General features: G+C 42.3%; 2 protein-coding genes and 2 long non-coding RNA genes across 7 annotated transcripts; 3 read left to right on the top strand and 1 right to left on the bottom strand.

Annotated features, from left to right (window-relative positions):
• The first annotated feature begins 116,052 nt into the window (after positions 1-116,052).
• syce3 (synaptonemal complex central element protein 3) lies at positions 116,053-146,565 on the top strand. 4 transcript variants are annotated; one of them, XM_059650781.1, is made up of 4 exons: positions 116,076-116,186; positions 139,156-139,665; positions 141,808-141,916; positions 146,382-146,565. In XM_059650781.1, the coding sequence occupies exons 2-4, from the start codon at positions 139,651-139,653 to the stop codon at positions 146,507-146,509; spliced, it is 252 nt and encodes an 83-aa protein (XP_059506764.1). In that variant the 5' UTR covers positions 116,076-116,186; positions 139,156-139,650; the 3' UTR covers positions 146,510-146,565. The 4 variants fall into 4 exon arrangements, 3 of the variants coding, with proteins under 3 accessions (XP_048398956.1, XP_048398955.1, XP_059506764.1); XM_048542999.2 differs by lacking the exon at positions 139,156-139,665 and having other exon boundaries at positions 116,053-116,186; XM_048542998.2 differs by lacking the exons at positions 139,156-139,665; positions 141,808-141,916; positions 146,382-146,565 and adding exons at positions 125,028-125,130; positions 132,886-133,202 and having other exon boundaries at positions 116,053-116,186.
• LOC125458106 (uncharacterized) lies at positions 125,728-217,824 on the bottom strand. Its single transcript, XR_007248756.1, has 3 exons — positions 217,608-217,824; positions 205,977-206,132; positions 125,728-126,329 (listed from the first exon to the last, which is right to left on the bottom strand). It is a non-coding gene; the product is annotated as an uncharacterized LOC125458106 (long non-coding RNA).
• A 46,929-nt stretch (positions 217,825-264,753) lies between these two features.
• On the top strand, positions 264,754-516,790 carry LOC125458353 (janus kinase and microtubule-interacting protein 2-like). The gene is given in 23 exon segments (XM_059650780.1): positions 264,754-264,862; positions 395,818-396,001; positions 397,360-397,618; positions 404,580-405,077; positions 414,008-414,208; positions 416,511-416,609; positions 420,788-420,934; positions 423,011-423,151; positions 426,461-426,517; positions 429,612-429,731; positions 447,364-447,492; positions 450,763-450,846; positions 452,557-452,619; positions 454,793-454,891; positions 456,761-456,859; positions 473,256-473,309; positions 476,742-476,807; positions 491,771-491,839; positions 495,477-495,554; positions 498,010-498,213; positions 505,837-505,902; positions 512,204-512,333; positions 512,336-516,790. Coding segments are annotated over 21 exon segments (2,790 nt in total). The 5' UTR covers positions 264,754-264,862; positions 395,818-396,001; positions 397,360-397,489; the 3' UTR covers positions 512,593-516,790.
• Positions 516,791-525,220: 8,430 nt separating this feature from the next.
• Positions 525,221-557,505, top strand: LOC132210479 (uncharacterized). The gene is made up of 3 exons (XR_009446625.1): positions 525,221-525,416; positions 556,379-556,476; positions 557,334-557,505. It is a non-coding gene; the product is annotated as an uncharacterized LOC132210479 (long non-coding RNA).
• Positions 557,506-576,716: the final 19,211 nt, after the last annotated feature.

Raw genomic sequence — 576,716 nt, 5'->3', positions numbered from 1 at the left:
TTGAGGTGAACTCGTTTTAGTACAAGGTTTAAATAAACCAAAGATGAAGGAAGGGCTTCCCCAGTTTGACAGCGAGTTGGCCCAGCCAGCGCTGAAGGAGTCAATGAGGCAGACAGGGTGGTATCAGATGCCAGTTCCTGATAAGTTCCAAAACATTTCCTGTAAACACAAGTCAGCTTCTTAAATGGTGAACTATGGTACAATTACTTCTCCCATCTCAGCCAGACAATTCACACTTGCTGGTACCATGGAGATCATCTGAAGGCAAAGTCTGCAAACTCATCTCCATCATTTAGATTTCCTCTTTGGACCTTTTTCCTGCCTCCTTTCTGAGATGCTGTTGCTGTCATTTGTAGCCTGTCACCATTTAGAGATTTCTGTTCCTTTGTACATTCACTAGTTCGACCTTTTCACTTGACTGCATTCAGGGGTATTTCTCTTTTGCCCCTTTCTTCTTTATCTGCTATGCTCAGGGGAACTATGGAGCTATGAGGGAAGAGTTGGCCAAAGTTCAGTGGTACAATACCCTAGCAGGGATGGCAGTGGAACAACAATGGCAGGTATTTTTGGATATAATGCAGAAGGTGCAGGATCAGTTCATACCAAAGAAGAAGAAAGATCCTAGGGGAGGCAGGGGCAGCCGTGGCTGACGAGAGAAGTTAAGGACTATACAAAAATAAAAGAGAAGTACACCATAGCAAAGATGAGTGGGAAGCCGGAGGACTGGGAAGCTTTTAAAGAGCAACAGCGGATAACTAAGGCGGCAATACATAGAGGAAAAAAATGAGCTATGAAGGAAAACTGGCCAAAAATATAAAGGAGGATAGTAAAAGCTTTTTTAGGTATGTGAAAAGAAAAAAATGGTTACAACTAAAATTGGGCCCTTGAAGTTAGAAACGGGTGAATTTATTATGGGGAACAAGGAAATGGCAGATGATTTGAAGAGGTACTTTGGATCTGTCTTCACTAGGGAAGACACAAGCAATCTCCCAGATGCAGTAGTGGCTGAAGGACCGAGGGTAATGGACGAACTGAAGGGTATTTATATTAGGCAGGAAATGGTGTTGGATAGACTGTTAGGCCTGAAGGCTGAGAAGTCCCCGGGACCTGATGGTCTGCATCCCAGGGTACTTAAGGAGGTGGCTCTAGAAATTGTGGACGCGTTGGTAATTATTTTCCAAGGTTCTATAGATTCAGGATCAGTTCCTGCGGATTGGAGGGTGGCAAATGTTGTCCCACTTTTCAAGAAAGGAGAGAGAGAGAAAACAGGAAATTACAGACCGGTTAGCCTGACGTCAGTGGTGGGAAAGATGCTGGAGTCAATTATAAAAGATGAAATTACGACTCATTTTGATAGCAGTAACAGAATAGGTCAGAGTCAGCATGGATTTACGAAGGGGAAATCATGCTTGACTAATCTTCTGGAATTTTTTGAGGATGTTTCTATGAAGATGAATAAGGGAGAGCCAGTGGATGTAGTGTACCTGGTCTTTCAGAAAGCCTTTGATAAAGTCCCGCATAGGAGATTGGTGAACAAAATTAGGGCACATGGTATTGGGGGCAAAATACGGAGTTGGATTGAAAATTGGCTGGCTGACAGGAAGCAAAGAGTAATGATAAACGGGTCCCTTTCGGAATGGCAGGCAGTGACCAGTGGGGTACCACATGGTTCGGTGCTGGGACCGCAGCTGTTTACGATATATATTAATGATATAGACGAAGGCATTAGAAGTAATATTAGCAAATTTGCTAATGACAAAGTTGGGTGGCAGTGTGAAATGTGAGGAGGATGTTATTAGAATACAGGGTGACTTGGACAGGCTAGGTGAGTGGACGGATGCATGGCAGATGCAGTTTAATGTGGATAAATGCGTGGTTATACACTTTGGTGGCAAGAACAGGAAGGCAGATTACTATCTCAATGGAGTCAAGTTAGGTAAAGGGGAAGCACAACGAGATCTAGGTGTTCTTGTACATCAGTCAATGAAAGCAAGCATGCAAGGACAGCAGGTAGTGAAGAAGGCTAATAGCATGCTGGCCTTCATCACAAGAGGAATTGAGTATAGGAGCAAAGAGGTCCTTCTGCAGCTGTACAGAGCCCTGGTGAGATCGCACCTGGGGTATTGTGTACAGTTTTGGTCTCCCAATCTGAGGAAGGACATTCTTGCTATTGAGGGAGTGCAGCATAGGTTCATGAGGTCAATTCCCGGAATGGCGGGACTATCATATGTTGAAAGATTGGAGCGACTGGGCTTGTATACTCTTGAGTTTAGAAGGATGAGAAGGGATCTGATTGAGACGTATAAGATTATTAAGGGATTGGACACTGGAGGCAGGAAGTACGTTTCCACTGATGGGTGAGTCCAGGACCAGAGGACACAGTTTAAAAATAAGGGGTAGGCCATTGAGAACAGAGTTGAGGAAAAACTTCTTCACCCGGAGAGTGGTGGATATATGGAATGCTCTGCCCCAGAAGGCAGTGGAGAGCAACTCTCTGGATGCTTTCAAGAAAGAGATAGACAGAACTCAAAGATAGTGGAATCAAGGGTTATGGGGATAAGGCAGGAACAGGATTCTGATTGTGGATGATCAGCCATGATCATAATGAATGGTGGTGCTGGCTCGAAGGGCCAAATGGCCTACTCTAGCACCTATTGTCTATTGTCTAATTCCTGGCCCTTCCCTCTGACCTGCTGCTATGCTCTGCTTTAGGGCTATTGGACATTGCTTAATCTACACTTGCACCCATCCCACTGCATCTACCTTATCCAATATCATGCCTACCGTGAGATAAAGACTTAAATAGTACCTCCTTCCTTCTATTGCCCAGCAAAAACAATCCTATTTTGTGATTCTTTTTCTCCACATGTCTCACTCCATAGTCCTTTCTTTATTGTTACACTGATCTGAATATCCATGGCCTCCTGAACTGCTGTGGTGATGTTCAGCAAAAGCTCTTGACTAGGTCTTTCACAGCTTTCAAGATTCAATGCTGAGTTCACCAAAATTCAAGCCTCAAGCTCTCTGACCCCATTTTGTGTTGTTTTATTTTGAGCTTCTCTTATTCTCATTTTCAAACAGCTGGCTCTAGGCCCATCTTTTATTTCCTGACTATTTTCTTCTTGCCCCGTCACATTCTCTTTGACCTTGGAGGGCTAATTCTTCTGTCATTCAATCGGTCTTTCACCCCATCCCAGGTCTTCCTCTTGTCCATTTCCCACCCAAATCCATGTACAACGCCTGTCCCATCTCTTTGCTTATCCAGTTATTAGGGCAGTGTTGACCCTGTTTCTCTGTTCACAGTTGCTCTCCGACCTGTTGAGTATTCCCAACATTTCCTATTTTTATTATCCATTTAACTTTGGCCGTAATAATGTCTGAATATATTTGCAACACTATTTTTGCATATACAATCTTAATTAGTGCAGGTTGCTACATTGTTACAGGGTGGCTCAATGGTTAGCACTGTTGCCTCACAGCGCCAGGGACTCAAGCTTGATTCCACCCTCAGGCGACTGTCTGTGTGGAGTTTGCACATTCTCCCCGTGCCTGCATGGGTTTCCTCCAGTTGCTTGGTTTCCTCCCACAGTCCAAAGATGTGCAGGGTAGGTGGATTGGCCAAACCTAAATTGCCACATCCATGCCAATCCATACCACCAATGCTATCTACCCATCTGATGACATATATGCCCCCATGGCATTCCCCAAGGCCCCTCATTTTCCTCAAATCCAACTTGGTGTCTGCTTCATCCACTACCCTTTGTTCATTCACTTATCATGCCAACTTATATGTGTACTCATCTTGGCAGAAATGAAATAAAATTCCTTTATTTAATGTTCTAGACAGCAAACTAAATGCCATTGAGAAAAACACTCATTCATAAAAAATCTTATGAGTGTTGACAACTTTGACACATCTTGACAGCTCATTACACTGCTTGACAAGTCTTGATGGGCCTTTTGTGGATTTGACAGATCCAAGAGCTTAAGCACTTTCTACACAAACAACCAACTATACAATTATCAATCCAAAAATGGTAGCTGACTAACCCCACATACTCCCAAACAAACATGACACTCTCCAAATAAAAGACTATCTGAAACTTCCTCCAAACCTGTACCTGGATTTCCACCCACAGGTGTCCTGGGACCATATACACAGGCTACCTCAGCCTTTTAAAGGGTACCTTAACCATCTAAGCTCACCTGTCCTCAACACACAGAGATGGTAAGAACTGCAGATGCTGGAGTCAGAGATAACACAGTGCGGAGCTGGAGGAACACAGCAGGCCCGGCAGCATCAGAGGAGCAGGAAAGTTGACATTTCGGGTCGGGACCCTTCTTCAGAAATGGGGAGGAGGAAGGGAGCTGGGAAATAAATAGAGAGTGAAGGGTGGGGCTGGGGAAGGTAGGTGGGATGGTGATAGGTGAGTGCGAGTAGGGAATGGTGGAGATTGGTCAGTGAGGTGGGAGGAGGGGATTGGTGGGAGAGAAGATGGACAGGTTGTGTCAGGTCAAGGAGGTGGGGATGAGAGGGAGGGCTGGACTTGGGATGATGGCAGGGGTGGGGTGGTTTTAAAAACTGGTGAATTCCATGTTAAGGCCATCGAGCTGTAGGCTCCTGAGGTGGAATATGAGGTACTGCTCCTCCAGTTTGTGAGTGGTGTCATTGTGAAACTGGAGGAGGCCCAGAATGGACACGTCACCCAGGGAGTGGGAGGGGGAATTAAAATAGTTGGTGACTGGAAGGTGTTGTTGAGTATAGCGTACAGAGTGCAGATGCACTATGAAACGGTCTGCGCTCTGTAACGCTACAAACGACAACACCTTCCGGTCACTGACCATTTTAACTCTCCCGCCCACTCCTTCGATGACAAGCCCATCCTGGGTCTTCTGCACTTCCACAGTGATGGCATATGCAAACTGGAGGAGCAGCACCTCATATTCCACCTCCGATGACTACAGCCCCACCACTCCATTCCTATGTCCACCTATCACCATCCCACCTACCTTCCCCAGCCCCACCCTTCACTCTCTATTTATTTCCCAGCTCCCATCCCTCTCCCCATTTCTGAAGAAGGGTCCCAATCCAAAATATCAATTTCCCTGCTCCTCTGATGGTGCTTGGCCTGCTGTGTTCATCCAGGTAACACACTGTGGGCTTACCAACTAAGATGTAAATGGAGAGCAGGTGGCCATGCAAATGGTCAGTTGCATCTGGGAACCACACCAGTGTGACCAAACTGACTGCACTCTGCAGAATTGGAAAGTACCATGTTTGGGATGGGACTTCTGATCCCAGCTACTTCTTCCATTTTAAATACATTGCAAAAATCTGGTGAAGGCCATTGGTTTGGAAAATGGATGCAATGTGTCCTGTAGATAGCACACAATGCAGGCATTGTGGGTTTAATGTGGAGGGAGTAAATGTTCAGGTTGGATAGTGAGCCATGGTACATTGATCAAATAGTGCCTTGTTATATTTCTCAAGAGTAGTAGTCAGTTTTGACAGCCTCTTTCCACATACACTTTCGCACTTTTGTGAAAAAACAGTCTCTGGGTTAAGAAACGGTTTTGGGCTGGCATGGTAGTTAGCACTCCCGCCATCCAGTATCAGGGACCTGGATTTGATTCCATCCTCAGATGACTGTCTGTGTGGACTTTGCACATTCTCTCCTAGTCTGTGTGGCTTTCCTCCAGGTGCTCCAATTCTTTCCCACATTCCAAAGATGTGCTTGTTAGGTGGATTGGCCATGCTAAATTGCCTAAAGTGGCTAAGGACATGCAGGCTAGAAAGATTAGCCATGGGAAATGCATGGGTTACAGAGATAGTCGGGGTGGGGGGTTCTGGGTGGGATGCTCTTCGGTGGGTTGGTTTGGAGCCAATGAGCCAAATGGCCTGCTTCCACAATACAGCGATTCCATGAAGCTGAAATGAATGCACTTTGATTTTGTGCGTCAACTAAATCCAAGAACAGAATTCAGTGGAGAGAGGGTGAAGTAAATTGTATTTTCTTGTTACATTTTTACACAATACATCCAGTACTGCTCAGTGATTGGTTAGTCTTATGTCACTCCATTAACAGATGCAAACTGGTCAGTCTATTTAAAGAGTGAAGATCATGATCAGCTTCATTTCCATCATGTTACCAACCTGTTTATGGCCAGTAAACCCTGAATAGTAATGGTTAATTCATGACTAAAAGAAACGAGAATCCTTCAAAAAATACTGAGCCCTCCAGAGAGTAGACTGTGTTTATTTTCTGTTTTTGTTCGGCGCAATTGCACTTCAATACTATGCCGGCAATTTTGGCTTCAGCTCCATGAGAACCCCTGAGCACAGTGACCACAATACAGTTGGTACAATAGAGATAGATTATTGTTAAAATGGAATTAACTGCAGGGGCCTGATCATTTTCAAGATTGAGACTTTCCCTCTGGCATCCTTTGGCAAATTTCACTTACGAACATAGAAAATGGAACAGTACAGCAGAGGAATGGGCCTTTCGACTCAGGATGTTGTGCCGGACATGAAGCCAAATTAAACTAATCCCTTCTGCCTGCACTTGGTTCATATTCCTCCATTCCTTCCATATCCATGTGCTTATATAAAAGTCTCTGAAATGCTCCTATCATATCTGCCTCCACCACTCCTGGCAACGCATTTCAGACACCTGCCACGCTGTGTAAAAAATGTACCCCTCACATCTCCTTTGAACTTGCCCATCTCGCATTAAATGCATGCCCCCTATTATTGGACATTCCAACTCTGGGAAAAAAGATTCTGGCTGTCAACGATACCTATGCGTCTCATGGTTTTATAGGCAGTTATCAAGTCTCCCCTTATGAAGGAGGGTCTAGGCCTGAAACGTCAGCTTTCCTGCTCCTCTGATGCTGCTTGGCCTGCTGTGTTCATCCAGCTCTACACCTTCTTATCCAAGTTTCACGAGCCTCTCATTATAACTCATACCCTCCAGGCAGAAATCCAGGCAGCATGCTGGTAAAACTCTTCTACACTCTCTCCAAAGCCTCCACATCCTTCCTCTCATGTAGTGGCCAGAATTGAAAGCAATACTCTAAGTGTGGCCCAACTAAGGTCTCATTTATGTAATGTAATCACAAGCAAACATTAAAATAAGATAAACACCGCGTAATAAAATATCACTGTAATATGTTATAAGATTGAAAAGCACTTTCTCCCCTCAGAAGTCTTCTCCTTCCTACTATCGACGCATATGCAGTACTCACTCCAACTTCATCAACAGTAATTCAATAGTTGAAGCCAAGTGAACCAGTGAATGATGTTTCTGTGGGTCTTATCTACACAGTCTGTTCCCTAATCCAACTTTTCCTTTTCCTTTGTGTGTGCACCTCACTTGTGTTGACCTGCTGTGTTCTTCCAGTTCCATATTGTTTAGCTATGTTTTGTTTTGGTTCTAGAGTCATACAGCATGGAAACAGACCCTCTGGTACAACCAGTCCATGCTGACCATAATCCCAAACTAAGCTAGTCCCTCCTGCCTGAATTTGGCCCATATCCTTCCAAATCCTTCTTATGCATAGAATTATCTAAATTTCTTTTGAACATTCTCACTCTAACCACACCCACTACTTTCTCTGAAAGTTTATTCCACACACAAAACAGTCTGTGCATAAAACTGTTACCCCTCATATCTTTTAAAGTCTTTCTCCTCTCATCTTAAAATATACTCCCTAGTTTTTCAATCATCAGCTGGAGGGAAGATATATGTGTATTTCACCTTATCTATACCCCTCATGATTTTATGAACATCTATAAGGTCACCCGCTAACCTCTCACGGTCCAGTGAGAAAAATCCCAAATTATCCAGCTTCTCCTTATAACTCAAACCCTCCATTAATGATCTGGATGAAGGGACTGGGGGCATTCTGGCGAAGTTTGCCAATGATACGAAGTTAGGTCAACAGGCAGGGAGTACTGAGGAGGTGGGGAGGCTGCAGAAAGATTCAGACAGTTTAGGAGAGTGGCCCAGGAAATGGCTGATGAAGTTCAACGTGAGCAAATGCAAGGTCTTGCACTTTGGAAAAAAGAATACAGGCATGGACTATTTTCTAAACGGTGAGCAAATTCATAAAGCAGAATTACAAAGGGATCTGGGAGTGTTGGTCCAGGATTCTTTAAAGGTTAACTTGCAGGTAGAGTCCATGATTAAGAAAGCTAATGTAATTTTGTCGTTTATCTCAAGAGGGTTCGAATATAAAAGCAGCAATGTGCTTCTGAGACTTTATAAAGCTCTAGTTAGGCCCCATTTAGAATACTGTGTCCAATTTTGGGCCCCACACCTCGGGAAGGACATACTGGCCCTGGAGCATGTCCAGTGGAGATTCACATGGATGATCCCTGGAATGGTAGGTTTAATATACGATGAACGGCTAAGGATCCTGGGATTGCATTCATTAGAGTTTAGAAGGTTGAGGGGAGATCTAATAGAAACATACAAGATAATGCATGTCTTCGAAAGGATGGACACTGGGAGGTTGTTTCCACTAGGCAGGGAGACTGGGACCCGTGGGCACAGCCTTAGAATTAGAGGGGGGGTAAATTTAGATCGGAAATGAGGAGACATTTCTTCAGCCAGAGAGTGGTGGGCCTGTGGAATTCATTGCCACGAAGCACAGTGGGACAGTGGAGGCTGGGACATTAAATGTCTTCAAGGCAGAGATTGATAAATTCTTGATCTCACAAGGAATTAAGGGCTACGGGAAGAGTGCAGGGAAGTGGAGTTGAAATGTCCATCAGCCATGATTAAATGGCAGAGTGGACTCGATGGGCTGAATGGCCTTACGTCAACTCCTATGTCTTCTGGTCTTATGGTCCATTCCCGGCAAATCCTGGTAAATCTTTTCTGAATCCTCTCCAGGTTAATAATATCCTTCCTGTAACAAGACGAGCAGAACTGGACACAGAAGAGGCTGTTGTCCAGTTTTACAGTAAACACAGTAATGGCTCCACTAAAACGGCACAATTTCTGATCACTATCCAAAATGCTGTGAGGTTCCCAACAAGTCATTTTCTGGAAATGAAAGAATCAAAATTGAGCTTATGACATTAAGCAGTATATTTAACAAAACTATGCATAAATTTTATAGCTCTTAATCCTTTGAATGAAATTTGTTGGACATCACACAATCTATGTCCTTTTGAGTGGTCAAAATTTTATTTCCATTCATGTATTGCTGTTAGAAATCAAGCATCAGCACTCTTAATGAAACTTTCATTAAAAAAAATCTATTTAACATAATAGGACAATTCTCTGTTAGTTCACAGAAGATGAGGTCTATCATTTTTTACTTCTGTCCAATGTATGTTTCTTTCTAAAATAAAGCTGCAAGATGACATATTTGTCATTTTACAGAACTCCAGCTTAAGAACATAAAAAGATTTGCTCTTAAATTTATCCCAGTGGTTGTGGGGAGATGGTTAGAAAGTGAACATTGATTCATAATCCCATTCAGTCCTGCTGTGAAGCATTACTCTAACTGGTATCACTCTGCAGTAAAGAGAAATTCCATAGTAACAAGGATGGATGGTGGCACAGTGACTCAGTGGCACTGATGACTCACAGGGCCAGGGGCATGGGCTCAGTTCCACCCTTGGGTGACTGTGTGGAGTTTGTGCATTTTCCTTGTGTCTTCGTGGATTTCCCGTGGGTGCTCTGGTTTTCTTCCACAATCTAAAGATGTGTGGGTTGGGTGGATTGGCCATGCTAAATTGCCCATAGTGTGCAGGCTAGCTGGATTAACAATGGGAAATTCAGAGTTTCAGTGATGGAACAGAACTGGGTGAGATGATGTTCGGAAGGCTAGTGTGAACTTGATGGGCCAAATGGTCTGTTTCCATGCTGTAGGGATTCTACGATGATAAAAGGTAGGCTGGATGATGGTGTAGAATGGGATCATTGGTTAGTGATAGAGCACAAAGGCAGCATTATCTGTCATTCAAATCTGGGAACAGGTAAGGGAGAGATATGGAAGCAAAATATTATGAATTTAATTTTAATTTTTAATTTTAATCTGAATTTTTAAAAAAATTCCTGGAGAAACTCAGAAAGGCTAGCAGCATCTGCAGAGAAAAATATACTCTTGCTGTGCAAAGTTGTCAAGTATTTCAACGTTGTTCACTGTGTTTTGGTGCAGAGACGGGAATCAAAATGCTCTTTGCCAAATCAATATCCTGTTGCTGTAGAGGAGTGTTCAGATGCTGTGTAAAGTATTTATTATTTACCCATTAAATATAGCCAGTTATCCCATTCAAATCACACAAATGTCCTCATCCCCAGATGTCCATTGTTTATGCTGCCCAGAGGGACAGGGCAATTTCAAGTTAGTTCAATGAGATAATAGAGCAGCGCAAGAATCCTTCAGCTCCCTTCCTCCTTCCAAATGTAAAATACTTTAGTGAAACTGTTGGTTAGAAAGTAAAAGCCACAAATCTTACAATCTCACCGTGCGGAAATGTCATTATAGCAAATAGTTTAAAAAGGCAATTGGGGTCAATTGACTAATTCATCGACCAGGTGGGTGTAATTAGAACTAGAACTAGGGGGGATTGCCTCAAAATAAGGGGGAGCAGATTTTGGACTGAGTTGAGGAGGAAAATCTTCACCCAAAGGGTTGTGAATGTGTAGAATTCCCAGCTCAGTGAAGCTGTTGAGGCTACCTCGTTAAATGTTTTTAGACAAAGATAGATAGATTTTTGAATAGTAATTAAGGGTTATGGTGAGTGGGTGGGTATGTGGAGCTGACATCACAATAAGATCAACCATGAACTTGTTGAATGGTAGAGCAGGCTCAAGGGGGCAGATGGCCTCCTCCTGCTCCCATTTCTTTTGTTCTTATTAAAGGAAACAAGAGCTCTTGTGGCACAGCGGTAGTGTCCCTAACTCTGACCCAGCTGGCCTGGATTCAAGTCCCACTACCCTAGAGGAATATAATACCACCTCTGAACATGTTGATTCAGGAAAATATATGTGAAAGGAGACAGGTGTGTAGGAGGAGCTGTAGGACTGTATACTTATTAAGCTCTGTGTCACCAACTGGTGTGGATCCTGAATGGCACTTATAGCATAGGATGGTTACCTAAAGACAAATATTGGATACTAAAAGTTCTTTTTGGCCAAAAGATTGAAATTAGAACTACTTTGGAGAGGAATGATTGAAATCAAGTTCAATGTGTCAGGATATGACAGCCCTTTGATGTTTTGTGAAGCTGAACCTTACGATCACTGGAAAAATAAAGTGGATATGTCAACATAGATTAAATCTTTACCCAGGAACAAAATAAAGCATATCTTTGGCTCTGTCACTTCCTACTGGAAGCAAGATTATGTGTAGAGTACTGTCAGTGCTGGAGGCTCAACGCTGACGAAGACTGGGAAATTCTATTAAATTTTATGGACAACATTTATGAGAAAGATGACCTATTAAGACCATGTGAGGCACAGTCAGACTCGAATAGATTTAGAAAACAGGGTGCCTATTCTATAAGAGAATACACAACTAAATTTAACAAATTGTATGCAAGATAGCAACAATACTAACTGGAGATTCCTAATTCAGCACTTAATTTAAAATTATTTAATCGTGTTACAGTGTCAAACGCAGGTAGGTTCCCAGAGTTTGGATGGAAAGCCAGTTTCGAAGCAATTATTGGAAGCCTTGAAAAAAAAACCCTGGGAAAATATTAATTCTCATGGCTTAAATGGGTCATTGAGCAATAATACAAGGAACGGAGGGTTTTGTGGTAGTAGCAATGAAATATCACAAGATGGACCAAAAAGCTTCAATATGAAAAGGAGATCACAGTTAACATGAAAGAGGATAGAGGCACCTCTGGCAATGATAATAGACGAAAGGAATTAAGCAACAGTAAGCATTGAGAAACGTCGAGGGCCGAAGGGTCTGTACTGCGCTGTAGCATTCTATGTTCTATGTTCTAAAAGAAGGATGAACCCCAGGAATATCAGGGGTATGGTCAAGAATTGTTTTTGATGTGACTTGAAATATCATTGTGATGAATTGTTGCAGACAGAATATTGATGTTTTAGAAATTATGTATAATTCAGAAGGAGAATGGTATTGCTGATTAGGCAGAGTAAATTGTTCCAGTTACAAGAAGCTTCGGTCTAGTAATGAAGGTTTTAGTTTCAAATTCATTCCAGCGTGTAGCATTGGATAACGAATGTGTGTCCGAATTGTCCACATGAGCAGCTTCCTTAAATAATAGGGACTGAAATAATATTGAGGAATTGGAGAGAGTTCTGCTAGCTTCGGACCTGGTGATGACAGCCATTTGAAATTTGTAAAAAGTATGATGATTCCCCGTATCGTAGTTGAAGTAAGCCACTTTATAAGCACAGGCACAGTTACAAGTGAAAAAGTCTTGCTGTTCAGCAGGTTATCTACAAAAAAGGTATTCAATGAAACTGGACACGGAACATGAAAGTCAATTGTTAATAATGAAGTCAGTCAATTTGCAGCCTACACAATCCACACATTGTTGTATACCTTTAACAACCTAACTTTTTGAATCAAAATACTAAGCAGATGTAACTAATATCAGGAGACGGGAGTTCAAAGGAGGGGAAAAAAAGGCTAAACTTCTAAAAGCTACCTTGACTGCTCTGGAAAATCACCAAATTAGACGCTGTATTTCGAGTATAGGACACATCAGTATGTTCAACACAAGGACATTACTGAAGTGAAGCTATGGTGTCTGTCTCTAGGGAATGCACCTCATGATGGAGGTCACCTGACAACGGCAGACTAGAACAACATTCTGAGGAAGGTTCACTGAACCTGAACTGTCAACTCTGATTTCTCCCCACGGACCTGCCAGACCTGCTCAGTTCTTCTAGCAATCTCTGTTAGTGTTTCTGATTTTCAGCATCCACATCTTTCAGTTTTTATTTAGGGCAGCTATTTGTACACGATTGCACTTCAATCCAAACAAAGTGAGCGTAATACAGAGTGTCCCTTACAATGTCCCTTTCCGAATCTTGCCATTTCCTTCCTGTTACTAAATGAATCATGGAGCAGAAACTTGGATGATTAAGTAGAGACTGGATAGACTGGGACATTTTTCCACTGGAGCATTGGTGATTGAGTAGTGACCTTATAGAGGTTTATAAAATTATGAGAGGCATAGACAAGGTGAACGGAAGGTGTGTCATCCTAGGGTGGGGGAATTTCAAGACCAGGGAGCATATTTTTAAGGTGAGAGGAGAAAGTCTTAAAAAGGATATGAGGGGAACTTTTTTACAGAGTGGTTCGTGTGAGGAATGAATTCCCACTGGAAATGGTGATTGTGGGTACAGCTACAAGGTTTAAAAGGCATTTGGATAAGTACATGAATAAGAAGTGCTTGGAGGGATATAGGCCAAGTGCGGGCAGGTGGGACTAGTTTATCTTGGGATTATGGTCAGCATGGACGGTTAGACCGAAGGGTCTGTTTCTGCGCAGTATGGCTCTGTGACTCTGAGAAACAAAGCACAGCTAAACGGGTTGACTTGAGTATTTCATGTAAAAAAAACTTGTTGGATACAAAGAATCATTTGAATCCCACAAGCATATTTATATTCACAGACTGCATGACTCTACAATTCTTTTTAGAGCAAAGGACAACGAATAAAATAAAACACAGCATAGGAAAACCCCCTTCGGCCCTCCAACACATTTTGTCCTTCCAAATTAAAATCTGTCTTCACTTACAGGATCTGTTTCCCTCTATTCCTTTCCTGTTCATGTATTCATCCAGGTGCTTCTGGAATGCTGCTATTGTGTCTGCTTCCACCACCTCCGCTGGCAGCACATCCCAGGCACTGATCACCCTTTGTGTGAAAAACGTGCCTCGCGCATCTCTTTTAAACATCCACTCCTTGCTTGTTGAACCTACGTCCCCTAGGAATTGACCCCTCCACCAGAGGAAAAAGCCTCATACTTTTCACTCAATCCTATAAAATTTATCAGGTTGTCCCTCCAACCTCCTACATTTCAGTGTAAACAAAGCCAGTCTATCCAACCTTTCTTCATATCTAAAATCCACCATACAAGGCAACATCCTAGTAAACCTTTTCTTCATTCTTTCCAAAGCATCCATATCCTTCTGGTAGTGTGGTGACGAGAACTGTACACAATATTCCAAATGTAGTCTATCTAAAGTTCGATAAAGCTGCAGCATAACTTGCTCATCCTTCTACTCAATGTCCCTCCCAATGAAGGCAAGCATGCCATAGACCTTTTTCACTATCTTATCTACTGGCACTGCCACTTCCTGTGATCTGTGGACCTGCACACACACATCCCTCTGCATATCAATGCTCTGAAGAGTTCTGTCACTCACTATGTGATTTCCAACTGCACTTGACCTTCCAAAATGTATCACCTCACATTTGTCCAGATTAAACTCCATCTGCCATTTTTTTGCTTATACCTCCAACTGATGTATATCCTGCTGTATCCTCTGATAATCCATCGCACTTTCCACAACCCCACCAATCTTTGTATCTTTCTCAAACTTAAAAATTGGACACATTACGATTTCTCCAAATTGTTTATGTCGATCATGAACAGCAGAGATCCCAGTACTGATCCCTGTGGAACGCTACTAGTCATTGTCCTCCATCATTCCACCATTCGCCTCTGTTTGCTATGACTAAGCCAATTCTGTGCCCATCTTGCCAGCTCACCCCAATACCACGTGGCTTCATCTTTAGTACCAGTTTGCCGTGAGGGACCTTGTCAATGGCTTTACTGAAGTCCATGAAGACAACATCAACTGCTTTTCCCTCATCAGTTATCTTCGCCACCTCAAGAAACTCGACCAAGTTAGTGAGACACGACCTCCTCCACACGAAACCTTGCTATCTATTGCTAATCAGCCCATTTGCTTCTAAATGTTTGTAGATCTTGTCACCGAGAATCTTTTCCAGTAATTTCTCTACTGCTGACATGAAGCTCACAGGCCTGTCGCATATTAGTTACAGAAATGTTACAAAATTAGAGGTGAAAATATCATAAGGGATGAGGATTTTTGAGAAACTCTTGCCATTTGTAAAATGCAAACAGAATCAATCTCAAAAACTCAGTCTTGAAGGATGTGAAACATCTTGCATTCAGCCAATTGCATTTTTTAAAACATGCATTACGTTTCCTTTAATGCTGATTTCTGTGGGATTTATTACATTTTTTGTTTCAAATTTAGGAGCAGAGAGTAAGGAAAAAAAACTTGTCCTGAAGCATTTTTATCTCAAGACCCCTAAAATACTGCTAATCTCAAGCCTGGGAATGTGGATGGACAAGTTAGATTTAAAGGTCAGTAAAATTCATTTTCAAAAAAACTCTGAATTATTCTCTTTAAAGGGCAGTAATTGTTGTAATAACTAGATGCTTATCGTGCCAATTGATTTTGCTTGTCGATATTGAACCTGCCTCTTTTAAAGCTGGAATTGAGCCCATAAGCAGCTGCTCTGATCCTTGGTTCGGCTGTTTTGTTTCTTCCCAGTTAGCTCCTCATCTGCTGTCGCTGTTGGAAGCCCAGTTCCAAGTTGAACACATATTATTTTGGGGTGGACCCAGCCAATGCAGAAATCTGCCAACATAAGGAAATGAAGCAGGAGAGGCCTGGTGGCACTATTGCTGGGCTATTAATTCAGAGACCCCAGGTAATGTTCTGTGGACGCAGGTTCACATGATGCCCTTGACAGATGGTGAAGTTTGAATTCAATAAAAATTTGGAATTAATGATCTATGAATGACTGTGAATCCATTGCTGATTGCTGGGGTGGTGAGGAGAACCTGTCTAACTCATTTAATATCCGTTAGGGAAGGAAAATTGTCACACTTACCTGGTCCGGCCTACCTATGACTCCAGACCCACAGCAGTGTGGTTGGCTCTTAACTGCCCTCTGAGAAATAAACGCCGGTATGGCCAGTGAAACCCAGAATCAATGAATTTTTTTAAAAAGGGTTTTTCAGCCCCTCAAGCCAATTTAATCAGATTTAGGTTGTTCTCATCAATGCAATTAACATCTCATAACTCAACTCACCACTGCCTCTGCCATTAAACTACAGGACTAGGTTTTCCGAAAAGAGGCACTTCCTACAGTGTGGAAACAGGCCATTCGGCCCAACTAATCCACAATGCCCTTCTGAAGAGCATCCCACTCTGATTCATTCCCCTACCCCTACATTTCTCATGCCCAACCGACCTAACCTAAACATCCCTGGACAGTACAGGCAATTTAGCATGGTCAATCCACCTACCCTGCACATCTTTGGACTTTGGGAGGAAACCGAAGCACCCGGAGGAAACCGTTTCAGACACAAGGGGAATGTGCAAACTCCACACAGACAGCCTCCCAAAGCTAGAATCAAACCCGGGTCCTGAAGCTAATCACTGAGCCACCGTGCTGCCCATCAACAATGGATTTACAGACATCATTAGACCCTTAATTCCACATATTTATTGGATTCAAATTCCACCATTTGCCATGGCAGGAGTTGAACCTGGGTCCTCAGAATGTTATCTGGGTCTCTGGATTAAAAGGCTAGTGATAATACCACTAGGCCGTCTCACACAGTCTTCTACCCCACTCCTTTTGTAAGACACGAAACAGCTACATGTTTCTGCTCAAATGTTTGGAATTTTATGTCTTGTCGGCCAGGTTCCCACACGGTGTGAAACAGCCAGGAGTAAGGCCAAACTTATACCCCTTTCTCACAGCAGTTAATTACCATATTCTGTGATTTCAAGGTCCAGAATCACAAACCGCCACATTGACATCTCCTGTAGCCAACTGCTTCATGCCAGTGTTGGGCTCAGTTTTGGGGAGTTGATGTCCTAGTGGTACAATTACTGAGCTGTTAACCCAGAAGCTAATGTTCTGGGAACCTGGGTTTGAATCCATCGTGGCAGATGGTTCAATTTCAATTCAATTAAAAAAAGGACTGGAATTGGGAGTCTAATGATGGCTATGATTATTGGGGTAATATCCACCTGGGTCACCAGTGCCTTTTTACAGATGAATACTGCCATCCTTACCCAGTCTGACCTACTTGTGACTTCAGCCCCATAGTGATGTGGTTGACTCTGAACTGCCCTCTGGGCAATTAAGGATGGCATTCCATGCTGGCCTAGCCAACAAATCCGTCAACTTGGGAATGAATTTTTTAAAAAAGCCTGAAACCAGGCATGTTGCTAAGGCATTTAACAAGAAGGGCTGTATTGTTTAAGTTTTAACTTTATTTCTTTTTTTTAACCTTTAAATTCTGTGTCTTGGTTTATTTACTGTGTTTCTAAGATGGTGTCTAAGATGGTAGCAAATATGCAACACTTTTCATTGATACAAATACAGCAAAAAAACCACATGACAATAAACAGATAGGTAGACAGATAGATAGATGGATATATGAATGAAGAAAGGCTAAGTATATAATGTTGCGGTTATATATAGTGTTAGTGTCAGGTTTTTTTTATCAACCTCTTTTGAGATATTATCACACATCTCTCATGCAGGTGGGACTTGAAATTGACCACCTGGCTCAGAGACAGAAACATTGCTTCTCTTTCCCGCCCATCCAAAAGATCTTAATTCCTTTAACATTTCTCAAACACTCTATCAACCTCAGTTTTGAATTTGTTCATCGATTGACCGCCTTTAATGGTAGCTAGGAAAAAGTTGTAAATTATACAGAAGGGAAGATGGAGGGGAATAAACGATAGGTGTAGATGAAGCCCAAAGAGAGAGAAAAACAGTTGGACAGACAATGCAGTGTTTCAAAGGACAATTTAGGGGAAAGAATAGTTGGTAAGGGAGACCTTTAGTAGCTGACAATAAGTTGTGTGTGGTAGTGGCCCATGTGATGAGAAGGCCAGGTGTGTAGGGTTGGGGTAATGATCCGGCTTCAAGTCCAAAAATTTTTGAATTCAGTATTAAGTCCAGAAGGTTTCAGGGTTCCCAAATGGAAAATGAGGCACAGTTCTTCCAGCTTGCGCTGAGCTTCACTGGAGCACCGCAGAAAGCCTGAGATGGAGATGTTGGCCAGGGAACAGGGTGATGTTCTTTTGTCTGTCTGATTGCTTCTCTCTCTCTTTGAGATCAATCTCCACCTACGGTTTATTGTCCCCCACTCCCACCCCATTTCCTGTTTAAACATCAACCTTTTCCAAGCTACAATCGGCTCTGAAGAAGGGTCAGTGAACCCTAAACATTAACTCTGATTTCTCCCCACAGATGCTGCCGGAACTGCCCAGTTTTTCCAGGGATTTTTGTTTTTATTGACAAGTGGCTCCCTATATTTACATTACACATTGCCACATTATATTCTTTTCCTGATCTATCATGAATGGTGTGCCTGGAACATCACAAAGTTAATCAAATCAACTTACTTTACCCATGTAATATATGCTCCTTGGCATATATTAAAAGTTATTATGTTGTCGATAAATGTTCCGCATGCATGAAGTTTCACATTCTTCAAATGCATTGCAAAGTAATGAGACCTTGGATCAATTTAGCCATGCAACATAGGCTAAATTTGTGACAAGTAATTTACTTGGAAGGCACAAGAAGTAGGTTATAACAAGGTGACAGAAGATAGAATAAAATTAATTTTAAAAGTCCTCATCCAAGATGAACAGTAAATCAGCATTTTTTAAAAAATAAATTGCTGGTATGTTTTGCCATGGCCCCAGTCAAATATTGCAGTAATTTTGCTTCAAAGCAAAGAAGATGCAGAAACAGGAGAAGATATTAATTTGGCAGGTGTTAGTTTTTTTTATTGTACTGAATAGGTTTTTGAGGAGTTATGTCAGTGTTCTGGTGTCATGTTCAATATATTCTTTCTTTCAAATTAAAACCGAATATAGGAAATGTTCATAAATTTGAACAGCTCAGTCACAAATATCAGTTTCAGCAGGTGAAATATAAAAATAAAACACTTGTAACGTACAGCAGGTCTGAATTTGGAGTTTAAGAGGCAGTGAGATCTTACCCATCCAATCAGGATGGCACATTGGCTCAGTGGGGTAGTGCTGTTGCCCTACAGCGTCAGGGACCTGGGTTTGTTTCCACACTTGGGTGACTGTGTGGTCTTTGTACGTTCTTCCTGTACATGTTTCACCTCGGTGCCCTGTATTCCTCCCACAGTCCAAAGATGCACAGCTTAGGTGGATTGGCCGTGCTAAATTGCTCCATTGCATCCAGGGATGTGCAGGCTGGGTGTGGGTTAGCCCTGGGAAATATAGAGATGGGGTGGGTTTGGGTGAGATGCTCTTTGGAAGGCGGTGTTGACTGGATGGGCTGAACGGCCTGTTTCCACTCTGTAGGGATCCAACGATGTAATGAAATGGACGACTGGTGGGAGCTGACTTTTGACAGTCAGACTGACCTCAGAGAAATATCCCACTCACCCCAGAAGTTTCCACCAGAGCAATGGTCGCTACCAATACTATAGCAGAGCCTGACATGAGAGTGACTGATATATCTGATGATAGTGCTGAGTGTGGGCAGGTTGACAGATCCCTGACAAGGAGTTGGGGTTAGGGTTTGGAGGCCAGTAAAAGTGATGGCTAACTGCTGGCCACCTCCTTCCAATGCTCGCAAATGAGTGCTCCTGCGCACCCATCCCACTCCATTGACAAGTAAGGCACGTTGCATGTGCTTTCTTAGGTAATGTACTGAGAAGATCACTTCATGTTTGAATTCTTTATCTGATGCTTTCTGGGTTTCTCTCTTTTATCCCAAACAATGAGAGACAGGGAGAGAGAGGATACAGTTAGTTGCCTCAATGAATGTTTTCACTCTCTCATGCTCATAGCACTTACAGCTTTTCAATGCCCTGCAGCTCAATCAACCAGGGAGTTGCAGTCATGCAGAATTTCTTTAATTCACAATTGTTCTGGTGCCGTACAGTCTCAAATTCTCCTTCCTTTTTGCTACCAAAAAGCAACATTTTATGGCACAACTACGCCACAGTTGCTTTTCAAATCGCAAAACCATCCTGTTCTCTTTTCCAGTTGAAGGTGCCCCATTTGCATTTCAGTTTATGATGCATAAAAATCAAAGGTATGTGCTGTCTTTCTGAACATACACAATCACCCAACAAATGGGGCAGCACAGTAACTCAGTGGTTAGCACTGTCCCCTCACAGTGCCAGGGAGCTGGGTTTGATTCCACCCTCAGGTGACTGTCTGTGTGGAGTTTGCATGTTCTCCCCGTGTCTACATACGGTTCCTCTGGGTGCTCTCCTTTCCTCCCACAGCCCAAAGATGGGCAGGTTAGGCGGATTGGCCGTGCTAAATTGCCCCATAGCGTCCACGGATTTGTAGGCTAGGAGGGTTAGCCAAGATAAATATAAGCATGCTCTTTGGAGGGTCGGTACAGACTCAATAGGCTGAATGGCCTGCTTTTGCACTGTAAGGATGCTATGAAAATGAAACTTCAGCGAATCAGTTACAAATTAATTTAAACTTCTTTATCACAAAGTTTAAAATGTAACTTTTTTTCTTCTGCATCCCTTCGTGGAGAGATTGGTCCATCGTACTTAAGAGAGAATAACCTTGTGCCTCTCGACACTGACATATTCGGAAATGTTGTGGGGATTATTCCTTTCTGTGCAATAACCTTTAATGTCAGAATGACCACCTGGAACCTTGAAGCAATTGTAGATTTTAATGAAAATCTGGAAGTCTTGATAATAAATATAGCAACTTTACCCCTTTGTCTCATTTAGATGCTCCATGTAGATTGCCCACAATATTTAATGCATCTTGCTAAATCGCAGGTTTTTATTCCTTCATATAATCTATCAATACATTCTCTCACTCGGCTCTCAATAGTAAAAATCAGTCTTTGGTGGACAATTGTGTGGAAAGTAAAATTTGCTTCACTATTTGTTTGAAAATAAATCATTGGTCAGGAATCCCAGGTTTACAGATCAATGACGTGAGGGCCGGATTCCTTGCAAATACACCAGTGAGCAGGCTAACACACACAATCCACAAACATAAGATTGGTACTAACTTCTTTATTGTTCCATGTCACCAGTCTTTGAGGGTTGGCCTATATGATAGCTTGCGGAATGCTGAGTATAGTGGGGGATATTAACATTTTCTTGATAAAATGCTATGCCTAGAAGTAAGACTGTGCAGAGATGCAGAGGGCTGGGTTTTCTCTAGGGTGTGTTGGAAATGGGTCATGAAAAGAAGTTTCTTCTGAATTGATCAATGAGTTTATTGATGACCAGTTACACTTTTAGTCTCTAAATTTGGACTCACTCATAAGTTGCTGGATGTTTGTCCTTTCAAATCCGCTCATTAAATACCTCATGCGAGACACTCCAGGTCTCCTTCCTGCTTGAGAAATGAGCTATAGCCCATTAAGCGTTTCCCTCTTATTACAATCTCTCAGCTCTGGTCTCATCCTTGTAGCCCTTTTCATCTTTTTGCTTTTGTGTTTATGTATCCTTTTTGTAATATGTAAAGACCAGAACCATGTACAATGCTCCAAGTGTGCGCTAATGAAGCATCTGTTTGAATTTGGCATAACAGCTTTTCTTTTGAATTCAGGTCCAATAGAAATAATGTGAAGTGCTCTGTTTGTAAGTTTTTAGGGCTCCTTTCTGTGCTTTTCAATGCTTGTTTATGTGTACTATTGCATCTGCTGTTGTTATCGACCAGACCAGACGCCATCTAAATATTTTGAGAAGGGTAGTATAGACCCTAACTTTTACTTAATTTTAAAGCAAACATGAAGTGTCTGTAGCAGATGCAATGTATCCGGTCAAACTGCTCGGTGCTCGGCAAAACACAATTTATTTAAGCACATTAGTTAAAATACAACCAAAGAAAGAGGAATTTAGGATAACAACCCATATAGAAACTTATCACAATTATAAATACAGTAACTATTGCTAATTAACTGCTCCCATGTAGTAACATCCCATAAACATGCTCCTTGACAAAAAGGGAAATTTAGGCACAGTTTCTCACATGCAGTTCTCCAATCCAGGAGGTAAAAAGCATCAAGAGAAAATTCAGAGATGATAGCAGCCAGGTGATATTCACTGAAACTTTCAACTGTGTTGAGACCCCAATAGCTTCTGTTTAAAGCAAAACCTAAAAACCCAGAAATCCTGATCAATGAGAGCCAGCCATGCCCATTCAGGCTGTTTAAAAACCCAACACAATACCCAAGCTGTTTGCTCTCGTGGTTCTGGTAAACTGATTTTCACCGGTGCCTTATAACCTCTCTTCAATACAAAAGGACAAAATAACTTGGTAAAGTCACAAAATCCCTACCTTAATTTGTTTAAGTGAATCCTGACCAGTCCATCTGAACCTGGGATATGATCCTCTTGACCTTTGTCAAGTTTATCAATTAGCTCTTTCTTTAATCTTAAAAGCTTTAGTGTCCCTTTAGATTGAGTTTTGCAGTATAGTGTCCACTGTGTTCCTCATACTTAGCAGCGGTGAAATGTTGGAAGGGTTCGGGGGTGGGGGGGGGGGGGGGGGGCGGTGAAATGATAGAACGTTGACACCGCACCCAAATTCCTATTCTAAGGGTCAGTGGAAAGGGAGATCTGGCTGGTCTACTGCTGCCAGTTTTATATCCCTGGCAAAGCTGAATTTCACTCTTGTGGGCTCCATATTATGCTAAAGCAATCCTGGAGCCAAGGCTGGAGGTCAAAGGGGACAGGGATCAAAGGATACTTTACACTTACTAATCCATTCAACCTTTTCCTAGTCAATTGCACCCTGCAGCTGATCCTTGTTATCTAGTTTTGTCTATGTAACAATCCAAGCCCTTGGAGCAAATTGCAGGCAAATTCAAATATCCTTTATTCTACATTTAGCGCCCATAGTGCTTAATTAGATTAGAGCCTGCAATCATTTTATTTACCTATTGCACTGTCAGTTAATCACATTATGGTCTGACCACAGCCAAAATACAGCAGAATACAATGAGGAGAACACTTCTTCTCCAATCCTAATAAATTTTGTTTCATATTGATTTTGTCATGTCAATAAAGTGAAACATAATTGTTTACCCATATTGTTTACTCAGTAGAATCACTGAATCATTAGGATATAAGATTAAAGATGCAATGATTAGAGTACTGGCATTTCTAAATCCTTTGAGATACAGTCATTATCAGATTGGATATTGATGGATCTAACTATTCAGTGGAGAAAAACAATTCTGCCAAGCTAAAAATCAAACATGTTATTCAAGGTTAATAGCTATATTCCTCACCAACCCTGTTTGTTAAACCACTGACATTCATGTCACTCACTGGTGGTGAAGTTATGTCTCTCTCCAGCAAAAAAAGTTTGAACAGCTCTTGTATCTTGACATATGAAGTATAGCACTTCATTGTGCGCCAGTGAGCAGGCGAAGTCATACAATCCACAAATATAAGAATAGTACTAACTTCTGTTGTTCCATATCAACAGTCTTTGAGAGTTGGCCTATTTTGATACCGTGTTGACTAAAGTAGGGGATATTATCATTTTCTTTTTAAAATGCTGTGCCAAGAAGCAAGACTCTGTAGAGACACAGCGGACTGGATTTTCTCCTGCTGTGATGGAAGCAGGACATGTGAAGAACTTTCTTCTGAATTTTTCACTGGAATTATTAATGACCATTTATGGTTGTTGTCTCTAAATTTGGACTCCCTCGTAGGTGGTTGCAAGTTTATCCATTAAGTATCTCATGCAGATTGCCCCAATCTCCATTTGAAGTATATGAATAGGGAAGGTTGGGGAGGATATGGCCCAGGAGGAGGCAGGTGGGACTGGTTTAGTTTGGGATTATATTCAGCATGGACTGGTTGGACCAAAGGGTCTGTTTCCATGCTGTATGACTCTGTGACTTGCCTCATTTGACAATAATTGCCTATAACTCGTTGTTCTCTCGTCCACTTTCTCTGCACTCTTAGCAGTGTCTATACTCGGTCTCAAAGCTTTGGTCAGACCCACAAGTCTGTTTTTGTTCCTGATTTCCAGCAGCCACAGTTATTTTGTTTTTTTCTTGTTTAGGAAGTTATTTAACCGTGTGATGCTTATAGGAAGAGAGACAATGAGTATACAGTGCATAAGAGGTAACACTTGAAATTATATGGGCCTATCATGTGACAGGGCCTCAGAGCTCGGTAACCAGAGAAAAACTGAAAGCTAAACTCTGTTATAATCTCAGCCAGGGCTCCATTTTCTGCATTGCTACATTTTGTTAGGGCAGAACTTACACACTAAATGGTAAGATTCTCAGGATTGTTGCCGAACAAAGAGACTTTACAGTGCAGGTTCATAGTTCCTTGAAAGTGGACTTGCAGGTAGACAGGGTAGTGAGTAAGGTACTTGGTACGCTTGCCCTTTATTGGTCAATGTATTCAGTCTGTGGCTGTACAGAACGTTGGTTAGGCCACATTTGACTCTGGTCTCCTTTCCATATGAAAGATGTTAAATTTGAAAGGATTCAAAAAAGATGTAAAGGATGTTGCCAGGGTTGAAGGGTTTGATTTTTAGGAAAAGGCTGAATAGGCTGGGGCTTTTTTTCTGGAGCATCAGAGTCTGAGGGGTGGCTATATAAAGGTTCATAAAATCATAAGGATAGAGTCAATACTCAAGGTCTTCTCCCCAAGGTTGAGGGGTCCAAAACTGAGTGGGCATTGGTATAAACTGAGAGGGGAAAGACTTAAAAGGGACCTAAGGGGCAACTTTTTCACGCAGAGGGTGGCGCATGTGTGGAATGAGCTGCCAGAGGAAGCGGTATAGGTGGATACAATTACAACATTTGAAAGATATTTGGAAAAGGTACATGAATAGGAAAGAGCTAGAGGGATATGGGCCAAATGCAACTAGTTCAGTTTAAGAAACCCGGTCAGCATGGACAGGTTGGGCCAAAGGGTCTATTTCCATGCCGAATGATCTATGAATTTGTCCATATTGGAATCCCTACAGTGCAGAAGCAGGCCATACCAACTGTCTGAAAAGAATCCCATCCAGACCCACCTAATCCCACTCATCCACCCTAGCCTTCACATCCCTGAGACTGTGGCAATTTTAGCAAGGCCAATCCACCTAACTTGCACATCTTTGGACTGTGGGAGGAAACCCATACAGACACAGGGAGAATGTGAAAATTCCACACAGACAGCCGCTTGGAGGGTGGAATCAAACCTAGGTCCGTGGCACTGTGAGGCAGTGGCGCTAATCATTCAACCACCACAGCACCTCATATATTCTTTTAAACTGAATTAGACAATTCGGTAAAATTGGGCAATTGACGGTTTGTTTGAATTTACGCATTAGTGTTAACTTCAGGAATTGACGTTCAGTGCATTATTCGAGCGAATTCTGATGGCTATGACACAGCGATAATATCAGAACCATGTCTCTTAAAGCTCCCCTACATCCTAGAGATAACGCAGCAACCCTTGTTATAATGGAGGTTGTGGAAAATGTAAGGCATAAAGACGCTCCATTTTTCTTGTTTCAATGATCTTACACTGATATTCAGATAACTGATGCTCAGTAGGTGTGCAGTAAATCTTTTGCCTCCTTTGAGTTGTTACAGCCGCTGCAATTCTGCTAAACTCCTTATCACAAGAGTGACGTAAGTTAATGTTACCAAAACGCACATTTAATATCTGCTGCCACTTGCAATCTCTAGAGCTGTGGGAATAACTTGGGTGGTAGCATAATCGCTTTAGCCTCCGTGCACCACCTAACTCAGTTGTGTCTCTAACATAGTGTAATTAAAACAGACAACATTGTTGATTAAGATGCCGAAAATCTTAGAGGGGTCATTTGTCAGGTGTTGGGCTTCTCTGTGTAAGGGATCTTACGCCTGTTTCAGATATTTGAAAATGGTGTACCCTAATTTCAAGATAGACTTCAATTTTAGGGCATTATTCTCAAAAATTGAGGCTCAAAAATTGGCAGAACAGACATATTAAAGTCCAAACAAAAACCAAAAGAACTGCGGATGCTGTAAATCAGGAACAAAAACAAGGTTGCTGGAATGACCATCCAATCATGCTTTATAGTTCATGAAATATGTTTAAAGTTGCTGTTGTACCATTAGAAACATGACAGCTAATTTGTGCTCATGAAAGTTAGCAAAGTGCTAATGATCAGATTCACTGTTTTTGTGGCGCTGTTTAAGGAATAGAATATTGCACAGGAGACTGAGTGGATAACTCCACTGTATAAACAAATTGCATAAATTTGTCTTCTGTTTCCCTGAGGTACTGAATTTATTGTTATTCTCAAAGCTGATCAACAGAGTTTTCTTTTTGTCTGATACGAGAGAGAGAGAGAAAGAGGCACCAATACACAATTAATCACAAATATAATCCATTGTTAAACCATAACAAATATAAAACTGTATATTACTTTCTGAACAGAATGAGATAAATTAAGAGCTCATTAATCGGCCAGGGAGCGTTAGCTATGTTTTAAAGTGTCATTAAATTTACACTCATGTGTTGCTAAACTGTAAGGTAAGTGTTTTCAGGGCATCTCAGGTATGGTCTGACCATGTACTTGCTGTGCATTACATCAAGAGTGCCCATAGTATACAATCAAAGCAATGCTGCACTCTCTACAAGGCATCAGAGACTTGTGAACTAGGAAGCACACATAAAAGGTTTTGTTAATTCAAACAAAGGGCTTCTAAGTAACTAACAACAAAGTTTGTAACTATAAATTTGTGAACTGTGAAGAATGTTCTGTCATAGAATCATACAGCATGGAAACAGACCCTTCAATACAACAAGTCTACACCAACCATATTCCCAAACTAAGCTCGTACCACTTGACTGTGTAATTTGGCCCATATCCGTCTAAACCTTCTCTATTCATGTACTTATTCAAATGTTGTAACTGTACCCGCATCCAACCCTTTCTTTGGCAGTTCATTCCACACAGGAGCCATGCTTTGAGTAAAAAAGTTGTGCCTCATGTTTTTTTTACAACTTTCTCCTCTCACCTTAAAAATACTCCCTCTAGTTTTGAACTCCCCCAACCCTAGGGAAAAGATTCTTGCTAGTCCTAGATAACACAGTGGGAAGCTGGAGGAGCATAGCAGACCAGGCAGCATCAGAGGAGCAGGAAAGTTGATGTTTCGGGTCAGGGCCCTTCTTTGCAAACGGGGAGTGGGAAGGGAGCTCCGAAATAAATAGAGAGGGAGGGTGGGGCTGGGGAAGGCAGGTGGGATGGTGATAGGTGAGTGCAGGTAGGGAGTGGTGGGGATTGATCAGTGCGACTGGTGGTGCGGACAGATGGGAGAGAAGATGGACAGGTTGTGTCAGGTCAAGGAGGCAGGGATGAGAAGGTGAGTTAGTCGTGGGATGAAGATTTTAAAGCTGGTGAATTCGCTGTTTGGGCCATCGAGCTGTAGGTTCCCCTGAGGTGGAATATGAGGTGCTGCTCCTCCAGTTTGAGGGTGGTGTCGCTGTTTAATCTTGCTGGTCCTGGTCCGGTTTGCGACTGGGTGTACTGGAAATTGCCATCTGCATTGTCAAATTCTGGAGCCAGGAAGATTCCCTGATCTCAAAATACAAAGAACATGGCAGAAGAAGACAGTGAGAGTACGTTCCATTGGGCTGATTCACAAGGGTTTTTTTTTTGGGTCAGTGCCAATTGCATTTTGTGAAGGGTTTCTCACAATGAGATTTCTATATCTTACCAAACCTGCCATTAATAACCTACCCTGCCCCTACAGCATCCTTCCTATCTGATTCAGGCCTCGTCTGATTTGACACTTGACTGTGATCTAGAGTGTTGGACTGGTATCAGAGCTGCGCTTGACTTACTCTGCTGGGACCTGACTGGCCTGTACTTCCATGGACTTTGGTGAGGACTTCTCCCCCAAGACATGATTGTTTTCTTGCTGCACACACTGTGCGTTTGCCACCTAAGCTCCTGACAAATGTTATAGGTGTCAGGCTGTAGTGGCACGCTGCCACACAACAGGATGTCTGACCTGTTGACTGAGCGTTACAGACCAGTAAGGTGAGCTTCTTGGTTGTGTGACCATGCTCACTGGCACAGCAAGGTAAGGCATGGATACTGCAAACCTCCAGATAGGCACTAAATTAGCAAGCACTGAATGATAAAGCAAGAAGCCCTGGTCCAACCCATGTGAGCTTTCTTCCTGCCCTTCCTGTGTAAAATGTCAGCATGGTGGCTCAGTGGTTAGCACTGTTGCCTCAAAACACTAGGACCTGGGTTCAATTCCAACACTCGGGTGACTGTCTGTATGGTGTTTGCACATTCTCCCCATGTCTGTGTAGACTTCCAACGGGTACTCCGGTTTCCTCCCACAGGCTAAAAATGAGCAGTTTAGGTGGACTGGCCATGCTAGAGTGCCCAGGGTTGTGTTTTTGGTGGATTATTGATGGGAAATGGAAGGTCACAGGGATACGGTAGAGCTGTGGCTCTGAGTGGGATGGTCTCTACAGGGCCAGTGTGGAGTTGATGGGCTGAATGGCCTACTTCCACACTTGTAGGGATTCTATTAAAACATGAAACAAAAGTACCCTTGCAGCAACATTTCGATGCCAGCTGATGGTGTGCCCTGAAATTCAGCCCTGCGTATCCTAAGCATCCTGCAATCAGAAGGGTACCATGTGGAAGGTGAGGGGTTGGCAATTCTTAGGTGCCAATGCCCAGGGAGAAAAGGTGTTTGCCACTGATCCTCATGAATTGTCTCCTGAGATGCTGTTTGGTGCTGAGTAACATGAGAGTTATCCACAGGGAGTGAGAGCTGAATTTACCAGTTCTGATTTGATGCGGAGAATTCTCAATATCTCATTTGCTTGACGCATTTGTTGATATGCAGCCTCCTTTCTCAATGAGGTGAGTTGAGTCATTAATAAAGCATTTAATATGCACCAATTTCTATCATTTGACAGCCCTCTGCTGCCTAATATGAAATGCACCTCAACACCTGGCAGATGTATTAAAAATGCTGCGAGTTGCTTCTGACAGTGAGAGACCTCATGGGACCTCTTCTGAAATTCTGTCTCAAGTCTTGTTGTAGCCCACATCGTCCAGGCCCCTATAAAATTCTGCTCATAAATACTAAATTGAAAATAACACTTACACTATGTTCAGCTGTGCTCATTCAAAGTAGAGCATATGATCTTGTTTCATTTCAATTCCCAAGTATTGCAATAAATTTCAGGTGCTGTGTCTATATTTTTCTTCAAAGAAATATATTGACTCAAAATTTGTCATGACTGGGCAATGAAAAACCTTCATTATTAATTAGATCTGCATTAACTTTTGGTTGGAAGTTGAGATGGAAATGATGCAATGACTTGACACCTGGAGCCTGAGACTATCTCATAAATAAATTGTATTAATGGATCATAAAATTAGCAGTATCAAGACAGAATTGGAAGATTAAGTTAGAATATGAGTTCTTTTTCAATCTCCAGCAACAATAAAACGCTGAAGAAATCAAACTCCACACATTAATTTTTGAGATTCTTAAAAGCATGTGTTGACTTAAATTAGTTCGATAAACATTCTGTCCTGAGGTAACTTATCATGTCAGTACAGAAGTTCCCTGCAGATTATCTGGCAAAAAGGCAGTGCCCCTGCCCCTGGGTTCAAAGGTTTTGACTAAACTCCCACCTATTGCAGAAATGTCTGAACAGGAGATAGAGTCATAGAGATGTACAACATGAAAACAGACCCTTCATTCTATCTCATCCATGTTGATCAGACATGCTAAATTAATTTAGTATCATTTACCAGCATTTGTCTCATATCTCTCGAAACACTTTCTATTATGTTTACAGGAAAAGTGTACAGTAGTTCTATACACTTTACTGGTTAGCCAGACAGTGGGGGTGCTGTTTAGTAATTTTTCAATTTATTTAGTTGCACAATTGCCATTGCATGGAGTTGCTGTGGTAGTCACACACAAACAGCACTGAACATTGTGATTCTGACAGCAAATTCTTGGCTGAGCATCTCATTGTCTTGTCCATTGTCCATTTCTGAAGAAGGGTCCAGACCAGCCTTCCTGCTCCTCTGATGCTGCTTGGCCTGCTGTGTTCATCCAGCTCTATACCTTGTTATCTCATTGTCTTGTGTTGTTCACTATGTTCATAAAATCTTTATGAACTGTTCAAACAGTTCATCAAAAATATATTTGTGATTTCTTTACAGAAAGATACCTGCATGTGGGCATGCGCACAAACCAAAATGCAAAGGAAATGTTGGTAAAAAGAAAACAAAAATCCAAATGTAAGTTTACGATTATGGTCACTGTTTAATTTTTTTCAATCCAGCCATTCAAGTAACATCAAAAAAGCAATACCTCTGAAGTAAAGCGGATACGACAACGGCGTTTAAGGGACTTTTAGATTAATATGCAAATATGCAAGGAATAAATGGATATAGGCCAAGGGTATGTTGGAGGGATTAGTTTCATTTGGTGTCATGTTCGCTACAACATCATGGGCAGAAGGGCTTGTTATCTGTCATGTGCTGTTCTGTATGCCAAGTCCTGCAAAATTGTACAAAGTGTTTTATATTGCCCAAAATCTGTTTTGTGTTTTTCTTTAAGGGTCAAACATCTGGCAGATTCTCTAGTGCTGCTATCACAGTGAACGATTATACAGTCTAACAAACTTCATCATATTGCAACAAGCAATTGAGCATCTTATGGTGTTACATCGAAGCAATCTCAAAGTAGGACAAATCTCCAATTCAGTAAGAAACATTGTTCAAGTATCTAACACTGCTCCTTGGGAAAATGTAAGTGTAAATGGAGTGTTACAAAAATAATCAGATGGATCACTGCTCCATCCAAATAGATGACAAAAAGCATCACAAATAAAGCTGTGTGCCTGAACTGTTTAAACAGATGGTTCACACAAAGCAATGCTCTCCTCAGAATACTGAAGGTGGATTAATGATTAGTGGTATTCAATAGATTTCATTAAATATGAGGAGAGAATAACAAAATATAAAGTAGATATCATCTGTTTAAAATACACAGTTGTGTTGCATAATAATATGGCAGTGGTTTTGAACCTCAGTTAGTTGAGTAATAATTTAGCCTTTTGGCCTAGTGGATCAATATTGGTGAATTCCACAAGATAATAAATTCTGGGTAAGTCTTCCAGAAACTCTTGTGGTTCGAATTTCACTCTATTGGCTCGACAGTTCCTGGCCACAGCCTTTGCCTCCTATTTTATTGGTATAACCAGTAGCAGGAGAGAAGAACATTGACTCCTAGCTCTGCAGTTTTCTGACCAAACTTACAGTTGAGAGCCTTTCTCACTCTGCTGCGGCCGAAAAGCAAAATAATTATATTTCCCTGCCTCTGTGGATGCTATCTAGCACATTTGCGAATGCTCTAATCTGTGCAAAATTATCTAAAGCACATTTCTTCCCTTTAAATCTCTGCAAAATAGACACCTACCCATTGCTGAGGCTGGGCAAAGGGATGGGACGCACCATTACCCACTCTGCCCCTGTCTAGATGCATTCACTCCAGCTCCAGACGCAAGGCCTCTGCACAATCTCAAGCAACGTAGTACCCCAAAATTCCTGAGCAGCATGTTATTCCCTATCCCCTATTCCTCCAGGTCAGAGTAAATCAGCTCAAAACTTCACATCCACTAGGAAGTATTATCTAAAAATGCTTGGTATAGAATTTGGACTCTAATATATGCGTCCCTAGGAAGGGTCACCGGACTCAAAACGTTAATTTGTTTTCTCCTTCACAGCTGCTGCCATGAAAGCCACTATATAAATGCGAGTATTTCTTTCATTACCTTACTTAAACTTTTAAGCCATGGTTTCATGCTGATAAATCACCCCCAGTGCCCAAAAGTAACCATCATTCTTCAGATGACGTATGACTTTGTAAAATGTTTTCTTTACTCATTCGTGGAGTTGCTTATTACCTGCTCCAGCAGCATGTACCAGCCCTGAGCTGCCCTTGAGTAGTTTGTTGGAATGCGGCCATCTGGAAACATTGCCGTCCTTGTGGTGCACCCACAATGCTCTTGGGGAGGAAAGTCCAAAAATGAAGCATTGTTTACTTTGAGCCAATGTTCCTTCAGGCTTTTTAATGTTCAGCTGTGATCCTATTGATTGACAGGATAGGCTTAATGGGCTGAATGGCATACTCTGTTCCTATGTTCTTATATTGTCAACTAAACATTGATTTGTAATTCCAGTCAACAGCATTCTCTCAGTCTAAGCCTAAAAGAACAATTGTGTCCTACTCTTAGTATCCCATACAATGTGCATCAATTTTGGTAGCAAGAAGGGTGGGTTCTTGCAAAGGGTACTTGGGACTTAGTTAGAAAGATAAATTAGGTGGAAAGTTGGTAAGTAGGACCCCTATGGCTGTAATCTTGGGATTACTCCCTGTGCCACATGCAAGGGAGGCTAGAAATAGGAAGATAATACATTTGAATGTGTGAGTCAACAGTTGAGGAAGGGCTTCAGATGCTTGGATCGCTGGGATCTCTTCCAGGGCAGGTGGGACCTGTACAAGAAGGATGGGTTGCACTTAAACTGGAGGGGCACCAATATTCTGGCAGAGTGCCACTCAGGAGGGTTTAAACTAATGTGGGTGGATGGGTGGTGGAGGTGGGAGCCGTATAGTTAGTCAGCAAATAGAGTGATTGAGGAGCAGTTTGCCGTTAAATGAACTCAGACTAATGAGAAGAACAAGCAGAGCCAGGTTAATGAACTTGGCATGGCTGGTGGTCTGAAGTGTAACTAGTTTAATGCAACAGGTAAAGCAGATGAGCTTAAAGCCTGGATTCGTCTATGGGACTATGACGTGGTAGCCTTCACAGAAGCTTGGTAGAGAGAAGGGCAGGGCTGGCAGCTAAACATTCCAGGATTTTGACGTTTCAAGTGAGATAGAGAGGGATGTAAAAAGAGTGAAGGAGTTGCGTTACTGACCAAGGAGAATGTCAGAGATGCACTAAGAAAGGACATCTTGCAGGGTTCATCCAGAGAGGCCACATGGATAGAACTCAGGAATGGGAAAGGTGCAATCACTTGAAAGGGTTTATACTATAGACTACCCAATAGCCAGCAGGAGATAGAGGAACACATATGTGGGCAGGTCCTGAAAAGATATAAAAACGGCAAGAGTTGTTGTAGTAGGTAATTTTACCTTCTCTAATATTGTCTGGGACTCCTAGGGGCTTAGACAGGGCAGAATTTGCCAGGTGCATCCAGGAGCACATCCTAAAAACAATGTGTTGGTAGCCCAACCAGAGAAAGAACCATACTAGCCCTCGTATTGGGGAACAAGCCTGGCCACTTCATCAAAGTTTCAGTGAGGGATCATATTGGGAACAATGATCATAATTCCATAAGTTTTAAGATGGTTACAGATAAGGATAAGACTGCTCCTTGGATGAAAGTGCAAAACTGGGGGAAGGCTAATTACAACAGTATTAGGCACAACTGCAGAAATTACATTGGGTTGACTTAGACTGAGAGAATGGAATTGAATGGAATTACAATTCAATGTTTAGTTGACAACGTAAGAACATAGGAAAAGAGTATGCCATTCAGCCCATTAAGCCTATCCTGTCAATCAATAGGATCATAACTGAACATCAAAATGTCTGAAGAAATGTTGACTTCAAGGGTGATCATTGAGACTAAATCCACAGTTGACATGTTGGAGTATTTTAAAGGCCAGTTGATCAGAGTTGAGGACCTGCATGTTCCTCTGAGGATAAACAATAAGGATGGCATGATTCTGGAGCCCTGGATGACAAGGGAAATTGTAAGTTTATTCAAAAAGAAACAAAAAGCATATGTAAGGTTTAGGAAATTTGAAATCAGACAGGGCCCTTGAAGAATACAACTGAAGCAGAAAATAATTTAAACAAGGAATTAAGAGGGCCAGAAGGTTTCATGAAATGCCCTTGGTAAGTCGGATAAAGAAGAATCCCAAAGCATTGTACATATATATTCGGAGTAAGAGGGTTGCTAGGGAAAGGGTCGTTCCCAATATGATCCCTCACTGAAACTTTGATGAAGTGGCCAGGCTTGTTCCCCAATACGAGGGCTAGTATGGTTCTTTCTCTGGTTGGGCTACCAACACATTGTTTTTAGGATGTGCTCCTGGATGCACCTGGCAAATTCTGCCCTGTCTAAGCCCCTAGGAGTCCCAGACAATATTAGAGAAGGTAAAATTACCTACTACAACAACAAAGGACAGTGGAGGGTGTGAAGTCAGAGAAAGTGGGTGAAATCCTTAATGAGTACTTCACATTGGCATTCACCTAAGAGAAGGACATGGATGATAGTGAGATCAGGTAGAGGTATATTGTTATTCTGGAGCATGTTGATGTTCAGAAGGAAGTAGTGTTGGGTGTGCTGAAAAACATTAAGCTAGATAAGTATCCAGGGCCTGAGTGGATTGATCCCAGAACACTGACAGAGGCAAAGGAGGAGATTGCTGGGACCTTTCCAGAGGTCTGTGTATCCTTTTAACCAAAGGCCAGGTAGCAGAGGACTGGACAATAGCCAATGTTCTTCCTTTGTTTAAGAAGGGCAACAGGAATAACCCAGTAAGCTAAGGGCCATTGATCCTTACATCAGTGGTAGGGAAATCATTGAAGAAGATTCTTAGGGGCAGGGCTTACTCATATTTGGAAAAGAATGGACTTATCAGAGATAGTCAAAATGGCTTAGTTTGAAGGACGTCCTGTCTCACTTTTTGAAGAAATGATGAAGGTGATTGATAAGGGCAGTGGATGTTGTCTACATGGACTTTGTTAAAGCATTTGATAAGGTCCTTCATGGTAGGCTGGCCCAGAAGATTAAATTACACATAGAAGACAAGGGGTCAGTGTGGAGGGGCATTTCTCTGACTGTCTGCCTATGACCAGTGATGTCCAACTAGTATCAGTGTTGGGCTGTTGTTAATAATATATATGAATGCTTTGGATGAAAATGTAGGTGGTCTGATTCGTAAGTTTGCAGGTGACAGTAAAAATTGGTGGAGTTGTGGATAGTGAGGAAGGTTGTTAAAGGATGCAGTAGGGCAGAAATCAGTTTGAAAGTTGGATGGAGAAATGGCAGATCGAGTTGAATTTGGCCAATTTTGTTTTGATGCATTTTGGGAGGTTAACTGCAAGATGAAAGTATACAGTGGCAGGATCCTTAGGAGCATTGATTTATAGAGAGATCTTGGGGTCTAGGTCCATAAATCACTGAAAGTAGCAACCGAAGTGTATGAGGTGGTAAAGAAGCGTACTTACCTTCATTGGTATAAAAGTTGGCAAATCATCTTGCTGCAGAAATAAAACTTTAGTTAGACCATGTTTGGAGTATGATGTGCAGTTCCATGTGTCGTATTTGTTTTGGGCCAGACAAGACCCCCTTAAAATATTTTAAGAAGGTAGCCTGGACACTGATTTTTTCTTAGTTTAAAGGCAAATGTAACATGCTGTGTTCCAGATGCAATGCAATTGGTCAAAGAACTTGACGTTAAGCCCAACAGAATTTGTTTAAACACTAGAGTTAAAATATAACAAGAGAAAAAAGAATTTAGAGTACCTTAACCCTATTGGAAAACTCAACAGAATAATAGTTACAGTAACTACTATTAATTAACTGTTCCAATACAGTAACATCCCAGAAACACACCCCTTGGGTAAAGACAGATACTAAAAAATAGATTTGTATCTCAGGTAACTCAACAGCAGAGAGAGACCCTAGTTTCTAGCTGTAACTGAGAGAGGAAAAGATAGCTTCTACAACTTCAAAACTCCAACAGCTTCTGCCCTGTTGATTTTCCAACAGCAACTGCTTAATGCTAAACCAAAAATTTTAAAAAACCTGGTTTGTGAAAGCTGGCCACACCCAGCCAGGCTGCTTCTATTGTTGCGACTTTCAAACAAAAACTCAAGGCCTCCAAAGCTGTTTACTTTATGGGTCTCCAAAAACCAGCATGGTGCCTCTGCCTTAAAACCCCACTTCAAAACAAAAACCTGAATAAAATAACTTCTCAAAGCCACCGCATCATCACATGCTATAGGAAGGATATGGATGTTTTGTAGATGGTACAAAAGAGGTTTACCAGGATGTTGCCTGGATTGGAGTGTATTAACTATCAAGAGAATCTGGGCAAACTTGATTTGTTTTCGCTGGAGTGTCAGAGACTGAGGCAGTGACCTGATAGAGTATACAAAATTATGAGAATAATGGATGGGATGGATAGTCAGATTCTTTTCCCAGGGTGGAAATGTGAAATACTAGAGAGATTAAGTTTAAGGTGAGAGGGGGAAAGTTTAATGAATATGTATAAGGGAGGTGGATGTTTAGAATGCACTGCCAGGGGAGGAGGTATAAACGGATATAATCGCAAATGCTTGAGAGGCATTTAGATAGCCACATGAACAGACAGAGAATAGAGGGATACAGACCATGTGCTGGGAAATGGGATTAGTTTAGAATGGCATCATGCTCAGTACACTTATAGTGGGCTGATGAGTCTATTCTTGAGTGATACTGTTCTATGTTCTATGTAATCAACCAACATTAACAAAACAAACTTACTGGTCATTTACTTAATTGGTTTTTTTGAGAGTCTTGCTGTGTACAGATTTGCTGTTACATCTTCCCACAGTAAAATAGTAACCGCAGTTTAGAACTACTTGATTGACTATAAAAAATTTTGGGATAGCCTGAGATTTAAGAAAGCAAGGATAGGAGATAAACATGATTTATTTTGTTTATTTAGCCTCTTTTGCCCTCACAACATCCTTCCAAAGCCCAAAACTCCTCTGACTCTCTCCTCTGGCAGTACATCACACTTCCCTTCATGCCAGTAATTCAGACTGTTTTCAGTGATCTGGGTCTTATTTATGGAGGTCCAGCACTACTCTCTCAATTTCTACTCCTTCTGTACGACACTATTAAACCTATCTCCTTGATTTATCTTTTGGTAATTCCTCCTGCCCTTTATTGAATTCAGTTTTGTTTAGTTTTCCTTGGTGAATTATAGGATCCCTACAGTATGGAAGCAGGCTATTTGTCTCTTCAAGTCCGCATTGCCTCACTGAAGAGCCACCCGACCCCATGACCCTTCCCTGTAACCCTGCATTTCTCATGGCTAACCCACCAAGCCTGCACATCCATGGGCACTATGGGCAATTTCCCATGGCCATTCCACCCTCACCTACATATCTTTGGACTGTGGAAGGAAGCCTGAAGGAAACACACACTGACACAGGGAGCCTCCACACATTCAGTCAACTAAGGGTGGAATCAAACCCCAGTCTCTGGCACTGTGTGGCAGCAATACTAATCACTGAGCCACTGTGCTGCCCCCATGACGGAGTGCAGTATTGCGGAATTTATTTTTTGCTCTACATTCAGCCACCAGCAAACTGAGGGAGAGCACGCAGAACACAACTGTTTCACTGAAATCCTGGGGTATTTGCATCACTTCTTCGCACTATTTCTGTTCAGCTGTACAGCTACCTTTATATTTCCCTTGCGCTTCCAGACTGCATTCTGAGGGAGCTGACCATCCTAACATGTTCAAAAACAAAGTTGCTGGAAAAGCTCAGCAGGCCTAGCAGCATCTGTGAAGGAAACAAAACAGTTAATGTTTCATCCGGTGACCCTTCCTCAGAACCTAACACCCTAACATGTTGCCTGATTTTCTCAATGCCTGTCACCATATAAACCATTTCAGAATGCATTATTCCGGTGTTGAGATGTCTACATGATCATCACTTCAAAACCGCAAAGCCTATTTTCTGTGAATAAATGCAAACTGAGATCAACCAGAGTTGAATGGCTCCTCGATAAGGGGAATTTGATTTCAGATCTCTTTATAGCAACATATAACTATTTCCATTTTACAGTGATTTTGATATTTAAGAGTTGCACACCTGAAATACAATAGACATATTCAAGCCTTGTAGAAATTTCATAGAGCACCTCATTTTCTATAACAGTGAAATATTCCTCTATTGACATACAAACACTTGACAAAGAGTTACAGAGCACAACGAAGCATGCTTTCAGTGTAATCATCATGACTATACTTTACTGTAGAAACATCTTTGCCATCGATCTTGATTGCATAAATCTGAGAAACTGCAGACAGAAAAGACAACTAAAATTCAATAGCTGCACAGACCAAGATAATGTTTGAAATAGAAACTGGTAGAGTTCAACACTCAACTGCACACACATTATCTTTTCAACCGCTGGTGTCAATAATTGAATTGCTTCAGCCAGGCAGCTAACTGCGTCTATTGGAGATTTTCTTAGTTTCGCTACAGGCAAGTGAAAAAAGAGCAGCAGGCATTTTAAAATCAGGATGAACCAAGCTACTTTGTTATGCAAGAGAAACAAGAGCTAAATTTTCCAGCCAGTCTTCGGATTAAAGACGGCAGGAGTGGGAGTATATGAGCTTCCTACTGGTGGATATCAAGCAGCAGGGCAGAGTTCCAGTGCTCTGGGCATGTTTGCAGGTATCCAGGGTGAGGGTGAAGTCAAAAACCTCCTTGCCCCAGGTCACACCTCTTACAGAGACAGTAGGAAGAAGAAGAAGAAGAACCTCGGCCCAAAACGTCAGCTTTCCTGCTCCTCTGATGCTGCTTGGCCTGCTGTGTTCATCAGTTCTGCACCTTGTTACCTCATGTCTCTTACCGGGCTGGTCCAGCTGCTTTTGTACATCAGAATTGGATCTCATTCAAAATTTGCTTTCCTCTTGAACAAGCTGTTAGCTTCTTACCTTATTCCGGGACAAGGAGCAACTCCAAAACTTTAAGGCTCTAGATTGGCCCACCCAGTCATGAGAGGCCACCCACTGTCCTTCACTGACCAGGGAAGCTGGCTCAATGCTCATTTTAGGCTTGCCCTGATCAAAACACCAACATATGACCATTTTCCCCAAGGAGAAGGTTATGAGACCAGGAGCCGCCCTGATTCCTTTTTCTCACTCCTGGATAAAAATTCAGCTTGTCATTTTGGTAGATGGCCATTTATCAGAACCAGGGATCTCAGAGGTGTAACATGTTTTAAGGAAGGAGTTGAACAAGGGGAGAAAAAGTAGAAATGGAACTGTGACAGTGCAGGTGGAAGGAGAGGTTAAGTGACCAAAGGATTTGAGATGGGATAATGGTACAAATCAACAAAAAGAGATGCAGCTAGCAAAGATATGAATGGCATTACAAAGACCAGGTGATTTTACAAAAAAGAGACAACAGACAACAGAAGCAGATAGGTTACTCCTGCTGTGTTCCAATGATGTTCAGCATAAAGTAAAGAAGTCATCTTTCAGATGGACAGTTACAGCCTTCTAGATCCAACAACATGTTGAACAATTTGGCCGTACCCTTTGCCCCCACTGTGATTCCTCTTCCTTAACTGATTGTGTTCTTTTCTCTTGTTCATTTTCACTCTAACTTTCCTTTTATTTCTGAGCAGCAGCTATTCATGATTCTACACATTAACATTGTTCCACACACACCTTTCGCTTCTTTACTTGTCCCTTTAGCATTTCCATTAGCCTCGCAGCATGAAATCTTTTGTCATTTAATCTGTTTCCTTCCACCTTTATCATTGATCATTCCTTTGTGTTCCCACACTCCCTCCTTTCCACTTCCAAAAATCTACCATACCTTGAACTATTCCATCTTCCGATCAACCTCAAATGTTAACCCCGTCTCTCTTTTTCTTTACAAATATGATATGTAAAATTGTGAAGCAGGGTGGGTCATTGGTTAGCCCCGCTACTTCACAGTGCCAGGGACCCTTGGGCGACTGTCTGTGTGGAGTTTGTACATTCTCCCCATGTCTGTGTGGGTTTCCTCCCACAGTACAAGAATGTGCAGGCTAGGTGGATTGGCCTGTCGTGATCAGGGATGTATAGATTAGGTGGGTTATAGCGGGATGGGTCAGTGTGGACTTGCTGGGGCAAAGGGCCTGTTTCCACATTGTAGGGATTCTATGAAAAAAAGATGAATATTTCAAAAACTTTCCAATTTCCTTTGAGATTTTCAGCTTCAACAATGTTTTGGTTTAATTTTAATTCAGAAAGGTTTAATGCTTAAATATCAACAAGAGATATGCTGCAATTAAGCTGACACAATTCACTCCAATGCTGACTGCCAGGGTGTGCAGGTTCATTTGGGGATAAACCAGTTGTATGGGACAGGCAGATAGTCTAGAGAACTATGTGGGCTCTCAGTCTGTAACTTCTAAAACTTGGGCTAGCATACTGCAGCTTAAATTAGCTGCGAATTCAACCTCAATCTACATTTTCTATTAGTAACCTATTTTTCTGATCAAACTTTTTGAGACGTTATTATGCACCTCTGGTGCAAGTAGGACTTGAACCCAGGGCTCCCAGTCCAGGGGTAATGATTGACCCATGTATGAGGAGGCTGTGTCATTTTGCAGCTATTCAGAAATGTATCTTGGTTGGCAGTATTGGAAGATGAGTCCGTTACTTAACTGGTTGACTCAGAGCTCGGATCTGTTAGTGGATGTTCAGCATTGGAGCAGGTGTGGAACCCAAGAAGCACAACCATCTCCAGCTCAGAGATGGCCAACGTGGAAATGATGGATGGGGTCAGGAAAGGATCATGTTGCCAGGACCCCTGGGGGCAATGAGATAAAAAGCTGTAGAGCTGGATAAACACAGCAGGCCAAGCAGCATCAGAGGACCAGGAAGGCTGATGTTTTGGGCCGAGAACCTTGGCCGAAAACTAAATGAAGCTGAATGTTCAACTGTTGCAGTCTTTCTTAAGTGCTTAACCTTGGACCAACGTCTAGGCCCGAAACGTCAGCCTTCCTGCTCCTCTGATGCTGCTTGGCCTGCTGCGTTTATCCAGCTCTACACCTTGCTCGCTCAGATTCTCCAGCATCTGCAGTTCCTACTACCCCTGGGGACAATGTTGGATGGCAGTGAATGAAATGGAGATGGAATGATGAACTTTTGAAGCTGTTCCAGTTTTAGTAATTTCAAATTCATAGTAATTTATTCAGTATTTTACCATTTGTACAATATATTCGGTAATTTATTCTGTAACCAAGATGGCACCAAAATGTTGTCACATTATCCATTTTTCACCGTACCTAGGTACAAGTACAATATTTAGTAAAACTAAAATCTAAATCTAATGATAAATGATTTTAGATGGTTTTAGATTTTAGATTCTTGTATTTTTTTGCCACTCGAGTACTAAAGTGCAGGACTATAGTGAAAAGGTTTTAATGTTGCCACATACGACAACATCTTAGGTAAAGTACCGTGGTAGAAAGGCTTAAGAACAGGGTAGAAAGAGGGAAAAAACAAAGTTAAAAGTTAAACATTACAGTCCTTCTTAGTATTAAGTCGAAAAATAGAGGAAGCTGAATGTTCAATTGTTGCAGTCTTTCTTAAGTGCTTAACCATGCTGGAACCACACTTCCTAGAAGGTCTCATGATAAAATTGCAGAAAGGCATATTTTAATTTTGTGCATGCGCCTTTCCAAAGCTGAAATTCTTTTAAGCAGTTCATCAAAACCAAACACAGAGGACAACCCAAATTTTACAAACTAAAGGAAACTCAAATCTTGAACTGAGCACTGCATCTCTTACAGTTGACTCAGCAGCCACAACTGGAAACAAGCAACATGAAAAGTCTTTTGACTGGGAAATTGCATTTGGCTGAGCAAACTGAAAGCAGATAACAGGCTGTATTTTATCTGTAAACCTAAAAAAATACATGGTTACATAAAGATGAGTCTGCAGAAATTCCTTTAGTCAGCTTGCTGCCCTCAAACCCATCCCGGAGACATGTGGAATTAGCATTCAAGTACTTCCAATCTTTTACTTAATGCAAAAATGTATCTTGCTCAAGCTCAGTGAAGTAAAACCTGTAACCAGATTTGTTGCTGTTTTAATCTCTCCCGTTTTCTCACACAACCTCAGTCGACAGTACTGTACCAATACATCAGGATGTACTTAAATTTGTACTGCTTACACTTTCTCTTAAAAAATGTAACTGCCATCTGTCTTTGCAGATATTTTGTATGCTGTGATGGATCAATGTGTGGATCAATTACTATTGCTCAATTTCTTTTCTAATGCACCCCCATTAAGAAAATAGTTTAAGGTTCTGCATGGTACACTGATAAATACTTGAGGTTATGGCATCTGGGTTGACCTTAGTTCAGTATGCATACCTTGTGGTAGATCTTAACAGACAATGATTCGACATTGACTGTTATTGGCAGCAGTATTTCAATTTTATTAATCATAAATGATATTAGGTAGTTTAAGTTTTGACAAAGATCTGTAGATTGGGTTGTGGATGAAGTTGCTGACTTGTTCACCGATCTGGCTTGTTTTCAACTGTTCGTTGATTGAAATTTGGGCAGAGAATCATGCCTCTAGGAATTCCAGTATGTGTCTACGTTTGGCTTGTGCTACTATGGTTGCCTTGTCCCAGTTAAATTCAGACAATAAAGGTCATCAATTTAGCATAGACATGCATGGGAATTCCAAGAAACATGGTTCTCCAACCATACTTCAATCAACAAACATATAGAATTCGCCCCCATATATAAACCTGTACAGAACAAAACCAGAAATGACACTACTGACTGTAATGGGCCAGATAGTATAAATTCCAAGCGGAATAGAATAGCATCGCTTCGTTGGAGGCTCCACTGATGATATCACCCAGCACGGTGACGAAACGTCTGAACGAGAACAAGCCGGCTTGGTGAGCATGTCAACAACCTCAACACTGGGTAGATTACAGCATCTGATAGCGGAGACAACCAGGTATGATTTGAAGTTATATTTGCCATTCATGTTTCGTTTAGAAACCTAGGAACACTTGCCTACACCTGCTGGTCAAAATCAACAGCTTATTCTCCAGGTGCCTCTGGGCTGAATTTTTATCTTGGAGATTGGCCCTGTTCCAACATTACAATCGCATCTCCTATCTGGCCATGGCCACTTACACTATCTCCATTTTGGACTGATGTGGAAGTGCCGGTGTTGAACTGGAGCGGACAAAGTCAGAAGTAACACAACACCAGGTTATACCAACAGGTTTATTTGAAATCACAAGCTTTTGGAGTGCTTCTCCTTCGTTAGGCAACCTGACAAAGGAGCAGCGCTCCAAAAGGTTGTGATTCCAAATAAACCTGTTGGACCATGACCTGGTGTTGTGTTACTTCTTGACTTAGTCCATTTTTGCACTGGTAGAGACAGTTTGGAGTCAAGGTTATTGCCTTGAGAATCAATTGTGAGGCAAAGACCAATAAGGTTGCTGAGTCTGGCAAAGGGTCTATCTATACTTTCTGTGATATCGTATAAACTTGGAGTTTCAATTTGATTCCTCTTAAACCTCACCCACCAACCCATTTTATCCATCTTGTTCCATAATGACCTCTTTACCCAACATCTCAGTACTGACTGCCTATATATGGTCATCTTAATTTAGCAACATCATCCCTCCCACTCCTCGCACAGGCATAATATTCGGTATGTGCAAAACTCTCAAATACAATAGACACCTTAAAATTGTTGAGATGTTCTTGAGTCTGTCATAATGGAAATATTAAATAATCACTTGAACCACAGTTGTAGAAAAGTTCACAAAATTGAAAGAATAACCAAGCTGACTTTCACAGCTGTGACAAGAACCCCAATAGAGCAAAATCCAAAAATAATTTGAAACTCAGCCAAGCACTCATAACCCAAAGATTCCAATAGCATTTTAAATAACCCTGTTGTGCTGAACACCCCATTAGTGGTTCGGAATTTAGTCAATCACACAGTGGCCCAATGGTTAGCACTGCAGCCTCACAGCGCCAGGGATCCAGGTTCAATTCCAGCCTCAGGCAACTGTCTGTGTGGAGTTTGCACATTCTCCCCATGTCTGTGTGGGTTTCCTCCAGGTGCTCTGGCTCCCTCCCACAGTCCAAAGATGTACAGGCGAGGTGGATTGGCCATGCTAAATTGCCTGTATTGTTCAGGGACGTGTGGGTTATTGGGAGATGGGTCTGGGTGGGATGCTGCAAGGGGCAGTGTGGACTTGTTGGGCCGAAGGGCCTGTTTCCACACTGTAGGGAATCTAATCTAGAACATAGAATATTACAGCACAGTACAGGCCCTTTGGCCCTTGATGTTGTGCCGACCTGTCATACCGATCTCAAGCCCATCCAACCTACACTATTCCATGTACGTCCATATGCTTATCCAATGATGACTTAAATGTACCTAAAGTTGGCGAATCTACTACCGTTGCAGGCAAAGCGTTCCATTCCCTTACTACTCTCTGAGTAAAGAAGCTACCTCTGACATCTGTCCGATATCTTTCGCCCCTCAATTTAAATCTAATCTAAAACCGAGATTAAATGACAACCGGCAATTCTCCCTAATCCTCCTGGCATATTACATCCACTCTTTTTAAATGGTCTAGACAAATACATGCATTTCTGCCCAGCAATGAGGTATTCAGAGATAATGGGAACTGCAGATGCTGGAGAATCCAAGATAACAAGGTGTGAAGCTGGATGAACACAGCAGGCCAAGCAGCATCTTAGGAGCACAAAAGCTGACGTTTCGGGCCTAGACCCTTCATCAGAGAGGGGGATGGGGTGAGGGTTCTGGAATAAATGGGGAGAGAGGGGGAGGTGGACCGAAGATGGAGTGAAAAGAAGATAGGTGGAGAGGAGAGGATAGGTGGGGAGGTAGGGAGGGGATAGTTCAGTCCAGGGAAGACGGACAGGTCAAGGAGGCGGAATGACGTTAGTAGGTAGGGAATGGAAGTGCGGCTTGAGGTGGGAGTAGGGGATAGATGAGTGGAAGAACAGGTTAGGGAGGCGGGGACGAGCTGGGCTGGTTTACTGATGCAGTGGGGGGAACGGGACGAATTGGGCTGGTTTTGGGATGCAATGGGGGAAGAGGAGATTTTGAAGCTTGTGAAGTCCACATTGATACCATTGGGCTGCAGGGTTCCCAAGCGGAATATGAGTTGCTGTTCCTGCAACCTTCGGGTGGCATCATTGTGGCATTGCAGGAGGCTGGACATGTGATGGACATGTCGTCTGAGGAATGAGAAGGGGAGTTAAAATGGTTCGCGACTGGGAGGTGCAGTTGTTTATTGCGAACCGAGCGGAGGAGTTCTGCAAAGCAGTCCTCAAGCCTCCGCTTGGTTTCTCCAATGTAGAGGGAGCCACACTGGGTACAGTGGATACAGTATACCACATTGGCAGATGTGCAGGTGAACCTCTGCTTAATATGGAAAGTCATCATGGGGCCTGGGATAGGGGTGAGGGAGGAGGTGTGGGGGCAAGTGTAGCATTTCCTGCCGTTGCAGGGGAAGGTGCCGGGTGTGGTGGGGTTGGAGGGGAGTGTGGAGCGGACAAGGGAGTCACAGAGAGAGTGGTCTCTCCGGAAAGCAGACAAGGGTGGGGGTGGAAAAACCTCATCACCTCAGAGGACATCCCACCCACAGCCTCCAACCTTATTGTTCCCCAAACCCGCACGGCCCATTTCTATCTCCTTCCCAAAATCCACAAACCGCCTGCCCTGGTCGACCCATTGTCTCCACCTGCTCCTGCCCCACCGAACTCATCTCCACCTATCTGGGCTCCATTTTCTTCCCCTTTGGTCCTACCTACGTCTGTGACACCACCCACGCCCTCCACCTCCTCCGGAACTTCCAATTCCCTGCCCCCCAACACCTTATTTTCACCATGGACGTCCAGTCCCTATACGCCTGTATTCCGCATGCAGATGGCCTCCGTTTGTTCCTGTCCCATAGGCCCGACCAGTCCCCCTCCACCGACACCCTCATCCGCCTAGCCGAACCCGTCCTCACCCTCAACAACTTCTCTTTCGATTCCTCCCACTTCCTACAGACAAAGGGGGTGGCCATGGGTACCTGCATGGGCCTAGGCTATGCCTGCTCTTTGTAGGTTACATGGAACAGAACCTCTTCCGCACCTACACAGGCCCCAAACCCCACCTCTTCCTCCGTTACTTTACTGACTGTATTGGTGCTGCCTCTTGCTCCCCATAGGAGCTTGAACTTCACCACTTCACCAACACCTTCCACCCCAACCTCAAGTTCACCTGGGCCATCTCCAACACATCCCTCACCTTCCTGGACCTCTTAGTCTCCATCTCAGGTAACCAGCTAGAAACTGATGTCCATTTCAAGCCCATCGACTCCCACAGCTACCTAGAATACATCTCCTCCCACACACGCTCCTGCAAAAATTCCATCCCCTATTCCCAATTCCTCCGCCTCCGCCGCATCTGCTCCCAGGATGAAGCATTCCACTCCCGTACATCCCAGATGTCCACATTCTTCAAGGACCGCAACTTTCCCCCTGCAGTGGTCGAGAACGCCCTTGACCGCGTCTCCCGCATTTCCCGCAACACATCCCTCATGGTCCCCCCACCCGCCACAACCGCCCCAGAGGATCCCCCTCGTTCTCACATACCACCCCACCAACCTCCGGATACAACGCATCATCCTCCGACACTTCTGCCATCTACAATCCGACCCCACCACCCAAGACATTTTTCCACCCCCACCCTTGTCTGCCTTCCGGAGAGACCACTCTCTCTGTGACTCCCTTGTCCGCTCCACACTCCCCTCCAACCCCACCACAGCTGACACCTTCTCCACAACCACAGGAAGTGCTACACCTGCCCCGACAACTCCTCCCTCACCCCTATCCCAGCCTCCAAGATGTCTTTCCATATTAAGCAGATGTTCACCTGCACATTTGCCAATGTAGTATACTGTATCCACTGTACCCGGTGTGGCTTCCTCTACATTGGGGAAACCAAGCGGAGGCTTGCGGACCGCTTTGCAGAACTCCTCCGTTCACAATAAACAACTGCACCTCCCAGTCGCGAGCCATTTTAACTCCCCCTCCCATTCCTCAGACAACATGTCCATCATGGGCCTCCTGCAGTGCCACAATGATGCCACCCGAAGGTTGCAGGAACAGCAACTCATATTCCGCTTGGGAACCCTGCAGCCCAATGGTATCAATGTGGACTTCACCAGCTTCAAAATCTCCCCGTTCCCCCCACTGCATCCCAAAACCAGCTCAACCCGTCCCCGCCAGCCTAACCTGTTCTTCTTCTCACCTATCCCTTCCTCCCACGTCAAGCCACACCTCCATTCCCTACTTACTAACCTCATTCCGCCTCCTTGACCTGTCCGTCTTCCTGGATTGACCTATCCCCTCCCTGCCTCCCCACCTATACTCTCCTCTCCACCTATCTTCTTTTCTCTCCATCTTCAGTCCGCCTCCCCCTCTCTCCCCATTTATTCCAGTTCCCTCTCCCCATCCCCCTCTCTGATGAAGGGTCTAGGCCCGAAACGTCAGCTTTTGAGCTCCTGAGATGCTGCTTGGCCTGCTGTGCTCACCCAGCTTCACACTTTGTTATAATGAGGTATTTTGGTTCCTTAATATGCATAGCGTCTCGCTGACAGTTCTCAGTAACTGAGCTTTGTGGTGATTTGCTCATGCATCGAAAGATCAGCATCACCTGGACTTTGCAGGTTTATATTTGTTGGTTTGATTCCAATGGAAGCTATCTGGCCAGCATTAAGACAGTTGTCCAAATATTAAAAACCTTCAAGTCCATAATCTATTCTGATTCTCCTTGACCTCACCTCGGATTATTGGCTTCACCTTTCATTCTATACCTTCAATCTCTTGAATCTTTTCCATGTTGGATTACTCTGGAAGTCTTCCACTTGCAGGAACTTTGATTTAGAGGTGATGAAGGTTCTGTTAGCTTAATGAGTTTTTTATAGTGTTCCAACTAGCCATAAATGTATTACTCAGTTCTACCTACTACAGATTTTTTGTGTTTGTGATTTAGTTTGAATCAAGGCCTAGTGCAACCAAATATTGTTGACAAGGTTGATTCTGACTATTTTGGCATTTTGGAGCAGGCATTTAGGAGGGTGAGACCACACCAATTTGTATCCATCCCAATATTTCCTGACTTATACTGAGGTTTGGTTTGTGTGGTGAGGTGGATGGCCTTTTGCAATGTTAAATTCTCCTTGGAAAGAAGAAGGCTATTAACTCCTCCCTCACACAAATTACTAAATTGTCTCTATTTGATTTGTCTTTCAAAACTAACATCTACAGCACCCTGCAAGATTTTAACTCATTACAAAGGTTTCTACTAGTCTCCCAAATGCTGAAATCACTGAATAAGTCTTATGCATTCCATAACTAGATTTCCTTTGGGGCTACCATGTGCATTGAAATCTTTAATTAATACGTCAAACGTCATACTTTCTTCCACATTTTGTCTTCTCAGCTATTGGTCCGACTACATCCATGCACACGCTAAATTGAAGGCACTGTTCATTCATAAAGCTGTTGAAACTGCTACTACCAGAGTACCTACTTTGGATCTCATTGTGACCTCTCTGTGTCACCAAATGGTCAGAGTAAAGGAAAAGTCTGTGCTGGGACTGCCACCTCTATGAACTATCATCCTTGACAACAAAGATGAATGCTTGTGCTGCTCCTTAGTTACCGCTGAAATTTTCTGATTCTGTACTTTTCCTCTGCTGGGCATTGTAAGTTCATGCCCTCAGAGTCTTTTGACGAGTTTTCTGTTCCCACTTTTCAAAGTCTTTCTGCTCTATAACCCTGGAATCAAAGTTTTCTGAGGTCTTTTCCCCCTACCTTTAGAGTCTTCTCCTTCACAAGATCTCGTGGCACAGTGGGAATTGTTGGCTATTGAATATATGTTAAAAGTAAGTCGGCAAGTTGAGTATCAGTATATAAATTCTCCCAATTCACTATGATACGCTGACAGTGGAATGGATCCCCACTGGTCAGACACTGACAGCTCAAACTATAACCTCTGATGGCAGGCTAGCGACCTGTTCTAGGGATCAGCTATCAATGGACACAAAAGTAAAACTGCGCTTAGTTTACCTTTTGCTTCACTGCACACGTTCACTCTCTAACTTTATTTCAAGAATTTATTGAGTCTTCAATTAAACATTTTGGCTTCTCACGCAATTATTCCTTTTCCATCAAGCATTCCAGGTAATGATTTCTTTTGCAATGCAGAGATCTGCTTTCTTCTGAAAGTCATAAAAAGCCTGAGGATTCTAATGAATAGTTTCAAGCTCTTGATTACAGTGCAGAGGCAGCAAACCTTAACCTCGAGGAGCACATGAGGTTGGGTGTGCTGGGAGATGGGCAAAAGCAGCAAAAATAAAATCAGGGTAGTAAGAACTGCCGATGCTGGAGTCAGAGGTAACACAGTGTGGAGCTGGAGGAATACAGCAGGCTGGGCAGCATCAGAGGAGCAGGAAAGTTGACATTTTGGGTTGGGGTCCTTCTTCGGAAATGGCCATTTCTGAAGAAGGTTCCCAAACCAAAATGCAACTTTCCTGCTCCTCTGACGCTGCCTGACGCTTCTGTGTTAAAAAATCAAGAAATCCTGGTTCAACCTTCTTACTTTTGTATTTAACGAATGTGCTTTCAGCTGCCTACAAGAAAAGGCAGATGTTGTAAGGGATGCCCATAGCCAGTAATTGGTTATGCTAGACATCTTTTTGGGTTGACTTGCTGCTGCCATACAATACAGCTCTGCATTGAATAGTCATATTAATTAGTGAAGGATTAACTACTAAGAAGATTTTGGCAGAAGGGGCATATACTTGAACAATCCAAAGTAATTTATCACATAATAGTGGGAAGACAGGTTGCATCAGCTTAAGAAACAAAGACAGAAGTTGCTGGGGAAGCTCATCAAAAGACCCTTCATCAAAACAGCTTTAGCAACAGCATTGGCTTAGGACTGGTTAACTGCGTTAACCACTAGGTAAAGGATATTGCTATCTCCGATGAGATTGTATCTAGGTTTATGTTATACGGTTGTAGACTGTAGAACTGGTTCACAAATAACAGTAAGCAGTGTAATTTGATCCTCCCAGAAACATTACTAGTATATGAAGAATTGGACCTGTTCCATAACTTCTGAGTTAACCCTTTCATGCCAACTGTCTTACACAAAAACCAATTGTCTATTAACATCTGGTAATCCGGTGATCGGAGGGATGCTTCAACTCACTTTTAAATTTGAAAGCACATTCTCAGGATTTCTAGCTTCATGAAGCTCACCAGGGGAAATGAGACAAGAACACCTGACGACACAGGGGGCTGAATCAATTTCATGGAAACACTGTGATAAGGACACGTTGGTGCTTTCTGAACCACAAGTAGAAGAGAGTTTGTTCACAGTAATATTGGTGCGAACTTACATTATATGTTTTGATGGTCTTGTTAATCACTTCAGGATGGATGATGTGCTGGCCCCCTTAGTTCAGGGCCTTTTTTTCTCAAACATCAATACTGGTTGGCTTTTAGGAGACTTACAGCCAGGCAGCAGGAAGGGGAGCAACAAGAAGCTGCAGCTTGCTGGAATAACTGTACAGGACATAAGAACACAGATATTCCAATGGTCAGACTGCGATTGGAGCAGCACAGATGGGAATTACACATATGAATAATGCAGAATACCTGACAGAGCAGACTCCAATGGCCATTTGCCCATCATCTTGAATGTTCCAATGGGAATCTTCCGAGCATCTTGATATTTCTGAGAAAGCCCCTTAAGAGGTAACTTCCAGAGGGCCCAAATTTAATTAAGCCCAATATATACCCAGAAGAACTTATATCATTGAGAAGTTAGTTTGTAATTATGAAATGGAAGCCCCAAATCACCACTAATTGCCCCAGTTATAACTTCCCAAGCTGCTATATCCCTGCACTCCATCACCTGATCAGATTTTCCCTCTCAAGGGACCGACATCCATTCTTGACTCAACACAACTGTCACATCCTACTCCCACTGGCTGTATCCCACTCAGATTCATGCTCGACACCCTCTACCCCAACTCATCATAGGCCTGACTCATGTACTCGACAAGCTGTCCCAGCTGTTTGACCCGACATCCCTTAATCCCGACCGGATCCTGGCCCGACCCGACATTTCCTTTCACACCCTGATCCCCACCCTCTGTCAGCACCACTTTCTAAAAGGGTTGGCCTGACAACCCTCAATACTAATTTGGACAGCCAATCCCATCTCGCCACACACCTGGCACATCCCGCTAGCCTGAACTTGTTGGATTCAATAACCTCTCCCACTTGTTGGACCCAATGTCTTTCACTCGGGACTCCTGGCCTGATGTGACAAAAGCTGACTCTGTGACCTCCCGCTCCAGCAGATCTAACAATCTGCAGCTGGAACTTATACTCCCCACTTCCAGCCTCAATCTTCCAAGTACCCCTGCTGCTAGACCAAATGCCTCCCCGACCTCTACACTGGGTTCACATTCATTTACTTGGCCCTTGAAATACTATGCTACTCACCTGGCATCCGACCCACCTGCTACCCTACCATCTGCCAGCTCACACACCTGGTACCCCATGCTCCTGACATCCCACCCACCTGCTATTATGCCCACCAAACATTCCACCCGCCTGCTACTATCCCCTCTTGACATCCCAGCCGCCTGCTACCCTACCCGCCTGGCATCCCACCCACCTGCTACCCGACTCACCAGACATTCCGCCCACCTGCTATTATACCCACTTGACATCCCACCCCCCTGCTACCCTACCACTTGACATCCTATCCACCTTCTACCCTACCAGCAGGCATCACATTCATTTGCTACCCTACCCACCTGGCATCCCACCCACCTGATTCTCTATCCACCTGGTATGCTACTTACCCATTACCAACCACTTGGCATTCCATCCACCTAGCACTCTACCATTCTGGCTACCTGTCATCCTAAACACTCAGCTAACTGTCGGTCTAACCTCATGCTTCCTTTCCATTTCCACCCTTTCCCAGGAGCTGGGATTGGGCTGTGCAGCTGGATATTTAAATCCTATTTAAGCATGGCACGCTGAATGCTGCAAAATGGGGTGGTGATTTCGACAAAGAGCTTTGCTGTGCGATTCATGAGTTCTGAACTGGTTCATAACCAAAGATGTGTAACCAGGAATGTTCTCCAGGACAGAAGACATATAAAGTAATGTGTTGTTGTTAAGCGACGAGGGTTGGAATTAAGTAATGGAATCTTAAAGAGTCCTGAATGATGTGGCTATGAAGATCAATCCTGGAGAGTGTTGTAAGAACTCAAACTAGACCTTTCTCACTGTCAGAAGAATTTTCCAACAGAGTTTTGGATGTCAAGATGAGATTCTCATGAGAGGGGGTGAGATACCTTTTAGTGGAGATTATTGCTCATTTTCACCCTCATTAAAGCCAAAATAAACTCAGAGATATGCTGCTCTGCATCCAGTTACAGAACACAAAGAAACTTGGCACTGTGAAATCACAGTATCAAAATCAGAATTGATACTTGGCCATTCCAGCTCACTGCTTGCTTCTTTGGGCTGCCATTTTGGGCAGCAACACCTCAGGGTACACTCCTGGGCACCAGCCACATGCAGCCATCTCATGGATGCTGGTTTCTGATACATGCTGTCCTGGCATCTCCCGTACCCTCGTAGCATGGTTCGGGCCTGTAATGCTACATTTTGAGGTGCAGCACCAGTCGTCATTGCAATACAATTGCAAGGGCATTTTGCACAGCGGGACAGGCACTCCATTCACAGACTGGGCCTACCTACATCACAGACCTGCTAGGCTTGCTCTCTCATCCACCTAGTGCTTACCTGTGTGCTCTCAGCATTCCCTGACTAGTGCTGTTTTTTGTTTATTCATTCACGGTATGAGGGTGTTACTGGCTCAGTCCCCAATTGTTAAGAGTCAACCACACTGCTGTGGGTCAGGAGTCACAGGCCACCATGACAGTTTCCTTCCTGCCTTGAAGGACATAAATAAATCAGGTGGGTTTGTTTCCAACAATCGAACATGGTTTCATGGTCATCATTCAACTCTTAATTCCCGGTTATTGTTATTGAATTAAAATGCTACTATCTGCCGTGGCCGGATTTGAACGCAGGTATGTATAATGTTGCCAGGGCCTCTGGATGAAAGGTTTGGTAATAATACCACTAGGCCATCACATCCTCATGGTTTACTGCAGCATGCCTTTACCATATTGGGAGTTCAGTCAGAAGTCCTTCTGTCCTGAGTTACTGCTTTGCACAGCCACAGAAAGTCATGCTTGAACAGCATCCCTTACTAAATCATTTGAACTCAATTGCACGTTTTGGTAAAGATTATACCAGTCTACCTCAGTTTGGATCTGCTGCATCATGTTTGCTACTGGCAGTAGGATCAAATAGGTTTTTTGCTGGAATTGAGACAATAGTTGAGATCTTCCAGTCCTCAACCATTGCAATCTCATGTAGCCGTTCCTTCACCTGAGCATGGGGCATTTTGCCTGTAGTTTATTCCTAATATCACAAAGTCCGCTGAATGTCGTAACTGAATGTAGCGCTGATCACAAAATAGTATTGAATAACTCCATCCTTTGTTGGAGCCAAAGTGCAAAACATGACTCTAAAAAGACACTTCATGTGATCAGAACATTCTGGGTAACACTAGGCAGCCATACAAACAAAAAGGGAAGACTTTAATAATATCTTTCTTAACTGAACATTTGAAAAAAAAGGTGGATGATTTAAAGAAAAAAACCCATGGATATTGGAAATCAGAAACAAAAACAGAAATTGATAGAAAAACTCAACAGGTTTGGCAGCATCAGTGGAGAGAAGCAGAGTCAACATTTTGGGTCCAGTAATCCTTTTTCAGAGCCGACTCTTCTTCTGAAAAAGCATCACTGAACTCAAAATATTAGCTTTTTTTCTCTCCGCACAAGCTGCCAGACCTCCTGAGCTTCTCCAGCACTTTCTGTTTTTGTTTATCAAGTGGGTGTTTAAGTTGTATCTGCAAAGGGACAACTAGTTTCCAGAAAGCCTGGTCATCCACCTCTGAGCTCACAATTTGCCAATGATCCAATTCATTGAATGTATGGGTTACCAGGATTCTGCAATGTTTATAGTTAATTTCATAACACGAATGACTTCTTCATCCTTTCATCTTTGGAGACTAACCTCTTACTGGTCACTCTCCATTCAGGATTCTGTGTGTCTCTCCATCCATCTGTTATTGTTCCTTGCCCTATCTCATTAGGAACCTCTGCAGCTTCAACCCGTGAGAAATGATCAGATGTTATCTGGAATTGTCCTTCATCTCTCCATTATTAACTTGAGAACCCTCTTGGCCAATTATTCAAAAATAAACTTGTCCTCAAGCTACACCGGGAGCAAGTTTCCTCGAACCAACTCGGACTTGGTGATATTCAAGAATATCACACTGGCCCATCGGGCACACCAGCAAATTTCAGGTGTCAGCAAGGAACTGGAAAAAACAACCTCTCAAATCCTCCCAAACAATCTGTTAACACGTTTATACAGTCTACTGAATGTCCGTAGCATTTTACTGCTATGATCAGTGACGAAATAGCATTCTCAGACCCTCCAAACAAGGATTGTGACTTGGTTACCCCTTCAGCTTCTCAATCTTACCTTTGGCCTGCTTCACAAAGCATCTTAATTCAACACAGCTAACACTTCTTGAACTCAGCGTGAGCCGATCTTCCCAATAATGAGATCCATTGCAATGTAACATTGTACTCCCACAATGGGGACCCAGTCCCTGCTGGACCCGGCAGTAACACATTACTAGAGACTGTGGAAGTGGTGGCATGCATTTCTAAGTATGAATGCTTTCAGGGCTCTTCCTAAAACGTACCCAGGGTCTTGCAGCCACCTCCACAAATGACACGTGACTGATGCCTTGTTTGCCAGGGTCAATAATTATGTCCTTTTGCTTACAAAGAACAGTCAGGATAAATAGGTGTTTGATTTTGCTTCTTTGGCTGGCTTTGCACAGGCATAGGATGAGATCAGCTGCACAGACATGACATTTCAGACGACTCCAGATCAACCAAGAATATTTAACAACTGTAGGAGCACCGGCAGCTGCTGTGCACCTATTAAAACATTTCTATAAGATTTTTTTCCTGTGACCAGTCCATATGACCTGATAACTTCAAGCACACAAGTGAGTGAAGAAGGCATCTGGTACGCTTACCCTTATTAGTCAGTCCATTGAGTATAGGAGTTGGCACATCATGTTGCAGCTGTACAGGACATTGACTTTTGGAATACTGTGTTCAGCTCTGGTCTCCCTGTTAAAGGAAATATGTTGTGAAACTTGACGGGGCTCAGAAAAGGTTTACATGGATGTTGCCAGGGTTAGAGGATTTGAGCTACAGAAAGAGGCTAAATGGGCTGGGGCTATTTTCCCTGGAGCATCACAGACTGAGGCGTGACCTTATAGAGGTTTATAAAATCATGAGTGGCATGGGCAGAGTGAACAGTCAAGGTCTTTTCCGCAGGGTAGGGTAGTCCAAAACTAGAAGGTGTCGGTTTAAGGTGAGAGGACAAAGTTTTAAAAGGGATCTAAGGAGCAACTTTTTCACACAGAGGTTGGTGTGTGTATGGAATGAACTGCCAGAGGAAGTGGTGGAGGCTGGTACAGCTACAACATTTAAAAGGCATCAGGATGGGTACATGAATAGGAAGGGTTTAGAGGGATGTGGGCCAAATGCGGGCAAATGGGACTAGATTAATTTAGGATATCTGACAGCGTGGATAAGTTGGCCAAAGGATCTGTTTCCATGCTGTATGATTCTATGACTACATAAGAGGTGGCTGCTAAGAGTCAAGGGATATCCACTGAAACTTGATTCGTAATACCAGTCAGAAACCAGGTCAGTGGAAAAGAAGAGTGCTTTACTGAATGCCATGTGACTATCCAGTGTGCTAAAAGGTACTGTCATGATAAAGGCATGGATATCATTAAGATATCTAAACAGACTGGAGGTGCCCTACAGTACTCACTAGCCAGGGATACTCGAGTGTTGTACCTTACAAAACCTTGTGCAACATTGTGGTTTGGGCCAGAGGGAGGTACTAGATGCAAAGTTAAGATCCTCTTTGTGAAGTCAAATGAAGTAGAAGAGCAGGAGGGAGCTGAAGGTAAAAACACCTACGGTCACTCACATTGCTACCACAGGAAGTACCTAGGGTGTGTATTGCACATGGAGAATTGGACAGGATTGACAACAAAAATTTGGCAATCAATTCAATTGAGAAAGAACAAACTGGCTGTTGTTCCTGAATCCAGGCGTTAATTTTGCCTCTCTGTTCAGCTGAATGTCTATTGCAATTCTAACGTTATGCATCACTGGCTAAATTGTATTATGATTTCCGGGAGTCTTTTGAATCACAAACAGATAATGACAGAACAGAAAATTATGTAAAGAAATGAAACTTGTGGAAGACATTTTTGTAGAATAAAATGTAAAATGTTATCACATATGCTTGTAGATATGCACACACAGCAGACTGGATATACAGGTAGCTCTGCTCTCATGTGTGCTTCATTAATGCGAATTGGCTGTAACGCGATTGATGAATAGTAGATGCTGGTTGGATAATGTGAACTTTCTGCTGTACAGGTGTAGAGGTTTTCTCTAGCAATTCCCCTATAGCATGACTTTCTACGGCAATTTACTGGAGCACAATTTTCCATAGCACGAGGCCATGCAAGAACATGGCTGTTGCATTGGAGGAGAAATACCTGTAGTAGAGAATGGAAAATTGAAGACAAATAATCTTTAAGCAAAAGTAAAATTTATTTTCAGCTTCAAGTTTAACTTACCTGTAGATCAGAAGATGCGAACTACACTTCACGCAGAAGTTTTAAGTGAGCTTTCTAGGACTTGTCTTCTCTGAACTTCATCTACTGCATGCTGCAATGAAACTTCTGGAGGTAATTATATAAGCAGCACTAATCTGTTGGACTAAAAATATCTGAAATACTTAATTAAAAATTAAATATTAATTAAAGCGTAAATAGTCATAACAGGGATTCAATCCACAACTTGAATGAATTTAATTTGAATCCTCCCTGTTATAGGAAGGATGTTATTAAGCTGGAGAGGGTTCAGATGAGATTTACCAGAATGTTGCCAGACGAGGGTAGAGATAAGGAGAATATCATGTCTTTTCTGTAGGATGGACGAATTAAAGATAAGGGGGTGTGTTTTTCAGGTGAGATGAGGAAGTTATAACAAGACATGCGAGGTAATTTCTTAACACAGTAAATAGTTCGTGTGTGGAACAAACTTCCAGAGGAAGTGATGAATGCAAGTACAGATACAATGTTTAAAAGACATTTGAATAAGAACATGAAATGTTTTGAGGAATGTGGGCCAAGTGCAGGCAAGTGGGACTAGTTTTGTTTGGGATTATGGTCAGCACAGGCTGCTTGGACTGAAGGGTCTGTTTCTGTGCTGTACAACTCTATGGCTTTATAAATTAAATCCAATCTGCATGCCCACTGTCTCTTGTCAGTCTGAGAGAAGCAGAGCTGTTGGGTGGGGGTGGGGGCGCCGGGCGTGGAATTTCAATTGTCTGTGTTAAATGGGTAGGGGCTGGGAAGAGGTAGGAGTCAGAGTGAAAACCATCAGATTCTTCTGGTCTGTCTTCATTATTGTGAGGCCAGCGAGCTCACAACACTGGGAAAGAGAAGATATCCCCAGAAAGCAGTCCATCAATATTGAAGTGCTAATCAGGCAGTGTGACTGTATTTCAAGGGCCTGTTGAAGAGATACATTTTAACTTGGGCACAGACTGAAGCAATCCTGAAGGACTGAAGGCAATATGACTGTCTTTGATTATGAAATATGAAATTTTACGACTACAAAATCTTTCCCATCTTCCAAGCAAGTAAATCCATAAGTGATTGCAAGAAAATTATCTCTTAAAAGCTCCATCCAAGTTCACCTGACAGAATCTCAAATCTTTCACTGGAAGTGTCTGCCATCCTCATTCTCTGCCTTTACTGAGAAAAAGCAAGAGCAGACTGTAGTTAGGTGGAGACAAAAACAGTGTTGAGGTCAATTAAAAAATTTGACCCTGAATCTTCCATGTATGAAGTTTCTGCCTTCTTTGCCTCCCTTTGATACAAAAGAAGAGTCTTTGGGCTTGACATGTAAGCACTTCCTCTGCAGTGCTGCTGCCAGATATGCTGACTTTCTCCAAATCTTTGCTTTTATTTCAGATGTCCAGTGTGTACAGTAATGACAAATTGTCATCTAGACTCGAAACATTAGCTTCCTCCCTCTGTGTGGATGCCACTTGACCCTGATTTCCAGCATTTTTTTGTTTTCAATACAGATTCCAGCATCGGCAGTAATTTGTCCCTACTTTGTGTACAGTGCTTTGGTTTTTATGCAGTTACTATACCTTAGCAATGCCCACACTGACAGATATTTGTCTGCCATTTTTGATTTTATTAGCGCTTTATAAAAAGCTGCGGTTGTGGAATGCAAAATTTTAATCTGAATTTTTTGCATTCTTATTTAATTTAATACATTGAAACTTGCACAGCCAACTGTTGACTTAAATATGACAATAAAAAAAGTCCTTCCTTAACTGATGCGCTTTTATGTTAATTATATTTTATGGATAAATACATTATTGTGTTCACAAAATGTCATTTGAAAAGTTTTGATGAGGACTTGTGAGAAATATTAAACACTGTGGGGATGAAATTATTCTCTGTAATAGAATTACATTTCTGACATTAAGTCTGTCTGCACGAATACATTGTGGTGTGCTGTATGTTCCAAATATAGAAAATAGAACAAAACAGGCCAGAACAGGCCCTTTGGCCCTCGATGTTGTGCCGACCTGTGAACTAATCTAAGCCCCTCCCCCTACCCTATCTTATCATCATCCATATGCTTATCCAAGGACTGATTAAATGCCCCTAATGTGGCTGAGTTAACTACATTGACAGGCAGGGTGTTCCACGCCCTTACCACTCTCTGAGTAAAGAACCTGCCTCTGACATCTGTCTTAAATCTATCACCCCTCAATTTGTAGCTGTGCCCCCTCGTACAAGCTGACGTCATCATCCTCGGAAAAAGACTCTCACTGTCCACCCTATCTAATCCTCTCATCATCTTGTAACACACTGCAATGTTTTGCCTATGCTGAGCAGCAGCAAGAGAAAGCATGAAAATAACACGAGGGAATAACATAATACAATGCACCAGTAGCAGAAGCAACACTGACATGCCAAGAATTATTTAAAGAGATTTATTTTCATGTTTATCAATAGCAATGTCTAGTAAAAATTGTAGTGATCTGACAGTTATAATTCTGCATTGAATCTAGCCATCTGTTTCTTTTCATGAATAAAACCGCTGCTGTTTACATTATCCAAAATTTCTTCAGTTTTTTTTAATTTCAACAAAATCTGTTTGGCCTGAAGTCCATGAAAATAGCTTTAATTTTAACATGTGAAACTTTTCGTCATTAAAGTGATGTTGTAAAGTGTTCTTAATTGGTCTCATTAAGGAGCTCTCAAAAGTCTGGAATCAATGACAGTCAGGGGGAAAACTCTCTGATAGTTGGAGTCTTTTTTCGAACAAAAGAAGACTGTCGTGGTTGTTGGAGGTCAGTCAGCTCAGCTGCAGGATATCTCTGCAGGAGTTCCTCAGGATAGTATCCAACGTCCAACCATTTCAGCTGCTTCACCATAGAGTCACTATAACATGGAAGCAGGCCACTCAGCCTGTGTCCACATCAACCCTCTGAACAGCATCCCACCCAGACTCACCGCCACCCCCCCCCATAACCCCACATTCCCTGTGGCTTAACCCACGTAGCTTGCACATCCCTGATCAGTAGCACAACTTGGCATAATCAATCTACCTGAACTACACATCTTTGGAATGTGGGAGGAAGCCCACGCACATGATGGGAAAATGTGCAAACTCCACACAGTTGCCCGAGGCTGGAATTGAACCCAGGTCCCTGGCACTTTGAGGTAGCAGTGCTAACCACTGAGCCACCATGCCGCCCAAATGACTTGCTCTTCATCATAAGGTGAGAAGTGGGGATGTTCACTGGTGATTGTGTGATATTCAGCGCCATTTGTGACTTCTCAGACCCTGAAGCAGTTCGTGTTCATATGTATCAAGACCTGATCAACATCCAGTCTTGGGCTAATAAATGTCAAGTAACATTCACACCATACAAGTAGTGGGCAATGATCACATTCAATGTGAGAAAATCTAACTTCTGCTCCTTGATGTTCAATGGCATTACGACTGCAGAAATCCCTGCCATCAACACCCTGGGTGTTAACATTTGCAAGAACAGAACTGAATGAGCCAGTGGTTACAAGAGCACGCCAAAGGTTAGGAATTCTGTAGTGAGTAATTCACTTCCTGACACCCGTGATCCATCATCTACATAAGGCAATGTCGGCTGAAATGCTTACCACTTTCCTGTACGGATACATTTCTAACAACTCTCAAGAACCTTATACCATCCAGGACAAAATTTCCACTCTACTGGCATCTTACTGACTATCACATTTGCTCCCTTCACCATCAATGCTCAGTGGCAGGAGTATGCGCCATCTATAAGATGTAACAATTCAATAACACTCTATCAATAGCACCTTCCCAACCCTAAGTGGCTACTATCTGAAAGGACTGTGGCAGCCGATACTTGGGAACTCCAGCATCTACAAGATCCCCTCCAAGTTCACACACAATCTGACTTGGAAGTATCTTGCCATTCCTTTACTGTAGTTTGGCCAAAATCCTGAAACTTCCTTGCTAACAGCATTTTGGGCATTCCTGCATCCCAATGGTTCCAGAAGACAGCTCATGATCACCTTCTCCATGACAAATTAGGATAGGCAATAAATGCTAGCCTGGACAGCGATACCCATATCCCTTGAATGAAAAAATAATGACAGACCAAGACTTATCACTTGGGATTCAATTGGCACACGCAATTCTTTCTCTAGTATAAATTTTCAGTTTCTAGCTTTCAAAGGCCTGTCCGCAAGGTCAAGGGGAGACAAAAGCATCATAGAAATAAGGAGTCTGCGTACCCTGGCCATCTCTCCTCCTTCAACAAACAAAAGCAAAAGTGCAATCTTTTTGTGAGATTTTTATTGGAAAAGTTGCCACTGTATTTCAGAAAGTAATCCATTTCCTGTAATTCTGTGAATCACCCTGAGAATGTGACAAGCTGTTGTTAAAGTGCAAAGCTTTTTTGCTTTTTTCTCTGACCCTGGCAGATGTGACAACTCCCCCACAGCCATTAGGGTCACTACCAAACAATCTGAGATTGAATTCCAATTACAAATGAAAACTGCACAGACGCATTCCAGGTATGGAGAAAGCAGACAACTAAAAGTCAATGTCAGTGCACCTGAATTGTACCTTTTGTGAGCTTTTCCAAATTTGCTTTGATTTGATTGAATGCTATCACGTGTACTGAGGTACAGTGTAAATAGTTATCTTATGAGCTTAACAGACAGATGAAATTGACAAGGAATACAAGAAACGTGCATTTCTTGCAAACCCCATTTCTGCATTAATTTGCAAAATGTTGGGAGTGCCTTTGCTGTACGAGAAATTCTGAAGCATTGCATTTTTCATCTGAGGTCAGTGCTTTGCTAATTGAAAAGCTGAAATGCTTCCTCCTACATATAATGTAAAATTGAACGCTGTCTTAAAATTGGCCAAACTGCATTACGTTTGGTTTCAGCTTTACCATTACATCTCATTGTTCAAAGTCTGATGTAATCTGTTCTGTCTGGGACCTTGCCATGGTCAGTCAGTCTCATCTTAAAGACTGAAGTCACATGACACCAGGTTACAGTTGAAGAAGCTTATTTGAAATCACAAGCTTTCAGAGCATTGTACTGCATTATTTTCTCTAGTACTCTGTGCTATAAATGAAACAAGGGTGCTCCCTGTTTTATACCCACATTCTCAACCAGTCCTGTACTTTCAATGACTGAAGCACAGAAACACCCAAGTTCACTCTGCACCTGCACCCTCTTTTGAATTGTACCTTTTATTTTATATTATCTCTCCACTTTCTTCCTTCTGAAATGAACCACAATTCACAGCATGGATGTTTGCTCATGTGAGAAAACCAAGAACTGGCGGTTGCTCTTTTAAAAATATGATGTCGTTCATTTAAAATTGAACATAGGGGAATTCAATTCTCAGAGAGTGTCATGGGCCTTTGCATCTGCCTGCCTCAAAAGGCGATGGAAGCAGAGTCTTGGGACTTTTGCCTTGAGGCAGAGGTAACTCGAATCTTGATAAGCAAGAGGGTGAAAGGTTATCGGGGTAGGCAGGAATGTGGAGTAATCGGATCAGTTATTGTATTATTGAATGGCAGGCAGATTTGAGGGGCTGAGAAAAGTACACGTGCTCCTAGTTAATTTGTTTGCCTTACTGTTTGTATGTTCACATTTCCCTGCATTGAACTCGATCTGCCACCTGTTCTGTCCATTCATCTAATTCGTCAGTGTCTTTTTGAAGTTCGACCTGATCCTCCTGACAGTCCATAATGCTTTCAAGTTTTATATCAGCTGCAAGCGTCAACATTAGGTCTTTGACATATATTAGGAAAAGCAAAGGGCTCCAACACATCCCTGAGAAACAACATTTGAAATCTTCCTTCAAAACTGAGGAACTTTTATTAAGCATTACTCTCCACTTCTTATCACTCAGCCAACTTCATATCTGTGTTACTGGTCCCCTGCTTATTCCATGAACTGTAACATTGCTCACAAGCCTGTCTTGCAACATAATTTTACATTCCTTTTCGATGTCCATGACCACGGCATCATAGAAATGTATGCATGGAAATATCGAGCCTTCTGCCCAATTCATACATGCTGGCTAGATATCCTGAATTAATTTAGTTCCATTTGCCAATATTTGGCCCATATCCCTCTAAACCCTCCCTATTCATGTACCCATCAAGATGGCTGTTAAATGTAATTGTACCAGCCTTTACCACTTCCTCTGGCAGCTCATTCCACACATGCACCACCCTCTGTGCGATAAAACTTCCCCTTAGATCCCTTTCAAATCATTATCCTAATCAACCCTCTTCATTACTTCTTCAAAAAACTCTAGCAAGTTAGTCAAACATGCTTTTCCTGAAGAAATCCATGCTGCTTTACCTCCATTAACACACATTTGTTCTGTATGACTACTAATATTGACCAGAATTACTGTTTTTCCCACCACCAAATTTGCCCTGTGGTCACTGGGTTTCTCTTTACACCGTTCTTTGAACATGGGTATAATGTTTGCAATTGTCCAGTCCTCTGGCACAGCCTCTGAGTCAGTGCCTCTGCATGTTTGCTCTCACTTCCTCCAGCATTGGTGAGCATTCATGCCTGAGCCTTCATAATTATTGTTGTAAAATGCTTGTGTTTTAATCAGTTACATTTCCATTCCCCATTCACTGACTTTGTTGCAAGGTAGACAGTTAGTTGAGACTGGCTTTCGAATAAAAAATTTCACTGAGAGAAAGGAAAACTGCACTTAAGGAGTGTCTTTCAGCTTAAACAGCTCAGTCTGGCTTAGTTTTCACACTGTTAGCCAAATGTGTAGGCAGTGCTCCCCCTAGTGTTATGGCACAAATAAAGACGGCCTTCAGTCACTGTGATAATGGGAACTGCAGATGCTGGAGAATCCAAGATAATAAAATGTGAGGCTGAATGAACACAGTAGGCCCAGCAGCATCTCAGGAGCACAAAAGCTGACGTTTCAGGCCTAGATCCTTCATCAGAGACTCTCTGATGAAGTGTCTAGGCCCGAAACGTCAGCTTTTGTGCTCCTGAGATGCTGCTGAGCCTGCTGTGTTCATCCAGCCTCACATTTTATTATCATCAGAGAGTCTGATGTCTGTGCTCCCTATGATGTTTGCTCTACCTCACATAAACTTGCATCATCCCAGTGAGTACCAGTCACGGTAGGACATAGAACAGTTTTTCCGCCGCCTTCGCCTCCACGCCTACTTCTTCAACCGGGAGCCTAACCCTCCCTCCACTGACCCCTTCACCCGCTTCCGACAGAAGTCCACCTCCTGGACACCACCCCCAGGCCTCCTACCTTCCCTCGACCTCTTCATCTCTAACTGCCGTCGAGACATTAACCGCCTCAACCTCTCCATCCCTCTCACCCACTCCAACCTGTCCCCCGCAGAACGGGCAGCCCTCCGCTCCCTCCGCTCCAACCCCAACCTCACCATCAAACCCGCAGACAAGAGTGGCGCAGTGGTAGTATGGCGCACTGACCTCTACATCGCCGAGGCCAAACGCCAACTCTCCGACACCACCTCCTACCGCCCCCTCGATCATGACCCCACACCCGAGCACCAAACCATGATCTCCAACACCATTCATGACCTCATCAACTCAGGGGACCTCCCAACCACAGCCTCCAACCTCATTGTTCCCCAACCCCGCACGGCCCCTTTCTATCTCGTTCCCAAAATCCACAAACCTGCCTGCCCTGGTCGACCCATCGTCTCAGCCTGCTCCTGCCCCACTGAACTCATCTCCACCTATCTGGACTCCATTTTCTCCCCTTTGGTCCAGGAACTCCCTACCTACGTCCGTGACACCACCCACGCCCTCCACCTCCTCCAGGACTTCCAATTCCCTGGCCCCCAACACACATTTTCACCATGGATGTCCAGTCCCTATACACCTGTATTCCGCATGCAGATGGCTTCAAGGCCCTCCGCTTCTACCTGTCCCGCAGGCCCGACCAGTCCCTCTCCACCGACACCCTCATCCGCCTAGCCGAACTCGTCCTCACCCTCAACAACTTCTCTTTCGATTCCTCCCACTTCCTACAGACTAAGGGGGTGGCCATGGGCACCCGCATCGTCCCCAGCTATGCCTGCCTCTTTGTAGGTTACATGGAAGAGTCCCTCTTCCGCACCTACACAGGCCCCAAACCCCACCTCTTCCTCCGTTACATTGATGACTGTATCGGCGCCGCCTCTTGCTCCCCAGAGGAGCTCGAACAGTTCACCCACTTCACCAACACCTTCCACCCCAACCTTCAGTTCACCTGGGCCATCTCCAACACATCCCTCACCTTCCTGGACCTCTCAGTCCCCATCTCAGGCAACCAGCTTGTAACTGATGTCCATTTCAAGCCCACGGACTCCCACAGCTACCTAGAATGCACCTCCTCCCACCCACCCTCCTGCAAAAATTCCATCCCCTATTCCCAATTCCTCCGCCTCTGCTGCATCTGCTCCCACGATGAGGCGTTCCACTCCCGCACATCTCAGATGTCCAAGTTCTTTAAGGACCGCAACTTTCCCCCCACAGTGGTCGAGAACGCCCTTGACCGTGCCTCCCGCATTTCCCGCAACACATCCCTCACACCCCGCCCCCGCCTCAACCGCCCAAAGAGGATCCCCCTCATTCTCACACACCACCCCACCAACCTCTGGATACAACGCATCATCCTTCAACACTTCCGCCATCCACAATCCGACCCCACTACCCAAGACATTTTTCTATCCCCACCCTTGTCTGCTTTCCGGAGAGACCACTCTCTCCGTGACTCCCTTGTTTGCTCCACACTGCCCTCCAACCCCACCACACCCGGCACCTTCCCCTGCAACCGCAGGAAGTGCTACACTTGCCCCCACACCTCCTCCCTCACCCCTATCCCAGGCCCCAAGATGACTTTCCACATTAAGTAGAGGTTCACCTGCACAGCTGCCAATGTGGTATACTGCATCCACTGTACCCGGTGTGGCTTCCTCTACAGTGGGGAAACCAAGCGGAGGCTTGGGGACCGCTTTGCAGAACACCTCCGCTCGGTTTGCAATAAACAACTGCACCTCCCAGTCGCAAACCATTTCCACTCCTCCTCCCATTCTTTAGATGACATGTCCATCATGGGCCTCCTGCAGTGCCACAATGATGCCACCCGAAGGTTGCAGGAACAGCAACTCATATTCCGCTTGGGAACCCTGCAGCCCAATGGTATCAATGTGGACTTCACCAGCTTCAAAATCTCCCCTTCCCCCACTGCATCCCTAAACCAGCCCAGTTCGTCCCCTCCCCCCACCGCATCCCAAAACCAGCCCAGCTCTTCCCCTCCACCCACTGCATCCCAAAACCAGCCCAGCCTGTCTCTGCTTCCCTAACCTGTTCTTCCTCTCACCCATCTCTTCCTCCCACCCCAAGCCGCACCTCCATCTCCTACCTACTAACCTCATCCCACCTCCTTGACCTGTCCGTCTTCTCTGGACTGACCTATCCCCTGCCTACCTCACCACCTATACTCTCCTCTCCACCTGTCTTCTTTTCTCTCCATCTTCGGTCCGCCTCCCCCTATCCCCCTATTTATTCCTGAACCCTCACCCCATCCCCCTCTCTGATGAAGGGTCTAGGCCCGAAACATCAGCTTTTGTGCTCCTGAGATGCTGCTTGGCCTGCTGTGTTCATCCAGCCTCACATTTCATTATCTTGGATTCTCCAGCATCTGCAGTTCCCATTATCACATCATTCCAGTCAGAAGTGGTTCTTTCAACCAAAATGCACTACCTCAGATTCATCTGTGTCAGATTTCATTTAACAATGTTTTGCCAATACTGGAGGTTGATTGAAATTTGTCCTTGGTATTAATTGTCCACCCAATTTAGTATCATGTGTAAATTTAGAAACTGAGTTGTCGATTTCAAAGTAAAAATCATTGATGCCCAAGGACTGAGCAGGTGGAGTCAGGAGGCAAGCTGCAGAATGGACAACAAACTGGCTACGAAACAGAAAATAGCAGTAACAGATAGATACACGGATTGGTCGAAGATGGGAAATTTTCGATGATATAGTTCTTCCAGTGTGGCATCAGGCCCTTTGGCCAATCAAGTCCACACTGACCCTCCAAAGACCATGCCACCCAGACACACTCCCTACCCTTAGCCCCACAACCCTGTATTTCCTATGGCTTTCCCACCTAGCCTGCACAGCCATGAATGCTATGGGGCAATTTACCATGGCCAATCCACTCTAACCAACACACGTTTGGACTGTGGGAGGAAACCAGAGCACCTGGAGGAAACCCACACAGACACAGGGAGCATGTGCAAACTCCACACTGTCAGTTGCCTGAGGGTGAAAATCTGGCTCGCTTCCCTGGTGACATGAGGAGGCAATGTTAACCACTGTGCCGTGCTTGTGTTTCCTAAGCATTGCTTCTGAAATCACAACCGCTCATCCTTTGTATGAAAGATTCACACAAGGAACTGGGAAGTGTAGTATCAAAGTAATTCCAATGACACTTGATTGGTGTTTGAAGCACGATATGGGAATCCATCAATGGCTTTACAGAATGGATATAAAAACATAACTTAAGTTTCAATAGATGAAAGCGAAAGATATACAATTTGAAAGAATGTATAAGCACACCATCTACTGGTGGAAAATAGAGTTCTTAGTGGAGTCATCCAAATCATTCAAAGTAACAATGCTGCTGATCAAACCGTAGGTACAAACAATATACTGAGATTCATCAATTGAGCAATAGAAGTTAAACAGAAAAGTTACATTCAATTGACAAAGAACAAGAATGCTGAAGAGAGCTGTGCACAATTCTGTACTCCTTTTTCTAAAATAGTATTCACAAGCACTACAGAAAATGCATCAATAATTGACAAAAACGCAATTAGAATTGGAAAAGGTACAATAGCAGGAAAAGCCGAAAAATCTGTATCTCTGAAATCCACAGATGAGAAGACGAAACATGACATCGTAGAATCCCTACAGTGTGGAAGCAGGCCATCCATCCCACCTTTCTCACACCGACCCTTGGTAGAGCATCCCACCCACCTACCCTATCCCCATAGCTAATTCCTACACATCCCTGGAGACCATAGACAGCCGAGCATAGACAATCCACCTAACCTGCAAACCTTTGGACTGTGGGAGAAAAGCGGAATACCCAGAGGAAACCATGCAGACACGAGGAGAATGTGCAAACTCTACGCAGTCTCCCAAGGGTGGAATCGAACCTGGTTGCTAACCACTGCTAGCCACTGAGCCACCGTGCCACTCTGTATGCTAAAGGTCTTTAGAAATGTGACGGTGATTGATGGGCTGGACAAAGATCAGATATTTTGATTCATGGGGAAATCTTACTTGATTCAGAAAGGAGGTTCTGAGGTGTAGAGGTAGAGTCCTTTTCCTGGAACAAAGGGTCCAGTTCAACCTGCTCCAAACGCGTCTAACACCATTTCTGAACTGGTTGTTTCGAAAAAAACAGGTTAAATTAAAAAAAACTGATGAGAACTTGAGATGAACTGTTTGTAAAATTAAAAAAATGTATTTGAAGGGGAGAGGGGTGGATACATGAAGGATAAAAGAATAGGAGGTTGTTCGATTTCGTGAAGTTGGAGGAAGCTAGCATGGACAAGATGGCTCAAATGACCTGTTTCTTTCAAGCTGATCTCTTGGCCAAGCTTTAAAATGTCTGTCTGAATATTTTCATATATGGTGCAGTATCAATCTTTGCTTGATAAAACTGCTCTGCAGATTTAGAATTATAGGATCCCTAGTGGGTGGAAACAGACCATTCAGCCCATCAAGTCTACACCAACCCTTCAAAGAACATCCCACCCATCCCTGTAACCCTCATTTCCCATGGCCAATCCACCTAAACTGCACATCTTTGGATTGTGGGAGGAAACTGGAGCACCAGGAAGAAACTCACTCAGACACAGGAGAACACAGAAAGTTCCACACAGTTTGAGGCTGGAATTGAATGTGGGTCACTGGTACTGAGAGGCAGCAGTGCTAACCATTGAGCTGCCAAGTCTTTCTAAAGCTTTGTAATGTCTGGCCCCATTAAAGAGCCTATATAAGTGCAAACTTTGTTATTTCTGCGTTTTCGAATTCTCTGAAGTTATAAAGGTATACTAGAAAATTGAAAAAAACTCCGAGTGGGAAAAATATCATTCCCTACAATAAACAAAAACAAAAATACTCTAGGTATAACAAAAATAATGAGGTGATGTTAAATTCACAAGGTCTTTTCTGCACCCACCAGTTATGTCAATCTTGCGCTCCTTCAAGCAAAAACAAACAAAATTTCAAATCAATTACTCAGTTCCTACTGTCTTCTGCAATGTTTGGAACTTTAGAAATCCCATCAATATTACGTGCAATTCTACATTTTTTTTCCTTTGGCTGAAACACATAATTTGTCTTCAACCCCCAACTTTTTTTTTGTTTTATAAATTGCTTTCATAATTTGTTCAATCAATGGTATTGTGTGGAGTCTGAGGAAGTAGGGGAAGCCCTAAATGAGTTTTTTGTTTCTGTCTTTACGAAAGAAACGAACTTTGTAATGAATGAAATCTTTGAAGAGCAGGTGTGCATGCTAGAATGGATAGAGATAGAGGAAGCTGATGTGCTGAAAATTTTGTCAAACATTAAGATTGACAAGTCGCCAGGCCCAGACCAGGTTTGTCCTCGGTTGCTTTGGGAAACAAGAAATGCAATTGCTTCGCCACTTGCGAAGATCTTTGCATCCTCGCTCTCCACTGGAGTCGTACCTGAGGACTGGAGAGAGCAAATGTAATTCCTGTCTTCAAGAAAGGAAATAGGGAAATCCCCGGCAATTACAGACCAGTAAGTCTCACGTCTGTCGTCTGCAAGGTGTTAGAAAGGATTCTGAGGGAATAGGATTTATGACCATCTGGAAGAGCATGGCTTGATCAAATGCAGTCAACATGGCTTTGTGAGGGGCAGGTCATGCGTCACAAACCTTTTCGAGTTCTTTGAGGATGTGACTAGAAAAGTTGATGAGGGTCGAGCTGTGGATGTGGTGTATATGGACTTCAGTAAGGCATTTGATAAGGTTCCCCATGGTAGGCTCATTCAGAAGGTCAGGAGGAATGGGATACAGGGGAACTTAGCTGTCTGGATACAGAATTGGCTGGCCAGCAGAAGACAGCGAGTGGTAGTAGAAGGAAAATATTCTGCCTGGAAGTCAGTGGTGAGTGGTGTTCCACAGGGCTCTGTCCTTGGGCCTCTACTGTTTGTAATTTTTATTAATGACTTGGATGAGGGGATTGAAGGATGGGTCAGCAAGTTTGCAGACGACACCTCCAACCTTTGTGTCGTTGACAGTATAGAGGGCTGTTGTAGTCTGCAGCGGGACATTGACAGGATGCAGAGATGGGCTGAGAGGTGGCAGATGGAGTTTAACCTGGATAAATGCGAGGTGATGCATTTTGGAAGGTCGAATTTGAAAGCTGAGTACAGGATTAAGGATAGGATTCTTGGCAGTGTGGAGGAACAGAGGGATCTTGGTGTGCAGATACATAGATCCCTTAAAATGGCCACCCAAGTGGACAGGGTTGTTAAGAAAGCATATGGTGTTTTGGCTTTCATTAGCAGAGGGATTGAGTTTAAGAGTCGTGAGATCTTGTTGCAGCTCTATAAAACTTTGGTTAGACCGCACTTGGAATACTGCGTCCAGTTCTGGTCGCCCTATTATAGGAAAGATGTGGATGCTTTGGAGAGGAGGAGGTTTACCAGGATGCTGCCTGGACTGGAGGGCTTATCTTATGATGAGAGGTTGACTGAGCTCGGACTTTTTCCATTGGGGAAAAGGAGGAGGAGAGCGGACCTAATTGAGGTATACAAGATAATGAGAGGCATAGATAGAGTTGATAGCCAGAGACTATTTCCCAGGGCAGAAATGGCTAACACGAGGGGTCATAGTTTTAAGCTGGTTGGAGGAAAGTACAGAGGGGATGTCAGAGGCAGGTTCTTTACACAGAGAGTTGTGAGAGCATGGAATGCGTTGCCAGCAGCAGTCATGGAAGTAAGGTCTTTGGGGACATTTAAGAGACTGCTGGACATGCATATGGTCACAGAAATTTGAGGGTGCGTACATGAGGATCAATAGTCGACACAACATTGTGGGCTGAAGGGCCTGTTCTGTGCTGTACTGTTCCATGTTCTAAAAGCTCAGGGACTTGGGTCTGCTCTCATTGGAGAGAAGGAGACTGAGGGGATTTAATAGAGACATACAAGATGATCAGAGGATTAGATAGGGTGGACAATGAGAGTCTTTTTCTGAGGACGATAACTTCAGCTTGTAATTGGGGGCATAGCTACAAATTGAGGGGTGATAGATTTAAGACAGATGTCAGAGGCAGGCTCTTTACTCAGAGTGTGGTAAGGGCGTGGAACGCTCTGCCTGCCACTGTAGTTAACTCAGCCACATTAGGGACATTTAAACAGTCCTTGGATAAGCATATGGATGATGATGGGATAGTGTAGGGGGAGGGGCTTAGATTAGTTCACAGTTCGGCACAACATCGAGGGCTGAAGGGCCTGTTCTGCGCTGTATTGTTCTATGTTCTATGTTCTAAAGCGTACCTTTTGTTTTCATCAACATTTTCCTGCCTATCAGTTAGACATCTTGGCAAAGGCTACACTTTTGTCAAAGAGGTAAGTATGAATAATTTCAGTGTCATACTGTGTGAATGAGCTTATTCCTAGTTGTAAATCAAGTCCTGCAGCAGTGGATTGAAATAATCACATTAGCATCTCAGAGTTAACTGTATTACTGCCAAAAGCACATGAAATATATGGCAAAGATTGCTCATTTCTACAAAATAGCATTAATGTTTGTTCGTACATTCAATCTACAAAACTGTTACAACTCAACTTAGACTACAGATCAGATTGTGTAATGAGCATTTCTCTTACTGAAAAACAACACTTCATTTTTGTGCTTTCCAGGTTGTGTTTTTTTAATCATTCTTTTCCTTTTCACAGCTTTGGGAATGGAGATGGAGTTCTGGCAGTCTATAATATTATACTTTGCACACACAATAATTTTGCTTTGTGAGAAATCCATTAAAATGATTGCTGTTGATAGCAATTAATGTGAGTTTGCCTCCAGGATGATGTTTTACTTGATGTAGAAATCTTATGCTTTCTCCTGTAGCAACTTGAGGGCATGGATGTCATTGTATTGAAGAATCCAACAGACATTTGCGACAGGTAATGATTCCACATAAATATTACATTCCTCAGACACCTAAATAAGCTAGTATTTACAACAGAAGAACGTGTTTTCAATAATGTGTCATACTTCAAGTCATCTTGGGGTAAAATGGATTGTCAGAACTTCATACCCTCAAGTCACATGCTACGAAATAATATTGATATCATAAGCAAGTCTCTTAAAGCTAAAATGACAAACTAATCAAAAGACAAAACACAACATCCCCTTTTCCCAAAGTAAAAAAATTGTCTGGAAGTTATACATCATAGTACTTAGGCACATGTAGTCAATTTGACAATTGTAGATAAAACAGAGCTTACAAGTTTAACATTTCAAACTTCTACGCAATGCTTCAGATATTTAGCGACTCATCTTTAGCTGCTGATCATATACCCATCTAGAGAGGTACGTGTTGCTCTCTGTCGGACCTATTTGGCTCTCATCCTGCAAAAGCCATTTTAGAGTGATCCACTTCAAGACTCATCACTTTCCTAGTTTCAAAGTGTTGCGATAAGCAAGATTGTGTTGACAGAATTTACTTGAAAAACTCAAAGATGCATTGGTGCTCATCTTGTCACACATCGAAGATGTCCTTCTTCAGCAAATCACTCAGATAATGTCTGCAAAGTCCAGACTATGGTGAAAACAACATGAAAAGTCCAAGGTAACATCACAGATCCTCTTAATCAGCAACATTTACTTGTCACCTTCAACCTTTCTTGGATCAGGATGGTCTCTGTGGTGGAGTAAATGGAATAAAGGGGTTTATCTGGCTAACAGGGGAAATCGTGTTTCACTAACTTCATTGAGTTTTTTTGAAGAAGTAACAAAGAGGATTGACGAGGACAGAGCAGTTAAGGTGACCTATATAGATTCCTGTAAGGTGTTTGACAAAGTTCCTCATGGTGGACTCGTTAGCAATGTTACATCACACGGAACACAGGGAGAATTAACCATTGGGATACAGAACCACCTTGAAGATAGAAGACAGAGAGTAGTAGTAGAGGTTAGTTTTCAGACTGGAGGCCTGTGACCAGCGGTGCGCCACGAGGATCAGTGTAGGTTCACTGTTTTTTGTTATTTATATAAATCATTAGGATATGAACATAGGAGTTTGCAGATGACACCAAAATTGTTGATGTAGCGCACAGCGAAGAGGGTTACCTCAGTGTACAATGGAACATTGAAAAGATGAACCTATGGGCTAAGGAATGGCAGATGAACTTCAATTTAGATAAATGTGAGGTGCTGCATTTTGGAAAGGCAAATTAGGGCAGGACTTATACCCTAAAATATAAGGTCCTCGAGAGTGTTGCTGAACAAAGTGACTTTGAAGTGCAGGTTTATAGTCCCTTGAAAGTGGTGTCAAAGGCAGACAGGATAGTGAAGAAGGTGTTTGGTGTCCTTTATTGGTCAGCTCATTGAGTACAGTAGTTGGGAGGTCAGGTTGAGGTTCAACAGGATTTGGTTAGGCCACCTTTGGAATACTACATCAATTGTGGTTAGCCTGCTATAGGAAAGATGTTGTGAAACTTGAAAGGGTTCAGAAAAATTTGCAAGGATGTTGCCCAGGTTGCAGGTTTGAGCTCTTGGGAAAGGGTGAATAGGCTGGGGTTATTTTCCTTTGAGTGTCAGAGGTTGAGGGGTGACCTTATAGAAGTTTATAAAATCATTCGAGGCATGGATATGTTAAATAGACAAGGTCTTTTCCCCAGGGTGATGGAGTCCAAAACTAGAGGACTTAGGCTTAAGGTGAGAGGGGAAAAATTTAAGGGATAATTTTTTCATTCAGAGGGTGGGGTGTTTATCGAATGAGCTGCCAGAGGAAGCGGTGGAGGCTGGTACAATTACAACATGTAAAAGGCATCTGGATGGGTTTATGAATAGGAAGGGTTTAGAGGGATATGGGCTAAATGCTGGCAAATGGAACTAGATTAATTTAAGATATCTTATTAGCATTTACAAGTTGGACTGAAGGTTCTGTTTCCATGCTCTATGATCCTGGAACATTGATCTGGCATTTGGTGCTGTTGCATAGTAATTTTTTTGGTGAGCTGATGTCTTCAGTAAGTGAAGGGTGGTGGTCTGTACTGTGTTGTGAAAATACAACTTGGCAAATTCTCATTAATCCTATCCTTATGTTTCTGAAATATGCCTTTTCTAACCAGCATTCCATATGGTAACTGTCGGAAACATCCAAATGGGATCCTTAGTGCGATGATCGCTTCAGATTCTTCTGCGAAATGGACCAACCACTATCTATACTTTGCATCTATCTTAGAGAACAATTATGCTTTGGAAAAATAAGTATGTTATTCTTCTAACATTGCTATTTTGTACAGAGATTTTTTAATTGAAAGGTTGAGATAGTTTGAAATTGGTATAATGCTTTCTTTAGAATTATATGATGAAGCTACACCCACGTGTGTGGTGGTCCACCTTCTAAATAATACCGTTTTGCATTATTTCACACAGTTCTACATGAACGTTCTCCTGAATGTGCATGCTGCCCTCCCTTGGAGGAGCACATTATTGTGAAAAATAAGATAGCATCACCCTTCAAATTACTGATGATTGTCAAATCAGTTTCTGTGCAGGTGTTTGAGATTGTTGACTGATTCGATTCTATCATGCGTGGTCTGTTCCAGCACAGCTTGTGTTGTTTGAATCTCATGAATTTTGTCTGTGTTGAGACCTATGCGTACTGGTAGTTCTTCCGTGATTGGACTCTTAGTATCTACAAGGTTCAAATAGCCAAGATGCATTTGTATGTTGGCACTGCAGTGTCATTCTGCCAAAGCATGGAACCGCTGATCCATTATCCAATGTAGGGTGGTCTCTCGTTTGCTGTACCATGCAGTGTGAGTTACTGATGTACAGGTTTTTCAGGATGTGCAACAGTAAGATGTTGATTGCTGCTCCTGTCTCAATTTCTGACTTTGGCAAGTGCCCTTCTGCTTTTTGAGGACTTGTGAAATTGATGGTTGTAAAACTTCTCATTACCTTATAAGATTGACATGTTGTGTGAGGTTAACAATATCGAGAGTTTGGTCATCTTCTCATATTTGACTTTTACTTACTTGAGTCATTGATGCGTTTGTGTAAATGTACCTGCTTAAAACTTTCCTTGATGCAGGGTATTGTGCTTTCTTGTTAGTCACCTGTGTTTTAAGACCATAAGGCCATAAGACATAGGAGTGGAAGTAAGGCTATTCAGCCCATCAAGTCCACTCCGCCATTTAAATCATGGCTGATGGGCATTTCAACTCCACTTCCCTGCACTCTCCCCGTAGCCCTTGATTCCTTCTGAGATCAAGAATTTGTCGATTTCTGCCTTGAAGGCATCCAATGTCCTGGCCTCCACTGCACTCCGTGGCAATGAATTCCACAAGCCCACTACTCTCTGGCTGAAGAAATGTCATCTCATTTCAGTTTTAAATTTACCCCCTCTAATTTTAAGGCTGTGCCCATGGGTCCTAGTCTCCCCGCCTAACGGAAACAACTTCCCAGTGTCCACCCCTTCTAAGCCATACATTATCTTGTAAGTTTCTATTAGATCTGCCCTCAACCTTCTAAACTCTAATGAGTACAATCCCAGGATCCTTAGCCGTTCATCATACGTTAAACCTACCATTCCAGGGATCACCCGTGTGAATCTCCGCTGGACACTCTCCAGGGCTAGTATGTCCTTCCTGAGGTGTGGGGCCCAAAATTGGACACAGTATTCTAAATGGGGCCGAACTAGGGCTTTATAAAGTGTCAGAAGCACATCGCTGCTTTTATATTCCAACCTTCTTGAGATAAACGACAACATTACATTCGCTTTCTTAATTACGGTCTCTACCTGCAAGTTAACCTTTAACAATCCTGGACCAACACTCCCAAATCCCTTTGTACTTCTACTTTGCAAATTTTCTCACCATTTAGAAAATAGTCCATGCCTGTATTCTTTTTTCCAAAGTGCAAAACCTCACATTTACTCACATTGAATTTCATCAGCCATTTCCTTGACCACTCTCCTAAACTGTCTAAATCTTTCTGCAGCTTCCCCACCTCCTCAGTACTACCTGCCTGTCCACCTATCTTTGTATCATCGGCAAACTTCGCGAGAATGCCCCCGATTCCTTCATCCAGATCATTAATATACAAGGTGAACAGCTGCGGACCCAACACTGAACCCTGCGGGACACCACTCGTCACTGGTTGCCATTCCAAAAAAGAGCCTTTTATCCCAACTCTCTGCCTTCTGTCAGCCAGCCAATCCTCAATCCAAGCCAGTAGCTCACCTCGAATACCATGGGCCTCACCTTACTCAGCAGCCTCCCGTGAGGCACCGTATCAAAGGCCTTTTGGAAGTCTAGATAGATAACATCTACTGGGTTTCCCTAACTACTTGTTACCTCTTCAAAGAATTCTAACAGGTTTGTCAGGCACAACCTCCCCTTACTAAATCCATGCTGGCTTGTTCTAATCTGACCCTGCACTTCCAGGAATTTAGAAATCTCACCCTTGACAATGGATTCAAGAATTTTACCAACTACCGAGGTTAGGCTAATCGTCCTATAATTTTCCATCTTTTGCCTTGATCCTTTCTTAAACAAGGGGGTTACATAATTTTCCATCTTTTGCCTTGATCCTTTCTTAAACAAGGGGGTTACAACAGCAATTTTCCAATCATCTGGGACTTTCCTTGACTCCAGTGACTTTTGAAAGATCACAACCAAAGCCTCCGCTATTTCCTCAGCCACCTCCCTCAGAACTCTAGGATGTAGCCCATCGGGGCCAGGAGATTTATCAATTTTTAGACCCTTTAGCTTTTCTAGCACTTTCTCTTTTGTAATACCTACCGTACTCAACTCTGCCCCCTGGCTCTCCCTAATTGTTGGGATACTACTCATGTCCTCCACTGTGAAGACTGACGCAAAGTACTTATTAAGTTCTTCAGCTATTTCCTTATCTCCCAACACTAGCCTTCCAGCATCAATTTGGAGCGGCCCAATATCTACTTTTGCCTCTCGTTTGTTTCTTATGTATTGAAAGAAGCTTTTACTATCATTTCTAATATTACTAGCTAACCTACCTTCATATTTGATCCTCTCCTTCCTTATTGCTCTCTTTGTTATCCTCTGTATGTTTTTGTAGCCTTCCCAATCTTCTGATTTCCCAGTACTCTTGGCCACTCCATAGGCTGTCTCTTTTTCTTTGGTATATTTCCTGACTTCCTTTGTCAGCCATGGCTGTCTAATCCCAACCTGGATAATCTTTCTTTTCTTTGGGATGAACCTCTGTACTGTCTCCTCAATTACACCCAGAAACTCCTGCCATTGTTGGTCTACTGTCTTCCCCGCTAGGCTCTGCTTCCAGTCGATTTTTGTCAATTCCTCTCTCATGCCCCTGTAATTACCTTTATTTAACTGTAACACCATTACATCTGATTTTGCCTTCTCTCTTTCAAACTGCAGACTGAACTCCACCATATTATGATCGCTGCCTCCTAAGTGTTCCCTTACTTTAAGGTATTTTATAAAGTTTTGTTCTGGATTGTGGCTTCATCTTAGGAACTAGTTTTCTAACACATCCAAACCCAGTGTCCTTTGCTGTTACATGAATGGTTGAAATCAGGAAATGCTAGATAGATTTGGGTAGGTGTGACAAACTGCATCTGTTACAGAATGTGTTGGTTTGATAGTAGCAACTATGTTAGCTGCCCTTAAAGCATGTAATTGTTATCTCTGATCACAATTTTATCTGCAGTTCCCATTATCTCTGTCACTGAGGTTCCTTACTCGCCTTCATTCTCAGGTATTGCAAGTATATCCCTTCCTAAAAATCTGGGGTAGATACAAAAACTAAATCTGTGAAATTCTCTGACAGATCATCTTTGGAAAAATCAGACACATGCTCTTTGTTGCATCATATTCCAATGAGTTGGTCAACAAACTCTTGTGATTGCAGTCTGTATAACATGAGTCAAAACTTATTAATCCTGAAGTTATACCTATCCCAAGTTGATCTTTAAGAACCATCCAGATCTTTGCTGAATCTTTCTGATCATCCATGAAAACATCAGGTGCATTAGTTCTGTGAGCCCCCAATTTGAAGTTGGCCTGCAGGATTTTTAAGAGCTCTTTAATCACAATCATCTGTCACTTGATCTGTAAAACAGAATGATGCGCTGTATGAAAGTAGTTTTACTTAATTCTGTTTGGATTTTAAATTAATGGTATGTTATTATTGGTCTATTTTCATGAAGGGAAATAAAAAAATTAATTCTGTTAATCTTTCCAGAAACACAATTTTAAACCAACATGTGTCAGTCTTCTGAACACACCTCTCAAATTTTAAATTTAATGTCGATCTTGCTTTTCATGCACCTTCCCTTAGCTGGAACATTGTATTCCTTAATCTGTTCCATTACCTTCGTGCACTTTGTATGGAGTGATCTGTCTGTACTGCACACAAAACAAAACAGTTCACTGTAGCTAGGTACATTTGACAACAATAAATTAAAGCAAAGTTTATTTATAATGTGGAGATTTACAATAACAGAAATGAAACTTTGAAAGATATTATTTTGAACATCATGGAGGTACCTACGGTCTTGGATGGATTCAAAGCATGAAGGATGAAACTTGAGCTGGAATCCATGTGGGGTTGTCTGAGATGGAGGCAGTCACAATGGAATGTGTTGTGGCTGTGGGAAAGAAGTTTTAGCGAATTGCTGGTCAAACACCAGGTGTGACAGTGATGGGCAAAAAAAAAGACTGGAATGGAAATCCAGTTGGTTTGAAAGATATTAGTATGCTTACAAATGGAGAATAATCTAGTCTTAATTTTAGCTTAGAAATCCTAGGAAATGAAAAGATTTGTGGGCAGTTTGAAGCAGACCTGCCTGAAGTAGATTGCGAGTATAGCCTCTTCCAGGAAAATTGTTCAGCGCTGTTATGACAATAAGTGATTTCAATGAAAGAGCATAGTTGAAGAAAATTCCATACAAGGAGTGGTTGGTTAGAAACCTGCATTGGTTATGTAAGGTTGAGAAAGTCTAAGAGCTTAGTTGTGAGAGTGGTCAAGGGGAAAGGCTTCCCAGCTTATGGAAACAGAACTGGGAAGAGGTAGTTAAGTTAAACACACGGAAATATCTGGGAAGGAATTCCTCTGGACTTTCAGGAAAATGATAGTATTAGAGAATAGATGGGATCCTGTTTGGTCTGTGCAGGCTGTTATATATAGATGATCTGATGATGATATAACACTAACTCCAAGTCTGTAATATTTAGATGGTCTGAAAAAAATATAAGAAGTTTCAGGCATCAGGATATTTAGTTACTGTTGGAGTGTAGCATACAAAACATACATAGAACAGGAATGTAAACTGGTACTCCCTTTGGACAACGCTATACAAAGCATGCATACATTCATTTCTCTTTTCTAAATAGTTTTGAACTTTTTTCAGGATGCATAAATAACTCATTGACTGAAATTTAAAAGAAAAATAAATATTGGCACCAGAAATTTATCCATGGTGCTTTGTAATGAATTCACTTCAGATGCACTCAATTTGCCGATTTTCAACATCTGGGCACTTGCAGGAGCAGATGTACAGAAATTGGCAGAAGAACCAGAGGTAAGGTAAATGGAGTATTTTTTTCTGTGACAAGAAGTTCTGGATCTGATAAATGCTTGAATGACAAAGGGCTTTTCAGCTCCACCTGTTTCTTTTCCTTGTTTTTACTCTTTTGTGCTTTTTCTTTCTTTTTTTTCTTTTCAGTAATTTACGGGGCTCCCAGCCTCAGTGTGGGCCTGGTGTAGCGTCCTCTTGGCCCAACATGAACTTCCAACCTTGAGGCAAAGCCAAGCACAGTCTGGAGGTAAGGTGCCAGTGTGGACTGGGTTGGAAGGGCTCTTATTCTGAACTTTTATTTCTTCATTTTCCTATTTCATTTCCCCCTAAGAATCCGCACCTTTTCTTTCCCTTTATTCATTCATGAGATGAGGTCATCACTGGTTAGGCAGCATTTATTGCCCATCCCTAATTGCCTAGAGGGGAGTTGAAAGTCAACCACATTGCTGTAGGTCCGGAGTCGTTTGTAGGCTCAACCAGGTAAGGATGGCAGTTTCCTTCCCTGAAGGGTGTCAGTGAACCAGACGCGTTTTCCCCAACAATGGACACACATGATCATCATTAGATTCTTAATTCCAGATAGTTACGGAATTCAAATTCCATCATCTGCCATGGCAGGATTTGAACCCAGGTCCCCTGAACATTATCCAGGTCGCTGGATTAGTGAAAATAGCACTAGACCATCACCTCCCCTGTATAAAGGGGGTACCTTTGTACATAAGATGGTGCTGTGATTGGCGACTTGTAAACTTGTCACTGTATTCATTTGAGTACATGTGACAATAAAACTAATTCTAGTTCTAATTTTCAGCAATGTTAAGTATTGGCAGTTTGGATTGCTCTTTTGAGAAGCCAACATTGGCATGAGTCTGATCTCCTTGCCCATGGCCCCGGTTATGGCTTATAAGAATGGGTGCCCCTAGACTGTTCCACAATTTAGCTGTTAGCATTCCCACATAACAACAAGAATAGGTCCAGCACTGGGATTATCAGATGACTCTAATACGGATTTTACACAGGCAAATTAGCTGCACATCATTCCCTAGCGGGCCCAACAATGCACAGAGTTTCACATCCATCCTTTGCATTTTTAAGCCTTTTCACATTATTTTTAATGCAGTAAATCTGCAGCCTGCCAGCATGCAGTAATGACCAGTGTTCCAGGTGGTACCCCTGAGATGTGTCCTGTAAAATGGAGACGGTTGGAGGGGAAGAGAATCCCCCAGCCCGTTGGCTTTTCCAGTCAATGTTAGGCTTTCATTGGCACAATCAACCAATTGGCTGCTAGTCTGCAAAATTCCGATTTATGTCTCTCTATGTGTTCCAACCTTTCATTCAGGTTCTTTATAAATGCAGTTCATATGAAGGAGTAATAAGTAGTGATATGTTGTGAGAATAAAATTAAAACTCACAAATTGCTCAGACAGAGAAAGCCTGCGGGAGTAATGAGGTCCAAAATATTTATAAAAACATCACAAAATGCCAATTACATAGAATAGGAAAAAAATACTATGGCCCAATGTTCTTAGCACAGTAACCCCAATCATATCGACCTGTGCTCTTGTAAAATGGCCCATTCATGAAATATCGACTTGTCTCTATCCCACGTCAAATTGTGACTCACTCCTGCCCCTAGCAACAACACAAATGGACATGGCGAGAACTTTTTTACACTCATCCACTTCAACACTGCTAGATGTTATATGTTGCAGTACACACTACTAGCGGCTGATGATCAGGATGGAGTGCCGCAACCTGTTGTCTTCCCAAGTATTTTTAATCAACCTGTTCAGAGAGCAGCAAGAACAGTCAGCCTGCTCCAGAATTGGAGGCATCCAGCGGTGGGTGGCAGCGAGAGTGGGAACAGGCAGCCCATGATGGCAACAGGATGCAAGGTGGTGAGATAGCAGGCAGCTCAGTCAGGAGACGGGGGTGAAGTCGAGCCCTTGTGAGGTATGCATGCCCAACATCACCAGGTGCTTATAGACAATGGTGTTGAACTGTTAACTGTGCTTCTTTGTTTTCCTACTTTAGTAAGAAGGACTGTAATGTTTATTCAGAGATAGTAAGGACTGCCGAATGCTGGAGCCAGAGATAACACAGTGTGGACCTGGAGGAGCACAGCATCAGATTAATAGGAAAGTTAACGCTTCAGGTCGGGTCTCTTCTTCAGAAGAGGGTCCTGAACCAAAATGTTAACTTTCCTGTTCTTCTGATGTTGCCTGGCCCGCTGTGCTCCTCTAGATCCACACTGTGTTATGTCTGTAATATTTATTCTTTTTTAACGTTGTTTCTTTATTTTTCTGTTTCATATCTGAGATTCTGTACCTGGCTACCTTTGTACATCAGATGCTGCCATAAGCGGTGACTTATAAACTTTTCACTGAACTCAAGTGAGTACGTGTGACAATAAAGCTAATTCTGATTCTCAATGAACTAATTGATTTAAACTACTTGAAGGGCATGACAAAAACTCTCAGCATTCCACTTTCTATTATTTTAAAATGACCAAATTAAGCAAAATTAGAGTAGTCAATTTCCAAGCGACATTGCAACAAAAGTCCAAAATCAATTTTAGTTCAAGCTTAAGTATCATTTAGGAGGGTCGTAATACCCACTAAGTGCGCATCAGTTGTGGGAAAATGGAATGTATGCTAGCTAACTGTTCTCCCTAACCGAGGGTACCCATACTCGAGGAGAACCACACAGAGGCTGAAGGATCATTGAATATGTTGATGTGAGTGAGATGGATTTTTGATCAACAAAGGTGTCAAGGGTTACGAGAAGTGGAGTTGAAGTTACGACTGCTACAATCTTATTGAAAGGTGGAGCAGATTTGAAAGTCTGAATACACAAATCTCTGCTCTTAAATTTTGTGATTCATTGTAGAAAGCTCCAAACAAACAAACCAGAGTCAAATGAATATGTATGAGCAAAAACTCATGAAAAGCCCAAACTTCAACCTGGACCAGCTCGGTTCAGCTGCTGTTCTGCAAGTAATTTGTAAAACATCAAGAGGAAAAGGTCTGGAGATGTTTGTATGGCCCACAACCAATTCATTGATAGATAATTAAATACACAACAGTGCCTTTGACTTTTCCACAAAGTATTATTATACAAAAGAGGAGACACAAGTAAAGGACAACTTCTGTTGGAATTGAGAGACTACCCTTTTCGAGTGCCTTAATGTTTGAAATTTTGTCAATCCTGCATAATTTTGCAGTTGTCATCCATCAGTCAATTATTTCGATAGTATAACATTTGGTGCAACAGAAAATTACCAGATCTTTCAGGGGTAAAGCACTTGAAGGACGTGCCAAAACCTCTTACGACTCTGCTTTCTTTTATTTCTAAAATAAATACATCAAACAAAATTAGAGTAATCAATTCTTAAGAAGTACTGTAACAAAAATCAAACTATCCAAATTACAAGTTTAGTTCAAACTTAAGTATCATTCTGGAGAGTCTCATTGTATGATAGAGCTGAAGGCAGGTAGAAAGACATCAATTTACAATCAGAACACACTTTTTCTGAGCTGTCTACTATACATGTTTAACCTAACTTCCTTGTGTGCTCAATCACTGATTCATTCTGCCCTCTGCCCTATAACCTTCAGGAAGTAATTATGTCTCTCTCATATTCTATTTTTTTTAAGGTGGCCACCAAGTCTGGCATAGGTCAGAATTTCCTGGTCTCAGAGATGATGGGCCTGTAGATGTGAAGGAAATTTAAGGAAGCAGGATGGTGGCTCACCAGAACCCCGACACCTTCCTGTCTCCACTAAAAGACCCAAGGACCACCTGTCCACTCTGTCACCAACTGAGGTCCAATAATTGACCAATACGGTGCCTATTCTTCATTGAGATACAAATAATTTGGGGCCAGGTAGGACGGAAAGAGTCCATGAGATCATAAGATACAGCATAAATAGGCCCATCAGCTCATTGAGTCTGTTCCACCATTCAATCATGGCTGATTTGTTTCCCAACTCCATTTCCCTGCCTTCTCCCCATAACCCTTGATCCCTTTACTTATCAAGAATATATCTATCATTGTCTTAAAGGCACTCAATGACTTCGCCTCCACAGTCTTCTGTGGTAAGGACAGATTCACCACTCTCCAATTGAAGAAATTCCTCCTCATCTCAGTTCTAAAGGGTCATCCCTTCACTCTAAGACTATGCTTTCTGGTCCTAGTCTCTCTTACTAGTAAAAATATCTTCTCCACATCCATTCCATCCAGGCCTCGCAGTATTCTGTAAGTTTCAGGGAGATCCTTCCTCATCCATCCAAATTCAAATGATATGGACCTAGAGACCTCAAACTCTCCTCATATGACAAATCCTTCATCCTGGGATCATTCTGGTGATTCTCCTTTGGATCTCCTCCTAGGCCAGCCCATCGTTCCTCAGATATGGGCGCAGAACTGTTTGCAATATTCCAAATGTGATCTGACCTGAGCCTTACACAGCTTTAGCAGTATATCCCTACTCTTGTGTACTAGCCTTCTCAAGATGAATACTGATATTGTATTTACCTTCCTAACTGTCAACTGAACCTGCGTATTAACCTTAAGAATATCCTGAACTTGAATTCCTAAGTCCCTTCGTGTTCCAGGTTTCTGCAGCCTTTCCCTGTCTAGAAAATAGTCTACACCTCTATTCTTCCTACTAAAGTGCATAACCTTTTAATTTCCCACATTGTCTTCCATCTGCCACTCCTTTGCCCACTCTCCTGGCCTGGCACAATGCTTCTGCAGCCTCCCTTCTTCCTCAACATTATCTGTCCCTCCAGCCAGCTTTGAGTTATGTGCAAACTTAGCAATAATACCCTCAATTCCTTCGTCCAAATCATTCATGTATAATGTGAAGAGTTGTGATCCCAACACTGAACCTTGAGGAACTCAGCTACCGTCCTGAGAAAAAACTCCTTTATTCTGTGGCAACACAATGGCTCTAAGAGGTGTATTTTTCTCGTTTAAATCTAAATAGATCACATCCACTGTCTCTCCTTTGTCTAACTTGTTCATTACCTTCTCAAAGAATTCTAACAGATTTATCAGGAATGATCTCCCCTTGATTCTGCCCTACTTTACTATGCATTTCCAAATACCCTGCAGTCTGATCCATAATAATGGATTTTAATATCTCACCATTGACCCATGTTAGTGGTCTATAATTTCCTGATATCTGCCTCCCTCCGTTCTTAAACCAGGGATGTTACAATTACCATTTTCCAGACTTCTGGGACCTCCCTGACTCCAGCGATTCTTTAAAGATCACCACCAATGCCTCCTCCATAATCTCCTCAGCTATCTCCTTCAGAACTCTGGGGAGTAGTCATAGAATCATCGAATCCCTACAATGTGGAAGCAGGCTATTCATCCATCGAGTCCACACCGAACCTCCCACGCCATTTCTGCCAATCTACCTAACCTGCACGTCTTTGGACCATGAGCGGAAACCGGAGCACCAGGAGGAAACCCACACAGACACTTGGAGAATGTGCAAACTCCACACAGACAGCCACTTGAGGGCAGAATCAAACCTGTGTCCCTGTTGCTGTCAGGCAACAGTGCTAGCCACTGTATCACCGTGCCAACCAGTCCATCTGGTCCATGTGATTTATCCACCTTCGGGCCTCCCAGCTTGCCCATAACTTTCTCTTTAGGGATGGCCACTACTCGTGCCTCTTCCCCCTTACTCTGTTAAATTCTGGTATGCTGCTGATGTTACCGTCTGTGAAAACTGATGCAAAGTACCTATTCAATCCTTCTGTGAATTTTGTGTTCCCCATTTTTGCTTCTCCAGCCTCATTTTCTCGCGGTCCAGTGCCCACTTTTGCCTCTCTTACCTTTTTAATCAATCTAGAAATAATTTTGCAATCTTCTTTTATATCATTAACTTGTTACCTTCATTTCATCTACTCCCTGCTTATTGCTGTTTTAGTTTTTCTCTGTTCGTTTTTAAAGGCTTCCCAAACCTTTGGCTTCCCACTAATCTTCACAATATTGTATGCTTTTTCTTTTGCTTGTACGTTGTCCCTGACTCCCCTTGTCAGCCGTGGTTACCTCATCCTATCCTTAGTATGTTTCTTCTTCCTTGAGATGAATGTCTGCTGTGCCTTCTGAATTACCTCCAGGAACTCCTGCCATTGCTGCTCTACCATCTCCCCTGCTGGGCTCCCCTTCCAATCAACTTTGGCCAGCTCCTCCCTCATGGTTTTGTAGTTTCCTTTAGTCTGTTGTAATACCATTACATCTGATTCCAGCTTCTGTCTCCCAAACTGCATGGTCAAGTCGATCAAATTATGGTCACTGCCCCAAAGGGCTCCCTCACCTTAACCTCTCTAATCAAATCTGCCTCAATACACATCACCAAATCCAGAATTGCCTTTCCCTGGATAGTAGGAACTGCCGATGCTGGAGAATCTGAGATAACACGGTGCGAAGCTGGATGAACACAGCAGGCCGAGCAGCATCAGAGGAGCAGAAGAAGGGTCCCAACCCAAAATGCCAAACTTTCCTGCTCCTCTGATGCTGCTTGGCCTGCTGTGTTCATCCAACTTCACACCGTGTTATCTCATTGCCTGTTCCCTAGTGTGTTCTACAATAACTCCAAGAAAATGATCTTGTAGACTTTCCAAAAAATTGTTTTCTTGGGATCCACCACTAACCTGATTTTCCCAGTTCACCTGCATATTGAAGATTATTATGATCTTGCCTTTCTTCTTCTCTATCTCTTAATTTATTTTTGTCTCACCTCCTGGCTACAGTTAGGAAGACTGTACATAACTCCCATCAAGGTTTGTTATCCTTTGTGGTTCCACCAGTCTACTCTCAAAGATTCTCTGCCTTCCACTTTACATCCCTTCTGGCTATTGGCATAATCTCATTTCTTATTAAAAAGGCAAACCCACCACCCCTGCCCATCTGCCTGTTCTTTCAATAGAATGCATATCTCTGGATATTTATTTCCCAGCCCTGATTCCCTTACAATCATACCTGTGTAATGCCAACAACATCATTCCCAATAATTTCAATCTGTGCTATAAACTCATTTAAGATAACAAGGTGCAGAGCTGGATGAACACAGCAGGCTGAGCAGCATCAGAGGAGCAGGAAAGCTGATGTTTCGGGCCAAGACCCTTGTTCATTCTTTTCTGAAGAAAAGTCTAGGTCTGAAACATCAGCTTTCCTGCTCCTCTGATGCTGCTCAGCCTGCTGTGTTCATCCAGCTCTACACCTTGTTATCTCAGATTTTCTAGCATCTGCAGTTCCTACTATCTCAATAAACTCATTTGTCTTGTTTTGCATTTTTAGATCATTTACATACAACACCCTCAGTCCTGCATTGATCACCTCCCTTCTCATAACTTGTCCCCTTATCTGCTGTGTCTGAAATTAGATTCCTGATGCTTTCTGTACTGTCTGTCTTATTACTTGCCCTGGAAACTTCAATAATCTTTCCTGAGCCCTTTCGCCTTTAACTGTAACCTACTCTCGACTATACTACTTAACTTAAAAGCCCCATCCATAGCTGTAGTTACATGATTCATCAGGACTCTGGTCTCAGCATCCCATTCCATTGAAACTGCTCCCTCCTTCCCCAGTACTGGTGCCAATGTCCCAGGAATTCAAACCCATTTCTCCCACATCAGCCTTTGACCCATTCCTTTATCTCTTGAATCTGTTGATCCTGTGCCAATTTACTCATGGTTCAGACAGTAATCTGAGATTATCTTTCTGGTTTTGCTTTTTAATTTAGACTCTAGCTGCTCATATTCCCTAGCCAGAGACCCTTTCCTCTTTCTACCTATAACGTTGGTATCTATGTCGACCACAACAACTGGATCTTGCCCCTCACACTCCAAAGTTCCTCTGCAGCCCAGATGAGATATCATGACAGCGCTATGAAGCAGCAGCTGCTCAGCAATTACCTCCTCAGCGACACCCAATTTGAGTTCTGCCAGGGCCACTCAGCTCCTGATCTCATGACAGCCTTGGTTCAAACATGGACAAAACAGCTGAATTGTAGGGGTGAGGTGAGAGTGACAGCCCTTGATATCAAGACTGCTTTCAACTGAGTGTGGCATCAAGGAGCCCTGGCAAAACTAGAATCAATGAGTATCAGGGGGCAAACTCTCCACTGGTTGGAGTCATACCTGACACATAGGAAATTGGTTGTGATTATTGGTGGTCTGTCATCTCAGCTCCAGGGCATCTCTGCAGGAGTTTCTCAGGGTAGTGTCCCAGGTCCAACCATCTGCAGCTGCTTCATCATTGACCCTCTGTCCTCCATAAGGTCGGAAGTGGAGATGTTCGCAGATGATTGCACAATGTTCAGCACCATTCATGACGCCTCAGAAACTGAAACAGTCCGTGTTCAAATGCAACAAGATATGGACAATATCCAGACTTGGGCTGACAAGTGGCAAGTGACATTCATACCACACAAATGCCAGGCAATGATCATCATCAATAAGAGGCAATCTAACCACCATTCCTTGACTTTCAGTGATGTTACACTCACTGGATCCTCTACTATCAATATCCTGGGAGATATCATTGACCAGAAACTCAAACTGGACTCACCACATAAACACAGTTGCTACAAGAGGAGGCCAGAAGCTAGGAACACTGCAGTGAGTAACACACCTCCTGACTCCTCAAAGCCTCCCCACCATCTACAGGGCACAAGCCATGAGTGTGATGGGCTACTCCCCACTTGTATGGATGGGTGCAGCCCCAACAACACTCGGGAAGCTTGACACTATCCAGGACAAAGCAGCTCGCTTGATTGGCACGACATCCACAAGCATCCACTCCCTCCACCACTGGCGCTCAGTAGCAGCAGTGTGTGCTATCTACAAGATGCGCTGCAGAAATTCACCGAAGATCCTCAGACGGCACCTTCCAAGGCCATGATCACTTCCATCAAGAACGACAAGGGCAGCAGAATATGAGAACACGCCACCTCCAAGTTCCCCTCCAAGCCACTGACCATCCTGACGTGGAAATATATCGCTGTTCCTTCAATGTCGCTAGGTCAAGAGACTGGAATTCCTTCCCTAATGGCATTGTGGGTCAACCCACAGCAGGAGGACTGCAGCAGTTCAAAAAGGCAGCTCACCCCCACCTTCTCAAGGGCAACTAGGGATGGGCAAGAAATGCTGGCACAGCCGGCAAAACCTACATCCCACAAATGAATAATTTAAAAAAAAACAGGCACCAGGCAGGCAACACAGCCTTCATTACTCTGGATGCTGACCAGAGAGAAAAGTATCTATTCCCCTGACTCTGCAATCCCTGGTTACAGCTTTTTTTCTCTTTGCTCTGTCCACGCACACCCCCCACCCCTGACAAGCTCTTGAATGGCTCTCTGTACCATGGTGCTATGGTCAGTTTGTTCACCCTTGCTACAGGCCTGACTCTCATCCACAAACGGACCAAGTATCTCAAACCTGTCAGACAAGCTCAAGGGCTGAGGCTCCTTCAGTGATAGCTCCTTGATCCCTCATCTGCCTTGCTCCTCGTCACACCCTTCTGCCCCTGCTCACTGACCAAATTTGAGATAGTTAAGATTAGAGATTAGATTCCCTACAGTGTGGAAACAGGGCCTTCAGCCCATCAAGTCCACATCGCCCCTTGCAGCATCCCACCCAGACCCATAGCCCTGTAGCCCACACACCCCTGAACACTTCGGGCAATTTAGCATGACCAATCCACCAAGCCTGCACATCTTTGGACTGTGTTAGGAAAGCGGAGACCCAGAGGACACTCATGCAGACACAGAGAGAATGTGCAAACTCCGCACAGACAATTACCCAACGCTGGAATTGAACCCAGGTCCCTGGCTCTGTGAGGCTGCAGTGCTAACCACTGAGCCACCGTGCCACCCTGAAACAAAGCAATTGGGCTGTACCCTGAATCATGGCATCCAAGTAACTCCCCTCCCTGATATGTTGCAGTGATCAAAGCTCAGACTCCAGCTCATCAATTCTGAGCCTGAGTTCCTCAAGCAATCCACACTTGCTATGGATATGGTTATTATGAACCACAATAGGGTCCACTGGCTCTCACATCATGCAGTTCCAGCACCACCTGGCTCAACATCACTACTTTAATTACTTGTTCTTAATTTGTTTTTTTTTCAATTTCTTATTGGTGTTTAATTTGTAAACCATAAATATTTCCCTTATTTACCTCAGTCTGAAAGAAACCTGTAATTAGATAGTCAAATTAGCAGCTATCGGCAACCAATGAACTAACAGTTTTCCTGTGATGACGCTTTTGTGTGCTGGGTGCCCGACCTTGGGCTTTAATTTACCCTGTTAAAAAGCACCTAACAAACTATGAACCAAAGAAACAAAACACCTTTTCCCCTCTGTATTGAATTCCCAAGCTGCCTGCAAAGTGCCCTAGAATATACATTCACTCAGAGTGCCTCACTCTGGATGGGATCTCTCCTTGGTGACTGTGCAAAGTTTCTGGGTCAGCCTACCTGATTGTTTGCCTGGCAGAAAAGCTTTTCCAGCTTCACATCTGTTGACTTTGGCTTCCAGCATCTGCAGTCCTTACTGTCTCCTGGTCCCCTTTGCGGCTGTCAGTTGGGGCTGGTAATGACATCCCTCAGACAGAGATATAAAAGACCATTTATTTGTCATTTTTGGACAATAGAGTGAAATAGAAATCTGTTGAAATACTAGAAAGGTTTTGAAATTTGGAATAAATCAAGTGGGATTTTTGACAAAAACAGAAGTTACCCGAAAAGCTCCTCAGGTCTGGCAGCATCTGTGAAGAAAAAGTCAGAGTTAACATTTCAGGTCCAGTGACCCTTCCTCAGAACTGGTTTTAGCAGTGCAAAATAACATTGTTTCTCAAAGCAGTGAGAGGGGTACTTTGAGACAGAGTGTACCAAGATTTTCGAGTTCCGAGATAACTGCCTGACAACAGCCCTCTGATTGGTTGACCTGCATTTTGCGACAAAGCTGTAATTGCAGGGAAGTTAGGCACATCTGGAGTTGCCAGCTGAAAGTACTTCTCTCTTCCCTTAACTCCCCTTGTGATGGAAAACCAGGCAGAAAACAAAACAAAAAAAAAAATTCTCACAAGGAAATGCCAATGAATTGACTTATAGAATCTCTACAGTGTGGAAGCAAGCAATTTGGCCCAGTGAATATACATTGACCCTTTGAAGGGCATCCCACTCAGTCCCAACCCATCCCTGCATTTCCAATGGTCAATCCACCTAACTTGCACATCTTTGGGCTGAGGGACGAAACCTAGAGCACCTGGAGGAAACCAACACAGACATGGGGAGAATGTGAAAATCCCACATTGATAGCTACCCACGGCTAGAATTGAATGCAGGTCCCCAGTGCAGTGAGGCTGCAGTACTAACCATTGAGCCACTATGTTGCCCCTGGCTGTCTCTTCCTTAAATTTATTCATTGGTCCAGTATCCACCATATTCTGGACAAACAATTCATCATTAATTAAGATTTTTATTGAATTCAAATTCCACCATCTGCCATGACAGGATTTGAACCCAGGTCCCTAGAATATTACTATGGTCTTTGGATTAATAGCGACGCTACCACTCAGCCATCATTTCCCCAGCACTATCAAAATGAAAAATGACCAGTTTTACAGGCAACATAATTGTTGACAACAAAGAACCCATGAGAGACAATTTAACTCAACCTTGTGACCTAGACTTCTTCATCTTCAAAGCTTTTTCCCATTTGTAAAATGTGTCAAACCAATTGTCTTTTGTTTGTCTTAATTTTGAAATAATTCCTTAATTTTGAATGAGTGGGTTTGGGTTTTTTTTAAGAGATATAATTTAAAGTTCATAGTGGTAGAGTTGGAGTCCTTTAATTTCTCTGCCATCTGTTAGTATTAGACTGAAGAGGAGTTAAGTAAAGAGGACTTATTTTCTATGAATAATGAAATCTGCTCAGCATTGCTTTTGTCCTGAATAGCAGCCAGTTAAGCAAATTGGTCATTCTTTGGTCTACTTGGGATTTTATACATTTTGTGACTCCTGTGGATCATTGACGTATTCTTTTCATTTAAGCCAAGACGATGATCAAGGGACTGGATATAGGATGGAAGGGGCACTACAGAGAGCTGTGTCGTGCTCTTTCTTCCGATCCGCATGCGCTCCCACCCATCTCACCACAAGCCCCACCATGCAAGACCGCCCCTTGCCAAACAACACTTATCTTTGCCACAATCACTTCTTCATCCTGGATGTCTGGGGGTGCTTTGTTTTTCTTTTTATTTGGCTTTTATTTGGATATGGGATGTGGGCATTGCTGGCTAAGCCGGCATTTATTGCCCACCCCTTATTACACAATGTCAATTACAATCGTTGCACATCTGGATTAATACCCCTCCAATTCCTTTCTCTTTGCAAAGATGTCCTGCATGTCAGCGACTTCCAAAATCAGAACTCAAAGTGTCGGCACACTAATCATGTGGATCAGCATGAGGGAAGCTTCAGAGCGGCTGTGCAGTTTAGAGGTAGCATTGGCCTGGAATCACATGTAGGGCAAGGTTGGCAGATTTCTTTCCCTAAAGCACATCAGTGAATTAGAAGGGTTTTTATAACTGTCAGAATTGATGATAGGGTCACTACATCAAACTGAATTCAAATTTCAACATCAGCTATTGGGGGGATTGGTACCAGGACTGCAGGCTGGGATTCTGTATTGGTAGACCAGTGATGCTAGCCCTCTTCTCTGGTGCTTTTCCTTATTATTCATTTTGTGGGATGTGGGAATCACCAGCATTTCTTGCCCATCTCTAGTTGCCCCTTGAGAAGGTGGTAGTGAGCTGCCTTCTTGAACCGCTGCACTCCACCTGCTGTGGGTTGATCCACAATGCCAGTAGGGAGGGAATTCCCAGATTTTGACCCAGAGACAGTGAAGGAACGGTGATATATTTCCAAGTCGGGGTGGTGAGTGGCTTGGAGAGGAATTTGGAGGGGTTGGTGTTCCCATGTATCTGCTGCCCTTGTCCTTCCAGATGGAAGTGGTTGTGGATTTGAAAGGCGATTGGCCCACAGCTCTTGGCAGTCAGGATTTTCTCATTTGGAGTCCTAATGCCAATAAACTGCCCACCAGCAGCCAATTAGGTGCGCCAGATGCCGGAAGGTCTGATGAACTTTCACATTCCTAACATGGCTCCTTTGCTCTAGTTTCTTTCACTTTTGATCTTCATCTGAAAATTGGATGGTAACATTGATGGCTCTGTTGCACTTTTGCTTCTTATTTGGGGCTTTACTTTAGTCCAAGATCCCAGTTTTGTGGCCACTCCAGTGGATGTTTCCTGAAATTACAGCAGGAATGTGTAAAATATCCAGAAATTTGATCCTAATACATTTTAATGGCGTAACTTCAGTATCAAAGCAGACATTGCTCCTGTATTAACATAAAGTTGCTTCTTGAATCTGCCATGTGTGATAAATGCTACAACACAGAACCCTGTATCATTTCGCTACAAGCTGACTGGTGACTAGAAAATAGATTCGCTCGAATATACAATTCAAACTTCTGCAAAGAAATACTCAAACAATAGGGCGATAAAAATCTATTAACACCTCTGGATGCTGAACTGCTCTCAAATTATTGATTTATAAACTTGCACTGATTTATTGGTCAACTTAACATTGAAAAAATTAATTAAAATCAAATTGAATAGCCACAAACTCCCAAATGACACGACATGTTTCTTTAGAGCACAAAATATCATTACGATAGTGTGAAACAGGTGATTGCAAATCAACAGCCCATTTTACATCTCCCCCAAATTTTCATTTAGTTGATAGCTGATGACTTTCTTTTCCTGAGCTTTGTCTTTTTTGACCTTCACCTTTCATTCTGCTTCATTCAATTATCTGCCATCAAAGTACAATGACAGAAAGCAAATCATGCATAACTTGGTCTGTCTGAATAATGCATATCACCACTCATTCTGAAGTGTCATTATCAATTCCTCTGTGAGGTATGCTCTGTAAGTTTCAGAAACAACTTCCAGGAAGCCCAGTTCTTCCCCTCCCCCCACTGCACCACACAACCAGCCCAGCTCTTCCCCTCCACCCACTGCATCCCAAAACCAGTCCAACCTGTCTCTGCCTCCCTAACCTGTTCTTCCTCTCACCCATCCCTTCCTCCCACCTCAAGCCGCACCTCCATCTCCTACCTACTAACCTCATCCCGCCTCCTTGACCTGTCCGTCTTCCCTGGACTGACCTATCCCCTCCCTACCTCCCCACCTATACTCTCCACTCCACCTATCTTCTTTACTCTCCATCTTCGGTCCGCCTCCCCCTCTCTCCCTATTTATTCCAGAACCCTCACCCCATCCCCCTCTCTGAAGAAGGGTCTAGGCCCGAAACGTCAGCTTTTGTGCTCCTGAGATGCTGCTGGGCCTGCTGTGTTCATCCAGCCTCACATTTTATTTTCCAGGAAGTGGACATGTGAGGTCTTTAAGCTGGGAATCCATTAGCAAACAAAAATGCCTCATTTTAGATTCAAATTTTCAGATTAACATTTCGACTTTATGCAGTCAAGTACAAAAGCACAGGTGTACAGTGGAAAGTTGTAAATGGCAGCGCACAGGGTGCTAACTTAGGTATAAATACCCAGGTACAGAAACTTAAGAACAAGGTAGAGAGAATTAAGGAACAAAGTTAAAAGTTAAACATTACAGTCACTATTAGTATCATGTAAAAAATAAAGAAATAAAGATAAAACTTAAACATTACAGTCCTCCTTCGCGTTAAGTCAAAAATGAAATATATAAAGCTAAAAATTCAACCATTGCAGTCCTAAGTGCTTAGTCATGTTGGGCCCGCACTCCTTACAAGGGCTCCATCTCCTCCACTCAGGCACACTTTCCTTGATCTCCTCTTGTTGTCACTGCAGATGGCAGGGGAGCCTCCGTCGTCGTGTTGGGCTCACTCCTGGGATCTCAGACCACCAAAGCCCCGATTCCGGCGCCGTCGCACCGATCCTCAGCCTTACTTTCATTCCATGCGCCATGCATTGAGAACTCACCAACAGCTCCCTGACTCTCCCAGGTCAGGACCTCTCCACCTCTGCCTCACACTAGACATTTGGCTGACTGCCAAACTCAATGAGCTAGATACCGCTGCGGTCGCCACCACTCTCCAGGAGGTAATTGAGTGGAAAAAAAACTAAAAGAAAACTAACATTAAATAAACAAAAAAAAGTAAAAGGGAAGAAGAAGAGCAGACAGAGTGAGCAAGGCTACTCTGCCACAATCGCGGAGATTTGTTTTGACATAAGCCCATTGGCATGGAAGGGATGTTAAAGAAGATTAAATATGTGCAAAAGGGTCCTATTCACAAAGTCTAAAAAGTTTGACGAAAAGTTGAAGATCATGCTAAGCTTGGAATTTGTTGAAGAGAATATAGGGTATATATAAATGAAAAAACGGCAGAAAGGAAAATATCAGAGGGGGCTGAGATAGGTTACATGAGTGAGCAAAGATCATTAAAATCATATTATATAAATAGTGAGAGATTGCACAGCTCTAAGATGAAGTAAAGAATTGGCTCACTTACTGCATTGATCACAAAGGCTAGCATGAAGGTACAGCAAGTGATGGGAAAAGTTTAAGAATATTGCTGTTTATTGCAAGTGGAATTGCATGACAAAGTAGGCATGTTATGCCTCATTACACAGGGCAATGGCAAAACCTCACCTGAATTAGTGTGTGCAGTATTGATCTCATTCAAGGAAGGATGTAAATGCATTGGGAGCAATTCACAGGATTACTAGACCAATCCATGGAGTAGAACGGTTGTCTTATGAGGAAACACAAACAGGCTAGCTAGAGAGGACTCAGAGAGATGTACCAGGAAGTTGCCGAGTGCGTGGAAGATTTCCTTTATAACGAAAGGCTGGATAGGCTGGGACATTTTCAGAGGAGGAGGTTTAGAGGTGACCATGTAAATATTTATAAAATAATGAGGGGTATAGATCGAGTTCATGGTAGGTGTCTTTTCCCTAGGATGGAGGATTTTCAGACGAGGGGCATATTGTTAAAATGATAGGAGAAGATTGAAAAAGACATGAGTGGCAAATTTATTACACAGAGGGTGGTTCCTGTGTGGAATGAACTTCATGAGAAAGTGGTGGGTACCACCAGTTTACAACATTTAAAAGACGCTTAGATAACCAGATGAATAGGAATGGTTGGCAGGATATGAGACACTAGGACGAGTTTAGTTTGGGATTGTATTCGGCATGGACTGTTAAGACTGAAGAGTCTGTTTCAATGCTGTATGTACCAGCTGGAATTTAGAGTATGTAGTGACCTGATTGATACACAAAAGAATGACAGGGTACTTTTGGAAAGGATGCTTCCTCACGTGTGAGAATCTAGAACAAATGGTCAATGTTTTGAAATAAAGGCTCAACCATTTAAGATAGAGAAGGTAACTATTGATTCAGTGCATTGGGGTCAGGATTTGGGAGGTCATTTTGCAGCTGTACAGAACATTGGTTAGGCCGCTATTGGAATACTGCCTGCAATTCTGGTCTCCCTGCTATAGGAAGGATTTTGTGAAACTTGAAAGAGTTCAGAAAATGTTTACACTATTGTTGCCAGGGTTGGAGGGTTTGAGCTACAGGGAGAGACTTAAAAGATAGGGATTAGTTTCCCTGGTGTTTCAGAAACTGAGGGGTGACATTATAGAGGCTTATAAAATCATGAGGGGCATGGACCAAGAGACAGGGTCTCTTGCCTGGGCTAGAGGGTATAGGTTTAAGGTGAGAGGGGAAAGATTTAAAAGGGACCTGAGGGGTATCTTTTCACACAGAGGGTGGTGCTTTTATGGAATGAGCTGCCAGAGGAAATGGTGAGCACTGGTACACCTACAACATTTAAAAGGCATCTAGATGGGTACATGAATAGGGAGGGTTGAGAGGGCTTTGGGCCAAACGCTGGCAAATGGTACTGCATTTACTTAGTGATAAGGGAACTACAGATGCTGGAGAATCCAAGATAACAAAGTGTGGAGCTGGAAGAAGCAGCATCTCAGGAGCACAAAAGCTGACGCTTCAGGCCTAGACCCTTCATCAGAGAGGGGGATGGGGATAGGGAACTGGAATAAGTAGGGAGAGAGGGGGAGGCGGACTGAAGATGGAGAGAAAAGAAGATAGGTGGAGAGGAGAGTATAGGTGGGGAGGTAGGTAGGGGATAGGCCAGTCCAGGGAAGACGGATAGGTCAAGGAGGCGGGATAAGGTGGTAGGTAGGAAATGGAAGTGCGGCTTGGGGTGGGAGGAAGGGATGGGTGAGAGGAAGTACAGGTTAGGGAGGCAGAGACAGGCTGGGCTGGTTTTGGGATGCAGTGGGTGGAGGGGAAGAACTGGGCTGGTTTTGGGATGCAGTGGGGGAAGGGGAGATTTTGAATTGGGTCAAGTCCATGTTGATACCATTGGGCTGCAGGGTTCCCAAGCAGAATATGAGTTGTTGTTCCTGCAACCTTCGGGTGGCATCATTGTGGCACTGCAGGAGGCCCATGATGGACATGTCATCTAACGAATGGGAGGGGGAGTGGAAATGGTTTGCGACTGGGAGGTGCAGTTGTTTATTGCGAACCAAGCAGAGGTGTTCTGCAAAGCGGTCCCCAAGCGTCCGCTTGGTTTCCCCAATGTAGAGGAAGCCACACCGGGTGCAATGGATACAATATACCACATTGGCAGATGTGCACGTGATCATCTGTTTGATATGGAAGGTAATCCTGGGGCCTGGGATGGGGGTGAGGGAGGAGGTGTGGGGGCAAGTGTAGCACTTCCTGTGGTTGCAGGGGAAGGTGCCGGGTGTGGTGGGGTTGGAGGGCAGTGTGGAGCGGACAAGGGAGTCACAGCGAGAGTGGTGTCTCCGGAAGGCAGACAAGGGTGGGGATGGAAACATGTCTTTGGTGGTGGGGTCGGATTGTAGATGGCAGAAGTGTCGGAGGATGATACATGGTATCCGGAGTTTGATGGGGTGGTATGTGAGGACGAGGGGGATCCTCTGGGGGCGGTTGTGGCGGGGGCGGGGTGTGAGGGACGTGTTGCAGGAAATGTGGGAGACGCGGTCAACGGCGTTCTCGACCACTGCGGGGGGAAAGTTGCGGTCCTGGAAGAACGTGGACATCTGGGATGTGCGGGAGTGGAATGCCTCATTCTGAGAGCAGATGCGGCGGAGGCGAAGGAATTGGGAATAGGGGATGGAATTTTTGCAGGAGGGTGGGTGGGAGGAGGTGTATTCTAGGTAGCTGTGGGAGTCAGTGGGCTTGAAATGGACATCGGTTTCTAGCTGGTTTCCTGAGATGGAGACTGAGAGGTCCAGGAAGGTGAGGGATGTGTTGGAGATGGCCCAGGTGAACCTGAGGTTGGGGTGGAAGGTGTTGGTAAAGTGGATGAACTGTTCGAGCTCCTCCGGGGAGCAAGAGGCGGCACCGATACAGTCATCAATATAACGGAGGAAGAGGTGGGGTTTGGGGCCTGTGTAGATGCGGAAGAGGGACTGTTCCACGTAACCTACAAAGAGGCAGGCATAGCTTGGGTCCATGCATGTACCCATGGCCACCCCCTTTGTCTGTAGGAAGTGGGAGGATTCGAAAGACAAGTTGTTGAGGGTGAGGACGAGTTCGGCTAGGCGGATGAGGGTATCGGTGGAGGGGGATTGGTCGGGGCTGCGGGACAGGAAGAAGTGGAGGGCCTTGAGGCCATCTGCATGAGGAATACAGGTGTACAGAGACTGGATGTGCATGGTGAAAATGAGTTGTTGGGGGCCAGGTAATTGGAAGTCCTGGAGGAGGTGGAGGGTGTGGGCGGTGTCACGGACGTAGGTGGGGTGTTCCTGGACCAAAGGGGAGAAAATGGAGTCCAGATAGGTGGAGATGTGTTCGGTGGGGCAGGAACAGGCTGAGACAATGGGTCGACCAGGGCAGGCAGGTTTGTGGATTTTGGGAAGGAGATAGAAACGGGCCGTGCGGGGTTGGGGAACAATGAGGTTGGAGGCTGTGGGTGGATGTCCACCTGCACATCTGCCAATGTGTTATATTGTATCCGTTGCACCCGGTGTGGCTTCCTCTACATTGAGGAAACCAAGCGGAGGCTTGGGGACCGCTTGCAGAACACCTCAGCTTGGTTCGCAACAAACAATTGCACCTCCCAGTCGCAAACCATTTCCACTCCCCCTCCCATTCCTCAGATGACATGTCCATCATGAGCCTCCTGCAGTGCCACAATGATGCCACCCGAAGGTTGCAGGAACAGCAACTCATATTCCGTTTGGGAACCCTGCAGCCCAATGGTATCAACGTGGACTTGACCAGCTTCAAAATCTTCCCTTCCCCCACTGCATCACAAAACCAGCCCAGCTCGTCCCCTCCCCCCACTGCATCCCAAAACCAGCCCAGCCTGTCTCCGCTTCCCTAACCTGTTCTTCCTCTCACCCATCCCTTCCTCCCACCTCAAGCCGCACCTCCATTTCCTACCTACCACCTCATCCCGCCTCCTTGACCTATCCGTCTTCCATGGACTGGCCTATCCCCTCCCTACCTCCCCACCTATACTCTCCTCTCTACCTATCTTCTTTTCTCCCCATCTTCGGTCCGCCTTCCCCTCTCTGCCTATTTATTCCAGTTCCCTCTCCCCATCCCCCTCTCTGATGAAGGGTCTAAGCCCGAAACGTCAGCTTTTGTGTTCTTGAGATGCTGCTTGGTCTGCTATGTTCATCCAGCTCCACACTTTGTTATCCTGCATTTACTTAGGGTGTCTTGTTAGCATAGACGAGTTGGACTTAAGGGTCTGTTTTTGTCCTGTATATCTCGGTGACTCTATGACTATAAGGTTGTGCAACTTTAAAATTTATCTTTTGTAAAGGCAGTGGAAACAGAGTTCTTGAATATTTTTAAGCCAGATGTGAACAGGTTTTTGATAAATAAAACAAAGGAGTGTGGATGCTGGAAGACTGAAACAGAAACTCATCAGATCTGAAAGCATCTGCAGAGAGACAGCAGGGATCACATTTTGAGTCCAGTGATCCTTTTTCAGAAGAAGGGTCATTCAAACTGAAATGCTACCTCTTGCTTCTTGATAAGTAAGGAGTCAAATCATTAACAGAATGCTGGAGGAATGTGGTGCTCACATGTCATTATAAATGCATTTTGAGACTGGAGGGTGTCACAAGGACTGGAGTGAATCATCAGCCTAGACCACGTCATTTGTATTTAATAAGTTTCTGTTTAGTTCTCTAAGTTTCTGCTCACATTTTCCATTTGTGTTTTATTTTGATATGGAGCCACTGCAGGGGCTGCTTCACTATTATTTATTTGAGAACAGAAAGAATCAAGGGAGATTTATTCTGTATTTTAATCTCTTGTTGTCCCTGTCCTGGGAGTGTTTGACGTGTACAATTGAAATAATTCCAGCTCGGTATCATATCACAAAGTTGCCCTTTATTTATCTGGAAGATCCTTGAATTAGACTGAAAGGGCTCTCTTGTGGTGCAGTGGTAGTGTTGCCACCCCTAGGCTGGGAGGCCACAGTTCAAGTCCTGCCTGTTTCAGGATGGCTGTGTGATAGCAACTCTGAACAGCTTGATTAAAAATACACTTAGATTTAGATCTTGGTGTGCAGAGTAATTTTTTTAAAAAATTGCAGCTAATACAAAACGTGGAAGAATTATAATTTGTGAGAAGGGTAGTCTAGAACTTGGTGAGGACACAGACAAAGTTGGTCAAGTGGGCAGATAGGTGGAAGATGAAACGCAGCTTGGACGGAAGGATGTGGACAGGCAATATAAAATAAGGAGTAAAATCCAGAAGGGGCACAGCACCAGGGAGACCTGGGTGTGCATATGCACAGATCATTGAGGTTAGCAGGACAGGTGCAGAAAGCTGTTAAAACAGAAATTGTACATTATCCTGGGCTTTATTAATACAGGAAAGAGTATAAAAGACAAACTTTTATAAGATATTTGTTGTACTCTGGCTGAGCTATAATGTACAATTCTGGGGGCCACACTAGAGGAAAGATGTGTACGCACTGGAGAAAGTGCAAAACGGATTTACACAAGTGGCACCAAACAATGAAAAACTTCAGTCATAAGGTTGCATTGGGGTGATATTTGAGAGTGGCATCATTGGATAGAAGAAAACCACGAAGATATCTGATAGAAGTTATCAAAATCACGAAGGGAGCGGATAGAGCAGACAGGGAAAACCTGTTTCCGCTTCTGAAAGTATCAAGGATGAGATGGCAAAAATCAAAAGTGATTTACAAATGAAGCAAATGTGACATGAGAAAAATGTTTGCGAACAAAATTAATTGTTTCAGGTCTGGAATGCAATGTCTGGAAGTGCGGTGGAGGCACATTCAACTGAGGCACTCAGAGGGAATTGGACCATTATTTGAGTAGAAATAATGTGTAAGGCCAGTGGAACATGGCAGGAGAATGGCACAAGGGAACAATGCTCATTTTATTTATTTATCGTCACATATACCTCGGGAGATACAGTGAAAAGCATTCTGTCACCACAATCTGCCGCCATTTTGAGGTGTGAGAGTAACAAAAAAAAGTATTTAAATAGAGTTCCTATTCATCAGCCAGTGTATCAAAGACAGCTCCGAGACCATTGCAAGATCCCTGCTCCAGACCTACCGCAGCCAGGAGCCTCCACTCGGGGCACCAACACCTCCCCGTCAATGACCCGCTGCCACCAAGAATCTACGCAGTGGCCTACCAAAGCCACGAGTTCTCGCTCTGCCATTCGTGCAGCCAAAGTTCTGCCACTGCCCCAGGAGTCCACACATCCGGCCTAAGAAGCCAGGAGTCCTCACTGATACCTCTCCCGCCTCCCATTGATGTGAGGAACATGTAGATAAGAAAGAGTAAAGAATGACATGTAGGAGAGAGAGAGAGATAAAGAATGCAGCCAGCCTAGAACAGACAGGCTCAGCCCTAAGGCTACCTGCTCCTCGCTCATCAGGAGACCCTGGGCTGGGGTAGAGCTGTCCTGGCCTTGTTATAGCTGCCACCGGAGAGCCTCCTCCCTCACTCGCTACTTTCCAGGCTTTAACAAATGAAACAAAGTGGAAAGGACAAAGGAGCAAAAGCAAAAAGACAAAAGAAAGGAAGAAAGCAGATGGGATTGGGCGAGCCCTGGCTCAGCCCCTTTACTCCGTTAGCATCTTTATATTTGGACAGCCAGTGCAGAAAGCTGAGAGTTTTTTTCCATTCCATAATACTTCAGTGATCACAGGAACACTCCCTAACGAGGTAAGATAAATGGGAAGTATTGTAATGGAAGGACTTGGAAGTTTCATGTAGCTTCATTGCCAGACCTCTTTCTCACTGGTTTTAGATTAAGCTACTGATATCATATGGAGAAGGAGCTTTCATGAAGTCTTTGCCAAAATATAGGTCCAATCCTGATGGACAGTTTTGTTTTAGTACTGCTTTATAGCTAGTTTCATTACATCTGATGGTCTCTTGTGAGACTCAGACTCGATTTAAAGAGTAAGTTCACAGTACTACCACTGAAACATTCACACATGGAGTTTATTATAAACTCAGGGCTGATTAGCTCCTCCCTGGAACAGTCCTTTATATCCTGGTGGGCAAAACTTGCATCAAGATGGTGGTTAACCACTTCATAAACTAGCCATCTTATAGAACACATAGGATTCAGAAGGTTCCTCACACAGATTTTGAAGATGTCAGAGAGTGTGAAATAAGAACGGAGATCATGACAAGTCATCTGTGGTCACTAGAGTCAGTGGGAAACAAGCACTACCAGATCTAAGATATTGATTGTCTTTATCGGCTAAGTAGGATAGTGAAGAAGGCAATTGGTACGTTTACCTTTATTTGTCAGTACATTGAGTGCAGGAGTTGGGAGGTCATTTTGCAGCTGTATAGGACATTGGTTAGGCCACTACTGGAATGCTGTGTTCAGTTCTGGTCTCCCTGCAATAGGAAGGATGTTGTGAAACTTGAAACGATCCACAAAACATTTACAAGGATGTTGCCTGGGTTGGAGTGTTTGAGCTCTAGGGAGAGTCTGAATAGGCTGGGGCTATATTCCCTGGAGTGTCAGAGGCTGAGAGGTGACCTTATAGACGTTTATAAGATCACGTGGGGCATGGATTGGATGAATAGACAATGTCTTTTCTCCGGGGTAGGAGAGTCCAAAACGAGAGGACATAGGTTTAAGGTGTGAGGGGAAAGAATTAAAAGGGAGCAAAGGGGCAGCTTTATCACACAGAGGGTGGTGTGTGTATAGAATGTGCTGCCAGAGGAAGTGGTGGAAGTTAGTACAATTACAACATTTAACGGGCATCTGGATGGATACATGAAGAGGGAGAATATGGGCCAAATGCTGGCAAATGGGACTAGATTAATTCAGCACAACTGGTCGGCATGGACAAGTTGGACCAAAGGGTCTGCTTCTATATTGTGCAGTTCTATGGCTCTATGATTCCATTGCTGATGTTGCTTAATGTGCTGAAGCACCGCAAATGCCTCTTTGTCACAGTATTACTGTGTGGCATCTGAACCTCTTCCCTTCCACTGTACAAATGCCTCTGACAAGATTGCTCAGAGGTGGGAACAAGTCAGAGAGCTGATTCAATGTTCAACTCTCAGAATTTGCCCTTGGAACTTTCTACATACTTGCCTCTGTGGTGAAATGATGATTTCACCTATCCTCTCGACAAACCCTTACAACCTGCAGAATGGTGGCCATGGGTGCATTCGACAATTGGGCAAGGGCAGCCTTTAGTCAATATTCAAGTAGATGGCTGTCTTTTGACAGTTCGAGAATAGTTCCCTTAAAACAGTGACCTTTTAGCATGTAGATATGGGTCACCAAGAGGTCCACCCATTCTGAAAACCCAATAATGGGACTCTAATACTGAGGCTAAGTTAAACAGACACTCAAAAGCTCACCCCTCTAACTTTTTGTTCCTTCAGGTGCTGCCTACCTACCTCATTGTGAATGGCTCCAGACAGTTAAAAAAAAACAGCTCTTAGAGTCAGATGATTACCCTTTTAATCGCTCTTTCACTCATTGCATATGAGTAGTGGGATGGTGTTCAGAGGGTTGCTGTGGGTTTGATGGGCCAAAAGGCCTGCTTCCACATCACAGACATTCTATGATTCTATGATATCCTCCAATACCTCCATGCCACAAACAACAATTGAGATGTGTAACTCATTTATCCCGCCAGTACGTTTCCAGAGGGAAAGTAAATTCTGTTTGCAAGTCTTTTCAAAGCAAGCACTTATATTCAGGAATGCAATTAACTGGTAATATTTTTGCCAATTTTTGTAAAGGTTATCTATCTAATAAATGATTCTGCATGGGATTTCCCCACATATCATATTTAAGCAGTTTCACAATATAACACTGTTGTGGTAATGAAATAAGATAATCAGCAAAGACTATAAAAATAATAGCTTTATATTGTATATGATTGTTTCTCAATTATAATGACTAGTGTGGAACTGTTCCAAGATTAATATAACGCAGACACTTAGTAAGTTAATTGTTCACCTAATTACCTAGCTTGACGCATACATTCTCAGAAGGATAGTTGAATCTTTGAGAAATGAACAAAGACTACTGTATTTGAAAACCATTTTGTGACTGCTGCATTGTTTCCACTGATTTTGATTTTAAAATAATATATGATTAATTGCGTTTGTTGAACAGGAGTTCCGTAGCCTCATGGGTTATTTCTAGTGTGCCACGGTAAATGGAAACTTTTAGGCAATGCTTGAACTTTTGTACTTTAATCTTGTAAGAAAATGTACAAGATTGATGTATCTTTGATGAATGGTTCAGTTAATTGAATGCTTTCATCAGCTAATTTAATACAAACTCCCGAACTTGGTCTTTGCATTATTTAATTTGGCATTTTATTTCCTCCACCAAATGTAACAAGCAAACTGTTTTGCCAACATTATTTGTCAGCAACAAAATGTGACTCTCCATTTTCTGTGCAATTTTCTCCAAAAACCATTTGAATACATTAACTGTTTACCAGGATATGGAATAAAGTGATGACAATTGGGCATTGATACACGCATTCAAGTAGGGAATATTCATATCCTGAGCCTCCATAGTAAACATCAGTGTGCTCTTATTGGATAGATTGAGTCCATGATATCTTTACTCAACATCAACTGGAATTTGGATATCTGAATAGCAGTGTAGAAATTATTGAGAATTGGACTCTGGGAAATCCAAGATGAAGGATGGGAGAAAATTGTGGTTGTAAGAGCTGCTTATTTTTTGAGTCTTTTTTTCAGTGTTGGAGCTGATTTCCTCGATTTGTGGAGCAATAATTACCATTTGATAAACTGTTACATTGCTTTGGAGAGAGAAGATCAAAACAACGTACTTTATAATAGGAGAGGGAGCAGGGGCCATGAGGGAGTGGAAGAAAGGAGCAGTACACCTGTGCAGCTGTGTAACCAGGCAGTGCACATTCACAGTTGACTGCCTCTGCTGTTAGTTTACATTTAAAAGGCATCTGCATGGGCATATAAATAGGTAGGGTTTATAGGAAATGGGCCAAATGGAACTAGATTAAATTAGGGTATCTGGTTGACATGTATGAGTTTAATCAAAGGGTCTGTTTCCATGGAAACATAGCCATACAACTCTGTGACTAAGTACACCAAGTTGTAAAATAAAGGAATGATCTTACTGAACCCCATAGTTAAAGTTATAGTTAGACATTAGCAATGGGAATTGTGGCTGATTTTCCTCTTCCATCATACAAGGTTATCCAGTTTAGGGCTTCTAACATTTTACAGACCCCAGTTAAAACAGTCCCAGTAAAATGTTAGAAGCCCTAAACTGGATAACCTTGTATGATGGAAGAGGAAAATCAGCCACAATTCCCAGAGACTGATTTCAAGCCTCAGACAGCCAGAGGCTGTATTACATAACTGTTTAAAAGTTTCCAATCACCCTGGCACTCTGAATATAACCCATGAAGCTACAGAGCCCCTGTTCAACCAGCACAATCAATTGAAATAACGCACCAGTCACAAAATGGTTTTCAAATACTCTAGTCTTTGTTCATATCTCAAAGGTTTGGATATCCCTTTGAGAGTGCTTGCATCAAGCTAGGTAATTAGGTGGACAATTAATTTACTAAGTGCTTGTGTTTACACAGCTGGGAACAGTTTCCAGCACGAGTCAAGATAATGGACAAATAATCATACATAGTATAAAGCTATTATTTTCTACTTACAGGGTAAGTGCACAAACAAAAATTTTTTCTAACACATCATATGACAAATCAAAGCATGGTAGGCTTAAAATTCCATCAGATATTTCCTTTCAAATGTAGTTATTGTTATTTATACAATGCTTTATTTTCCTTTTATGATAATTCTCCTTTAAGGTGTCCATATGCTGTATGTATACAATGTTGTGACTTTGCCTGGCATTTGATGCATGTTGTACTTGCAAGCCACATACAAAAAAAACAGAAACAAAAACAGAAGTTGCTGGAAAAGCTCAGCAGGTCTGGCAGCATTTGTGGAGAGAAATCAGATATAACGTTTTGTCCGGTGACTCTTCATCAGAACTACAGCAAATTCCATTTTTGTTTCTGATTTACTGCATCTGCAGTGCTTTTGGTTTTTACAAAAAAAAAGATGGTTGCTGCAACATCTGCCTCACAAGTTACAATGTGTTGTAAACAAAATAATTCTGATGAGTGATAATAAAATGCGAGGCTGGATGAACACAGCAGGCCCAGCAGCATCCCAGGAGCACAAAAGCTGATGTTTTGGGCCTAGACCCTTCATCAGAGAGGGGGATGGGGTGAGGGTTCTGGAATAAATAGGGAGAGAGGGGGAGGCGGACTGAAGATGGAGAGAAAAGGAGATAGGTGGAGAGAGTATAGGTGGTAAGGTAGGGAGGGGATAGGTCAGTCCAGGGAAGACGGACAGGTCAAGGAGGTGGGATGAGGTTAGTAGGTAGGAGATGGAGGTGCGGCTTGGGGTGGGAGGAAGGGATGGGTGAGAGGAAGAACAGGTTAGGGAGGCAGAGACAGGCTGGGCTGGTTTTGGGATACAGTGGGTGGAGGGGAAGAGCTGGGCTGGTTGTGTGGGTCAGTGGGGGGAGGGGATGAACTGGGCTGGTTTAGGGATGCGGTGGGGGAAGGGGAGATTTTGAAGCTGGTGAAGTCCACATTGATACCATTGGGCTGCAGGGTTCCGAAGCAGAATATGAGTTGCTGTTCCTGCAACCTTCGGGTGGCATCATTGTGGCACTGCAGGAGGCCCATGATGGACATGCCATCTAAAGAATGGGAGGGGGAGTGGAAATGGTTTGTGACTGGGAGGTGCAGTTGTTTATTGCGAACTGAACGGAGGTGTTCTGCAAAGCAGTCCCCAGGCCTCCGCTTGGTTTCCCCAGTGTACAGGGAGCCACACCGGGTACAATGGATACAGTATACCACATTGGCAGATGTGCAGGTGAACCTCTGCTTAATATGGAAAGTCATCTTGGGGCCTGGGATAGGGGTGAGGGAGGAGGTGTGGGGGCATGTGTAGCATTTCCTGCGGTTGCAGGGGAAGGTGCTAGGTGTGATAGGGTTGGAGGGCAGTGTGGAGCGAACAAGGGAGTCACGGAGAGTGTGGTCTCTCCGGAAGGCAGACAAGGGTGGGGATGGAAAAATGTCTTGGGTGGTGGGGTCGGATTGTAGATGGCGGAAGTGTCGGAGGATGATACGTTGTATCCGGAGTTTGGTGGGGTGGCATGTGAGGACGAGGGGGATCCTCTTTGGGCGGTTGTGTTACTTAAAAGTTTAATATAATTTCTTTGCTTTTGAGCTCATACTCTGTATGAGGGAATTTTAAACCCTAAGGGCGGAATACTTTGAGGCAACCATTCTAATTCTAAACCTGACCACAACTCTCTCCAACACAACAACTCAGACTGAAGAGAGAGTCTAGGCCCGAAACGTCAGCCTTCCTGCTCCTCTGATGCTGCTTGGCCTGCTGTGTTCATCCAGCTCTAAACCTTGTTAACTCAGACTGAAGCATGCTGTGAGGCAGAATGCCAACTAAATCTAACTTCTTCACACATTGTGCACCAAGATGCTGTGATGCCTGTCTCAGCTGTGATTTCTGACTGACCCCCTGACCCCCAACCTCTGGCTGCTCATGTACAGTCCTGCCATCTTTGACTGCATGCATAATCTTTGATCATGTCAATGATCTATGAATGTTAATCCTCGAGATCCCCAACTGCTTCTGATCAACTATCAATTCCTGATACTACCAGTCTGCCCCACCGTTGTGCCTCACCACCCTCATGACTCATCTCCCCGCCACAGTCCCCCACGCTAAATCCAGCAACTTCTGGCACACCTGGGCCATAGTTGCTTTTGCTACTCAATGGGCAACATTAACATCATAAAAAATGGAAAACAGGTCTTACCATTAAAGTTAATTAAATCTTACTTGCATTAAAACACATTAAAACACTCCTCCCATCCACACATGCTTTCCTGCTGTAAATAAATAGCAGAGTCTATGCCTCCGCTTCAAATATTTGTACACATGTGTTGCTTGGCTCTTGCTCCTACCTTAAAACTGTGCCATTTAATTTGTAGAGGCTCATCATATTCCTCCAAACAAAATGAACCATTTCACACTCCTCTGGCCGCCACATGTCTGCCCATATCAAGTGTCCTCCTGACGTCTGTTACTACCCTTTTCACCCATTACTACGTTTTTAAGTTTCACAACATCTAAGGTTTTTGAAACTATATTCTGTGAGCTGCAGTCCACTATATGTAGCCAACAGCAAACCTGTGTAATATCACAGAACATATCCCACAACTCTTAAAAAAAATCCATCAATTCTCTTCTGCTTTCTGTCCCTTAGCTAATTTCCTGTATTAGAAGCCCCAGCACTTTCAATTGCTGCCGTCAAATTTTTAGCAATTTTATTATAAATTATAGAGCAATTTATTATTTTATTATGTTATATCAAACACCTTTTGAATGTCAAGCATCAATTCATTCATCAACTCCTCTCCCTCATCTCATCAAAGAATTCAGTCAAGTACGTCAAACACAATTTGTTCTGAACAAATTTGATTTGATTTGATTCATTATTGTCACATGTACCAAGATAGAGTGAAACGTATTGTTTTGTAAACACTCCAGACAAATCATACCTTACAAAAGTACATCAGGGTAAAAGAAGAGAATGCAGAATGAAGTGTTGCAGTTACAGACAAGGTGCAGAGAAAGATAAACTTTAATATGGAAGAGGTCTATTCAAAAGTCCGATAACTGCAGAAACGTCGCTGTTTTTGAATCTGTCAGAATGAGTTTTCAAACTTTTGTTATATTCTGCATGATGGAAGAGGGTGGAATAGAGTATAACCAGGGTGTGTGGGGCCTTTGATTATGTTGGCTGCTTTCCCGAGACACCAGGAAGTATAGATGGAACAAATGAAAGGAAGGCTGGTTTTCATGATAGACTGGGCTGCATTGACAACTCTACAATATTTTGCAGTCTTGAGCAGAGCAGTTGCTATACACAAGCTGTGCCACATTTGGCGAGATGCTTTCTATGGTGCATCTATAAAAATTGGTCAGAGTCATTTATACTGGCTTTCATTCATTAACTCCTATTTTCCTACATGCCAATTATTTTTCAATGAATAATTTTCTCCAAAACATTCCCCACCAGCAACGATATGCTCATCTGTGGACAGTTTCTCAAATTTTTCCCAATTCCCTTTTTGGCACCATTCTGACTTGGAACTATATTGCTATTCCTTTGGCTGTGTCTGGGTCAAAATGCTTTAACTTCCTTCCAAAAAGCATTATGTATTTACACCATGTACCCACAGGCAGTTCAAAATGTCAACTCACCAACGCCTTCACAAGAACAGTTAGGGATGAGCAATAAATGATGGCTCTGCTATCAAGACTAACAACCTATGGCCAAAAATAGGAACAGGGGGTGTAACATCCCAATAACACAGAGGAAACAGTTCCACAGAAGGAGGTCCAATTAATTTAAAGCATTTTAATTGCACACTTGCATGGAATGACAAAGATGCTGATTACATCTCCAAAACCTCTGTGCATCTTGAATCTTTTCCCTAATGCCTTATCCTGATGATCTGCCTCCAGCCAATCACTTCATTAGATTTGTAGATACCTGCTGAAGCCTGTCAAACTGTTGAAATTGTTACAGATGCTGGAGTCAGAGATAACACAGCGTAGAGCTGGAGGAGCGCAGCAGGCCGGGCAGCATCAGAGCAGCAGGAAAGTTGACATTTCAGGTCGGGACCCTTCTTCAGAACATCAGCTTTCCTGATTCTCTGATGCTGCCTCGCCTGCTGCGCTCCTCTAGCTCCATGCTGTGTTATCTCTGCCGAAATTGTTACACCTTGGAAAAAAAGCACTCTGCTCTACATCTACAATTGCTTTTCTGCCAACCAACTAACTGCGGGTAATTGTGACTGCTAATAGTATCTGCATTGGTGTGTATGGGCTATTTTCTCTCTTAAAGCTGCAGTCATCAGATAGAAATAATTGTCGTATCTATTCAAAGTCAGAAATTTACAATTTTCTACACCTGAAAGGTATGTGATCAAGTGTTTAACCACAGCCTGCATTCCTAGGGGAATTCAACCATTCAGGAGCATGGTTTTTACGATCGATTTCAACAATTGTACTGAAGATAGCAAAAGGGTTATGTGGCCAAAGTGGTAGTGTCCATACCTATTGAGAAGGAGGCCAGGGTTCAAGTTCAACCTACTCCAGAGGAGTGTGATAGCATCTCTGAACCGGTTAGAATTATAGAATCCCAACAGAGTAGCAGCAGGCCATTCAGCCCATCGAATCCACATTTACCCTCTGAAGAGACATGCCCTTCTAATCCTGCATTTCCCATGGTCAATCCACCTAACCCGTACATCTTTGGACTCTGGGAAGAAACTAGAGCATCTGGAGGAAACCCGTGCAGCCATGGGGAGAAGGTGCAGACTCTACACAGATAGTTGCCCGAGGGGGGAATCGAAACTGGGTTCCTGGCGCTGTAAGGCAGCAGTGTTAGCTATAGTGCTGCCTTCAGAAACAGGCTTGAAGTTAAGAAGATGGGTTTTAAAAACTGTGATTATATTTAACGTTCAATGTTGTCCTTAAGGGTCATAAGTCGTTAACGTGCTGCATTTTACCTGCAGCAAAGTTTATGTTTGCTAAGAAATGAGAGCATAAAGGACTGGATTCTACTGCCAAAATAACAAAGATTTTCAAAGGCATGGCATTATTAATGGGTAATGAGGAAGCAAGTCTTCATGAATTGAAAATCTTCACAAGTTGCTGGGTGATAGGCATTGCAGTACCTCTCTAACCAGTTACTTGATCACAGCCTCCTTGAGAGTTTCATGCGATTGTTGCACTTGGGCACTAATTACCAACTAAAGGTGCCAAAATTTGAGCAGGATTTGCACTTTAAAGGTCATTTAACAACTCTGTTTCAGAAAGGAAACAAATTCAGCTATGAGTTGCCAAAATTTGTCATTAAGAATATGAGAAGGAAAAATTCCACCTTACCAAAACAAAAAGCCATGGAACTCTGAGGAGGTAAGGGACAGCATAAAATTAAAAGGAAGGACTTGTAAAAATGCAAAGAGTATTGATCGCACAGAATAAGAAAAATACAAGGACAAACAAAGGGCAACAAAAGATTTTAAGGCCAGATAAAAAGCATTAAGAAAGGAAACTAGCAAGGCATATAAAAGTCTATGAAAAGAGTTACAATGACAGGGTGTATCGGCTGGGACTTTTTTCACTTGCGCACAACAGGATGAGAGCTGACCTTACAGCAGTTCATAAAATCAGGAGGTGTACAGATAAGGTGATTAGCAGCAGTTCTTTTTCCCTAGGGTGGGGGAATTTCAAGACTAGGAGGCATATTTTTAAGGTGAGAGGAGAAAGATTTTAAAAAGGGCATGACAGGCAATTGTTTTACTCTGGGAGTTGTTCATGTGTGGAAGGAACTTCCAGAGGAAAAGGTGTATGCAGGTGCATTTGCAACGTTTAAAAGGTAAGTACATGAATAGAAAAGCTTTGGAGGGATTTGGGCCAATGCAGGCAGGTGGGATTAGTTTGGGATTATGTTCTGCATGGACTGGTTGGATGGAAGGGTCTGTTTCTGTGCTGTATGACTCTATGACTCTATAAGAGATTTATGGCTGTATAAGGAGAAATTGGCAAGTTAAGAGTATTACTGACTAAGAGTACTACACTGAAGGCCAAAGGTGGGGTTCCCGTCAATCACCGTGTGGAATGGCAGACAAGTTGAACAATTATTTTGCTTCAGAATTCACAGGTGAAGAGGACGACGGTTTGCCAGAAGTCCCAAAGAAATTAACTGAAGATCAGGGACACGGTCTAAATAAAATTAACTTCAATAAGTTACCAATCTTTTGGTTTTCATCTACGAGTGTTGAAGGAGGTAGGAGAGCACATTGCTGATGCCCTAATCATGATCTTTCAGAGTTCGGTGGATTTAGGAATTGTACCTCTGGACTGGAAATGTGCTCATGTCACTCCGTTCTTTAAGAAGGGTGACGGAAGGAAACCAGAGAATTACAGAGCAGTTAGCCTGACGTCTGTGTTGGAGAAATTGTTGGAGTCTATAATCAAGGATAGGGTTATGGCCATTAAAAATGCCAAGAGACTATAGTGAACTAAATTATATACATGGACACCCACTGTCTGTGGCAAGGCCTACATGACATTGCAGGGCTGCAAAATGAAGCAGAACAGAATAGCAAATGAAAATGCATCCCTCCCTGATGTGCTTAATGCATTTTACACTGCATTTAAACAGAATGTCACCTGCCCCAACAGCTTTGGATGAAGCTGTCCCCTCAGTCACTGCTGCAGACATCAGATCCTCCTTCTTGAGAGAGTGAACCCATGGAAAGCGACTGGCCCAGATGGAGTCAGATCCTGAGTGGATCAGCTGGTGGGAGTATTCGTTGACATTTTGAACTTCTCCCTGCTACAATCTGAAGTCCCCAACTGCTTCAAGAAGACCACCATCACCCAAAGAAAACACAGGCTATATACCTCAATGGCTACTGCCTGGTGGCTCTGACCTCCATGAGTATTATGTGCTTCGAGAGGTTAGTTATGGCTCGAATTAAATATAGCCTCCCAGCCTGCCTTGATCCCTTGCAATTTGCCTTCTGGTGCAACAGGTCCACAGCTAAGGCCATCTCCCTAACCCTACACTCATCCCTGGAATATCTGGATAACAAGGATACCAACATTAGGCTTCAATTATTGACTGCACCTTGACCTTCAATCCAAATGTAATCCCAATCAAGCTAATCTCCAAACTCCGAGACCTGGGTCTCTGCTCTGCCCTCTGCAACTGGATCCTTGACTTCCAGCCTCACAAATCACAATCAGTGAAGATAGGCAACAGCACCATTTCCACAACAGTCCTCAACACCAGCACCCCACAAAACTGCCTACTAAACACCTTGCTATACTCTCTGTACATTCATGATTCTGTGGCCAAATTCTGTTCAAACTCCATCTACAAGTTCATTGAAGACATTACTGATGAGACAGCATACTGTACGGAGATAGAATGCTTGGTGGTGTGTTGTAAAGATTATACTGTCTCCCTCAACATCGGCAAAACCAAAGAGCTGATCATTGAATTCAGGAAGCAGGGATGAGACCACGTCCTTATCTACATCAATGGAGCTGAGGTGGAGGTGGTCCAGAGCATCAAGTGCCTAGAAGTGACAATCACTAACAGTTTGTCCTGGACTACCCAAATTGATGTGATGGTCAAGAAGGCACAACAATGCCTCTTCTTCCTAGGAGGTTAAGGAAATTTGGCATATCTATAAGGTCTGTCACCAACTTCTATTGATACACCACAGAAAGCATGCTATCTGAATGCATCACGGCTTACTAAGCAACTGATCAGCCCAGCACCTAAGAAATGACAGAGTTGTCAACTCAGTTCACTGCACAAGCTAACCTTCCCTCCATTGACTCCACCTATACTTCTTGCTACCCTGGAAAGACAGCCAATATCAAAGACCCTTCCCACCGCAGTTATAATCTCTTCCAACCTCTTCCTTCAGGCAGAAAATACAAAAACTTGAACAGACGCACCAATAGATAAAAGAACAGATTCTTCCTCAATGTTATTACATTTCTGAATGGACCTTTAAAATTTCAAATCTCATGTTGAGCTAGCTTTTTGTGCACTTTCTTTTCAGCCATAATGTATTCCTTGCTTTATGCTATCACACGATTAGCTTTGTACAGTATGATCTGGCTATAAAGCAAGCAAAACAAAATTTTCCACTGTATCTTGGAGCGCAGGTTCATAGTTCCTTTAAAGTGGAGTCGCACTCAGAAGAGTAGCAAAGAAGGAATTTTGTACGCTTGCCTTCATTGTCAAAGCATTGAATATAGAAGTTAGGATGCCATGTTGCAGCTGTACAGGTCAATGGTTAGGCCACTTTTGTATTCAGTTCTAGTCTCCCTGCTGTAGGAATGATGTTTTGAAACCTGAAAGGATTCAAAAAAGATTTACAAGAACGTTGCCAGGGTCGGAGGGTTTGAGCTTTAGGAAGAGGCTGCATCGGCCTGGGCTATTTTCCTTGGTGTGTCAGAGTCTGAGGGGTGACCTGGTAGAAGTTCACAAAATCATTAGGAGTATGTATAAAGTGAACAGTCAAGGTCTTTTCCTCAGGATAAGGGAGCCCAAAACTAGAAGGTACAGACTTAAGGAGAGAGGGGAAATATTTAAAAGGGACCAAACAGGTAACTTTTTCACACTGAGGGTGCTGCTTGTATGAAATGAGCTGCCAGAGGAAGTATTGGAAGCTGGTACGATTACAGCATTTAAAAGGCATCTGGATGGGTAAATGTGATAATGGGAACTGCAGATGCTGGAGAATCCAAGATAATGAAATGTGAGGCTGGATGAACTCTCTGATGAAGGGTCTAGGCCCGAAACGTCAGCTTTTGTGCTCCTGGGATGCTGCTGGGCCTGCTGTGTTCATCCAGCCTCACATTTTATTATCTTGGATGGGTAAATGATTAGGAAGGGATATGTACTAAATCCTGGCAAATGGGACCAGATTAATTTAGGATAGCTGGTTGGCAGGAATGAGTTAGACCAATGGTTCTGTTTCTGTGCTGTACATCTCTCTGACTCTGAGATGATAATAAATCAAACCAAATACTTCCCATATGGCAATTTCTGAAGAAGGGTCCTGACCCAAAACGTCAAACTTTCCTGCTCCTCTGATGCGGCTTGGCCTGCCGTGTTCATCCAGCTTCACACCGTGTTATCTTACTTCCAACATTTGCAGTATTTTGAATTTATTTGGACAGTTTGTTTTCTAGCATTGCAGGTGAGCAGGCGAATGGTGCAAGTTGAGCAATAACACTGCTCCATTTGTAAGGTCAACAGCTCCAAGTTGTGTACAGCAATGCAAACAAAAATAAAAAAAAACACACTCGGCAAATGCAAATCGTACATTCATCAGTGACCCAGGTATGAGGTTTGGGGATGTTTGGTGGCCTACATGTTGGCCTTGGCCAGTGATCTAAACTTGACAACCATCTCTTCCAGCTGCAGTTGCTTGCAATTGGCAGACTCCGCGCCAAGAGCAGGTCACGCCTACTAACGGAAACGCCACGCCCACTCCAAGGTAAACCCCGCCCATTTCCGAGGAGACACCGCCCACTCCAGCAACATCCGAAAGATCCCACCAGCTAATAAAATGTGAGGCTGGATGAACACAGCAGGCCAAGCAGCATCTCAGGAGCACAAAAGCTGACGTTTCGAAGGGTCTAGGCCCGAAACGTCAGCTTTTGTGCTCCTGAGATGCTGCTTGGCCTGCTGTGTTCATCCAGCCTCACATTTTATTATCTTGGAATCTCCAGCATCTGCAGTTCCCACCAGCTGCCCGGTAGACCCCGCCCACCGAAACGCAGTTTGCCCGAACAGGTCCCGCCCAGTCCCACGTAAACCCCGCCCACTTTCGGCCGATTCCTGCCCACTGCCAAGATAACAAGGGCCGAAACGTCAGGTTTTGTGTTCCTACGATGCTGCTTGGCCTGCTGTGTTCATCCAGCTCCACACTTTGTTATCTCGGAGTCTCCGGCATCTGCAGTTCCCATTATCTCCTACCCACTTCCACGTAGGTTGCGCCTGTACGCGGAGAGATCCCGCCCACCCCGGTAACGTCACCATCACGCTCGAGGAGACCCCGCCCTGCCCGGGAAACCACCGCCCCCTCGTCGGACGTCTGCCCGTGCGCCCTGGCGGTTGGCGGGTGGGCAGTTGGTTTTGGCGGGAGCAGAAGTGGTGTCAGGGTTGTCGACCAAGACTGACCATGTCTTACACTCAGGACACGGCGATCATTCGGCCGCAGGTAACACACCCACAACAAAACAATACCCGCTTCAAATCCCGAAATGCTGCCACATTTCATCACTTTCCCCTCATGAAATATCGCTGTTCCGAAACACAGCCCACTCTTAACATCAAATACACCTTTTCATGTGCAACACCGTCCCTCTTCGGACATTGGACAGTGCTCAGAACTCCGGGTTTTAATTTGCTTTCTCGGACAAGCTATGTGCCTCTTCCCAAGATTATAGTCACACCTGTACACATCCCTGCAATCAATTCACCGGAATATCTAAACAAACCAGTTTTCACTGTGATTAAACCACTGTCCGATTCAAACTCTCCCACTCAGTCTTTACCTGTATTTCCTAACTCTTGATGTTGGCACTCGTCTTTAAAAATGAATTAAAGCCAACAAAGATCTTTGGTAACCCGGTTCAAAAAGAACAGGTCCTAAACGCAATATTCGGGGACCTGGATCCTCTTATAGTTGGTGGATATTAATATATGACTTCATGCTGCCCACCATCAGCCCATCTAATTCCATCCAACCTGGAGTCAAGATGCTGATAATCCGGTGTTTATTGTCCTCACTGACCACACTGTATTGTTTTTGTCTGCATTTTCCGCAGAGGGGGAAGTGATCTGGGAAGAGTGTGGTACAGGAATTATGTGAAAGGAATGGGACTGGGAATAATATGAAAAGGGTGACATTGGGATGATGCAGTGGCATGAGGATGGGAATGTTACTGTTGCAAAATGTTTCTGTGCTGCCTACTGTTTGCCCGGATTGTTGGTAACCGCGGATTTTACTGTCATGAGTACTTTGCAGTAAAATACAGTGAAAAGCTTCCATTTGTCAACATGAAATAACGCCGTTTTGAGTAATTTAAGAATAATGAACTGAAAAGGATGCAGTTTGGAGAGAGTCCGTCAGTTCTGAGCCAATTCTTCATCAACGACACCGTCTACACCGCGCCAAACCACTATTGAAGGCGCTGATCCTTGGGCGCCATCTTTGCTGCTGGGCTGATTCTCCTCCGCTGCTGCCTGCCACTGGACCAACCAACGTCACAATCTCGCCCCCCCCGGGCCCACCTCATCGATGTCGCCGCAATGCCCCACCGCCAGTGCCGAACCCTGACCGACAACGAAATCGCCGACCCTGAGGCGCCGTCTTTTTTTTTTGCCGGGCCTGCGCTTGGCCACTGCCAGCTGCAGATTTCAGGTCGCGTGCTTGTTCCGGAAAAGTAAGTTGGTGCTCGCTCAAGGTCTGTGCTGGGCCCACTGCCCTCCACTGTAGGCCCACTCAAGGCCTGAGCCCTGGGTCTGCTTGAAGTCCATGCAGCGGGCTGTTGCCCCTGCCAATGGTGTTCAAGCTCAAGAGAAGTTAATAAAATAAAAAGAAAATAGAGAGAGGGGAAAGAAAGTAAGAGAAAAGCCATTGGAGTGGATAAGCCCCACTCCACCGCCATCTTGGACCGGAAATCATTATTCAACTTCACATGGTCTGAGGAAACTTGGTGAAAGTTGCTTTCGATTTTATGAGAAGTATAATCCACTCCTTGACCATGATAACTTTCATGACTCAGTTGTTTGAATCAGTAACTCATTAATACTTCACAGCTGTCAAAATGGTGTGCGAATTTCCCTCATTGCCAGTGTACTGACAAACAGTTTTTAACTAATTGCTCATTAGTTCTTATGTTACAATTATAGATCTGGAGATTTACTGCAATCTGTTGACATTACATTGTATGCTTTCATTGTTTTTTGCACATGATATCAATTTTTTTTCTGATTCTTTCACAAGTTTTGGGCGCCATTGACTGGGGCAGCATTTATTGCCTACCAGTTATAGCCCTGGAAATTGTGGAGGTTAACTGCCTTCTTAACAGCTGCTGCCCTCTAGCTAAAGGCACACCCACAATGCTCATTGGAAGAGAGGTCCAGGATGTAGACCTAGCAACAGTGAAGAAATATAGTTCCAAGCCAGTTTGGTGTGTGACTTGGAGAGAACATGTAGATGGTACTGTTGCCATGCGATTGCTGTCATTATGGTATTGGTCACAGATTTGCAAAGTGTTGTTAAAGGAAACTTGCTTAAATTATTCCAATATAAGCTGTATAGGTTCAATCTTTGTGAGCACTGCTGCCACTGTGTTGGTGGTGAAGGAAATGATTGTTGGGTTACAAGTCAAATGCCAACTTTATCCTGGATGGCGTTTGGGTTGTTGAGTGTTGTTGGAACTGCAGCCATTCAGGCAAATGGATGGTATTTTATCGCAACCCTTAATTGTGCTTTACAAATGGCTGACAGGAATTAGGGAAACAAGGGATGAGTTACTTGCCACAGAATTCCGAGACCCTGCTCTTGTAGCCACTGTATTCATATTTCTGATCATATACTAATACAGCCAGTTCAGTTTTTGTTTAATGATAACCCTGCCCCTCTCCCTTTCCCCACTAAGGATATTGATAGTTACCATTGAACATCAAGGGGCAATGGTTGATTTCTGTCTTGTTCCAAATAGACACCGTATCTGCCATGAGGAACCCAGCACTGATCTCAGGCAACTAAGATGATTGACCTCCAACAACCATCATTCCTTATTCTAAACATGATTCCAAACAGCAGAGGATCTATCCACTGATTCCCATTGATTTCAAGTTTTCTAGGTCTCCTTGATGTCATACTTGATCAAATGCTGCCTTGATCTCAAGGATGGCCACTGCCACCTCTTTGGTCCATGTTTGGACCCAGTCTATAAAACGTTTAGGAGCTGAATGGCCCTGGCAAAAGCCAAACTGAGCATCAGTGAACAATCATTCCTTTGTTGAGTATCGATAAGGAAAACTGTTGATGACCTCTTCCATCAGTTTGCTAGTGATCAAGAAGAAATTGATAGGCTGGTAATTTCTGAGATTGAATCTGTTCAGCTTTTTGTGCACAGGACACATTGTTGCTTAGATACTAATGGTGCAGCTGTACTAGCAGGCTCTGGCAAGGTACATGGTTGGTTCAGGAGCACAAATCAGTTCAGCAGCGAGAATGTTGACAGGGTCCATACCCTTTGTAGTTTACGATTTCTGCACCCATTTTGTTGATATCACATGAATTGACATGTTTATACGATGCCTAGGGTTTCAGGAGGGTTTCAAAGTGCCCATTGTGCACTTTGAATGGAGTTAAGCACAGATACTTTGTCTTGTGTTTTACACTGATGTGCTGGGATCCTCCATCATTGAAGATGCAGATATTTGTGGAACCTCCTCCTCCTCCTATTGATTGTTTAATTAATCCAACATCATTCATGACTGGGTTTAGCAAGAATGTGGACCTTACATTTGATCAGTTGGTTGTGGGATTACTTAGTCCTTTCTGTTGTATGCTATTTCCAGTGTTCATCGTGCATGTAATCCTGTGTTGGAGCTTCACCAGATTGAGACCTCATTTTTAGATATGCCTGGTGCTGCTTCTGGTGTGCCTTCCAGCACTTTCTATTGAACCAGGCTTGATCTGTCCTTGATGGTAATATGAGAGTGATGTTACATGCCAGGCAATGAGGTTAGAGATTGTGGTTGAGTACAGTTCTGCTGCTATAACAAGGTGTGGAGCTGGATGAACACAGCAGGCCAAGCAGCATCTTAGGAGCAGGAAAGCTGATGTTTTGGCCTAGACCCTTCATCAGAAAGACCTGATGAAGGGTCTAGGCCCAAAATGTCAGCTTTCCTGCTCCTAAAATGCTGCTTGGCATGCTGTGTTCATCCAGCTCCACACCTTGTTATTTCGGATTGTCCAGCATCTGCAGTTCCTATTATTCCTCATACAGTTCTGCTGCTGCTGGCTGACAATGTTTCGTGGATGCCTAGTCTTGAATTGCCAGATGTTCAAAGCCTGTCTAAATTTAATATGCTTGTTGCTACAGAATACAATGTGAAGATGGGTCTTCATTTCCATAACAACTATGCAGTGGTTACTCCTACCAGTTGTGATACTTTAGACTTCAGAACTTTAATAACTTGATAGTTTGAAAGAATCAACAAAAATAATCTGTTACACATGGAAAGAAGCAGCAGTAAGTCTTTTTGGAATAAACTGTCTCTTGGGATGCAAGGGGAAAGGAGAAATTGTTCTAAAGGAATTAAAAGCACATGCAAATTAACCATCCTTGGAAAGAAACAACAATAATTAAGGTAATAAAATGTGAGGCTGGATGAACACAGCAGGCCCAGCAGCATCTCAGGAGCACAAAAGCTGACGTTTCGGGCCTAGACCCTTCATCAGAGAGGGGGATGGGGTGAGGGTTCTGGAATAAATAAGGAGAGAGGGAGAGGCGGACCGAAGATGGAGAGAAAAGAAGATGGAAAAGGTGGAGAGGAGAGTATAGGTGGTGAGGTAGGGAGGGGATAGGTCAGTCCAGGGAAGACGGACAAGTCAAGGAGGTGGGATGAGGTTAGTAGGTAGGAAATGGAGGTGCGGCTTGAGGTGGGAGGAGGGGATAGGTGAGAGGAAGAACAGGTTAGGGAGGCAGAGACAAGTTGGACTGGTTTTGGGATGCAGTGGGTGGGGGGGGGAGAGCTGGGCTGGTTGTGTGGTGCAGTGGGGGGAGGCGACAAACGGCTGGTTTTGGGATGCGGTGGGGGAAGGGGAGATTTTCCCTATTTACTCCAGAACCCTCACCCCATCCCCCTCTCTGATGAAGGGTCTAGGCCTGAAACGTCAGCTTTTGAGCTCCTGAGATGCTGCTGGGCCTGCTGTGTTCATCCAGCCTCACATTTTATTATCTTGGATCCTCCAGCATCTGCAGTTCCCATTATCACTGACACAATAACTAAGGTGTTTCCTGGGAGAGAAGCGATAACAACTGCTTGATAACCTGCTGCCCTGTGACAAATGCACACTTAATAGTGTTTAGAAATAATGTTCTGAAGTAAAGGTATTAATTGCAAGAAATGCTGTGTTTTAAACTGATAGCTAACTCTGAATGTCACAAGGAACAGGGAAGCTACAGACTCCAAGTCTCCTGAAGTGTAGTAGGTGTTGGGGATTATTGAATCAGCATAATGTTACACCAGAAACTTGAAAGAGGGAAAATTGTGTAAGAATCCAACAGTAGAATAATTCAATTGCAGAACTTCGAAGAACAACATTGCATAAGGACCAAACCCGGACACTTTCAGAGATGGACACTGTTGGTTGTAATCCTGGCCAGATTCCTCCATTCATCGAGTAACAGGCAGGTTGGGTTTTGAGGCTTAACTTTCTTACTTGAAGCGTCTTATTTTGGTTGCTACATGCAATAACATTTAAATCATTGTTTCATTACTTGACCGTGAGATTTCTTAATACATAGCTGAATTAAAGATAACTTGTGGTGAGTTTACCCACAACACAGTACTGTCATGAACAGGCAATCTATGATATTTAGTGATTAAGACAAAAAAGAGTACTAATCTAGAATTACCTGGATGTGACCTTCTAGAATTGTGCTCAAGTGAAGATGGAAGGTAGGATTGTTGCCTGGTTAACTAAATGTGAAGAATAAAATTGAGCTTACAAAAATTAAATAAATTATCACTGGCCAGGGATACCACATAAGCTAGATCACAGGACCATATATAGAACATAGAACAGTACAGCACAGAACAGGCCCTTCAGCCCACGATGTTGCGCCGACCATTGATCCTCATGTATGCACCCTCAAATTTCTGTGACCATATGCATGTCCAGCAGTCTCTTAAATGGCCCCAATGACCTTTTTCTAATCATCCTGTTCACAGCTATTATTACATACCTTTGGAGCAGGTGGGATTGAACCCAGGCCAACTGGTCCAGAAGGAAGTGCACTACCACTGAACCAGAAGCACCCTTTCATAACATATGGAAAATGTATGCATTGGTGTCACACAGCAGCCCTTTGTATTCCTGATTCAATTAATGAAAACAGTTCTTGTCGTAGACAGACCTTTGGCAAAGATGAGGCAAATACAACGTGTTGAGCAGTTGGTGGTGATATTAATGAAGTAGAATATATGTTGCAGTTTACCATTTTTTGTGAAAAGAATTCACCTGGATGTATTCATAAATCTTGACCAATTAATATTTATAAATAATAGCAGATAAATCAGAAATTCATGCTGGTTAAACTTGAAGAGGTAAGAGTAAGATATTAATTTTGGATTGATTTAATAGAAACATCTTTAGCAACAAATAAGAGGTTACAGTAGTTTAGGACAATTTTGTTCAATTCTTTCCAGGATTGTGAGTGTCACTGACTGGGTTAGTATTCATTGTCCACCCGTTGAATTGAGAGACTTGTTTGCCCATTTTGGAGGGCAGTTGAAAGTCAACCACATTGCTATGAGTTTGGTGTCTGTGTAGGCCAGATCTGATAAGGACAGCAGATTTCCTTCCCTCAGAAACATTAGTGAAGCAGATGGATGTCTACAGCAATTGCTTTCATGGTTGCAGTTAAGACTAGCTTTTCATTTGACATTTTTAGGAAATTCAAATTTCATCAACTGCTATGGTGACATTCAAGACCATATCCCAGAGCATTAGTTTGGGCCTCTGGAACATAACTCCAGTGACATTACAACCAAGTTGCTAACTTATTCAAGCTTAAAACTCGCTGACTGATCTACCAGAAACAAAGGCTTACAGAAGTAGCAAATATATAAATATATATCAATGAGAAAAAGTATCCTGGCTGACTGAATGCAGTACTGGAAGGGAAGAGAGAATGCCGGAGAAAACTGAGGAAACTGAATAACCTTTCAAGGTCAACACAGTAAATGAAGATTTTTAATATCTGAATGTTTGCAGAATTCAATTTTTGTTGTAAATCTTAATAGAAATAAAGCTGATTCACTAATATATGGAGTTGGATGAAGCATTTTGGAAAAATAATGTCTTAATTCTCTGAAAGACCACTAAGATTTAATTTGTTGGATAAGTCAAGATAATTTTAAAAATCAGAATTGTACCTGATTTAAATTCAGCCTCTTGAAAATATTGCCTGAAAGATACTTCAGATTTGAAGTGGAACTCTAAGAGAGAGGACACTAAGCATGGGATTTTCTATTTTAAATTAAAGTTTTCATTTAGTGTGCATTCCAAATTAGAACTTAGAGGCTGGAGTGCTTCCTGGATGCTCCATTTATGTCATGAACAGATTTGCTCATTTTTGGGGGGGTTTAATAAACATTGTGTATGGTTTGTTGATTTGTTCTCTGCTCGTTTATTACGCTGGGGATCATCCAGTACCTTGGGTATATGGTAGACCGTTGCATTTGATAATATGAAGAGCAGGCACCTGACACACTTTGGAACGTAATATACCCATCACTGCCTGCAGCCCCAGAAATGTTTGCCAGGGACAGTTCTTAATGAAAGAAAAATTCCAGTGGCCTGTGATCATTTTTGAGGTCATTTTCACCTAGACATAACATTATTGCTTACTAAAATTCTTAAGAACTGAAATAATGCCCATGAGAAAACAAAGTGTGAAGCTGGATGAACACAGCAGGCCAAGCAGCATCTCAGGAGCACAAAAGCTGATGTTTCGGGCCTAGACCCTTCATCAGAGAGGGGGAATGGGAGAGGGTTCTGGAATAAATAGGGAGAGAGGGGGAGGCAAACCGAAGATGGAGACAAAAGAAGATAGGTGGAGAGGAGAGTATAGGTGGGGAGGTAGTGAGGGGATAGGTCAGTCCAGGGAAGACGGACAGGTCAAGGAGGTGGGATGAGGTTAGTAGGTAGGAAATGGAGGTGCGGCTTGAGGTGGGAGGAGGGGATAGGTGAGAGGAAGAACAGGTTAGGGAGGCGGGGACAGGCTGGGCTGGTTTTGGGATGCAGTGGGTGGAGGGGATGAGCTGGGCTGGTTTTGGGATGCAGTGGGGGAAGGGGAGATTTTGAAGCTTGTGAAGTCCACATTGATACCATTGGGCTGCAGGGCTCCCAAGTGGAATATGAGTTGCTGTTCCTGCAACCTTCGGGTGGCATCATTGTGGCACTGCAGGAGGCCCATGATGGACATGCCATCTGAGGAATGGGAGGGCGGGTTAAAATGGTTCGCGATTGGGAGGTGCAGTTGTTTATTGAGAACTGAGCAAAGGTGTTCTGCAAAGCGGTCCCCAAGCCTCCGCATGGTTTCGCCAATGTAGAGGAAGCCACACTGGGTAAAATGGATACAGTATGCCACATTGGCAGATGTTCAGGTGAACATCTGCTTAATATGGAAAGTCATCTTGGGGCCTGGGATGGGGGTGAGGACGGAGGTGTGGGGGCAAGTGTAGCACTTGCTGTGGTTGCAGGGAAATGTGCTGGGTGTGGTGGGGTTGGAGGGGAGTGTGGAGCGGACAAGGGAGTCACGGAGAGAGTGGTCTCTCCGGAAGGCAGACATGGGTGGGGATGGAAATATGTCTTGGGTGGTGGGGTTGGATTGTAGATGGTGGAAGTGTCAGAGTGTGTCCCCTCCCTACCTCCCCACCTATACTCTCCTCTCCACCTATCTTCTTTTCTCTCCATCTTCGGTCCGCCTCCCCCTCTCTCCCTATTTGTTCCAGAATCTCTCCCCATCCCGCTCTCTGATGAAGGGTCTAGGCCTGAAGCGTCAGCTTTTGTGCTCCTGAGATGCTGCTTGGCCTGCTGTGTTCATCTAGCTTCACACTTTGTTATCTTGGATTCTCCAGCATCTGCAGCTCCCATTATCTCTAATGCCCATGAGACTTGTTACAAAGCCTGAAGAATGATTCACAAAAGTCTATCATTACCTTAATGCAAATAAATTGTTATGTGTATCCTAAAACCTTGTTAGGTTATTGCTGAGAATTATTATGATCTCAATTTCATTTGTAGATGGCGGAATGTATACCATGTACTCATGAAGACGTCATAAAATTACTTGAAGACACGCGGGTTGAATTAGAAGAAAAGTTGAATGATTTGGAGATGTTGTCAGGTGCAGTTCGTTGCTGTTGTGATTAGATATTAGTATGTTTTGCGAGAAATATGGTACTTGTACTTTGATGAGATTCCAGGAAAGGAGAAAAGGTATTTTGGAACACTGGCTTTGGAATCCTGGATCACCACTCAAGATGTGACATCCCTGAGGAAGAGGTCCTCTGTTAATAACATTAAAAGGGAGTAGACAAGATCCAGAAGCATTGGAAGCAGTTTTGAATTTGGGAAGCATTCAAAACACTAATTGGCAAACTTGTTTAGAATACATGGCCTCATTAACAGTATGTGTATAGTCTGAAAAGCCTTCAAAACAAGCTTATTGAAAAGCTTTCTATTAATATTTTGCTGATTGCTTTTGCATGCTGTTGGTGAGTGCAAATTGTATTTGGTTATCTTTATAGCTTTTACATCATTGTAAATGCCACTTTAGCAGAACGAACTGTGACAGTTGACCTGCTCCACAATCAGGATCTTGTATCATGAGCAATGTTCTTTGAACTACGCACCTTAAACAGACTAATTGATCTGTCATTTTATCGGACCTTGCTGTAATCAAATTAGCTGCCATATTTGCCCACTTAACAGTGACATGGCCTCAAAAATAATTAACTGTGAAGTGTTTTTTGGCTTTTCTCAGAATATGCAAATACCTTATAAATGGAAATTCTTTATTTCTGCAAACCAACATTCAGCTATTGACAAAATACTGCAGATGCTGGATATCTAAAATAGAGAATGTTGGATAAACTTTAGATTTAGGTTTTCTTGTCAAATGTGCTCAGGTACAGGGATACAGGAGTACACTGAAAAGTGTACAAAGTCACCATTCCAGGCACCATCTTCGGTACAAAGGTACCTAAGTACAAAATCTTTGGTACAAAAATAGAAAAGTAAAGAAATAAGTCAAAAACTTCATCAGTACGCTTCCTAATATTGAGTAGAAAAATAAAGTTAAAAGTTAAATATTACAGTCCATTCCTAGGCCATGGGTCTGACAGGGCTCTTCCCCACGCTGGGCACACTTTCATCTGCACTGGGTGAAGCCTCGGCCCGGGCTCGCTGCTCTGCCACTTTACTTGCTTGCCGCTTTGCCGCCACCCGCTCCCACCTGGCCCCAGCTCCTGCCACGCTCTGTCACCACCGCAGTGTATACAACTGAGTTCTCTCCAGAAGGTAACATAGCAGGTCTGGTGAATTCTGTGGAGAGGGAAACAAAGTTAATGTTTTGAATCTGGTCTAACTTCCTCAGAACACCACTGTGAAGTGCAACTGTCATGTTCTGGTCTGAACTGAATTGTGCTGTTCTTGATAACAAAGTGTGGAGCTGGAAGAACACAGCAGGCCAAGCAGCATCTCAGGAGCTTTTGTGCTTGGCCTGCTGTGTTCATCCTACCTCCTCACCTTTACTCTGCTCTCCACCCATCTTCTTTTCTCTCCATCTTCGGTCCGCCTCCCCCTCTCTCCCTATTTATTCCAGAACCCTCACCCCATCCCCCTCTCTGATGAAGGGTCTAGGCCCGAAACGTCCCCCTCCCTACCTCTCCACCTATACTCTACTCTCCACCTATCTTCTTTTCTCTCCATCTTCAGTCCGCCTCCCTCCTGTCCCTATTTATTCCAGAACCCTCACCCCATCCCCCTCTCTGATGAAGGGTCTAGGCCCAAAACGTTAGCTTTTGTGCTCCTGAGATGCTGCTTGGCCTGCTGTGTTCATCCAACTTCACACTTTATTATCTACACTTTGTTATCTTGGATTCTCCAGCATCTGCAGTTCCCATTATCACTGTGCTGTTCTTGAGTTTGGCAATAGCACCACCTTGTGATAGAATTCAAGAATTACAGCAGTATAACAAAACTTTTAAGTACTTCTACTTCAATTTGATGGACTGCACGTACTCACCCATTCTGCTTCAACAGCAGCTCCTAAAGCCATGACTTCTCCCACTTTGAAGGTCAAGAGGAGCACGGATGTAAGCACCATCACCTGCAGGTCCCCCTTTAAGCCACACACTGTCCTGACTCAGAATAATAGTACCCTAATTGATGAGGGTGGGCCAATGAATGTTGTCTTCATGGACTTTTGAAAAACACTTGACAAGGTCATTCATGTTACGCTGATCCAGAAGATTAAGTCACATGGAAAACATGGTGAGTTGGTAAATTGAATACAAAATTGGCTTGGTCATAGAAGTGATTAGTTGTGGAGCGATGTTTTCCTCTCACTGAGATCTCTGACCAGTGGTCTTCCACAACCCAATCAGTGCTGGGAACTCTGTTGCTTATTATGTATATATAAATATATATATACGATTTGGATGAAAGCATGAGTTGCCTGATTAATAAGCTTGCAGATGACATGAAAATGGTGGAGTTTTTGGTCGTGCAGAAGGTTGTCAAATGATACAGCAGGATATACATCATATAGAAAATTGGGAGGAGTCATAGCAGATGGAGTTTAATGTGGACGAATATGAGGTGATGCATTTTGGGAGGTTGCATGGAAAGTCTGCATTGAATTTAGAGGGATCTTGGGGTGACAGTCTGCAGCTACCTCAAAGTGGCAATATAAGTGGACAAGGTGAAAATAAAGGCGTGGAGCAATGCTTGCCTTCATCAGTCAGGGCACTGAGTACAAAAGTTGGCAAATCATGTTGCAGCTGTACATAACTGTTGTTAAGCCACTTTTGAAACGTTGTGTGCAGTTCTGGTTGCCACACTGTAGGAAGGATGTGGAAGCTTTCAAGAGGGTACAAAAGAGGTTTACTGAGATGTTGCTTGGATTAGAGTGCAATTATCTATAAGGAGAGGTTGAATAAACTTAGATTGTTTTCGCTAGAGCGTTGGAGGTTGAGGAGTAACTTGATACAAGTATACAAAATTTTGGGTGGTACGAATAGGTGGATAGTCTGTGCCTCTTTTCTGGGATGGAAATATCAAATACTGAGGGTGGGGGCGGCGGTGGTGTGGGTGGAGGGAATGCATAAGTTTTACATGAGAAGGGGAAAGTTTAAAGGACATGTACAGTCAAATTTTTTTTAACACAGATGGTAAGTGCCCAGAACAGAGGTGGTAGAAGCAGATGCAATAACAACGAGAGACATTTCCATGGACATATAAAAAGGCAGGGAATAGAGGGGTACAGACTATGTGCGGGCAGATAGGATTAGTATAGAAGAGCATCATGCTCGGCATAGACATGGTGGGCCCAAAGGCCTGTTGCTGTACTATACTGTTTGTTCTACGTTCTATGTTCCTTCACAGTAGCTGGATTAAAATCCTTGTACTTGCTTCCTTAACAGCATTGTGGGTATACTTGCACCACATGGACTGCAACAGTTCAAGAATGCAGCTCACTCAAGGACAATTAAGGATGGGCAATAAATGCTAGCCATCAATGCCCATATTACATGAATGGTTGAAAACAATTATAAATGTGTGTATTAAAGTAACAAGAGGAGACACCTACTGTGCAGATGGAAACTATCACCATACCAGGGATTAGTACATTTAGTCAAATAGCTTTTGGAAAATTTTCTGTGCCATATTTATAGCTGATGAGTTCATGGAAAAGTTTGTTCCAGCACTTATCTATTTAACTGCTGTCTTTAAGCAGTATTTTTTAAACCTGTCGTTTTCCTCCCTGCTGTACTGTTCCATAAATTTCTATCCTGTCCTCTCATTGTCTTTTAACAACAGGAAACATTTGTGCCCTGAGCACCGTTTTTATTGTTCTCCTATGTTGCATCGGCCTACCCGATGGCCCCTTTCTTCACCCTGCATGATGTTCTTTTTCTCCAATTAGCTCTCTTTCGTCTCTTTGTTTTTGGTCTTTTCTTTTGTAGAAGTGACCGAAACACTGATGAAAACAAAAAGGCTAGATCTCCCTTCCCCATCCCCCATTTCTGAAGAAGGCGTCCAACCCAAAACGTCAGCTTTCTTGCTCCTCTGATGCTGCCTGGCCTGCGGTATTCCTCCAGCTCCACACTGTGTTATATCTGACTCCAGCATCGGCAATTCTTACTGTCTCTAACTTAGATAATGTGTGCTTCTGTCATGTCAAATTTACAAGTAACTACTTGACGTAAGTTTTGGTATATGCAGTGCTGCCAGTGTCAATTGTTGAGTGTGAGCCTCTACTTAGAATTGGAGTTATACAACACAGGTAAGGATGTAGATGAAGAGAACTAACACAGATGTTGCATTAATTTATGTGTAACAGGCCTCAAAAGTGCACTGTTGAAACCTTGGAGCAGCAGGTTGTGAAAGCAGGATACTGGAACTTGGCTCAGGAATTGTGGCACACAACCTTATTATAGTCTGCAGATAATGGAGTCACATAATCACACATTGAATAGCAAATTTATGTCAGTAAAATGCGACAGTTGCATCCAACAATGTTACATTGACACATGGATCGCACTTTTCTCCTGTTTCTGCGGGTATGACAGTAGCAGCTGAAGCACAGAGCAATGACCAACATAACCATTGTAAATAAAAGCCTTTCATAGCACATCACATCATTAAACCTCACTGGCAAACAGCAATGAACTACATTCACCCCGAATGATTTAGAACGTGTGTTCGATAAATGTAGATGTTTTCCGACCAGTCTATTCACAGATGTTAGTGCACACCTCTGGAGCAAGTAAGACTTGAATCCAGGCCTTCTGCTCCCGTGCCACGAGAACCATCAGTTTGATAAAACTACCCAATGAAAAATAATGGAAGAAGTTCCTTGTCAGGGGTTGGGGGCCAGCTTTCTGAGCCCTATTTTGAAAGGATTCTTCCTGTATGAAAGGCCATATGCATGAATGGGAAAGCGCCTATTGACTTTAGAATTAAAGGGGGGAATTCTACAGCACACAGATTGTTCAGAAAGGAGACTAACCTGCTGGCTGCTACAAGAAACAGTGAGATATATATTTTGTACGACTTGAGAATGTATGTATATAGTTCCATTTGTAAGATTTTGAGAAATACGTATTCAACTGCGTAAAGACCATGACTGGCAGAATACTTATGTAGTTTTGTCTATTTATTTTTAAAGACACCTGGCTGGTGATATTTTATAGCTTGTTCTCATTACATCCCATGAATTTCTTGTTGAAAAGTGACATAATAGTGCATGAAAAACATCACAAAGATTCATTTGAACATGAAACTTTGCTCAAACTACTGGAAAACATTTCCTTCACAAATTCTAACCTTTTCCTATTCTAATTATTTTTAGTTATCTAATTTTAAGTTATTTGCATGGTTGGGTCCTTACTACTTGCATCTGTGCAAATGTATGCTTGAGTTGAAATTTAGGCAATTTTATGCATTTTACCCAAAAAAGCAAGCAGTTAAACCTGCTAATTATTCTTGATCCCAAATAATTTATCAAGCCTCTCTAAAGGCTATTTTGCAGTTTATAAAAGTGTTAGAGCAGGAAGTAAAATGTTGCATTCAGTAAAAAATATGTTGTATCGTACACTCAAGGAAGAAATACTTTTCAAATTATAGATGAAGAAAGGTGCATCACTCAACATCACATTTCAGCAGCTAGTTCATATTAACACCATGTAATTTGGAGGAATGTTTAGAAGATCATGGTGAGATACGAGATATGAGCAGGTTCCAGCCAGAACAAGATCAAGGGTAGAATGACTGCCAGTTAGCTCTCGTGCATGGTCACATGAATTTGTTTTAGACAACTTAGTTTAAAATTTCAGTGGTTTGCCTTGCAAAGGAAGGCTGATGGATACATACACTGAAATCTTGATGGACTACCAGGCCCTTCAGCAAACCTGAAGATAGTATCAAAGAGCATGGATGAGTTTGTCATAAGCTTGACATGGCATTTTGTGCAAAGCTTGGAAATCATTTTCTAAAATGTGCATGATGATGAACTCCGTTCATATATTGATATACTCAACCCTGATGCAATGTATGGTAGCCAATATCTCAGCATCAATTACAGCAGAACAGAAGTCTTCCAACATCTGTATGCTACAATGAAAGTTCAGACTGAAATATGCCATCAGAGTTCGGTCTCACAAATTGAGACTACTACTGCGACAGTGCACATGGAAAGGGCCTTGCAAGCTCTTCGAACTGCTATTAATCCATTCTCTTAACAGATTACTAGATTGCTCAGGGGTTACTTTGTTAGAGTTGTAGTGGCTCTGTGGAACTAGAATCTGCTGCATTGTTGAAGAAGGCAATGTCCATCACTGACACTGTACTGGTTCCCCAGTACTGGCAGCCAACCCAGACCACCTGTTACCTTGGTAATTGTGTTACAGTCTAAGACTGGGCTTTTTTCAGGCCAGAACTATTTGAGGCTCTTCTACAGGACAGTTTGCAAGATCCCCCACTAAAAATCACCAGCTTTTCCCCCAGATGTTGTCGACGGCAGACTATCTCTGAATAGAAACATTAGGACAGGCATGGTAAGGTAGTGCACAAGAATGATTGGTTAAATTTTATGTTTAAAAAATTAAATGGTTTGATTTCTAATTGTGATTTAGAATGTTCTTCTTTATCTTTTTTCAGTATCATTGTGAATGAGATTTTGTGATGTTCAGTAACTGAGAGATGATAAGATGTAGGAATATTGATGAATGGGGACTGGAGTTGTTTTCACTGTTACTGCAGTTCGGATGAGCCTGACCAGCAAGTGGAAATTAGTTGTTTCTTCCATGCTGCTTTTCTGTGCTGGCTGTGCATCAGTTGGCAAGGACAGTGATCTCATTGTAGCAAACTGCAGGGCATGTAGACCTTATTAGTTTGTGATACATTTTTAGGGCTCAGAGGAATTCCTCCAGAGTAGACACAGTGGCAGAAGCATTGCTTGAGTACCGATAATCTACACAATGACTTTTAAAGTAGTGCTATTGCTTTTGTTAGAATAGGTCAAATACCCGGCAACCATTACTTATGTGAAAATCTGAGATAATAGGTGGAATTTAATGCACCTGACTCCAGAACCAAGTTTGGAGATGGGGGTGTAGGTTTGCAGATGTGAGCCCCATTGCCGCCTTCTGAAAAAGATTTAAGTAGAAAGGATGGAGGGTGACCATTCCATTGGAAATATAGATCCTCTGAGTAGTTCAAATTTTGTTGTCCCTTCTTGTAGATGAGGCAAAAATAGAGAGTTTTTAACCTTTTTTCACTAAACTGTTGGCAAAATTCCTTGAAGATTCCACCAATGTTTGCAATTGCACAATAGTTTAAATACTAGCTTGAAAACTAGAGTACCCGTGTCTTCAGTTTCACTTGCACTACTGTCCACAATGGCATAAAACAACATGAACTCACTTTCTATCTCTGACATTCACTCCAGTGCTCTTTGTGCCACGTGCTGGAACAAGCTGATGAATCCTGACAGCATCCAAACCCCAGATTTTTTATTGCACTGAGTCTGACATTAATTGTATCTAAGTTTTTGTACGTTTTCTAGGCTTTGTTTTGCACATTCTCGAAAACATGCTTCTTGTGTGGATATAGCTACATGGTGCGTAAGAATCTGAAGACAAAGACAAATAACTAAATATGTAAGAAATGTTATTATCTGCACAGGTAAGATGTTTGGTAAAAAGATGTGACTTTGACTTTTTAATCATTTTCAAGAAAAGGAAGATTGAAAACATATCTGTGAATTGACTGGCAGTAATTATATTTTTTTGCAGATGTTAAGAAAACTGCTAGTTTAGGCAAGGATTGTTTTTCCATCTTTTTGCTAATTAAGTTATTTATTAACAATTTCTAGTGCAAGCAACTTGTATGACCTATGACATGGTTATCCTACGTACAGACCCGTCAGTTGTGGAATCAATGGTACGTTTGAATGAAGCATATCTGAACTGCAAAGAGTCAGTGGCAAAGGACTGTATGGAAATGCTAACCGAACCAAAAGAAAATCAGTCAGAAACCATTTGATACAAAGAAAAATCATGATCCTTTAAATTTTGCATTCTGTATTCTGCAGTTTTTCGTTCATCAATGTTTGTTACTTGTTCAGAGCATCCAGTATTATTCAACTTCGTAGAGCTGCCAGCTTTGGTACATACATGACATACATCAATTTATGTATTGTGCCTACATTTGTGATTTATTTTATTGACATTAAAAGAAAAGCTTTATAATTGTTGATTGGACTCAATGTTGTTTTGAGCAGGTAATTTTTGGGAGTTGGGAAGTGAATTTAAACAGTATAAATTCAGTTAATCACTGGAACTTTAAATTACTATCATCAGAAGGATAATTTTTCACTGCTTTAGTGAATATTGATTGTTGAATGTCCAGGAGAAAATCAGCACTGCTAATTATACATCACTTTCACAGTTCTAGGAGTTCATGGAGGGACTAAGGCTTTTGTGAGATGCAAACTAGGTGTACAATATTATCTGGGTGCTCTTCTGGTGCAGTGTTGGTGCCTTACCACTGAGCCAGGAGACCTGAGTTCAGGTCCCACCTATTCCAGAGTTTTGCCATAAGTCCCTGAATAGGCTGATGAGAAAATACCTGCAATACTGCTTGAGAGAAAGCAGGAATTGCCAATGCTGGAGAATCTCAGATAACAAGGTGTAGAGCTGGATGAACACAGCAGGTCAAGCAGCAGAGGAGCAGGAAAGCTAGGAGGGTAACTCCTTCAAGATAGGCATCCCTTCTTTTCTGAAGAAGGGTCCAGACCCAAAACGTCAGCTTTCCTGCTCCTCTGATGCTGCTTGGTCTGCAGTGTTCATCCAGCTCTACACCTTATTATCTGCAATATTACTTGTATTCCTTTCTGCTGTTAAATATTTCTTGAGCAGAGCCACAATTTATATGCTGTAGGATATAAGTGACTACTGTTCTTACATGTTTCTAACAGTGTCTGAGATGCTGTTCTGATTGCCAGCTGGAACCTTTTGGGACTGAGGTAAAGCCACTTGCTTGAATTAAGTGGTGAGGTAGATGCAACTTACTCTTACCTGATGTAATGCAACAGTTACCTGATTCTCTCTGTTTTCTGTTCTGCACACAGTAGAAGGAAAGTGTAGGAGATTCTAGATATGGAATAACATATCTGATGACAGCTTTGTGAACTATGATGTCCCTGTCATCTGGAAAAATTGGAGGGCATTGTCATGTTGTAGTATCAGAGCTAAGTCTATGGAGTCCCCACTGCAGAGTTAATTGGTCTTGCTGCATTGTCCGCGGTGCAATGTAATGTGTTTTACATTCCATCACTGTAATCTATAGCTGTTCCAGGTTGATGGCTAATGTCTACTGACTTTTTGATGCAACTGCAATTAGATAAGACCTTCTTATTGCGGTCCTGGTGGAGTTTGGATCTCTTGATCCCATCAGATGAACAAGGTAAAGATTTATCCCTTATGACAGTAGATTCCTGTACCTAACTCATTTCATCAAACATATATTACTGTTATTTGTGAATTACCAAGTGCATGTTCATCATTATTACTAGACAATTCCTTGGGTTGAATGCATCTGAAAGGGACCTGAGTGGTGGAACTGAAAGACGTTGCCAATCACGTGTCAAGTTTTTGGAAAGTTGGCTGTTTGGCCTGCTGTGATTGCCCATATCATAGATGTAGATAAATTAATAGAGATGGCTAGATAATAAGAGGTTTGAATCCTGTGAAAATGATTACATTTGAATTGGCTGGTAATGTTACTGAAAATCAGTGCATGCATTAGTGATTGAGAGAAGTCAACTCTCACTCAGTCACAGCTTCTACAGTAAATAGAAAAAACTCTAGCTCTTCAGACAGGAATAACGTAGGTCCGGTGTTTATTTGTCATCTTATTCTGGAAGAACAGAAGCATGGAAAATATTTGTATTCTAGGGAAGAAGAATTAAAATTGAGCAAATTTTCCACCAAATTGGTTTGATTCGGAAACCCTTTAAAGAGGCAGTCCAATTCAAGAAACCTACCCTCACACCAGGGCTTTCTGATTTTTGCCAGTATCATTTAAGGGTGCAACCTATTTTGGGTTGCAAGTCTGCACCGACACTCCTGTTGTGGCCAGCTGTTCCATGCAGGACACAAGTCTCACTCCTCCTCAATTTAAATAGAGTAGGCCTAGGTTTTTAAAAAGCATTCCGATTCCTGGCACTTCAGTGTGCATGAGGGAAGTTTTTGAAAGGCAAGTTCAGAAAATTCTTTTCGTTCTACCCATGCTTTCTTTGCCAGGGTAAGTGCCACTGTCTTCTCTGTGCTACCTCACATTCACTATCTTCCACTAAAGCTACAACTTTCATTACTGCATTCAACATCTTCCCTTATTCACTTATCCATGGTAAATCCACACATTACTAGTCCAGTATGACCTCCATGCTGCCTTCTCACTCACACGAGATACCTCATTGCCTTTCCCCTACCTGCACCCCTCATTATTTTATCAACATCTATAAAGTCACCTCTCCACCTCCTACACTGTAGTGAAAACAATCCCAGTCTATCCAGCGTCTCCTTATAACTCAAACCTTCCATTCCTAGCAACATCCTGGTAAATCTCTTCTGAATACTCTCCAGCTTAATAATATCCTTTCTATAACAGGGAGATCAGAGCTAGACACAGTACTCCAGAAGAAGCCTCACCAACATCTCGTACAACTTCAACATAATGTCGTAACTCCTATACTCAAAGATCCAAGCAATGAAGGCTAAGTATGTGAAATGTCTTCTCAACAACCATATCTATATGTGATGCAAACTTCAAAAAATATATACTCAGACCCTCAGGTCTCTACTCAACAACACTGTCCAAGATCTTACTTTTAACTATCTAAGTTTTGTCTTTGTTTCTTTTACCAAATGCAATGCACCACATTCATTCGAATTAAACTCCATTCACCACTCTTCAGCACATTGACCCAATCGATCAAGATCTTCAATCTCCAAAACTAAGTTACCCACCTTTCCTTCTGTAGCACTGGCCACTGATTAATCCCACCCCCCGACTGTTAGTGGGTGGCTCCCCAGGCCCGACTGGCTCCCTTGACCAATTTTGCCAAGCAATTCTGAACAATGAGCACTCAGCCTCGTCTGATATCTCTACAGCTCTCCAACTGACTTTCCGCAACTCCCTAGACTGGTTGCAATGCCTCGAACAGGGTGAACATGGCCCACTCCCCAAACTGTAGAGGTATGGTTCACCTGACAGTGACCATCCTTAAGTAGTTGAGCGACCATAGTAAGCCTCTTATCAGAGGCTGCTTTTAACATACTGTGCCAGGACCTCCTGATTGAAAGGTTTCTCCCACAACCTGATTGAGAACTACTCCCCTTAAATATGGTTATTTGTTTGAAGCCCATACAATGTTTTTGGCACGTATGAGGCGCAAGTGTGAGATGGACGAAATGTGGTGACATATAAAAACATGTCCAGTCCCTTGACCAATTGCGTACCAACAGAACAAGCTTCTTGACTTTGTGTCTGCACTAAAAGGCAAGTCAAAATAGAAGTACCATGAGCCTCTAAAGTCTTGGCTGAGGGAGAAAAGGTAAAAGAACAATGAACTTTCAAGTAGGATCAAAGTCAGAAATTTACACCATCTGATTCCTGTCCACTATTGAGGTAATTGAAAATTATATATTAATGAGCAAGGTGAACTAACAGTGAGATGTTAGCACATGCAAATAAGCCTCTTGCACTCACTAGTGAGAATCTTACCTTGTCATTCAATATTGGTTGAAAGACGGGACTCTGCTTTCAATGTTTAGAAGCCTAATAGTAACATGTAAGTAAGGCTGCACTGATACTTTGTCCGTACAAGTCATCTTGTCCAATCCAATTCTACTTCTCATCACGTTTTACTTTTTAGTAAAAATATTGCATAAGCTGCCATATTGTAGCATGTTCATTCACAAACTGAATGAAAAGCTTTGGGTCTGTTAAGTAACTTTTCAGTGTTTGAATTAAGTGATTGAGGTAAGTGGGTAGGGTGGTACAGTGATAATGTGGTAGTAAGCAGGCCGTATAGTGTGCCAGGTGTTGAAATTAGGTTGGGGGTTTCAGAGTGGCAATGAAGGGTTGGGGGAGGCGAGTCGGAAGGCCAAATTTTGATTGGAGGATCCAGATGGATTCAGGAGCGGGGATTGGGGTTGTCAGCTGCATCATTACCCAAGAGTTAAGCAGGTATTTAATCTGTCTGATATTTTAACATGTCTTGGATAACTGTCCAGGTAAGCAAGCCTGACCTGTCTCAAATCTCTGACATCAACTCAGAATTGGAGACTTTTACAGAGGGTATTGTGAAGCATGCGATTTAGCTGTTGAAAGTTTATATTTCCGTGCAATTCTCACTGCATCAGGACGTCTGAGGGGTCTGTCTGGTCTTCGAATATCAGGGAACTGGAAGATAAGGATCAGTTATTCTCATTAAACACGATAAAGTATTCCCCACTCTAACCACTTTACAGTATTACAACAACTAAAAAGCTATTCAACCATTATGTTCATTTCTATGACACTGTAACACAGTATAATCTGGAAGAATGTTACAAAGTGACTCATCAACTTTTCTGCTTCAATGAAAGAAAAGTTCTGTCTTTATTTTTAATTCCTTATCGCTGAAAATATTTTAATAAATCTACATTGTTTTTTCCAATACCTTTAAATCTTTCCTATAAATAGGCTACTTACAAGTATGTATAACACTCCAAGTTCCTGAGCTAAAATGTTTAGTGCTAGTTTAGCTAGATGGCTACACTTAATGCCTTTGACTCTGAAGGTTGTGGATTGAAAGACTGTAATATTGAAATTCAGCTTTTAATTTAGATTTGTTCAGTGTGATACTGGCGCAGTGGTACATTATCAGTGCTAGTGTTTTTTTTTCAGAAGATACAGTAAACTGTCTGCTTGGACATATAACTTTCTTTATATTTCTGTTTCAAAGAGCCTGGTTTTATGGATGACATTTATATCATCACCAGCACAGATCGATAAAACTTTGTTATTTGTGGTGCTTTGTGCAGCTTATATGTGTCACAGTTTCTCACAAGATAATAGTGATAATACTTCCAAGTATTTTGAGATGCAATGTGGATATAAAAGGCACAATATAAATGCAATTTCTTAATCCTGCAAGTTTTGACAATATCTCTGCAGTGTTGTTTCACAGTCTCCTTAAGGTACAAAACTAATGCAGTGGTCTTAAAATGACTATTTATTTCTACAGCTAGATTTACCTATTAAATAAAACTACCATTGATGAATGCTCATCATTAGGATCCTGAAGGGCACCATTAACTTAAACTTAATTGTACCACTTTCATAAATACGGCAAAGGAACATGTCAGTGAATGGATTTTCTGAGGTGATTGACTCAGTTCTTGACTCATGAAAGACCATCCATCATCATCATCAAGACACAAGTCAGGATAGAATAATCTCCAATTGCCTGATTGAGTGCAGTTCCGGAAATACAAAGCTCAACGATATTTGGAACAGAGCAGCTGGCTTTGAACAATTAGCCATCTAATGCCGCATTTAATCAGAACTGCAGCGGCAGCAATAAACTTCATCTGCAAAATGCAATTCCCAAATCCACAGCCTGTATCTCCTAGAAGGACAAATGCAGCAAGTGAAATTGAACATTATTATCCCTACATTCCCTTCTTCATGCAGAATCCTGAATTGGAAATAAATTACATAGTTGGATTAAATCCTGGAGCTCCCACCCGAACAGCACTGTGAGAGTGCCTTTAATCACACTAATTGTGGAAGTTCAGCATGTGACTCTCCACCACTTTCTCAAGGGCATTTAAGGATAGACATTAATTTTAAAAAAAGCAGTGTGGGGCAAATCAGCAGGTCTGGCAGAATTTGTGAAGGGAGAACTTCTTCAGCAGTTCTGAGGTTTGGCCCACAAAACCTGGGATTTAGTTGAGGTTGGTTGGCTCACTGAGCTGGTTTGTTTCGTTACCTTACTTGGTAACGTCCTCAGTGCAACCTCCGATGAAGCGTTGATGTGTTTTCCGGCCTGGTTTTTAAACTCTGCAAACTAACTTGTTTGTTTCCTCTCCAGAAGACACCTATGACCATTGGGAATTCAGAGTGGCACACGAGCCCACGTCAACCCTACGACGACTGCTCACCCAAGCTAAAGACCCACTCCCCACCATGGACAGGACCAATGTCATCTACAACATGCCCTGCAGAGACTGCGAGAAACACTACATCAGCCAAACAGAAGGGAAACTAAAAACAAGTGTACATGAACATCAACTGGCTACGAAAAGACACAACCAATACTCACTCAATCCATACGGACGAGGAGAACCACAACTTCGACTAGGACAACACCAAGATCCTGGGACAGGCTAGGCAGAGACAAGCACAAAAATTCCTGGAAGCATGGCAGCCCACGAAGCATGCTCTGAATAAACATATTTGAACTCGACCCCGTATGCATTCACATATGAAGGAAAACCGGAAGTGAGGCAATCCACCTCAATGGACCACAGAGTTTAAAAACCAGGCAGGAAAACACACCAACGCTTCATCGGAGGCTGCACTGAGGATGTTACCAAGCATGGTAATGAAACGTCTGCAAAACAATAAACCAGCTCAGCAAGCCAATCAACCTTAACACCTACAACCCGAGCTACAGATCTACTCCAAAACCTTAGAAACTAGGATCAGTTTCTACAAGCATTAACACAGTGTGTAAACAGGTCATTCAACTTATTGAGTCCACACCAATCCTCCAAAGAACATCCCACCCAGCCCTTCCCTGCATTCCCCATGGCTAACCCACCTAGCTTGCACACCCGTGGACATCATGAGCAATTTAGCACGGCCAACCCACCTAGCCTGCACATTTTTGGACAGGGAAAAGGGAACTGGAGCACCTGGAGGAAACCCATAAACAGTCATGGGGAGAATGTGTAAACTCCAGTTGCCCAAGGATGGGACTGAATCCAGTTCCCTGGCACTGTGAGGCAGCAGTGTTAGCCACAATGCCGCCCTTAGTTCAGTTCCTTGAGGATCAGCTCAGTTAAAATTCTCGGGCAAGTCTTAATGCGCTTCTAAAAGAAAAAAAAACCCTCCTTATTATGATTAAATAAAATTAATCAATTTGTCAAAGAATCTCAGAATTGCCGTGATACGAAAGGAGGCCATTCAGCCCACCATGTGTACAGTGGCTTTCTAAGCATTTTAACTTTACTAATATACCCTTCTTTTCCTTGAAACTCTGCAAATTGCTTCTGTTTAAATTTCATCCAATGCTCGCTTGCATGCCTTAATCGAACCTGCTTCTTTCACAGTTCCAGGCAGTGCGTTCCAGACCATAACAAAAGTAAAGAGTAAAATCTGCTGTCTTATTGGAGAAGGCAAAATGTGGTGGTTTAACCTGAGGGTGTCCACACCTCAGGAGAAGGGAAAGGTTGAGAAGGAGAGTTCTTCATAGTAACCTCAGCCAGTGTGGGAATTGAACGTACAATGTTCATGCATCCGCATTGCAAAACAACCATCCAAGCTAAAGTACTACTTGCTGTGTGAAAATGCTTTTCTTACCTCATTTGCTTCCTTTGCAAAAACATCAAAACACCTCTGTTGGTTCTCACTCCATTTATGCGTGAGAATAGTTTTTTCCCTGTGCCCTTTGCCTAGACTGCTCATGATTTTGAAAACTTTTCAGAAATCTGTTCTAAGCCTTAAATTGTCCCATATTCTCTAATATTCCCTCATGACCTAAGTTTCTCATTTCTACAACCATTTTCACAAAACTTTTCTGCACACTGTCCATTGCATTTATAGCATTCCAAAGAGGTCCCAGCTGGTGTATCATAGAAGTTCATTACAACTCACCTTCTCTTGTGCTCCATGTCCTTATTTATGAAACCTAGAATGCATTTAGCTTTATTAACAGCCCTCCCTACCTGTTGTATCACCTTTAATGACTTGTGTACATATACACTCAGATCTCTTTGCTTCTGCATACCCTTAGGAATAGTAGCCTTTGTTTTATACTGCATTTCCATGTACTTTGTACCAAAGTGCATCACTTCACATTTCTCTGCATTGTCTTTCATGTGATACATTATGTGACCACTCCACCAACATGGCTATGCCTTTTCGAAGTTCTATATCATTCTACATGGTTTACAATTCTACAGTCTCACCCTAGTCATCTATAAACTTTGACATTGTGCCCTCCATCCCCAGATTTGGGTCAGTGATATACATCAGTAAGAACAAGAGACTCAATCCAATATTAACCACCATAAACCTTCTTCCAGCCTGAAAAATACCCATTAACTATTAATATATCTCTCATAATAATTTTGTCCACATTCCTTTTATTCTATGACTTATTATTTATTCAGAAGTCAGTAATGTGGACATGAATCAAATGTCTTTTCAAAGTCCATGTATACCACATCATCAGCCTTCCCTTCAACTCTCTGTTACCTTTTCAAAATTCAGTATAGCATTAATAGTGTAAAGGTAAAGTATTTACAATTAAAGTTGAACCCAGTCAGGTTATTATCACTTGATTTATACAATGTCCAGTCTGGCACACAGTTAATTGTACATTTGAGATCACCATTCCATTGTATTTATAATATTTATGATGTCATTTTTTTCTCTACATTTATAACACTGATGATTGGCCAAAAAAAGATTGCATCCAATATTTTGGGTTGTAATTTATATTTATTTGTTAAATTAGATGGACAAGGAACCAGTAAGTAATTCTCACAAGGATGAAGACCAGAAAATACTTGATGACATGATTAACTACTTGGACACAATATTTGAAGATTTGAACCAACTGTATGGTAACTGATATTTTGAAGGCAATGCCATAATTTCAACCAGTAAATTTTCATTTCAACTGCATTTTCTAGACTGTTTTACTTTCTGTATTGACGTTAACCCTTCCCTGTCTTTCCTTAAGGTGTCAACTGCTTACAATCGTATGATTTCTAGACAGCACATGCTTTTCATTGTTGCACATAAATCACCACTTAAGAATGTAAGAAATAGGAACACAAGTAGGTCACATGGTCCTTGAAGCCTGTTTCACCATTCCATCTCAATTCAACTTCCTGTGCAAATCTCATAATCTCTGATTTTTTTTCATTCTAAGAGAATCGCACCCTGCCCTCAACGACTGAGAATCTATAGCTGTTTGAGCTACAGAATTCAAAAGCCTCATGACTCTCTGAATAAAGAAATTTCTCCTAATTGCAGTCTTAGATTGAAACGATCCTGATTCTGTGAGACCATTGTTCTAGATAGCCCAGACAAGGAAACATCTTGACAGCATTTATTTATATATTAAGTCCCTACACACTTTATGGCCGTGATATCTACTCCTAGGCTCATAGGAGATCGGACATAGCCTCAAAGATGCATTTCCAGACTCTGCAGAGTTTTAACTTTTGATGACCAATTTGCCTGTTCCTTGGGCTCTTTGAAAAAGTTTCTGAATTAATTAAAGTTGGAGACTTTGCACAATTCTGACTTCTTTATCTGGATTTCTCTTCAGATTAAAGTAATTGTGAAAAGCTTGGAGAACTTCTTTTAAAAATGGGCCTTCTTTGTGTTTTGCTAGTTGACAATACAACTGCCTGGAGGTTCTGTTCAATACAATTGTGCATTCACTTTTCTGGCCTCTGTTTGTGTATTTACGTTCGAAACAATTCTGTACCTTAAAAACTGTTTCCTCCGAGATGCCCAATTCTGTGTTCTGTTTGTCCCATCTGATATTAAATATTTCTCCTGCCATGTCTTCCTAATATGATTATTTATTTTTACTTTTAAGCTTTTAAGTTCTACTCTGCTGCTGTAATTGTTTTCCTTTGAAGACATTGGCTTTTGTAAATAGCAATGCTGTTTTATTTTCTTCTCTGCAGTATCGCAGAATATGTTCTTTCCTTATAATTTTTTTTGTTATCTTTGTTAAATCATAATGTTGTGCATTTGCAGTGTTTACTGGGGGCTTTCCTGCTTTTTCCAACAATCAAATAGTGGTTTCCCACCTTCTTGCAGGTAAAATTTATAATTTACCAACTTTCAGGCTTAATAAATCATGTCAATTCTTTCTCACACTTTCCAAATATATCTTTATTAATGGAACCTTGTGAAATTGTTCTCATTAGAGCTGTGGCTTAAATTATACATTTTTTACTCTTACTGCAACTTCAACAGTGTTCTCTCTGCCTTCTATTACACTCTTCTTTATAATGGTTTCTTTTATCACCTTACTTACGTTTCACAAGGCTCGTTGTGCTGTGATCTTATTGCAAATTACCTTTATGGCTCTTGATTTCCCTACTGCACCTGTGCCTCATGTTGTTATCCCATTATGTGAAGGTAATGTTCATTCTAAATGGCAATATGCTTTTTTCTGCTTCCAACCTTGTCATACTGTTTATTTCCATAATTTATTTTAGATATTTCCCCTTACCCAACAGGGATTTTATCTTCACTCATAGCACTCCAATACATCCACTTCATAGCCAAAACCCTAACAGAATGCTCCCAATTGTTTGGATGAGAGTGGGGATTGCCAGGTAGATGAGCCACCAGACAATGCACAGTTGTACAGGAAACCATTCAAGTGAGGGAAGCAGAAAGGAATGTGTTGGCAATATGGGACAGACTAATCAGAAGGATTGACACTGTTCTCTGCAATTGCAAACTTGAATCCAGGGGGCAATGTTGCTTGCCAGGCACCAGAGTTAAGGATAATAAAATGTGAGGCTGGATGAACACAGCAGGCCAAGCAGCATCTCAGGAGCACAAAAGCTGACGTTTCTGGCCTAGACCCTTCATCAGAGAGGGGGATGGGGGGAGGGAACTGGAATAAATAGGGAGAGAGGGGGAGGCGGACCGAAGATGGAGAGTAAAGAAGATAGGTGGAGAGGGTGTAGGTGGGGAGGTAGGGAGGGGATAGGTCAGTCCAGGGAAGACGGACAGGTCAAGGAGGTGGGATGAGGTTAGTAGGTAGCTGGGGGTGCGGCTTGGGGGTGGGAGGAAGGGATGGGTGAGAGGAAGAACCGGTTCTTCCTCTCACCCATCCCTTCCTCCCACCCCAAGCCGCACCCCCAGCTACCTACTAACCTCATCCCACCTCCTTGAACTGTCCGTCTTCCCTGGACTGACCTATCCCCTCCCTACCTCCCCACCTACACCCTCTCCACCTATCTTCTTTACTCTCCATCTTCGGTCCGCCTCCCCCTCTCTCCCTATTTATTCCAGTTCCCTCCCCCCATCCCCCTCTCTGATGAAGGGTCTAGGCCAGAAACGTCAGCTTTTGTGCTCCTGAGATGCTGCTGGGCCTGCTGTGTTCATCCAGCCTCACATTTTATTATCTTGGAATCTCCAGCATCTGCAGTTCCCATTATCTCTGATACCAGAGTTAAGGATAGCTGCTTAAACTGGACATGATTGTGCAGTGAGAGGGCAGAAATCCAGTGGTCAAGTTCATGTAGGTACCATCAACATAGGCAGGAAAAAGAAAGAATCTGCAAAGTTGGTTTGAGGAAACAGGCACCAAATTAAGAATCAGAACCTCAAAGGTCACAGCTTTTGGATTATTACTGGAGGCTTGTGTCAATTGGCACAGAACCAATCACATAAGAGATTAGTGCATGGCTCAAAGACCAGTATGGAAGAAGTGGGTTTCAGTTTATAGGACTCTGATACCATTAGGACAGATTCTGCCTGAATCCTGCTGCACCTAGTGATTTTGCAAGCGACATCAGTCAGGGAGTAGAGAGGATTTTAAATTCAATAGTGTTGGAAGATTTGGTAAATCAAAGTGTGGAGACAATGCAAAACAGAAAATTATGAAAATGCGAATGAACTACCATAACAGAAGGGCTAAAGGGTACAAAGTAAACTAGCAGATAAGTCTAGAGCTTACAAATGGAATAAAAGGATAAAACAAAAAGACTATCAGAATGCACATGGCATTCAAAACAAAACAGAATTGAGAGTGCACCTAGAAATAAATAATTATCTTTTGATAGTCATTACAGAGGCATAGCTGCGATGGAGTTAGGGTTAGCTGCAGGATGATATGGATTTATGCCTGAATATTGAAAAATACTGCACATTGAGGAAGGATAGGAAGCTTGAATAAAGATAGCATCAAACTTAAAAGGAAAGCATATAATTATGCAAAAGACATATGGCACATCAAAAGATTGGACAGAATATTATAATAAACAAGAAATGACTAAAAATTTAATGAGGGATAAAATCAGTGTATGAGAAAAAGCTAACCAGAAATGTAAAAACATGGTGATGTTTCTGAATATTTTAATAAAAATATAATCAACAAACTAAGCAGTGGAACTTTAGCAAGTTAGCCAAGGGAATTAATAATGGAAAATAAGGAGATAGCAGATGAATTGAGCAGTATTTTGCAAGGTATTTTATTATTCAGGACAAAAGTAACATCCCACGAATAGCTGTAGTTGAATAAATGAAAACCAGGGATGAACTGAGAAAAATTACAAATCGTCAGAAGTTGTAATGTTCCCATTATATTGTTGCTCATGTGCTAGAGAGTAGTGTACAGCTTGCAGAAGGTGGAAGAATGCCTCCTAAAGGCAACAGGAACATCTCCAAACATGGCAACTTTTTTTTTAATTGAACAAAAACATGGAGGACAATAAGTCCCCAGATATTCTCCAAAGCCACACCTTTACCAAGCACAGCCATCTTGCTAACCAACGCCCACCTTTCTCTATGCTTTATAAATTGCAGTATTTGAAATGTGGTAATCTTGATTTAGTCCCACTGAGTGCAAGACAAAACATTTCAACAGCATGTCTCTTCTTGCAGCAATTGTTATGTACGTATTTATTATCTCTTATAAAATCCGTAAAATTTTAACATAGCGTTCCTAAAATCTTAGCATACAGAAGCTTGACTTTTTGCCAATTATAAATGACTTAGTATTTCCCTTAATTAAATTACATTCAATAGGTTTGATTCTCAGGGTTAATGTGAGTCAATGAATGCCTGTTCTCCTGGTCCAGTCAGCACCATTTGAGTGTCATCCCACAATGGACAGGTTTCGATGACACAGCAATAAACTTGTATTTACACTACATAAGCTAGAGATTTGAGAACCCTATTGAAAATATTCAAACTATTAATAGCAAAAATAAATTACTACTAATACAAATAGAAATTGAAACTTTTCACAATGAAAATAAGAATTTTGAAACCATTAGAAATTTCATGTTCCATGCTTAACCTTTTTGATACCATTTTGCATTTCAGTGCAGACCCAGCTTCTCCTGTGTGATATGACTATATGCTTCAGTTCTCCAGTAAATGCTGAAGCTGTCAAGCACTGTGAAGAAACTTACAAACATCCTAATGAAATATCAGATCAGCACCAATGTTAAAACAGTCAAACGAGATTATCTTAGAAACCTCAAGTTTTGATTATAAAGAACATTAAACAGTTATAGTTTTTCATGCTGGGTATCTTGTCAAAATGTTTGTCTGCATTGTATTCTTTCTGCTGTCATGTTATCTATTGAGATGCCATTCAAGAATTAATGTGGATGTTCCATTTAAATATTTTTGTTATTCCCCTAAGTTTGCATGCTAATGAGCTCATGAGCTTGTATAGTAGGGGTAAAACAAAATGGAACTGTTGGAAACACCGCGCACATCAGATAATATGACCGGAGAGAACAGGTGACTTAATGTTTCAGCTGTGGACTGTTAAGTTGAGAGAAATTGCAGATGAACTACAGTCAAACATTCAATGAAATGTGCAGGACCACATGTCGGGAGCAGTGCCAGCATACGTAAAAATGAGATTCTGAGGGAGGGTCACTTGACCTGAAAAGTTAACTCTGATTTCTCTCTATAGTTGCTGCCAAACCTGCTGTGCTTTTCAAGCCATTTCTATTTTTATATCTGAAATAACTACGCAGAGGCCAATATCCTGTCACCAAGTCATCCTTTATATACTTGTGCACAGTACACTGGTTGAAGACAGACCGCTCGGAGTCAGTCCTCTGAGCTGAGGAGATGTTAATCTCTTTGTTATATTGGGAAGCCAGAGCTTTCCTGATTGGCCTGCGTAACAGAGCTCTCGAGTCAATGAGGTCTATCTGGTTCCATTCACTACAACACCTAAAAATGAGATTGGTCAACCTAGTGAAGCTTCAATATAGAATTACTTGTGTGCAATACAGCACAGGCAGCATGCAAAATGCTGAGCTAAGCAGAACCAATGGATCATATGTAAGATCTGCAATTCACCCACAATTAGTTGTGGCCATAATTAAACATCTCAGTGCAAGAGAACATCCCATCTTTAATGTGGAGGGACCAGCACATTAGTCCAAAAGATGAAGCTGAAGTAATTGCAACAATTTTCAGCCACAAGTGCTAAGTATATGATCCAAAACCTCCTCATTACCCCAGTGTCACAGTTGCCAGTGTTTAGCCATTTTGATACACTCCATGTGATAGCAAGAAACAATTGAAAGCACTGTATGCTGGCCAGACTGTGGGTTTTGACAACCTTCTGGAAATAATATTGAAGAAATGTGCCCCTAGCCAAGCTGTTCCAGTGCATCTATAGCACCTATTCCAGTCACTTAATCCATTTCCTTTATGAAGTGCCAACTAGCTTTAATCAGAAGTAATTTTGAGCATCTTGGTAATGTATACCGCCAACGAATAGTGTGGTCACAAATGCACAATGACACTGCATTTCCAGTATCACACTGAATGAGCAAGCGTGAATTGGCACATTGTGGTTTGCGTTCTGGTAACGTTTAATATTGAGATCATTGTTTTTCTAAGATGGATCAGCAAAAATAAAACAGACATAGGTTGTACTTTGGCTTAAATTAGAAACAAAGTGTGAAATATTGTCAGAAAATGTTATTAGAACATAGAATGTATTGCCATAAATGGCTTCTGAAATAGATGTGACTAAAACCTGTGAAGACTGAAAGATCTTCCAAAATGGTGGTTGGGAACTGAAACAGGAAATTGGGGGCAGCCAGTAACTGCTATTTCTGTGAATCTGGAACTCAGTGAGACTAGTTAAATTAACATCTCTTCATATTTAGCATTATATTCGCTAGAGAAAATAACTTATCCCACAGTGCGGGAGTAACAAATATTTAGAGAAGTCATTGGTGTTCTTGAACAGATACATTGTGAAGAACTATCAAGTTATTTAAATCCTCTACACTTTAAAAAGTAAACAGAGCAAACTGTGTCTGAAAATTAAGAAAACATAATCTGCCTAAGCAATTAAAAGCTTTTTTTGTGAACACACTCCCTGACTATATTATTATTAATGCTGGGCTGCTTCCCACCACCCATCATAAAGTAGGAATGGAAGGGAATTGGGTTGTAAGATTGCAATTTGTTGGCTCAGACATTACATAAGGATTAATTGTTGGATTGTGGACTCAAGCTTTTTTGTGAGGATTAAGTACTTATGGTTTAAATGTTTTGAATAACTTTAATGAATAGGATTTTTGGGTGTGTTGAACTGCATTAGATATTTAGAATGTTTTAAACTTCATTTTGGTGTGCCTCCTGACATCTATCCATGGTGCTTACTGGTTCAGTTGACATGGACATTGTAAAGACAAAGGGTTATGGCTTGGGGTCATAAGTTTTCCCTAAGTTGGCATTGGGCTGTCAGGGGCTATGGTAATGGATGAAAGCATTGATTAGCACAGATGCAGGAGAAGCCATTGGAAGTGGCTGGGGGCAGGAGTTAGTATACAGATGGTGAGAGGCCAATCCATCTGCACCTCCCCTCCTTTCAGAATGAAGATCTTGCAGCTCGGTATTTTTTTGCCCAAGGTGGGTTTGACAAGCCAGGAGATTTCCCACCTTTTATTACCTGAATCCAATGTGAAAGACCATGTCTACAACAGTGTTAAGTGGAATAATTAATTATTTAAATAGACAGTTTGAAAGATATGGGGGAAGATCAGGAACATGGAAGTAATATTGAGAGACCTTGTTCAGCAATTGGTGCTGGTACAAGTTTGAACACCTAAAAGTGTCCCATACTTTAAGCTCCTCCAATATCTTATGTAGGTTTGAGCTTGTAGTTTGATGATTTATTTAACATAGAAGGCATCACAGATAAATTCAAATTGTGTTATCTGGTACTGTTCATTCAAAGCTTCAAAAATGAAGTAAATACATTTTCTGCAGAGAAAAGAAATTCAGGATTAAGGGGAAACGGCTGGAGAGTGGGAATAGGTTTATTGCTCTTGCAGAGAGCCAACAAGTGTATAACAAGCTGAATGGGCTTCCTTCTGCAAAACAGCTTTGACTTTATAATCCATAATCAGGCATTTGTCTCCTATTTGTTTCTTATTCTCTCTCCTGTTCCAGACCAGGTGTTTGAGATCTTTAACCATTTGCTGCCACGGGCCAGAGCAGATTATCAATAATTTCGAGGAAAATACTGCCTTGGATTACATTACATGCCAGCAGCAAAATTGACACTTCATTTGAACCGAGCTATATGCGAATATTGTTCCATCTCTGCTGCAATGCAGTGCATGTGCAGTAGATGTCTCCACAATATACTCGCAAGATTTATGATGCACAGTAGTTTGAGAACTTGCTTGTTCTGCTTTTTCACATTCCTGCCTTCATATTATACAAAATAAAGATCCACAGATCTAAGTATTCATTTCGAATTGCCATTGAAAATTACTGTTTTGACCCCTATGTGTCTTTATATAATTATGCCTCCAGCCTGCTTGTTGAATGGGTGCTGTTTCCAATGCAAAAAGCTTCAGGGAATGAAAATTGCTTTGGCCTTTTCTTTGGGAATGGGAGATCCATCCCAATATAGTGGCCTAAAATTTCTAGTCTCTGGATCATTGGAGCCCAGACATATGCATGTCAGAACCTAACAGAGCCTTAGTGTGGTTACGTCTGTGGGTATGGAGGGAAGGTTTGACTCTTCTGACAGGCAATTCCCCTGTTCCCTGGGTGGTATTTTATGCCTTTGTATTCTTGCAGTTCTACCCTCATGAGTTGCTTATCAGCTATACTCTCATTCAAGTACTGCCAAGTGACCTGACTGTCAGTACAAATCCAAGAACATATTTTTAAAATTTACTTGATTTTTGAGTGTGCCTGTTTGACGACAAAGGACTGAAAAAGAAAAAATTACTGTACATTTTCTGAATAAAAAAAACACAAGTTACTGAAACTCATGGGCTGTCTCTTTACAAAGTGTGGAGGTAGATGTAAGAGAAGACAACTTGGTTTTGGAGTGTACAGACAAGGTGAGATCTGACCAGAAGTATGTTTCTGATTGCATTATGGTGTTGTAACCAGTTGTGGATAGCAGAGGTAATAAAATGTGAGACTGGATGAACACAGCAGGCCCAGCAGCATCTCAGGAGCACAAAAGCTGATGTTTTGGGCCTAGACCCTTTATCAGAGAGGGGGATGGGGTGAGGGTTCTGGAATAAATAGGGAGACAGGGGGAGGCGGACCAAAGATGGAGAGAAAAGAAGATAGGTGGAGAGGAGAGTAGAGGTGGGGAGGGGATAGGTCAGTCCAGGGAAGATGGACAGGTCAAGGAGGTAGAATGAAGTTAGTAGGTAGGAGATGGAGGTGCGGCTTGGGGTGGGAGGAAGGGATGGGTGAGAGGAAGAACAGGTTAGGGAGGCAGAGACAGGTTGGACTGGTTTTGGGATGCAGTGGGTGGAGGAGAAGAGCTGGGCTGGTTGTGTGGTGCAGTGGGGGGAGGGGACGAACTGGGCTGGTTTAGGGATGCAGTTGGGGAAGGGGAGATTTTGAAGCTGGTGAAGTCCACATTGATACCATTGGGCTGCAGGTGTGGGGGCAAGTGTAGCATTTCCTGCGGTTGCAGGGGAAGATGCCGGGTGTGGTGGGGTTGGAGGGCAGTGTGGAGCGAACAAGGGAGTCACAGAGAGAGTGGTCTCTCCGGAAAGCAGACAAGGGTCTGCCACACCTCCTCCCTCACCCCTATCCCAGGCCCCAAGATGACTTTCCATATTAAGCAGAGGTTCACCTGCACATCTGCCAATGTGGTATACTGCATCCATTGTACCCGGTGTGGCTTCGTCTACATTGGGGAAACCAAGCGGAGGCTTGGGGACTGCTTTGCAGAACACCTCCACTCGGTTCGCAATAAACAACTGCACCTCCCAGTCGCAAACCATTTCCACTCCCCCTCCCATTCTTTAGATGACATGTCCATCATGGGCCTCCTGCAGTGCCACAATGATGCCATCCGAAGGTTGCAGGAACAGCAACTCATATTCCGCCTGGGAATCCTGCAGCCTAATGGTATCAATGTGGACTTCACCAGTTTCAAAATCTCCCCTTCCCCAACTGCATCCCTAAACCAGCCCAGTTCGTCCCCTCCCCCCACTGCACCACACAACCAGCCCAGCTCTTCCCCTCCACCCACTGCATCCCAAAACCAGTCCAACCTGTCTCTGCCTCCCTAACCTGTTCTTCCTCTCACCCATCCCTTCCTCCCACCCCAAGCCGCACCCCCATCTACCTACTAACCTCATCCCACCTCCTTGACCTGTCCGTCTTCCCTGGACTGACCTATCCCCTCCCTACCTCCCCACCTATACTCTCTCCACCTATCTTCTTTTCTCTCCATCTTCGGTCCGCCTCCCCCTCTCTCCCTATTTATTTCAGTTCCCTCTCCCCATCCCTCTCTCTGATGAAGGGTCTAGGCCCGAAACGTCAGCTTTTGTGCTCCTGAGATGCTGCTGGGCCTGTTGTGTTCATCCAGCCTCACATTTTATTATCTTGGATTCTCCAGCATCTGCAGTTCCCATTATCGTGGATAGCAGAGGTTATCAGTCTGATTACAACTGCTTGATTAGCTCCTGGGCAGCAGAACAGTTTGTGATTGTGATTATTACAGTGAGAAGTCCTTGCCACTGGACTTGAAAGTGGTTCTTGTGTCTGTCTGCCACCCTCTCTCTCCAGTGACAAAGCTGAAGCTAAAGAATGCTAGTTTCCTCCCATCGCCAGTTCCTGTACGCTGCTACTTTTAACCTTTAAATCAGAGACTCTCTAATTTGTGATCAGTCACTGTGTGCTTCCTATGAAGTAGTTAAAAAATCTCTAAAATAAAGTTTGGAGGACTAAAGGACTTAGAAAGTAAAAATAAACCCTCTATTTAATCCTGATCACTGGTGCCATCGAACTGTTTCCCTCGTATTCTTTTTCCCTCTGCATCTAAAACATCACTGTCTTTTCACAAAGAATAGTACAGCACTGGAACAGGCTGTCCGGCCTACAAGATTGTGCAGACACATGATGCCTTTCTAAACAAAAATCCTTCTTCCTCTACATGCTCTGTATCCCTCTATTCCCTGCCTATCCATCTATCTGTTAAGGTGCCTCTCAAACACTGCTATTGTATCTGCTTCTACTATCTCCTCTGGCATCACTTTCCAGGCACTTACTCTCTATGTAATAACAACTTGCCTCTCACATTTCCTTTAAACTTACCTGCTTTTACCTTAAACCTATGTCCCCTAATAATTAATGTCTCCACCCTGAGAAAAAAGACTCTGACTATCCATTCAATGCGTATCTCTCATAATTTTGTACTTCTATCAAGATGTCCCCTTAGCCTTTGATGTTCAAGTGAATGCAAACCAAGTTTGTCAAATCCCTCCACATAGCTAAATACTCTCCAAACCAGGCAACATCCTGGTAAACTGTTTCTGTACCCTCTTGAAAGACTCCACATCCTCTTGTAGTGTGGTGACACAACTGTACACAAAATACCGAATGTGGCCTAAGTGTACACTTGCAATTTAACTTGCCAATTTTTATACTCTATACCCAGACAGATGAAGACAGGTGTGCTATATATCTTTTTGACCACCTTATCCATTTGTGTCGCCACTTTCAGGGAACTGTGGACCCGTAAGCCTAGATCTCTGTATGTTGATGCTATTTAGGGTTCTGCCATCTTCTGTATTTTTCCCACCTGTATTAGATCTTCCACAATGTATCACTTTGCATTTGTCAAGATTAAACTCCATCTGCCATTTCTCTGCCAAAGTCTTCAGCCTAGCTTTAACCTGCTGTAGCCTGTTGCAATTCTCCTCACTATGTACAGCTCTCCCAATTTTTGTTTCATCCACAAACTTATTAATCAGGCCTAAATTTTAATTCAAATCATTTTTATATATGCAAACAATAGAGGTCCCAGCAATGATCCCTGTGGAACACCACTGTTCACAAATCTCCAGTCAGAAAAATACCCTTCCACGCTACTCTATCTTCTATGACTAAGCCAGTTCTGTATCCATCTTATCAGCTCACTGTGGATCCCAAATGACTTCTCATTCTGTATCAGCCTACTGTGAGGGACCTTGTCAAAGGCTTTGCTAAAGTCCATATAGACAATAGGTGCAGGAGTAGGCCATTCGGCCTTTCGAGGCAGCACCACCATTCATAATCATGGCTGATCATCATATCGACAACACCCACCTTGACCTCATCAATTATCTTTGCTATTTCCTTAAAACATGCAATCAAGTTTGTGAGACATGACCTGCCCCTCACAAAGCCGTGCTGCCTGTCACAAATATGTCCATTTTGTTTTCCAAATGTATGTAAATCCTGTCCTTAAGAATTTTCTTCAATAATTTCCCTATCCTGACATAAGGCTCACAAGCCTATAATTTCTTGGATTATCCCTATTACTCTTCTTAAACAAAGGAACATCGTTCACTATTCTCCAGGGGTCTGGAACTAAAGAGGATGCAAATATTTCGTTCAAGGCCCCAGCAATTTCCATACTCAGCATTCTGGGATGGGTCCCATCAGGTCATGGGGTACTGTTCACTTTAATGCTTTTCAAAATACCCAACACCTTTGCGTCAGAGCATCAGTATACCCCTCCCGAGACTGATCATCTGCAATGCCTTTCTCTGTTATGATACTGATGAAAAGTATCTGTTAAAAACTATTTAACCTGGCTCTATGCATAAATTCCCTCCTTTGCCCTTGACTAGAGCTACCTTTTCCATTAGCTAACTTCTTGTCCCTTATATATGTGTAAAATAATTAGGCATTTTACTTAGAGATAATGGGAACTGCAGATGCTGGAGATTCCAAGATAATAAAATGTGAGGCTGGATGAACACAGCAGGCCAAGCAGCATCTCAGGAGCACAAAAGCTGACGTTTCGGGCCTAGACCCTTCATCAGAGAGGGGGATGGGGGGAGGGAACTGGAATAAATAGGGAGAGAGGGGGAGGCGGACCGAAGATGGAGAGCAAAGAAGATAGGTGGAGAGGGTGTAGGTGGGGAGGTAGGGAGGGGATAGGTCAGTCCAGGGAAGACGGACAGGTCAAGGAGGTGGGATGAGGTTAGTAGGTAGCTGGGGGTGCGGCTGGGGGTGGGAGGAAGGGATGGGTGAGAGGAAGAACCGGTTAGGGAGGCAGAGACAGGTTGGACTGGTTTTGGGATGCAGTGGGTGGGGGGGAAGAGCTGGGCTGGTTGTGTGGTGCAGTGGGGGGAGGGGATGAACTGGGCTGGTTTAGGGATGCAGTGGGGGAAGGGGAGATTTTGAAACTGGTGAAGTCCACATTGATACCATATGGCTGCAGGGTTCCCAGGCGGAATATGAGTTGCTGTTCCTGCAACCTTCGGGTGGCATCATTGTGGCAGTGCAGGAGGCCCATGATGGACATGTCATCAAGAGAATGGGAGGGGGAGTGGAAATGGTTTGCGACTGGGAGGTGCAGTTGTTTGTTGCGAACTGAGCGGCGGTGTTCTGCAAAGCGGTCCCCAAGCCTCCGCTTGGTTTCCCCAATCCCCTGCAACCGCAGGAAATGCTACACTTGTCCCCACACCTCCTCCCTCACCCCCATCCCAGGCCCCAAGATGACATTCCACATTAAGCAGAGGTTCACCTGCACATCTGCCAATGTGGTATACTGCATCCACTGTACCCGGTGCGGCTTTCTCTACATTGGGGAAACCAAGCGGAGGCTTGGGGACCGCTTTGCAGAACACCGCCGCTCAGTTCGCAACAAACAACTGCACCTCCCAGTCGCAAACCATTTCCACTCCCCCTCCCATTCTCTTGATGACATGTCCATCATGGGCCTCCTGCACTGCCACAATGATGCCACCCGAAGGTTGCAGGAACAGCAACTCATATTCCGCCTGGGAACCCTGCAGCCATATGGTATCAATGTGGACTTCACCAGTTTCAAAATCTCCCCTTCCCCCACTGCATCCCTAAACCAGCCCAGTTCATCCCCTCCCCCCACTGCACCACACAACCAGCCCAGCTCTTCCCCCCCACCCACTGCATCCCAAAACCAGTCCAACCTGTCTCTGCCTCCCTAACCGGTTCTTCCTCTCACCCATCCCTTCCTCCCACCCCCAGCCGCACCCCCAGCTACCTACTAACCTCATCCCACCTCCTTGACCTGTCCGTCTTCCCTGGACTGACCTATCCCCTCCCTACCTCCCCACCTACACCCTCTCCACCTATCTTCTTTGCTCTCCATCTTCGGTCCGCCTCCCCCTCTCTCCCTATTTATTCCAGTTCCCTCCCCCCATCCCCCTCTCTGATGAAGGGTCTAGGCCCGAAACGTCAGCTTTTGTGCTCCTGAGATGCTGCTTGGCCTGCTGTGTTCATCCAGCCTCACATTTTATTATCTAGGCATTTTACTTAATTTGGTTTGCCAACGACATTTAATAACTCCTTTTAGCCGTCCTAATTCTATGTTTGAGTTTTTCCTGCTATTCTTCAAGGACTCGGTCAGCCTTCAGTTTCTTAAATCTTATATATTCCTCCTTTTTCTTTAATTGATCTCTCAATTTCTCTTGTCATCCAGGGCTCCCAAATCTTGCCATTCTTATCCTTCATTTTCAAAGGGACATGCTGGTCCTGAACTTTAATCAACTGGCCTTTAAAAGACTCCCGCATGCCAGACGTGGAGTTACTCTCAAACAGCCAACCCCAATCTAATACCCCAGTTCTTGCCTAATATCGCAGTAGTTAGCCTTCCCCTAATTTAGTACTTACACCTAAAAACTACTCTTATCCTTATCCACAAATAACTTAAAGCCTACAGAATTATGGTCATTGTCCCCGAAATGCTTCGCCACTGAAACTTCAATCACCTGGCCAGGCTCATTCCATAATACCAGGTCTGGTATGCTTCATTCCCTAGTTGAATATTTTCACATTATTCCAAAAAAATTGTCCTGGATATACCTAACAATTTCTCCTCCATCTAAGCCTCTGGCATTAACTGAGTCCAGTCAAATACAGGGGAAATTAGAATCACCCACCGCAACAACCCTGCTATTTTCACATTTTTCCATTATTTGTCCTCATATGTGTTCCTGTATCACCGGTTGGCTGTTTGGAGGCCTGTAGTACAATCCCATCAAAGTTATTGCACCCATCCTATTCCTGAGCTCTACCCACTTGGCATCCCTGGATGAGCCCTCCAAGGTTCCACCTTCAGTACAGACACAATATTCTCCTGAATCAGTAACACAACTTCCCCACCTCTTTCATATCCCTTTCTATCACACCTGACACAGCTAAATCCCAGAATGTTAAGAAGTGTTAACCTTCCCTCAATGAAGTATCTGTAATTGCTAAAATGCTATAGTTATATGTATTAATCCAATCTCTAATTTCTTCTGCCTTACCCATCAAGCTCCTCGCACAGTGGCTCAGTGGTCAGCCCTGCTGCCTCACAGCACCAGGGACCTGGGTTTAATTCCACCCGCAGGTGACTGTCTGTGTGGAGTTTGCACATTCTCCCCATGTCTGTGTGGGTTTTCTCTGGGTGCTGTGGATTCCTCCCAAAGGAAAAGATGTGCTGATTAGGCGGATTGGCCAAAGGAAATACAGGGTTACTGGGGATAGGGCAGGGGATGAGTTTAGATGGGATGGTCTTCTGAGAGTTGGTGTGGACTTGTTGGGCTGAATGGCCTGTTTCCACATTGTCCAGATTCTATGGAAAACAAATACACTTCAGACCCCGGTCCCACTGTGTTTAGTAACCTCCCTTCTTCTTTCTTCAACATTACTGGCCTTAGTTTCTGATTCCTCCTCGGTCATTTTACTTGCTGATCTACAGCTCATGTTCTTGCCCCGTCACACTAGTTTATACCCTTTGTAGGTGGAGGAGGATTTCAGAAGGGCTAGTTAGAGCTTTAGCTAGTTATAGATATGTTCGACTCAACCTGTTTATTGAAGCTACTTCATATTGACAGAGAATGTTTCACTCAGACCTGGATCAGAGGTTTGGACAATGCCACTGCACCACAAAAGTCTCTGCTTTTGTGTAGTTATTTGTCAGTTGCTAATATATTCCAATCATGGGTATAACATTACTTATTTGAAATAAGTCATAGCCCTGTTAAGTGCAAAAACCCAGTCTGTGTTTTCGGTCTGAAAGCTAAATTTAGAACTAAATACAATGATAAACTTCTTAACTTTTGCAACAGCGTTGTGAATTGATTGTCAGTGAGGGAAAACACATTCTTATTGAACTGTTTAATGTGATAAAAGCATTTGATTGTACCACCTACTCTGACCTTTTCCTCTGTTGGGGGATTCCAAACAGAAAGGAGGCAAACAGAAAGTATTAATTATTTTCAATTCATTTCACAGAATGTGGGAGTTGCTAGTTAGGTTAGTATTTATTGCCTATCCCTAATTGCCCAGAGGGCAGTTAAGAGTCAACCACTTTGTTGTGCGTCTGGAGTCACATGTAGGCCAGACCAGGTAAGGATGGAAGATTTCTTTCCCTCAAGGACTTTAGTGAACCAGGTAGATATTTCCTTACAATTGACAATGGATTTATGGTCATCATTAGGCACTTAATTACAACATTCAAATTTGCCATCTGCCATGACAGGATTTTAATCTGGTTCCCCGGGAACATTAGCTGGGTCATTGATTAATAGTCCACCAGTAATTCCACCAGGCCAACGCTTCCCCCTGCAGGTCGAGTACTAATTTTGAAATGGAAATAAAAAGTGTTTTACTCACAAAAAAATGGTGATGGAAATCTAAAATTCTTTCCCTACCACAGGACAAGATTTTTATGAGGTGTCAGGTGTAACTCACCTCAGTATGCAGCAAAAAGATCACAAACTACAGCATAGCTCCTGCCAGACCAGCTGATCTATCAAGGAAATTAGACCAGCAGATCACTTTAGGATCGGGGTCAACCAGAAGATCATTGGGAAATGATGGTCACTGCTGGAGCAAGAGTGTATATTGATGAATGAAATTCATGGGACAAAAAGCACCATTGTAGAATCCCTATAGTGCACGGAGGGTAAAGAATAGAAATGGGTGAGGGTAAAGATAGAAATGGCAGTCCTTTGGTTAAGTGGTTTGTTGCAGAAGACGATCCCTTTGGTCAAATATTGATCAACATGAAGACCATTCACCCTGCTCACCTGCCCACTGGAAATTTAACTGGTGATCTTGCTCTGTGGTGCACAGTTTCCCTGGTTCTGTTAAAATTCCAGAGGAAACCAGGAGAGGGCCTCAACTTGCCAGTGGAGTCACTCAATTAGGCTCCAGGTTGATCCATTGTTGCTCCTGCTTCTGGTAACATTGCTTGATGGTGTTGGAAGACTTAGGCTTGGGAAAGACTCAGATGGATTGCACATTTTGCCAGTTATGTTTCCAGCTTCCAATCTGCTCAGAAAATTCTGCCCTAATATAGATTGTGGCTTCAGAAAGTCTTTCAAGATCCTTAGAGACATATTCAGAAATGGATCCAATGCAGAGAAAGGGAATTGAGGTATAAATCAGTGACAATCTAATTGATTAAGAGCAGGGTCCATTGACTGATTGGCCTTCTCCTGTTTAGTATAGTTTCATGTTCAGATTAAACACTCAGTGCGTTGGTGTTACTAACGCTTCTTTGTATCACCTCCTACACAGTGATCTTTTAAGAAAGAATTGAGATGTCTGAGGAACCAGCAATGTAACCAATCCCTGAGGAATGTAATGCCTGATGGAAAATTAAGATTATTTCTTTACTGTAGAAATATAAGTACAATGGAAGGTGAGAAAACCTGAACTTTAGAAACACACATCCTTTTAATTCAGTCACAGGTTGAAGCCATTGCTAATTGGGCCAGTATTTATTGTCCATCCCTCAAAGGTTTTGAACTACTGCCTTTAATTGCTACAACCCAGAGCAGAGGTGGGAAAAAAAGATATGCCCACAGCGCCAGGGACCCAGTTTCAATTCCACCCTCGGGTGACTGTCTGTGTGGAGTTTGCACATTCTCCTTGCGCCTGTGTGGGTTTCCTTCGGGTGCTCAGGTTTCCTCCCACAGTCCAAAGATTGGATTAGATTAGATTAGATTAGATTAGATTCCCGACAGTGTGGAAACAGGCCCTTTGGCCCAACACGTCCACACCTGTGCAGGCTAGGGTGGATTGGCCGTGCTAAATTGGCCCGTAGCATCTAGGATGTGCAGGCTAGGTGAGTTAGCTGTGGCGAATGTAGGGATAGTGTAGGTGTCTGGCTGGGATGCTCTTTGGAGGTTGGCTGCAGACTCGATAGGCTGATTTGCCTCCTTCTGCACTGTAGGGATTCTATGATGGTGCTCCCACGTAATTCCTGCCCTGATCCACTTTCATGGAAGAAGGCGCAGCTTCGGAAAGAGGAAATGGAGTTAACGTTTTGAGTCAGATATGACATTTTCAGAACTGAAACGTGTTCAAAATTAAAAAAAAAATTTTTAATACAGATGGAGGAAGATGAAGGGGGAAGATCATGTAGATTCCCAGTGCAAAAGACAAAGGTAATGCAAGAGAAAAAGAGATGCCAAATGGGTGTAAATTAAGGTGTGAAAGGGAGAAAATTGTTCAAACTGGGCAAGAATCCTGTAAGCAAGACATGAAGCAGGCAAGGCGGGGAAAGGGAGAGAATGTAAGAAAAATGTAGAACCAGTATAATGCAGTCATTTTCTAAAATTGTGGAATTCATTATTGAGACTTTGAGGCTGTAAAGTACCTAAGCGACAAAATGAGGTGTTGTTTCTCAAGCTTGCTTTGTGCCTCATTGGAACAGGTCCAGCAGGACCAGCTCGGGAATGTTAGCATGAGAACGAGGTAGTACATTGAAATGACAAGCAACTGGGTGGTCAGGCACATTCCTGCAGACAGGGAGGAGGTGTTCCACAAAGTGGTCATCTAGCTTATGTTTGGACTGCATGCTGAGGGACGCACTAAAGCTTGGGGCAGCTGCCACCAACCCGCAACAGGGAAAGACCTCTAAGCTCTTTCGGCCAGAGTACAATGGGGGTTCTGAGGAAGGGTCACTAGACCCAAAACTTTAACTCTGATTTTTTTCTTCACAGATGCTGCCAGACTGCTGAGCTTTTCCAGCAACTTCGGTTTTTGTACAATGGGGGTTCGTTCAGTTATTGGACCCTCCTGGTGCCACAAATGTGTGCCAATATAATCTTGTACAAGTAGAAAATGCCTTGGTTTTGTCTGTCCTCTATGTGTAAAGACTGCGTATACAGAACCGAACTGCTCCAGTGGCTATGAATGGATGTAAAAATTTTTATAAATCAAGTATATTTTTTAAATTTAAAAAAGTTTGTGTTTGGTATCACAATGTCTGCTTTGTGAAACAAAAGACGCATTCTCTCTATTTAGTTCTTTAATTTACACCAATTTTAACTCTTTTCTGCACATTAACAACCCCTACCTTTTGTGCTGAGCCTCTACACTATCTTCCCTCCTCTGCCTCTGTCTAAAGTGCACTAAAAACATTTTCCAACAAGTTTCTGTTCTGAAGTGGAGTCAAATTAGACTCGAAACACTAACTGCGTTTCTCGCTCCACAGATGCTGCCAAAGCTGTTGAGTTTCTCCAGCAATTCAGAATTCAAGTGTCTTGCAGCGTTTTGCTTTCTCATAAGCTTGAAAAGTGCTGTCAAAGAAGCCTGGGTAAGTTGCTACAGTGTACTTGTAGATGATATACATTGCTACCACTGAGCAATGAGTGCCAATCCAGTGCATCGTATGGTACTGAGCTCAAGTGTTGTCAATTAAATTGCTCTTATTCAGACATTTCTGCAGCAGAAATCTAAAAAGAATGAAACAAAGTTGCAATGGCTGAAATCATATGCATTGCTCTGGAGCAGGGAAATGCGACCCTATGATAGCCGCACTAGCCTGAATTCTTCCCCTTTTGAGGGCAAAGACTTCATCAAAGGAGTTGACAAAAAATGTAATGAAAACCAAAAGAATTGCAGATACTGGAAAATAGAAACAGAAACATAAATTGCTGGAAAATTCCAGCAGGCCTGGCAGCATCTGTGGAGAGAAATCAGGGTTAACATTTCAGATCTAGTGATAATGTTTCTCAGTTTTGATGTTCTTGTTTAATTCTACATCTTATCGTCTGATTATTGTTTGCTAACTACTGTAGAGTCAAGATCTTGGCTTCATCGTCTTGATTATTCTGAAGTTCTTAAGGTAGTTGCAATCATCTTGAATTGTGGAAGTTCAAAGGAGCATTGGAATTTGATGGAAGTGGCCTTTGTTGGTCGAGGCATCGAGTGCGGGAGTTGGGACGTTGTGTTGCAGTTGTGTGGGTCATTGGTGGGCCTGCACTTGGAGTGTTGTGTATGGTTTTGGTCACCTGGTTATAGGGAAGACAGAGCTAAACTGGAAAGTGTGCAAAGAAGATTTATGAGGTTGTAGCCAGGACTAATGGGCTTGAGTTACAGGGAGAGGTTGACCAGGATAGAATTTTATTCCTTGGAACATAGGATAATGAGGGGTGACATTACTAAGATGTATAAAATCCTGAGGGGCATAGATAGGATGAATGCATTATCTTTTTTTTCCAGGGATGGGGAATTGAAAACTAGAGGGCATAGATTAAAGGTGAGAGGGGAAAGAGCTAAGGAGGACCTGAGGGGCAACTTCTTCTTGCAGAGAGTGGTGTGTATATGGAATGGGCTGCCAGAGAAAGTGGTCGAGGAAAGTACATTAGTAACATTTAAAAAAAATATTTGGATAGGTATATGGATGGGAAGGGTTGAGAGGGATCTGGCCCAAATGCAGGCAATTGGAACTAGCTGAGTGGGAACCGTGGTCAGCATGGACCAGTTGGGCTGAAGGGCTTGTTTCCATGTTGTATTACTGTATGACTCTAAGTTTGTCTGGAGGCCAGTTCACTGGAGGTCAGCGCTAAGTAAATTTCAGCTGCTTGGCTACAAGATAAAATTGTGACAAAACGAGACAATTTGCGATCATTTTAGTTTAGTTACCATCCCTAATCTCTTATCGGCATGGACACTGATATGCAAACTAACCATGTTATCCTAATTCCGCTGGTCTGTACACCAGCGAGGCATTTTGCCAAGCAGTCGAGATAAACCATCATTTCACTTGAGCTACCCTGTGTCTCCAGAAATGACGTGGAGGTGCTGGGCTGGACAAAGTAAGAAGTCACATGACACCAGATTATAGTCTAGCAGGTTTATTTAAAATCACAAGTTTTCAGAGCACTGCTCCTTCATCAAGTGAAGTGGAGGGAGGTACACATACACAGAATATACAGGTGGAGAGATAATGTCAAGATAATTCCAGGTAATTAAGAGTGTTAATGGATAAGTTCAAATAGTGTGAGTAAAGTGTCGACATTCTGAATAACAAGTCGTTGCAAGTGATCTGACTTCAGACTTTCTCCTGAAATAAACTACTGTCTTCAAGAGACAGTAAAGTGGTAAGCAGATATGTGTTACCAGGGTTGCACAGTTTGAGTTATAAGGAGAGGTGAGACATTTTTTACTGGACTGTAGGAGTTTGAGGGGTGACCTTACAGAGGTTTATAAACCATGAGGGGCCTAGTTAAGGTGAATACCACGGGTTAGGTGAGTTCAAACGAGAAGGCATAGGTTTAAGGTGGAAAGAGAAAATATTTGAAAGAATGTATTACACTACCTCCTCTCTAAATGAATCCCTCGGCCTGAATGTTTAGGCTCTACTAGGGCTGCTAGGTGTTAGGTGATGCCACCTGCTGGTGAGCTTCTCGACTTCACTCACAATATTTCATAACCCTGGCTACCAATGGCTGTCTAGTTTTTTCTTTGGGCTCATAGTCTGAACAGGAAAGCTTGGTATACCTCGTACAAACTAGACTTCTCAAATGATAGACTTTAACACGCTCATTCATTCATAGAATGCCAACAGTGTGGAAGCAGGCCATTCGATGCAACATCAACCCTCGGAACAGCATCCCAGCCAGAGCCACCCCCCTACCCTGTCCCTGTAACCCGACATTTCCCATGGCTAATCCACCTAAACTACACTGCCTTGGACACTGTGGGCAATTTAGCATGGCCAATCCACCTAACCTACACATCTCTAGATACAATGGGCAATTTAGCACGGCCAATCCACCTAACCTACATGTCTCTAGATACAATGGGCAATTTAGCACGGCCAATCCACCTAACCTACATGTCTCTAGATACAATGGGCAATTTAACATGGCCAATCCACCTAACCTACACGTCTCTGGACGCTGTGGGCAATTTAGCACCGTCTATCCACATAACCTACACATTTCTGGATACTAATGGGCAATTTAGCATGTCTAACCCATATAACCTACGCATCTCTGGATACTATAGGTGATTTAGCATGGTAAATCTACCTAACCTGCATATCTTTGGACTGTGGGTGGAAGCCGGAGCACCCGGAGGAAATCCACGCAGGGAGGGGGAGAATGTGCGAACTCCACACCGATGGTTGCCCGAGGGTGGAATTGAACTATGAAATAGCGCTGCTAACCACGGAGCCACTGTGCCACACCAAATTGCCAAGGAAGCCAAATAGATATGCTGCAACTAGTGAGTAATTTACATGAAAAGATTTGCTAAACTTGCCTTCTCACCAACAACAACTTTGTATTAAGCTTTGAAACATTTAAGATTTAAAATATCTGACTTTATTCCAAATCCTTTTTAGTCGAACATCAAGGCTTTGGAAAGTGTGCACTTCCAGTAACGATGCATGTTTTAATCACTGACAACAGAATAGTTTGAAACGTAATTCCTCCCATTGGAGAGATGGTTGCAGCTGATTCATATTCATACAAGGACACCATGCAAAAAGCATTATTTGGGAAGGTGGTGAGTTGGAGAAATGTAATCCATATTTATCCACAAGCTCTGCTAGTGGGATTCTCTTTATTCTCTTTGCAGAAGCCTTCATCTGGGGGCTGTGATAAGTGAATCTTGCTGATGATGTGGAGTGGCTTAAAAGCAACAATTATCCATGTAAATGCTGTACGTTTTTCATTGGATTTAATATGATTAAGTATTCCAGATATGTTAGCATTATTTTCCACTCAAAGTGTGGTTATAAGATGTATTGTGTACAGGGATTTGGTTTTTTCAAACATTTCCATGGAAGAAGTTGGATAGAGTCCACAACTATCAATGCAATTGTACCCCTTCCTTTAGTCAGGTGGAACCTTATAGTTTCATGAGGCCAACTACATAATTGATCCACGCTGCCCTGCAGGAAGGACACAGGAACTCCTTTGGTTTTCCTCGTACCTTCTCCCTTATTGTTGTGTTTATATTTGGCATCACCAGGAGTAAGCTTGTTCCTACATCCAGTCCATTCAATGGCACTAAACATTACTGAGCCTGACTCTGTTTATCCATGTGTTCTTATTCCTAACCATGTTAAACTATTTAAACTGTATGGACAAGGTTAACCTACAAATTTGTGTCTTTAGGTTTTCAGAAGTGTCATTTACAGCAGCAGATCTCCCCCGTCATTGTTAATACGAGGCCAGAGACCAGAAGATAGTCAGCTGATCGGCAAAGCCTATTTCAATCCACTCTGACCTTGGTGAATATTAGTCTGATGGATTAGATTTTGTTTTGATCATGGGAACATAATGTCTAGCATGAATCATTAAAATCTTGAGTTATATGTTACAGTTGAATGCAATGCAGACAACAAACCAAAAACCCAACTTGGCACTGAGCCTAGTTAGATTCTATCATCAACAAGCGACTGAAACCCCAGTCTCGTATATGGTTGTCTGTTTCATTATCTTTACATTCCCTTTGGTCCATTTATGACATAAATTAACTCCTTTAAAACTACGGGTTTACCTTGTATAAGTGTTGTTCTGAGGAGCCTATTTCATATGTGTGATATGTAAATAAATTCAACACTCGACAATATTTCCCCCTCATGTCCTCGAGTGTTGACCCACATGTAAACCACTGATGTGGGCGGTACAGAAAAGTTTCTCCAATGCGCTGGACAGACTATACACCATTGTTACACAGTCTTTGCTAATTACCACAATTTGCACTCGGCACAGAGTGGAGCTGGAGGAACACTGCAGGTCAGGCAGCATTCGAGGAGTAGGAGACTCAATGTTTCAGGTCTAGACCCTCAATTTGCATTCACCTAAAAAGATGAGACAAGCACCTACATATTTAACATTTGAACATTAATGTAAATAAATGTTTCTGGAACAGTATTGACATCATGACTCATCAGAATCCCAAAGTACATTGTGGGCGAATTAAACTTTGATTTCCAGTACCTGTCCTTTCTAAAAAAAGGGTTACTGAGGATGTGAATTCAGTATCTGTGGGCCCACAGAATGTTATATGTTAAGAGATGGAGAGAAACTGGAAGCAGAAGATGATCAATAAAGAGATAATAAGAAGCTGACTGCCACACCTTGTCAACAGCAAGCCATCTCCTGCAGACCTGTTTTTCTCACACTTACAGAAGACTTGCAAAAGAAGTCTTAGGAAGATGAAGTGGTTTGTGTGGGGGTTTGTCCCGAGCAGGCCTGTGATGTGGGACTCTCTGCTCTGTGGCCTTTATCTGGAGATGCACACTGAGACAAATATCAACAGGATCTGGAGGAACATCAACTTGGTGAAGGACACTCTTTGGTCTGTCCGAAACTTGTTGGCCTTCCAGAACAAGGAATTAATTCCGAATGAGTGTTGCAGACAGGCACATCCCAAAGTCCAGGACAATGTGCTGAGGGGCACACTTAAGCTTGGGGCAGCTGTTGTCAAGGTACACTGGGGAAGGACCACTGTCTGAGGTCTTCCTGTTGAAGTTAATTGGAGGCCTGTTCAGTTATTGGATCCTTCTAGTGTCTCCAATATATGTAAATATTAGTACTGTATGTAAGAGTGGCTTTTGGTTTTTTGGATAGAGGCAAAGTCTAATGTTTTATTTATTTACTTGATAAGCAACTGTACAGAACCAAACTGCTTTTGTAACAATGTATGTATACAAAAGATTTTTTATGAATAAAGTATATTTTTGAATAAATGAAAGGCTATAAACTGACAGTAACTGCTGGATTGTGTGTGTTAATGACCTGGCTCAGCAGTGTGTTGTGAAGATCATGATTTGAGAACAGCTATTAAATAAACTGACACTGCATGTAAAGAAAGTGGAAAGTCTCTGACAGCTGACCGTCACCTCTGAAAGGAACCAAGGCAAAAGAATTTCAATCCAGCTGCAAAGCAAGAATCTCAGGCAAACATTTGAGCAGTGTTGAACAAAGGAAAGCCACAGAAAATGCTGATCAACAAAAAAGACTAGCAAATCTGGTGGTATCCATGCAGAGTGCAATCATTGTTTCAGATCAATGACCTTTTGTCAGAACTTCTGCTCAATCTTTCATCAGGTCACTGATTTAGAAATTTAACCCTCTAATGTTCTCTATGGATGCTGCCAGATCTCTTTTTACATTGTTGTAGATTACCAACGTCTGCAGCATTTTTGTTTCTATAAAGCTAATTGAAAGAGGAAGCAAAGTTACTGTGAATAATTACTTGATCTACAGTCTTCACTGAATTTGTAAGGTTTAGCTAAAAGTTAAACCTACAGTAATAAAATGCACATGACATTTGACATTGTAGTTGCATCATAGTTTCATCTAATGTGGCCTTCTGTGAATGAGGGCTTATAGCATGATGGTAGTATGTTTGATTCCAGCTCAAAAAGTTGTGTGTTCAAATCATGTCAGGTTCGTGGTGTTTGATGACAGCTCAACTGCCTGAATCTTACCTCAGAACAATTCTAATTTCTGGGGATGCTGGTTGATCACAGCCCCTTTTAAGGGTGGCTTATTGATTATCACTGCTGCCTCACAGTGCTAAGGACCCAAGTTCAATTCTGGCCTCAGGGACTTGTCTGTCTAGAGTTTGCACATTCTGCCCATATCTGTGTGGGTTTCCTCCCACAATCCAAAGATGTGCAGGTTAGGTGGCTTGGCCGTGCTAAATTTCTCACAGAGTCCGGGGTGTCCAGGCTAAGTGGGTTAGCTATTAGGAAATGCAGGGTTATGGGGAGAGGGGTCGATCTGGGTGGGACACACGTCGGAGGGTCAGTGTGAACTCGATGGGCTGAATGGCCTGGTTCCACACTGTAGGCATTCAATGATTGAAGCTTGATTTAACCTGCAGCCAGGCAAGCTGAGAGTTGGGTCTTCTCCAGCTTGAGAAGGACATATATTTGATTTTAAAGTATTTTCTCTGTCAAGAACAAATGTTACAAATGAACAACTGGCTTCATATAACATCCCTAACCTGCTCATCTTTGGACTGTGGGAGGAAACCCACACAGACATGGGCAGAATGTGCTAACTCTAGACAGATAAGTCCCCGAGGCTGGAAGTGACATGCCATTAGCTGTGCCTTCAAGTAAGGCATTACTTTATGCAATACTCCCTAACATACCACCTGATTCATGCATCCTTGCTGGAATTTACACTGGCTTTAAACTAAGAGACAATGCCTCATCATAGACTTTAATCCCCCACATATCTCCATTAAAGAAAGACTGTGTGATGGCCAAATACAAATTGCCAAGCAATAATATGTGCCTGAGTTAGTAGGAACTGCTGATGCTGGAGAATCTGAGTTAACACAGTGTGAAGCTGGGTGAACGCAGCAGGCCAAGCAGCATCAGAGGAGCAGGAAAGTTTGACATTTCAGGTCAAGACCCTTCTTCAGAAAAATGAAGAAGGGCCCCGACTAGAAACGTCAAACTTTCCTGCTCCTCTGATAATAATATGTGCCTGATGTGTTTAGCTATTCCGCCAGATATAATTCCTATGTGGCTTTCTAATAAATGCATCTGAAAGCAGGACAGTGTATCACTTCCTCTTGAGGGTTTTGTTAACCTTTAGGTTAAAAAGAAACAGCTCTGAAGTCAACTTTGCTTTGAACAAATAGGTTTGCTAGTAGGTAGCCATATAAGTCTGTAAAAAAAAACATTTTAGTAACTGTTGAAGTGTAATCTGTTTCATCATTTTGGGTTTTTCCCTTTTAAAATGTCAACAATATTTTGGTTTCTGGTCAAGATCAACATTGTTGAAAATAGATACACTGTGGTCTGTCTAGCCAGATGATATTGGCCTTCAAAACTTTGAAAACTAGCTCCTAGCCCCGGTTACTGCCTTGTTGCATTCCGCTCGGTTTTAATGCGTACACACTGCTGTACACATTTTTGACACATTTGACAAACATTTCAAGATATACTTCAGATAGCACTTGGTTTTACTTGGGCACATACAAAGCAGGAGTTTCTGCAATTAGTAGGTAAGTATGCTGGTGCAGTGTCTCAGTGGTTAGCACTGCTGCCTCACAGTACCAGCGACGTGGGTTTGATTCCAGCTTCAGGAGGCTATCTGTGTGGAGTTTGTGCGTTCTCCCCATGTCGCCCTGTGTGCTCTTGTTTCCTCCCACAGTCCAAAGATGTGCAGGGTGGCTTGCCCATACGGAATGCAGGGTGCGGTGGGGGGAAACATCTGGGTGGGATGCTCTTCAAAGGGTCAGTATGGACAAGATGGGTTGAATGCCCTGCTTCCCCATTGTAGGGATTCCATGATTCTGTTTCCCCAAGTCAAATTGAGGGGTCACCATTTTGTGTTATTTATGTTAACTTTAACAATGCTGGATTGTCTTAATTGCATATAGATAACAGCCCCTAATAAGAGCCATTACCCCAGATACATTATCATGGAAGGACTATGGGTGATACCAAGACTCGTGAGATGTCAGAGGTAGTAGGAACTGTCAATGCTGGAGAATCTGAGATAACAAGGTGTAGAGCTGGATGAACACAGCAGGACAAGCAGCATCAGAGGAGCAGGAAAGCTGATGTTTCGGGCCAGTCATTTCTAAAAAAGGGTCTCGGCCCGAAATGTCAGCTTTCCTGCTTCTCTGGTGCTGCTTGGCTTGCTGTGTTCATTCAGCTCTACACCTTGTTAGATCATGAGACCTCATCTACTTATTGAACCACAGTTAGTTTCACTTTCCACAGCATTCTGTTATTTACATCCCAACCCATCCAGTTTGTACAGTAAAATATATTATTGCCAATAAGGCAAAATTCATGTTTAATTGCTAGCATTATTGTGTGGGATAATATTGCTATAGTCAGCACTGAACTGTAGCAATAGTGGAACCCATAATGAGGATGATATTGACATATTATCACATTCTTTGTTCCACAGTAATTGGGGCAAACTGGCGAACAAGTAGAGGAGCGGGGATGTTATGGATCTGATTGAAAGTGCATGACAAGGATCAATGTTTTTTTTTCTCACCTATTTTACAGACCACCAATGAAAACTGTACTTCTCTAGGAAACGGACATCAGTGTAAGTTCAACATTCTTAATTAATAGAAGCCAAGCCTTTCATTATAAAAACAGTACTCCCCTTCAGAATAACTGCTTCTAGATAATATGATGACACCTGATTGAAAACAGGCTTCCAAAGGATCAGTCTATGCGCTGTTTTTGTTTTCAGTTATTCATAATATCGACATTTGTGAGGCAAAGCTGTCTCCTTAATGAGGTTCAGGAACAATGTAATTGATTGCACAACTGATGCATTATACAAAGCAGTTTGAACCATATTCCCAAGTTTCTATGTACAAGAGGTCACTTACACACAATGGGAACATGTGAGCATAATAAGAGCTCATTCGTTTAAGTAACCAAGAGCTAATTGTTGTGAGCAGTCACAGGAGTCTCCTTTCTCCAGAATCTAATGGTTGTGTCTTTCTTACAACAGCACTGGCTTGACGTCAGACAGGTTCACAATTATAATAATACAAGTTCTTCACTGACTGAAACTCTTGTCTCATTTTGTTTACGCAAAATTAGCCGTTCGACATAAATCAAGATGATACGTATCAGCATAGTTTATTTTTTAATTTGTTTTTTGTTTTATTTTTTCGGTTGCGGAATGTAGGTGTTGATGGCTGAGCCAGCCTTTATTGCCTGTCCCTAGTTGCCCCTTGAGAAGGTGATAGTGAGCTGCCTTCTTGAACTGCTGCAGTGCACTTGCTGTGGGTTGACCCACAATTGCATTCCACAGATCAATGTAACATATACCGCCAGAAATAGTACTAACTACAACAGAAAGTGGTTCAGTTGCTTGCTTGGTACTTTTTCATTGCTGAGGTGACACCATACAGTTGATTTTTGGTGAATGATAGCTCAAGCTAGATTGAATTGTGGAAGCTGATTGCAAGTTTTCTTCCATCTTGTAAGGAAGCACCATTGGTGAATTTGAGACCTATCTTTACTGGAATATCTTATAAGTAGAAGTTTATCACGAGGACAACCATACATGAAGCTGAATCCTGTAACTCTATGGCATGGTGCATTGGAGGCCCAACCTTTGTACCAGAGTTCTGGGAAAAATAGACAAGAAGGATGTCACTTTTGGTTTCTGTTCCCTGAAGGCAGTGACTTGGTCTGCAATCCAGTCACTTTGATTGCCAGTTCTTCATACATGTACCCAATGACTATGACAGCTCCTACATTTCAACAGTAAATTGATTGCCACCGGCCCCAAAAATACTTTTCCAGCAAATGATTAATAATACAAATCCTACTGCAGTATCCTCTTTCCCAGCAAATTCTGGGGATGCTGAAATCAATTGTAGTATTCCCATGTTGTCTCAGCTGGGATGCACAGACCTTCCTTATTTACAAGCCCTACAGTGCGATATTACACTGGATTAACACACCCACATATTTCAGGCATTCTAGAAATCAGTATAGGCTCTATGCAGTCTCCAATCCAATAACACATTTCATACCATGAGTTCTGAGGAAGGGTCGCTGGACATGAAACATTAACTCTGTTTTTTCCTTCACAGATGCTGCCAGACCTGCTGAGCTTTTCCAACAACTTTGTTTTCATACCATGATTACAGGTCATCACTTCTTTAGCAACGGTAGATTTGAAGAATGAACAAATCAGAACGTACTACAAAAATTAGAGTTGGAGAATTACGTCCACAACAGTTGCTAATTCCACCTATTTCTTTCAGCCTGTGTGTACACTTCGAACATGAAGAGGCAGTCACTTAGGAATATAAGAGAGGGTAAACCAGCCAGCATTCCCCACAGTTATAAAATCAGGGATAACCCATTTCAAACATCAGCTGTTTTTTTTTCTCTCCTGGATGGATCTGCATCTTTGGATATCTCTTGCTGTAAATGCAGAGATGGATAGAATCCCAGTAAGCAAAGAGCTAAAAAGGTTGGCTGGGACAGGTGGGAAAGTGGAATTGTGCTTACAATGAAATCAGTCATCAATTTATGAAATGACTAGGCAAGCTCGAGATTTTTGACCCTTTCTTTTGGACACATTTAGAAATGTTGTTTTAAATTTGTCTTCTTAATTTCCAAAAAGCAAGTTTAACCCAAAAATTCATAATGAGTCAACTTTACTTTTGATTTTTTTTATACAAAGCTGAATACTGCTTTTGAATGTTATAAACAAGTAATCTTCAGTCAGGAGTCCCAAAGCCCAAATTTAATGGTTACAGTTTAACCTGTCAATACATATAATCATGAAAAATGGTTTTGGAAAAGACACCAGTACTTAAAGAGCTCAACTTTTGGAATAAAACTGACAAGTATCCAGAAAAAGGTGTTACAGAGATAGTAGGACATGCAGATGCTGGAGAATCTGAAATAACAAGGCGTAGAACTAGATGAACACAGCAGGCCAAGCAGCATCAGAGGAGCAGGAAAGCTGATGTTTCGGGTGGAGACCCTTCTTTAGAAATGGTGGAGGGAAAGGGGATTATGAAATAAATAGGGAGAGAGGGGGAGGCGGATAGAAGATGGATAGAAGAGAAGATAGGTGGAGAGGAGACAGACAGGTCAAAGAGGTGGGGTTGGAGCCAGAAGGGTGAATGTAGGTGGGTAGTAAGGGAGGGGATCGGTCAGTCCAGGGAGGATGGACAGGTCAAGGGGGTGGGATGAGGTTAGTAGGTAGGAGATTGGGATGGGGCTTGAGATGGGAGGAGTGTATAGGTGGGAGGAAGGGCAGGTTAGGGAGGCAGGGACAAGCTGGGCTGGTTCTGGGATGCAGTGGAGGGACGGGAGATTTTGAAGCTTGTGAAATCCACATTGATAGCATTGGGCTGCAGGGTTCCCAAGAGAAATATGAAGTGCTGTTCCTGCAACCTTCGGCTGGCATCATTATGGAACTGCAGGAGTCCCAGGATGGACATGTCATCTGCAGGATGGGAGGGTGAGTTGGAATAGTTTGCGACTGTGGGGTGCAATTGTTTGTCATAAACCAAGTGTAGGTGTTCTGCAAAGTGGTCCCCAAGCCTCCATTTGGTTTCCCCAATGTAGAGGAGGCCACAACGGGTACAGCAGATGCAGTATACCACATTAGCAGGTGTGCAGGTGAACATCTGCTTGATGTGGAATGTCTTTTAGGGCCTGGGTTGGGGTGTAGGGGGAGGTGTAGGGGCAGGTGTAGCATTTCCTGCAGTTGCAGGGGAAAGCGCCAGGTGTGGTGAGACTGGAGGGGAGTGTAAGCGGACAAGGGAGTCATGGAGAAAGAGGTCCTTCCAGAAAGCAGATAAGGGTGTGGATGGAAAAATATCTTTTGTGTTGGGGTCAGATTGCAGATGGCGGAAGTGTTGGAGGATGGTGCATTGGATTCGGAGGTTGGTGGGGTGGTACGTGAGGACGAGGGGGATTCTGTTTTGGTTATTATGCGGGGGGGGATGTGAGGGATGAGTCGCTCAAAATGTGAGAGACATGGTCGAGGGCCTTTTCGACCACTGTGGAGGGCATCTGGGATTGCTGGGAATGGAATGCCTCATCCTGGGAGCACATGCGATGGAGGCGAAGGAATTGGGAATAGGGGATGGCCTATTTGCAGGAAGGTAGGTGAGAGGAGGTGTATTCTAGTTGGCTGTGTGAGTCAGTAGGCTTGACATGGATGTCAGTTTTCAGGCAGACGTCAGAGATGGAAATAGAGAGGTGCAGGAGGGAGAGAGAGTTATCAGACATGGTCCAGGTGAACTTAAGGTTGGGGTGGAAGGTGTTAATGAAGTGGATGAATGGTTTGAGATCCTTGTGGGAGCATGAGGTGGCGCCGATACAGTCATCAATGTAACGAAGAAAGAGGTGGGGTTTAGGGCCAGTGTAGGCACGGAAGAGGGAATATTCCACGTATCCTATAAAGAGGCAGGCATAGCTTGGGCCCATACAGGTACCCATGGCCATCCCCTTTGTCTGTAGGAAGTGGGAGGAATTGAAGAAGAAGTTGTTAAAGGTGAGGATGGGTTCAGCTAAGCGGATGAGGTTGTCAGTGGAGGGGGACTGGTCGGGCCTGTGGGACAGGAAGAAGCGGAGGGCCTTTAGGCCATCTGTATGGGAAATGCAGGTGTACAGGGACTGGACACCCATGGTAAATATGAGGTGTTGGGGACCAGGGAATCGGAAGTTTTGGAGGAGGTGGAGAGCATGGATGGTGTCACGGATATAGGTGAGGAGTTGCTGGAATAAGGGGGAGAAAATGGAGTCAAGATAGGTGGAGATAAATTTGGTGGGGCAGGAGCAGGCAGAGACAATGGGTTGACCAGGGCAGTAGGTTTGTGGATTTTGGGAAGGAGGTAGAAACGGGCCGTGCGGGGTTGGGGAACGATGAGATTGGAGGCTGTGGGTGGGAGGTCATCGGAGGTGATGAAGTTGTGGATGTGGACTTCACAAGCTTCAAAATCTCCTCTCCCCCGACTGCATCCCTAAACCAGCCCAGCTTGTCCCTGCTTCCCTAACCTGTCCCTCCTCCCACCCATTCACTTCTCCCACCTCAAGCCCCACTCCCATCTCCTACCTACCAACCTCATCCTGGCTCCTTGACCTGTCTATCCTCCCTGGAAGGACCTATCCCCTCCCTAATTCCCAACCTTTACTGACTCCATCCCAGTCTCATTGACCTGTCGGTCTCCTCTCACCCTATCTTCTCCTTTATCCATCTTCTATCTGCCTCCCCCTCTCTCCCTATTTATTTCAGAAACCCCTTCCCCTCCCCCATTTCTGAAGAAGGCTCCAGACCCGAATCATCAGCTTTCCTGCTCCTCACTCAGATGCTGCTCGGCCTTCTGTGTTTATCCAGCTCTACACCTTGTTATCTAAGTATCCAGAATTTTTTTTTCTAAAAATAAGTAGGAACCTTTATGTTTGAAAGTAATGGTAAACTTTGTACTTGACCTAAAATAAAACAGGAAATGTGCAAGTGCAGTGGTTCATTAGCATCTGAAATGACTCATGATGGGCCAAAGTTTTGAGAAGTGCTCTTTACCAAACTGAGCTCCCATGAACTAAAAAAAGTTAACCATCTTATAATTTCTTGCAAATTTTGACAGATCACTTCAAGTATTTTCCGGCTTTATTTCAGATTTTCAGTTTTTGGCTTTTCTTAAGGTGGATCACTTTGTCAACGTAATCAGTCACAATGATGAGCCAGCTATCAACAGCAGAACAGTGCGAGTTTCTTCAATATACTGATCCACCAACCTGCTATGCCTTTGTTAATTCCTAATTAGTGCATCTAAGTTGCTTCTGCAGTAAAGATTGAACTCGGAAAGACTTGAATCTTTCATAAACCCTGATGGCCGACAGCGCTGCACAGATAGTGAAGTATAGGAGTCATTTCTGGGTTGTAAGAAAGTTTGCAACCCTTTGGACACAACAATTTCCCGTCTGCAGCTTTGAGGCAATGCGTTCATTTTATCGGTGTTTGTTGAGAAATAGATACGAAGCAGGCCGATTCAATGGTTAATATACTTTGGCACACTGAAATACCGACTCAGCAATGCTTCACTCACTTGATGTGTTGTTGCTGGTCTCTCACAGCTCTGCATGACATTTGAGGTTTATCTACTCATTGCATGACCTATTTGAATTGAAATATTCACTTTTAAACATCCTTGATATTTCAACCCACGAGTTCTTGTGACAAGTTGGATAAACAATAACATTTTGCAGTACTTTAACACCTGAAATTCCCCACCATGAGGATGTTTAGCGTATTGGTGAAAACGGGAGGCTGGGAGAATGACTGACTGAGGAACACTGGGAATCCACATGTTAAGCAATTACTTGTTATTTTGTGGGAGTAGGGACCACAACAAGGACGACATTTGTCACTCATCTCAAATTGCCCTTGAACTGAATGGCATGCAGGGCCATTTCAGACAGCAGTTAAGAATCAATGACACCTGGACCTAGTATCATGCATAGGCCAGAGCAGTTAAAAGTAACAGACTTCCTACCCTAGAAGACATTATTGAACTTCTTAACTTGCAAATATCTAAAATGGTTTCTTAGACACTAAGATTATATTTATGTTCCTGATTTATTAAATTAATTTCAATTTCAATAGATACCTAGGTTGGAATTGTCCTCTGAGAATGCACCTAGGCGTCTCAATTACTTGTTCGGTGACATTATCACCGTGTGATCATCTTCTGTTGAATGGAGTAACACCCGTAGACTTAGCCCACGCAGTTTATCTGCTACTGAGGGCAAATACTGTTTTGAGTGTTGCTCTCTAGGAGATGTAGTTCAGAGTAGAGCCTTTTCTCGGCCTAGAAAATTGTAGATTTGAACAGGGAATAGCCCACTCAGTCATACATTAGTCATTTATTGGAAACTGCAACTTCAGCATATAGCAATATTTCTGCCTGAGCTCTCAGCACGAATACAATGTAATCATCATGTTATCGCAGTTTGTGGGAGTTCTTGTCACAGAGTCATACAGTCATACAGCATGGGAGTAGACCCTGTGGTCCAACCAGTCCACACTGACCACATTCCCACGTTAAACTAGTCCCCACCTGCCTGCACTTGCCCCAAACCCCTCCAAACCTTTCCTGTTCAAGTACTTCTCCAAATGCCTTTTAGATGTTGTAACTATCCCTGCATCCAATATTTCTTTTCTGGCATTTCGTTCCACACACAAACCATTCTCTGTGTAAAAAAACGTTCCTCCTCATGCCTGTTTTATACTTCTCTAAGCATATCCAAAAAATATGCCCCTAGTTTTGAAATCTCCCAGTTTAGGGAAATTGGTCGCATGGTGGCTCAGCGGTTAACACTGCTGCCTCACAGCGCCATAGACCCATGTTAGATTCCACCCTCAGATGACTGTCTGTGTGGAGTTTGCATGTTCTCCCCATGTCTGTGTGGGTTTCCTCCGGGTGCTCCGGTTTCCTCTCACAATCCAAAGATGTTCAGGCTAGGTGGATTTGCCATGCTAAATTGCCAAAAGTGTACGGGGATGTTTAGGTGAGGGGGATAGGTCTGGATGGGATGTTCTAAGGGTCAGTGTAGACTTGTTGGGCCAAAGGGCCTGTTTCCACACTGTAGGGATTCTAAAATACTTGCCTATGACACTTATGATTTTATAAACCCCAATAAGGTCGCCCCTCTACTTCCTACACTTAGTGAAAAAAGCCCCAGTCTCTCCAGTGTATTTTTATATCTCAAACCCTCCATTCCCAGCGATCCTGGTAAGTCTTTTCTGAACCTTCCCCAGTTTAATAACTTCCTATGACAAGGTGACCAGAACTGCATTCAGCACTCCAGGAGTGGCCTCACTAACATCCTCTGCAATCTCAAGATCAAAGCTTGTTCGAACAGCACTCCATTAATACCTTAAATGTTCACTCGCCCTCTCAGATGCTTGTGCATGAATACAGTGGGATGTACCATCTGCAGATTGTAATGTGGCAACCAAACAAACCTTATTTAGTGACACATTCCAAACCCACATCTTGTAACAACTGGAAGGACAAGTGCAGCAGTGACTACCGCCCCTAAAATTTCTTCCAAATCTTACATCATCCTGGCTTGGAATTATACTGCTATTGTTGCGTAGAACATTCTGAAACTTTTTCACACTTTTAATAGACATAAATAGACTCCAGAGATTCAAGAAAGATGATTTACCGCCACATTTTGAGGCCAATTATGGATGGATAGCAAGTGCTGGAATAGTCAGTGAAGTACGTATCCAAGGGACAAATAAAATTAAAGTACTTTATCTCGCTCTAAGGTCACAAAAATTGCTCATATAAATGCAATAATAGAAGAGTATCTTAGTTTCTTGTTTAAACTCTTTGGCTTTTATTTTAAAATGATGTTGCATTTCACAGCACAAAGTATGACAATGAACACAGTAGGCACTTTATGGTAAAAGTGTATTTAAGGGTAACAAATGAAATATCTTATTTATTATAAAAAAACATACTGTTCTCTGATAATAGACTTAACACAACATGCTTTTCAAAATATAGACCTATGACAACGACATTGTGACAAAATTTTCAAAACATAACATTTGTTGCAGGTGGTAATATTTAAGCAGAGAGGTAGCATGATATGAATTGAGGTAAGGTCAAAAATGGTGACTGATCTTGCCGTACTTTGGTGTTCATGCATCCTACAAAGTTAAATAAAGTATACACTCTATAATGTTTAGCCATCTGATCTCCCCACACATTTGCAAGTTGCATCCAATCTTGCCATTTTAAAAGAACCAACTGCATGAAAGCATCATGAAATTATGCTGTGGAGACATTTCTGTAAGTCTACCATTCTTGACAATTGGTCATGGTTGACAGTTGGCTCAGTGATTAGCACTCGGTGCTGTTTCTTAATACCTGAGACTGAGGTTTGATTCTTTCCTTGGTAAATTTTCTATGTGGAGTCTGCACATTCTCCATGTGTCTACGCGGATTTCCTTGGGTGCTCTGGTTTCCTCCCACAGTCCGAAGATGTGCAGGTTGGGGGATTGGCAATGCTAAATTACCCAAAGTATCCAGGGATGGGCAGGCTAGATGGATTAGCCATGGGATTTACAAGGATATGGTAGAGGGGGTGGGTCTACGTGGGAGATTAGGTGTTGACTTGATGGGCTGAATGGCCTGTTTCCATGGTGAGGGGATTCTATGATTCATGTTAAAAGATTGTCTTGTGTTCTGAATGGCTGTATATTGATGTAGCTATCAGGTTAGTGAAAAGATGTGCGGGAGTTGCATTGTGCACTTACCTCACTCATTACAGTTTGCTACAAGATCAAAAACAGAAGTTGCTGGAAAAGCTCAGCAGGTCTGGCAGCATCTGTGAAGAATAAATCAGAGTTAACATTTAGAGCCCAGGACCCTTCCTCAGAAGTGAAATGTAAACTCTGATTTTTTTCTCCACAGATGTTGCCAGACCTGCTGAACTTTTCCAGCAACTTCTGTTTCTGTTCCTGATTTACAGCATCCGCAGTTCTTTCTGTTTTTACCTCACCCCAAGATGTTTTTTTAAAGCTATTCCTTATGCTGTCTTCCAGCTATTTTCGGTCCTTAATGTCTCATTTGGATAGGTCAGGCTTCCATGATAGATCATTATTTCATCTGCCTGTTATTTAAATCTGTCTTCACTTTGTGTATTTGTGCTCACTGACTCAGTGCATTGCTGCTGCTCACTTCATTTACCAGCAATTTGAAGGGAGTTCTACAAACTGATGAAATTGCCTCCCAAGTTGGCCATTAAATGTCTCCTCTTCCACAAGATTAATGAATCCTCTGCAATATGTGCACAGTAAACTATTCTAGTGTGTTTTTACCACTACTGCTCAAGGAGGAAGTTTTATTACCAGTGGGGGGGAAAAAAATTAAGTTTCATATATATAGTGTATTTCGAGAGTCATCATTTACACGAATGATTTTATTTTTGCCACATGTTACTCACTGTGGAATGCTGATATTTTTATAGATATCTTTCAGTGATGCAGACTCACTTGCTTACTCACCCCATTCATATAGGTAGGCTGTCACAGACAATGTCACCGATAAAATGCAGATAAAAAGCACTCAAGCTGCAGAACTGAGTACCATGGGCTGAGAAACAGTAGCTTGAACAACTCATGGAATTCAGTTCTCACAGCTGGGGGCTGAAGTCTTCCCTTTGACAATCAGATCCGTACCATGTGCAGTCTACTATCATTATGGTAGCTCAGTGGTTAGCACTGCTGCCTCACACTGCCAAGGAGCTGGTTTCTATTCCAACCCTCGGGCAAATGCTCTGTTTGAAGTTTGCACATTCTTCCTGCATGGGTTTCCTGTGAGTGCTCTGGTTTCCTCCCATGGTCCAAAGATGTGCAAGTGAGGTGGTCTGGGGATGCTGAATTGCCCCATAGTCTCCAGTGATGTGCTCAGATGGAGCCATGGGGAATACAAGGTTTCAGAGGAGGGAGGATGAGGCTGGGTGAAACGCTCTTCGGGGGGTCAGCATGAACCTGATGGGCTGAATGGCCTGCTTCCACAGTGTAGGGATTCTATCAAAAAGAGTCCTCTCTTTTCCTTGTTTAAACTCCAAAATAATTACAAAAGTTTTTGTTTTAATTGTCATAGCTGTAGAAAAATGGGTTGAACAGAATATACGGGATTGCTTAACCGGATCTCCATTTTGCAAGGTCAGCTAATTAACTTGTTACCTGTGAATAAATAGGTACAAATACATGGAATGTATTGACTGCAGGAGCGGGATGTTTGCTACTGCAATTATTCTTGGAGTCAACTTCTTTTCATTTGAAGTATAGGCGCATGAAGTGAATATGTGTGTGTGTGTGTGTAGCAGAGCCTCCACAGCAGCAGATGACAAAAGTGAGGGAAGGCAGCAAGCAGGACAGCTCAAGGTATAGAACAGACCTTTCCTGGAGACAAGGCTGTCTTTGGGGGATGGAATCCTGGATGGCAGATGGATCACGCAGGCAAAAGATTTCCTCAACCAAATGTAAACTGCAGGCTCAAATCCCTGTAAATACTGCATTATATTTGCAGTGACTTGATGTCAAAGGGATAAATTGTGATCTTTGGGTTGTCCATGTGTTCACATTTCATATCGCAGATGTGAAAATCTACTTTTATCTCAAAAGAGGACTGAAGGATTTGAATTCTCCAGGGAAAGAGACTGCCTTCGATGAGATGGTCCACCTTATGCAGCAAAGAAGAATGTTGAACAGAGAAGTATTTGCTTCTTAGAACAGTTGTTCAGAAGGTCTGGAATAGGGGTTGCTCAGTGATTGAACACAATTCCCCATGTCTAGGTGCGTCAGCAAGTACTAAGATGTTTAGAGCTCTCGGAAAATAGCAAAGCTGAAAGTAACTGGTTTGGGCTGCTCAAATTATGATTACCGTATTTACAACTTGGTGCAAACTTGCTGAATCAAAACTGGACAGCCAATATTTTTACAGTTTTTACATATGCTGCTACATTAAAACAGTCAACACACTTCAAATGGAAAGTACTGAAATGTCTGTAAAGTTCTTTGGGACACCCTACAGTCATTAATAGCGTCGTCTAGTTATGTATATTCTCTTAATGCTTATGTATTCTACAAATTTCAGTTGACTTTGCTGGAAAGTTGAAGTTCTTGAAATATGCCTTCAAATAAATCAAACAGGCAATGTCAGTTTGACTAGGACTTGTTGTGTACATCAGAGCAGCCTTTATAATATACTGTAACTACATATTTCACCTCTCAGATGTTGCACAGTTATCATTAGCTGTAATCCTATAGCTGTGATAAAATCTGTCACTTACATATCAAAAGAAAAGTGCTTGAATGCTACAAGGCTACACATCGATTAAGCATGTGTGATGTGCTAAGCTATTTAACCTTTGATTACAACTAGCAACACACGGTGTTTTGTTTTAGACAATGTGAAAAAAGTTTATGGGAAGATGTCTAGAAAAAACTATGTGCGAGCTGGGATAATAGGAGGTGATGGCCTAGTGGTATTATCACTGGGCTATTAATCTAGAGACCTAGATAATATTCTGGGGATCCTGTGTTCAAACGCCTGCCATGGAAGATGGTGGAATTTGAATTCAATAAAATATCTGGAATTCAGAGCCTAATGATGACTGTGAATCCATTGTTGATTGTTGGGAAAACCCATCTGGTTCACTGATATCTTTTAGGGAAGGAAACTGTCTTTCTTACTTAGTCTGGCCTACATGTGACTCCAGATCCATAACAATGTGGCTAACTCTTAACTGCCTTCTGGGCAATTAGGGATGGGCAATAAATGCTGCATAGTCAGTGACATCCTCATCCTATTAATGAATAAAGGAAAACAAAGAAAAAAGATGGGATTGCCGTCATTTTGGAAGCCATTTTATATCTTCTTGGTAGAATCTGTAGTATTAGGGCCGTAATAGTTAATATTTGGGACCGTGTATCGCATAATGGTGGAAAAAGAACACATGACAGAGGCTTGAGGTTATCATGGTTTCATCAGGTAGATAGAATTCCGGAGGTGAGGAAGAGGAAGTTTAATCAGGATGGAGACAGAAGTCACACTGTAAAGTTGATGAACGTAACGTTAGGTCCTAAAAGCTACAAAATTCCTGAGCAAGAAGTTGTTACTCCAGCTGTCTTGGGGTTTTCTGAAACACTGCAGTAGCCTAGGACTGAAATATGACAGCAGGACAGTACATTGAAATGAGAGGCTGGAGTTGACAGAATGGAAGAGTTCTGCAAAGCAATCTGTGTTTGATCTCACCAATGGAGAGAATATTGCATTGGATAACAATTTGTTATGGAATAGCAAAGTCAGCAGAATTAGATTGAAAGAAATACATGTATATTGCTGTTCCACCCGGAAGATCTGCTTGGAGTCTTGGTCAGCGGGGTGGGAGGAGGTAAAGTGGTAAGTATTGGGTTCAACAATTGCATGGGAAAGTGTATTGGGATGGAGATGATGAAGAGGAGTTCACAATGACAGAGGAGTTGACAAGGTGTTGTGGAGAGAACAGCCCCTGCGATGTGCTGACGGAGGACTGGAGATGGTGGCGTCTAAATGTAATATTCATGTAAATGTCCTAAGTTGCTCGAGTATGTTGTTTCATTATGAAACACAAGAGCCAATTTAGTTAACATTTAAACTTAGAGCATTTGCAGTTCCAGTTCTATAATGCATTTAATCTGAAGGGATATTCGGAATACAATGATATGACTATATTCAAATCAAACAACATTGAATTCATTCAGAGTGAACAAGGCAACTTCCATAGGCAAGAAATACAACATGAAAAGTGACAAGTATCTGACAAGCTGCATCAAATAACTGGTGAACTGCATCAAGGAAAAAATTACTGAGCGTATATTGGCGCTATATTCAGATTGGTACCTACTTTAATTTTATGTAAAATAGATTAATTCTATACAAGGCAAGTAGTTATATTAATTTTTTTGCAGCGTAGTTGCAAGACACCACTTCTTTTTGTTTTTGGAACTGTAAACTGAAATGCAAATCGGTCTGTTATAATTGAAAAAGACAAGTTATGCAACTTGAAAAACAAATGCTACATTTATGTTGATTTTGGAAGCAATAGAGATAGAATTCAAGACTAAAAGGCACTGGGAGGCTTGAGCTAAGGAAAGTTTGCCCAGCGACAGCATTCTGGTTAGGTTGCAGAAAATTCTACAATAAAAGTTATATATGCCAACAGCAATGAACAGCGGAAAACCATCCAGATCTATGGGACAAAAAGCATCTCGGTCTTTTTCACTTTCCCTCTCTGGATTTCTGCGTCTCTCTGCCTGTCTCTATTCATGTGGGGTAAAACACTGAAATCCCAAGAGGCTTAAAAGATAGAATTCATTGAAGAAAAGATTGAAGTGCACCTTATCAAGTATTGAATCGAAGGATGATCATGACCCTACAGTGTCTCATCGTTGCAAAAATCAAAAGGACTGTGAGAAAAAAATAATTTTCCACTTTGTGGTTTGGACTTTTGATCTTTGAAATTATGTTTGCGTTGTCTATATTTTTTCCTTCCATAGTTTGTACTCAACCATTTGTCACGTAGACGCAATAGTCAAGAAGGCACAACAACACCTCTTCTTTCTCAGGCGGCTTAGGAAATGCAGCATGTCCGTAAGGACCCACACCAACTTTTATAGATGCACCAGAGAAAGCATTCTATCCATGTGCAACATGGCCTGGTAGGGCAACTGCTCTGCCCAGGGCCGTAAGAAACTTCAAAGGACGGTGTGCAAAGCCCAGACCATCACGGAAGCCAACCTCCCATCCATGGACTCCACTTACACTTCTTGTTGCCGCAGAAAGGCTGCCAACATCATCAAAGACCCCTGGTAATGCTCTCTTCCAACCTCCTCAGATACAAGATACAGAAGCTTGAACACATGCACCAACAGGCTCAGGAATGACTTCTTCCCTGCTGTACATTGCTAAATGGACCTCTCTAATTTCAATTAGTGTTTATCTTGCTCATGCTGATCTTGCTTTGAAACCATAACTTTGTATGCCTCACTTTGTCAAAGCACCCTATGATCTGTGTAATCCTTGCTATGATCTGCTTGCACTGCTCTCAAAATAAACCTTTTCACTGTACTTCGGTGCATGTGACAACAATAAATCAAATCAATTGAATCATAGTCGAGTGTGTGTGTTTGAGAGAGGTAACGAGGCACTTAACCCAAAATGTTATCGATGATTTTGCTCCATAGATGCTGAGCTTTTCCACCACTTTCAATTTTTCTTAGAGAGAAAGGGAGATTGGGGTTTTGAAGGGATGCAGTTGAAGATGTATAGCTTAAATCTTTTCTTTGCACTATTCTAGGTAAAGTTAAGTGTGCTAAAATAAGTTGGATTTTTAAAAAAATCTATAGCTGATGAAATCTATTTTGAATTGCTTTGGTTGTGAGTTGCTGTTGGTCCAGAACATCGGTTAGTTTGGTGGTCTCATTTAGATCTTACATATTTAAAAATTTTGTGGAACATTGGAGTATGATTATTTGTGCACTCTTCCAAGTCAGGTTGTGGCTCTGTCAAATGTATTTGCTGAAGTTCAATAATGCAATGCTTAAAACCGTGAGTTATTATAGCCATGTGCATCACTGATGTTAGGAACAAAGTGGTCAATACAGATATAATATGAGAACAAGTGTAAGAGGTGTACAGACAAATTGAAAAATGGAAACATAGAGAAGCTGAAAAAGACAGACAGAAATGGTTAGAAGGAGACAAATTTTGTTCTAGTTTTAAGATCATTTGCTTCTGTTCTGTGCTAAATGAAGTCTTTTAATGAATACTCAAATTATTGGGCAATATTATTGTGCAAATATCACTTGATCGCAAACTTTATCACATTTCAGTTTCTGCTATTTTAAAGTACTGTGAATTCCCTTTCTTTAAAAATAAGATTGATGTGCAGGATGAATGAGAATATCAGCCAAAAAAAATAATAATTGGCAACAAAAGCAGAATTTGCCGGAGAAGCTGAGCAAATCTGACAGCATCTGTGAAGAGAAATCGAAGTTAACATTTCAGGTCCAGTGACCATTCCTCAGCTCCCTTCTGAGAAACAGTTACTGGACCCAAAACATTAACTTTGATTTTCTCTTCACAGATGCTGCTAGACCTGCTGAGGTTTTTCAGCAACTTCTGTTTTTGTTTCTGGTTTATAGCATGTGCAGTTATATCAGTTTTTATTTAATAATTAGCAGTTCAATTCAAGAACTGGAGTATTCCAAATTCCTGTTGCCAAAATAAACCTCAGCAAGTAAGTATTTTCCAGAGATTTGCGATGTTCCATAAGCAACTCTCCAGTCTTTTGCCCTGACTTGTTACATTAATTATAGTAAAAGGACAATCTATTCATAAGACCTTGGAAATGAAAGTAGTTGTCCAAATCAAGCTCACAAAATGATTTGAGTGACTTGACTGATCATATATTTGCCAGTTTCAGATCAATGACTTTTTTTACAGAGATTTGGGTGATGAGATCATTTTTCTCCTGTTTACTCATTCCTCATTGTACCTATGAGCTGAATCAAAGTGAAACTAATTTTGATTTTTTTTGTGTTTAAGCAATCAAAATATTTAACTAGCATTTTTGCTTAATAGAGTCATAGAGTCACACAGCATGGAAACAGACCCTATGGCCCAACTTGTCAATACCAACCAGTTTTTCCAAACTAGCCCCATTTGCCTCCATTTGGCCCATATCCCTCTGAACCTTTCCTACTCATGTTCCTGTCCAAATGTCTTTTAATTGTTGTAACTGTACCTGTACCTATCACTCTCTCTGGAAGCTCATTCCAAAGACGCACTACCCTCTGCTCGAAAAAGTTGCCTCTCGGATCCCTTTTAGAATTTTTTCCCCTCTCACCTTAAACTTTTTTTCCTCTAGTTTTGAACTACCTTACCCTGGTAGTTGTTGTTCACCTTATCTGAACACATTGCTTTACCTGAATGCATTTAATAGACATGAATGGTGCAGTTAAATAAAAGGAGGTGGCTCTGCAACCCATAAAATATGCACATTGACAGAGCAACAACAAGTATAATTTAATTCAGTTAATTAAGGTACAATCCATGGGGCAATAAACACTGTGACTTTGCATTTCAGACTGAAGTAGATGAATTAGAAGGAAGTTGAAAGATTCTTTATGAGCTTGGCCCTCAATATTCCTGCTTCATATCATTGAATATATCACATGAAGCCAATCTGTTTAGCGAAAAAGTAAAATACAACTCAGAGGAAGTCAAGGTCAAACTTCCTTATTGTTTGTCAGGCAGTAACTCCATTAATATATCCAGTTGTGTCATCAAGGTCAACTGTCTTCAGACCCAAAAAGAAAGTTTTATTTATATGGGGTCAGATGAGTGCTTTGAGTTTAAAGTTTAATGTCATCATAGAATCCCTACAGTGTGGGAACAGGCCCTTTGGCTCAACAAGTCCACACTGACCCATGAAGCATCCCACCCAGATCCACCTAAACCCACCTAATCTACACATCTCTGAGCACTACAGGCATTTTAGCATGTCAATCCACTTAACCTGCACATCTTTGGAAGTGGGAGGAAAGCTATGCAGATACGGGGAGAATGTGCAAACTCCACACAGATAGTCACCTGAGGGTGGAATCAAACCCGGGTCCCTGGTGCTGCGATGCTGCAGTGCTAACCACTGTGCTGCCCCTAAAAGTATAGTCACGTTCATGATACAGGACAGATCTCCGCCATTGGGGAACTAGACAAAGAACAATTACATTTCAACCTTGAAAGATAATTTTGAGGGGTAGATTAGAATGTGAATGGTATTGAAGCAATAGGCTTAGGATACAACTTCAAAATAAACAGATTAAGAGGACAGGTAACTGGTTCAAACCACAAAAAGACAAATTGTCAGGAAAATTGTCTTCTGAAATAATGATCAACCAATAGAATAGATTTGCAGGCAAGAGTAGTAAATAAGACGAACGTTTCCCTTTGTGGACACAGTTGCAAACTGTGGCAAGTTTCCAAATGGATAAATTGTGATAATGGAATGGACCTACCTCCTCACTATCTGAACAGAATATCTATGACAGTACAGGGCATTTTTCAATGTTGTGGACTGACTGCCAATTCTGTAAATGGTGTATTCAGAATTTATAATTGAACAAAACGGTCGTCTCTTCTGCCCTGGTAACATCATCTAAATGGTTCAATTTGAGTCTCTCTCATTCTCTGTTAAGTTCTGCTTTAAGTCTAAACGTTATTACATAGTTAGTTAAGCGCAGCAGTTAAAACAAATTGGGATATAAAGTGTTCATCCAAAGCAATTTGAACCAGCTATTTAGATTTCCAGAAATACTTATTTTTCTCCAGTTGGTTTCAAGCAGCAAAGAACAGGTTTATTGTCTTGCATTTTAACCTTTCTTGTTTAGCAAATGGCACCCAGAGGTGAATCATAATTTGTTCTTTAGAAGAGGTGAGGCTTAGAGGCGACCAGTTTGGAACATGCAATATCCTAAGGGGCGTGAAAAGGGTGGATTGAAGGCAGCTGTGTGGCACAATAGCTCAGTGCTGCCTCACAGCACCAGGGACCCACGTTTGATTCCAGCTTTGGGTGACTGTCAGTGTGGAGTTTGGACATTCTCCCCGTGTCTGTGTGGGTTTCCTCCAGGTGCTCCGGTTTCCTCCCACAGTCCAAAGACGTGCAGGTTAGGTGGATTTGTCATGCTAAATTGTCTATAGTGTAGAGGGACGTACAGGACTAGGTGAGTTAGCATGAGAAATGGCAGGGAGGGAGGGTGGGATGCTCTTCAGACAGTCAGTGTGGACTCAGCTGAATAGCCTACTTCCACTCAGTAGGGATTCCATAGTATTCTTTTATGATTTAGTTGATGGATCGGTATCAAGGGGCACAATTTTAAGATGAAAGGCAAGAGGTTTAGAGGGATTTTGAGGATTTTTTTTCACTCAGAGAAAAGAGAAGGTCTGCCTGAGAGATTAGTTGAGGCAGGAGACAAAATAAACTTTTAAAATGTCTACTTGCTCGAGAACTTGTAACATTATAACATTCAAGGCCAAGTGTTATTATTGTAGGTTTAGGTCAGAGCAGACTTGATGGGCTGAAGGGTCTCTTCCTTACTGCATGATTCAAAGAATCCCTACAGTGTGGAACCAGGCCATTCAGCCCACCAAGTCCACACTGACCCTCTGAAGAGCATCCCACCCAGTCCCTCGCTGCTGCAACCCTGCATTTCCCATGGCTAACCCATCCAGCCTGCATACCCCTGGACACTATGAGCAATTTAGCACGGTTGATCACATAAACTGCACACCTTTGGACAGTGAGAGGAAACTGGAGCAGCCAGAGGAAACCCGTACAGACGTAGGGAGAAAGTGCAAACTCCATACAGACAGTCACTCACCCAAGGTTAGAAATGAGTCTGGGTCCCTGGTGCGGCGATGCAACAGTGCTAACAACTGAGCTGCCATGCTGCCCCAGAGAAGTGATTTGAGACGTAGCCTGTGCTCAAGAAACCAGAGTGACTACAGTGATTTGCATTTCTGATGAAGGGTCTAGGCCCGAAGTGTCAGCCTTCCTACTCCTGTGGTGCTCCTTGGCCCGTTGTGTTCATCCAGCTCTACACCTTGTTATCTTCCATTCTCCAGCATCGGCAGTCCCTACTATCTCATCTACATAGACTAGCTTATTTAGTATATTGACTAAAGGACAAATTCCTGAGAACTACAATAAAGCGATAATTTATGTGAACTGAGTGACAAATTAACAAGGCGCGTATGGGAGATGTGTTCTCCATGCAATTCAATTCAAGGATATTTCTCACTTCTCTGTAAGTGTAATGTATATATTTACTCTCCTCATGTGGGAATTTGTTTCATTTTGTCCTTGAAGTAAGATCATTAAATTCCTTGCAAAGCATGATCAAGCACTGGCAGGTGTTAACATTATGACTTGAGTGAAGGTAATGTGATTGTACAAGATGCTCAATGTTGTTAAGGCAACAAATACACTTGCTCAAATGAGAAATAAATTTGAAATCCTTTTGAAGCAACTTTATCCCAATGTGCAAGTAGAATTGTATAACTGTCCTTTCATCACCTGGATATTCAGAAATATTTATTTATTCTCTTGCACATTGATTTATTGGACTATGTGTATGAGTAAAGCTGAGCTCTTGATGACTGAAAAGGAGGAAAATTCCTTCGAGACCTTATGGTAATCAGATACTCATGAACAGAACATCGAACTTGAATCTCACCGATATGCACTGTCTGCTGCAGCTATGTCTCAAAAGTCAGATCATCAGTTTGCAGTGTCGTGTTCTTTTGGACCCCAAGGCAACATGGATTGCATTACTTTGATCTCCATCCAAAATGCTTCTGCTGACATCATAAAATTTGATATTTCCCCACTTCGAACATCGAACATAGAACATGGAACAGTACAGCACAGGAATGGGCACTTTGGCTCACGATCTTGAATCGAACATGGTACCAAATTAAATGAATCCTTTCTGCTTGCCTTTGTTCCATACTCCTCCATTCCTTGCACATTCATGTGCTTATCTAAAAGCTCCTTAAATACCCCTGTGATATCTGCCTCTACCTGCAGCGCGTTCCAGACTCCTACCACTCTCTACCTAAAAAAACATGCCCTTCACTTGATCACACTTAGTACCTGGTGATATTTACCTTCAGCAGTGTGTGTTTTTCTTTCAGGTGGTTTAATGCTCTCAATCCTCCTTTGTCTTTGTTATGCTCTGGACCGAAATAGCAGTTTAGTAGCAAACGATGCACCACCATAGATTATAGGAGAGGTACTGTTCTTCAATAGGGTGAATAGCAAAGGCCTTTCTTCCCTAGGTAAGGGAGTCCAAAACTAGAGAGGCACAGAACACAGAACATTACAGTGCAGTAAAGGCACTCAATGTTGCGCCGACCTGTGAAGCCAATCTGAAGCCCATCGAACCGACACTATTCCATTATCATCCATATGTTTATCCAAAGACCATTTAAATCCCTTAAAGTTGGCGACTCTACTACTGTTGCAGGCAGGGCATTCCATGCCCTTACTACTCTCCGAGTAAAGAACCTACCTCTGACATCTGTCCTATATCTTTCACTTCTCAATTTAAAGCTATGTCCCCTCATGCTCGCCAACACCATCCGAGGAAAAAGGCTCTCACTGTCCACCCTATCTAAACCTCTGATTATCTTATATGTCTCTATTAAGTCACCTCTTAACTTTCTTCTCTCTAACGAAAACAGCCTCAAGTCCCTCCGCCTTTCCTGTTAAGACCTTCCCTCCATACCAGGCAACATCCTGGTAAATCTCCTCTGCACCCTTTCCAATGCTTCCACATCCTTCCTATAATGCGGTGACCAGAACTGTACGCAATACTCCAAGTGCGGCCGCACCAGAGTTTTGTACAGATGCAACATGATCTCATGGCTCCGAAACTCAATCCCTCTGCCAATAAAACCTAACACACTGTACGCCTTCTTAACAACCCCATCAACCTGGGTGGCAAGTTTCAGGGATCTATGCACATGGGCATCGCGATCCCTCTGCTCGTCCACACTACCAAGAATCTTACCATTAGCCCGGTACACCGTATTCCTGTTACTCTTTCCAAAGTGAACCACCTCACACTTTCCTGCATTAAACTCCACTTTCCACTTGTCAGCCCAGCTCTGCAGCTTATCTATGTCCCGCTGTAACCTGCAATAGAGGTGAAAGATGTAAAAGGGACCCGAGGGTCAAATTTTTCAGACAGAGGGTGGTGCGTGTATAGAATGAGCTGCCAGAGGAAATGCTGGAGGCTGGTACAATGACAACATCTAAAAGGCATCTGGGGTCGAGTATATGAATAGGAAGGGTTTAGAGGGATATGGGCTAAATGCTGGCAGATAGGATTAGATTAACTTCGGATATCTGGTTAGTATGAATGACTTCAGTCTAATGATCTGTTTCTGTACAGTATGTTTTTATGACTATAACAAGAAGGTTCCTTTTAAAACTGCAAATAGCACAGCTACATTTGGTCAGGTGTAATTACTAGGAACTGAGAGAACTGAACAGATGCATTAGTTACCTCTGAACATTTGAGTAGATTCTTGCTGTCTCCAATGATAGACGGTGTTAATAAAATAGGTGCAGCCAATGTAACATGAAGATTAACCCCTTACCAGGACCACTGCTTGATACAGCACAAACATCAGCCCACTTTCTATGTGTTTGGTAAACTGACAGGTCATTAATGGGTATTATTCATTCACTACCTTCCCAGAGGCTATGTCCAGGGATGTGCAAGCTTGGTGGACTATCCATGGGGAAATGCAGGGTTACAGGTGTAGGTTGGGGGATGGGCAGGGGTTGCACTTCAGAAGGTCAGATAGGCTGAATGGCCTGCTTCCATACTGTAGTAATTCCATTATTCTGAGTGGGAGGAACAAGGGACAGTAGGACTGACCCACAGGCATGAGGCATCATGCACCTAGCCAGCATGTTTCCCAACAATGAATAGTTCATTTATCAACACTTATTCAATGTTCCACTCCAAAATTACCTTGAGTAATTCAGTGATAACAAGGTGTAGAGCTGGATGAACACAGCAGGCCAAGTAGCATCAGAGGAGCAGGAAGGCTAACATTTTGGGCCTAGACTAGGGTGTAGACCCAAAACGTCAGCCTTCCTGCTCCTCTGATGCTGCTTGGCCTGCTGTGTTCATCCAGCTCGACACCTTGTTATCTCAGATTGTCCAGCATCTGCAGTTCCTGCTATCTCTTGAGTAATTCAGTGCCTAATTTAGTCCAATGAAAGTCCAGTGGAGAAACGTATACTGTGTTAAAGTTCCTATATAAGCCAATTATTGAGAAAAATAATGACGTTGTTGTCTTGCTCACTGAGCTGTTTTGTTCTCATCCAGACGTTTCATCACCATGCAAGGTGATATCATCAGTGGACCCTCCAAAGAAGCGATGCTATTCTACTCCGCTTGGAATTTACATTGTCTGGCCCATTATGGTGAGTAGTGTCATTTCTGGTTTTTTTCTGTATGGGTTTATATGTAGGGTCCAATTCTATATGTTAGTTGACTGCATTACGGTGGAGAGCCATACCTGTGGGAATTCCCGTGCATGTGTATGGTTACCTTGCCCCAGTTAAACTGATGGCCTTCATTGTCTGACTGTACCGATAATTAAGGAGAGTTCGCCGTTCCATTAAATTACCGGAGACCCCTTGTTTTTAAAATGTATCTTCTGGTTCTAATTTTTCACAGAAGGGGAAATAAACTTTGGCATCCATCAGTCCGATCTACTCAGGATCTCGTGTTTCAGTCAGATCATTTCTTATTCATCCAATGGATTCAAGCCTGACCTTTCCTAATAAGACACAGTCCTCATTCCAGGAATCCATCTGGGGAACCCTCTCTGGAAATATAATTCTATCCTGCCTTAAATAAGGAGATGAAAACCATGGTTTGCAATGTTTTTTTTTCCCCACTCACTTGATTGCATATACCATTTTTTGCAGTCTTTTGGTGTCTTCTGCACAGCTTATTTTTCCCACCTACTAACCTCATCCGTGCCTTGGCCTGTCCGTCCTCCCCGGACTGACCTATCCCCTACCTACCTCCCCACCCATACTCTCCTCTCCACCTATCTTCTCCACTATCCATTTTCAGTCTGCCTCCCCCTCTCTCCCTATTTATTTCAGAACTCTCTCCCCATCCCCCTCTCTGATGAAGGGTCTAGGCCCGAAACGTTAGCTTTTGTGCTCCTGAGATGCTGCTTGGCCTGCTGTGTTCATCCAGCTCCACACTTTGTTATATTCTTATCAAATCTTTTTACCATTAGTAAATTCAGTATTTAGTACCTTCACTCCAGTCATTTATATACATTGTGAATAGTTAAGTCTCAGCACAGATCCTTCTGGTGTGCCACTCATTGCGAATGTTAAAAGTATTCATTAATACCTAATCTCTACTCCTTGTTAGCTAACAAATCTTCCATTAATGCTGATGTGTTACACCCTACACTGAGCTGTCTTTTCTTTAGTAACCTTTGATGTGGTGCCTTGTCATTATACCTTCTGGAAATGTGAGCACACCACTCTCACAGTTTCCTCTTTATCCACTTTGCTTGTACTTCCTCCAACAACCAGATTAATTAGTCAAACATAACTTCCCTTTCAAAAGAAAAACCCATGTTGACTCAGTCAGATTGAGATTTTTCTCATTGTCCTCCTGTAACCTCCAGAATAAAGATACCAGTACTTTCCCGAAGACAGATATTAAGCTAGCTAGCCTAGATTTCAGTGCTTTCTGTCTTTCTACTTTCTTAAATAAGGTGTTACATTATAGATTTTTCAATATTATGAGATCCTCTCCAAATCTACAAAGTTTCAGAAAATTAATCTACTAACTCAGCAACAAATTCTTTCCAGATTCAAAGATGAAACCCATCAGAAACCCTAGACCTTTTCTGCTTTTAATTCTAAGATTATTTTCACTGCCATTTCACTGGTGCTTGTAATTTTTTTTACAGCTCTTCACTTCCCTTCACCTGTTGACTTAGTTATTTTCAAAATGTGGAGGTGCTGGTGTTGGACTAGGGTGGACAAGGTCAGAAATCACATTACACCAGGTTATAGTCTAACAGGTTCATTTGAAATCACAAGCTTTCAAAGTGTTGCCCTTTCATCAGGATTTCACCTGAGGCTCAGAAACCTTGTGATTTCAAATAAAGCTGTTGGACTATAACCTGGTGTAATGTGATTTCTGAACTTAGTTATTTTCAGGATAATATTTGTTCTCTCTAGAGTTAAGGCAGGTGCAATATGCCTGACTAATTCATCCATTGTCTCCTTATTTTCCATTCTTTAAAAACAATCATTCATATGATGTGGATGTTATGGGTTGGACCAGCATTTATTGTCCATTCCCAGCTGCCTTTGAAAAGGCCGTGATGAGCTGTCTTCTTGACCTGCTCTATTTGGTGTAGGTAGACCCAGAATGCCACTAAGAGACAATTCTGGAATATTGACCCAATCAACTGAGGAGACAGCAATATATTTCCAAATCAGGATGATGAGTAGCTTGGAGGGTGTTCCCAAATATCTGTATTCCTTGGCCTTTCGAGTGGTGTTGTCATGGGTTTGGAAAGTACTGCTTAAGGAGTTTTAGTGAATTTTGGCAGTGAATCCTGTGGATGGTACAAATTGTTTCTACTGAATGTCACTTGCGGGTGGAGTGGATGCTTGTGGAATTGATGCCAATCAAGCGGCGTGCTTTGTCCTGGATGGTGTCAAGTTCCTTGAGTGTTATTTGCAGTTGCACTCATCCGGGCAAATAGGGACCATTCCATCACACTCCTGACATTTGCCTTGTAGATAGTGGGATAGGCTTTGGGGAGGCAGGAGGTGCGTGACCTGTTGCCGGTTTGCTAGCTTCTGGATGGCAGTTGTAGCCATGGTGTTTATATGGCTAGTCAAGCCCAGCTTCTGGTCAACAATAACCCCCAAGGTGCTGATAGTGGGAGGTTCAGTGATGGTAACACCATTGGATGACAAAGGGAAATGGTATTGTGGGTGATGATCATTGCCTGGCATTTGTATGGTGTGAATGTTAAGGAGTCGTACCTGAGGACTGGAGAGAGGCAAATGTAATTCCTCTCTTCAAGAAAGGAAATAGGGAAATCCCCGGCAATTATAGACCGGTAAGTCTCACGTCTGTCGTCTGCAAGGTGTTAGAAAGGATTCTGAGGGATAAGATTTATGACCATCTGGAAGAGCATGGCTTGATCAAATACAGTCAACACGGCTTTGTGAGGGGTAGGTCATGCCTTACAAACCTTATCGAGTTTTTTGAGGATGTGACTAGAAAGGTTGATGAGGGTCGAGCTGTGGATGTGGTGTATATGGACTTCAGTAAGGCATTTGATAAGGTTCCCCATGGTAGGCTCATTCAGAAGGTCAGGAGGAATGGGATACAGGGGAACTTAGCTGCTTGTATACAGAATTGGCTGGCCAACAGAAGACAGCGAGTGGTAGTCGAAGGAAAATATTCTGCCTGGAAGTCAGTGGTGAGTGGAGTTCCACAGGGCTCTGTCCTTGGGCCTCTACTGTTTGTAATTTTTATTAATGACTTGGACGAGGGAATTGAAGGATGGGTCAGCAAGTTTGCAGACGACACAAAGGTCAGAGGTGTCGTTGACAGTGTAGAGGGCTGTTGTAGGCTGCAGCGGGACATTGACAGGATGCAGAGATGGGCTGAGAGGTGGCAGATGGAGTTCAACCTGGATAAATGCGAGGTGATGCATTTTGGAAGGTCGAATTTGAAAGCTGAGTACAGGATTAAGGATAGGATTCTTGGCAGCGTGGAGGAACAGAGGGATCTTGGTGTGCAGATACATAGATCCCTTAAAATGGCCACCCAAGTGGACAGGGTTGTTAAGAAAGCATATGGTGTTTTGGCTTTCATTAACAGGGGGATTGAGTTTAAGAGTCGTGAGATCTTGTTGCAGCTCTATAAAACTTTGGTTAGACCGCACTTGGAATACTGCGTCCAGTTCTGGGCGCCCTATTATAGGAAAGATGTGGATGCTTTGGAGAGGATTCAGAGGAGGTTTACCAGGATGCTGCCTGGACTGGAGGGCTTATCTTATGAAGAGAGGTTGACTGAGCTCAGTCTCTTTTCATTGGAGAAAAGGAGGAGGAGAGGGGACCTAATTGAGGTATACAAGATAATGAGAGGCATAGATAGAGTTGATAGCCAGAGACTATTTCCCAGGGCAGAAATGGCTAGCACGAGGGGTCATAGTTTTAAGCTGGTTGGTGGAAAGTATAGAGGGGATGTCAGAGGCAGGTTCTTTACGCAGAGAGTTGTGAGAGCATGGAATGCGTTGCCAGCAGCAGTCGTGGAAGCAAGGTCATTGGGGTCATTTAAGAGACTGCTGGACATGTATATGGTCACAGAAATTTGAGGGTGCATACATGAGGATCAATGGTCGGCACAACATTGTGGGCTGAAGGGCCTGTTTTGTGCTGTACTGTTCTATGTTCTATGTTCTATGTTCTATGTTCTAGTACATGTCAACAAAATCCTGGGTATTGTCCAGGCTTTGCTGCATGTGGCACAGACTGTTTCAGTACCTGAGGAATCATGAATGGTGCTGAACATTGTGCAATCATTGATGATCATTCTCACTATTGACCTAATAGTGGAGGGCAGGTCATTGATGAAGCAGCTGAAGGTGATTGGGCCTGGGACACTTTCCTGAGGAGCTCCTGCAGAAATGTCCTGGATCTGAGATGACTGATCTGCAACAACCACAACCATTTTCCTTTGTGCCAAGTATGAGTCAAACCAGCAGGATGCTTTCCCTGTGATTCTCATTGATTCCAGTTTTGCAAGAGCCCCTTAATGCCACACTCAGTCAAATGTGGTCTTAATGTCAAGGGTTGCCATGTTGACTGCATATTGGAATTCAAGTCTTTTGTCCATGTTTGAACCAAGGCTGTCATGAGATCAGGAGCTGAGTGACCCTGGCAGAGCCCAAACTGGGTGTCACTGAGCAGATTATTGCTGAGCAAGTGCTGCTTGATAACACTGTTGGTGACAACTTCCATCATGTTACTGATGATTGATAGCAGACTGATAAGGCAGTGATTGGCTGGGTTGGATTTGCCCTACTTTTTATGTGGAGGACTTAACTAGGCATTTTCTACATTAATGAGTAGATACCAGTGTTGTAATTGTACTGGAACAGCTTGGCTAGGGGAGCCGCAAGTTCTGGAGTGCAAGTCTTCAGTACTATTGCCAGAATGTTATCAGGGCCCATAGGCTTTGCAGTGTGCAGTGTCTCCAATTGTTTCTCAATATCAGATGCGGTGAATTGAATCGGTTGAAGACTGGTATCTGTAATGTTGGGGACCACTGGAGGAGGCTAAGATGGACCATCCACTTGACACTTCTGACAGAAGGTTACTGCAAGTGCTTCCGCTTTATATTTAGCACAGATGTGCTGGATTCCCCATCATTGAGGGTGAGGATATTTGTGGAGCCTCCTCCTCCAGTGAGTTGAGTAATTGCCCACCACCATTCACAATTGGATATGGCAAGACAGCAGGGCTTACATTTAGAGATAACAAAGTGTGGAGCTGGATGAACACAGCAGGCCAAGCAGCATGTTAGGAGCACAAAAGCTGACGATTCAGGCCTAGACCCTTTGTTTGTTTTCGAATTACTTAGCTGTATCCATCAGCTGCTGTTTGGTGTTCAAGTAGCTCTGCTTTATAGCTTCATGAGATTGAAACCATATTTTAAGATATGCCTGATACTGTTGGTGGCATGTCATCCTGCACTCTGCATTGAACTAAGATTGATGCCCTGGCTTGATAATAATGTCTCAATGGGGGATATTCTGGGCTATGAGTTTACAGATTGCTTTTGAGTATGATTCTGCTGCTGCCAATTATCAGCAACACTTTTTGGATGCCTGGTTTCAAGTGACAGGCTCGTTGGTTCCTTTGGCACCTGCCACAGACAATGTCTAGCAGCCATGTTCTCTATGAGTCAACCAACGCAATCAGTAATGGCACGGCCAAGGCACTTTTGGTGACGGTCATTGAAATCCCCCACCCAGAGTATAATTTGTGTCCTTGTCACTCTCAGTGTTTCCTCCAAGTCTTCTTGAAAATAGTGCAGTACTGATTCATCAGCCGAGGGAGGACGGTATGTAATAATCAGTAGGAGATTTCCTTGCCCCCATGCTTAATCTAATGCTGTGGGACATCATGGATTCAGGGGTCAATGTTGAGGGCTCCCAGGACAACCCCCTCCCAGTTGTGTTATGCCATGCTGTCCCTTCGGTAGGTCTGCCAGTGGGACAGGGCAAATCCAAGAATGGTGCTGGCGGTGTCGAGGACTTTGTCATACTTGGGGCGTCATGCTTTAACATGTCAGGTTTTGCTTGGCTAGCTTGTAAGAAAGCCCACCCAATCTCTTCCAATCGACAAAGCTGTTTATGCCATTGTTGTTTCCGATGCATAGATTGTAAGTTAGTTTGATTGCCTTTTTATTTGGAGCTTTCCAGCAATTGCTTGGCCATTCAGAGGAGAACTACATTGTTGTGGGTCTGGAGTCACATGTAGTTCAGTGTAGTTTCAGGCTTAAAAATGTTACCCTCAAACCAGATTGTTGAGAGTGTATTATTAATAGTTAATCAAACATGGCAAAAAGCAAATAAAGGAAAATACGTTAAAAAAAGGCTTAATCTAAAAAGCAGCATGTTTTATCTGGAAGGTAACTGCAATGATCTTGGCTGGTTTTTGGAACAAACTGTTGTGCAAAGACTGAAAGCAACCTGGGCCTGTTTTTGTACAAAAGAATGTTTGAGGAAAAATATTCAGTGATGAAAATAGTCAGAATAGAATTAATATTGCGGAATTTTCCCAGCTCAGGAAGAACCTTTCACCAGTGAAGTGGGGTTTGTGGACTGGGTGTAGGGGCAACTGAGATCTCCAGCCACCCAATGGGAAGGAAGCAGCGAGACTTGCTTGTTGAATATGTCCAAAGTAGTTTAAGCTACTAGATTCTCACATTAGTTTGGATATATATAAACTGGACTAAGCTAATAAATTTTCTATCTATTGAAGTGCACATCTTCTTGATCCTAAAACCTTAAATAACTGTGAATGCTGTAAATCAGGAACAAAAACAAAGTTGCTGGACAAGCTCAGCAGGCCTGGCAGCATCTATGAAGGAAAACACAGAGTTAATGTTTCGGTCTGGTTACCCTTCCTCAGAACACTGATTCTGAGGCTCTGAGGAAGGATCACCAGACCTGAAACATTAACTCCATTTTTTCTTTCACAGATGCTGCCACACCTGCTGAGCTTTTCCAGCATTTTTGTTTTTTTCCTTCTTGTATCTATTTTTCTCAGACCTTAAAGAACCCATGAGGAATTCTCAGCCTAACAATCGTCCGTTTCCTTCCTAAATGACAGTGAACCAGATGGGGGTTTCCCAACAATTAGTTTCGTGGCCAGCATTTGATTTTCAATTCCAGATTTTGTTACCAAATTCAAATTTCCACCATCTTCCATAGTGGGACTTGAATCGGAGTCCCAAGGATATTATCCAGCTCCCTGGACTCACAATCCAGTATTACTACCACTAAACCTGGGGGGCACAATGTTGAGAAATCTCTATTGCAGTACACCTGTCCACCTCCAACACCTTCTGCTGTTTAATCAGACAAAACATTTTGCTGCGTAATTCACAACTGTAGTCAGTTAACCGAATTGTCAGTTACTGATCTGATGCCAATATTCAATAATCAGTGTGCAGTGGGAACTTGTACCATGCAGTCAAAATATGTAAATACCAAGCAATTGGATTAAACATTGCAAGCGAATTCTCAACTATTCATCACACCATAACTGCTCTGTTTTCCTCACCAACTTATGTTGCCATGCTGGAGGCTGGACTCGCGTTCCAGGAAATATTGTACAGTGCTCTAAGCTCTGTCAGAGCTTTCGATTGTACTCCAGTTGATTGAAACAGTCAAGAAACACATGGGCTGATGCAGGATTCCTGTGTGCTCTCTCTCACAGCAGTCAAAGCAATCTTTAAATAGCCCATGCAGCGACAACTGAAAGAGTTTAATGGTAGTTCATTGACAGAGATGTACTACTTTCCTCTACATGTTCTTTGCGACCAGTCTTGCAAATTTATTCTTTTTTTTCCAAGTGAAAGGGCAGTTTGTTTGTGTTGGTGAATCTGAGTGTGCATTTTCTGACCTTTCCTCAACTGCAATAGCTGAGATATTTGACAGAGGGCTTGTCCTGTCAATCTGAATTGGTGGCTGTGAATTTTCCAAAAGTTAATTGCAGACAGCTTTTGGAAAGGAGGAGCCTAAACGACATACAATTCCCACCAGTTGATGGACAAGATGATTGATGTACTAGAAAGCCACCATAAACAAAAAATCAGGTTTCACTTTCTCCATAGAAAATGCCAGATTCATTGAGCGTTGTCAGCATTATCTATATTATCTTGGCTTTCATGCTAGAGGACCACAGCAGCTAGATGCTGAAATGGTAAATTAAGAGGCTGGGTCTGAAGGTACGACATCATATGAGCTGAAAGCTGTTGTCTTCTAAACTTGTGAAATCCAACCAAACATTACCATTTACTAGAGTGTTTCAATTATTTCCAAGTCACTCAACCATTTGCTCCTTTATCATCAGGTCAAAACTGAATGGCTCTCATTCCAAAATAAAATAAAGAACTCCGAATGCTGGCAATCTGAGCCAAACAAAAACAGAAAGTGATGGAGAAACTTAGCAGGTCTGCCAGCATCTGCAAACAGAGAGACAGAGTTAATGTTTCAAGTCTGGTTCTGCTCTGAAGCAAGGTCACTGGACTCAAAACATTAACTCCGTTTCTGTCTCCATAGATGTTGCCAAACATAATGAGTTTTTCCAAAAATGTCTGTTTTTGTTTGCTTCCCATTCTAATTCTTATTTCTGATAAACACACCAATGTTAGGACCTAGCAATCCAAGTATAAGTGAATTTTTACCAGTAACTACCTATCTGGCAAAATAATATCACTTGCAAATATTTGATGTTCATTTTGTAGGATTTTTTAAAAAGAAACATTTTTCTATCTTCTTCTTCTCTCTCAATTCCCTCTTTCATTTCCTCTAATTATGTTATTTTCTATACATGATTTAAAAATGAACCATACAAACATTCTTCCTGGTTCAAATTTTGACATACCGAAAATTTCTCGTGCTTCAGAACCAGTGCAATCTGATTCAGATGCGCAACTGAAGCCAATGCCATGGGGAAAATGGACACTCAAGATGTTTTCAAGTTGTCCCGATTACTGGCCCTGCAATGGGCTAAAAAGGATTCTTAACTGGAATGTCAGGGAAGTTTTCCAGGTTGAGAATATTGCTTGTAAGGTGCCCCAAATTGGACGCGACAAAGTAAAATTTAAAGCAAAACATTAATGGCACTGGCTTAGAGTAGAATTAAGTTGTTGGGAAGGTTCGGGTGGAGGGTACGCATTGAGTGTAGGAGAAGGCTCTTTACAGTATGCTGTCTTGCTGTAGCTGAACCCACACAGAAAGGGCAGCTTCACTGGACCAAAGCTCTGCCAACTGAAGGCTGCTTACAAGCATGGGCACCGCTCTGCTCTGGTTGCAGAGACATAAAACACTCTCTGTATTGGCCTTCATAGCGAGAGGATTTGTTACAGGAACAAGGATGTATTGCTGCAATCGCACAGGGCATTGGTGAGGCCACACCTAGAACATTGAGTGCTGTTTTGGTCTCCTTATCCGAGGAAGGATGTATTTGCTATACAGGGAGTGCAGTAAAAGTTTACCAGATTGATTCCTGGGATAGCAGGAGTGATGTATGAGGAGAGATCAAGTTAGTTACAAGAATTCAGCAGAATGGGTGGAGGGTGGTGGGGAGCACAGATCTCACAGAAACCTAGAAAATTCTAACATACTAGACTATGTAGATGCAGGAGCGATGTTTCTGATGGTGGGGGAGTCCAGAACCAGGGGTCGTAGTTTAATGTTTAAGAGTAAAAGTTTTAGGACTGAGAGGAAGAAAAATTGCTTAACCTAGAGAGTGATGAGCCTGTGGAATTCACTGCCACCGAAAATGGTTGAGGCCAAACATTATGTATTTTCAAGAAAGAGGTAGGTATAGCTCTTGTGGTGAAAGGAATCAAGGGATATGGGGGGAATGGATATGGGGGGAAAGAGGGATTTGGGTACTGAGCTCAAAGACCAGCCATGATCATAATGAATGGCTGAACAGGCTTGATGGGCCGAATGGCCTTTTTCTGGCCCTACCTCCTATGTTTCCATCCTTACTTAAGAAGGTTCATGACCTCTGCAGAAAATGTTGCCTTGTTTTAGATTTCTAATATTTGCAACTTCCAGTGCATTAACCCCTTAGAGTGTTTGTGTGCAAATATAGAGCAATGACTGATAGGTGCTCTTTGTCAATCATTGAATGCAAAACCTGGGTCTTTAAAATGTATCCAGAAAAAACTACTCTGAAGTATTTTTGCATCGTGCCTTTGGTCATCCTGCAACTTAAGAGAGTTTCCTTCGAAGAAGACGTTTAACTAGTTAATGAGAGGTTGGTGTGTCATAGGGGAGGCAATAGCCCAGTGGTATTGTTGCTAAAGTCTCAATAATTTAATGCACTTACAAAAGTTCGCTGCACGAGACAGTTCACAAATTCTGCCTGGCTTGCTTGTGGATTCTTATATGAAAAAATACTTGAGATAAATATTGTGTGGAGCTGGATGAACGCAGCAGGCCAGGCAGCATCAAAGGAGTAGGAAGGTTGACGTTTTGGGTCAGGCCCTTTCTACAAAAAGCTCCTTTGATGTTGCCTGGCCTGCTGCGTTCCTCCAGCTCCACAATGTATTGACTCTGACTGCAGCGTCAGCAGTTCTTACTATCTGTTGGCTAAATATTGTTAGAAGTAATCTTATAATTGCACCAAAATTTCAGCTGATGTCACATCTACTGTGTCAGCCAAACATTTATTCCCAACCAATACGATTAAACCAGGCTATCTGACGTTTTACTTGTAACATCTTGCTGTGTGACATGTGACTACACATCACAATGACTTGAGGTATCCCAAAAGTCAGGTGAGACGTGATGTCCATGCAACTTATATTTTCTTGGAATTTGTGTTGGCTTGTTTTGAATATTTTCCTATGTATATTTAGATGGCTCTCTCCTAAAGCAGGTTATTGCTAAATATTAAATTTCTAAAATAGGTTGACTTGCAGCAGCTATAAAAGAGAACCCAACCTTGAAAAATACTTCGAAGGGATTTTTTAATTAAACTTTGAGTCCAATAATGCGTCACTAAAGTGCAAGTTGAAGTCATCATGATTAAGCAAGAATAGAGGTTACAGCAGGCAATGAGGAAGATGTGTACACCGTGCTGTCTTAGATAGCACGTGTTGAAAGTGACTACAAATACAGAATATTCAACTTTGAGCCAAATCAAGAAATGGAATTGAACCCCCCTACAATTAGGTAGAGATTGTCAAAGTTCCGTTCTTATATCTGTGAGTGTTTAAATGAAATGGGTGTTTTGGAGGAAAAGAATTAAGATTTGTCCTGTTGACATCTTACTAATTAATATTCCTTCATTAAAGTATATTTTGTAATATATTAATTACCTACAATTGTAAAGATGATGTATGACATGTTTTAGAAGTTGTCTGAATACTGATTATATCAATATGTGACTAGTAAAATGTGCTAATTTACTATCTATCCCAGGTAGTACTTAATTATGTTGACTGTTTAATGATAAGCCTTGGGGCATCTTATCCATTTAAACTTGGGATTGGGGATTTTTCCTGATTATGCTTTCTATAGGCAGATCAAATTGCAGCTGGGAATTAGGCCCTGTCTTATTATGGACAAACCTATTCCCATATTAAACGTTTCAGCTTATTGACTTCTTCATCAAAGATCAAAATCACTTTGTTTTGGTGGCTGAACTGTATGGAACAACAATCTTTGCTGTGTTTGCTAAGATATTAAGTATTTCTAGGCTAGAATAGAGAAAATGAAACAATGAAAGCAAAGATGCACACTGAGTATTCTGGTTATGGATTGAGGTCAGATCGAATTGGACTCCGCTCTAACACACTTCCCTGCATTTGAAGACTCCATCGACCAAAGTCACTTGTGACCCACTGACTGAGGATCTGGAAGTTAAACACAACCTGTGGAATCCTGCTCAGACATAAACCCATGGTCCAGTCGAAGAGAGAAAACGTTTGAAAATATGGGCCTCTATAATAGCTGTCATCCCTTCCCAACTCAAATTAAATACTCAGTGGGAAAAGAGCAACAAAATGACTTTGAAAGGGAGTGAACTTTTTTGTTTTATCATCAATGGAATAATTGAATATAAACATTCCATTTGGCTATTTTCAGAATAACTAAATTTAAATTATTCCAATATTTTACTCTCCCATTACGGCAAAGAAATTGTGAGTACGTGCACGAGCTTCTTAGGTGAGATTATTAAGGGTTATGGAATCAGGTTGGATGCACAGTGTTAAGATGGAGGTTAACTTTGACCTAATTGAATGGTGAGATAGGTTCGAGGGGCTGAATAGCCAACTGTTGCTCCAGAGTTCCATGTGCAATGCCAATTTCTGTGCTACATTGTGCCAGTTGTGGATGGAGAGAAATCCATCCTCCCACCCTAAAAATGTGCAGCATTATTCTTCATATGATAGTTGTAAGTAACTTTCAATTGTTTTTTGCTAATTGAACAGCTCTTTGTTTTCATTCATTTGCAGGTTATGGACTAGCTAGGCCAACATTTATTACCCTACTTGCCCAGAGAGCTGTTAAAATTCAACCAAAATGGAGCCAGACCAGGTAAGGTTAGAACATAGAACATAAAACAGTACAGGCCCTTCGGCCCACAATGTTGTGCCGAACTTTTAACCATAAACCTAAGGTCTAGCTAACCTCAGATAACAAGTTGTAGAGCTGAATGAACAAAGCAGGCCAAGCAGCATAAGAAGAGCAGGAAAGCTGACGTTTTGGGTCTGGACCCTTCTTCAGAATCTAACTTCGACCCCTACCTTATACTACCATCCATATGCCTATCTAATAGCTGCTTAAATGCCCCTAATGATGCCGACTCTACTGCCGTCTCTGGCAATGCATTCCATGCCCCTACCACACTCTGACTAAAGAACCTACCTCTGACATCTCCCCTATATCTACCTCCATTCACTTTAAAACGATGTCCCTCATGGCTGCTTCCTTCTCTGAAGGACATTACTGAACCAGATGGGTTTTTCCCTGTCTTCATGGTAATTCTATTTCCTCAATTCCATATTTTCATTCAATTCAGATTCCGCCATCTGCCACAGTGGGATTTGAACCCAGTTCCCCAGAACACTACCTGGGTCTCTGGATTACCAGTACAGCGTTAGTACCACTTGGTTATTGACTCCCCAAATCTGAGGGTCTCCTCTTGGTGAGACAGTAATCTAAAGCTTCAGACACCCACAATTGACGCCACATTAACATTTCTGTGGTCATGTGCCTGAATCACTTGGTATGCCTGGGCAGTTTCACTTCTACCACCCTTTCTTATTGGTATCAGCCTTTATTCCTAATACTGTGCAGGGAAGGGCGCCCACATGAATTCTTTCTTCAGAAGTGATGTTCAATCTTGATAAACAGTAAAAGTTTTGTTACAAGTGTTAATTAACTACGTATATTACATCCAAGGCAGATAGTTGTCCCTTGTGAAACCAAATGCTCCAATTAACTATAAGTACACATTCCAATAGCTATATCGGGATAGTAGGAACTGCCGATACTGGAGAATCTGAGATAATAAGATGTAGAACTGGATGAACACAGCAGGCCAAGCAGCATCAGAGGAGCAGGAAAGCTGATGTTTCGGGTCTGGACCCTTCAGAAATTTGTGAAGAAGGGTTGAGACCTGAGCTTCAGCTTTCCTGCTCCTCTGATGCTGTCTGGCCTGCTGTGCTCACCCTGCTCTACACCTTGTGACCAATAGCTATATCAACTTGATATCCCGATGGCTTGGAGATAGTCATGTGATGGAGTGGCACAGTTGCTCAGTAGTTAACATTGCTGCCTCTCAGTGCCAGGGACCTTCTCCCTGTGTCTGAGTTGGCTTCCTTTGGATGCTCCAGTTTCCTCCCACAGTCCAAAGGTGTGCAGGTTAGGTGGATTGGCCATTCTAAATTGCCCACAGTGTCAAAGGATGGGCAGGTTAAGTGGGTTAGCCATGGGAAATGTGGAGTTACAGGAATAGGGTACGGTGTTAGGTCTGGGTGGAATGTTCTTCAAAGATTCAGTGTGGAACCCAATGGCTTGCTCTCACAATGTAGCGATTCTATGATTCCCCTTTCAGATACTAAATGTCATATAGAAGACTGGAAACTATTTCTTGGGAATACTGTCCTGGAATTAAAAAATAAAAGCTAACAAGACTTCCCAGAACCTATTTCAGAAAGTAACCACCATAACATTTCTCTCAGCTTTCTTAAATCCATTTTTTCAGGGACTTACTTGTCAAACCACAGAACAGAACCTGGGGATTGTTGAACCAAACAATCATGCCAGCATTCCAGGATATCTTGTTTTCTGAACATCACTGCTGATAGACCAAATGGTGGGTTGTGGGCTTCATCTCTTAGTGAAAATAGGATGTAATTCAAGGGAAGTCTGGAAGAGGAGAAAAACACAAAATCACAAAATACAAGAAAGTGCCAACTAATTTGGAAAAGTTACTGAAAGCTCTGTGAAATCATTATGTAAAAACTTTACAAAATCTTAAAATGTTTTGAATATAATGGGAATTTCTCTCTCTCCTCTCTCCTCTCTCTCTCTCTCTCTCTCTCTCTCTCTCTCCCCTCCCATGTCCAGCATGCAGCCCACTGGAATAGCAGTTTACTGGACTAACAAATACAGATAAGTCAAAGAAGATATTGCTGATAAGGAAGGCGTGACTTCATGATCCATATGTAACCTTCTGTCTGAGGGTTAAATAAGACGTTTTAACAACTGAGGAGCTACATAATCTTCAATGGAAGTTACAGAGATTACTTTGAATATCTCTCATTGCTCGTAGACAAATGAATAAATGATTGGCATAAGCCTCCCAGATGTAAAATATGTAATTACATGCTTGGCAAAAAATCACATTTCTCCATCGACCTAGGTCTGATGTGACCCCTTGGTTCACTCGAGAAGACTTTGGAAAAAGGAGAGCTTTTCAAGGCAATCCACAGTGGGTTTTGTCCATTACTTTGACTACCTTAATGCTGAAGAAAGCAGACAAAATTGCCACATCCTTCTTTAGAAGCTGAGAGAGGGCGTGTTCTTGAGCTGCTGCCCATTGCAATTCCATCTCCTACATGCTCTCGAAAAAGCACTTTGAAATGCACCTTGTTTGTACATTCCGAAACTTAAGTTCCTTCTTTCCAACCTTGATCTTTGTAGGCATTGTCCTTCATCTCCAATATGTGAAACATGTCACGTAGGTGTATATCAAAGTAGCAGCTGAGAGTTTCTCCATGCCTAACAAATTTCTGTGTCTTTTGATAAAAATATTAATTTCAGTTCAAACAACTTTGTTTATATCACATTGGTTTCATGCAACTTGGCTAAACTGCAGTCGTGTGATTGCTGTGGCTATCTGAGGTCAGAGTTTTTAATTTTAAGGTATTAAAGTCAATGCAGGATATTTTTTTAAAAAATGATATTTTATCACAGTCATGACAATGTACATCTTACTATCCTTGTAAAAGGTTTTAGTGTGTAGGCGTACTATTCCACTGTGCTGTGAGGTAAAAAGACACAAATTTACAGATTCTTCCTGTCCATTTACTCTCTGAACTAAGCTTCATTAAGTCAAGAGTTTTGGTTGGAGTTATCAATATCTCGTTGTGCGGAGACAGAGAATTAGAGACCACTGGATTTCACTTTTAAGAGACTGGCAAACTGGGCGGAGATTTTCTCACTTGAAGAAAATTGAGGAAACAATAGACACTGCCAAATTTTTCCTTTCTCAAACTCATCCTTCCTTTCCTGAAATGGCTGACTCTATTTGGGTAGGGTTCTCCGAGAACCTGTTGCTTTCTGCTACTTCAGTCCAACACCTACTCTTAACATAAGCCTCTTTGGTGGCCTCAGTGTCAGTTCAGTAACTGCACTCTTGACTGTGAGTCTGAAGATTGTGGATTTAGGTTCCATGCCAGAAGTTTGAACATACAATCTAGTGGAGTGGTCTGGTTTCTCAGGGCTTCCTTTTAGTAGGATGTTAAAGTCCCACCCATCCTTTTAGTGAGGCACATTAGATGTTATAGGACTATTAAGAAGAAATAATACTGTGGTGACCTGGCCAACATTGATCCTGCAATTGAAACCACTAAAAAAACATATGTGGTCACTATCTTATTACTGTTTCAGGGTCTATGCTGTGCAAATGTCATTGCACTTAATCGGTGAATAGATTGCAAAAGTACTCGAGTGGTAGTGAAGTGCTTTGAACTTTCCCAAGTATGTGAAAGCTGCTATTGTATCTTTGTCAGTACAGTAGCTCTCAGTTGTCCATTCAATTACGAAGGGCAGTACTGTCATGCCCATTTTTGTTCCGCTTTAATTTGCAGAGAATGCATGTTTATCAATGCTGCAGCAATTGTTTCAACATAATTCTGAGAACAATTCTGTGCCAGATTAAAGTGTTTTGTGTGTTATCTTTCAATTCAAGTCCATAGAACCTGAATCTCTAAACACACCTCAATTCTCATGTTAACCTGCAAAATAAAACTTCAGTATGAATAGGGATTCCCATTGCACTCTGAGTGTCATTGAGCAGTGATTATGTGGCTTAGGAAAATATTTGAAGCTTGATAGGCCAAACTAAACTGAAAAATACCGTTTGTACATAGCTAACACTCTGCAGTCAGTAGGATGCTATGCAAAGGCGCAGGGAGGGTGAAACATTCTGTTAGTATATCAGAGAATTGCCAACATTATGGCAGCCAGATACCTGCAATTTGACTCAATGTTAATGCTTTCATTTAAACTCTCCAATTGGATTGCATCTTTCAACTCTTTTCATAGATTTCAACTAATTACACTGGATATCCACCGTTTAATGTGCAAACTCTCTCAGCTCCTACTGACAGCATGGTAACGGCTCAGTGGTTAGTGCTGCTGCTTTACATTGCGAGGGAGCTGGGTTCAATTCCGGCCTCTGGTGACTGTCCATGTGAAGCTTCCCTGAGACTGTGAGGGTTTTTTTTCCGGGTGCCCTGGTTTCTTCCCACAATCCAAAGATGGTGTGTAGTGAGGCAAATTGGCCATACTGAACTGCCTGTAATGTGCAGGCTTGGTGGGTTAGCCATGATGGGTTAGCCTTCCCTTTAATCCATGTCAGGATTAAAGGGAAGGGGCTGGGTGAGATGATCTTTGGAGGGCTGTTATGGGCTGAATAGCCTACCTACATTCTATAGGAATTCTATGACTTGTGATGGCTGCCACTAAATTTGCAAGTTGATGAGAGGCATTTAAATGGCTGTAAAGTGGGGTAAATACTTGTCTATGCACAACCAGCGTGAAAAATTTCTTGAACTTGTGCAGCTGTAAAACATCAGTCACCATTCAATTCCACTCACACAGAAGCTAGAGTGAAGCTTTATTTTGCAGCTTTATAACTTGGGAATCTCGACAAAATCTGCTGAATGCATGCAGAAGGGAGCTGTCCTAGGAGTATCCCGCACCATCTGACACATTTCCTTTATCTAGAAAAAGAGAGCTTTGCGATAAGGACACAAGAACACAAGAAACAGGAGCAAGAGTGGGCCATCTGGCCCATCGAGTCTGCTCCACCATTCCAGAAGAGCATGGCTGACCTTTTCTTGGACTCATCTCCACTTACCCACCCTGCTTGCCATAACCCTTAATTCCACTGTTCAAAAACCCATCCATCTTTGCCTTACAAACATTCAACAACACAGCCTCAACTACTTCATTGGTCAGGGAATTCCACAGATACCCCTCACACAGCCTTGAGCTTTGCCATATATTTGTTTCTTGAAGGAATGAGTGAAAGTCAGAGATACAGCCAAATGCATTGGTGTTAAATCAAGCAGGCAGCTCACAGAAAATAGCACCCGTGGAAGGGATCTGAGAAATGCAGGACTGAATTACTAGGGCTCTTGTCATTGACAATGCTGGGGAAATGTCTAAGGAAAATCTTACTGCAAATGCTTACTAGATTTTTGATCTTAATCTGTGACAGAGCAAGATGGAAACTTCTTCAATCTTCATAAAATTAATAGCAAAACAACAACATGATATGATTTTCAAACATTGCACTGGCCTTAGGTACTAAAGGCAAATGATTGTCTCTCTTTGATTTATCAGGTTTCAAATATAAATTACTGTGACACAGATAACCTTTACTAAGGCCTTGCTAATGAACTGAATGTCAAAACGCAACTGTCGGCTGAACTGGTTTCATTTATTTTTAAGACGACATTAGTGCCCTTTCTATCAACTAATAGATTTTTGCACATGCATCTGTATTTAAGTGAGCCAAGAGTAAATGTTGATTATGTGGTGATGGTTGTATTTCAGATTAAGTGTGACGGTCTTTATTCTCAAATTACTTGATGCTTTAGCCATAGCTAAATATCGTGCGTATTGATACATTTCAAAAGATTTATTGCAAATTACAATGATTCAGAAAAAGGTACACTAAATTCCTTTGATGTGGATAGAATTCTTTTTAAGTGAACGGTTGGTCCCTTCCATTCCCTCTATCTCCACCATATCCTCTAAGTGGTGTATGATGTTTCATGTACTCAAAGACACCAGATTCGGTTTTAATCCACGTGTGGTTATGGACCAGACTAAACCCCCTCAAAATATGTTAAGAAGATAACCTAGATCCTAACTTTTCTTATTCATTCACAAGATGTGGGCATTACTGGCCAGGCAGCATTTATTACCCATCGCTAATAGACCAGGGAGAAATTAAGAATCATTGCGGTGGGTCTAGGATTGCAGATCATACTTGTTAACGACAGCAATTTCCTTCCCTAAAGGTCATTGGTAAACCAGATGGGCTTCTCCCCAGCAAGCATCAATGGATACATGGTCATCATTCGACTCTTTAACTCCAGATGTTTATTGAATTGAAATTCCACCATCTGTCGTGGCAGGATTTGAACCCAGAACATTATCTGGGTCTCTGGGTTAAGAGTCCAACAATAGGCCATCGCATCCCTTTGTAAAGATACGTGGAAGGCATTGCATTCAAGCTGAAATTTGTTTGGTCAAACTACCAAGCTTGAAGCAAAACACACTAATTTCTTACACTATAGTTAAAATACAAACAAAAGAAAGAAGAATTGGAATGACAACTCTATTGGAAAACTTGACAGAATAATAGATTATTTAATTACTAAACAGCAACTGTTTCGATATAGTAACATTCCATAAACACACCCCTGGCAAAGGCCAATTCAGTAAAATAGATTGTCTCACATGCAGTTGAGGAGTAAAGAACATCAAACAAAAGCTCTGAGCAAGAGAGAACTCAAGTGTTTTGCCGTAGCAGAGAGGGATGTGTAGCAGCTTCCAAACACCAATAGTTAAACTAAATTCTTGGTTGTGTGGGAGCTTGACCCTATCCCTTCATGCTGCTTAAAGAGAACCTAAAGCCTCAGGAGCTGTTTATTTTATTGGTTTGGAACAGACCACTCGTCACCTCTGTCTCAACCTTTAATCATTAAAAAAATGCAAATACACCTCTTAAAGCTGTAGTATCTTCACAATGTGGTCAATTAATTTAAATTACAGCGACAGTCCAGAAACTAACACTGTCTTTCAGCTAGGTTTCTTGCCCCTTTAACACAGTTCCATTCCATTTTTAAGCCACTTAATTCGATTGGAATTGCATAAGTGTGTAGGTAGTAGGTGAGGGCACAGTCTGGATCTGATGGCACTCACTGCTAAACATGACTAATTGGATAATGGCCACTGTGGTGAAGTGACAGAGGATAACAGGTACTACTGTAACCATATGAGGCAAAATTGTCAAGAAAAACAGAACTAACCCTGACACAGAAACATTTTGAAACGTAAACATTGCTAACACTTCACACTCGTAATGTTGTGTAGCACAAAGGAGCTAGGGAAATTTCTTGAGATAATCGTCCTTACATCTTTTACTCATAATTCAGAAAATATATTAAAGTATACATGTTCATGAAGCAAAATGATAAACTTGCTGAGGTAAACCATGAGTCACTAGTTACAATATTTTCTAATTGTCTGGGTAGGTTTTAGTCTATGTTGCAAACTCTGATTAGGTAGGTCCTCAATATAATTACATTAAATATGGAAAGTGCTGGAGAAGCTCAGCAGGTCTAGCAGCACTTGTGTAGAGAAAAACAGAGTTAATGTTTTGAGTCCATTCAGAGTTTTTTCCTATGAGACCTATGAATCACTTTCTCTGTCCAAATATAATCCCAGGCCAGCAGAGTTTTCTCAGCATTTTTCTATATTTATTTTAGATTTCCAGCATCCACAGTCCTTCGTTTTAATTTTAATGTAATTACATTTGTTTCTTTTAAATAATGTTTTTCTTAACACATTTGACCAGAATTAAGCTTGTAACCTTGAAAATAAGTATAATAAAATATACAGCCATATCATGGCTGTGTTACTGGATTGTTAATCCGGAGGCTGGAGAAGGTAATCTGGATAACAGGGCGGTTAGAGAATTTAAATTCAGTTAAAGCTGGAAATATGATGCTTTTAGATAATCATTAAAATATCCAACTAGATCAGTCTTGTACTTCAGGATAAACTGCAGTCCTGCTCTTAAACTGCCAACAGATCTGGTTTGGGAATTGAGATTTAACAAGGGTCCTCTATCTAATGCAGCAATAGCTATGCTCACTCCCAGAACATTAGAACTAGATTTGGGTAACGTGCTAATAGTTAATAGATATGTATTACAGCATGTAGTATTACAACTACTACAATCATCGACACTTCTGTGTATGAGCAAATATTCAGCTACTCGGTTAGAAAGTGGAACATGCTTTCAACAAAAGGACATGTGTCAAGTGGCCTCAGTCAAGTTGGGAGTCTGAGACTTTCATATCTCACAGTTCATGGATTGTGACACAGACATAATATCATAAACCTGTTCCTTAAAGGTTAACTGCATATTTTTTTTGGTCAGGAGTGTGATGAAGTACTCCCCACTTGCCTGGATGAGTGCAGCTCCAGCAACATTCAAGAAGCTTGACACTATTCAAGATAAAGCAGCTCACTTGATTGGCACCGCATCAACAAGCATTCTGTACTCCCCCACTGCCGAAGCTCAGTAGCAGGAGTGTGTACTATCTACAAGGTGCAGCGCAAACATTCAACAAAGGTACTCATACAACACCTTCCAAACCCATAACTACTTAACAACTAGAAGGAAAAGGGCAGCAGATACATGGGAACACTGTCCCCTGCAAGTCAAGACACTCACCATCCTGACTTGGAAATATTTTGCTGTTCCTTCACTGTCGCTGGGTTGAAATCCTGGAATTCCCTCCCTAACGGCATTGTGGGTCAACCCACAGCAGGAGGGCTGCAGCGGTTCAAGAAGGCAGCTCACCATCACCTTCTCAAGGGCAACAAGAGACAGGCAATGAATATTGGTCCAACCAGCGATCCCTATGTCCCACAATGAATTTTTAAAACATGACAGCAGTTACGCAACCCCGAGTCTGACATCTGACTAACAAGTTCCTACTTGTCCCCTGCACCATCTGAAAAAAAATCACTCATTTGTATTATAATTCAATAAAGGTAGTCTTGTCAAAAAATCCAAGAATAAACGTATTCAGTCTGATGCATTGGAAGTCTGTTTACTGATTTGTTCATCATGAAACTAATATTTTGAAAATCTGTATTATCAGTAGTATTAGGTCTTTGTGAGTTGGATGCTATTTCTAAAATAAAACTATACTATTGATACTCAGAGTTATAAGGAGCAGGCATTTTGCACTGTAAGGTCAAGAAAGTAACTCAAAATAAGTTTTCCATGTTTTAAGGTTCGGTTTTATTTAACTGTTTATTGTCTGGTTATGAAATGAAATGAGGAACAACGAGGAATCTTGGAGTATGAAGTAAAGGTAAAGGAAGTGGTTAATATGCACATCACATCTGTCAAGAACTGGAAGGTGAAAATGCAGAAAATAATGTTTCCCCACATCCAAAGCCCCTCTCCTCTCTTATAAATACTGAACTGACTGATTCGTTTTCTGCTTCCACAGCAGATAGCTAAGTACCAATCATTGATTGTGAAATAATGGAACTGTTCCTCTTCATATCCATGGCCTACCTTCAGATAAACACAAACCAAAGTTGCTGGGGAAATGGCAGCATCTGGGAAGATAAAGCCGAGCTAGTGTTTCAAGCCCAGTGATCCTTCTTCAGAACCAATTCTAGATGCCACCAGGCTTGCTGAGTTTCTCCAGCAATTTCTGCTTGCATTTCACATTTCCAAAATCCACAGTTCTTTGTTTCATGTTTCCTTCAGATAAATAATACTCATCTGATTTTCCCATGTTAAACTAATGATATGATGGATCTTAAGAGTCCAGCTGTATAACTGTTCAGTGCATTGATTTGCTGAATCACTTTGGATGGAAACAAAATAACGGGATAGATTTTCAACTAGCTGCCGATACAATTGAAATAAAAATTGAGCGATTCTATAATGAGCAACTAATTGCAATATTCAGGAAAATCAACCCCAATAATCTGTCCAATTGGCTTTGATGTACAAGTGTTTGATGTATGAGCATATTTTTAAGATGAGAGGAGACGACTTGAAGGGCAATCATTTTTACACATAGAGTGCTTCATGTGTGGAATTAACTTCCAGAGGAAGTGGTGGACGTGGGTCCAGTTACATCATTTAAAAGACATTTGGATAAGTTCATAAGTAGAAAAGGTTTGGAGGGATGTGGACCAAGCGCAGGCAGGTGGGACTAGTTTAGTTTGGGAACATGGTCAGCACGGACTGGTTGGATTGAAGAGTCTGTTTTTAGGCAATATGACTCTAAGTGTGCATATTATCAGTGGGTTGCATTGACACGATCTCGGTATGAAATTCACTTTGCAAAATGTTCTTGACAAATAAGTCAAATTTAACAAATCCATGTAATTAGTGATAGGGTTTATCAGAAGCGTTGATGCAGCCAGTAAAATGTTTCTATCAAAGATCCAAACAGACTAACTGTAGTCAAATTTATATGAAGTGTGCTCAGAAAAGACATATTAATGTTAGCTCGTAGCTAATATGTACTCAAAAATAATATTACAATTCTTACATTGATGGACTACCTTGTATTATTCATAGCTGCTGCAATACGATGGCTTAAATTGTTTATTTTTACAACATTTTGTAGCTGATATTCTTTATGTAGACCAAGATGTAGAAAAAGATTATGTGATCTATGTGCAGTTAACATTTTTTTAATGGGCCTTAGCTGTTGAAGATTCTCAGCCACAAATTGATTTTGGATGTGATAGGGTTCCTTATAATTCCAAATAGTCTTGTTTTTAATAACAATCCACGAAACTGTTTCCAAATCTACCAAGAGAAACCATTTTATTAAGTTGCCTTCATATGGTTGATATTTTATTGTCAATTCTACAAAGTAATTTATACTTTGGGCTGATGTCTTCCTAAATTTTTGCTGCAGTTAGTACAGTAATGTGGTTGCTCTGTCTGTCTTTGTGAACGTTCACAAATCCTACATGGACAGTGGCAATTCTACAGAAGGGTACAAAACTGCTCTGTTACATAATAGGAATATGCCTTCTTTTTTGTCAGATTAGTGATGTTATCATGCTCATGAAACTTCAGAATGCCATCTCTTTCCAAACAGCAATACAGTTTTGTTCATGGGTCATTAATTGCAGAGAGAAATGGAGCCAGGGTTGGTCAGAAACAATTTAAGGTAGACTAATTGTCTTCATTGATGTGTGATGTGCAATTGTCTGTAAACCAATGCCTTATGTTTATTACCATTTGTCTGTCTTAACTACATACATCATTTACTCAAAACATTTGGGCAGATATCCTCTAGATTGCTACAAACGCCTCCAGAATTGTGACAATCACTGTCTACAGATAATGCTTGCACTATTTTTTCTAACCTTCTTTCCACAGACAGTGTACAGAATATGTTTAGTTTTATCAATATTATATGATTATAGCAATTGTGTGACAAATGCTGATATCCTCACAATTGCAGACTTTGTTGTGTAAATTCTCTCTTCCTCATCTCAGGTCAGCTACCACTATGTAAAGCACCCTAGAAGTCTTGTAGCACAGTGGTAGTGCTTTTGCCTCTAGGCCAGAAGATCCGGGTTTAAATCCCACCTATCCCATATTTCCTAACATACCCAGAGATAGTAGGAGCTGCCGATGCCGGAGAATCTGAGATAACAAGGTGTAGAACTGGATGAACACAGCAGGCCAAACAGCATCAGAGGAACAGGAAAGCTGACGTTTCGGGTCCTGCTCCTCTGATGCTGCTTGGCCTGCTGTGTTCATCCAGTTCTACACCTCGTTAACTTAGAATTTCTCTTGCTTTTGAAAACAGACCTGTTATTTACCCTATAGGTAAATGATAGGGTAAGGCAAATAGAAAGTGAGCAAACTTATGTTATACAAACTGAAAGGAGAGGGAAACAATTTATTTAAGGAAAATCAGCAGTATTATTCCAAATGAAGCTTTTCTGAGTTTTAGAAATGAGAACTACTGTATTGGCTATATATTTATGCACAAATAAAGACATCTCAAAATACGGCTGTAGGGAAATGGCTGAGTTACATAAAAGAATTCCGCAAATCATATCGAGGCGAAGAAAGCTTTCTTTTACCAAAGTTGACTGCACAAATTTCTCCTTCAGTAATGTACTTGAACTGAACGATTACTGCCTATTTACTGTCAATATTCTTAGTTCTTAGGAAATATTTTCATTGCTCACGACAAGCATTACAATTTAGAAATTTTAGGTGCAAGAACAATTTTGCAAATGCCACCACTTGTAAGTTGACTGTGTCAATTGCAAGATGAGAGTTCTGGTTGACAATCAAATACTCGTGAAGCAACACATTCAAGTGCAAGGGCTCTTATTGTGAATCAAAATATGAAAAAAAACATAATACCCTCTTGTATAAAACGTAGTTTAAGCTGTCAAAAATGGGGAGTTAAAATTCTGGAATCAAATCTGTTTTCGAACACGTTTTTGCCAAACTTATACATTTTTTGTTAATATTTAAGCAGAGCTACAGCATAGGAGAGGGATAATTCTTAGAATAGTAGCATTAATTAACCTTTTTATTGATGCAAGCTGCAATGTCGTTCAAATATATTTTGTGTCATGCATCTTAATAATCTTGCAGAGATTTTAAAATGGAAAAAATCTTGAAACTTGTAACTTCCAGATAACTGGATCTCGTTTGTCAATTGTACGTTAATACTTTTGTAGGAATATTCTGTGAGGATAAAGGATTTATTGGTGTGAATTGATTTTCCATCACCAAAATTTTCTGTTATCAAGGTACTAAATTTAAAACGTTTAAAGAATCACCGTTTCTCATCAAACACATTAAAATAGAAAATCATGAAAAAATTCTGACATTGTTGACCTGGTTCTCCTTTTCAATATCAGTTTTTGTAAACCTATACATTCTGAACATTATATATGAAATCCGCATGGTCGTTAAATTACACAGCTAGTTATAAGTGTCATACATATATGACCTTAGCATATTCTGTGCCTGTCATACTTGAAAAATTTAGTAATTAGTACCTTAACATATTTGATAAAACATAAACAATTTCCACCAAACTAAAGCCTTCTAATTTGTTTCCAAATTTTAATTTCTTAGCAATTTTCATTTGTGAAGACTTACGAATTTGACTGCATCCAGATCACAGTTTACATTTGTGCTGCTTTTGAGTATTTATTTCCATTTTTAAAGATTATGCAGCATTTGCAAAAACCAATGCAATTAACAATAAAAAAAAGTCACTGGTATCAATTAGCTGTTTTGCCAGGCTTGATCCAATTTAGCATATGCAAAAGAGTCCAAGTTACCTTCAGCTCCAGAAATTTCAATGACAAAGCTTCTCTCAGTTTCTATCTCTACCTTGATTGTCGCCTCTCATTTTTGTCTGTTCCATTCTCATCTATGAAAACATACTCATGATGATTGGGCAGTTTCTTTTCCCCCGTAGTCACACATTACACATCATTTTCTGATCGATTGCATCTGAATGAAATGACTGCATCGTGTGTTTAGATTTACTGAACACCTACGTTGGACAATAATACGTGACTAGTTCATAAACATTTGTATATATAAAGGAAAATGTGCTACTAATTTGCATAAGCGTGGATTCCATTCACATGTCTTGATGCATTTTTAGCTGTGGGAAATTCCCCTTGTATCCCGACTCATTTGAAACTCATGACATGACAACAGACCAATACCTCTTTGATTTAGCACTTGTACAATATGACAACAGGAAAATCTCATTAAGTAACACAAAGCTCACATTGATTAGAAATAAAGTTATTTAAGAAGGAATTTTTTAAAAAAAAGAGTTACGGTTTCCTTTTGAAAAAGTGTTAGATCAGGCGTAAATTCTAAGAAAACCCCAACAGTATAACTAAAAAGGAAGTAATGGTCGATCACTTGATACAGCAGCTTCCTGCGTGTAAACTCCGTGGGCAGATTCGGGGAAATCCTGAAAATTATCACTGGAACATACATGTTTGGTCACATTTTAAACAAGAACCAGAGTTTTCAGTAGAAACGATCCTGCATGCTGAGAACCATAGCAAATAGAATAAAGGAACTTTGGCAATTAGGAACCAAGTATACTGACACTCTATTCCACTGAAAATTACTGAAACCTCTGCATTAATTCAATGATCTTTACGAAACCTTGAAGTCTTGTAGGAAAATTGCCCCAGTAGAACAAGAAAGAGTTGAGTAAAAGGCTCAAGTGAAGAAAAGATATATATATATGTTTGGTAGATTTAACTACTTGGAATTCAGTCCAACGACACTTTTAAAATTGAAACTACAACAGAAAAAGAGAGAAAATAGAAACATGCAACAGGTCTGTTCTCTTAATGTAACAAATATTTGGAAAGCATATAAGATGGAGCCAGCTGTGTAGCAGAACCGAGTCTGGTCTCCTGGCCCAGGGCCCATCTGCTTTCTTTGTTTCTTTCCTTTCTCTTTTTCTTTCGCTTTCTTTTCCTTATTCCTTTTCTTTCTCTCTAAAAGTCTTTCTCAGTGTCCTCTGCAGGGCAAGAGCGGGCTCACCCCCCCCCCCCCCCCCCCCGCTGAACATCTGCGGCAGTGAGGCCCGTGGAGGAAGAGAACGATCCCAGCATGGGGCGGAGCAAGCCCTGAGGCAGCATCTGTGAGGAATGCTCCATGGTGAAAGATGGCACCAGAGGATGGACAACTTTGTCATTATTAGGGCCTGGTGCTGGCAGTGGCAATGGTGACTTGGTCCAGTGACGAAATATGGTGCCTCAGGTTTGATGATTTCCACATTCGTTAGGCCAGGTGTGACGGGGCTGGTTCTGAGCCAGCTCAGGACTCGAACATGGATGGACTTAGAATCATAGAATCACTACAGTGTAGAAGCAGGCCATTCAGCCCATTGAGTCGCTTGAACGAACATTCCACCCCCTCTACCCTTATCCTGCATTTCCTATGGTTAATCCACATAGCCTGCACAACCCTGGACATGATGGGCAATTTAACAATCCACCTAAGCTACACATCTTTGGACTGTGGGAGGAACCCGGAGGAAATCCATGCAGACACAGGGAGAGCGTGCAAACTCCACCCGAGTGTGGAATTGAACCCAAGTCCCTGGTGCTGTGAGGCTACAATGCTAACCACTGAGCCCATTTCTCTTCAGGCTATGCCTTTTCATTTTTTTCTACTCTTAAACTTCGAAATGGTGCTGAAATATGGTGACAGATGAAAGTTTCCACTACGTTTTATTGTAATGCACTGTAGAATACATGTGGCGATGAAAATCATTCATACATTCATGTGAGCATGTGTACTGAGAGAGAAAAACAGAGATGTGGATGAGCCATGGCAAATGCAGGATTAGGGAGGCAGGGTGCGTTGGTTTTTGGAGGGTCAGGGCAGACTTGACAAGATGAAGGGCCTCTATCTGCATTGTAAGGATTCTATGACCAGTCCCAAGGTGGGGCTCCTTCTGAACTGCATAGATTCCCTACAATGTAGAAACAGTCCATTTGGCCCATCATGTCCATGATGACACTCTGGACATCATCCCACCCAGACCCACCCCATCCCTGTAACATTGCGTTTCCCGTGGTCAATCCACCCAGCCTGCACATCTTTGGACTGTGGGTGGAAACTGGAGCACCCGGAGGAAACTCACACAGACATGGGGAGGATGTGCAAATGCAACACAGCTGATCACCCAAAGGTGGGGTCAAACCTTGGACCCTGGTGCTGTGAGATAGCAGTGCTAACTACTGAGCCACCGTGCTGTCGTAAACCTGTTATGGTTCTGGATAAGGTGTTCAAAATTGTTAAGCTCCTGGGTGAGGGGTGATGAGCTGGCGTCCCCTTGTCACCTTGGCTGGTCATGACAAGGTTCATTTAATGTGGATCCCTTGCCTTGTGGAGGCCTTTCTCCCATAGCAAATGAATTTATGTTTAAAAAGTAACCAATTTAGCTAAGTGTTCCTGAGTTAACAAAGTAGCATTTCGATTAACTACTAAATGTGACAAGGAACAACACCCAACATTCATTCTTGGGTGTTTGGGATAAGAAGTGATTCAAAATGATAAAAGCTTCATTTAACAATATAGTTCGTCCTTTGAGATAACAAATTGTGGGGCTGGATGAACACAGCAGGCCAAGCAGCATCTTAGGAGCACAAAAGCTTCATCCTCTGAGTTGTTCATAAACAGTAGACAGTAAAATGATGTGCTCGTTATGTTGAGTCATTTTGGGTCATGTTGATGTTGTCAATTACAGAGACATACAGCACAATAACAGACCATTCAGCCCAACACATCTATGCTGACCAGGTTCTTAAACTGAGCTAGTTCCATTTGCCTAGTTTCACTCATATCCCTTTAAACCGCTTCTATCCATGTACCAGCGATCAAATGTATTCAAGATTCTTGCCCTTACCAGGTTGGTTGAGTTGTCCTGTCTTGCTTTCTTTTAATGGTTTCTGGCTGGCGGCACAGAGAGTGAGGAAGTATCTTTTCCTCTGTACCACAGACAACAGCTGTCCTCAAGGTGTAATCTTCATAGTACACTGGTTCACATGTTAATGCATTAGGCCATTAACACACATAAACTGTATAGTTGTTTCTGAATCCATCTCATTGTATATACCTGGAAGAATAACATGCAAACCTGAGTGCAGGAAATGGCTTCCTGATGAGTGAGGGAGGAGTAGTCGGCCTCTCATTATTGCTTTTTTATTAGTCTTAAAGTTTCCTTGATTCTGTACATGTGTGACATTACATGTGTTCACCCAGGAATTGGCCAGACAGTCACTGCAATTACATTCGCAGACAACGTTTGGCTGTAGCTGTCTTCTTTTAACAAATACTTGCAGGGATTGAAATTTTAATGTGTACATAATTGCTTCAGGTTTGTGACCCATGGTCGTGATACTCTATGGTGGCTGGAGACAGACCCAGCACAAAGGAAGTTGGTTACGGTTAGATTTCAATCACTCCAGCTTCAGGGCATTACTATAAGAGATTCCTCAGTGTAGTGTTTTAGCCCCTGCCATCTTTCAGCTGCTTCATGAATAGTTTTCACTCCTTCATATAGTTAGAAATGGGGGACGTTAGCTATTGATTATACAACATTCAGCACCATTTACAACTCCTCAGATGCTGATATCCAAGTGCAGTAAGACCTGCACAGCATCAGGGTTTGGACTGATGAGTGGAAATTAAAGTTTGTGACAACCAAGTGCCAAGCAATGACCATCTCTAGCAAAAGGAAACCCAACTATGTTTCATTGTCAGAAGTCACACACCACCAGGTTATAGTCCAACAGGTTTATTTGAAACCACAGGCTTTCAAAACGCTGCTCCTTTGTCAGGTGATGAAGGAGCTACACTCCAATTGCTTGTGATTTCAAATAAACCTGTTCAACTATGACCTGGTGTTGTGTGCCTTCTGACTTTGTCCATCCCATCCAACACCGGCCCCTCCACATCATCTTTCACTGTTATTAAGTAACATTATTATCACTGAATTCCCTCCTTGTCCCTCTGAAAGTTTGCCATCGACTAGAAACTGAACTAGATCAACTACATTAATACAAACAAAAACAGAAATTGCTGAAAAAATCTCAGCAGGTCTTGCAGCATCTGTGGAGAGAAAGCAGAGTTAACATTTCGGGTCCATCTTTGGAATTGATTTTAGCTTGGAAATGGTTTGTATGTGTGCTGAAGGTGGAGGTGGAGACCAGAGAGAGGGGAAAACAGTTGGGAGTACAAAGGGATGGGTAATGGTCAGCCTGGGAGAAGCAATAGCTGCCAATGGCGACCATTAGTGGCTGACAGTAGGTTGTTTGTGGTAAGGCCTGGTGTTGGAGTTGGGGTAAGGACATACGAGAAGGTTATCAGGCCCTTATTGAACTTAATATTGAGTCCTGAAGGCTGCAAGGTTCCCTCTTTGCTCCCCAATATCTGCTCACTATCGACAAGGCACGAGTCAGGGTTTTGATGCAATTCTCTCCAAAGTTTGGGTGAGTACGGCTCCAAGAACATTGAAGAAGCACAAAGCAGCCTGCTTGGATTGTCACCTCATCCACCACCTTTGACATTAATTCCCGACATCACAGTGCACAATGCATTATTTACTGGATGGACTCCAATAATTCAACAAAGCTTCCAAATCCTCGACTTCTGACATATCGAAGAGAAGATGAATTTGGAACGCTACAGCACACAAGCTCCCTTCCAAGTCAAAAACCATCCTAAGTTCACATATCACTAGCCCTCCTCTGTCAAAGGGTCATAATCCTGGAACTCACTTCCTAACTGCACCGTGGGTGTACCTAGGCTCCGAAGATTTCATGTTTCAAACAGACAGCTCAACTTCACCTCCTCCATGACAATTTGGGATGGGCAATAAACCATGGAATTTCCAGGGATGCCCATGACCTACGAAGGCATTTTTAAAAAAATCTTTTATAGGTTGAAGATGCACAACTTTTCAAGTAAGTAAAGAGTTAGGGAAAAGGGTGGGGGAGAAGGAAAGAAAGACTGAAGGTCGGGTAGAAGGAAGGGATGATGAAATGACAAAAGGAATGACGGCTCGAGGTAAAAGGGGATCTTGAAGAGACTAGTTTAAAAACAAAAGACTTAGAAGATTTAGATTTAGATTTTTATTGTCATGGGTACTCAAGTGCAAAAGTACTGTCATACAACGCAAAGTGCATAATGTTGCCACACAACTGCCATCTTGTAAAAAGTACCTAGGTACAGAATCAGAAGAACAAAGGACAAAGAAAGAATAAAGTTAAAAGTTTATTATTCCAGTAATTCTTAGTATTAAGTCAAAAAATAAAGAGGTAAAGCTAAAACTCAAATGTAACTGTGTTTTGAAAGTGCTTAACTGTGATGTAAACAGCAACGACAGAATCGTTATCACAGCTGCTATCCACAAAGACAATGTGGTGGCTTTTACTTGGAATTATTGAACACAGGGTGGTGTCCAGAGAAAATTTGGAAAGTGCCAATCAAAAGATAATTTCTATTCCTTGAGCTTTCTCTTAACTTCATTGAAACAAAGCACAAAGCCAAGGTCAGGGTAGGAAGCAGAATTGAATGTGGTACACTGTCTGTAATGAAATGGCCTTAAAATGATCGCAGGAAGAAACAGAGCTTATTCGGTCAGTCTTTTTAAATTTGGAACAATTACGCAGGTTAATGATGCATGTCAACATGTGCAAAATTAAGACAGTGCTTCCTCCACGCCAAGTAAGAAAGGATTTGTCAAATGCTATTTCCTGAAGAAAAATGATAGCACCTTTAGGCATACATTACGCACCAAAACCAGAACATACAATAGGAGGTAGCAACTATAGTAAACAGCTGCTTGTGAGCATCTTTGTGTATCCCTCTCTACAAAAGTTTCAAGACCCTATGAAATAATTTGAAATGTCAAAAATACAGAATAAAGCAGTCCCTCTGCATGAAATCAATTCCCGGGTGAGTTTGAAGTGGGTCACCTAGCAATTAGTCTCAAATCGCAGCAAGGACCTGAGTGTGGAATTCATCTTTCAAATAATTCTTAATAGTTTTAAACCCAAAATCTAAAACACCCAGGGAGATTTTCTTTCCTTACCTGCAGTAGAAAGTTTAAGAATATAACACTGTGGAAAGCAAAAAGAAAGCAATCTAAACACGTGAAGTATAAACAGGCAGTGCTGGAAATACAGATTCATATAATAAAAAAAGGAAGCTTATAACAAAACAGTGTATCTGTTGTGATAGCATGTGTGTAAAATTACATTGGCCTAGAATCAGAGTCTTTATTTACTCTGATGCATCCACAGAAATGCATCCTAAAAAGTAGCAGCTCAAATTATGCAGAAAATATAGAAAATCGGTATTATTTATCCCAATCCTTTCAATTTACCCAGCGATCTTGTGGTCAGTGATGTAAGCCAACTCATGAACAAGATGCAGGCACACACAGTCAATGTTTCAATGGCAAAGCAGCATTTACAGGCTCCTGCATCACTTTTCATTCCCCATGATCCTTGGCCAGGGGACTGTAGATGCAGGACTGATGGAAACATTGATGGGAAGTTTGACAAAAGCCTAATACACGAGATCTGTTCCAGGATCCCTGTGAAACTGAAAGGTTTGCAAGAGTTTTGGGCGAAGCCAAAGACTAAAACCTTCTTTAAAAAACACATGACTTGCTCTAAGAAAGATTTGTCTCATTATGATGTCTCAAAAATCACACTGGGAGTTAAACTAAAGAAAGTTCCTTCACACAAACAATTTGCAGGCCAACACTAGCTTTTTTAAGACCTATCATTGGTGCAAGGTTGGATCAAAATTAAGCTTCCAAACCTGGACAACCATCGCTTGGGTGTCAGATTCGTGAATTGATAGATATGTGTGATTTATGATTAATTACTATGCAAAAGGCAAGTGGCACAAAACTACAGATTGTCTCTTGAAATTCGACCAATAGGACAGAGTTATAATTTTGAGATTGGAGGAGATGAGGGTGCAACAAGTCTTTTTTCCAGCCTAAACTTTTATCAGCTAAAGTGTTGATGCACTGTTGACTGTGGACTTCTGACAAAAGAAAGGTTTCTGAAACCAGGCATTTAAACAAGTGATTTTTTAGAAGAAAATAAACAGTAAATAGTTAGCCCGAATCTAATAACAGTAGACACCCATGCTTTCTCCTTTCTGGATGTTGTATGTACATGCCAGTCAAAGAACTGGTTATATTTATTAACTGATTGGCAATTAATATTCGAACAGATAAGTTTCAATGTATTGCACTTCACTCAAATCAAAGGTAAATGGTTAGATAAACTGCAGAATATTAAAAAAATCAGTATATTGTCTGACAGCACAGTTTCTGAGATTATCTAATGGAAGTGAATGCAAAAACAGGATGGGTGTCACTCCCTGAATATGCCACAAGAAGTGTTTTTCTTTTAAAGCATGAGCATCATCTTTTTGAAAAGAAACAACCCTTCCAAAACTGCAACCTCTACCACGTAGAAGGACAAGGAACTACAGATGCATGGGAACATCATGACCTGCAAGTTCCCCTCCAAGCCACACACCACATCCTGATGTGGAACTTTGTTGCTGTTCCTTCACTTTTGCTGAGTCAAAATCCTAGAACTCCTTTCCTAAGAGCACTGTGGATGTACCTACACCTCAAGGACTGTAACGGATTAAGAAGGCAGCTTCTGTTCTTAAGAACAATGGGCAATAAACACACTGCAAACACCCACATCCTGTGAATGAATGAGAAAGAAATTACATTTGCTATGCATATTACCACTGACATAGACAAAATGTAAAGTAAAACATCACTTGATGAAGGGACATCCTCGCCATCCTTGTTGTGTCAATGCAGCATTCCTTTGGTAATCATTACATAGATTTTATGCAGCTAGTTTTCAGACTAATTTGGGATAGGTGTTGGGCACTGATCAGTAAATGTCACTTTGATTGAGATGCGATCATGCATGAGCACCCAAAGTAATTCACTGTAAGGCTGTTTCTCATATAAACTTGTGCACTAGACTCTCAGCGTGTGACAGACAAAGAGAGGAAGAATGTTGAATACATTTGTAACTATTTTAGTGCACTGGGATTAATTTTTTACATCATTTTCAGCATCCACTTTGAAAGGAAGGTTTACCTATCATGTTTACTCGCATACTGGGAGATTAACCAAGGTAAAGTACATTATAATGCAAACACCAGCAGGACACAACCTCTGGGAATTCTTTGCATTAACCTTTTAATTCTGTTTGTTTGTTAAAATATGAAGGTACTAGGCTAACAGAGATGAACCATTTCATTTGGTTTCGCTTGATTACTTTTACAGTTGATGCCCAGCTTTACCAGTGTGTGAAGATTAGTACTGTTGCAAAGTACTTTTTTCAAACCCATATTAACTGTCTCAGAAACATCCCAATGCTGTCAAGTGGCTTGAATTGTTCCTTCCATCTGCTTGAGATGATGGGACTGCAGCTTCAGAACATGAGTGAGGTCAGGTGGTGTCATCTTCTGCATTAATTTCAATGCTGATTCTGCAAAGGCCAACACCTGGCATCTGTGCCATGCATGAAGTTGTTCCATGGTGCTGATGTGGTCTACCAAAGTGCTTCTCATGGTGGCACACTCCTGTCTGCAGTTGGTGTCACTATTTGCATTGTCCATCAGCTCAAGTTTTCTACCTTTTGGGATTAATGCTAGAGACTTTAATACCTCTTATTAAATGTAATATCTCTTACAAAATCCTTGAACAGGACCTTTGACCTCCATGGTGGTCCCTTGCCATGGATCACCTTCTTTGCTTGATTAGTGCATGCATCGGGACAGTTCCCTTTTAAACTTCTTCATTGCTTGCTTTGTCTATAAGTACAGTGCCAAGGCTGTATTGTGGTCATGAGTGATGGAGGTTTTTCTTGGTAGGTGGAAGTTTATTTTTAAAGTTTAACGGCCATGCAGAAATGTGCTTAGGACAGAGGCTTTGTAGGCAAGTATCTTACTTGTGTGTCCCAGTTTGCTATTTATCTATGCCTTCTTTTTTTCAAAAATTGACCAAAGCTGGTAGGTGCATTACAATACATGCACCAAACTTTTCAGGTTGTGTATCAAAATTATTTCAAAGTAGCATAACTTGCTGACCGCTCCCAATGGCATGTCATCACATCTAATTACAGGTAGAGCACATCACCCAGATTGCAATTTTCTGACATTGCTAGCAAAGTAGAATGCCACACAGTCAATGAGTCAGACAATCTGTAAAATCACAAAATCTCCATAAAACAAACTCGTCCAGTATTCTCAGTCATCTACGAAAGGTCATAGTCAAATCGATTTTGGCCTTAACTCTATTTCCTGCATGGCCCACATAACCATGACTGTAATATCATAAGAGATAGCAATAGAAGTAGGCCATTCATCCCATCAAGTCTGCTCTACCATTCAATGAGATCATGACTAATCTGATAATCTTCAACTCCACTTTCTTGTCTTTTCCCCATAATCCTTGTTTCCCTTTACTGATTAACACTGTCAATTTCAGTCTTGAGTATAGCATCCCTACAGTGTGGAAACAGGCCCTTCGTGCCCAACAAGTCCACACTGACCCTCGTACATCCCACCCAGACCTATCCCCCAATAACCCACTTTCATCTACACATCCCTGAACACTATGGGCAATTTAGCAAGGCCAATCTACCTAAACTTCTCATCTTTGGACTGTGGCAGAAAGCCAGAGCACCTGGAGGAAACCTACACAGACAGGGGGAGAATGTGCAAACTCCACACAGTCGCCTGATGGTGGAATCAAACTCAGGTCCCTGGTAGTGTGAGGCAGCAGTGCTAACCACTGAGCCACCGTTCCTCCCATATAATTGGCCGTGACAGGTTTCTGTGGTAAAGAATTCCATCCATTCACTACACTGTGAGACATAATGCTTCTCCTCATCTCCATTTTAAATGGGCAACCCCTTTTCTTGGGATTGCACTCTCTGGTCCGAGACCTGCATACAAGAGGAAACAACCTTTCTATTTCAACGTTGCCTTGTATGAGGATCTTTCAAGTTTTAATAAAGTGAAGTCTCCTTCTTCTAAATAGTCATGGAGTCATACAGCACAGAATCAGACCCTTCGGTCCAACCAGTCCATGCCAAACCTATTCTCGAACTAAACTAGTCCCACCTGGCTGCTCCTGGCTCTTATACCTCCAACCTTTCATGTTCATGGACTTATCCAACGGTCTTTTAAACATTCTAATTGTGCTCATATCCACCACTTCCTCAGGAAGTTCATTCTGCATGCGAATCACACTCTGTGTAAATAATTTGCTCCTCACATTTTTATGAATTTTATAAGGCCAGCTCTCAACCTCCTGTGCTTTAGTGGAAAACGTCCCAGCCAATCCAGCCTTTCTTTATAATCAAACCTCAGTAAGCGGCAACATCCTGGTAAATTTCTTCTTAACCCCCTCCAGCTTAATAATATCCTTCCTATAACAGGGGGACGAGAACTGGACATAGTACTCCAGAAGAGGCTTCACCAATATCCTACACAACCTCAACATTGTGTCCCAAGCACTGATCCCTGTGGCACAATACTAATTACAGGTTATCATCCTCAAAATGTCCCCCTCATCCCAACATTTCCTTCCATTACTTACCAGTTGTCTAATGTACTAATCTACAACCTCCAACACCATGGGCTCTTAGCTTATTAAGTATCCTAACATGTGGTACCTTATCACACCTTCTAAAAATCCAAACATATTACATCACTCCTTCCACTTTATCGATCCTGCTTGTTAACTCCTCAAATAATTCTAATTCATTTACCAGGCATGATTTAATGCCTTGCCAATCAAAAGTCTATTTCAACCTGAGGTAAGCTCAATGATCCTGTCTCCGCTGTTTTCTTTGGAAGAGAATTCCAAAGTTTATTGACTCTCTGAGGCAAGGAATTTTTTATCTCTCCCTTACTGAGAGGCTAAAGGATAAAACCCTCTCAGCAGCCACCCTGTCAAATCCACTCATTCTTTGTTTCAAAAATATTACCTGTCATTCTTCTAAATTCCAGATAAGTATTTTCCCTGTCTATCTGCCAGTTCTCATACAGTAACTTCGAATCCAAGCAATTAGCTTAGTGAATGTTCTCCTCACTGCTTTCAAGCAATTATAGCCTGCTATGAGTAAGGAGACTAAAACTGTATGCTTTGTACACTTGGAACATGATCTCCCTATTTTTATACTCCATCCCACTTTACAATAAAGACCATCATTTCATTTGACTTCCTAATTACTTGCTGTATCTGTGTGCTAACTTTCATGCTTCATATACAGTGTCACTCAGGTCTCTCTGGACTACAGAATACTGCAGTTACTCTCCAGTTAAATCAAATTCTGCTTTTCTATTCTTCCTACCAAAGTGGCCAACCTTGCGTTTTCCCACGTTTCAGTTCATCTGCCATTTTTTTTGCCAACTTACTTGTTTCATCCATATACTTTGGCAGACTTTATGTGTCACCCTCAGACCTCTTTCTGAGTGAACTGATATCCAGACGTGAATGGTAGTAGACAATTGAACCATTCACTTGAGGAGGAAGAGACGTCACAAATTTCCCCATCTCCAATGATGAGGGAAGTCAACATATCAGTGCAAAGATAAGGCTGAAGCATTCACAACAATTTTTAGCCAATCGTGTCAAGAGGGTGATCCATCTCAACCTTTTCTGGAGGTCTCCAGTATCGCAGATGCCAGTCTTCAGCAAATTCAGTTCATTCCATGTGATATCGAGAGACCGCTGAAGGTATTGGATACTATAAAGATGATGGACCCTGATTACATTCCAGCAATAGTACTGAATACTTGTGCTCCAAAACATGCCACGCCCCTAGCCTAGATGTGGTATACAGCTACAACACTGGCATCTACAAGACAATGTGGAAGGTTGCCAAGGTATGCCCTCTACATCAAAAGCTGGACAACTCTAATTAATCAATTACCACACCATCAGTCTACTGTCAATCATCAGTAAAGTGATGGAAGGTGTCATCAACAGTGTTATCTCACAGCACCTGCTCAGCAATAACCTGCTCATTGGCTCCCAGTTTGGATTCTGCCACAACCGTTTAGATCCTGATGTCATCACAATCTTGGCCCAAAAATGGACAAAAGAGCTAAATTCCAGACATGAGGTGAGAGTCACAGCCCTGGACATCGGGGCCATACTTCATCGAATATGGCATTAAGAAACCCTAGCAAAAGTAGAGCTAATGAGAACCAGGGGGAAGCTGCCTACTGTTGGAGTGAAACCAAACACAAAGTAAGGTAGTTATGGCTGTTGGAGGTCAGTCATCTCAGCTGCAGGACATGTCTGCAGGAGATTCCCTGAACCATATCCTGTGCCTAACCATCATCAGCTTCTTTACCCAATGTCCTTCCCTCCATCAGAAATTCAGAAGTGGGGATGTTCACTAATAATTGCACAATATTCTGCTTCATTCCCATCTCCTCGGACACTGAAGTGGTCCACGTCCAAATGCAGCTGGAAGTGAAAAATACCCAGGCTTCGGCTGACAAAGTGGTAAGTAACACAAACGGAAGTTGCTGGAAAAACTCTGAAAGTCTGGCAGCATCAGTGGAGAGAAAGCAGACTTAGTATTTCATGTCCATTGACCTTTCTTTGGATGAGAACACAAATCCTGTTGGAGGGAGGAGCGGAACCTCTTCAAGGTGGGCATACCTGGCACAGGTGCGTCAGTGAGTTAAATACCAAACAAAAAAAAGCCCGGATGCCGGACATTGGAAAGAGTGGTAAGTAAAATTCATGTTGCACAAATGCCAGATAATGACTATCTCCAACAGGAGACAATCTGACCATTGCATCTTGACAATCGATAGTATTACCTTCGCTGATCACCCTCTATCACCATCCTGGGAGTTGCCGTGGTCTAGAAACGGAACTGGACTAGTCATTCAAGTATAATGGCTATAGGAGTAGGGGAGACACCAGGAATTCTGTGATGAATAAATCACCTCCTGTCTCCCCAAAGCCTGTCTACCAAATCAGGAGTGTGATGGAATATTTCCTATTTGACTGGATGGTAGCAGCTCCAACAACGCTCAAGAGGCTCGCTAACTTCCAGACAAAGCATACCACTTGACTGATACCCCATCCATCACCTTCAACATGAATTCCTGCATTAATTCACATCAACAATATTGTACACCACCCACAAGATGCACTGCCTACACTCGCCAAGGCTGCCTAGACAGCACTTTCCAAATCCATGACTATCTAGATGGGCAAGGGCAGCAGTTGCATGGTAGCACCATGAACCACAATTTCCCCTCCTCGTCACTTATCACCAGTTCTACAGTGTCGCTGAATCAAAACCCTGGAACATCATCCCTAAGGAGAGACTACACCAAATGGACTGCAATGATTCATGAAGGTCATCCGCCCACAATCCTCTTGATGGCAATGACGAATGGGCAATATAAATTCCTCCAACCAACATTATCCACTTTCTTTTAGAATGGCAAGTCATTCCAAGTTAGTTAGCCAATTCCCTATGCAAGCTAATTTATCACCCTCAAAACATTGAGCTCTTATTCTGTAGTGACCTTTCACATAGTGCCTTGCAAATATATCTTAAAAATCCAAATAATCCTTTATCCGTCCACACTGTTTTACCCTCAAAACACTCTAATAGCTTTTTTCAAATGAGAATTCACTTTCACATAACCATATTCACAGATTCACCGAATTTTTATAGCATTGAAGAGGGCCGTTTGGCCCATCATACCTATACTAGCTCTGTTACATAGTACCAATCTCCTATTTTTTCCCCGTGTTCCCAATACACCACTTCTATCCAAATAACCATCCTGTGCCCTCTTGAATATTGATACTGCCTGATCATATTATTATTTTCTAAATGTCCTTTCAATGCCCCTTAACAATCTTTGCTTGCTATTTTCCCAACAACACGGTAGATTAAGTAATTTATACCTTCCTGCTTTCTATCTCTCTTGAATTGTGGTTTTTACAGCATTGTTTCTCAGTTTGCTGGGACCTTTGCAAAATCTGAGGAATTTTGAATGATTCTAACCAATGCATCCACAATTATTTCAGCCATTTCCTTGTCTGAGAATTCAGGCCATCAGATCTAGGGGAGCTTTCAGCCTTGATTATCAATAATATTCCCAGTTCATTTCTCTAGTTTTATGATTGTTTTACATTTCTTCCTCCCATTTGGAAAATAGTTTTTCCCAAGTTAATTCCAGAGCACAGGGTTATAAGAAGCTGTTCCAAATAAATTTTCTAAACTCATCCGACAGCAATGTTCGCTAATTTGGTTCATACAAACTATAAGCCTTGAAGTTGCTCTTCTATCTCATCTACTAGTGCGACACCAAAACATACAATAGTTCTTCAAATCAAACTTGGCGTGCTTTCGTCTTCACTTTCAATCTGGATAACCTAGAAAAATTCCTATCTGATCATTTGTGAGGGTACTGAGGTGAAAGATGTATGATTTATTTATGTTATTGCTTTATTTATGTTATTGCCTGAGATGGAAGTTTAGATCCTAGTGGCATAAAGCTGTTTTTATATTTTAGTTAAGGAATTTAAAAATTAACTAGGTCTGTCGTTCTGGAACTATGATTTGGAGTGTGAACTTAAGCTGTTCATATTGTGGAGTTTACAAGTGGAGGGAGCTTGCAATAAGCCATTACATTAACAGAACTTAGGACGAGCAAGATGCTTTTCAGATTTAGTTTGAAAGGTTTTCCACAGTTCAGAGAAGACTGATTGAAGTCAGGAACAAAGCTAGTCTCTCCTGGCAAAGGAGGTGGTTCAGAGCAGTTAAAGGAAGAATTTAACAAAAGAAAAACTGAAAGAGCTGCAGATGCTGGAAATCAGGAACAAAGACAGAAATTGTTAGATAAAACTCAACAGGACTGGCAGCTTCTGTGGAGAGTTAATGTTTCAGGTCCTGTGATCCTTCTTCAGAACTGATGGTAACTAGGAAAGGGTTGATATTTATAAAGAGATGCAAAGTTAGATCCGAGTAACATATGGATGTTAGTCGACTGCACAATTATGTTGCCAGCATAAAATTGTGGTGTACTTTAGGGTCAGACAGCTATAAGTGGTTAAGATCTGGAATGCACCGCCTGAAAAGGTGGTGTAAGCAGATTGAATCATGCCTTTCAAAATATTTTGCTTTGAATGCTGATTTGAGATTCCTCTGTCAGAACCCGTTGAAATGAAATCATTCATTGAACAGAAACTGCCCTTAACTTGGGCATTGAAGCCATAGCACCAACACAGAAATAGCTCTTAGAAAGTGTGTGGCATCGGTGATTTCCCACCTGTAAGCTACCAAGTTCATGATGAAGTCATGTGAAATTATGTGTGTAGTTGGATTGGATGTTTGTCACAAGTTCACAGTTTATCCACTCAACATAAACTGAAGTACACTATCAAAAATGTTAAAATACCTGATCCATATTTTCTTCATAGATAACAAAGTGTGAAGCTGGATGAACACAGCAGGCCAAGCAGCATCTCAGGAGCACATCTGCCAATGTGATATACTGTATCCATTGTACCCGGTGTGGCTACCTCTACATTGGGGAAACCAAGCGGAGGCTTGGGGACCGCTTTGCAGAACACCTCCGCTCTGTTCGCAACAAACAACTGCACCTCCCAGTCACAAACAATTTTAACTCCCCCTCCCATTCCTCAGACGACATGTCCATCATGGGCCTCCTGCAGTGCTACAATGATGCCACCCGAAGGTTGCAGGAACAGCAACTCATATTCCGCCTGGGAACCCTGCAGCCTAATGGTATCAATGTGGACTTCACAAGCTTCAAAATCTCCCCTTCCCCCGCTGCATCACAAAACCAGCCCAGCTCGTCCCCTCCCCCCACTGCATCCCAAAACCAGCCCAGCCTGTCTCTGCCTCCCTAATCTGTTCTTCCTCTCACATATCCCTTCCTCCCACCTCAAGCCGCACCTCCATTTCCTATCTACTAATCTCATCCCACCTCCTTGACCTGTCCGCCTTCCCTGGACTGACCTATCCCCTCCCTACCTCCCCAGCTATACTCTCCTCTCCACCTATCTTCTTTTCTCTCCATCTTTGATCCACCTCCCCCTCTCTCCCTATTTATTCCAGAACCCTCTCCGATGAAGGGTCCAGGCCTGAAAAATAAAAAACTTTTGTGGTCCTGAGATGCTGCTTGGCCTGCTGTGTTCATCCAGCTTCACACTTTATTATCTTGGATTCTCCAGCATCTGCAGTTCCCATTATCACTGATACCATATTTTCTTCACTTTCTTTCTGCACTTTGATCAAACTTCACTGCTGACCCCAACATATTGTGACCGTTTAAAATTCTTTCCTACTTCTAAGCATCCTAATTTTAGTTCTGTGAGATTGAGAGCAAATAATTGAAGGAGGTGGCACAGTGGCTCAGTGGTTAGCACTGCAGCCTCACAGCACCAGAGACCTGGGTTTGGTTCCAGCCTCGGGCGACTGTCTGTGTGGAGATTGCGTGTTCTCTCTATATCAGCGTAGATTTCCTCCGGATGCTCTGACTTCCTCCCACACTCCAAAGATATGCAGGTTATGTGGACTGGCCATGCTAAATTGCCCGTGGTGTCCAGGAACGTCCAACTTAGGTCAATTGTCCATGGGAATTACAAGGATAGAGGAGGGGTGTGGTCTGGGTAAGATGCTCTTCAAAGGATTGATATGGGCTGAATGGCCAGCTTCTACCACTATTGGTCCTTGATTCTAAATCAGAAATGAGGCTTGGGCTGTTTAAACTTCTCGTTCTTATTAAAATCCTGGCTTAACTCCCCACCCGTTCCAGTTAGGGAGCAGAAGAAAATTGCAGTGGCCCACAGCCACTAGCCAATACAGATAGATGGAAGAGTTGGATTGCAGAGCAATTTTCCAGGGTTCTGGCAGACAGGAAACAGAAGTAAGCCCACAGCAAGGATGTCTGTAACTTGCCCTTTAGGCCTGGAGGAGCACATCTGCTTATAAAGCAAGTAAAGGAGACAAATCAAATACTTGACAGCGCATCCCACTACCTGTTCCTGACAGGGAAGTCAGAAAGGCTCCCTTACTCAAGCCACCAGTTAAATTTGTAATGAGGTTTTGATCAGCACAAAGGACTCTGCTGGTTGTGGGATTGCATCTTTCCTTCCTGTTCATTCTATTCTTGGTTAAAACTCTCATCAGTGGGTTACTGGCCACTTCCTCCAGGTTTCTGCTGGGTGGGTAGTGGATAACTCTGCGCCCATTACATCCTCTGGCTTTGCGGCTAATTGTACACTTTGGTATGTTGCAAAGTCACAAAATTGAGGAACGTGCGCTGTTAGACCCCTGTTTGACACAGGCTCGGCTGGGGTAAGACTCAGGGCACAACAGTGAATCTCAGAATGGTTGCATCTCAAAGCGAAATCGCTCATATCTCCTTGTGCTGATCACTCTTTTGATATTTCTCTCTGCGTGGTGCAATGGGCGGGCTGATGCTCTGTTTTCTTAAACAGGCCTAGAATCTCTGTTGTGAATTGGTGTCTGTCAGTGCGAAAGCCCCTGTAGCTTTTAATATGAACAATTATATTATTTCTTTATTTTTCTACTTATCCTATGAAGGTAACGCTTAAGCTTTTTTTAAACTTTGTTTCTTTTTCTACCTTGTAGATAAGTTTTTTTACACCAATGTATCTAAGATGGCACCTATGTGGCCACATTTTACACTTTTCACTGTATTTCTCCCACTTCCATACTTGCGTACATGTGACAATATAACCTGAATCTGAATCTGAATCTATAATCTAATCTACAACATTTGTATTATTTGTTCGATGGTCACATTTTACATTTAATTTTTGCTACAGCCAGTCACCTCTTTCCTTGAATTGTTAATAAGAGGCAGTTACTTTTCTTCATCATTAACTCTGCATAATGCAGGAATCCCCACCTGGATGATAGCAGAGCTCAGCTCAATCTCATTAGTGAATTGGCTACATCCAGCCGAACATGTGTGAACTGACGAGTTGAGGAGTTAGTCATGATTAACGGGCAGCCAAGAGCTCTTTGCTTACATCACAGTTGACCCAGGGAGTGGAGGTTTCAGAGTTTAAAATGGAACGGGAAAACTAATGGGCTCATCAACACATGAAGCAATGAAGTATTAGTTTGTGGCTTCCCAGTTCTTTGGAAAATGGCCTGTGCGTCTGCACTACTGCTAACTTTACAGTATTATACGCATGAAAACTTTCACACTGTGATAAATTTACAACTGTTTGTCTCAAAATTTCAACTGGACTAAAACCATATATGTACTTTTCACAAGCTTTCAGTACACTGAAATAGAAACCAATTCTGAACTCCCTGCAAGAGGAAAGATGTTGTGAAACTTGAAAGGGTTCAGAAAAGATTTACAAGGAGGTCACCACGGTTTGAGCTATAGGGAGAGGCAGAATAGGTTGGGGCTATTTTCCCTTGAGTGTTGGAGGCTGAGGGGTGACGTTATAGAAGTTTATAAACTCCTTGAGGGGCATGGATGCAGTAAATGGTCAAGATTTTTTCCACGGGGTAGGGGAGTTCAAAGCTTGAGGACATAGGTTTAAGGTGAGAGGGGAATGATTTAAAAGGGATCTAAGAGGCAACTTTTTCACACAGAGGGTGGTGCATGTATGGAATGAGCTGCCAGAGAAAGTGGTGGAGGCTGGTACAAATACAACATTTAAAAGGTACCTGGAGGGTATAGAATAGGAAAGATTGAGAAGGATATGGGGCAAATGTTGGCAAACAGGACAAGATTAATTGAGGATATCTGGTTGGTATGGACGCGTTGGACCAAAGGCTCTGTTTCCATGCTGTACCACTGTTTGATCCTAATTCTAATAATGTAAGAATTTTGGGATATGTTCCAAACCCACTTCTCAAATTGGACGGAAAATAACTATTGATTGATCAATATTACAAAACTGTTGGTGCAATGTGCAAAAGAATCAAAAATTGATCTCTCCAGATAAAACATGACAAAGATTACCTGCCCGTAAAATGATCATTCTGTATTTTTATCAGCAACAAGTAACATCTAACTTTACATCGTAATGTTAATATTGTATAAATGTGGCATAAATGAGAGCTGATGAAGTCATTTTTTGTTTCTAAAATGAAATGTATTTGGGAAATAAAAATGTATGTAGATTATTTAAAGTGCAGTTACCTCTGGGTTCTCTTTCCTACTGGTGTCAGTATTTGTGCAAAACAGCTGGCAGTGTGATGGATGCACAATAAAATTGTCATTTTATTCCACTTTGAAATGACAGACTGATTACACCCAAAGTATTTCTCACAGGAACTGGTTTCTATCTATATTAATGAGGGGGCAGATGTTTATCCCAAGATTGGAAGGCAAAATTAAATGTGTTAGGTGGGAGCATAGCACGATGACAAACCACTTTCACAATGCATCAACCTGAAAGGAGGTGCATTACCTGGATTATGGGGTTTGAACAATCAGATGTCAGAAACTAATGATGTTAAGCATGATTTTATATTGCTTATTTTTAGAATTTCTGCTCTAACTTAAAGCAAGCATTTGTGCATTTTCCTACTGGTTGACAAAGTCCACACTCATAATTCTTATTTGCTTTTATCATTGTATTTAATTTTTGCTTTGTACTATTTCAGTGCATTAATAAGTGTGTTTGTTGAAATTTATTTCTGTGTGAAAGCATAAATAATAGTTTACAGAAAACCTGCTCTGCCAAAGAATTTCAGTTTTACACGTGAACAGGACAAAAGTGGGCATTGCCTGCCCACACTCCACAGTTTGTACAAATATCTGTTCAATTTGTTACTAGTCTGTATGATAAGGTATCTGTTGACCTTGTAATTTGCTCCTTAATTTTGATTGGTACTACATTTTAAATGGAGAGAGGTACAGATGCATATTGAAAATAATTAAACTCTTTGTTGAGGCAAAATGAGACATTAAAAGGAGGGAAACCAATTCACTCCTCCTTACCTGATGATAACACAGGGCATAGCTGTGACAACACAGAATTCCCAGAAGTCCAGGGTGAGAATGGAAATATCCAGGCTGAATCAGTGGAGACTAGGGTGTGGCTGAGCAGAACATGGGGTTCTCATTGGTCAGAAATTCTCAGGTCAGGAGGGAGAGCTTCTTGCTATCATCAGCAGGAAACAGGGCATTCTATCACTCCCAGAAAAAACTGGAGGAGAACCTATAGGGAGGTGTCACTCCAGGACAGTATGAGGTAGAGTCATTCATCGTTATCGGGGGAGGTGTGACATATGAACTTCAAACAGTAGTTGAGTTTATTTGTTGGGAAGGGCGATGCATGTACAGGAGTATTTGGGGAATGATCAAAATTTGACACACCAGCAGCAGTGGTCCCATGGCGCCTGTTGACACAGTGAGTCTGATGTTGCTGGATAGCAATAATAATAGTTTCAAGTGTCTGTTGACACAGTGAGTTTGATGCTGATGGACAGCAGGGAATGAATGTCTATGCCAGTGTCTTTTAAATAGGGCATGCAGACCATTAACCCCCTGAGGTAAAGATAAGGTCGACTGTTTCTTGTTCACTCCAGTTGCATGATGGGTTGGACACCTTGGCCATGAAGATTTGATTGGCTGGCCACCCCAAGGCTACGCCTGGTCAGCTGTCTCATCCATGTACAGAAATCCTTGCACTTCCTGTTCCATGGGTGGGACAGCTGACGCTACAAGATTCCGACAACTTGTGTTGTATTGTTGATCAGTTCTATCTCGTAGAGATTGCCAGCAACCATGATTTTATTAAGCTTTTTTTCAGATCGACAACTGTTAAGGGCTTGTTATTTAATTCATAGCAAGATGATGGAGACAGCAGGTTAGGTCATGTTCGAGCTCCTGGTCCACCCACTCTCTTTCAGCTGACAGGCCACATCCTTTTTTTTTGTTGCTCCTTCTTATTATTATTTTTCCTAATTTCACCTTTTGTGTCAAATTCATCTTTTCTTCTTTCTATGGCTGAGGTGCATCAGTTTCGCTTTGACAGCCCCCAGATCCTCTACAGTTTCGATGTAGCCCTGGCCTTCAGCAGTTTCAAAGGGCCCCCAGTCCTCAGGAATTTCAATAGGCCCTGGCCCTTGGCTGTTTTGAGAGGTCCCTGGTCCTTTAGCAGTTGAAGAAGTCTTTGGCCTTTGGCAGCGGACAGTTTGTAAAACCAAGAGGCCGTGGGATGAACAAAAAAGTTATGTTTATCAGAACTAAGATAACAAGGTGTAGAGCTGGATGAACACAGCAGGCCACACAGCATCGGAAGAGCAGGAAAGCTGACATTTTAGGCCTACTATCTATGTTTATCTTAACATTGTCTTTCTTTTAAAATATACAGTTTATGCAATTAAATGGCACTTTTTAATTGAACTATTTTACTGCATTTTCATAAATACAAATTACAACAAATTTCTTACTTTCTATCTATCTATCTATCCATCCATTTGTCTGTCCATCCAACCATCCATCTATCTGTTTATCTAATTCAGCAATTACTCCTCATTCTTTATTTAGTGTTTTCGTATTTGAGATTGAACCACAAAGTGCCATGGAGTGCCAACCTGACTGGTATTGGAGAGAGATACGTAGAAGTAGTACACACAAACTATCAGAAATAATCAATGTTTGTTTAAAACTTCGTGGGGAAATTTTAAACCTGAACCAGCCATCCGTGCAGAACTGACGTACAGACTTAACTAGCCTGTTCTCGATTCCCAAAACTGCTCATTGTCGTGTGCGTTTGATGCTTGTATATGAGCTCAAAATCCTGTTTAAACTGCCTCTTTACTAAAGTGTGATCAGGCTCATTTTATTTTCTGACATTGTTTATCAGTGCAATACTTCAGGTACGCTAACAGCCGCATTAGAATGGTGACCAAGAGCCCAATGCCAGTTGCAATTTGGACTGACATCCGTATCCAAGTATTAATAGGAGTGAGCCTTACCAGCTGAAATCCACTGAACTGACAGAGGAACAGATGTTGAAAAAATGATCTTCGTTTCATTGCATCTGCTCTTTCCGAATGCAAAATTTGCATCATCACAAACTAATTCTATTTCAATCTGAGGGAAGTAATGAACTATCGTCAAAACTACTAAGAAAACCATGTGCGATTTCTCCCCAGCTTTGGGGTTAGTATAGTAAAAACATGAAGATGTTATTCTAAAACTACTATCTATGGTGCTGTCCACTAACCAGATGCTATTTTCGTGCGATGCCCACACGCCATCAGTTACTCAATGAAGCACAGTGCCTGACTGTATAACCTGCAAACCTTTCTGCTAATTTGGTTGTTCATCCAGCCCCCTTTTTTAAAGGCAATATAATATAACATCAACTGCTCTTACAAGTGAATTATTTCATCTATGGCACCCTGCATTGTTGGTGGAATGAAATATTCGCTCTGAAAATGTTCTTTATACAGTGCATGACTTTAACCCCTAGTGGTTCAGTTCAATTACTTCAGTGCTGGGCTGCAGGTCACCACTCACATCCTGAAACAAGTCAAGGAGTGTGGTGGGGGTGGGGCTGGCCTGGGGTGAAGTTGGCGGTGGAATTGAAGCAAAGTGTGTGAGAATTCACTACAGAAGAAAAATGAACAGCTGAGCTCGGTGAAGCAACCACCGCAACGTTAATCGTATATTCAGTAGGGAAGAACAATTCCACAGAACTAGATAACAATGCAGAAGAAAACATCTGCACAGCAGTTCAAACCATTGCTGCAGGCGATAGCCATCTCCAGATTGGAAACATGCATACACATTTGTTCATGCCAGCTTCATGTTCATGTTGCTAAACTGTTGGTTGAAGGTCAAACCTCTGTCTTGGCTACCATCAGCTGTAGGGATTAAAATGCTGCAGTGCTTTGAATCAGATCAAATTAGGCAGCAATTAGGTACCGGTAACTTGTATATATGATAAAACCGTTAAGTGCTAACTTAAAATTGTAAAATATTTTACAGCATACATCATGAGAAACTGTGGTTATGATCAAAATGATGAAAATGGCTGATCTGATAACATCATCAAAAAAGATCAAATGAGTAGCAGGCAGAGCTATGGGTGCAATCACATTTGTATTGTGTTCTTGTTAAATTAAAGCAAGTTTTATAACTATGACATTGAAAAATTTTGAGTAGTGTGTATAAATGTACTATGGGCAGGCTTTACCTTTTCCAGTGCCAACTGTCCTCTAATGTAGCATGGGGGTGCCATTTACTATTTGCATACACTAATAGACAGACAGAAAGCACAGGCCCCAAAAGATACAATTGCACAGTGCTTACATTTATATTTAATTTAATCATTGACTCACCCATAGAAAATGGGCATCCAGGGTTGCTAAGCACTACTCAACTTCCTTCAGTGAGTTCAAAGAGCCTTCACGCAAGATTTGATGCAGCAATTTAAAACTATTTCTGAACCTTGCTGTTTCGCAAAGCTTATCTGCGTGGTCCTGCGCCAAGTGATCTGCAAGTGATGTTTTCTTTCCGTACAGTCCACTGTGCTTTTTTTTAAGAGTAAGATGCTCGAGAGATGTGATTGCTCCAATGGTGGATTGTGTTAAACAACTGATTGCCAATTGGTGAAAGAAGAGATCAGAAATCAATCCTTACTCAGTTTTAGACACATCTAGAAAGTGAGACATTAAAATGCATGACTCAGAACCGTACAAACTACTAACGGCGTCAATAAGTGTCTCTTCATATCTTTGCAAGACCTCATCCAACAATGCCCCCATCTGTAGTCATTTATGCAATTAACAGGATGCATTTAACAGCAATGAGTGTCAGTCTGTGTGGAGTTTGCGCATTCTCCCTGTATCTGCGTGGGTTTCCTCTGGTTGCTCTGGTTTCCTCCTACAGTCCAAGGATGTGCAGGCGAGATGGATTGGCCGTGCTAAATTGTTCATGGTATCCAGTGATGTGCAGGTTAGATGAATTGGCCACACTATCCAGGAATGTGCAGGCTAGGTGGATGGGGGAAATGTGGGGTTACGGGGATAGGATGAGGTGCTGGGTCTGAGTGGGATATCAATGCAGGCTCAACCTGAGCTGTAGGAATTCTGTGATTCTACAGTATTTGTTCACTTTAACTTTTATTTACAGGCAGAGACATACCTTCAAGGCAATAATTGCATAGGTGAGGCAGTGGAGGACCAAGTAATAGAGGTCTACAGGACAGGAAAATGTGTCCTTGGACCATTGAATCTGTACCGATCAAAAACAACTACCTAACTATTCTAAGATAATGGGAACTGCAGATGCTGGAGATTCCAAGATAATAAAATGTGAGGCTGGATGAACACAGCAGGCCAAGCAGCATCTCAGGAGCACAAAAGCTGACGTTTCGGGCCTAGACCCTTCTGATGAAGGGTCTAGGCCCGAAACGTCAGCTTTTGTGCTCCTGAGATGCTGCTTGGCCTGCTGTGTTCATCCAGCCTCACATTTTATTACCTAACTATTCTAATCCCATTTTCCAGCACTAGACACAAAACCCGGTATGCCTTGTCGTTACAAGACCCTCTACCAACCGTATGGATAGTGAGTTTAATATTTCTATCACCCTTTAGGTAGAAGTGGTATTCCTTGCTTCTAAACCTCTGCCCTTTAACTTAAATTTATGCCCCTAGTCATTGATCCCCCAAACAAAGGGAGAGCTCCTTCCTGTTTACATTATACATGCACCTCATAATATATATTGTTATATATATATTTTATAAATCTCAATGTATAGAGCTGGGACCCATGTTCCAGAAGTAGTAGCCAGTTAGCTGCACCTTCAGGATTTCTTCCTTTCGGTGTCAATCTTGGTTCAGTTATAGCACTTCTATTTCCAAGTCAGATGTGACATTACTATGGCTTTTAGAGTTAGATTTTGTCCTGGTGTTTTCTTTGAAGAGATGTTTTAAGACATAGGTGTCAAGCTATATTTTTGAGTCCAAATAAAGTAAACAGCTTGTGAGGACTTGGTTTGTTCGAGAAATTAGAACAATAGAAGCAGCCTGAATGGGTGGGGTCAGGCACCCACAGAAGCAGGATTTTTAGTTTTAGTTTCTCAGTAACAGTTGCTGCTAGGGTCTTGAATTTAGGTTTGGGAGCTGGAATACATCTCTCCTGGTTACTCTCTCTCTCTCAGAGATTTCTCTTGAAGGTGTTCCTCTTGGATTGGAGAATTACGTGAGGCCATTGATTTTACTGAATCTGCCTTTGCCAAGGGTGTGTTCATGAGATGTTACTATATTTGAATGCTTACTGTTTAGTAGTTAAATAACCTATTATTCTGTTAAGCTTTCCAATAGAGATAAATTATTCCAATTTCTTTTTACTTTTGTTGTATTTTAACTACAGTGTTTGAATAAAGTGTGTTTTGGTTCAGGACTAGTAGTTTGGCACATCGAATTGCATCTGGAACTCAACCTCTGGCAGCTCCCTTTAAAATAAGAAAACGTTAGCGTCTGTTCTACCTTCTTAATATATTTTGAGGGGGTCTGATCTTGTCCATAGCATAGAGATTCTGGATTGGTGGTACAGTTTAAAATTTACCCATGGACGTTTAAACCAGCACTGTAGAGATTTAAACATAACAGCTGGTACAACCAGTCCCAAGGCGAGATTCCCCAATTAACAATGGTTCTGGATGGAATAGCGCAAATTGTTAAACGCCTGGGTGAGAGATGAAGGAACAGGCTCCCACTCATCCTTCCCCTTGGCTGCTCACAGTAGGGTCAGTACCCCAAAATCATCAAGCAATACTGCCTTATTAATTGTTGATTACAAACACTTACCCTACTGGCATCTCTCAGGAAATAATATGGTGTGAATTACAAACCAATCGAAAAGCACAAAAGTGTGATTTTTGCCCCAAACGTGGATTATTTAAAGTAAGAGGTGAAAGTAAAATTGACTCCACTCTGAAGGCAGGTTGACTCAATGTTGTAATCTGATGTTGAATCTCATAAAAACTTGTTTTAATCTCTCTGCAGTGAATGGTGCCATCTAGCTTCCCTTGAGGGAAGTATTATTATTCCTTCTCATTCATTCATGAGATGTGGATGTCACTGGCCAGGCCACCAATTTTTGCCCATTTCTAATTGGGTTCAAAGGTCAACACCCATGTTGCTATGTCTGTTGTGTCATTTAGAGGCCTGTTTGAGTAACAATGGCAAGTTTCGCTCCTTCAAGGAAGTTGATGAATTAGATTGGGTTTTATGACAATTGACAATGGTCATGCAGTTGTCATCAGATCAGTGTATGTCTTTTTTTTCATTTATTTAATGGATAAAGGCATCACTACCCAGGCTAGCAGGTTTTGGCCATCCCTCATTGCCACGTAGGCAATTAAGAATCAATCATATCCTGGAGCCACATGTAGGCCAGACGAGGTAAGGAGGGCAGCTTCCTTCCCTAAAGGGCATTAGTGAATCAGATGGATTTTTCCTGACAATCGACAATGGCTTCTTGGTCGTCATTAGACTCTCAATTCCGGATTATTCCTGAATGCAAATTCCATCATCTGTCATGGAGGGATTTGAATCCAGATCCCCAGAACATTGTCTGAGTCTTCGGATTAACAGTCCAGAGATAATTCCACCAGGTCACCATCACCCTCATAGGTTTCTTTAAGCGATTCTGAACAAGATCATGTCATCTTGCAAATTTCAGATCTTAGGTGAGCAATCTACCTGACACTTCTTCACATTAAATACCATCTGCTGTAGATTTGGACCGTTATTTAATCTTGTTATTGCCCTTTGCAAAATGTTAGCCTCGTCTACTCAACTTGGGGTCATCAACAGCCTTTAATGCATAGTGAACTGTGGTTGACTTTTAACTGCCCTCTGGGCAATAAAAGCTACCTAGCCAGTGATGCCCTCATCTCGTGAATGAATTTCTTTTAAAACTTCCTTTACTAAGGAAAATCTAGATCCAATGCAGGTTGACTCTCTAATGCTGTTTTTGAAGTCTCTGCCAACATCTGATTTTCATGCTTTAATCTTCTTCATTGACTAAATCATTTGTTTCTTGAAAGGCAGCATTCCAGTTGATGTCCAAATGTTGTCGCAAACTCGCAGCAAAGTTTTAAAGTTCACTATTTTCTTACTGAGGGCGATGGAAGATCACAGACTATTTTCCATCCCCAATCTCAATTAAGATTCTACTTGTTTTAGGGCTGGTGAGCATTTCATGAATTTCTGAACTCAGCACCACTCAGAAATTTGATTTACAGTAGTTGAACTCTCCTGTAATATAAATGGTAAAGATATTTACAGCAACTGAAGAAACCAGAATTCCTGAGTTTGAGCTGAAGATTCAGGAGGGTCCCAAGTTACTTATCTGACTAATAGTCAACCAGGGAATGTTTACAGGATTAAACGGCTCTGATTTCTGAGTGATCCTGCCACTCCTGTTTCCCTATCCCAATCTGATGCCCCCTCTTCCCTCACCAAGACATTACCACCTCAGACTTTACCAACCCAGCCTACAACTCCTCCTGACCAAGCCTGTCCCTACACTACCTTACCCTCCTGTTTCACTATACTTGTTGCCATATGCCCTCTCTCACTTGCCTGGTCCCTTTAACTTGCCAAAGTACCTTTGAGATATTTGAACACTGGACTAAAGCTGTACAAGTGAAGGATGTTAATGCTGATCCTGTACTGCATGGGAAATGCCCCACATTGAATGTACTCTTCTTAAGAGGCTTGAATCAGATCATGGGATCCCTACTGTATGGGGACAGGCCCTTTGTCTCCACTGACCCTCCCACCCAGACCCATCCCCATAACCCTGCATTTCACATGACTAATCCTGCCTAGCCTGTACATCCCTGAACACTACGGGCAATTTAGCATGGCCAACCCACCTAACCTGCATATCTTTTGACCTGGGAGAAAACCAGAGCACCCGGAGGAAACCCACACAGACATGGGGAGAATGTACAAACTCCACAAGACAGTCACCTGAGGGTGGAATCGAACCCAGGTCCCTAGTACTGTGAGGCAGCAGTGCTAACCACTGAGCCACCTTGTCAGGTGTGGAGGACCAATGAAAAGAGAGGAAGTGAAAGTGGAGTGGCAATTGTTTTTGGCACTGTCCAGTAAGCCTGGCCGTTTGGATAAAGAGGACAGATCCTTCATAGAATAATTGGTACTGAAATATTGAATTATTTTAAAACCTCTTGCGATTAGTCTTCCCCAGCAGTCGGTAAGAATTTTCTTGGAACATGTAAAACAATTAAATGTTCACTAATGCGCAGGCTGACTTAGATTTTATGTTAATGTCATTGCTACCTATTCCTCATCATGCTACTAGTGCTCATCTGCCTAAGGATAATGCAAATCAACAGTTACGCCAATGACTGCCGTTTTCTCTATAAAGAACTAAATGCCCCAAACAAATTTTTAAATGCCCTGATTGAGGGACACTGTTTCTAAGATTGATGTGGTTGCTGATAATGACTCGATCACACAAATTATTTCACTGTTGACCAGTCAGGATGGTGTCACAATCAACCATCAATCATGGAACATATTGGCTGTCAAAATTTTCTCTGCACCATCAACCATAATCCAGATGCCTCCTATGACTTGGTTCCTTTGTTGTTGTTTCATTATCTTATACATAAAATTTGTGGACGCTGTGTCTCTTTTGCATAGGAAGGTTATTATGTATCGAACGTCTGGTCATTTGCTGCAAGTCTTTGGAGATCACAAAATGCCTGTGCTTTCTGATACATAGGAGCGTGATTGCCACAATCAGCTAAAGGTGAAATAAATGTTTTGTCACATATCAGTCATCCTTATAAGGATGTTTCTTGCGAATGTTGTCTTGGTGGCAACATGAGGGATGGGAGTTGGAAGTTACACTGAACAAAAGAGGGATAAGCCCAGCAAACTCGTCATTTCAGTGTACACTCTAGAGGTGATCAGCATGACTGCTCTGGAACATCTGTCTGATTTCTGGTTCACTCTGATGACATTTCAAGGCAGATGAACACAGCAGGTTTGAACCGACATATTCAGACCTTTCCATCATGAAACAATTGCTGCCACAAACTTATGCCCCTGTGGAATGTCTCAGCACCTGACATTAGAGTGCAGTAAATTTATTCACTGTATGTATTCTGCTTTAAATTTCTCACTCTAATGACTGTAAAACTGTTTCTCAGAGACAAGGCACTTAGAAAAGCAGAACTGCATGATTATTTTCTGCACAAAGCATTTCAAATGCACCTCAGATATTACAGTAATTGTCTAATTCTATATTAAACAAGAATAATTAAATATTGTTGGTAAAACATGATTTGCATTTCTTTAATGTCAATAGATTTGTGACTTCTGGCTAGTCCATTGAATCCAAACTGACTGATAGCGTCATAATTTTCAAAATCTATTCAGTAGATTTCTTTATTGAAGTTTTATTTCAATGCAAGTTAGCATGCCATTCTCTCGACTAACATAGTCATGAAGAAAATACAAACAGCCTAAATTGGTCTTGCTCCTTGACAAATTTTAGACTACTGTTAATGTTGCTATTGAAAAAGTGTTATAACATGTAGTCTCTAAAATTTGAAGTCAGTCAATATATGTCTAATTATTTTAAATGAAGAATGTTACCATCTGACAAAAATCGACTGATACGTCAATAAATGCTACTCAGGCCTGGTATAGGCCAGAATGAATCCAATCTACAATGAAACGTCTGTTACTGGTGGAATCTGTATTTTTCTTAGTTAATGTCTGATGCTTTTCCATTTAAATAACCGAACAAACACGTGCGAAAGGAAGTCAATACCCAGAACAACAACTTTGTCTGTATTACACTTTTAACAGAGTAAAGCATTTCAAAACAATTCGCCTTATCAAGCAAGATTTGACTTCAATTCACATAAAGAGATAGTAAAACAGACACAGTGCCGGCGTAAACTCTCTATTAAAACAAAAGGCTGAGAGAAACAATGAATGACAGACCAATTAGTGTGACATCTAAATCTGAGCAATGCTGGAATTCCAAAATGATCAGACAAAGCCAATATGATTTTATGAACAGGATTTCATGTTAGAATTATATTTAGAGATTGTTTTGAAGATGGTGAGATAAAGGGAAACCAGTGGACATAGTGCACCTGGATTTCCAAAAGGCATTCGATAAAGTCCCACATAAAATGTTAATTTGCGTGACAAATGATGATGAAGTTGGATGTAATGTGGAGGGACCATTGGTTTAGCAAACAGGGAGCAGATATTTGGGATAAACAGGACATTTCCAAATTAGCAGGCTGTGACTAGTGCAGCGTCACAAGGATCAGTGCTGGGGGTGGGTCACAGCTAATTATAAACTATATTAATGACTTGGATCAAGGGACAGAGGTTTTCTAACAACACAGTGAGATAAATATGATAACAAGTTTAATTATGAGGAGGAGAGACAATTCAAAGATATACACGTGATGGATTGAGTATAAAGTAGTGACATACGATGCAGAAAGAACGGAGACAGAATATATTTAGGAAACTGTGAAATTTAAAATACGAACGTTCAGAGATGCACGCATGAAGACAGACAAGTGACACAAGAAATTAGCATACAATAACAGCAAATCAGGAAGGCTAATGTCATGTCTGCACTAATTGCAAGGGATATAGAATTCAAGAAGAAGGAAGTCTTTCTACAACAGTACGTGGCTCTATGACTTCACACTGAGAAAGCAGCATGCAGCCAGTACTTAGAAATGTAGAAAATAAGAGCAGGACTAGGCCATTCAGCCCTATGAGCCTGCTCTGCCTTTCATTGTAGACATGGCTGATCATCCAACTCAATAGTTTGTTCTTGCTTATGCACCATATCTTTTGATCTCTTTAGCCCCAAGTGCTGTTTCATATACCTTCTTGAGATCATTCAATGTTTTAGCCTCGTTTGCTTTCTGTAGGAGGGAGTTCCAAATGCACACTCTCTGGGTAAAAATAAATTCTCCTTATCTTAACAGTAAATAGTTTACTCCACATCCTCAGTCTGCAAACCTTGGTTCTGGACTCCTGTCATTGAGAACATTTCTCTCTGCATCTATCCTGTCCAGTCCTGTTAGAATTTTATATCTGTGAGATCTTCCCTAGCTCTTCTGAACTCTAGCTAATATAATCCTAATCAATTAAACCTCTCTACTTATGTCAGTCCTGTCATCCCAGGAATCAGACTGAAAAGATATGTTTTCATTGGAGGCAGTGAAGCAAGGGTTCACTAGGCTTGTTTTTGGAATGACTGGGTTGTGAAAAATGAAAAGTTGAATAAATTGGCTTTATATTCTCTGAAGTTTAAAGAATGCCAAGGAATTTCACTGGTAGAAAGAGATTCAAGTAAATCATGATTTAACTAATGTCATGATATCAGTAAGAGAGAAAGCACCAGACTGAAATGAGCGTGTGAGGAGAAAGATCTTCAAGATTTTACAGTAGAGCTGTAGCTCGGGTTGTGGATGTTGGGGTTGGTTTCGCTGAGCTGGTTCATTATTCCGCTGACGTTTCATTACCCTGTTGGGTTACATCATCAGTGCAGCCTCCAATGAAGTGCCATTGTGTTTTCCCACCTGTTATTTAAACTCTGGAGTCCATTGAGCTGGGTTACCTCACTTCTGCTTTTCCTTCGCAGTGGAGTGTATATGGGGTTGATCTCTATGAGTTTGTTGACAGCTTTCTTCGTGAAGTGCCTGGCTTCTAGGAATTCCCATGTTTCTGTCTGCTTTGCTTGTTCCAGGATCTTGGTGTTGTCCCAGTCGAATTGGTGGTTCTTCTTGTCCACGTCTTTTTGCAGCCAAGTAATGTTTGTGTATCCTTGTTGTTAATTTCCTCATACAGAACTAATGTCATTTGCAAGATTCCCTGCAGAGACTTTGACAAACACTACATTGAACAAACAGGAAGGAAATTCACCACAAGAGTACAGGAACACCAATTAGCTTCAAAACGACACGGCCAATAATCACTCATCTCTATCCACATGGATAAGGAGAACCATCAAATTGCCTGGGACAACACCAGGATCCTGGGACAAGCAAGGCAGACACAAGCATGGGAATTCCTAGAAGCCTGGTACTCCATGAAGAAAGCTGTCAACCAACTCATAGAGCTTGACACCATACACACTCCACTGCGAAGGAAAACCAAAAGTGAGGAAATCCAGCTCAATGGACCCCAGAGTTTAAATAACAGGCGGGAAAATGCAACGGCATTTCATCAAAGGCTGCACTGAAGATGTTACCCAGCAGGGTAATGAAACATCTAAGGAACAACGAATCAGCTCAGTGAGCCAACCAACCACAACGAGAAAGATCTTTGCACTACATTAGAGAGCTGTATCAATTAACTTTTTGCAGATGAAAATAAAGGAGGTTTCCAGAACATAGGAAGAGTCTCACTTCGAGATACAAACCAAGCAGTGTCAGGGACAATATATGATCAACACCCATAATCTGAGATACTCCAGACCAGCATCCCAACATGAAGATTTGTATTGGTTTAGAGCACTAGGTAAAGCAATATCATTGAAACATACATAATCTTAAAAGGGTTTGATTAGATAGACACTGAGGATTCTCTTCCCTGGCTGGAAATCCAAAAAGGGGATCACTGTTCAGGGTAAGCAGTGGATCTTTTGAAATTGAGATGAGGAAAGATTCTCCTATCAGAATGTTATGGGTCTTTGGAATTCTCTGCGCCAATGGGTGGCAGATGCTTATATGAATATATTTTATTGAACATATTTTAAAATTGGTGTCAATAAATGTTTGATTTCTCAGGGCATCAAGTGCTTAGGGAAGTTGAATTGAGACAGAAGTTCAAGCATATTTAGACTGAATGACAATTTTGGCTTCAATTATTATATGATTTGTTTCAGTTACCTATATTCTGAAAGGATTAAAACTCAGTCAAAAAATTGTATTTTAGAGAGTATCTGAAAGAAGAAGCTTGGAGAGGTTTAGGTGCAGAATTCCAGAGTTTGGGCCTTCAGAAGAAACTGCCAATGATGAAATCATTACAATCTGAACTGTGCATGCGGACACAAGGTCCAGGAGGGTTGTAGAACTGGAGGGTTGTAGAACAGTACAAGGTTACAGAGATGGAAGGGACAGATAAGGTCATGGAAGGATTTAAAAAGATTGATGAGACTTCCAACAGGATTAAGAGTCTGGATTTCCAAAGTGCAGCGAATGCAGAGTGCTTGATTCTTTGTAAGGTAGATGTAAGATATATTCATGACAAACAAGGGAGTAAAAAGAAATTGGGGGTAGACAGAAAAATAGATTTGAGGCCACAATCAGATCAGCCATGATCTTATTGAATGGTGGAACAGGATTAAGCTGCCAAATGGCCTAATTCTAAATCATATTTTCACATATAAAATCAATTGTTGCTCAATCAAGAGCTATCACAGGTCAAAAGACATATCATAGATCATTGTAATGCATACATTTAAAATGGGTTAATGTTTTTATTCATATCAAACATCATTTAAATAGATTTAAAGGAAACCACATGTACAATCATCGTAATTTCTTTTCATTATCTTTTCTCAGATTTGAAAAGGATTTTTTTTAGAGCTAAACCTTTTCTTGTCCCTAAGATGACTGTTGCTCTGTCTGTGTGTTAGTGATATATGTGAATTTCCTTATCAGTTCTGGTACAAGGAGGTAGATGTATTTATTCATTGCATGCCCACACTAGACTACACAATCTCCAAAACTGTACATTTATGCAAGGCAGTGATAGGAAGCCTACCACATGCTGAGGTGCAGGCTTGGCATACATGTGTGTAGAACACTTGAGGCAATGAAATCTTGGTCCATATTCAGGAAAGGAGGACACCCAGTTGCATTCCATAACTGGACCATCTCCACTCAACTTTCTGTCACACATAAAATGGCTCGAGCCACAGACATTTTCAAAAATAGAGCAGATCACAGTCGTTGACAGGCTAATGAATGGACCTGTACCAAACCTCACAATCTTTGGTGGAGCTAACAATCGAGGTCTAATGGTATTATGCTGGACTATTGATCCAGAGACCCAGTAATGTTCTGTGGACCTCATTTTAAATCCTGCCACAGCAGATGTTGGAATTTGAATTAAGTAAAAATCTGGAATTAAGAGTCTAATGATGACCATGTATCCATTGTCAATTGTCAGAAAAACCCTACCTGGTTCATTAATGCCCTTTATGGAAGGAAGCTGACACATTACCTGATCTGGTCTACATGTGACTCCAGACCCACAGCTTAACCCTTAGCTGCCCTCTGGGAAATTAGCAATTGGCAATAATTGCGGGCTAGCCAGCAACACCTTCATCTTGTGAATGAATAAGAAATAAAGATTCTGGCCATCGAGACAGATCTCGGTTGAAAGAAAGGGTGCATAATTCATTGCAGCTTACATTGGGGCTGAAAATGATAAAGAATCAGGGGTAAGTCTTATCCTCAGCACCGAGATATGTCGGAGCTGCTTGCTGCTTTTCAAAGCGATAAGGCTGCCGGAAAATTAATAAGCTAATTTTCAAAGAGAATCTGTCTGGAAAAAGAGTGCCAAGTGGGTGCAGGTGCTTTGTCGGTTTCTGGGAGATGGTTTATAGGGGATGGCCATGGAATTAATGAGATCATCAGTTTTAAGCCTGCCCCTTCTGCTCCAGGCAGAAAAGCATGCCAACTTCCTCAGTTCCAGCTCACTGTGCTTTCAATGTTAGATCTGGTTCGGGTGATTATCTTCTGCCAATTGCAAAGCTAGATCAATATGCTTCTCGTAAAAAGTTAAATCATTGTTTGTATAATTGTGTAATGTTTAACTGAGTCTGTAAAAAGTTGAACGGCATGCAATATAATTCTTCAAGAAATGGCTTTAACTGTCAGAAAGAGTAACAATGCTGGTCCAGACAGTGACAGCTACATCCCATGATAGACTATACAAAAAAAATGTGCTGTCTACTCAGATATTAGTTAGAAAGCAGAATTTGTGATGACACAGAGTGTTTAACAGAAACAGGTTATATGCTTTTAACAGGGCACTAGAAGTGTACATGGAGGAAAAGGAATTAGAAAGGTATGCTGAAAAAGGGAAGTGGAAAGAAGTCACTCAGTGTGGAGTTTGCGCATTCTCCCCGTGTCTGTGTGGGTTTCCTCCAGGTGGATTCCTCCCACAGCCCAAAGATGTACAGATTAGGTGTTTAGCCGTGCTAAATTGCCCTCATGCCCAGGGATGTGCAAGCTATGTGGGGTTATAGGGATAAGGTAGGGGGTGGGTCTGGGTTAGATGCTCTCCCAAGGGTCAGTGAGAACTCGATGGACCGAATGGCCTGCTTCCACACTGTAAGGATTTTAAGATTCTATGATGTGTAGATTTGAGAAAAGGAAAAAGAAAGGCTTGCTGAAAGGGGGAAGGGAAGAAGGAATAGACTATTTATGTGAAGCATAAATACGAGTCAGGTTGTGAAATAACTCCACAGAGGCCGATATCCTATCTCCAAATCACCTTTTATTGACACGTGGAGAGTCCTTAACAATGACCCAGCTCCCTCCGAGCCAACTCTCAAAGTGAACAGAACCTCTGACTTTTCTGTTTACATCTGCCAGCCAGGGCTCCTTGATTTTATCAGGTTAGTAGCCCCAGTCAGTGAACTCATACTCTATGGGATCCACCTGGCTGGCCTTGTTACAATCACTACAGGTTGAATGGCTTAGCATCCTGGGTAATTCTATATCACTTGATGCAGGGTATTGTAAGCAAATAATTTCTGTATATATGTTAAACTGCTAAGTTCTTCCAAAAGCACAATGAAAGAGAAATGGAGAACTCACATTCTAGTATTAGGAATTTGTTTGATATGTGAGGTGGTAGCCAAGAAATTAGTCATCCCGTGGCTGGTTTTCCAAAGGCTAGTTGAACTGAACTTCAACAGTACAGCTATCCTAATTTAATATTCAAGTTTGTGAAGCATGCTTTTCTGAACAAAACTTTCTGGATGCAATTTTTATCCAATTGGCGTTCATCCATTTTCCAAAAGCACCCCAACAAGTACAAGTAACATTACTTGAATCATGCTTTAAGACTATTGGTGAGGTGACCAGCCCTTCCAAGACTTCAGACATGAGGGTGGTGCAAATAAACTCGGGGCTGTCAGAAGATCAAAAGAATATTTATCGTTAGTCGCACACGGAGATGAAGAAGGAGGGAATGGTTGAAATTATAGCTGCAAGTGATGCCATCCAGATTTAGTTTACTAAAATTAGAAGATTTCTACGTAGAAAGTTAGAAGTTTGCTGGAAACATTGGACTTTGACTGAATGGTGAAGCTTGAAGCCCCAACACAACCTGATTGATAACTCACAGATTGATCTCTTAAATAACACTGCATTATTTGTAGACATCTTAAACACTATCCTTCATAAGGCAAGAATAGATGGCATGTTAGCCTTCACATAGAAAGGCTTCAGTGCACTGCAACTCCAAGCAATAAAAACATGATATGAAATAAATAATGCAACCCATCAGAGCTCATCCCACTGATATAACGGCTTTTTTTTGAGTGATCACACTTCCCAGGTGAGATTCCACAATTTGAGGAGCCAGTGAATGTGATTTTGGACTTTTGAGTTTTTGACAAAGTTCTACATGATGTATCAATGTGTAAATTGAAGTGCATGGGACTGGGAGGAATGTATTGAGCTGTACAGAGAATTAGTTAGCAGATAGGAAATAAAGAATAGGAATACATGAACCTTTTCCTGAGTGACAGGCAGTGACTCGTGTGGAACCTCAGGGATCAATATTCAGATCCCAAGACTTCACAATCCATATTAATGATTTAGATGAGGACACAAAATGTAATATCTCAAAATTTGTAGATGGCACAAAATTGGTGAAAGGTGAGCTGTGAGGAGGATGTAGGGATGTTGCGGAGTGAGTTGGACAGATTGAGAGAGTGGGTAAGTATATGGTAGTTGCAGTCCAACATGAATAAATTGAAGGTTGTTGACTTTGCTAGCCAAAAAAGTAAGCAGATTATTATTCAATTGTCTTTAAATTGGGAGAGGCGAATGTTCAGTGAGACCTGGGAGTCCTGCTACAACAGTCACTGAAAGTAAGTGTAGCAGACAGCAAAGAAAGCAAGATAATAAAATGTGAGGCTGGATGAACACAGCAGGCCCAGCAGCATCTCAGGAGCACAGAGATGCTGCTGGGCCTGCTGTGTTCATCCAGCCTCAAATTTTATTATCTTAGCAAAGAAAGCAAACTGCTTAGCAACAGAATTTGAGTACAGGAGCAACAATGTCCTATTGCAATTATACAGGGCATTCATCAGGCCACACTGGGATATTGTGTGCAGTTTTCACCTCTTTTTCTCAGGAAGGATGTTCTTGCTGTAGAATGAGTGCAGTGATTCCTGCAATGGCAGAATTAATATGTAAGGAGAGGTTATCTTCTGCCTAGGCACCCTATGGAGGACTCAACATGGAGTTCTACAATTTCAAATAACATTCTTACCCATCCCCCAGCTCCCTTTACAGCTCCATCTCCTCCCTTCCATCTCACCTACTGACCCTCCCTTGCAATTACCAACCAGATTCATCCCTCTCATTTATCGACCAGGTCGCATCTACTGCTAGTGTCCACCTAGTACCACCCTTCTGCTATGCTTTGCCCACCCTTTATCTGCAGCTCCCCCTACTCCCACATCCAGTCCTGAAGAAGGGCAATACCTGAAATGTTGACACCTCCTTTCCTCCAGATGCTGCTTAGTTTCCATCATCCTAAATGAGGAGCGGTTGATTGGTTAGGATTGTATTCACTGGAGTTTAGAAGAATAAGTGGCAGTCTCTTATAAAGTTCTAACGGGACTAGATCAGTTGGGTATAGGGAAGATGTTCCCAATGGTGGGGGAGTCCAGAACTAGAGGTCATGGTTTAGGATTAAGGGGAAAATCCTTTAGGACTGGGATGAGGAGAAATCTCTTTTCTGAGAGAGTTGTGAGCCTCTGGAATTCATTGAGGCATAAAGTGGTTGAGGCCAAAACAGTATACGTTTTCAAGAAGGAGGTAGAAGCAACTCTTGTGGTAATGCAGTGAAGGGATATGGTGTGGCGGGTGGGGGAGTGCAGTTGCGATTAGGGTATGGATCTGAAGAAGGGTCCAGGCCTGAAATGTCAGCCTTCCTGCTCTTCTGATGCTGCTTAGCCTGCTGTGTTCATCCACCTGCACACCTTGATATCTCAGGATGTGGATCTTGATGACCAGCCATGACATATTGAAAGGGAAAGCAGATTTGAGGGATTGGATGACCTACTCCTGCTTCTATCTTCTATGTTTGTTTGTTCTATGTTAAGGTTCCAGACAGATACCTCAAAGCATTGAGCTCCCTTTTGAAGAGGGCCAACTGGCATCCCTTGATTATTCATCCACCACTGTAGCAAGTTGTAAAATGGTTCATTTTAAAAGGATCCTTTCGCTCAAACCCTAAGAAACTTATATTTTGTAAGAAGCTAATTAAATTAGGCCTAGCTTGGCTTTACAAAAAGGGTGAGTTTATTCATGACTAAACATGAAAAGGAACAAAACATTCACATTCACACAGTGAGTCTAAAAAGATGAACTTTAGAAAGACTACATGGATTAGTCTTGGAATTGTTCATGAACAGTGAATAGTTAAACATTATGGCGGTTGCCGTGGATGTAATCGGTAATTTTGAGATTGGCAGTTGAACAATTGATTTTGAGAATCTTGACTTTGTTGGTTGAGTGAAACTCTCATGCCCTGTTTGTTTCATTAGTAGCTGACTGTTTAACACTCAGATAATATTAACCTAGCTTCTTTCTTACCTGCAGTACTGGGGTGCTTAAATGATTGTCCCCAGAGCTATGACCCTCAGTGCACACTACTCCACATGTTGAGAAACTAAGGAGCATTTGCAAGTGTTGCAGTCGGTTTTTAACTCCCTTTTTTGAATATCCCTGGAAGTTCCAAACACATAAATTCAGCAAGAGGTCATTCCTTGCTGTGCAGGGTGAGGTATTCAGCCTATCGTATATCTTCCTGTTATATTTCTCTCTCAGTTTGATAGTCCACATATCCCACACAGGGCTTTGCCAAACAGTTATTCAATTCATGTCAGCAGTTATTTTTTGGCTGTAGCAGATTTATTTCAAAGAAAACACACTTGGAGCTAAAAGTTAACCATGCCCGTGAAACTTTGGGATTCTACTGTGTTGTCACGACATTATCTCACAGTCTATTGAGTTTTGGATATCCTTAGCAATGTTATCTCGATTACCTTTCTTATTAAGTTATTCTAGCACCTGAGTCATTCTGAAGAAATTGAGTTCTTCATCATATTGTTCAAAAGTTACAGTTCACTGATATCCACTGATGACATTTAAGACACGCTTCCTTTGTGCATCTTGAAGCAACAATCAAGTTGCAAGTGATCTATTTCATGAATTATTTTATGTACCCCTCTTGTCTTCAATTCCCTGTTAAACAATTAATTGATGTAGAAATCACAGGTTTATGATAATTGTGAGATTCAAATATGTCAGTCTATGTGGATTTTTGTCTTTGTTTTGGTAGTGACGACAACCCTCTTGGAAGACTCTTCATCTTGCCCAAGCAATGAATTGCCTCTCTCACTTGACATGGGCTTTCTGATCAGCCTTGATGACCTCTCACTCTACCTACACTCCAAGCATACTTGCTGTTCTCAGGCCTTCTCTACTCCCAGTCGTGGCCACCACCACTTTTATCCTGTGGTTTGATGCCACACCAGAGGTTTGTGCTGAGACAGACCAGTCGAAGAGCAGGCAGAGTCAAGGGCTGTCTTTTAGGCATAAACTTCAATTTAATACCTTTTATTATAGGGGACACCCTGGTGGCTCAGAATTATCACTGCTGCCTCACAACACCAAAGACCCAGGCTCAATTCCATCCTTGGGCGACTGTTTGTGTGGATTCTTCCAGGTGTACTGGTTTCCTCCCACAGGTCAAGAGGACTGGCCATACAGATCTTATAAAAATGCCATAATGTACAGATATTTGTAGGATAGGTGGGTTAGGCATGAGAAATCCAAGGGGAAGGGCAGGATGCTCTTCAGAGTCAGTGCAGACTCAATTGATCAACTGGCTTCAAACTGCACTTTAGGAATTCTATGATTATTACATTATTACTGACTACAGCTATGTATGATAATCATACATACATTAGACTCTAATCTTACAGTTATGTTAGTAAGTGCTTATTCATCTACTTTGTAGTCATGGTTATGGTGCTCTCAATGTGTTTAGCAGTAAGTCTGTTCTAACTCCACCACACTATGCTACTTATACACAGTAATGTGCAGCTCTGGGACATCATTGCACGTTTGGCCCAAGGTCCTAATGTCTTTACGCATCACCTGGTGCTGTTTGGACTAAAATGCTGCTGGGCCTCTGTTTAACAGGAAACTGTCAAATGTGGAACATCTTGCCTTAGAGAGGCAGAAGTCATGTCAATTAATTGCCTGATCAATGTAAAATATAGGTATGGTTTCAGGACTGCTGCCACCCACTAAAATCTCAACCAGAATTCCAGGAAAGGTAGCCAAAAGGCCTCAATGATTATCAAACTGCGCAACAAAAGGCCATTCAGCCCATCAAGCCTGCACCAGATCTGCGAAGAGCATCCTGCCCTAACACACCTTATCCTCATAGTTCCCATGGTGAATCTACCAAACCTGCACATCTTTCGACTGTGGGAGGAGACTGGAATGTCTGGACGAAAGGGGGAGAATGTGCAAACTCCGTACTGATGGTCACCCAAGTCTGGAATCTGAACCTGCGTCCCTGGTGCTGTGAGATAACAGTGGTGACCACTGGTAATTAAATTTAAAGGAGTAATGCCTTACAGGGAATTAACAATGGAGATGAGAATTTTAATTTGAAGGTGCAAAATTTAGTGACTAGCCAGGAACACCCTGGAATAGTTGAGTCAATGAGGGCTTCATTGGGATTGTGAGGCAGGGATGGAGCTGGGGGAAGCTTTGCAGGAACACCTATTTTGGAATACAATGATAATGATACAAGAACAGAAGCTAAGTTAAGAATCAAGGAGGCATTGCACATTAAAAAAAAACCAAAGTACTGTGAATGCTAGAAATCAGAAACAGAAATTCCTGGAAAATCTCGGCAGGCCTAACAGAATCTGTGGCGATAAAGCAGCATTAATGTTCAACCCTCCTTCAGAGACCCTTTTCTGGGCTACAATTAGTTCTGATGAAGGTCACTGGGCTCAAAATGATAACTCAGATGCTGCCAGACCTGCTGAGTTTCGCAAGTGATTATGGTTTGTGATTGTACATACTCTAGTTCTAAAGGGTTAAAGTAGTGTAAGGCAAGTAAAAATGATAGGTTGATTTGTGTGGAGATTCTTTTCTGTTGGAAAATCGTTTTTACAAATGTTTATCCTCGGGGCCAGTGCAGTGGTTCAGTGGTTAACACTTTTGCCTCACTGCACTAAGGACCTGGGTTTGATTTCACCCTCAGGCGACTGTCTGTGTGGAGTATGCACTTTCTCCCTGTCTCTGCGTGGGTTTCCTCCCACTGTCCAAAGATGTGCAGACTGGGTGGATTGGCCAAGCTAAATTGCCCTGTAGTGTCCAGGGATGAGCAGGCAAGGTGGGTTAGCCATGGGAAAGGCAGGATCACAGAGAAAAGGTTTAGGAGGATGAGTCTGGGTGGGGTGCTCTCTGGAAGGTCAGTGTGGACCCCATGGGCCAAATGACCTGCTTCTGCATTGTAGACATTCTATGACTTTCATATGCTGTTGAAATTAAGAAGGAAACATCAAAGAATGTTAGAGCAAATAAATTGGTGAGTATTAGCATGTTACAATTCAACAAAAAAAAACAGTTTTGACAGCATGCTATCTGTAATCTTTGTAAAGTGGAAAAAATGGGCATCATGGGACAACTGGCCACTCAATTGACGAAAATAAAACATTATTTGGAAGTGTCTCAGAGACATTAGCAATATGACATTACAGAGGACCCTTTAATAGCAGTATGCTGGAAAAGTTGTGCCATTAATTGAGGGAAAAATATGTCATCCTATTGGCACCACAAAATTACATTCACACAGTTACAAGAATGCAATTTCATATTTCCTCAAAGGTTATGAACTCAGCTTAGTGTTTCAGTGTGTACCCCACCATTAGACGTGTATCAATCTCTCAATGTTTATTAGTCTTGTCATCATATTGGAGATAGCTCTGACAGCCAGCCTGCGATTAATGCTGTCAAAATCCAGTTGACTTTCAATTAAGAATTGCACAAGTTAAAGCAAGAGCTGAAAAACATTGTTTTAATAAGGAACGCAGCAGCTGATATTCTGAATTCATTTGTCGAACAAACCACGAGCACGTGCAAGAAATATATATAAACCCCTCCTCCCATTCACTGCAATAAGAAGCTAAGCCAACCGCTTGGATTCATGAAGATCATTGGAATTTAACCACAGAAATTAATAGAGGGAATTGGAGAACCTCTACAGTGTAGAAAGAGGCTATTTGGCTCATGAAGTCCTCACCAACCCTCCAAAGAGCAACCCTCCTACACCCACTCCATATTTCTCATAGCTAACCTCTCCTGGCCTGCACATTAGGGGGCAATTTAGCATGGCCAACCCGCCTAACCTGTGCATCTTTGGACTGTGGGAGGAAACCCACTCAGACACGGGGAGAAGGTGCAAACTCCACACAGACTGTTGTTCGAGAGTGGAATTGAACCCAAGTCCATGGCGCTGTTAGGCAACAGTGCTAACAATGTGCCAACTAAGGGAATTCCTTCAATCATCCATCCTAGACCATTAAGGAATCATGTAATATACCTTATAAGGTATCTCAAGGCATTGACTATCTGCTGCTTGACCTCAATAAAGCATGTTCTTTCTATTTGCAGAGCCTGGAATTTCTACATTCAAAGCATATAAATGATTTCAACGGAGACCGCTAGAAAAGATGCAAAAAGAAGTTTTAAGGACAACACCAGAACTGAGAGGCAGAAACTAATGGGGAGCAATGAAAGGGTTGGGGCTCTTTTCTCTAGAAAACAGGTGGATGACAGATGTTGTAGCGTGAGTGAAGTCACTGGTCAAAAAAATCCAGAGGTGCAGGCTATCACTTTAGGGATAAAACTAGAAGTTGCTGGAAAAGGTCAGCAGATCTGGCAGTATCTGTGAAGAGAAATCAGAGTTAACATTTTGGATCTGCTGAGGCTTCCGCAGAACTGGAGGCATGGAATACTTTAGGTGCATGGTTTCAAATCCCAACATGGCAACTCGTTGAATGTACAAATCAATTCTTTAATAAATCTGGAATTGGAAGCTAATCTTTGGAATGGTGACCGTGGAACAGTAATCGATTGTCAGAAAAACCTTCCTGAATTATTAATATTGTCCTCACCTGCTCTGGTCTACTTGAGACTCCAGATCTACAGCAATGTGGTTGATTCTTAACTGCCCTCTGAAATGACCTAGCAAGCAGTTGTACCAAGCCAAGAACGACACATTAATATGTGGAACTTCTTCTCTGCAAAGTAAAGAAACATGCTCAAACCTTGCAGCTTCTTCGATTTGCGCAGGGGCTAAAGAAACCTATTGACCATTGATGAGGCATCGCCAAGGCACAAACAAGCAGTTTAAACTTGAACAGATAGCATCACCTATTCTCTTGTATTTTAGATTGTTGTGATTGCTTCACACTTGGTATTCTTGTATTGTCTTTTCGCCGATATGTACAAGTCAAAGCATTTGCAACACATTTCCATTTATCTTGAGGAATTGGGAGTGTAATAGAGAACAGGTTGGGCTGTACATGAGGTACTGTGCGCAGGGCTTTGTCTGGTAAAATCCTCACTAACTGGCTTACAAATTGTTTTAGTACAACAGTAGCCAAGGCCATGTCAACTGTATTTGATGACTACATTGTTGGGGAAACCATAGATTTTGTTGGCCATATGATAATGCATTGCTTGCCGGCCTTTATGCTGTGGCTTGCTGAGGTTGTATTATGGCAGAAACTCATTATGAACCTCTGATTAGGCCTGTGTTGCATTACCATGCACAGTTCTAGGCACCGCATGATTTGAAAAGATATCAAGGCCCTGAAGAGAGAATTTACCAGGATGATACCAGGAATTAGAGTTCATTTATGTGGAGAAATTAGCAAAGGCACAATTGTTCTCCATACAGAAAAGAATGTTAATGGGAGGCACACAAAATTGAGGAGTTTTGTTAGAGCAAGTAGGGAGAAAATGTCACCTCTGGTAAGTAGCTTGGTAAGAAGAGAAAATGTCTTCAGAGTAGTTGGGGGAAAAGGCACTTGCAGGGGAAGTGTTGACAAGGTCTTTACCCGAAAAGTGAATGCTGTCAAAGGGTGGTGGAATTGAATTCTAGAGGTATTGTTAAAAGACATTTGGTATCGGCTTGAAGAGGATTGTCATAGGGTTGAGGCTGTTTTCGTTAGAAGAAGGTTGAGAGGTGACTTAATTGAGACATATGAGATAATCAGAGGGTTAGATAGGGTGGATCGGGAGAGCCTTTTTCCTAGGATGGTGACGGCGAGCACGAGGGGGCATAGCTTGAAATTGAGGGATGAAAGATATAGGGCAGATGTCAGAGGTAATTTCTTTACTCAGAGAGTTGTAAGGGCATGGAACGCTTTGCCTGCAACGGTAGTAGATTCGCCAACTTTAAGTACATTTAAGTCGTCATTGGACAAGCATATGGACGGACATGGAATAGTGTAGGTTAGATGGGCTTGAGATCGGTATGACAGGTCGGCACAACATCAAGGGCCGAAGGGCCTGTTCTGTGCTGTAATGTTCTATGTTCTATGTTCTATGTTCTATTAGATACACCAGATGGGCCACAGTGTTTCACAAGCATGGCTTAATGGCGCCCTCAAGACTATTTGGGAAGGCACAAAAAATGCTAGACATACTGCGACACTGGCAGCCCATGAAAGAATAACAAAAACTCTGATTAGGGATCTGTAAATTATGAAGGTGGTTCTGAAGGTTATAGAAATGAATGCTTCTTCAACCTGTGGGAAAATCCAAAGTGAGGGTCCACAAAGACATGATCATCACTGAAAAATTTCAGTAGGGAATTTGTGAAAAATTCTCAATGCACTGAGCGCTTGGAATGTAAAATAAGTATGGGGTGGCTGAGGTGAATCATATAAATGGGTTTAATGAGGAAATAGATGACAGAGAATGGAAAAGAAGGGTGTGCCAAATTGGTTCGATGAAGTATGGTGGGAGGGTGATTGTGTTGTCCAATTTAAATCAATTTGTTCAAAAATTTGTGGCTCTATACCTTTGATATTCAGAAGCTCGGGTATTTATCAATTAAAAGAGTTAATAAGTACCACTTCCTTAATAGGCCATCAAACAAAATTTGAAACGAATCAGACTGTATGAATATAAATTTCTGTTCTGATTGTAGATGGAGTATCTCTGGGGCCCACTTGTGTTAGGAAGCCTAAAGAGTACTCTTAGACACCATGCACTTCATCTCCAAGGACTCCCGGTCAGGGGTGTAACTATAAAGCAACGCAGACAGTTTGGTTGAACAATCACCTTGACTACCCCATGTTGGGACCTATTGATGATAGCCATGATACATTGTCTGATCTGTCCATTACTCTCCAGACCGAGTGCCTGTAGATGAGGAATGATATGTTGCATATAGTAATTACACTGAAAGGGTTAATGCTCAAGTTACATTGGCTCTACCCATTCGACTGATGTGACACTCAGACTGTGGGTGGAAACCCATAGTTCAGAATTACCTTTCAGAGGGAATAGCTACCTCCTGAAGGTCTTAGTCATTATGGCCAACCACATGTAGTTGCATATTTGGTATCATACAATAAACACTGCCTGTAACCTAAGAACAGGGCCTCTTCCGCACACTATTGTGATGCATTCTCCATTACCAATTATCAGATAGCCCAAAAACAAAGGCAGAATGGTGGCAAATAACCTTTAAACAACCATTATCCAGGACTACGCTCTAGTGAATGTGGTAAATACCACAAGATGTCAGCAGTGGCCATCTTGGAAAATACCACAGGTGGTACGAATGCAGCCAGAAATCAAAGAGCAGTCCTTTCAGATCTGTTTCTGTGTTGTCCATCCTGAATAAGTCAATGCAATCCTGACATATCTTCACCAAAACTGGAATCACACCTCAGACAGTGAATAGGAGATAACAAACTGCGAGGCTGGATGAACACAGCAGGCCAAGCAACATCTCAGGAGCGCAAAAGCTGACGTTTCGGGCCTAGACCCTTCATCAGAGGATATATCTTCTGTCAATCTATGATTCCATCTGCAGTGATTACATGGAGCTTTTATTGTTGAAATAAGTTCAGAGGAATAAAAATTTGTCGCATAAATAAGATTGGAGAAGATTCTAGGCTATTGCTCATTTAAAAATTAAGGGAAAATTACTAATAAACTTTGCATCTGCCTAAACAAATTAAGTCCAGCATTTTAAAGGATATGAAAGATGAAAATGTAAATTTTTGATTAATTCCGCTCCTTTCCCCAAAGGAAAGCTGCCACTTTAAGGGTATTGATTTTTGCATTTACATCTAGTCTGTCTTTTTACTGGTACTTGTCTGCTTGCAGGTCCTGTGTTGGTAGCCTCTGCAGCCTTTCTTTGTCTTTGCTGTGATGATAACACTCCTGCAATGAGAGGAGGGAGAACCTTGCTGCATTCGAGGCTATCAATGAGCTCATTCTCTCCGGAGAGGGTGGGTTCATTAGCATCACCAGAAAGCTCAGCTGCTGCTGTTCTGAGAAAGTAATGTGTTTAGATCTAAGCATTCCAGGTCTTTATCTCCAGTGGACATACACATGGTGAGTTTTTTTTTTCCTCTGTCTCTCCTGTTCCTACCGTCTCAGATTTAGTTATTGGATCTTATTTTTAATCCTGTAAAAATAATTAAGGAAACTGTGTGGCTAGGTAGGAGTGATGAATTAGGAGTGAGTCATTGTGCATAGTGCCCTGTAAATTTATCAAGACTCTTGCTGCAGTCTCAATTTTTCTCCTTTTATTGAAATGCAGAGCTGTCTTGCCATATTGAAATTAAAGACAAAGAAAATAATGTAAATCTGTTTGCTCTTGCTTTCCCTTCAGATGCCAGTATCCCTGTGACAGTAGTGTATCAGGGAAGCAGCTGTTGGTGGGTCTGGGCCTGCATTGCTAACAGTCATGATGAGAAATGCAGATCTCTCCACGGAAACAAATTCCAATTATATCTTTCAATGGCGTGTTCTTTAAGTATTGTATTTATTTGTCATTTTCAGGATTTATGAGAGATGAATGTGCTTTTAAGTTTGTGATGTGGCAGTCAGTGTAGAACTTGAATAGGGCCTGGCTTGTGATTTTTTTTAGTCATTTTAAGTGAAATGTCGATGATGATATTAATGTGGCGTTGAACTCCCATTTAAAAATTGTACCCCATCTCGCAAATAGGGTTCATTATTAATTTACAGCTTTAGAACTCTTTGAGCATCGAGTCATTTGTCATATATAATATATAGATAAAAAAATGAATGTGCTTCTTTTCAAATTCATTACCTCTATAGCAATGTCAGTATGAAAATGCCTGGAGCTGCCTATTATAAAGTGGAATTTGGGAAAGGCTGATAACTACAGTACTGTTCTAATATACTTTATTGCAGCTTTCAAAAAATAAAAAATACTGACATGAGCCAGAATCTTTATTGTTCTGAAAAGAAGCACACAAATGAGGATTTATTTAACCACGTCTGAGATATTAAATACATAAATATGTTATTTTCCTTTAAATTGGGACTTTTTAATATGTTGTATGGTTGTAAATGATATTTCTGAGCACACAGTGCCTCCCTTATGCTGTACTTGGGTCAGTACTGAACATTTTAATGTACTGATTATTCAGTAACTCATAATTAGCTGTCATTCATTGTTTGGGTAGTGTCAGGAAGAAACTGCCTGTTAATGTGTCCCCCTTTAAGAGTGTGAGGAAGATTTTTTTTAAGTTAAGAATGAGATATGTGGACTCAAGCATGGCGGCAGATTAAATGAGTTATTCGGTGATGGATCTCTTCTTAGGTATTTCTGGGTGCCATATGACCTTGAACTCTCTCCTTTTTATTGCACAGAGGTAATGTGCTTAATTACTTTTAGCCACTGCCTCCATTTCCCCAGTATCCCTCAGTTTTGTTGCATTTAAGAAAAGGTCAGATTGCACTGCTCCTAAACCATGATTCATATAGACCTCTAGGCTGAGATTATGGTTCATATGATCTGTGCTAGGTTCATGGAAGATGGTTTATAATTGTAGATATGGAGATTAGAGCCATTTCATGATTGTTGGCGATGGGAGTCTCGAGAGATTCACAACTCACTGAAAATAGTGCCTGAAGTAGATCAGTATAGACATTACACAGAACTAAATCACTCAATGAAAAATGAAACCAAAAAGGATAAAAAATATACTGGACAGGAAAGAGTACAGATCTGTATGGGGCTGACTGGGTGTGTATGTTTTTGAATTGCAGGCTAACTGATTTAAATTTTATTTTGGTTGGACTTGCTAGAAAGGGAATTATCTGTTGATAGAAAAGTGTTTAACGAGCTTTTTTTTTATTAAACACAAACCAGAATGGTGTAAATGTTGTTATCAATAGTTACCAATAGTGGTATATAGTTCTGATGAAAATCTCCTCCACTCCACTTCCAGGCCTCTTGAGAAATGTTAGGCCTCTTTATCGTCCATTCATTTGGTTCAAGGGAAGTTGACTCGAAGATCATGGCAGAAGTTGAACAAATTGGTGTTTTGCACGTATCTTTTTGTTTCTTTCCATTCCTATCGTTTACCTTTCTTTCTGGCATCAGTGACTCTCTAGTTCCATGGCAACAACTTTATGTTTTTAAGACCAAACAGCAAACATCCAAGGCCTAAGCAATGTGATGAATCTTGCACTTGTGCCCAATCCTGTCTTTATACCAGCAAGGGGGTTATTGTACCTCAGTGGTAGTGCCTCAACCTCTGGATCAGGAGAATGGGATTGAATCCTGCATACCACAAAGTTGTCTTCAGACATGCCCATGACAAGTAGCTGCCAGGTTATTGGATGGACCTGGTAACGAGTGCCTTTCCTACCTGACTTGTCCATCAGATGTACACCCCAGTACAAACCTTAGTTGTGGTTGATAATTTTGTTGCAGCGAGAGGACATCCCTTGTCTCTCTTGCTCAGTATTAGTGTGAAGCATATTTACTCAACCAGCTTTGTGGACACAGTGAAAATTGCAAGTGACACATCTTACTCTGATTTTCATTTTATGCCTCAAAATAAATGTCCAGTTTGACTAGCACACTCATTTCCAAGTGTGATTGATCTGTTCTCCTGTTTTTCATTCTGGGGAGATTCACAATTTTAAAAATTATGATTGTTTTGTGGTTGCAAATGTGCAGTTATTGTGGTTTTTCCATTCCTACATTAATAACCCACTTTGACTGGCAAATTATACATTGCTCTACATTCTCTACACTGTACATAAACAGTTCAATTTGCCAATGATGTAGGCTTGGTCTGTGCGTGCAGGTTATTGTAGCTTTAAGAGGCCTGTTTCTATCAGAGGATTTTTGCAGGGTCTTAAAATGGATGTGTGTCAAGAAATTTTTACTGTATTGCGAAGTTGCATTGATTTTGAAACTCAATGCAAGAATTTTTACTGAGTGACACAGTCTTCATTTCAGATCTTTCAATGGTATTAGTTCGTTTGGTTTCATTTGATGACATAAACTTGCTAATGAACTTAATTCCTTTCTCCCATGATCTGGAATCCACTGTCTGAATTGTTATTGGGAGTGGATTTAAAAGTAATTTCTAGCAGAGATTGGGACATGTACTTGAAAAGCAGGAAGCTACAGGGCTCTGGGGATAAAGCAGAAGAGTGGGACTAATTGGAAAGCTCTCCGGTGAAAATGATTGGCCTCCTGCTTTGAGTGATTCTATCTATGGTTCCCGTAAGAGACCACCTGATTACCTTGTGTGAGAGTCTGATTAAACAATAATGCAGCATTAAGTTATAAGTTAGTGTCTCTTTTCTGTTCTATCCAGGTTCATTTTAAATGAGACTTGTGGCTAAATACATTCACAACCATGAATATAGGTTAGGAACCATCTTGAGTAAGCTAAACAGTGCTCTCACCCTGATGCAGAAAGTCTTGGAATTATGGGGGAAAATGTAGGGTTGTTCAGTTTGTCACATGATTTTACCAGTGGTATAGAAGGAAGAAGGTAAATCTGGAATGTTATTTTAATCTAAATTTGAGAACAATGTGAAAGTACCATGTGTTCAAAGTGCTAATGAGATTGATATTGGCAAGTTCTTAAAAAAGTTTAGTTTGGGAACATGTCAAAATTCAGAACATGCTTCCCTGGTCAAGTTTGAAACCATTTAAGAAACAGAAGTTTCTATAGGAATTCTGTGTAATGTTTGCAGTAAGTGAGCTGAATGGCCTTTCTCATCCACAATATTTTCGTGACCTTATGAATGAAACAAAATTTACACGCACACAGACACCCCGAATCATCCATGCCTTTTAAAAGAGAGATAAGAGAATTGGAAGACAGACAGGGAAGTTCTGTGTTGTATCTTCACTCATTCTGTATTTGGCAATCTCCACTGAGGTGTTGAAAAGTTCATTACATTCACTCTCAGTCCCTTTTATAAAAGTAGATATTTTAATCAATCATTCAGATATGTCGTGCTATGTGTCTGGGGCAGGTGGGACTTGATCCTGGGTCTCCTGATACTGATGTAGGGGAGCTACAAAAGCCCTCCTTTTCAAATATATTTTTTGGGAAATGTAATTTATTGATAATTATTGCCCATTCTTTGTTACCTTTGAGAAAGTGCCTGTGGGCTACAACCGAATTATTTGCTTGAACGACTCAGCGCATGCACATGCTTGAAAATAACCCCAGCATCTTTGAAAATGCAGGTCATCTGATAAGCAAAAGGGGCTTGCATTTTATGATCTCTTTTGCAATTGTAGAATGGCTGCAAAGCATTTTGAGACAGCGAAATACTTTCAAAACATGACAGAGTTGTAATGGCAGCCAATTTGCACAGCAATCTCTCACAGCAGGGTAGCAACCAAATAATTTACTTTCCAAAACCAAATTAAGAATGAAACATGAGCCCGGTCAGTTGAAGTGACTCCCTGATCATATTAAAGATTTTGGACATTGATTTAACGAGCATCCAAAAGACCTTTTTGGCTTGAACTTTGCAACACCCAGTATTATGCCAGCCTTGATCTACATGGCCAAGTCTTAGAGTGGGCTTTGAACCCACCATCTTCTGAATCAAAGGTACGCATGCTGCCAACAGACCTACTGCTTAAATAAATAGAAGCAATTGTAAACCGTTCATGAGAACATATGACAGTCAGTACTTTATGATGGTTCAAAATGTGATAAGGGAGATGATGGTGGTATATTGTCAACATTTTGATTTTTAGGCTCAATGACAGGTGAGAGTAAATCTCACTCAAATTCCACTAAGTCATTATAATGAGGTTTTTTTTAAACCCCTGGAGCAGCCATTATGAGTTAAATAATTTATTTGGCTTTAGAGTGTAAGAACTGAGCTCCAAATTTAACTTATGACAACACTTCCTACACATGTATCCTGGAATTAAAAGAGGAAGTCTAGTAATTCATCTATCCTATGATGATCTGATAGTTTCACATTAGAATCCAAACAGTTGCATCAGTTCACCTGTGGGTGATAATCTCCATCTAACTGTGGTAGATAAATCTGAGCATTGAGGAATCAGCTGTCCAACTCTACGTAACGGTAAATGAAGGATCAGCCTTTATTTTCATTGGTTCCATTTTAATTCACATTCATTCTTTTAAAAAGAACAGAATGATGCTTCAGCCAGATGTACGGCACATGGGACAGAAACAGCTTTAGGGCTGATGCCACTATGCGAGCGTGCTTAAGTTACAGGCATCTCCATGGCTAATCTGACTGTGTGCTATGTTCTATGGCTTGTTTCTGACACATGGCCAGATGCGATGGGGAAGCTCAGTGGGAATGAAACCTACAGCTACATACAGTTGCTAAGTGAGCTGGGTAGCTGTAAGCATTTGACTAATAGTCCAATGAAGGTTGAATCTCTAAATATCTTGTTCGTTTTGGATCAGTGATTATATTCCACTGGAGGTGGGGTGGTGGGGGTGGGGATATCAGCCAGTGTTCTTGTTCCTTATTGGAAATGTAATGAACCCTAATGGAACATGCGCAGTTGTAGTATTCCAGGTGAGGAGTGGTTGGTTGCAAAGCCTCCCACAGCCCATTTGTGCATAGATTTATAATTGACGATGGAAATTTAGGTGTTGAGGATGTACTGATGGCACTGAGTGGAGCCATAATGTACAAACCTGTGCATCATTTGGAGAGGCAATAATGCATGTACAGTGAATTGTACCGGTTTATAGATTTGATCTTGAAATTTTACAGGCGTAACATCTGTATTTTTTCAGCATGCGGGTCCTGCTAGATGAATACATCGAGGTTGAAAGCATGGATGAACTTCTGCTTAGGGCAATGTGTGTTCAAGGGTTGTAATGTCTTTTGTAAGTCTGGGTCTCTGGAGTTCGTTTGGCCGGGGGTTGGGTGGGGGGGGGAGGGGTCGAGAGCAAAGTCACAGGAAATGAAAAGCCCTGCCTGAAGTCACTAATGGGCCTACTGGGTAGATTTGCTGCCCTTCTCTTGCTCCAGGCTGGTTATTGTGCTCTTTCTCTCTCTCATGTTGGTCTGGGAATGCCCTTCTGGGAGATGGTGATGCTGGAACGTGCTCGTGGCCGATTTCAATATGCTTCTCTGTCAAATCATTCAGTACAGTAACAGCCACTTCTGGAAGACAGGGTTTGCATTTGAATAAAGCCTACTCATTTTTGTCCAGTTTAATTATCAATTTAGGTACCTAATTGATTTTATTTCACAGTCTTAATGTTATGTCCTTGCGAGGGATAGTGTGCGTGGCCAATTTTAGCATTTTAATATCAATGTTAATCATTTTAAAACCCAGTTTTGGAACTGAGAAAGAGGCAGCAAAAATAGCTTTCTAAGTAAATTCCAAATGAGGAGTAGACTAGGTGACTGTGGCATTTCAATATTGCATCATCAAGCTAAAATAGATATATTGTAGGAATCATAGGATTCCTAAAGTGTGGAAGCTGACCATTCAGCCCATCGAGTCTTCAACTACCCTTTGAATAGCATCCCAACCAGACCCACCACCTACACTTTCACCCTGTGTTAGCCATGGCAAATCCACCCAACCTGAACATCCCTGGACACTATGGGTAATTTAGCATGGCCAGTCAACCTAACTTGCAAATCTTTGGACTGCGGGAGGAAACCAGAGCACCCAGAGGAAACCCATGCAGGCACGGGGAGAATGTGCAAACCCTACACAGACAGTTATCCAAATCAAACTTGGATCCCCAGCGCTGTGAGGCAGCAGTGATAACCACTGAGCCACCGTGCCACCCATTGCCATTTTAAACTTTGAAAGGGGATATCTTGAAGTGGCCAATAGTACACACAGTATACAATGTCTGTTTGGGATAATCTGTGGCCTGTTGCGTTCTCAACTGTTAAGCCCCCTTTTACAGCATCTAAGACTTGTGGGAGGACCTTTGACCTGGCTGTAGCAAATGAGATTGGGACGTCCCACCTTGTTAACTCCAGCATCAGTTCCTGCAGGCACATGCCTGGCCTCATCATTCCTGGGAAAATTCTAGGATAATGTAAAGCAGCAGAGTTCAGGTCTGACAGGGGGGCTGTGCCGCTGTTTCCTGGTCCTTTGAATCTTAGGAATGAAAATATTAGCCTGTGATATACAATGCAAACTTTGCTTTGGGATTGAACATCTTTGTGAGCAATTTGCTTTTGCTTTAAACATGTCCAGACAGGTTGATTTTATGACCCGTATCTTTTGTAGGTGAGACTTGAACTTGGACCTTCTGCCCCAGAGGCAGAGACACTTGAACATCACCATGAGAACCCAATAATTCCCTTTATACTTTAAAGGGACGCAGTGGTAATATCCCTACCTCTGGGTCAGAAGATTCACATTCAACTCTCACCTACCTAGAAGATGTAGAACATAGAACATAGAACAATACAGCACAGAACAGGTTCTTCGGCCCTCGATGTTGTGCCGACCTGTGAACTAATCTAAGCCCCTCCCCCTACACTACCCCATCATCATCCATATGCTTATCCAAGGACTGTTTAAATGCCCCTAATGTGGCTGAGTTAACTACACCGGCAGGCTGGGCATTCCACGCCCTTACCACCCTCTGAGTAAAGAACCTGCCTCTGATATCTGTCTTAAATCTATCACCCCTCAATTTGTAGCTATGCCCCCTCGTACAAGCTGAAAAAATGTGTCATAACATGTCTGAACAGGTTGATTAAAAATATTTTAAATAATCCACTGCATGCCTTATGAGGTGAAAACAATGCTGTGCTCTTTTCCAGCCATCTCTGATTGTAACAAAGTACTGACTTAAGCAGAATACAAATGTGGAAGTGATGGTTCTAAGGAAAGAACTTAGTCCAGTGCAAAGCTATGATACAAAACCTGGGCCAACCTAAAAGTTTGAAGCAGCAACAACATTTTCATGTTGCTTTTAACAATTATTAATTTTAGACAGGATGTAGTTTTTATTTTAAATTCTCATCTTTTTAGTTGGGAGATGGAAATATTTACTGTGGTCTCATTCCCTCCCTAACTTTCACTTTCATCTCTCTGTGTTAATTGTTTCTGGAAATGGAAAAATGTGGTCAAGTGTGAAATAATAAATATATCTGTACTACTTTAAAAGATTTGATGATCAAGCGTTTGATCATACACATGAATGAGCCCCTATTAATAACCGGAAAATCTCTTGATCCCATAATACAATTATCAATTTCATCTGTGGAGAAAGCAGATTAGCAAAGTTGTGATCACAATACTTTTTTCAACATTGGAAAATAAGAGCAGAACCAGACCATATGACCGTTTAAGCCTGCTGCCCCATTCAATATGTTCATGGCTGATCATCTAACTCCGTCTCCTGTTGCCACTTTCTCCACACACCCTTTGATCTCTTTTTCCTCCCACAGTCCAAAGACTTGCAGGCTCGTGCTAAATTACCGATAGAGTCCAGGGACGTTCAGGTTGGGTGGATTAGCCATGGCTAATACAGGGTGATAATGTAGGTGGTGGGATGCTCTTCAAGCTATTTCTAACACCCTCTTTAAAACATTCCATGTTTTGGCCTCAACCACCTTCTGTGGCAGAGAAATCCACAGGCTTGTCATACTCTGGGTGAAGAAACTCCTGCTCATCTCAGTCCTCAGTTGTTGACCCCATATCCTTTGAATGTAATCCCTGGTACTGGTCTTTCCAGCCATTTGGCAGCATTCTTCCTTTATCTACCCTGTCTAATCCTGTTAGAAATGTATAGATTTCAATGAGATCCCTTGCCCCTGCCACTGCCCATCGTCACTGTTCTAAACTGGTGAATATTGCCCTAACCAATCCAATCTCTTTTCTTTCACCAGTCCTGCCATCCTAGGAATCAGTCTCAATGCATATTGCGAATAGCTAGAGTTCAAGCACTGATGCCTGAGGGACTCCACCAGTCACTGCTTGGTACTCAGTAAAAGATGCCTTTATCCCTGTGTTTCCTATCTGCCAACCAGTTATTTGCCGATGGTTGTACACTCCCCTTAGTCCCATGTGCTTGAATCTTACATACTGTGTATTATTTTGTATCCAGAGAAAGAATTTAACCTGTGGGGCCTATGGGCTCGCTATCCATTGATGATTTTCACCTCCTATTCGACATGCTTTCTGAGGAAGGGCCGCTGAACCCAAAACGTAAACTCTGATTTCTCTCCACAGGTCTGCTACTAGACCTGCCGGTGCCTTTCCAGCACCTTCTGTTTTTGTTTGAGACCTTTTTCGCGGTCCTAAGTGGAATTACTGTGTTTTGTTTTTTGCTTAAAGTCAGTTCTTAGGATTATTTAAATCGGAAATATGGCAGAATGTTCGTCAGTAAATTCAAACAAAAGAACTGAGCCTCTGAATGGCAGTCCACACCAAGTGTAACTTGAGAGACAGGTTTGGGGGGTAGCAAAAGCTCTGTTCTATTTATTTTGTAGCTAAAGTGCTACCTAATAAAACATAAAAACATAGAAGATAGAAGCAGGAGGTGACCATTCGGCCCTTTGAGCCTGCTCTGCTATTCCTCATGATCATGGCTGATCGTTCAACTCCTAATCCTGCTTTCTCCCCATAACCTTTGATCCCATTCACCTCAAGTGCAATACCTAGCTGCATCTTCTATGCATTCAGTGTTTTGGCATCAACTACTTTCTGTGGTAATGAATTTCACCAGCTCACCATTCTTTGGGTGAAGAAGTTTCTGCTCATCTCCATCTACCCCAAATCCTCATACACACTGTAAAGATTCCATGAACTACCTTGGGTATTCTGTGCATTGACTTTTAACATGGCGTTGGCAAGTTGAGGCCCTTAAGTTTTCAATAACTCATCACTTAAAAGCCTCTGTTTCTGTCCTTGACTTTCAACATTGTTGGCAGTGAGGGGAATCCCAAACCCACTTCCCCCATGATTTTACAGATGCCCATGGTTCCCATCCAGCTCCTGACGACTGACTTAAATTCCTGCACTGGTGTGTGTGCCTGTGCTTAACATGTGCCCATGTCAAATCAGAATGGGTCAATGTGCAAAGTGCTGCAATTGTGCAGATCTTAATTGTCATCTTCTTCACACTAATATGTTATGGACACTGGAGACTAGTTACATCTCTTAAAAATAATAGATTAAATATTAAATCTTGGCTATTTACTAAAAGAATGAAGCCATAGGATGTGCGTGAACCATTTTAACTCCCCCTCCCACTCCCTGGGTGTGTCCACCCTGGGCCGCCTCCAGTGTCTCAATGACACCACCCACAAACTGGAGGAGCAGCACCTCATATTCTGCCTCAAAGCTTACAACCTGATGACCTTCACATAGAATTCACCAGTTTTAAAATCTCCCCACACCAAACCCCCCCCCCCCCCCCCCCACACCTCGCCCTCGGCCTCATCCCATGTCCAAGCACCCCTCTTAACCCCACCTCCTTGACCTGACACAACCTGTCCATCTTCTCTCCTACTTTTCCACCACCCCCTTACATGCATTCAATCTTTTGCCACTCTCCCCACCTTTCCCCAGCCCCACCCATCCTCACTCCTGCTTCCTGGACCTGACACAGCCTGTCCATCTTCTCTCCCATCTATCCGCCCCACCCTTCCCACTGAGCAATCCCCACCACTCCCTACCTGCATCTGACTATCGCCATCCTGCCTACCTTTCTCCAGGCCCACTCCTCCTCTCTATTTATTTACCGGATCCCTTACCCACCCCCCCACCCCATTACTGAAGAAGGGTCCCAACCTGAAACGTCAACTTTCCTGCCCCTCTGCTGCTTGGCCTGCTGTGAATCCTCCAGCTCCACACGGTGTTGTCTCTGACTCCAGCATCTGCAGTTTTTGCTATCTCCAAGCGAGATGATTTCATGGTTTAAAGAAACGTTACTCTACTTGAGTCAAGAGAGCAAATAGCATAGAAGTAGGAACAAATTGCTTCAGAGGCTGGAATCCACACTGGAGACAACAAATGCTGGATATCCCAGCAGGTCCGGCAGCATCTATGGAGAGAAAGCAAGCTAATGTTTCCTCAGCTCTTCATCAGAGCTGGTGAAGTGTGGAGGGGACAGCATTTATGCAATAGTGGGGCAGGGTTGTGGTTGGAGTGCTGGGGGAGAAAAGATTTTGATAGTTCAGTGATAATGGGAACTGCAGATGCTGGAGAATCCAAGATAATAAAATGTGAGGCTGGATGAACACAGCAGGCCCAGCAGCATCACAGGAGCACAAAAGCTGATGTTTCGGGCCTAGACCCTTCATCAGAGAGGGGGATGGGGAGAGGGTTCTGGAATAAATAGGCAGAGAGGGGGAGGCGGACTGAAGATGGAGAGAAAAAGAACATAGGTGGAGAGGAGAGTACAGGTGGGAAAGTAGGGAGGGGATAGGTCAGTCCAGGGAAGACGGACAGGTCAAGGAGGCGGGATGAGGTTAGTAGGTAGGAGATGGAGGTGCGGCATGGGGTGGGAGGAAGGGATGGGTGAGACGAAGAACAGGTTAGGGAGGCAGAGACAGGCTGGACTGGTTTTGGGATGCAGTGGGTGGAGGGGAAGAGCTTGGCTGGTTGTATGGTGCAGTGGGGGAAGGGGACGAACAGGGCTGGTTTAGGGATGCGGTGGGGGAAGGGGAGATTTTGAAGCTGGTGAAGTCCACATTGATGCCATTGGGCTGCAGGGTTCCCAGGCGGAATATGAGTTGCTGTTCCTGCAACCTTCGGGTGGCATCATTGTGGCACTGCAGGAGGCCCATGACGGACATGTCATCTAAAGAATGGGAGGGGGAGTGGAAATGGTTTGCACGTAAGCAGAGGTTCACCTGCACATCTGCCAATGTGATATACTGCATCCATTGTACCCAGTGTGGCTTCCTCTACACTGGGGAAACCAAGTGGAGGCTTGGGGACCGCTTTGCAGAACACCTCCGCTCGGTTCGCAATAAGCAACTGCACCTCCCAGTCGCAAACTATTGCCACTCCCCCTCCCATTTTTTAGATGACATGTCCGTCATGGGCCTCCTGCAGTGCCACAATGATGCCACCCGAAGGTTGCAGGAATAGCAACTCATATTCCGCTTGGGAACCCTGCAGCCCAATGGCATCAATGTGGACTTCACCAGCTTCAAAATAATCCCCTTCCCCCACTGCATCCCAAAATCAGCCCAGTTTGTCCCCTCCCCCCACTGCACCACACAACCAGCCCACTCTTCCCCTCCCCCCACTGCATCCCAAAACCAGTCCAACCTGTCTCTGCCTCCCTAACCTGTTCTGCCTCTCACCCATCCCTTCCTCCCACCCAAGCCGCACCTCCATCTCCTACCTACTAACCTCATTCCACCTCCTTGACCTGTCCGTCTTCCCTGGACTGACCTATCCCCCCTCTACCTCCCCACTTATACTCTCCTCTCCACCTATCTTCTTTTCTCTCCATCTTCGGTCCGCCTCCCCCTCTCTCCCTATTTATTCCAGAACCCTCACCCCATCCCCCTCTCTGAAGAAGGGTCTAGGCCCGAAACATCAGCTTTTGTGCTCCTGAGATGCTGCTTGGCCTGCTGTGTTCATCCAGCCTCACATTTGATTATTGTTGATAGTTCAGATTAAGTGAGAATGGCAGAACAATGGTGAGTCTAATGGTGTTAGAGGGGGTGGTGTGAGGTGCAGGGGAGAGAGGACCTAGTGACAGAGAATGTAACAACTGAAGCTAAAAGAAAGGGAAGGAATGGGAGTGAGTTTACGATTTGAAGGTGTTACAATTCACTAATAAGTCCAGAAGGCTGTAAAGTGCAGAGCCTGAAGATGAGACGTTGTCCCTCCAGTGTGCACTGTGATTCACTGCAACATTGCAGCATGCCGGGGAGAGACAAGTGAGCATGGGGAAAGGACGCTGTGTTAAAATGACCGGCTGTGGGAAGATCGGGGCCATGCTTGTGCACGGACTAGAGGTGCTCTGCGAAGCGGTCAGCCAGCCTGCGCTTGCTTTCTCCAATGTTGAGTATGTCACATTGAGTGCAGCAAACACAGTACACAACATTGGAGGAGGTCCAGGTGAAATCCTGCTTCTGCCGGAAAGAGTGTTTCAGCCCTTGGATAGCGAGCGGGGAGGAGGTGAGGGGACAGATGTTGCACCTTCTGCAGTTACATGGGAAGGTGCCGTGGGAAGGAGGGGGTTGATGTTCGTGATCGCTGAATGGACTAGTCGGTCTCTGAGAGAATGATCCCCATGCGATGTAGATGGGGGAGTGAGGGGAAGATGTGTTTGGTGGTGGCATCCTGCTGGAGCTGTCCGAAATGGCACAGAATGATCCTCTGAATGTGATGGCTGGTGGGGTGAAAAGTGAGGACGAGGGAAACCCAATCATGCAGCTGTGAGTGATGGGGAGAGGCGAGGGCGGAGGCACGAGTGATAAATTCAGGGCGTTGTCAACCACAGTGTGAGAGAAACTATGGTCATGGAAGAGTCCTGTCATGTCAGCTATGCTGTTACTGAGGATGGCGTCATCCAAACAAATGCAACACCACACCCGTCCCCCAAACTAAAGTATAAACGCTGCTCCCTCCACGCTTCCCTTCAGCTCTGATGAAGAGACACCTAGATTTTGTACGTTAGCTCGCTTTCTCTCCAATCGATTCTGCCTGACCCAGCATTTGTTGTTTCTAAATAGCATAGAGATTTCTGAATAAGCTGACAACTAAGGAGGAAAATATTGAAATAGACACTTTGACAAGGCAACGGTGTGGATACTAATTTTAGCAATTGGAATTAAAAATAGGAAACGTTGCAGAGATAGAAATTGGCATTAATGCATAAAATAAAACTGTGAATGGAAAATAACATGAAATTTGTGGTGTTGATGTCAAGTATGAGGAGCATTGGTTCTCTGAATGCATGAGGGGCAATAAGCTTTATGGGTTGCCAGTAGTCTCATTTGCAGAAGAAATGAGCAGACCTTATATTGCAGAATAAATATAGTGAAAAAGGAATTCGCACATTAATAATGTAATTGATTCTTCCTCTTCCTTCTTGTGCTGGGTATGCACTTCTGAAAATTAAAAATATTCAGTTCCAGCCATTTGGTTGGAATCATTTTTAATGAATTTAAATAGGATTGATAATGAACCTGTTTAACGACTGCAGTATCACAGTTAGAGCACATCATTTAATTACAGTGGCAATTATAAATGTCATGCAAAAATGCTATAGGAGATGGGAGATAACGCTCTTTGACCTTACCGTCTTCCACTAATCCATCCAGTTTCTATCATGGTACAGTTCAAACAGATTTTAGATGCATTTTTTGCAGTGTAAATTCTACATAATGTTTGAGAGCTTATGTATATACCCAATAAACATTGGAAAATCACAGACTGGTATAATTTATAAAACATTGCAAAATGCGGGATTATGCTTAGAAAAGACCACGTGGATGGAAGACAAGGCAAAATGTAACTTTTGAAAAGTGAGACATTGTCACAATATTATAAAAAAGGAAAGCTTTTCAGTACAAAGGTGACCAGACACAAAGCGTTCACTTTTCATTTCTCTTTGAATTATTGCCTACATTTCCAGTAGCTGTTTTTTTTTGGTGGCTTGACTGTCAATATATGCTTTTTATTCATTCAATCTTAGGATGTAGGTAATCTTGGCATCTATTGCTCATCCCTAAATGCCCTTGAGTAAGTAGTGATGAGCTGCCACCTTGAATTCTAATTGAAATCATGAATGATCTGTGCCAAAGATTTATATCACATTGAACTGCATGTCATGCACATTCCCCAATGAATCATCTTCCAATTAATCCAGTGAAACACATAGATAACAGGTGATGGATAAATTCATCTATCATGTTCACATGCTTTTCTGAGATTCAACATTGTAAAGTGGATTTGGTGATCTGTTTGAGACCAGACTTATAAACTCTCTGAAAAAGAGCTAGCTTGAGACCAGAGCTGAATCATCTTGCCTCTTCTCTGTGCATTGGTTCAGATTTTTAAGCTTCCATCCATGTCACAATGAGGCAGGTCAGAGCCAAAATGGCACATATAGAAGTCCCATCTGTGTTTCTGGTTCTGTGTATTTTTGCTGGTAATAGAATGCTGGTGGAATATGAACAATATCATAACCATTCCACAAAACCAAAATTAATCTCTCTGGAACACTCCAGAAGTTGAAAATACACCACTGTTTCCATTAATCACAGACTGATATAAGTAAGAAAGTCCTGGTCTTTTGATTGGTATTTAAACTTAAGTTTAGATAATATCCTTTAAAGAGAAGGAAATGTTTAGATGGTACAGCGGTTGTTTAAAGTACTTAGATCAACTTGTGATCCCCCACAAAACAACATTTAACAGTATTTTATGACTATGGCATTAACATGTTCCCCTCTACCACCATCTGCAGCAGGGGGGATCTTTGTGTCCTGGAATATATCACAATGATGGATCGGGACCTCATAGTGCAATGGATAATTTAAACTGTTAATTCCAAAATATGTGTTTTAAAAGAGGACTGCAACAGAACATATATTTTTTCAAAAAAAACAGACAATGGATTTATATTCAGTGCTGCCTGGTAAAGTCCTTTGTGAGACACGTGGGATTCCACCATTATGGAACATCAGGGAAACACCAGATAGAGAGAGACATCACAAGAAGTGTTAGCGAGGGAACTGACCATCTTCCCTAGACCCCACCTCTCAGCAGAGAGATATCTCTTGTTGAAATCTTTTGCATTTTGCTTTTCCAGGAGTACACAAAAAGAGAAGCGTAAAAACAGCTGAGAACCCTAACTTAAAGTTTTGGGTCTAGTGACCCTTGCTCAGAACTGATGGTGGCTGGGAAAATGTCAGTTTATATGCAGAAAATAGGGAAAATAGGGCGAGGGAGTAAATGATAGGATAGAGCCTAAAGAGAGAGAAGAACAGTTGGACAGACAAAGGAGTTGATAACGTTCTGACTGGGGAGCTGAATAGCTGTTAATGGGGACTACTAGTGATTTACAACTGGTGGTATGTAATGGTAGACTCTGTGATAACAAGGCCAGATAAGTGGGGTAGGGGGCTGGGACTTTGGACAGCTTAGGCCCTAAACTTATTGAGCTTGATATTGAGTCTGGAGATACCTATCATCCCACCAGCATCCACATGCAGAAGATAGCCTGACACCATTTCTAGCACCTCCAGCAAGACGCCACTGTCAGACACATATTCCCCTCCCTGCCCTTATCTGCCATCAGCTGGGGCCTCTCCCTCTGGGAACCCCCGGTCCACTCTTCCTTCACTCCAAACATACCCCCCCCCACCCACAGACCCACGGCACCTTCCCCTGTAACCGGCGAAGGTGTAACACCTGCCCATTTGCCTTCTCCCTCCCCAGTATCCAAGGGCCCAAACATACCTTCCAGGTGAAGCAACACTTCGCCTGCACTTCCCACAATCTAGCCTCCTGCATTCGCTGCTCACAATGTGGTTTCCTCTACATCGGGGAAACGAAGCGTAGACTTGGTGACGACTTCGCAGAACATCCACATTCCACTCGCATAAAAAAAAGACTCTGAACTACCTGTTGCCTGCCACTTCAATGCTCCACCCTGTTTCCTGGCCAACATCTCCGTCCCTGGCTTGCTGCAGTGTTCCGGTGAAACCTAACACAAGCTGGAGGAACAATACCTCATTTTCCACTTGGTGACCCTACAGCCCTCCAGACTCAATACTGAGTTCAATAATTTTTAGGCCTAAACTCTCCCATTTTGTTAACTCAGAAGCCGAGTTAAATTGACTCCTTTTAAAACAATAATTCATTTCACGTGGTCGAAAGGTATTGCCAAGGAAAGGGATGTTTTGTAAGTTAACCTTCACAGAATCATAGAATCCCTACAGTATGGAAACAGGTCCCTCAGCCCAACAAGTCCACACCGACCCTCAGACCATCCCACTCTCCCCCACAACCCACACATCCCTGCACAATTCAGCATGGCCGATCCACCTAAAATAACATGGTGTGGAGCTGGATGAACACAGCAGGCCAAGCAGCATCAGAGGAGCAGGAAAGTTTGACTTTTCAGGTCAAGACCTTTCTTCAGAAATAGGGTAGGGGCAGGGGATTCTGAAATAAATAGGGAGTGAGGAGGAGGTGGATAGAAGATGGATAAAGGAGAAGATAAGTGGAGAGGAGGCAGACAGGTCAAAGAGGCGGGGTTAGAACCAGTGAAGGTAAATGTAGTTGGGGAGTTATGGAGGGAGTAGGTCGGTCTGGGGAGGACAGACAGGCCAAGAAGGTGGGATGAGGTTAGTGGGTAGGAGATGGGGGTGGGGCTTGAGGTGGGAGGAATGGTTAGGGAGATGGGGATGAGCTGGGCTGGTTTTGGGATGTGGTCAGGGGAGAGGAAATTTTGAAGCTTGTGATGTCCACATTAATACCCTTGGGCTACAGGATTCCCAAGTGAAATATGAGATGCTGTTCCTGCAACCTTAGGGTGGTGACATCATGGCAATGCAGGAGGCCCAGGATGGACATGTCATCCAAGGAGTGGTGGGGCGGGGGGGTGGGGGGGTTGCGGGGGGGGGTTGCGTGGGGGGCTGTTGAAATGGTTCACAACTGGGAGGTGCAGTTGTTTGTTGCGAGCTGAGCGTAGGTGTTCCACAAAGCAGTCCCCAAGCCTCTGCTTGGTTTCCCCGATGTAGAGGAGGCCACAACAGGAACAGCGGATACAGTATATCACATTAACAGATGTGCAGGTGAACATCTGTTTGATGTGGAAGGTCTTCTTAGGGCCTGGGATGGGGGTGAGGTATAGGGGCAGGTGTAGCATTGCCTGCAGTTGCAGGGAAAAATGCCGGGTGTGGTGGGGCTGGAGGGGAGTATGGAGTGGACAAGGAAGTTACGGAGAGAGTGGTCCTTCCGGAAAGCAGATAAGGGTGGGGAGGGAAAAATGTCTTTAGTGGTAGGGTCAGATTGTAGATGGCGGAAATGTCGGAGGATGATGCTTTGGATTTGGAGGTTGGTCAGGTGGCACATGAGGATGAGGGAGATGCTGTTTTGGTTATTATTGCAGTTAAGGGGTGTGAGGGATGATTTGCGGGAAAGCGGAAGTATAGGTCGAGGGCGTTTTCGACTGCTGTGGCGGGGGGATGTTGCAGTCCTTGAAAAAAGAGAACATCTGGGATGTTCGGGAGTGGAATGCCTCATCTTTGGAGCAGATGCGGTGGAGGCGAAGGAATTAGGAATAGGGGATGCCTTTTTTACAGGAAGATGGGTGAGAGGAGGAGTATTCTAGGCAGTTGTGGGAGTTGGTAGGCTTAAAATGGATTTCGGTTTAAAGGGGAATGACAGAGATGGAGACAGAGAGGTCCAGGAAGGAGACAGAGGTGTCAGAGATGGTCCAGGTAAACTTAAGGTTGGGTGGAAGGTGTTAGTGAAGTGGATGAACTGTTCGAGCTCCTCATGGGAACACGAGATGGCGCCAAACAGTCATCAATGTAATGGAGGAAGAGATGGGGGATAGAGCCAGTGTAGCTTTGGAAGAGGGATTATTCCTCACATCCTACAAAGAGGCAGGCACAATGATGCCACCCAAAAGATGCAGGAATAACATCTCATATTTTGCTTGGGAACCCTGCAGCCCAAGGATATCCCTGTGGACTTCACAAGCTTCAAAATCTATCCTCCACTGACTACATCCCAAAACCAGACCAGCTAGTCCCTGTCTGCCTAGCCATTCCTCTCACCTCAAGCCCCACCCCCATCTATTACCCACTAACCTCATTCCGCCTTGACCTGTCCATCCTCCCTGGACTGATCTATCCCCTCTGTAACTCCCTACCTACATTCACTTTCACTGGCTCTAAACCCGCCTATTTGACCTGCCTGTCTCCTCTCACCCTATCTTCTCCTTTATCCATCTTCTATCCGCCTCACCCTCTCTCCCGATTTATTTCAGAATCGCCTTCCCCTCCCCTATTTCTGAAGAAGGGTCACGACCTGAAATGTCAAACTTTCCTGCTCCTCTGATGCTGCTTGGCCTGCTGTGTTCATCCAGCTCTACACCTTGTTATCTCAGATTCTCCAGAATCAGCATTTCCTACTCTCTCTGGCCAATCCACCTAGCCCGCACACCCCTGGGCCACGGAAGGAAATGATGTAACTAGCTAAGGGGTGGGTGATAATAGGAGGAACAAATTTCTCCCTCCTCACCCTGCAATTTAATTTGAGGAATCCCATCTGGAACTGCAATAAATTGGGGAACCTTGCTGGGGCCTAGTTCTAAAAGTAGAATCAACAGATAACAATCGGTTTCCATTTGAGACACGCTGATCTGTGAAATCAAGCTGGATGTTACACACTGGTGTGGTGGATTTCCAGGTTAGTCAACCATAGATTGACTCAACCCAATTTAAAATCAGGACCACCCTGGCTTCTCATGGATAAACACTCTACTGCATGAGACACTACTCATAATTGATGTCATCAGAATGGCTTATCATGCAGAGATCTTGGGTTCAGAGGTTTCTCTATTGACAAAGTTGCTTTCTCATGAAAATTGCAATGTGTTTGCATTTTCTATCTAACGACTGTGCTGTAACCCTTTAGATTTTCTTTGTATATTACGCATTGTTTCTACGTTGATGTTTCTATTACTGAAGGAAACCATCTACTCTACCATTTCCTTGCTGTGGAATGGAGTCTAGTTTTAATGGGCTGATTTACAAAAATATACCATTTGAGAACATTGTTGCAAAGTAATTGATATCCTGTTGTCAGCCTAATGTGCACAAAGCAGACCCTCTGGGCAAAGACTTCTGATGCAAAGCAAATGTAAACAATTTGAAGAGTAAAATCTATGTTCCACATTACAGAAACCAGCAAAAGTGGATGTAATATTTCCCATTATTGTTATTATGAAGGATTGAGCTTCCTTTCTGACTAATGAAGCTTGCTCCAGGGCCGTGAGGCAAAAGGTTTATTTTCATGGAGTGAGTATAATTTTGAATTCAAATAAGTTGATGTATTTTCATGCAAGGGGTTTTACAAAAAAATGCCCAATACTAAGGGCCTGTTTCAACACTGTAGGGATTCTATGATTTATCAACAGAGAAACAGTCTATAATTACTTTTCTTTACAAGTGGGCAGTTTTGGTTTTAATGGCGGTGGCCTAGTGGCATTGTCGCTGGACTGTTAATCCAGAGACCCGGTAATGTCTTAGGACCTTGGTTCAAATCCTGCCATGGCAGATGGTGAAATTTGAATTTAATAACCAAAATCTGTAACGAAGCATCTAATGATGATGATTATCGGGCGGGGGGGAGCTTAAAAAATTCATCTATTTCACTAATGCCTTTTAGGGGAGGAAACTGCCATCTTTACCTGGTCATGTGACTTCAGACCCACAGCAATGTGGTTGGCTCTTAACTGCCCTCTGGGCAAATAGGGATGGGCAATAAATGCTGGCCTACCTAGTGATGCCCTCATCCTGTAAATGAATTTTTAAAATATAGAGGCAGGTCATGGAATGAGGAACCAGCCTGCTCTCTTTCAGAAAATTGCATGTGTCTCCATTTTAACTTCACTTTCAATTAACAATAAGGGAAGGTGCAAAGAGCTACAATCCTTGGTGAGGCATGTATGCAGCACTGGCTATAGGCCACATAAAGTAATGAACCCCATGTTCTAATGCATGCTCTAAAATTAACCTATTCCCTGAGATAGAAGGAACTGCAGACGTTGGAGAATCTGAGATAACAAGGTGTAGAGCTGGATGAACACAGCAGGCCAAGCAGCATCAGAGGAGCAGGAAGGCTGATGTTTCAGGCCTTGACCCTTCTTCAGAAATGAAGCTTGGCCTGTTGTGTTCATCCAGCTCTACACCTTGATATCCCTTAAACTATTCTCTGATGTCCTGCCGATGACAGGAGGAGGGGATGTAGGTGTGAGGAAAAAGTGGGCTTCATAAGCTTCAAAATCTCCCCTTCCCCAACCACATCCCCAAACCAGCCTAGCTCATCCCCACCTCCCCAACCGGTTCTTCCTCCATCCTATCCCCTCCTCCTACTTCAAGCTCAACCCCCACCCCTTACCCACTAGCCTCATCCCACCCCCTTGACCTATCCATCCTCCCTGAACTGACCTATCTCCTCCCTAACTCCCACCTCCACTCACCTTCATTGGCTCCACCCTCGCCTCTTCGACTATCTGTCTCCCCTTCACCTATCTTCTCCTTTATCCATCTTCTATCCGCCTCCCCCTTTCTCCCTATTTATTTCGGAACCCCCTACTCCTCCCCAATTTCTGAAGAAGGATGTAGACCCACAACGTCAGCTTTCCTGCTCCTTTGATGCTGCTTGACCTGCTGTGTTCACCCAGCTCTACACCTTGTTACCTCACTTCTTCAGAGCTGCCTTCTTTGCATACACCCAATGTTAAACTGAGATTGGGAATAGAATCTTTGACTTAGTGCCTCTTTACTACATTTTACAGTGGCTCCTCAATTATTTAGCAGGTATAAATCTTTGAAGCCATGCAGTAGCCATCTTATTGGTTGAGTTTAAGGTGATTAGTCCACAAAGAAGACACTCCTGAGTAATGTGAAGCATTGTTTGTCTGAAGAGTTGTGCTGATGTCCCAGCATGCCCTTTGATTACATGGGAGCCCTGGCCAATTCCGAACCTGTTTAATGAGGTCCATTGTCTCTGTAGGATTCATTTCTGACGAAGGGTCGAGGCCCAAAACGTCAGCCTTCCCGCTCCTCTGATGCTGCTTGGCCTGCTGTGTTCATCCAGCTCTACACCTTGTTATCTTTTACAGGCTGCGAGTTGATAAAATGGAACTTGTCAGAACTAAGTTGTTAGTGACTTGGCTGATGTTAGGGCAGTAATGTTTGAGAGGATGGGAGGCCGGGGGAGGGGTGTTGAGTGGAGGGTTCAGATTAAGATAATCTTTGTTGCATTCGACTGAGTGCGGAGAAGATATATGTGTGAGATGAATTCACCACAGCTACAGAGATTGAGAGAGCAAGCGTGAGGTTCAGAATATGTTGTGGTAGCAACGCCCCGCATATTTTCAGCAAATCTGGATAATAGGTTCTCTGATGAAGGGTCTAGGCCTGAAACGTCAGCTTTTGTGCTCCTGAGATGCTGCTTGGCCTGCTGTGTTCATCCAGCCTCACATTTTATTATCTTGGAATTCTCCAGCATCTGCAGTTCCCATTATCTCTGGATAATAGGTTTCTCTGGTTTTCATCTTTGCTGTTTTATTTCAGATGTTTCCATGCTGAGATTAACCATAAAGCTTTGGTCTTTCTAGATCAGAGAGAGTTAAAACTAAAATGGTCAGAGTGTTCCACTACAATAGATGTGCTGATTACTGTGTAAACACTTCCTTTGACAAGGGAGTATTTAACTGTTCTTTCCATAACCAACTGAAATACATAAAGCTACTGAAAAGCAATATGGTAACAATTATTGTCCTTATTGCCTGGTAATAGTGGGAGAATAGTTTCTGCAGAACAATAAATGGTTCTAACATTTTAATATTTACATTCTGCAACAAAAAGGATACAAACCAAAAGAATTGCGAATGCTGGAAATCAAAAACAAAAAACACAAGTTGCTGGAAAAGCTCAGCAGGTCTGGCAGGCTCTGCAGACGAAAATCAGAGTTAACGTTTCGAGTCCAGTGATCCTTCCTCAGAATTGATGGGAAATAGGAAAATGTTTTTTATGCAGAAGGTAGGGCCGGGAGAGAGGGAATTAAGAAGGAGTAAATTATAGGTGGGGATAGAGCCCAAGGTGAGAGAAGAGCAATTGGGCAGACAAAGGAGTGGATAGTTATCAGCCTGGGAGAATGAATAGCCACGAATGGGGATTGTTAGTGGCCAACAATGAGTTGTGTGTAATAGCAGACTATGTGATAGCAAGGCCTGGGATATGGGCATTGGGGTAAAGCCAAGGGAGAAGCTCCATGCCTAAAATTGTTGACTTCAATATGGAGTGCAAAAGGCTGCAGTGTTCCCATATGAGGGTATATGAGGGTATTGTTCTTCCAGCTTAGCTGAGCTTCGATGGAACGCTGCAGCAGGCCTTGAGACAGCGATGTTGGCCAGGGAATAAGATGGTATGTTGAAATGGCCGGTAACTGGAAGCTCAGGGATTTTTTTGAGAACAGAACGTCAGTGCTCTGCAAAGCAGTTACCCAGTCTATGCTTTGTCTCCCCAATGTAGAGGAGACCACATTGTGAACGGTGCGTGCAGTGGACTAGATTGTGTGAAGTGCAGGCAAAACGCTGACTCACCTAGAATCCTGACTGGAAGTTTACTTAGTATCAGAGATAATGGGAACTGCAGATGCTGGAGAATTCCAAGATAATAAAATGTGAGGCTGGATGAACACAGCAGGCCAAGCAGCATCTCAGGAGCACAAAAGCTGACGTTTCGGGCCTAGACCCTTCATCAGAGACTGTTATCATATTTTAAAATATCTGTTTTACTGATGGAGGGTCAGAACCTGAACGAGAACTCTGCTTCTTTCTGCACATTCTTCCGGAACTTCTGAGTATTTCCAGCATGTTCTGTTTTTATTTCATATTTCCAGCACTAGCAATATTTTTTTCTTCGGAATATATTGAAGGCTAGTGTGGAATGGGTAATCGTAAGGCCTTACAGAAATTCAAATTTGCTGACACTGTAGGCCTACACACATGAATTCTGAAGACTCAACACATCAGTCAAATATCGGTAACAGCTAACACAGTGTACTTTAGCAAGATATCTCTGGCAGAAAGAAAGAATTGACACTTGTGGAGTGCATCTTAAGGGTGCCCACACATTCCACCAATGTTTAAGCCTTGGATAATGAGATTCAATAGAATAGTTGAAGATTTGAGCAAGCATGTATTGAAAAGGGTTAATGTGACTCTGTAAACAACATAGTCTGCTCTTACGGGAAAGCAATTCAAGATCACCTGACTATTAGGACATGCTGTCAGAGATGAAGTATTGAAATATAGTTAGCATTTGTCATGTTTAAATAAGACAGCATGCTTGCCAACATTAACATACTCCTGCAGTTTTACCAACTTTAGTCCCAGACACAACTAGAGTACATTAGCAGACTGTAGTTTGTTGGACAAAAAGTGAACATTTAGGTAGGAACCTGTCCAGCTAATATCATTTGACTTCCTCAAGGACAATACACTGGGTACATGAATGTCATAAACCAACACACTGGACTTGGAGATGCACACTATTGGACAATCTGATTAAAAATCCATCTTTATAATTTCTTTGAACTTTCAGTTGTGGGTTATGTAATTTGTAGAACTTGTTTGATCAGTAAGACCTGGCACTGAAGTGAAGGTGCCTGTGTGCATTCCAGAAAGGATGGCAAGCTAGTCAACTTGACAAGGCTGTGCAGTAAGACCACAGTACGCAATAATCTAGACCAAGAGTTACTGATGTTTCCATGCTGTAATCCAGACTGAAGTGTTTTGGATTGGTTCTACTAGGCCTGCAAATGGGGTGGACTGATAATTGACATCGGTCAGGTCAGTGTTGTGGACTAGGATGCCAAGACTTTGCCTTCCATCACTATTGGCACCCTACCTCTGAAGGCCATTAACAATTTCATGTACCTTTCATCAACAATTACCAGTAACTCATCCCTTAACGCTGAGTTCAAAGTTGCAGCTGTCAATGTAAAAGGTTAAAAGTCAAACCACAAACCTGCTGATAGTGCAAGGCTCTGTGTTGTAAGATCGTATTCTCAGCACCTTCTCTTCCAGCAACACAAACCTACATAACATGTGCAAGCTAAGAAACATGACTGAACATTTTCCAGCTCTGCTCTTTCGGATAAATATTGGGCATCTCCTGGCAAGACAGTGCTGAATCTGGAAGTACATTTGCGTCTGGGATCTCTAGCATCTTTACTACTGTGAGTCAGTTGGCTGGGTCCAGAGTTGAGTGGGAGATGGCCACATCCACAAAGACATCCTCTACAGTGAGCTTGCTATTGACAGGTCACCCACATTTGTGATACAGGGATATCATAGAACTCCTACCGTGGCCTGCTTCCACGTTTGAGTCCACACAACCCCTCCAAACAACATCCCAGCCCGCACCTTATCCCTGTAACCCCATATTTCCCATGGCCAATCCACCTAACCTGTACATTTTTTTCGACTGTGCAAAGAAATTGGAGCACTTGGAAGAATCTCACACACACACACATGGAGAATGTACAAACACCACGCACACAGCCACCCGAGGCTAAAATCAAACCCAAGTCCAAGTCACTGGGTGGCAGCAGTGCTAACCACTGTGCCACCATGCCACACAAGATCAGAGTTGACACATACGTCCTCCAGAATGCCTGGATACCGGCAGTCAGGGAGGGCTTGTCAAAAGTAGAAGACAGAAGAAGCTCAGGCCAACAGATTTCGGCAGTATGCCATGTGGAAAGGAATTACCTCCCACAATAGGCATCTGCAGCCACGACAGATGATGCTTATTCTAAAAATGACATAAACCCTGGGTGCAGTCCATTGTCTCCTAAGACCAACGGGTACCAAGAGGATCATTTCCCCATTAGAGGAACAGCCTCTAACAATGTATTCTGTGGGATGATGAAGGAAGGACTTTGACTGGAAGCCATTAGCTCTCTATCGCTCATAGATTTTAAAAAAATCTTCTATCTCCTCATCTGATTATTTTAGACTTGTGTTCTAAGATATACCATTATTTTTTGAAGCATAAAATTTTGTTTGATAGTCAATCCAGTGGTGCACATTGGAATATTTTAAAACATTAAGTTACATTGCAATTACATGTGCGACACTGGATTGACATTAGGTTAGTGGATGGACTTTATGATGAGAGATTGGGAAGGGGAGCCCTTCATGGTAACCTCAGATGGTGATGAGAATTGAACTCATACTGCTTCTCATACCAACCCTCCAGCTAACTGAGCTAAACCCACCCTCTGAGGCTGGACTATTGGTCAAATGGATTGCTTTGTCCAGGGGTTGTGTCAATTTTCTTGAATGTCATTATAGACCCATCCAATGTGACAGCTTGCATGCTCTCAACTGCCTTTGATGTAGGTGGGGTTACCACCATGTGGCTAATATGCATTAATCAGTAATGCTAGAATTACCCACTTATTACACACCCATCATTAACGTCGTATTACAGTCACGGGTATGTCCAAACTAGATTTCTCAGTGTTTACGACGAGTTAAATGATATGGAGTCATTGTACTGTGTAACCCACTGTGCTACTCCAATAACTGAGTGTAAAAAAGAATGCATTTCTGCTTCAGCATATTAGCTTTGAAGGTATACAGGGCCTTTGCCACTATATTGAAGATTCACTCACAATGTGCTGCCTGGTATTTTATATCCTGCAACCAGGCAGCTCTGGATACTCTGGGGGTTTAAGTCTGTGCTGTTGGAGCGTGCAAGCCTCATTAATGATGTACAAAAATGTTTTTTATGGTGCAGCTTCTCTCTACCGTTCCATTCAAATGGTTTGCTCTTTAAATGTATGGCCTGCTGAGCAGCAGCAGATATCAGTATGCTTCTGGAGTCCTTTCAGAGTTGAGCTGTTACTTTTTCAGAGTATCTGCTTTTGGTTCATCATCCTTTGCACATGCCACATTTGGTTTTCTTTTTCATTTGGCAGAATGGCTTAATGATATTGTTACTCCTCCCCCCGCCCGCCTCATATTCTTTTGTAATCCATAAAGAACTGATTTGTTTATTCCCCTTCCCCAATGCCCATTTGTATTAGAGCAAACCTCAAGAAAGTTGCTGAGAATTTGGATTTGCTTGTCTCATGCACTTCTTGTGGGATCCTGTTCAGATTATTACATTTGAGATAAAAACATCTCCATTGTTACAGTAGAGTTAATTTTGGAGAATGCTAACAGACTCACAAGTATAAAGGATAGTGAAAGAAGTGTTTAGTATGCTTGGAGATAGCAGGAATATCTTTGGTATGCTTGCCTTTATTGGTCAGTGCATTGACTATAGGAGATGGAGGGTCATGATGCAAATGTACAGGACATTGGTTAGGCCACTTTTCGAGAAATGTGTGCAGTTCTGGTCTCTCTGCTGTAGGAAAGATGATGCAAAACTTGAAAGGGAGCAGGAAAGATTTCCAAGGATGTTACCAGGCTTGGACGGTTTAAGCTATAGGGAGGGGCTGAACAGGCTGGGGCTATATTCCCTGGAGCATTGGAGGCTGAGCGGTGGCCTTATCTATGTTTACAAAAACATGGATAGGATGAATAGTCAGGTCTTTCACAGAAGTTAGGGGAGTCCAAAACTAGAGGGCCTCCTCTACATCAGGAAAACCAAGCGGAGGTTTGGGGACTGCTTTGTGGAACACCTATGCTCGCTTTGGAATAAACACTGCACCTCCCAGTCACGAACCATTTCAACTCCCCCCTCCCATTCCTCAGACGACATGTCCATCCTGGGCCTCCTGCAGTGCCACAATGATGCCACCCGAAGGTTGCAGGAACGGCAACTCATATTCCGCTTGGGAACCCTGGTATCAATGTGGGTTTCACAAGCTTCAAAATCTCCCCTCTTCCAATCGCATCCCAAAAACAGTCCAGCTTGTCCCCACCCCCTTGACCTGTCCATCCTCCCCAGACTGACCTATCCCCTCCCTAACTCCCCACCTACACTCACCTTTACTGGCTCCACCCCCACCTCTTTGGCCTGTCTGCATCCTCTCCACCTATCTTCTCCTTTATCCACCGCCCCCTCTCTCTCCCTATTTATTTCAGAACCCTCTTCCCCTCCCCGATTTCTGAAGAAGGGTTTAGGCCCAAAACTTCAGCTTTCCTGCTCCTCTGCTGCTTGGCCTGCTGTGTTCATCCAGCTCTACACCTTGTTATCTCAAAACTAGACAGCATGGGTTTAAGGTGAGAGGGGGAAGATTTAAAAGGGACCTAAGCGGTAATGTTTTCATGCAGAAGTTAGTGTATGTATGGAATGAGCTGTCAAAAGTGGTGGTAGAGGCTGGTACAGTTACAAAATTTAAAAGGCATCTGGATGGGTAAATGAATAGGAAGCATTTAGAGGGGCCTGTGCCAAATACTGGCAAATGGGACTGGATTAATTTAGATATCTGTTCAGCATGGATGAGTTGGACCAAAGGGTCTGTGTCTGTGCTATACATCTCCATAACTCTCCAAAATGTTGTAATTTTAAAAGAGCATATGCTCATTTTCATATTACTGCTAATCGGAGTTTACTGTGCAGAAATTGGCTATCACGTTCCCACGATGACAAGTAGTACACTTTGGAAATAACTTGTTGGCATTTTGTAACATGCTAAGATGATGAAAAGTAAATTCAATCTTTCTGGCATGGCCAAATAAAGCTGACTGCTGCAAAAATTAATGGGTGAGTCACACGTGGGCTGGGCCACCGTGCTGAAAAGTGCGATCAATATTTAGGGTAGCCTCTGTTGGATGTAAATTATATTGTAACATATTCTGCTGCTTTGAATTCCTCAGCAGCTTCAAGAACATCTGAAGGGGGCTATTGGTTGCTGCTGTGTGTTACCTTATACCCTTCATTTCGTACAGAAGTGTGTGCTGTATCTGCATTTAGCAGGACTGCTCAGTGCTGTTAAGACTGACGTGGCCATTTTCAGTTTGTGCGCATGGAAAACCATCTCTAGCAAATGAGCAACATGCACATCAAGACAATTACATGTGTCTCAAGCTCCATAAGTAGAAAAGTCCAGGAAAATATCCATGGTGCACAAATGAAATGAAAGTGATGAAATGTCTCAATTTATATGACTGTTAAAAGTCTTGATTTTATACACATTTCCCATTCAACTTTTTCTGCCACTATAATTTCTGGTCATGATTTTGAAGCAGTGATTTGGTTTGATTTATTGTTGTCACATGTACCCAAGTACAGTGAAAGGCTTTGTTTTGTGAGCGGTACAGGCAAATCATACGGTGCTCAGGCAGAGTGATGCCAACAAGGTTTTGGTTGTCCAGGAGGAACACAAAATGAGATCAACATTAGATTTGGAATTGGTGAGGTCCTGCTTGAATAAACATTTAGAATAGACAGTTTGCATGTAGACAGTGTCTATGTGTAAAGCTTAGATGGGCCAATGTTCCTACAGTGCAGAAATAAGCCATGCAACCCCATCACGTCCACAGGGACCCTCGAAAGACCTGCTCGTTTAAACCCAGCCCCCTACCCTATCCCCTTAACCCTGCACACACTGTGGCTGACCCACTCACCTAGCCTGCATACTATAGGGCAACTTAGCATGGCTGATCCACATATCCTGCACATTATTGGAGTGTGGGAAGAGACAGCCTGAGGTTCCCTACCGCTGTGATACAGCAGCACTAACCACTGAGCCATGTGCCCCCCCCCCCCCCAACACTAGGCTTATAGCCACGGAACTTTAGAAGGGTAAATTCCGATTTGATTGAAGCACGAGAGCTAGAGGTGTTTTGACAGGGTAGATATGAAGAGGATGTTTCAACTTAGAGGAACAGTGATTGATGGTTCGCTGTTTAGAAAAAAACAGGGGTGTCCATTTCAGAGGACAATGAGGCAAATGAGAATGAGGGTCATGGTTTGTTGCAACTCTTCCTGAAATGTTGTTGGAAACAGCATCCTTGAATATGTTTTTAAGGCAAAAGTGGATAGATTTTGTGAAGCAAAGGGATGAAAGGTCAGTACAAATAGGCTGGAATGTGGACTTGATGTTATAACCAAAACACCATTCTTTTATTGACTGGAGGCTTGATAGATCAGACAGCCTGCTCCTGCTCCTTGTTTGAACCTTTGAAATTTACTTCCCACAGGTATGCCTCTCTTCCCATTTTGTTTCCGTCTCTTACCTTAAAAGGACGAGAGATGGCCTAGTAGTATTGCCACTGGCCTGTTAATCCAGAGGCCCAGATAATGTTCTGGGGACCTAGGGTTCGAATCCTGCCAAAACAGTTGTGGAATTTGAATTCAATGGGGGGGAAAAGATCTGGAATTAAGTAACTGTGAATCAATTGGGGGATGGGGAGAAAAAAACATCTGGTTCACTGAGAGGTAATGGAAACTGCAGATGCCAGAGAATCCGAGATAACGAAGTGTGGAGCTGGATGAAAACAGCAGGCCAAGCAGCGTCTTAGGAGCACAAAAGCTGACCGAAGGGTCTAGGCCCGAAACGTCAGCTTTTGTGCTCCTAAGATGCTGCTTGGCCTGCTGTGTTCATCTAGCTCCGCACTTTGTTAGCTATGGTTCACTAATGTCCTTTAGAGAAGGAAACTGCTATCCTTCCCTGGTCTGGCCTACATGTGACTCCAGACCCAGAGCAACATGGTTGATGCTCAACTGCCCCCTGGGCAATTAGGGATGGGCAATAAATGCCGGTGCCCTCATCCTGTGAATGAATAAAACATTAATTAACAAGAATTATGTACATCACTTGACAATGGAAACACCGCAGAAAATTTCTTAATAAAGATTAAAAAACATAATTTGAACCCAATGCATTTTCCAATTGATATGCGAGAATCTGAGCCCTAATCTGAGCCATCGCTGCAGGAAATTTCCTGGCCCAGGAAACAACCCCGCATGATTATTACAAACGGGGTCTTAGGAGATACTTGCCTGTTTTTTGTGTGATGTGAACAGTCCTCACCCATTTTGACACAATGCAACCCCAGTAGAGAATTAGGTTTAATTCTTTGGTTTAGCCCAGCAGCTGAATTATAGTGCTTCCAATGCAGAAAATATTTAAAGATTTTTCACAGAGGTGTCATCAAAAAAGTTTGACTTTGTCCCAGAGACGATGAGACTAGAAAAGGTGAATAATGGGTTGGCACAAGGTAAGTTTAAAATTAGACGAGAGAGAGAGAGAGAGAGAGAGAAGGAGAGAAAGGTCCCTTTTAAATCTTTCGTATCTCACCTGAAACCTATGCCCCCTGGTTTTTGACTTCTCTACCCTGTGAAAAAGACCTTAGCTACTTGCCCTATCCATGTCCCTGATGACTTTATAAATCTCAACAAGGTTCCCTTCCATCTCCTATCTCCAGTGAAAATAGTCCCAGCCTATTCAGCCTCTCCCTGTAGCTCAAACCCTCCAAACAACCCTGGCAATATCCTTGTAAATCTTTTCTAAATCCATTCAAGTTTCACCTCATCTTTCCTATAGCAAGGAGACCAGAATTGAATTCAGTATCCCAAAAGTAGCTTATCCTGTACAGCTGCAACATGACCTCCAACTCTGAGACTCAATGCACTGACCAGTAAAGGCAAGCTTACCAAATGCCAACCTCACTACATTGTCCAGCTGTGATTCCACTTTCAAGGAGCTATGAGCCTGCACTTCAAGGTCTCTCCCCACAATGTCACCATTAAGTGCATAATTTGCCTTACCAAAGAAATAATGAGTTGAGGCTCTTGAGGTGTTATCCTTAATGTGAGACGTTTAAATTGGAAATGTTGGCGATTTTGAGCAAATGGGACTCAGTCTAATTCTGGACATAGTCAGTAGGATTTTCGATGAGGTGAACTGCAGATAGATCAGGACCATGTTAGAGTAATTGTGCTTAGAGGAGACAAACAGCTGAAAGGAAAGGGTTTCGGAAGCCAATGGATTGAACCTAGGACTGATTGATTGGATTGACGGCTGAAGAGAGGATTGAAGATGCAGTTGCTGTCTCATTCTGGATCAATTAGAAACTAATTGCTCCTTCGTTAGATTCCAGGGTCAATTAGACATCAGCCTCGCTCTTATTTTATAGATAATTTTTAATCAACCTGTTCAGGGATGTTACTAAACACCTCTGGAACAGGTGGGATTGAACTCCAAGCTCTCATTTTATAAAACACTTTTTTATTGGAGTAATGCACCTGAAGTCAATTAGAAGGTATGTTAACGGACAGTTTGATTTTTTTTTAAATGGAGAGTTAATACCTTGGTAATCTGTTTTCTTACATTTTATTTTGCAAAATAATGTGTCATAAGATTGAAAGTCAATTGCAAATATTTATTTGCACTGCATCTGAATGTATAGACTTCAGATTTGAAATCCCTTGGATTTTAAAATTGTCCTTTACAATTCTCTTTCAGCTGTTTAGCTGGGCTTAAAGAGGTGTCTCACTTGGCAGTCTTTAATACTCGCTGCTTATCTTGCAAAGCCCATCTGCTACCTCCTATTCCTCCCCCACTTTCTGTCACTGGGGAAAACGCTCTTACTAATTAGCAGATTTCAAGGGAGTGATGGGATCTGGGGGTTGGGAGGGAACTGTGAACCATTTCCAAGACCTTTCTCGCCTTGCGTAATTCATCTTCCCTTGGTGCTGTTTTTGTCTCAGAATGTGGAATTTTCATTGACTGGCATAAGCTGTCAGGAAGGTAAAAAGAAAGAAGATAGCGAGAGAGGGAATAAGCAAAAGATGTCTTAAAATTAGAGGCAGGAAGTATCGGATGATTCGGAATGTTTTAGCCTTCAATTCTTAGCACTGGATTCCAATAAGAAACTCTCTTTGCAGCCTCTGTCTGACCACAGTTTGTTTGATACCCCCTGGAAAAGGCATGTCATCAATCCTGTCTGAAAATAATCTTCCCCTTCCACAGATAGGGTGATGTATTCCAAGCTCTCAGTTACCTTCTAGTGAAAATTGTGGTGTAATTTCTACTGTTGTACTGTGCCTGACCCCACACTCGGGTTGATTTCTACCTGCTATGAAACAAAACAAAAGAATAGCAGTGCACTTACCACTATATGAACATTGGCTGTGGTTTCTAATGTTTAAATTGATCTGTCACACTTCTGCTGTGACCAAAGCTATAATTGCCTCATAAACTGACTGAAGCATGCACTGCTTAAGCTAGAACTAAGGCACTTGTAAATGTGATCTAGGTCCAAATCCCTGTTTAAATCAAGTTAGCTATTCTCGGGGTAGTAGGAGATTATTGCCACAATCTTTGGAGTCTCAGGGGTAAGGAGAGGGAAAGAAAGCAGCGAGACCTTGCTCCTGTATGACTCAACATGTACAAGCAGGCTTCAGAATTGAGTAGCTACAACAATAGCATTTGCATAGCACCATTAATACAGTAAATTCTCTCGAGGCTTCAGAGGAATATAATCAGGCGAAAATGGACACCAGTCAAAAGAAAACTCTGGCCTGGTTTTTGTGGTCAGTGATAAAAGAACAGTACTCACTGCTGACTTTGGAGAAAGAACAAAGAACAATACAGCGCAGGAACAGGCCCTTTGGCCCTCCAAGCCTGTGCCGACACATTTTGCCCTCCCATGTTCAAACTGTCATCACTAACAGGATCTGTATCCCTCTATGCCCTTCCTATTCGTGTATTCATCCAGGTGATTCTTGGAAGCGGCTATAGCGTCTGCTTCCATCAATCGCTCTGACAGTGTGTTCCAGGCACTCACCATCCTTTGTGTGAAAAACGTACCTCGCATATCTCCTTTAAACCCCACTCCTGCACCTTGAACCTGTGTCCCCGAGTAATTGACCCCTCCACCCTGGGAAAAGTCTGTCCACTCTATCCATGCCATTCCTAATCATACAAACTTCAATCAGGTCACCCTTCAATATCAGTGAAAACCAACGCAGTCTATCCATGATAACAAAGTGTGGAGCTGGATGAACACAACAGGCCAAGCAGCATCTCAGGAGCGCAAAAGCTGACATTTCGGGCCCAGACCCTTCATCAGAGAGCAGGGCCTAGGCCTGAAACGTCAGCTTTTGTGCTCCTGAGATGCTGCTTGGCCTGCTGTGTTCATCCAGCTCCACACTTTGTTATCTTGGATTCTCCAGCATCTGCAGTTCCCATTATCACTGACGCAGTCTATCCAACCTTTCTTCATCGCTAAAATCCCCCACAACAGACAATATCCTGGTAAACCTTTCCTATACTCTCTCCAAAGCATCCACATCCTTTTGGTAGTAGGGTGACCAGAACTGTACGCAATATTCTAAGTGCAGCCTAACTAAAGTTCTATAAAGCTGCAGCATCACTTGCCTATCCTTTATTCAAATTGTTCACATTATGTTATACTGCGAGAGTTTGTTTTTATATTCTGTTGAGCAGGTGTAAACAGAGTTAGCTCAGTAACGACTTCCGGCATACACTCGTCTTACTCTGTGAAATATACAACGGAAAGTTGATGATAATGGGATAGAATTCATTTTCTTTAGACTTCGTTCCAGGTGTGGAGGATTGAACAACATTAGGAAAGAATGTCTGAAGGGTCTAAAGTTGACTTAGGGATGTTTAAAATTGTTCAAAGTTTGCTTTCTGTGCACATTTTTTTCATGTGAACACAGTGTTTGCAGTACATGTTTGAAAATAGTGACACTGAGGTCAGATTTTGGGAGTTCAACCTGAGAGCAGGAATAGTGTGATCAGGAAGCACGACTCAGAGTCTGGTTGAAAGTAAATAAAAAAGGTGTTGCAGATAATGTAAACATTTTCCTCTGCTGGCTGGGGGTAGGTGATTTTGAGCTAGCGCCTGTTGTTTGATTGAATACCAACAGTGTGGAAGCAGGCCATTCTGTCCATCAAGTCCACACTGACCTTCCAAAGAGCATCCCACCCAGACCCACACCCCCTACTCTATCGCAGTAACCCTGCATTTCTCTTGGCTAATCCACATAGCCTGTATATCCCCAGACACAATGGGCAATTTAGCATGGCCAATCTACCTAACCTGCACATCTTCGCCTAGTAGGAAGAAACCGGAACACCCAGAGGAAACCCATGCAGGCACAGGGAGAATGTGAAGATTCTACACAGATTGTTGCCCGAGGGTGGAATTGAATCCAGGTCCCTGGCACTGTGAGGCAGCAGTGCTAACTGCTGTGCCACATCTTGTGGTTTGGGAAGTCGATCAGTTTGTGGTTGGGATAGTTTGCTATGACCTTCTTGACAGAAGGCTACTTTTTCCAAAACAACAACAAAGTTCATCACATTTAGCAGTCAGGTACCTGTTCATAAGATGAACGTTGTTACAAGGACCAAAACAAAGTTTCTGGAAAAGTTCAGCAGGTCTGGCAGCATCTCTGGAGGAGAAAACCGAGTTAAAGTTTCAGGTCCAGTGACCCTTCCTCAGAACTGATAGTGGCTGGGAAAGCGTCAGTTTATATGCAGAAAAATAGGGGGGGGTGGGTGGAGTTGGGAGTAAACAATAAGATAGAGCCCAAAGAGAGAGAAAGACAGCTTGACAGACAAAGGAGTTGCTAACGATCAGGCTGGGAGGGTGAATAGTTGTTAATGGGGGCTGTTAGTGATTAACAACAGTGGGTGTGTAGGGGCAGGCTATGTGGTAACATGATTTACGGCATCCGCAAATCTTTTGGTTGTTACGTGGATTATTGGGAGTCCCAGGAATTGGGTTTTTAATTCAAGAAATCATAATCTGTTCTACTGTGATGTCATCAAATTGAATGAGACTTAACATAGTTGCCAATATTAACCCTTTCATAATCATTACCTTATATAACATTTACTCACCTCCCCAGCTTTTTCATATGGTTATATTCAAATGTATAGTTTTATTTACCACCATGCCATCACAAACTCAACTGTCTGAGTGTTTTTCTCAACTAGCACTCTCTTTGGCTTGGAAGACTTATGTGGTATTTTGACTTACGTAGAGTAATTAATCAAATTCTGTTTCCACGTCCTCCACTTAGACTTAAAGCTGTAACAAAAAAGGAAACCATTAAATTCATAAGCACTGCAGTGTTTGAATTGGTACAATAGTAAAGGCATAACTTTGTAAATTTTTAATAACTCACACATACTTCCACACTTAAAAAGACGTTACATGAAATACAATTTTCATAGACTGGTGAGATCACATTTAATGTGTTTCCTTTGCACCTACACAAAGCTGGAATTTTCTGACTGGGCAATTCTAAATCTTTTCACTGAATCTCTTATCTCAATTTTGTATTTTACTTTAACAATTGACTGTATTCCTTTGAGAAGGTTCTACTACTTTTTCCCAGGTACAATAGTTCCTGAAGCTATGCAGACTTAAACTTGAGATTCCACATTGAGACTGCACCGCATTGAGAGAGAGTCCAATTTACTGAGCAGTACACAAGCGAGGCCTGTACTGCTCTCAGTGCTAGCCTCTTATTTTGTCCCAGTTTTTGGTGTCTGGGCTGGTTTTGTGAAAAGATTCAGAATTTGATGCATCGAACCATTTCAACTGATCTTGCTGTGTCTTCATTTAATGCTCACATTCTTGTGATTGGAGCCTCCAAGGTCTCATGCTTTGATGTAGCCTAGTTCTCTGTCACTTCCCCATATCGTGACTAAAAGATGAAGGTATTATTCCCGTATCTGCAGTAATAAGTGAAAGTCTGAGATTCACAATTCTCAAGGTTACTGCTTGTAATCAGTATGCAATAGGAAGTGCATGTGTGTGTGAACAGCAGGTATGGAAAACAATAGATTCATTGTTGATAACTGCAGCAATAACTGTTGTCTTGGAAGGAGTGTGCAAAAAATATCTAAGTCACATTCCCTTATGCAAAGCTGAGGCAAAGTGGCTTGTTTTTTCAATATTCAATGAAGTTACGGTCCAAAGTGTACTTTAAAAAGACCAAATAATTAAGTTATCGTTAACATTACATAATATGCAAGCAGATCATGCTAATGTGGACATATAGGGAACAGCATGGCCTTAAAATGTTTTGAGTATGCAAATCAGAATGTGGTATTTGAAATATTGGAGTGCTGCAGTCTGATATAGGTCAGTAAACAAAGATGGATGCATGGAATTTGGTGTAAGTTCACATCAGAACAGCTGACTTCAATGTGTTTAAGCTTGTGAAGGGAGAAGATGAGGAGTTATCTATCAGCAGAGCATTGGCGTAATCATTAAAATTGGCCATAGCTACAGAAAGTAAAGATCGGTTAAGTGCATGTGTATGAATCGGACGTACGGAAAGTGTTAAATTCACTATCACTCAGCGATTGCTGTTGAAGGGGTCCCAGGGAACATTTACAGGTGTGGAACCAAGTCACAGAAAAGAGCCAGCTCATGTAGGGGAGAGTAGGAAGGAAAATTAGGAAAGTCTGATTGATATCAAACTTTAGAGGTGACCCCGTTAATGCCATAGCTTACAACCTAAAGTTTTGACATCCCCAGGTTCCAGCTATATTGCCACTGACTCAAAACTAAAGTGGAACAAAACAAGCTTCTTATATTTTTTTCACCATGAAAACAATTCTTAGTTCACCGTGTGTTCATCTGCTATTTGTTATGGACCCAACCAGGCCCCATTGAGGTATTTCAAGAAGACAGCCCTGATAGCCTAGCTTTTAATTATTTCAGAGGGAAATGTGAACTGCTAAGTTCCAAATGCAATTTGATTGGTCAAATTTCTCAACACTAAGCAAAACACAATTTATACAAACACTATAGTTAAAATACAACAAAAAAGGGAGGAAGTTTAAATAACTTCACTCAATTGGAAAATTTAACAGAACAATAGATTATTGTACTACGAAACGGTAATTGTTCCGATACAGCGACATCCCATGAATACCCTTGGCAAAAGGCAAATTCAGAAAACAGGTTTTTTCGCTTGCAGTCTCGAATCCAGGTGGAAAGAACATCCAAAGAAGAATCTGAGAGAGGGAGAGAACTCCAACTTCTGACTGTGCAAACGGAGATGTGGCAGCTTTTTACAACTTCAGAAAATGCTGCAAGCTAAACTAAAAATCCTGGCTTTGTGAGAGCCTGACAACAGCCCTTCAGGCTGTATTTATTGTTCCAACTATTTAAAAGAAAAGTCCAACGCCTCACAAGCAGCTAATTTTACTGGCTTCCCAACTAGACAGCTTGTCACCTTTTAAACATGAATCCGAACACAATAACCTCTTAAAGCCACGGTATCATCAGTAGACTGCAGTATTCCTGCAGCTGTTTTGCTAAAATCACATCTCAGAGCTACAGTTAGTAGGATTGTTGCCACGTTAACCCAATTTGTTTGAATTGTGTTAAGAACTGCCTTTAGGAGGGATTTGTCTGTCCTGTTTCTCTTGAAAAAGCATGTTGTAAAGTTGATGGTGAAGGTCGGCTCCATGGAAAGCAGAGTACATGGCATTAAGCTTTTTTTTAGGCAAAGAAGAATGAGTGGGCAGAGTTAGGCTTACACAGACTTGGTTTTAGTTTTGCTTTCAGTTGTTGAAGTTGGGGCTTTAGAGTTGAAGCTTATAGATACAGCTCTTTCTCCACTACTGAAAAAGCTTGAGATCTCTCTCTGCTACTGGATTCCTTTTGTTAGTGTTCCTTCTCTAGGATTGGAGATAACAAATCTGTTTTACTGAATATGCCTTTGCAACAGTTGTGCTGGAACAGTCAATGAGTAGTATTTGTATTTTAACTGCGATGTAAGAATAAAGTGTGTTTTGTTTGATGCCTAGTAGTTTGACCAATCAAATCACATCTGGAATGCAGCATCTTACACTTGTCCTTAAATAAGATGAAAGTTGGGGTCTAGGCTTGATGTGTTTTGAAGGGGTTTGGTTTGGCCCATAACAGAACCCAATGTTTAATCTGCAGCACTATACGCTATATCACATATTTTCCATAACTGCAACTCTGGATTCCTCGTGAGATGGATGAACCCCCTTCTAAGCAAACTCAACTTGTAATATGCAGAATCATTACCCCCATATTCTAAAAGTGAGATTTTCAGCTGTAAGTTCTCAGTCTGAAACAGATACTAACATGTCGAACAATGACTATGACTCATGAGAGATGTCTCCTATCAAGCAGGTCCATGAGAATGTTATGAGACATTCCACTGAGTTGAATTGAAGATTATTTACATCAGTGGAGCTGTCCAATGGGAGACACAGAACCACTGCAAGTAACTGTGAGAATTTTTCTTTGCTCACCTCACTGAGTTTGCTTTCTATTTTTGTCTTGGCCTATTAGGATAGTTTGGAGAGTGTACAGAGAGACTTTATTTCATGGATTTCACAGAATCTGTACAGTGTGGAAGCAGACCGTTCAGCCCATCAGTTACTCTGATGTTGCCTGGCCTGGAGAGTTATAGTTAAGAGGAGAGCTTGGATAAACTGGAAAGATGGAGACAGAGGGTGATCTGATAGAGGTCTACAAAATAATGAGAGGCGTAGATAGAGTGGGTAGTCAGAGGGTGGAAAGGTCACCTACAAGAGGGAATGGATTCAAGGCGAGAGGGAAAATCTTCAGGGGAGAAGGGCAGGGAAAATTTTTCACAAAGGGGATGGCAGGTGCCTGGAACACACTGCCAGCAGAAGTGATTAAAACAGGCATGTTTTCAATGTATAACACATATCTTGATAGACCCATAAACTGGAGGCGAACAGAGAGATAGAAAGTGCAAATCGGCAATAAAGGGCAGATCTAAGTAAGGATTAGGAGCCAGCACAGGCTTAGTGTGCCGAAGGGACTGTTCCTACGCTTTATTGAATAGTAGTGTTCTAATTTACTGATGGTGAAAACTAGTTACCAGCAATTAAGGTAGTTCTTCAATCTCTGTTTTTATTTGGAATGGAACCTCAGAAAACAAATTTTTAAATTATCTTTCAGAAGAGCTCCCTAAATTGATTTGGGTGTGAGATTTACTTGGTTAAACCTAGAGTTTTGTATCCTTTATATCGGACATTTATCAAAGTCATCTCTGTTCTCCCTTCATCATTGTTTCCAAAGAAAAGTCACACTGGATTCAAAATATATTGTTTCTCTCTCTGCACAGGTGCCCCAGACCTACTGAGTATCTCATGGCACTTTTTTTGTTCAGATTTAATGTCTCCAGCATATGTCGTACTTTGATTTCCTTATGATTTACAGGCCCTAGATGTCATTCATTATACAGTCCAAATGTTAAACAGAAACAGGAAAGTGAGTAGGCCAGTGGAAAATGGAGTTTAGTCTGGAGAAGTGCAACTTAGGGAAGGCTAGCAAAGCTGGAAAGATGCAAAAAATAGTCGGAACACTGAGAAGTGAGCAAGAACAGAGACCACAGACCCGCGGCCATGGTCGGATGAGTAGATAACTTGGTCTGGGATTTTTGGCTCACTTAACTGAGCCACAGACCAGGAGTGTAGGAAAAGTATGTTACAACTGGATCAAACATGATTTTGGCCACTACGGTCTGGTGTAGGGAAAGATCTGCATTTTGAGAGTATAGAAATTTGACTGGATTGGAGAATTTTACTTGTAAGGTATGAATCCAACCAATGAGATAAAATTAATACTTTGACATGGGCAAGTTTTTGTGAGGGGTGTAGATTGAGTGGATAGGAAAGGCCTATTTCCCTTGATTGAGGAGCCAATACGCAGTGTGTATTCACTCAGGATAAGAGGTTTAAAGAGACTCAAAGTGAATTTTGTTACCCAGAGGGCTGTGACAATCTGAGACTCTCAGCCTGAAGCGATGGTAGAGACAGAAAGCTTCATAACCTACAGAAAAGATTTGAATATACATTTGATCTATGTAAGCTCCAGACTAAGAGCTTAAATGTGGCATTAGGCCAAAAGGTTCTTTGTCATCAAGTATGGACATGATGGGATGAATGGCCTCCTACCATGTGTTACATTTCTGTGATTCCTCTATCCTATATAACCATTACGTTTCTGGAAAATATTAACTGCTTATCACACATACATAATGGTGCCAGGATGGTGGGGTGGGAAGGTCATCCATGATCCTTCCGGGTCAGGGCTGAATCAGGTCTGGAGTGGGAAGGCAATGGCAGTGCCAATCCTACTCTGAAGAAACACTTCCCACCTCCACCATTCAGCTCTGGGGCAACTGGCCATTAAATTTCAACCGTGTTTCAATTCATGCGATAGTGCCATGATTCCAGTCTAGACTACAATGTCAACTAGTGTTGGGCTTTTAGCTTTCTGTAGAGTGCACAAGGCACGAACCTCCAAGTTTTAGCAAATCATAAAATTTCACAAAGGACCATTGTGTTTGTACTGGGTCCTGACAGAGCTACCAGCTAGTCCCATTCTCCATCCCTATCTCCATAACCCTTCTCAGTTCGGATTGTTTCTCAAAATTTATAGAATTTTGCTTTTCAAATGTGCAGTATATTTATTTGCTTTAATTGTTAAGATTACAAAATTCTTTATCAAGCCCTGATTTTTGTTACTTACAAAGCTAAGTACTGGGCAATGAACAGAATGCAACTGCGATTTTGTTACTTTAGAATCAGCTACTTCCAATGATAAGTTCAACGTTGCTGTAACATCAGATTTCTAACCTACCAAACTGTAGATATATTCTGGGTACCTTTTTAAAAAAATGAAAACATTTTTGTTTGTTTGTTTATGCAAATAATGTGAAAAAGATTGAGACTCCTTGCCCTTTATTTCTGCTGTGTCTTGTACTGTCATTTTGTCCAGTCTGTGCTGACTCTGCTTAGCTTCTGACAGCTGATAAGACAGGATATTTTTGGAGCAGTGTGATTATAGGAGAACATCCTTGATTATTTTTAGGAAGCCTACATTCATATGTTCCTTCCATTGAAGCTTCCCAATATTGAACCCTGGGTCCATAGTATTGTTGTTTCTTTGATCCATTGTAGAAAGAATTAACTTCTAAATGTTTCTTCACTTGATTGATAAAAGATGTTCTTAAATATTATTTGATTGATGATCTTTAAGTTTGAGGCTCTTTCATGTGTTTTTAGTTTTGAAAAAATACTAACTCTTCAGTCACAAGGTCCTCAGCATAATGTTTAATGTCCAGTCATCCCTCTCTATGTTTCATCCTAAGGTCAGAAGTGGGGATGTTCACTGACAACTGCACAATGTTGAGCATTGTTTGCAACTCCTCTGATATTGAACACCATCACACAATTGCCAGGCAATGACGCCGCCCATAGGGAGAGAATCTAACCATTGATCCTTGGTATTTGATGATATGACCATTGCTGTCAAAATCCTGGAGGTTGCCATTCACCAGAACCTGAGTGGACAAGCCACACAAACTCTGTATGTACAAAATCAGGTCAGAGGCTGGTAATATTGCTGAGGGTAACCCGCCTCCTGATGCCCCAAAGTCAGCTTCATATCTGCAACATGCTCCCTTTACCCCACCACACCCCCCACTTCTACGACCAAAGTCTGTTATTTGAAATTTCTTTCGTAGCGGTTGATGTTTTTGATTTATTCTTGTCCATAAAGCCATAAGACATAGGAGTGGAAGTAAGGCCATTTGGCCCATCAAGTCCACTCCACCATTTATATCATGGCTGATGGGCATTTCAACTCCACTTCCCTGCACTCTCCCCGTAGCCCTTGATTCCTTTTGAGATCAAGAATTTGTCAATCTCTGCCTTGAAGGCATCTAATGTCCCGGTCTCCACTGCACTCTGTGGCAATGAATTCCACAAGGCCACCACTCTCTGGCTGAAGAAATGTCATCTCACTTCCTTTTTAAATTTACCTCCTCTAATTTTAAGGCTGTGCCCACGGGTCCTAGTCTCCCCGCCTAACGGAAACTACTTCCCAGTGTCCACCCCTTCTAAGCCATTGTCACATGTACCTAGATACAGTGAAAAGTTTTGTTTTGCGTGCAGTACAAACAGATCATACCATACAAAGTGCATTAAGGTAATAGAACAGAGCAAGGAAAGAGATGTACAGAGAGTGAGATCAGCATTGAATTTAAAATTTGAGAAGTTCATTTGGAAAGCTCATAACAATGGGGAAGAAGCTATTGAATCTGATGTGCCTGTATATAAACCTTAGTATCTTCTACCCGATAGAAGAGAGAGGAACAGAGTATAAGCAGGATGGGTGATGCATTTGATTACGTTTCCAAAGCAGTGGGATGTATAGGTGGAGTCAATGGATGGAAGACTAATGGACTGGGCTATGTTTACAATTCTCTGTAGTTTCTTGCAGTCTTGGGAAGAGTGGTTGCCAAACCATGCTGCAATGCATTCAGATAGTGCACCATGAAATGTAATAAACTTCTATCTCCAGATAGCCACTTCACTTATTTGGTTATATCAGCCCTCTTTCCAAACAAAACATATTTTGGGAGTATAAGTTAAAAATGTCTTCAATATTTTGGGAATCTGACCCATGGTTTTGACAAGTAATAGCACCATTATTCTGCCATGCTTATCAGGATTCCAGTTACAACCTTGATTTTAGCCATGAAGGATATCTGATGAAATTACAGATCCTTTCAGTTGAAATTAAATGCAGAATGATTTTTTGGGCATGGAATCCCACAGGTTGAGATGAGAAGCAGAAATCAAGACAGTATTGCTCACTCCTCCTCAGGTTTGCAATATTGATCCTGGGAATGAAGAGTTTATCATGTGAGACGAGGTTGAGGACTCTGGGCCCATATCAATGGAGTTGAGAAGGATGAGGCAGGATTTCACTGAAACCTATTGAGACACCTGGGATAGAGTTGACGTGAAGAAGATGTTTCCACTCGTTGGAGAGACTAGGACCCTAGGGTACAACCTCTGAGTGAAGGGATGATCCTTTTGAACTGAGATGAGGAGTTTTATCAGCCTGAGCGTGGTGAATCTGTGGAATTCATTGCTGCTGAAGAATGTGGAGGCTTAGTCAAAAAGTGTGTTTAAGACAGCAAGATGTTCTTGATCAGTAAGGGTATCAAGGATTACAGGGAGGAAGCAGGAGAATGAGGTTGAGAAACAGTTGAGAAATAGCCAAGCAGACTCAGTGGGCTGAATGGCCTAATTTTGCTCTTATATCTTATGGTCTTATGGTTGTGAAATGTTTTAGCTGCTAAACCAGGTTTAGTATCATAAGATATTTAATTTACTTGTCCAAGATGAATTGGACACTTAACTAAGTGGAATGTTATAGTTCAAGAAGAAGAAATATTAAAATCTGTCCAGTCCTGTCAATTCACACTGCCAATATCAATAACTGTAGGAAAGCCTTCAACTCTAGACTAAAATGTATTCTCTTAAAGAAGATCAGCCTAGATAGAGGGAAAGTAACATCTGGAATAAATATCCAGAACAAAAAGCAATGCAGAGCGGGCTAATCTTTATATTTCCACATGAGCTGAATGTCTGTAAGCACAGCTGCAGCTAGTTTCTTTATTCTTAAATACAACTGTGAAGGTACAGATTGAGAGAAAATACCTGCCATTGTATTTAAGGTGTATAATCCGAAATATATTTTTCTCTCGATTGGGATTGGTGCCAGTATATTAAATTGATCTTGTTTGACATTATGTAGCATTTCAAAGGCCTTAAGATGGAAATGATTGATTCTCAAGTATTTTTCTTCAGGGTGTTAAAACTATTGATTTTTGTTCCAGTGCATTTATTCATGATTGACATTATGTAACTCTCTGTGGACGAAGACATTTCTTTGCAGCTGGCATGGATGAACCTGGTGGTTTTGCGAGCTTCGTTAAATATGCAGCTAACACCATTCTGGGGTGTTGCTTGCTTGTAATGACAGGGTAGAACATTTCATTAATCTCTGCGAAACATCACGGTTACCATAGTGACTGGTTCCAGTTTTCACAGAGAATCTGAATTGAATCTATGAGGGGGAGTAAAAAGAAAATAAAGAACTGCTTAAAACCTGAACACTGTTGTTAAATTTGGCCTGTCTGTAATGAACTAAAAGCGACATCAATCTGGCCTTTGTAATAGCCAGGTGTAGGTGTCAGCGGAAAATCAGTTACTTCTGGACAAGAAAAAATATTTAATTAAAAATTACTTATGTTTTACACAGCTGTCAAAATACAGCTTCATGATTGATTTCTCTGTTTTGTCCAAATTTTGCACATTTGCACGTACCTCACTGAGATAAAAGGCAGTGATGAACATTGGTCTCTCTCCATTTTACCAGGAATTGCAGGGATAGAATGAACAGTGCAAAATCAATGCATCATTCACACAATCGTGATTGTTGCCAGAGGTGATTTTATCATTGTCTTTTTTTTTGTCGATCTTGAAGTCCAGTGATGGTTTATTGAGTTTTATTTCTCTTCCTTTTGGTCAGCAGTTATCACCTTTACTCCTCAGTGTGAACAAATAAAGCTGGGGCTGAAGAAGTACCTCACTTCTATTTCTACCACGTCAGGGAGTTGAACATTAGCATGCCAATTCGTTCGGGGCTGAGGGAGTAGGAGTGAGCCAGGGAAGGGACAAATTCTTCATGAGCAATGGGTTTGACCATTTTATCCATTCCACATGCCAATCATGTTATCTTTATGCACTGATTAAAATATACCGTTTTATCAGACAGATTCCATTGCAATGTGGATGGAGGTTCATGTACTGTGCAATACAAACTAGGATCAAAGGGAAAGTTGATGGTGATTAAGATCATAGAATTCCTACAGTGTGGAACCAGGCCATTTGGCTCAATCAACACCACTTCCCCCAGATCCTGCATTTCCCAAGGCCAACTTGCACAACTTTAAACTGGCGGTGGAAACCAGAGCACCTGGAGGAAACCCATGCACACAGGAGGAAAATGTGTAAACTCCACACAGACGGTCACCTGAGGTGGAATCAACCCGGGTACCTGGCACTGTGAGGGTAGCAGTTCTAAACATTGAGCCGCTGTGCCACTCTGAAAGCTGTTTGCCTGTTTGCATTACACAGTAATGTCATGTAGCAATGTTAAAATGTTGGATCTTTGTACATTGGTTTGTGCTTTTTAGTGAAGCAATTGACAAATTCTTGAAAATCCAACCAACGCAGCATGAAGATAACAAGGTGTAGAGCTGGATGAACACAGTAGGCCAAGCAGCATCAGAGGAGCAGGAAGGTTGATGAAGGGTCTAGGCCCGAAACATCAGCCTTCTTGCTCCTCTGATGCTGCTTGGCCTGCTGCGTTCATCCAGCTCTACACCTTGTTATCTCAGATTCTCCAGCATCTGCAGTTCCTACTATCTCTCTCCAACACAGCATGAAACTGTTCATTGCACTTGAACATGCAAAAAATACTGTTACTTTTCCCTTGCATCTTTTGATTGAAATGATATTTGAAATTTGTTTTCGAAGATCAGCATAGGTTTAGATGTTAAACAGCAAGTAGAATGACCCTTCAGGATAAATTGATCCAAAAGCAATTAATAATCTGCATAAGCGTTGGTGACAGAAAAGGTTTGTCTCATCGCCAAGTGTGCTAAGAGATGGTTGACACTTCTTTGCAAAGCTATTTAGGCTTGTATGGGCATGTGGGTCCACAGATGCTGGCAGACCTGCTGAGCATTTCCAGCAATTTCTGTTTTAAACCTGTATGAGGTTTGAATTGCATCGGGAACTTCAACACTTGTGCTCTGAACTCAAAATCAAACCGAGAGTTAGATTATGATGGAAGGTTGGAGAAGTCTGGCTAGTTCTCTCTTGGCGTAAGTCAACTGAGATGCAATATCACACTGAGTCATCAAGTAATTGACTGATGTGGAAGGTAAAGGCTGAACCATTATTTTATGAAAATCTGCTGGGAGGAATAATTGCCTTGAGCATCAAAAGGATGGAAGTTCTTCAATGACTGGAGGGATGAACACTGCTGTGAAATTTTAAGTGAAAAAAAAGCTTGAAGTTATTCAAAAGACAGTTGCACACTGTGCTGATAGCTTGGTGGGATGGTATGGACTTGATGGGCTGAATGGCCCGTTTCTGCTCTGTGGGAATTCTATGATTCAGACAGAAATCTGTGACTCTAAGCCTCTGTCAGTGAGGTAATGCAAGAGAAATGCTTTTCAGGTACAAAACCAAAATACAGCAGAGGTTGGAAATCTGAAACAAAGCCAGGAAATACTCCACAGGTCTGGAAGTATCTACTGAGGCAGACGTTTCCAGTCTATTCTAATTGTTTTATAAATATTGTTTTATTTGTTCGGAAGTTTGGAAAAACTAGTTCCAACATGCATTTTATGTTTTGAGCCTCTGATGTTATTCAGAAGAATTCTGTAGCTTTACACTCCAGGCTGTGAGCCAGAAATTCTGGGTTGCGGTCATTATAAAAGGAACATACACAATGCTGCTAAATAAGTTGATAATTGAACTGTTAGTCCTTCTAATAGTGCACAGTAAGTGGAAAGGACATATGAGATTTCTGATCTACTTGATACCCAATGATGTCTCTCAAGGTGCATCCACTTACTTCTTCGATGGAAATGCTGTGCTAATAGTGGAATTACTGCAAATTGAGCTTCAATATTCTCAGGGCTTTTTGGGGCAGCACGGTGGCTCAGTGGTTAGCACTGCAGCCTCACAGCACCAGGGACCCGGGTTCGATTCCAGCCTCGGGTGACTGTCTGTGTGGAGTTTGCGCATTCTCCCCGTGTCTGCGTGGGTTTCTTCCGGGTGCTCCGGTTTCCTCCCACAGTCCAAAGATGTACAGGCTGGGTGGATCGGCCATGCTAAATTCCCCATAGTGCTAGGGGTGAGTGGGTTATAGGGTTATAGGGTGATGAGAATGGGTCTGGGTGGGATGCTTCAAAAGGACGGTGTGGACTTGTTAGGCCTAAGGGCTTGTTTCCACACTGTGGGGAATCTAATCTAATCTAAAGGTTCTAAAATAAGTCTGCAAAGATTCCCCATTCTGTCTGTCTTCCAGAGGTGGGTTGACAGAAAGCAAGTACAGGTTTCTGTAATTAATTAGTATTATTATATATTGCAAAGAATTAGACTCTAGCTACAGGTAAACAATTAAAAACCATCAGCATGAAACAGACTAAATAAAACTCTGATCACCTTATAAACACACGCACGCACACACATGCACACACAAACATAGGCACAGAACAAATTACACCGCGATGAAGTGAAAATTGGGAAAGCAGTTCAGTAATCTTCATTGGCAGAATCCTTTCAGTTTGTTACACTAGTGGATGCTTCCAGTAACGGAAGGGAGTACGACCCGAGGGCACAGCCTCAGAGTGAAGGGACAATGCTTTAGAACTGAGATGAGGAGGAATTTCTTCTGCCAGGGAGTGGTGAATCTCTGGAACTCATTACCACAGAAGGCTGCGGAGGCCATGTTATTGAGTGCCTTTAGGATCAAAATAGGGAATCAAGGGAAAACATAGGAGAACAGGGTCGAGAAACGTTTCAGCCATGATTGAATAGTGGAGCAGACTCCATGGGCTGAATTGTCTATTTCTGCTCCTTTTTGTCTTTTAGTCTTACGGTTCTTGTTGATCAGAAGGCTTTTTCCTCCTCATCTGTTAGCTCCAGAGAAGAGTCATTTAGACTCGAAATTTTAGCCTCCTCTCTCTCGATGGATGCTGCCTGACTCACTGTGATTTCCAGAATTTGTTGTTTTTAGGAAGACCCTGGTATCAGCAGTAATTTGTTCCTGCTTCTTCCTGGCCTTCCTTTCCTGAATGTTTCCAGTAATTTGTCTGAGGTGTAGAATTGCTGCTTCATTTCTAAATGGTCACTGATGTATCCAGTAAATGTTACAACTAACTACTGATGGAAAGATACACTGGTCTTCTTCAGGTTTGAAAACGACTTACTACAGAGAATGATGAGAGAGCTCCCGGCTATTAGAGACCTGATGGTTTCTCTCCGTTTTCATGCTCCTTGGCCTAAGCTGCTCATTTACCTGAGAACCAATCACATAGGCAAAGGTCCTTTGACATTGATCTATGGACTGTTGACCAGATATCAATCAATTCCTTGTTGCAAATCAAGGATCCATCTCGAACTAACTCTTCAACTCCAGTTTAGCTGCTGTAGCCTATAGCCAAAAAATGCGTTCAAGAGGGCTATTAAATTACTCGCCTTCAAAACCATGCAGCAATCCTTGGTTGTAAAGCAGCTGTTTCTTTTTTGAGTCAAAGAAGATAGTCATTATGGTCCTGAAACAGTTGCACAACATTGCCTATATTAGCAGAAGATGTTATGCATTGCTATGTTGAAGTGCTGCAAGTATACATTTATGCTGATTTGGGTCTTGAAATTTAAATACAGCTACTTTGAACCTTAACTACATCATAGCCTCATGTGACATGTTCCTTTTAAGGTGGTTGATAGAATAGCAATTGCTTTGAAATACATTTTATCTGGAAGATAGCCTGAAAACTTGTGCTACCAAGCTATATTTTCCAGTGAAGGGCAAGTTGTCGGCTTAGTTATCTGCCTGGTAGCCAATTGGCAATGTAAGTGATGAATTGTACACTTGAGTGATGTTACTATTACATCACCATCTGTCCTTCATCCTGAACAAATCACCCATCTAATTTGAGATGCTGATGACATGATTGATAGGTTGACGTAGAATTCTTCCTTCTGTTGTTTTTATACAAATAAATGGACAACAGTGTTATAGCCTGTGTCTTTTATTTGACCGTATTTTGTTATGCAATGATGATCTTCTGAAACTGGACATGGTGAGTTGGCTAAATGGTATTTTTTAGTGACAACTGCCTCTATCAGTTTAGAACAGTTGTTTCCATTCGTTTTGTCTTCATGACTGAGCAATAATGTGAAATTCTGTGGAAACCCAACCAAGGTAAAACTAAAGTGATGAAAACAATGCAAAATTAAACTATACTGTTACATATTGCATCTTAGTTGATGATATTGCATCTAATCCATGGGCATTGTAAGTTTATTTGATCACAATATTTCATTTGCTATTCTTTACAGTGAAGTTTTGTTCACATATTTGGTACAATTTTCAAATGATCTGATAAATTATGGGTAGTTATTTATTTATTCACAGGAAGAGGGAATCACTGGCGAGGCAGCATTTAGTGCCCATCCCTAAATACTCAGAAGGCAGTTAAGAGTCAACCACATTGCTGTGGGTCTGGAGTCACATGTAGGCCAGACTGGGTATGGATGGCAGTTTCTTTCCCTAAAGGGCATGAGTGAACCGGGTGGGTTTTTCTTGACGGTCGACAACAGATTCACGGTCATCACTTGATTCTTAATTCCAGATATTTCATTGTATTCAAATTCCACTATCTGCCGTGGCAGGATTTGAACCAGTGTCCCTAGAATGCTACCTGGGTCTCCGGATTAACAGTCCAGTGATAATGCCACTAGGCCATTGCCTTCCCTTGGAGTTACTGTAGGCCAGACCGGGTAAGGATGGCACTTTCCTTCCCTAAAGAACATTAGTGAATCGAATTGGTTTTTTCCAGCAATTGGCAAGGGTCATCATTAGGCTCTTAATTTCTGATATTTTCGGTGTTGAATTCAAATTCCACCATCAGCAGAAATCCTTGGCTTCCAGGGGACTGTCTGCTTTGAAAAGCATTGGGTTGGCAGTTCCAGAAGCTCACCAGCATCTCCTCGGGAGCAGATGGGTACCCAATGCTGGGCAGACTAGTGATGGTCACATCCTGTGAATGAAAAAAAAGGAAGATGTATGTATCTAGTAAAAGCATCACATGTGTACAATATTCCTTAATCTTTGGACCCTGTTGTGAAGCCTGATGTACAATTCACTCTTACAACATTATTTGAGACAGTGGGCACAAATACCTAAAATAATTCAACATTTCATTTTGGTTACTTCAGAACAATGGATGGTGTGCGCTGATCACTTTTCTTACCCTGTGAGAAAAGCCTTTAGAAACTTCTGATTGAAAAGAAGCAACTGAGAAGTTATGTTATAAAAGATTGCAAAGGATAATCCAGGAGATTACTTCAGCCTATTTTGGGACCGTGGGACAATTGCCACAAATTGCTTCTGCTGAAAGGCATGTTTAGGATTCAGGAACTCGTTGATGCAAAGGATAATCACGCACTAAATTAATTGCTGTTTAAAGTAATCGAGACACAATCTTTGAAATCACTTAAGAAATAATTAGTGAGTAAAGGAGAAGAGTGATCAGTCTACAGGGTTTTCAGGATCTACTGTTTGGGTAGATTTTGCAACTCCTTTTCATAGATGCACCGTTTCAGTGAAAACAGGTTTGCAATAAGTTGTTTTGTTCAGCACTTGGTGGCTGTCATTTAGATGTAATTTTCTTATCAGTCAATAGCCTGAATTTTCAGCATAACGGAAGGGGACCCTGGCTTAGCCAAAACACGGCTGGAGGCCTGATTCCGAGCTCACTCCCCTGAGGCTGTCTCCTGCCATTTTCCTGAATGGGGCACTTGGCGACTGGTTTGTATGTTTCATATCTGTACTTCACAGAGGCAACTATTAAAGTGAAAGCTGACCTGCGTTTTGCTAGTGAGATACTTGAATCATAACTTATAACCTGGTAGGAGAGGGTGCGACACTTCAGGATTCTTTGGAGTGGTAATGTACCCTTTTGTATATATGCAGAGAGATCGTTCGAAGATCGCTTTGGTAAAGGTCAAATGCCTTTTGGGATTATTGAACTAGACATTGATGTGCATAAAAATCAAATAAAATCATTGGAATGGTCCAGCTCATTGGAAGTGCAGGGGCATGAAGCTGCTGAGGCATTTGAATATACTTCCATTTTAATTTTTTTCAGAAGCCAGCCGATAAAATGCATTAAAAAGTGCTGCATGAATAATTTCATAACCAATCATTATCACAGAGATCTTCACAGTTTGATTGACAGATCCAATTGCCTTGAAGTGGGATTATAAATATAAATGATTTCTTTTAAAAGGGATTAAACACTTGAAGGAAATTAAATGTATTGAAAGGACATTACATGATTATTCTTTCTTCAAATAGATAATTCATGAGTGGACACTTAAACTTCATCATCTTGTGTCACCCCTAGCAACTGTCCTGAAGTTTGACCATTGTTCATATTGTTTACACAGGTAGAGATGAGTTGGCAGTGGAGGTTTAAAAGGGCTACAGGTAGGTGGGACATAGGTTGGCATTAAGGAATGAAGAGCTGTGGGGTTTAGAGTGAGCATGAAATGGTGTGTGCTGGCATGGATGGACGTTTAAAAGTGTATGCATGTAGGTGAGGAGAGGTTCGTTCCTTTTTTCAAAAATTCATTCACAAGCTGAGGACATCTCTGGCTGGGCCAGCATTTATTGTCCATCCCTTATGAGCCAACCACATTGCTGGGGATCTGGAGTCACATGTAGGCCAGACCAGGTAGGCCAGACCAGGTAAGGATGGCAGTTCCCTTCCCTAAGAGGCATTAGTGAACCAGATGGGTTTTTCCCAACAATTGACAATGGATTCATGGTCATCACTGGTCTCTTAATACCAGACTTTTATTGAGTTCAAATTCTGCCACCTGCCTTGGTGGGATTTGAACCAGGTCCCCAGAACATTGCTTAGATCTGTGGATTACCAGTCTAGCAGTAATACCACCAGGCCTCCCCTGATGGGTGAGGTTGTGGAGAGATTTTGTTTTATTGCAGCTAGAACATTAAACTGACACTTTCCCAACGCCTGTTTCTAACCCCAAACACACTCATGGTTACCTCCCAATCTGTTTCCAAGGCTAACTTCGGCCACCGCTCAAACACCACCCTCTCTCCCACCCCAACAAGAATGAAAATATGGCTATCTGTGGAAAATTGTCCCAAGTTGGGTTTGTGGAGCGGAGATTTTCTGGTCTCTTTAAACCAGACTTTAGTGTGAAACTTTGGCCCACTGAATGCCTGCCTGGTAGATGTAAGGGTTCTTGTGGGATAATTTCTTCATGACCATCTAGAGAAGAGATCTACCTTTTGAAGGTTAGATAGGAACTCAATATACAAGGAAATGCCCTGTGGCTGACTGCTGCCCAATGTCGTATTCCCACTCCACGTTTTGTTTTCTAAACCCAGACATAGCTGCTGTGTGGCTCAGTGCAGTAGAGAAATCCTGGTGCCTTGAATTTCCCTTTTGCATCAGCAATGTAAAAGATATTCATGTCTTCAACTAGGCTAGGCTCCTGTCTCTAAATCTGCCTTTTACCTTGTTGCGAACACAACCCAGCCCTTCATGCAAGCCAGCCTTCCATCCATTGACTCCATCTATAATTCCTGCTGCCTTGGGAAAGTAACCAACTTCATCAAAGAGCACTCTCATCCCAGTAATACTCTCATCCGCCCTCTTCCATTGGGCTGAAGATACAAAAATTTGAATACATGTACAAACAAATTTAAGAATTGCTTCTTTTTCTCTGTTCCCATACTTTTGAATGGATCTCTTTAAAGTTAAAGTTGATCTTTGTCTGCAACACTGCATCCTGCACTCTGTTCTGTTACCCTGGTGCACTTTGTATGGTACAAAACATGTAAGACAACGCTATTCACTGTACCTTGGTACACAGTACTAAATCAAATCAAATCAATATCCATTTCTCTCACCATTTCCTTCATGAGCTTAAAACTTATTAAAGGAAAAGCAAAAATGCAAAGGGCTGCTTGAAGATAAATGACTGAGCCAGGTTTGATGAAATTGAAGCGTCTTGGTGTTGCAAGAAACTGTTTTTTCATCTGTTTGGAAACCCATCTATTACAGATGCATGTGGGGTAAAATATGAAAGGGTTTTCTAGTAGTTTTATCCCTTTGTCATCATAAACCGTCCTTCCCTCACTTGTGTCTGAGGTGCTGAGTGTCTGCTCTGTCACATTCTTGTGAGCAGAAGGTATGCTAACATTATTCTCACCCAGATAGGGCTGATGCTAGGAATGGATCACTCTTTTCTCCCGACAGCAAAATGGAGTGGAAAGGGGTGAAGGAGAGTGGAAGGTTGGAATCCAGGGGCATGTGTAAACTTCTCTTTGAAATTCTATCCATTTTGCTGTAAAATAAGCCTCAGCAGAACTCACTGAAACAAAAACAGAAGCAGCTCGAAAAGCCCAGCGGGTCTGGCAGCATCTGTGGAGAGAAATCATTGTTAATGTTGTAGGGGTCAAGTGACCCTTCCTCAGAACTTCGGCTCAGCAGAACGCATGTTAGCTGAGAACAGCTGGGTCCTATCAGTCTTAGCTATCATGGTATTCAGGGTTGAGAAGAATTCACATCACTCTTTCTGTTCCTATTTTTGAATGTGTTTGAATGTCTTAACCATTAATGGACATTGGCTCTAAGAAAACGCTGCTGCTTGACCCAACGGAGGCATCTGTTTATGACCTCAGCTTTGATCCATTATGCTTGTCTTATGAACACTTGAAATGTTGACACCCACTTGCATTGTAAATTGGCTCATTTGATTTCACAAATCTATCTGCTCGAGTGTAGAATCAGTAATGAACAAAATTGTTTTACTAACCAACTAAGAGGGTCCAATAAGCATTATTTTATTTTATAAGATGTACAGCTGATGAGATATTTTCCCTAACTCTAGCAAATTGCTTCCAATACATTTCTTCTGCCACTCTTCAGGCCACCTTGGCTGATGAAGCTGTTAGACTATGGCAGATATCACAGAAAGTGCAATCTCTGGATTTTTGCAGTGGTCTATATTGATTAGAGTGGTTTTTGAGTTTGTCCTGGTTCCCTGGCCCATCGCGGTCTGCACCAACCCTCTGAGGAGCACCCCACCCTCTTCACATAACCTTGCATTTCCCATGGTTAATCCACCCAAGCTACACACTCCTGGACACTATGGAGCAACTTACATGGCCAATCCACCTAGCCTGCATGTCTTTGGACTTTGGGAGGAAACTGGAGTACACAGAGGAAACTCACACAGGCACGGGGAGAAAGTGCAAACTGCACTCAGACCAATTCTTGAGGCTGGATTTGTGTTAATTGGCAGGAATTTGTAAGCTACCAAGTGACCATGAGCGTTGGACCAAGACTTGGAATTTGTGGACCAGAAACCCACATCACCAAATGCTTTGGGAAGGAGCCTGTAACCTTTGGAAACATTAAGAATTGTTTGGTATTGGGGAACATAGGAAACGTATCTATGTATTTGTGAGCAGTAAGAAATGATATGGGAGTATGTGTAAACAGAGAGGTCACCTGGCTTAGAAGGGGTGCCTCAGTAGTAGAACTGAAGAGTCTGATATTTTTAGAGTCTAAAGTGCGAACAATTTGAAGGATAGGGAAACAAGCTGCAGTTGACTTTATAATAAAGACTATCAAATATTCAAATTTTGCTAAAGAAAGAGGTATGTTGTCAAAGCTTTCTGTCTTGTCCACTTCAGGACAAACACAAGAATTCCAAATTTCAAACTATTTTAACAATTTATACCACAGAAGAAAAGGGTGCTGATTTATTGCAAATTGACATTGATTAGCTGAGCTGTCACCACAGAGAAAATCGTGGAGGATCACAGACCCTCTAAGTTCCTAGTTAATTCAAACCCAAAGGAGCAAGGTTTCAGCATTTTCCATTAGTTTCCATATATACTATGTTGCTTCTAGCAAGTGTAAATGAGCCACATCTTGAGCTTAGCTGATATCTTAAAATGTTGTGAGTGTAGCTGTTAATACACACAACTTTTCAGGAAGTGCTGTCCAATCACCAAATCATATCAAACAAGTGAATGTTTTATTTTGGACTTTGCGACTGGGCTGGTTCAGTTCAATGTGTACTCTGCTTAGTATAAGCAAATAGGGAATGTGCTTTTTGATTTGATATACTCCAGTTGTTTGGCTGAGTGAACTGCATACCCACCTAACATAGTGAGTGTCATATTTTGAACCCATGGGCAACTTTCTTACCTTTGGACTATGGGAGGAACAGAAAACCTATGCAGACACGGGGAGAATGTGCAAACTCCACGCAGATAGTTGCCTGAAGATAGAATTGTACCAGGGTCACTGGTGCTGTGAGGCAGCAGTGCTAACCATGGAGATACTGTGCCAGAAATTATACGAGACTGGGTATTTTGGAGGTAAACTAACTCAAAGCCAAATGATAATGGTCAACACCTTTTGATAAAACTTTGAAAGAAATTGATAGTGTACTATGTTATTGCAGTTCTACATTGTCAAAGATTCATATTAAGACCACACAATCTCAGCTATAGTAATGCTAAAATGGAACAATACTAGATTGGCTTACTTAATAGTCCTGCCATCTCTGAATCGATAACTTATTTGAAGTCTCGCTATGACTTCTACTCTCCAACCATGCTGCATTTGAGTGTAATATGAATAGAATGCTGTGCCCCTCTGTGTTCTCTTTCATAGAAAATGTTTTCACTGAGATTTCCCCCATCTTGAATAGCTATAAAAGATGCTATACTGCAACTTGAAGAGAAGCAGAGAGTTACCTAAATGAGAGTTACCTTCTGGTCAACATTCCTCTCTCAACCAACCAACAAAAATGTAGTCTATCTGGTCACGTGTGATATTGGCTATTATACTTGCCTTCATAACATTACTTCTCTTGGTATGACATAGTGGCTCAGTGCCAGGGACCTGGGTTCAACGCCACCCCCAGGAGGCTGCTTGTGTGGAGATTGCACAATCTCTCCTTGTCTGTGTGGGTTTCCTCTGGGTGCTCTAGTTTCCTCCCACAGTCCAGAGATGTTAGGTGACTTGGCCATGCTAAATTGCCCTTGGTGTGCAGGGTAGATTGACCATGAAAAATGTGGGGATGAAGCAGGGAGCTGGGTCTGGGCAGGATGCTGTTTAGTTGGCCATTGTGGAATGATGAGCTGAATGGCTTGCTTCATCACTGCAGAGATTCTACAAGGTAGACTTTAAGTTAGTTGTAAATTGAAACACATGGTTTTTACAATGTGCACATTTTGGTTAGTCTACTAAAAATGTATCTCCTCCCGCAGTGTAATTTGTTATTATAATCAGAATTAAACTAAGTTTCATACTCTTGGCAAACAAACTATTGTTCATGGGTTGCGCCTGGCATTTGTGTTCTCTGGCAAGAGTGAACAAGCAGTTCAAGGAAGTAAGCTTCTGTGGGAGTATACCTCACATACTCATGCAGGCAGTGAGTTTTTATCTCTACTTTTTGATGGAAAAAGCAAAGGGGTTGAGTTTAACACAAGTAAGATTTCAGACAGGTTAAATTCCACCTCCTCCATCACTCCACTATTTCAGAATTGTCAGCTTGGAGATGCCTCACCTCCACAAGTAATGAAATTTCGTCAAATGTACATTTGTAGCCATGAGCAACTGAACAGCTGCTTTCACCATTGTGCTGTCTATCACATGACTTTGAACCAGTGCAAGATTGACTTCAGGAGAAAGTACAGAGAGATTTGGAGATTTTCTTTCAATTTAAGAGGTCAGGAATTGATCTGTACATATTGAAAAATATTAAAGTCATGTTGCGAAGTTGGGTACAGTAATTGTGGATTGTGAGGCAGGACATTAGAATTTGATGTTTGTAAAATATAGGCATTTGTAAAATGCTGAGGGGAAAGCATTGTGTGGTCCCATTTAAATATTGTGCTTCTTCTTATTTTTGGAGATATCTGTGAGCAGCTTAAAAGCTTGCAAGTACACAGAGAGCTGCCAAATTGAAACATTGGTATGGAAATACGATATACTGTATTGTTAGCGGGCCAAGCAGCATTTTTACCAAGGCAACAGGTTTTGAATCTAGCCAACCAATCTGCACCAGATACTTAGATACCAAAAGCCTACCAAATTTGAATTTGATTGTTTTAATAACCTAGGACCAATCTTATTGTAGGAAATTGATATGTCATCAGGGGTATAACAGAAAGGGGAAGTTTGAAAATTGGCTAACTGCCATCTGCTAGAGATAATCACCTCTTAGAGAAAACACCATCTATTCACAACACTACCACAACACTCCGAGTTAAGATTCCCGAAAAAAGAATTGACAGAGCAAGCATTCCTGACAGAAGAATCAACGGAGAAGACACAGTTGTAATTTTGAGAAACTCTGTAGTTTTTCTGTTATGTAAATGGGACTAGTATGTCTTGGGAACTGCATACCATTAGAATTTTGCAATAGTTAGTAATTAGAAGGGATTTTTTTTGGTTTGTTAATAGTTCAGTTAATCTGTTCACTGTTGGAGTTAGATAAGTAAATGGTTGCTTGTTGATTGTAAAGTGAGTGTCTGAAGTTGTTGAAATACAAGTTACATCCCTTTTCGCATTCCTTTTGGTAGATTATAGGGTGAGGTGCTCCTGTTTGGGTGTTTTTGGTTTGGTTCTGACGAGGGGAGTTATCCCCACTTTGTAGCAGTTCACCATAGCCCCACTAGAGAGAAGACTTGTGGCGTTTACATCTGAAGGTCAGCATATCTCAGGCAAGGGGAAAGGCTGAAAAGGAGATCCCTTTGTGGTAACCTCGGATGATGTAGGAATTGAACCCACACTGCTCGTATCACTCGGTATTGAAAACCAGGCGTCGAGATAACTGGGCTAACCAACCTGTCACTGTACACAGGAAAAATGAATAATTGTTTTGCTGACAATTTGAGAATGACTTGGAAACAAGATTGACTGTTGCTTAAGTACATTTGCACCGTTTGCCTTGCGGGTTGGCTGCCCTACCACTGAAGAGATTAGGGAATGCAATCTCTATTGTTCATGTTCCCTAAATGCACCCGCATAGATTGGAAGGGACATTGCTGGCAATGTAATAATGTAAATTCTGCATGAATTATCCTCAAGGTGCTTAGAGTTTGACAGACACAGCCACTTTTTTTGTTGTGTGGTTACAAGTGCATCATTATGTAAATTGCAGCAAAATATTTCTATTAAACACTTGAGTGTTTCATGAAAGAATTGTATATTTATTTTGGTACTGCTTTTGCAAAAGCAAATTCCTGACTCTAATTTCTTTGCTTTGTCTCACTCTAAGCTCTTACGAGATATATAATTTTATTGAAGTGCAGATGATTGATAGTTAGTAAAAATCAGATGAGTATGATATTTTTGTGGGCTCTGTGTGATAACATTACAGCTGCTTTACTGACACGTAAACATGTAAACATCACAACATCTCTTTGTGTTCTTTTCCTAACATGTTCACATTATTAGTTTTTCATGTTTGATGTCAACAAGGCGTTATACTGGAACAAGGGAAACATTCTAGCTGAAAAGGAAATCTGAAAATGAATTTGAAACTGAGCAAAGGAAATACTTGTAGCTGAATTTTAAAGTAGACAATAACATGAGAACATTACATCCTCTTGACTCTCTTTCTCTCAAAGTGACAAAAAACAATGTGGATGACAGCTCCTGTGATTCTGTGTTTACTGTAAAAGCCATTGACTAAAGCTGATCTTTCAGTCTAATTAAACATGTTTCTCCTGGCATTTCTCAGCCAAATAAATTCAGTGCAGTGGTGTACGAAATCTTAGAATCCCTACAGTATAGAAGCAGGCCATTCAACCCATCAAGTCCACATTGACCTACTCCCATTCCCTGTTTCTATAACCCTGAATTCCCCGTGGCTAATCCATCTAGCCTACACATCCATGGACACTATGGCCGATCTACCTAACCTTTGGGCTTGGAGAGGATACTGAAGCACCTTGAGTAAACCCATATAGACATGAGGAGAATGTACAAACTCCACACAGACCGTCGCCTGAGGCTGGGTTTGAACCTGGGTCTGTGAGATAGCAGTGCTACCCACTGAGCCACTGTACTACCAATATAAAACTACCAACTTCCCCTCAAGGACAAGTGATTTTAAGTCAAGTCAATTTACTTTGTAAAAATCATTATTAAGTCAATGACACCTGGACAACTGTGTAGAAAGACGACAATCAGATGGTTATAAATATACTGTGGAAATTTCAGAGAAAATGGACAATGTTTCTAGGACTTTCAGATTTAAGATATTAAGAATGAGTTCAAAGAGAAGAAAGGTGAAAAATGTTGTAATTTCAGACCTTTATGTTCAATGTGCCCCTCAATATTTTAGCTAGGGAGAATGAAATAAACTACGGGGTGAGGGTAAATTTAATACTCCTCAAATGGACCCTGGTTTGTGGATCACTACCTGAGCAAAAATGGTCAGAGCTGATTCATGGCTAATTACCTCAATCAAAATGGGATTTGAAACATAAGACTCACATTCAATACTCTTTGAAGCACAATAGTCCTGACATCAAGACTCTTCGATCTGAGGAGGCAGGCCAGAAACCAACTTAAACTATCCCTCGTTAAAGCTTGAACAAAGAACTAAATTTTAAGGAATGCCTTAAAGGAGGATAGAGAGGCAGAAATGTTTAGGAAGCAATGTTTAGAACTTAAGACCTAGCAGCTGAAGGCATTTGACCATTAAAGGATATTCACAAGACATCAGAAATGAAGGGATGGGAACTATGGAGGAGCTTAACGTCTGATGAAGTTCAGAGATAGGATGGAGAAATTTAAACACATGGACACAGACTTTAAAATGCAAGTGTTGTAGAGCTAGGAATAAATTTAGGATAGTGAACATCTGAATGAAAGATGAATTGGATTTAGTATTACAAAAACAGAAATTGCTGGAAAAGCTCAACATGGTGACAGCATCTGTGGGGACAAATTGGAATTAACGTTTCGGGTCCAATGACCCTTCCTCAGAATCCAGTAGACAGTAAGGATAGTAGATGCTGGAAGCTACAGTCATTAAATGTGGAGCTGCAAAAGCACAGCAGGTTAGACAGCACCTAAGCAGCAGGAAAATCAACATTTCGGGTTGGGACCTTTCATCAGTAAATCAGCCTGAAACATTGACTTTCCTATTCCTTGGATACTGTCTGATCTGCTGTGCTTTTCCAGCTTCACATTTATTGACTCGTTCTCAGAACCCTCCTTAGTAAAAGTCGGGCATGTTAACAATTACACACAAGGTAACTCCCCATTACTTCCTGTTGAGCAAATACAGTTTCAGAGGGTGTTGCTGGTTAACTATTTCAAGGTTTTAATCATTTTGTTAAAATAATGGGCCAAGAAATTTTATCCAAAAACATTTCGGTTGTTCATTTTGCAATATGTGATATTGAAACACATGCTTTTAACCAAAGAGCAGTCAGACAATGGAGTCTTTTCAAATTCTCTTGAAGCCACATTGTTTGTTTATTTTAGACACCACAGTGTGAAGCTGGAGGAACACAGCAGGCCAGGCAGCATCAGAGGAGCAGAAACGTTGATGTTTCGGGTCGGGACCCTTCTTCAGAAATGGGGAGGAGGAAGGGAGATGGGAACTAAGCAGAGAGGGGAAGGGTTGGGTTGAGGAAAGGTAGGTGGGATGGTGATAAGTGAGTGCAGGTAGGGAGTGGTGGGGGTTGGCCAGTGGGATGGGTGGAGTGGACAGGTGGAAGAGAAGATGGACAGGTTGCGTTAGGCCAAGGAGGTAGGGATGAGAGGGTTGTTTGGACTTGGGATAAGGCCGGGGGGTGGGGAGGTTTTAAAGCTGGTGAATTCTATGCTAAGGCCATTGAGCTGAGGCAGAATATGAGGTGCTGGTCCTCCAGTTTGTGGGTGGTGTCATTGTGGCACTGGAGAGGGCCCAAGATGGACACGTCACCCAGGGAGTGGGAGGGGGAGTTAAAATGTTTAGCGATCAGACTGTGATGTTGTCTGACACGTACAGAGCGCAGATGCTCCACGAAATGGTCCCCGAGTCTGCATTTGATCTCACCGATGTAGAGGAGGCCACATCAGGAGCAACAGATATAGTAGAACAATTTGGAGGGTGTACAGGTCAACCCCTGTTGGATGTGGAAAGTCTGTCTTGGGCCTTGAATGGAGGTGAGGGGGGGGAAGTGTGGGGACAGGTGTAGCATCTCCTGCAGTTGCTGGGAGAGATGGTGGGGCTTATGGGGAGTGTGGAGCGGACGAGGGAGTCACAGAGAGAGTGGTCCCTGCGGAAGGCAGATAGGGGTGGGGAGGGAAACATCTCTTTGGTTGTGGGATCGGATTGTAGGTGGCTGGAAGTGATGGAGAATGATACGTTTGATATGGAGGTTGGTGAGGTTGTATGTGGGGATCAGGGGGATTCTGTCTTTATTTTTGCTGGCGGGAGGAGACGTGATGGCAGAAGCACAGGAAATGCAAGAGATGAGGTTGAGGCCATTTTTGATCACCAGCTGGGGGAGGTTGCGATCCTTGAAATAGGAGGACATTTGGGATAAATGGGAGTGGAACACTACATCTCAGGAGCAGATGTAGCAGAGGTGGAGGAATTGGGAGTAGGGATCACATTCTTGCAGGAAGGTGAGTGAGAGGAGGTGCAGTCCAGCTAGCTGTGGGAGGCAGTGGGCTTGAAATAGATATCGGTTTTGAGGTGGTCACCAAAGATGGAGACAGAGAGGTCCAAGAGAGACAGAGAGTTGGTATCGGAGATGGTCCAGGTGAACTTGAGGTTGGGGTGAAAGGTGTTGGTAAAGTTGGTGAACTGTTCAAGCTCTTCGTGAGAGCATGAGGCAGCACCAATAGAGTCATTAATGTAGCGAACGAAGAGGTGGGAGTTAGTGCCAGTGTAACAGTGGAAAAGGGACTGTTCCATGTATCCTATGAAGGGTAAGGCTTAAATTGGCCCCATGCGGGTTCGCATGGCCACCCCTTTAGATGGTAGGAAGTGGGAGGAGTTGAAGGAGAAGTTGTTAAGGGTCAGGGAGAGTTTGGTTAAGTGGATAAGGGTGTTGATGGAGGGGACTGATCGGGACTGTGGGAGACGAAGAAGCAGAGGGCTTTTAGGCCATCTGCATGGGGAATACTAATGTACAGGGATTGGATGTTCATCGTCAAGATGAGGTGTTGGGACCACGAATTGGAATTCTTGAATGAGGTGGAGGGTGTGGGGGTGTCCTGGACAAAGATAGGGAGATCCTGGACCGGGGGGAGGAAAAGAAATCGAGGTAAGTGGAGGTGAGTTCAGTGGGGCAGGAGCAGGCAGAGACAATGGGTCACCTGGGCCAGTCAGGTTTATGGGTTTTGAGAAGGAGATAGAAGCGGGCGGTGCGGGGTTGGGGAATGATGAGGTTGGAGGCTATGGGTGGAAGGCCACCTGAGGTGATGAGGTTGTGGATGGTCTGAGAGCCAATGGTTTGGTGGTCAGGGGTGGGGCCATAATCAAGCGGGTAGTAGGAGGAGGTGTCAGAGAGTGGGCATGATGCAGAGGCCAGCGGGCCATATCACGACTATGCCACCCCTCCTTGTCTGTGAGTTTGATGGTGAGGTTAGGGTTGGAGCGAAGGGCTGCACGTTCTGTGGGGGAGAGGTTGGAGTGAGTGAGAGGGGTGGAGAGGTTGAGACGATCGATGTAGCGATGGCAGTTGGAGATGATGAGGTTGAGGGAGGGTAGGAGGCCTTGGGGTGAAGTCCAGGAGGATGGGATATGTTGGAGGCAGGAGAAGGCATGTGTCGTGAGTGGGTTAGACTTGTGGTTAAAGAAACAGGCACGGAGGTGGTGTTTTAGGTAGCTTTTAATTATCCGTAACTCCAGGTCAAGTGATGCCAAGTCACCAGATATGTGCAGGCTTCTGTCTCGTGGTGCTGCAGGCTGAACGCAGTCACATTCTGGTCATCATGTTGCTGCAGGCTGGAGGGAACTCTGACAGCGATGCGGAGGTTCAGCAAAAGGGGTTTTAAGTCCCCACCCGGAGAGGTGGGGACAGCGCCAAGTTGGGGTAGGAGTGCCATGAAAATTTCACTCCCGTTATCATTCACATGGCTTGCTGTGAATGTGGCTTCCAGGATTGTATTGATAGCAATCATTACTGTTGCTGTAGATTGTCAACTAGCAGTGCTGGAATTCTCAGCTAAACTGGCAACAAATGGCCCATCTGAAATCTTCTCTTTAGGTTTTGCCTCTGGAGATCAGGCCTTTGAGTACAGGAGTTGGGAAGAGACATTGGGGTGTGCAGGCCTCTTCTGGAATACTGCATCCATTCCAGTTAGAGAAAGGATATTATTAAGCTGGAGAGTGTTCAGAAGAGATCTATCAGGATGTTGCCGGGTATGGAAAGTTTCAGTTGTAAAGAAAGGCTGGGACTTTTCTCACTGGAGCGTTGGACATTGAGAGGTGAGCTTATAGAAGTTTATAAAATGACGATGGGTACAGATACAATTAATGGTAGGTGTATTTTACTTAGGGTAGAGGATTTGAAGACGTGGAGGGGGCATATTTTTAAGGTGAGAGGAGAGGGATTTTAAAAAAAGACATGCGGGGATAATTATTTACGCCGAGGGTGGTTCACATGTGGAAGGAACTTTCAGAGGAAGTGCTGGATGTGGGTACAGTTACAACATCTGAAAGACATTTGGATCGATACATGAATAGGAAATGTTTGGAGGGATATGGACTGGAGCAGGCAGGTGGGACTAGGTTAATTTGGGATTTTGAATGTAATGGACTGAAGGGTCTGTTTCCGTGTGTACTGACTCTACAACAAATCAATGCCAGTTAATTGATATTGCCGGTCGAGGGAACAGTACTTTTCAACAAGAGATGGCTAATTTGTTGTCGTACAGCCACAAAGAACTGCAGATGCTGGAAATGTGAAACAACAAAAAAACAGAAATTCCAGAAAAATCCAGCCGGTCTGGCAGCATCTGAGGGAAGAAAGCAGAGTTAATGGTTTTGGGTCCACTCTTGAAGAAGCGAAATTGGACCCAAAACATTGACTCCGTTTCTCTCTCTCTGGACCTGCTGAGTTTCTGCAGCAATTTCTGTTCCCTATTGTCACTGGATCAGTTTGAGTGAGTTGTAATTTAGATTCTGTTGTGTGTTGGGACCTTCCTCTTCAAACCAGCCTCCCAAGTTTAGCCCATATTTTGGAGGCTTTCCAAGTGACTCTGAATGTGGGCATTTCTGACAACTGTGGATTCGAAAGGCAGGCACCATTCCTGCTGGCATTATTTGAAGATATTACAGGAACCTCACCTTTAACATTGCTTATTGAGCAGTATTTGTTTCAAGTTGCTGGGACCAGAAAGCACATTGAACATTGCGCTGGCTCAGTGGTTAGCACTGCTGCCTCGCAATGCTGTAGACCTGGGTTCGATTCCTCTCTCATGCGAGTTTGTATGGTGTACTCATGTATGGAGTTTACATGTTCTCCCCATGCCTGTGTGGGTTTCCTCCCCCAACTCAAAGATGGGTTAATTAGGTGGATTGGCCATGCTGAATTACCCTGTCCAGGGATGTGCAGGCTAGGTGCATCAGCCGTGGGGTGAAACCCCATGAGGATTTATGGAGATGAGATCCGGGTGGTTTGCTCGTATGGTTTCACCAATTCAGATGCCTACGACCAAGGTCTGTAGCAGGGATTCCCTCCCTCACCAGGTCCCAGAGTTTCTGCCAAAGTCTGTAAAGTACACCAACTTAAGAGACTGTCAACTCCCCCGGACCCATCTGAACTTGACAGAGCCAACTCTCCCAACAGCCCTTTGCTCCCCCTTCCTTCCATTCCCTCCTACATCCCCTGAGCCACCCCACAATAGGTGCTGTGACCCTGGGATTGCCCACAGCAGAGCAATAGATGAGGGCCGCCCACCTCCATGCAGGTCATATTGGCGTTCACCCTCACGACTGGGCAAAACCTAGCAGCCCCTGGTACTGCCCACAATCTGGGGAAGAAGTGGAATAAAAGCCTCTAAGCACTGCTACAGCCCAGCACCATTCTGGCCAGGAGGATGGGTTCGGGGCTACTGCAGCCAACCAAGAGGATCAGCAAATCGAGTGATGGCCTGAGGCAGTGTGGGCCAGGAGGGCCCGCTGCTGCCCCCTCAAACAAAGACGAGCCACTAGACCATTTAAAAATACTTCATTTCAGCTGACAGAGTGCAGGTGTAATGCTGTTTATCTGCTGAGGAAGGCCTTACAGAGCTCAGCGATGGTGTTCATGTGGATTCCTCTGGGAATTGTCAGCACCTTTGGTGAGACAAGAGTGCAGGAAATCAAGCCCCATTATTTGCTGAGTCATTGCAATGAAAAATTTAATCTCTGGGATGGTAAATCACTGATAGTGACATGACTTTTTGAAGTTCATTTACAGGATAAGGGCATTGCTGGTTAGGCCAGCATTCGTTACCTATTCCTAATCGCCTCAAGGGCAGGTTGAGTCAACCACGTTGCTGTGGGTCTGGAGTCACGTCCAGACCAGGTAAGGGCAGCAATTTCCTTCCCTAAAGGACATTATTGAATCTGATGAATTTTTCCAACAATTGACAATGGATTCGTGGTCATCATTAGACTCAATTCCAGATTTCTTTTTATTGAATTCAAATTTCACCACCTTCCAGAGTGAGAATCGGACCTGGGTTCTCTTTGTCTTTGATTTAATAATCTTGCAATAATACCACTAGGTCATCGCTAACCCAAATCTAAGATTAAAGAATGTCTAACCCTAGCAATGTAGAAGGAAACCAATGACTTCGAGTGGACTGAGATGACCATTCTCACAATGATATTCGTCTGCTGTTGACTGCGGTGATCCTCAGTTCAGTAGCTGCTCGGTTGGATTTGGATCTTGGCTTGACCTATAAGTTCTCTTTCATTTTGCAAAGTCTTTGAGAATGTATTTCTTTTGTAATTTAAACAAAAGAAAACAGAAGGTAGTTAGAGATCCTGCTTTCTTTCGAGTCTGTTTGGAGGTCTGTGTCCCAACAGCTCTTCAAGCCTGCAATAAATTGAATTTAAAACAATCCAAGCCTGTTGCTGGGCATTATTGTTTTAATTCAGCTGGTGCCTCAAAAGCCACAAAAGGATGTGATACAAGGGTGGCATGGTGGGTCAGTGGTTAGCACAGCTGCATCACAGTGCCAGGGACTTGGGTTCGATTCCACCTTCAGGAAGTTGTCTGTGTGGAGTCTGCACATTCTCTCTGCATCTGCGTGGGTTTCCTCCGGGTGCTCTGGTTTCCTCTCTCAGTCCAAAGATGTGCACATTAGGATGGATCGGCTGTGCTAAATTGTCCACAGTGTCCAAGGATGTGCTGGTTAGGTGGATTGGCTGTGTGAAATGCAGGGTTACAGGGATAGGGTAGTGGGTGAATCTGAAAGGGATGTTCTTTTCAGAAGGGCAGTGTGGACTCAATGGGCCAAATGGCCTGCTTCCACACTGTAGGGATTCTACAATGACACAACTCTGCCCACTTCTACTTTGAGTTTTATAAGATGCACCTAATAATCCAAACTTCCATTTTCTAGTTTATATTCCCAAATAAAATATCTGTAGCCCTGACAGAATCAGTGCTTAAAGTTGTGATTTTCTTGAGTGCAGCCATAGCTTTAGGTGAGAGCTTTTCACATTGCCCAGTATCAGCACCAAACTCGCCAATGATAGGCATTTATATTTCTGAAGAATCCCTGTTGTGTTCGGAGCAGTGGGAAATGTTTTTAGGATTTTTAGGATTTTATCTGAATTGATATAAAAGAAGAGTGGTATATTTGATCTCCAATGTTTTAAGTAATTGAGTTTTTGATTTGACTCTCTCTAGCCACAGGGGTGATATCTGTGGAAACAATGGAAGTTTAAGATAACTAAAAATTGAGACTCCCAGTCTGCCTGAGGAACAGCATATCCTGAATCATTGCCCGAGCTAGGTACAGGCGAGAGTCGTGGCGTTTTTAAAATTCCATGTGTTCTGAGGTGTAATTTTGCACTGTGATAATTAGAAATGAAAATAGAAATATAGAGGCAACAAAAACCAGAAGAACTGACGATGCTGTGAATCAGAAACAAAAACAGAAATTACTGGAAAAGCTCCACAGGTCAGGTGGTATTTAGGAGAGAAGTCAGAGTTAATGTTTTGGGCCAAAGAACAAAGAAAATTACAGCACAGGAACAGGCCCTTCAGCCCTCTAAGCCTGCGCCGAACAGATCCTCTATCTAAATCTGACGCCTATTTTCCAAGGATCTGTATCCATCTGCTCCCTGCCCATTTATGTATCTGTCTAGATATATCTTACATGATGCTATCGTGCCTGCCTCTACCACCTCCTCCGGTGACACATTCCAGGCACCCACTACCCTTTGTGTAAAGAACTTTCCACGCGTATCTCCCTTAAACTTTTCCCCATCACCTTGAAATCATGGCCGCAAGTAATTGAGTCCCCCACTCTGGGGGGAGAAAGCTTCTTGCTATCCACCCTGTCCATGCCTCTCGTGATTTTGTAGGGGTCCATCAGGTCCCCCCTGAACCTCTGTCTTTATAAAGTAAATAATCCTCATCTACTTAACCTCTCTTCGTAGCTAGCGCCCTCCATACCAAGCAACATCCTGGTGAACCTCCTCAGCACCCTCTCCAAAGCATCCACATCCTTTTGGCAATGTGGCGACCAGAACTGTGCACAGGGTTTCAAATGTGATCGAACCAAAGTCCCATACAACTGTAACATGACCTGCCAACTCTTGTACTCTATGCCCTGTCCGATGAAGGAAAGCATGCCGTATGCCTTCTTGACCACTCTTATCGACCTGCATTGCCACATTCAAGGAATAATGGACCTGAACACCCAGATCTCTCTGTGCATCAATTTTCCCCAGGACTTTTCCATTTACCGTATAGTTTGCTCTTGAATTGGATCTTCCAAAATGCATCACCTCGCATTTGCCTGGATTCAACTCCATCTGCCATTTCTCCACCCAACTCCCCAATCTATTTATATTCTGTTGCATTTTCCGACAGTCCCTTTCACTATCTGCTACTCCACCAATCTTAGTTACCCTTCCTCAGAAACAGTAACTCTGATTTCTCTTCACAGATGTGGCCTGAAATGTAGAGGTGTTGATTGATGGTTAGCTCTTTCAATTGTACTCTCCATATGCTTGTGGAAACCCTGGCACTGCACTTGATGAAAACGTGGGACCCAAATTGGAAAAAAATGGTCCATTATTTTCACATGACTTTAATACCCAGTGTCATTTTATAAAAAGTAAATGTCTTAACATCATCATTAAAACAAGCTCAGTTGGAAAATCTAACCAGCAGTGTCTCACGTGAGAATTGCTATCCTGCAACCATTGCTGTTTATGGACGTATTTGAACACAATCAGGGGTGGATGTGATGCCTTGTTAGGTGGAACGGCGATTGATCACTCGATGCAGCTATAAGGAATAAAATTGGCCCAGTTAAATATGTCTCACTCTTGTACATACGAGGGAAGGGGACACAAGAATACTGCAGGCTGGATTTCTACAGCTGAGTTTTGATAAAGCATTTTGATACAGCTGGGAAAATGTAGCTTCTACAGTCAATCTGTCACACAGTGTTCCATTCAGGGCTCTAGTGCTGAGGTACAAAGCCTCAGTCATTTCCCAACTCTGTCTCATTACCACATCAATTGCTTTCAATTTGCCACGTCTGCTACTGTGAAAGATGTTGCAGGCATGTGGGGAGGAAGGATTGCATTGTGATCCAAAAATGTGGGGCTGCTTTGCTTTGTAAAAGAGGAGGACCTCGTGCCTGTTATCACTTCACCATCAAGCAGGTATGTGACTGTGGCCAGTTCTGAGCCTGAACTCCATTGCTATTGCTGTTTCGAGTATTATAGTCACTGTGAGAATGGCGTCCCACCCAGACACGCTGTTAATGTCTCAATATGTATATAGTTAATAAATTTGTGCAATAATGAGTTACAGGAGGCTGAGCTGTAATTACAGGCAAGCAGATGTGTATGACCGGTCTGCTGTCAGCCTGTGGGAATATATACCCTTGAATCTTGTGTATCATTGCTGTAGCACTACTGGGAAATAGCAGAATTCAAATTTCCTGAAAGATTTTAATAAATATTATAAATATTCTAAAGCTGTTTTGTTCTGTAAGCAGAAAGAGTGATGATTAGGCAGAACAGATGGCCAGATGTAATCCGTAGAGAGAAATGGGGAGAAAATGTCAACACAATTCATTCATACGTAAGCCCAGGGGCACAGTGGGTGGTAATTATTTTTAGCTGGTAGACCGTGTAATATATTTGGCGCACGATTGGAAGAAGTAATCTTTTTACACTTCTTGTGTACTACACTTACTTTCATTGTCACTATTCAGGGGAATTACAGGTACTTTTTCAAAAAGAAATATGTTAAAGATGAGTCGGTAATGACACAACTTAGTGAAGTGTGACCATAATGTGTTTCGAGCAGCTGGGAGCTGGATGTATTCTCTTTGATGTTCTCCTTCAGGGGGAATCTTCCTGAGAGCTAACATTTATATTGGGCAGAAAGGGTACTTCATCACAGCAAACGATAAGAGCTGAAGCCTCCTGTTCTTACCCCCTAGATCCTGTTTAAGACCATAAGACATAGGAGTGGAAGTAAGGCCATTCGGCCCATCGAGTCCACTCTGCCATTTAATCATGCCTGATGGGCATTTTAACTCCACTTACCCGCACTCCTCCCGTGGCCTTTAATTCCTTGCGAGATCAAGAGTTTATCAATCTCTGTCTTGAAGGCATTTAACGTCCCGGCCTCCACTGCACTCCGTGGCAATGAATTCCACAGGCCCACCACTCTCTGGCTGAAGAAATGTCTCCTCATTTCCGTTTTAAATTGACCCTCTCTAATTCTAAAGCTGTGCCCACAGGTCCTAGTCTCCCCGCCTAACAGAAAACAACCTCCCAGCATCCAGCCTTTCTGAGCCATACATTATCTTGAATGTTTCTATTAGATCTCCCCTCAACCTTCCAAACTCTAATGAATACAATCCCAGGAACCTCAGCCTACGTTAAACCTACCATTCCAGGGATCATCCGTGCAAATCTCTGATGCATGCGTTCCAGTGCCAGTATGTCCTTCCTGAGGTGAGGGGGCCCAAAATTGGACACAGTATTCTAAATGGGACCTAACCAGTGCTCTATAAAGTCTCAGAAGCACATCACTGCTTTTATATTCAAAGTTTGTAAGTTCTGTACGAGAGCCCACAATGGAGATCTTCTCTCATTGTAGGACAAGGATTGCTCCTTTAGGTAGGAGCAAATTACTACAGCTGCTGGAGTCTATACTGAAAACAAAAAATGCTGGAGACCACTGTGGGTCAGACAGCATCCGTGGAGAGAAAGCAAGCTAACATTTCGAGTTTTGGTGACACTTCATCAGACGAAGAGTTATCTAAGCTCAAAACGTTAGATTGCTCCCTTAGAACTGACATGACTCTGGGAGGATACCTTTGAAGATAGTTTCAGGAAGAGAGTCTCTCCAGTACCAGGCTCCGTTCCCAGGGAAGAGGGCACAAGCTTAAGGGAAGAGGGGAAAGGGACCTGAGGGGCAGCTTGTTCACGCAGAGGGTGGTGTGTGCATGCAACGAGCTGCCAGAGGAGGTGAGGGAGGCTGCTACAATGACAACATTTAAAAGCTACCTGGATGGGTACATGAATAGGAAGAGTGCGGAGGGATATGGGACTAATGGTGACAAATGGGACTGGATTAATTTAGGATATTGGGTTGGCACGTGCTAGTTTATATATCATAGAATCCCTAGAGGTTGGAAACAGGCCCTCTGGCCCAATAAGTCCACACTGACCCTCGGACATCCCAACCAGACCCATCCCCCTTTAACGCACCTAATCTACACATCCCTGAATGCTATGGGCAATTTAGCATGACCAGTCTACCCAACCTGCACATCTTTGGAATGTGGGACAAAACTGGAGCATGCAGTGGGAGCCTGAAGGATCTAACTCCTTCCTTTATGACTCTATGACTCAGGGTTAATTAAACTTATAATAAGCTCAGGGGCCCATCATTATATGGTGGGTGGGTCGTTGATTTCATACAAATAAAGAGCAGGTGAGCATGAAGCTGGGTGTAAGGTAGTGGACTGGATACACATATCCTACTTTTGGAGCCTTTCTCATGAAAGCGCACAGTGGCAGGGTCATGTCAAAAGCAGTCTCAGATCTTGGGTAATGAAATGTGAGGCTGGATGAACACAGCAGGCCCAGTAGCATCTCAGGAGCACAAAAGCTGACGTTTCGGGCCTAGACCTAGAAGGGTCTAGGCCCGAAACGTCAGCTTTTGTGCTCCTGAGATGCTGCTGGGCCTGCTATGTTCATCCAGCCTCACATTTCATTATCTTGGATTCTCCAGCATCTGCAGTTCCCATTATCTCAGATCTTGGGCTTCACTTCCATAAAAGCCAAAGCCCAGCGTTTAGCTGAATGCCATTTACTTAATGACAACAGTTTTCTTTTCTCTTGCGTTTTCTCTTCCTTAAATAGGCACTTTCTTCAGAATAACCGAGGGGTTTCTGCTGGATTGCATTGTCTTTTTCAGTGCAATTTACCCAAAAGCAGCCAAACCAATGCCAGGGACTGCAGGGAAAAAAATATGGATTGTACCCAGTTCATGTTGAATTTTGGTAAAGTTTTGTATTAGTTGACATAGTGTAATGTTGGACGTGTACCAAGCCTATGAGACTCAGGTTAAATTGAATCCCGACGCTGAGTTTCTGCCAACCACACCAGATTTTAGATCACCAAGAAGCTACTTAAAATTAAGTGTCCTTTAAAACTTTTAATAAACTACTTTTTATTCACTCAGGATTTGTACAGTGTAACCAAATAGTCAGAAAAAATAGTCGAGTATATGTTTTTGAAATCACACAAAAATCCAGTTACTCTGTGTGGACTAGATATGGACAAAAATATTTAGGTTCCTGAAAATATCTTCAGAGGAATTTTGCTGTAAAGCTTGCTGTCTGCAGGGTGTTTTGCCTGATGTGCTAACACTTATTTTATCTCCTGTTATATAAAAACCCGAATACAGATTACATGGTCTTGAAGAATCCAATATATATTTATTAAGAGATAAAAAGGTGTGGAGCTGGATGAACACAGCAGGCCAAGTAGCATCAGAGGAGCAGGAAAGCTGACATTTTGGGCCTAGACCCTTCCTCAGAAAATTCAGACATACAGAATTTTCTGAAGAAGGATCTGGGCCCGAAACGTCAGCCTTCTTGCTCCTTGATGCTACTTGGCCTGCTATGTTCGTTCAGCTCCACACCTTGTTATCTCAGATTCTCCAACATCTGCAGTTCCCAATACCTCTGAACATAGAACATAGAACATAACAGTGTATTACAAGCCCTTTGGCCCTCTATGTTGCTCCGACCTGTGAAACCAATCTGAAGCCCATCTAATCTACACTATTCCTTTATCATCCATATGTTTATCCAATGACCATTTAAATGCCCTTAAAGTTAACGAGTCAGCTACTGTTGCAGGCAGGGCATTCCACGCCCTTACTACTTTCTGAGTAGAGAACCTACCTCTGACATCTGTCCTATATCTATCACCCCTCAATTTAAAGTTATGTCCCCTCATGCTAGCCATCACCATCCGAGGAAAAAGGCTCTCACTGTCCATCCGATCTAATCATCTGATCATCTTATATATCTCTACTAAGCCACTTCTTAACCTCCTTCTCTCTAATCCAAGCAGCCTCAAGTCCCTCAGCCTTTCCTCTTAAAACCTTCCCTCCAAACCAGACAACATCCTGGTAAATTTCCTCTGCACCCTTTCGAATTCTTCCTTTTAATAAGACTAACTAATGCATATAATCATTATATTTTTCATGCACATCATTGTATTAGAACATTAAGCTATAGTAGATGAACATGCTTCCAGGAGAACGTCATGCTTCAAATGATATGGGATAAGACAGTCAGAAACTTTTACAGAGGGGAAACAGACCCTTCGGTCCAACTCATCCATGCCTACCAGATATCTTAAATCAATCTAGTCCCAATTGCTGACAATAGTTCCATATCCATCTAAACCCTTCCTATTCATAAACCCATCCAGGTGCCATTTAAATGTTGTAATTGTACCAGCCTCAACCACGTCCTCTGGCAGCTCATCCATACATTCACCACCCTCTGCATAAAAATGTTGCTCCTGACGTCCCTTTTAAGTCTTTCTGCTCTCAGCTTAAACCTCTGCCCTCTAGTTTTGGACTCCCAACCCTGGGGAAAAGGCCTTGGTTATTCACCCTATCCATCCCCTCATGATTTTATAAACCTCTATCAGGTGACTCCTCATCCTCCAACACCCCAGGTAAGATAGGTTCAGCCTATTCAGCCTCTCCCTATAGCTCTATCCCTTCAGTCCTGGCAACATCCTTGTAAATCTTTTCTGAACTCATTCACGTTTCATAACATCTTTCCTATAGCAGGGAGACCAGAACTGAATGCAGTATTCCACAAGTGGCCTAGCCAATATTCTGTACAACTGCAAAATGGCCTCCCAACTCCTAATCTCAATGCACTGACCAATAAAGGCAAGTGTACCAAACGCCTTCTTCACTATCCTGTCTACATGCAGCTGCACTCTAAGGTCTCTTTGTTCAGCAACACTCCCCAGGACCCTACCATTAAATGTTCTGCCCTGATTTGCCTTCCTGAAATGCAACACCTCACATTTATCTAAATTAAACTTTATTTGCCACACCTTGGCCCATGTGCCCATCAGATCAAGGTCCCATTGTATTCTAAGGTAAACGTCTTCACTCTCCACTACACCTCCAATTTTGGTATCAAATGCAATTTTACCAAAGTTGGAGGTGGAGAATGAAATCTTTCCACTCTTGGATATTCTACTGTGACTTGATGATGATATCTTGAGCATGTCTTGAGACACAATGCAACTGTATTAGTCAAGCTGTGCCACTCCTAATTTTATCAAATCATATTTTAAAAACTATTTTTGGAATAAGTGAATTTGAAATGCTGCTGTTCAGACTGTTCTTGTCGGACGTTAAATTTGACAATATGCAAATAGGTTTGGGCTGAAAACCTTATGGGGTGAAGAGGCTTCTTAAAACCAGCTCATTTGCTGCTTGGCCTGCTGTGTTCATCCAGCTTCACACTTTGTTATCTTGGATTCTCCAGCGTCTGCAGTTCCCATTATCTCTGATCACATTTGTGAATGCCTTTGGGTTTCTGAATGCACCTGAAGCAAAGATTCTACCAGCAGATATTTCCAAAGCTCGTGTTCCAGGCCCTAAAGATAACTCTGAGCAAGTTTTGGAATGTTTGCATTTTTCATATGTGTTGACATGCTTTCCCTTATTTGTCCATAAGTCAGAAAATGTATTCTTGAAAGTGAAAATGCATTCAGAAGATACTGGAAATATCCAGGTTACAAGTAGATGTTTGTGAGGAGAAAAGATAGGTTTTTGGGTTTGCAACTTTCAGCTGAGATCTAACAAATATACCTGTGAACTTTTCCTTTGCATCTTCTGTACCTTCCCAGCACTTGCAGTTTTATTTCATAATTCTAATATGTATCTCATTTAAAAATATATATATTCACCAACATTATCCATGTTTTTCCTGACAGTAACTATTAAAAGTCAAGATTTGTTTCCCTATTGGTTCATTTTGAAGTGTGTCACCGCATGTACATCAATTTTCACAAGCAGTTCACCACACAGAGACGTTTGATAGCGTGCCACCTTAGATGTGCTAAAGCTGCTTTATTTAAATTTTAAAAATTAATATTCGGAAGATACATGGGTTGCAGTCAAATGCATTAAGACTTTCATTCACAGATTGTGCGTACATTGTTTAATTTTGAACCTCCTTTTCGATTTAAGGAAGTGTTCCCATCAGTCCAGACCTCTGGACAAGAATTTGATTGGCAGGTTACAAGAGGTAACAAGGTGCAGAGCTGGATGAACACAGCAGGCCAAGCAGCATCAGAGGAGCAGGAAGGCTGACGTTTTGGGCCTAGACCCTCCTTCAGAAATGGGGAAGGGGAAGATGGTTCTGAAATAAATAGGGAGAGAGGGGGAGGTGGATAGAAGATGGATAGAGGAGAAGATAGGTGGAGAGGAGACAGACAGGTCAAAGATGCAGGGATGGAGCCAGTAAAGGTGAGTGTAGGTGGGGCGGTAGGGAGGGGATAGGTCAGTCCAGGGAGGATGGACAGGGCAAGGGGTTGGGTTGAGGTTAGTAGGTCAGAGATGAGGGTGGGGGCTTGAGCTGGGAGGTGGGGATAAGTGGGAGCAAGGACAAGTTAGGGAGGCAGGGATGAGCTGAGCTGGTTTTGGGATGTGGTAGAGGGAGGGGAGATTTTGAAGCTTGTGAAGTCCACATTGATACCATTGGGCTGCAGGTTTCCCAAGCGGAATATGAGTTGCTGTTCCTGCAACCTTCGGGTGGCATCGTTGTGGCACTGCAGGAGGCCCAGGATGGACATGTTGTCGAAGGAATGGGAGGGGGAGTTGAAATAGTTTGCGACTGGGAGGTGCAGTTGTTTAGTGCGAACAGAGCGTGGGTGTTCTGCAAAGTGGTCCCCAAGCCTCCGCTTGGTTTCCCCGATGTGGAGGAGGCCACAACGTGAACAGTGGATGCAGTATACCGCATTAGCAGATGTGCAGGTGAACATTTCTTGGTGTGAAAAGTCTTCTTGAGGCCTGGGATGACGGTGAGGGGGGAGGTGTAGGGGCAAGTGTAGCACTTCCTGTGGTTGCAGGGAAACGTGCCAGGTGAGATGGGGCTGGAGGGGAGTGTGGAGTGGACAAGGGAGTCATTGAGAGAGTGGTCCTTCTGCAGCTCCTACTGCAATATCATTTTAGGCTCCTATATGAAACTCCATAGAGAAGAATGACTTGGTGCTTTTCAATCTCAAGAATAATGCAAACCCAGCCAGATTTGCATATTTTCTCTTGGGTTCTACCAACACTACAATTCATATTAATTCAGTTTATTTATTAAAGTAAATTTAATCTGCCGCTCGGCCAGTGGACTTTAATCCCCTTCAGAGGCCGATCTTTGAAGAATTTAATTTAAATTTCAAAATTACTTGCATGTGTGATCTTAAAGGAATCAAATGTACTGATGGCTGCTGTGCAGGATCTGGAGGTTACTCTGAAGTAATTAATGCCCCCAGCCATTGATTTAGACTTTAATGAACACTTTGACCCTAATTACCATGTGAAAACTTTGAGTTTGGATGTATTGTCGCAACTACACAGGGTATATGCCTTTATTTAATTTAACCTTTGTAAGAATACAATAATAAATTTGAGATTCTTTAATCAAACTGTACATTTTTTCTTCTTACTGTGTTTCGTGTTCTCTCTAAAGGGTACTTGGTCATGAGTTTCTTGGTTAACTAACTATGTAAAATGACGAGGAATTGGTGCTCTTAAATCTGAAAGCATCCATATAGACACGTAAAAGACATTTATCACGCTTGCCTTCATTGCTCAGTCCTTTTGAATGTAGGAATTGGGAAGTCATGTTGAGCTTTTACAAGACATTGGTGAGGCCTCTTCTGGAATACTGTGCCTGATTCTGATCACCCAGTTATAAGGGAGGATGTTCTTAAGCTGGAGAGATCTCAGAAGAAATTTACCAGGATGTTGCCAGATATGAAAGTTGTGAGTTACAAAGAGAGGCTGGATAGGCTGAAGCTTCTTTCACTGGAGTGTAGAAGGTTGAGAGGTGGCCTTATGGAGGACTATAAAATCATGAGGTGTACAGATAAAGTGAATGGTAAGTGTCTTTTTCCTAGGATGGGGAATTTTAAAATAAGGGGCATATTTTTAAGGTGAGTGGAGAGAGATTTATAAAAAACATGAGGAGCAATTTTTTTAAACAGTGGATGGTTCATGTGTGAAATGAACGTTCTGAAGAAGTGCTGGATGTGATTATAGTTACAACATTTAAAAGACATTTGGATCGCTACATGAATAGGAAAGATGTGGAGGGATGTGGTCCAGTAGGTGGGACAAGTTTAGGTTTGGGATTATGTTTGGCATGTCTGTTTCTGTACTATATGACTATGACTCCTAAGAGTTTACAGTTTACACAGACAGTTTCATGGAGAGGCTTCTACAGTGCTTGGGCGGTAAATTGTGTTTGAGTATATCAACTTTTTTGTCTGTGATTAGAGTTCCTGTTCTAATGTGCAAATCCCAGAATAAAATGTGAACAGCTTACACTTATATTGTGCTTTACTTAGAAGATAGCCACCGTGGCGCACCTCTGAGGGAAATGCGACAGTTCAACCAAAGAAGTTCGTCTGCTAGTTTGGCCAGTGGTGGGTTTTATCAGGAGGATTGGAATATAGGAATGGGAGATGTAAGGATTTATGCAGCAAATTTCAACCACTCAATCATGGGTGGAGTGAAAAGGTTGTGGGTGAGATGTGTGGAAATGCAGAACGGTGTTTTGGGTGGATTGGAGGCTGAAGCATATTGCGGAGATTAGGGGATAGGGCCTTGCATCTTTGATTCTGTGGTTTGATGCCATACTGAGTTTGAGTTCAAGAGAGCACGGAAGAGAACGTTGAGTGGAAGAGAAGGTTGAGGAGAAGGCAAAGTCAAGCAATGTCTTCAGCCTTCGATTTCCAATAGGATCTTCTTATATGTACATGGAAAATACTGCTGTACACAGTGATTGTAGATATATCTGTCACTGGCTTGAAAATTGTATTCAGAAAGGGCTTGTACATATTTAGCAGGATTTTCACAAATACAAGAAATATTAAACTTCTTTCCTTCTATCCCGTCCCTTCTTTCTTATCCTTTTTCTGTGCCCATCAGTGTGTTCATCATAGGGTGTAGTGTTTACTTGTGCAGTCTTATTCTGTTGTGTTCAAACTCCATCCACAATGTGCTATTTACGTTGACTGATCTGCAGCCCTATGACATCATCACAATGTAGTTCCAGGGTCCCACAGCCCATGCATAACAATTCAGGCTGACCGCAGGCTGAGAAATTTAAGTTGGTTGTGGAGAACAAATAGCAAATACGGGAGTCGTGTTTAAGTGGGACTTGGTCAGATACATGGTTATGAGCAGCAGAATGTTTTCATGAGCTGAAAACCAGAGGATGGAAGCCAACACAGAATTCCCTTGCAATAACCATTCTGGAGGTGGATAAGCACTTAGGAAACCAATGGGCTAAATTGCGGGCAGGGCTAGCTATTGGTGTGGAGCTGGAAGTAAACCAGAGGAGGAGGTGGTGGAATAGTATCGAGAAAGGTGGAGTGACTGTATAGAATGAGCTCACAGGAGAACTGAAGGGTCTGTTTCCATGCTGTAGGGCTCTATGACTGTCTGACAAAGAGTGGTAGCGGTTTGGAACTTTCAGCCATAAACAGCTTGGATGCTGGATTAGTTGTTAACTTTAAGTATGAGAGAGAGAGAATTTTTTGTTATGCAAAAGGGTTTAAGGGATATGGGCCAAAGGCAGGTTTATGGAGTTAGGCCACAGATCAGCCATGATCTCATTGAATGGTGGATCAGGCTCGAGGGGCTAACTCTTCTTCCTATATTCCGAAGTTTTCCTTTCTCATTTAAACAAAATATCACTTATAAAAGTTTGAAAACGGAACTGCCATAGGCGACAGCTTTGTCGATTTTAATAGTTGCCCTTTTACAATCAGATCAAAATTCCCAAATTATTTAATTAGTTAGACACGCATCACTGACACTAAATATCGGTTTATTATGTCATAAGTAGATATGCTGTTTTATTGTTACCAGTGATCTAACCGCATCTTCTCCACCCTTCATCTATTATTTTGCTGCTGAATGCTTTCCTGAATTCTCAGTTCTTAAAATGGTTTATTGCTTTGCTGGTATGTATCAGAGTTTTTGCTGTTTCCCTGTCATGACTTACTGTCATTCCCCATTTATCATCCTTTGTCCTATCCAACTGTTTTAGTGACGGTCAAATATGGAACATGTACGCTGACTGCAGGATTTCTGCTATCAATATCCTCTGTTGTCGTTGACCTAACTCCAAATTTCAGCATTACTGTTCTCATCAGTTTGTGATGAGCATTCCATATGTTCAGCCCATAGTAATTTTACGTTTGAGAAATTTACTTGGGTTTGTTTTAGATTGTACATTTTGCAGAAGGCTATCACGTCAATCCTAAAAATACCTTTTACTGCCAGGAAATGCTAAGGACGGGCATTCCTGTAACATCCTGAGATTAAAACAGAAAGCTTTAAAGCTGTAATGGGGTTAATATGCAGGATGGAGCCTATAATCTTTTTGATTTGTGACCGATTTTTTTTTCCCCTAAAGGCCCATCTTGTTATTCAGACATCCTCTCGCTGCTGCCTGGTGTCTGACACATTCATTAGATTCTTTTTATTAATTTATTCATGGAATCTGGGTACTTATTGTCTTTGAGAAGGTCGTGGTGTTCAGGCTCCTTGCACTGTTGCAGGCTGGGCGGTAAAAGTGCTCCCATAGTGTTGTTAGGTACAGAGTTTCAGCACTGATGAAGGGACACAATATTGCAGTTCAGGCGATGTATGATTTGCAGGGGAACTTATAGGTAGCAATGTGCCTCGGTCCTATGTGATGGAGAATGAGGGTTTGTCTTGGAAATTTGGCAACTTATTGCAGGGGTATTGATGCAAATGTATTTAAATTCTAGATTTAGGTGTTCCTTTCAGAGAATCTGTGTTGTGGAATGTAAATAGTTGGTTTCCAGTATTCGTTCAGTGCAAATATAATTTGGGTACTCAATATGCCGTTTTATTTTTGAGACTGAGACAAATATAATATGTCCAGGAAAGGGACGATCCATAAACATTGGAGGCAAATGTTTGCATATAGAATAGAATAGAATATCCTTCATTGTCATGTTTCTCTGCAAAATAAAACCCACACAGTGAAAATCACACCATAGACCCTTGAGGATTGCACTGGATGTTTGAACCTATCATTTGCAAATCACAAGATGACTATTTTGCACAGCAATCATGTGTTTCAATGCAAATACAATACTTTTTCATGGAAGCCATGTAATGTTAAGTGAATTAAATGCAAATATGCATCAAGAATTCTGAAAGCACGTGATCAATATGATTTGACTGCAAGCTTTGGCAATGCACTGGTTTGTTTTTCATGGAATCTCTACTGTTGGCTTGGGATTTGCGGTCCTGTTCATATAGCTACTGGATTCTTAGCTGAACCCCACAACAAAGAAGAAACACTCTTTGAACAGATGTGACCATCGTTCCTATGAACCAGTTGAGTGGCCATGGAATGACTCATTGATTAGTTGGGGACCAGGAAGGGTTAAAATACTACACTTGTGCTGAGGTGACAGCTTGCAATGAATGTAACTTAAAAGAAATAGATTTTGAAAGTTGTGGCCAACTTAGTAATTAGGGTTCAGACTGAGATTATTTGCACATTATTTGCAAACGAAGCAGAAGTAGTCAAATTGGGATGAATAAATACAGGCTATGCTGACAATTATTTCACAGAAGGGGCATAAGTTCAAAAGAAGGGATGGTCTAAGTTTTATATCTGAAATGAAGAAAAGCTTTAATCTGACAACAAAGTTGAGTGGTAAAACACACTGATATGTTTGTTGCTTTTTATAAGAGTCAGCACAATGCAACCTGCACCCCCCCGATAAAAGTAAATACAAACATTGGATTTTTATCTGACCTGATGACTCATCTCATAAATGAAGTGTGCAACGGAGTTACATTGGCCAGAAGGTCCCTGTCTGTGTTTCCCAGTCTTTGCTTCATTAACATGTTGTAATCAGGGTAGTTTTAGGAGGACCAGGACTTGCCTCATTGCCCTCTGGTTGGGAAAGTGAAAATCAGTCCAGCTTGTCGCTCCAGTGATCCCTGCAAGAAAATGTATATGCCTGGATATCAGCCAAGGTTTCTACTCAGTTTGAAGTCATTTGGCATCTTAAAAACCAGCCTGTACTCACTGCCTGGACTCCCACATGAAGAATGAACATGTTGATGCGGTACCAGGGAGCTACTAATGCTTGTGGAACCATTATTTTGCAACCAACTTCTTTGGAGAAGGAACCTTGATGTGGAGATGCTGGTGTTGGACTGGGGTGGACAAGGTCAGGAGTCACACGATGCCAGTTTGTGGTCCAACAGGTTCATGTGAAATCACAAGCTTTCGAAGCGCTGCTCCTTCAGCTGAAGGCGGCTCACTTCACCTGATGAAGGAGCAGCGCTCCGAAATCTTGTGATTTCAAATGAGCCTGTTAGACTATGACCTGATGTCTCATGACTTCTGATTTTGGAGAAGAAGAAAAGGAAATAAATATTGTACTGTTCACATATGTTCATAAGTTGCTGTGGAAACATTTATTTTTAAGTCATTACCTGGACGTGGGTCTCACTGACTGGATCAGCATTCCTTGCCCATCCCTAGAAGGTGACAGTGAGCTGCCTTCTTAAACTACTGCTGCTCGTGCATTTTGTCAGCTGCTGAAACATCTGAAGATGAGAAGTTCAAGCAATCTTTTGTCTCACAATTGGCCTGTATAATTAGAAACATTGATATTGAAAAAGGCCTAATAGCTCATTCTACGCTTCATTGTATTTAGTCACAGTGATCTGAGCGCCAACTCAGGGGTAGCATTTTCAACTTTGTGTTGGAAGATAATGGATTCATGTCCCACTGCATACACTAAGGACGTAAAATCTCAGCTGCAGCTGCAGGGCTGTTTTGTTGAAAATGCTGTTTTCCAGACTTGACACCCTCTGCCTGTTCAAATGGATGGAAAGACTTCACATAATTTCTGGGCGAGCAAGTAATCTCCACCATCCTTATTGCACAACTATTCGTTTCTAATTTGTGGAACCATCCTGGGGGGCAAATTATGTTCGTTTTCATATATTGCAAAGAGAGTTGCGTACTTTCCCAAGACACACACTGTAGTCCCACTCCTGTCAGGATCATTACAAAAGTTAAAGATTTCAATCAAGTCCCTACTTTTTCTAGCTGATGAACTCTGGTTAATAGAAATCACTGCCAAAGTTTTTGAAACAGCTAAGAGGCTACTATTTGCAAATAAAGTGGTTCTAATCGCAGGCAAACAAAATATGAGTTATCACATTTCTGAAGAAGGGCCTAGACCCGAAATATCAGCTTTCCTGCTCCTCTGCTGCTTGGCCTGCTATGTTCATCCAGCTCTGCATCGTGTTATCTCATGAGTTATCACATTTTAACTCTTGACTTCAACTCAACTCCTTCTTAAACCATGATACACCATTGGACCAAACGATGTTATCTACGTGGACTTCGGCAAGGCATTTGACACAGTTCCACATGGTAGGCTGGTTAGCAAAGTTAGAACATGTGGAATCGAGGGGGAGATAGCCAATTGGGTACAAAATTGGTTTGAAGGTAGGAGACAGAGGGTGTGGGTGAAAGGTTGTTTTTTTTGAACTGGCGCACTGTGACCAGTGGTGAGCCACAAGGATCAGTGCTAGGTCCACTGCTTTTTGTCACTTATATAAATAATTTGGAAGTGAATATAAGAGGAATGGTTAGTAAGTATGCAGATGACACCGAAATAGGTGGTGTAAGTGGACAGCGAAGAAGGTTACCTCAGAGTACACTGGGGCCTTGACTGGATGGGCCAAGGACTGAGGAGTGGCAGATGGAGTTTAATTTCCATAAATCTGATGTGTTGCGTTTTGGAATGGCAACTCAGGGCATGAATTAAACTGTTAATGATGAGGCCCTGAGGAGTGTTGCCAAATAAAGTGACCTAAGGGAGTGGGTTTTTCATAGTTTGTTGAAAATGGAGTTGCAGGTAGACAGACTGGCGTTTGGTACTTGGCATGCTCGCCTTCATTGGTCAGTGCATTGAGTACAGGAGTTGGGAGGTCATGTTGCCACTGAATAAGACATTGGTAAGGCTCTTCTTAGAACACTGCGCTCATTTCTGGCTTCCCAGCTGTAAGAAAGATGTTGTTAAACTTGGGAGGGTTCAGAAGAGATTTACAAGAATGTTGCTGGGATTGGAAGATTTAAGCTGCAGGGAGAGGCAGCTAACTAGCTCATCATGAAGTCCCAAAAACAGAAAGCCATAATGATTAAATAATCTGACATTGATTACAATCAATTGTATAACATGTTTCAATAAGTCTCCTGTCATTTCTCTAAATTCCTATAAATACACACCTAACTTACCCAGCCACCCCTCAAAAGAAAATCTCTCCATACGTAGAATCAGTCCAGTGCACTTTTTCTGGACTGTTTCCAATGGCAGTATACCTTTCCTGAGATAAGGGCACTGAACTATTTACAGTGTTCCAACTGCAGTTTGACTAATGCCTCACATAGATTTAATAAAACTTCCTTATTTTTATCTGCCACTCTCTTAGGAATAAAGGCCTATGCTTCATTTGCCTTCCCTGTTAACTGCTGAATGTTCATGCTAACATTTTATGATGCAGGCACGAGGATTCCTAAATTCCTCTGTGCTGCGGCTTTGTGTAGTCTTTTCCACATTTTTTTTAGACAACATTCAGATCTCTATGCGTATAGACAAACAAAACTATAACAAAAGTTATGGGTGCAGAAAAAAGAAAATATTAGGGGTACATAGTTCAATAGCACCAGTCCATGAGATTCAATAACGAGTTTCTTTACTTTTTCAGAGTCCTAACCAATGTTCCTTCTAAGCTGTGTGGCTGCTCTAAGAGTTCACGACTGACAATGCATTCATTTCCAGTTTTTTCCAGTCACTGCCACACACACACATCTCAAAAGCCTGTACAAAAGCTGGAGAAATTAAAGGGAACATAGCTTCTGGACTCCAATCTTCATTCGAGATCCTTTAAGATCTTTGTTTCAGGGGCATAGGACAATTGACACAGTAATTGTTCAGTCTCTTATTAGAGATAGCAGTCTATCAGCAAATTGTAAGTGAGAATAACAACTTGCTGTCTTCCAATCCTTTACTACTTTTCTGTAAGGAGAGAGAGGATGATGTCTTTTTAGAGCCTGGAGGCTTTCTGTTCCCTGTGTTGTTCACACATTTGCTGTTCATTTACCCGGGGGTTAATAAGGGAGTTATTGACATGCTGAGCACTGTTGACTCTCAAATTGACAGAAAATCCAATCAACAGACTGTGTTTCTGGGAAAAGTGTTTCTGGGAAAAGCTGCCCTGAACAAATCCATGTGCCCTGAGGAATTGTCACCGAACCTGAAACTTTAACTCAGATTCCTTTTCTGCCAGACCTGCTGATCTTTTCTTGCAACTTCTGTTTTTCATGGATTAGATCATAGAATCCCAACAGTGTGGAAACAGGCCCTTCGGCCCAACAAATCCGCACAGACCCTCAGAGCATCCCAGCCAGATCCATCCCCCTTTCACCCCTCTAATCCACTCAATAGGCAATTTAGTATGGCCAATCCACCTAGCCTGCACATCCTTGGACTTTGGAAGGCAACCAGAACACCTGGGGGAAACCCACGCAGACACGGGAAGCATGTGCAAACTCCACACAGACAGTCACCCAAGGTTGGAATCGAACCCGGGCTCGTGGCGCTGTGAGGCAGCAGTGTTAACCACTGAGCCATTTCAGATTTACAGAATCTGCAGTTGATTCGGTTTTTAAATTTGTGGTGCTGATGAGTCTAGAATACTCCCCAGTTAATTGAGTTAGGCAGCAATGTAAATGCAATTCACAATTTGTTCCAGCAACTTAATTTCACAACTGTAACATCTCCTTTCACAGTATCTTTAATTTAATGCAGCATCTTTTCCAATTTTTGCCCACTGTTCAAAAGATAAAAAAGTGGTCATTTCAAAATATGGTTGACATTTAAATGCGAGTTCTGTCTTTCTTTGATCTATTTGTTACACATTTACCATTCATTCACAAAATGTTGGTTTTAACAATAGGAAATAAATGGGGGCATTCCGTCAATAACCAAATCACACATGAAGCAGGGATGTGCACTTGGTGACTATAATAGAACTTGTCTCAGGAGGAATTTAAATTTGTGAACTGAAAGAGGAATTGAGAGGAATGTTCTGAAAATTAGAATCTATTTTTGAAGTGTGCATTTCTTTCACCCTAAGGCATGTTTTAGCAAGTTGGCAAACTGTAAAATGCCAGGGAACATTCGCAGTGAAAGATCAGCCTTCCTTTAGTTAAGTATTGAGACTCAACCAGCATCAACGTGCCTCTCTATAATTTAGAGTCAACAGCATTGTTAGCTGTGCTTGCTGTTACATCCGAACCACTGAGGAAATAATTGTTTTAATTTGTGGAAATTAATTTTTGGTGGATATCACTTTGATCGTGTGGGCAGCACCTTGTAATTTGTCACAGAGGTGAAGTGGAGCAGAAACTGTCCACCATCCCAGTTTATTCAATGTTTACTTCAGAACAACTCAGTGATTTATTGATCAGGTGCTCTTTGACAGAATAGATTTCTGCTTTGTTTGGCTCTGTAAAATGCAGACTCATTCTTCTGAAGTCATTTAATTGGTCAAACTAAGCAACGTAATTTTGTCCAATATTGCCCAGTTGGATTCAAGAGAGACCTTCCACACTGAGGTGCAAAACTGATAGGTACAAAACATGACCTGACATATTTAAATCAAAATACTTTTGGGATAGGGGTATTGATGAAAAGTGGGCATTTAGTGCTGATTCCAGGTCACCTTGGGAAGATACTGGTAGGGCAGAGGTGTGTAATTTTGGCTGTTACTTGCTGTTTGCTCGAGCTGCCACAGTTTGTGGTGAGTTTAAGGCTGTGTACAGTTTCACCCATTAAAGTGGAAGTGCCGGGGTTGCACTGGCTCAGACAAGGTCAGAAATCACACAACACCAGGTTATAGTCTAACAAGTTTATTTGAAAGCACAAGCTTTCGGTGTCCTACTTCTTCTTCAGGTGTTAGTGTGAGAGGTAGTATCAGACACAGAATTTAATATAAGTTTACTTATTTGAATGGCATCCTTCTGTTTTGAAGTACTATTGTTGGAAATTCCCTTGACATGGGACATCCCAGAGATCCACATGTTACACGATGTAATCTACGCAGGGAATTTCCCAGACAACCACTGAATTTACATCCTCAACCATCTTTCGCCTTATGTGTCTTTTGATTTAAAAAAAAGTACTTAAGTATTCTATAGAACCACAAGAAGATCTATTGTCATGACAAGGGTATTCTTACGTAGTCAGCACAGCAGCTAATTTGTTCATCATGAAGTCTGAAAAACAGGAAGCCATAATGACTAATAATCCGACATTGATTGACATAACTGTTGGTCAGCGGAACAAGAAATTCCCTTTTGTCCTTTAAATACATGCCATGGAATCTTTTACAACCGCCTGATGGGCAGTGGGATCCTTGCTTCAACAAAGAGTCATAGAGTTATACAGTACAGAAACAGACCCTTCAGTCCAACCTGTCCATGCTGACCAGATGTCCTAAACTGATCTAGTCCCATTTGCCAGCAACTGGTGCATATCATTCTTAAACCCTTCCTGTTTATGTACCCATCCAAATGCCCTTTAAATGTTGTAATATTACCAGCGTCCACCATTTCCTCTGGCAGTTTGTTCCATACACACATCACCTTCTGCGTGAAAAACTTAACGCTCAGGTCTCTCTTAAACCTTTCCCCTCTCACCTTAAACCCATGTGTTCTAGTTTAGGATTGGGGGAAAAGACCTTAACTATTCAGCTGATTCATGATTTTTTAAACTCCTCAGCCTGTGACTCGCCAGGGGGAGAAAAAATCTCGCCTATTCAGTCTCTCTTTATAGGTGAAACCCTGCAATCCCCCGGCAACATCCAATACATGAAGGTCCCCTCCAAGCCACTTCCCTGGAAATATATCCTATACTGTTGCGGGTTCAAAATCCTGGAAATCACTTGCTAACAACCCCTTATCCCTTATCCCATGACTCCAGCAGTTTAAAATGGTAACTCACCATCTTATCCAAAAGGTAACATCTCTGGCAGGTCAATGTTCCCCACTATTATATTAGAGTGTCAGTGCTCAGGACTTTGGGTTATGATTTGAAATCAACATGCTCTCACTTATTGTCACAAATATTGCCAAGAGACCGATAGCCAACATCCCGTGGGGACCACAATGCTGCCCTGGATCAAGGGGAAAGCCTAGTATTAGGTTTGCAGTTAAGGAGCATAAAGTATATCTTCATAAGTGCTGCTGGTATTGCTTTCAGCAGACCATACCTAATAGTGCTTTAGAGGCAATGATTCATGTTGCAAGATCGTTCATAGCAGATCACAGCTTCACTAAACCACTGCACCCAAGTCACCATTCTTAAGAGAAAGCACTGGAAAAACTCAACATATCTGTGGTGGATGAAATGCTTTTTGAGCTCAATGCAACACTCTCTCCCTGAGGAAGATTCATATTGGACATGAAATGTTAACATTGATTCTATCTTTTATTCTTGGAATGCTGGTGTAGCTGGCTTGGGTCAGCATTTATTGTTCTTCCCTAGTTGCCCTTGGGAAGGTGGTGGTGAGCTTCCACCTTGAACTGCTGAAGTTCTGTTCGGTCATGTGTTCAAAAGGTGCTGTCTAAGGAGCCATGGTGAATTTCTGCAGTGTGCCCTGTATGGGGTGCATACTGCTGCTAGTGAGCACTGTTGGTTGAGGGAATGGATCCTTGTGGGTGTGGTGCCAATCAAGTGGGCTGCTAGATGAGCCAAAATTTCTTGAGTGTTGCTGGTTACTGCAATTATCCAAGCAAGTGGGGGTTATTTTCCACACATATGTCACTCGTGCTTTGTAGATAGTGAACAGCTTTTGTGGAGACAGGAGGTGATTAGCTCACTGCAGATTTCCTAGTCTCTCCCCTGATCTTTTAGCTGCATGGCCTATAAAGAACTCAAATGGAGCACCAGCAATTAGCGGCACGGTGGATCAGTGGTTCGCACTCCTGCTTCACAGTGCTAGAGACCCGGACTTGCTTCCACTCTTGGACAGCTGTGTGTGTGGTGTTTGCACATCCTCCCCGTATCTGTGTGGGTTCCCTCTGGGTGCTCTTGGCTCCTCCCACAGGTTAGGTGGATTGGCCGTCCTAAATTGTACATAGTGTCCAGAAATATGTAGGTTAGGTAGATTATCAATGGCATGATGTTAAAGGAGAAGGGGTGTGGATAGTTCTGTGTGGGATACTCTTTGTTGGGATGGGGCAGTGCAGATCTCATGGGCTGAATGGCTTCTCTCTGCCTGGGTTTCCACTGGGTGCTCTGGTTTCCTCCCATAATCCAAAGATGTGTCAGGTGGATTGGCTGTGTTGAATTGCCCGTAGTATTCAGGGATGTATAGGCTAGCTGTGTTAGCAGTAGGAGATGCAGGGTGACAGGGATAACGGAGGGGGATGGGTGTGAGCGGGATGCTCTTTGGAGGGACAGTGTGGACTTGCTGGGTTGAATGGCGTGCTTCCATGGATTCATGGATTCTATTGTCAAGGCCCATAGCCTTTACAATGTCTAGGACCTTCAAACATTTTGTCATATCATGTGACATGAATTGAATTGGCTGAAAATTGGCAACTGTGTTGCCAGGGACTACTGGACATGGCTGAGGTAGATCATCTACTTGGCACGACTTCTGGCTGAAGATTGTTACCAACGCTTCAGCCTTAACTTTTGATGTGCTGGGTTTGTTAAGCCATCACTTCCCTTCAGAAAGTTGTTTAATGGTCCACCACCATTAATGACCGGATGTGGCAGGACTGCCCAAAGTAGACCTGACCCATTGGTTAAGGAATTACTTGACCTTTTCTGTCTCTTGATACTTAAAGCTGCTTGGCATGTTGCATCACCGAGGCAGCCAGACCTGTTGAAAAAAAACTTTCGATCCAGTATCCATGGTGTTTTGCTTTTATTTCATCATTCTTAATGTTGAACATCATAATAGATCTACCTTCCCCATCTTCCGCCCCCCCCTCCCCCTTCCCACATCGCTGGATCCTAAAGTACACGACATTTGATCTGCACACTTCTGAATTGCAGTTGAAACAAAGTGGATTCCAGTTTTGAATTTTGCTCCTGACCCAATGTGCTGCATCCTTCTTTTTCGTCATTGCTATGTAATGCTAATTGGAATCCTTTAACATCTACATGCAATTGGACTTGGGACTTTATAGCCAATATGACTAACTGTCATCAGTCATGCCTTTACCTAATACAACATATGCTTTCATTTTGCTTAGCACTCAATCATGCAACACTGTTTAGGGGAAAGTATAGACTGCTGTGCTGTGACATAGCGCTGACTGAAAGACACTGCATATTGAGCACTAACTATTTAGTTTGCTCATGTCTAGGAGCAAGGGAGGGTTAAACAAGCAGCTGTGCAGGAGGTTAAAGCACTGCTCATTAATTAAGTTTAATAGATTTAAAGGCTTTGAGTCACTGTCTTATCTCTCTAGCTGTTGTGTGTATGAGACTGAATCTGATGTGTTTAAAGATTCTGGTACAATCAGAAATTTGTATTGATTTATGGAGGCTCCCTACTCTCAGACTTGAAATAATTTGATTTAATATTTCAATAGAATCTCTACAGCATGAAAACAGGCTTTTCTACCCATCAATACCACACCAAAGCATTCCACTGATCCCTATTTCCCACGGCTAATCCACCTAACTGGCACATCCCTGGACACTATGGTTAACTGAGCATGGCCCATCTACCCTAAACTGCACATCTTTGGCCTGTGGGAGGAAACCAGAGCAGCCAATGGAAACTCCCACAAATTCATGAGAAAATGCAAACTCCGCACAGGGCCTCAGGCTGGTTAGCGCTGCTGTCTCCCAATGAGCCACTGATCAGATATCCAAGGTTTAGAAGTGGAATCTACCTGCACCTTAAGTTACAGTAACACTAGAATACTAAAATTTGGTACAAGCCTGTAGAATTCATTTGCAAAAAGCAAAATGTGAACATGATTTATCTGCTACGTGTGATGGTCAGTAAAGCTTGGGCAGGGTAGTACCAACAAGCTGATATATTTTCTCCATGCCCAGCCCCAAACCCCACCCACCCTCTCAGCTGAGAGTCAGGGAATTTCCCCTCTGGTAAATGAAGACACCCTCTGAAGTGCCAAGCTGCAGAGTTATACTACAGAACTGGGCCATTCAGCAAGTTGTGTCTACGTTGCGTCTTCAAATGAACACTTCATGCCATTTGTGATAATGGGAACTGCAGATGCTGGAGAATCCGAGATAACAAAGTGTAGAGCTGGATGAACACAGCAGGCCAAGCAGCATCTCAGGAGCACAAAAGCTGACGTTTTGGGCCTAGACCTTTCATCAGAGATGCTCATTTGTTCACTTTTTCCCTGTCACCTTGCACATTAATTATGTTCAAATAACAGGCTGATTCCTTCTTGAGTGTCTTGTTTGAACTTAGCTGCACCACAAACTCGGGTACTGGATATCAACCTCATGTTTCTATTGCTTCTTGCAACAAATATCTTAAATCTGTGCCCTCTTGTTCATGAACTCTTCAAAAACCAATCTTTCCCGATCTGCCCTGTCTAGATTCCTTGAGATCTTAGCTATCGCCAGCAAACCAGATGGGATTTGAAGAGGTGGAGTCTGAAACATGAAGATTGAATGACTATTGAGTCATTCTTTTCTGTCTGATTTCATTGGTAGTTATTTGAATAATACTTATTGCCACTCCTGAAGTTCAGAGAATGTGTGTGTCATCGAGCATGACTAAAGAGGCAAGTGAAGTCCAAAGCTACATAAACTTTTGTTTTGCACAAATGAACACGTCCACTCAGCCTTTCAATTGACCAAAAATCTCCCTCTACCATCTTCTCTTAAGACACCTTTTTTAAAACCTTTCTCAAAGATGATGTAAATATCTGAGATTACTAGAGGGAGAACCGCTGAAACCAGAACAATACTTCCAGAGACACAAAGTGATTTCCTACCATCCAGAGAGACCACAGACATGAGTTGTGTTCCGGTGTATTCTGAACTTCAAACTGATATTAATATTTTTACTGAAAGCCTACAAAGAAAGATGGCTTCCTAGGGATCACCTGACTCCTGGTGAATTGAAACCTCTCCACCATCTCGTGAAGGAACACACACCGATTTGGTATCAGTGCCCTTTCCTGAAACTAATTCAAAAGCATCATTTATGTGGCAGTCATGCACAAAGATGTTGTTTCTTTTCAAACTCTGAACTGTTTAAGAGCAACACAAGATGCATAATTGACTTAATCGTCAACTGTCTTTGGAAACGGACTTGGGGCTTGCAATCATACTTTCCCTATGCTGAACCTAGTTTAAGAATCCCTCCAAACTCTTAGCCAACTTGTCCATCCCGCTCCCTCAGGAGAACTATTCTCAGCCCAAAGATCTCAACAATCCAGGATTCACCGATACAACTACGTCAGACATCAGCCATGTTTTGCAGGGCCAATGAAAAGAATAAGGATGGCAACAATCCCTGCAAATGGAGCTGGAAGCAAAACAGCAAGTTGGCCAGTTCTGCATTTATTGCAATGGCAAATCAGCAAACTGGATTAGCTATTTATAGGTAAAGCTGTTTTTGTGCTGCCGTGTCTGAATGGATCTTCTGAAAAATCAATAACACCATGGTTAGTTTAACCACTTGGTAACCTCTAGTCACCCAAACAAATGATTGTAGATTGAAGACTTGGCAGGTTTCGAGAGGATGCCAGGCTCTTGTGCTAATTGCAAAATATGGGGAGGATGGTGTCTAACTCAGCACTGCAGTCGGAAAAAACCAGAGCAATGGGAAGAAGGGGCCGAGGACTGATACAGTATTGTAACTTTTGACAAGGTTTAACAGCCACCAAGGTGTCTCAGATAGCCAGCCAGTTTATAGTTTATCATTTTATAGTGTGAAATGGTTTTTAAGTTTCCTTAGTGATCAATTCTTAACTTGGCATACAGTCAGCCAGATTTAAAAATTGTTTAAAAATAGAGCGTCCAGGATTAGCAAGAATGAAGAGTGGGGACATCAGCAACACTGTCATATCAGTCCCAATGGCCACTGCTGCCATGCAAAGATACAAAACTCATTAGACACTCAGTACAATTAACATCAATTGATGTCAAAAAAAAGACACTGACCTTGTTTGGATGGTTTGTTGTGATGATACCATGGCTTTAAGAGGTGTATTCGTCCTTTCTGTTTTAAAAGAGAGGTTTTAAGACCGAGGTGTCAAGCTGTCTACTGAAATTCCATAAAGTAAACAGATTGTGAGACCTTGGAGTTCTTTATTTTAATGTTGAAACAATAGGAGCATACTGAATGGGTTGAAGCAAGTTCCCAGGATTTTTACATTTAGTTTTCTCAGTAACAGTTGCTGGGGACTTGCAGCTGGGTTCAGAAGCTGCAGTACATCTCTCCCTATCGATTTCTCTGACTTTTCTCTTGATGTTTTTCCTCCTGGACTGGCAAATTGTACATGAGACAATCTATTTTTCTGAATATGCCTTTTTCTATGGGTGTGCTTATGGGATCTTATTCCAATGTATTCTGTCTTCATAGTTTATGAATAGAGTATGTTTTGGTTCAAGCTGGTCAGTTCGATCAATCAAATTGTATCCAAAATGCAGGACCTTAGATTTACCTTTAAAATAAGAAAAAAATAGGGTCTAGAGGAGCTTCTGAATATAATTTGAGGGAATTTGGTCTGGTCCACAATAGGGTCGACACTTCCATTGGAACCTATGCCTACAGAATCACAGAGATAATAGGAACTGCAGATGCTGGATAATCCGAGATGGCAAGGTGTGGAGCTGGATGAACACAGCAGGCCAAGCAGCATCTTAGGAGCAGGGAATGCTGATGTTTCGGGCCTAGACCCTTCATAAGAAAACAGTCTAGGCCCGAAACGTCAGCTTTCCTGCTCCTAAGATGCTGCTTGGCGTGCTGTGTTCATCCAGATCCACACCTTGTTATCTCCTATAGAATCACCTTTGTGTTTTATAACTGCTTCAAGCTATTAACATGAATACTAAATAATTTTCAGGACTCATTGTTGTGACGATATGTAGAAATTGGTGTTCCTGCTCCATTGAAGATGTTACTACACACCAGAAAAGTGCCTAGCATTAAGCTATACTCTCCCTGTTGTACTAATCTGAAGTCCATTCAGATTCAGAAGCCAATTACTAGTTGATGGGCCATCAAGTATAAGGAAAAACAACTGCAGAGAATGCATTAGAAAACTGGGACTTTTGTTTGTACAATGTTAAACATTACAGAAATGTTATAATTGTAAAAGGGTACAACAGAGGATAGATATGAGAAGATTGCTCCAGAATGAGAGACCACAGATGATTAAATAAAAAAAATCTATAATTGGGAGCAAGGGGAACTTTCTTAGTGATGTCAGGCTGTGTAATATTTTCCAGGGTTAGAGGTTGAGGAATTATTTGTGTCAAATCTTTGATTTTTTAGATGGGTAATGACAAAGGTATGAAGGGGTAAGGGAACAAAGTGATTAAGGCTGATTAAGTGATTCTGATTAAGGCTATTTATTTGAACAGCTTGTTAATACTGATACAGATTCTGAGCCAAACAGTATTTTATTATGGTTAAACTTTTACTTTTTTTAAAATGACAATATAAATGTGTCAATTGAGATCCAATAATAGACCTGTGAACTCTTTACTAACACTGAATTACTTGGACCTTTCCTTAAACTTGATTGTCATTATGAAAGAGCTTGGTAAAATAATCAATTGAATGATGATTTTGTAATGAGCATGAATGTTGATCAATGCTGCCTTATATGTGACATTTTCTCAGACTGATCACTAGAAAGGCTGCTGTCAAACTGCAGCTCTGATTTCACACCAAACCCAAACTTAGAATGAGTTCTGAGGAAGGGTCGCTGGACCCGAAAAGCTAACTCTTGTTTTTTTCCTTCAAAGATGCTGCCAGATCTGCTGGGCTTTTCCAGCAACTTTGTTTTTGTTCCTGATTTACAGCATCTGCAGTTCTTTTGGCTTTTATTTAGAATAATAATGGTTTGATCAGTTTCCTTTTTGGAAATGATAATGTCCTTTTGTGTACTCTTCTGAAAATGCTAACTCAAACATGGTATTTTGGGTTCCAACTACCCCTGTGGTTTCATGCACAAAAGATTGCCTGCCTTTGTGATTCTATGCAGTTTCATTGAATGACTATATGACTTGACTAAGTTTTTAAAGAGCAAACTCAGAACTTGTTTTATGCATAAATTTTAATGCTCTCTCTTTCAAAACTGAAAGCATTCGCAAAAGAGGTCAAGTGACTATGACAAATCATAGAGCAGTGCCCTTACAAATATATTTCTCCAAACTGGGCCAAATCTGAAATTCTTTGCCCTGATAGAAGGACATAAATCATTGCTTCATGAATTTATCATTGGAGTTCTTGAGGTAACTTAGAGATCAGGCAAATCAGATCAGGCAAATTGCATTCCTGTATTGCAAAACAATGTTTTGCGCTAAGTGACAGGTAAACTTTGCAACATAATTGTTCTATTACCGAGTTCGTCATTTATTTGACTTCTTTTACACTTAATTTATGACCAAATCACGGTTACAAAGTAGATTTTTTTTGAGGGCATAACTGGCTAGGCCAGCATTTATTGCCCATCCTTAATTGCCCAGAGGGCAGGTAAGAGTCAGCCACATTGCTTTGGGTCTGAAGTCACATGTAGGCCAGACCGGGTGAGGATGGTAGCTTCCATCCCGAAAGGGCATTAGTGAATCAGATGATGTTTTCCGACAACTGGCAATGTATTCATGGTCAGCATTAGACGCTCAATTCCGAATTTGTAATTGAATCTAAATTCCACCATCTGCCATTAATAGGATTTGAATCCGGGTCCCCAGAACATTACCAGGATTAATAGTCTCAGGGTTAAGAGTCAAGCGATAATATCATGAGCCCATTACTTCCCCTTGTGTGTTGGGCATGTCCCTGAATCTTAACATTATTGTAAAGTCCCTTAAACAGACCTTCTGAAATAGATGCAGTATGTGTCTATTGGTACCCAAAGTCTGCACAAATGCATTCAGATGCAGCAATGGACCCTTGCAGCTCCTGTTCTGATTACTCACCTAACTGGAGTTATATTAAACTCCTCAATCTTAGAGACAGCTCTACCTACTCCTGCACAAGCTCTCAACACTGAACAGACTCATGAAGTTTGAACTTCTTCAAATATAGCTAAATGTTGTCATGAGGTTGCTGATCCATTTTTTAACATTTTTCATCTTAATTGTAGTCAGTCAGATCCAATAAAGTGACAACTTATTTCCACATTTCCTTGATGATCTCATTGGACAATAAGGCCGATGTTGTATTCTCGTAAATTCTGTCATGTGGTCAGCCATCCACAAGATGTTTTTTGTATTTTAATTATTTAGCTTGATCCTTCCCTGAAAAGCCCATTAATCTATTTCAACCAACTGAGCGCTCTCTGATTGCAGGGAGTTAACGTTTATTCAGACAGCTAACAGGGGTTCTCTTATAAAGAGTCAGTTCTGCAGTTAACAAGTATTAAAATATTAATATCTATGAAAAGGTCCACGTTTGGCCAACATGCAAATTTTACACAGCTGCTGAAATAATCAATTTTACACCAATGGTCAGTTTGACTATTGACAAAGAATCCAGTTAATAATTCTCAACACCCAAGAATGCGGTGTTTTTATTGGAGAAATATTAGCCCCTAAATTCCAAATGGAGGTTTTTAAAATTCACTAAAGTGATGTAGCCGTGTGTGTCTATGTGGGTGAGTGAACGCAAGCTACCACAATGTCACCTATATTATGGAGTTGAAATAGGTGCTGTGGTAGTGTCTAAACATTCCTTCTGTCTGTGAGGAACAGAGCCTTGTGTATTCATGGCAATAAGCCGCCAGGTGACCGATAAGGTAGGGTTCATCCTCAGTGCATCAGCGTGTGTATGGGTTGCCCAAGAAATACCCAGTGATGCCCCTTAAGCCCTATCTTATTTGTGATTGGATATGCACAACACAAACTGGCCAAATGGTTGGGTGGATTGCCATAACTGGACCCAAACAAGTTTTCCTATTGAGGAAGGCTCACCGGGCCTGAAACGTTAACTCTGTTTTCTCCTCTACAGATGCTGCCAGACCTGCTGAGCTTTTCCAGCAACTTCATTTTTGTTCCAAGTTTTCCTATTGCATGGTGACAGGTTTCTTCACACTTGTGAAGACCACAAAGGATGTGTGCAGTGTCCAAGTGCTCATTTGGCAATGCCAGCTTTTCACCAATGCACCATTCAAGGAAACCATGGACATTTGCACTAAACCATTATAATAAGGACAAATTGTTTGAGGCAGCATTGCATCAATCAATATTCATTGGACCTATGAACTCAGCAACTCTCACAGTTGAATTCAATGTTGATGGAACCATGTTGAAATACAAGAGAAGTGTCTCTGTGATGGAATGACACCTAACCTCCTCCTCCTTGAATTATTATCATAAACAAATCATGCACTTACTATCTTCACATCCTTAGCTGCATTAGAGAATTGCCTTACATGTCTTGATGGGATCCATCCTCCACTAAAATTCACATTTGAAATGGAATGGTCAAGTGAGTTTGATGTACTAGTGGAGAAAATGGTCACTGGGTTTTTCCTATAGTTCTAAGCACGATAGTATTAGCCTAATTGGAAATGGTGTAAACGGGCCCAAGCGATTTGTTCAACCTCCATACTTACTCTTGAATTAGAATGTGTCAAGGCTATCCCAAATGATAATGGCTCACTTAGATAGATCAAACGTCATGCAAAGATATGAAAGATCCTAAGATAGTGGTCAGCCCTGGTCCTGTACAGTGCCCATACTACCTCAGATTACACTGCAAAGGTAAGGAATCTGAAAGGTTTGGGCAATAACTGCTCTCTCAGACACAGTTGCAGCCTGATAGATCAGTTATTGCTCAAGTGGTAGCTATCACTGCCCTCAAGCCAAATAGATGTTTCACAAATAAGGTATAGGCTCCAGTGCCTGTAAGATGCCAGCTGCATAGACTATATATCCCAAGGGCTGGTAAATTGTATCAGACATTGTAACGTTGAGTAATGTTACCTAGCATGGCGACAAAACATCTGAAATATGACAAGACAGCGCGGTGAGCACGTCAACAAGCTCACCCACAACCTGAGCTACAAATCTTTGCTCAACCTTTAGACAGTTTTTGCTTTCCATTATTCACAACAAACAAGGAACTGACTACACACAGGCAGCCTGAGCCTGCAAAATGCTCAGAACCGTCTGCTATTAATTGTGACTCTGCAACTAAGCAACATTTTCTGGATAATGCTGAACATGCATAGAATTATGACAGCAATCAGTTTAAGGTGGGAAGTCAGGCTTGCACTGTGTCACGCTTGTGTGTACAGGAAGTTATATACACGGATAACTGTGTTTCACATGAGGAAAGAATGTGTACATGTAAAGCACCTAATTCAACTCAATAAAATAAATGACAGCCATTCACGCATTTTGTTTTCTCATAGCCCTCATAAATCAGAAACGGCATGCCAAAATAAGGTCAGATTATTAACCATCAATCATTAATGAGAGCATTCTTCAATATCTCCCCCTTCCAAAGTCAACCAGTCAGGGATATGTGGGCTGGATGGATTGACCATGGGAAATGCAGGGTTCCAGGATAAGTTAAGGAGGTCAGTCTGGATGGGATGTTCTTTGGAGGGACTGTATGTACTTGACTGCATGCTTCCACACTGTAACAATTCTACAAAAGCCAGGTTTTACTCTCAAATATGACTTGTCCTGGTGTTATTATCAGTGGGGTCATGCCAGTCCACGTTTCTGTGCAAATGTCATCTTTTCAAAGTGCATACCTCTTCATAGAGGAGCTTTATTCACTTTTGAAAAAAAAGCTTTTGACAAAATCAGAACTTTCTGCCTGTGTAAGCTGAGATGAATGACAACACGATAGTTGATCTGAAATAATAATTGCATCTTCTGTTTCTGGTAATATCTGTCAGTGTTCGTTTCTGGACTATTATCAATATTATTATTGAGCCTTTGTCTGGCTCTTAGTTTGCAGCAGTTCTGATAGCGATCTAAACCTTATAAAACCAAGTTCCTCTGAAGGATCTCCAGAAGTTGTTTCACGCCAAGCCACCTCTGGTACATGTCTTTAACCAGATCCAAGTCTCTAATAATTATTCAAGTGCATAAGTTAGATTGTTGATTTGATTTATTGTTTTTATTGTTGTCGCATGTACCCAGGTACAGTGAAAAGTTTTGTTTTGTGAGCAGAACAGGCAATCATACCATACCAAGTGCATTAGGGTAATAGAACAAAGCGAGGAAAGAGATGTACAGAGAGCGAGGTCAACATTAAATTTAAAACTTGAGATGTCCATTCAGAACCCTGACAACATTAGGGAAGAAAGTGTTCTCAAATCTGTTGGTATGTGTGGTTAAGCTTTTGTATTTTCTGCACAATGGGAGAGGTTGGAAGAGATTGTAACTGGGATGGGAGAGGTCTTTGATGTTGGTTGCTTTCCTGAGGCAGCAAGAAGTATAGATGGAGTCAATAATTGGAAGGTTGGCTTGTGTAATGAACAGGGCCGTGTTCATAACTCTGTAGTTTCTTACCATCCTGGGCAGAGCAATTGCTATACCCAGCCATGATGCAAGAATGGCTTCTATAGTGCATCTATAAAATTTGGTAGGAGTCTTTGCGAACATGCCGAATATCTTCAGCCTCCTGAGGATGTAGAGGTGATGTGCTTTCTTTCTTGGTTGTGGCTGTCTATTGAAATTGTAATACAACAGCATTGAGGAACAAAGAGAATCTTTATCAGTGGATTATGTTCACAGTTGTGGGGATCTAGGTTGTAGTGTTTGCCTTCACAACCTTTGCCTTCTAATTAAATAAGTGCATACTGTACAGATCAGGCCTGCTAATAATTGAATGGATAAAAAGAATTTGCTGCCATACAGAAATTAGAATGCCTCAAAGTCTCTTCTTCGTGCTGAGTTAATTGATCTCGGCCATGGCAGCAATTGTAGATCTCAGCAACCCAGACAGAGCGAGACAAAAATCAAGCAGTGATCCTGCTTCTCATTTTTAAAAAAATTCCAAAATATGCTTTATTCATAAAAATGTCTTTACATACATACATAGTCACAAAAGCAGTTTGGTTCTGCACAATGATCTGTTGCATAACAATAAGCAAACAAATATTAGAATTTGACCCAATCCCATAAAAAAACCCAGGGTATTTGCTACTCGGAGAAGATTACGTTTACATATATTTGAGACATCGGGAGGGTCTGATGATTGAATGGACCCCCATTTAACTTTAGCAGAAAGACCTTAGATGGCGACCCTTCCCCATTGCATCTTGGAGGCAGCTGCCCCAAACTTTACTGCATCCCTGAGCACGTAGCCCTGGATCTCGGAGTTTACCAGTCTGCTACATTCTCTGATGAAGGGTCTAGGCCCGAAACGTCAGCTTTTGTGCTCCTGAGATGCTGCTTGGCCTGCTGTGTTCATCCAGCCTCACATTTTATTATCTTGGAATCTCCAGCATCTGCAGTTCCCATTATCTCTGCTACATTCAGTCGGCATCAACTCCTTGCTCTGGAAGACCGACAAAGAGCACCTTTCACGGAGTTGATGGCCCTCCAGGCATTGTATTGGTGTGCGTCCCAGGTAACAGACAGTCCAGCGCAGATTCCTGTGTCACGGAGCTGCTTGGGACGAACCTCGACAGGAACCATGGCATCTCTCTCCAGACGTCTTTTGCAAAGGCACATTCCAGCAGGAGAAGTGTGACAACCTCTATCTAATCCCCCGCCTGCCCCTGCAGCCACTTCCAGGGCAGTGTGCGTTAATGCAGAGAGCCTAGGCGTACGTGAAGAATCTCGCAGGTTGTGCTGTTCTCACCACGAGCCAAGCGACATCCTGGTGCTTTGTTGGAAAGTTATGGTGTTGTACCATTGTGCCAAATGGCTTTAACAGTCTGTTCAGAGTGCCACCCGATGCCTTTTCCTTTCCCTGCTGTGTGGCTCATGGCAAACGACAACCACACTCTGCTGAGATTCATTCCACTTCTCGTCACATTCGGACTCACAATGTAAGTGACTGTACTGTTTAGAAATTTTATCCTGGAACCAGGAAGTGCCAGGAAACAGGGGAATGGAGAGACCAAATTTGAAAGGTTCAACCACAGGTGCACACAGCCTGTTACACTCCAAGTCTTCCCTCTTAGACAGCTTTTATTATCAGAGCTGAAAAGGAAGTACAAACCTTGAGCATGTGGCTCAGATTTTTTAGAGAAGTTGAACATTTCAGATATAGTCTGGTTGGAAACCTGTTGTCCAAAACTGAACACAGTACTATCAACTTGCAAGCAGTAAGTATATCATCCCATCTCACACCCCTACAACTGGGTAAGTCAATTTCCAGGATGTAATCTAACTTGATAGATCATATTTTTGCTTTATTTTCAATTCACAGAAACATAAACACACATGGCTGCAGATTTGGCTTGATCAAAGGAAAGTAATCTTATTACAAAAAGAATGAAAAATAAAATGAACTAAGCCATCTACATGAAACACAAATTGAATGATTTCAAAGTGTATGGTAAAACAGGAGTCCCAACACCACTCAGAGATATTTGGTTACTAAAAATCAGAGAAATTTCTTTTCCCTATCAAAACTGTTTTACTTTAGTTCCAGTCCACTAAGCTGTGAAGCCTTTTTCTGGAATATTCACGCATTCAATTCACAAAATTGAGATTTTGGACATTGAGCCTTTTAATCGTCTGCAGAGTTATACGCCTCATCTTCAAGTCTGACCATCTAAATTCCTTCCCTGAGTCAACTTATTTCTCAATTGTTCAGAACAATCTCTTTTTTTTTCTTGGCGTGACGACACTTGCATCTGATATCAGTTAAAACTGATATCCACAAAAACTTTCCAGTCTCTGGCTTTTTTCTAAGCTTAAGTCAATCCTTGATTGTTCTAAATGCAAAAGTGAGCTGGAGCTTTTCAATGTTTTCTCTAATTTGTCCTAATGCTTCACAACATAAATAAACTTCCATTCACACTCTTGGAGGCACATATCGGATGACAACCATGTTTACTGACCTGGTTAATTATTAAACCACTTCATAAAAATAAACAAGACGCAAATGTCACTAGTTTAAAATTTGACCTGTTAAACTAGTCTATATGAATCACATGTCACTCATTACACTGTCCAAATGCAATATGACCTAGTCAGTATTTAGGCTTGGGCTGTTCAGTGACCAGCAACAATTGAACTACATAAATGGTAGGCATTGACCATCTCCTGCAAAGTGATTTGTCGATTGCCCCTTGGTATTCATGGCATTAGCATTGTTGAATCCCTTACTGCTGATGTGCTGGGAAATACTATTGGCAAAGTGTTACGTTCCCACAGATTCCTGGGAATTACTGACCCCAATACTGTTCGAAGTGGAGATGGAGCATCGGGAAGGCATTGAGCGTCTTGAGATTTGCCATCAGGAGAAAACGGAAGCCTGGCAAAAACAGTGTAAGAAGCACAATGCCACAACAATGTACCACTCGCCTCTTCCTGTGAACACCATCTCCCCCAAGTGTAACAGAGCCAGTGATAGCCACTTCAGTCTGTACAACCACCCGCCGACTCACCCCAAGAGTGGAACAGAGGCATCTTTGTCTGCAAGGGAAGGCTCAAGGTGATGATTGGCGTGAAACTGAAACAGGCTAACTGTATAAATCCAATGGCTACAAGACAGGTCAAAGAATGGAATTCCATTAGACCATAAGACATAGTGGAAGTAAGGCCATTCGGCCCATCAAGTCCACTCTGCCATTTAAGTCATGGCTGATGGGCATTTCAACTTCACTTCTCTGCATTCTCCCTGTAGCCCTTGAGAGATCAAGAATTTATCGATCTCTGCCTTGCAGGCATTTAACATCCCGGCCTCCACTGCACTCCGTGGCAATGAATTCCACAGGCCCGTCAGTCTCTGGCTAAAGAAATGTCTCCTCATTTCCGTTTTAAATTTGGCCTCTCTAATTCAGGAGGTTGATGTACCTCCTGAATCCTCAAAGCTTGTCCACCATCTGCAAGGCACAAGGCAAGAGTGTGAGAGAATACTTGGCAGCTTACGTTCAGCCCCAAAAACACCCAAGCTTGGCACCATGCAGAACAAAATCCATTCGATTGGCAAGCCTTCTTACACCTTCATTCACTCCCTTACCACTGCACAGTGCGTGTGCATCATTTAGAAGATCCTTACAGTTTGGACACAGGACATTTGGCCCATCAAATCCACACTGATCCTTCAAAAAGCAATCCTTCCAGTCCCACCTCACTACCCCCATCCCTGTAATCCTGCGTATCCCATGGTTAATCCACCTAGCCTGTACATGCTTGGATGTAATGGGCAATTTAGCACTGCCAATCCACCTAACCTGTTCATCTTTGGACTGTTGGAGAAACCGGAGCACCTGGAGGAAACCCACACAGAAACAGGGAGAACGTGCAAACTCCACGCAGACAGGCGCCTGAAGGTGGGCTTGAACCCGGGTCCCAGGTGCATGTGAGTTAGCAGTGCTAACCACTGAGACACTGTGCCTCCCCACAGGAGAATGAAGATGAGAAGCATACCAGCCATGATATGGTGGCAACTCATAAAGCCTTCTCTAACAGCATCTTTCAAAGCCATGACCTTTACCACACAGACCCAGGGCAGCAGATCCAGAGGAAGAAAGCAATGTACTTAGTCAAATTTGCAGACAATGCAAAAATAGGCAGAAAGGCAGTGAGAGAGGGATACAAACAGTTTACAGGGACATATTGATGAGTTATGTAAGTGAGCAAGAAATTGGAGATTGTCAGTTTCCCACGTTATATTCCAATATTTATATTGGAAGGAAGAACAAAATAATAGTATTATTCAAATTGAGAGAAACTGCAGAGAGCAGCAACACAAAGGTATCTGGGGAGACATGTACACAAAACACAAGGCTAACACACAGGGGCAGCAGGTATTCAGAAAGGTTAATGGAATGTTGGCCCTTATTTCAAGGCCGTTGGAACATAACAGTAGGAAAATCTTACTGCAACTATACAAGGTGCTGTTGAGTGTACTGTGAGCAGATATAGTTCCCTTATTTAAGATTTTCATTGGAGGCAGTTCGGAGAAGGGTCACGAGGATGTTACTCAGTGTGGTGGGGATTGTCTTATGAGCTAAGGTTAAAGAGTTTGGGATTCGGTTCATTGGAGCTCAGAAGAACGAGAGGTGATCTCATTAAGACATGCAGGATTCTTAAGGGGCTTGACAGGGTAAATGGTGAGAGGATGTTTCTCCTCATGGGAGAGTTTAAGATCAGAGAGCATCATCACAGAATAAAGGGATGCCAATTTAAGACTGAGATAAGGAGGAATTTCTTCTCAGTGGGTTGAGAGTCTTTGGAACTCCTTACTATTGAGAGCTGTGGGGGCAGAGTCCTTGAGTAAATTTAATGCTGAAATAGAAAAAAAATCAGCCGGGGATACAAGACTCATGAGAAAAGGGCAGAAAAGTAGAAGTAAGGAATGTTCCATGTTCCTATTGGAGGGGGGAGCAGGCTTGAGGGGCTAAATGGCCTACTCATGCTACTATTTCTTACGGCTTGGAAAGAAGGGCGGATTTCTGTTCGGGGTTAGTGAGGTAGAGGGCATCACCATTTCGAAAGGCATTAATTTGCTCCAAATTCTGTTTTACACTTTAAAATGAAAAAGCAAGGCCCTTAGAAATGGGCCAGCAATTTGGCAGGGAAGGCCTTTGTAATGGACGATCTGTGGTTGTGTCTGAAACCAAGCCAGGCAGCAAGACCCTCTAAACCCTCCCCTAGCTACACTTCCTTCTATCAACCTGCCACTGTGTACCACCCTACCAGGCAGCCAAACTGGCCCATGCCACCTTTAGGGAGGACGTGCAGGTTTATATCAATGCACTACCATGTCTTATATACAGAAACTGAGAATGTAGAGATAATATGAGGGTAAAGCTGGATTTTCAAAGCCTAATTAAGAAGTCAATACAGCCGCTAAACATATATACTTATTGGGGGTTAAGTTATTCAAGCAGGAAAGTTCCAAATTCAAACCCCTATTTCTGCCAATTTGGTTCCAACTTGGCTAGAGTAAAACATATGATGCAGTCTGGGTTATGAAAAAAATAGGTCTTGCTTTGTATAAGAACATAGAACAGTACAACACAGTACAGGCCCTTCGGCCCACGATATAGTGTCGACCCATTAAAAGTGCAACCAAATAAATCATGGGATTTATGAGAATAATGTGCATAATTCATTCCCATGGGGCTACGCAATAACCTTCAACATCTTCAGGACTGTAGAGAGAAAAGAGTCTTGTTTAAAACAGATGTAAACTGCACATGCAAACCTTTCCTTTAAAAAAAGGTGTATTGATATCAAAAGCCTTTCTAATTTAAATGCAATGCGTCTTCCAGTACCTTCACTTTATTTCCAAAAGATGCGACTGTTACCCATTGTTTTTTGTCTTTGCTGTTTCTCGCCCATGTATTCTAAGCATTAGGGATGGGCAAGAAATGCTGGTCAACCAGCTATGCCCACATCCCACCAAAATCAATACAGAAAAATAAACACCTCAGTTGATAGTCTGTAGATTGCATGATGAGTCAATGTGCTCCCCACAATGCTATGACCAGGTTCTTTGGAGATTCAGCATTTTCTTGAATGACTGGGAAAGCTGGTGATAGTTTAACAGTTATTTCTAACCAATATGCGCATTTTTGATGTGCTAGCAATTAAAATGGAGGCTGCATTGGACAGCCCCCACATCATAGTTATCACACAGGGATATGCTGGCAATATTAGTGCAAAATTAAAATGAAGTTGTGCATGTCATCAACCTTCAGCACCACAGCTGTGGATTGCTACATGGGGGAGGAAGACTGGGAGTTACTTTGCTATCATCTCATTGTGGGAAGGGACCGGCTTCTGACAGCCATAAAGGGATTAGCAGTCTCAGTCTGCCCTTCTACACTGGATCATGCACAGAGGTGAAATGAAGGGGAAATAGAAAGACGTTCCTTTGTAAAGAGAGACTGCAGCAAAGCACATTGTTCCAAAAGACACAAGGAAGATTGCAACTCTTGATTTAAACCTTCTGCTAGTGAACAGACTTTGCCTACATTCATACATGGCCTCGATTGTAACACCCTTACCATTTTCCTTTTGATCAGTAATACCAAATTATTCCAGGATTTCAAATTTGTGATACAGTGCTTTGTTATTTCAGTATTTGGCCAACACTATTGATTTTTCTCATTAAATAATAATCCATTGTGTTTTGCATTGCTGGTAATCACAGATCCGCTCGATGTTAATGTTAGCTGTGTAAAATGTTCTTTTTTCTCTCCTCTTTATTTTAGCTCTGTGCCTTCCTGTTGATACATCAAAATGCCTGGTACAAATATCAGCCAAAAACTGTGAAATTGTTCAGTTTCCCCTCACTGTGCTTTCTTGGAGAAGAAATTTAATGTAAGATAGTAAAAAGCAAAGATATTTTAATATGTGACCGACAATGAAAGGCTTTACTTTGGATTATTTGCTCACAGGTTTTTTCACAAACAGCTGAAGAAGCCAAAAACGCAACCATTAAAAAGACAGTCCTATTTTACTATCTCTTTACTGTGCTCCTGCTTTGGCTGTAAATTGGTGTGCATTCATGCCTGAAAGCTCAGACCGCAAATTAACATACTTAGTGTAAAATAAAACCAGAAAAGTACTGAAACAGCAGTACTGGCTCTTTCAAGGATGTGAGAGGTTAATCTGCCAAATGTGAAGATGAACGCTGAAATCTCATTGTATCATTTCCAACTCAGCTAATGTTCTAAAAAGCCTCATTTCTCTGATGTGATTAAACTTTGTACTGGGTGACTGTGCTGTACAGTGCAGGAACAGTGCAGCATATGCATTAATAGAATTCATTGAAACTAGTGCCAGTGCTATCAAGGGTCTGGACCATGGAGTGAAGAAAGCACATTTAGTTTGTTCACTTGCCTTAGCAGATACAAGACACAACATGGTAAGTCCCAAAGACCATAAGACATACAGCATAGAAGCAGACCCTTCAGTCCAACTAGTCTATGCCAAATGTAATCCTAAAGTAAACTAGTCCCACCTGCCTGTTTCCTATACCTGTGCTTATCCAAATGCCTTTTAAGGATTGTATATTGGATATTCCATCAATTCCTCTAAGTGATGGCTACTGTTCTAACTCTCTGCTGGGTCAGCTATAACTGAGACACTTCAATTGAATTTATACTGTCCTGAATGAGACAACAACAAAATATAGGCTAGGATTTGCAACCCTGCTTCCTTTTTGCAGACCTCATTGGAATATGCTTATCTGTGAACATTTAAGTAGAGTAAGTCGACAGGAACAGTTGTGATGATATGCTAATGTGGTTTATCATGTGGCGTTTTGTATTTGCTAAAGTCATCGGACAAACACAGTAAGTTTTAATCATAGTGCTGAGCCTTGATCACACTGATATAGGTTTCTGGCTAATGTTATTCTGCATAGCATATGCACAGTACACTATAGTTATCCAGTACCTTGGTCTGCTGGTAAGAACTACTTATAGAATGGTCATCTTGGAATAGGATTTCAAGGTGAAACCAGTGCTTGAGAAACAATCGAAATTGTGTGTGTGTGTGTGTGTGTGTGTGTGTGTGTGTGTGTGTGTGTGTGTGTGTGTGTGTGTGTGTGTGTGTGTGTGTGTGTGTGTAACCTCTCCTTGTCTTAGTGCACTGTTTAAAGTGTAGCTAATTCAGGTTCTTTGGTTCCTCATCAGCTGGAGCTATTTTTAGCTGCCAACTAGTTTGGCGAAATCCCTACACAACAGCTCAACCCTCGTACCCATCAATCAAAGGATTAGCTCAAGTAGTTCACAGACATAGGCTGCTTTATACTTAATTGCTTGAGTTAATCCAATGAGTGACAAGCAGATATGTTAGACCTGCTTTATAAAATGCTTGACTGAAGCGGACTTTGCATTAAGGTCTTTTGTTATCGTCTTACTTGGTTCCTGAAACTCGAGAGTTTGAGCCAACATGCCATTCGAGTATGTATTATCTTGTTGCCATAGGCTCAACCATACGCGAGTCATTCCTTAATCTCCCTAAAATTTAGACTTGTTTCACAGTAAGGGAAGAGCTGTTTTCCTTTAATATAGTTACATCATGAACAAGGTAGCATGAATAAAATTATGTTTGGAAGTCAAAATCATTTACAGGGAAAGTACCGCATAAGATGACTCACTTGAGTTTTCTGAGGAAATTGTGGAGCAAATCTAACTCAAATATTGAGAACATTACTGTGACTTTCTATTTGTATCTTAGTAATGAAACAATTCAGACTTAATAGGGGGGAGATAACGTTAAAATGGTAGCATATTGCTCGATATGCTTACACAGTGTTTTGTGCAATGTTGTAAAGTAACGCCTAAGCATTTATTTTAGGGTGTAATATACTACAATAGGACCCACAATGATTTAAAATGTGCTGCTCCTTCTGCTACAATCCCCAAAGTGTGCGTGGTAAAAATAAAAGTCTGAATTTCAGTTTTCATTATTTAATGTTGGCAGCTGTGTGAGCCAATTTATCATGACTTCAATCGGAAAATCTAGGTTGAAACAAGCTGAAAATAACATAATAAAAACCAAAAGAACTGTGGATGCTGTAAATCAGGAACATTGAATTCTAAGGACAGGTCACCAGACCTGAAGCATTAACAGATTATTTTCTTCTCCACTGATGCTGCCAGACCTGCTAAGCATTTCTAGCAACTTCTGTTTTTGTTCCTGAAAATAACTTCACTGATTGAACCACACGTCTCAAAGTTCTGTTCTGAGGCAGTCACTGCACCCCAAACACTAACTCTGATTTCTCTCCACAGATGCTGTCAGACCTGCTGAGCGTTTCCAATGGTTTCTGTTTTAATATGAAAACTGTGGATGGGTTAATCTTCTTTAAATCAGGTTGGCATGGTGGCTCAGTGGTTATTAATGCCGCCTCAGTGCCATGACCCAAGTTTGATTCCACGCTCGGGCGACTGTATTTGTGTGGAGTCTGTATGTTGTCCCGGTGTCTGCGTGGGTTTCCTCCAGGTGCTCAGGTTTCCTCCCACAGTCCAAAGATGTGTATGTTAAGTGGATTGGCCATGCTAAATTGCCTGTAGTGCCCAGGTTTGAGGGTGGGTCTGGGTGGGATGCTCTTCAGAAGATTGGCATGGGCATGATGTGTTGAATGGCCTGCTTCCACACTGTAGGGTTTCTGTGAGGCTCCTGGAGTAGTGCAAAATTTGAGCAATTCACCCTAAAATCAGACAATTGTTCATGGATCCCTGTCATATTCCACCGATGTTGTTTCAATAGCTCTAACAGTGCTCACAATCAGACTAAGAAAGTAAATTGTAACAGGATTGAGTAGGGTTAAGGTCTGGATAATTCCCTCAGAAATTAGAAACAGTGCCATTTCTCTGTTAAATGTGAAGTTTGAAGAATCACTTCTTGTGCTATAAAATTAGGAATGGTTATCACCTTTTTACTTCAAATCTATTAATTAGAAGGAGCAAATCAGCAAAAATGTACATTACTGGAAATGACAGAAGTCAATGAAAATTAAATGTAGTCATTGTTATTTAAGCTGCTTTTATCTTTTTTGACGAATTCTGTCCAGAGTTTGCAATCAGCAGCAATGAATCAGAGAATTGTTTTATATCAGACAATGGATTAGATAGAACATGGAAGTTAACTGAATAGACTTCTATATGAATACCCATTTACCAACATTGTTGTTATTAATCATAGCTCACATGTCCAGTTTGTCATGAGTTGAGAATCAAGCTGAATGTGTAATCTTCAGAGTCTGGCTATTGTTATGGGGGAGAAAGAGACCATCTGACCCATTGTGCTTTCACTGCCTCTTAAAATGAGCGTCTTTACTTTTTGCTATTTTTCCCACATCCATGTGTACTATTTCAATCCAAACAATTATCCAAAGGCCAGAGATAATAGAAACTGCAGATGCTGGAGAATCTGAGATAACAAGTTGTAGAGCTGGATGAACACAGCAGGCCAAGCAGCATCTTAGGAGCAGGAAGGCTGACACCTCGGGCCCAGACCCTTCTTCAGAAAGTCTAGGCCTGAAACGTCAGCTTTCCTGCTCCTAAGATGCTGCTTGGCCTGCTGTGTTCATTCAGCTCTACACCTTGTTATCTCCAATTATCCAATGGCCTCTTGGCTGCCTCAAATGAACCTGCCCCCACCACATTTTCAGGCAGTGCATTCCACATCCTAACAGCTCACTAAGTGAGAAAGGTGTATTTTTTCCTCACATCACTCTTGCTTCTTTTGCCCATCGGTTTAAATCTATACCCTCTCATTCTTGTTCATTTACTGAACAGGGAGAGCATCTCCCTCTCTACTCTATCCAGTCAGCGCATGGTTTTGAAAACCATTTACTTCCCCTAAGCTGTCTTCTCTCCTCAGATAAACTCCAACTTTTTCAATCTATCCTCGCCACTGAAGTTTCTCATTCTCCGAGCTATTCTTGTAATCTGCTTCTGCAGAAATATGATGAAAAAGCAAATGTGACCAGCAAAGAGGGATTATGATAGAACGCTGGCAGCTAACATAAAATGAAATCATGTCCAACCCATCTCCCCCACTTCAGCCCACCCCCTTCTCTTCCCTCCCGCAACAGCGATAGGGTTCCCCTTCCTTATCTTCCCACCAACATCCACGTCTGGAAGATCATCAGACAATGTCACCATCAGACACATACACCCCTCCCGCACCCTTGGCCATCTTCTGCAGGGAGAATTCCATCCCAGGATACCCCTGTCTACTCTTTCTTTCCCAACACATCGCCTCCCCACCCCCCCTTGCTATCTTTTGCTGCAACCGCAGAAGGTGCAACACCTGCCCATTTACCTCCTCCCTCCCCAGTATCCAAGGGCCCAAACATACCTTCCAGGTGAAGCAACACTTCACCTGCATTTCCCAGAATCTAGTCTTCTGCATTCACTGCTCACAGTGTGGTCTCCTCGACATTAGGGAAACAAAGTGTAGACTGGGTGACCGCTTCGCAGTATACCTACTTTCTGCTCACTAAAAAAGCCCCTGAGCTTCCAGTTGCCTGCCGCATTAACACACCATCCTGTTCCCTGGCCAACATCCCCGTCTTGGGCTTGCTGCTGTGCTCCAGCAAAGCTCAGCACAATCTGGAGAAACAGCATCTCATTTTGCACCTGTGCATCCTGTAGGCTTCTGGATTCGATACAGAGTTCAATGACTTTAGGGCTAATGAGAGGACATTAGCTCTCCTATGTCCTTACCCCAACCTTCACAACCAGTCCTTGTTATCACAAATAAAAACCTAAAAAAACTGCGGATGCTGTAAATCAGGAACAAAATCAAAGTTGCTGGAAAAGCTCAGCAGGTCTGGCGACATCCGTGAAGGGGAGAACAGCGTTAATGTTTCAGGTTGGGTTACGATGAAGGGTCACCAGACCTGAAATGTTAACTCTGTTTTCTCCTTCACAGATGCCGCCAGACCTGCTGAGCTTTTCCAGCAACTTTGTTTTTGTTCTTGTTATCACAAAGTCTGCAATTACACACCGCGCATTGTTAGTCACTCGCCTTTCCCATTAACAGCTATTCACTTTCCCAGCCAGATTGCTATCCACTCCTTTGTCTGTCAAACTGCTCTTCTCTCTCGTTGTCCTCAATCCCCAGTGATTGTTTACTCTTTACCGCCTCCTCCCACGCTATCTTCTGCAAATAAACCAAAATTTTCCTCGTTACCATCAGTTCTGAGGAAGGGTCAGTCGACCCGAAACATTAACTCTGATTTCTCTCCACAGATGCTGCCAGACCTGCTGAGCTTTTCCAGCAATCTCTAATTTGTTTCTGATTTACAGCATTCACAGTTCTTTCAGTTTTCACTAGAGGAAGAGTAGGGCTGACTCGGGACTGAGAAAGGGACTAACACTCAGAATCAAGAGATATGGCTGAGGTGTTAATTTTTGTCTTGACCGATGAAAAAGAAATTCAGTCGCCAGCCGTTTTAAAATTGATGATGATAAAATTATTTGTTGCATTGTACAACCTGCTGATACTTAAAGTTGATAAGGCAACATGACCAGATGAGATGGTTCCAAGGTTATTGAAGGAAGAGAGAATGAAAATTGCAGAGATGTGGGTAATTATCTATCAAGTATCACTTACATGATGCCAGAGAGTAAAAGATTGTAATGATTATGCCCTTGTTCTGGAAAGGATTAGTCTAGCAATTGCAGACCAGTCAGTTTAACTTGTGATGAGAAGCACCTAGAAATGATTATTTGGGATAGAATCAACAGTCATATGGAAAATATAGATTGATTCAGAAGAAGCAGCCTGGATTTATTCAGGGAAATCTGGGCTGAACCAGCTTACTGGAGGTTTTGAAAAAGGTAACAGAGTGTTGATGGTGACAAGGTTATTGATGCAGCATACATGGGTTTTGAAATGCATGTTAAAATTTGCTAACCCCGCGTACAGTCGTAACAGTCCAGCAATAACACCACTAGGCCACTGCCTCCCCAAAGTGATCAAAACAATATCACACAACAGGCATCTGAAAATATTATAGGTCATGGAATGGAAGTGACAGTAGTAACATGGATACAAAACTGGCTGAGGGATAGGAAACCGAGAATAACGGCCAATGGGTGCGATAGAGGCTGGAAGACAGTGAGCAGTTGAGCTCCTCAAGTTGGTATTGCAACCCTTGTTTTTCCTGATATATACAAGCCTACATCCTGGGACAATTTTGAAGTGCGCAATTGATGTGATGCTTGTGTAAACTATGTGGGAAAATTCTGTAGAACTTCAAAAGGATGTTTGACATGTTGGTGGAGCGTGTGCAAATGTGGAGAAGTGTGAGATAATGCACTTTTGTACAAAAAAAGCATGGTGAGACAGTGTAAAATAAATGGTAGCATTCTAAAGAGCGTACGGGGCAGAGAGACCTGGGTGCAGATATACATAAATCATTAGAGGTTGCAGAACTGGTAGAGAATGTTGCTCATAAGGCACGTTGTTTTCTAGGCTTCATAAATAGGGCACAGAGCGCACAGGCTGAGAGATTATACTGATCCTATATAAACTAGTTTGGTCTCAGCTGAATTATTGTGAACAGTTCTGGGCACCAGGCTATGGGAAGGATGGGAGATAATGGGAACTGCAGATGCTGGAGATTCCAAGCTAATAAAATGTGAGGCTGGACGAACACAGCAGGCCAAGCAGCATCTCAGGAGCACAAAAGCTGACGTTTCGGGCCTAGACCCTTCATCAGAGAGGGGGATGGGGGGAGGGAACTGGAATAAATAGGGAGAGAGGGGGAGGCGGACCGAAGATGGAGAGTAAAGAAGATAGGTGGAGAGAGTGTAGGTGGGGAGGTAGGGAGGGGATAGGTCAGTCCGGGGAAGACGGACAGGTCAAGGAGGTGGGATGAGGTTAGTAGGTAGCGGGGGGTGCGGCTTGGGGTGGGAGGAAGGGATGGGTGAGAGGAAGAACCGGTTAGGGAGGCAGAGACAGGTTGGACTGGTTTTGGGATGCAGTGGGTGGGGGGGAAGAGCTGGGCTGGTTGTGTGGTGCAGTGGGGGGAGGGGACGAACTGGGCTGGTTGAGGGATGCAGTAGGGGAAGGGGAGATTTTGAAACTGGTGAAGTCCACATTGATACCATATGGCTGCAGGGTTCCCAGGCGGAATATGAGTTGCTGTTCCTGCAACCTTAGGGTGTTCGTCCAGCCTCACATTTTATTATTATGGGAAGGATGGGAATGCCTTGGAAAGAGCGAAAGAAAGATTTGTGAGAATAGCTACAGGGATGCGAAACCTTAGTTATGAGGAATAATTGGAGATGTTTGAATTCTTTTTCTTGGAGAGGGGAAAGCTAAGAGGAGATTTGATGCAAGTTCTCAAAATAATATGTAGGCTCTGGAATGTTAGGAAAAAGCTGTTCCCACTCAAACAGATTGAGAATCAGAGCCCACTGTTTAAAGAAGCAAATGCAAATTAAACAAAAGACATTTTCAGTCAGTGAGTGTTTAATGTCTGGAATGTACTTCCTGGAAATGCAGTGGAGACAGGTTCATTTGAAGTATTCAAAAGGGCATTGTCTGCATTTAAATAAGCATCCAACGTGCAGTGTTATCTGAAAACACAGGAGATTGGCACTAAGTTATAATACTCCTAAAAGCCAGTGCAGATGCAAATGGGCCTAATGGGCTTTTCACCATAATGATTCTGTAAGATCTCTCTTGGCACCTAACATTCTCTATAAACACTTCTTTAATCTGATTTCATAGAAATCTTACAATGTGGAAGCAAGCATTCAGCCCAAGCCAACGCTCTGAAGACCATCCCACCAAGAACTGCCCCCTCCCCCATAGTGACGCTGTGCCTGTACCACCGCATGGATTACCCACTAGCCTGCACATCCCTGAACTCTATGGACAATTTGAAACTGCCAATCAACCTAACCTGCACATCTCTGGACTGTGGGAGGAAACCCGCACAGACACTGGGAGAGGATGCAAACTCCATACAGATAGTCCGAGGCTGGAATTAAACCCGGGTCCCTTGCCCTGTGAGGCAGCGGTGCTAACTACTGAGCTATCATCCTGCCCCTTTTGTATCGACTTCATGAATAAAATCTTATTGCCCATATTCTGCTTACACGTTTAGGTTTATTTCATGCTGTTTCAGCATATTGTTTGGTATCACTACAGCATAGGAGAAGCAATTTTATTCTTTCAATAGGAATAATTTTGAACCAAAGTTAAATTACTATTGTCAGCTTCTCTAATCCTGCTTTTCTCCTTCTCTCTGTACTATTAGGGTTTATAAATGTTAATTTCTAGGGCTATGTAAATAGTATCACCCAGAATGGTGATCTAAAAGCACATATGACAATGAGAGACTTGGGAAAATGATCAAAGTTTCCACATTGTCACATGAAACTGTATATATAGCTCCTTAGTATAGTAAACCAGTTATGCTGTTTGAATATTTCATCAATTCAGTAATCTGTCCAAATCTTTTCACTAAAATACAATATGACCAGGTGTAGAGGTGGATGAACACAGCAGGCCAAGCAGCATCAGAGGAGCAGGAAAGCTGATGTTTTGGGATTCTCCAGCATCTGCAGTTCCTATTATCACTAAAATACAACACTGATCTTACATTTGTGTATCTCTTTCGCAGTCCTTCTCTGCCAGATTAGTTTATGCCTTCTCTTCTTGTAAATCCCATAGGAAATGAAAGCTGACTGATTATGGTACCCCAAAGTAACGGGCACTGTATTGTTGCAATTCCCATTGTTCCAATGGGATTTGACTGAAGAGCTATGTACATAACTAGCTCCAGCTGAAGTCTTGTGGAATACACATTTCCACACAGCAGAATTGTATAGTGCAGGAATATTTACTACTTGAGTCTAAGTACGTGTCTAATGCCTCAGAATAATAGTCAATTGTTTCTGTGCAGAGGTAAGTGTGGCCATTTGCAGTTAACTAAGTAATAACAGAAGCACATCGCTGTTTGAGGAATTCTCATGTAGCACTGCTGAATATGAGAAAGAGTGTGACATATAAACAGTCATAAATTTCAATGAAAACAAATGCTAGTTCAATCTTCAAAATGGAATGTTTTGCACCAACCAGTGTTTTTCTTTTTGAGTGCCAAGCTTCATGATTTCCCACTTCTGAAAAGGCATTCTATTATGTGACATTACAGCCTTAAAAAGAATATTTGCATTGAGACAGCACGTGTCATGATCACCAGATGTCTCAAAGCACTTCACATCTGATGAGATAGTAAGAGCTGCAGATGCTGGAGTCAGAGATAACACAGTGTGGAGTTGGAGGAACACAGCTGGCCAGGCAGCATCAGAGGAGCAGGAAAGCTGACATTTCAGATCTGGACCCTTCTTCAGATTTTCAGATTATTTTTCCGAAGAAGAGTCCTGACCTGAAACAAAAGATAACAAAGTGTGGAGCTGGATGAACACAGCAGGCAAAGCAGCATCTTAGGAGCACTGCTTGGCCTGCTGTGTTCATCCAGCTCCACACTTTGTTATCTCAGATTCTCCAGCATCTGCAGTTCCCATTATCTCTGATACAATCTCCTGACCTGAAACGTCAGCTTTCCTTCTCCTCTGGTGCTGCCTGGCCTGCAGGCATTTCTTCAGCTTCTGACTGTGTTATTTCTTACAATGAAGGATGTACTTTTGAATTATCGTCACTTTTGCAACATGGAACCATGAACAACATTTTATCTGATAATCTTTGTCATCATAATTTCAGGGTTAAATCTTTCCAAGAACATGAGAGAATAACGCTCTCACTGTTCTTCAAAACAGAACCGTGTCGCCAAGGCAGCAAGAAGACAATGCTGCCTCAGTACCGTACTGGAGGGTTTTGTTTCCTTCTTCATGTTTCATGCAATGTGCACATCACTAGCAAGGCCAACATTTGTTGCACATCTCTAACTGCCCTTGAACTATGCAATGTGAGGGGTCACCTTATAATGGAGTTAAGAGTCAACCACATTGCTGTGGATCTCGAGTCAAGTTAGGGTAAACCAGGAAAGGACAGCAGGTTTTCTTTCCTAAAGGATACTGCTGTGTTCTTCCAGCTCCACACTGTGTTGTCTCTGACTCCAGCATCGGCAGCTCTTACTATCTCTGGGTGAGTTATAATCCTACTGCGAAGGCTCTTCTTGGGATGCCTACCTTGAAGAAGTTATCCTCGTCCCTCTGGAAAGACTACAGTGGATCTCTTACCCACTGCAACCCTCTGTTATCTCTTTGATCCTGATGTGGCCTGAAAGGAAAACTTTCCTGCTCCTCTGATACTGCTGGCCTATTGGTTCCTTTAGCGCCACACAACTTTAATTGCATATTTTTCATTTAATTTTTAAATGCTTAAATTTTCAACTCTGTTTGTTTTTGTTTATCCCTATTTTCATCCATCATACCACCGATGTCATAGAGTCATTGAGCTGTACAGGTAGAAACAGCCCCATTGTTCCATTTGTCCATGCCGACCAGGTATCCAAAATTAATCCAAAACTGCTGCTTCATAGCATTAGGCCCATATCCCTCGAAAACCCTTCCTATCCATATACCCATCCAGATCCCTTTTTAAATATTGTAATTGCACCAGCCTTCACTATTTCCTCTGGCAGTTCATTCTATGATCCCATCATCCTCTGTGTGAAAAAGTTGCCCCTCAGGTTCCCTTTACAGCTTTCCCCTCTCACCTTATACCTATGCCCTCTTGGTTTTGAAATCCCCTATCCGGGGGCAAAGACTTTGGCTATTCACCCAATCCATGCCCTTTTTTATAATTTTGTAAAATCCTATAAGCTCACTCCTCAGCCTGTGAGACTCCAGGAAAAAAAAATCCCCATACCATTCAGCCTCTTTCGCAGCTCCGACACGCCGATCCTGGCAACATCCTGTTTGTAAAGATTCCTTCAAGCCACACACTGTTCTGGCTTGGAAATATATCATTGTTCCTGTCCTGTTGCTGGATCAAGATCCTGGAAATCCCTTTCTATAACGGAGCTGTGGGTGAATTGACAATCCCTCCCTTCCCTTACCCCCATGACTGCAGCAGTGTTAAAAAGGCAACTCACCATCTTAACCAAAAGGTGACATCTCTGGCAGATCAACATTCCATCACCATGGCATCGGAGTGTCAGTACTCAGGGCTTCGGGTTGGGACTTGAAATCATCATGCCCTCACCTATTGTCAAAAATATTACCAAAGATATTACCAAGTTTTACCCATCCAGTTGCCTTTTAAATGTTGTTATTGTACCAGACTCCTCCACTTCTTATGGCAGCTCATTCCAAACATGCACCACTCTCTGTGTGGAAAAAATTGCCCCTTAGGTTCCTTTTAAAACTTACCACTCTCACCTTAAACCCATACCCTGTGTGGCTTGTACTTTCAATTAAAATAAGAGAATGCAATATATATTAACATGAGGAATAGTGGTACGATTGCATCGTCAATGGCTATCTTCTGATGTTTACTGTGAGGCGCGTGGCCTAACATCATTGTTAAACGGCTTTCTTCAAACTATGGTAGTAGTAAGCTACAGGTGACACCAAGCATGAATTGCTTTTGCTTAACATGATTAGAATTAATTTTCTGTTGGCTTGACTGTGTTCAAATTAAATTAAAATAATTAAGTTTGCTGTTTGACTGGAATTGGAGATAAATAAAGCTGTGATTTAATTTTTGTAGAATTGTCATAGAAACACTACAGTGTGGAAGCAGGCCGTTCAGGGCACACTAATCCTCCGAAGTGCGTCCCATTCCAGTATCCTATCCCTGTGACACCCACCACACCCCCCCAACATTTCCCAAGGCTAACCCACCTTGCCTGCACATCCATGGCCACTATGGGGTAGTGTAGCATGGCCAATTCATCCAAATTGCACATCTTTGGACTGTGGGAGGAACCCCACATAGACACAGAGATTGTCTAATCTACATTAACAGTCGCCCAAGTGTGCAATCGTACCTCTCTATTAATCCTCCATCTTGGTGCCTACTTTATGTGCAGAAAAGCAGACTACCTTAGAAATGGCTTTGGAAGCATGGATCCACTCTCAAAGTCCCACCCTTGAAGCAAGCCTTCTCAATATTTGTGTAGTGGGAGATCAAGTTATGATGTGCCGACATTAAAGTGATTCTATTACAATCAGATCTAAATGTTGCTTATGAGATGTCCAAGATATAGCTTGTACATTTTACACTTGGTGTAGAAGGCCCAAACTTATCGATACTCATGAGTATTGCTGAAAAAAGACACATTTGTCACAGCTTTATGTTTTGCGGTCATCAAGGCAGTTCACAATAGCACATAAAAAAGCAGACATTTAAATTGTATGCTGATTGATTGGCAAGTGGAGCCTTGTAAAGACATTACCTAAAGGACAGTGCACCAGCTGATATGATTGACATTCAACTGTTTACATTTTCAACAAGCCAGGTTACTGATTGACCAATGTCTTACCCCGAGAGAATGATTTTCACTATTTCAATAACAAACACTTTGGGATTGTCACTCAAAGTTGGAGTATCAAGTTGGTCAGCAATGGTGAAGAGGCTTTTGGCCAACTCAGTGGGTCTTAGTCCATCATGGAGTGGGAGAGAGGGAGCCCTCTTGGGGAAAGCCTAGCTTGAAGCATTTGCAGGCCCATGGCTGAAGAAAAGACTGTAATATATGACTTATTAACTTAATTCCTTTACTTTTCTACTTTTTTACTAAGAAGGCTGTGGTGCTAAACCCTTAAACTTAGTTTTCTTTTCTACTTCTATAACTAAGATTTTGTAACTAGGTAGTTTGCACCTAAGATGGTGCTGTGTGTGGTGACATCGTACACTTTTCACTATACTCTTTAACCCACACTTAAGTACATGTGACAATAAAACCTAAATCCAATATCTAACTCTGTGTGTACTGGATGTTATCTAGACATTAATATATTGACTCCTTTTTTTGTAGATAGAAAAATCATATGTACATAAGATCTTTTACAGTGCAACAAGAATAGTTGCTTTTTCATTTTTAGCACTGGTGCTATGTTCTTTTCTGAGGCTTGATGGTTGTTCAGATGGACTTAGCTTTTTTTGTTTTTTTTCCCCACATTTGGGGAGAGAGAGAGCAAGGTAGATGGATACTTTCAGTTTGTGGATGCTGGACGCTTCTCCTTAGTGCCCTGGAACCTGCACCTTTTTAACATTGTGCAGCTCAACCAATCACAGGGCAGTCATTGGGTACAATTTGGTTGGCATAAAAGACACTATGTGCCTGAGTTTTGAATTCTCTTTCTCACTGTTTCAAAAACAACACTGCGTTGTACAGGTCAAGGATATGTAGCATATAGTTTTCAAGTTGTAAAACTCTCCAAGTGTTTTAGTTGCAGCAGCCCAAATTCTATTTTACTTTATGGTACTAAAAATAACATGTTGTCTTGTACAGGAGGCAAAATTGGCATTAAGCTGGCACAGCGGCTTTGTAGGGCATTGATTAGTGTGCGGTGAATGAGGCGGGCATGTGATGGCATGGATGGAAACCAAGGATTGTGCGTGGGTGTGAAAGATAGGAAGAGGAGTGGGAGGCGTTATGTTTCCCTATTTTCCCTGTGGCTTTCAGAAAGTGGCGAGGTCGGTCTTTCACCCAGCACTCCATTATACAGGTCAATCTCCCGGCTCTTCTCAGGGACAGTGGACGCTACTACCATTTTACCCATCACCCACGCTCCTGATAAAGTCTGAACTTCTTTGGCAGCCTTTGCTCAGGCAGGTATATGGAGCTGGCAATTATCGAGTCTGTGTTCCTGACCCAGAGAAATGTGTTTGAAACCTAGTAGTAATAACAGGTAAAATCACGGTGCTTGCAAGAAATGTTTACAAACAATACATTGTGGTATGGTACAGTGTATGTACCCTTGTTGGGCTTCCCTTGAGAAATTATTCCACAGTGAAGAAGTTACTGAACAAGAAAGTTAACAAATCAGCAGGAGTGAGCTTGTGTCAGGCATGATGGGATGTCTCTTGGTGTAAAAAAGATTCTCTCATTCTAATCTTCCCCTTTTCCTTCCTAAAAATCCATTCAGATTTTCTATAGAGAGCATTGCATAATTAAACATATAATTCCAATTATATTTTAGAATTATGACGAAGGTTTCCTGAGTTGAGGGCTTGTCACCAAAACTGCATTTCGCAGATTTGTATAACTCAGCTGATGGGTGGCATAGTGGCTCAGTGTTCACCACTGCTGCCTCTCAATGCCAGGGACCCAGGTTCGATTCTAGCCTTCTGGGACCCTCTGTGTGGCGTTTGCACATTCTGCCTGTGCCTGCTTAGGTTTCCCTCTGGGTGCTCCAGATTCCCCCCACAGTCCAGAAGTGTGCAGATTAGGTGGATTGGTCATGATAAGCAAGTCTCAACCTCTCCTTGTAACTCAAACCCTCCAGTCCCAGTAACATTCTCATAAATTTTTATCCATCCTCTCCAGTTTAATAATATCCTTCCGAGAGCAAAGCGACCAGAACATAGAACATAGAACCTAGAACAAAACAGCGCAGAGCAGGCCCTTTGGCCCTCGGTGTTGCGCCGACCTGTGAACTAATCTAAGCCCATCCCACTACGCTATCCCATCATCATCCATATGCTTATCCAAGGACTGTTTAAATGCCCCTAATGTGGCTGAATTAACTACATTGGCAGGCAGGGCGTCCCACGCCCTTACCACTCTCTGAGTAAAGAACCTGCCTCTGACATCTGTCTTAAATCTATCGCCCCTCAATTTGTTGCTATGTCCCCTTGTAGAACTGAAGTCATCATCCTCAGAAAAAGACTTTCACTGTCCACCCTATCTAATCCTCTGATCATCTTGTATGTCTCTATTAAATTCCCTCTTAGCCTCCTTCTCTCCAATGAGAACAGACCCAAGTACCTCAGCCTTTCTTCATAGGGCCTGCGCTCCAGACCAGGCAACATCCTGGTAAATCTCCTCTGCACCTTTTCCAATGCTTCCGCATCCTTCCTGTAATGGGGCAACCAGAACTGCATGCAATATTGCAAATGAGGCCGCACTAACATGTTGTACAGTTGCAGCACGACATCACGGCTCCGGAACTCAATCCCTCTTACCAATAAAACCTAAAACACCGTAAGCCTTCTTAACAACACTATCAACCTGGGTGGCAACTTTCAGGGATCTATGTACATGGACACCAATGTGCCTCTGCACATCTGCACTACCAAGAATCTTTCCATTGACCCGGCGTTCTGCCTTCCTATTATTCCTCCCAAAGTGAATCACCTCACATTTATCTGTATTAAACTCCATTTGCCACCTTTCAGCCCAATTCTGCAGTTTATCCAAGTGTCCCTGCAACCTGCAACATTCTTCCACCCTGACCACCACTCCACGGAGTTTAGTGTCATCTGCAAACTTACTAACCCATCCACCAATGCCTGCGTCCAAGTCATTTATAAAAATGACAAACAGCAGTGGTCCCAAAACAGATCCTTGAGGCACACCACTAGTAACCGGACTCCAGGCTGAATATTTTCCATCAACCACCACTTGTTGCCTTCTTACAGAAAGCCAGTTTCTAATCGAAACTGCTAAATCTCCCTCAATCCCGTGCCTCTGTATTTTCTCCAATAGCCTACCATGTGGAATTTTATCAACGGCTTTACAGAAGTCCATGTACACCACGTCAACTGCCCTAGCCTCATCCACATGCTTGGTCACCTTCTCAAAAAACTCAATGAGGTTTGTGAGACACAACCTGCCCTTGACGAATCCATGCTGACTATCTCCAATCAAATTGTTGCTTGCTAGATGATTATAAATCCTATCTCTTATAATCCTTTCCAAAATTTTTCCTACAACAGATGTAAGGCTCACAGGTGTATAATTACCTGGGTTATCCCTATTGCCCTTCTTGAACAAGGGCACAACATTTGCAATCCTCCATTCCTCTGGTACTAAACCTGTAGACCATGATGACTGAAAGATCAACGCCAAAGGCTCCGCCACCTCCTCCCTAGCTTCCCAGACAATCCTCGGAAAAATCCCACCCAGCCCAGGGGATTTATCTACGTTCACACCTTCTAAAATTGATAACACCTCCTCCTTACTAACCTTAATCCTTTCAATTCTAGTAGCCCGTAACTCAATCATCCCCTCTACAATATTCTCCTGTTCCTCAGTGAAAACAGATGCTAAATAATCATTTAGCACCTCTCCAGTCTCCACAGGGTCCACGCACAACTTCCCACTTCTGTCTTTGACTGGCCCTATTCCTACCCTAGTCATCCTCTTATTCCTCAAATACCTATAGAAAGCTTTAGGGTTCTCCTTTATTCTACCTGCCAATGTCTGTTCATGTCCCCTCCTTGCTCTTCTTAACTCTCTCTTTAAATCCTTCCTAGCTAATCTGTAACTCTCCATCGCCTCATCTGAACCATCTTGTCTCATCGTCACATAAGCCTCCCTCTTCCGCTTAACAAGAGATACAATTTCTTCAGTAAACCACAGTTCCCTTGCCTTATCGCTTCCTCCCTGCCTGACAGGGACATACCTATCAAGGACATGCAATATCTGTTCCTTAAACCAGCTCCACATTTCGATTGTCCTCATCCCCCGCATTTTGCTAATCCATTCTATGCCTCCTAAGTCTTACCTAATCACATTATAATTGCCCTTACCCCATCTATAACTCTTGCCCTGTGGCATGTTCCTATCCCTTTCGACCACTAAAGTAAACATAACCGAATTATGGTCATTCTCTCCAAAGTGCTCACCTACCACTAAATCAAACACCTGGCCTGGTTCATTACTAAGTACCAGATCCAGTGTGGCCTCCCCTCTTGTCGGCCCTTTGACATAATGTGTCAGGAAACCCTCCTGCACACATTGGACAAAAACTGATCCATCCGACGTACTAGAGTTATAGCATTTCCAGTCAATGTTAGGGAAGTTAAAGTCTCCCATAATGACCACCCTGTTCTTTTCACTCCTGTCCAGAATAGTTTTGCTGATCGTCTCCTCCACATCCCTGGAACTGTGCAGGGGCCTATAAAAAACTCCCAGCAGTGTTACTTCTCCTCACCTCTTCCTGACCTCAGCGCATACTATCTCAGTAGACAAGTCCTCATCAAAAGTTCTTTCAGCCACCGTTATACTGTCCTTAACTAGAACTGCATATAGTTCTCCAAAAGTGGCTTCACCAACATCCTGTGCTACTGGTCTGAGCAAGTATGCCAAGTGCCTTCCTTACCACTCAGTTCGTTGAAAGTTGCATCGCACTTAGACAATGTCCCTGAACCCCTAAGTTCCTCTGTTTGACAAACTCCTCAGGGCCCTACCATTAACAGTGTAAATCCTGCCCTTGTTCATCTTACCAAACGCAACACCTCATATTTATCTAAATTCAACTCCATCTGCCAATCCTCAGCCCATTGGCCTGATTAATCAAGATGCCTTTGTAATTATAGAAAACTTCTACACTGTCGACTGAGGAAATAAAATTGTCCTCATCTCTGTTTTAATTGTGTGACTGTTTATTCTGAGATTGTACCCTCAGGTTCTAGATTATCCCACAATAAGAAGCAACCTTTCTACATCCATCCTGTCAAGTCTTCTAAGAATCTAGTATGTTGCAATAAGGTTGACTGTCATTCTCCTAAACCCCAAAGAGTCTTGGGAAAATTTAACCCTAAAAGGAAAAAAGGGTGAGAGATGCCTGACTTTGCTTTTGGGTGGGTCTTGGAAGAGGTTGGGTGCATTGTGTTACAGAAGAGATGTTGCCAAGATTGAAAACCTCTTCAAAGTAACTGTTTATACGTACTCTAATAAGTATTGATGCTAACTTTGTCCAAGGTCTAAATGGCCACTTCTTTTGTCAGAGGTTGTCCATTGTCATATGATTTATGCATCATGACCGAGTTAGCTTCCAAAGAGATATTGCAGACATTATGGGCTGAAGGGCCTCTTTCTGTCCTTTAACACTTCTGTCACCTGATTCAAGCTTTAAACCTTTACTCTCCAATGATAAAAGTTGGACAAAATTAAGTTTAATTGGATGGAGACAGTGCATTGCCTTCTACGGCTTCAATATAAAAATCATCTCACCCAGCATTAAGCCATTGTGTATGCGTTCTCTCAAACTCTATTTGAAAGCAGTGAGGAGTTTGATACAGCTGACAAAAATACTATCAGGGTTGATTATCAGCACAAATTCTTTCTGAGTGGTAAGCCCCAGTCGAAGATGATCAAAAACATTTTTGCAAATTGTTATTCGGTCGACTTCCTTCAGGTTTTTAGAGAGGTCAGCTTGTCCGCTGTGAAATGAGGCATATCTTAAATCAGTCATTATGCCTTAAATTTATAGGTTTATTGTCATCTCAATGTCAGTGGTTGGGCATGATTTATACTGTGAATATTGAACAACCTCTGAGTACTGATTGCTTTCTGGCGGAAAGCACAGTAGTAACAAAGCTGTTGTGAAAGAACAAAGCTGTTGTGAAAGCACAGAGCTGTCAGGTTGCTGACTGTGTATTAAGATGATGCGGTGTAAATGCTCAGAAATACATGTTGAACCTTGAACTTTACAGGGGTTCTTGTCTCTGTTGAATAATTCCGGCTTCAAATCCAGGCCCAATTACAACGAGCTATCGGAGTGGAGAAACTCCCGTGAGTTCTGGAGTTTTGCACTTGTCATGATTAAATCCAGTTTGTTCAAATTCATGACAATGTATATTTTGCAGCTTAAGGATATTATTCCTGGGGTTTTAGCAGAATGATGCTTGTTGAAATGGATCTGATGTGGTTATTTTGAACACTGCATTAATCTAATGATGTTGCATGGGCCTGGATGGGGGAAAGCGAGAGAATAGCTTAGGTCTTGTGGCATGAAGACCTATACTCTATGTCTGTTGATAGTCTTATAACATAGGGCTGAAACTTGCAGTTTGAGTTAAGTATCAGTTGTGTGCCTCCTTTCTTTGGAGTGTTTTTTATGTGTAAGGCCTAATGAGATACAGCACCCAGTCTTAGGTAATTAATGAGGTGAATTTGCTATCTGCCTCTCCATATGGCATTCCCTACCTCCATTCTAGCCCTATGATACAACATGCTATTCCTGGAAGAACACGTCATTCAGTGGATGCCCATTGAAAGGTTGGCACTCCTGGCACTCGGGTCATTTTTAAAATGCCACCATGTGCCCAGATAAGTGCTGGCATTCCAAAGCTGCCCTGCTGAGTGATAGATATTCCATCAGAAGCTGCCAGGGAAGGAGTACGTAGTCCTACTATTCTCTGGCTAGGTGCAGGAGATGCTGACAAATGGGAAGTTGCCAAGGTGGAACACCCCTTCCCAGAGGATTGGCACAGGATTCCACAGTGCCAGGTTTTGGTTGTCTGGCCTGGGGTTGCTGCTTAGGTCACTTTGATTTCTGTGGTGTGGAGGAATGACCACAATTACTGCAAAAAGCTCAATGACCTACCGTGCTCTGGGCGGCGCGATGGCTCAGTGGGTAGCACTGCTGTCTCGCAGCACCAGGGACCTGGGTTCAGTTTCACCCTCGGGTAGCTGTCTGTGTGGAGTTTGCACATTCTCCCCATTTCTGTGTGATTTTTCTCCAGGGGCTCCGGTTTCCGCCCACAGTCCAAAGATGTGCAGGCTAGGTAGACTAGCCGTGGGAAATGTAGGGAGTGGGTCCAGGTGGGGTGCTGTTCCAATGGTCGCCATGGACACAATGGCTGAATGGCCAATGGGCTGAAGAACCTGCTTCCACACTGTAGGGATTCCATGATTCTCTACTCCACCAGGTCAAGTGCCTCTTTCACTGTTTCTCTGTTACTGCACCCACTTCCCACCAAGGCTGATGGTCCACTACTCGCAGTATTGTCTTTGCTCACTGCTTTCCCCAAGCTTCCATACCACTAGCCCTGCATGGACTCGTCCCCACCTACTCACTTGCCCATAATACCTCGCCTCCTGTTGACCATTTGCACTGGCTCAAAAAGCACAAAAACCCACTTTGGTCTCGCACAACTCCTCCCTTTCCCTCATTTTGGAGAAACAAATAACAGCCCACCACAGGGCAGAAAGCCTCTATCTGCCTTGAATGCACCCGAGGACTTGGCTGCCTCAGCAATGACTGCCACAGATGAAACACTCTCTTGTTGAAGAAATGCCTCCTCTGCTCAGTTTTAGAAGTTTTTTTTTCTACACTCTGAGGCTGTGCCCTCAGGTCTTAGTCTCTCCTAACAATGGGAACAATTTCTCCAAGCCCACTCGACCCAGGCCTCTCACCAGGGTGGCACGGTGGCTCAGTGGTTAGCACTGCTGCCTCACGGCACCAGGGACCTGGGTTCGATTCCAGCCTCAGGTGACTGTCTGTGTGAAGCTTGCACGTTCTCCCCATGTCAGCGTGGGTTTCCTCCAGGTGCTCCGGTTTCCTCCCGCAGTCCAAAGATGTGCCGGCTAGGTGGATTGGCCGTGCTAAATTGCCAATAGTGTTCAGACAGGTGTAGATTAGGTCGGTTATAGGGGGATGGGTCTGGGTGGGATGCTCTGAGGTTCGGTCTGGACTTGTTGGGCCGAAGGGCCTGTTTTCACACTGGAGGGATTCTATGATTCGATGAGTATTCTGTCAGTATTAACCAGATTCCCCCTCAGCCATCTCAATTCCATTGACCACTGTCCTCAACCACTCCTTGTATGGCCATCCCTTCATTGCCAGCATCATTCTTGTGAGCATCTTCTGAACCCCTCTAAGCCCAACACATTCTTCCTTAGCTATTGGGCCTAAAACTACACATAATATTCCAAAAGCAAAATAAAAAAAACAAAAGAACTGTGGATGCTGTAAATCAGGCTCTGAGGAAGGGTCATTGGACCTGAAACGTTAACTGCTTTTTCCTTCACAGATGCTGCTAGACCTGCTGAGCTTTTCTAGCAACTTTGTTTTTGTTTATGTTCCAAAAGCAGTCTGACTAGAGGCTTATAGAGCCTCAGCAGTTCAACATTGCTGTTGTGTTCAAGGCCTCTTGAAATGAATATGCATTGCATATGCCAACTGAACCTACATGTTCACCTTTAGAGAATCTCCAGTCCTTTTGTGCTTCAGATGTTCAAAGCCTTTTCTTGTTTAGAAAATATTCTGCACTTCTTCTCTTCTTCCTCCCAAAGTGCATAATCTCATACTTTCCCACATTGTGTTCCATCTGCTATTTCTTTGCACACTCTCCTCGCCTGCCCAAGTCCTTCTGCAGCCTCCCCGCTTCCTCAACATTATCTGCCCCTCCAGCCATCTTTGTGTCATCTGCAAAGTTAGCAACAATCGATTAGGTCCATTGTCCACATCGATGAGCGGATGCAAATCCCAGTGTTGTAGTATTAGGAAATGCTACTCGACAAATAATCAATTGTTTTTCTAACAGCACAAGTTCTTAAGGAATTGAAACAGAAATAGGCCATTTAGCCCATGAAATCTGCTCCATTATTCAATGAGATCATGGCTGATCTGATAATTTTCAACTTCACTCTCTTGCCTTTTCTCCATAAACCTTACCGCCTATTGATTAAAATTCTTCCTAGTTCAGCCCTGAATGCGTGTAATGAAACAACCTCAACAGTCTGGAAAGGAATTCCACAGATTCATTAGTCTCTGTGAGAAGAAATTCCTCCTTGCCTCTTTCTTAACTCTTATTTTGACGTTATACCTTCTGGGCCTGGCCAGTCCAACAAGGGAACACATCCTTTTTTGCATTTACCCTGTAAAGTACCCTAAGAATCACATATGACAGAATAAAGTCAACTTGGTCACACAATAGAGAGGCTTACTGAGATGCTGGACAATGTTTGAGTATAAAGACAAAAATAAAACCAATGAAATCCCATCCATCTCTTAAACTCTTCAATTCATCTATTTGTTTATTTTCTGTGTCATATTGTCCACACATGGACAGTTTTGTTACTCCACTGGGTTATTTTAGTTGTGTTTTCATGGAATATTGACTCATTTGGTCAATCTGTTTATATATTGCCACTAAAGTATCACATCTCACAGACGTACTGTGAGGAAACTGTGTTTGCGTACTTAGCAGTGGGGAGATTTTATGAAGCCCAAAAGACACTGTCTCTCTGTGTTCACCCATTCTCAATCCATACTAACCTAAGTTCCTATCTTGTGCAATAACATTTTACATTGTACCTTGGTGCATGCCTTCTGGGAATCCAAAAACACAACATCTACCAGTTTCTCTTTATTAATTCTGCTTGTTATATTCTCAAATAACTATTAGCAAATTCACAAAACACAACTCTCGTTTCACACGTTTACCCTGTGTTAAGCTTTTCCAATTGTTCTACTATTTCTTCCTTAAGAATGGACTGAAGCATTTTTCCCAATGGGAGACGTTGGGTTAGCTGGTTCCTGCTTTCTGTCTCCATCCCTTCTTGAACTGGATTGAAGTTTCCAATCTACAGGAATCCTCTCAGAGCCCAGATTGTTCTGGAATATATTGCCCCATGCCCGAAGTGTCTCTGAAGCCACATCCTTTAAAACCATTGGATACAGGCCATCAGGTCGTGGTTACTTATCTAGCTTTCACCCCATCAGTTTATCAGGTACCATGCTCCTTGTGAAAGAGACTGGTCCAAGATTTTTCCTCCATTGGCCCCTTATCTGTTATCTATGATGTCCTCCATCATGAAGAATGCTACTAAATATTGGGTTAAATTATCTACCATTTCCCTGTTATGCGTTCCCCAGTTACATCTTCCAGCAGTCTCTCACGTAATTTAGCTACTCTCTCTTCATGTATTCACAGAAGCTTGTGTGAAGTTTACATTTTAGAGTTTTCTTTCACAATTGAGATTTACATCATGACAGGTGGTTGGAAGTTCATGGAAGTTCACTACAGATGGAATGGAGGTGTTCTACTGTCACCCAGCCTGCAGCTGCTCTACTCTGTATAAAGGAGACCACATTGTGAACTGCAAATGCAGTCTATTAGAATTGAAAAGATATACAACCATAACTGAATCAATATGGCAACTGCATTCATATGGATTCTGAGTGCCAATTGATAAGCATTTTTACCACGATTTTATACTGATTGGCTTTCCCCCAACTTCATTATGCTTCAGGGTCGTAGTAAAGAAGGTGAAACATTTCATTTCACTTCGATTCAAATGAAAGAGCTATGTCCAAGACCCCGCTGAATTTACTGCTGCCCAATTTCTTCCTTTTCTTTATACCCAACTGGATACCCCTTTGAACCTATTCTGACACCTAAGCCAACTCCCTGCCAAACCTGACCCACCCACCATCTCCCCCTCTCCCACTCCCTGTACAACCAGCTGCAGACCCGATACCCATCTGCCCTGCAGCCCCGCCATTGGACCACATTTTTCTCATCATCCCTGACCCGGTCTACCACTGCACCACTTTCCCTCCCACATTGCAAACTGACACAATCTCCTCTACTCATCTAGTGCCCTACATACCTGGCATCCTACCCTATGTCCCCTCGTGCTAGCCATCACCATCCAAGGAAAAAGGCTTTCACTGTCCACCCTATCTAATCCTCTGATCATCTTACACAGGGTACTTGATTCTTAATTATCAACCTTAACTTGATTCCCCATGTATTTCACGGCAGAATGTCTGAAATACAGCAAGTTTTTAAAAGTAGTAGGGAAATATCAATGCAAACAGACTGCGGATAATGAAAATTGTCTAGAGAAACTCTAGAATTGCAGCTCAAAGTATCTTTCCAATTGATAGCTGATTTCTACATTAATAACAAACACTCCTTGCTGCAAAAATATCGCTATCTTTTCAGAAAGATTTTGGCCGACAATGCACCAATGCTAGCCTGTCTAGAGAATGGTCTGGGTTTGTGGGCCAGGCATTAAGCCCCATTACTTAGACCACACACTCTATGATTTGTAGAAGTTGAATCACTGAGTTTGAGTTTTATCTCCTTTAATGGGCTCCAGCCAAGTACCAGTGGAGTTGACATTGCAGCTCATTAGATAGAAACAAATCTCAGGGTTTGTAAAAGGAAGGACTGTGGAAATGAGGATTGTGGCCATTGGAGGCTGGTGGATCATAGATCTAAGACGAGGACAAGGCTGGTGTATGACAGGATGCTGCCAGTCTGAATTCCTGTTTTCTGTGCTGAATTTCTGCAGCTGCTGACTCAGAGTATTAAAATAAACCTAGTCCCACAATTTAGGGTTCCAGTAAATGGGTGAGATAGGTTGCAATTGACGAAGGAAGGCTTCTGCATCCCTCATCCCCCAACCCATTTGAGACACCTGAATTACTGGACAGGTTGGCATAGTGGATAGCACTGCTGCTTCATGGTGCCAGGGACCTGGGTTCATCTCCAGCCTTGGATGACTATGTGCCATCTGTATGCTCTCCCTGTGTCTGTGTGGGTTTCTGCTGGGTGCATGAGTTTCCTCCCACTGTCCAAAAATGAGGGCTAGGTGGATTGTCTAAGTTAAATTGTCCTGAAGTGTGCAGGGATGTGTAGGCTAGGTGGATTAGCCATGCGAAATGTGGCAATATGGGGATGCTGTTTGGAGGGTCGGTACCGACTTGATGGGCCGAGTTGTCTCTTTCCACACTATGATGTGCTTAAGTGCTGCTTAGGAGTACTGTTCATATCTATCTTCCAGCACTTTGCTGATAACCGCGAGTAGACTGTTGGGGCAGTAACTAGCTGGGTTCGAAATTTGACTGAGTTATAAAAATATTTTCTGATTCTCTTTTCTTCCTTTCTCCAGGTGCTGGCTCACGGTGGGAATTGTGTTTTCCCTTGGGATTCGCGAGCTCTACAATTTATCATCGAAAGGCCATTCTTCATGTCTGATCATACTGTTGGCAATATTAATTGCACAAAGGCTTAAATTGTTGTTACCAATTTGTCCTCAATTGTCTTAAACAGAGATGTTAATTAATTCCTTTCAGGTAATAACAATGTTAATATCTTTGTCAAGAATTTAGTGCAAGTGCATGAAATGTTCATGTGAAAATGTTTCCGGCAGTGGTAAATAGAAACTGAAAGAACTGAAGGCACTGTAAATCAGAAACCAAAACAGAAATTGATGGAAAAGCTCAGCAGGTCTGGCAGCATCTGTGGAGAGTAGTCAGATGTAATGTTTCAGGTTTGGCGACCCTTCCTCAGAACTGAATTAACTCCAACTTCTCTCCATCGATGGTGCCAGCCCTGCTGACTATCTTGACCTGCAACGTCAGCCTTCCTGCTCCTCTGATGCTGCTTTGGCCTGCTGTGTTCATCCTGCTCTACACCTTGTTATCTGCTGAATAACTGTTTTTGTTTCTGACTATCAGGCTGTTTGACAGTAAGAGTGTTATCACACATATACACAAGAGCTCATTGCATCATATTTAAGATTGCACAATCTGGCCAATGTGTCGTTTCTTTAGTCTATGTTCTCAAGGTCAATTGTATAGAAACAAAGTCTTGCATTACAGGTGCATGTCGTAACCACTAGATGACACAAAGCATTTTACAACACATGAAGAGACTGTGGCAGTAGTTGGAACAATTAGGGTTAGTGATCTCCTTCTAGACTGGACCATCTGGTTTCTGTATAGTTCAGTTCTGCAATGCCTTGATCAGTTGAACCAATCTGATTATCAATCTCAGCATTTAACTGCATGCTTTCATTTATTGACTTACTGCTCATTATTCACTGCCTGTGGCTTTGAAGATTGTTTTTTCTTTTCAGAATTGATCACTGTTGGCTCTTGGAGACCCATCGTACCAAAACAATGAGTGGATTGAGCTCCACTCAAAGGTCAAAGCTCCTTATTCTTCCATTACATGGAAAAGTAATGTCGGATAAAATCCGAAAGAACTACAGATGCTGTAAATCAGAAACAAAACCAGAAATTTCAGGACAAGCTGAGCAACGAGAGAGAGAAAGCAGAGTTAGTGTCTTCGATCCGGTGATACTTCCTCAGAACAGGAAGGGCCATTGGACTCAAAATGTTAACTCTGATTTCTCTCTACAGACACTGCCAGACCAGCTTAGCTTTTCCAGCAATTTCTGTTTTTGGTTGCAAAAGTAACATTGGAAGCCTTTTGCAAAAAGGGAGTGTATCTGTGTAAATATTAGAATCGTTCTAAGAAGTGCTGGTGGAAGTTTAAAAATTCTTTATCCCCCACACATTTGACTGGATGAAACTGAATTAAAGTTGTCATCATCTTGGTAATGATGTTATTGTCATTGCGTGCGAATAAGTGATGAGCCTTCTGTTAGTATCATGACTGAATCTTTTCCTCTGTGTCTTTGTTGCAGGGCTTACATAGCAGAACTGGTGGCAGGAGGGAGCTGAGGAATGTGATACAGAATGCGCCAGTGGATTCGCACTGAAAAGAAAATGGCTGTTCATTCTTGATTGAAAAAGAATTGCGGGGAAGAGCTGAAGATGTCCAAGAAAGGGCGTGGGAAGGCTGACAAGCCTGAAGCCCTTATAGCTGCCTTACAAGCTGCTAATGAAGATCTTAGGACTAAACTGACCGATATACAAATAGAACTTCACCAGGAGAAATGTAAAGTGAGTGATAGCTCTCTTATTTGATTAAAAACAGCCAAAGGAAACAAAGAGCAACTTGGGAGGGCTTTCTCAAATGATACATGTTTGTGTAAACTACCCAGAACTGATCAATAAGTATCTCAAACAACCTTGGAGGATTCTAGACCGAGATCGCAATTGTTGTCACCACTCTGCTTACTTTAATAGAGGTTTCTAATCAGTTTACCCAACAGAATTATCATTAGCCTTTTATCTTGTAATCTTTTTATCCACAGAAGGTGCACAAGCTGCTGGGGAGGTTGGACTTTGAAATTGAATATAGTGAAGTAAAATCCTACATTTATGTGGCAAACTTTGTTTCCAATGTTTCAACTACATACATAGGGAGGCAGTAACATAGTGATAATGTCCCTGGACGAGTAGTCTAGAGGTTTCGGCTAATGTTCTGGTAACATCAGCTCAAAGCTCACCTTGACAGATTTTGAAATTTCAATTTGATTATTCAGTCTTGAATTTAACATTAGTCTAAGAGTGACAATGAAATCAATTTTCTAAAAAAAACACATCTAACCCTAACCTCATCCCACCTCCTTGACCTGTCCGTCTTCCCTGGACTGACCTATCCCCTCCCTACCTCCCCACCTATACTCTCCTCTCCACCTATCTTCTTTTCTCTCCATCTTTGGTCCGCCTCCCCCCTCTCTCCCTATTTATTCCAGAATACTCTCCCCATCCCCCTCTCTGATGAAGGGTCCAGGCCCGAAACATCAGCTTTTGTGCTCCTGAGATGCTGCTTGCCCTGCTGTGTTCATCCAGCTTCACACTTTATTATCTACACCTAGTTACTGATTGTCTTTTGGAAATCTACTATCCTTGCCCGGTGTGGCCTACGTGTGATTCCTGCTGGTTGACTCTGAAATGACCCAGCAGACCAATATTAGCAGTTGTAATGACTTCATACAAAATGTAAGGAAAGGAATGACACCAGGCCATCACCCCACATCAACTTTGAAATGAGAAATAATAATGGCAACCCAGCCCTGCCAAGTTCACACACTTCTCCTTACTCGCATCTAGAGCTGACTTATATTACGATAATGTTTTGAGGAAGGGTCATTGGGCCTGAAAAATTAACTCTGTTTTCTCCTTCACAGATGCTGCCAGAGCTGCTGAGCATTTCGAGCAACTTTGCTTTTGTTACTATAAAGTTTTTGGTTTGGGATTCTATTATGCACCATGAAGCGTCATGGCTTCAGGTCAAACATGAGGCAGGGAGGCCTGTTGCTGATGACCTACAAAGCTTGATTCACTAGAGGAATCGTACTACTTCATGTTGTCACACTCATGCTTTTTTACAAAGGTTTACCCTGGATGGGAGGGTGTGGATGTGGGGCATTTTTAAATCAGTCACTGGAAGTGGGCATTGCTGGAGATGGTGATGGTGAGCTGTTTGGCACCATTGTGGTCCTTGGTGTTAATGGTACATCCACAGTGCTGTTATGAAGAGAGTTACAGAATTTTGACCCGACAACAAAGAGGGAATGGTGATATAATCCCATGGGAGGATGGTGTGTGAGTTTGCAAGTGGTGCTCCCACACATCTGTACCATGGACTGTCGGGGAGGTAAATGTTGTGGGTTTAGCCAGTGCTGCCAAAGGAGTGGTGGTCAGTGGTTCATTTGGATGTGGATCTCATTGCTCCAAATGTGCATCATTGGTATATGGGCTGAATGTTGGAAGTGGTGAATGGGATGGCAACCAGGCAAACTGCTTGTTTTTGGTGGTGCCAAGCTTCCTGAGTAGTGTTGATGTTGCAGTCATCCAGGCAAGTGGAGAACATTCCAACGCACTCCTGACTTGTGCCTTGTAGATGTTGGGGAGCTATGTTACCTCTGAAATTCTAGTTTTTGACTTGCATCTGTAGCCATGCTGTTTGTATACAAATGGCTCAGATTCTGGTCACTGTAAAACCCAGAATGTTGGGATAGTGGTAGAATCAACTGTGCAATGCAATTTATTGTCAAAGAGAAATGGCTAGTTTCTCTATTATTGGATATGGTCATTGTTTGACAGTTGTGTTATGCGAATGTCTCTTGCCATTTATTAGCCCAAGTGTGGCTATTGTTTAAGGGTTGCTGCATATGGACACCAGTTGCTTTAGTATCTGAAGAGCCACGAAAAGGACTGACGATTTGTGAAAACTTCCCAATTCTGAATTTGAGATGCAGGGATAGTCATTGAAGCAGCTGAAGATATCCTAGGACAGTACTCTGAGGAACACCTGCAGCGATGTCCTGGAACTGTAATGATGGACCTCTAACAATCATAACCATCTTTTTTTTGCCAGGTGTGACTCTGACAAGGGAAGAGCTCACGCTCTGATTCTCATTGATTCTAGTTTTGCTCGGGATATTTGATGCTACTCATGGTCAAATGCAGCCTTGATGTCAAGGGCTGTCACTCTCACCCCACCTCTGGAATTCAGCCCATTTGTCCATGTTTGAACCAAGGTTGTAATGAGATCAGGAGCTAAGTGGCCCTGGGTAGAATCCAAACTGATTGTCAATTAATAAGTTATTATTGAAAATGCCATTTGATTCTAATGTGGCCAACCCCTTCCACTACTTTGCTCTTCATAGACGGCTGTAACTGGCTTGGTTGGATTGATACTCCTTTTTGTGCACAGGACATACCTGCAAAAGTATTCCCATTGTTGGGTGGATGCCAGTGTTGTGGCTATTGAAGGAACCAACAACAGGGAAAAAAAATCTACTTGACCTCATTCTTAAAAACCTGCTTCTTACTGACCCATCAACTCGTGACTTAATTGGCAGAAGTGACCATCCCTTTGGAAAGGAAGTCATGCCTTTACATCGAGGAAGCCTTCATGACTGCACCACCCCAAGCCCACACAAACCACGCCCCCCCACCCCTCAAAGGGTGTGCTGTGTGGTACTACCATGGTGCTAAATTGGATTGATTGAAAACAAGTCTTTTCATTCAAAACTGGGCATCCCTGAGGCACTGACCACAGGCTGCCTGAAGCAACACAGATGTATTAAGCCACACCCTGAAACCTCGTATCCGAGCACATCCCTCATTTTAGCATTGCCATTAAATTCAGGTACCAACCCTGTTTCAGTGAAGCGGGTAGGAGGGGATACCAGGAGCAGTGACAGGTACATCTACAAGTGAGGTATCGACCTGGAGAAGCTACAACACAAGATCATCCACAGACCAAGCAGTGAAAGAACACATGAGTGTAAGAATTGGAACGGCATAATGTGACTAGACATTGGTGAGGCCGCTTTTGGATTACATGTACAGTCCTGGTTGCCCTGCTATAGGAAGGATATTATTAAACTGGAAAATGTGCAGAAAAGATTTACAAGGATGTTACCAGGAATGGATGATTTGAGTTATAGGAAAAGGCTGGATAGGCTTTCCCAGCTGCTGCACACTCTCTCTGAATTGGCTTTTAATGTTCTTTCCTCCTGGATTGGAGAACTGCATGTGAGATAAATCTGCTTTCTGAATTTGCCTTTTTGCCTTGGGTGTGTTTATGGAATGTTATTATGTTGGAACAGTTAAAAAGTAATAGTTATCATATCTATCTATTATTCTGTTAATTTTTCCAGCAAAGCTAAGTTATTCCAAGTTCTTCTTTCTTTTGTTGTGTTTCATCTGTAGTGTTTGCATGAATTGTGTTTGCTTAATGTAGTTTGGCCAATCGAATTGCATCTGGAACACAGTGCCTAATATTTACTTTTAAAATAAGGAAATGTTAGGGTCTGGGCTAACTTCTTAATATATGTTGAGGGGGTCTGGTCTGGTGCGTAACAAGCAGGTGAAAGTGGAGTTGTAGTGAGCTATATAGACCAGGAACATTCAATGTTTGATCTCATGGACAAGGCTGAGTGTGCTGATCTCAACAAGATAATCCACAGAGTTTTACAGGAATAATTCTGATAGTCTTCTCGTGGAATTCATACATGGACTCTTACTCTCCTTAATATTTATAATCTAGACCTTGGTATAAAAGACATTGCTTCAAGGTATGAGAACAATGAGAAGGAGAATGCTAAACTTCAAAAAGATGTAGACTGGTTGTTGGGCTGGGCAGAAAAGTCTACATTTGTGAGAAAGAATGGGGAGAAACTAAAACAAAATATGTAATTCTAAAGAGGTTGCAGGATTTTCGATTATATGTGTGCGCATCATTGAAAGTGACAGGGCAGCTTAAGGAAATTGCTTCCAATAAACAAATAAGAGATGCTTTGGCCATTTAAAATTGGGGGACTGTTGTCAAAATGGAAGAAGTTACAATAAAGCTGTATAAAATACAAATTTGCCCTCAAGGATTGGAGCAGCATGGTGGCTCAGTAATTAGCACTGCTGCCTCATAGCACCTGAGTTCAATTTCACCCTTGGGTGACTGTCTGTGTGGAATTTGCACAGTCTCCCCGTGTCTGTGTGTGTATGTCCTCTGGGTGCTCCAGTTACCTCCCACAGTCGAAAGATGTGCAGGTTACATGGACCGGCCATGCTAAGTTGCCAATATTATCCGGGGATGTGCAGGCTAGATGAATTAGCCATGGGGAGTGCAGAGTTACAGGGATAGAGGAGGGTCTTGGGTCTGGGGTTGGGGGGGATATTCTTCAGAGGAACAATGTGGCTTTGATAGGCCGAATGGCCTGCTCCCACACTCGGGATTCTATGGTTGTGTTCAATTCTTGGCACCACATTTTAGAAAGCACGTAAAAGCATTATCATGCAGAAATGATTCACAAGAATGGTCCCCAGAGAGGAGGAGCTTCAGTTTTGTAAGTGCATTAGAGAAGTTGAGGCTGTTCTCCTTGGAGAAGAGAAGGTAGAAGGTTGAAGGTTGATTTCATAGAGGTATCTGCAATTTGCAGTGTTATAAGGTGAAGGTGTTACTGTACATTTCTTGTATTTGCACTGTGCAGCACAGACACGTGAATTGAATGGGGCTCCTTCTGCGTTGTAACCATTTTATAAATTTATCCCTGGAATCATTGCATGCTAGATTTTCTGTTTTACGTCATCTTCGAACTTTCACCTGTTAATAAATAAACAAAAATAGAATCAAATTTAAAATTTACTATTGTGTCCAAGTTCCATTTGAACCATTTTGATATTGCTTTCATTAAGTTATACAATGCCAAAGAGGCCTTTCGGCCCATTAAGTGTGGACAACAAACAGAAACCTATCCCGAATCTAAACTAGTCCCTCTTTCCATCAGTTGGTTCATAGCCTTGAATGTTATGACGTCATAAAGATTAAGAGGTTTCCCATGTCAACAGCCCTCTTGGATAGTACATTCCAGATTCCTACCATCTTCTGCGTGAAAATACTTCCCGCAAATGCCCTCTCAATCTCTTAGAGTCATAGTGCTGTACAGCTTGGAAACAGATGCTTCGGTCCAACTCGTCCACGCTGACCAGAAATCCTAAGTTAATCTAGTCCCATTTGCTAACATTTGACCCATATCTGTCTAAACCCTTCCTATTCATATACCCATCCAGATACCTGTTAAATATTGTAATTGCACCAGCCTTCACCACTTCCTCTGGCAGCTCATTCCATAACCACACCACCGTCTCTGTGAAAAAATCGCCCTTAGGTCCCTTTTCAATCTTTCCCCTTTCACCTTAAACCTATGCCCTCTAGTTTAAGGCCTATCCTCCCCATGGAAAAGACCTTGGCTATTCACCTTATCCACGTCCCTCATGATTTTATAAACTTCTGCGAGGTCACCCCTCAGCCTCTGATGCTCCAGGGAAAATAGCCCCGGCCTACACAGCCTCTCCCTATAGCTCGAACCCTCCAACCCTGGCAACATCCTTGTAAACCTCTTGCCTTTCATCTTAAAATTATACCACCTTGTTATTGACCCTTCAACTAAGGGGAACCCCTGCTCTTTAGCGAACCCGTCAATGCCCCTCATAGCCTTATATACCTCAATCAAACCCTCCATCAGCCTTCTCTGTTCTAAAGATAACAAGCTTGTCTAAGATTTCTTCATAGCCGTCTTTTGTGCTTCTATGAAAAGTGAGGGTTCATTAATCATCAACTCAAATTTTCATCATAATTGAAAGTAAATCAAGATCCTGTCAATTTTCTTGCCAACTTCACTGAATCTCAGAACAATGATTCCTGTACTGACTCAATGATAAAATATTGTAATTTAATTGTTTGGCCAATTAGAAAGAGAACTTTAACGTGATTGCTCATATGGAAAATTAACATTTACTCATTACTTCTCACAACCAATGTTTGTCTCAAAGGACTTGATAAGTAATGAAGTATTTTTGATGCATAATCATAGAAAAAAACCCAGCTAGTTTGCTTTTTCAGGCAGTGATGTGGTAACAAGCAGACAATGTCTACAGTGTGAAAGCAGGCCATTCAACCCATTGAATCCACTCCAACCCTCTAAAGAGTATCTCACTCAGACCCACGCCCTATCCCTGCAACATTGCATTCCCCAAGGTTAATCGACCTAGCCTGCACATCCCTGGACACTATGGGGCAATTTAGCATGGCCAATCCACCCGACCTGTACGTCCTTGGACAACAGGAGGAAACTGGAGCATCTGAAGGAAATCCACACAGAAGCGGGGGTGAATGTGTGGAGTTTGCACAGTCACCTGATGGTGGAATTGAACACGGATCCCTGCTGCCGTGAGGCAAAACTGATGACCATTGAGCCAATAAATGTTGACCAAACCATGGGGGATAAGTGCCCTAATTTTCTCTGACATCTTTCAGTTGGGTGGCTTGTATCTGAAGCTAATGATTCACTTAGAACGTAGCATCTCTGCCAATACAGCACCCTGAGCCACGTTCTGGCAGATCATCCTTCAGTGCTTCTCAGCAACTTCATTCCCCGAGTACTGCTTTTGTTTTCTTGTTTGACGTTCTAATTTTTTTTTGTTTGCACGTCACTTTGTTTCCAAGGTTAGCAAACTTGAACGGGAAAAAGTGCAAGAGGTGAAACGCATACGAGAACAGGAGCAACACAAGCACACAGCAAGCATCACAGACTTAAAAAGCAAACTCCACGAGGATAAAATGAAAGAACTGCAGTCTGTCCGTGAGACGTTGATAAAGCAACATGACCAGGAGCTGTCTCGCACCATCAAAATCAAAGACCACGACATTCAGCGGCTGAGGTCACTTGTGAATGCGCTGCGAGATGGCAGCAGTGACAAAGTAAGAACAGCGTTGTTTAATGAGGCCCGGGATGAGGCCAGGAAAATGTTTGACTCCGAGCGCCTGAAACTGCTGCAGGAGCTAAGCGAACTGAAATCAGCCAAGAAACAGGTGGAAGAGTCACTGAACAATATGATCCAAGCAGATAAGATAAAGGCCGGAAACTTGAGGAGCGAACACCAGTCTCACCAAGAGGCCATTGCCAAGATCAAATGGGAATCTGAGAAGGAAATCCGAAGGCTGGTGAGCACTATTCTTTTCATTACTGTGATGATTCTCTATGTTCCTGTGTTATTTAATAGGTTTCTTACTTTTCAGGACTGGCGCGTTGTAATCGAGGAAAAGTTTCCATGAGTCTCAGATGGCTAAAAGTGGGAGGGGGGAGAAAAATCCCTGTCAATTTTTTTGTGATAGTTAAATTATTTTTGGATGTTAAATAAGTGCACAAATATGCAAGGACTGCAGGGGTATGGACTCGTTGTTGACAGCGGGAGTTGCTTTAATTTAGCGATCGTATGACTGCTGATGCTGGAGTCAGAGATAACACAATGTGGAGCTGAAGGGACATAGCGGGTCAGGCAGCATCAGAGGAGCAGGAACGTTGACATTTCTGGTCGGGACCCTTCTTCAGAAAATGAAAGGTCCCGATCCGAAACGTCGGCTTTCCAGTTCCTCTGATGCTGCCTGGCCTGTTGTGTTCCCCCAGCTCCTCACTGCTTTAATTTAGCATCTTGTTTGGCACCACATTGTGGCTGAAGGGTTTGTTCCTGTACTGTTCTATGTTCTATCGAATTTTTAGACAGCTGTTAAATGATTTGTGCAAAGCACCAGTTCTGTAAATTCATTCATTGACTAAATGTTTGTTCTGCAAGGAAGTTGAGTCAAAACTTGGTGATAATTCATCAGAATATATGAACAAGAGAAGGCCATTCAACCCATTCAGTCTGATCTGCCAACAAAAACAATCATAGCTGATCAAACACCTGATGTCTGTTGCCAACCTATCCCCATAGCTCTTTACAACATTGGTCATTGTAAATCTATCGATTTCTGCTTCAGACATATTCCAAGACCACATTCTACAGCCCTCAGTGAAGGAGAATTTCAAAGGTTCACAACTATCTGTGCGAAAGAAAAATAAGTCATCATGGTTCTGAGTAGTAGCTCCCTTATTTTCAAATCACCCTACCTCCGCCCAACCAGATTCAACATTCCCCAACTAGAGGAAACAGATTGCCTGTGTGTGCCCAACCTATCACTTTATCTATTTTAGTATCAGAGATAATGGGAACTGCAGATGCTGGAGATTCCAAGATAATAAAATGTGAGGCTGGATGAACACAGCAGGCCAAGCAGCATCTCAGGAGCACAAAAGCTGACGTTTCGGGCCTAGACCCTTCATCAGAGAGGGGGATGGGGGAGGGAGCTGGAATAAATAGGGAGAGAGGGGGAGGCGGACCGAAGATGGAGAGTAAAGAAGATAGGTGGAGAGGGTGTAGGTGGGGAGGTAGGGAGGGGATAGGTCAGTCCAGGGAAGACGGACAGGTCAAGGAGGTGGGATGAGGTTAGTAGGTAGCGGGGGGTGCGGCTTGGGGTGGGAGGAAGGGATGGGTGAGAGGAAGAACCGGTTAGGGAGGCAGAGACAGGTTGGACTGGTTTTGGGATGCAGTGGGTGGGGGGGAAGAGCTGGGCTGGTTGTGTGGTGCAGTGGGGGGAGGGGATGATTTGTTGCGAACTGAGCGGAGGTGTTCTGCAAAGCGGTCCCCAAGCCTACGCTCATTCTCTTGATGACATGTCCATCATGGGCCTCCTGCACTGCCACAATGATGCCACCCGAAGGTTGCAGGAACAGCAACTCATATTCCGCCTGGGAACCCTGCAGCCATATGGTATCAATGTGGACTTCACCAGTTTCAAAATCTCCCCTTCCCCTACTGCATCCCTAAACCAGCCCAGTTCATCCCCTCCCCCCACTGCACCACACAACCAGCTCAGCTCTTCCCCCCCACCCACTGCATCCCAAAACCAGTCCAACCTGACTCTGCCTCCCTAACCGGTTCTTCCTCTCACCCATCCCTTCCTCCCACCCCAAGCCGCACCCCCCGCTACCTACTAACCTCATCCCACCTCCTTGACCTGTCCGTCTTCCCTGGACTGACCTATCCCCTCCCTACCTCCCCACCTACACCCTCTCCACCTATCTTCTTTACTCTCCATCTTCGGTCCGCCTCCCCCTCTCTCCCTATTTATTCCAGTTCCCTCCCCCCATCCCCCTCTCTGATGAAGGGTCTAGGCCCGAAACGTCAGCTTTTGTGCTCCTGAGATGCTGCTTGGCCTGCTGTGTTCATCCAGCCTCACATTTTATTAACTTTATCTATTTTGTTGCTTTCGATGGGAGTACCTCTAATTCTACGAAACTCTAAGGAATACAAACCCAGTTTACCTGCGCTGTCTTCATAGGACAGCCTAGCTGTGCTGTGAGTAAGCCTGGTGAAAGTTTGCTGCACACCCTCAATGACAACAGTACCTTTCCTGAGATAAGGAGACCAAAACTGCACACAATACTCCATGTGTAGCCTAAACAAGCCCCTGTACAATTGAAGCAAGACTCCATTATGGCCACCCCAAACCCTCTTGTGATAAAGGATAACTATCCATTAGCCTTTCTCATACCATGCTGCACCTATATGTTATCCTTCACTAACGTGTTGATAAGGACACCGAGATTCCTTTGTACATTTACACTTTACAACCTTTTGCCATTGAAGAAATGCGCTGCACGTCACTTTTCCCACCAAAGTGGATAACCTCTCAGTTTTCCTTATTATATTCCATGTTCCAGCCTACTCACTAAGCCTGACTGAAATCTACCTGTTTTACATCTTCCTCATGAAGCATCTTCCCATTTAGCTTTGTATCATCTGAAAATTAGTGAATAATACATTTGTTTCTCACATGCAAGCCATAGGTATATATTGTGATGAGCTGGGGCACAAGTAGAGATCCTTGTGGTAGCCAACATGTCACGGCCTACCAATGTGAGAAGACTGTTTTAAGTCTAAGCTGCTTCCTGCCTATTATCCTAACCTTAATCCGTGACAGTACAATATTTTCTGCTTGAAGTAACTGCACAAAGGCTGGTATTCCATCACTAAGTAACCCTTTATTTATTTGTGCACAGTACACTGGCTGTGACCAGCCAGCTCAGAGTCAGTCCCCTGAGATGAGGAGCTTCTAAATCCCTTGCTTGCATTGGTCAGCCAGGATTTTCTGATTGGCCTGGGTTAACATCATCAATCAAGATTGTCGTAGTCAACAATTCCAATGATTACACTATCCTTTGTGCTTTAATTTTGTTAATTGGTCCCCTCCTTTTTCATAAAAAACCTTCTGATAATCCAATTATGCTATATCTATTGGCTCCTCTTTATCTATTTTGCTAGTGGCATCCTTTTAAAAAAAAACCCTGATTCCTCATTTGTAATTCTACCTGACTTTTCCCAATTACACAATTGTTATCCAATCTCAATTTATCATATCCTTTAGAATAGATTCCAGAGTATTCTGAGTTACTGATGTAAGGCTAACAGCTCTGCTTTATCCTGTTTTCTGCCTCGCTCTCTACTCAAATAGGTCGACATGACATCATGGCTGAAGGGCCTATACTGTGCTGTACTGCTGTATGTCCTTAAATAGTGGGATAACATTTCTACATTCCAATCTCTAGACATCATTTCTGAATTGATACAATGTTGGAAGATGACCATCAATCAATTAGTTCAGTTTGTAGCCACCTCTTCCAACACTCTGGGATGTAGAAAATCAGATCTGAAGAACTTGTCAGCCTCATTTCCATGAATTCTCTAGTGCAACTGCCTTAGTAATGCCCTTCAACGTTTCATTCTCCTGATGCCACAACATTGAATTTTGCAGCGAGATATTCCAGGATATTGTCAGATGTGCAGTGAATGCTGAATTGGCTGAGACATTCCATAGGCATCTATCAAAGCATGCCTGAAAAGTAAACTATGAGAGTTAACCAACAATGTGCCGTTTCTATTTTGGGGCTACGTGCATAAATTATACATGAAGGCTTTTCGAAGTAAATAAAATAACTATTGGACCAGAATTATTTGCCTGAGAGAGGTGTCAACAAATTAAATAATAACTTGCCTTTATTTGGGGGTGCTGGCTATAACCACGTTGATGAGTGCTCCAAATAAAATGGTAATGGCAGAGATGAGTGGCTGCGGATGTCCTTGGTTAACAAAATCAAATAAAATAAAGTGTGCTGAGGAATGGTTAGTCAACCTGAAACATTAACACTGATTTTTCTCCACAGATGCTACCAGACTTGCTGAACTTTTCCAGCAATTTTTTTTTGTTTTTGAAAATAAAATTAAGTACAGACAAGTTGGACCAAAGGATTTGTTTTTGTGCTGTACAAGTCTAAATAAGCTCCTGCCGTAAAATTTTATGATGACCATGGTATTGCATCTTCTGTGAAAATCACACATAGGAGCCGCCATCATTAACAGCCTTGAACTGTTCATTGTATGGAAATATTGGACAGTGCTCCATACCATGCAATAAGAGAAGCAAATACAAGTTTCTTTCTCAAATATTCACTGTTTTGCATAGAAATTGAATTGTTGAATCAACTTATTTTTTCATACTTGGTGAAGGTGTGTGAAAATATTGCCTGGTGGATCTTCAGTCTCAACCAATTACTACATTTCACAGCCTCTCTGCCATATGCCTTACCAAGCAAAAGATGAAACGAATAATTAGAGTAACAGTTGTGTTGTTCAAAACATAGAAAGGACATACTTCTACCTTTTCCCCTTGCTGCCCTGTGATCTATGTGGGAGCATTTTGCAATTAGTGGCCTCCTTATCATGTAGTCATAGATCTTGATGTTTTCTCAAAGGTAAAATCATTCAACTAGACTTGTGAGGGTTTCTTATGATCACTGTCACTGATGATGGATTGACTAAAAAAGAAACTACTTTATATCCCTGAGAATGTTGGTGACATATTTTTCTGACAAAAAAAATGTCATGAGGCGCAGTGATACATCTCCATCATGAATGAACTGAAAGAAAGTAACTTAGGAGCTGTGTATCTTTTTATTGCCTTGAGACAACCAAGCCGATCCTGTTTCTCCAAGCTGTTTATACGTGTGGTAATGTACACAGAAAAAAAAAAGTTGACTTGCTTGAATATGTTATAGCTAACTTCACCTTTTGCAATATTGATCTTATGTTGCTTTTGACATCTCCGGAAAATGATGGATGGCATGCTGCATGCTGTTATTTTTCTATTACCCTCCAGTATTTCACAATGGTCCAGGGACAAGACCCAGGATAGAGTTTATTTATGCCTTTGTTTTCCTTAAAGATTGGCAACTTGCCCAGTAGCGACCTTGGTTTATGAGGTCAGGAATGCTGATTAGTGATGCCCACAGCGGAGTGCATAGTAAACACTTACACTTCTGTGCACATTTATTTCGTTTGTTAATCTTTGCAACCTGCTGTAGAGTCATAGAGTCATGCAGCACAGAAACAGACCCTTTGGCCCAACCAGCCCATCCCGAACGTGGTCCCAACCCAAACTAGTCCCACCTGCCTGCTCCTGGCCGATATTCCTCCACACCTTTCCCATTCATGTACTTATCCAAATGTCTTTTAAGCATTGTAATTGTACCCACATCCAAAACTTCCTCAAGAAGTTCATGGTATACTCAAATCACCCTCTGTGTAAAATATTAGTCCCCATATATTTGTTAAATCTCTCTCCTCTCTGAATAAAAATGTGTCCCCTTGTCCTAAATCCCCTCATCCTAGGGAAAAGCCAACTACCATCAACTCTTACTATACCCCTCATGATTTTAGAAACTTCTATAAGGCCACCTCTCAGCCTCTTATGCTCCGATGGAAAAAAAGTCCCAGCCTTTCTTTATAACCCAAACCTTCCATTCCTGGCAACATCCTGGTAAATTTCGTCTGCACAGTAATAACTAGGCATAAAGAGCACTAAGTTGGCATAATTTTATCGCTACGGTTCTTACCTTCTAAGCCATGTTAAAGTCCTTCATTATAAAGGATTGGCTCATCTGAAATTAATCTGATCAGAATTTCTGAATGTGGATAAAAGCCATTTTTTGTGATGATAAATGTCTGTTTTGTTCTTAGTAACATGGAAGTTTCCAGTTTCATTCTCCCCATTCTTGATGAAGATGGGAATGATCACAATTTACCTTGCTGCTAATATGCCAGGGAAGAAAGAAAGTAAAATTGATTTATGTTTATGTGGGGGCTTTTTGTACAAGTAAGTCATGTGCTTAACTATAATGGCTCATACAGTCTTAGAGCCTGCTTAGCTTAGCTGTTGTTCAAAGCAGACAGATCAAGAACCATCACTTGAGTAAGATCCCAGTGAACGAAACATGACAGATCGCCAGATTAAAAAAAAACCTTCAATGGAAGAGGGGCAAAACTGGTAAAAATCTTCTCTGATGAAGGGTCCAGGCCCGAAACGTCAGCTTTTGTGCTCCTGAGATGCTGCTTGGCCTGCTGTGTTCATCCAGCCTCACATTTTATTATCTTGGAATTCTCCAGCATCTGCAGTTCCCATTATCCCCAAAAATCTTTATGCACTATGTTGACTGCAGTTGAGGTTTAAAACTTTTAAAAAGGTGAGACGTACATGATAGATTGTGCAAAATGTTACAATTCTTTTCCTAGAAACCACAGATTCCCTACAATGTGGAAGCGAGTCATCCGGCCCATTCAGTTCACGCTGAACCGCCAAAGAGCATCCTACCCAGAGCCAACCCCGCCACCGAACCCTATCCCTGTAACCCAGCACTTCCCATGGCTAACCCACCCAGCCTGCACATCTCTGGACACTAGGGGTAATTTAGCATGGCCACTCCACCTAACCTGTACGTCTTTGGACTGTGGGAGGAATCCAGGAAACTCAGTGAAAATCCCTATAAACACTGGGAAAATGTGCAAACTCCATGCAGACAGTCACCCGAGGTGGGAATCAAACTTGAGTCCCTGGTGCTATGGGAGGGGGAAAGATTTAAAGAGACCTAAGGGCCAGTTTTTTCATGCAGAGGGTGGTGTGTGTATGGAATGAGCTGCCACAGGAAGTTGTGGAAGCTGGTACAATTACAGCATTTAAAAGGCATCTGGATGGGTACATGAAGAGGAAGGGTTTAGAAGGATATGAGCCAAATGCTGGCATATGGGACTAGATTAATTTAGGATATCTGGTCAGCATAGACAGGTTTGGCCGAAAGGCTTGTTTCTGTGCTGTACAGTTCTGACTGTATGATAACCACTGAGCCACCATAGAGGAGACGATAGGTGGAGCGGAGACAGACAAATAGTTGCAGTGGGAGAGAGATCCCCTGAGGTTTGTTTGGAGGAAGGAGGGTAACCCACTGTGAAGCCTCTTCTAAGGGGCCTACCCTGAAGAAGTTACCCTCCTCCCTCCGGACAAACCTCAGGGGATCTCTCTCCCACTGCAACTACTTGTCGGTCTCCGCTCCACCTATCTTCTCCTCTGCCCACCTTCGATCTGCCTCCCCCTCTCTCGCTGATAACAAAGTGAGGAGCTGGATGAACACAGCAGGCCAAGCAGCATCTGAGGAGCACAAATGCTGACGTTTCGGGCCTAGACCCTTGATCAGAGAAGTCCAGGCCCGAAGCGTCAGCTTTTGTGCTCCTCAGATGCTGCTTGGCCTGCTGTGTTCATCCAGCTTCACACTTTGTTATCTTGGATTCTCCAGCATCTGCAGTTCCCATTATTTGCCCGTCTCTCCCTATTTATTTCAGAACGCCCTTCCTCTCCCCCATTTCTGATGAAGGGCCTAGGCCCGAAATGTCAGCTTTCCTGCTCCTCTGATGCTGCTCGGCCTGCTGTGTTCATCCAGCTCTACACCTTGTTATCTCGGATTCTCCAGCATCGGCAGTTCCTAATATCTCTGATACAATTTCCACCTCCACACCTTGTTCATTACAGTGTCTGAGTTCCTTGTTTTTCAACAGGCTAACTGCAGGCAATGTTTCTTTATCTTTAACATGTATTTTCCATAAAGAGGGGAATGAAACAGGAGATATAAATCCAATTGATAAGTTTGTCTCTTTTGATAAGATGTTCTTCGTAACTGTTTCTTGTTTATTGATGGATTTGAAAAACTTGGCTCGAACTATGTTCAGGTGAGCACCATGCCCATTTTAAAGCCGGCATATTCTGTCAATGCCATGAAATGCCCTCAGTATCAAAGTAAGATGAGAGAAGACCAAAATTGATAATGCTTATTTTACCACCATTATGGTGATCTGTTTATTTGGATGAATGCTGTGCACATGGGACGATGATTCAATAAAAATCTGGAATTGAGAGTCCACTGACAACCGTGCATCCATTGACAATTGTCAGAGAAACCCATCTGGTTCACTGCACTTCAGGGAAGGAAGCTGCCATCCTTACCTGGTCTGGCCTACATGTGACCCCAGACTTACAACAATGCAGTTGACTCGTAACTGCCCTCTGGGCAATTAGAGATGGGCAATAAATGCTCCCCTAGCCAGCGACGCCCTCATCCTGGGGATGAATAAAAAAACACACACCACCTAAAAACCAAGTTTCACAATGCCTCCTAGAAATCATCAAGATCCAGATATATCTCATGTATGAATCAGACTGTTGCTAGACAATAACAAAAGACCCTGACCCGTACGAGGTAATGTCCAACTTACAGAAGCTTCGACATACCAGTCACCCTATCTAAACCCCAGTGCCTGTGGACCAGTGATTGACTGCTAAGCAAAACATTGTTCCTCGCAAACGCACAGAAGTATTAAAAATGCAAACATATTCTCATGCCAGCACTGAGCAACAAAACTGTACAATGGCACTGGGGATAGATTTGTGTATCCCACTTGGAAAAAACTGAATAGCACAAACTTTGAGCATTGTCTTTACTGATGCAAACTGGACAGCAATGGGCAGCTTTTTATGTATTAGATTCTGGAATGCTTGTACTATATTTCCTTGCTGAAGTAATTACACTGCAATGCAACTGGTGCTAGCGGCAAGGTCAGACAGACACTACACTGACTCAGAGTATTTGCTCCCTCTTTTCTTTATGTTTCAAGATGGATGAAATTAAAGCTAAAGATCGAACAATTTTCTCCCTGGAAAAAGAGTTAGAGGTGCAAACAGGTTACACACAGAAGCTTCAACTCCAGAAGGAGGCTCTGGACGAGCAATTGTTCCTAGTGAAGGAAGCAGAGTGTAACATGGGTGCGAGCAGCCCTAAACGTGAGGTTCCAGGCACAGATCGCCCAGGCAGTCCGGTAAGCAATGCAAACGTTCAAAGCTTTCGAGGAATATAGTTGCTGCTTAGGAAAGGAAAACTTACGGCTGTGTAACATCATCTCAATATTCGAAGCATCACAAAATAATGGAAGTGCATTCAGTTATGCACACTTGCAACATCAATTTTCTGCTTAGAAGGAAACATAATGAATTAAACGATAGATTAATCTTATTTTAGATACATTTGGGAGGAGTTGGCCTGAATACTGTGAGATTGTTCTCTTCTATGATCAGTAGAAGGGCATCTGTAATGTCCAACATTAGAACACAAGTTAGTGCTTGCATCTTACTGAAACAACATCGCTCATCAATACAAGATAATAAAGTGTGAAGCTGGATGAACATAGCAGGCCAAGCAGCATCTCAGGAGCACAAAAGCTTTTGTGCTCCTGAGATGCTGCTTGGTCTGCTGTGTTCATCCAACTTCACACTTTATTATCTTGGATTCTCCGGCATCTGCAGTTCCCATTATCTCGCTCATCAATACAGCACTCTTTTCAGTTCACTGAAATGTCAATCTATATTATGCTCTTACATTGTGGAATAGAGAGAACTTAACTCTTGGTGTTTATAGAATGTGGAATACCAGGTGAAATTTTATGCAGATTTCCATGAAGCTGAGTGCCAGTTTATTTACGTTATAGTATGGTTGTCTCTGAGCAATAGATTTGGAGCGTTTAAGCCCATGACAGTGTGGATCACATGACCTAGACTGACAGATCAGAGCAATACAAAAGGAGTGCTGCCATGATGAATCTACAAATTTTTGGATGGGATTTTAAAATTAAATTCAAGCACAGATGAGAATTTCCAAAGATAGGCAAGGACAATCCCCCGTGTCCTGACCTATAAACCCCTCTCAACAATACATTATCAGGTCCTTTCTGCTCTTGCTGTTAGCTGGGCCGTGGTTGCTGTTGGGTTTGCACTTGATAAGGTTGAGAATGACTGACAGAATCTGAGTCATCTGGTGCAGGTGGCCGGTCCAAGTGTGACATTTTGAGAGTAATCCATGAGCAGTAATGGGTGTTGGGACTGCCTGATGATTTGAAGGGTGCAATTTCGATGCAATTCTTGCTTCTGCTAGAATAGAATGTGCATCAAATATGGAATGTTTGCAGTTTTTGAAGCACATTTTGTTTTTATGAGACATACTTTCAAATGTTATTTTTTGGCCAGGGTGAACAAGTGAAAGATTTTCTGTCAAAATCAATCAATAGACTCTTGCATTATTTCAAGGTGCGGTGTTAGTGTCCACTGCAATGTTAAACATGCTCTGTCTTAATACTGACTTAATTTCTAACAGACTCGTCAACTTTATACTGAGCAAACTTATTAAGTCATATCCAGGGAAAGCCATTATCTTTTATGTCCAAGTTCTTTGTTTGTACTACATGATCATCTGTGTAATATAATCTCGTCATTGTTTTCCCCTTGAGAAATATGGCAAATAAAATGTGTTTTCTCCCCGAGTTGATACAAAGCCTGAGCCGAGACAGTTCAGAAAGTGTCATTTTGAAATTAACTGCACCATTTGCCTGATGATATAGAGTGTGGACAAGATGGAGCAATAAACAACTTGATTTCATTTCTTAATGAAATTTTCGATGTGTTTTCTGCATTTAGCTGTTGTTCTTAATTCATACATATTGAGTGAATGGTTAATGGCCACAACAAGAAGCAGAGGCTTGTCAGTGGCAGTGTTCCCTGGGCATTCTGGTCTCCCTGGTGTAGGAAAGGTATTGTTGAATGTGACAGGGTTCAGATAAGATTTACAAGGAAGTATCCAGGGTTGGAGGGTTTGAGCTACAGGGAGAGGCTAAAAAGGCTGAGGCTGTTTATCCTGGAGCATCGGGGGCTTGCGGGGGGTGGTGACTGTATAGAGGTTTATAAAATCATGAAGGGCGTGGATAGGGTAAATAGCGAAGGTCTTTTTCCCAGGGTAGGGGAGCCCAAAATGAGAGGGCATAGGTTTAAGGTGAGAGGGGAAAGGTTTAAAAGGGACCTAAGGGGAAACATTTCACTCAAAGGGTGATATGTGTATGGGATGAGCTGCCAGGGGAAGAGGTGGAGACTGGTACAATTACACTTAAAAGGTATGTGGATGGGTACATGACTGGGAAGAGTTTAGAAGAATATGGGCCAAATGCTGGCAAGTGGGACTGTAGTAATTTAGGATATCTGATCTGCATCCGATGTTGTATGTGACTCTGATTCTGACTCTACTGTTCATCCTCAATACACTGTTTTATTACTATTCTGGAACGCCTTTGCACGTAGGATCTGCGGAGGAATCAACGCAAGATTGCGGACCTGAACTCAACGATTCGTAAACTAGAAGATAGGAACACGCTGCTGGTAGACGAAAGGAATGAACTCGTAAGTGATTTAAGTTGAAAGCCTGACTATATGCATAGGGCTGAAATCACACCTGGTCCTCCTCCAGCAGCCTGGAGTCAAGTTCATCTCTGGGTTTTAAAACAAGCTCAAGAGAAACATCTCATCCTAGTTTTATGAGTTGCAGACTTGCAACGTCACCACCAAATATTAGCACAGTTGACAATGCAGTTCTGCTGCATCTTTGGCATAGTCTACCTCAAAGAGCTGTCGTAACTCCGTTATTGCCAATGTTCAAGATAGTGATTGATAGACATTTAGGTATTAAACACATCACGGGGTCTGAGGATAATGAGCACTATGGCAATTCACCTCACTAATGTCCTTTAGGGAAGGTAATCTGCCATCCTCACCTGTTCTGGCCTACATGTGACTGCCAGGCCCACAGCAATGTGGCTGAATCTCAGCAGCCCTCTGAAATGGCCTGGTAAGCCACTCAATTCTACCAATTGTGAGGGATTCTAATGCAATTGTAGACCAACTTCCAGCATATGGACTGCAGCAGTTCAAGAAGGCAGCTCACTGCCACCTTCTCAAGGGCAACCAGGGACAGGCAATAAATGCTGGGCCTGTCAGCAATGCCCAGATCCCAAAAATGAGCTTTGTAAAAGCCATGATTAGGTAGAATGGTAGAGTAGGCTCACGAGGCTGAATGGCCCATCCGTAGTTCGTTTCATTCCATAATATACTGAACTGCCGCCCCCACTAATGTTGTGGTAATTGGGAGTAAGGCTTTTAATATTGCTTTCTCTAACTGAGGCACTAAAACCAATAGTGCTATCATTGCCAACATGCTAGTGAATAACTAACTCTGTCAAAACAGTCAGTCTCTCATGACCTTTCCATTCTGAATGGCTCCAATGCTTAAAGGACAAATGGCTTCTTTGGTTAACAGCACATGGCCTGGACCAGACTAAACCCTGTGTCACATTTTGTGCTCCGAATGCCTCCACATAAGAGCTTTGTTTTCTCCACGTCCCAGTGATTCCCATTTTAATAGGTCTCCTTGATGCCACATTTGGTCAAATGCAGCCTTGATGTTGAGGGCTGTCACTCTCAGCTCACCTCTGGAATTAAACTCTTTTGCGCATGTTTGAACCAAGGCTGTAATGAGGTCAGGAGCTGAGTGGCCCTGGTGGAACCCAAACTGGCCGTCACTGAGCAGGTTATTGCTGAGTAGATGCTGCTTGATAGCACTGTTAAGCATCCCTTTCATCACTTCATTGATGATCAACTGGCGCCTGATGGAACAGTACTTGGCCATGTTGAATTTGCCCCACTCTTTGTGTGCAGGACCTACTGGGGCAATTTTCCACATTGTTGGGTAGATTCCAATGTTGTAGCTGTACTGGGTTCTGGAGCTCAAGCCTTCAGTATTGTGGCTGGAATGTTGTCAGGATCCAAAACCAATACCTCCAGCCATTCGTTGATATCATGTGGAGAGAATCGAATTGGCTGAAGACTGGTATCTGTAACACTGGGGAACACTGGAGAAGGCCGAGATGAATCGTCCACTTGGCACTCCTGACTGAGGATGGCTACAAATGACTTAGCTTTATCTTTTGCCCCATTTTGCTTCCCCCATTCTTGAGGATGGGAATATTTGTGGAGCCTTCTCTTCCAGTGAGTTGTTTAATTCTCCAGATGTAGCAGGACTCCAGAATTTAGATTTAATCTGTTAGTTGTGGGATTCCTTAGTCCTGTACTTGCTTGCTGCTTCACAGATTGGCATTCAAGTGGTCTTATTTCATAGCTTTACCAGATTCACACCGAACATTTTGCCTGATCTGCTTCTGACAAAAGACCACCATATTGTTGTGTGTATGTAGTCACTTGTCGACCATACCAACGTTGGCGGTTTTCCTTTCATGAAAGGAATTAGAGAACCATAAAACAATCAACAATATTTTTGTGGTCATCATTAGCCCACACTAATGTCCCTTAGGGAAGGAAATTTGCCACGCTTACCCATCTGAGCCATATGTGACCTCAGACCCACACAGTGTGGTTGGCTCTTTACTGCCCTCTGTGGCAATTAGCGATGGGCCATAAATGCCCAATCTTCTTCTCACCCATTCCCTTCCCTGCCTCCCCTCACCTCCCGCCTCCTTCCCTTCCTTTCCGTTCCCCTCCCATTCCCTCCTCCCTTTCTCCCCTTTTCCTCCTCCCCTCTTCCCTACTTTCTCCTCCCCTCTTCCTTTTCTCCCATTTTCCACCTCCTCCCCATCTCCCCTTCGCCCTCCTCCCCTTCTCCCTCCTCCCCTCCTCTCCATCTCCCTCCCCCTCGTCTTCCTCCCCTCTTCCCTTTCCCTTCTCCCCTCCTGCCTTTCCTTTTTCCTCACTCCCCATTCCCTTTCCACTTACCCCTCTTTGTTGTCCCTCCCTCATTTCCTTTACCCCTTCCTTCATCCATCTTCCCTCCCATCTTCCTTTGCTCCCTTCCCACCCCTCTTCCTTCCCCCCTCCCTTCTCTCTTCCTTTCCCCCCTCCTTTCCTCTTTCCATCCCTCAACCCCTTTCTGCAATGATTTTCACCTTTGTTGAAAACTCTTTGGAGTGCCCTTCAACCTTGAGTTGGCCTCTCGCTCTCACTCCTCCTTATGTTGGAAGTTTCTGTCTCTAATCGCAGGCTTCCTGCTGGCCACCTAACTTGTGGAATCTACCGCCATCTTTAATTGGAGAGTCATTAGGTGGCTGCCAAACTTGAGAATGCTCAGAATAGACATTTTCTTTCACTATTTGTCCACGGGATGTGGGTATTGCTGGCAAGAACAACAATTATTGCCCTTGCCCTTGAGAAGATGTGACACTTTTTAACACATACGACTTCAGCGGGCAGAAAGCTATCCAATGATGCAACTCCCTTTTCCCAATATCAAAATCATGAAGGGGCTTGATGGAATAAATAGGGATAAACTGTTCTCAAATGAAAAAAGAACAAGAACAAGGTGGTGTAGATTTAAAGTCATGTACAAAATAACAAAATGGGAAATAAACTTTTTTTCTCTCAATGAGTGGTCACCACCTAGAAATGTGACAAAAGTGGGGTCAGTTGATGCATTCAGGCGGGTGTTGGGTGACTATGGGTAAAAGTAACTGGAAACACAAAAACTGAGGAGATGAAAATCTATGAACCTGCCTGTTTTTAAATGCAAACCCAGGACTATGCCTTTCATCAAGCTTATTGCCTTGTCAGTTCTGGCTGCTGAATCTGGTGTTAAATCTTAGAATAGAGATGCCTTTTCTTTAAACTTAGTTGGATGGCAGTGGTATGGGATAAAGCAGGAGATTGACACTAGGGAATGTTGGTCATGTAATGAGCCAGTGCAACCTAGATGGGCCAAATGGCCTCCCCTTATGATGTAACATTTCTGTGATTTTATAAATCTTCTGCCATTTGATATATCACAGCATTTTTTCAAATGTTTCATGGATACACAAAGATCTGAAGCATTACTTGCTCCAAGGGTTGCTCTTTCATGTAAATGAATATGAACGTTACTGAATGTATAATCGGTGAAGACTGTCATTTTATTCAGGACCTCGATGTCACATTCATTTGCAGGTCCTGAGGTGACATCACCACAACATGAGGTAATGTTTGACCAACCGACCAATCAAGGACCAGGGTTCTTGTTCGGTCTCCAATTAATGACGGAGGCAGTCACCTCAGGTTAGGTGGCCAATAGGAGATTGGAGGTAGGCATGGCTGGTACATGGAAGAGAGAGAGAGAGAAACAACTTTTGACAAAAGTGCAATTTAGGTAAATAAATTCATAGTTGCCTCTATAATGAAGTTTGGCATTTTCCCCACAGTAAAATAAACACAACCTAAAGATTTGACCATGTTTCTGGGTCTTGTAAGCAATATCTCACTTAAACACAAAGTTCCATTTGGTTGCATGTCCAAGTCTAAAAATTATTAAATTGCTTCCACTGACATTCTTAACATTTCATGCAGAAGAATAGATTTTAAATTGGGTTGTAGTTTATTGGCTGAATTTGAACACTCCTTGCAGTGTTATTATTGACTGAATGGACCCAAGAGAGCCATTGACCGGTGGAAACTATGTAACGCCTGAGGACACCAAACAGATGTGTGACAGGTCGGGAAGGAGACAAAAGGTCAAAGAAAATTAATTTTGAACTTGTGTTTTTCAGCTAAAGCGAATTCGTGAAGCCGAGAAACAATATAAACCTCTACTGGAGAAGAACAAGTGCCTGTCTAAGAGAAATGATGATTTAACTCAGTCTTTACAACGCATGGAGGAGAAGCTCAAAGTACTTTCAAGAGAAAATACAGAAATGGTAATTTCCAAGTGTGGTGGATGTTTATTTCTCCATCTCCTTCATGTTCTCATCACCTTCTTGTAGAAAGGTTCAGAAGAGATTTACCAGGATGTTGCCAGGTGTGGAAGGTTTTAGTTATAAAGAAGGGCTGGATAGGCAGGGACTTTTTTCCTTTTTCATAGGAGGTTGAAATATGACCTTACGTAAGTTTATAAAATAACGAGGGGTACGAATAATGTTAATGGCAGGTGTCTCCTCCCTGCGATGTAGGATTTCAAGACCAGGGGGCATGTTTTTAAGGAGAGAGATTTAAAAAAGACAAAAGTTTTTACCCAGAGGATGGTTCGCATGTGGAATGAACTTCCTGGGGAAGTGGTGGATGTGGGTACAGTTGCAACATTTAAAAGTCAATTGGATAGACACAGGAGTAGGAAATATTTGGTGGGATATGGGCTAGGGGCAAGCAGGTGGGAACCGGTTTAGTTTGGGATTATGATCGGCATGGACTGGTTGGACGGAAGGGTCTGTTTCCGTGCTGTATGACTGTACGGAAAATGACATCCAACTTTTATGAGGTTAGTCACACTACTTTCTGTTGGATTTGTTTCAAGTTATTGAAATTAATGGCTGCCTGACGGACCCCATATTAGTCCAGATTGGTTTTGCTCTGGCTCATGATGACAAGAGTTAGAAAACAAGTGTCTGCTACAGAAATGAAAGCCAGCTACTTCAATGACTGTGCCTTCTTTGACTTTCACTGTAGGAAGTGATGAAAAATCACACAGCCAGCAGGGACACAACTGATGAATCGAAATATTTTGCAGCAAGCATAGATTTGAGGAGAGGAAAATCTGTGGTTGAAGAAGCTCACACTTTCCTTGTGTGCCAGAAGGAAGAACAGTCCTCTGCTTGCTCTCTCTGGGAAAGTAACAGGGTGGCTTGGTGGTTAGCACGGTTGCCTCACAGAGTCAGGGACCTGGGTTCCTTGGGTGACCGTCTGTGTGGAGTTTGCACGTGCTTCCCATGTCTGCATGGGTTTCCTCCCGCAGTCCAAAGATGCGCAAGTTAGGGTGGGCTAGCCACACTGAATGTGGGGTTATGAGGTCTGTGTGGGATGTTCTTTGGAGCAGCAGTGCAAACTGAAGGGCCAAATGGCCATTTCTGTGCTGTCAGGATAAAAGAAAGTTCTTGCCTTTCCTAGTCTCTTAGGATGCCAGACCTATTTGAGGGTGGGCCTGTGGTGCATGAGGAAGTTGGATATGTTTGTTCGTGATCTTCTCTGCTGACGTAACCATGCCAGGAGCTGATAGTCTGTCTGTAGCTGGCCTTGATTCTTTCAGACTTTACGGTCTGATAAGATGGTGGGTTGTGAGAGAAGAGGAAACAGCTGACATTTTCTGCAGAGAATAAAGGTGACCTAACCTTGACTAACTGGATTAGTGCAAATCCTTACGCACTAAGAGCGTGAGGAGTGCATTGTGAGGAGCGAAATTGCTGACCTCGTGTTGGGGGGAATGGGTATGGAAATTTAAATGGCTCCAGAAAAGTTAGGCCACTGAAGATGTGGCACTGTGGTAGAGCAATGAGCCTCCTGAGAAGCGGCGTGTAAGCAGGGAGAGGTGGGTTTGGCGCTAAATGCATCAGACACTATGTGTATGTGAGTTGGAGTAAGATTTCAAACAGAAAGCAGCTGCTCTACAAAGGAAATGGGAACGCAAATACTTTGGAGTGCTTATTAATTATCTACAAGCTGCAAGTTGAGGTGACATGGCCAGTAGCTAAGAAATATTGAGAGGCAGGGTGGCGTGGATCCATGTAAAATAAGGTAAAACCAACAAATTTGAAGGGCAATGTATTGTAAATGGAATGCAGTGCATTAGGTTGTCATTCTTAAAGTAGTATGCTGCCTGAGTATATGTAGTTATGATTATCCAATATAGTCTACAGCAGCATTCTGATTACTGACCAGCATTACAGTGTTGTTGTAAGCAAAAAAAAAACTTGCTTCCCAAAGGACTACTTTCTAATTTTTGTTATTGTGAGATGGTTTGGATTGCCTTTCTTTTTAAACAAAAAAAACCCTTCTTTTTGTAGAAAGAGAAAATCAGTTGTCACGCCCCATTGAAGAAGTTACGTTCCTTGAACGATCTTGACCAAGCCCATGAAGAACAAGAAGTGGAATTCTTAAAGCTTCAGGTTCTTGAACAGCAGAATATCATCGATGATTTGACCAGGGTAAGCCCTCCAAATCTCACTGGTTACCTACGTATGTCTCTTATGAATTATTATACCCTCCATCATTTCTTTACTCTTGTGAGTATTTACCCATAGGTGAAGAATTGGTGCTGTTAGGTTTTCTTTTTAATATTGTTTAGTGTCACAGACCTATGCAGCTTGCAAGTTCCACTGCCCACTTATCACCAGCTGGCATGCGCCTCATAATTGTACTTGGGAATGACGCAAATTTGCATTGTCTCCATAGGAATAAACCTGGGCCCTTATCCAGCACCTCCATAACTTGGCACAGCTCAGGCTGAGTGTGTGGCCAGTTTACGTCGTGTCGTTCAGCATGGAAACAGACCCTTCGATCCAACCAGTCCATGCCAAACATCGTCCCCAACTAAACTAGCCCCGCCTGCCTGCTCCTGGCCCATATCCCTCCAAACCTTCCCAATTCATGTACTTATCCAAATGTCTTTTAAATGTTGCAATTGTACCCACACCCACCACTTCCTCAGGAAGTTTATTCCTTATGCGAACCATCCTCTGTGAAAACAATTTGCCCCTCGTGTCGTTTTTGAATCTCTCTCCTCTCACATTTAAATATGCCCCCTAGTCTTGAAATCCTTCATCCTAGGGAATAGCTGACTACTATTTTCCCTATCTATACCCCTCGTGATTTTATAACCTTCTGTAAAGTCATCTCTCATCCTCCTACACTCCAGCGAAAAAAGTCCCAACCTGTCCACCCTTTCTTTATAACTCGAATCTTCCATACCCAGCAACATCCTGGTAAATCTTTTCTGAACCCTCTCTAGTTTAATAATATCCTTCATATAACTGGCACTTCCGACTCTTCAAGTATAAAGCAATCTGACTTTTAAAAAGCTGTGTACAACATTTAGTTGATTCAGAAAAATAATCTAATCAAAGGACACAATCATTCTTTGCAATAAATATTTTCAATGGCACAGAGAGTGTTTTTGAAGGTATTTTCTTTCCATGTACTTGTGCAAATAGAGCACTCCCCAGAGAACTTTTAATAGAATAGTGGGGAAAGGATATTATTTAATTCTGGCAGCAACGCTTGAAGTGTATTTGTCTGAAGAATAGCTTGTGAATGCTTAATGCTTTCCTATGCCATTTTTTGACCTACTATTTTAATCAATACATTAAGCCATTTATTTTAAAGCAGTGGGCAGCGCAGTGGCTCAATGGTTAGCACTGCTACCTCACAGCGCCAGGGACCTAGGTTTGATTCCAGCCTCGGGCAACTGTCTCTGTGCAGTTTGCACATTCTCCCCATGCCTGCGTGGATTTCCTGCCACAGTCCAAAGATGAGCAGTTTAGGTGAATTGGCCATGCTAAATTGCCCATAGTGTCCAGGGCTGTGCTGACTTTGTGTATTAACCATGGGTATGGGTGGGATTATCTTTGGAGGGTCGGTTTGGACTTGATAGGCCAAATGGCCTGCCTCCACACGGTAGAGATTCTATGATTCCATTAGATGCTTTGGCTAAAACTGTATATCAAAACATGTTGTTTTAGCGTTTGAAATCTTCATATGTTTGCCTCCACACATCACAGGCTATAGAGTCAGATATTCATAAAGGGCTACAGCACAGATAAAGGCCCTTCAGCCCAACAAGCACCTAATTATGAACAAAATCAAAAGTCACTGGAAAAGCTCAGCAGGTCTGGCAGCATCTGTGAAGGAGAAAACAGAGTAAACGTTTCGGGTCCGGTGACCCTTCCTCAGAACCGCTCTGAGGAAGTGTCATCAGACCTGAAACATTAACTCTGTTTTCTCCTTCACAGATGCTGCCAGACCTGCTGAGCTTTTCCAGCAACTTTTGATTTTGTTCTTGACTTACAGCGTCCGTGGTTCTTTTGGTTTTTATCAAGCACCTAATTATTCTGATCCACTTTTTCAGCACTCGCCGCACAGTTCTGACATCGCAAGTGCACGTTTGTCTTTGCTGATTTTGAAAAGGCATGTTTTTTCCAATGTCAAAAGCTTCGACAGACTTCCATCACAATATGCTGGAACTGGCCATTATTGAGTGCTAGTATGAAAGTGAATGGCTGACATCTTGCAGTGCATTTTGCATCATTTGCTGGGCATCAGAAACTTTAGCAAGCAAGGAAGAATTTAACACTGTACCTTCACCATGGGAATTTTGAAAATGCGAAAGTTTTCGATTACTTGACCCCTCCCCCACACTCCTCCTACATACACACAGACGCAACAGCCCTAGAATAAGACATAGTAGGAACTGCAGATGCTGGAGAATCTGAGATAACAAGGTGTAGAGCTGGATGAACACAGCAGGCCAAGCAGCACCAGAGGAGCAGGAAGGCTGATGTTTCGGGCCTGGACCCTTCTTCAGAAAATCCCTAGAATAAATTCCACCACTTCCTGCATGCCCCAACTTAAGGCAAGTGCACGAACAGCGACACAAGCAGCCTTGGTACACATCTTCAGTGTACAAATGATTAAGCAATAGGCATTGAAGGTCAAGGGATCCAGGTATGAGGATTGGTGATAATTTTGCAGTAAGTGAGATCCATGTTGACACAGGGGGAAAAAAATAGCAAGACCTGTATTGGTAAGAGCTCTTTCTCTTTAAACTGGGTGAACCTTTTCTAGAAAAACACTAAACAATAGAAGAAAAATTAACTGTCCTAGCCACGGCTTTTATTCTGAAGATGATACAGGGCATTTTACATGGTAAAAATAGCTTTAATATTTCAAGTCACAAGGCTGTACAGACTGCTTGAAGCTGTGGGACACAGTACCGCTGCAGTCGAGTGTGGCCTGAAACAAGTCTAACAGGGCTGTGTGTTATTCTGAAAACAAAGTTGACCATTTTATTACGTAGGCATCAATATGGTGAAGCAATAAGGAAGACTACTGAAGGCATGTATATTTTCGACATCTTTTAAAATACGTTAAATACTGTGGAAATTAATCAGCGTCACGCCTTTCTGCTGAATCTCTGCAGAATTAGCCAGCGTTCTGAGCAGCTTAGAAATGCAGTGAAAGATGAAAGGCGAACCTGTATTTTTGCTGATGCCTCATGCTCGTGTTTGAAAAGGCCAGGAATGTGCACAAAGGCTTTGTAAATCATTTTCTTTCTGCATCAACAGTGCCACTGCATTGTATGTAAAACCCACTGTATGACAAATGAATTGTTCAAACTGGGAGGAGCTCCAATGTGATGAAACCATTGATTTATTTGTTTTTATTAAATGACGCAATCTTTTTGTTTGGGTCCTCTGTAATGCACCCAATTTCAGCCTTGTGAAAATATTTTTCCTTAGGATCGAGAACGACTTCTTCGTCGCAAGAGGCACAAACGAAGTACAAAGCATATAAAGGTAATTAATGCTGGCTGGCACAGTCATAAGTGTGATCCTTCTAGTTTAAAAGAGCCATTTCAAATACCTGAAACTTGATCGACCGGTTTGTTGAAGGGACAGCGTAATTCTCACCCAGAGGACGTTACTGAGGCTCCAACGTCAACTGGTGTGTGGCTGTAGTGGCACCATTTGTACCCCTGGGCCATTTTCTTAACAGTGGTGGATGACCAGTTAAGGGAGATGATAAAGCAGTTAAGGCTTATCGTCAGATAGGCCTCCCCTACTCCAATGCAATTAGCGACTAAGCCAACTAACCAAAAGGTGGTTGATAGTGGGAAGGACAAACCCCTTCCAACTCACCCCTTTCCACCCTGAATGGCTGCTCCAGTTGTTTTTTTAGAATAGTTTAAAAGTATATGAAGTTGCTAGGATGATGTCTGTAGATTAAGGCACTCCCCCTCCCTCATTTACTTAAACCACACAGTGCAGCTCCTTCCATGCTGGAGAGTTTCCCATTCCTCCTCCCATTGTGAAAGTCAAAGGGTTACCTTCCACACTTGGGCTCGTTGGGTCCTCATTTAAAACTGAAAATCTTGCCTCAATACAGCAAGTTGAGAAGGACAATTTGTGTATGGAATCTTCATGAATCCACAAGAAGTAAGCAGAGGATGATGCTGTTTGGCACCATGAGACTGCTCCTCCATTCTACAGGAGTATGACTGATTGGACATTTCTCATGTCCACTTTGGTGCCTTTCCCCTGTAATCCTTGATTCCCCGACTGATCAATAATCTATCTCAGTCTTAAATGTACACCAGGACTCTGCCATCACAACTCCCTGTGGCTAAGAGTTCCGAAGATATTCAACCCTCTGACAGAAGAAATTCCCCCTCATTTCAGTCTTCAATTGGCGCCCCTTTATTCTGACACTATGCCCTCTGGTCCTATACTCTCCCACGAAGGGTAACATCTTCTCAGTATTTTCCCTGTCAAGCCCCTTAAAATGCCTGTATGTTTCAATGAGATCACCTCTCATTCTTCTAAACTCCCGAAAGCAGGGTCCCAACGTGTTTCTCTTTGCTCATAAGACAATCCTTCAATCGCAGGGATCTCCCCAGTTAAGATTCACCAACCTGCCTCCAATGAAATTATATCTTTCCCTAAATAAGACACCAAACATGCTCAGAATATTCCAGATGTGGTCTCACCAGCATCTTGTACAGCTGCAGGAAGACTTCCCTACTCCCTTAAAATCCAATCCCCTTGAAATAAGGACCAATATTCCATTATAAGATAACAAAGTGTGGAGCTGGATGAACACAGCTGATGTTTCGGGCCTAGACCCTTCATCAGATGAAGGGTCTAGGCCTGAAATGTCAGCTTTTGTGCTCCTAAGATGCTGCTTGGCCTGCTGTGTTCATCTAGCTCCATACCTTGTTATCTCAGATTCTCCAGCATCTGCAGTTCCCATTATCTGTGACCAATATTCCATTAGCCTTGCTGGTTTCCTGCTGTGCCTGTATGCTAGCTTTATTTGGCTACATGCCTAGCATGCACGCTACCCCTTTCAAGTCCCTTTGTGCTGCAGCTTTCTGCAGTTTTTCTCCATTTAAATAATATTCAGCTCTTCTGATCTCCCTTCCAAAATGAACAACTTCACGTTTTCCCACATTTTACTCCATTTGCCAACTTCTTGCCAACTCACTTAATCTATCAATATCCATCTGTAAACTGTTTGCCTCCCTCTCACAACCTGTCGCTCCACCTATCTGTGTGTTGTCTACCAGTCTGGTTACAGAACATTCACTTCCTCCAAGCCCTATATTGTAAACAGTTGTGGTCCCAGCACTGATCACTGTGTAACCCCATTGGTTAAAGATTGCCAAACTGAAAAAGAACTCCTAATGCCCACTCTCTGTTGCTTGTCTGTCAACCTCTCCTCAGTGAAGACCAATGTACTACCTCCAACACAGTGGGCTGTTGTCTTATGGCTTAATCTTTCTGAGGTATCTTGTTGAATATCTTTTGGAAGTCCAAAAACAACGTATCTACTGGTTCCCTCTCTATTTTCTGGTTAAGGCATTCTTGAAAACATCTTTAATAAAGTTACAATTTCCCTTTCCTAAAACCATACTGACTCTGCTTGATTAGATTATGATTGTCCATCACATCTAATAGGAGCAGATATAGGGATATCCAGCTGAGGTAGCCCAAGGAAACTGTGCGCTTACACACAGTGCAGTATTCTTACAGCATAACTCCATACCGAGAACCCACTCAATTGTCAAATATCCTTTAAACTTAAAGTGAACGAAAGGTGAGAGCAAGAACAAATCTCTCTTTCAGTTGGTTTGTTGAAGCTTAATGAGTTGACTACTTTCAAGCAGAGGCAAAAGGAAATCTGAAACATTTTATTTCTGCACACCTTGCCTCACATTTGAAAGAGCCGCAGATTTCCATGTTTTGAGTCACAAAGTCCCAAGTAAAATTTTGCATTCAGGTCATTAAAGTTAGCGAGTTTTGAGAAGATTTGTAGCTCAGGTTGAGGTTCTCGATGTGAGTTTGCTCGCTGAGCTGGAAGGTTAGTTTTCAGACGTTTCGTCACCATTCTAGGTAACATCATCAGTGAGCCTCTGACGAAGCGCTGGTGTTATCTCCCGCTTTCTATTTATCTGGTTGGGTTTCCTTGGGTTGGTGATGTCATTTCCTGCGTTGGTGATGTCATTAAAGTGTAACTGAAAAATAAATGTTTATCAAAACCACTATTTGGAGCAAAAACATGAATAGAAACAATTTTGTAATAATAATTTTTAAGAATTAGTGCTTGTTGTATAAATAATATTAGCACGTTTACTTACTACTGCACTCCAGTTGGTGCACCTCAAACAGCAATGTGTTATTCTCGAGCATGTGGTAAAACCTGAGAAATATACTCAATGTCAGCCACTCTATCTGTGTATAATATGTGATTATTTTGAACTTCTGGGAGCCAAGACATAATCATATAAGTGATTCTGGGTGAGTATTTTAGTTTTTGCATTTGTAACTCTTCTGGGGAATGGGTGAAAGTAGGAGAGGAATAACTATTTTCTTTCACTTCCTGCACACTCAGAGGCATGTGGTAGAGACATGTTTTGGATTTGATGAAGAATCGATGGATTCAGAAACATCGTCCTTGGCTTCCTACAGAACAGACAGGACACCAGCAACGCCAGAGGATGATTTGAATGAAGTGAGTAAATGACATATCAATGGAAGTTATTGGTGCTAAGGGCGTTTAACACACTTGCCTTCATTGCTTAGTCTTTTGAGTATAAGCTTTGGGAAGTCATATTGAAGTTGTACAGGACATTGTTTTTAAATGTCAAGCAATTAATCAGCTTCATCTGTGTTCAGAGTTTTATACAAAAGAACCCAAACTTGAAGCTCAACTGAATAACAATATCAATAGAGATAATAGGAACTGCTGATGCTGGAGAATCTGAGATAACACAGTGTGAAGCTGGATGAACACAGCAGGCCAAGAAGCATCAGAGGAGCAGGAAAGTTGATGTTTCGGGTCAAGACCCTTCTTCAGAAAAAAACAATATCAAGACATTCTTATTGCTTAGACTGTTTCAGCCTCTGAATAGTTTAATCAGATAACTACACCAGAATCCCCCTGTCAGTCATGCAGTTTATCTGTGTAATACTAATTATTCGTGCGTTTCCACATGATGTGTACACCTCTGCCTGTGAATTCAAACTCCTGGTTCAAATTTGAGAGAGAAACTTGAACCCAATTTTAGCCTTTGCAGTAACTCTGAGTATCTGGCAGCTTATAGGTTATACAGTAGATGTGTTGATGGCATGGAGAGCCACTATTTTGATCTATGTAAAAATACTAATGGATCACTGTCTCAAACCTGCCCGTAGTCTTTTCAATCACAAGGATCACATTAGATGGCTGTGTATAGAAAACATATGTAAATTAATGGCTAGAGTAGAGTTGTTACTGAACAAGTAATTGATAGTCCTATGGAAATGATGTACAGAATATCCATTGTGGTAAGCTGCGAATGCATTTTCAGTTTTGAAAGGCTGGGAAATAAAAAGCTGGTGTTTTTTCTTATGTCAGAGTGTAACTTAGGTCCACTTGTCTACCCTATTTTTCCATTGATCCAAACATTCAGGGTTCACAGAACATTGGTGGGAAATCAAATCCTGACATTTTACACTTGATTTCGGCATTGCTTTGCCAGAGTAAGTCTCATTATAGCCTTCTGCGTGGGAGAAAAAAAAGTCAGTTTCTCAAGTAAACCTTTTGGATAACCATTCCCTTACCGAAACATTACCCTTCCTGCTCCTCTGATGCTGCTTGGCCTGCTGTGTTCATCCAGCTCTACACCTTGTTATCTCAGATTCTCTGCTCCCGTTGTTATTGGATTGTAACCAGGATATTCAACAATAAATTCTCCGCATGAAAGATAGACTATGAACAAGTCCAATTGCCTTATCTCAGCTCTTTCTGTTTTATATATGTAGACATTTTTCTTCGATCAGTATGTCCAGAGATGTTATGACACACTTCTGGAGCAGATACCTCGGCATTACAAGGGCTCTTTAGTTCTAGACATTTTTTTATATTTTGTAATTAACCTTTTCAATGATGTTATGACATACCTCCGATCACGAGGCTCTTGAATCTCCTGGCTAAGAGATAGAGTCACTACCATCGTACCACAGGTGCCCTTGATATTTAGATATTTCTCATATCAACCTGCTGTCTCATGTTATCACACACCCCAAGAATAGGTGGCCCTTCTGACTCAGAGGTAGAGTTTCTACCAATGTGCCACAGGTGACCTTGATATTTTTTCCAATCAACCTACTCACTCATGTTATTACACACACCGTTAAAGCAGGTGGGACTTGAACCTGAGAATCATGGCTCACATAATTTGAAATTTCAACACTTTTGTTCACTTATCACTTGATTTTCTGGAGGTTGCCTCACAGACAAAAAACTATCGTCAATACATTACTGCCTATTCATCACCCATCCTTTCTGTGGCTTCTTTGCACTGCTGTCCTTGTTGTTTTTCTTACATCACCTAAAGAAAGGAGAGGAATTGGCTCCACAGTCTTATCTTAGGGTGCATGCTACTCTGCAGGCCTTTGTTCAGATCTTGATTTTATTTTTGTTTCGGCTTAAATCTCCAACTGTTGATGATTGTTAAAATGGAATGTGCACATGCACATCATTTCTCCAGGCCCTGTGGCTGTAAGCAGGAGGCCTGATATCCAAGCTTTTTAAAAAAAACCTTTAAATTTCCGTTTATATCCAGAAGTCCTCTCACACAGAACTGAACTCTTTCTTTCCATTAACCAATCACCCATGGTTTTTTTTTATCCATCACCGATAATTCACTGAGTTCTCCAATTGATTATTGTATGTGCGAAGCACACTGAGACTTATTTTTTCAAACATAAGCATTGTTTGTTTAAATCAAATCTCTCCAAGAACAAGTTTTTGGGAATATATTTGCAACACCACCCCACATTTTCATTTTAAATATCAGTGTAAATATCAAGGCCGTTTATTTGAAGAAAATGTTTCACATATTTCTGGATTAGGTGGGACTTGAATCCAAGGCTCTTGACCCAGAGGTAGGGACATTACCACTCCACTCAAGAGGCCCACACATGTGGGCACATATTTTATAATGAGCCTGTTCAAAGATGTTACGACCCACATCTTTAACAAGTGGAACATGAACCTTGGTCTCTTGGTCCAAAGGTAGAAATATTATCACTGCAACATAAGGTCTGTTGGATATATAGATATCAATTAATTGATTAACAGCCATCAATGGTTTCTGCTCTAACCTTAATTATTTGTTGTATTAAGGGGACTGTTTTTCAATTTTACTAATACATTTCAAATTTCATCGTCTGTTATGGGAGGATTTGAACTTCTGCGTCAAGTGCATTAATGTATTATCTTCGCTGTGAGAATATGTTTTGGGGGAACAATGGGTCAGAAACAGTTACAGATGTGGAAGGAAGCTGGAATGGCCGCTTATGTCAAGTGAGGATGTTTCCTGCTCTGTCTGTGGCTTTGTTATGTGCCAGACCAAACTTTCTCAAAATATATCAAGGAGATAACCTTGACCCTAAATTTTATCTTATTTAAAGGCAAGTGTGAGGCATTGCATTCCAAATGTTATTCAAGTTGTCAAATTACTAGGCTATAGGAAAAGCACACTTTATTCTACACAAAGTTAAAATACAAACAAATATTAACTTTAACTCTATTGAAATACTTAACAAAATAATATGTTATTGAACTACTACTCATCGACTGTTCAAATATAGCAGCATCCCATAAACACACCCTTGACAAAGGCAAATTCAGCAAAACAGAATTCGCTCACTTGCTATTCCCTCTAGTGCAGGAGAAAGAATATCTACTAGAAAGAATAGCAACTGAGAGAGAACTTGAGCTTTTTTGCCACAGCAGCAGAGAGAGAGTTGTGTCTTGCAGCTTCAATTCCAAAACCCCAACTTCAACAACTGAAAACAAAAGATAAAAAAAAAACATGGGTTGGTGTGAGCCTGACTCCACCAACCCATGCTTTTTTGTCCATTTTGAAACAAAACCCAAAACTATTTACTTCACTTTCCATTGAGCAGACACCTCAGTATCAGGTTTACAACATACTTTTTCAACATAAACTGGGCAGAACAATTCCATTTTAAAGGCCCATGTCATCATCCACCAGTATGCCCATTGCTACCTGATTATCATCAACTCTGCCTCCTGAAGTGAGTGATCTCATGGTCAGGTCCTCCTGGTGCTTATTGTGTGTAATCTTGGCTGGGGAGGGAGACAAAGAGAGAGAAAGAGATATTGATTGGTTGGAGAGGCGCCTCCAATCCCAATCAGTCACCACTGTCACCGATAGTAAAGAAATGGTGGGAGACTTGAGCCAATCGACAACTGACTCTTACTTTCTTGGGAGCAACTATTTCTTTTTAAATTGTTTTATAAAATCGCAGGAAGATCAGACCATTTAGTCCTTTGTGCCTGTTTGAAAAAAGCCTTTAAATTAGTCTGGCTCCCAGCCCTTTTCACATTAGCTTGTTCTTTTTGGAAGTTGCTGATGAACCCGTTTCCATCACCGTTTTCAGGTAGTGCATTGCAGACCAAGACAACACATTTCATAGGAAAAGCTTCCCACCTCCACCTTGTAGTAATTACCTCAAAATACTTACCTCCACTCATTGACACCACTCTCAGGGGAAGGGGTGAAATCTTCATATTAGTCACTCAGAACCTACCTGTAAATGTTCATATCTCGATTAAACTTTTTGAGCCTGATCACTGGGATGGTCAGTGTGGTGGTTCAGTGGTCAGCACTATTGCCTCACAGCGCCAGGGACCCAGGTTTGATTCTAGCCTCGGGTGACTGTCAATGTGAAGTTTGCTCATTCTCCCTGTGTCTGCGTGTGTTTCTGCTGGGTGCTCTGGTTTCCTCCCACAGTGCAAAGCTGTACAAGCTAGGTGGTTTGGCTGTGTTAAATTACCCAAAGTGTTCAGGTGTGTTAGCCATGGGAAATACAGGGCTTCAGAGAAAGGGCATAGGGAGGGGGATGAGTCTGGATGGGATGCTTTTTTAGAGGATTGGTGTGGACCTGTTGGGCTGAATGGCCTGTTCCCACATCGTGGGCAATCTATAAATAAAATTTCCTGACTCACAGGAGATCAAATTCAATATGGCCTCAGAACCAAATACCTTATCCCTCTGATACATTGAGTGGGTTTTAAGGAGGAACGTCATTTAAATTGTGGCAAATTAATTCATCCAATAAACTCCAATGAGCTCTATGATATTCCTGGCCAGTTTTGAATTTGCTTCACTGTTAGCACTTGATAAGGGAAAATAATCCCTTTTCCAATTGTGGCATTTGCTCACCAAATTCCTGATGTTTGAAGTCTCAATCTTGCATTATTATCAGCAGATTTTTTTTCTCTCTATCATTGCTAACCATTGCTACAAGAGCTTTGCTGTTTGACTTGAGGTTAAGAGATAAGGCAGCATTATTGACATTGGGTCACGTTTCCACTTAAACGTTTTCACTGAAGAAAATATCTGCTTTTCACCCTTAGTGTTGTAATACTCCCATGTATTTCCTTTTAAGACTATTGATTGTTACAGTTGCTGCCTTGTATTTCGTGATGCTGTTGTCAACATGGAAAAAAAAATTAAATAATCTCAGGGTCAGCTGCAGTCAATCAGACTTATTTGGATCTGAGCTACATCCCACGCAGAAGAGAACAGTAATCATTATAGAGTAGACTGCAATAGGGGTTTCCTTGTAGACTGAGAATTAAGTCTTGAAACATTTAAAATTGATATCAGTTGTCGACATTTTAAACAAACTGCTCAGGTATGTTATGACAAACCTGGAGGCCAGGTAGGAATTGTACCCTGGTCTTCTAGCTCAAAGGTATGGACATTACCACTACACCAGAGATGACAGGCGGTGCTGGAAATGATTATAAACTTACAAGACATAGATCTAAAATAGGAACAGCTCCCTGCTGTTCCCTCCACCACCGACGCTCAGTAGCAGCAGTGTGTACTATCTACAAGATGCGCTGCAGGAATTCACCAAAGGTCCTCAGGCAGCACCTTCCAAACCACGACCACTTCTACCGAGAAGGACAAGGGCAGCAGGTACATGGGAAGACCACCCCCTGCAAGTTCCCCTGCAAACCACTCACCATCCTGACTTGGGAATCTATCGCTGTTCCTTCGTTGTCGCTGGGTAAATATCCTGGACTTCCTTTCCTCACGTCATTGCGGGTCAGTCCAGAACACACAGGCTGCGACAGGTCGAGAGGGCAGCTCACCACCATCTTCCCCAGGGATGGGAAATAAATTCTGGCCAACAAGCAATGCCTACATCCCAGTAATGAATATTAAAAGAATCTTAATTTCTCGTAACAGCCCTTTACGTCCCTCTTCCCCTTATCCCACCTCTTGCTCCACCCCCTCTTTCTCTATCATTCGTTCTCCCCTGCCCACCATCCTCTTTCTCTCTTTCTTCCTTTTACTCCAATATCTTTCATAGTTGAACAGAGATGGAGACCCTAGTGAACTACAAGTTCCACCTGCAGCTTTATGGCCTAGCATTTACAAGTAAAACAGTTCTTTCTTTCTAAGATAATAAAATGTGAGGCTGGATGAACACAGCAGGCCCAGCAGCATCTCAGGAGCACAAAAGATGACGTTTCGAGCCTAGACCCTTCATCAGAGAGTGGGATGGGGTGACTGTGCTGGAATAAATAGGGAGAGAGGGGGAGGCAGACCGAAGATGGAGAGAAAAGAAGATAGGTGGAGAGAAGAGTATAGGTTTGCTTTAGGGCAGAAAAGTTTGGAATAATTTTAACAGGCAACCTTTATTTGCATTTCTGTCAAGTTCCTGACATTTACCAAGCCATCCCAAAGTACTTTAAGGGGGATAACCAGTGAACGCCTACAGCGTGGAAGCAGACCATTCGGCCTATTGATTCACTCTGACCCTCTGAAAAGCATCCCACACAGACCTGAGTCAACCCTGTATTTCCTCTGGCTAACCCACTTAGCCTACACACGCCTGGATACTACGCACAATTTAGTACAGATAATCCACCTAACCTGCACATCTTCGGACTATTGGAGGAAAGCGGAGCACTGGAGGAAACTCACACAGATATGGAGAACGTGCAAACTCCAGATTGACAGTCACCTGAGGGTGGGATTGAGCTTGGGTCCCTAGTGCGATGAGGCAGCAGTGCTAACCACTGAGCTACGGTGCTATATGCAACAGAGCTCAAACAAATGGGAAAGGGAAGAGTAGAGGTGATGAGGTAGGGAATATAAAGAACAGTTTTGAGGACGAGATGATGAGACAATCTGAGTCAAGGAAGAACATCCAAAGGACAGGAGCACTATGGTCATATCAATGAATCAGCAAAGTGGAGGGAATGGGGGTCAAGAAGTCAGCTGGTCTTTCCCCTCCCAGTCTTTCTAACCTTCTCTAGCCTTACAACAGTTCATGATACATCATGGACATTCAAGCGACTCTTGGATAGGTACATGGATGATAGTAAAATGAAGGGTATGCAGGGTAGTTTGATCTTAGAGTAGGATAATAGGTTGGCACAAAATTGTGGGCCGAAAGACCTGTGCTGTGCCGTGTTGTTCTATGTTCTAAGACATCTGCACTCCTCCAGTCGTAGCCTTTTGAAAACGCCCCATTTTGATGCACTTCGGTAGCCTAGGCCCTAAGATCTGTAACCAAAAAAACCCCCCAGAAATTGCTGGAGAAATTCAGCAGGCCTGGCAGCATCTGTAGAGAGAAACCAGAGTTAATGTTTCAAATTCAGAAGTTCTGAAGAAGGGTCACTGAATTCTAAATGTTATCTCTGCTTTCTCTTCACAGATGCTGCCAGTCTTGCAGAGTTTCTCCAGCAATTTCTGCTTTTGGTTATTTCATATCTCTAGCATTTGTTACTTTACCCTGTAATTAGGAATTACCTTTCAAAATCACTCTGCCTCTGTGTCTCACTTAAGATGCTCCATAAATCCACACATGTTGATCAGGTTTTGGCTCACTCAATACCGCGAAGTGGTTTGAAACATTGCTGATTGTAATGATTTCTTGCCTTTTCTGTTGATTCTAAATTTCACTTATGCAACTAACATTGGTGTTTTGCTGTAATCTGAGGTGTAAAGATCAACTGTTGCTCCCAAAATAATCTAATTTCATTCTCTAGTTATGGTTTCTTGAAAAGTTGCAGCCTCTGTTGGTTTATAAATTCACTGTATCCAATTTTAGAGACTACACACTGGTACTTGAGAGAGACAGACGTGATTTCTGTTTAATGTATAATAACTGTGTCTTTTTACTAAATTGTAGACAGAAATGGGAAAAGAAGTCTTTTTTAAAAACCAATGATTGCTGAAGGGTTACGACAGTTTTCTCGATGCAAGCACTGTTTACACAGCTGCTTGTTTAAGTAGAAGTTGAAGTGGAGTTTGCAGATAAGCTGGAGCCAAGGACATATGCAATTGAAGATTCAGACCATAGTAAGTAACTGGCCTATGACTAGTGACCAGTTATCAATGAAAAGGCCATTTGTGGTAATGCTGTGGCTTTAAGAGGTTACTGGTTTTTTTAAAGAGAGATTTTAAGGCAGAGGTATCAAGTTGACAAGTGAAGACCAATAAAGTATACAACTTGGTAGGCTATGGGTTTGGTTTTAGAAGCTGAAACAATAGAAGTGATCTGGATGGGTGTAGCCAACTCACACAGGCAAGGATTTCTAGTTTTTTTTGTAGTTTATTGGTTTAGCTCTCAGTAGTTGTTGCGGTCTTGAAGAAGTGGAAGATTTTTTTTTCTCTCTCTTGATTATAGCCATAAGTTGGGGGTTCTCTTTCTAGACTGTTAGACTGCATGTGAGATACAATCTGTTTTCCTGAATTTGCCTTTTTGCCAAAGGGTTTGTTTATAGGATGTAAGAATATTGGGATAGCTTATTCATAATAGTTACTGTATCTGCTGTTCAGTTAAGTTTTTCAGCAGATTTGTTATTCTATTTTCTTTTGTTGTAGTTTAACTATAGTGTTTAAATGAATTTTTTTCTTAACATTCAGTAGTTTGACTACGTGCACACAGCACATTACATTTGCCTTTAAAATAGGAAAAAGTTGGGTCGCGGCTACCTTCCTAAAATATTTTGAGGGTGTCTGGTCTGATCCATCACAATCTGCCTGTCAACAAAAAGCTCTCTGATGAAGGGTCTAGGCCCGAAACGTCAGCTTTTGTGCTCCTGAGATGCTGCTTGGCCTGCTGTGTTCATCCAGCCTCACATTTTATTATCCTGTCAACAAAATGTGGTTGGTTATCAGGTAGCTGAACAGCTTGGGACTATGAACAAGATAAAGCGAAGTTTTTAGTTTGCCACCAGGACAGGAGGTCCCTCTCCTCTGCAGTGAAATTCACTTTAAGCCTGAAACAAAAAGTTTATCTTTCTTTCAGCAGTTGCTGGAAGTTGTGACTTTAAATCAACAAGTCAGAGACATTTTGCAAGGGTTAACCAGTCACCCTGTGCCTCTTTCAAACTTGGGAGAGTGTCCAGCATTCTGACCAGGACAAGAACGATCTCAGCAGATGCTATTCAGATAATGAACAATACTATATTTTCAAAATTTCCTTCATCTGTAACACTCATATTTCTCTCCTATCCATCCCTACTCTATCTGCCTGTCTCTGTCTGTGTGTTTATATGGAGAGTTTATAAAAGGCTTGAAATTTTGATTAGCAGTGAAATGCTGACAATGCATAGTTGTTTGCCTTTATTAGTAATAAACAATAATTTTAGTAATGTATGGAAATTTGGTCCGTGTTCTCTCAATCACCTGGCAATCTGCTTAATTGTGAAATTTTGAACACTCTTTAAAATTCTTTATCTTTTGTGATAACTCTAGCAACAGCAGGACTTGATTTCCAAAGTACTAACCTAGTGAGGTGTAATAAATGTCACTAATCAAAAAGAACTGGTTTCTTGCCTCAAACTCTTCTTCAGAATTATATGTCCTTGCTATGTTCAAAATAAATGATGCATTCAGCAATAGCATTCACACTTATACAACTAACACAGTGTAAAGTGTGAGGGGAAATATTTTGGGATATCCTCTGTTAAGCCAGTGTATAATTTTTTTCTATGTCAACACGTGCATTCTTCCTTTACTTTGCCACTCAGCACTGATACTAATTGTAGACTAAGTGAAGGAGTACTGCGTTTTCCTGACTACATACCATAACAGAGGGGGGGTGATCAGCAGCTCTATGCGGAAATAGTTTGACCTGTACATGAGCAGGAAATACCATTGGCTTCTACAATGTTGAGCTGTTCTTGCACAATATATTAAGCCTCTGATCCATTTGCAACTTGAGTGGATATGAAAAACTTCATGACGTTTTTTTCAAGAACAACAGGGAGACTCTCCCCATCCACATCTCACTCCACTAACCCTGATCCAATGTTAATGTTTGTTCCTCAAACGCCATGACCAAAACAAATGGTCTGATTATTCTATTTCATTGCTGTTAGGCAAGTTGTTGTGTGCAAACTAACTCTTATGCTTCATACTATTTTCTATGTAAGGCTATGCACTAGAAGCCCATTTGGTCCAGTCAAATTTGCCAGTATTTGTAGGAGCTTCATATGAGCTTCCTCTGGCTTAGCTACATCTAAGTTATATTATTGTAATCCTTTGATGCCCTAATAGGCTTTATCATGATCTCTTAAATGTATCTGTACTGTTTACTTCAGTCATACTGTTGTGATAGTGAGACCCACATTTTTGAAAAAGAAGTTATTCCCAAATTTCCTATGGGATTTCTTGGTGACTATCTGATGTTCATGACCTCCCCACAAGATGTAACACTATCTTGGTATCCACTCTACCAAATTCTTTCTTGACTTTAAAGATCTTTGTTAGGTCAACCCTCAGCTTTCTTTTCCAGGCAAAGTGATCTGGCTTATTCATCCTTTCTTAAGATGTATACCGATGAATTTTTGTGGAAGCCTCTCCATTCCTTTTATAATTTGACAAGAAGACCCCATGCATTACAATACTCTAAATGCGGTCTAACCAAATGCAAGTTGAATGTAAATTTCCCACTTTTAAATTCAATCCCTTCAAAAACAAGATACTCTAAGACTCTAAGGAATTCTCTAGCATCTGCAGTTCCCATTATCTCTGAATTCTCCAGCATCTGCAGTTCCCATTATCTCTCTACTCTAAGGCATGGTTTGCTTGTTAATGGTCTTACTAATGTGTGTTGCCATGCTTAGTCTAATGACTGGTGTATTTGTAACCCAAGATCCTTTTGTTCCTCTACTGATCCTGTGATTCTTTATCTACTGCCAAATAATTACCAGCCTCACTACTCTTCTTGCCAAAACACACTGCTTCGTGTTTACCTGTGTTGAACCTAGTTGCCAGTCATTGTCCATTCTGAAATCTTATTAATGATCTCCCAATTTATTACAGTCCCCACAGGCCTGATTCTCCCCTGTCTTTAATTTGGTGTCATTTAGAAATTGTTTTTGATTTCAGCATTCACATTTTAAATTTAAATTACAAACAGCAATGTCCCAACACTAAAATCCATGAACTGCCCATATCCTGCAACTCTGAATAACTACCCCATTCTGTAATTCTCTGCTTCCTGCCTCCAAATCAACTATTGATAAATTTTGCCACTTGTCTCCCAACACTGCATTCACTGACTTTGTTTCTTTGTCTATTAGTGGACACATTACTGTTTCAAAAGTCCAGACAAATTGCATTATCATTATTTCTCTGTTAACTTGTCAAAAAACGAAATAAGATTTAGTGAGCTAGATTTACTATTTTACTGACCGCTCATCATTTTTTTTTGTTTCTTAAAGCTCTTCCATTGTCTTTGTTGGTAAAGATTCTAACTACTGCTGTTAAGCTGAGTGTCTTTACAGAAATTTCTGATGAAGGGTCTCGGCCTGAAATGTCAGCCTTCCTGCTCCTATGGTGCTGCTTGGCCTGCTGTGTTCATCCAGCTCTCCACCTTGTTGTCTTGGCTTTATAGTGTCCTGGGTCTGTTCTTAATCCCTTGTTAAATGCAGATGCCAATTCAGCTATCTGCAGCTTTCCTTGAAAGAATTGTCAAATATGTGCAGTAATGCCTTTCCTTTCTTTCCCTAGATCCTTTTAAAATGTGTGGATGCAACACATCTAGACCAGGAGATTTATCCTCCTTGAGCTTGAACAGTTTCAAACTTAGATTCCATGCATTCATACACACCGATATTAATTGCACTTATTTTATTGAACATCTCGTCATCAAATACCATGCCCTTTTGTTCCATCTCCTTGTTAAATACTGGAATCTTAAAATGTTTTGGGACATCCTAAAAGTGTTATATAACTACAGTTCTGCTTGTGACAACAGTAAATAATTTTGCAGCGCCGCAGCATTGCAAACAGTTTTGCGTGATTGAAACCTTATTTTAAAATAATGCTTAATATGAAATCTAAAGCTTTAGCGAACACACAAATAGGATCTAAAGTAGACGTGTTCATTGTTGTTCTGTTTCAATGGGACAATATTGAAACATTGTGGGCTATTGATTATAATTGGGCCAAATGTTCCTTCTCTACCCTTTTACTTTCCCTCATGAACAGTTGGTCTTTGCCCTCTCTTATGTCACACTCCAATAATTCTGTTTCCTCTACTTTTCCATCAATCTGTCAAGAGTGTTGTTCTAAAAATGATTAACCATCCTTAACTTCCCAGGTTAAGTAACCATTGACTTTTGACATACCTCATCTGGAATGTACAGAGTTCTGAAGAGGGATTGTTGGACTGAAATGTTAATGCCGCTTTCACTGTGTAGGCACTGTCAGGCCTGCTGAGTTTTTCCAGCGATTTCTGCTTTTGATTTTTGATTTGCATTATCCACAATTTTACTTTTTTGTTTATGTACAGAATCTCAATCAGTATTGAATATCAAACAGGTCCTCAATTCTTCTTCTTCTGAACTTCACTGTTCAAATCTGCACAAATGGCTAAAAAGAAATAAATAGAACTAAAAGCAAACTTTCCCTTCAAAGATAATAAAATGTGAGGCTGGATGAACACAGCAGGCCAAGCAGCATCTCAGGAGCACAAAAGCTGACGTTTCGGGCCTAGACCCTTCATCAGAGAGGGGGATGGGGGGAGGGAACTGGAATAAATAGGGAGAGAGGGGGAGGCGGACCGAAGATGGAGAGTAAAGAAGATAGGTGGAGAGGGTGTAGGTGGGGAGGTAGGGAGGGGATAGGTCAGCCCAGGGAAGACGGACAGGTCAAGGAGGTGGGATGAGGTTAGTAGGTAGCTGGGGGTGCGGCTTGGGGTGGGAGGAAGGGATGGGTGAGAGGAAGAACCGGTTAGGGAGGCAGAGACAGGTTGGACTGGTTTTGGGATGCAGTGGGTGGGGGGGAAGAGCTGGGCTGGTTGTGTGGTGCAGTGGGGGGAGGGGATGAACTGGGCTGGTTTAGGGATGCAGTGGGGGAAGGGGAGATTTTGAAACTGGTGAAGTCCACATTGATACCATATGGCTGCAGGGTTCCCAGGCGGAATATGAGTTGCTGTTCCTGCAACCTTCGGGTGGCATCATTGTGGCAGTGCAGGAGGCCCATGATGGACATGTCATCAAGAGAATGGGAGGGGGAGTGGAAATGGTTTGCGACTGGGAGGTGCAGTTGTTTGTTGCGAACTGAGCGGAGGTGTTCTGCAAAGCGGTCCCCAAGCCTCCGCTTGGTTTCCCCAATGTAGAGGAAGCCGCACCGGGTACAGTGGATGCAGTATACCACATTGGCAGATGTGCAGGTGAACCTCTGCTTAATGTGGAACGTCATCTTGGGGCCTGGGATGGGGGTGAGGGAGGAGGTGTGGGGACAAGTGTAGCATTTCCTGCGGTTGCAGGGGAAGGTGCCGGGTGTGGTGGGGTTGGAGGGCAGTGTGGAGCGAACAAGGGAGTCACGGAGAGAGTGGTCTCTCCAGAAAGCAGACAGGGGAGGGGATGGAAAAATGTCTTGGGTGGTGGGGTCGGATTGTAAATGGCGGAAGTGTCGGAGGATAATGCGTTGTATCCGGAGGTTGGTAGGGTGGTGTGTGAGAACGAGGGGGATCCTCTTGGGGCGGTTGTGGCGGGGGCGGGGTGTGAGGGATGTGTCGCGGGAGATGCGGGAGACGCGGTCAAGGGCGTTCTCAATCACCGTGGGGGGAAAGTTGCGGTCCTTAAAGAACTTGGACATCTGGGATGTGCGGGAGTGGAATGTCTTATCGTGGGAGCAGATGCGGCGGAGGCGGAGGAATTGGGAATAGGGGATGGAATTTTTGCAGGAGGGTGGGTGGGAGGAGGTGTATTCTAGGTAGCTGTGGGAGTCGGTGGGCTTGAAATGGACATCAGTTACAAGCTGGTTGCCTGAGATGGAGACTGAGAGGTCCAGGAAGGTGAGGGATGTGCTGGAGATGGCCCAGGTGAACTGAAGGTTGGGGTGGAAGGTGTTGGTGAAGTGGATGAACTGTTCGAGCTCCTCTGGGGAGCAAGAGGCGGCGCCGATACGGTCATCAATGTACCGGAGGAAGAGGTGGGGTTTGGGGCCTGTGTAGGTGCGGAAGATGGACTGTTCCACGTAACCTACAAAGAGGCAGGCATAGCTGGGGCCCATGCGGGTGCCCATGGCCACCCCCTTGGTCTGTTGGAATCTCCAGCATCTGCAGTTCCCATTATCTCTGATACTATTTCCCTTCAAAGAGACAGGTTTTATACTTTAAGATAACCATGTTATCGAGTATTAATTTTGATACTCACTGGAGTAGAACACCTGATCCCAATGTTGCATCATTCAGTTATCTTCTCTACATTGTCTCTCAATAATCAGATGTTTGTGTTCCAGAAGCCACTATTGTTTTCACTGACTATTAGTCATCAAGCTGATGAACTCCCCTCTGAAAGATTGAAATCAACATTACAGTGCCAGTAATTGTCTGTTACTGGCTTATATCTGTTTGCTTTTGACACACTTTTGACACACTTTGGACACCTGATATAATGAAACTATGCACTGTGTTTAAACATAACCAGCATCTCAGTATGGGACTTTCATACCTTGAGATTTTCCTGAACACTCCATGACTGTATGTGTATAACAGAATGGCCTGGATAAGTTTACATTATGGATTTACCACCAGTAAATGGGCAGCAAAAGGCAATTGTAGGAGCCAAAGCAATATATCTCCGAGGTTGATCAATAATTGCTTATTATATTAACTCTGCAAATAAATCTATACATAATCTAATCATTTAAACAGTATCAGGCCCGACCATTGCCAAGCAAGATGAATAATCTCAGGCCTGAAGTCAATCAGGATCAGGATATCTGCTGACTCTTGCTGAGTTTACATCCTCTTATTGCCACAGATGGCTTTCACGAAATGGTGAATCCCTTCTCGAAGATATCTGCAAATGGATCTCTCTGGAATGTCCTCGTCCTATTTTCATGCTTCATCATCAACCCTAACTCATTGTCTATAGATTTTGTTGCAGATATTTTATACAGTACGAACAGAAGATTCAGGGGGCTACATTCAACAATTAATTTTATACAAATAATTTTACATTGCACTTTACAGAATGACATTTTTTCATGATCTGAAAAAGTTAAATGTGGCTGGTCAGAATCTGTGAAGAGAACAGATCAATTATAATTCCAGGAATATCGCATCTAATCCAAACAAAAACTAATGAAAGATGAAGAAATTGAATTGGTAGAGTTTAAAGTTTTTGAGAAGACTTGTTTTGAGAAGAATTAGTAGTGTAGTGCTTCTGCGACTGGACAAGCAACTTAGGGTCACAGACTAGTAAACCGAAGAACATGGGTGCATATTCCAAACAATAAGCCTGTGAAGCTCTTAGTTTGTCATAAAAATCCAAAGGTTCCACTAATGTCTTTAAGAAAAAGGCATTTGCTGTCCATCCCTGATCTGACCAAGGTGTGACTCCAGCCCTGCAATGCGCTTCACTCATAACTACCCTGTTCAACACTTCCACAAACCTGACGCAGATAGGGATAGGAATAATTTGCGGCCTGGACAGCAATACTTGCATCCTGAACATGAATTCATAGAAATATTTAAATAATTTTAAAAGAATAAGAACATGTAGACAACAATGAAGGGAACATCTCCACTCATCATGAGCGTCATGAGGTCTCTAACTCTCTTCTGATGCTGATGGTGATTCCCGTGCTACTTGAGCTTGAGCAACATTCCTCACACCATGAGGACACACCATCCTGAACCTCTGGAAGCCCTCCTCACTTTTCAACTGGACAGTGTAAATGGAGGAGCCTGTTAATGGAACATCTGAAAATGACATGCCACAGGCACTCGTGTGTTTTGTAAGACCATAAGATTCTCAACGGTGAATTGCTGAGATCAGAATGCTTTACTAGAAAGTGTTATAGAAGCTGATTTAATGATAATTTTCAAAGGACAACTCAATAAATCCTTGCAGGTATTGGATAGGTGTAGAAATAAAAGCCTAAAATACAGGAGAAACACTGCCATTCAGACAGCATCTATCGAGAGGGAGGCAGAGCTAAGATTTTATGTCCGTTGCAACTCTTTTTCATAACTGAACCAGTTCCAAACAACCGTTTAGAATAAATGCTAATATTTTGGATGAGGGAAGTGATCACAGGTTTGCAGGTAAAGCTGAAATGAGCAGGAAAGCAAGTGAAGCGAATGACACAAAAGGCCACAGAAAGGTTAAGCGAGTGGGCAAATCCTTGGCAGATGGAATGTCATTTGGGGAAATGTGAGATCGTATATTTTGGTTGGGAGAGTAGAGGAGTTGAATATTACTTAAACAGAGAAAGACTTCAGAATATGGCAGCACAGAGAGATTTGCGAGCCCTCGTACTGAAATCAGAAAAGTTGAACCAGCAAGAGGGAAGGCAAATGGATTATTAGCCTTTACTTCAAAGGGAATGGAGCACAAAAATAGGGAGTTTTTCTTAAAACTGTATGAGGCACTAGTCAGCCTACAGCTGGAATAGAGTCATTGTGTCATGCACCAGATCCTTCAGTCCAACTAATCCATGCTGAACGTAACCTAAATTAACTTAGTCCCACCTGCCTATCCCTGATCCAGGTCCCTCCAAACCTTTCCTATCCATGTACTTATCCACATGTCTTTTAAACACTGTAATTGTACCCCCATCCACCACTTCCTCAGGAAGCTCATTCTACATGAGAAGCACCATCTGTGGGGAAAAAAAATTGCCCCTCGTGGCTTTTTAAAATCTCTCTCCTTTAAAAATAAGCCCCCTAGTCATGAAATCCCCCATCCTATAGAAAGACACCTACCATTAACCCTATCTGAACCCCTTATGATTTTATATTTCTCCTCAACCTTCTACGCTCCAGGGAAAAAAAAAATCCCAGCCTTTCTTTATAACATGAACCCTCCATACCTGGCAACACCCTGATAAATCTCTCCTGAACCCTGTCCAGCTTAATAATATCCTTCTTATAACTGGGCGACCAGAACTGGACATAGTACTCTCGAAGAGGCCTCAACAATGTCCTGTACAACCTCCCTGTAAACTGCTTTAGTTCCCTTAAAGATAAATTGACTTTGGAGGTGGTCGACAAAAGGCTCACTCGGCTGATCCTGAAAATGGAGGGATTTTCTTCTGAGGAAAGGATGAGAAGGCTGGATCTGCCATTGGAGTTTTGACGAATGAGAAGTGACCTTATTGAAACATAGGAGATTTTAGGGGGCCCAACAGGGTAGATATTGAGAGATTGTTGGCCCATGTGGGACATTCTAAGACCAGAGTCCGTAATCTCAACGTAATGGGTTGCTCAGTTACCACAGGATGAGGGGGAATTTCTGTTCCATGAAGATAGTGAATCTGTGGAATTCTCACCCACACAGCACTGTAGAGGCTTGTGTCATTAAATATACATTTAAAATGCCAATAAATAGTTTTTAATCAGTAGGGTAAACAGGGGAAAAGCAGTAAGGCGGAGTTAAATAGCCTCAAATTAGCTGAGAGTTGTAGAGCACACTTGATGGGCTGAATGGCCTACTGATGATTCTAAAACTAACAATTATATTTTATATCGTAATTTCAATCAAAATTCATAAGTCAAATGTGAAATGAGAAATGTTTACTTCATTTGAAACTGATGATGTACATGAGTTAATTCACTTCTTTGTTCACGACAAGAGCCTGGCAGCTGAAGAATCTGAGCTCCGTTTCAGGCAATTGACAAGGGAATACCAAGCACTCCAGAGAGCGTACGCACTACTGCAGGAGCAGACGGGAGGGATCCTCGATGCAGAACGGGAGGCAAAGGTGACCATTAAATCATTGGTTAAAATGTGTGAGTGTGGCCAATGACGAATTAGTGACACACCTCTGTGGAAATGTGCATTATTCGGAAAAACAAAACACCTGCTTTAGCTGCTGGGACTAGTGCTCCAACGTATCAGGTTGCCAAATGAAATTCTGCTCCAACTGATTGAAGGGGCAGTCCCAATCCAGTCCCTACATTGACAGTTGTCGTCATAGCGGTCACGGGACAGCTGGTGTGGGAAATAGAGAAAAAAATGTCACACTGGAATGAAGGAATGCAACCTTGTGTGTTCAGGACCCAGTTGAGGGAACTTTTCTCTGTATCTAGGCATGCTATACCTCACCTGAGGAGGCTCGATCTCTTGTGTAAGCTTGGCTCAGTTGACAATACTCTTTGAAATCAAAGGTTATGGGTTCAAGCCCTGCTCCAGGCTTCAAGCTCATAATCTAGACTAATGTATTCAGGTAGTGAGGGCATTTTGTGCTCTTGGGAGCTTAGTGCCTCACCTTAAGTGCTCAATCTGTAGCGTTTCACTACAATAAACATGTTACATGCCTGCAAATTGAAGTTGCATCGTCTTTTAGTTTGTGAACAACGAAGCTCCCACAGCAAAATTATAGGTTGAAAGAGAAATTGAATGTTCTGTACTCAACAAATACTATCAAAATTAAATGAACTGATCAGGTAAATTATTGTATTTATAATGGGATTTTTGCTGTGCACAACAGTGGTTACCTCAACCAGCAGCATAGCACATTCCAAGCAGCTCAGTGTTTGAATGGTGTTTTGGAGCACACTGAGAGGCTCAAGAGGTGCTATATTAATAATGTCAAAATAGTAAAGTCATCATCAACACCCCTTCTAATGTTTCCCTTAATTTCACAAAGTGCATGATCGTTACATTTTTTTCCAAAAGTCTGTCTTTAAATGAACAACATATCTAAAGCATAAATTGCTGCCTATAGAATAGTAATCCCTATCAATGGGGAATATCATTACTTATTTGCTTACTGCTTTTGATTGTGGGACAACCAGGCTATTGACATTGCGCTATGTGATGGTAATTTGTTCATAAGCGTAAGAACAATATCAATTATGATTGCCAAACTACACTAGCTAAAGAAATGCAACATTCTCCAACATGGTCCTTAAATAAAAGACTGACTCACCATCTTCATGCAGATTCAAACATCCAGTCAAATCGTAAAAATATTTCAACATTTTGTTCTGCATGTAATGCTAAGATTTTTTTTCATGATCTGTCAAAAAAATAGTGAATGTATTCAATACAGCATCGAAAAAAATGCTGTTGAATATCTTATCTCAACACAGCACCTCCATCTGTTCTCTCAACTGGACGTCCATGAAAATATAACACTCACGGGTAATGTGACGAGATTCCTCACAATGTCCTACCCGGTATTTTCTCCCAATCAATGCTATTAACAACAAAATATCTGTTAGTTTATTTCACTGCTGTTTGTGGGACCTTGCCATGTTGAACACTGGTCGCCATGTGGCCCTTACATTATAATAGTGGCTCCCAACATAAAGTGTTGAATAATTGATCAATCGTAAAGCAATGTTGCCAGCTAATGGGTTTCATTCCTGCGACATTCGGTGCCATGGTGCATGACAGTCATTCCCTGAGCCACTCACAAAGCGAAAAGAATCTTTTCCAGTTTATGAAAGAAAGATGTGCGTACCTTTCAGAAATTCACGCTCTCTAAAGTACTTCACAGCCACTGAAGTACTTTAGAAGTGTAGCCATTGTTGAACTCTGAGAAATGGTATGCCAATTTGTGCAGTCAATTTGTCCCCAAAACAGTAATATCATTTTATATTAATGTTAGTTGAGGGATGGTAGTGACCAAGATGCAATTAAAAATCTACCAGCCTTGATACTTAAAACCGGATCAGCACTGATGTATTCTTTTAGGCTCCTCAAATTGCCTTTGTTGGTCTGTACAGTGAGCATAAGAGTTGGGATGACATATTGGGATGATATTGGTTAGGCCACATTTGGAATACTACATTCATTTCTGGACTCCCTGCTTTAAGGAGGATCTGAAACTTGAAAGGTTTCAGAAAAAGACTTACAATGTTGTTGCCAGGTTTGGAGGGTTGAGCTATAGGAAGAGGCTGAACAGGCTGGGACTATGTTCCCTGGAGTTGGAGGCTGAGGGATTGAATTTATAAAGGTTTATGAAATCATGCAGGGGCATAGCCAAGGACTTTTGATTTCCAGAGTAAGGGAGCCGAAAACAAGAGGGCATAGGTTTAAGGAGAGAGGAGCAAGTTTTAAATGGGACTTAAGGGGTGCTTTTTCACATAGAGGGTGGTGTGGAGATGGAATGCACTGCCAGAGGAAGTAGTGGAGGCCGGCACAATTACAACAATAAAAAGGCGTCTGGATAAGTAGATGAATAGGAAGGGTTGAGAGGGATATGGGCCAAATGCTGGCAAATGGGACTAGATTAATTTAGTATATCTGGTCAGCATGGACGAGTTGGACTGAAGGGTCTGTTTCCATACTGTACAGCTCTATGACTCTACAAATGGGTAGCTATCATCTCTACTCTGATTTGAGTTGAGGCAATAGTAGAGTGTTACATTCATATCCCAGATCAAAATGAAGACTAAAAATGGCACAAAATTCCCCTTCCTAATCACTGCCCAACAATCTCTGATGAAAATGTGCAGTACGATATAATTCAAATAGGTTTTGGCTATAATATCTGCCCCTGTTGAATTGCTTGATGCCTGTGAATTCGGTGAGGTAGTTGATGATTGCTGATGTCAATGTTCCTGCTGGCAGTGTCGACCTGCAGCAAAATTCAAACTTAGCAGCGTGTACAGAGGCAAAGATTGTCATCTGGATAGCAGTGTGGCTTCTTCTATCCATCTTATTGACCCTTTATTGATAATTGATTCTCTTCCTCTTAAATCATAAATGACTGAAGTTATCGAAATAAAAATGTGACATCATGTTTCTTCCACATTACAATCTAACCAACTTTTTATGGTTTTAGCTGCAGTCATAGTACTTTAAGTGTTCCACATAATTTAAATGTGATCTAAATTACTTTTAAGAAATTTTACTGCATCTTCAAAAAGACTGCAAATTATTGATGCAAATTTAAAGTAATGATGATTTAAAATCAGAAGCAATCTAGTTTCATACTGAGAAGTTTCTTGTCTTTTTGTACAGACCCCCACTGAAGAATATATCCCTTATGGTTTTAATAACTATTTCCTGATTTCATTAGGCTCATGAACAATTACAAGCAGAAGTTCTGAGGTGTAAAGCTAAAATTGACGACCTTGAAAAGGCCTTAGCACAGAAAGGGCAGGTAAGACATTCATTTTAATAAAAAAAAATTGTCTGACTACTGACTGCAACTGGGGGCCTCCCACCTTTTAGATATAATCTGGAAATTTGAGGCTTGGAAATATGGAAGGTTCTTCAATTCTTGAAGGGGTTATTCAACACAATGTCGGCAAAAAAGCAAACCTGCTGTGTGATCTTGTTTTATTGTGTTTTGTACCTCAAATAAACATAAAGATGACCGTCACCAGTTTTGATGTGGCAACAGGAGCATTGCTCCAGGAATTTTGCAATGTCTGCTTTCTCATTCTGACAGTTTCAAGTCCTCAAACTGCATCCACAGCACAGTGAGTAAGCAAAAAATAAATTCAAGACACACATGCACACACATGCTCTCTCTCTCTCAGTGACTCTTTCACACTCCCTCTCTCCTCACTCTCTGTCTGTCTGTCTCTCTCTCACAAGCACACGCACACACATGTACGCACGCATGCACACATGCACACACCTGGAGTTGTGTGATTTGACTGCCGCAGTCCAACACCGGCATCTCCATGTCATGAAGAGCACATACGCACACTCACTCTCTCACACTCTCACTTGCTCACTCTCACACTCATTGAACAATTGAACACACATGGTTAATAATAGTTTGTGAAGGTTATGCCTGTAAAGTGATTGCCAGGATGTGCACTTTACAACATAGGCAGCAGGGTGTGTGCTGATTCTACAATTCAGGTTCTTTTTCTGTATATGAAAAGAGCACACTTCCACTTACAATGCAGGAATTTATATTTGTGAAAGACCTCTGTATCATAAAAAGTCCCCGAGGAGTACAATGAAAGAGAATGCAACATTGAGCCACATACAGTGGTAATAGGACAGGTAACAAAAGCTCAGACAGAGAAGTAGATCCCTACCATGGCTTCCAGTCCAGGACTTGCCTCCCCACGCCTTCCTCCAATCTGGGAGTCACCTCCTTCATTCCCATATTCGAAGTTTAGAAAGTTAAAGGTTTAAAAAAAAAACTTACTCTGGCAAAGAGAAAAGGAGAAATGAACAGGTGGAGCAGAGGAGCTCTGGATGGAGTGTCCAACAGTGCGCCATGTTGTTTCCAATTGGAAAGGAGAGCTGGGAAGCCATGGATGTGCAGAATTGGCTTCTCCCCATTTTTGGTTAAAATGACAGGGCAACTGAGATACTGAAGTAGCAGTAAGCTGTCCGTTATTATCCTAACTGCTGTTGACAAACTTGTCTCTCTCCATTTGACTATTAATTCCGGCATTGTTAACCACCAGTAAAATCAATGTTTATTTAATTTCCATATCAATAGATTCCATGTGGCACGCGTTGAGTGGGATCAGCGTAGTGGCATGCTCTTCACTGTCGGCTAATGCTGAGCTTTATCACAGATTTCAAGTTAGATTTTGTCAGGTTCATGAGAGCAGAATGTGACACTCTATCAAAGCAATGCTCTGATCTGAAAATCCACTGCCTTGTTTGATCTATTCAGCGATGCTATCCTGAATTACTTAAAGAGGAAGCCTCTTGTTCAGAATTGGAGAGCAAAACTTGAGGAATACACAGGGGCCTAGGCTTGGTTGGAACTCGAACACAGATTCATTAGAGTGGCCTCTTCAAAAGTAACTTTGTAAAGAAGTCATTGCTACTGCTGAAATGCATCTTATTTCTGGAGGAATTTATTCTAATGCACATTTTTTTTTGTCCAAAACAGGATTCAAAATGGGTTGAAGAGAAGCAACTGTTTATCAAAAGAAATCAGGAACTTTTAGAAAAGGTAGCACTTAGTGTTCGCATGGTATCTATTTTTGAATCTCCTGCTGGCATTACAACATTTTTAGCCAAGCTATTTTGAACAGTTTGTTTAATTCTCAATACTTTGGTGCTCTCGTAAACCTGTCAGCACTTCTGCTGAGCGAAGCTACTGGAATATCAGTCTCAAACAACATATCTGCATGTAAGTTGCTTCCAAGGAAAGGTCACTGGACCATTAACTCTGACTTCTCTTCACACAGATGTTACCAGATCTTTTCCAGAAATTTCTGGTTTTGTTTCCGATTTATAGCATCTGCAGTTCTTTTGGTTTTTAAATTATTTGGAGCCTGTTTCCCCTTTAAATGTTTGGATTACTTGAGACCAACATCCCTATTTCTATGTTTTTGCTCTGATGAAAGGAAACTCGAGCAAATGTATGACTTAGCTGTTTAATAATTGTTCACTTTCTTGGTACAATTATTCTGAACTTATTGGTTGTCTGGACTTAACAATTTCCTCTGGATTGTTAACTACTTGTGTGCATGTTTGCATAGTACAGTTCATGTTGGCTATTTTTGCCATGTACCTCTTTCTCAATCTTGCCTGTGCTGTTATAGGTAACGCCATACAATACCTCCACTCCTCAGGAGCGAGAGGCCAGTGGGGATTGCTGTCCTTCCCATACTACTCTGCACTCTTTGTGGAAACTGGTTGCGTGGTCAAACACTGTCCGCCCAGAAAAAGTGAGGGATCTGTCTGCTGTAAATTATTAATTCATTATGCTATCAACTGCAGCTACAAATGGAATGATAAAGAGTAAAATCTGTGGCCTGCTGCAAACTTTGTTTAGTGTCATGGATAGTAACAATTGCTGCTTGCTATTGTGATACATGTTATTGAGAAAGTGATGGCAAGCTTTCTAAACAAACAACCGAAAGAACTGCACACGCTGTAAATCAGGAATAAAAACAGAAACTGCTGGAAAAGCTCAGTAGGTCGGGCAGCATCTGTGAGAGAGAAATCAGAGTGAACATAATGGGTCGAGAAACCCTGCCTCAAAACAGGTTAACTCTGATTTCTTTCCTCAGATGCTGCCAGACCTCATGCCAACTTTTTATTTAATCGAAGCAGTTGGATGTAAAAAATATGTAACAAAGAAACATTCAGCCTCCATGTAAAATATATTTTTTGAAAAGCCAGGCTATTTTCCCTCCTATTAACCAGTAGTCTTGACTTGTGTTCTCATGGGTCACTAAGATTTTCTGCTGTTCACTTGGCATCCATTCAAAGAAATGGAATTTGAATTTGCTGACAAAATCTGAAATAAAAAGCTGGATTAATGGTGAATGTAAAGATACTAAACAGAAGTTAGTATGAGTCATAGTTTCTACCCTTTTTCATTTCATTTGTAACTGCAGTCAACAGTATAGTGAATTAATAATAGTTGTTCATAACCCAACTATTTACTAAGGAAGGATATTTGCCATCCTTTCCTGGTCCAGCCAACATGTGACCTGTTGCTTATGGTTGACTCTTAACTGCCCTCTGGGCAATTAAGGATGGGAAATGAATGTTGACCTAGCCAGTGATGCCCATATTCCATGAAGAAATTGAAAAGAATTGAACAAAGGATGGCAGGGGAAGTGACAGTCTAATGGGTACACAAACATTACATTGTTTCTTGCATGTGACCCCTTGAGGCCCTTTAATATGGAAATGTGAGGGCCATAAACAGAAATATTTGGACGAACGAGAGTGTGGGAGAGCCTTTATCATGCTGGCACCTTGAGTGATCTGGACAGCTATTTCCAGTGAGGAGAAGGAATATTGGCATGAAATGCTGTGCCTGCGTGCTACATAAATTATAGCTTCAGTAAAGCCATTCCTTGATTCCTAGCTATTGCAATGAAATTAATCCAGAATTAGATTCAGCATAAAACCATCAACTTCACATTTTGTAAAGGTTAGCTGCTAGCTTTTTAAACTATATTCATGCACGGTTGTTTGAGGAATGTGGTGCTCATCAAAACGTGGGGGCCAAACATATTTCTGTTTCGTCGCACCAGTGGCATGATTTGTATTTTGACTTGTTGACCTTTGTTTCTGTAAATACGCTCGGGAAAGCTTCGAGCCTCTCTCAATTACAAGTGAGTAGACACCAGTTACGTTGCATTATTCACTGTCATTTCTTCCAGATTGAGAGACTGGACGCAGAGGTAGCCCAGTTGCAGCAAGAAATTCAGGACTCTCGAGATCAGAACGAGCTGTTGGAATTCCGCATTCTGGAACTCGAGGTGAAATGATGTTGTGTTTGAACCACGTGGGGCAAAATTGCCCAGTGTTTGGCCAGGGCAGTTTTATCATTAATATTTCAGGGCAAGAGTTAATTCCTGTCAATTGGGATCTCGCTCTTCGATGGGACAAAGGTAAACCAAGCTGAGGGTATGAATAGCAGAAGGAGGTCTCAACTCCCCTTCATCTCAGCTCAGTCACCCCAACGTTGGTGATGTTAATTCAAGCCTCAAGCTGGTTTAGCATTTGAGCAGAGAACAGCTTTTGTTTAGTGAGGCAGAGGTGGGATGGGAAAAGGTGATGCTGACTTTAAACCCATAGAAAATGGCAGCTTTGCTGTAGAAACAGTTACGGTTAGGCAAGGATGACTCAGTTGATTCAGCTCGTCCCACACAATTGTGTTGCTTTGTGTATCAATGAATATGCAGCTTCAACCCAGCCTAAAACCATTTGATCTCATAGAATCGCAGAATTCCTACAATGTGGAAACAGGCCACTCGGCCCACCGAGTCTACGCTGACCCTGCGAAGGGCGCCCCATCCATACTCACCCCCCCGCTACTTTGCAACTCTGCATTTCCCATGGCTAGCCCACAAACCCCTGGAAACTATGGGGCAATTTAGCATGGCCAATCCCCCTAACCTGCACATACTTGGGCTGTGGGAGGAAACCTGCCTAGACACGGGAGGAATGTGCAAACTCCACACAGGCAGTTGCCTGAGGGTGAAATCAAACCCCAGTCCCTGATGCTGTGAGGCAGCAGTGCAAACCACTGAGCCGCCGTGCCACCCTTCCCAAAATCTCTTGGGATTGATGATAATCCAGACTCAAAAAATGCATTGACTAATTTGGGACAGTGACAGTTGAATGGTCGAGGTTACAGGAAGGATGTGGAGGCTTTGGAGAGGGTGTGAAACACAAATTATTTCTTTTTCCACTCACTTGGCATGTTGAATTCTTGGCTGGCCTGATTTATGTTGCGGCAGTGATGGCATTTGTGTGATATGCACACTTGCTCCAAACGTGGACAGTCAGTGTTGTTGGGATCGGTTAACTCACTTGGTTAAATAGCTAAGGTGTGGTTGCTAATGAAGCTGACACTGAGTCTCCAATCCCTTGTTCTGGCTGTGGTGGCCCACGGTGTTGTATCTGTTTTCCTTGTCCATGCCTGACATGGGATGACACCCTTGAAACTACATTAACCACTTGGCCTCTTTGTCTCTCTAACAGGGACAGATATCAATGACCCCTTTATGGATTGTGGCTAGTTATGGTCAGTGGTGTAAGCCAGAAGAGCAGACATCTTTCCAGCTTGTGATGGATGTGATAGAACAGTTTTCACACTCACAACTTGATGTGAACTTAGACCCAGAACAATGGAACTAAAGTGCCCTTACTGTTACGACTGCTCCAGTGAAATTGGAATGATCTGTGTTCTAGGCAGGCAGAAAGCTGTACGCCATTTCTCAATTTCCCTGGAAGTATCAAATAGAGGCTGATGTAGGAATTGGCGATGTCACACTGGAACTGGAGAGGTTGCTTTGTTAGCGTGGGATTTGTTTTCTATTCCAACATGAACCAAGAATGTTAATACCGCTTGCATTTTTGTAGCCGTCTCCTGTTTCTTGGAAGCATCTTTTTACGTGCAATGAATTATTTTGAAGTGCCTAAGTTGTTTCATGTCAGTTTATTCCATATCTTAACAGTGCCACTGTGGGGCTCCCGAACTAACTCTTCCATCGGCCCTGTGTTGACAGGCCGCACTTTAATGGCCGCATAAATAAATTCCCTCAAGCATTAACCTACCACTTGTAGATTAACATGGAGCGATATGGTTGGACGTTTTGTAACTGGCCTTTTTATATTTGCAGGAGAGAGAGAGAAGATCCCCTGCCTTTAACCTCCAGATAACTCCTTTCTCAGATGGTGTGAGTGCCCTTCAGATCTACTGTATGCAGGAAGGTGTGAAGGTACATGTTGATATACTTGCCAATCTAATTCTGTTTGTAAAATGAGAAGTGGTAGATTAGGTGGAATCTTATTCCAGATTCATCAGTCTCCTCTTATGCTGTAATAAGCTCTGTGGCAGACTTGCACGAGAAGTCTTTTGAGGCCTATCTTGACAAAGAATGATAGAATCCCTACAGTGTATAAGCAGGCCATTTGGCCCATTGAGTCCACACTGACCCTCTGAAGCACATCGCACACGTTGACCTTCTTCCTACACAACTGGGCATTCCTTCAGACAGCTGAGCGCGGTTGTTTTCAAAATGGCACTGGTGCCAGGCATGCTGGTCTGTTCTGGGACATCGTAGCAGCGGTGAGTTGTTCTGGGAATGGGGCACGGTAGGATGGAGCTAGAATGGGATGACAGACACACCACGGGGCAGTGTAGGTAGTTAGTGAAACAATTATAAGGTACAGTGAGCAATCTCATTAGGTTTTGTGTCGAGAAACCATTCAGAAGCTTGATGCAACCAGCAGGTAACCAAGGAAACACCAGATTCAGTCCACATTTTCTCATGGTCATAACTGGTATAACTTCACAGTCCTGGGTTACCATGAGACCCACATCCCAAGAATAAGCAAAACAAAGGTCATTTGAAGGTAAAAGGCAAGTAAACTGACTAATATTTCAGTTCATTCTAAAGATTATTACGCAAAACACTTGCAATTTGACTGACACAGTATCTTTGGATCAAAGGTGTCACAAACATACAATTATGGAGTTTTAGTTCGAGGCTAATGCATATTATGTTTTATCCGTAGCCCATGACTTTCATTGCAAAGCCTGGAAAGCTGTGAATTGTGAAGATTATTCATTCAGAGTGTTCTGATCCTGTTCCTAATGGGCTCTCAGCTCATATAGACAAGCTCAGTACTGAATTGGCAGTGTTACCTGATAGAAGCCACAAGATGTCGCACTGTTATAGCTGTCCTTATTCTTCTCAAGTCAAGGTTGAATATAGGGACCTGTGCTTTTCAGCAGCCTGTGTTTAAAATATAACCTGTGGATGCTGGCTGTTAACACTAAAAAGCAGAAGCTTCTTGGCCCCACTTCACTTTGGTTAATTCAAAGTTTGTTATTTTTAAGGGATGTCTGTCATCATTGTGGAAGTGTGGATTGGTGCTAAGGAATGTCCTGGCTTAAGCAGAGTTTATTTTTCAAAATGAACTCTCGGGCGAGTAGATCTTTTGCAAGCCAAGAGCACTTGCTGAAAAACTCTGCAACGCAGATTCATGTTCAATGTCTCAGTCATAGCAGCTGTACAGGGCATTGGTTTGACCATGTTTGGAACAATGCGTTCGGTTCTGGTCTCCTTGCTCTCAGAAAGACGGTGTCAAACTTGAAAGTCTGCGGGAAAGAATTACAAGGATGTTGCTGAGGTCGGAGGGTTTGAACTCCAGGGAGAGGCTGGGGCTATTTTCACTGGAGTGTTGGAAGCTGAGGGCGTGACCTTAAAGAGGTTTATAAAATCACGAGGGGCATGGATAGAGTGAATATCCAAGGTCTTTTTTTCTCAAACTATGGGAGTCCAAAACTAGGGGATGTAGGTTTAAGGTAACAGGACAAAAATATAAAAGGGACCTAAGTGATAACTTTTTCATGCAGAGGGTGGTGCAGGTGTGGAATGAGACTGCCAGAGGAAGTGTGGAATCAGATACAATAGAAACATTTAAAAGGCATCTGGATGGGTACTTAAATAGGAAGGGCTTATAGGATATGGGCCAAATGCTGGCAAATGAGGTTAGATTCAGTTCGGATGCCCAGTTGGACTGAAAGGCTTGTTTCCATGCTGCTCAGCTTGACGCATCTATGTCTGTGCGTGAATTCTTTGTTCTCTTGGGCTATTTGGTAGCAGAAGATGTAGGTTCAAGAAGGACTCCAGGAGCTGAACAAGTTTTCTGAGGGACTCTGCTTTGTCAACAATTACCAAATTCTTGTCTGCCCATTCCACTGGTTCTGGCAGACGTTAATATTCCCATGAAGCTGAAAGAAGGGCAGAGAGGTCCCAGCCAGCCAATTTCAGCAGAAATAAGCTGCTGAACCAGTGATGTCATTGTCATGTAGGAGGTCGCAATGGATACTGCAATTAGTTCCACAAACAAAATTGAAACAGTTTAAGGTAGAGATAAGATCTAGGCCCGAATCGTCAGCTTTTGTGGTCCTAAGACGCTGCTTGGCCTGCTGTGCTCATCCAGCTCCACACTTTGTGAAACAGTTTAAGGTAGTTTGTGAGTTAAGGTCTGGATGAGGATAGTAATTGTTGAGTGTCCGTGTCTTTGTTTTGTGTACGGCAGAGATGGGAGGAAGTTGAAAATATCAAGAATAAAATTAATTTCAATCGCTTGGCTAATGTTACTCTGCAATCAGTTTTGATGAAGGCCATCTTTCATACTGGTAGGTGCCAGCAGCCTCATTACTCCAAGGAAAACACCAATCCTGTGTCATCTTTCTTCTCCAGTCACAGTTTTGCTGTCACCAGTTTGATTTCTGCATGGTAATAGACCCACTTAGCATTACTGAATGATACAAGGCAGGAAAAAGCCTGGTCTAGAAAGTGAGGCCTAGAACAACGTGTGTGGGGCTCTCAGTCTCTTACAGAACAGAATCACTCAAATCTACACTCCCCTTCAGCCCCACCACCCCCGGCACTTTTCCCTGCAACCAAAGCAAGTGCTACACCTGCCATTTACCTCCCCCCTCACCCTCATCCTAGGCCCTAAGAAGACTTTTCACATCAAACAGATGTTCACCCGCACGTCTGCTAATGTGATATACTGTATCCGCTGTTCCCGTTGTGGCCTCCTCTACATCGGGGAAACCAAACGGAGGCTTGGGGACCGCTTTACAGAACACCTACGCTCAGTTCGCAACAAACAACTGCACCTCCCAGTCGCAAAACATTTAAACTCCACCCCCCCCCCACCAACTCCTTGGACGGCATGTCCATCCAGGGCCTCCTGCATTGCCACAATGACGCCGCCCGAAAGATGCAGGAACAGCATCTCATATCTCACTTGGGAACCCTGCAGCCCAATGATATCAATGTGGACTTCACAGGCTTCAATATCTCCCCCACCCCCGACCATGTGCCAAAGCCAGCCCAGCTAGTCCCTGCCTCCCTAACCATTCCTCCCACCTCAAGCAGCACCCCCATCCCTATCCACTAACCTCATCCCGCCCCCTTGACCTGTCCGTCCTCCCTGGACTGACCTATCTCCTCCCTAACTCCCCACCTACATTCACCTTCACTGGCTCTAGCCCCGCCTCTTTGAGCTGTCTGTCTCCTCTCACCCTGTCTTCTCCTTATTCCATCTTCTATCGGGCTCCCCCATCCTCCCTATTTATTTCAGAATCCCTTTCCCCTCCCCCATTTCTGAAGAAGGGTCTCGGCCCAAAACGTCAAACTTTCCTGCTCCTCTGATGCTGCTTGGCCTGCTGTGTTCATTCAGCTTCACACCGTGTTATCTCAGATTCTCCAGCATCGGCAGTTCCAACTATCTCACTAAAATGTGCATTTTGTTTTATGGAATTCGTAATGAGAATGTACCTCCTATCAACCATGGATAGACTTTCATCACATTAGAACAAAGCAAAATTCTGAAGCAGGACTTGAAGCATTATCTCTGCTTTCTCTCTCCACAGATGCTAGCAGAACTGCTGAGTTTTCTCCAGCACTTTATGTCTTTGTTTCACTTCAAGTCCTGGCTATGTTCAAACAGAGTCATAGAACCTTTCAGTGTGGAAGCAAGCCATTTGGCCCACTGAGTCCACACTGACCCTCCAGAGAGCATCCGACCCAGCCCTAGCCCATCCCTGATTTCCCATGGCTAATCCACATGTTTTTGGACTCTGGGAGGAAACCGGAGCACCCAGAGGAAACCCACTCAGACTCAGGGAGAATGTGCAAACTCCACACAGACAGTCCCCCGAGGCTGGAATCGAACCCAGGTTCCTGATGCTGTGAGGCAGCAGTGCTAACCACTGAGCCGCTGTGCTGCCATGTCCAGGAAAGCTTGCCAACCTGTGTATAACATCAGCTTTCAAATTCACCGATTTTCCAAATGCTTGTGAGACATTAGTGTGAACACTGGAAGAAGGGAACACTACTAATTTACTGATTTGGTTCCTGCAGTCTTTGGGATTACCTATTCCCGGCAACATGCTTAGTCCCTTGAGTTGTATTCTCTGTCATGACCTTCAAAAGTGTTCATCCCACTTGACATGGGCGTAATGTCCCTTCCTCCATCTGCCTGCCTGTTCCAGATATTTTCTAATCCACCTGGTAAGAGATGCAATTGCACACTACTGGAAAAAGTGGTTTAGAACCCAGTCCTCCTGGATTCGGGATAAGGATGTTGCCAATGTAGGCCTCATCCTACCTGAGATATGCTGCAGACTGAAATCATAACTGTAGGATGTGAGTGGCTTGGACATGGTTCTGAATGATGTCTGCCTTCTCTAATTTCACTGGGCCTGTACACGGTACTCCAGGTGTGGCCTCATACAACAGCTGTACAAGGTGCTAGTGAAGCCACACCTGAAGTACTGTGTACAGTTTTGGTCTCCTTATTTGAGAAAGGATGTATTGGCACTGGAGGGGATGCAGAGGAGGTTCACTAGGTTGAATCTAGAGTTGAGAGGGTTGCCTTATAAGGAGACTTGGCGTGGAATGGGATTACACTCATTGGAATTTAGAAGGGAGGGGGAGATCTAACAGAAAACATATAAAACTATGAAGGGAATAGTGAAGATAGAAGCAGGCAGGTTGTTTCCACTGGTGGATGAAGCTAGAACTAGGCCGCGTAGCCCAGTGAAACAATGCTGAATGTTTTTAAGGCAAAAATAGATGGATTTTTGAACAGTAAAGGAATTAAGGGTTATGGTGAGCAGGCAAGTAAGTGGAGCTGAGTCTTAAAAAGATCAGCCATGATCTTATTGAATGGCAGAGCAGGCATGACCGACCTACTCCTGCTTCTGGTTCTTAAGTTCTTATGTCACAGCTCATAACTGAGATTGATGAAAATGTGCATCTGTGAACATCTGACATCTTGTAGGCCAGTTTAAAGTGAAGAGAATAATAGACAGGCATGTACTTGTAGCAGTGCTCATGTGCCTTACAAATGTCAGTGAAATGCTGAGATCTCTTTAATAGTGTGTACAGGCTTTAGCTCCTGGGCGTTGCTATCCTGAAATGCCATCCTGTGTATGATGATCTGCTCAGGAAGTATCATGTTTTTGACTTGACCCTTACCTCAGTTTCCTTACAATGTGCAGTCCCTACCAAGTTTTCCAGTGTTGACGATGATGATGGTCGAGCTCCAGTGTGGCTGACCTGATAGCCTCCCAGGTGGGTTACAGATTGAACACCTTCCAAACCATTTCTGAAGAAAGACCCAGACCTAAAACATCAGCTTTCCTGCTGCTGCCTGGCCTGCTGTGTTCATCCAGCTCCATACCTTGTTACTCCAACTTTTGATTTCTTGATCAGCGAGAGCAGCAGATGCAAGAGAATTCTGACAAGTATCTTTCCATCCAAACTCGGAACAATATCTCTGCTCCTTCACTCTTGCTGGTATGAAGCGACGTCCCTGATTGTATACCATAGAGAGCCATAGAGTCATACAGCACAGAAATAGACCCTTCAGTCCACCCAGGCCATGTCGAACATAATCCCAAACTAAACTAGCCCCAACTGCTTGGTCCTGGCCGATAACCCTCCAAACCTTTTGATACATGTAATTGGAAAAGCTCAGCAGGTCTGGCAGCATCTGTGAAGAAAAAAAAAATCAGAGTTAACATTTCTGAGGGACTAATGATAACTGGGAAAACATTGGTTTATATGCAGAAAACAGGAGGAGGATGTGGTAGGGAATGAATGAGAGGATAGAGCCCAAAGAGAGAGAAGAGCAGTTGGATAGACAAAGGAGTCGATAACAATCAGTCTGGGAAGGTGAATAGCTGTTAATGGAGACTGTTTGTGACTAAAAATAGATAGTGTGTAATGACAAGCTATGTGATAACAAGATCTGGTGTGTGGGGTAGGGGGCTAGGACATGGGTGAGTTTAGGCCCGAAGATTATTGAACTCGATATTGAATCCGGAGGGCTGCGGGGACCCCAAGCGAAAAATGTGTTTCTTCCAGCTTGTGCTGAGCTTCACTGGAACACTGGAGCAAGCCAGAGACACAGAAATCGGTTAGGGACCACAGTGGTGTGTTAAAGTGGTAGGTAACGGGTAGTTCAGGGCCTTGGTTATGAGCAGAACATAGATGTTCTGCGAAGCAGTCTCCCCGTCTACACCTCGTTTCCTCAGTGTTGAGGAGACCAAATTGTGAGCAGTGAATGCAGTAGACTAAATTCTGGTAAGTGCAGGTGAAGTGTGGCTTCACCTGGGAGGTATGTTTGTTCCTGATTAACAGCATCTGCAGTTCTTTGGATCTCTATTCCTGTAATTATCCAAGTGTCTTTTGAATGTTGTAACTGTGCCCACACCCATCACTCCCTCAGAAAGTTCACTCCACACAAACCACCCTGTATGTTAAAAAAAAGTTGCCCCTCATGAATTTGTAAAATCTCTATTCTCTTACCTTAAAAATATGCCACTTAGATTGAAATCCGCCTACCATTAACCCTATCTGTACTGCCATGATGTTATAAACCTCAATAAGATCACTTACCAACCTCCTACACTCCAAAGAAAAACTCCCAGCCTATCCAGTCTCTTCCTATAACACAAACCTTCCAGATCCAGCAACATCCTGGTAAATCTTTCCGACCCCTTTCTAATTTAATAATAACCTTCCTATAACTAGGCAATTAGAACTGGACACACTATTCCAGAAGAGGCCTCACCAATGACCTGCTCAGCCCCAACATGACTTCCCAATTCCTATACTCACAGAAGCCATGAGCAATGAAGGCAAATGTGCTAAACACCTGTTTAGCCACCCTGTGTAATGCAAACTTAATGACTATATGGACCACATGACAGAAGGTAACTCACCACCACTTTCTATAAGACTATTAGTGATGGTGAATTTATGCTGATCCAGCCAGTGATGCCTGCGAGCCACAATTGAATAAACATTTTACATAGAATTGACAGGCAAGAACAAAACAACTGATCCTGCAAACTTGTCTGAAACTTGTAATGTTGCAAGCATCCTGCCCAGTCACTATTTACATCTCTTTCCCTCCCTCCTGGCAGCTGTGTCATCAGTGAGAAACAAAATCCAGGACCAGCGAAGAGAAATGCACTCTGAAAATCCATTGTCCAACTGCTTCTGCTGATCAGAGATAGTCGGAACTGCAGATGCTGGAGAATTCGAGACAACAAGGTGTAGAGCTGGTTGAACACAGCAGGCCAAGCAGCATCATAGGAGCAGGAAAGCTGACGTTTCGGGCCTAGACCCTAGACATCAGCTTTCCTGCTCCACTGATGCTGCTTGGCCTGCTGTGTTCATCCAGCTCTACACCTTGTTGCTTCTGCTGATCAAACTGGTAAAGAGGATTGCACAGACCGGTTCTGTGTGTTGTGTCACATATTTCCAACACTAGGAACTAGTTACAAAAGCAAAGTTGCTGGAAAAGCTCAGCAGGTCTGGCAACATCTGTGAAGGAGAAAACGGAGTTAACATTTCAGGTACGGGGACCCTTCCTCAGAATCAGTGTACTGAGGAAGGGTCACCGGACCCGAAACGTTAACTCTGTTTTCTCCTTCACAGATGCTGCCAGACCTGCTGAGCTTTTCCAGCAACTTTATTTCTGTTCTTGATTTACAGCATCTGCAGTGCTTTTCAGTTTTTACTGGGAACTAGTTCTTGCTTTTTCTTGAAAGTCTGCAGATCACCCCTTGCGTCAGCAAGCAATCTATTCCAAAGCCAGGCTCCTGACCTTTTCTAACAATATTAGTACAATCCTTTACTGTTTTAAGTTTGAATAAAGGTGACACACTCATCAAAACAGTGTTCACCTTGTACGTTTTTACATATTAACCTTGTTTTTGTTAGACTTATAATTTGTACAGCTTATAAGCAGTTGTAGAGAGTGCCAGATCTATTTTGGCTTCTGTACTCAATCAGTTGGAAACATCTCAAACAATTGAAGCTCTTGGGATTAAAGTGGTTGTGTTAGTGTTGATCCAAAATTGGCTAAGGGACAGAAAGTAGAGAATGTGGTGAGTGTTTGTTTATTCTTCAGGTTTGGGCATGTATATAGTAAGGTTTCTCAGGGATTGGTAGTAGGACCACTGTTCATTTAGATTATAATACTGAAAAAAAAACAGCCCCATCAACCCAGAACAATCCTGCTTACTACCATCTGGAGTGTAGCGATCAATTTGGGAGAGCTGTCTCACAGACTCGTCAAGCAACAACTTGATAGCCACACTCATGGAGTCATACCTTACAGACAATGTCCCAGACACCATCCCTGGACATGTTCTGTCCCACCAGCAGAACAGACAGAGTTATCAGGAGGGATTTACTCACTGAGTCCTCATCATTGACTCGGACCTCAGGAAGTGTCTTGGCTTCAGATTAAACACGAGCCAGAGAACTTCCTGATGATTACCATATACCATTCTCCTTCAGTTGATGAATCAACACTCCTCCATGTTGAACAACAGTAGAAGGAAGCTCTGAAGGTGGCAAAGGCACACAATGTACTCTGGGTGGGGGATTTCAATGTCCACCACCAACAGTGACTTGGCCACAGTACTACTGACTGAGCTGGTCAGGTCCTAAAGGACATAACTGCTAGACTGGATCTGCGGCAGGTGATGAGGGAAACAACAAGAGGGAAAAACATACTTGATTTCCTCCTAACCAACCTGCCAGCTACAGATGCATCCGCCTCAGTAAAAGTGACCACCGCACAGTCTCCCTTCACATTGAGAATACTGTTCATCATGTTGTGTGGCACCATCACAGTGCATAATAGAATAGACTTTGAACAGATCAGACAACTCTAAACTGGGCACCCATGAGCCAATGAGGGCCATCAACAGCAGAATGTACCCCAGAGCAATCTGCCATCTCACAGCCTGGCATCCACTCCCTCCACCACTGGTGGTCCATAGCAGCAGTGTACACCATCTATAAGATGCACTGCAGAAATTCACCAAAGATCCTTCAACAGCACCTTCCAAACTCATAACTATTTCTATTGAGAAGGACAAGGGCAGCGGGATACAATGGAACACCACCCACTGTGAGCTGCCCCACCCAAGCCATTCACCATCCTGACATGGAAATGTACCGCTGTTTCTTCAGTGTTGCTGGATCAAAATCCTGGAATTCTTCCCCCAATAGTATTATGGGTCTATTTACAGCACGTACACTGCAGCAATTCAAGGAGGCAGCTCACTAACACCTCGACAGGGGAAACAAGGCATAGGCAATAAATGATAATCAGCCAGCAACATTGACTTCCCATGAGCAAATAAAAGAAAATGATTTGGACTGTGGTGTACAAAGCATGATTTCAAAGTTTGTAGAAAGCATAGCATGCCAATGTGCTAAGAACATAAAGGGGGTGGTGAAATAACAGATAACAAGGTGTAGAGCTGGATGAAAACAACAGGCCAAGCAGCATCAGAGGAGCAGAAAAGCTGACGTTTTGGGCCTAGACCCTTGATTTCTGAAGAAGGGTCTAGGCCCGAAACATCAGCCTTCCTGCTCCTCTGATGCTGCTTGTCCTTCTGTGTTCATCCAGCTCTACACCTTGTTATCTCAGACTCTCCAGCATCTGCAGTTCTTACTGTCGCTGGTGAAATTGTAGACCCTTGGACGATTAAAACGAATGTAGAGAAGCATAGTGTGAGGCACTTTTGTGTAAACAATGGAGAGAGATTTCAAATAAAATGTATGTGTTGTAAGCAGATCCACAATACTGTTAGGGAGAGAATTGCAGGGTTTTGATCCAGCGATACTGAGGAATGGTGATATATTTCCAAGACAGGATGGTGAGTGGCTTGGAGGGGAACTTGCAGGGGGTGATGGTCCCAAGTATCTGCTGCCCTTGTCCTTCCAGATGGGCTTGGAAGGTGCTGCTGTCAAAGTTATCTGTGGTGATTTTAAAGGGATAACAACAGAGGGGCTGATGCATGGGAATCTTTGAACGTGGCAATGCAATTTCAAAACAGCGTGTGAATTCTTCATCTTCAGAAGTAGAGTCCAAAAGCCAGGTTGTTTATCATAAATGCTTATCATATTATGTACCTGAGGAAGGATCACTGGACCCGAAATGTTAACTCTGTTTTTTCCCTTCACAGATGATGTCAGACCTGCTGAGCTTTTCCAGCAACTTTGTTTTTGTTCATTGTTTATAAAAGATTGGTTAAGTCTGATGAACTGGCCTTTCTGGCAACATTTAACAGGGCAGGAGGTACAGATTATCTGTCCAGCAGAAGGAATGTTAGCAGCCTGTCAAGGAAACTTGATAGAACGTAGAACAGTACAGCATAGCACAGGCCCTTTGGCCCACAGTGTTGTGCCGACCTATTATCCTACTAAGACCAAACTACCCTGCATACTCTACATTACATGATCATCCTTGTGCCTATCCAAGAGTCACTAAAAAGCCTCTAAAGTATCTACCAGCAGCGCACTCCACATGCCCGCCATTCTCTGCGTGAAGAACCTACCTCTGACATCTCCCTCGTACCTTCCTCCAGTTGATCTGCAAGTGTTTCAGGCTGAAGCATCCCTTTGCTGTTCCACTTTTTTGAGCCTGACTGGCCGATCTGCAGCAGTATCTGTCGCACCCAGAGCTAGGTAGCGTACACTGCTGTGATTATAAGCAGCCCCCCAAAAAAAAGGCTCAATTGATCCTCGACTGAAGCCACCTTTAGGGAATGGATTTTAAGGCCCAGCCAGGGAAGGATGAAGTGGACTGCTATTTTTAGAGGGTGTGTGGGTATCCCAGATCTGCAAAGGACATTCCAGTACATGGAAAGGATATGGTATATCACCCCTTTCCTTCGTGCCCTCTGAAACACCTTCTTTAAAGCCAGGCTGCCCGTGCCAACCATATTAGGCCTCCACCTGCATTATATTGCAGTAAATGAAGCTTTTAACCTGCTCGATTGACCCTAATTTACTTTTTATCAATGGTGGGTGGGCTGCCAATTTTGCCTCCCAGCCACCCTCTGCATAATGTGGGGCATCTCAGGGGGTGAATGTGGAGGTGGCAGACTGGGTAGGTCCCCCCTCCCGTTATTACATGTTAGCTACCTCTTCCATTAAAAAAAACACTCCACTCAGGGAGCATCTAAATCCAACCCCACTGTGTTCAATTGTGAACATACCGCATCAAGAGATTGGAAAGGGTGGTACTGAGGCTGAGGGAGCTGAGTTATTGAAGTACTGAGTCATACAGCATGGAAACAAATCCTTCGGTCCAACCAGTCCATGCCAACCATAATCCCAAACTAAACTAGTCCCACCTAACTGCACTTAACCTGTGTCCCTCCAAACATTTCTTATTCATGTACTTTTCTAAATCTCTTAAACATTTAACACATCGACAACTTCCTTTGGATGTTCAATCCACACACAAACCATTCCGTGTGTAAAAATAAAAAAATTGCCTCCCCACGCCCCATGTCCTCGTCAAATCTTTCTCCTCTCACCTTTAAAAACATGTGCCCAAGTTTTCAAATCCCACACCTTAGGGGAAAGGCACCTGCCATTCATCTTATCTATGCCCCTTGTGATTTTATACACCTCTATGAGGTCACCCCTCAGCCTCCTATGCTTCAGTGCCACTCCCTGTAACTCAAACCCTCTATTCCCAGTAATAAACAGGCAAATCTTTTCTGAACCCTCTCCATCTTAATAATATCCTCACTATAGTAGGGTGACCAGAGCTGTGCACTAAAGAAATCTAGAAAAGGCCTCTCATTTCTGATGAAGGGTCTAGGCCCAAAACATCAGCTTTCCTGCTCCTAAGATGCTGTTTGACCTGCTGTGTTCATCCAGCTCCACACCTTGTTATCAAGGCCTCTCCAATGTCCTGCACAACTTCAACATAACATCCCAGCTCCTGTACTCCCAGATTTTAGCAAAAAAGGCAAGCATGCTAAATACCTTCTTAATCCCTTTCTATGTGTGATGTAAACTTAAAAGAATTACATACCTGAACCCCTAGGTCACACTGTTCTCCAACTCTTCTCATGGCCCTACTTTTAGTAATACAGGTCCTGCACTTATTTGTTTTACCACGGAGAGACTTAAGAAAACTGAGGTTACTCACAAAGGAGATGAAAATGTCGAGAGTGAGTCTGAGTGAGTGTTCCAAATTACAAGGTATTTTCAGTTGAAAATGTTTCAATGGTAAAAATGGTCTGGAACAAGGGAATACTAATGAAATATCTTTGATGAACATTCAGAAACAATTTTTTTTACATTGGAACTTGATAGGATTGAGAACAAACTTTGTGATATTGCAGTGGAAGATGATTCCGCAGTAACTTTGAAAAGGAATTTGAATTAATACCCAGAGCATAGGAGTCTACAAGTCCGTGGGGAAGGCTAATTGGATAGCTCTGTCAAGGAGCCAGAACAGGGAGGAAGGTTACCATCTGTGCTTGTATTCTGTGATCCGCATGTGCGGGTCACTTAGCCTGCATTGCATTGGGTTAGTAGGAATGGCAGCTATGTGTCATTACTATAAATCTGTGAAACAAAACAGTGTGAAGGGAAAGAGAACAGTGTAATGGGATGGATCTTGGATTAATGTAGCAGAGAGTTGATACACAAAATGATGGGTCCCGTCTCGCAAATGCTTAGGGTTATGTAGCTTCATGTTATATTCCCCACAGATTAATAGCAATCTGGGTCAATACATTAGCAGAAAACTATCTACCATCCTTGCCCAACTCCCTTCCCCAACTGCATCCCTAAACCAGCCCAGTTTGTCCCCTGCCCCCACTGCACCACACAACCAGCCCAGCTCTTCCCCTCCACCCGCTGCATCCCAAAACCAGTCCAACCTGTCTCTGCCTCCGTAACCTGTTCTTCCTCTCACCCATCCCTTCCTCCCACCCCAAGCCGCACCCCCATCTACCTACTAACCTCATCCCACCTCATTGACCTGTCCGTCTTCCCTGGACTGACCTATCCCCTCCCTACCTCCCCACCTATACTGTCTCCACCTATCTTCTTTTCTCTCCATCTTCGGTCCGCCTCCCCCTCTCACCCTATTTATTCCAGAGCCCTCACCCCATCCCCCTCTCTGATGAAGGGTCGAGGCCCGAAACGTCAGCTTTTGTGCTCCTGAGATGCTGCTTGGCCTGCTGTGTTCATCCAGCCTCACATTTTGTTGTCTACCATCCTTGCGTACTAGTTTGGTAAGGAATTATAAGACCCAACAATTGCACAGCCACTTGGCATCCCACTCAGTCATTCTAGGAATTTAATAGCATATCTGAACTGCAAGGCTACATGTCATTCTGTTTCACTGACATGGCTTAACAGAATTGAATTAGATGTATATTCTGCTCAGTATCAAGATTTTACTTAAATGCTATTCATGGACACAACTATTAGTAATTTGATCTTATCAAAAAATAAACCTTGTCTACATCTATGATTTTAAATGTTGTTGACCTCACCTTGTAGTGACTATTTTGAGATGAATTATGACACTCAATTTTGGGTAGAGCTGAAGGGTGTTCAGATTTGGTGAACTGATCTGTCTATTGTTCCCTAAGAGAATGACACTTTACTTCTCTCAGTACCAATCTACCCTCAGTGTTCTAATTGTTCTGTACTGCTGTAGATAGGTGAACCCAGACATTCCTGGTTATGTTCTGTTTCCAGATCCTGAGCATTGATGGGGTAAAATGGTTAAGGCTTACAACTTGGCAGAGTTCGGTTTTCTTTTAACTGCTCACCATACAACTGCTCCCTTCAATTTCAGTTGAAACCCATATAGGCTACTGGCTGTAACTTTCTTTAGTTTCAAGCATTATTCGTCCTAACGAATTCTCTAAGAAGTATGTTCCTGTCTGCATGGCTGAAAGATCCTGCCCCCTGTGATGCTTACAAGTCCCTTTCTTGTCCCTAAATACACACTTCCTATGGTACAAAGATCTCACCCTTGACAATAATATAATCCTTTCCCCCCCACACTCACCTTTAAATCTTGGGTTGATTCCACATTCTGGGTTCATGAGTAACTGATGAACACCTATAGGGACAGCAAGATGCTGCAGTCAGAGATAACACAATGTGGAGCTGAAGGAACACAGCAGGCCAGAGGGCATCAGAGGAGCAGGAAAGTTGAAATTTCGGATCGGGACCCTTCTTAGCCTGCTGTGCTCCTCCAATTCCACACTTTATTATTACCAATGTAAGGTACTTGGATTCAGAAAAATCTCTGCATCTTCAGTGAATAGCTAACCTGCTGAAGCGGTTTTCAGGATCCCATTCCCAATGGACGTGGGGTGGCTAATCTACATGTATTAGAATCAAGATTGCTAATTTGTTATCAGCTGGCCACGTGAGTTCCAAGATAATTAGATCAATATCACCAAACACACAGCATTATGTGATTTATTGTCACCAGCTATTTCTTGTTAAATGTATTCAGAGAGTCAATCCATCATTGCCCATATCTCTGAATAATTATGTTTCATTTTCCAGCTTACAATTGAAGTCCTGTAGGTTCCTGGGATACAAAAAACTGCCAATTTTGAAGATTGTCAATTTACAAACTGCCTTCGTAGTACAGACATTTGACCCTTAAGTGTTGGTTCGTAATTCATTGTAAAATAGTTGCTACAAGGTGATGTCAAGAACACTTAAAATTGTAGTGGTAGATAAGGTTTATTTTTTGTTAAGATTGAATTACTAATAGATGTGTCCATGAGTGTTCTTGCGACTTGAAACCAAACAAGAACCATAACTAAGGAACTGGTGTCAAATTTCCAATGTCTTCCAGTTGTATAGAAGTATTACAGATGGTGATTTTATAAATCCCTTCAGCAGTACACAGGCTCCGCAAATTTAGATTGTAACATTAATAGTTTAGGAGATAATGATGGAAAATACAAAATCATCTACAGATGTTTAATAGCCTTCTTTATCAATTAACTTTGTCCTTTTCAAAAGGCAGAACATAAAACAAAGACACTAACACAGCTCCTTTATCATAGCTCTTTGTACTTCAGAATTCAATGTTATTTTGTAAACAAATACAGGATCTACTTTAACGCACTCATGACCAACTGGTTTGTTTTTCAGAGTTTGAGTTGATAGGTCATTTAGAGAACCCTCAGCTCCCCTTCAAATGATACAATTAATTTTAACACCAACTCGAACCTGGACATTTCTCACATGGGGTATCCAAACTGCTTTCTTCAGAGTGACAGAGCAATGCTGCCTTCAGCAAAGCAGCATTCCCTGAATAACCTCACTCAAATATCATTCAGATCCTGTGTGCAAATTCTGGGCTGAGACTCACGCCCAGGATTTCTCGTGTTTAGGAAGAGAGCTACCAAAAGCAGCAAGGCATAAAAATCTGATTAGCAGTGCCGTTGACTGCTTAGAAATGACATACGTTAGAAAGTAAAGGGTGCACTATATTTTGTCACCAGTGTCAATTTCCAAAGTGATTCCATGGGATCATTTCACATCTCCTGTTGGGCACCCTTGTGACCAACCTAAGACTGGGAATTAGAATCAAAATGTGAATGTTGCATGCTCTGGGACTCTGAATCATGAGGAATTGGCTGCCAACAGATGAGACTTTTATCATAATAGTGCAGGCTGGCTTTAAATCCAAGTCCAGGGCCACAGAATCAGCCCACCTTAACACTGGGTTCTCAAATTCGCCGGCATTCTGTATGTTTGTGACAATTTAAAAAGTGTAATCTGTCTCCCAGCCACAGTTACCACCAGCACATGCTTGAATGCTTGAATAGTTTGTAAGGTCTTCTCATGACCAAGACAGCAGGTTTGCTGGTGAACAGCAAATTATGTTTCCAGAGCCTGCTTAATGTAACAACTAAAAATCTCACAGGAGCATTTTGAAACAAGGTATGGCACGAAGATACATAATGAGTTATTGGGTCAGATGATTAGAAGCCTGACTGAAGAGGTAGGTATTAAGGAGAGCCTTACAGCAGGGAATGTGAGACAGAGAATGGGGAAAAGAGGTAGTTATAATCAGGACGCACAAGGTTACACTATCCACCCCTTCGGATTCTCGTCATCCATTTCCACAGTAAGCCAGCTGTTCAATATGTCCTGTGGCATAGCTCCTACAACATATTCTCATTAAATTGATGTTATTCGGTTTGTGCGTTGTCACAAATAACCTAATAAATATGTCTGGAATCATTTTATTTTACAGGACGTCTCCATTCATGACCTCATTAAACAGCTGGACATACTGGGAGACAATGGGGTAAGTGTTGCTTTTCTCTCAGGGTTTTATAACTTTAGAGAAATCTTTTCACGGCAGCTTTTCTATGTAGGCTGTCTTTATGATGGAATTATCCAGTCTTTCTTTCTGTTATTAGTACATGAACTTACATTTCATTGATATCAACTCATGTGAAATAACTCCACAGAGGCCTGTAAAGCCCCTCTTTATTTACATGTGCGTAGTATTTGAGCTTCCTCAGAATGGGCTCACAAAGGAAACAGAGCCTCTGACACTCCTGTTCTTATCTGTCACTCACGCCCCCCTGACTGGAATAGGTTAGCATCCCCAAATCAGGGAGCTCCATATTCTGTGAGATCCATCTAGCTGACCTTGTTACAATCACACACTCATCTCATTGGTCAGCGAGTAAAGGCACTGCTGATTCATAATATAGTTGGAACTAAAGTCACAAAAACTGGAGACCTCCCACTTGTCTGAGCTGCAAAGCTATAGATAGTGTTCCTCATCAACACTCCTCACTAACTCCATTTGATGTGCGCAGATGTCAGCTATAAACAAGGTCAAACTTGTAAGAGATGTGCTCCATGGATGGATAGCCTGTTGGCATTTTTGGGCAGAGGCTCTTAAATCTGTGGACAACTTGTCTTCAGATTCCTCTTGGTCCAGGCTACCAGTTGACCACTTCAGATGAGAGAATGACAATTGCAGCCCTGTGTATCAAGTGGGACCATGGTTTGCATTCTGAATGGGCCTGAATGACCAGTCCAGCTGCTCGGTGACTGGCTCGGAGTGGGGTAAGGGTGTGAAGGAACCTTGTCTACAGTCACCGCAAAGGTGGTAAGTGATTGCCGCTCTGAAATTTCAGGCCAACGTGAGCAAAAGCTTTACTGACAAAAGCATGTGATTCCAAATAAATCTGTCAGAGTACAAACTGGTGGCACGTGACATCTAACATTGTGCACCCCACTCCAACACCAGTACCCCCACATCAAAGAGAGACAAAAGGGCCTTCACTAGTCTCCAGAGCCAACTCAGTCAATTGATAGGATAGTCTATGATTTTATTATTCAACCAGATCTATTCTTCTCCCATCTTTGGGTCTCTTAATGCTGACAGAGTTGGAATGAGCCCAGTTTCCCAGCTGTGGTTGCCATACAGAAACTGTATTAAAGTGAAGAGAATTCCTGTATGCCTATTTCCTTTTCTGTGAGAAACTGTTTGTCTTCTCCGCAGTGCCTCACTTTGTAACGGGTCCAGGAATGACCTCTTACACATCATGTGCTTCCCTGCGTAAGCAGGCAGGCAGGTTACACTGGGGCCTTTGCTAAATGCTGGACTTGCATTGGCATGTGAGTGTTGCACTAAGGAGTGAAACGGGAAGGGTTCTCAGCCGGATTATTTCGCCGCTACTGCCGGGAAAGACCCTGCTAGTTATTACACCATTAATGGGAAAGTGCTCAATGTGTATGTGCATCCACGAAAGAGACAGAGAGAGAGAGAGAGAGAGAGGATCTACTTTTGTAAAGTGCCTGATTAGTCACCCTATTGGATGCCAGCTCATAATTCCTTAATGAGGTGTGAATTGACGATGAGAACAGTGCCTGGATTTCCAGTATTTAGATGCGTGTGCAGCTGCCAGCTGGGACATTTAAATCTTGCCACTCAGCTAATGCTGGAAGGGGAAATTAGATTTGCTGGGTGTAGCCACAGCAACAAAACAGTTGTCACTGTAATGATGATTCTTAATTATATGCTGCAACCAGCTATTGATGTATTTCCATTTGAAAAGCATTGTGTGCTGGGGATGAAGTTTTGCCTGATGTCTGCTTCAGTTTAAACAAAAGCCTATTATGTTCCAGCAGGGCACGTTCCCTTTCTGTCCGTATGATGCGTGCAATAGCACCACATGCAAGTGATACCGGGGAGATATATCTCCAGTCCTAACTTCATAGAACCCCTGCAGGCTGGAAGCAGGCCATTCAGCCCATAAGGTCCACACTGACCCTCCAAGCCAGCCCTGCCTTATCTGTGTAAACCTGCATTTACCGTGGCCAATCCACCCAACCCGCACATCTTTGGACTGCAGAAGGAAACCAGAGCACCTGCTGGAAACTCACACAGATGCAGGGAGAATATGCACACTCCACACAGGCAGCTGCCTGAGGGTGGAATCGAACCCGAGACCCTGGCTCTGCGAGGCAGCACTGCTGACCACTGTGCCACCAGTAACCTGCAATAAAGATCAGGAGCAGTTTGCAGTGTGCATTCAGTCAGAGAAATGTGTGCCTTGTAGTCCAGTTATCAATTTCTGATGTTAAACAAATGACTCTAGTTCAGTCGCTTTACATCAGACAGTTTATAATTGAATTGCACTCAACAAGCCATCTTGAATTTTATTCTAACTGTTACTCACTTCCTGCAATTACCATTGACCAGAAACTTGATTAGGTCAGCACTGTAGTTGAAAGAGCTGGAAGCACTCACCTTCTGATTCCCCAAAACCAGACCACCATCTGCAAGACACAGGTCAGAATTGGGATGGCATGTTCACCATTTGCCGAGATGGATGCAACTCCAGCAACACTCAAGAAACTGAGTCATAAAGCAATGTGCTTAATTGGCAGCCTATCCACTACCTAAAACATCTGCTCCCTCTGTTGCACACAGTGGCAACAGCGTGTACCATCTACGAGATGCACAGCAGTAACTTATAGAATCATAGGCTCCCTACAGTTTAGGGACGGGTCATTCGTCCCATTGAGTCCACACCGACCTCTGAAGAGGATCACATCCTGGCGCACCATATCCTTCTAACTCTGTATTTCCCATGGCTAATCCGCCTAGACTGCACATCCCTGGGCACTATGAGCAAGTTAGCATGGCCAATCCACCTAACCTGCACCTCTATGGACTGTGGGAGGAAACTGGAGCACGTGGAGGAAACCACACAGGAACGAGGAGAATATGCAAACTCTACACAGACAGTAGCCCGAGGTGGAATGGAACCCAGTTCCCTGGCGTGAGGTAGCACTGCTAATCATTGAGCCACTGTGCCACCATCAAGATCCCTTTGATAGCTCCTGCCAAACCTCTACCTGCAAGGATAGAGACAGCAGATACATGAAAACACAGTTACATGTAGGTTCCTTTCCAAGCCACACACACTTCTGACTTGGATCCAAACAGTGTTCTTTCATTGTCACTCCATGAAAATCCGCAATATCCATTTCCAGTGTTGAAGCATATCCAGACTCCCATAGATTACAGCAGTTCCAGAAGGCAGGTCAACAACATTTGCTGATGGCCAGTTGGAGATGGGTAACAAACGTTAGCGTCGCTTGTCATTCTCTCATCTCATGAAGGAACAAACAAAGCACTGTTAATCTATCTGTGCAATGTGCATTTTTTTTCCATATGTCAACATTTAATTTTCATTTTTTTATTTCCTAGAATCTGAGAAATGAGGAGCAAGTGGCAATTATCCAGGCGAGCACGGTACTGTCCCTGGCAGAAAAGGTAGAGTTGCATGATTGCTTACAGTCTAATTCTTTGAGGAAATGACATTTGAAATAAGTACAGGAAGATCCTGCAGTGTGTTGGGCATAGGCATCAAGCGAAGTTGCTCAGGCAAGATGACAAGTTACCAGCTCAAAGCAGTGACGATCCGAGACATCATATCTTTATCTGGGGACTGATGTTCTGGCGATGGCAACTGTGTGGCAAAGGTCTATCAGGCTGATGCATGGGACTGACATAAAGAGAGGTGGAGTTGTTTAGGTTTAATTTTTTGTGTGTTCACAGGAATGACGGGGTGAATCTCAGAGAAACCTGTTAAATGCTGACAGTACTGGGCAGGGTAGTTGCAGGAAGGGCATCCCCAATGGCGAGGAGACAACAGAGCAGGCTATTGAGTTGGATGATCAGCCATGATCAAAATGAATGGTGGAGCAGGCTCGAAGGGCTGAATGGTCCACTCTTCATATTTTCCATGTCTCTACATATTCCACTCCTAATAGCCATCTCCAATTCCTACGGTGAAGCCTCCTAGGTAGGTAGAGAACTAACGTTTGCTCGCACTTACCAGGAGTAATTTTGTGCTCCAACACTCCTAGCAGGGACTGGCAGTCACAGGAAGTACATCATAAATTGTGAGTATGCAGTCTGTGTTCTTAGGCAATGTGCCTGTGATTTCACACTTCTATTTTCATTGAATTCTGCTGTTTGGACCCCATTTCTAACTCAGGCTCAGTTAACTCAATTGACTAGATGCTGAGGTTGAAGTGCAAAATAATGACAATGCTGAGATTGCTTCAATTCAACATTGAAGCCCTAAGATCTAAGTTTGGCATCAAAAATATCTCTGTATTAGTCTTGCCTCAACGTGGTTTCTTACTCGGCCTCCAGCTGTGTGTTTAAGCTGAAGCCAGTTGTATGCAATATGAATGTGAACCAAATGTTTATCAGTCTCTTGATTAAAAAAAATTGCTCAGCATTGATATGAAAACATTGGTTTGTCTGAAACTTTGCTGCCCACGTCCTCAGGTACAGTAAACGCCTTTAAGCTGTTATCACAAATCTGACCCATAAATCTGAGTCTTCACAAACAAGTAATAACTCCATGGCATTGCCCCAGATTCCAACAAAAAGACAGCGTTTGCCCTACCTTGTCAAGTTCCTAACCCATTCACTACATTTCGCTCAACTTCATCTTTCTTGGCCCCATATTCTGGAATTCTCTCTCTTGCTCTCATTCTCTCTTTCACTCTCTGCCTTGCTCTCTCTCTCATTCTCTCTGACTCTCTCTCTGTGCATCCCTCCCTTCCAATCTCATCTTCTGAAGACCTTTGAGTTTGCAACTTAACCGTTGCCGCTAACTTTCTACACATTATCTCAAACTTGCCATTTCCAGTCTATGAAGGTCTCCAAAGAAAACAATATGTCAGGCAAGAGATGATCATCTGTTCATTTTGTCAGCCAGTCAATAAGAAGGGGACAGCGGTCATCTGAAGCTCTGGTGCAAGAACAGGGAAAAAAAGATGTTGCTAATGATTCTTTGGCTACAATTACAGAGTTAAGGACAGAACCACTTGAGAGAGAGCGAGACACCCAGATGGATGGTAGAGGGAGAAGTATTGAAGGAGATAGTGTGACCAGCTGTGTCTGACTGCGGACAGGTCAAGCTGGGCCATGAAGGAACCTCTAGGACATTGCCGGTGACTGTAAAGACTGGTTCGACTCTGTGCCAAGGTTGGAAAAATATTATTGGAAGAAATCAAATATTGAGTCGTGAGAAAGATGGACACAGATTTGCGAGGCAAGAACAAGTCCCAAAGACTTTGTAGAAGAAAGATGGGTTGGGGATAGGGCATTATTTGGAAGGGCATAGGGGCCCACGGTTGTATTTCTAGGAGAGGTGTAATGACAGATTTAAGTAATGACTCCTGAAGAGAAAAGCCATAAACAATGTCAACTGTCATACAGGCCAGGAGGGGAGGATGGGTGAACATGAGGTGGGTCACATGGACAAGATGAGCTCAGAGAGGCTACAAAAAGAAATAGGACAGAAACTGGAGAAAGATGCAAGTTGATCCAGTTCAATCTGGTGGTGAATGGCTATGCCAGATGTTCACCAGATGGTACCTGCATGGGCCCAAGCTATGCTTGCCTCTTTGTAGGTTACGTGGAACAATCCCTCTTCCATACCTACACTGGCCCTAAACCCTACTTCTTCCTCCGATACATTGATGACTGTATCGGCGCCGGCTCGTGCTCCCACGAGGAGCTCGAACAGTTCATCCACTTCACCAACACCTTCCACCCCAATCTTAAGTTCACCTGGACTATCTCTAATACCTCTCTGTCCTTCCTGGACCTCCCTGTCTCCATCTCAGGTAACCACCTAGAAACCGATATCCATTTCAATCCCACTGACTCCCACAGCTACCTAGAATACATCTCCTCCCACCCACCTTCCTGCAAAAATTCCATCCCCTATTCCCAATTCCTTCGCCTCTGTCGCCTCTGCTCCCAGGATGAGGCATTCCACTCCTGTACATCTCAGATGTCCTCGTTTTTCAAGGACCGCAACTTCTCCCCGCAGTGGTCGAGAACGCCTGCGACCGTGTCTCCTGTATATCCCACAAATCATCCCTCACACCCCATTCCCGCAATGACAACCAAAACAGGATCCCTCTCGTCCTCATGTACCACCCCACCAACCTCCGGATCCAACGCATCACCCTCTGACACTTCTGCCATGTGCAATCTGACCCCACCACCAAAGGCATTTTTCCCTCCCCACCCTTATTTGTCTTCTAGAGGAACCACTCTCTCCGTGACTCTCTTGTCCGCTCCACACTCCCCTCCAGCCCCACCACACCTGGCACTTTCCCCTGCAACCGCAGGAAGTGCTACACCTGCCCCTACACCTCCCCCTTCAACCCATCCAAGAAGACTTTCCACATCAAGCAGCGGTTCACCTACACATCTGCTAATGTGCTATACCACATCTCCTGTTCCAGTTGTGGAGTCCTCTATACTGGGGAAACCAAGCGGAGGCTTGGGGACCACTTGGCAGAACACCTACACTCGGTTCACACTAAACAACTTCACCTCCCAGTCGCAAACCATTTGAACTCCCCCTCCCATTCTTTAGATGACATGTCCATCATGGGCCTCCTGCAGTGCCACAATGATGCCACCCAAAGGTTGCAGGAACAGCAACTCATATTCCGCCTGGGAACCCTGCAGCCCAATGGTATCAATGTGGACTTCACAAGCTTCAAAATCTCTCCTCCCCCTACTGCATCCCAAAACCAACCCAGCTCATCCCCACCTCCGTAACCTGTCCTTCCTCCCACCTATCCCCTGCTCCCACCTCAAGCCCCACCCCCTTCTCCTCCCTACTAGTCTCATCCTGCCCCCTTGACCTGTCCATCCTCCCTGGACTGACCTACCCCTCCCTACCTACACTCACCTTTACTGGCTCCATCCCAGCCTCTTTGACCTGCCTATCTCTCCTCCACCTATCTTCTCCTCTATCCATCTTCTACCTCCCCCTCTCTCCCTACTTATTTCAGAACTCCCTTCCCCTCCCCCATTTCTGGAGAAGGGTCTAGGCCCGAAACGTCAGTCTCCCTGCTCCTCTGATGCTGCTTGGCCTGCTGTGTTCATCCAGCTCTACACCGTGTCATCTCAAATTCTCCAGCATTGGCAGTTCCTACTATCTCTGTATTCAGAAGTAGTCAGAGCTTACACCCTGTTCCATTTCACTGTGTATGAACAAAATTAGCAAGAAGGTTTGTAAGAGGTTTGCCCACCTATTCCATCTTCTATGGTTGAACCTCGCTCCCATACCTTGCAGAAGGAAGTAAACTGATTGAACACTTTAATCTTCTGAACCCTTCTATTAACTTGTTGCTTTGTCTCACTCTGCAAGAAAATGAGGCTAAATGAATGAAAGTTTTGTACAACATCTGCTGGGCGCTCGTATTTTTTGATTATTTTATTACATATTTTAACTATGAAAGAGCAATGATGTCCTCATGTGTACGAGATGACATGGCAAGCAATATTGTTTGTGCATCTTCCTTTGATCAAGACATTACGGAAATGTCTCAGTGCAGAATTTGAGTGAGTGGCTACAACTTGATTCGTTTCAACCATGTATAACCCAGAAAAGCTCCAGTTTCCTTCCACAGTCCAAAGATGTGCAGGCTCAGTGGATTGGCCGTGCTAAATTGCATGTATTGTTCAGGGATGTGTAGATCAGGTGGGTTATGGGGCACGGGTCTAGGTGGGATGCTCTGAGGGCTGGTGTGGACTTGCTGGGCCGAAAGGCCTCTTTCCACACTGTAGGGGTTCTAAGAATTAGTTCTAGTCTCTCATTTACTAAGTCAGCACCTCAGAAGGTATTTTGCCTGAATTCAGCTGCTTCTGTTCCATTTTTTTGGAGGAGAATCTTGAATTATTGTTTTCAAATGCAGATTTTTGAATTTAATTTGGTATGTTTAAAGCTATATTCTCTGAATAACAAGCCTCATTTGATTGGCAGATTGTCGAGCTCCTTTCATGGTGCTCCAGCAGGTCAGGATTAATGAGAAGTTAAGGATGTGGTGCTCTCTAGTGGTTGTGGTGTAGAATTGACAGTGACCCTCTCTGTGAGCTTCATGCTGGTACTTTATGAACGCATTTTGAGTGTACATTAACTCGGCCAGTCAATTCCTTGAGAATCAATTACATGTCTTCTCTCTGCCAAGCTAGTCAAAAGGAAGAAACATTTTTCTCCATTTTCAATCACTCTTAAACTTTGTTTCTAAACCCCAAACATCCTGAAGGTGCTACTTTCTATGCTTGTATATCATAGAACATAGAACATAGAACATAGAACAGTACAGCACAGAACAGGCCCTTCAGCCCACAATGTTGTGCCGACCATTGATCCTCATGGATGCACCCTCAAATTTCTGTGACCATATGCATGTCCAGCAGTCTCTTAAATGACCCCAATGACCTTGCTTCCACAACTGCTGCTGGCAACGCATTCCATGCTCTCACAACTCTCTGCGTAAAGAACCTGCCTCTGACATCCCCTCTATACTTTCCACCAACCAGCTTAAAACTATGACCCCTCGTGCTAGCCATTTCTGCCCTGGGAAATAGTCTCTGGCTATCGACTCTATCTATGCCTCTCATTATCTTGTATACCTCAATTAGGTCCCCTCTCCTCCTCCTTTTCTCCAATGAAAAGAGACCGAGCTCAGTCAACCTCTCTTCATAAGATAAGCCCTCCAGTCCAGGCAGCATCCTGGTAAATCACTTTACCCCTCTTTAGAATCATAGAACCCCTACAGCATGGAAACAGGCCCTTCGGCCCAACAAGTCCACACCGATCCACAGGGCATCCCACCCAGAACCATCCCGCATAGCCTACCTAAACTAAACTACACATCCCAGGACATTGCTGGCAATTTAGCACGGCCAATCCACTTAGCCTGCTCATCTTTGGACCGCGGGAGGAAACTGGAGCACCCGGAGGAAACCCACGCAGACACGGGGACAATGTGCAAACTCCACACAGACAGTCACCCGAGGCTGGAATCGAACCCAGGTCCTTAGAGCTGTGAGGCAGCAGTGCTAGAGTACTGAATAATACCAGAGCAGATGGTTGTTACCTACAGACCAATGTTGAATTCAGAACTTTGGATGGTTTTCATAGATCATAGAATCCCTACAATGTGGAAACAGGCCCTTCGGCCCAACAAGTCCACACTGACCCTCAGTGCATCCCACTCAGACCCATCCCCCTATAGCCCACCTAATCTACACATCCCTGAACACTATGGGCAATTTATCAGGTTTCTTGCCCATCAGTTTGATTAATGTCCATTTCTTAAAGTGGAGCCTGTTGTAGGCCGTAACACCAGTTAAAAGATGGTTTGAGCCCGAAACAGTGTTTCTGTCTCGGGCTGCCTTTCATACAGTCACAGAGAAAAAAGAGAAATAACTTTGTACACATGGAAGTGTGGTGTTTGTATTTGCTTGTCTTGGCAAACTAACCTATTATGAAGGTTAGTACAATGTATGGATTAATGTGGAAAGACATGTGCAAGCAATTATCCATCCACAACAAATAAACAATTTGGATTAATAAATGGAAAACACTATAGTGCTCAGCAGCAAATCCAAAGTAATTTAGGAAGTGGGACACAAGAGGCATTGCACATAAGGCAACTTTTGTCCAAATAATTGAAAACAGAAAAGGGAACATAGAAAATGTGATCAGGATAGTCATTCAGCCCATCAAGTCTTCTCCACCATTCAGTATGATCATGGCTGATCCTTTATCCCAACCTTTAGGTTACAACCAGATCCTGGGCAAGGTTCCTACTTATTTTTCAGGTTCAGACGGGACACCCGGAATTGTTAAATTCCCAGTTAAGTCTGTTGTTCTTGGTTAGTCACCGGTCCCTTGGTAGCAACAAAGTTGATTTGGAAAGTATCCCTTTCCTTTATAGGTATCAGACCCAAACAAAGTTATATTTTAAAACAGACCCACTTCAACTGGGTTTTCTTGGATTAACAAAAAAAAAGTGAGCTTATTAATTAAAACATGAGAAGAAATAATAATAAATACACGTGGAGTAGAAACAAGAGCCAGTCTTAGGCAGCACGGTGGCTCAGTGGTTAGCACTGTCACCTCTCTGTGCCGGGGACCTAGGTTCAATTCCGTCCCCAGGTGCCTGTCTGTGTGGAGTTTGCATATTCTCCCGGTGTCTGCGTGGGTTTCCTCCGGGTGCTCCGGTTTCCTCCCACAGTCCAAAAATGTGCAGGTTATGTGGATTACACGTGGTAAATTGCCCCGTAGTATCAGGGATGTATAGGTTGAGTGGGTTAGCTTTGAAAGATACAGGATAGGGGTGGAAGAGGTGGGTCTGGACAGGATGCAGTTTGCAAGGGTTGGTATGAATTCAATGGGTTGAATGGCCTGTTTCCATACTGTCAGGATTCTCTTCAACTAAAAATGTTAACATGTACAGATCAGTCTCTGAATGTTTCATGACAGGCACATAGATGATGAAGTGCCTGCTATCAGGTGACATCTATAGCATTGTCATTGGTTGCTGAGGCAATTGATTTCAAGATTTTTGGTCTCTTTTGGATTGGCAGACATTCTGATGTTCTGATGCGTTTTGACAGTGACCGCATTCCAACTGTGTGTGTGTGTGTGTGTGTGTGTGTGTGTGTGTGTGTGTGTATGTGTGAGAGAGAGAGAGAGAGAGAGAGTTTTCCTCCCTCTTTACTGCCACGCAGGGGTGTTTAAAATGGCTGCTGTCAACACTGTGGCATTCGGAGCGCTCTAGACCAGACTCCAGAATGTCTGGCCAGTGGCACACAGACTAATGTTGCAGGTTTTTTTAACCCTTTTGTTTCCCCTTATTTTTGGAGGATAAAACATGTGTTTATGAAAGGTGACTTTCTGCTGAGATGGGGGTTAATTGTCCACTTCATTACCTCTTCTTGCTGCTGCAATATTCTATCAACTTCACACTGGATCTTGCCAGACAGTCAGTGCATTTGCACTCAGTGTTTGCTCTTTCTATATAAAAATAAATGTTGATTTGGAATAAAATGTTCAAAATATCTGTAAATATTTTGGCATTGTGACTCATCTTCCTAATGATGTCTTCGGCGTCTAGGATTCTACTTTTTTTTGTTAAATATATTCAGTGGCTCGGCCTCCACAGATTTCCGCAGTGGAGAATTCCTCAGATTTCACCACCCTCTGAGAGAACCATCTGAATCCTAAATTATCCCCCCCCCCACCCCGTACCCTGAGCCCATGACTCTGTATTCTAGACACCCCACCACCACCCCCACCAACCTACCAAAGCGGGGGATACCATGCCTGCATCTGGTCTGCCCAGCTCTGTCAGAAATATATACACTGATATCCTCTCTAATCCTTCTGGATTGTACTGAATACAGGCTCCTATGACAGCTTTGCCACTGCAGGAATCAGTATGGTGAACCACACACTCTGTGGCAAGTATACCGTTTCTTGGGTAAACAAGCCAGAACTGCACACTGTACTGCAAGTGTGGTCTCCCAGAGGCCCTGTACAGCTGCGGCAAGACATTCCTGCGCCTGTACTCAAATCCTCATGAGTAAGACATATATACAAAATATAAGTGTCCAATGTAAAGAATATCTGCAAAGAATTTGGTTTTACCAGAATGGTTAGGGACGATAGAATAGAATATAGAATATGCTTTATAGAATAGAATATTCTTTATTAGCATGTGTACTCTATTGTAGGTGTACAGTGAAAGCCTTTTACAATGTCTGCAACATTGTGGGTACAAATCTTGGATGCAACAGAGGAATAAAAGGCATTATTTTACAAAGTTTATAAAATAAGTTAGGAACCAGACATTGTTAAAGGATTGACATTGGAGTAAGGTAAAAAAATTTAAAACCAACATTAATGGTATTAACTACTTTAACCAATGCCTTACTCCAAGCTGACCCCATCTGTTCTTATCTATTTAGGAAATTATTACTAAGGAATGGCACAACTTTTCATGCCTCAGTGCCCACTCCCACTTCCCCTTCATTCTTTTCCAATTGAGGGATTCGGGCAGGTCAAGTCACCCTTTATGAAACAGCATTTGCTAAAACTTCATATGACACTTTGATGTCAATCACATTATCACTTGTTTTGCGTGCTTGTTTGTATCAGGCATTAAATGACATAAGATCACTTGACCGATAGATAAGAAAAGGCTGTGCCACTCAATGAAGTGAAAGGACTTACTGTACCCTCCAGGTGTTAAATGCCTCCACTGTTCTTGCCTCCATTACCCTTTCTGACAATCCTTTCTGTGTTACATCGAGAAAAACATTTTGACATTTATCTGAACTTCTCACTCTTTAAAATTGAACTTAGGCCACCATATCTCATTGCCATGTTGTTATTTGAGGTGGTGCTGCCTGTTACTATCAGATGAGGAACAGCCAAATAGCTCCCCTCTTTTCCCTCTCCTTATTTAATTGCATCAGTTTTCTTTTGTTTAAAAAGAATGGACTTGCCAAATGAGTGAATGTTTTAACTATTGATGTGTTTGTGACCATGAAATGCAGTTTTTCCTGAGGTTATAAAAAAACATTTTATTATATTTAACCCACTCCAAAAATTTTTTAAAAAAATCACTTTGACTTTCACACACTTGCTTGGCGTTCACAAGGCATCACATTATTGCAGAGTGGAGCAACAGATTAAGTAACGTAGAGCCCAGTAAAGCTAAAGGTATATATATCTTCAATGTCTTCAAACTGAATTTGCTGCTGCTTTCATTTATTGGTTTGAATTTTGTTTAAGATGATTTCCCCATGGTACTTTGATAATTAACATCAGCAGATAGGGCTGAAGACTTGCAGCCTGCACTGAGGCAGAATGAGAAGGAAGGAACTACTCATGGCATTGTTATATCATATGAGTTCCTTGTCTCATTCAGTAGAGGAAGCAGATGCTTGAAGCTCTGGAGGCTGGCATTTCAACTGACCTTCTGTTTCCAATTGCTCTGTGAACCAAATAAGATCATGGCCAGTGCATTTCATTTGTAGCACCATAAGCTAATGTCTGGAAATATCTCATTCAGTCATGTTCTAGTTGTCCAAGCATTTATTGGTTTGTTCCCACATAGTCAAGTATCTAACTGAATGTTAATAAGTTAGGAGATGGTCTCCATTCTTATTCTTCCAAGGCCCCTGTTCTTGGTGTTGCTTTTAGACAGGTTATTTCTATTTTAATGGTTTATGAAATATAAAAGGTGGAGTAATATAAATTTGCAGCCGCAGTTGATTGTATTCCTAAGTCACCGGAATGTGCTTTCAATCTTTTAAAAAATTTAATTAGCGTTTTCAACCACTGAATTCATTTTTCCTTAACATATAAAAGGGTCATTATAGCTTCATTGTACCATTCCTGAAGAGGAGTCTGGGTCCGAAATGCCAGCCTTCCTGCTCCTCTGATGCTGCTGTTTGGCCTGCTGTGTTCATCTAGCTCTATACCTTGTTATCGCAGATTCTTCAGCATCTGCATTTCCTGCTATCTGTCATTATAGTCTCAATTTACTTGACCTGTCTGCTTAGTTTTGGTATTTGTCTTAGTGTATTGCTGCTCATTCAATTTCTTCCTCAGCCTTGCTCCAGAAGAGAACACTTGCCAAATTAATCTTCCTCACTATTTCAGCCTTTTAATAAAGTTCTATTTGTTTAATATTGAAAAGATAGTTCTGATGGACTGCAGAATAATTGAAGGCAATGGGAATAAAACAAAATAGGGTAAATAAAATCCAAATGAAATGCAGGGGGCTGTAAATCAGGAACAAAAACAATGTTGCTGGGAAAGCTCAGCAGGTCTGACAGCATCTGTGGAGGAAAAAACAGAGTTAACATTTCGGGTCCAGTGACTATTCCTCAGAACTCAGTTTTGAGGAAGTGTCACCGGACCCAAAACGTTAACTCTGTTTTCTCCTTCACAGATGCTGCCAGATCTGCTGAAAAGAGGGAAAATGTTCCTCTTCACTCTTGGGGTTTGATATTCCCTAGCCTCAGGCATGGAAGAGGGACAACACTTACTGATGTCAGGATCTGGCTGTCACCCCCAACTTTTTTTTTCCTTTATTCATTCACGGGATGAGGGCGACACTGCCCAGGCCAGCATTTATTGCCCATCTCTAATTGCCCAGAGGGCAGTTAAGAGTCAACTGCATTGCTGTGGGTCTGGAGTCACATGTAGGCCAGACCAGGTAAGGATGTCAGTTTCCTTCCCTAAAGGACATTAGTGAACCAGGTGGGTCTTTCCAATAATCGACAATGGATTTGTGGTCATCATTAGATTCTTACTTCCAAATATTTTAGTTGAACTCAGATTCCACCATCTGCCATGGTAGGATTTGAACGCAAGTCCCCAGAACGTGATCTGGATCACTGGATTAACAGTCCAGCGATAATACCACTACGCCATCGCCTCCCCAATTCAGCTGCATTAACTTGTAATTTCTTTGGCTTCTGTACAATGCCTGTAGTAAGTACAGCCCCATTGTTACAAGGTGAGGGAGCAAATCTACGCTTTGGGTAGTAAAACAGTGTTTCTCATCTGGCTGTCAAACCTCCCGTGGGATTAGTACCAAATCTACCGTCAAGGTAGTTCTGAAGGGAAGGTCAAGACATAGAGGCTGCTTTTTGTTTCGTAGTCCTCCTTTATAAATGAATAGGAGCTGGAGAACTCCATTGAGCCCATTGAGCCTGTTCTAAAATTTTTGCAGACCACGAATGATCTGCGGCCTCACTCCAATATATCTGCGTGAGCTCCACATCTCTTGCCATTTAGAACATAGAACAGTACAGCACAGAACAGGCCCTTCAGCCCACAATGTTGTGCCGACCATTGATCCTCATGTATGCACCCTCAAATTTCTGTGACCATATACATGTCCAGCAGTCTCTTAAATGGGTAACAAAAATCATTTAATCTCAGTTTAAAAATTAAACAATGGAACTTGCATCTGCACATCCACCAGTGTGGTATACTACATCCGCTGCACCCGGTGTGGCTGCCTCTACATCGGGGAAACCAAGCGGAGGCTTGGGGACTGCTTTGCAGAACACCTATGTTTGGTTCGCAATAAACAACTGCACCTCCCAGTCGCGAACCATTTCAACTCCCCTTCCCATTCCTTAGCCAGCACGTCCATCCTGAGCCCCCTGCAGTGCCATAATGATGCCACCTGTAGGTTACAGGAACAGCAACTCCTATTCCACTTGGGAACCCTGCAGCCCAATGGTATCAATGTGGATTTCACCAGCTTCAAAATCTCCCCTCCCCCCACTGCATCCCAAAACCAGCCCAGTTCGTCCCTGCCTCCCTAACCTGTTGCTCCTCTCACCTATCCCCTCCTCCCACCTCAAGCCACACCTCCATTTCCTACCTACCAAACTCATCCCGCCCCCCCGACCCGTCCATCCTCCCCAGACTGACCTATCCCCTCTGGGACGGCACGGTGGCTCAGTGGTTAGCACTGCAGCCTCACAGCACCAGGGACCCAGGTTCGATCCCAGCCTCGGGTGATTGTCTGTGTGGAGTTTGCACATTCCTCCCGTGTCTATGTGGGTTTCCTCCGGGTGCTCTGGTTTCCTCCCACATTCCAAAGATGTGCAGGCTAGGTGGATCGGCCATGCTAAATTGCCTGCAGTGTTCAGGGGTGTGTGGGTTATGGGGGGATGGGTCTGGGTGGGATGCTTTAATGGGCGGTATGGAGTTGTTGGGCCGAAGGGCCTGTTTCCACTCTGTAGGGAATCGAATCTAATCTAATCTCCTTACCTCCCCACCTACACTCACCTTTATTGGCCCCATCCCTGCCTCTTTGACGGTTCTGTCTCCTCTCCACTTATCTTCTCCCCTATCCATCTTCGATCTATGTACCCCCTCCCAATTTATTTCAGAACCGTCTCCCCCTCCCCCTTTTTTGATGAAGGGTGTTAGGCCTGAAACGTCAGCTTTTGTGCTCCTAAGATGCTGCTTGATCTGCTGTGTTCATCCAGCTCCACACTTGGTTATTTCATAGTAATTGTTATGCAGCCTGTGCACAGCTCCTACACTCTTAAGTCCATTTCTATTTCTTTAGTCAGCCCACAAAGACTACACTACCTGTTTACTTTTTTACATAACTTATACCCAGGATATGTGTGTCGCTGGCTGGTCAGCATTTGTTGCCCGTCCTGAGTTGCTGTTGAGAAGGCGGCTGTGAGTTGCGTTCTTGAACCACTAAAATCCATGTTCTGTGGGTAAATCCACAATGCCTTCATGGAGGGAATTCCAGGACCTTGACCCAGCCACACTGAAGGAACAGTAATATATTTCTAAATCAGAATGGCAAATGGCTTAGAGGGAAACTTGCAGGGAGTGGTGCTTCATGTAACTGCTGCCCTTGTCCTTCTGGATGGAAGCAGTTGTGGGTTTGGAAGGTGCTGTCTGAGGAACTTTGGTGAATTTCTACAGTGCATCTTGTTGATAGTACACACTGCTGCGACTGAGTGTCAGTGGTGGAGGGAATGGATGGTTTGTCCTGGATGGTGTCGAGCTTCTTGAGTGTTGTTGGGGCTGCACCCATCCGGGCAAGTGGGGAGTATTCCATCACACTTCTGATTTGTGCCTTGTAGATGGTGGACAGGCTTTGGGGAGTCAGGAGGTGAGTTACTTGCTGCAGGATTCCCAGCCTCTGATCTGCCCTTGTAGCCGCTGTGTTTATGTGGCAAGTCCAGCTGAGTTTCTGATCATTGATGCCTGAGGATTTGATGGCAGGGAATTTAGTAACACCATTGAATAGTAGTTAGATTGTGTCTTATTGATGATGGTCATCATCTGGCCTTTTTGTGGTGCGAATGCTATTTGCCACCTGCTAGCCCAAGCCTGGATATTGTTCAGATTTTGTGGCGTTAGAACTTGGGCTGCTTCAGTACCTGAGGAGTCACGAATGGAGCTGCACATTGTGCGATCATCGGCCAACATCCCCACTTCTGACGTTATGTTGGAGGGAAGGGACACTGATACAGCAGCTGATGATGCTTGGGCCTAGGACACTACCCTGTGGTACTCCTGCAGAGTTGTCCTGGAGCTGAAATGGCTGACATCGAACAACCACAACCATCTTTCTGTGTGCCATGTTTGACTCCAACTAGCGGAGAGTTTGCCCTCTGAATCCTATCGATTCCAGTTTTGCTTAGGCTTCTTGATGCTGCACTCGGTCAAAAGTGACCTTGCTGTTTTTGTACTGTTGTGTCTTATTTTGGTGAATTAATATTTAATCATAAAGAACACTTGTTCCACTCTAGCATTTTCCCAATCTTTCCTGTTCACATTATAGCCTGTGTATTTGGTTTCTAGTCCTGACTGGCTTGTAGCCCTGTCTCAGTAATGGCTACCATCTCAACTCCATATAGTTTATGCATTTGGTGTTGAAAATAAAAAGCAGTATTTCTTTTCTCATTGGGGCTAAATTCCCACTGGCATCATCTCTTGGCTTCAGCACTCTGTTAAATGCTGCACAATTTGCAATCAGTCCTCTTGGCCCATTTTGTGCTTGGAGTTCCCTGGGATGCATAAATGTGCCTAGGAGCAGCAGATGGTAGAAGCCAGCTATCAGAGGCAATGGAGGTCTGACTGTCTTCCATTGGTTTTGTGATGCAGTGCTGTCTTCGTGACCAGACTCAACTCTGGAGATCTCCTGGGGTGCACAGTTCAGGAAAATATGTAAAAATATTATGTCTGCTTAGACTATGCATTCCTATTCCAGTAAAGCTAACAATAATGACTTATCATCAATAACATGAGGCAATGCATATTCCTTGATGTATCCCGTTCTTCTCTTTCAAAATTGGAACCGGGACTGTACATTCATTCATAGTTATCTAAGGAACTTGCATAAGGATAAGCATGTGTTATATAACCTTTCTAAAAAATATATACACGAGATTGGAATCTGTTGCCTCACAACAGAATGATTTATGGATCTTTTCTGAATATGATGTTAAACAGTACTTATTTTAAATACCATACAAAGCCTGAATTAAACACTGTTTAATCATAATATCACATGATCTAGCCTTAAGAAAATTATCTGAAGGGAAATGATCAGTTATTTGCCAGAAGAAACCTAAGATATAACCAAATTTGTCAAAGCTTTGAGCAGCAACTTTGGGCCTCTTGTTTTGGGTTTTCAAATTGAGTTCATTTTTCCCCCGTTTCATGCAAAACAAGCCAGTAAATCAAGTGATGGAACAAGGAGGTGTAAAATAAATTATTTGAAAGCTTATTTCAAGATCTCGATAATCATGAATGTGCTGGCCACGGAGTGTGGACTTGTTTTGTGACCTGGAATTAACGTAAAATAATATTTTTTTTTCTCATTTTCTAGTGGCTACAGCAGATCGAAGGTACTGAGGCTGCACTACACCAGAAGATGATAGATTTGGAGATTGAGATGGTACGAAATACAATTCTTCCTGAGACTGGATGAGCAACTTGAAACTTTGCCGATTGTTAATGTCGAAATATTCTGCCAAAGCCACAATACTTAAAAGAATTTGTGTGCGTGCTTGTGACGGGGTGTGTGTGTGTGTGTGTGTGTGTGTGTGTGTGTGTGTGTGTGTGTATGTGTGTGTGCGCGCGCGTGCTTTGTGTGTGTGTGTGTGTGTGTGTGGGTGTGTGTGTGTGCGTGCTTTGTGTGTGTGTGTGTGCGTGTGCGTGCTTTGTGTGCGTGTGTGTGTGTGGGTGTGTGTGTGCGTGCTTGTGTGCGTGTGGGTGTGTGTGTGCGCGTGCTGGTGTGGATGTGGGTGTGTGTGTGTGTGGGTCATTGTGGGCCTGCGTGTTTGTGTATGTATCTGTGTGGGTTTGTATGTATCAGTATGTGTATGTGGGTCTGTTTGTTATATGTACATGTATGGGTCGATATGTATCTGTGTGCCTATGTATATCTGTATGTGTCTGTGTGTGTGGGTGTGTGTCGGGGTGTGGGTGTGTGTGTGGGTGTGTCATTGTGGGCCTGCATGTTTGTGTATGTATCTGTGTGGGTTTGTATGTATCAGTATGTGTATGTGGGTCTGTTTGTTATATGTACATGTATGGGTCGATATGTATCTGTGTGCCTATGTGTATCTGTATGTGTCTGTGTGTGTGGGGGTGTGGGTGTGTGTGGGGGTGTGTCATTGTGGGTCTGCGTGTTTGTGTATGTATCTGTGTGGGTTTGTGTATATCAGTATGTGTATGTGGGTCTGTTTGTTATATGTACATGTATGGGTCAATATGTATCTGTGTGCCTATGTGTATCTATGTGTGTGTGTGTGTGTGTGTGTGTGTGTGTGTGTGTGTGTGTGTGTGTGTGTGTGTGTGAGAGAGAGAGAGGGATAACCACTTCAACATTCTTGGGGAATGACTAATTAATCTCCCTGAGCTCATTGGGCCTGAGTTCCCTTGGTAATAGGGAATGGCCTGCCAAAATGGAACTCATCATCTGAGCCCACAGTCACAGAGCCCTAGTGTGGCACAGCGGTAGTGACCCTGCCCCTAAGCTGCCCTGGCTGAAGGCCCACCTGCTCCAGAGGCATTTAATTACACCTCTGAATTGGTTGGTTCGGAAAAATAGGTTAAATTAAAAAAGTAAACTCGTTAAAGCAGACACAAGGGAGTGCTCTTGTGGTACTCGATGATAGTGTGCCTACCTTTGAGCCGGGAGGTCTGGGTTCAAGTCCTACCTACTCTGATGTTATGAAATAGCATCTCTAAGCAGGTTGATTGGAAATTGGTTAATTTTTTTTGAAAAAAACCCTAATACCACTGATGTAGTGTTGGGGAAAAAATAGTTGAGTATGATAACATTTCTGGATTTAAAAAGAGAAGCAGGCCCAGAGAACTGTGTGCCCAGGATTAGCCTATGTCTGCTACGAATAGTGGCTTGTGTTAAAAACTAAATGATCTTCCTTTCTAGTCTGGTTTCCCGAGAGTGGTACATTTTCCCTACCTTACCTGAGTGGACCTTGTCTGTGAATGGGCCATTCACCTTGTGGTTCTTTTGAAATGAGCCCGGCCTTGGCTTCACTGAGCACCTCTTTATCTTCGCAGATTTCATCAGGCATTCCCTCAGGGTGGTGGGTGTTGGATAATAATGGCCAGAAGTAGGAATCTTGGGCTTTTAACCTCATCTGTTCCACCTCGATGACTATTTTTACTAACACTAATGTACCTTGGCTAGTGCCAATCCCAAGTGAAGGGATGGTGCCTGTATCTTTGGTGATGTTAACTCTGCTTATATAAACACTTGATTTTGATTTTATTGTCACGGGTACCAAAATACAGTGAAAAGTTTTATTTGCGAGTCGTACAGGCAGATTACAGCAAGCAAAGGATGTACAGATCAAAAAGCCTTAGAGGCTTGCAGGTTACGTTATTTGAGGTTAGAATCCATTCAACAGTCTGATAACAGCCAGAAAGAAGTTGTTCCTGAACCTGCTCGTGCATGTATTCAGCATCTGTGTCTTTTACCTGATGGTAGAGTTTGTAGGATGTCATTACCAGGGTGCGATGGGCCTTTGATGTTGGCTGCTTTCTGCAGCAGCGAGCCATGTAAATGGAAACAATGGTTGGAAGGTTGGATGGATGGAAATTCTGTGATGGTCAGGGCTGTGCACACAACATTCTGTAGTTTCTTAAGGTCCTGGGCAGAGCAGTTGCCACACCAGCCCGTTATGCACCTGGACAGTATGCTTTTGGGTGCATCTGTAAGAGTTGGTGAGGGACTTTATGGACATGGCAAACTTCCTGAGCCACCTGAGGAAGAAGAGGTGTTTTTGTGGCTTCTTGTCTGTCACATTTACGGAGGAAGTCCAGGACAAGTCATTGGTTATCGTCGCTCCGAGGAACTTGATGCTGTTCATCTTCTCAACTTCAGTTTCATTGATGTAGATGGGGGTGCGTGTTGTCCTCCTTTCTTTCTGAAGTCGATAATCAGTTCTTTAGTTTTGCTGACGTTGAGAGACAGATTGTTTTCATTGCACCACGTCACCAAGCCCTCTGTCTCCCCTCTGGAGCATGACTTGTCGTTGTTAGATTTCCGTCCTACTGTGGTGTTGTTGTCAACAAACTTGTAGATGGTATTCATTTGGAATTTGGAAACGTAGTCACGGGTGTACAGGGAGTACAGTAAGGGACTGAGGACACATCCCTGGGTGGGGGGGCCTCCAATGTTGAGTGTTATTGTGGAAGAGGCGCAGGTATCTGTCCTCACTGAACGCGGTCTGTGTGTCAGAAAGCTGAGGATCCAGTTGCAAAGGGCGGAGCTGAGACCAAGGTCACAGAGTTTTGAGATCAGTCTGGAGGGGATAATGGTGTTGAAGGTGGAGCTGTAGTCAATGAGCAGGAGTCTGACATAGGTATCTTTGTTGTGCAGATGTTCCAGGAATGAGTGCAGGGCTAGGGATATGTCATCCGCCATGGGCCTGTTATGTTGGTAGGCAAACTGTAGGGGATCAAGGCAGAATGGAAGACTGGAGCTGATGTGGGCCATGGCCAGCCTCTGAAGGCACTTCATGATTATTGAAGTCAGAGCCACTGGGGATAGGACTAGCCATATCGCTTTCACATGACAGACATGTTGAAAGCTCAGGTCTGACTCCAATTAAACAGGAGGCCAATTAAACAGCTTTGCATCTAGCTGACCTCTGGGCCTGTTCATTATCTTTGGTTGTTTCCACGGTGAGAAAGCAAGCTAACGTTTTACATCAAGATGACTCTTCATCAGAAGATCTCAGGGCTCTGATGAAGAGTCATCTAGATTTGAAGTGTTAGCTTGCTCTCTCTCCATGGATGCTGCCTGACCCGCTGTGATCGCCAACATTTTTTGTTTGCACTTCAGATTCCATCATCTGCAGTAATTTTGTCCTTTCTTTGGTTGTTTGTCTGAAAACAAGAGGCTGCCGCCTGGAAAACTTAAAGATGACCTGAGTGAGCAGAAACACTTTAAACTTACTTTTCCAGAAAAGATGGGAATGCAGTGCAGCAATCATGTGGTTACAGAATTCTCTGGATCAGGAGAATGTAAATAAAAATCATTTTTACTTTTCTTGCAGGATATGTTCTGCAAACAAAAAGGTTACCTGGAGGAAGAGTTAGATTATAGGAAACAAGCCCTGGATCAAGCATACATGGTAAATAATCGCAATATACATTACCCGGAAGGGCTAATTATCTAATATACGGCGTTGTTCTATATAAAGGAATTTCGTTCTCTACAGAGATCTCATTATAATATCCATAGGTTTGTTCACTAGGGTATACAGAGGTCACATTATGGTAGCGACAAAACTTTCATTAGAAATAGTTGCTTGTTCACACAGAAGCTGGAGTTTTGCTGAAAAGGGAGGGGTGCTGTTGAAGATCGTAGTCCCGAACTCGTCAGGACCCATGCAAGAATATCAGATGTCAGAGGGAGCAACTCTGAGCAAACAGTGATGGGCCTGGTTTTATGACTGAACAAGTCAGCTCCGAGAATTAAATCTGTCTTAATAGATCTTCTTCTTTCCTTTAATTTAACATGCCAGTGTTTCACTGAAACAATAAGCATGCCAGGTGACAGATTTGGTTTTAACAATGAAACAGAAGTTGATAATGAAAGAAAATTAAAAAGCAAACAAACTTCTCTAAAAATAACACAGTTTGGGAGGTTTCAAACATCCAGCAAAACAAAATCCCATCTACTCTGAAACACCACTACTTTTACAGTGAATCAAAATCCATGGAAATGTTCTTTCTGTATCTCATCTGTAGGCTTCCTTGACTGCTTATTTTCAGATCTGGTCCTGTGAACTGCAAGGTCTTTTCCCTCGACTCGACGACTCACACCACTGAGAGCTTAAACTTGCTCGGTTATTTAATAAACAACAGAATTCTAAGAAAACACATCTGGTCTGGGAGTTCCACAAACTGCAACCCTTGCACTAAGACAAATTATACCTTAACTGTTCTGCACCATCATTTTTTTCTTAAATGGAAGAAAATACACCTGTATCTTAACCCAACCAGGTCTGCTTCGAACTGAAAGACTTCCTATATCAGAATTTTCTAAGCTAAAATTCATCCTCGATAACTCTAATTTCAAAATCAAGTTCAGCTCAGAGGAAGGGTCACTAGACCTGAAATGTTAACTCTGTTTATTTTCTTCACAGATGCTGCCAGACCTGCTGAGCCTCTCCAGCGACTTTGTTTTGGTTCAAGTTGAAATAGTTCAACTTATCTCTCTCCTGTCGCAAAACACCACAATGCAAACAAACTTCCTTTAACACAGGGTTCAGATGCATAATTCTTTGAAGCCTGTGCCACATGTAGACAGGATGGTTAGGGAAGCATTTAGCATGCTTGCCTTAGTTGCTCAAATCTTTGAGTAATGGAGTTGGAGCATAATGTTGAGGTTGTACACGAGGTTGGTGAAGCCTTTTCTGGTGTATTGTGTGTGTAGCTCTGGTTGTTCTGTTATATTAAGGATATTTAGATGCTGGAGAGGTCTCAGAAAAGATTTACCAGGATATTGCTGGGAAAGGAAGTTTTCCGTTACAGCGAGAGGTTGGATCTTTTTCACTGGAGCACAGGAATTTGAGGGGTGATCTCATTAGAGGTTTGTAAAATCATGACTGGTATAGATAGGGTGAGTGGCGGGTGTCTTTTCCCAAGGATGGAGGATTTCAAGACTAGGGGCATATTTTTAAGGTGAAAAGAGAGAGATTTTAAAAAGTACACAAGGAGGTGGCTTTTTTACACAGAGTGGGGTTCGTGTGTGGAATGAAATTCCAGAGGAAGTGGTGGACGTGGTTTCAAGTACAATGTTTAAAAAACATTTGGATAAGCACTTGAATAGGAAAGGTTTGGAGGGCTCTGGGCCAAGCACAAGCAGGTAGGACATGTTTAGTTGGGGACAATGGTCAACATGGAGCGGTTGTACTGATGTGGCTGATTCCGTGTTGTATAACTCTAACTCAGTACCCAGGAGGCCTTCAAGCATGTACTCTCTGACATACAATAGGTTAAAATCATACCTCTGAGAGAGTGACCTATTAATTATTGAACACCTTCATGAAAAAGAACCCAATTCGCTTATGCCACTAGCTGATGAAATGTCGAGCAGGAGAAACACAGCCGGTCGGGCAGCATCAGAGGAGCAGGAAAGTCGACGTTTCAGGTCGGGACCTCTAATCAAAAATAACTTTGATATGTGGAAATCCACACCTTTCATCACGGTACAGGAAAAATCACCACACCCACTAAAGGTATAGCTCAACATCTGCCATTGAAAAGTCTGCGCAAATATTGGCCAAACACAAAATTGAGCTCAACTATGACCGTCCCCAGGAACAAAGTTCGCCAATGACAATCACTTACCATATTGGTACATGAAGGTGAGTTGGTTTAATGAGATACAAGGGAGATAATGTTGAAGATACTGAAAGAGGGAAATACTACAAAGAATACATCATAATACAGACAAGTACCAATTAGCTGCACAAATTGCTTTGCTCAGGAAATTTTGTGTCAAGCCCCCTAAATTTCAGTCTTTCTGTAAATTAATTTGCCTTCTTTTGATAATTTTATGTTCCAAATTTGTTCTTTCAGCATATCCAGGAGCTGGAAGCCACCCTGTACAATGCATTACAGCAGGATACAGTCATTAAACTCGGCGAGTCACTGACTGAGAAGCAAAAGGACGACTTGCGAATCGCTGTGGAGAAACTAAGACGTCAGATGCTAAGAAAGAGCAGGGAATATGACTGCCAAATCCTGCAGGAGAGAATGGAACTCCTGCAACAAGCACATCAGGTTTGGATTTAAATAAATAACCTTCTTCCTAAATTCCACCAGTTCACATAGCAACTTGATTTGCGTCAAGAGAAAGGGTGTGTCAGAATTTGGGAAGAGATTGAATCCACTGGTTTTACAATGCACTTAAGTTTTGTTTTAACAAGTTGCACCAGAGATGGGAGAAGGTAAAATGCGTATCCACTTCAGTTAAGGTGCAGTCTTTTGCAAAGACTTTTTGTCTACAGCGTCTTGAACAGACTTTGTTGACTCAAACTACTCCATGGCTAATGGATCACTTATTGAAATGGGAATCATTGTTGTAATGGAGGAAATTCCACAGAGCAACAATGAGTAATCACCAAGCAATATATTGTTGTAACGTTGGTTGAGAGATAGATGTTGGCCAAAGTATCACTGCAATTTAGATAAATATGACATGTTACATTTGATCAGGCAGATTTGACAGTACTTATACACTTAATGGTAAGGCCCTGGGGAGTGTTGTTGAACAAAGAGATCTTGGCGTACAGGTTCATAGTTCCTTTGAAAGTGGAGTCACAGGTAGACAGGGTAGTAAAGAAGGCATTTGTTACTCTTGCTTTTATTGGTCAATACATTGAGTCTCGGAGTTGGGAGGTCATGTTGCCCCTGTACAGGACTTTGCTTGGGCTACTATTGGAATACTGTGTTCGGTTCTGGTCTTCCTGCTTCAGGAAAAATATTGTTAAACTTCAAATGATTCAGAAAACATCTACAAGGACGTCGCCGGTGTTGGAGGATTTGAGCTGTATGAATAGGCTGGAGATTTTTCCCTGGAGCGCAGGAGGCCGAAGGATGATCTGATAGAGGCTTATAAAATCATGAAGGGCATAGATAGGGTGAATAGACAAGGTCTTTTTAAGATTGTTGGGGAGTCCAAAACTAGGAGTGTATAGGTTTAAGGTAAAATGGAGAGATTTAAAATAGATCTGAGAAGTAACTTTTTTCACACAGGAGGTCATACATGTATGGAATGAGCTGCCAGAGGGCGTGGTGGAGGCTGGCACAATTACAACATTTAAAAGGCAGCTGGATGGGTTTATGAATAGGAAAGGGTTAGAGGGATATGGCCCAAATGCTGGCAAATGGGACTAGATTAATTTAGAACATCTGGTCAGCATGGACAAGTTGGACTGAAGGCTCTGCTCTGTGCTGTACAGCTCTATGTTCTATGTGTGAGAGTGGGATTAGCCGACCTGTCACATCTTTTATTCATTGCAGTTGAAAACATTAGGAAGATGATTCCAAGGCATGGATGATACAAGGAAACAGTACAATGGCCATTTCTCAGATCGAGATTCATAAAAGATTTCAGAGGCTCCTGGAGTACTTTTGAGTCCAGATAAGTTATTTTGGAAGTTGCAGGAAAGCCCTGTTCTGGAGTTTGGTTTGAAATATTTCACCTCTGGATTCTGGTATTTAATGACAAAAGGCTCTTTCATTTTTGTAGTGACATACAGATGGCACTGATCTCAGGAAGGACACAAACCTTTCGCGAGCTGTAATGAACCCCGCACCTCACAGTGATCCCGACAGTTGTAATAAAATCCTAATACGTCAAATCACAAGGGCCTGCCCACAAATTTATGCCAAGCCGAGCTTCAGTAAATCCAAGAGGTTCCTATGATACTTAAATTTGCCTGCAAAAACTCTGTTATAAAACCCAAATGAAAACACTGTGACATGGCAAGGAGGTGAAAAATGTTTCTTTATTTTCAATTTGCCCTGGCTTTATAATGGTCTGACCTCATACAGTAAAAGATGTTGTAAAATGTTGGATGTTAGATGAGGAGAAACTTGCATCGCTTAGTGTGATGCCTTCAGACTTGTGCAGTACAGCCAGCGTATTGTCAATGCAAACTTCTTTTACATGTTCTCCTGCTGCAATGTACAGCCCCAGAGCATGCCCATGCTACTTTGTGGCTTTAGATGGGGGTAAACAGAAGACCATTTGTTGGACGCATCAGTGGGGTCTCACAGGGAGATCTGTGTCACGTGAAAGTTTCCCCACATTCCACGTTGCCATGTAGCCAAACTCCTTTCTGTTTGGCTGGCATGGTTAGCCAATCCGCAGCTACCAGTTTGGAATTTTTAATTGTCATGTGCCTTTGTCTATTGGATTTCCCATTCCACTGGTGGGAATGGCTGACAACTTTGCCACAAACAAAATTCCAGCTTATCTGATTTTGCTTCATCATATTTTCGCTGCAGTGTGCTCCAGCCCTTCAGTGTTCCTCCTGCTTGACATTTGAAAATTCAATAATTTGCTCCCCGTTGTCCTAGTGAACTCTGGCAAGCAATTATTTGGAGCTGCGTGCCTTGCCAGCTCTCCCCTCCTGCTCTCTCTTTGAAAATCTGTCCGTGTTTTGACCACACCATGAACCAATGACGTTTTCTCAATGTGTGACTTTTCTGCACCCTCCTGCTGTCTAATACTTCCTCCACGGACAATGGAAAATCCTGTCTGTAATGCTGCTGACAGATACACCATACTGTTGCCTGTGCAAAGTGAATGTGCTCTGTGCATCCACAAATGTCCCCAGCCACAGCCTAAGACAATCATATTTGAACAGCATTTATTTCAAATCTGTATAAATAACAGCTCAACATGCTGGAAACCAGTTATGTTGAAAGAAGAGTCGCTGTCAAGACTGTGTACAATTAATTTGGTTTTATTTAAAGTAGCATAATTTAAGCAAGGCCTATTAAAACTAGTGAAATGAATTGGAATCAACAATGTGACACTAACGTTAAGAGGCAGTAAACTGGTATGACAGGTTCTGTTCTATTCTGAATGCAATATGTGCTGTCTCTTTAAATAAGCAAACCATAAGAGGGATTGCTGTGCTCACTTTAAATAAACAAATAGTGCGAGGGATTTGCATACTTGCCAACTTGGAATCCATGTCGTGAGCCATTTTTCGGCAGAGCCTTGAATCCTTTAGATAGCCTCCTCTCTTTGTCTGCCTGGGGAGCATCACCTGTGTTGTGGGCCTGTGAGCAGAAAGCCATGCTGTTGCCAACAATAAGATTTTATGAGAAAAACACATGGGACAGATTGAATGTGTAATTGATGTAAAACAATTGCATTTGTGAGCAAGAAAGGGACTTTGGGGGAGAGAAAAGTTTCTTTAAAATCCTAACTACGATCAGCTAGTAGCAATAATTGCCTGGTTCTGGGCTTGCTTCCTGGATGCCATAAGCTGGTGCCAGGTGAATTACTACTAATTTGGTAAATCATTCATTATTCCATTTCCAGCCATGTACCCAACATGGGCAATCTTGTCCTTGCAACCCATCACATTAAAGCTCATCATCGGAGAGGAGGCAACGGCCGAGTGGTGTTATCACTGGAACGTTAATTGAGAGACCCGGTGAATGTTCTGGGGGCCTCCGGTTTGAATCCCGCCATGGCAGATGGTGGAATTTGAATTCAATTTAAAACATCTGGAATCTAAACAATGACCAATTGTCCTAAAAAAAAGTTTTTTTTCCTGAAGAAGGGTACAGACCTGAAACGCCAGCTTCCCTGCTCCTCTGATGATGCCTAGCCTGCTGTGTTCCTCCAGCTCCACACTGTGTTATCCCATCTGGTTTGGTAATGTCCTCTAGGGAAGGAAACTGCCATCCTTATCCGGTCTAGCCGACATATGACTCCAGATCCACAGCAATGTGTCTGATTCTTAACTTCTCTCTGGGCAGTTAGGGATGGGCAATAAATGCGGGCCTACTTAGTGACACTGTCATTGAATGAATAAACAAAAAGGCCATACAGAATGGAGTGGTGATAGTGGTGAGAGGACTGGGGGCAGATAACTTAGCATGACACCCCAGATTACACCATGGTTGTGAATCAGAATAAGGTCTCTTAAAGCCAGCATGGAGAGGAACTCAAGAGCAAGTAATGAACTCGAACTGAACCACAGTGCTCTGCAGAACTCTTTCTCTACTGCATTTTATCAAAAGCGCATTAATCACCCAGCCTCCAGGTATCAGGAAAAGTGATGTGGGAGCAACAAACATGAGTGTTACCCTCTGTGTGTCCCATGTGCATATAAAAGAGATTTCTCTGAGTGGGAGGAAGGCATGAATCTGCCTCAGGTGCAGGCATGTGATTGGTTAATGGCACAAATAAGTAGTCAGCATACGGCCCGTTAGAGAGCGATGAAACGTACTGTGTTGTATCGCTCTGAGAGTAATGTCCGTTGAAGAAACTCAACACAGTTGAGTAGTTGAATGCCATCACATGCCCACGATTCATTGCCATGTTGCATTGTAGCAGCCTAGAGAAAGAATATGATTACCCTGTGCTGAGATAGTAGGACCTGCCAATGCTGCAGAATCTGAATTAACAAGGTGTAGAGCCGGATGAACACAGCAGGCCAAGCAGCGTCTGAGGAGCAGAAAAGCTGACGTTTGGTCCAGACCCAAAACGTCAGCCTTCCTGCTCTTCTGATGCTGCTTGGCCTGCTGTTTTCATCCAACTCTACACATTGTTACCTCTGATTACACTGTGCTATCTGTTTAACTAGTTTAACTGTGAATAAGACCACCAGAGGTCACCGAATAAACGGAATTTTGTGTAAATCCTTCGTATTTTTGTTTGGGTTGCACAAGCAATTGCTAAACTGTGTAGACGACCAAGTGGAAATTTTAAGTCCAAATCTTAAATAAGTGCTCCATCGGACACTTTGAAAAGCTCCTCACTGTGGCCGTGATAGCAAGCTGGTCATAGCAGTAGCCACAAGCTGCCCTGAGGAGGAGGTTACAAAAACAAAGTTGCTGGAAAAGCTCAGCAGGAGGAGGAGAAAACAGAGTTAACGTTTTGGGTCCGGTGACCCTTCCTCAGAACTGATGGAGGCTGTGGAAAACGTGAGGAGGAGGTCCTTCCTCAGCAATCATCTGCTGGCAGTTGTGACCTCTTTTTATGTTTAAGTTTTGCGGAAGTTGTCATGCTTCAAACTGTCCAGGCCACTCCAGGCTCTGCTTATAGTGGATTACCAACACTGGAGAGCTTTCAGATTCAGAATCATCCCTGGTCAGATAGTGAGCCATGCTGTCCTCTAATTTTACCGTCCATCAAAGGTGTGTGTGTCTGGTTATGTCATGCAGGGCTGGAAATGCCCCTGACATTGAGGTCCTAACCTGAGAAGACAAATTGAGCTTTACCACTGTAGGACAATGATCCATTTTCCTTCTCCTGCCATTGAGGCCCCCATTGTCGTGTCAAGGCCAGTTTCAATTACCTGAATGTTCAAATACAGACCGATTCGAATGTTGTAGGGTGTTCGGCGGCTGATCTGACTGTACCGTGGGCAGGGAAGATGGGTGATTTTTCTGCTACATTCTTGGGATGTGGCCAACATTCATTGCTCATCCCTAAGTCCCCTGGGGGGGGGGGCGGCAGGGAGCAACGTTCAAACACACCAGCAGTCCGCATGGTGTGAGTACACCCACAACGCTGTTAGGAAGGAAGTAACAGTGAAGGAATTGGCAATAGATTCCCAAATCTGGGTGGTGCGCCACTTGGAAGGCAGCTTATTTGTTCCCTTCCAGCCACTGCTCTTGGCCTTCCAGAAGGTAGAGGTCACAGGTGGGGAAGGTGCAGTTGAAGAAGTCTTGGTGAGTTGCTGCCATGAATCTAGCAGACTACAGCCACTGAGCCCAGTGGTGAAAGGGGTGACTGATGTGCCAGTCGAACAGGTTGCTTTCTCCTGGATTCCATTGAACATTCTCTTAAAATTCACTCAAAGGATGTTGGCATCATTGACTGGGCCAGCATTTACTACCCGTCCCTAGTTGCTGTGGATAACATGGTGGTGTGCTACCAACTTGTACTGTTGCAGCCGATGTGCGGTATGTTTTGTTACAGGTGAGTGTTATAAATTGCCATTTGTCCTTCAGAACAATTCAAGGTGCCGTGGGTAGATCACAGCCATTAATCCTTATCGAAATTAGTCCAGCTTTGGGATCCATCTGGGGAAGGTTACCCCACAAAATCTCTGGCAGAGGAGAGGCTCAGTCTTAATGAACAGAATAGATGTATTTGACTGTATGTAATGGCTGGTTACATTACGTCTGACTTGCATAATAGGCCATGAATACTAATTTTTAAAATGAAGGGCATGTTACTGTTTAACTCTGCAGAACCGATGTTGAGGGTGTACAGGACATTGGTGATTCCTCTTCTGGGTAGTGCCCAGGTCTGGTTATCCTGCTATAGGGAGGATATGATTAAGCTGGAGAGGGTTCTGAAGAGATTTACCACGATGTTGCCCAGAATGGAGGGTTTGAACTACAAAGAGAAGCTGAATAGGCTGGGAGTTTTTTCACTGGAGCATTGAAGGCTGAGGGGCGCAGAGGTTTATAAAATCATGTAGGGTATAGATAAGGTGAATGGTAAGTGTCTTTTCCCTAGGGTGGGGATTTCAAAACTAGGGGGAAATTTTTTAAAGTGAGAGGAGAAAGATTTTAAAAAAGGCATGGGGGGGGCAACTTTTTTTTAAACATAGCGGCACATGTGTGGAATGAACTTCTAGAGAACTTGGATGCAGGTACAGTCATTTGGATAAGTACATGAATAGGAAGGGTTTGGAGGAATATGGGCCACACACTAGCTTGGTGGGACTTGTTTAGTTTGAGGTTATGGTTGACATGGGCTGGTGGGACCAGAGGGTCTGTTTCCATGCTGTATGACGCTGATTTACCATTGATGTTGCCTCATCCAAATCTGTTGCCATTTCATGGCTATTGCGAGCTCAGTGGCACCAAATAAAGGAGCATTACATAATCAAATTCGCACAACTGCTGAAAATCTGCAATCTGAAATCCAGTGCAGACTATGTGCTGAGAGACGTACTAAAGCTTGGGACAGCTTCTACCAAGGCTCAGTGGGGAAAGACTATTGTCTAAGGTCTTTCTACCACAAAGTCCATTCAGTTATTTGACCCTCCTGATATTTCATTCTATGTAAATAGTATCTTGCATAAGTAAGAAATGCCTTGGGGTTGTTTGCTAGAACTGTAGGAACTCTAAACTCCAATATTTGTTTGTTTCCTTATGCAAAGACAGTACAGACATGAACAGCGTTCATTACTATATATGCATATAAATGTATTTTTCAATAATAAAACGTATTTATGAAAATAAAATAAATAAACTCATAGCCTCTTTTTCAGGTGCAAGTGATATCCCAGAGCCGATAGATTCAATGCTACAAACGAACATTTTTCTCAAGTCCGAGCAGCCAGATTACCATGCAGAGAATGCGGGGTGAAAAGGAGCAGAATAACAAGGCATTTCATGTTCCTAAGATCCCATATTACAAAATCAATATGGTAGCTGGTATTCAACCAGTTCTCAGACTCTAATGAGTGAAATATCCCTCTCCACGTCCAAAATTACTCAGAAACATATCTACTCTGAAACATAGCAATTTATGTCGATGATGAGAATACTACAGTCATTATTGCAATGTAAAGGCAATGTGTTTAATCTTGGGAAAAGAGGTTTTATTGAGTAAGTATTGTTGATCTTGATGGAACAGCAGTGCTTGATGTTCAGCAGCTCCCAGGTTCACTCAGTGTGCATATTGTTTTTCAGAGGATACGGGATCTGGAAGACAAAACCGACGTTCAGAAACGGCAAATCAAAGATCTGGAGGAAAAGGTGAGCTTATCAATTTGTTACCTGCTGTTGACCTTTTCCTGACTTCAATCAGAGGGACACTCTCTGAAATCAGTGTTCCTCAAGTATTAGGAATTCAGCTGGAGATTGCAACAGGCCAGGCTGGCGTTTGTTAGCACAGAGAGGCCTGCTTTTGTCTGCATCTGAATTCACGAAATGTGCTCTCTACATCGAGTACTGTGTGCTCAGTTATCCTTCAGGGGTCCAAGAATTGAAGAAATGCAGTTGAGCAACCAGCAGTGGCATGTGGATGAAAAGAAGACCAAAATAGGCATGTTAGTAGATTTAAGAGCATGGAAATGGACAGGCTTCAATGACCTTGATTAGTTTGCCCAATGACTTGTCAAGTGATGTTCTAATATTCTTTGGACACTTGATCTAACTGTAGGAGGGAAAGCAGGCAGCATTTGTGAGGAAGTATAACTTCAATGTTGTGCACTGTGTCTGTGTCATTGTTCCATGCATGCTGCTTGCATCATAACACTACTTATTCTAAACATTTTGCTCTTCTCTCTGTCTTTCCATTTTCTTTTCCGTTCGCAGTTTCTGTTTTTATTTCTGTTTTTCTCCCTTGCCTTTATCCTTTGGCCTTGATGTCAATGAGACTTCCTGATGAAGGTAAGTGACTCTATGATAAATCCTTTTGTTGATATTGGATGGGCGAACAACTGTAAGAATAAACTGGATCACTTATATAGCATTTTTTTGTCTCCCTTAAATGGGTGGGATGGTGTCTCAGTGGTTAGCACTGCTGCCTCACATCACCAGGGACCCATGTTCGATTCCTCCCTCAGGCGACTGTCTCTGTGGAGTTTATACATTCTCCCAGTGTCTGCGTGGGTGTGCTCCAGTTTCCTCCCACAGCCCAAAGATGTGCAGGGTAAGTGGCTTGGCTGTGGTAAATTGCCCATAGTGCCCATGGATGTTCTGGTTAGGTGGGTTAGACAAGGGAAATGTAGGGGGATGGGTCTGGGTGGAATGCTTCTTGGAGGGACATGTTGGGCTGAATGGCCTGTTCCCGCACTGTAGAGATTCTATGAAATGCATGTTTTCAGCTCTTCCAATTGACACAGAAATGGTCACCAAGTCTTTTTTCATGATGCTTTGAGCCACCTCCAACTTGTTGAAGGAAGCTTGGGAAGGTTCAGTCTAACTGGCTTTCAATTCCTCGTGTTCATGTTCCCTGCATTTTGTTACCCCTAGTATCACACAGGTGATGAAAAGCCCATAATCCAACACAACAATGCCAACAATCTCAAATACAATGGAGGGTGGTGGCCTATAATCAATATCATGATTACGGTCCCTTTGTTTTGTTTACTCATAGGATGTGGTGTTGCTGGCTGAGCGAACATCTCATAGGATCCCGACAGTGTGGAAGCAGGCCATTCAGCCCATTGAGCTCACACTGCCTCTTTAAAGAGCATCCTATCCCACCCAAGCACTGACCCGATCCATATAACCCTTCATTCCCCATGGTAAATCCACATAGCCTTCACATCCCTGACTACTATGGGCAATTCAGGGTGGCCAATCTACACCCAACCTGCACATCTTTTGACTGTCGGCAGAAACCAATGCAGACATGGGGAGAATGTGCAAACTCCACATAGACAGTCACCTGAGGCTAGAATCAAACCTGGATCCCAGGCGCTGTGAGGCAGCAGCACTAGCCACTGAGACACTGTGCCACCTAACCCTAGTTTCCCCTGAGAACCTGTGGGTAAATCTGTCTGCAAAATAGTTGAGTAATTCGAAAGCACACAATACCAAGCTAGGAACAGAATTTAACGTTTGCGACAACAGTAGATTGGACACTCATTAGTAGAATGCAAGAGCACTGTGATTCCTGGGACGTTGGGAATTTAAAACAGTTAATAAGGTTTTCTGTAGTTCTGCAGGTTATTGAACTTTCCTGGGCATTATTCTTTCCATTGGGAATTCAGAAGGACTTAGGAAACATTTCTCTTCGAAGCCTAAAGGAATAGGACTGGATCTGTAATGAGATGGATTTCACAGTCTGTTCAGGGTGCAAGTCAAATGGTAGATGGTTATTCTCATTCCGCAATTTCTATCATCCCTCAGCTTATAAAATCCATGCCTGAACATGTACACATTGATCTTATGAAATATCAGGGCGGTGTCGCTTTCTAATCAAATAGATTTCCTACCTGCATGTTGGGCTATCAGCTTCCAGTTCTGAATTGCCTCAGCAAAGACCCGAGAAATAAGATGCTGTTTGACTGCTGGGGACAGTAAATTTAACCATGGTTAAAAGAAGCTACATCCAGTATCTGCAACCCACTTGCATTCAGGCTGTAGAGAACTTTTTCTTAGATATAGAAATAATTGAACAAAGTGCATTCACTCTAAGTGGTATTGTTTTTATCCAATGTTTCCCTCTCCCTGAAGAAGCTCCCTTACTGGGGTATGATTTGTGAGCAGTGATTACTCCCAAGGATCTCAACCAAGAGGCCATTGGTCATGTGTGACCTTTGTCTGGCATTGGATTGTGACATGTGTCAAGCTGAAGACGACCTCGTCTTCACTAGAGTAGCAGAAGTTTATTGGAATCACGCTATTGCACTTGTTGCACAGTCGTGAGAGGTGGGAGATCTGACAATTTTCCCTTCCACAACTTGGCACTGGTCAATTATCTCTGATTCAATCCCATGTTGCAATCAACAGACCCAGAGATAAACCTTGATTCTCTGGCCTCAATATGGCTTAGTGCCAATTACTTCACCTCAAAATCATTATAGTGTTGTTTTTTGGAGGTGGGGTTGATTACAATTAGGTTCTAATTATGTGAAAAGGATATATTTTCTCATACCCCTTGTGTAACAGGATTATGCCCATTTGACTCTATGCTATCTTCTCCATATTTTAAGTGACTAAATTAAAATAAACTTAATGGAGTTAACTGCCCTAAATAAAGTTGACGAGTAGCTTTGGGTAAATATGCTTACTTAGGAGAACCTGAATAAGAAACAGGACTCAACCTTGCCCTGCCAATGAACAAAATCATGGCTCATCTAGCTGTAGCCTTAACTCCAGTTTCCTGTCAAACCCCAGTCCATTTGAATCACTTATCAATGATGACTCAATCTTAACTCAGCCTTAAAAATATTCAATGACCCTTCCCTCCCACTGATTTCTGGGGAGCAGTAGCATCAAAGATTATTAAATGGACACTTTTTCTGTCAGCTTAATGTGAATTTTAATGTGAAATTAATCAGGTACGTTTGGTTCACAAGGAAGGAGAGAGTCTCTGCTTAGAAAAATCTGTCTACTGACTCAAACCCACTTCCAACTTGGCCACTTCATTGAGGCTAGAAAATGGAGAAACATTCAACCCAGTGCAAGAGAGTGAGCATCTGAGTCATTGAAGTTTTCAACTTTAATTATTACAAACCGGGTTTCCATGATGTCAGGATCAGAACATTGCAGTTTCCTCAAGGCAAGGGCTTTGTGGATTTAAGAGTTAGGGCCTGCCCACTTATCCTGCTCAATCCAGATGCTGCCTGGGCCACCTCTCCAATTTAGGACAACTTCCCATGCATTCCCCCACCCAAAAATCCCTTCAACCATGCCTTCGTATCACCTTGCCACCACCACCACCCCTCACTGACTGAGATCTGTGCCTTCCTCAACCGTGTTCTTCAATATTCCTCAATGACACTAAATACCCCTCCCTCAGATTGCCAACACTCCCATTGGACCCCTATTGCCTGGGACAGACATTGACTTATGCCTGGGATTCCAGGTAGGAGTCTGATTCTCAATGCCATTAACTGTAGGATTTGAATTAAAGGTGGGGTCCCCTGATATTTGGACCAACCTGTTCCCTTTGAAACACGACCTGTAACATTTCTGCTCATTGTTCTCGCTGTACTGAGGAAACTCTTTTCTCGTCTTGCACCTCCTTTAATTTTAACCCATCTCAAATAGATACCTTGTGCAAACATGATTTGACACGGCAGGTGGCAAATTTTCTTCCCCACATGTAACCAGTTCTTCATAATTTTTTCTTAATTCCGACTTCACTGTGAAATAAGGAAGAACCTTGATACATTTTTTAAAGAATTTTGTTAAAAAAACACAAATTGATGGTAGTGACTTGATTAGTGAATATTGGCTTGCTACAATTTTTCAACCTCAGTATAGTAGGATGATCGCAGTTTTGGCCTACCAAGTCTACAGTGCTGTTCAGTAAGACCATTCTGATTTGTTGGAATTCCTCACTCCTTTTGAGTATCCCAACCTCTTCCCCACCCCAATAACCCTCAGCTTTAATGTGGTTTAGAAATCTGCTTAGCTCAGCCTTCATATATTTAATGACCCAGCATCTACAGCCCTCTGTGGAAGAGCGTTTCAAAGACTAATGACACTCTGGGAGAAAAGATCACTCCTGAGATGACCATTGAAGAAAGAAGATCAATGGGGATCTAAAAAGGATATTCAGGATTATGAATGGTTTTGAAGGATTGAAAAATTGTTTCCCACTCACTGAAGAGATTGAAATTTGCAACCAGAATGAAGGGGAAATTTGGGAGAAATATTTTCATACTTACAAATGTTAGACGGTGAAATGCTCTGCTGGAAGTAACTACGAGTGCAGAGACTGCAATCACCTAAAAAGGAAATTTGTCAAGGATTTCAAAAGGGCTGGAGAATAAAACTTTAACAATGCATAATATCAGAAGCAGCAGGCTAGAGTCAACTCAGATTCCACAATATGACATCGTCAGGAGATATTCTGAATATCTGAACTTGATTAAGACTTCAGAGAAATTTGAAAAAATTCTGAGTGTTTGTGTTCAGTGTAGCTTTTCTTGTCCACAAATAGGACCATGCAGCCACTCATCTTGTCTTTTGCACTTTAAGTATTGTGTCGCTGTTCCTAAAAAGTGTCCTTTTCTTTTCTGAGAGAATTAAGGAGTGCCCAATTCACAAGTTGCTGCTCAGATTTAAACGAGCCAATGTTTTTCTGTTACCTTTAACTTGAAACTTTCTCGTAGAAAATGATCTTTAAAATGACTGTTCTTTTCTCCAGCAATTTAGTTTGTAGACAGTATGTCAGAAATATATTCTTCAGCTCTCCCATACCATGATAAAATGTTTGAGAGATAGTAGGAACTGCAGGTGCTGGAGAATCTGAGATCACAAGGTGTGGAGCTGGATGAACTCAGCAGGCCAAACAGCATCATAGGAGCAGAATTTGGCCTGCTGTGTTCATCCAGCTCTACACCTTGTTATCCATGAAAAGATGCGTTGTGAAAGGATCAGTAAATTAGATTTACCCCAATGTGGCTCAGTATGTGTTCAATACTGATGGTTGTTGGAGGGTACACGTAATCTTGAGATAAGTTGACAGTTACTTGAGTTGAAAATATTTCCTCTAATTCATGTTTGTTTAGTGATATGGGTTTGACCAGGTAGTTATTTATCTGACTAAAAGCAAACTGAGAAGTTTCCTTTATCTGTGTTGCTGTCAATGTTTGGGAAATCAAGTAAATAGTTTGACTGCCAGTAAGGAACACTCTACAAGTGACTACCATTTTGATTAGCCTATTCCATGGCTGCAAACTGTAAACTTCACTGTACTCTTACGACCCGAATTTCAAATAGGCAAGCCAGATCCTAATAATGTGTTGAATTCATCATTCTCCCTGTTAAATGCAAATTTCCTTCTGTCTATATCTGAGTACTGGAGTATCTCATCATGGTTATGAAGGTAACCTTTCAGGGATTTATAAAATCATGAGTGGCATGGATAGAGTGAATAGTCAAGGTCTTTTCCCCAGGGTACGGGAGTTCAAAACTAGAGGGCATTGGTTAGAGGTGAGAGGGGAAAGGTGTAAGTGGGCCTAAGGGGCATCTTTTTTATGCAGATGGTGGTATGTGTGTGGATTAAGCTGCCAGAAGAAGCAGTGGAGGTTTGTACAATTACAACATTTAAAAGGCATCTGGATGGGTATACGAATAGGAAGCGCCTAGAGGGATATGAGCCAAATGCTGATAAAGAGGACTAGGTTAATTTAGGATGTCTATTTGGCATGGGCGTGTTAGACCAAAGGGTCTGTTTCCGTGCTGTACATCTCTATGACTCTGAATTTATCTACATATTACCGATAACAGCTGAGAAGTGGAACTAAGGGCCATAGGTGTAACATTCGTGATCAGAGAGTGCAGTGTTGGTTTTGTGCCTGATATGAATTTCTTTGAAGAGCTCCATTACAAATTGTACTTTAGCATTATGAGAAATTTCTTCATCTTGCAGGGTACTGGATGGTTGACGCGCTTCCATGTTAGTGAAGAATTGACCTCGAATCATCCTACAGCTAGGACTAATGGAAGTGAAGGAAAGCAGCCAAGTTTATGCCTGCCATTGCCTGCCTTCTTTTCCAGAACCCTATCCAAGATTCCTTTTGCTCAACTCTCCCGACTGAAGAAAATCACAAGTTACATTACCTGCTGCAATTGACTGCACCTGCATCACAAATCAAGAGTATTTTGAAGCCAAACAATTCCACGTTAATTGCATTTATACACAGAGAGAAGTGTCTTAGACAAAGAACCAAAGTGAAGAAAAACAACCTATCCCTGCTGTGCAGGGGAACATTAAAATATCAAACTCTCACTGCATTCAGGACCCAAGGTGGAAAATGACAAAGGGGAACAATTTAGAATTACGAATTTGTAATCGGATTTCTCAGAGAAAATCTTACAAGCAGTGAAGAAGAGTAGGAAAGAAACCATACAGGGTTAAAGAACATCATATAGAATTACAGGGATTCTATTCATTTCTTCAGCAACGGTATCACTGACGAGGGCATTTCTTGACCAAGAAAAAGTATAAAAAGTCCTTTAGAAAGAAAGGCAGACTGTGCGAAGTTTGGGGCTTGTGTCCCCAAAGGGAAGTTAGTCGTATCAGGAGAAGCTTTCCTGAAGACCTAGTCGTTGAGGAGCCGTGATAACATATATGTGAACTGTGGTGTAAGTTTACGATGATTCAAGATCTGTCAATCTAAATCTTTCCCTCATTGCTGCAAATATATTAGCTCATTCATTATTCCTTGTTCCCAACTTTTGATTGAAGCTGGGCTGGATGGGCAAACACACCATCAAAGATAAAATCACTCCATATGCCTTTCACCACATTGCAATGAACTTGACAAGTAACCTACCACAGCCATCCTCATGTTCTTCCAATTGAGTTGCTTCCTTTCCCATATTTCTGATATTACTTGCTGTATCCATGCAAACCATTTTATGTATCACTACCATGCTTCATGGAGTGCATGTTCATCACTTACTGATGTCTTTCCTGTTTTAATAACCTTTTAGAGTTGTACATGAGGAGCTTACTGTTTGGATGAGAAGTGAATTAGTTCTACTTCAATGGTCCGACATGCTCTCCCATCCATTGGAATTATGCTGAGTTTTTTTTTCTCTTATCCACTAATCTATGAGCCCAATACTTGATTGTTGTGGTATTATCTTGTTATTTCTTTACATGTGGAGGAGATATGTCATTCAGGAAGCAGAGATCCTGAGGTGGGCCCACCCATGTGTATCCTGTGACTGGGGTGGTGTTTATACATGAATTGAGCAGTCTGAGGAGGTATAATTTGCAGATGCTCGGGAGACAACTTGTCATAGTAACCCAGGTGGTTTGAATATGTGCGGCTGGGACATTAAGAACAGACGAATGTCTGACAAACCATAAAGAAGTGGTCAAAGTTGTGCTGAATTGAGGAACGAGAGAGTAGTGCAATGAGAGAAATGATTTTGCCGCTCATGTATGTGAGAGCTTTCATTAAGGCACAACAGCTGTGGAAATGAAAGGCATGCTTTATATAGCAGTCCTGGATCCTATTAAAAGTAGAGATCACCTCCTTTTTTCCAGATCTGATCATCTTGATTGATTTGATTTATTGTCACATGTACCTAAGTACAGTGAAAACCTTTGTATGCAAGCAGTACAGGCAGATCATAGTAAGCAAGGGCATTAAGATCATAGGGTGCTTAGACACTTTGCTCCTCCTGTATGTTTTAAGACTTTTCTTTCTTGAGCATAGCTTTCTTGGTACTTGTAGTATTTCAAATCTATCTCTAGTTTGTTTCCATCTGCTTTTGTTTCTCCCGCTTCTTTTTATTCAGGCCAAGGGATGTTCAACACTAGTTCAGCTAATAGTGGAAACTAGGCCTTGAGAAAAAGTATTTCTTGAGCACAAGAAGATTGGATAGATTAAAAATGCAAGTGTTTTAGCATATTTTTAGCTATGAGGCAGTCAGCCGGAACATGCCTATTATCAATAATGCAATGAGATGATATTGTTCCATGTTAGGCAACTGGTGTTGAGGGAGATAAAGTGTTAATGCTATTCAGGACTTGAAATTTATTCAGGCAAACAAATATAGAATTTTTTTTAACATCTCTGTCCAGACAACTTGAAGATGTATAACCCATTATAATTGCTTAGATGGTCTCAGGTTACCAGGGGACTAAATCTCTTTGGTAGTAATGTCAGAGTATCCACCTCTCTGCTGCTTTAGAACGGAGGGATTGTGTTGCCAGAGAGGCTGGAGTGAGAAGTCTAATATGATTTTCACAGCACCAGCAATCATGTTAGTGTGCAGGATCAAGACAGTTGAATTGCTATTAATATGCTGATTATACAGCAGATCATCCTTGCAATATACACAAGTGTCGTGAAACGGTAATATGGTGTGATGAATGTTGTATTTTTATACTCCAGCAGAAAGTGGGATAGGGTCACTGATCCTGTCTGGAAGTTTACAGAAAGCAGAGACTCACAAAGCCAACATATATAAAGGGCGAAGGGTTTATTTCGAAAGGAAGCCTTGCCAATGTGTTACTATTGGAGTATTTCTGAAGTGTGGTCACTGTTGTGATGCATGGAGATGTGACAGGCAATTTTCACTAAGCAGCGTCTTTCAAACAGCAGAGAGAATTACCTGATTTCAGGTAGTTTTAATGAGGGGTAAACATTGTCCAGGACACAGGAAAAATCCCCCTTTCTTTTCTTTGATGACACCAATGTCCCTCTAAGAATGCAGACTGGGTATTGTTTTAACTTTTCTTCTGATAGATGTCACCGTCAGCAAATTACTGTGTTCTGCTGATTTTGGGGCATTGTTTTAGGAGAAACAGGAAAATCCTGCTGCTGCACTAACTAACGATAGTTCCACCACCAACTTCTATACCAACTGGCCGTTATCCCACTGCTATTTGTAGGTGCTTGTTTCGTGCAAATTGGCTGCTGCGTTTCCTACAAAAAATACTTTGTTGCTTGTAAAGTCATTCAGAGGTTACGAACAGTGCTAAGGAATTGCAAATTCTGTATAGCAGGTAACTTTATATCTAATGTACTGTTTATTGGCAGGCAATGCATTGCTTAAACATTTTGAACTGAAAAGGATATCTGTGACGGAACTAAAAGTCAACTGCACGAGAGAAGTAATGAAGGAAGTTATTCTGATTTTACAAAATGAACTCACTTTCGGCAGCGGTGGTGAGCTGTTAGTGCTTGACTGGGTACTCAGAAAGCAAGTTTATTGTCAAATTTCTACCCATGTCCTCATTGCTTAATCCATTTCCCGCCTAACTGGTGTCATGGTGTGATATGAGCCTCAGTTATTCACAGTTTTTCCCCAGTTCCTTGATCAGACAAGTGTGGTCATGCTAAATTGCCCATCGTGTTCAGGGATGCATGGGCTACATGGGTTAGCCTTGGGAAATGCAGGGGAGTGTGTGGGGGTGGGGGTGGTTGGTGGGATGCTCTTCGGAGGGTCGGTATGTGGGCTGAAGGGCCTGCTTCAGCATCGTAGGGATTCTATGGTTATATGAAACGCTTTCTGTCACAACTCATCCACGTCCCACTCATACTGAACCGTGCCCGGGATTGTCAGCTGCTTCCCAGAATTCCAGATTTTCTCTGGCACACACCGCAGGACCATCCTTTCCCTTCCTGGAGCAGAGCAACATCCACCTCAGAGGCAGATAGGAGTTATGGTTTAAAGATTCAGCTGGCAGTGTGTGACACACCCAATGGCTCTGAGACAATACTTGGAGAAGAACAATGGACGATAAAATCTTTTTTAGGGCATTAAAAGAATTATATTTTCTTGAAAATATTTTCATTTACCAATGACTGGGTGGAGCTGTTAGATGGCATCTGATGAAATTTCTGGGACTGCGTCCAATCAGAAGTTGGCAACCCTTAATGATCTGCCTGAGAAGGGAAAATGTGATAGAAAACTTTGAAAAGAATGGTGCCTGATTTCATCCTCCATCTGCTTCATCTTGGAGCTGGCCTACGGACGAAAATGTTTCATAATTGAACGTGCACTTCCGGAATCTGTAAATGCCTTCCCCTAGCCCCACCGCCATCAGGTACTTCCAATGATGAATGAGTTAATACATTCAGCAGATGGGCTCCTGTGGCACGGTGGTAGAGTCCCTACCTCGGAGACAGGAGGCCCAAGTTTCAAGACCTGTCTGCTCTTGAGGTGTGAAATACCATCTCTGAACAGATTGATCTGGAACTATCTACATTCAGCAGGAGTTGGGTCAACAATGAAAACTTGAATAAGGATATGATTTTGCAAAACTCACTGAAGTCATTAAAATGATAGCTTGCAGAAACTCTACCACAGATCCTCTGAATAATACCTGAGGGATCTGTGACCAGATGTAACAAAATGTATTAATGTGTAGAGGAATATTAATGCCATGTTATGTTTATGAACGGTTATTTTTTTAATTTATTATCAGGATACTATTTAAACAAGCAATTAGTTGGAGTTTGTATAAAGAAATAAAATGAGTTTTTTCCTATAATCTTTCATTACTCAGTCTCCTCTTCCTTTTAATGGTATCCTGCTTCTAAAGAGTATTTTGTATGTGTGTGTGTGTGTGTGTGTGTGTGTGTGTGTGTGTGCGCGCGTGCATGTACGTGTGTGTGTGTGTATGTGCATGTATGTGTGTTTGTGTGTGTGTACATGCGTGCACGTGTCCATGCGTCCGCGTGCGTGTACGTGTGTGTGTGTGTGTGTGTGTGTGTGTGCACGTCTGTGTGTCTGTGTGTGTACTTGTGCGCGCGTATGTACGATTGATCAAGATCTACCTGTAAGGAGCAATGCTTTAAGAACAGGGTCATAGATGTTTAAAACAACACTATCTAGTTCAAGACATTTAACAAGGTCACTGAGTAGTCTGGTGGGTAATGTGATAGGAGATTCCAAGTTCGACTCTCAGACTGAGCTGTGTTGGCTAATCACATCAGGGCTGTTTGTAAATCTCCTGAATTATTTCCCAAGTTGTTGAAAGTAAAATGAGCCAAAAATTCCACTGTTGATTGCTTTCCAGAAAGTTAATCCAAATGTGAATGCCAGGTGGAAAGAGCTTATGTTATTCTCTCCATTCCTGAATCTTCTTATGATTCTTATAGCCTAAAGCCACATGTAAAGGCTACTAATTCTCATGTAACATTGTACCAAATCAAGAACAGGTAGCTTAAGAAAGAAAGAAATAAAACTGTCCCCAAAAATTAACTGATATAATTACAGAATAAACAAGGATTGCACAGTTCACCACTGCTCACAGAAATGCAACACGAAGCAAAGTTGTGATGTTACTGGTGTGTTTTGCTTAGGGATGTTTCTATTAGCTTAGGAGTGAGGGTCCTGCTGAAGTTGTGCATATTAGAGACAGGCATAGGCTTTCAAGAGCTCATGTGTACATAAACCAAAGTCTGAATGTGGTCAGCAGTGAAGCAGAGGTGTTGATAGTGTGAGTGATAATGGGAACTGCAGATGCTGGAGAATCCAAGATAATAAAATGTGATTCGCTGTGTTCAGCCTCACATTTTATTATATTGGGTTGATAGTTTGACCCAGTTGTGGTCAAAGCCCACAATGGGAGCTTGCTGTCCTGGCTGCTGCAAGAGCCAACAGATAAGTTTGTGGAAAGTCCTAGATACATTGGGAGTCACTAGTGAAATCAAGCTGCCATTTGTTGTTAGGAACAGAAAACACCCTCCACGAGTTCTGCCTCTCAATGAAAGGTATGGTTTCTTGAGAACTTGGGTTTCCTCTTTTGATAGCGGTGATGTGGGTGTTCATCAATTGTGATTTGCCCTTGAACTGAGGAGTTTCCAAAACCATTGCAGCTAAGAGTAAACTTCATTGCTATCAGCCTGAAGGCGCATATAGGCCAGACCAGGCAAGACTCCCAGATTTCTTCCCCTGAAAAACGTTGATGAACCAGATGGATTTTAGTAATAATTGATGATTGTTGTCATGGTCACTATTGTTGAAGCAAAAGTTTAAATTCCACCAGTTGCCAATGATGTGGTTTAACCCAGTGTCTTTAGATCGGACACTGGATTATTATTCCATTGACATTGCCGCCATACTGAGGCATCAGCCCTGATTTTGTGTTGTGTCCCTTGGAGATGCAGTGGGTGTATTGGAAGTGATCTAACCCAACGGTGAAACAATTTTAATGGGCCGAATGGCTGACTCTTACTCCTAGCTTTTATACTTCTCTTCATATCTAACATTGATCCCAACACTTCTTTTCCATTCTACCTCAATCCCCTTCACCCTGGCTCACAATTACAGCACTTGTAATCTAGAGTCACTGCAGGTTTTCCATTAAGTTCCTTTGGTACAGTTCATTTACAGGTCCATGGGATAAGTTGTAGGCCATTTGGTATCTTGAGCCCTTCCTCAATTCAGTACGATCATGGCTCATCCTCTATCTCAGTGCCATTTTTGTGTTTTATCTCCATACCCTATGATGTCTTTAAAATGCAAAAAAAAATTCTCTTTCTTGAATATATTCAGTAACTGGGTCTCTACAGTCTTCTGTGTTGGAGAATTCCACAGATTAGCTACAATTTGAGAGAAGAAATATTTACTCATCTCAGTCCTAAATGGCCTAACACTGTGACCCTAGTTGTGTATAGAAAACCCATTGTGGAGCTGGAGAGACACAGCAGGTCAGGCAGCATCAGAGGAGCAGGGAAGTTGACGTTTTGGGTTGGAACCCTTCTTCAGAAAACATATTCTCCAACCAGAGGAAACATTCTCCATACATCTAGTCTGCCTAGCCTTAGAATTTTGTTCATTTCAATCAGATCCCCTCTCATCTTTCTAAACTTTGGTGAATACAGGTCCAGTTGAATCAATTTCTTCTTGGAGGACATCCCTGATGTCAGCCTAGTGAACCTCCACTGCACACACTCTATTGCAATAGAGTAGGGAAAATAAAGCTGCACACAATACTCCAGGTGTATTCTCACCTAAGCCGTGTGTAATCGTAGTAAGACATCCCTGCTTCTAAACTCAAATCCTCTTGCAATGAAAGCCCAAGCACCATTTGTCTTCCTAATTTCTCGCTTGTCTATTTTCATTGGCTGGTGTACAAGGGCCATTAGATCTCTTTGTATATCCACATTTCTCAGTGTATCAGTATTTAAATAATACTTCTGCCTTGTGTTTTTCACACCAAATTATAGAGCTTTGCTTTCAGCATGTATACTGCATCTACATGTTTTGGCTCATTCACTTGTCAAAATTATTTTGAAACTTCTATCTTACAACTCATGTGCCTACCCAGTTTGGTGTTGTCAGCAAACTTGGAAATTTGTATTTGGTTTCCTCATCCAGATTATTTTTATATATTATGCACAGCTGGGGTCCAAGCACTGGTCCTTGTTCTGAAGCATTTACTGAACACAAAGGTTTGATCACTTAGGAGAGGTTCCTAAAATAATGAGGCTTACAGTTAAGGTGAATAGCAGATATCTTTTCTCTAGGATGAGGGATTTAAAAACTAGGGGACAAATTACTATGCGATAACAGGGTGTAGAGCTGGATGAACACAGCAGGCCAAAGCAACATCACAGGAGCAGGAAAGCTGACGTTTCGGGCCCAGACCCTTCCTTAGAAATGTGCTCACCGAGCCGCTGGGTTTGGTTGCAAATGTTTTGTCACCCTGCTAGTTAACGCCGCCAACGTGCCTCCGGTGAAGCGTTGGTGTTCTGTCCCGTTTGTTATTTATACGCCTTGGTGTGCTGGGCTGGATGGTATTACTTCTGGTTTTGTTTCTCTGATTTGTACACAGGGTCTAATTCAATGTGTTTGTTGACGGAGTTCCAGTTAGAATACCAGGCCTCCAGGAATTCCCCAATGTGTATCTGGTTGTGAAATTATCGATGTTTTGTCCCAGCCGAATTGTCTGCGTGTATTGAGACCAGTGAGAATTGATCATGTCTCTCAGTGGCTAGTTGGTGTTCATGTATCTGTATTGCCAATTTTCTTCCAGTTTGGCCTATGTAGTGTTTCTCACAGTTCTTGCATGGTATTTTGTACAATACCCAGTGTTACTGGTTTTAGGTATGGGCTCCTTTACTCTCATCAGTAGCCATCATGGGGTAGTTGTCAGTTTATGAGCTACCCTGATACCTGGGAGTCTGTGTATTCTTGTGGTCGTCTCTGAAATGTTCTTGTTGTACTGTAGGATGATTAGTGAGTTGGGTTGTGTTGTGTCTTCCTGTTGTGGTCTGTCTTGGAGGTAATGGTGGATTTTGTGTTTTTTGGGTATTCATTCCTTTTGAAGACTCAGTATAGGCGCTCCTGTTCTACTCTATGTAGTTCCGGGTTGCTACAATGAGTTGTAGCTCGTTTAAATAGTGTTCTGATGCATCTTTGTTTGTCGGCATTGGGATGGTTGTTAGTATAATCTGTTCCATATGTGTGGTCTTTCCATATACGCCAGTCTGGAGTTCTCCATTTTTTTTTTGCTATTGCGTCCAGGAAGGGTAGTGAGTTGTTGTTCTCTTCTTCTTTCACGAATTTTATCCCGGTAAGGATGTTGTTTATGTGTCAGTGGGTTTCTTCTAGAACAATCCGCCATTACCTCTGAGACAGGCCACAACAGGAAAACACAACACGACCAGACTCACTAATCACTCTGCCGTACATCAGGGGCATTTCAGAGATGACCACGAGACTACCCAGATCCCTAGGTATCAGGGTAGCCCACAAACTGACAGCCATCCTACGACAGCTACTGATGAGTGTAAAGGATGCCACACCCAAAACCAGCAACACTGAGTAATATACAAAATACCATGCAAGGACTGTGAGAAACACTACATAGGCCAAACCGCAAGGAAATTGACGATATGGATACATGAACACTAACTAGCCACCAAGAGACATGACCAATTCTCACTCCTGTCACTACATACAGATAATGAGGGACACAAATTCAACTGGGAAACCATATCCATAACTGCATGAGCCATGGAGAGGCATGCCAGGGAATTCCTGGAGGCCTGATATTCCGATCGGAACTCTCAACAAACACATCGAATTGGGCCCCAAGTACAAACCATTGATAAAGAGAACTAGAAGTAATACCATCCACCCCAGAAAACCGAGGCATATAAATAACATCCAAGACAGAACACCGACACTTCATTGGAGGCACACTGACAATTTTACCTGGCAGGGTGACAAAACATTTGCAACCAAACACACCAGGGCTTGGAGAGCATGTCTACAAACTCATCCACAAGCCAGGCTACAAATTTTCTCCAAAACTGTATGACTCTATGACCAACTGGAGAAATTCCCTCGCTCAGAAGGTCATGAATCTTTGGAATGCTCTAACCCAAAAGGTTGTGAATTCTCCAGCATTGAATACATTTAGGACTAATAGAGGTAAATGTTTACTGTCTTAACTATCAAGGGAGAGAGGGAACAGGCTGCAAAGTAGAGTTGAGGTGGAAGATCAGCATTGAACACATTGAATATGGTACCAGACTTGGTGAGCCAAATGGTCTACTCCTGCTATTGTTTATTAAGTATTATTTTAAGAAGCATCAGGAAATATAGCAGATAATTTCTGTTGTGGGAAATTGGGACTAGTGTAGGCAGTCGTTTAAGTTTGTTTGTACAGAGTCAATGGGCGGAAGGATATCTTTTATACTGTATGATTCTAGGATCCTGCACTTCCTTAATAAAAATTGCTTACTCTAGATTCTGATGCTCATGCAAATGCTTGCCACCTAAATCTACCCATGGCACTTTTTAAAAATATAAACCTGTTATCTTAATGAAACCTAATGATCATGATTCACTGCAAATCAGCTTATTGATGAAGTGCATTTTGAAATCTACTCTTTCTTAGATTTGTTTAGAGTTACAACTGAGTAGTGGTTATATTCAGGTATATCTGTTCAAATTCCATGGTAGCCATGGAATTTGCATTCAGTTAATTAAACAAATATGTAATAAAATAGTTGTTCTCAGTAACAGTAGCCATGAAATGATTGGAGTAAAAGCAAAATATTGCAAATGCTTGGGGAGAGAAACACAACATCTCAGATAGCAACTGAATAGAGGGAAATAAAGTTCACATTTCAAGGTTATAGCCTTTGATCAGAGCATGGTAAAGTTTGACACTTAATGAGTTTTGGACAAGAAGTGAGTGAGATGAAAGGTCCTTGCAATTAATTCTTGCCTCTTGTGTTGTTTCCTTTGCTAATTATGTTTTCTCTCTCCCAGTCTACAACTTGCCTGCTCCAGACAAATAACTTGTTTCTTTTCCTATTCCATTTTCTTTCCAGTTGATCCTGGAAAACCTATCTTTCTATCGCTAAATCTCTGCTGTTTTTGGCCCAATCAAGACTTTGCTTTTGTCTTTTATTGCTCCCACTCATCCATGCTCATATCTTGTATATTGTTTCTTATAACAGAGGAATTACGATGTACTTAGGGACATATTGAACTTTATTTACAATATTTTTTTTTCTTAAAAAGACTAATGACTCAAGGATGCCTGTGGATGTAAATTCTGTGGCTATTTGAAGGGAATGAGAGAGAGCGTGGGATGATTCACCTGACAAGATGCCAAGGAACCTCAAAAAGGATTGACTTAAAAGGGAGAAAATGCATTACAAACTGATGTGTTATCTCTAACTATGAATATTGTGGGGGAAATTCCAGTGGTCAGAACAAGAGATATTGTATGTCTTCTCCTTTCTATATGAGAACAAGGGTTGAAAGCCAGTTTTACTGTGACAAATGGGAGCTGATGGAAGAAGGTGTGCAAGTAAGCTGAGGAGCTCCTGTGAGCCAGTTGGCTGAGGTACTTGTAAGTACTGGGTTGGGTTCAAGAGTGACTGTGCTTTGAAGGCTGAGATCAAACAACCATCCATTAGTCATCTTTGCATTTTAGGTAAAAGAGTCTATCGCTTTGAGCGCTAGAAACCGGCAAGCTAAACAAAAGGACTCTCCCAATGAATGTTAGGAGCCAGCTACAATCAAGAAGAACAAGGAGAAAAGAATTTCAATCAACCTATAAAGCGGAGATGTGGAGGTGTCGGTGTTGGACTGGGATGACAAAATCAGAATATCAAGTCTTTGCAGGTGATCGAGTGTCAAATGAGGTGCGTAAAGTATTAACAGTTAAGCAGCAAGTGCAGGGATGATCTATGAACTAATCAAGGCACTTGTTATTCAGCCTGTTAAGACTCTACTCACACTATTAGTACTTAGCTTTTGAATCTCTTAATTACTTGGAATTATCTTGCCATTACCTCTCTGCATATAAATTCTGTGCCTGGGCACTTCCCTCTGCTTCACCTGCTGAAGGAACAGAGCTCCAAAGTTTGTGGTTTCAAGTATGCCTATTGTCTATAACCTGTTGCCATATGACTTCCGACTTTGTCCACCCGAGTCCAACACTGGCACCTCCACGTTGTTTAAACTGTTAGGTCTTTAATAACATGCAGGACACAAGGACAATATGCCAGTCAGATTTTGCATTGTCACACATTAGTGATGAATCTTGGACATAGTAGTCGGTCTGGTCTCCCAGCCAGCACACCCATCAAACAATAGCTCAGAGTTCTCTATGTTCTGAGTAACCTCCTTTTCATGAGCTTCCTACAGTATGGAAACAGGCCAGAGGATGGAATGGAGCCTATGTCCCTGCTGCTGTGAGGCAGCTGTGCTAACCACTGAGCCACCATTCTGCCTGCCAAATACAGGTTAACTGGGCATGCATTTCATTGGTATATATGGGCTTTACAGTGTTTAGAACAGTGGCTACTACATTTGTCAACTTAACAGCAGCAATTGCACTTCTAAACTAAAATTTTAACGTCTAAAAATTCTGTAACATTTTACCTAACAGCACACTGCAGGTTATCTTCTGTACACCCGTGGGTGAAAAACCAGGTGACCACACCATCTTAAAAATAACGATGGCTGAGATATAATCGTCAGCAGTGCTCACATCCTGGTGAATAATGTAAAAAGCACTTTTGGATATCTTGAGGGTGAGATGAGATATCTATAAAATAGAATTTATTCCCTCTCTTTCCCTCCAGTAATAGGTGAGGGACAAAGGATCAGAAGAAATAGCTGGTCGGATTACTTGATGTAATGTGGGAGAATTGGAAGTAAACACCAGTAAATGTTGCCGAAACTTCTAAATCAGAAACATGGATCCTCTGGTCTGAATCCATCTGCTGAAGATTCTATATAATTCAAAGTAACAAAGGTGGTGTCGCTTTAAGAGAAGCTATAGCAATTTTTAAATTCAGTCATTGTGTGCCTCAATTTCCCTACCTTGAGGTTGCAAATATCAAATGGCCAATTAGCTCAAAGTGCCAGGACTTCAAGATCATTCCTGAACATCAAGATAAAACCGCTGTCCTGCCCTTGCTACTATTCCGACCTTTCAGAGAGCGCTCGGTGCGAGAATTTGTTTGTGTGTGCATAAGAGAGACAATCTACGTGAGAGAACGGATGGGCAGGCAGACAGCTCCATTGCAATTCCCCTCTGAACTCCGTTCAACAGTCTGTCGACACACACCAATTAGCTGAGGGAGTGGAAGGCTGCTGGTGTGCAGGCGACAAAAAAATGCAGTCAATACCTTCAGGAGGGGAATTTCGGGGAATAACGATATGTAATTGCAGTAGTATCACTTCACTACTCATTCAGAACCACCCAATATCCCGTACCCCCACAACCAAGTCCCAGTAAAATTATTTTAAGTACTTCGTGAGAAGCATCATACTGTGTTCATTGTCTGGGGGGGGGGGGCATTGCTGGCACATGGTTTAAATTATATAAATTACGCTGCCTATTAACTGATCCCATGGGTTGCATCTGGGCTGCGTCATGTGTTACAAATCCCTCTTTGCTACATCTCTGAAACTCTGATACCAAAGTGCACCCATGAAAAGTAAGTTAACGTTCTGACTGTGGTTTTTAGCTGGCTGTTTAGGAATGAATGTGAAGGCCTGGCACTTTAAGTTAATTGGCTCTCATCGTGGAGCAGACATCCTTGTGATCGGAAAACCTCCAGAGATGGGTCTTTGAATTGTATACACATGACTTCAGTCAGGAAAAAAAACACATTGCAGATTGCACCTCCAAGGTAAATATTCGACAGAGTAATGATTTTTCCAACTTGCTTTTTGGTTGTTGAAATACTGACTGGATAAATACAGACTGATATCATTTAGAAAATGCTGGCTGTAAAGCAAGGATGATTAACTCTTTTAAAAACCGAAAGAACGGCAGATGCTGTAAAACAGCAGCAAAAACAGAAGTTGCTGGAAAAGCTCAGCAGGTCTGGCAGCATCTGTGAAGAAAAAAAAACAGAGCTAATGTTTTGGTGACCCTTCGTCAGAACTGATTGACTCTTTTGTTGGTTTGTTCGGAATATGCAGAAGCTACCAGAGAATTGTGCTGTAGTAATATTTCCTGTTGGTTTTAGCTGTTAGGGGATGCGATGGTGGAGTGGTAATGTCACTGTGCTAGTAATTTAGACTGGAGTTGTAAGTTCAAATTTTACCACAGTAACTGGTGGATTTAGGTTAATTAATAAAGAACAGAAAGGTGGTTAAGTTGATCATCATGCTATTGTTATGAAACGAGATCTGTCATCCTTACCTAGCCTGGCCAACATGTGAATTCAGATCCACACAGAGGCTGACACTTGCCTATGCTCTGGAATGGCTCCAGCAAGCACCCATTTAAATGTTGGTATTGCCTACAATATACACATCCGGGAACAAATTTTTAAAAATATTTAAGGTATTGCTTAAAATTCCCCAACAGGCCATGTATATGTGAAAGGGAAAAGGTTTAAGAGGACCTTCAGGGCAACATTTTCATGCAGAGGGTGGTGTGTGTGTATGGAACGAACTGCCAGAGGAAGTGGTGGAGGCTAGTACAATGACAACATTTATCTCGATTAGATTAGATGCCCAACGGTGTGGGGACAGGCACTTTGGCCCAGCAAGTCCACACCACCTCTCAAAGCAGACCCATTTCCCCCCCCCCCTGCCCCCCATAGCCCACACACCCCTGAACACTACAGGCAATTTAGCATGGCTGATCCACCTAGCCTGCACGTCTTTGGACTGTCGGAGGAAACCCACGCAGACACAGGGAGAATGTGCAAACTCCGCACTGACAGTCGCCCAAGGCTGGAATCAAACCCGGGTCCCTGGCACTGTGAGGCAACAGTGCTAACCACTGAGACACTGTGCCGCCCTTCAATATAATCTGGATGGGTACGTGATTAGGAAGGGGTTAGAGGGATATGGGCCAAATGGGACAAGATTTAGTTAGGCTATCTGGTTGGCATGGACTAGTTGGATCAAACATTCTGTTTTGGTGCTGTATCTCTCTGTGACTCTATGATTGTACATAACTAGGTAGAAAGGATTAATTTTTCAAACCCACCTTTCATATATCTGTGAACAGAGTGAGACAATATTCTTGCAAAGATGAGACTTGACTGATGTGCATCAATTTGTGCATAGAAAGCTAAGTCTTACCAGAAACGATTGAGTGTGTCAGCTTCAGTTAATTGATTATTTGAATAATAAAAATCTGCACGGGTCTGGGGCTAAAGCAAGAGATTGGTACAAAATAATGCTGCTCATCTAACGAGCCAATGCAGGCTTAGGGGGCTGAACGGCCTGTCTTCTGTGCCCTAACATTTCTGAGAGCCTGTGAAGTGTGCCCAGTAAATCTGCGGTTCCTAAAGGAGGACAGAATCTTACAGTAATATTTTTGATATAAATTGTGCAATTATTCAATTTGAAGAAAACATTCTATTATTGAATTGTTTTTAACCTGTTTTGTATTCTGTGGTGTAATTTGGGCTAGCCCCATCTGTTCTTGTTATTTTCTCTGGTCTAGTCTCATTTTGTTATCATCGTCTTGAAAATTAGTCGAATTAAATACTTTTATTTCTGTCCATGAATGAGTCCCATCTGAAAGATGGAGCCACAATTACAGGTGAAAAGATATCAGCCCTCAAGCTGAACCTCCATTATTCTGCAACAACTCAGAAGCTCTGAGGAGAACACTCGCAGCTTGTGTAACAGCCTTCGTCAAATGTTTGCATAGAATCCCCACAGTGTGAAAACAGGCCATTCGGCTCAACAAGTTAACTCCACCCCTCCAAAGAGCATCCTGCCCAGACCTGTTCCCCGCCCACCCCCTGCATTTCACACTGTCTAACCCACCTAACCTAAATATCCCTGAGCACTATGGGCAATTTAGCATGGCCAATCCACCGAGCCTGCACATCTTCGGACTGTGGGAGGAAACCAGAGCACCCTGAGGAAACCCACGCAGACACGGGGAGAATGTGCAAACTCCGCACAGACAGTCGCCCGGGGCTGGAATCAAACCCGGGTCCCTGGCGCTGTGAGGCTGCAGTGCTAACCACTGAGCCACCGTGCCGTCCCCAATGAACTATCTGTGACTTGCTTACCCATTGCCCAGTCTACATGCCTTTTCTTGTGCTATTCCATTTCGTCGAAAAGCTTATTCTGTTAACCAGGTTGATGCTCAAAGCTCACGCCCTTGGGCATCCCGCACCTTCAGTATGATTTCATGGACCTGGTTCCCCTAGTGGAATGGTTAATGGCTGTCTGACGTTGGAACCTGCCACAGGTATAGGCCTTGGATTAGAAAGGGTGAGCTAGCATATTCAGCCAGCGCATCCACAATGGGCCCAATGGCCTCTTTCTGTGCTGAAACCTTTCAATGGTGCTAATGAGAAGCTTGACAAATGTCTGAGCGAAAGAGGAATATTAGGTCATATTAAGGCAAGTTGGGAAGGGATAGTGCTGCAGACCTAAATTTGGTGTGCAGTATAACCTTTTCTAACGGAATTTGCCCATGGAATGACACCAACCATTAACATAAGTTTCTCATTTACTGACCATTCCATTTTCTTCCCTCTGATGACACTCATTCAACTTCAACACAATTTGTCAAACCTAGCCCTCACTGATGTGTCTTGTTGTGGGTAATATCTTCATGCTGATGTTTTAGTGTGTCCCTTTAACAACTTCAAGGTACCTTGATGTCTGAGCTGTGTAAAATCTACCAAGTGCCACATGGTGGCAGCAAGCCTGCACATTAATTTTCCAGAAAGCAATCTCCTGACTTTGCCAGCTCCTGGTTTGAAGCTAATTGAGGCCAGGTTAATCTGGCTCCTGCAATAACAGTAGTTATTCTGTTCTCTGTTTAACAGACGCTCCCTGTTCTAAATTGTTTGCATATTTGCACTACGGAGTCTCCTGTGGTATTAAAATGACAGAAAAAGAAATTGGAGTGGGACAAGCAATTAAAATCCAAAGAGGAAGTCAAATTCTTTCTTATTGTTGCAATTGCCTAATCCTTCCTCCTTTTTATAACTAAGACATTTATATATGTGTATTTTTATAACTAAGTATTGTTTTGAATTGAATGCATTTTAAAAAGTAATGTAGAATGCATGCAAATGTTTTGCACTTATGATAACTGATGATGGCTCTCAGCTTATAATAATGTGAGAAGTCACAACCCCATATAGTCCAACAGGTTTATTCAAAATCACAAGCTTTCAGAGCTCTGCTCATTCATCAGTTGAAGACTTCACATTCTGATTCTCGCAGACTCAAGTGAAGCATCATTCTCAAATGTTAACCCCAATAGCTTCCTTCCTGCAGCTTTTCCTGCACATATTTGCCTCCGTTCAATGCTAACATTTTCTATTTTAATTTGTTATTTCCTGCATTTCTGCTTTTTATTACCTTTATTTCTGTCAAGGTGGCACTATGCACAGAGCCATATTATTAGGCATTACACTAAGATGATACGCACAGTCCCTGTGACAGACCTGTATTTACTTTTCCCCTGCAGATGTTTCCTTTCCAACCTTGGATAATCCCTCCTCTTTGTTCATGAAAATGTGCAACCCTGCGGCAATGATAATTTAAGTGGGTTCAACTTGGGTTCCCTGTGTTTCCATATTTAAATATTATTGTTGGGCCGGACTTGAACTCACCGCACAGTGTTTTTCCTGGTGAACGTTAAACAGGAACTAGAGGATCAAATCTTATTGCATTGTGTCATGGGAAATCCAGCTTATTGACCAGGTGCGGTCAATTTAATCATTTCCTATCCTGCCCCAGACACTGAAATGACTAAAAACAAAGTCTCTACTATGTGCAAGCATGTATTCAAGAGGTCATTTACAGAGCCAGACTTTGGGACAAAGTGTAATTTGTACCCTGAGACCAGCGTCCAAATGCAGGACCTAGACAGGGAGAATGATAATCCCATGTTGTAAGACACATTGATCCATGCACAGTTCCCAGTGCCCTGTCTTTCGCTTTACTTTATCATTTTCCCAAATTGAAGCTAAATATTTAAGGAGGAAGAAAGAGAGAGAGAGAGAGAGAGAGATAAGCACACAATAAGTTCACTGCTGCAGAATGCTCAGTTCGTTAAAATCCTGCATATGTAAAAGAAATCTGAGATCATATCCAAAACTCTGTCATAAAGTTTTATGTTTATTGCTGGTGACAGAAATGTGAGATGTTTATCTCGATGCTCGTGTTACCAACATAAGAGCCATTTCCCATTGCTGATGCTGGTGTTAGCTGACTAACTGGTGTCCTGCTTTCCAAAAACCTGTGCTCAGCTAAAACTTTGCTGCCCATATCTTGACTCACTCAGAACCTCATTTACTCAACCTGAGGGCAGCACAGTGGCTCAGCGGTTAGCACTGCTGTCTTGCAGAAACCAGGGACCTGGGTTCAATTCCACACTCGGGTGACTGTGCCGTGTTTAGGCATTCTCCCTGGGTCTGCATGAGCACCCTCTGGGTGCTCTGGTTTCCTCCCACAGCCAAAAGATGTGCAGGTCAGGTGGATTGGCTGTGCTAAATTTCCCCTTGTATCGAGGGATGCGCAGGCCAGGTGGATTAGCCGTGGGATGTGTGGGGTTACAGGGTTAAGATGGGGGACTGTGTGGGTGGCATGGGGTGATACTCTTCAGAAGGTCAGGGTGAACTTGGTTCAAAGGGGTTAAGCGATCTATCTCTGCATTACTCGCCAGTACTGGCTTCCCATCTGACAATCCATCAGCCTTAAAGCCCTAATCCTTCCTTTCAAATCCCTCCATATGGGAGCTATCTCCTAGCAATATTAGCGCTGGGCAGTTAATCGACAAACCCAGGTTCGAATCTGCCATGGTAGATGGTGGAATTTAAATTCAATAAAAACCAATTAAGATTCTAATGATGACCATGAGTTTATTACTGATTATTGGGAAAAACCCACGAGCGTCCTTTAGGGAAGGAAACAGCAATGCACACATGGCCTGGACTACATGTGACTCCAAGTCCACAACTGAGGCTGACTCTCAACTCTGCATCAGCAATGTCCTTATCCCATGAATGAATTCAAAAAAAGGTCATGCTCTGCCCAATTTCTGTCATTCTCTCCAGCCCTAAAGCCTTTGAGATCTCTGGACCTCTTCAAATCTGACCTCTTGCACATTCCCAATTTTAATTGCTTTACCATTGGTTTCAGTGTACTTAAATTGTCCAAGCCCCTGTCTCTGGAGTACCTTTGCTGAAGCTTTCCATATCCCTGTCTCTTTCTATCAGTTTGTTCTTTCAAGATGGTCCTTTAAAACATTGTTCTTTGATCAATCATTTGGCCTACTGTTTGGTTGTTATCATCTATGATTTGGTGTTAAAAAATAATTTTATAGATGTCAACTTATTTGAGACCCTTGCGATATTTTACTATGTTCAATGCTCTCCATAAATGCACCTTCTTATTGTCTGTGTCACTTTTCCATTAACACTGGTACCCCAGGCTACTGCGACACAGTTACAATGAGTTTTGTGACACTAGCTAGTTAATAGTGCAGTGAACGGCATCCAGGAATTACATGAGCCCAGGTATAGAAGGTAGAGCTCTTGGATGATTACAAAGAGAAGGAGGGGTGACTCTATGGAAGAGATTGAACAAGCATAGAACCATAGAAATTAAACAGGGCCAAAGGGAGTCATTTGAACTATCTTGTCCATGCTGACCCAAAGATGCTCAGGTACCCTTTCTAATCCCATCTTCCTGCACACAAAGCATAGCCTTGCAACTTACTGCACTTCAAGTGCAGATCCAGATACTCCTTACAGTATCCAGCAACAACTCATGCAGCTAATTCCAGACGCCCACGCTCCTGTGCATTAAAAAAATTCTCCCATCCCCTCTAATTCTACTGCCACTTAGCTTAAATCCATGACCCCTGGTGTTTGAACTCTCTGTCAAGGGAAACAGGTCCCTCCTGCCTATTCTATCCCTTCCTCTCTCAATCACATTGTCCCTCAGCCTTCTCTGTTCCAAGGAAAACAACTCTATCTTTCCTCATTGTACTTATAATTCTCCAACTTCCAGCAACATTCCAGTAAATGTTCTCAACACTCTCTCCGGAGCAATTACATCCTTGCTACAGTGTGGTGACCAGAACTGCAGACAAAACTCCAGTTGTGTCTTATACAGTGTAATCATCTATCCCTACTTCTGTATTTTATATCTCTACCAATGAAGGAGAGCATTCCATATGCCTTCTTTACAACCTTTATTGGTGAACAAGTAATAATTTGAGGCATTGATGGCCAGTGTAGGTCAGTGAACTTTAAGATAATGGGAGAAAGGGTCTAAAGTGAGTTAAGGTACAGAAAGTATAGTTTTTAATTAACTTCAGGAGAAGAAATCAAACAATTAACATTGAAACAAGATGTTCTAGCCCTTCCCTCAGCCATAAATACATCTACTTGTCTTCTGGCTTCCAGCTTAGAAAGTGGTACATTGTTAGCAAAAGCAAGTGAGGGTCACATTCCCAGTAGAGGTTGGTCTTATCCTCCTGCTCTTGGGCCTTTAGCAAAGGCCAGCAGAACATGTATGTAGTCAGAATGAGTGAGGTAATCTTAAGGTTATGGATCATGTCTGAGAACTCAACCCTTCTCCCTCCACTACCAATGTAGGCCTATCATCAGTTGCCCTGGAAACATTTTATGCTCTCACTGAGAGAAATCTACTAAAGAATTTCCATCTCTGCAACAATCTCACTCGTCATCTCTTCAATATTATAGAGTCATAGAGCTGTACAGTATGGAAATAGACCCTTTTGTCCAACTCATCCATACCAACCAGATATCCTAAATTAATCTGGTCCCATTTACCAGCATTTGGCCCATATCCCTCCAAACCCTTCCTATTCATATACCCATCCAGATGCCTTTTAAATGTTGTAATTGTACCAGCCTCCACCACGTCCTCTGGCAGCTCATTCCATACATACACCCTGCTTGAAAAGTTGTCCCTTTTAAATGTTTCCCTGCTCACCTAAAGTCTATGCCCCTCTAGTTTTGGACTCCCTCACCCCAGGGTAAAGATCTTGGATGTTCACCTTATCCATGCCTTTCATGATTTTATAAACCTCTTTCGGGTCACCCCTCAGCCTCCAATGCTCCAGAGGAAGTAATCCCAGCCTATGCAGCTTCTCCTTACATTTCAAAACCCAAACTCTGGCAACATCCTTGTAAATCCTTCCAAAGTAAAGCCATTCCAGTTATTAGACTAATCATTTTCTGTGGAATCACATCCGTCAGAAAGATTTTTCAAATTTTTTTGCACTGCCCACCTCATGGATGAGTTAGCTTGCCATATGTGAATATGGGTCTGAAAATATTAAAACACAGCCATTTGGAGGCAAAATCTCAATGTTCTCAAGGACAGCTAAGCCATTTGAATGTTATCCTGACCCACCTGGTCATGAGGCATTGGTTAATATAGGCCACTGGGTAGCAGCCAGCTCCACATCTGTATTTATCAAGTGTCTAAGGAAATATAATGCAGATTTTACATGGGCTGAGCAGTGAAGATATGAAGTCATTTCCACATTAAAAAAAGGTAGGGTAATATGCCCAATGAAACCATAGAGGCGTGTAGCCAAGTATCTTAACTTATTCAATACCGAACTCCCTTGATCTCTGTCACTGCAAGTTAATTTAATAGAATTCTGAAATGTAGACATTGCAACACTAAAGAAATGGAAAGCAGCAGCAAATACTTATTTCAGGAGTTCCCACTGACTATACCTGTTCTTCCTCTTTTGTCGACGTATTCCATTCTTCTTTAGCCCAGCTCACCAATACGGGCTCCTTCCATGCTCTTGGGTTCAGTTTCACAACTGAACACGGGCAGCACACATACTTCAAAATACCTCATAGCGTTTATTCACTGTGACTGAGAGGGTGGATGATCTCACAATGTACCGCAGTGCGTGAGTTAAAACTGCAATGGGACAAGTGTTATTGGGAAATGTGACTCTAACTGGAATTGTGACCTACACCCTAGACTTCCAATAATATTTCCTCTTCTTTCTGTCCCCTGCGCATCTGCCCAATCTCGCAAGAGACAAGCACATGGGCCATCACACAGTAATACCAAGTGTTGAAAAAGGTTCTTATCAGAGTGTATATTTGAAAGTCTGTCAGTCTGTGACAGAATAAATGCACAACGTGAATAGTAATATAACCTTCACAATGTTCTTTGTCACATAGTGGAAACCAGACTGTAATGCATCTCAGATGCCACAACATCTCTGCGACATCCTGCTCCAAGGCAGATGTGAGTTGTCAGTCGAAACCGAAGAGGAATCCGATCACATCTGATCCATGCTAAAGCTGCATGGAATTCAAATTGATTCATACTGGTTGCTGACATTTGCGACTCAGATCCTGGAACTGAGTTTGTTCAATCTGTTTCAGCAGTGGACACATCGAGCCATACAATCGCACCTCAGTTTGCAGTTGCTATGCAAAAGCTAGGTTTTATATTGACAACAATAAAGAGCTGACTGCTGGATACTGAACTGAAACTTTAGCAGAAATACGTGGGGTCTCCACAGTTATAGAGCTCCATTTATCACAATGTGAAATGGTTCTCAATGCACATCAGTGTGATTTAAGGCAATTGTTTAACTCAGTAATGAAATCCTGATTTGGCTCCCAAGTGTTTTAAACCAAGGCAGCTTACAGCTACCTCTGCTATAGATATGTCTCACAGAACCTGGGTCTGTCAATTGAAAATGTTAAAGATTAAATGCCCAAGGAATGGACCACTGCACATATTTGGAAGCTCCTTTTACTGAATGTGATTTGACCTGCAAGTAGGGTGCGGTCAGTAGTCTGGCTCTCTTCTGTTTATTGTGCAGAAATTTTTATTATAAACATTCATTGTGCACCCCTACTTGCCCACAGAGCAGTTTTGAGTCAGCCGCATCACTGTTTCCATGCTGCTTTCGGGGGATGGTCCTTTCAAATCAGACACTGTAAGTGACCAACAGACATACCTGATGCCCTGGACTTATTTTGAAGGAGATTACCCCTGAGTTACTCTGCCATATCCCCTTCCCTGAAAGCTGCCTACCTTAATTGACTGAGGAGAATTCATCCTTGACTTTGAGACATGGCAGCTTAATAACTGTGCAATTCATTCATTCGTGGGATGAGAGCATTTATTGCCCAGAGGGCAATTAAGCACCAACACATTCCTGTAGATCAGGGAGTCACATGTAGGCCAAACCAGATAACGATGGCGGTTTCCTTCCCCAAATAACATTGGTGAACCAGATGGGCTTTTCCCCAACCATTGATAATGGATTCATGGTCATCATGAAACTCTAAGTTCCAGATGTTTATTGAATTTGCATTCAACCATCTGCCCTGGTGGGATTCAAACCCAGGTCCCCAGAGCATTACCTGGGTCTCTGGATTAAAAGTTCAATGATAATACCATTAGACCATTGCCTCCCTACCAGTGTACAGATAATAGTCTGAATAATTTAAAAAACAACCTTAAATTACAATAGAAAAGTAGACATCAATTTAAATTGTGTCCCAAACATCTTGATTCCTTTTGCCCAGAAATGTCCTCTTGGCAGCTAACATGTTCACCCAGGACCACAAAATGCCAGAGTAGAAGTCGGCCATTTAGCCCGTCCTGGCTGCCCTGCCATTCCATAAGATCATTGCTGATCTTTTAACCCTTGATTTTATTTATTGTTGTCATATGTACTGAGATACAGTGAAAAGTATTGTTTTGTATGCTAACCAGACAAACCATGCCTTCCAGAAGTATATCAGGGTATTAGAACAGAATGCAGAATATCGTGTTACAGCTACAGAGAAGATACTGCAAAATATCAAATCTAATGTAATAGAATCCCTGCATTGTGGAAGCAGGCCATTCAGACCATTGACTCCCCACGGGTCTGCCAAGGAGCATCCAGCCCAGACCCCTACCCTGTCCCTGTAACCCTGCTTTTCCCATGGCTAACTTGCTTAGCCTGCACATCCCTGGGACTATGGGCAATTTAACACAGCCAATCCATCCAACCAGCACATCTTTGGACTGTGGGAGGAAACCAGATCACCTGGACAAAATCCAAACAGATACAGGGAGAACATACAAATTCTACACAGAAGGTCACCCAAGGGTGCAATTGAACCCGGGTTCCTGGCACTGTGAGGCAGCAGTGTTCACCACTGATTCACCATGCTGTCCAGGAGAGGTTTTTTCAGAAGTCTGGCAACAGTAGGGAAGAAGCTGTTCTTAAATCCAATGATGCGTGTTGTCAAACTTTTGTATCTTCTGCCTAATGGAAAAGAGTATAACCAGGGTGAGAGAGATCTTGGATAACAAAGTGTGGAGCTGGATGAACACAGCAGGCCAAGCAACATCTCGGGAGCACAAAAGCTGACGTTTCTGGCCTAGACCCTTCATCAGAGAGGGGGATGGGGAGAGGGAACTGGAATAAATAGGGAGAGAGGGGGAGGTGGACTGAAGATGGAGAGGAAAACAAGAAGGAAAAATTCCATCCCCACGACTCCCTTGTCCGTTCCACACTCCCCTCCGACACCACCACACCCGGCACCTTCCCCTGCAACCGCAGGAAGTGCTACATTTGCCCCCACACCACCTCCTTCACCCCCCATCCCAGGCCCTAAGATGACTTTCCATATCAAGCAGATGTTCACCTGCACCTCTGCCAATGTGGTATATTGTATCCATTGTACCCGGTGTGGCTTCCTCTACATTGGGGAAACCAAGTGGAGGCTTGGGGACTGCTTTGCAGAACATCTCTGCTCAGTTCGCAACAAACAACTGCACCTCCCAGTCGTGAACCATTTCAACTCGCCCTCCCATTCCTCAGACAACATGTCCATCATGGGCCGCCTGCAGTGCCACAATGATGCCACCCGCAGGTTGCAGGAACAGCAACTCATATTCCGCTTGGGAATCCTGCAGCCCAATGGTATCAATGACGACTTCACAAGCTTCAAAATCTCCCCTCCCACTACTGCATCCCAAAACCAGCCCAGCTCATCCCCTCCCCCCACTGCATGCCAAAACCAGCCCAGCCTGTCTCTGCTTCCCTAACCTGTTCTTCCTCTCAACCATCCCTTCCTCCCACCTCAAGCCGCATCTCCATTTCCTACCTACCACCTCATCCCGCCTCCTTGACCTGTCCATCTTCCCTGGACTGACCTATCCCCTCCCCACCTATACTCTCCTCTCCACCTATCGTGTTTTCTCTCCATCTTCGGTTCGCCTCCCCCTCTCTCCCTATTTATTCCAGTTCCCTCTCCCCATCCCCCTCTCTGATGAAGGGTCTAGGCCCGAAACGTCAGCTTTTGTGCTCCTGAGATGCTGCTTGGCCTGCTGTGTTCATCCAGCTCCACACTTTGTATTCTTGGATTCTCCAGCATCTGCAGTTCCCATTATCACTGAGAGGGATCTTTGATCATGTTGGCAGCAGGAAGTGTAGACAAAGTCAATCGGAGAAAGGTTGGCGATGTACTGGGCTGTTTCAACAACTGTCTTTAATTTATTACAATCTTGAGTAGAGCAGTTTGCGTAGTAAGCTGCGATCCTATCCAGATGCGATCCTTTCTATGGTGCACCTATAAAAATTGTTAAGAGTCTTCGTGGACATGCTGAATTTCCTTTGCTTTCTGAGGAATTAGAAGTGTTGGTGTATGCTTTCTTGACTATGGTGTGGACATGGATGGGCCAGGGTAGATTGTTGATGATATTTACTCCTGGGAACTTAAAGCTTTAGATCACCTCAGCACCATTGATGCAGACAGGGGCATGTCCTCCATTCTGTCTCCTGAAGCCAATGACAAGCTCCTTCATTTTGCTAACATTGGGGAAAGGTTGCTGTCACACCATGCCACAAAACTGTCCATTTCCTTCTTGTTCTCGGCCTTGCCATTATTTGAGTTCCAATGCACTACAACAGCAAATTTGTAAATCGTATTGGAGCTGAATTTGGCCACACAGCGGTGAGTCTATCAGGAGTATAGTAAGGGACTGAGTACTCAGCCTTACAGGGCACTGGTGTTGAGGATTACTGGGGAGGAGGTGATGTCACCTATTCTTACTGATTGCAGTCCACAAGTCAGGAAGCCAAGGATGCAGTAGTAGAGCATGGTCCTAGGTCTTGGAGGTTGGAAGGATAATGTTGAAGATGGAGCTAAATTCAATCAAAAGGAGTCTCATGTTAGTGTCCTTGTCATCTAAATGTTCCAGGGATGAGTGTAAGGTCAGGGAGATGGCATCTGCTGGGGCCCTATAGTGACTGTAGGTTCATTTTAGCGGATTGAGGCAGGCTAGGAGGCTGGAGTTGATGTGTGCTTTACTAACCTCTCAAAGCACTGCATACTGATGGATGTCAGAGCCACTGGGCAGTAATCATTAAGGCACATTGCCTGGTTTTTCTGTGGCGTTGGAATGATATTTGTCTTCTTGAATCAAGTGGGGGCTTCACATCATAATAATGAGAGCTAAAGATATCTGCAAATACTCCCGCCAGAGAGTCTGCGAAGGATCTGAGTGCACAGCCAGGGACTCCATCCAGGACGGTGCCTTGCATCTTCCCTAGAACTTTTGACACCCTTAATAATGACAAATCTGTCTATCTCAACCTTTAATATTCCTCAATAGCCCAGCCTTGCTGGCTCTCTGCTGTAAATAATTCCAGATTCACGATTTTAAATATTATTGCCACACCTTATTGTGTGATTCTGTCCTCTGATCCTAAACTCTCTCATACAGGGGGAAACAAACTTTCTATATCTACACTGTCAAGTCCCCTAAAAGTTGTGTATGTTGCAACAAAGTCATCTCTCACTGGGAGGAGAAATGTTCAGTACTCATGTAACAGTTACATTCTCCTATCTCCGTACAATGTGATTGATGACTTATTCCAGAATACGCACACGTCAAAGTACTCCTTGTCTGAAACTCCTGTGTCCCACGGTAGGGCAGAGCATGTGAGACAGTCTTTCATACATGTGATAAATGCTGTCTGTTCACATTGTAAAGGAGTTTTACTGTCTCTTCTGCACCCCACACAGGCTCACTATAAGCGTGACCAATAGACACAGCCACAGGAGCCACTCCCCTTGACAAGACCAATGCAACAGCTCAAGAAGTTGGGTTTGGCTAGTTTTGCCCATTTCAGGGTGCGATAGGCCATGCACACATTATCTTCAGAAGACCATAGGTAATTGGCTTCCCGTTGTAACCACAGATAACAAGGTGTTGAGCTGGACGAACACAGTGGGCCAGGCAGCATCAGAAGAGTGGGAAAGCTGATGTTTTGGGTCAGAAGAAGGATCCAGACCTGAAACGTCAGCTTCCCTGCTCCTCTGATGCTGCTTGGCCTGCTCTACACCTTGTTATCTCAGATTCTCCAGCATCTGCAGATCCTACTATCTCCATTGTAACCAAGCCTGCTGTCCCCATGATATAACTTCCTGACTAAGGGGAGTGCAGATACAATGCAACTCATTCTTCAAAGGGGGCCATGGCATAACGTGGTTCCTCTGCTTGGAGCCACCTCGGAGGGAGGCCTGGCAATCCAACCCCTCCCTGGTTGGGGTGTGCCACAAAATTGCGGCATGCTTTTGCTATAGAAAAGATATGATGGCGGTTGTCAGGCTGGGAGAGAGGAGGCAGTTTTGTGAGGAGGAAAATGAATGGAAGAAAACTCACGTTGTGTATCATGGTGTGCAGCAACATTAGGCATAACAAGCCAGACAGGACTTAATTGATACCCAGATTCAGTAGCGGGTGCAGAGATCACTCATTTGACAAACAAATTATTGATGTTTGACATGCCAACTGTTCAGGGTCTGTTTATGTGATATCTGCTTGCCTCAAAAATAAATTGTTTATTCCCTGGCAATCATGATACCACACTGAACACTGATAAGATGCTCAGCTAGTGTATTTTTTTTTCTTTATTCTTTCATGGGATGAGGACATCGCTGACCATGCAGCATTTATTGCCCATCCCTAATTGCCCAGAGGGCAGATAAAAGTCAAACACATTGCTGTGGGTCTGGAGTCACACGTAGGCCAGACCAGGTAAGAATGGCAGTTTCCTTCCCTAAAGGACATTAATGGACCAGATGGGTTTTACCAACAATCAACAATGGATTCACGGTCATCATTAAGCTCTTGATCTCAGATGATTCCACCATCTGCAGTGGCAAATTTGAGCCTGGATCCCCAGAATGTTGTCTGGGTCACTGGTTTGACAGTTCAGCAATAATACTACCAGGCCATCACTTCCCCAGTAACATTGAGGAATGAATACCAATGATTTAGAAAGATTGTAAGAGAGAACACTAAAACTGTGAATGCTGGTAATCTGAACCAAAAACAGAAAGTGCTGCAGTAACACAGCAAGTCTAGTCGTATCTGTAGTGATGGAACACTTGTTAACTTTTTGATTCTAGTGACCGTTCATCAGAGCTGAAGATAGCTGGGAAAGGGTGGTATTTATACTGATGACAGGGTAGTTGGGGGTGTGAATAAAGTATGTGGAGCTAGGGCTCAGAGACAGAGAGAGAAAATAAATCTCCCTTCCATTTTTTTTTCCCGTATCAGCATAAATACCAAGCTTTCTCAACCGTCTTCAGTTCGAGCAGAGAGTCAACTGTTTTGCTTTCTCTCTACAGAGGCTGCCAATCCTGGTGAGTTTCCCCAGCACTCTGTTCCTGTAAGAGGGTATGTGTTTAACGCTGTGTAACCTGGTGCTTGTAGTATGAATGTGCAGTTGAACGTGTAAGGAATTGTCCAGCCATACCACTTCTGTGCCATTAGAAGCGTTGGTTTGTCGGCCAGGTGCGTTGTTCGCGTTCCTTGCTAGTACCAGCTTCAGAAATACTGCTATATCCTGTCAACAGCAAGCATATTCAAATGGCTGTAATGAGTGAAAAAATGGACCAGCTTTGGACACGAGTGACACTGTAGTTAATGAGGCGAGTTTGGTGAATTGCATGCAAAATCCTGCTAGACTTTTCAGAAAGAAACCTTCCACGAACTGTGATGAAAATGACACTTTGGGCCGAATCCTACTAACTTTTAGCAACGCGTATTTTTTTTTGTCTGATCAGGATCAGAAATAAAGTTTTCATTCTTGACAGGAAAAAAAACTTGGCTAATCTTTTATGTTTAGGTTTTGGATTAGTTCATTCAAGAGATGTGAACATCACTGAATACACAAACATTTATTGCCCATCAGGAATTGAACTTGAGAAAGTGGTGGCGAGGTCTCTCCTTGAGCTGTTGCCAGTCATTCAAATGTAACATTAGTGTGGTTAATGCTGCTATTCTACAAGCTGAAATAATCAATCAACACATTGTCTGTAGCCTGCAGTGAGCCAGTCTGTATAAACTGTGGAATAGTTTATATTTGTTGACACTTCTTAAGAAAAGAACTACACATTTCCTGATGAAGGGTCTAGGCCCGAAACGTCAGCTTTTGTGCTCCTGAGATGCTGCTGGGCCTGTTGTGTTCATCCAGCCTCACATTTTATTATCTTGGATTCTCCGGCATCTGCAGTTCCTATTATCACTTCTACATTTCCATTTAGATTTTTTTCTACTTTGGCATCTTATCAATTGAATTGAAAGAGTAGTGCAGCATTAATTTTATACGAATCTATGGGAATTGGGCAGGGAGTTTGCTTTTTAAAACAAAACCCATCACCAGAGGCAGAAATACTCAAGCTATGTATACCCAAGTGCGTGATTAAAATCCCTAAAGTGCATTGAATAAAGAAACACAAATTAATCAGCAAATGACTGAATAGTTTCGTGTTTTTTTTCAAACCTTACAGTGAAGGTACTTAATAAATCAGTCAGTACAACATGGTTTCAACAACTTTAATAAGTATGTTTTAATCATTCTGGGGGCGTGAGGATTGATGGGAGTGGGCTGAACATATTTCTGAGAATTATTTAATCTCCTCAGACTCTCAAACCTAGAGTTGGGCACTCAATTTAAACTCTTTAGCTTATTACTATTTTAAGCGCTGTGATATTTTCAAAAATATACAACTGACTTTCAACTGGAGGGATGTCATTTAGTCAGTCTTGAAGAATATCAGATCACAGATGCTGCCATACTTGCTGAGTTTCTCCAGCAATTTCCATATTTGTTTCAGATCTCTGGCATCTGCAGTTCTTTGTTTTATTGAAAAATATCTGAGGTGTTCAAAATGATTCTTGTCAAGCCCTAACAGTTCAAAGATCCCAGCTGTTCTTTTTTCCATTTCAGATAGAACATCCTCTATCCACATTGGTGTGTTACCACTACCTCATGTTACCCCTCAAAATTATGTGTTCAATCACAATTTGCTCAATTGTTTAGGTGTTTGATTTGATGTGATTTATTATAATTGCATGAACCAAAGTACAGTGAAAAGTTTTGCTTTGCAAGCAGTACAGGCAGATCATAGCAACCAAGGGCATACAGATGATAGGGTGCTTAGACAGAGCGAGGCGCGCATGATTATGGCTGCACAGGCGGTGTGCAAGGCAAGATCAACATCAGATTTGAAGTTAGAAAGATCCATTCAGCAGTCTAATCCCAGCAGGCAAGAAGCTGTTCTGGAACCTGTTGGTATGTCTGTTCAGTCTTTTCTATCTTCTGCCTGATAGAGGTTGAAATAGAGTATTACTGGGTGGTAGGCATCTTTAATGCTGTTGGCAGACTTTCCACAGCAACGAGAAGTGTAAATAGAGCCCATGGATGGGAGGTTGGCTTCTGTGATGATCTAGGCTATGCACACAGCCTTCTGTAGTTTCTTACGGTCCTGGGCAGAGCAGTTGCTGTACTAGGCTGTTATGCACCCAGATAGAATGCTTTCTATGGTGCATCTATAAAAGTTGGTGAGGGTCCTTTATGGGCATGTTGAATTTCCCAAACTGCCTGGGGAAGAACAGGCGCTGTTTTGCCTTCTTGACTGTTGCATTTATGTGGAAAGACCAGGACAGATTGTTGGGTTATCGTCGCTCCTATCAACTTGAGGCTGTCTACCCTCTCTAGCTCAGCTCCATTGATGTAGATAGGAGCTTGTCGTCCTTTCATCCTTAAGTCAATGATCAGTTCTTTTGTTTTGCTGACATTGCAAGAGAGATTGTTATCATTGCACCAAGACAACAAGCATTCTATCTCCTTCCTGTATTCTGACTCATCATTGTTGTCATTTGCAATCCTGCCATTGACGATCAAACATGAAGGAGAACCACTTGAACAAGAAATTGAATTCTCCCACGGGAGACAAACCACTGCAAAGAATCAATACTGAAAGAGGAGGAATCTGTACGACTATGGAATTAGTGGCTTGTGTTTGAGCTAGAGTGTTATCATCTTTTCTAAATATTTTTAATCGACCAGCACTGACATTCTGCAGCAAGCAAGTCTTCTGGCTCGAAGGTAGGGATTAGATTTAGATTTTATTGTGATGTGTACTTAAGTACAGGAGTAAAGGAGTATAGTGAAAAGTGGATAATGTCACCAAACATGGCACCATCTTGGATTCAAAGGTACCCAGCTGCAAAAATCTCAGGTACGGAGTGGTGAAAGAAACAAAGTTTTTAAAAAATTAGCATTATCTTCATAGACTAAGTAGAAACATAGAGAAATAAGGCAATAGTTAATGTTAAAGTCCATCTTAATATACACTAGCAAATTAAAGGAATAAAGTTAAAAGCTTAATAGTGACCCCACCACTGCACAACAACAATATCAGTGAGACAACAGCCTAGGGGCATTATCACAAAATTATTAAACAAGAAACTCAGCCAACATTCTGCGGTAAAACGGTAAATAGTTGAATGAACACAGCAGGCCAAGCTTCTTCAGAAAAGGGCCCCGACCCGAAACGTCAAGCTTTCCTGCTCCTCTGATCCAGCTTCACACTGTTTTATCTCAGATTCTCCAGCATCAGCAGTTCCTAATATCTCTGTAACAACATTCCGAGGACCCAAGTTCAAATCCCACCATGGAAGATGGTGGAATTTGAATTCAATAAAGAATTTGTAATTGAGAATCTAATAATCAGTGTAAAAAAAATAGTTGACTGTCATGGAAAAAAGCCATCTGCTTCCCTGATAATGTTTAGGGAAGGAAATCTGCCATCCTTACCTGGTCTGGCCGACACGTGACTCTAGCCCCACAGCAATGTAGTTGACTCTTAAATGCTCTCTGGGCAATTAGACGTGGGCAATAAATTCTGGCCTAGCCAGAGGCATCCTATATATGAAAAGCATCCTTTCAACACTTTTAAAATAAAAATTGGGCTAAAGAGAACCTGATGGAGCACCGGAACAAAAGTACAAACTGACAATTAACAGAAACCTACAGAAGGGAACGGAAATATATCAAATCAAAATGACATTATCTGTGATGATGACATATCCCAGGCTAGGAGCCCAGTTTTTAACCTACTGGTGATAGTTGGTTCTTCTGTCTCATTATATGTAAACTGCAGGTTCACCAATTCATTAAACATCTCTGCCACTTTTCTGACTGAAGGGATTGTGAGAAACTGTTCCAAGATTGTTCCTTTCAATGAGCTTGAGTGTTCACAGTCCAGATGGTTAATGTTTATTTAGATCTGTAGGTATCGGATTACTTACCCACTCAGGAAGAGGAACAAATGGAAGATGAGAAGGTCAGAGTCCCTTTCTGTTGAAAAATGTTTAATCATCTTTTACAATGTGTTTACGTTAGAGGAATTAGATCAGATAATTTTGCTGAAGAAAATTCTAGATAGGAATCACAAGTTCTGGACAGCCATGAGAAGTCGACTGAACAAAATAAAATCAAAAAGATAACTCATTTGCTTGCTCATAATGATTATATATTTTGGATGATTTGGCTATTCCTTGAAAAAAAATTAAGGTCTCCAGCTAATATTACAATGATTAATATCAATTCTACTCTCAGCAAGATAATGAGGGGGCAACTGAATGAGTTTCAGTGTCTGAGATAACAAGAAGTGGAGCTGGACGAACACAGCAGGCCAAGCAGCAACTTAAGAGAAGGAAAGCTGACGTTTTGGGCCTAGATAGTTTCACAATTTATTTGGACTGATCTTACAAGGCTAGATAGTGTTAAGGCTCATGTTAGATCCATTCACTTTTGCATGTTATGCAGGAAGCTTTCAGATTCTTCAGGGTGAGGTGTCAGCTACACGTCTCCCTGTATTGTAATGACCAATCATTTTGACCATTCTGCCCACACCAGGTCTTCCTTTTAAGCGACGATTTTAATATTGTTACCTCCTAGACTTTCCATTCCATTGTAAGACCTTCCTAAGCATGTTGTTATATTCAGATGAGTCAAGGAGTTCCCTTTTGAAATCACATCTCCAGAGAAACAGGTACAGAAGGCTTTGGCATGACTAAACAATTTGCGCTATTGAATCTGGCTATTATTGAAAAGTGATTAACTGCTGAGCAAGAGAAGTATTACAATTCACGTTTGATGATATGAGAAACGACCTACCTCTATTGTGATAGGAATAGAGGAGATGCCGAAGGCCAGGCAGCTCTTCCAGCCTGCATATCATGGCTAGTCTGTACCTTAGTTCCATTTGTGTGCCTTAGCGCCATAGTTCTTGGTACACGGACCCAATAAGAAAGATAATTGAAGTCCTTACTATATGCTTTAACAGGACAAAACTAGTCATGGAGTATGTGAGATAACAAATTGTCGAGCTGGATGAACACAGCAGGCCAAGCAGCATCTTAGGAGCACAAAAGCTGATGAAGGGTCTAGGCCCGAAACGTCAACTTTTTTGCTCCTAGGATAGAACATAGAATATAGAACATTACAGCACAGTACAGGCCCTTCGGCCCTCGATGTTGTGCCGACCTGTCATACCGATCTTAAGCCCATCTAACCTACACTCTTCCATATACGTCCATATGCTTGTCCAATGAGGACTTAAATGTACCTAAAGTTGGCGAATCTATTACCGTTGCAGGCAAAGCATTCCATTCCCTTACTACTCTCTGAGTAAAGAAACTACCTCTGATACCTGTCCTATATCTTTCACCCCTCAATTTAAAGCTATGCCCCCTCGTGCTCGCCGTCACCATCCTAGGAAAAAGGCTCTCCCTATCCACCCTATCTAACCCTCTGATTATTTTATATGTTTCAATTAAGTCACCTCTCAACCTTCTTCTCTCTAATGAAAACAGCCTCAAGTCCCTCAGCCTTTCCTCGTAAGACCTTCCCTCCATACCAGGCAACATCCTAGTAAATCTCCTCTGCAACCTTTCCAAAGCTTCCACATCCTTCTTATAATGCGGTGACCAGAACTGTACGCAATACTCCAAGTGCGGCCGCACCAGAGTTTTGTACAGCTTCACCATAACCTCTTGGTTCTGGAACTCGATCCCTCTATTAATAAAAGCTAAAACACTGTATGCCTTCTTGCCACCCAGATTGACAGGGCTGTTAACTTTCAAGGATCTGTGTACATGGACACCGAGATCTCTCTGCTCATCTACACTGCTAAGAATCTTGCCATTAGCCCTGTACTTTGCCTTCCGGTTACTCTTACCAAAGTGCATCACCTCACACTTGTCTGCATTAAACTCCATTTGCCACCTGCTGCTGTGTTCATCCAGCTCTACACTTTGTTATCTCGGATTCTCCAGCATCTGCAGCTCCCGTTACCTCCCACGGAGTATGTGACTTTATAAGGTATTTTTATGGGTTAAATATACCTCTCTGCAGAGAGAGTAGGTATGTTACTTGTGTTGTGAGTTAGAAACATGTATTTGGTACAACATCCTCATTAGCTTGTAATTTCCCTGGCCTCATCTGTGTAAGCAGTGTATTATTTGTTTGCCTGACGTTGAAGAGGTGTGGGAGCCACTCCACCAACTGTATACTGAAGTAGTTGAAGGTGACTTGAGCTCTCGGCCTGCACACAAAGTGGGTGGCCTCCTTGAACCTGGCCTTTGCAAAGATTTTGACAAATGTAGCATGCCATAGTTTGTGGTAGGCTCACAAATGTTGAATGATTCTGGATTTTGGAGATGCTATACTTTAATCATTGGAACAGCTGGCTGGGAAACTGAGAGGGGAAAAAAAAACCTGCATACACATAAAAGCTGGAAAGTGCAAGCCTTTCCACTAGATGATTCATGACTTTAGCTAAATAAATGTGAGAAACATCCTTTCTTTTCCTGTACTTGTTTAGAATATGTTGCATAATCTCTTTTGACAGTCAATTCAGACTTCTGGTACAATTTGTTTTCTGTGGATAAACAGCCTGATTTCACAATATTCTTGACTATTTTTAACTGTTGCACTTTGAAATGCAATTCAGATATGAAAAGGGACATGAATAACAATAAATACAAAAATATAAACATGACAATGTATCTAGAATCATTTATCAGATGGATTGGAGAGGTAGGCAGATTGGAATTAGACCTGATAAATGTGAGGTGGAAGAAGGAACAAACAAGAGTGCTCAATGAATGGCAGGACACTAGGAAGTTCTGAAGAACAGAGGGATTTTGGATTGCTTGCCACAGATCCCTGAAGGTTGCAGGACAGTTTAACAGGCTGATTAAGAAAACACATGGGATGCTTGCCTTTATCAGTCATGGCATAGATTATAAGAACATAGAGGTTATCTTGAAGCTTTGATGAGGCCCCAGCTGGAGTACTGTGTATGGTCCCAATCATTGCACAATAGGAAGGATGTGATGGCACTGGAGGGAGTACAAGAAAGAAAAATGTAAATCCTTACTTTATGCTTTAACAGGGTAAAACTAGTCATGGAGTATGTGATTTTATTAGTATCTTTGCAGGATAAATATATCTCCTTGCAGAGAGAGGAGGTATGTTACTTTTGTTGTGAATTAGAAACATGTATTTGGTACATTATCCTCATTAGTTTGTAATTTCCCTGGCCCCCAAGGAGGTTCCCCAGGGTGTTGCCTGGGATGTAGCATTTCAGCAATGAAGAGATGCTGGATAAGCTCGGGTTATTTTGTTTGCAGTGGAGAGTGCTAAAAGGGGACCTGATTGAGGTGTATAAGGTTATGAAGGGCATAGGCAAGATGAATGGGATAACAAGGGAGCTTTTGAGGAAAACCTTATCCACCTATAAAGTAATGTGGGGTTGGAATGCACTGTCTGAGAGTCATAACTTGAACAAAGTACTTGGAATGACACTTGAAGTGTCACAACAGTCAAAGCTACAGACCTAGTGCAAGAAAGTGGGACTAGTGTAAGTAGTCATTGGCAATGCAGACTTGATGGGCTGAAGGAACTTTTATGTACTGCACAATTCTGTCAATCCATGAATCTTAGCAGAGTAACACAATATTGCATTGTTGAGATCACATCTGGAGTAAAGTTTACTTGAGGAAGAATGTGTTGGAAGTAGGTCAAAGAATTTTCATCTGATTCATTCCAGAGATGAAAGGCTTGTCTTATGAGGGCTGTTTGAGTCTCTCAGGTCTAATACTCATTGAGTTTAGAACGATGACAGGAGATCTAATTAAATTAGATAAGATTTTTGAAAGGATTGAGAAAATAGTTGGAAATGGATGTTTCTCCACATGGACAAGAGGTCATAGTTTCAGGCTAAGGGGTAGCAGATTTAAAACAGAGATGAGAACGAATTACTTCTCTCAGAGTTATGAATGCCTGGAATACGCAAACTCAGTGAATGATGAATGCTGGGACATTAAATTAATTTGAGGAGGAGATAGGCATATATTTAATTAATAATGGTTTGATAGCTGAGGGACAGCAGGAAGAAGAGAGTCAAGGGGCTGAATTACCTTCTCCTGTTCCTAGTTCTTACATTATTGTATAAAATGGAGTCATCCAGACAAAAACAGCTCTGTCTCAGTATACAAAGTTGACTGGCTTGAATACATTGTTGTTTATACAGAGCTATTTCCAACCTGCTTCATTTGTATTATAAGGATCTCTCTGATCCTGAAGCAGTTCATCTGGTGTGCGAATTTGAATCTTTTCCAGGGCTTTCCACTGGCCCTCAAATCTGAATTGGAAACTAATCTTTCAGGCAGATAGCTGAATGTTTTCATTGTAAAAATGCTCTTTTTTTTTTGTTAGGTACAAGATTGTTACGGGATGTGCTGGTTGCAGTATTCAATAATTTTATTCAAGGTTACATTTTTCAATAAAAGAATGGTTGTCTGGATGATTTTTAAAATTTTAAGCTTCAATTGCCAACTCATTCCAGTACAGTATTAGGCATTATGTAATAGTTTTACAGTGTTGGGTTAAATGACAAGCTGACACACAAATTGATTCCCAAGGTTGGAACTAATTACTTTTGACCCTCGCCTCCCTGTGCATTGTTGGATTTGAACCAACCTCATAGAGATGGACAGGTAAAGGACTTTCGTAAGGAAATTACAGAGAAGGGGACCTTGGCAGATGAAGGCATTAGCTCCTGTGATGTGATAATAAGGGAGTGAGTGTATCAGGAGACAAAATCAGAAGAATGGAAAGGTTACGCGCAGCATTATTTAGCTTCAATCATTGCATGAGGGCACATACAACATAAGCTGGCCTTTCAAATCACACTCAAAGCCGAAGAATGAGGTAAGACATTGTGGAAATTAGAAGAGGTAATTTAATTTTTCTTTAAACTCATTGGATGTGAGCATTTTTGGCTGGGTCAGCATTTATTGTCAACACCAAATTAGTTTAAATTTGAGTGGCTTGCCAGGTCCATTTCAGAAGTCTAATTACAGTAGGGAAGAAAATGTTCTTGAAACTGTTCATACATGTATTTGAGCTTTTGTATTTTTTTGCTCGATGGAAGAGATTATAACCAGGATGGGAGCGGTCTTTGATAATGTTCGCTGCCTTTCTGAGGCAGCGAGAAGTGTAGGTGGAGTCAATAGATAGAAGGTTAGCATGTGCAATGGACTGGGCTGTGTTCACAACTCTCTGCAGGTCTTATGATCCTGGGTAGAGCAGTTGCCATACAAAGCTGAGATGCTTTCTATGAAAATCTATAAAAATTGGTAAGAGAGCTTATGGACATGTCTAATTTCCTTAAACTCTTGAGAAAGTAGAGGCGATGTTGTGTTTTTCTTGACTGTAGCATCAAGGACAGATTGTTGGTGATCATTGCTCCCAGGAACTTTGACGTTTTCAATCATCTCTAGCTCAGCACCATTGATGTAGACAGGGCTATGCCCTTCACCTTGCTTCCGGAAGTCAATGGCCAGTTCTTTCATTTTGCTGACATTGACAGAGAGATTGTTATCTTTACACCATGTCACTAATCTGGACTCATATATAGGCCAAACCATGTAAAGATGACAGTTTTCCTTCCCGAAAGGATATTGGTGAAGCTGATATTTTTCAAAGACAATGTTGCCATGAGGCCAGCTTTTAGGTGCAGATTTTTATTGCAGTCAAATTTCCTCATCTGCCATTGAGAGATTGAGACCCATGCCCCTAGCCTAGTGTTCTGGATTACTAGCCCAGTAGCTTACCAATATGACACTTCCTCCCCCAGCATCATGCACGTAATTAAATATGGGGTATTCGGATTTGAGACTGAGGTGCCTGTCTTTCTTAAATCTCCTCATTATGAATGTTTAGTCTGTCCAGTATCTGAAGTACCTCCTCTTTCTCTATGACCTTTGTTCTATACAAGACTTTTAGACTCCCTTTTATATTATCTACCAATCTCATATTCTCTTTTGTTGTAACTCAGATTTCCATTGTACTTCCCCTCTGAACCTTCTAAATTATATTGATATTGCCAGTGAGCTTCACTGGCAATGTTGACATTTATTTCTCATTCCTAATCAGCCTTGGGAAAATGCTGGTGGAGCTGTCTATTTGAAGTGCACTCATCGCTATTAGGAAGGAGTTTCCAGGATTTTGACCTTGGAAAGGAGCAGCTTTGTTCTCACTTTTATTAACAGACTTGTGTCTGTAGCATGCAATTTGAACATGCGGACAAACCCTAAGATCATGAAGCAGGATTCTTAATTTCCCTTAGAATTTGTAACAATCTGATGCCAGTGGAATAAAGGTTACATCAGGAGGTATTTACAGTTTGCACATGGAATGGAGGTTACATTAGGCTGAGGAATTCTTTGTCTGTCAGCTCCTGCTACCTACCTATGCTGCTTCTACCAGAGATCCTCCTTTTATTTTCCAGATAAGATCAATTTAATCGCTCTAGTTATCGTCCCTCAAACAACAATGCTTTCTAGTACTACTTCCGGAACAATTGCTCGAGCTGCCTTGCAGAGCACCCTCACTCACTGTTGCCACCTGAGGCTGGAGGTCCCATTACTCATTTGTCATAGCTCTTGTGTTTCTGCTTACTCTCACATCTCTTGCCAGTGAGGGAGCTCTGGTTTGTCTACTTTACTCCTCATGAGAATGTGTATTAAATGAAGTATTAGGAGCAGGAGTAGCCCCTCTAGCTTGCTCTGCAGTTCTAGATCATGGCAAATTATCAACCTCAATGCCATTTTCCTGCACCAAACTCAAACTCCTGTAATACAATTGGTATCTAGTACCATTCTTCTTTACAGGGAGTTCTTTGCTCCATTATACTTTTACTTGATAAGCTTCAATTCCAAAGTACCCAGGACAAATTCAGTTGTTCATATTTACCTGGAAGCTGACCACATGTCTGTAGGTGATGTCACCGGGGGCAAGAGCTGTGGAGGAGTTGAAGTGTTCATGGATTGATTATTAGGGAGTGCTGGAGGCGATGGTATAAAAGTAAAAGAAGTCATTGCCAGAAGCACTGTAAGTTGGAAGGAAGTCAAAATTGAACGAAGCAAGAGTTATCTGATGCAGCTGTACAATAAAAGAGACGTTGCACGCAGTCAGCCTTGTCAAAGATCACAGAGACAACGAGGGAGATGTATTGTACTATGGTCACATCATTGAAAATATCATTCATAAATTTTCATAGGTTTTTTTAGGTGAAATGGAGCTCGGTGAACATAACTTGACAGGAAAATTGAAGATAGGGTCAGATTAACCTTTGATAAGGAAGCTTGTTGAAAGTGGACTTTCAAAGGCAAAGTCAATGCTATGGAGACAGGATTATATGTAATATCAGCAAACATAATGAGAATTAACGGACTGTTTAATAAGAATTAGGGTCATTGAGTCATAGTCATGGAATCAAATAGCATGGAAACAGACCATCAGTACAACAAGGCCATGCGACCACGTTCCTAAACTAAACTAGTCCCATCTGCCTGCACCTGGCCCATATTGCTCCAAACCCTTCCTATTGATGTTCTTATCAAAATGTCTTTTCATTGTAACTGTACGAGCACCCACCACCTCTCCTGAATGTTCATTCCACACATGAACCAGTCTCTGTGTAAAAACGTTGCCACTCATATTCTTTTTAAATCTTTCTCCTCTCACCTTAAAAAAAAAATGCCCCTGTCATTTTGAAATCCCTCACCCTAGGGCAAAGACACTTGTCATTTAGCTTATCGATGCTCCTCATGATTCCAGAAACCTCAGTAAAATAACTCCCAATGTCCTACACTCGACTGAAAAAGCCCCAGTCTTTCTGGTCTATTTTTACATCTCAATCCCTCCTTTCGCACAACATCCAAATCTTTTCCGAACCCCTTCCACTTTGATAATATCCTTCCTATAACTTGGCGACCAGAACTGGACACAGCACTCTAAGAGAGGCCTCACTAATGTCCTGTACAGCCTCAACATGACATCCCATTTCCTATACTCAGTGATCTGAGCAATGAAGGCAAGCGTGCTAAATGGCTTCTTAACCACCCTGCCTACCTGTGACACAAATTTCAAATGAAAGAAGAAGGCAGATCTTGCAGACAAGATTAACTTTTGTAGTGCATATTAATAAGGGAAGAATAAGGCATGGATAGCGACAAGATGGACTCATGGTTTCAGTGGAGAGTGGAGGAATGAAGAACCAGGCTTTAAGAGCAAATGGAAGGAAGGAGCTTGATCTCAATTATTAGGAAATGCCTGAGCTTCTTGCACTTGTTGATATCAACATCATCTTTGCAAATGAGTGTTAACATTGGGAAAATTATCTATTTACCAAGGCACTAAATTCATTACAGTGGAAGAACCTGGAAATAGCCATTATTAGACAAGCTGTAAGATGGAGCAAGTGACGTTGCCCTTGGCTTGAAGATAAAATTAGTGATCGGGTAACACATTTGTCTCGATTTCCAAATATGACAAACTAACGTGCTCAGATTTATGGCACTTGAGACACAAGACAAGGCCGCAAAACTTTTTTTTCTCTCCAAAACTCTTAAAATTTCTCAAACCTAGCCATGACTTTACTCAGCTAATTTCGGAGACGAATGATCCTTACTTTCTCAATGATTGACCGAAATATTCAAAGATGGCACACAAACATTTCTGAGATGAGTTAGAGGACTCCAAAGAAACATGAATTACTTCAAAAAGCGAAGATGAAAGGATCATGTGGTGTTATCGACAACAGACTGTAGTTTGGAGTGTGGAAGGTTATTATACAAAAGCCGGTTGCTTCAGTGCACACAATGCTGACACCATCACTAATTTGGAGGTCTGCAAGACTTTGCCAATGTCATTTAGGAACACTTAGAAATAAAGCATAACTTTTCATATTTTGAACCAGTTTAATGATCTTAATGAAGCAGCAGTTCAAGTTTAACTCCATTCCTTTAATTTTGCACAATGAAGCCAGCTGGTTGACTCTAGATAACGAAAATACAAATAGGCATAATTTGTAGTTCACAGCGTGTGCATGATTTTCCTTTTTTTTTTGATGTGGATCACGCTGTACTTTACATTTTAATTGCTATTTTTCTCAGCAACCAATGAAGTGCGCAACAGAACCCTTTTATCAGGGTGTGAAAGGATTTTGCTGAGGAAGGTTGATTTATGTCTATGTACTTTACACCTACTGTCAATTAACACTAGCAGACCTCCTTGTGGTACATGTATTGGATCAAGCAATGTAAGGGTAGAGTTTTAACATGTCACCCACACTGATAGGAAGTACCATTCATGATGGCCTCCTTTCATCGTGTCCATCTTGCTTCCTTTTGCTTTTGGGTATTCTTACAATGTGATCGATTCTGTTGAATGCATGATTCTGGTTGTGAGTCATGCATTATCTCCAATATGTTGCACTTGTTTGGTCAACCAAAGGACAATTAGCAGATGCAGACGAAATGTCCTATGGGTCGAGTCTATAGACTTCTATGCTTCATAAATGGGGTGGTAAACCATGCAACTCACTGCTTTACTATTCACCAGAGTTCTTCTGGAATAACCTAAGCCCTTTCCAATCATTCTGGACAACATAAGAACCTAAAAAACACCTGGAGTAGGCCATTTTCCCTCTCAGGCCTGCCCTGCCATTCCATAGAGTGATAGCTGATTTACCCTAATTTCTCCCCTGTTGGGCAACCTCATCCCCTGTTTCTGCCTAAACTTTGTCTATTCTTTTGAATCATTTCACTCAACCTCACCCCTTCGGTCACAGGCTGGTCTGTCTAATATTGCCTCAAGCACAGGATAAGACCATCAAATGATTGAAGGAGCAGCGTCATAGAGTCAAACAACATGGAAGCAGACCCTTCGGTCCAACTGGCCCTCACCAACCACAATCCTAAACCACTAAACTAGTCCCATCAGCCTGCGCTTGGTCCAAACCTTCCCTATTCACGAACTTATCCAAATGCCTTCTAAATGTTGTAACTATATATCTGCATCCATCGCTTCCTCTGGTAGCTCATTCTATACAGAAACCACTGTCTGGGTGAAAAATGTTGACCCTCATGTCCTTTGTAAACCTTCCACCTCTCGCCTTAAAAATCCATCCTTTAGTTTTGAATTCCCCACCTTAGGAAAAAGACATTTTCCATTCACCTTATTTATGCCCCTCATCTTTTTATAAACCTCAATAAAGTCACCTCTCAATCTTCTCTGCTGCAGTGAAAAGCAGCCCCGGCCCTTCCAGTCTAATTTTTATCAGTCAAACCCTCCACTCCAGGCACCACCCCAGTGAATCTTTTCCGAACCTTCTCCAGTTTAATGATGCCCTTCCTATAGCAGTGCAACCAGAACTGGACACACTATACCAGAAGAGGTCTCACTCACCATTTCTTTCGAAACTATTTGCAACTTTTCTTTGATAGTCCTCATGAATGGGGTCTTCACTAGAAGTTTGACGATTTTGGAGGAGGTGGATTCATCTGCAACCCTCTGGTATTTTGAGCGCTGTCCCTTCCTGTCAAGGTCCTCATGACGACACACAAACCAGGCAGTGTTGTGGCCACTGATAGGCCTCCCCCGGGAATCAAGATCCTACACCTGGGGAAGTGCAGCCTTTCGAGAGCGGCTGATCAATCACATTTCGGCAGCTCATGCACTCAACAAGACCACTGAGGTGACTGAAGCTGTTGCCTGAAAAAAGAAACCCAATCTCCTCCCCCACCGATAGTTAATTTGTGAAGGTCGAAGTTTGCAGGTAATGCAGGGTAATGTTGTCGGGGTATAGGACTTGACGGGAGAAAGGGGTTCTCATGGGTTAGGAGTCAGAAGCGAAGGCTGGAGGGAGTCTCAATGGGATATGTCCCCTCCTGATTTTCAGTCCCTTGATTAGGCACTGATTGCCTTTGATCAAGGGACCCCATCCTCACCACCCCCAGCAAGTTCTCAACAGAATCACACAGTTTGACTGACTGGGCATTCCTTGTGGTGAAAAGTCCACAACTGTGTTAATCTCAATGAAGGCAGGATGAGGTCCCAAGTTTAGCTACTTCAGATCCTGAATTGGTAGTGAGGTAGAAAGGTCGATGAAACATAATCGTGGCAGGGGCGGGATTCAATGACATTATCAGTTGACCTAATTGTGTGGAGGCCCCCATCTCCAAACTCACCACAGGTGGGGGATAGAGAAGTCCACCCTGTGTGAACACCAAAGCTGCATAACCTTTGAAATGCTGATATCCTTCTCAGAAATAAGACTGCACTGCGTTTACTTCATCTCCCCACAGTGGGATTCTCATAAGCAATAATGGAATTATTTCGAGTTAGTCACGTGCATAATTTATCTGTTGAATAAATGGATCTCTTTCTGTCAGTCATGACCTTGAGTGAACCAAACCGCAGGCTATTCCTGGAAACCTGCAAGGTTCCAGACTTTGATGAAAAAGAAAACTTCACAATTGTGCTGCACAGCAGCTGAATTTAGCTGTTGGTTCCTCTGCATACTTCTGAGAGACCCCAAGAGTGAGAGTGCAATATTTGGGTCAAAGGAGGTGGTAGAGGCAAGTTAAAAATGTTGGGCATTCAAAGATAAAACAGTATGGATCTTGAGGAGCACGGCAGGTCAGGGCAGCATCAGAGGAGCAGGAAAGCTGATGTTTCAGGTCAGGATCCTTTCCCTGCTCCTCTGATGCTGCCTGGCCTTGCTGTGATCCTCCAGCTCCACTCTCTGACTCCAGCATCGGCAGCTCTTACTATCTTTGGGTATTCAAAGACATGTTAACGATTCATTAGATGTCTTGATGAGAATGTGAATGTACCAGAACAACCTGTTTCAATAGGCTGAATGACCTTTTATAATTCCTAATTATTTTTGCGATTTCCTTCCGATTCCAGCTTTGTTTCCATGAAGAAAACACAGTGACATTCGGTCAAATCTTCCCAGTCTCTGACTGATGAGAATCAATCGGGAAAATATGACGAGATTGGAAGAAGTAAGGTTTTCACTTTTGGGAATCTATCTAGTGAACAACAAGGCCTATTTCTGAAGAAGGGTCCTAACCCGAAATGTCAGCTTTCCTGCTCCTCTGATGCTGCCTGGCCTGCTATGTTCCTCCTGCTCCACACCACCTTATCTCAGACTCCAGCATCTGCAGTGCTGACTACCTCCAAGGCCTATTAGCAATGTATTTGCAAGCCATTAGTGCCTAATATTACCTCATTTATCTACAGTTTCCTATTTTCCCGTTCTGTAATTTTCATTGATAGTGGCATCCTCCCTGAACACATCATGGTTTGGTACAGCAATTGATCTGCCCAGGACTGTAAGAAACCATGGAGAATTGCGAACACAGCTCAGATCATTACACAATCCAACCTTCCATCCATTGACTCCAACTGTACTTCTTGCTGCCTTGGGAAGGTAGCCAATATAATCCAGGACCCCTCTCATCCCGGTTGTAATCTCTCTCAACCTCTGCCTTCAGGCAGAAGCTATGGAAGCTTGAACACACGTACCAACAAATTCAAGAACAGCTTCTTCTCTGCTGTTATTAGATTTCCGAATGAAATTTTAAATTTAATGTTGCTCTCGCTCTCTGTGCATCTTCTCTGCAGCTGTAACATTGTATTCCTCGCTCTGTGCTATTACCCTAAAGCATATTGTATGTTATGGTCTGCCTATGTTGCTAGCAAAACCAAAGTTTTCACTGTATTCAGGTACATGTGACAATAAGAAATTGATCAGATCATGTAAAGTAGTAAGAGATTTATGAATGTGCTCTTGTATTTGCAATGAGCTATCACACATGCCACTTATGTGCACTTATTTGCTTTGGTTCCCCTTCCGCAGTGCACACTGTAAAGGGCAGTTCCTCGTTGGCACTGTATGACCTGGTGAACAGTTGGCCTTTGAAAATTGGTGCCTGCACCCAGAACTCCCGAAGGTCCTTGCCAGGGTGACCACTTCTGCTGTGGTTCTGTTGAAGAAAGCACAAGCAAGGCACAATAGAGGTATGATGCAAACAGCAGTGTGAGAAAGCGAAAACAGAAATTGTTGGAAAAGCTCAGCAGGTCTGGCAACATCTGTAGAGAGAAATCAGAGTTAATGTTTTGAGTCAATTGACCCTTACTCAGAACTGATTAGAACTCACCAGAGCACAGAGCAAGAAACTTCTCTGAAACTTACTGAACTTGACACTTAACTGCTTTGCGGTAACATTCAGATTTATTTTTCCCGTCTTTCTGACACATGTGATAGCTTGTCACGTTACAAGTTGAAAGTTTTTAGAATATATTGGGAATGTGTCTGTCCCAATGAAAGAAAACTAAGAATTACTTTTCGCTGCTACATGGTCATGATTCCATTAGACTGGAATGAAAATAAATGGAATATCTATGTGTCTATAGAACTGTAAAAACAAAAGACCTCACCCAGGAAATTTTTTAAAAAAGTACTTCGTTCCATTCTTTCACTTTGACGACTTTGATCAAAGGTAATAAATGCAGTTTTTCAATTATTGTGGATTTTCTGATGTGAATTCCAAGCTGATGTCTAATTTCAGAAACTAATTTCTACACAAATGACCTACTAATTAATGTTTTGTATTTGCCCGATGATTTCCTAATAGGTATAATTTTGCTTAACCACTTTAGCGTGAAAATATCCTTGGCCCCTAAGATAGTCAGGCAATTTCTTTAAGAGCATTTCAACACATTTCTTCTCTTTGTCATCATACCATCCTATCTTGTAATCATTGCTTCCTTAATTACTGAATTTTTGGTTGATGATATCGTAGAAAATGGGCTTATTTCTTTGGTTTCTCAATTGATCAACAGCGACAAACTGGTATCTGGATTATTGTCTCTCGGTGGAAGACTACAAGAACGTAAGAAATTGGAGCAGGAGTAGACCATGTGGCCCCTCGAGCCTGCTCTGCCATTCAATAAGGCCATGGCTGATCTTTTCGTGGGCTCAGTTTCACTTATCCACTCATTCACCTTAATCTTTAATTCCTTTTCTGTTCAAGAATCTATTTATATTTGCCTTCACTGTCACTGGGCAGGGAGTTGCACTGATTCATAACCTTTTGCATGAAGAAGTTCCTTCTCCACTCAGTCCTAAACCTGCTCCCCCTTTATTTTGCGGCTATTCCCCATAGATTTAGTTTCGCCTGCCAGTGGATACAACCTTTCTGCTTCTGTCTTATCTATTCTTTTAATAGCTTTACGTGCTTCTATCAGATCCCTGCACCGCTACCCCGTTCTTCTTAGATGAAATGGTTCTTCTTTCCTGATTGTGATTTTAAAATGATATTTTTTCATTCTTTCACAGGACATGGGACTTGCTAGCAAAGTTTTCATTGTTGCCCATCTCTAATTACTTTTCAATTGAGTGATTTGCTAGGCCATTCCAGGGGGCAGCCAAGAGTCAAGAATTAACCACATTATTGCAGGTCTGAACTCAGACAGAGGCCAGACCGAATCAGAACTGTTGACTTCCTTCCATAAAGGACATTAATCAGCTGTCTGGATTTTTACAACAATTGATGGTAATTTCATGGCACCATTACTGAAACAAGCTTTACATTTTAGCCTTAATCATTATATTTTGAGATATATTTGGGACCTGTTCGTAAAAGAAGAGGGTGTTATATGTTCAAGATGACTAATAATAAGCTGCACAATAACTTGTGGATTATGTGAATTTTTAAAAGTCACAATATCATCAAAGGCATTGATCTGCTGTCACGATAATATAAGCTCTGTGTTAAATATTTTCTGAAGTAGAATTTGAATTTTATTCTGACATGATGGAGTTGTGGAACACCTCAAATTCCAAAATGGCCCATAGCCTCTCCTTCGGTCACTAGGTAAAATGTGGCACTGGCCTCTCTGAAGTAAAAACGACCCAGTTACTAATGTTGTGTTAATTGAGTGTGTATCAATGCTATGGGTTTAAGACATGTGCTTTGTCTTGTTTTACTTTGAAGACAGATTGAGACAGCGGTAACTAGTGATCTATTGGAAGCACTTAAAGTACACATTTTGTGAGGCTTTCTGTTTTTCTTTAAGTTGAAACAATAGAAGCAGCCTGAATGGGTAGGGCAATCTCCCCAGAGCCAGGATTTTCTGTTTTACATTTTTAATAGCAGTTGCTGGATCTTGAGGCTGAGTTCAGAAGCTGCAGTACATCTCTCCCCGCTACTCTTTCTCTCTGAGTTTCCTCTGATTTGTTTTCCTCTTGGACTGGAGAATTGCCTGTGAGACAATCTATTTTACTTAATTTGCCTTTGACAAGCGTGTGTTTATGGGATGTTACTATATTGGAACATTTTCTGTTTAGTAGTTAAAAAATCTAGTATTCTGTTAAATTTCTAATAGAGTTGTCAAGCTGATTTGATTTGTTGTTTTTTAATTATGGTACATGAATAAAGTGTTTTGCTTTAAGCCTAGTAGTTTGGTTTGGTCCACGACAAGTGTGAACATGTGCACATTATAGTTGAACAGTTAATAGTAATTAAGTAACAGTTAGGATGTACATACAAGAATCAATTCCTTCCTCCCCACCACCACACTTGTCCTCACCCTCTCTTTTTCCTTCCCAAGAAGGGGGCGAGGAAAAAAAGCTTCATGGTGCATTAATGCATCTCTGGATAGAGGCATAAACAGCTTCAGACTGGGAGAAGTTGGTCTGTGGAAGGAAATAATAGTCAATACTTAGATATATTCCCAATGCACTGTATTGCTTATATGGAAGACCAAGTGGTTCTGGATTGAGGTTCACAGATAAACACAATTTCTGGTGTATATTAAGGCTAAGGCTATGAACTGGTCTGTTGACAAGGATGTTATAATTTGGCCTCGGTATCGCTAGATACAAAGTGCAAGTAAATGTCAGGATTCCTGGTCCTTATGTCTGCCCAGTCGGCCCTGCTAAGAATTGACTATATTTTCCTGACTCCAGCCTCATCAGAAATGTCCACACATTGACCGAAGTAAATCTATATGCCATCAGTTGAACGACTGTATAATTCCACCTACTTCTGCATCATTCTAACGATGTACATTCAGCACATTTCACCAGAGTACAGAGTTTTGATAATCTCAGATAAACTGCTTTGCATTATGTGTCATGTTCCATGAGGTTCTCAGCATTAATGCTGAACCCAGCCCTGCAGCCTGACTCCATACAAAAACCAGTGTCCTGAGAGTATTTCAACTCACCTGAAGTCTGTCAGCTAATACAGCAGAAATGCATGAAATTATTATTAGGCCTCTAGTCTTCCCACTCCGTGAACACATCCTTTTGCTGTAACAGTTCCATGATTCTAAATTAAGCCAAATACCTTTTATATGAACAGATTATTCCTATAAAGTGAGACCAAAATTTGCCATTTTGAATAATAAAGTGTGAAGCTGGATAAACACTACAGGCCAAGCAGCATCTGAGGAGCACAAAAGCTGACGTTTCGGGCCTAGACCCTTCTTCAGAGAGAGGTATGGGGTGAGGGTTCTGGAATAAATAGGGAGAGAGGGGCAGGCGGACCGAAGATGGAGAGAAAAGAAGACAGGTGGAGAGGAGAGTATAGGTGGGGAGGTAGGGAGGGGATAGGTCAGTCCAGGGGAGACGGGCAGGTCAAGGAGGTGGGATGAGGTTAGCAGGTAGGAAATGGAGGTGCGGCTTGGGGTGGGAGCAAGGGATGGGTGAGAGGAAGAACAGGTTAGGGAGGCAGAGACAGGCTGGGCTGGTTTTGGGATGCAGTGGGGGGAGAGGATGAACTGGGCTGGTTTTGGGATGCGGTGGGGGAAGGGGAGATTTTGAAGCTGGTGAAGTCCACATTGATACCATTGGGCTACAGGGTTCCCAAGCGGAATATGAGTTGCTGTTCCTGCAACCTTCGGGTGGCATCATTGTGGCACTGCAGGAGGCCCATGATGGACATGTCATCTAAAGAATGGGAGGGGGAGTGGAAATGGTTTGCGACTGGGAGGTGCAGTTGTTTATTGCGAACCGAGCGGAGGTGTTCTGCAAAGCGGTCCCCAAGCCTCCGCTTGGTTTCCCCAATGTAGAGGAAGCCACACCGGGTGCAATGGATACAGTGTACCACATTGGCAGATGTGCAGGTGAACCTCTGCTTAATATGGAAAGTCCTCTTGGGGCCTGGCATAGGGGTGAGGGCGGAGGTGTGGGGGCAAGTGTAGCACTTCCCTGCAACCACACCTCCTCCCTCACCCCCATCCCAGGCCCCAAGATGACTTTCCATATTAGGCAGAGGTTCACCTGCACATCTGCCAATGTGGTACACTGTATCCATTGTACCCGGTGTGGCTTCCTCTACATTGGGGAAACCAAGCGGAGGCTTGGGGATTGCTTTGCAGAACACCTCCGCTCGGTTCGCAATAAACAACTGCACCTCCCAGTCGCAAACCATTTCCACTCCCCCTCCCATTCTTTAGATGACATGTCCATCATGGGCCTCCTGCAGTGCCACAATGATGCCACCCGAAGGTTGCAGGAACAGCAACTCATATTCCGCTTGGGAACCCTGCAGCCCAATGGTATCAATGTGGACTTCACAAGCTTCAAAATCTCCCCTTCCCCCACCGCATCCCAAAACCAGCCCAGTTCGTCCCGTCCCCCCACTACATCACACAACCAGCCCAGTTCGTCCCCTCCCCCCACTGCATCCCAAAACCAGCCCAGCCTGTCTTTGCCTCCCTAACCTGTTCTTCCTCTCACCCATCCCTTCCTCCCACCCCAAGCCGCGCCTCCGTTTCCTACCTACTAACCCCATCCCACCTCCTTGACCTGTCCGTCTTCCCTGGACTGACCTATCCCCTCCCTACCTCCCCACCTATACTCTCCTCTCCACCTATCTTCTTTTCTCTCCATCTTCGGTCCGCCTCCCACTCTCCCTATTTATTCCAGAACCCTCACCGCATCCCCCTCTCTGATGAAGGGTCGAGGCCCGAAACGTCAGCTTTTGTGCTCCTGAGATGCTGCTTGGCCTGCTGTGTTCATCCAGCCTCACACTTTATTATCTTGGATTCTCCAGCGTCTGCAGTTCCCATTATCTTTGCCGTTTTGAAGTATCTTTTAGGTCTAGAGCTATAAGCTGTACCGGAGGATAATGCAATCATATTGTCTGCATTAATAATTTCTGGTATTCCTCTTTTCTTTTCAATGACTTGACAATGGATTTGTTGGATGTGAAGCATGGACTTTGCCCAAAGTGGGAAAAGTGAGTGGTGAGGGAGTTTCTCAGTAGTTGAGGTCTCTCAGAGCAAGCTAGGAGGAGGGGATTGGGGCCCCACTATGGCTGAGCACTCAAGAAAGACTGTTGAACTTTTAACTTTAATCATTCATTTTTCTAGGTTATGTTATGAACAACTTTAATGTTAACTACTGCCTTATTTCTTTATTCTTCTACCTATAGTGTGATCCTCAACTTTTTAACTTTGTGTCTTTCCTTTCCTACCTTGTACGCAAGTTTTATATACCCAGGTATTTGTGACAATAAAAATCTAAATCTAAAATATATAGTAATAATTGTAGTAGCTCCTTTTAAAAATATCACATAAATAGCTTGCAGCTCTGTTGTGAAACACATCTACATTTGGCTTATGAATAAAAATCCTTTGAATTTGCTATGTGAGGGAATCCAGCCATAACAAATGGCTATAAAGCTAAAAGGTTATTTTTGTAAGAATGGAAGCTTAAAGTTAGAAAGGTACATATTTCCAGCTGCATTATCACTGGCATGAAGAGATTTCTTCCAAAAAGGCCAAACCCTGATAGGAAAGCATCTTTGAAAAAAATCTTTCTCTGTTGCAGTAGGATATTTAAAAAGAAATTACAACATCCCTAAAATACAATCAACTAACTTTAATTCAGCTCAACCTAAAAGGTCTATTATGATCTAAGAGCACACCCAGGTCATTAATGAAAATTGGCCATCCTGAGCCTGGTTTCTTCAGAGTCAGAGAGCTGGATATTACCTGGAAATTATTGGCCAGAAGTGTTTTCTTAGAGAACATATATACACATATAGAAATTAACATTGAAATGTGAAGATGATGTCACTTTAAGAGGTTTTTTTTGGAGAAAAGTTTTAAGGCAGAGGTTCTGAGCTATCTCTAGGAAAGTAAATAACTTGTGAGGTGTTTTTTAAATTTTTGAACAATAGAAGCTGCCTAGGTGGAGATTTCTAGCCTTTTTTTAGTCTTTGGATTTCGTTTTAATCACAACATATTGGGGTCTCAAACGAGTTGAAGTTTCAGTGAATATCTTCCAGCTGCTAGTTTCTCTGAATTTTGTCTTGTTTCCTCCTGGATTGGAGAACTGCATGTTAGAATCTGGGCCTGAATTAGTCTTTTTGCGAAGAGGTGCTTTATGGGATGCCACTATGTTGGAACAGTTAATTCATAATTGTTACTGTGTCTATTATTCGTTAAGTTTTCCATTTGATAAGTTATTCAGAATTTCTCTTTCTTTTCTTGGTATTTTAACTATAGCATTTAAATAAATTATGTTTTGGTTAACATCAAGTAGTTTGGCCACTTGCATTGCATCTGGAACATGGCACTTCACATCTACCTTTAAAATTAGAAAAAGTAATGGTTTAGGCTATCTTCTTGAAATGTATGGAAGGAGATCTGTTCTGGTCTATAATATGAAGCAACCCCTAATTTTAGATTTAGCAAGACTGAAATTAATTGCAGGGAGGATATCATTTTGACATGTAAGCAATTAGTTAAGTATCCTCAAGAAGAAAAAAATACCATCACTCTAAATATTGAGAACATGCATTGGAATTTTAGATTCACCAAATTCATACCAGCATCTCCTCATGTTAAGGGTATGCCTAATAAGGCTCAGTGAAGAAAATTTTCTTCTGAACTACAGTCATCTTCTGAACTGTGGTCTTTACTCACAAATTAAGCTAAATGTTACTCTAACAATTAATGGTCATCTTAATTAAGGTATTTGACTGTCACAAGAACTGATTTTAAAAACTGGTTTCCCTATCAGAAATATTTTCTCTCTGTTGGTACTTTTTAGCATTCTAGTTGATTGTTTTCACCTTACAATGCATTGCATGTTTGATTCTATAAAGATATTAATATGGTTTAAAATTATATAGTCTCCAAAATCTTCTGGGTTGCTAACTCATGAACCTGTCTCTTTAATACTTTTGGTGGAAAGATACTGTACTGAGGAGGCTTTTTTCTAGTGCCAGGAAATCATAGAGATGGATCAGGAAAAGCACAAAACATTGACTTTCCTGATCCTCAGGTGCAGTTTGACCTGCCACCCTTTTCCAGCTCCACATTTATTCATTCTAGCTTCCAGCATCTGCGGCCCGTACTGTCTCTAAGTCACTGAAAACCATGCTGAGAAGTCTCTTCTAAAAATGCCACCATGGCAGATGGTGGAATTTGAATTCAATCATTTAAAAAAAAAAGTCTGGAATTAAGAATCTACTGATCACCATGAAATCATTGTTGGAAGAACCCATCTGGTTCACTACTGTTCTTCAGGGAAGGAAATCTGCCACCATCACCACATGGTTTAATGTTGGGACCTCAGCAGCTGTTCAAAATATAATTAATGATTTGGATGAAGAGATTGAACGCCATTTCTCCAACTGTGCAGATGACACGAAGCTGGGTGGCAGTGTGAGTTGTGAGAAGGATGCTAAGAGGCTGCAGGGTGAGTTGGACAGAGTGACTGAGTGGGAAAATACTTGGCAAATACAATATAATGTGGATATAAGTGAGGTTATCCACTTTGGTCACAAAAGCAGGAAGGCAGACTATTATCTGAATGATGATAACAAAGTGTGGAGCTGGATGAACACAGCAGGCCAAGCAGCATCTCAGGAGCACAAAAGCTGAAGTTTCGGGCCTAGACCCTTCATCAGAGAGGTGATGAAGGGTCTAGGCCCGAAACATCAGCTTTTGTGCTCCTGAGATGCTGCTTGGCCTGCTGTGTTCATCCAGCTTCACACTTTGTTATCTTTGGATTCTCCAGCATCTGCAGTTCCCAGTATCTCTCTATTATCTGAATGATGGCAGTTTAGGAAAAAGGGAGGTGCAGCAAGACCTCGGTGTTATGGTGCAACAGTTGCTGAAGGTTGGCATGCAGGTGCAGCAGGCAGTGAGGAAAGCTAATGGCATACTGGCCTTCACAGTGAGAGGGGTTGAGTATCGGATTAAGGATATCTTCCTACAATAATACAAGGCCTTGGTGAGGCCACACCTTGAGAATTGCTTGGAGTTTTGGTCTCTGAGTCTGAGGAAGGACATTCTTGTTATTGAGAGAGTCCAGCGAAGGTTCACCAGACTGATTCCTGGGATGGCAGGACTGGCATATGAGGAAAGATTGGATTGACTGGGCTTTTGTTGCTAGAATTTGGAAGAATGAGAGGAATCTCATAGAAACATATCAAATCATGACAGAACTGCACAGGCTGGATGTGGGAAGAATGTTCCCAATATTGGGGAAGTCCCGAGCTAGGGCTCACAGTCTAAGAATAAGGGATAAACCATTCAGGACTGAGATGAGGAAGAAGCTCTTCACTCAAAGAATTGTGGACCTTTGAAATTCCTTCCTTCAGGAAGCTGATGGGGCCAGTTTTTCAAAGATATATTCAAAGAGGAGCTGGATGTGGCTAAAAGGATCAAGAGGTATGGAGGCAAAGTGGGAGTGGGAGACTGAAATTTCATGATCAGCCATGGTCATATAGAATGGTGGTGCAGGCTCAAAGGGTCAAATGGCCTCATCCTGCACCTATGTTCTATAATTCTATCTTAATCCAGAAGGAAAAGCTGATAAAGCTGGTAGTTGATACATACTGGCCAACTCATCTTATTTCTTCAAAATCCAGAAACATTTATGTTAATTTCCAAGTCTGACTGTTTATTTTCTTTTCTTTTTGCTGTTCCTTTTCTCTGTGGGAGAGAAAGCAATGGCTGTATTGTGTTTTTTTTCTGCTGAGATCCTGAGATTTGGAATTCTCTCTAAATCTTGCCATCTTTCAGTTTTCTCTATCCTCTCTTAAGGTATTCCTTAAAATCTTCCTCTTGGGCCAATCTATTGTTCACCTACTGTTACATATCAATGTGCAGTGTCAAAATGTGTTTGATTACAAACTTATGAAGCTGTTTTATGTAGAGGTACTATGTAAATGCAACTTATGCAGTTGGGCTGTGGTGGTCTTGTTCTCTTGCATCGCTTGTGCTTTTCCTTCCAATCCAAGGGCTGAGTCATTTCTGACCCAGGGAATTTTCCACACGCAGTGAGGTGGCGAGTGCAACGCAAGTCCAGGGATGAGTGCTATTTCAGACTAGGACTAGGAAATGGTCAGCCCTGACAGTCAAATAACATCAGTTTGGAACAAAAACAGAAAAAAAAACCCCAGCAGGTCTGTCAGCACCTGTGAAGAAAAATATCAGTTAACTTTTCAGGCCCACTGACCCTTCCTCAGAGTTCTGAGGAAGGAACTGAAACATTAACTCTGGTTTTGTTCTTCACCAAGTGCTACCAGACCTGCTGGGATTTTCCAGCAACTTCTGTTTTTGTTCCTGATTTACAGCATCCGCAGTTCTTTTGGTTTTTAGAATCAGTCGGGCCCTTGCTGGTCAGTCATTCACCTGGGGACCGGGCTAGTTATAATTGCTGGCTGAGGGGATGGCCACAGTCATGGGGCAATTGTAGATTGTAAGGTGTAATCTGGTAGGTATGGTCTCAACTGGGGAGCTGGGGAAATGTGTGGTCACACTGGCCTCAATATGAGGAGCTAACACTGGTATTCAGAGACATCGGGGCAAACCCTAGTTATCACTAAAAGGGTCCCAAACGAAATGAGAGAGAGAGTAAACGCTCATTGCGAGCAGAGGGATTGCAACACAGTAGGGAACATGGAATATTTGATAAAGTTTGACGGTTATATCTCATTACGCTCTGTGGTTGTGTAGCCAATGGAATAATGATTTCCACATCTGGTACAAATTTATAGTTTCATTTGAGTTAAGCTTTGACCTCAAACTCATCTTGGCAATAGTTCAGCAAAATCATTTTTTCACTTGTAATGCATAAAATACTCTGTGCCCACCCACGTTCTCCACCAACTCAAACACATTCAATATTTTTACAGACCGACCAAGACTTTCTGATGCATCTGCTAATTGTGGTGCATGAAGTGAGATGCTTTGAACATAGCATTGGAAGTTAAATTTTAAAGAAAGGACTGCGTTAGCTGATAAACTTCATATTTTGAAAAGATTTTAGTCTTCACTGTATGATGTCTTTACTTACCCCGAGTAGAATAGGTCCTACTGTAAATCCTAATGTGCTAGGTGCATTTGTCTCGGTACAAAATGTTCTTTCTTATTCTAATAATGTTCAAATCTTAATAATGTAGTCAAAACAGCTCCTTTGTCTTCGTGCTGGAATTTATAATTGACAATAAATCAAAGGTGTCAACCATTTCAGGGAACAATTAATCCATAATTGTAAATTCTGCAGTGATCATTTTGATATTTTAGATGTGTAAAAAGAGCTGCATTTTATGATGTATAGTATTCAGTTTTCAGTGATGTAATAGTAATATTACCACTGTTTTCTCTTCCTTCTCTCAGGCATTCAGCTGCACTGGCAATGATTTGTGTCCAAGGTGCTACTCTTCCTATATAGGTCAGTTTAGCACCGACTGACAGCACTCTCTAAAGTCAAGTAGGACAGATAATGGCCTCAGAAGTGTGACAGTTGGAAGGTCTGGGCAGATTTTTGTCATCCCGAGCCAACTGCAGGCAAATGAGATTAATTTAGCCTCGGGAAACTTGGTTGGCATGGAGAGGTCTGACCAAAAGCTCTGTTTCCATGCTGTTTGATTTGACGACTCACTGACTAATAGCTGAGAAGCATTGAGGTCACTCGGACAATCAAATGATTTCTTTGCAAAGGTCAGGTAAACCCACAAATGCCAGAGCCTGAACTTATGACTTTCCCTGTGACTCCAGACACTGGCGTACTGTAAATGTGAATGCTCAACAGCCCGGAAAACCTCATCCCAACATTTACTCCGTCTGCATTGACTCATCGCACAGCTACTCAAACTCATGCTTTTCCAGGTTGTAAAAAGTAATAATTTAACTTCTCCTTTTATCAATGATCAACAAGGCTTCAAAGTTGTATGTGGCTTAAACACGATTTACAAATAAGATTAAAGATTACATCAATTATCAACCAACATTTTTAATCAGCTGAGTGTCTGAATCTTATGAAAACTCGTCATCGTTTACAAGCCTCTAAGCCCATGTCCTTGTTATACAACATTAGTTGGGTTTCTTTTTAGGCTGATTGTCACCAGGTCTTTGATGCCCAGCTCCACTGTTCCGACTTCTGTGGGCTGCATATAACCTATGAACCACTTGTGTGACACAGAGATCTCAGCTGCCACTTTGCTAAAAATGAAAGATCTTGCACATGTATGAATTTGGAGTAGAGGTGGACCATTCAGCCCTTCAAGTTTGCTCTGCCATTTGTCAAGATCATAGCTGACCCAAACAGGCAGATGCTGGAAATCTGAAACAAAAACAGAGAATGCTGGAGAAACACAAAAGTTCAGGCAGTATTTGAGGAGAGAAAATATACTGCCAAATCTGTGGTGTGTTTCTCTCTGTTTCTATTCCATGGCTGATCTGTTTTGACATCTGGTCCACATTTCCATCAATTACCAGTAGCCTTTGACTACTTTGCTACTCAAGAATCTGTTAGCACCGCCTTTAAAATATTCAAAGACTGAACATTTATAAGTGTGGGATATAGTATTTCTAACACTCATGATCTTCAGAGAGAGGCAAATTCCTCCTCAATTCTGTCTTCAATGGGAGACCACACAATTTTAAACTGTGTTCCCCAGTTCTAGCCTCTCTGTCATAATGTGATATGAGCATTCAGCATCCATTGTGCAATGTCCCCTTAGTGATTAAGTTTAGTGGGTTAGTGTGAGGATTTAAGCAGTATAATATTGATCTGTAGAGTTCAATGGAACTGAATTTGAAGAATCTTAGCCCCTAGTTACTTGTCTAACCCTGTTCTCCCCTTGATTGGGGCAGATTGAGAGATTAATGATATTGATAAATGACACACTGGCTTCACACAATTTTGAGTGAGATGTTATTGGATCTGTCTCAACACATGGACTAGCACCTCACTGCTGCAGCAGACTGCCAACTTAAGCACCTAAATCCCTAAGATACGCACTAATTTTCCTGCAAAACCACAGGAAGAAAAATGTTTCAATGTTGGTGCAATCATGTGCTCTAGATCTTGTCTGTTCACTTGGGTTTCACATGTTAAAAATGAAATCACCGGGGCAAAGATAACTGAATGATCTTCTTCACTCACCAGTGCTGCCAAAACCGGTGTTAATTTACCCATTGACAGATACAGTGGTGTATAATTCATGTTGTCTAGCTTTGATTTTTTTTGTACTGTTAACGTTGTTATCACTTAGGCACACCATTCATAACTGCCTGACGTCGGCAGCGTTCCAAAATAGCAACTTATGCAACCAAAACAGAGAGAGCTGTTTTAGTGAGGACAATGATGAGGACAAATCTGTTTTTCCTTTGATTTATTAACACCACTGCTTCGCAAGATTTTTTTTTGTTTGTTTTCCGACCTCTTCAGCACATTGTTTCATCTCGTGGTTTTCTGAGTGTTGGATATCTATAACTTACACTTTGAGGATGATATTGGTTTACTGAACTGCCAGTATTCATAGGTACACTGAAAAGTTATGTTTTGCGTATAGGCAGATCACACCATACAAAGTGCATTAAGGTAATCGAACAGAGCAAGGAATACAAAGAGCAAAGTCAACGTTAGGGTTAAAATTTGAGAGATCCATTCAGAAGCCTAATAACAGCGAGGGAGAAACTGTCCCTCAGTCTCTTGGTAGGTGTTTTTAGGCTTTTGTATCTTCCGCCTGATAGAAGAGAGTATAACCAAGGTCTGAGGGGTCTTTGATTATGTTGGCTGCCTTCCTGAAGCTGCTGAAAGTATAGAAAGATTTAATGGATGGGAGTTTGGTTTGTGTGATTGACTGGGCTGTGCGCACAATTCTCTGCCGTTTCTTACAGCCCCAGATGGAACAGTTGCCATTGCAGCCGAGATGCATCTGGATTGAATGTTTTCCATGGTGCATCTACAAAAAGTGGTCAGCGCCCTTATGGACATGTCAAATTTCCTCAGCCTCAAGAGGAAGTATTCTTTGTTGTTCTCAGTTCAGGACAAAGAACAAAGAGCAATACAAAGAACAAAGAGCAATACAGCACAGGAACAGGCCCTTCAGCCCTTCATGCCTGCACTGACACATTTTGCCCTTCCACACTAAAACTGTCTTCACTTACAAGATCTGGATCCCTCTCTTCCCTACTTATTTATGTATTTGTTCAGGTGCTTCTTGAACGCTGTCATTGTGTTTAGCTCCACTTCCTCTGGCAGCGTGCTCCAGGCACTCACCACCCTTTGTGTGAGAAACGTACCTACCACATCTCTTTTAAACTCCGCCCCTCCGCCCCTCCCACCCTGGTACCTTGAGCCTCTGTCCCCCAGTAATTGACCTTTTCACACAGAAAAAAACCTCATACTTTCTACTCTATCCATGCCATTCACAATCTTATAAACTTCCACCAGTTTGCCCCTCAGGCTCCTGCATTCCAGTGAAAACAAATGCAGTTTATCCAAGATAGCAAGGTGTAGAGCTGAATGAGCACAGCTGGTCAGGCAGCATCGGAGGAGCAGGAAAGCTGACGTTTCGTGTGTTCTCATTTCTGAAGAAGAGTCTAGACCTGAAATGTCAGCTTTCCTGCTCCTCTGATGCTGCCTGACCTGCTGCGTTCATCCAGCTCTATACCTTGTTACCTCCAGATTCTCCAGCATCGGCAGTTCCTCCTGTCTCAGTAGTTTTTCCAAAGTTTCTTCGTACTTAAAATCCCTGATACCAGGTGATATCTCCGTGAGTCTTTTCTATACTGTCTCCAAAGCATCCACGTCCTTCTGGTCGTGTGGCGATCAGAATCGTGCGCAGTTCACCCCTATACTAGAGTAACATCTCTACTCTCTTCAGTGCAGTAACACTTTTAACTTACACGTTAAAACCCATACAAGTTACTAGCTCTCTACTGTGGTGCCTTACTCTTGCCTTATTCCATGCTTCTCACTTGTGAGTTCTCCTGGTCTGCTGATATCAAACCAACATCACCATTAGAATATTCATGTATAGTTGTGCACTTTTTGCACTTATTATCACCTTGTGATGCCATTTACATTAACTTACCAAATGCCCATTTTTAAATTTTATTTTATGTTACCCATATGCTGGGCAATAGCCGTCTCTAATAAGACATAATCTGAACACCACCCCCTGCCATTCAATGGCATTGCTGTCACTGGGTCCCCCCTCCAGCGACATCCTGGATGTTACCATTGAACTGCACTCGCTACATAAAGAAAATGGCCGCAGGTGAAGCAAGCATTTGGCATTTTTGCACTTAGAAGGGTCACCACACCCAAAACTCTGTTTTCTCCTTCACCAAATACTGCCAGACCTGCTGAGCTTTTCCGGCAACTTTGTTTTTCCTCCTGATTTGCAGCATCTGCAGTTCTTTTGGTTTTTGTAAAGCATTTGGCATGCTTGGTCAGAAGATTGAGTAGAGGACTTGGAATGTCATTTTGTGGCTGAATAGGACATTAGTGAGGCCACTCTTAGAATAATGTGTGCAACTCTGTTCTATAGGAAGGATGCTGTTAAACTTGAGAGGATGCAGGAAAGATTTACAAGGATGTTGCCAGATCTGGAGCATTTGAGATGCAGGGAGAGACTGAACAGGCTGGGGCATTTTTCCCTGGAGTGTTGAAGACTAAGGGATGACCTTTTACAGACTTATACAATCATGAGGGGCAGGGATAGAATGAATAGTCAAGGTCTTTTTCCAAGGGCGAGTGAGTCAAAAACTAGAGCATCAGTTTCAGGTGAGAGAAGAATTATTTTAAAAGGACCTGAGGGGTAACTATTAAATGCAGAGGGTGGTGCGTGCATGGAATGAGCTGCCAGCAGAAGTGATGGAAGCTGGTATAATTACAACATTAGAAAGGTATCTGGATGCATACATGGATAGGAAGGGTTTAGAGGGATATGGGACAAGTGCTGGCAAATGGGACTTGGTCAGATTGGGATGTTTGGTCAGCACAGATGTGTTGGGCTGAAGCGTCTGTTTCTGTATTCTATGACTCTATAAGACCAGGTCAGAGGCCAGGAATGCTATACTGAGTAACTCACCTCCGGACCCCCCAAAGCCAGTCCGCCATCTACAAGGCACAAGTCAGGAGTGTGAAGGAATACTTCCCACTTGCCTGGATGAGTGCAGCTTCAACAACACCCAAGAAGCTCGACACCATCCAGGACAAAGCAGCCTGCTTGATTTACCATTGCATTTACAAAGCATCCATTCCCTCTTTCATCAATGCTGAGTGGTAGCCACGTGTGCTATCTGTAAGATACATGGCAGAAATTCACCAAGGCTCCTTAGACGGTCTAAGAATAAAGGTTAGCCTTTCAGGACTGGGCTGAGAAAGAATTTCTTCACTTGTGGGAGTCAGTTGTCTAGTGGCATTATCGCTGGAGTGTTAATCTCGGGGCCCAAGTGTTGTTCTGGCGTCCTGGGTACAAATCCTGCCACAGCAGATGGTGGGATTTGAATTCAATAAATATGTGGGAAAAAGAGTCTAGTAATGACCATGAATACATTACTGCTTGTCAGGAAAAACCCATCTGGTTAAGTAATGTCCTTTAGTAAAGGAAACTGCCATCCTCATATGGTATGGCCTGCATGTGACTCCAGACCCACAGCAATGTGGTTGACTCGTAACTGCCCTCTGAGAAATTAGGGATTGGCAATAAAGGCTGGTCTAGCCAGCGATGCCCTTGTCCCGTGAACAAATAAAGAAAAAAATTGCTCAGAGTGTTGTGAAGCTGTGAAATTCTCTAACATAAAAAGCTGTTGGTGCCAGTTCATTAGGTATATTCAAGAGAGAGCTGGATATGGCCCTTGTGGGTAAAGGGATCAAAGGGTACAGGGAGAGGGGTGGGAATGGGATACTGAGATTTCATGATCAACTTTGGCCATATTGAATGCTAGTGCAGGCTCAAAGGGCCGAACGGCCTACTCCTGCACCTATTTTCTGTATCTACGCCTTCCTAATCCATGACCAATTCTGTCCAGAAGGACGAGGGCAGCAGAAACATGGGAACACTACCACCTTCAAGGACCCCTCCAAGGCACTCGACATCTGACTTAGATATATATTGCCATTTCTTCTGTGTCACTGGTTCAAAATCCTTCATTGTCCCTCTAACAGTCTGTCTACGGTACATGGGCTGTAGGGGTATAAGAAAACAGCCCTCCCCCACCTTATCAAGGGCGAATAGGGACAGGCAATAAATGCTATCCAGCCAGGTATGCCCATCTCCCATGAATGAATAAATAAAAACTCTCCCAGCACTTCCAATCAATGGAACCATCCTTACAACAATGCCCCTTAAATTAACTGTTTGCAGGAAATGAAATGAAATGTCCCCTCTGTCAAAATGTCTTCCTTGTTATTATGATAATCGCCACTTGGCTGGAATAATGTTTTAACAAAGAAATGCCACCTTATCTCCAACTAAGCATAATGTTAGACAAGAGATTGGAATCAATTTGTATTGATTTTCTTCAGCTCAAAATCTTGATTGTCAACCTACGAATAAAGCAAATGTCAAAAGGCTGAGATCCTCTAAGATCAGATCATCTATCGTTTTCTCTGCAAAAGGAACTCCCCCCCCCCCCCCCCCCCCCTTTTTCTCATTTCATAAACTTTTGGTTACAACCATAAAAATGCCACTATTTCAAATTTCTGACATCACTTCTGGGAACATTTGGATATAATTTCTTTTCCTGTGCATCTGTCATTTCCTATAATTAGCATTAACAATAACAATCCTATAATCAAAAACAAAAATTGCAGACCTGGACTCAAGCCTAGATGGAATTTCAAGGAAGTAGGCGTTAAAGTATTTGTTGCTAAATGATGGTTGCCAGGATATGGGCCATAATATTATGTTAAAATCTCGAGCTTGCCTGCAAAGTGCCATATCTCAGAATGTATTTTATTTACTGTTTATAATAGTATGGAAGTCAAAATATTTTAGATCATTTTTTACCAGCTAACAATTAAGGGGTTTTGAAATTTAACATGGGACATTATTTTTGAGGGACTGATGTAGGCTTGTTTTGGGCCCAAGTAACATCTAAAAAATATCACTGCTAATGGAATGAGGAATTAAAAATTAAGGCATCTGCTATAACCCAATATATTATCTAACTCAATTTTTCCAACACCAATTTATGTTTATATATATATATAGGCATCTAAATTAACACTGGCACAGCCCCAAACCCCCACCACCCTTTCTAGCTGCAGCATGCTATGCTTACAAGAGTCGTCAGTCATGTGAGCAACAGTGTCAGCAGAACCTAATTTTGTAGGCATCCACAGGTTAGGTAGGTTAGCCTTTGGAGGGGCGAGGTTATAAGGATAGGGTAACGGGGTGGGCCTGGTATGAGCTTGACAGGTCAAATGGCCTGCTTCCACACTGTAGGGATTCTAACTTTACCGACTATATATATTTTCACTAACTTCTGCAGCTGGTATGTTGAAGGAGTTTTGTATTGTGTCCACATTCCTGATGTTATTCATATGCATTCTTCTTTTCTCAATGCCCGCTAATAAGGCAATTGAAGTTCATTTATAATTGAGTGCCTTTGATTTCTGGTGGCAGATGCCGCAGGATGTTTATTTTATGTCAGTGCACAAAGTTTAGTGCTCCAACTTGTCCCTGACCTTGAATTTGAGGCAACATCTGGGAAGGTGATTTTCAATACCTGCCTGCGTCAATGGATTCCTCTGCAAGCAAAGGAGAACTCAGCCCAAGGATCAACATGTGAGGTAAGTAATTAGAAAGCAGGCGTGAAATTGCACGAGGCCAAGACACGGTGTGGAGGTCATCTTCTTAAAATTATACAGGAATTACATTCTGAGGTTGCTAACACAAAAAAAAATGTAGGTTGGAATCTGCTGAGCTCTACGTCTATGTCTGGAAACATGAATTTTACAAATCCAGCCACTTTAACTCTTTGCACAAAGTGTTGACTTTTAACTCAGAGAAATTTTAAAAAGGAAGCTGTTGTAGTTATGGAAAGTGGCTGTTTCACCGTGTCTGAATAGTACAGACTGATATTTGTGCAGATAGCTGCCTGTGTTAGGGAATCCACTTATTTCACTCATTAACTCAATATTGATGCAGAAGTAGCGAAAAATGGCTCCATATTTGATGATGGCCAAGACCAAATATGTTGGATTGAGGATGGGTGCTGGGAAAAACATTATGGCATGTCTGTTTCTGGTATTGAGAGTTATTATAACTTCACATTCACATTCTCAACTCCAAACTCTGAAATTCACAATGTCTGGGATGTGCAAGTAGGCAAGTTATGGAGAGATGGGTGAGAAGAACATCATGGGGGTGGCATGGTGTTCAGCGATCAGCACTGCTGCCTCACAGCACTAGAAACCAAGTTCGATTCCATCCTCAGGTGGCTGTCTATGTGTAGTTTACACATTCTCCTGGTGTCTGTGAGGGGTTTCCTCAGTGCATTCCGGTTTCCTCCCACAGACCAAAAACTAGCAGGTTAGGTAGATTAGCCATGGGAAATGCAGGTTTACAGGGATAGGGTAGGTCCATGTGGGACGCACTTTGGAGGGTTGCTATGGACTCGATGGGCTGAATGGCCTGCTTCCACACTGTAGGGTTTCTATGATTCTATAACTGGGCTATTCTATCATGCCAGAGGGTGAACTCATCCAGAAGAAGCATTTCTGTTGATCATTTTACATGAGCTGCAATGTCATCGGAACCTACTTTTGTAGACTCTAAGAATATCAGTGGCACTATTCTCCTCTCTCCCATGTCTTGCACAGCAGACTAGAATTTAATTAGCAATCTCCATCATCAAACATGAGATTCACTTCACCAGTTGATCGCTTCTGGAGGTTTTACTTAATCTGTGTTATTTATAACTGAACGTGTCAGTAAATTCAATAACTATGCCTTGTTTACAA

Source organism: Stegostoma tigrinum, chromosome 13 (assembly GCF_030684315.1).
Source record: "Stegostoma tigrinum isolate sSteTig4 chromosome 13, sSteTig4.hap1, whole genome shotgun sequence".
In the NCBI taxonomy this organism is placed as follows: Eukaryota; Metazoa; Chordata; class Chondrichthyes; order Orectolobiformes; family Stegostomatidae; genus Stegostoma; species Stegostoma tigrinum.
The sequence above is the reverse complement of the archived record's forward strand: the minus strand, read 5'-3'. Positions and strand labels throughout refer to the sequence as shown.

Coding starts and splice junctions, on each gene's coding strand:
- syce3 (XM_048542998.2), top strand. CDS start 116,148: ATGTCTTACACTCAGGACACGGCGATCATTCGGCCGCAG. Junction 116,187..125,027: donor CGGCGATCATTCGGCCGCAG/GTAACACACCCA, acceptor TTTCATTTGTAG/ATGGCGGAATGTATACCATG. Junction 125,131..132,885: donor TGATTTGGAGATGTTGTCAG/GTGCAGTTCGTT, acceptor AACAATTTCTAG/TGCAAGCAACTTGTATGACC.